Genomic DNA, 576,716 nt, shown 5'->3' on the forward strand with positions numbered 1-576,716 from the left:
AAAAACCTAATTTACACTCCTGAGGTCATGTTTTCTACTTATTTAACTAGGTCATTAGGTCAAATCATAGAAAAACCTTGTTAACACTCGAGAGACAGCAGTTTTGACTTGATCTTCATAAATGTTTGTCTCTATGAAATCTAGATAAGCTTGAAACTGGTTAACCTGAGTTCAAAAACTAGGTCGCTTGTATTATTTTTTCCATGTAATCTTTATGACATTTTCAGAATGAGGGTCGCCATGAAATACAGACCAAGTTCAAAACTGGGTTACTTGAGATCTTAACCAGGTCACTAGGTAAAATCATAAAAAAACCTTTTTAGTACTTTAAAAGGCCACATTTTCTACTTGATCGTCATAAAACTTTCTTACATGAAATATATGTCAGATTCGAAACTGGTTTATCTAGGTCAAAAATTTAACCACTAAGTCAAACCATAGAAAGCATTGTTTATATTCAAAATGCTATTTTTTCTACCTGATCTTTATGAGAATTGGTTGGAAATTGTAACCGTGTCACTTTGGGGAAAAGCAAGGTAATTGTACCAAGTCATAGAAAAAACTTGTTAACAATTTATAAATTATGTGAGAATGTTTGTCTGTATATAATTGATGTCAAGTTCAAATATTGAATACCTGGGGTCAAAAACTATGTCACTAGGTCAAATCTTTGTAAAACTTGGATAACGGTCTACTTGATTCACATAAAATGTAATCAAAATGTTTTGTCTCTATGAAATCTAGGCCAAATTAGATACTAGACTGTCTGGGGTAAGAACTAGATCAGGTGAACGATACAGAACCTTCAGTGCTCTCTTGTTTATTGAAGAAATGAAGTACCATAGACATAGCTTTACTCGGAAAATATGAGCAGGCCTGACCCGCTAGCGGGGTCCAGTGGTACGCTCCCCAAGGATGATTTTGTGTCTAGGCAGTGAAGGAGCGTTTTCCAGCATTTGTAAGACAGAACAACGTTTTTTTCTGAAAATTTTGTTCACACCCTTGCGTTGAGTTGCGCAAGTGGTTACTTAGTTACCAGTCGGACAATTTTCAGAATTACTAGCCAGAGCAGAGTTAGATGTTTTGATAAAAAAAGATAAAAATGAAGAAACTGTAGTCGGCCTATGATCGCACTTTTAAAGTACATGATTTATATTGAAAGCATACTAGGCCATATACCCCTGAATGTGTCTAGATTTCAATATCTGGCTTGTAATAAATGTTTTAGTAACGCCCCCACCCCCTTTCCTATCATTAAGAGAGGTGGAGTTTGCCACCCAGTTGAAAGGTAACAATTTTTTTGGTATGACGTTTGGCACCTAAGTGCGACCTTGACCTTTAAGCGAGCCACCCGAAACATGCGTTCTGCACGTCGTTTCGATATGGTAAACATTTGTATCAAGATTCTTCGGACACGAAATTACCAACGGACGGACGGACAGAAGACAGACAGACAGAAATAGGCGTCGTAACATAATTTGTTCATTCGGGCGTATAATAATAATAATAGATTTTCATTGACGTACTAGTAATAATTCTTATTTGTCTGATTCATGCAATTGTTGACTTGTTGACATATTTCTATTGGCAAGTAAGTCCAAGGAAATTATATAATGACTGTTGAGAAATCAACATGATTCATCCATAAAAAAAGAGACTGGCCCATGATTTCTCGCACTTACAATACTGTCCCGTACGTCTGCTGGATTCTTAGGATATTCGACTTTAATTAAACCCAACAAAAACAAAACTAAACGAACAGCTTGACTTGTTGAATCATAGACGAAATAAAAATATTTCATGATATAAATGTTCCAAAGGAATATTTAAACAATTTGAATGTTTTATGCAAAATAATACATGGAAAAATATAACAAAAATAGCCGTTGTCCCTGAGTTTGAAACTGACACAATGAAAGATCTGTCGAAAGCGGTTCGGCATTTAGGCACTATAACTAAAAGCTACAAACTTAAATTAGGCGGTACTTATTTGATATATATGTAGTCAACAGCATGAAAGTTCATAGTCTGGAAAAATAATTAAGGGATCATTTTCTGAAAAAGAGTTATTTGAGTCAAGAGAAAATGATCCTGAGTAAAATATTTGCGGAAATCTTTTTTATTATAGGCATAGGTTACTGGGTATTTAATAATATTAGAACAAGAATATGGTCATTCTAGAACGAATTCTAGGAAACTATTCAACAATTATATATTATATATATTATACACAACTATCATATCAGTAAAACAAAGCTATATTGAAAAACAAACAACAACAACAACATAGAAACGATAAGGGAAGGAGAGTGTAAACTACCAAAATGTCTAAAGATCTTTCTGAAATGAATGACTGTATGAATTTCCAGAGTTTCTGTAATGTATCTATCAGCTCTTGATGACATTTAAATATAAATATGTGACTTTACCGAAATTGGACCATTTTAGTCTTGCTACAATTGATTTCCGTGTCATTTATACAAAACCAATTATAAAACTATTTAGCCCAAATTGCTGAACTTTGATCAAGCATGATAGAATCATCTGCATATAACATTTTATGTACATGTATGTTTTCATGTACATAATTATATATTTATACCTTTGATATTTCATCTTTTTACGATTGTGTCACGTATATAATTTGAGATATTGCAGAAACTAGGAACCTGAGGTATGTCTCGAAAAGATAATGTCATTTTAGTATAACACGTATGCAAGAAATACTTTCGCTCCTTTAATCTCTTTGCTCTATTCTTTGTCTTTGTCTGAAGAGTTGCAAAAATGAAAATTCGAGATTTTCGGCGCTTTCCGACGTTGTAATAGTTTCTATTTGATACAAAAATGTAGTGCCTAGTGTGATAGTTTCCACAGACCTTTCAGTAGAATATGACCTCGTCCTTAACAGACAAGTAAATCGCATTAATGAACTAAAAGATGCTTTTCAACTCTTACGCGGACATCGAAAGTCTACTGCCAAGCTTTCAGTCATCTATAGTCTTCTGTATGGTACAGTTACAATGATACAGGCTCATAATAATCGAGAACATTACATCTTACATATTTGTTGTTATTCTACAAGGTAAATTGTTACGAGGTAGTTAATGCCCAAGCACCGTTTGGCGGTTACAAGATGTCTGGACTTGGACGAGAACTGTAAGTTTTCAACAGTTTATCAGATTGTTTTCAGTGCTACCTTGCAAAGGACTCCACACAACGTTTCGTTTACCTGCCATTGAAAGCAGAGTATGTTCAGCATATATTTAACTATAACCCATGTTTTTGTTATTGCATCTTGCTAGTAGTTAGAAACAGTTGATAGCCAGCCCGCTTAGCTCAATAGGGAGAGCGCAGATCTACAGATCACGGGGACGCGAGTCTGGTCCCCGGGCGGGCCGTATGTTCTCCGTGACGATTTGATAACAGACGTTAGTTAATGTGTTGTGTGCATAATTTGATTTTATGGTCCAAGCAGGCCGCTAATTTTTCATTTGATTTTCGGTACATTTTTCAGGAACGTTACAAATAATGTAATATCAGTCTTGCGAAATCGAACGCAGGGTGAATACTATATCAGGGACACATATTTACTTTGAAATAAAGCTTACATGCAAATAAACGAGTTTTCATTGATTACTCCCATTGGTATAACTAACTGCGCATAGAAATGTACGAGTGTGAAACCCATTCCTTAATTCTCAATACTGATTGTACGGGACAGGATAGTATCGAGGATCTTGTAAAACCTGATCAGTTTTAGAGCGAAAGTTGGAACAATTACAGCCCAGCAGAAAGGATTCTAGACGGAAGCATCAACCCTCAAACACACAGCTAGTTTTATACCATTTATCCGTTACGTTCTCTTAGTTAAACGTATAGATGTAATGGGTAATGTAATGTAAATACATGTCAAGACGTGGGGCTTGTTACAATATAACATTATACACTTCGGGGACAATCTATGTAATCTATGTAATGTTTACTTTTGGCACGTCACTGCGGGTTGTAGAGATGTAAGAAAGTTATGATAAGTAAAATAATAAAAGCTGGCACCCGTTCTTCGACCGCCGCCTTGTTCCGGCCCGTCTCGACGAGACATTAGCACGATAGGATTTTTGTTTAAGATCAAGCCATGGAATATTCACCTTGATGATATCTAGATCAAGTTTGAAACTGGGTTACGTGCGGTCCAAAACTAGGTCAGTAGGTCTAAAAATAGAAAAACCTTGTGACCTCTCTAGAGTCTATACTTTTCAATGGATCTTCATGAAAATTGGTCAGAATGTTCACTTTGATGATATCTAGTTCAAGTTTGAAACTGGGTCACGTGCCAAAAATAAGGTCAATAGGTCAAATAATAGAAAAACCTTGTTACCTCACTAGAGGCGATATTTATCATGGGATCTGTATGAAAGTTGGTTTGAGTATTCATCTTGATGATATCTAGGGCAAGTTTGAAACTGGGTCAACTCCGGTCAAAAACTAGGTCAGTAGGTCTACGTCGTCCGTGTGTCCGTGCGTAAACTTTTGCTTGTGACCACTCTAGTTTAAGATCCAGCCTTGAAATTTGGATGGCATGTACAGTTTTGCACACCAATCTTTAAACTGTCTTTCAGTGACCATAAATGTGACCTATTGATCTACTTTCTTATATTTTAGCATCAGTTTGCCATTTGAAACATGTGGTTCAATGTACTCATGTGAGCGATTCAGGATCAGGACACTCTTGTTTTGTCTAGGAAACGCGCAACCGATTAACATTTTTCAGAAATTGATATTATTCAGACATTGACATGACAATTAAGATAAAACAATATTCTAATTGTTATCGGTTATTAGTCTAGTATTAGTATAAATAATTGATATAAATTCTGTAACAAATAGAATGCCAACATCCTACGTTTGTTTTAGAGAGAAATTACAGTCAGATTTATAAATATCATTGTTTCGTGCAGTTGAGACTGTGTAACAATCTGTAGACGATTTACAATTATAAAACGAACATTATTTTATGTAATAATAAATAACAATGGATAATTTCTAATCATAATCTAAAGAATCTTAATTGCTTTACAAGTGTATAGTTCAGTTAAAACACGTGTGATAAGAAGCAACTCAAAACTGTTAATACAGACATAGGAACCGACAAGACTATAGTAAGACAAATTAATTGAAATTTGACAAGGAATTCGACGGACACATTTGCCCCATATTTAGATTTTGATATGCGACAGTATTATTACTTTTTGAAGGGGGAAAGCTAAAATACAAGGAAAGCTACGAATACGGAGAAAGCTACTAAATACGGGAAAAGCTACCTAATACGGTGAAGGCTACAAATAAGTAGAAAGCTACCAAATATGGAGAAAGTTCCCAGTACGGCGAAAGCTACCAGAAAAGTAATGAATCTGACATATGTACTGATACCTAACTGCCTTACTGTATCATAATTCCTTCTCTATCGGACAAAATAGCCTGGTAGTAATAACAGGAAGGTTACGAATCAATAATGAAATATTTTAGGTTGAAAGCATACGCACAACACGTGAGTTAATGGGAAGACTACAAAAGTTGAAATTAATCCAGATGACAGAACATATATCACCCACGAGTATGAAATGTTTTGCTTTGAAAACCAGAAATAAATACTAAAACCTACCTGTTTAACTGTATCGTATTCCTCCCCCATCAGACAAAGTAGTCTGGTAGTAACAAAAGTAAGGTTAGCGAATCATTCATAGAATAGTATATGAAGGCATACGCACAAAGAATGAATTAATGAGAGAAAACTTCAAAAGCTGAAGCTGATCCAAATGACAGCAGATATAACATCCATCCACGAATATAGTGAGTTTTGCTTGTGAAAAATGAATAACAGTGCACATACATCCAACCATCCCGACATTGGTAAACGGTCTTATTACGATATTGATGAATTGCCATAATTTGAGCCGTGCCATGGGAAAACCAACATAGTGGGTGTGCGACCAGCATGGATCCAGACCAGCCTGCGCATCCGCGCAGTCTGGTCAGGATCCATGCTGTTCGCTAACAGTTTCTCCAATTCCAATAGGCTTTAAAAGCGAACAGCATGGAGCCTGACCAGACTGCGCGGATGCGCAGGCTGGTCTGGATCCATGCTGGTCGCATACCCACTACGTTGGTTTTCCCATGGCACGGCTCATCTGATCTTCAAATAATAACGTTCTACGTCATAGCCGTTCAATGCATTGTTGGGATACCAGGGGATATACTTTCTTTTATTGTTTGGATTACAGGGAGTAGAAGTAGTACACTTTCGTGTGCTTTTTATTTTAAATGTCTGACGGCGTGTGATACATTTGCTTTGACATATAGACTTTTTAATGAAATAGTCACTAACAACTACATTGATATAAACTTATCACGGCTGTCACGGCCAAAGGCATTGTGCATAGTATCAGTTTTTTGTTTCTACTCAGCACCGCAGCTCTCTGCATGGGTAATTGTGTGTTTGTCTATAGAAAGAATGCTTAGTCTATGTTTTCCTGTCAGATTTCAAACTCTGGAGTGCTGCCATGAGGGCCAAATTAGCATTGCTAACATGTGTGGTAATCATAACTGCAGTAAATAGTTTACTGGCATACACAATATGTGCCAAGGTCAGTCTTGATTTATCCTATATATTTGAAGAAATTTCAAGTATTTATTTATTATGTGTCCTTCCGTTTTTATTCATAACAACAAGCAATGTAATTGTTATTGCAAGAATGTGTTGGCTTAGGAAAAATAGTGTTCGTAATAACAGAGGACAAAATATAGCAGCAAGAGTTACAACATTAAGTCTTTTTACAGGTATACTTCAGTGTATATCTATTCTTCCGATAATGCTATACGAACTCCAATACTATCATGGAAAACAGGTTGATATTGTGCAGACAAATGAAGATTATGTAATTTTGGTTTTTGTAGTCCGTATAACCCTTTACCTAAATAATTGTTTAAACTTTGTTGTGTATTGTTTCATAGGGAACGATTTTAGAAAAGACTTTAAGGAAAGGTTCTGCTGCCGCAGACAGGTTAGTTGAATGATACACTTCTTCTTGATTTCTTTGGTTCGGTTACATATAACTCATTCTCGCCACTGATATTTTAAGTTAGTTCTGTTGATTTCACGCTCATGTACATCTACTGTGTAAGGGCGAAACGCTGTTAAGATAAGTGTCTGGTAATAGATCTCTTATGTCTGTGTTAAGGTTTTGATAATGGTATCTAGATTTATCCATCCTTGTTTCGCCCATTCGTCCTGTTATAAGAAATGTTCCGTCACATAATTCATTTTTTTTTTTTTTGGTTTTATTTCACAATGTACCTATATTCAGTCACATTTTGATTACTATATTGTCATATGATTAAACACAAATGCGGGTTGTAACAGAAACACACGTTCACAAAATTATATTTGGTCACAATGAAGTAAATTTTGAGGAAATATACCACTGGCACCAGATCAGAAAGACAATGCCTCCGTACGTGTTATACCCTACCCCTAGATATTCTATAAGAACCATGGTCATGAACGGGAAAGTGCACTAACCTGTTTCAATCGTACATTTCTCAATTTAAACGCGCAGTTCGGTGAATGGGTACCTAGTATATTGAACAAGCGATAATTTATCTTCCATCGTGCACCAGTCACATTGACAAAAGCTGTGTTTTCAGCTGTGTATCTTTATCTTAAGTTTGTCAAAAATGTTTATTTGCATGCATTATTAGACTGTGTCACAGGCTGAGCAATTGTGTCAGACTTTTTAAAAGTAAAAATGTGTCCGAATTTCGGAATAAACAGTACATGCGTACATTTCATCGAAAGTATGTACTTTACTTTTGACAAAACGAGAGTTTGCCACACTACGTATTCTAATTTAAAATTGATTTCGATTCCACGAATGACCTATTTCAGTAATTTATTTATTCAGGAAGCTTTCTCTATAAACATAAATGACCGTAACGAAAGAAAACAGCCTTAAAAAATCTGTAACGAACCACAAAGAATTCCGTTTGTTGGATGGGAAAGCTTAGTTACATTCCAGGTCTTCCGGACATAATTGACCTAAATCGTGTATTGGAAATAATTGACCTAAATCTAAATCTTGTATATAGTCAATAATCGGAAATAATTGACCTCAAAGACCTGCTCCAGTCCTTCCTTTTAACCTTAAATTGTCACTGAAAAAGCATGAAAATCCGGACTATGAACAGTGACACCTGTCAAAATAGAGTCTATTTTATATAAAATTCTTTATAACATACCTGTGGTGCAAAAATGTGGCGCGTGGTCGTTAACTGTAATCTATTGTAATCATGGGTTGCATACACACAATTGAATTTGAATAGCCATGGAGCAGGGCTTTAATCGTGTACACTGTCAATAATCAGAAATAATTGACTTAAGGTATTGGACCCCTAATAGTAGTGTTTGCTTGGTATGTTCTTAAAGTTGAACATGTTTCGCACTGTGTTGCAAATTTTAAACAACTTTTACCGTGCCGTTTTTTGTAAATTTTGTATAATTTATGGAATTTCCTCAAGCTCAAGTAGAGACAAATTTCAATGTGATGGCCACTATCTAAAACGTTTGCAGAACATTCATTACAGCATAAATTCAAACTGTAAATATCATTTTTCTAGGGTGCCTCAAGAAAACAGATTTAATGACACAGACTTCTAACTCCAAAATTGAAAAATTAAGGTCGAATCCTGTGGGTCTGTTTTGAATTTTGCTCACTTCTTTTAAAAATAACCTTAGGGCAGAAGTAAAACCTACCTGCATTTCTTCCACAATATGTGATCTAAAGAATGAAGGCAAAATAGAGAACTTTTACCGCATGTAACTCAGTATTTTTAAAGATGTCTAACTCTACCCCTCCTGATTCAGAGGTAAATTCACATTGAACAGGAAGAAATAGCTTATAAAATTTCCACTTTTGTACATTACATCCATAATAAGTCTTGAAGGAAGTATAAACTTACTAGAAAAAAGGAAAATATGGAGAAAAAAATTAGTCCTAGTGGGGCTTGAACCTACGCCCCTCCCCCCCCCCCCCCCCCCCCCCCCCCCCCCCACACACACCCCCACTGAAAATTGCAGTCAAAGTAGGTTTATGGTATGAATTGAATACTCTTCAAAAAGGAAGTACTCTATTACGGTCCAGTACCTTAAATCGTGTACAAAGTCAATACTCGAAATTATTTGACCTAAATCACGAACACCGTAATATATAGTTCAGTCTACTGTAGTTCTTTCAAGAACAAATGCTCGTTTAAATTCCAGTTATGGAATGTTGCGTTGCTCATCATTACAGTAAGGTTTTAGACATTCAAACTTTTGAATGTTTTATTTTTTGTCGTGTGGTAAGCTTGACTTAGTCATCACTTTTGGCGGTCGGTGTATGTGCATGCGTGCGTCCGTCCGTCCAATTTTGTCCAAACCATAACTTTGACATGCATGTACCAATCTTGTTTATATTTGGCATGAATATTTATCTCAATGTGAAGGAGTGTCATGCGCAACCCCCATGTTTCTATCTTAAAGGTCAAGGTCACAATTGGAGGTTAAATGTCAAATTGAAGTTTGTCCGGAGCATTTATTCTTCATCCATAGTGGGATTTTGATGTAACTTGGCATGAATGTTCACCATTATGAGACGGAGTGTCAAGGTCACACTTGACAGCTGGTGGTCTCGATATTCTGCCTTTGGGCATACTTGTTTTACTTTTCCAAGAATGTATTCTTGTTTAAGGAATTTAATAATGTTATGATTATAAGATCCATTCAATTATTTGACAAACTGATTACTCTATCAGCAAAATGAGAATAGTGTCAAAAATCTTGAGCTATATAATTTATCTTGATAGTTTTCGACAAAAACATTGCAAAACTAGCATGAACTATTTTCTCTAGCAAATCTTGAAGCACGATTGCATTCTGGTGTTCGACCAAGAGCACTTTTCCAAATCAGTTTAGAACAGACACTTGAAATATATCCATGTTACATATTGTCTTGCGTATGTAAAGAAATAGAGAAAAGTTCTTTTGTTTGAACTCAGTCTTACTGAATATCCTTCTATCTCTGTCTAACTAAAAACTTATAAAAGTAGCAAAAACGTGTAAAAAAACCTAATTTGGTATATTATATTATTTCAAACCAGGCATATAAAATTTCTCATTAATTCAAACATTATTCATTTTGTAGATCTAATGTCACAATAAGTTTCCTTTCACAAACATTATTACACGAATTCAAAAGTTTTTCTGAGTAGTACTCAAACAATAGTTAATTAAATCTTACAGTTAGACAGGAGTCATCATCGATCATCATCAGTGCTGATATAAGTGTTCAATGTTTTCATAAAACGAGTTCACAATTTATATTTCTTTCTCAATTATTATCACGAATGTTTACATCATTCAAAGTGGGAAAGGCATGAAAATCTAATCATATTTATTTTTCTAGATACAGTTTGCTTTTATATTTTTTAATATTCAAATAAAATCTGCAAAACGTGCAATAGGAGAATTTCATTGAAAGACATAATATTTTAGTGAGTATGAAATTACATTAAATAATGTATTTTATAGCTTGAGGGAACAAAAGGCGCGGTGTGATCAATATGCTATTATCTTTTCGTTTGCTATTCTGTATGTTCTTCTTTTGTTTCTTTAAGAAATTTAAAAGAAATTTCAATCACAAGTACAAATGTAATGTTAGTATTTCATGAAATGTATAGTACAGACTGTAAGTTTAATATGTATATGCTTAACAAATTATTTTTAGTTGAAAGAGGATGTGATGAAACAACTGTGTCAGCAGAGTAAGGAACTAATACCAATTTGTAGCTGATAAATGCACGATAAATACACTCTTAAACACACCAGAATATAGACGCTCATCACGTACATTCGTCGTGGATATCAGTTGAAGGTTTTAATCAGTTATACCGGATACGTTTCTTTGTTGTATACAAAATGTATCATTTTTGTTTGACATTTTCCAGTTATTGAAAATATTTGTTTTATACATTGTGTGAGACAAATTAAACATTTTGATTTTATGTATTGATTTATTTACTGAATGTTACTTTATTGTTTTTGGGCCCCCATCATCCATTTTCTTCGGGGCAGGGGGAGGGGCCACTTAGAGTTGACCTTGTCCGACAGACTGTAGGTCCGTATATCCAAATTTGTGTCGTTCATATCTCAAAAAGCATTTGGCATAGCGTCAGTAAACCTCAAATCATTATTATTTAGCACGGGAAGTTTTGCATTTGTAGCTCACACACCCAGACCAGCGTTATGGCCCTTGACTTAGTCAAAAACTATGTATAAAAGGGCCTAAGTTATGTCGCAAGTATCTCTAAAAGTATTTGACCCAATATTATGAAAAATTGCAGTAATTGTATTCAGCATGTGAAGTTGTGTACTTTGAATTTTGATAGAGATAATATTCAGCTAGAGCAGAGTTTTGGCACTTCACTTTGTAAAACATATGCAGTAAAAGGCTTACAAGTTGTGCCGCAAGTATCTCAAAACGCATTTGACCTGGGATCATAATACATCGAAGAAAAATTATTCAGCATGTGATGTTGTGCACCTGGGATTTGTTCCAGTTTCTGTGTCAGACCAGAGCTATTACCATAGATTGTCACAAATATGCATAAACGGGATAAAAGTTTGTGTCGCATGTATCTTAAAAAGAATTTAGCTTAGAGACATCGAGTTTTATAACAAATGCATTTGTACAGAATTATCAAACGAATTGTGCAAGGATGATATTGAATGTTGAGTGAACCTACGAGAGCAATTTTACTGCCTGCAAGAACCTAGTGCATGCCTCTATATACAAATAACAACAGTTTTTGTTACATACTAATGTTTTAGTATCTTTGATAACTTTTGTTAGTGTATTAAACATGTAAAATACATAACATATTTGTTAGTTAATATAATGATACTTAAACTTCTTTTCTTAAATAAACTGCTTTGTTCACTTGAGATGGAAAATTTATACTGTAATTTTTGGCACTGTTGATTTAATGTGTTTATTCCATATTATTAATCTCTATGACAGAAAAATCTTGTAGCTTGCTTGGAATCTAGAAACTCCCATATTTTTAATGTGGACGATTGGTGCCAGGTAGCTCAGTTGGTTAGAGCAACCAAAACATGTTTGTACATTGTTATGGGAAGGCTTCAGGTTCGAATCCTGACTTGACACTTGTCCTCACATTTATAAACTCCAATGTTTTCAAATCATATTAAAAATATTTTGCTCGTTTAGTTTTATAGTTTCCATAGTCGAGTGCGCTGTCAACAGTCAGCTCATGTTGAGTATTCATTTCCTTGAAATCATAGTCTGTGTTAATCTGACATTTTCCAAACGTGACTCCAAGATTGTCGCGTCAACATGATGATAACATGTATTAACATGACACAGAGAACATAGGTTTGATCCCGTCCATTTCAGACTGCAATATCCATATAGACTGCCACGTTCTTTTTCATAAAATTGCATTATGTTTTGAATTCTCGGAAATTAATGTCCGTTTACAAGTCCAGTATGTGTTGTTTAAAATTTCCTAAAATGCATGATCTGTGAGTGAGGATATAATGGATGTCAACTTCCTGGCTCGTGTCGTAGATTATCCTCAACAGACCTATTCAATGTAAGACCAGTATAAATCACAACTTTACAATCCCCTTTTAATCAAATGTTGTTAACATGTGATAAATGAAACAGTTTCATGTAATGTATTCAGCACGATGGTTTATCAGGCAGTTTGGAGAAATAAAGTTTATATCAGTAAGTTTCAGATGAGCTGTTGACTACATCTCCCTTCATGTTCAATCAAAATGAGCGGAATTACGGAAAGGTGCTGCTTTATGCAGGTGGTCGTTAAGTGAGGTTCAGCTGAATTTGTTACACTTTATTATAAGCTACTACTAAAGGCATAGAAGTATTTCTGTGAGCCAGATTTTGTTCGTTTCATCCGAAATAAATATAATCCCGCCTAGTTAGTACCTAGAATGTCACACAATGACTCGTTTATCCAACTTTTATTACCCAAGGTTGAATGACATCATAGATGACAAAACACAATTCCAGACACTATTAATAACTGATAAAATTTATAGCGGTTTGATTGTATAGCGGAGTGAAGTTGATACAGGTAATTTAATGGACACTGGACTATATTGAAATAAGAGAATGGACGGTAAAGATGATTCTTATCTGAGTTGTTAAACAATTTTGCAGTCGTCTAGGGCCACGAGAAAGAAACGAGACGTCTTTATCTATTAAGATCACAGACATTGAATATATGGAGATGAGAATAATAGCGTTTTGTTACGAGGGATATTGTATATTTTATTGTATTATTAAATCTACAAATTCCCGAGGGATTGATTGGTGCACGACTCTGCTTAAGCGAAGGTACCAACAAAGCCCAAGGATTCTGCAGATTACGACGACCTGTCCCACTCGCTTAAAAGCCACACGAAACAATCAATTATACATAATCTTCTACAGGTTATTCTTGTTGAACCCTGCTTTCGCTGACATCATTATGGACCCTTATTCGGCTGATTTAGAGTTTGTGCAAATATCGGTGCATTATGAAGGGATAAACAAATCGTATGACTTCTAAAATAGCTTTTTACTACTTGCACTAAAACTTAAACGAGTGACGACAGAAAAGCACTTTTTGCAACTTTTATAATTGTTTTGTATGTTAACCTTACTTAAGCATTCAGAAGTGTTGATGCCTTTAAGGGCAAACCTAGTAATAAAATTTAAATGCAGAAATGTTACCGTTTATAATAATAACATCGACAAATATTCAGATGGAACATGCCGATTGGTAAAGGTTTCTGCCAAATCAGGAATCAGTAGCCCCTTATTACTGTGAATTCAAACTTTTGCATTGAGTAAGGCATCCAGCTCGCTTATTGAAGGTTGACAGTTTTGAAATAATGCCCAGATGATTACCTGGGTTTCCAACCACTGTCATGACCTAACAATAAATAGTATCAGAAATGTATACGTCATAATCCTGTATCAGGCAGATGACCGGAAGCAGGGGTAAAAACCGATTGTTGTTTTACTCCCGTTTGATTCCAGCATTTTTATTGGCGGCTAATGGTCTTTTGAAGATGAGTAGATTTTCATGTCGTTCGAGGCTACATGTAAGTGGAAATTACATGGTTTGCTTTAGGACAGTCCACGGAAATAATGCCCCACCTGCCTCCATTTATCATAATTTTCCAACATATTTCTGTGGAGGATCACTAAACACATAATAATAATTGATATTAGATCCCCATGAATATTTTGTCATTTTCTCTTCACGTTAAAACGTTTGATAAACTCAACTCATTTAACAGCAATGGTGTGCCTCTAGTGGCAGGTCGCACTCCACATGAAGTTTCACCTGGGCTACGCCCTTCTGCAATATAGATTTAGTCGTGCTAATAACAACTAAAGTCACACCATTGTCGTTCAATAATATACTGGTTATGGTCTTATAATAGATCTAGTAAATGTAGAGAACAGTACATCTTCTATGTATATATGTAATTCTTATAAACATTTTAATGTTAGAACACCATCAAATAACATACAGACATGATACAAAAATGTATTTATTTATGATCTTAGTTGTTGAATCATAACAAACCTTTGTGAGATACGTTCTTTATTTCATATTAATTTTTGGCAATATTGCTCTACATAGAACACTGGGTATTTAAGGAAAAACTGACACTTTTATGTCAGCTACAGTGTCAGATATTATACATGGTTTATCTGATAAGGTCACTGAATTACAACATTACCTTATAATAACCAATCATATTGAGGACTTCAAGACGGAAACGAGGATCAATGTATACTTTTGTACATTTTTATACAACGGATATTATAATGAGCACCAAAGTACTCTCCGATTTGCATATAACTGTTTATCAAAAGAACGAGATAATACTTTGAAATAATCATTACTGGTCTGGCTCACCCCTATGTATGCGCTACTGTCAATGGTATAGAAAGTTGAATAATTTTTGTCTGACGAACTAGACCCTATCATCAGGCAGTTTCCTCTACAGAATAATAGTATGTAATTTGCCAATAATATAGGCTCAAGTAATGATATCTTAATATACTTATTTCATGGCTTTCTAATATATGGCATTAAAACTATGGTCATGGAAATCCCATTAAATAGTAAGAAGTAATGGGTGAATTTAATGGTGACCTGTTAAAACTCTGTTAAAAACGTTTGAAAAAATTAAGGCCAATTTCATGACCCTTTTAATGGCCTGTGCATCCAGTAGTGCAGGACCTTTGCTGAGGTAAAAGGACGGAGAGTAAAATGTCTAGTTAATACACGGGTAAACATACTAAATCATTTTATTACGAATACGACAGTATGACGTTTAACCAAACTGCAGGTTTAAAACGAAAAACATAGTCGTTAATCTTAAATAACAATAGTTCCATTAAACTCCATTAAACGCTAGTAACCAAAGTTTACTAAGTATTTGGTCTTGCCTTTTCATTTCTTTCGGGAAACCATTTTGAACAATTATTTATATTCTCATTGTTAACGAGGCTTAATTTCAAACAGTAATTGCAGTTTTATCTCGTCTAAAATACGTATTTTAGTAATTCATAAATCTTCCTAATTTTTTTTTTTTTTTTTTTTTTTTTTGCTTTCTATCAATGGTATATGTGCAATTTGAAAATATGAACGACTATTTGCTCACACATTCAAAGCTTTCAGGTTAAAATAATTCATTCTGTATACATTTGTACACTGACTTGTTACATACGCTTCTTAAATCTTCATTGTCCTATACAATTCTTCAAAATTTACAAATGTTTCCTTTCTATGATTATTGACATTCCATCGTTAGACAATGCACGTATAAAAACATGTAGTCTGTTAAGATTTCTTTGTACTGGCGAATTCCTGTTTTAAAGTCTTTAATTATTTTTTTTTATCACTGATGTAAGGATACAACAACAACAAACAAATTTGATATATTGCAATTATACAGCTTTCATCCAGGTAATTCAAAGTCATAACGCAAGCACTGTAAGGCATCTTTTTGTACATTTTATACTAGATAAATTTCTTGTAAAGTATTTCCCATGAATACTGTAAATTTAAACATTTTTTGGTAAATTATTGAAAATTGACCACAAACATTCGGGGTCATATTTACTTTTAAGTCAGTCAAGCTATATAGAAGAGTCCAAAATTATCTGTAAACTTAAAAACAAAATGAGCCTGGCACCACAAGACTAAAGAGGTCTCACTGTAAATAAATTCTTGTTTCTAGACCTAGGCCTTTTTGAGGTTACAGAAGACTAGTATCATGGGACTTCATTTGTGCTGTATTTTCTGAGTTATAAAACATTTATTAGTTTTATATTAATAAAGGTGGTTAATGAGATTTTGGTCAAAACTTAATCAACTGATCATTTAGTGACATTTACACTTATTTGTGTTTACTGAGTTCTTAATACTGGAAGTATTTTTAGCATTTGATTTTCCTATCCTGGTTGCACAATCACAATAATGTTATTTTAGCATAAGTATCAATTAAATAAAAATATTTTGCGTATGGAATAATATGAATATAAGCACTATCATAAAGTTGTCAAAGAATTGCATCGAAAATTAATATTGTGCCACAATTAATTACTCATGCAAGTTTATAAGATTATTATTACTACCTCTATTTGTCTATCTTTCCTGCAGAACCAAGATAAATTGAAAATAGAATAATCCGAAAGCTATACACTGTTTGAAAACTTGCCTTTCGTTTCATGTAGCTGAAATTAACCCACACTTGCGTTTTTGTAAACCAACTAGAAATTGTATTGAAATAAAAAGAAATGCACCATTTTAAACACTTTTACATTAAAGGGAGGTAATTACAAGAGTCGTAAAAATTATGCAAGATACATTTCTGATGGGGATCTAACTTATGAAACGGGTCTTATCTGTTCCTTAAAAAATCTCTAACAGAAAATATGAAACCTGAAAGATATAATAAAATTTTGCCGAAGTGAGGTTGGCCACTTTGAAAAGATCTTGTACTGTGTCTACCTATTTAATAAATGTGTGTGTGTGTGTGTGTGTGTCCGGGTTTAACGTCTTTCAGTCATATTAACGACGGTGTCTACTTGTAGCAGAGAGCACAATGCCAAACTTTATAATGCTGCCTCACTGGAATATCACGCCGTAAACACGTGACATGATACCCCACCCAGTCACATTATACTGACACCGGGCTGACCAGTCGTAGCACTACCCTCTTAATGCTGAGCGCCAAGCGAGGAAGCGACTAAGACCATTTTTTACGTCTTTGGGATGACGCGAGCGGGGATCGAACCCACGACCTCCCTCACTCGAAGCGGATTAATAAATGTATAAAAGTAATGTCAATATGTTAGAATATTCACTAACAACTCATCTGATAATTTATTTCTGCATTTGAATCATTTTGCCATTCTTTGTCACACTTCAGATTTTACCCACTGGGAAACAGTAATGTACGTAGTGAAACAGTCTATTGAGTTAACTATTCATAAACAAACTGATTTATTTTAAAGACGCCTGGAAAAACCTTACGAGTTTGGCATTAACATAAGACTAGAACGAAGTCTAGGCATCTGATTACTTGACGGCCAGAAACTGCCTTAGAACTAAGTAATAATGGCCAAGCAAATCTAAACATTCACAAATCAAAACCCATCAGTCCTAGCACTTGTTCTAGCTCTGTTTGCTAATCTATGCAAGAGTACATGTACATGATACGTCATTACATGTGTTGGGACAATCCCGATAAATGCAGATTATTTAATGACACACGTGGTGATTCAGTCTTACAGTACTATTCCAGTGGTTCAAGACTCAAATCCCAGTCTTAAACTTTGGAATTTTCTAAGATGCTCTGAAGTGTCTTCCATCAAAATAAAGGGACACCACTTGTTCTGTTGCAAGAACAGAGATTTGTGCGAGTATTAACTCTTTACATCAAGCTCATAAAAGAATCAATCAATGTGTTTTATAGTTCCTGTTTGTCTCCCCAGTATATATGCCCCTGCTGGATAGCTAAATCGCTCTAGTATTAATCGCTAGTAATAATCGTGAATAAGTCGTAAATATACCGACTCAGTCTAGGCGTCCGCCATCCTAAATAATAATTGTCAAACCCTAGGCATTTTCTTATGCCTTCTACATGTAGGCAGTGGAACTGAAATGTAAACTTCAAATACGGACTATCTATTTTAGAGATATGTGTAGTTAACTGTATCAAAGTAAACCGTCTGAAAAAGAATAATTAAAATATCATTCTCTGAAAAGGTGTTATTTGATCTGACAAAAATGATCCTGGATAAAATACTTGGAAAATAATGGAGACAACTCCGCTAAGACTTTTTGTAGGCTTAGGTGACTATTGACCTACCTAGTACTTCATGCAAACCATGCACTTTTTTACATGTAGGCATGACAAAAACATGCATAATTACTACAGTCTGAAAAGAAAACTATGTAAAGATCAAGTAAATTACTGCCCTGGAGAAATTGTGACAGGCGATTTCTTTTTGGAAAAGTCAAAACCCATAGAATTTTACAAGCTTGAATATGTTGAAAAAAGCTACTGTTGGAAAGAAAACAATCTCTGCTACCCATATATATGCGTCAAAGTATGGGAAAATTATCTAGAAGTATTAGAACATCAGGACTGCTACATGTCTGTGTTATCATACATAGCATTTAACATAGATATCTTACTTTTCCATTCATTGATAAAACATAGACAGGTTATGGATTGACAAACGGAGTTCACTCAACAATTTCAATCTATAAACTAATTGTTTTCTCGTTTAGGGCAAAGCCTTTATTTTATCTCGGGACCATTCGCCACTTTCCATGAAATTGCACACTGTGCATCATTGAATGCTTCATGTGCATTGCCGTATGAATACATCTGCGGATGTCTCTGAATTATATTCTGGTACTTATAACATGCGTAAATTATGAGTTCTGCTCAACCCGGGGCTAGAGGGCGTGGACGGTAGCTTGCCTTTAAACTACCGTCCAATAACAGGCTCAATCAAACCGATCCTGCAACATTTTTATTTATGTCGTGTTGGGTACCCTGTGCGTTTGAAAAGCAGAAACTTGTTCACGAGTTCTTGATAGCCAACATAAAACAGCCTGTTTTTATTGGGTGATATAATGTTCAGTAAAGGATATATCAATCTAAAGGGAAGAGAATTTTGTTTTATGAATCCAACGCATATACCAGACATTTGTTGTAGAACTGCTGTAACTAAAACATCAGTTAAACCCCCTGAAACAGAAATAGTGAACCACTTATAGCTGAAAAAATACAGTTACTGCTGTATCAGAAACTGTCATGGTCAATAAGCCTTAAGATTTGAGGAATGTTTGTCATAATGTACAAGTTAGCCATTAGTTGTTAATTCGGGCTGAAACACTTAACTAGAGCATTTGATAGGCCATCTGTACATTTGTGATAATGAACAAAAGGAAAGGTGAAAATAAGTCCTTATAAAGAACCAAGATATGTTTTCACGAAATGACATTGGTCACACTGATTTGGTTACACATGAAATATATACTGGTGACAAGGAACCACAAAGATATATCATTATCATGTACCACTAGCAAAAACGAAAAGGCCGAGATTACGAAAATGTCTGAAAATGGTATTGTCGAACCTGCATGTTCCCCATGGCTGTCACCGATTCTAATGGTAAGATAACCTGATTGATCAATCAGGTTTTATTGTGATTTTAGAAAATTGAACAGTTTCACAGTTAAGGAATATCAGCCTCTTCCTGGAATAGATGATAATTTAGATGCATAATTGTCTATACATATTGGTCCCCAGACCTTAAAGCTGGATTTTGGCAGATTGATATAAAGAGAGAGAGAGTCGGCCTAAAACAGCATTTAGCTTGCAAAGTGGTCAACAATGGCAATGCTGTTACCTTGCAAAGTAGTCAACATTGGCAATTTTGTAAATTAGCTTTGAATCATGCGAATGAATTCAAATGTCTCATTTGGAATATTTTAGTCCTACATTTAGATGACATAATTATGTTTGCACAAACAATTGATTCAGGACTGATAACGTTGGAAGTAGGATTGGACAGATTTAGATAAGCCAATCTTAAATGTAAAGTTAAAAGTGTTCAAGAATGACCGAGGCCCAGAACAGCTAAATATGTTAACAGTTTCACATTACTATTTTCATTATACAGAAAGTTAAACATATAAAGTAAATAGATGAATAACTGAATAAATACCAACGAAGATTCATTGAGCCATGACATTTGAAATAAGGCAAGCAAAAAAAATAAAAACCTTTTTCCCTAGTTGCTACGAGGAAAATAGTGCCATCTGCGGGATCAAACAATTTTACGGCTAAATGAGTTTACTTCTGATTATTATCGTTGTTACGTTCTTTGTCAATAAAATGATCATAAAAAAAATTTCAAATAGAATAAAAATTTAGCAGATGAAAATAAAACGCAGATATATTTTATAAGTACTGATCTCAACATTTGAGTGCGAATTCGTTATTTTTTTGCCGGGAGTGGGGGGTGGGGAAGGGTTCGAGCCATTCAATGTATGTTGTTACATATACATCTGTTATTGAAGGTGTTGAATAAAACTTAATGTGGAGCATATAACACAGTGTTTCTTTGTAGGAGGGCACCATGAATTTAGACTGTCACCCTTGATTTTCTAACACCACCTCTATAATATTTCAAAGATCGGTGTTGCTCTTTACACACCTGGAGCAGTCTTCTGCGCATGTCCGGAAGCCAATATCAATCGGAGCACACGAAAAAAACCCGCAAATTATTGCATGTCCCCTATCATTTACTGCATATTAATGTATAATATACTGACGAAAATGTTAGGGGTTACACAATTATTACATGGAAGATACTTATCATGCAAATCGCATTAATCCGGTATATATTACCGGAGTCTGTAATTAATCACAGGCATCCCAGGTCTGGTTTAAGTCACATCTTTAAGAGATAATCAGGAGACCTCTCATGCATACAGAATGCCCCTACTTTGACAAACTGTTAACAGTCTAGAGAAGACTAGAGAAGGCATGTTGGCTCGAAAAGAACCAATTATACAAGAAGTTTCCAAACCCCGCCTCGGGCAGACTTCTTCCTGGACAATATTATGAAAGGATTTTTTAACCTGAAATGACCCTTTGTATCAGATTTTTTAAAGAACGGACAGACCCTCTCTGACAGAATCTGGCATCCCCCTTCCCCGGCTCTGACAGACCCTGGTTGAAGAGACTATGGAAGGCATTTTTGCCCGAAAAAACCCCATTGTCATGACCCTCCCAGACAGTCAACTCTGGATAAGACTATGGAAGACATATTTGTCCGAAAACCTGTTTCCAGATCCATGCTTAGACAGACTCCTTGATAAGACTATTGAAGATATTTTGCCTCAAAAGACTTATTGGAGAAGCTTTTACAGATTCCCGTCCTACTCTTTGACGACCCCTCCCTTTCGAAAAGAATATGGAAGGCATTATAGTTGAAAGAAATACTTCCTTAGTTTAAACATGTTTATTCCCAAAAATAAAGTACAAACACTTATACATATTTCATACTTTGATCAAAACAACACAGGTAAGGATAAGAATGAAAGACAAGTCTTCAAGACTTTTTCTCTTTCCTTGGTCTGGCTTTTCCAGATACTTCATCAGACAAATCCCCCTGGACAAGACTATTGAAGGCATTTACTTGGTATTTCATTTGCAATAGAATTATTGGTTTAATTAACCCACAATGTGGTTGTAGATGTCCTTACTCCTGGATAAACCAGTATTGTATCCCTATACGCTTCTATAATTGAAACGAGAGACGTTGAAACACTTGGCACCTTAACTGCAAACCATTTTACTATTTTTTTAAGTGCAAAAGGGGCACAGTTTTAAGTCAGCCCAAAATATAGTAAAGGTGGAAGTTACTGTGATTAAATGATTCTCTCTTCCTATTAGAATACAAAATGTCCTCACAATTAGGGCTTGAATCTTTGGCTGTCAGATGTTTTGCCAACCACTAAACGCCTCAGACCATTGCACAATTGTGGAATTTTTCAAAACGAAACATTTAACAAAGCAGAAGACAGTATTGCATTTTGATTGGGACAGCACAGTTCCTTTGCAGCCGATGGATCTATTTCAGAATATTTTTGAAGTCATTTATCAGGACACTTTATTCCATAGCCAAATAGTTTGCAAACCACTTCAATCATTATAAAGTTTTCCTTCACGGAAACAAGATATGTACCTTATACCTATGGCGGCAACTGAAAACCGGACTGGTTCTTGATTTTTTACTCCTGGGCATACTTCCTGGTTGCGAATTTTACACAGATTTTACACAATGCGTTATTCCGATCTCTTTGGTATAAGACATAATTTAGGGCGGCTGATTCGCCAATTAAAGCTTCTTTCCACTGAACAATTTGCTACAGAGAAAAATATTCTACTTAAACTTGGTCAGTTCATTTTGTATCTAGTATTGAAAATGTTAAGATAGCGCAGTTTACATCGACGCATGCGCAGACTTCCATTTCCGGTTGTAAACACTGTCATGGTGTCAGGCCGTAAGAAACCGAGACAGAAACGGTTATCGATTATGTGGAAAAATATTAACACTTCATAGATCAAAGCATACAATTTTGCAACTTTTGCTGAAATTGTCGCCATTTTTGATTGTTAACATACGGGGGATTTTTGACGTTTTGGAAAACCGACAAAAATGCTATACTTTCAATTCCACGTTCTAGAATAGGATTTCGGTACTCATTAAAAAATAATCAATTTCTGAGTAAAACAATGGAATTTAAAGATGGTTAATCAGATTTTGGTCAATCAATTGATTTGTTTGAAAATTTACCAACCGAATTCTTGATGCACGTCGGATTTTCACTGGAAGTATTTTTAAACTTTGATTTTTCTATCCTGGTTGCCCAACCAAGATAGTGTTATTTTACCATAATTATAAATTTAATAAACACATTTTTCCTAAGAAATGATATGATTAGAAACACTTTTGTATTAGTCAAAGATTTGCATTGACAAGAACATATTTTGCTAAAGAAAATGCATGTGAAATGCAAATTTTTGAAAGTATTATTACCTCCCTTTGTCTTTCTTGGTCGCGCATTCAAGATTGAAAATGAACAAGGCAGTCTGAAAGACAGCTAAATCCCCCGCCTCTATTATTGATAGTGAAAGGGTAAACCTTTGACCTTGAGCTGTGACCTTGGCCTTGAACTTACATGGCTGACCCATAAATTCTGCACATCGTCTTGATGAGGTGATCATTTGACCCAAGTTTCATGAAAATCATTCAAGGGTATTAAGAGACATAAATCTCAAACCTTTGACCTTGAGTTGTGACCTTGACCTTGAGTTGACATAACTGACTCATTCGTTTTTGATGAGGTGATTATTTGACCCAAGTCTGATGAAAATCCTTCAAGAGGTTTAGGAGATACAGAGTGGACACAAAATGGAAGGCTCAAACCTTTGACCCTAGGTTGTGACCTTGACCTTGAGCCGGCATGGCTGACTCATCAGTTCTGCACATTGTCTTGATGAGGTGATCATTTGACCGAAGTTTTATAAAATTCATTCAAGGGGTTTAGGTGATATAGAGCGGACACGAATAGGAAGGCTAAAACCTTTGACTTTTACCTTGAGCCGGCATGGCTGACTTACGAGTTCTGCACATCGTCTTTGATAGGTGATCATTTAACCCAAGTTTGATGAAAATCCTTCAAGGGGTTTGGGAGATACAGAGTGGACACAAAATCGAAGGCTCAACCTTTTTACCTTAAGCTGCGACCTTGACCTTGAGCGGACATAGCTGACTTATGAGTTCTGCACATCGTCTTGATGAGGAGATCATTGATCCAAGTTTTATCATTATCCTTCAAGGGTTTTAGGAGATGCAGAGCGGACACAAAATGGAAAGCTCAAACATTTGACATTGTGCTGTTACCTTGACCTTGAGCCGACATGGCTAACTCATCGGTTCTGCACATTGTCTTGATAAGGTGATCATTTGACCCAAGTTTCATTATTATCTTTCCTGGGGTTTAGGAGATACAGAGCGGACACGAAATGGAAGGCTCAAATATTTTTCCTTAAGCTGTGACCTTGACCTTGAATCGAAATGGCTGACTCATGGTTTTCGCACATTGTTTTGATAAGGTTATCATTTGACACAAGTTTCAGGAAAATCCTTCAAGGGGTTTAGGAGATACAAAGCGGACACAAAATGTTACGGAAGGACGGAAGACGGAAGGACGGAAGGAGACCATTCCTATAACCCCCAACCACTCGTGGCGGGGGATTAAATTATTCCGAAGCTACACATTGTTTTAAAGCTTACCTATTGTTTTAGGTAGTTGAAGTATTCCAATATATCAATTGTAAATTTAAAACTATAAATTATATTGAAATTAAAATACACCACATTTTAAACACTTTTGTATTAAAGGAAGATAACTATAGAATGTCATGATAAAATGTAATAAATTATACATTTCAAATAGGGATCTATGTAATGGGTATTTTTGTTCCTTAAATAAATCTGTAACAGGATATATGAAAACTGAAAAATGTTAGAAAATGTGACATTTTGATCGTTTTTAGATTTAATAAATTGTATTTGCAGTCTGTAACCGTAAATGAAATATATAAATTCTTGCAATTCGATGGGAGAAAATTTTAAAGGTTATGTTTGATGCAAGATTAATACTTTCAGCCACATAGGCACTGCAAATTATCTATAATGAAACCTGAAATTGTTATTGCTGGTGGCAGTTATGTCATTTCGGAAATACCACAAAAATGTTTGTAGACATGTTATATGAATTCAGCAATATATTGCATTGCTTATTAAAAAGGTTTTGAGGGGAGACCATCATGATTCTTACGGTAGGAAACAGGTTATCCCTTATTGTACCTATCCAGATCTTGCAGTTTTCCCTTTTCCGAAATCAATAATTTCCGCATCCGGGTGTACCCCTTACTATACGTTGACCTTATTATTTTCAAAATTTTGATAAATCATAATTTTCTTTTTTTGACTCAAGACTTTGTAATGAAAGGATTTGGTGGTTTTCCAAATACTGAAGCTAGACTAAGTGATGGTGATGAATTGACATGATATTTGATATGTTTTGCCACGGAAATTAGATTTTTATAGTCACATGGTATTGATAAAGTCAGTGAATAATGCACCACAAGGAGAAGTAATTCCTTTAGAGAGTTTAACTTGCCTAAGTGTTGGCAATAATTTATGAGATAAATGTTTTGGAACTGTTGTCTATGTATATTTGATGTATTTTCATTTTTTTCACCACTCAATGGATTAGCATTAAAGTTTCTAATATTCTTTTTTATCATCACGAAGTTTTCTTCCATTTTTCTTAGAATTTTAGGTTAAATACTACTTTGTACTTGTGAAAGTTAAGTTATTAAAGTTTTTTTACAATAGCTGCCGTTCTAACAACGCTAACTTTTATCTTAAAGTAAGCTTTAACTTTTCCTATAAAATGATTAAAATCGGAGCTTTTGCGAGGATTATTTTTCACAAAATTATCAAAAATAATAATGGAGCAAACACATTCAGTTATAATAATGGAAATTACATCTACATCAAATAGATACAATGGTAAATCGGAAGATGTGTTTCTCTATCAGCTAGAATGCTGAGTTCAGACTGTAAATTATATACAAACTTTACGATGAAAACAGGCCATGAGTCATACAATGTTTGACTGATCAACAAATACATGGTTAATACACATCGCTTTCTGTTCATTTGTTTTGAAAATCATAATCTATTGCAGTGCTTAGAATTGTGAAACAGTCAAAATTCCAGCTTAGTATCTGTTCGGTGAATAATCATGACAAAATTCACATTTATCAATGCTAGCCAAAATAAACCGGAAAAGTAATTCTACCATTGTGAGCACCACTTCTGTAATTTGGAACACAATAAAGCAGATCATTTTAACTTTTGGGGTTGAAATAATTCCAACAACAACTTTTTTGTGTGAAATAAGTAGTATATAAGGAAATAAAACATAGAAAAATGTTCTCAAAAAGATCATGGCATATTTTTGAGATATTGCATCTAGAATTCTGAACTAACCTCTACTGCTTATGGTGACCATTACTATGGATCATATGCTGTATTATTCTACTACTTGTATATTATGGCATAAAAGTTTTCTTTGAATATAGAAAAAAAAACTATCTTAAGATTTCAAGCAAATACTTGTATTCTACATTCATTGTTTCATCGTCTTTGTTAAGAAGCCAAAATTAAGAGCAAAGGTGTCAAAAATTCAAAACAGAATTTTATCCAAATGTTTACATAAGTATTTCAAAAACAAACTCTCCGGCTTTAGATTGGAAATAAAATGGTTTTAACACCAAACATGTGTATCTCAAAGTCAGAAACCAAACGAAAGAAAACATTTATAGGGTATTCGTAAAACAAAAATGTATTTCAATGTTTCTGCATACTTTGTTCAATTAACGTCTAAAGGAAGCTATACCCTTATTTATCACCTAATTTTACTAGAGTTTGGTTTCGATTTCTTTCAAAGGACTTTTCCTGTAAGGTATACTTAACTAAACATTATAAATTACCTATAAATTTTCTAGATTATTTTCTAGCAATATAACCAGCCTAAATGTTTAGTTAGACATCAAAGATAACTAGTAAAAATAGTAAGAGAGGCAAATTTACTCGATTTGGCTTATGGTATGAGCATTGTAAGGACATCAAAATTAGTCAAAGATGCCAACATTTCTCGACTATCAAGTCATTGACCATTATTGATGATTAGTCAACGTCGTTATTAATAAGCACATCATTTACAGTTCTTGTAAATGTTCATTTTTGTTTGAATAATCAACAGCGTACAAACTTGCGCTCTGTATATGGCCCTTATAATTTTAGAGGTCATTATGGCAAAGATCAACGAGACATTGAGATTTAAAACATTTTCCAATAAACAACTAAACAATACTTGAGCTTGTGGCAGTCAAACTTCTTTGATTGTTGAGGTCCCTTGTGATCTGGGGCCATTAGGTCAAGCGCAAAGGTCAAAGTGATCTTAAAGTTGATGATCATTTCCTTCTTATCAATAACCGGACTCACTTAAGTCAGGTTCAAAGGTTGGTACCTTGTTTTTATAAGATGATTTAATTGCCTTTGGATCATCAGGTCATTTGTTAAGATTTTACTCTGAGACTGAAAATTACATATCATACTATCATGGGGACGGACACAAAGGCATGTGTTTTGGAAACAGCTCTTGTTTAGTAATTTGTTTTGCTACATAAATATCATGTTTTCGACATTTCTACGTAGAAAACTATTTCTGCTGTTTTAATTAGCAATTACATAACTTCCTGAGTTGTTGAAATGCCACACGCTGTGTGAAATGAGTTATGGTAATTTCAATTAATAGCATGATTAACACTACAGTTTTGTATAATAGTTTCCTGCTGCCTGAAACATTAATATCCCATTTATGCGGCATTTTACCTAATCTGTTTATACATAATTTATTTTAGGTCGATTGCGAAGGAAGTTCTACAAATTATATTAATCAATCTCGACAACTCATTCCTGACGGAATCCATCGCCACGAGGGTATGAGAAAAGAGGCCAGTTTTCCCTTTAAATGCTGAACGCCAAGCAAGGCAGCAGTTACTGGTACCATTTTTCACGTTTTTGGTATGACGCGGCCGAGGATCAAACCCACGACCTCCCACACTCGAAGCGGACGCTCTACCACTTGGCTATCGAGGCGGTTATTAATATGTGATAAGTGGTATGCCTTTTCTATTTTCTTTTTTTCCTTGTAGATCCCATGTACACCGTCGTATTCACACACTGAAATCTCTGAATTGGTCGAGTGGCTAGAGGACGTGGACGGTAGCATGCAATACAACTACCGTCCATGAATAGAATAAACCACATCTAGCCATTTGTCATGTTTGGCGACCAGTGGAGTTTCAAGTTTTCGTTATTTATTATCAAGACATTGTTGTTTGTGCTGTGTGGCGGTCGTAAAAAGTATATCCATACACTCAGTCAGCTTTTATATCAAAACCGGGGACCATACGTAAATTTTCATAGAATTGCACTCTGTGTGCCATTGAAGATTTCACGTACACAGACGTATGAACACTTTGCCGAGGTCTCTTAAACATTTTTTTAGTCCTTGTAAAAATTTGTAAATGTTTTGAGTTATACTTACTGGAGGTTAAAGGATAGGGACGGTAGCATGCAGTTCTACAACCGTCCATGTGCAGGCTCAATTAAACCGTGCCTGCAATAGTTTTCATTTCTGTCGTTTGGGGCCTCTAGAGTTTCCCCTTTTTTCCAATTTCTTTTTCAATCTTACTTAGTTTTAAATCTGCAAAGTCAATTGTATGGATTTATTGTTGGTATTTGTATGAAAGCAGATCATCAAGTTTATGTCATCGCGTTGAACTGTGGAGCTCAAACTTGACGATAACATTGATGATATTCATTGCATAATTTCTATTGAATCTTTAGTCAGTGGGTCAGTTTCCGCTCTATGTTTATGTCAACATTTAAAATTAGATGTTCACACAGAAAATGTCTGCAAAAATTATCTAAACAATTTTACACTTCTACGAAAGATCTCAAAATTTCTTACACCAGAAATGAAACAAATGTTTTATAATGCCTGCATCATTCCGATTATTGACTACGGTGCGATAATTTCGTGTAATGCTCCCAAAACTTAATTTTATAAAGCTCCGGTGTTTCAGAAAATTATTGCTAGATGGCTATTAGCAAAACCTTTGTTAACTTCTTCTGTTGTTTTGTTTAAAGAACTGAAATGGCTTTTTGTCCAAAACAGACATTTTATCAATGAAAGTGTGGAATTCCTTAAGAGTTATTATCCGAAATGCAGCAAATGTGAACTCTTTCAAATACAGTTACAAAAAACGTTTATTTGATGAAGTCTGCACTGCATAATCATAATGCTACAGGTGCTCAGATCAAATGCGTTTTTACCTTTTGTTGTTTTTTGATATTGTATTGTTTTAATATACAATTTTTAAAATAATTTGTACCTGGTTGAAGTTTACAGAGACCGTTAGTCAAAAGAACATTCACAATTGAAGCAGTCATGGCCACTGTCGTGCAAACTGATCAGTTGCGCATATATTGTGATAGAAGTAGCCATCCGTCTGTTTGCAATTTAGTTTCCGCTAAACAAAAGGTCCTTGTCTCAAATGTAAAACAACAAGGATGAATACCCAACAGGGACAGTCACGTTCTAAACAAGCACCCTCCCCAAACGTAAACCCAGCACGCGGACGCGCAGACGACCAACACACACACGCACACACACACACACACACACACACACACACACACACAAAGGACAAAACAAACAAACTAGCTTACCCTAGGATGTTCAAAAGTCAAAGGAAAGTGTAAATAAAGTTATCCCCGCCACGTGAAACCCTAACATACGCAAAGGCAATAGAAGGCATGTAATGTAAAACACTAAAATGCTCTTGTAAATATATATGATAATGCAATCCTTAAGAACCTAAAACGCGTGTACTCAATGGTTTTGCAGAAGACAGAGCAACAAGGAAAAACACTTAAGGGACTGACGAAGCAGGCCAGAAGACAGATGACAAAATAGCTCAGTCATATTGGTATTTAACATCTTCCTATCATTGATACCTTCTCCGTCAGACAGTCGTAGAGGAAAGCGTAGCGTCCACCTGTAAAAGGTCTGAACACGAAACATGCGGTGTGTCTCAAAGAAGTTTGGACATAACCGCACTTTATTTACCAGAAATGTTTTTTTTTGCGTAAGATATAGTTATAGCGTATATATATAGATATGGCGTGCTACCTTAAGTTCCCTATTCCAAAGTTTAAGGTCATACGTGGGGTTCAGAGTAAGTTATAGGACTTGTCCGGGCTGGCCGTAACGTTGACATATATAAAGCATTTTTCATTCAGAAGAAATATTTGCATCAATAAGAGGGAGTGTCGCGCAAACCCCAAGTGCTTATCACAGATCATTTGAGGGCTTGCACGAGCCGTAATGCTGACATGCATGAACCATTTTCCTTTGTCAGAAATGTTTGCAATGAGATTTCGTGTGCAAAACTTAAACCCGTTTTTGGGTCAAACTTGGGGTCATGCGTCTTTGCAGTAACATGAGTCTTACATGTGCAGGGAAAGATATTCTTTTATTTGGCAGAAATATTTATTTTCTTGAGAGGGAGTGTTTTGCAAACCCTAGGCCCCTATTTGAAATGCCAATACCACACAAGGGGTTAGGGCATGCCAGATCTTTTCGGTGCCGTAATTTTTGTTTGTATGGAGCTTTCTTTAATAGGCTGAAACGTTGAGTCATTTAGGCGGTGTTATCCTTTGGGTATCAATAATCATTTTTAAGTGATATATATACACAGAAGATAGGCTGATAATCAATTGGTAAAATGGGTGGTTAACAGCTCCGCCGTTACATAACTGAAGTACTGTTGAAAGTTTCAAAATCCGAAAGAAAATATTAGAAGTCGAAAGAATATAGCTTTTATCGTTATTGAAAACTATATATCATTTTAAAATCTGACCTGGAGCCAGATGTCTTTTCTGCGATTCTTGAGCCAGATTTCATTCAATATGTTGAAGTCAGTACTTTTTTTTCCATACGAATCCCATGTCTTCCCAAAAATACTAATTGGCCAACCCCTAATGCAAGAAAGGGAAATGTTTTATTGGACTATTCTAATAATATATTAAAATTTTCAATTATTGACGACTGCGCTTTTTGTCTAGTTCGTTTGTACATGCTAATTCATTTCTTTCATAAAGGTTCATTGGTCATACTTTTTGTATGGTACGACCGTGTTCATTGGTCATCGGTAATTATTTAAGAGGCCTACAGAGGTTTTCGCGCCAATTCATAGTTTCTTTTCAGACGTGTCACAACCAGAATGTTTTTTGAGTAGTTCAACAAGAGAAGAAAATCATAGAAAGTTAACAGGCAATACTTAAAAGAATACAATGTAGGATAAAAAAGGATGTTGTGGAGTATTCTAGGGAATGAGCATCATTGATATCCCAAGAACAGTAAGAACTTTTCAAATTTTCAAATAGATATTCTGGGAAGCAGTAGAAAATCCTTTAACATGAATATACTCTGGGTCCCAGTAATGACTACCGTGCACGCCAATCCCCCTCCCCCTCCCCTTGGTATTAATTTTCACATATACCAAGTTGTTAAAACAAGTCAAGTAGGTCAATTTTCAAACCTGTCCCTAAATATGGCCTCAGTTTAAATATATATAATAAAACCACTTCCATGGCAACCGTCATTGAAAAATAGACACTGACCAAGTCAACTTTAACACATCATAACTTTCTCACCTTTAACTGTTGGGCAACATAATGAGCATCAAAATAAAGGTTATACATTCGGCTTTATTCTGTGAACATGAACATATATATTGCTTATTTGCATATTTATAAATATTAATGAGAATGTCAAAATATCGGTAAAAATTAAGCAGATCCTACAAATCTCAGTAACAGTTTTGGTACATTTATATTCATAACTGGTTTTTGGAGTGTAAGTGGTTCTAAATAATAACTATGACCAGTATCTGTTCATACTTAACATTTAAGTGTTACCTCTTTAAAATTTCCATGGTGAATGCATACAAAAGCTAATGGGGTAAAATAGTACAAAATATGAAATAAAATTAGATTTAAGATTTTGCATTAAGAACATCTGCATCGTGAATAATCGGTATGAAATGTACGGGGCCCTTATTATTCAAAATACACGTAGTCTCGACTGAGTAGAGTCGTCGGAAGTGGGTATGGCAAATATATTAATGTATTAAAATGTCATTTGAATTCAAAATATCAAATCGTAAATGGAAAACGTTAACATTTTAATATTTTGTTTGTCAGTTTCTTAAAGTAATATTATCATGCTCATTTCCATATGCAGTCCTGCACCATAGCAGATTAGTTGTTTTTTTAAATTTATATGCATCTAGCATTTTACAGTATTTTGTGCGGTTTTGTGATACTATGTCTATGAATATGATAGATTAACATTGTCGTTTCTTTGCTTTGCTACACATAATCATGTACTAAGTACTCAGTACTTGCTCCTGGCGTTGTGATAAATTCCAAACTGTCAAATGAATCACATAGCTCAAATATCTTCATCACAAATCAGATTATAACGCTCAACCTCAGTGTCGGTATTACCTGTATCGTTAACTCCTCCAAGCTCATTTATCTCGTCCTGTACACCAAACATCTAAGGCGGCAGTATGGTATGCCCCCTTCTAACCATAAAGGTTCAATCAGTACTGTACGATCCTTTGTCTATCCATATTCCTCTGATGCCTGGGGAATATCAAATATGTGTGAGCGCTTCCGGTCAAGTCAAGTCAAGTAAATTTTACAAATGTCACAAATAACATAAGCTCTAATGAGCTCTTAAAAGCGATTTAACATAGCACATAATAAATAATTGTTAAGCACGACATACATTATTAGCATACATCAATTCGAACAAACTAAAATATAAGAGAGTATTAAAAGTCCATATCAGTTAAATAAATAAAATACTGGTTCTTAAAAATAAAGATTAAGAATTATCTAATTATCATAATAATATCTATTCTATCCAATATTTACAGAGAGTACCACTACTTTACACATAAACAGTATCAGTAACATCTCACATAATTATCACAGAACATTTTTTCTAGTAGTGATACTGATAATCTAGACTAAATGATTACAGTAGTAATAATATTTATAAAACCGAGAAATCTGTGTCCATAAAAGTTACTGTTAAATATTCCGACCTGATAGTTCACTTTACGGATGTGTTGAAGCAGGCATTTCTAACATGGAGGCAACACAGATAAATCAACAGTCTTGGATGCAACTGGGCTGTCATTGCAGATCTCCTTCATTTTCAGCAACCACACTTGATCCGCTGAATTCGCCCTTGTATTTCCATGCATAGCACATGTGAACAAGTCCATTTCAGAAACAAGGTCATCTGAAACAGTCCATTTGTTTCCTAACTTAGCAATTGAGCCTACACTTCTCGGTCTATTTAACTTCACTTTTATTGCTTTTACATTTCCCTTCCCTTTGAAGGCACTGGTAGTTTGTTTTTGTTGGGTTTAACGTCGCACCGACACAATTATAGGTCATATAGCGACAAAGGCACTGGTTGAGTCACAGCAATAGTATGCATGAAGTCCAAGAAGTGCAGATCTGTAATTTTCTGTTAAGCCTCTAGCTACTTCTTCTATCATGTTGTACAGTTGTCTATTGTATCCAGAACCTGTGTCAATAAGTATTTTGCATCCTTCAAATTTTGTCAATAGTTGCTTTTTCTGTTGTTTCGCCATCTGTTGACGTGTATTGATATGCTTCACCGTCACATATAAGGATAACTTTCCTCCTCTCTAGTTTCTTTGCATATTCGTCGCTCTCCCAGGACCTGCACATAATCTGAACTAGTTGCTACTTGTTCCCATCACTTGTGAGAAACGCCTTCGACTCGGCTGGTCTTTAATTAGAGTTTTGTCCCCACGTCCTCGACGCTTTCTTTCCATACTTCTCACAAAACCTTCCTTGTACATGTCGGGATTGAATATGGCATCTTCCTTTCTAGGCGTCATATTAAATAGCTTCTCAGATATCTATCTAAAATTTGGTGGTATCTTTTTAAGCGAATGGAAAAGTGCATTTTCGTCTTCAATTACAAGTATCTTCTCTTGTGGAATATTGGCATGCTCTTTACCTTCAGTAACATGCTTTAGCCCTTTACACTTATCTTTTTTGTCCAGGAATCCATCAGCTGTTTCAATACTAAATGAGACAGGTGTTATTGGGTATTTCAATACTTCCTCTAAATCAATCTGCCGGTCTGGTCTTTGCGATTCCACAAGAAGTTGCATAGCAATATTACCTTGTTGCTTATGTTGCACAACTTTGTTATTTGCCTCAACATAATTGGCCCTCACATGGGATGTTTTAACCCACCTTTTACAGGCGTTATGATTACTGGTAATTCCCGTTGTGCCTGCCCCACTCCAACCTGTGCCACTATGGCTTTTGGCATGTTTCATAAAAAGTCTCCTCCATAGTCTTATCCACAGCACATCTGTTTCAAGGGATAAACGATCTGGCTACACTCATTCCACCTCTTATAAGTAGTTCTATAGCACAAGCGTGTGTTTCTTCTAGATTAGCAATGAATGTTTAGAAGAAGGTAAGATATCTTAAAATTAAAGAAGAGGTCCGCCATCTTAATGATACTCGCGGCATACAAAATGAAGTCGTTCGTCTTAACTGCACGTATGAGTGACAATACATACCAGATATCATCGATGTATGAGAGCCAAAACCTCGCTGTCTTCCCAGAATGACTCTCCCGTATTTTCTGCTTAAATTCGCCATACCTCTGTATTAATTTATGAATATTCTCAGCTTCCAGAGCTTCATCAAGTGCTCCTTTGGAAGGATTCTGTGTGAGATTTTCTAATTTGTCTAATGAGGTTTGTGGTATGTCGTAAAACACATTATCCTTTCTTTCCTCCTTCAGGAATTCTTTCACGATCAGTCGCTCTAGCGCTTACGCGACAACGTTATGGCAATGCATTGCCCGGTCGTAGTGTTTCCCTGTAAAAACACCTTGTATGGAACCATCAACCTTGCCTCTAGCGTAATATCTGAAAGTCCTGATCCAGCCATCTTTTTACCAACCATTTTGAAATACGCACAACAAAGATGGAAGGTACCAATCAGGACAATGTGTTTCGTGCATCTCACAGGATTATTCCAAATCAAAGTATATGACTTCATACAAACTCCTAAGGTCAAATGTGGTGATAGTGTATGTTTGCCCTATTTCCCTTGTAGCTTCTTCAGCATGCCTCAAGCATTCTTGTACAGTCCTTCTCTGTAATGGTTGATCAAAGGATAGTAATCGATTGTTGTAAGCCTTGTCGGTGCTTTACCTGTAACTGAAACAAATCCAGTCTAACCTATTATTTCCTGTCCATTAGACGACTTATCATTTCTGATAAATATCCAATCAATATTCGTTTCATTACTAGTGTCAATTGATCCCTCACTTCGAGGATAAAACCTTAGTTTAACTGTACAACTGGTACTCTTTCGTTGCCCAACCCAACAGTCTGGTAATTCCTCTTCTACATGTGCTGTAAGGAGTCTTGTTCGTGCTTCGTGGCACTTCGTGGCAACAGATGGTACAACACCACCCGGATCTCCTGATTCACCAACGAGTTCCTGAAGCATTATTCCGTGTGCAGTACGGATTGAATCTGTTCCACGGAGTGTATTTATCAGTTGATCAAAATTATCAAATTCTGAGTGGAACAGGGATGATACGTCAGGATCTCAGGATTATTTGATTTGTCACTATCGAAGAACTTTCTTCCACAGCATTGGCGATGACAGTGTCCATCTCAATCCCAAATGCACGACTTTCACTGTGGCCCAGTCGATTCAGAAGTGTTGTTAGCTGATGACTCCTGTATAGATGTCCTAAGGTCATAGCTATAAATATGTGTTTTGATAATTTCCCTTCACCATTTGTTACTGCTCAACAAATGTCTTGGTCAATTGAAGAAACAAATCTGTTGGTCTGTGTGAAATTATCTTCGGCTTTTCAAGACAATACAAATTTCAAGAATACATCCAGATCATTTGGAATAACATTTCCTGTATTCCCTATGGTATCCACCGTAGCAGGCCATCTTAATTCATCTTAATTGTCAAATGCATTCAATATTGCATTTCTAAGGTACAAAGACAATACATTTTTGCCACCTAATATGTAACCAGTTTTCACTGCCTTTTCGAGCTTCATTTTTGCATTGTACACGAGCTGTGATTCAAATTCTTCCCTTGTATCTAGCTTTACAATGGGATTCAAGCTTTGCCTTTAGCTTCTCACTTCTGCTTACATTCCAGATGGTCAATATATGTCTTTCTTAAGTCGGTCAGTTTCACACCTTTTTCTCCACTGATAATATCTTTTGAAACTAATCTACACATCTCATTAAATGGATTACGGTGAGCCTCTTCAAATTTTCCTTGATAAAACTTTGACTCACTGTCAATGTCTTTCTCAGTTTCATCATAACCTACCTAGGTCTTTGGGGACAGGTTTGAAAGTTGACCTACTTGAATTTCCTAACAACTTTGTATATGTGAAAATTAATCCCAAGTGGGTGCACGGTAGCCACTACTAGGACACAGAGTATAGTGATAAGTTGAGAAGAGACACCAGAAAAGACTACAAACGGATGCATGAAGGCACCGCAGAAGACGAGCTGTCATCTAGCAGTTTGCAAATGGGTACCGGCGAAAACGAAGGACGAGCCTCGCCGGTTTTTAGCAGTCCTGCAAAAATAGCCCTGATAGAAGAAGTTGCTTCAGGATATGAATCCGAAGATGAGGAGACAATGAAAACGTTGCTACAGCAAGAAGAGTGTTGGCTGCGGAAATTGAAGGAGAAGGCGCAGTTAGGTCAAAACCTGGAAGAGAAAAGCATAAAGAAACACTCTAAAGTATGGTATTGTTATGAAATCGTCAGATAAGTTAAATATAGGTAAAAACATTCTCATTACGTTATGAATTTGTCATTAGAGTTTAGAATTGCATCTAATTGTAGCAGGGAAACTTGAAATAGTTTTTGATAAAGGCTGAAGAGAAATCAGGTCGTCTTGCACTTCTTAAAAGAATGATGTTTTTACATACTGCATGGTTTTAAACTATTGCATTATGCAGCAATATTTAGAGAAATAGAACTATAGAAGTAAGACGTAAGTCGTAGTCAGATGATTGAACATACATATGTCCCTCACCCCGCCCCCGCTCCCCCCCCGCCACACGCACTGTTTGACACATGCTGTATTTGCCCTGTCCGTCCGTCCGTCCGTCCGTCCGGCACCCTTCAATTTCGAATTTGGCCGAGAACCTTCAAACTTCAGAGGATGGCGTTAGGGCTTATGGAGTAGACGACCCCTATTGTTTTTGGGGGTTTATCCATCAAAGGTCAAGGTAACAGGGGCCTGAACATGGAAAACCATTTCCAATCAATAACTTGAGAACCACTTAAGCCAAAATGTTGAGACTTCATAGGATGATTGGAAATGCAGAGTAGATTACCCCTATTGATTCTGGGGATCACTTTGTTAAAGGTCAAGGTCACAGGGTCCTGAACATGGAAAACCTTTGCGATCTATAACTTAAGAACCACTTGACCCAGAATGTTGAAACAGGATGACTGGGCTTACAGAGTAGATGTCCCCTTTTGATTTTGGAGCCACTCAATTAAAGGTCAGGGTCACAGGGACCAGAACATGAATATCCATTTCCGTTCAAGAACTTGAGAACCATTTGATTCAAACTTAATAGGTGGATAGGACTTAGAGTAGATGTCCCTTGTTATTTTCAGGGTCATTCCATCAAAGGTCACAGGGGCCATCTGCCTGTTACACTTTATTTTTGATCAATAACTGGGGAACCATTTGACATAGAACCTTCAATCTATTAGGTGATATGACGTTTAAAGTAGATGACCCATATCATTTTTGAGGTTACTCAATCAAAGGTCAAGGTCACAGGGGCTTGAACATGGAAAACCGTTTCTGATCAATAACTTGAGAACCACTTCACCCGATATATTGAAACTTCATAGGATGATTTGAAATGCAGAGAAAATGACCTCAATTTATTTTGGGTCACTTGTCAAAGTACAAGGTCACAGGGGCCAGAAATTGGAAAACCATTTCTGATCAATAACTTGAGAACCATTTAACCTAGAACCTTTAATCTTCAGAGAGTGGATGACAGCTATTGATTTTGTTTTCACTTGAGCAATGGTCAAGGCGACAGGTACCTGAATATTGAAAACAATTTTCGATAAGTAACTTGAGAACCACTCGGCCCAGAATGTTGAAACTTCATAGGATGGTTGGACTTGTAGAATAGATGACTCCTACTGACTTAAGGGTCACTTGATCAAAGGTCAATGTCACAGGGGCCAAAACATGGTAAAATGTTTCAAATCAATACCTTGAAAACCACTAGGCTCAGAATGTTGAAATGTGTTTGTATGATTTGTGATCCATATTGCAGCAAAGCATCGGTCTTTTGGATTTTTACTCCTGTCCCCTATTGACTTCTTGCCGCTTGCCCATACAACTATGCATTTTAGGAGACATGCGCTTTTCCACAAAAGCATCTTCTAGTTAGAGGTAGTTATATTAATTAACGTTCTTCCCTAAACACAGATTTCATACATCAGAGCGCCAGGCTTCATGAACTTCAAATGTCATCCACATACAAAAGTCCCAAACAATTGTTTGAACAAAACGAAGAGTCTCAAGTCTTATTTTGCTCGCTTTATCAGCGAAATAGAAGTAATCACAAAAACGCTCATACTACATTTGTCGAAAGTAAACTTAAATACGCTCAGCATATTTTTGCTACATGTTGGCAGTATAGAAGACACTTTTACCAAAGGGCAGAGTCGAGTAAAAGAGCACAGAATCTCGCATATGCAATCATGCAGAGTCTTGTCAAATTTGCAATGAAATAAAACATTGTAAAACTTTTCCACAAGTAAATGAAAAAAATCAGGTTACATGAGAGGGTAAAAAATTCTGGGGAATACGATTTTGAAAAATTTCGAGTCAGGTAAAAGAACGTATAAATACTGATTATATTATTAAATTATTCGGATTTGATGGTCTATGTTTTATTTAGTTCGGTTTTCCTTTAGGGTTTTCAGGGGATGAAAATTCTTTTCCTCCTCAAAAAATATTTGGAAATCCAAAAAATATAAAGGGGCAAATGAATTTCCAAATTAAAAAACATGAGTATTTGGTTAAAGAAGCAAATGCGTCAGCTATTATAGGTCCTTTTAAAGAATATCCATTTTCAAACAATTTGCTTATTTCTCCTCACCGTATCAAAAGAAAATCAATGGAAAGAAGGGTTATACTGGATTTGAGTGGTAGTTGTTCAAACATAGTGAATTAATTTATTGACAAAGACTAGTTTCTTGGTGCACCTGTTTCCTTGTTATATCTAAAAATGAATGATTTTGCTAGCATGATTATTGCTAAAGGTCAAGGTTCATTGAAAAGATTTTAAACGTGCATACAGACAGATCAGCATTTGTCCGTCAAAGTATAATTTAAGGGTGTTTCCCTTGTTGTTCTGTCTTCTGCAAAGGCATTGAATACATGCGTTCAACATTCTAAAGGATTATATTTTTGTGGCTTACATTACATGCTTTCTGTTGCCTTGGCCTATGTTAGGATTTCACCTGGCTTTTTAAACACTATTCTTTGACTTAGAACATGGTGGGGGTAAGAGTGAGGTAAGGTGAGCCATAAAACAGTTTAAACTCCCCAGCGGTGGTTTTTACACTGACCGTTACAAGGCCGTGCCCCACTGTGTTCCTTTATTTGTTTGTTTTGTCCTTGGGTGTTTACTGTGTGTGTGTGTGTTGGTCGTGTGCGCGTCCGCGTGCTGGGTTTACGTTTGGGGAGGGTGCCTGATTAGAACGTGGCTTTTTCCTGTTGGACGTTCATCCTTGTTTTTAGTATCGTTTATATGGAAGAAGCATGTATTTTGCGACACCGTTCTTTCAATGAGTTTACGAAGTGCTGTAGCTATTTATCAGAGTTTAACTAATGCAGTAGCTTTTATTTTATTTAACTTGTGGACAGAAGTACTAAATTATTTAGATGATTTCGCTGGTGTAGAGAAACCAAACTTAGATCAAACAGCATATTTAACTATTGGAAAAGATATTGTACAGTGTGGTATTGAGGAGTCCTTAGACAAAAGTTGCCTCCCGCTTCAATTGTAATTTTTTTTATTTAATACGCTTAAAATGACAATGGAAGTAACTCCAGAATGTGTACAAAAAGTTATATAGCTGGTTACATATTGGTCACACAAGTCTAAAGCTACATTAGAAGAACAATCCTTGTTAGAAAAGTTAAATCATATAGGAGCTTGTGTTAAATCTAGTATGGTTATTATAAGAAGATTGTTAATTTGGTTGTACGAGTTACATGGATCAGCAAACCATAGTTTACATAATGTTCCAACTGAAGTTCAGAGTACGTATTTTAGAGGATTATTTCTTTTACCATTTTATAATTGTGTCTCCTATTGAGGTCTTTTGGCTCCTGGTCTAACTGGATGAAGTCCTTTCATCAGATTCGTATTTTTAAATTAGAAGCATATGGCAGTTTCTGGAAATGTCACGTTTTTCACACACTTTCCCCAAACACATTTTGCAGAGAAATTTGCATATTAGTAGTTCAGGTAGTTTGTCTACATTTATGGGGAAAATATTTCACAGCATTTCACAGCATAACAAAATTCTTGTACTTTGTGATAATCAGTTTGTATAACTTTAAACACGGGAAAAACATGTTTTTTTTACTATAATGCCTTAGAGAAATATGCTTTTGAGCACCTGTTGATGAATTTGAAACTACAGCTTAATTTTTACCTTCCCAGGAAAACCGCATTGCAGAATATTTATCTAGATGGCATTTAGGCAAAATGCATGAGGAGCAATTCAGGCAGTTGAGTCAAGGCATTGGATTGTTAGAATGGGAAGTCTTATTGTCAGACTTCAAATGTTTGAACGACTGGTAACTCATTGCCTTACTTATTGTCGTGTTTTGTTTAACAAGACAATGGAAAGTTTAATTTCTATGACTTACAACATGCTGGGTTTTCTTGTAAAGATAATCTGGTATACTGGTGTTTATTCGTTTGCATTCTTTCTTATGGCAAGAAAACCAAACTTTGTTCCAACTCATACAAAAGATATAATTAAACCTAAATTTCTTTTAAGAAAATATGTGGAAAGATCTGAATGTAATGTTATAGCTTTAAAGCAGACAAAAACCATTCAAGCTAGTGAAAGAAAATTATTGACTACTTTGAATGTCATAAAAGATTTGGTATTGTGTGCAGTTAAGGCTTTCAATCAGGGCTTTTATATTTCGATCTTCTCAGATCATTCAGCACGAGTTTTATATCGTCTTACCGGTACTGTTTAGTTTCTCATCTTTAAAATTTCTGCCTGGGTGGTTCTCATACTCCCACTTTCACAGCTTTGGGTATTGCATAATTACCCCTTGGATACGGTGCCTGCTTTTTAATTTTGTCTTTTGGCAGTTTTGTGATATGCAGGCTCCATGCCCTCTTCTAAATTCCAGTTTGTTTAGTTCTGCCCATTGTTTTGCTCGTTTAGTGCAAACTCATTATTTTAACTGGGGATCATAGTGCTCTGTGCTTCAGAGAAATCTACCCTTACCTATTATCTTTTGAGCAGAACTCAACATTTACACATGCTGCAAGTACAAAAGTAATATAGAAACATTCGCAGATGTGTCCATACGGCGGTGCAAATGGAACCTTTAATGTTTTGTTTTTAATGATGCACTAGCGTGTAATTCCCTGATAAACATAGCCACAGAGCCACGCATTTGCATAGTAGGCCCACAACAAAAAGAAGATGTAATGGAAAAATATTTAAGACGGGTTGCTTCAAACATCCAACAAGTACATATAAATTTATGCAAAATATGGCAAAATTGGGCCGGTGGGGGTGGGGGGTGAAGGAACCCGAAGGCTAGAGTGCGTGGGCGGTAGCATGTATTTCCAACACCGTGCATGAACAGGCTCAATCAAACCAAGCCTGCAACATTTTCGTTTTTGTCGCGTTGAGCGACCTGTGGAGTTTCGAATTTTTCTATATCAATCAAACGGTTGATAAATTACCAGCTCCGGAAGGGGCTCCGCTTTCTATTATAAAGTCAGACAAAGTTGTTTCCTATAATTTATTCCTAACAAAACTAAGGCCAGTAATCAGAGATATTGGACTGAAGCCCAAACGGGTTACCATGCATTCAATTAGAAGTGATTTGGCAACTCTAGCCATCAGACTTGACATTCAAGCAGATATCGTTCAGCTAATTGTTTAGCGTTCTGATGCGTATAAGAAGTACACTCAGTATTTTCTTCGTCACAAATTTGAAATTTCGCAATTTATAAGTTAAAATATAATCAAGCAAACATAAATATAATTTTTAAAGACAATATGGTTTCTGATAACATCGAATGAGGAATTTCCGTCTTAACAGAGGACATTTTTCTTTGGTCAGTTGGATGTTTCAACCTACTGCACAGAGATGCCTGCATAAGATGATTAGAAGTCTATACCGATTGTTAAAGATAATTTAATTTGAAAGTAGACAACAATTTCGTCCAAAACGCCAGTTGAGAGTTGTAATAACCAACATTTTAGATTACTAGAATAAACATGTTTTTAATGTCTGGGTTGTTTCTTTTGTACATAATTTCTTTGAGACACAGAAGATCATCATACATATAAAACTTGTTAGTGAAACTTACAAATACTGAATAGTTTTTTTCTCCACATTTCTTGTTGCGTTCTTTATGATAAATCATATGTATGATACATATCTATATATGATTTTCTCATTGCAGATGTTGTTTGAAGAGTCGTTATATCAGGGATTCAATTGTATTTTTTGTCACCAGTTACTGTACAGTCTTTTCCAGGAGCTACTGTAACAATTGGTGAATTGTCATTCTTCGTTAGCAGAAAAAAGGTAAATTTGTATGATAAGCCATTTATCATTTTACATGTGGGTACCAATCATATCAGTAATCAAGATTCATTGGTTGCAATGTCTTCTGATTTCTCCAATCTAACTGCCTCATCTAGAACAGAGAACCCTTCTATTTATATAATAGTATCTTCAGTACTTCCTTGTCATGCGGGTAATGAAGAAATAGATTAATTAAAGAAATAAATCATTTTGTAGAAGATACTTTAGCTGCTAATCCAGACTTTGTGTTTATCCAGTCATACAGACCATTTTCTTTTAAAGGATCTATGAAACGTTACGTGTATTATCAATTAGACGGAGGCCTTCATTTAAACTCTGAAGGAGCAAACCGTTTCAGATTTATCTTTTTGAAAGTCATTTCGACTCTATCATAAAAATATGCTTGCATAATTAACAGTCTAAAATCAATAAAATTTTTGTATAACAGAAAATTCAAGAATTTTGAATATGTTATTTTTGTCTTATTTGTAGATACCAGTCTTGAATCCTTGTTATTAAGGTAAAGATGAGATGTTCCTGAAATACTTCATTTGCTTGTTAATGGGCTGTTATTTGGCGGGTGTTAATATCAAAATAGACATTTTAGTAAAACACTTGAGTTTTGACTTACAACTGGATTTCACTTCCATAAGTTGTATATTGAAATTGAGATTATTGCTCAAGTAATGTTGTATGTAGCTTATTTATTATCTATAATTGTTTATCGGATCATGTGATCAAATATTTTTTGATTTATGACACATCCTAGGATCATTAGATTTATTAATATCTTTAATGATTGTTGTTTCTTAGTTGTAGTTTTTAAGCCAGAAATTAATTAGCAGTACATGGTAGCAACATACAGCGTAAACAGTTAAAGGTAAGTGTAAATTTCCCGGAAGCATAGGGCAGTCCAATCGCAGCCAGGGAATACTCTTTCAGTTATTACACAGTCTTCATATTCTTATTCTATTTTCATTTGCATAGATAAATATATATAATAAAAGATTAATAGCATTACATCGAGTAATATGTACTCGTTCTTTAGCGGAATTACATAACGCTCCTTATGTCGGGCAATATTTCCGCCGCAGAACTCCTGCATATTAGCTTTTGATACAAAGCAAATAACCTATAATAATGAAAATCGAACGAAATATATTAACATAAACAACACGCAATTTCAGTCATAAAGCTGAAATGAATGTTTTACCTTAGACACTAGTAAATTTCGTCAATGAAAACAGTGAAAGAGACTGGGTTGAAATACGAAATACATACCTTTAATACACATTTTCGTTTGATGTTAAGCTTAAAACTAAAACACAAGTATAATTAATGAGGTTCTATGTCTTCAAAGCCCTATACAATATTGCTTTGTAAGTGAATGAAGATGTTTCACACACAAACATTATACCATTATTATGTATAGACTTCCACGCTTCAGGTGCGTATGAAAGTCTACAAGAAGTTATCTGATTTTTAAACTATACTACCCTCGAACAATTTGCCATGATCGACAGCAATTATACACCAGTAGAATGCGCAGTCGCTATTGTGCACATACTTGTTTAAGATCAATTTAAAACTGCAGTATGTAGAGGAAAAACATAATTTGCAAATACGTTGTTTTTATGTTCGGAAACATTGAATTATGGTTTCAATTTATTTCGTTTTTTCAGTGTAAATGAATTGTTTGAGCTTTGCACGGTATAAGACTAGTGCTGATCCCATGTGCAGACATTGAAAAAAATGAAGGATATATTCACCATAGCAATCACTTTGCTATTTATAGGTAAAATTTACTATATATTCACTGTCGCAAATTTAAAAATGACTCATTTTATTAAAGAAATAAATATAGCTAATGTATAATATCCTGTGCATATATAAAACTGAGATATTATTAGTTACACTGCTTGTTGGTGACAGGATACGGGATATACGCTGTCGAGGAAATCCATATCAGGCGAGAGCGAAGCTCGAGCCTGATATGGATTTTCGAGACAGCGTATATCCCGTATCTTGTCACCAACAAGCTGTGTAACGATTTTATCTTGCCGACTACCCTTTACTTACACGCTATTATGTAATAATTTGTCAATTAACAAAGCGGCAGCCATTTTTTTAAAATCAAAATTCATATCTGAAATGTACTAGCAGGATATGGAATATATCCTGTCTCCACGTGACGTCTATTGGCCAATAGAAATGCAAGAAACTTGTAGGAGGCAAGATAAATTTGATTACCACTGTAATTCTGTACATAATCATGCGGCCCCTATTGGAACAACACTCAGAATGAACATTTTAAGTGCTACTAATCACATTTGCCATATCAATGTGACATTCACTAAAGTTTTATTATTATTATTATTGCAGAATCATATTTTGTTCTGGTCTGGGAAAACTAAAAATGCGGGAAAAATCATAAAAACAAACATTTTTAAAAATTTTCGAGGATTATTATTATTATTAACAAAAACAAAGTCCCGTAACTGCAGATTTTTTCTAAAAGAACCTCACATGCACCATGCACAACTAGGTTTACTTCTGATCACTTGAGTTAAGTTTCATTAAATTGTGTATAGGTTCAGGAGATTAGGCGCGCACAAGTTTGCATATGCAGACTCTATGTGTACAGTATAGTAACAAAAACAAAGTCACGTAAAATAGTTTGAAAGAACCTAACATGTACCATGCACAGCTGCTGTTGTTATTGATCACTTGTGTGAAGTTTCATGAAATTGTGTCAAGGAGATGAGGAGAGTTGGTGCAAACAAGATTGTGTCCACGGACAGACAGACAGATTGACAAACAGACAATCGGAAACCCGTATACACACCCATTTACAATTTCGTTGTTCGGGAGTACAAAAACGGTTTCATGATTCAAATAATTGAGATAAAAAAATAAAACTGTCTTTATATTGAATGATAAACCGACAAACTATACTCAAAAAATAAACACGCAACGCCTATTTCTGGCAAATATTTCATTCTTGCAACTTACATTTTTATATACATTTATCAATATCATTTAATCTCAACTGTAGTAGTTTCTCGTGTGATATTCAAAGCATGACCTGTTGTAATTCTTGTTCATACAGTATCAACAGAATGGAAATTTAAACAAATGATAATGGATGTTAAAGTAAACTGTGAACCACCATTTCTGCAAAATTATCAATAATAATAACGCAATTTAACTCAGTTATTCGAAGAATATTTAGAGCTGGTGTATGCACCAGGCAGTCTGCGTCGCCGTCATTGATGTCAGGCATTGGTTAAAGATTTTGTCTAATTAATCACTGCATGTACTTGTTAAAACTGCATGTACTTGTTAAAACTTCACACAATGCTTCTTTTTCATCAGTCCTACTGAAATAACCCAGTAAGATATATTGAATTAAATACAAATTGCATGCCTTAATTTCGGCGTGATTCTGTTTTAACGTACTTACATACCATGTAGAATCTCTTGGCTCAAATTTATTGAGATAATGGCCCTTATATCCTTACCATAATAAAAATCAAATTTTAAAAAACGTAACTCGGTTTCGTACATCTTTCCCAGTTATGTTCCTTATCTAAACTTAGAAGTTGTGTAATACCTGACACGCCTTGTTATTACAAGGAATCGGTAAAACTGATGCATGTGCTTGTCCCAGTATGGGGAATATCGTATTAGAAACAAAAATAGAGATATTAAAAAGAAGAAAATTGAATAAAGGGAAATGATTAAAGCAAGGGACATAGCATTAAGTGTAATTGTTGCCTCTATCATTTTGTGAAGTTGCAATGAATTGCCATTTATACTTTTCAATTAATGCTCCGGACAAGCCTAATTTTGTATAATAAAGAGAGATAATTAAAAAAATGGTAAAGTAAAGTTATGGTTCTTTGACACTGCACTTCCCGTCAATGGCTTCTATCATTTTGTGAGGTTTCAATGAAATGCCATTTATACATTTCAAGTAATGCGCCGGACAAGCCTTATTTTGTATAATAAAGGGAGATACTTCAAAAACTAGGTAAAGTAGAGGACCACTAGATTATGCCACATACAAAATATCAAAGCCCTTGCTTCTGTGGTTTTGGACAAGAAGATTTTTAAAGTTTTTCCCTTTGGTTTTTATGGCAATTAGAGTTCTGTATGGAATTTATTTCTTTGATTATTTTTCAATCAGGATCATGCAAGAAACATTTCTGTGAGGTTTCATCAAAATTGGACTGGTGGTTTAGGCTGGGAGGTGTTGACGGACGACGTAGGCAGACGACGCCGGACGCCGGACAATCACTGGCCACAAAAGCTCACCATTGAGCGCTTCGTGCTCAGGTGCGCTAATGGGAGATAATTGAAAAAATAAGTAAGGTAGAGTTATGGTTCTTTGACACTGCACTTTGTCTCAAGGACCTCTATGAGTATGTGAAGGTTCAATCAAATGCCATTAGTTTTTTTTCCAAGCTATACACAGGACAAAATTGTGGACGGACGGACAAAGCAGTAACTATATGCTCGCCCTTTGGAGAGCATAAAATTCATTATCAACTGTAATTGACAAGCGTTTACTGAAGTGTAGGTACTAAATATCATTCAGTAATTTTTTTACTGTGGAGACGACCAACGCATACATTGTATCTGACTGACTACGATAAAGGACCTTGTGTGACCTTGTATGACATAAAATCGACTACATTTTTAATCATGCCAACGTCACGCTCGAAAACGTTTAGCAACGTATAAAGCTCAGTTTTACTGAATAACTTGGTCAATTTGATATGTGTCAAGATGTTTTCCTTCAACCGTCGAACTTTTGTTTATCCGAATATAATCAATCCGAGTAAGAATTTCACAGGCGGTAATATACATGTTCTCCACATAGGTCGTGTATCGAGTGTCACAAAATGTATGTTGCATTTTTACTTTTTAGCGTAAAACCCATAGGACGAATATCCATTAGGAAAAGTCAAGTTCGAATAACGTACCCACCCCCTCAAAATGGTATCCCCATAATTGTCTATATGGTCCGAGAGCTCACGGACTTTTATTGCAACAACTGAGGCCAAAAGAAGTTTATACATTTTTGGAAACAATATTTCATATCCTCCATGAAAACCCATTTCTTAAGTGTCAAAGCCGTGCCTATCTATATTTTGATCACTTATGTTTGTGATAGGGGAGGTAAAATTCACTTGTAAAATATTAGGGGGTAGGGTAAAGTTTACGTCTGCCAGTTTTTTCACTATTTAATTACAGTAACAATTAAATTGTCAGTAATTGTATGTATGTCAAACAATTACAGCAATAAGGAATTTATCAAAATGGAATGAAGGGCAAACTTGATATTCAAGGTCAAAGGTCAAATTCATGTAAAAATCACAAAATTTGGCATATTTGAAATTTATTTTTATTTTTAGAAAATAGTTTGTTATCTTAAGACACTCATCTTTATCTATGTAATGTGTATATATTAGCAAAAATCAGAAATACAAATATTATTGCAAAACGTCAAGGTCAGTCCTAATAATTTAAGGTCAAGTTCATTTCCATGCACAAATGTGAAAACTGTTGCCTGTACTTTTTCTAATCTGTGCAATATGTCTTCACATTATTAGTCGCCGAAGTTAATTCATTTTAATGTCTGTATGTCGGGGCAAAGTCAGCAGTGAAAATGTAACCCAAAAAACTGCAAAGGAGAAAGCTGATATCAGAGGTCAAATGTCAAATTTGGGGGGAAAATACATAGATAGCTTCCTATTTGAAAAATAACAGATACCTTTCTTATTATAAGTAATTACTCGTTAGTTAGTTTAATGTATATATGTCCCACAATGTCAGTAATAAAATATAGTATGGAATGGGTCAAGTTAAGATATGATATTAAGGGTCAAAGTTCATTTTAAATAAAGGGATGAAAAATTAGCTCTTTACCATTTCTCTTTGTTGATAATACCTTGTCGATATTAGTCAATAATATCTGTTCATTTTTATGTTTAAATGTTAGGAAATGTCTGGTATGCACATACAATTTCAAAACATTTAAGGTTAACCATACTTTCAAAGGTCAAAGGTCAAAAGAGTGGGGAAAATGTTGCAATAATATCACCTGCTTTTAATAATAATTATTGTTTAAGGTATCTGTTTTGTCATGTTAACAATGATCATTTTACTATATATTTGTCAGACGATAACTTGAAAGAGAAAATAAGTCAAGGTCAAATCTGACTTAAAGGTCAGGGGTCATTTTTGCATAAAAGATCAAAGTAGTTGTAATCTAACTCATTACTATGTTCAAAATTAGCTTATTATTACAATTCACTTTTGGCAATTTATTTTAATGTGTTCATGTCAAACAAGGGTAGCAATGTAGGTCTTAAGTCAAGGCCAAACCTATCATCAAAGGTCAAGGGTCACATTTGTGTGAAAATAAGCAAACACAGCATTTGTATAATGATTTTTCTTCATTGGGTATTTTTGTCAAAACTAGTGACGAATCATTATTCGTTTAAAGGTATATATAACAGATGATATCATTCTTTCTTGATTATGAAAAATGAGTCAAGGCCTAACCTGACATTAAAGGTCAAAGGTGAGGGTCTTCAAGGAACTCACAGTATAAAGAACCGGTTGGAACAAGTTGAGGAGCCAATGGAAAGATCCTACGACAAGCGTACACAGACACCGTTCGGCCAACTACAGAGTACGCGTCACCTCATGGGTAACAGCTTCCTAAACCAGTAAAGATAAACAGGACAAGGTTCGAAATTCAGGCCCGAGAATAATTCTCTTACCAATGAAAACAACTCTAATAAAGAAATGGAAAAGACTTTTAACCTTGAGCCATTAGAGACAAGACGAGAGTACAAAAGCCCTTGTGCAGGCAGAGAAGGCAAAGAGACTACCATCACATCCAATCCACTCAAAACTCGAGAGCAAAACCAAGAACGGATTGAAACGACAGAGTCTCACTCATATCGTCAAAGAACTACAAAAAGGGAAAGTAAAAGCAATGGATGCAGAAGCAGGGCCGCTTGTACCCTATCAATGGGTTCCTGGACATTGTGCTTCGAAGACCAGATTGGAGGTAGGAAAACAGATTCAAGCATCCAGCACACTCTTGGATCCAAGCATATACCTATGGATCAGTGGCAAAAGCATTTCAGAATGCTGGAAGTGGTGCCCGACAGCTCCACTCTCACTCTCTATTATTCAGTCGGCAATAGATGCTCCAACTTCACAGCCGAGATGCAAGCCCTCACATTGGCCATACTCCAATTGTATGAGCGAGGAGAAAAGGGAGAGAATGTTGTTTTCCTAACAGACTCCGAGTCAACTCTTCAGACTCTCTCAGCAGGTCAATCAGACATCTTAACGAGACAGCTGCTAAAAACATACATCTCCTGTCTGAGAGCATAAATGTAACATTTCAATGGATTCCTGCACATGTGAGCAAAGCCGGATATGAAGCTGCAGACAAACTTTCAAAGGAAGCATCCATGCAAGTACAACCCCAACCTCCAACTTCATACAGAGAAGCTCAGACTCTACTGAAGAACAGCTTTGCGTCAGACCGGAAGAACATAAATTGAGGCTACCTGCCCCATCATGACAGTCTACACAAGCTAATCAGGCACATCCAAACAACTATTCTCCAGCTGTGCACTGGACACTGTGGCCTGAGAAAACACATGAAGAAGCTTGGTGCTGCAAAGACAGCTAAATAACAGTGCGGATTAGAGGAACAAACCAACACTATTCCTCATCCTGCAGACCTGTTCCTATTTGGAAGAAGCACGCCAGAACGTTTGGTTCAAAGACATCTCATTTGAGACCAAGCTGTGGGTAGATGCCAGCGACCTGCAGAATACGGTACAATTCATTGCCGCATCTGACCTTAAAACATAAAACAGCCATAAGAAGCTGAAACGCAGTAAGTAAGGAAGCAAGTAAAGGTCAACATCAAAATGAATTAACATCAAGTTATAACGACAAGATATCTTATTAACAAAGAAATAAAATTACAGTGCTAACTTTTGAATTTTTACCCGAAAATGACATTTAGCCATTAACATCAGGGTTGATCTATGGACTCATGTCTGATGATATCATCATGACAAAACGTTTATAAACAATGAAAAGTATTGCAAAAATGCTATTTTTGCGATCTTTTACACAAAGTTGACTTTTGATCTAAGCTTTACCAGTCACTGTTTTTGGAATTAGATCTGCATTGCTGATATTGCCATACAATTATACATAAGAAAAACTATTTTCAATGAAAGAAATGACAAGTAAAATTTTAAAGAAGAAAAAAAAATAAATATGCTGTATTTTGAATTTTTACATGAAAATGACCTTTGACCTTTAATGTCAGGTTTCACCTGGAACAATTTTTTATTATCATTTCAACAGTGATATTGTCTGTTTTAGATATTTTAAGATGAATAATAAATCATTGCAAAAATGGTGCTTTTTGCGAAATTTTTAAACAAATTTAACCTTTGACCTTAAATAATAGGCTTGCTTCTGACTTATTCGGATAAGAACTAAATTGCTGACCTTGCTAAACATGTATTCATCAAAGTAATTTGGTAACAATGAATAATAACGAGCTATTTTTGAACAAAATAATGAGTAAGTATGCTGCATTTTGTGCTTTTTATACAAAAATGACTCCTAACCTTCAATACCAGGGTTGACCTTGGCATACTTTCTCTTCGATAACATCGCCTGACAAATATACAGTAAAATGAACAACGATCAGTTACTAAAATTACAAAACAAATACTGTTACACGATATAATTATTACAAACAGGTGATAATATTGCAACATTTTACACACTTTTTTGACCTTTGACCTTTGATATTATGGTTGACCTTGAATGTTTTGAAATTGTATGTGCATACCAGACATTGCCTAACATTTATACATTAAACTGAACTGATATCATTGACTAATATCGACGATATTTTATCAACAAAGAGAAAAGGTAAAGAGCTATCTTTTCATTCTTTTACTTGAAAATGACCTTTGACCCTTAATATCACATTTGAATTTGACTCATTCAAGACTTAAGACCTAAATTGCTGCCCTTGCTTGACATGTATACATTAAAATAAATTGCTAACAGTGAATTGTAAGAACAAGCTATTTTTGAACATAGTAATGAGTAAGATTACTACTACTTTGAACTTTTATGTAAAAATGACCCCTGACCTTTAAACCAGGTTTGATCTTGACTTATTTTCTCTTTCATGACATCGTCTGACAAATATAGAGTAACATAACATAGATCTGTTGCTAACATGACAAAACAAATACTTTTAAACAATAATTATTATTAAAAACAGGTGATATTATTGTATAATTTTATCCACTCTTTTAACCTTTGACCTTTGATATTATGGTTAACCTTGAATGTTTCGAAATTGTATGTGCATACCAGACATTGCCAAACATTTATACAATTAAATGAACAGATATCATTGACTAATATCGACAAGGTCATATCAACAAAAAGAGAAGTTAAAGAGCTATTTTTTCATCCCTTTACTTGAAAATGACCTTTGACCCTTAATATCACATTGAACTTGACTCATTCCAGACTATATTTCATTGCTGACATTGTGGGACATATATACATCAAACTAAATCACAAGCAATTGCTAATGATGTAAAAAGGTATCTGTTATTTTTCAAAAAGGAAGCTATTAATGCTTTTTTTCACACAAATTTGACATTTGACCTCTGATATTAACTTTACCCTTGGTAGTTTTGGGGCTGCATTTGCACTGCTGACTTTGCCTGACAAACAAACATTAAAAATGAATTAACTTCAGTGACTAATAATGTGAAGACGTATTAAACAGATTACAAAAGTTAATGGTAACAGTTTTAACATTTTTGCATGAAAATGAACTTTGAACTTCAATCATCACGGCTGACCTTGACCTTTTTCAATGATATTTGCATTTCTGAGTTTTACTGATATATACACATTACATAGATAAAGATGAGTGGTTTATGATAACAAACTATTTTCTGAGAATAAAAATAAGTTTCAAATATGCCAAATTTTGTGATTTTCTCATAAATTTGACCTTTGACCTTGAATATCAAGTTTGCCCTTCATACCATTTTGATAAATTCCTTATTGCTGTAATTGTTTGACATATATACATTTACTGACAATCCAATTGTTACTGTAATTAAACAGTGAAAAAACTGGCAGACGTTAACTTTACCCTACCCCCTAATATTTTTACAAGTGAATTTTACTTCCCCTATCACAAACATAAGTGAACAAAATATAGATAGGCACGGCTTTGACACTTAAGAAATGGGCTTTCATGGAGGATATGAAATATTGTTTCCAAAAAATGTATAAACTTCTTTTGGCCTCAATTGTTGCAATAAAAGTCCGTGAGCTCTCGGACCAATATGTGGATGTGTACATTACACAAGATTACATAGAAAAAGTAGCACACGTAGACAAGGAAGTAAAATAAAGAACACAGTGGAATACCGCTTTGGAACAAAATTGCAAAAACACCACTGGTGTCAAAACTTGTTAATGATGCAGCAAACCTCACTTTTAAACTTTCAAACCTTTCGATAATGTTTAGGTGTTGTATGACAATGTAAATAAAACAGGCTAATGCCTAACAGGTGTGCTGGCATTATACGTGCAACATATTTTTTTTTTGTGATTTATATGAATACTTAGCATAACGAATTATGAACGTAGGTGTTTTTAACATGGGTAAAATGGGCCAGCAGAGCCTAGTAAAGAAACAGTGTCTCAAATGCATTAACTTTTTCTTCTTTTTTTTGTAAATTTGTAAAGCTGAGCGGAGATGGATGATTATCATAATTCTCGGGTTATTGTTTTAGCACTGGCAAACTCTGAAGAGCCAGGGATTTTGATTCACGCGTTCGTTTTTTATACAAAAAAGAACGTTTGTATGCGGGAATCTTTACCAATATAACCATCATTGATATTGAATAACAAAATACATGTGACCATTTCATTCTGAAATCGGCTGAACTACTTTTATTAAAACAAAACAGATTTCATAGGTCCTTGATCTACTTCTTCCTTTTTTTTTTTTATCAAAATAAGAGAGGTTTTAATATGGTGGCTATGTGGGCATCTAAAGTGAGCCGTTTACGGTCTGTTGGTACAAAATACAAAATGTAACACACTGCCAAATATATTAAAATTTTAACCCCTCTGTAGCTATTTCATAAGCCCACTTTCCGAATGCGTATATTGTGGCTAAATAGGCGCTACGTGTTCAAAAGTCAATGTGGTTTTTCAGGTATATATTGTAGTAAAAATACTTAAATATTAAAATGTTCGTATCAGCTGTTCAATATCAATGTGACATTTACTCTAACGGACACACTCATTCCAGCACCGGTGTCATATGAGATGTAATTTTAAGATGAAAGCCTAGTTGCACTCGACAAACATACTGACCTCCAGGTTGATGCTAAACAATCTCTGCACAGTGAAGATCACCTTTCTAATTTTGGTTATTAATAGCACTGAGTTGTTAGCTGAAGTAAGTGATCGGATTGCTGTAATGAGTAAATACCACTTGAAATAGGTTTTATATCAAAGATGGTCCCAGTGTTGAAGCATATTATAAATTCCTTTACATATAGCTGAGCAGATTATGTCACAAATGTTCCTCTAATTGTACCCTTTCGAAAAATAAACGTTAGCCACACCAAAATCAGGATGGCTGCCATTTCAAAGACCGAGAGCCGCTTCTTATCAGCTCACCTGAGCCGAAAGCTCAAGGTGAGCTATTGTGATCGCTCACCGTCCGGCATCCGTCCACACTTTCCTTTAAAAAACAACATCTCTTCCTAAACCATCAGGTCAATTTTGTTGAAACTTCACAGGGATGTTACTTGGATAGTCGTCTTTAACACTTGTTCAAAGAATTGAATTCCATACAAAACTCTGGTTGCCATGGCAACCGATAGGAAAATCTTAAAAAATACTTTTGTCCAAAACAACAGGGCCTAAAGATTTGATATTTAGTATGTCAACTGGTAGACTAAGGTTGGTCAAATTTTCACCCTAGGGTTGAATATGGCCTCCCCCTTTGTCATATAGTTTACAGAGATTTATAAAAGGAAAAGCTTTGAAAATCTTCTTGTCCGAAACCACAGAACCTATTGCTTTGATATTTGGTGAATAGCATCATTTATTAGACCTCTACCAAGTTTATTCAAATTATACCCCCACGGTCAAATATGGCCCCGCCCCGGGGGGGTCAAATGGTTTATAAAGACTTGTAAAGGGAACACTTTGAAAATCTTCTTGTCCAAAACCACAGGGCCTAGGCTTTGAATTTGGTATGTAGCATCATCTAATGGTCCTCTACCAAGTTCGTCGAATTATTGCCCTATGGTTATGGGGAAAAACTTTGAAAATAATCTTTTCAAAAAAGAACACAGAGCCTATGGCTTTGATATTTGGTATGAAGCATTATCTAGTTGTCTTCTACCAAAATTATTCAAATTGTCCTCCTTCAATCAAATATGGCCCCGCCTCGGGGGTCAAATGGTTAATATAAAAAATCTACTTGTCCAAAATCATAGAGCCTAGGGCTTTGATATTTAATATGTAGCATCAGCTAATGGTTCTCTACATAGTTTGTTATAATTATTCCTCTAGGACCAATTATGGTTCTGCCAGTGGGGACGGGGATCATGTGGTTTATATAGACTATTTTAGGGGAAAACTTTGAAAATCTTCTTGTACAAAACCACAGGACGTAGGGCTTTGGTGTTTGGTATGTAGCATCATCGAATGCTCCTCTACCAAGAGTGTTCAAATTATACCCCTGGTATTTATTATGGCCCGTCCAGGGGATACATGGTTTAAATAGAAAAAACTTTTAAAAAATGTCTTAAACTACAAGGCCAAGAGCTTATAGTCAGTATGCTTTATGCTGTAGTGGTTGAACTCTACCAAAATTATTCAAATCATGATCCTGGGAACAGTATAGGCGACGCCCAGGTGGTCCCTTATTTTACATAGTCTTATTTGTTTTTGAAGCAGTGGCAAAGAAATGTGTTTAAGCAAGCAACTAAACTCGATATAGGGCCGTCATGGCGCTCTTGTTAAAGATTACAGTGTAAAAAAGGTTCCAGAACTTCCTGAAACTTATACAATTGTTCACCCTGCTATTTTAAACACCATAAAATCTACCCCTGCAAAGGTTGATTACCCAGTCAATCTTGTGCCTTCAACTCTCAAATGAATTTGAATGGTTGGTGAAGGTAAGCCTTGCTACTTATGAAAAAAGTCAGTATGCATGATCTGTGCATCATGCATCTAAGAAAAGAGGTCTAGGATTTGAAGTAAGCATTGCTTCATTTTTACCCCTTCTTCGTGGTGCAATCTATTCCATTGCCACAGTATATTGTCAAGCCTACAGTCAGATACCTTAACCCTTGCCAAATGACTGTAATCACTGCAGATATATCGATGGCATAGTGATATATGGAAATAAGTGGTAGTTAACACCTTTTTGAAAATTTACATTTTTAAATACATGTACTACATATCAGTGCACATGTACTGATCTTGGTCCCATGTCCATATCATTATTACAAGCCTCGCTATGAGTAGATACTGAAATACTAGCTTACATACAAAAACTTAAAACCAAAAACTGCTAAGTTGAAAAAGGGGCATAATTTTGAAAAAAAAATGCAAAATAGAGTTATGGGACCTGCGAAGTGCATGTCAAATCATGACAGTGAACAAGTGTGTGAAGTTTCAATCCATTCCCATTTGTGAGAACTGAGATTTCAGCTTACATACAAAACCGTAACCAAGAATTTCTATGTCGAAAAAGAGACATGATTTTGTAAAAAAGTAAAATACAGTTATGGAACCTGTGCAATGTAGGCCAGTTTATCACAGTGAATAAGTGTGTGAAGTTTCAATCCATTCCCACAAGTGGTTACTGAGATACCAGCTTACATACAAAACCTTAACCAAATCGAGACGCTGACGCCGATGCATGGGTGAGTCCAATAGCTCTACTATTCTTCGAATAGTCGAGCTAAAAATCGTTAACAAGTTCATATCATCATGTTGTTACAATCTCATACACCAAAACATGTCCACACACACACACAACTGGTCAATGTGTAATGGTATGTAAAAGAAAGAAGTCAATGACGGCTATTACCCACTTTTAAAGACAACACATATAGGGCATTATCCATGGTCATTTTCGGCTATTATCCATTTTTCACACAAGGATAAATATAAATGGTTCTGGCATAAAAACGACAAATATAAACAACCTACTCTAAACTATGTCAGATAATGAAATGGTAGAGCTGTATATACAGTGAATTACAAGCATAAAAAACAATTTTAAATATTTTTTATGAATTTTCAAACTAAACTTACATGGATTTTGTAAACTATTTAACATATTGTGCATTGTATTCACACAAATAAAGTAAAATAGTTTGAGTTCCATGGAAACAAACCACCATTCGTTCTTTTTGCAACATCTTGTGGTTAAAATCTCTTATCAAGCCACAGCAACTTACCAAAAAACCTGAAATTTTCTCAAGCGTTCATCTGTCATTTTGTAGCATTTTGGAATTATCACATCATTTCGTATTATCCGGATAACAAGCGTGGTTATTTATCTGGTGACAAACAGGAAGAAATATAGGTGAATGAAAAGTTGTAAGCTTAGTTTCCAGTTTGTATCTTTGTATCACTGAGTTAAGAATAATGCCATTGTTTGACGTTATGAGGAAAGTGATTCAACTTCAACAATCGTCTCTGTTTAAACATAAAGTCCATTTCCTTCCTCATTCTGTTAAGTCCTTAAATTTCAGAACCGAATTCCAAATTGCCAAGTCTTTTTAGAGCCATAAAGTACTTTTATAATCTCCGGTTTAAAAACTTTTTATTATTTTTTATCACAAAAATACTGCTGTGACTGTGAGTTGTAATTTTACTCTGAAAGTTACTGAAATATGAGCTGTGGAAAAATCCCAAATTGAGAAGTTTAGTGAAAATTAAAGACTGATAATGAATTAAAAAAGCAATCCCTTGACTAATTTAAGAACAATAACATGATAAAGTTATAATACATTTGGGGTTACCTGATACAAGATGTATACTGGCAGCACGCATTACCATTGTATTAAGGAATCAAATGAACATATACTCTTGCATAAAAACTACTTTTTTCACTAGATCCGCCAATGCATTAACGGGAGAAAAACCGTGTGCAAACAAGACAATTCACGTGCTGTTAATACCCGATTTTCATTTTTAAAATGCTTTCCCAAGGACGTAAATGTATTTCTGCGCAGATTGGTATCTGCGTCCTGTTTCTTTCATAAAAACCTCTTCTTAAAGCATAAAAGATGCAATCTTAACCATAGAATGTTTTGCTGTATCGGTAACTAACGCCAAATGCGCTGCCCCAAACAATGTTCGTACTCGTTTCTTCCCTTGTTTACTCCCGTTTTAGAACTTGGCGTCGATTAAGATTTTGTAGACAACCGTGAAAATTCAAGAATCGCGTGTAACCTGTGCGATTCTTTGTTTTTAGGAATCATATTTATAATTTTGGTAAGTATCAGTCGGTACGTTTCTATCTTATTTCTCAAAGAATTTATATAAACAGCTTGGAAGCTTGACACTACGTTCGTACTCATCCGTACTCCAGCTGTGTCCGTACTCAATATAACTCGGGATGTGCTTTTGATAGTGTTGTTTATTTCTGGGCCCTGGATACGGATATTTAAAACATGTTTACCGTTTCCAAGAACAACAGAGAATGGTAAATAAAAAATGTACCGGAATCGTCAAGTCATCACATATGAAAACAATACATAAAGTCGTCGTGTAATGTTTTTTTTTATGCAAGAATAACGACAATACACGTTTGTTTTGTGTATTAACGTCTGCAGAAGCCCTTGGGATATGTTTGTGGCCTCGACCTTCGGTCTCGGTCACGGTCACAAACAAACCCGCGGGCTTCTGCAGACATTAATACACAAAAAAATCGTGCATTATCCCTACATTGTAAACAATGGCAGCATGTTTAACTCGACCATTCAAAGAATAAGTAGAGCTACCCTACTCACCATGGCGTCCGCATCACACATTGGTTAAGTTATACGTACCAGTCCATATTTTGACAAACTCTTTTGAGGTAATTTAGCTTTGAAGCTTTCACCACTTGTGTACCATCAGCATGTTCAGTTTTAGGCATGTCAAGGATATTGGTTGAATTATGATGCCTTTTAACTAACAAATCTTGGTTAAGTTTTTTTTGTACCAGTTCATATTTTGTTAAACTCTTTCGACATATGGCTTTGAAACTTTTAGCACTAATTTGTTATAACAGTTCTTATCTGTAGGCAATAGTACGTCACTCTGTCAACTATTTTGACTGAATATGGCCCTTTTTGGACTCAGAAATTGGAACAGTTTTCGTACAAGTCCATGTTTTGTAAAAACTATTTGACATGTTGCTTTGTAACTTTGAACACTTGTTTCATCTGAAGGCAAGAGTACATAACTCTGGCAACTCTTTTGGCTAAATTATGACCCTTTTTGGACTTGGAAATTGGTTCAGTTTTCAAAACTATTTGACATGTAGCTTTGAAACTTTGAATGCTTGTTTATCATCAAGATCTCCATCTTAAGGCAGGAGAACATAACTATGTCAACTATTTTGGTTGAAGCATGGCTCATATTGGACGTAGAAATCAGTTTATCTTTTCATGCCAGTCCATATTTTGCCTAACCTGTTTGTAATATGGCTTTGAAACATTTTGACCATCATAGTCTACATATGTAGGCAAGACTACATAACTAGGAGAAGGGCTTTAGCAGAGTTATAGCCTTTTTTGACATAGAAATAATTAGGTTTTGCATACCATACCATATTTTGTCTCAACTGTTTGATATATGGCTTTGAAACTTTGCACATTTGCTTGCCATCATGGTCACACGTTGCCATTTAATGCAAGACTTAAGAAGTCCACAAATACTGGAACATTGTTTGTCTTATCTATTTTTTCTTCTTTCGTCTTAAAATCCCTGGTAATATTTTGATCCCATACTTCAGGAACAAGTTATGTAATAAAGTAAAACTAACTTAGGATTGTTTCTGAGATTTGACTAAATTGTTTACCTGAGTGTAATTACCGTGTTACCGAATAACGACTTTATAAAAATTACACAAAATAATAATTTGAGGATAGATACCTGATATAACATGTATAAGGAAACTGGTGGTACTTACGTGATACAAGTTTAATCACTTATATGGATGATGCTGCCTGATACAAGATGTAAAAGTAATTTAAGCTTATTTTCTTGACACAATTTTGACCTGATACAAGTAACAAGTATGACTCATCTGATAGAAGTTGTGTAACTAATTTTATCAAAGTTCCCGGTACAGGTTCTTTAATAGTTACCTGATAAAAATATTTTATCTAAATTGTGTTTAGTTACCCAATACAAGTGGTATAAAAAAATTGAGAATTTAAGTTACTGGATACAAATGTTATAACTAATTTGGTTAGTTCTCTGGTACTAGTTGTATGTTCAACAGGGCTTTTCCTGCAATCTTGTGTGAAAGTTGGCACAGTAGCAGATCTTAGGATTTGGAAATTGCGTTTTTCTTGTACATAGCTTTTCCGCTTTAAAATTGAATCATTTGACTGGAGGAACTTTTACAGTTTGAGAGGACCCGGTTGAACTGAATTCAAATCTGGTCTTGCATTTGCTGGTGCTAACCTGACGTTGCAATTAAATGGATTGTATGCTGTAACAGTAAGGTTTTCTTACACTTTCGACATGTTTAACTGTTACATTATGTATGTTACAATCTTCATAAATGGCCTTTTGATAATACTGGTTTATTGTTTAAATTATCTTACTGAAACTATTAACCACTAAACAAGATATTAGAATTGTATGCATATTTTTCTCGATCTAAACGGAAAATGTCCCTCCGTGGTCTAGTTATTAAAGTAATGAAACCCTTAAAAAGCGGTCTTATAGCAGAGTGTTGATAAAAGACACCTGGTCCAATTATATCAATCATCTCCAAATCCAAACAAACAAACAAACACAGTAACTGGTACAGGGCTGCTACCTGTTAAACTAAAGTAAGGTTTGAGAATTTACTATATCCAATTATTTTCAATTTGAGAATTGTAAGTGGGAAATGCAACTGTTAAATTACTTAAGATAAAGTGAAAAAGGTTGTAACTGGTAGATATAACCATACCTTTAAGAAAAAAAAATGGTTTCGAAATTCGTGCTAAAAGGGGTTAACCGGTAGATAGGGCCTTTTACTTAAACTAAGGTAGATCATCTCGCTAAATGTTTAAAGGGAGTAAGTGCTTATTTGTCAACTTCAAGAAGATTTAAGGTTATTAAGAATGATCAATATTATGCATTATTGCAGAAAAACCTTATACTTATATGTGCAAAATTCTGTTTAAATGACGGCAGAAATAAAATCAGTTAAAATCAGTTGACAGTTTTTATCGATTTTCTCGAAAGTGCCATTTTGCACTTACTTCCTTACAAAACAAATACAGTGGAAATGGCCTCCACCATTCAGCGAAGACAAATTTGTCATCATGTTTAATGGATCTCACATTGAAATGGCTGTTTTAAGGTCTGTTGGAGCTTTACTTCAGTCAAGTGGTTTGACAAGAGCTATCGCTGAGACAGAAATAGCTTCTTCTGGAACTGCCGGGTCTTCCCTCTCTGCGTAGCGTAACTCGAACACGCAGCATGCATCAGGTCACAGCATGCAGTCTCTTGATACTCCTTAAAGAGGCTTATATTTATTACTGTGCGAGAGTCCTCAGTTTTCTTTCTGGCATCTTGTGTTGTTAATGGAGCGTGTTATATTCTCTTTAGTAAGGGCATTTCGTGGACAAATTTCATTCTGTACCGCCTAGCCCTTTCCGCGTTAAGATCTTTTTTCTTTGCTAACAATAACATCAACTATGCGCGTTGACTTTCTATCTATTTGTTTTGGAAAGTTGACATCCATAGCTGTATCAAGAGTTCTGTGCAGGGAAGTTTAAAGTCTAAGCGACCTGTTTCTGCAATGGCAATAGATCACGCACACGAGCAGACCAATGCAGTTATCATTGGTAACGAAGGTACAATAGGTGTAACTGACGATCAGGCAGCCCTGAGAAGGTGGCTGCAGCTGGGCCTGAGGTAAGTCGTACTGCTGCTGAATATGATTCCGTATCTGGGGGAAAAGATGCGAATGGATCTGTAAGTCATCTAGCAAAAAGAAAATTCTTTGCGGAGGTACAGAAACTGTACAGTGTTCTAAAAAAACAAACAAAAAAAAAAAAACAAACAAACAAGGGCAATCCTTTTCAAGAAGATACGGCAGACATTCTTTCATTAGATACTTAGGTTGTTGCAACTGCTAGTGTAGCAAAATTCGTTCAAACTCATTATCAAAATGGCCAAAGTTGTTTTAAGACTTTGTAAAGGGCTTTGGAAAAGATGAAGAGAACCAAACTAGACTTCTTTGAACTGAAGCCTGAACCAGTGTCCGGAGATATAAAGGAGAACATGTTTAAGATGACTGCTGTCTACTTTTCAAACTCTTCATATCAAGCAAATCCCGAGAATGTAAATTCATGAAAGCGAATAGACTTTTTTATATGTATAAACTTATTTATAATATTTACATACTTATTCAATAAATCCATTAAGTTTAAACGGAACCTGAAATGTCACTATTTTCCATATAAACGTTCGAATTTCATATCGGGTGTGTGACGTTATTTGTAGCGTCAGTTTCATGCATGGCATGTCGTCGCGTTTAAAAGTTCTTTAACAACTATATTTTCAACTTCACACAGGCTAAATAACAAACTTGTATCATTTTTATAATTATTATAATTTTAGGTGTAGATGCGTATGTAATAAAACAATTATTAGATCTGCATCAAGAAATATGCACGCGTTCTTTCGCGGAATAATATTGCGCTACTAAAGTCGCGCAATATTTCCGCTGAGAACTCTTGCATATTCTTCGAAACAAATCTAATAATCTATAAATACACTTTACTAAAGATATCAACAAGAGCAATACTTCTATAGTTATCTGGGTGACCAATTTTTGTGGGCAGCAAAGCGTGACCACAGACCACAGATTTACCATACCACAAATTTACAAACGATAAGCTTATCCCAAACCAAAGAAGAAGTAGTTCCATGACCTCTGTAAAGTTTACGTAATTCAAGTCTGTTTTGCTTTCAGAAAGCTTCTGAGATTCAACTTTATCAAAAAATGCATTGCTTAAGTATACGTACATACTTGTCGTTATCTATATTTTATAAAAAAAAAAAACGCGTATGAAAATGAAGCATTCTTGCTTTGATCACATGACCAAAACTTTTATTCGTCACGTGACCAAAATAAACTATAAATAACCTACAAAAAGAGTACCAACCGCGTAGATCCATAAAGCCGGACCTATAATCTGTATTAAAACTGAGTTGCGTTTTTTGTAAACATTTTAAATTAAAGATCAGTTCCTGCTACAAAAGTTAATCGAAATTTATTATTATAACAACACCAAAGAGCTTGTTTTGGTCACATGGCATGATCAGAAAACATCTAACTTTCACGGCGTGATTCTATTTTTGATACGATACTGAATGATAGAATTGCACCCGTGTATACGTCAAATAGGTTTGTAGCATAGAAATGGGTTTCTGGAAAGATATATTGCACGAAATAAACTGAAGAGGTGTTATCTTATTTATTTTTCATAGAGAAAGATACGATCCTTTCATAATACTTACGTAATTTAAAATTAATTTTATTTGCACAACTTAGGAAAATAATTGCAGCCGTAACGGAGTGGGCGCAAAATTCGTATCTGTTTCCCAAAAATACGAACATATGCACTTTAATTTGACTTAACGTTACATTCTTGCTGGTGTTTGTGATTGACATATCATTAAAAGGTATAATTAATTCGAAAGAAACATTATTTTTAACAAGTTCGCCTTTTAATCGCCGGTAGATTCGCGGTGTTTCCGTTCCCAAGTATTCACGTACTTGCGTACGATTTCTTTTCTCCCCTGTTAATTTTTGGTTCATTCGATCAACGATAAAGGTCACAGAGGGCTGAACATGGGAAACAGTTTACCAGAAAACTGAAACTTCATAGGGTGATTGGACATGCCATGTAGATGATCTCTATTGCAGCCAACCATTAGTGTCTCTTTGTCTTTCGCTCCTATCCTCTATTGACTTCTTCTCTATTGCGACTATGCATTTGGGGAGACATGGGCCTCTTCTGATTTGAAAATTAATTGTCCTTTGAAGGAGGAGGGGTATATTGTAAAAATTACTGTTAGATGATGGATGTTGGTCGGTTTGTAGACCAATCAGTTTCCGGGTGATAACTGGAGAACGCTTGGGTCTAGGATCATCGGAAGATTTGTCATGACCAGCAGATGACCCCTTTTGATTTTGAGTTCAGTAGGTCAAAGGTTAAGATCATATTGACAATAGAACTTTTTTGCAAGAAAACTAGATTGTGCTTTGGTCTTAGATCACATTTGATACGGATGTCATTTAAGACTGGTAAATGACCCATAATTATTAATTAAAAGTCAAATGTCCAGTGAGCAGTGACCAGATAATTTCTGTTCCTTGTCATTATTTCATGCAAGTGTTCTACAAGCTCTTGTTTTAAATGGAATTTCCGAACATCACATAATCATTAAATAGTCCATAACCCAGCTCACATTTTCTGTAATTCCTCTTGTTCCAGTAAAAGCAGTGTTTTCCCATTGATCTGCTAAAAAATGCTTATAATTCAAAAAAGATTTTGAGTAAGATTAACCAAACCTCTCAAAATTTTCAATAAGCTTATGAGCTTTGCTAATATATTATTTTATCCCCATTGACAGAGTAAAAGCAGAGTTATAATTCAAAAATGATTTTGAGTAAGATTAACCAAACCTCTCAAAATTTTCAATAAGCTTATGAGCTTTGCTAATATATTATTTTATCCCCATTGACAGAGTAAAAGCAGAGTTTAATCCCTTTTTTGGGTAAAAAGCTGTTGAAAATGCTTATTAATCAAACGTAGTTTAACTAGAATCACTAAACTTAAGCTAACTGTTTATGCCCATTATCAGAAGCTGTCAACCGCTGCCCACATCAGTCCTCTCAGTGCTTTGATTATGAAAAGGAATTCTTATCGACTTAGTCCAAGTTGATGGGAAATGATCATAACTATATACTGTATTAAAAATTTTCCTTATATGAATTATGGTAATAAGATTTCTATTTCATAAATAAAATGTTTAGCTACAAGATTTCCCATAATTGCAAAAAATATAAATACACTTTGCTATAGCACCCTATATATGGGAAGTTATCTTCTAGCAGTGATAGCCCCAAAACGCCTCTGTTGATTTTGTGTGCATTACTAAGTACGTTAACGTAGATTTTATGCTATAAGAGTTTACACAGGTGTTTTCCTACCAACACACTGTTAATATTACCCCCAAGAACAAAAGACGTACTAGCAGTAATGAATTTTACTCAATGAATGTACACTTCACTGTTACAATAGCCGTTTTACTGTTATATCAATGCTTATCAAAAATAAAGCATAGAATGTTAATAATATATCTACCAAATTATAGTCCAAATCACCAATTATACGTCTAAATATAAATCTTAATGTATTTACTCCAATTTAACAATTTGAAGTTCATGAAAAATTTTCAGTCCAAAAAAAAAAAAAAAACAACACTTCTGCCCGACAACATACACGACATTAGACTTGTTATTATCTTGTATATTGTTTTAGGTGGCTGGGTTAGCGGACAACTGAGCGATGAAGCGAATGTTGAATACATAAACAATGAAACTACAATAACGACCTTCGACACTGAACAAACATATAGATGGATAATAGAATATCCAAATGGACCATTTGTGCGAATCGTCTTCACAAATGTATCATTGGAAAAAAATCAGGTATAGTTGGTTTAAAACGTTTTTTTCGAAATATTTCAGATAAAAGATCTATTTTTTTGCAGGGGATGGGGGGCTATATATAAATCACTTTGTCTCGTCCGTTCCTGTGGTGTCCCGTCCCTTTAAAAAATCAAAAAGGTATAAAACTGAAACTTACAATACGTTTTTAGTAAAAATACTAGGTCCCATAACTCTACTTTAATTTCAATTGTAAAATGTCCCAAAATTCAATGACATTCCTTTCTGTATTTCTGTAACATATTCATGCATTTTTTTGAAATTTCACACAGATGTTTGATGATTTAATTATATAAGTTTACACAGTCAACAAGGTCTATAGCTCTGCCTTTCATTTTTACAAATTCGCTGCCCCCTTTTACATTCCCCCAATGGTTGGGGTTAGAGTGAGGTTGGGTGCACACCATAAACCGGTTTTTACCGGTTGAAAGGCATAAGGCAAGTTCCTTTACAAAAGACCCTAAATTATGACTTTCATTTTGCTTTTACTGCATTTACAGATATTTATATATGACACTACACTCATTGTTGGCGTACATTAGCGTAACTGACGTTATCGTCGTTTTTAGCCATTTAGCCGTTACAGGGATTACTTGGGGTGGTTGGACTACAGGTCGTTTCGATATTTTTACGAAATATTGATATAGATGTACATATAATATTTATTCAATCAAATTATTTATCAGACAGTGAATTATATTGCGGTGTTCAGATACAATTGTAATACATATACATTATTTAGTTTACAAACGTAACGTCGACGTTACATTAATTTAACGGCTGTGACACCTCGGCTAGATTTTGCAAATTTCATGTGTTAAATTTAATTCATATTCAACGTAAGACTTATGCATACCAATTTGCAGACAACTGTATGTACTTTCAGACTGTAGTCGCTGTTTTGTAGACAAATACATATTTCTTTAAATATTTCGGCACGTAACAACTTCGTAATTTTATTTTTTGCATTTTTTGACACGTGTGACATCGCGGCTAGATTAAAGTATACATATATTAAACGCCATTATCAAAGTCAAAATACGACAAAAACTAACTAATTCAAAAGTAGAATTTGTGTACTTTTTGTCAAAATAAATATTATAGAAAGCATACAATAGTTAAAGAAAATACAGAAATTTTAACAAATCCTGTCGAGAAAAGACCTTAAGTCTTACGTTTTAAGTTGGACCTGTCTTTTGCTTCCTGTTTGTTACAGGAAGTATTGAACAGCAAATGACTGCAATGACGTCAAATATAGTCAACGTCACGTCACCGAGTCTTCTTATTTGACGGAAAAAAATAATTTTATGAATTTACCAAGCCGTTAAATAATACGCATTGGTAAATTCTGTTACATCTTACATGACGTTTTTGTGTTGTTTTCTATGATTCTATGTCGAATTAAATTTCTACTAATTGTTAAACGTAAATGCGATCATATTTACTAACAGGGAGATTGTTTTGCCTTTCTTTTGATCTAAGAAAAGATGAACAACCGTATTTCTAAAACGAATTTCATGAAACATTAAAGTGAACGAAACTGAAAAAAAATCCGATGTTCGCCAACAACGTACGCAACGTCATATGAATAAACAACAATCGTATAAAGAAAGTGAAAAATCTTGATTATTTTCAGATTTATTAGCTCATTTATCAAATACTGATGGCATCGTTAATGAAAAAATTGCAAAACAAATGATACTTAAACATTTGTGAGAAAACATCAAGACAAATATGAAGCAAATTTATATAATACATAGGCAGACATAGAACTAGAGATTAATAAATGACTCAAATATTAATCCTATCCTGCATTTACCTGTGCACCTGCCTGACACAAGTTAATAGGCATAACGAAGTAAGTGTATGGTTAAAATATTAGTGATAAGTCATTTCATTGTAATGTCAATTTTCATGGTAAATACTGAAGAGTTGTGTTTTCTTTGTTTTTATATGCAATGACATTTTTGTGTGATGAGGTACAAATAACATTTAATCTTAATTTCAGCTGAAATAGTGGATCTAAATTCATTTTATTAGTCCTAAAACATTTTCTTATGTCAGACAGTAATCATGTATTTGACAATTTTTTACACTGAGATGACTTTTTCCTGCAATAATCCAGGTATAACTGGGGATTAAATGTTTATCAATGACTCGATAGGTAGAACTATCTGCTAGAGCAGCAGCATGTGAATTAAATAAGAAGTGTCAGAAAACCTTGAATAATATGCTTCAAAATGATCAAATCAAGACTCAAGTATTACATTCAGAGTGAGTCTTAAATGTTACATATCAGCAATCAGCATTATTTTTATAATTGTTTTTCATAATCTAAAATTTTAGGTACTATCTCTAACAAAGGTCAATAAAGGACTGAGTTTTCCTTCTAGCCATAATGACACTCCTAGTTCCATAATGGCATTCGAGCTAAACCATCGGACAATTATAAGATTGTGCGTGCGTGTGCGTGTGTCTTTGGTGATGCACCACTGTGTTGTTTTATCTTAATTGTCTGTTTGTTTGTTTGTGGCTGTTAGTTGTGCGCGTGTGTGTGTTTGTCATTTGTAGGTGGGTGTCTACGCTGCTGTGGTTAACGTTTTATGGTTACTGCGTTTAAGGAAGGGGACTTTCCCTTTTTATTATTCATTATTGTCCCACTTGTCCCCTACACCCCCCCCACCCCACACCAATCTTTTTCTGTTTTTGCATATTTTCAGTCATGTAACGGCGGGCAGTTAACCTAACCAGTATTCCTGGATTCTGTACCAGTACAAACCTGTTCTCCGCAAGTAACTGCCAACTTCCCCACATGAATCAGAGGTGGAGGACTAATGATTTCAGACACAATGTCGTTTATCAAATAGTCACGGAGAACATACGCCCCGCCCGAGGATCGAACTCGCGACCCCGAGATCCGTAGACCAACGTTCTTACCTACTGAGCTAAGCGGATGGGCTATATCTTTACTGATAAAAGGAAATTTATCAAATAGTCACGGAGAACATACGCCCCGCCCGAGGATCAACAAACAAAACAATAATTAGATTAAGCATACGCTATCAAGCAATACATTGTTATATGTTGCGAAGGCATTGTCATTGACCAATGTAATATAAATAACATTACTATGTCCGCATTCTATCTTAACTCTTAATGAAAGTATATGGTATATATTAAATTTATATCAATTTTATATTTGTGAATTGTTTTTTAGCAAAATGTAATTTTATTCTGAAAAGTTATTTCATTCATGTTTTTGCAAAGACAGAACGTTACTCAAAGAATTAGTCTATAAACTACTTGAATGTATGCATTCTTCTACGGAGGTTACTTTCGACTTTCAACTCTGTTTAGCGAGCTAAATTTCAAGGTTTATACAAAACTTTTGATTGTCTGGAATTTGAAATAATAAACACAAAATTTTATTGACGATCCCAAATACCATCTATTGGCTCTTTGTAAAAAATACCAACGCTCATTATTGCATATGTTCAGAAAAAATTGGCATGCAGCGGACTGTCTAATACATCAATTATCAATTAATAGTTAATAATCAACATTACGAAGCATGAAAATGTACCGGGTATATGCAATAGAAATTTGTTTTAGGGCACCTATAGAAATCGGCCACAGGCATTAGTACTGTTGAATGGAAACGGGAAACGGCGTACTTATATTAAGATTTGTTGCGTCTGTTGGGTTTAACGTCACGCCAACACAATCATATGTCATATTGCAACTTTCCAGCTTTGATTGTGGAGGAAGACCCCAGGTACCCCTCCATGCATTATTTCATCACGGGTGTGCACCTGGGTAGAACCACCGACCTTCCTTAAGCCAGCTGGACGGCTTCCTCACATAAAGAATTAAATGCCCCGAGTCAGGCGGGACCCCACATCTATGAGGGGTAAGTGATTTGAAGTCAAGGCCAAGGAGGCCCCTCCTATATTTAGAAGTTGTACATTGAAAATATTTATTCTACATTGAACGTACAATTAAAGTTATGCGAAAAGTTAGTAATAGGAATAGTTTGTATATTTTGTTAGACATAGTAATCTTATCGCAGGATTGTTCCGAAAAACTACTCATTAGCAAAACCCCTAACAACACAAGAGCGCAAACAATTGATCATCGTTACAATGGAAGAGTATTTGTTGTTGAAACGAGTGAGACATACTTGATCATGACCTTCTTGCCATGTCCAATGCAAAAGAATACGAGTAGGGGATTTCGAGCAATAATTACAAAACAAGGTAAATATGTTTACTTGTTATATTTTATTTATAGAGGATGTGGTATACCGTGTCATTATGGAAAGACCGGTGCATTTTCTTTTCTCTTTAAATAAATGTTTAAGCTTCTGAAAACATTGTATGTGCTTGACTGTATGTCCTTTTTAAAAATCTTAAAATAAATATTCAGTGATCTTGAAATTTGCTTTTTCCTTGCCAAATCCGTGAATGTTCATCGTTGACGATTTTAGTTAAAATGTATTTTAATATTAAGAGCTTGAAAAGCATGTGTCGCGTAGTTGCAAAGTTTGCATTACAATGTCAAATCGAATGTACTTTACCTAGTATTTAAAGAGAATTCCTATAGTTTTTTTCCTTTCATAGAATTTTTTTTTAATTCACATATATGATAGGAAAATTTGTGCTGAAAACAATGAACAAATAAAACCAATAGGTCACCAGCTTGTTTTTGTGAAAAATTGTTTTGAACACACCCACTGTTGCTGAAACTGCCAGCGATTTTTAAACATTTTCATAATTTTCTGCTTTTTTATAAATACCAACCAAAATATACATCCAGGCAGCACAATACGGTTTTTTCTTTTTACAGATTGTATTATATACTTATTTGATATCATAGTCATATTTGTAATACTCTATCCTTACAATAATTGGTACAAATAAAAAAAATATTGTTTCATATTTACTTTTGTGAACTTTTTTCAATGAAAAATACCCATAGTGAAGAATATTTTTTTTTTAATTTTGAAAAAACTCTTTCATAGAATATTTTCTTTTTCTTCTTGTGTATAGATAATTGTATTGTGAGCATAAAAATGGCTAAAAATGTATGGGTCACCAGGCTAAATTTTATGTTAAGACCGCTAGAATACAACACCTGTTCGGACGGAATTGGCGCGAACCTGGCCAAATTGATTACATGTATGTCTGCTAAAAGTTAAAAAAAAGTTTTAAAAATTCTTATTCTTTCTATAATTGAATACTAAATAATCTGAAAAGTGATATTGTCTTATCAGTACTAAGTCAATTATCTTACATTATATGAACAACACTGTCTTTGTACTAAAATGCGATATGAAAACACAACCACAAAAATAGCAAAATACCTGTCAGGCATGATACTTATCAATACAACATAAACCAGTATCAACATTTGATTACTGATATAACTTATCAAAAATGTTATTTCATTCAAAATTCCTCATATTTAAGATTGTCTGTAACATGTTTCAACAAATGTTGACTTCAGTTCAGTTTTCCATAGAAAGTGTCGGCTGCGCAGAAAGATGCGCATAAAAAACTATCGGAATTCCCTTTAAACAAATATCTAAGCTTTAAAGTAATTGAGGACATAAGAAAAATTACAGGGCATATATGATTTTGCCAAGTGCAGTAAGTAAACAGTTTTGTAACGATTGCAATATAGTGTATAAATTTTTATACACCCAAAAACATAATAAGAGAGTTTTGAAATTCGGTTGATTAAGGTCTGGAAAATAACAATAATTAAACTTAAAGGCAGTAGAACCCAATTTAAGGCAAGTAATTGTTTTAAAAGAAAAATGACGTATCAAATTTTAAACTGTCCACAATCTGTAGACAAATAGCTGTAATTATTTGCTCTGCACATGTCTATTTGTCTAAAACAATCGGTCATCGACTTCATATTATGATCAAAAAATTATTTTGAACCTATTACTGGAAAATTTCTACATTTAACTGAAAGTCACGTCTAAAATGAAGCGTGTATATTTATTTTTTTTCACAAGGCGCTTACCTTTGCGCAATAACGCTTCTTCTATTATTTATTATTATTATTATTTACATCGCAATAGAAAACAAAAACATTGCAAGTTCGCTTGTCCAAGTAAGAAAGACTGTCAATAAATTCTTGTACATAATATCACATTACTTACTATTGGTATTTATAAATAACACGATGCATTTATATATAAATAGCAAAAGAAAAAACCAAAAAAAAACAAAAATACAACAGGATATATTATAACATTTAAGACGTTCCTGCTTGTGTTGCGAAAACTTCTGTAGAGACGTGGATGGACGAACATCATATATGTGACAGACCGACGATGATGCTGACTTCAATGTCGATATTAAACTTCCCATTTCCGTACACAGAAGAAACGTGGGAGATAATTGTTGCTCGCCACCATACTATTCATTTACATTTTATTGATTTCTATATGGAATGTGCCTTCGGTAAGTCAGTGTATGTTTTCAAATTTTAAATTATTATAAATTAAGTAAGTTTGTTAACAGATGTTGACTGATTTCTACACCAAACTTGTGCGAAATATAGATATAAATCATTGCCGACGATGGCAGTTAGAAAAAAATGATATGAGCCGCGCCATGAGAAAATCAACATAGTGGCTTTGCGACCAGCATGGATCCAGACCAGCCTGCGCATCCGCGCAGTCTGGTCAGGATCCATGCTGTTCGCTTTCAAAGCCTATTGCAATTAGAGAAACTGTTAGCGAACAGCATGGATCCTGACCAGACTGCGCAGATGCGCAGGCTAGTCTGGATCCATGCTGGTCGCAAAGCAGCTATGTTGATTTTCTCATGGCGCGGCTCATATGTTAAACCATAGACATACTATGTATGACTCAGGTAATCATGTTGATCATTTCTATGATAAACGGCTGATCAGACCTATATATCACATGCATATACTTTCCCTCTAGCTACATCACCATAACAGTTCGAATACCATTTATTTTGAATCTGATTTAAGGTATTACTCAATATTTTATACTAATTGCATACGACTGATGATGTTCAGCTACAATGTAAACGCTATATGCTTGAACTGTTCTTCCCTGGTCTATTCCCGTCAGACGAAGTCTTTGAATCAACAACATGCGAGTCCTATCGTGTAGATGTTAACCCTACGTGTATTTCTTTCCATTGAAGCTGTGTTCTAATTCCTAGATGTTCAGTTCATTTATTTAAGTGACAAGGTGAGCTTTTGTGATCACTCTTCGTCCGTCGTCCGTGCGTGCGTCCGTGCGTGCGTCAACAATTCCTTGTCTGCATGATAGTGGTTTCATTTATGATTTTATTTTAACCAAACTTGCACACAACTTGTATCACCATAAGGTCACAGTTCCTTTCTTGAACTGGCCAGATCCCATTATGGGTTCCAGAGTTATGGCCCCTGAAAGGGCCAAAATTAGCTATTTTGACCTTGTCTGCAAAATACCAGCTTTATTTATGATTTGATTTTTACCAAATTGGCACACAACTTGTATCACCACGAGATCTTGGTTCCTTTCTTGAACTGGCCAGATTCCATTATGGGTTCTAGAGTTATGGCCCCTGAAAGGGCCAGAATTAGCTATTTTGACCTTGTCTGCACAATATCAGCTTCATTTATGATTTGAATTCAACCAAACTTGCACACAACTTGTATCACCATAAAGTCTTGGTTCGTTTCTTGAACTGGCGAGATTCCTTTATGGGTTCCAGAGTGATGGCCCCTGAAATGGCCAAAATTAGCTATTTTGACCTTGTCTGCACAATAGCAGCTTCATTTATGATTTGAATTTAATCAAACTTGCACAAAACTTGTGTCACCATAAGATCTTGGTTCCTTTCTTGACCCGGCCAGATCCCACAATGGGTTCCAGAGTTATGGCCCCTGAAAGGGCCAAAATTAGCTATTTTGACCTTGTCTGCATAATAGCAGCTTCATTTATGATTTGATTTTAACCAAACTTGCACACAACTTGTATCACCACGAGATCTTGCTTCCAACTGGCCAGATTCCATCATGGGTTCCAGAGTTATGGCCCCTTAAAGGTCCAAAATTGGCTATTTTGGCTTTTGCAGCCATATAGAGATTTCATTTATGGTTTTATTTGATACAAACTTCCAAAATGTCTTCAACAACAATAAATCTTGGATTCCATGAGAAATCAGATCCAATCGTAGGTTCCAGAGTTATTTTATATCTGATTACCTCCCCTGATTGTAATCAAAATGGATTTATATCAGTAAGTACTTATAGGACTTATTTGAAATTTCATTATTGTTATTAGTTGGACAGAGACAATCAGGGTAGGTAACTATGGACTGGTTTTATGTCAAATTACCTCCCTTTATTTCAAATTAAAATTGGTATATCTCCATAACTAATGAAGATACAGATCTGAAATTTCATTTATGTCAACAGATTTATTTGGCAGATCCTTCTTTTGTTCACTTACAATATTTATTTTTTTAATTACTTCCCTTTTACGTTACTATAAATAGCTTATTTTAGTAACTTTTTTTATTATTGGCCGTAGGGAAAAACCGAGACCATTTTTCTGTGGTACAACATGGATGGTACCTCCAATTTTTAGGTATATTTGACATATCTATACCTTGTAAGAATTTTTTTTTATTTTTGGTTAAATTTCTTCGCTTTGTTGTTCTTGTCCTTTGGACTTTGATATTTTACTGAGGACCTTCTTGTCCTCAAGTGCAATGATAACAGGTGAGCGATATAGGGCCATCATGGCCCTCTTGTTTAACTTATCCAGTAATGTTGTAACTCTTAAAACTATAGGCTAGAACTCCCCTGTCTAAATAACTCACCAGCTCTGAGAGAATCTAGCCGTCGTAACAAAGTAGTTGGAACATCTCCACATCTTTGATTATATATTGTCGATACTAAAACATCTTCTTATATCCGCCATAAGTAAAGCTCGTATGGAAATAGATTCTTTATTTGATAATCAATGAGTATACATTAAAATCACTGGATTCCAAATAATTTCTCGAGAGTATGTAAACACGTATTTATAATCTCCGCCGTCAACTCATTTTGACAACTCTTTCAGAAGACAGTAATTTTAGTTTGAAGATAATGATCGTGCAGGATACAGAAATAGTCATCCGGAATAGTGCATTCCAAATAACCATGCCAGGTGAAAAGCACACATTTACTGGACTCATCCAAATGTTAGTAATTTTAGACTCAAGTCACGACTCCTGGTTTCGTAGTCAGACAATGTTACAGCCAAATGTGTCTGGTCTTAATGCATTTCCTGCCAGCTATACTTTAATTCATACCGAAGCGAACATGTGCTTTTTACAGATATTGCAGAGGAAGGTTAGTTTAAATCAAGTTAAAAATCCTATACGCACATTGACATTTTTTTGAAATACGAAAACGTTTCAAATAGGTGTCGACTTTCCAAAAACTTTATTTTCTCGGTTACACAAAATATAGATACCGAACGCTCAAGCATTCAGGTGACAAGATATTCTTACTATTCTAATAAAATATAACTCAAGTTTACAAGTAAATAAATAGTATGGCCTCAATTTCAAACGACTTTGAATCACTTGTCCCTCCAAGGCGTGTTCAAGCTTAACTAAGGCGTTGAATTCTTCATGGGGGCCTCCGTGGCCGAGTGGTTAAGGTCGCTGACTTCAAATCACTTGCCACTTAACGATGTGGGTTCGAGCCACACTCGGGGCGTTGAATTCTTCATGTGAGGAAGCCATCCAGCTGGCTTAAGGAAGGTCTGAGGTTCTACCCAGGTGCCCGCTCGTGATGAAATAATGCACGGAGGGACACCTGGGGCCTTCCTCCACCATTCAAGCTTTAAAGTCGCCATACGACCATATGGTGTCGGTGCGACGTTAAATCCAACAAAAAAAAAAAAAAAAAAAAAAAGAATTCTTCATGTGAGGAAGTCCTCCGATTGGCTTACGGAAGGTCGGTGGTTTTACCTAGGTACCCGCTTTTGATGACATAAGGCACTTTGGTCTTCCTCAACCATCAAAGTTAGAAAATCGCCATATGACATAACTTTGTTGGTGTGACGTTAATCCCAACAAAATAAATAAATAAAATACAAAATCGTGTAATTCTAACATCAGGCTCTCAACAGACAACATGAAAAACAGATCTTTACTTAGTAGAAGAAGGCAGTGTAACGGGGTCATTAAATTTAGGCTATAAAAAGACCGACAGTTGAAGTTTTAGTAGATACTAACCCCACTGATTTTTTCAGTGTAGGCATAAAATAAAATACTTACCGTAAGATAACATCGGTAATTATCCTAAACAATGTACTCGACATTTGTGATAATCCCTTCGGCCTATCGACCTCAGTGAGTAACACCTTGAAACTGCCTCATTAGCCTACTTGAGCCTCTACTTTGGGTGCGGGAGGTCGCGGGTTTGATCCCCGAAAAAAGGAAAAATGGTACAAATAGCTCCCTTGCTTGGCACTCAGCATTAGAAGCGAAACTGGATTCTCTACTTCCATACCCTCGCGACGAGTTATTGATTCCATCTGAAATAGATTAACTAATAACACCATGGTCAGGTCAACACGTGATCACTATACAAAAACTGTTCCATATTTTTCAATTGAATGGTAATACTTGCTGGTAAAGTAATTGCCTTTTTCCGCTGAACAATCAAAAGCTGATATTTAAACGATTATTCACAGTTAGGTAGTATGCCTATAGTTGCCGTGTCTTCAGTGTTGAATACAAAGCCACGCTTGGATTTATCAATAACACAGAAGTAATTGTTAAGTGACTGAAATGCAGCCCAGTCTGAAGTGACCACAGTAACGGCTTATTAAGGTCAAAACATAGTCAACCAAACTGTAGCACATTAAGTATCCAGCTCTTCACAGTTCATACGAACATTTTACATAGATCGCGCTGCAAAACCTTTTGTTCAGTTCTAAACTGGGTAGAACTATGTATACCATTCCATCCTTTTCACTGCTCATGCAGCTCTTCGTATTATTTTTCTGAGTTTGCGCTCGGACTCAGTAATACTGCATTTGTACCTGTATCTACTTTGTGACTTAAAACTAGTGTGTGTGTGTTCGGGTTTAACGTCTTTGTCAACAATGTTTCAGTCTTTCAGCGACAGTGTCTATTTGTAGCCGTGAGCACAAAGCCCGCCCGATTTTATAGTGCTGCCTCACTGGAATAGAAATATCACACCGTAGACACGTGGCATGATACCCCACTCAGTCACATTATACTGACACCGGGCTAAGGTGTAAGGGAAGGACAAAAGGAGGTCTATTAAATCAGCTAGTCTCTTCATGAAATATAATTTGCTCTTTAACATCACAAAAGGAACAGAAAACTTTGTATCTTTATACCCCTTGTTCCTCGGGCAAGTTTGTCTGAAAACTATACGCCACTTTTTGTCTTTGGTGTTATTCATTTCTTTTTGAATTTATATATTTTGATACATAATTATTAAATGATTTTCGAACAAACGTCAATCAGGTATGACATTTCAAATTTCTGTATGCACCGTATTTTCGTTTCAGGAGGAAAGGGCGACAAGTATACATACGTGGATAACACGAAAGGTGAGGAAAAGACGTTGATTTACGGATCCATAAACTTGTATCAATTATAAGTTATGACTGCACTCGAAAACGCAATATAACGGTTAAAGGTCACAGGGTAATACTATACAGAACAAAATAGCTAAACGCGATTCGCTAATTTTCCGATACCTTTGCAATTTCTGTTAATACAATATAGACCAGTGTTGTTATTAACATACTAAAAATTAAAAAAGAATATTAAGTGACGGAAACATAATTTTATTTAATTTACCAAATCACATCACTTATAAAAAGTCACAAAACACATAAAAACTGTGTTTTAGAAAATGAGTGAATACCATTTGTAAGAATACGAACTTTTCATACTAATATTTTTTATTAGAGAATGGTATAATATGACACGAATGATGAATGCTCCTTTTAGAAAAGGCATGTCAACAAAGTTATTTCATCATCTTCCCAAAATACGTTTTCGTTTTTAGTATGTACATGTAAATTGTAAACATTTTTGTTTATTTTTTTGTGACCTGTCAAAATGGGTTGAAATCGTAAAATGAATGAATATATCTGACGACATGCTTTGATTTTTTTTAAAGTTTGGCATTTCATCAATAACATATTGTTCTGAGTGTACACTACATTTCAAGAAGTATTTTACAGTCAAACCTGTCTATAAAGACCACCCTTGGGAGAGCCAAAATGTGGTCTTTATTTAGAGGTGGCTTTTATGAACAGGTTGAAAGATACTGTAATAGTTAAATTGGGAAACAAAACATGTGGTTTTTAGAGACAGGTGGTCTTCTGTCCAGAGGTGGTCTTTAACACAGATTTGACTGTATATCATTTTGAAGATATTGGCAAAATGAGTGGGGTGGGGTGGGGCGTGGTTAGCTATTTTGTTCAGTATATGTTGGTTGTATAATATTTTAGAAAAGCGTTTATTTTATAGATTACAAACGTCCCGGTAAATCTTTATGTAATATTTACATGCATTATTGTTATGAAATACTGTTGAAGTTCACCTTCTGGCAGGACATGTTGTAAAGTTTTAAATGTTTCTTTTCGTTGCTTTATTTAAATTTGAAGTGAGGCTACTTAAGTAAATATCTCTGATTTCTCGTTAAGGAAATTTCCTTCATTTAACTGATGCAATCTGTTTGATCATACAAATGCTTCTCAGTTTAAATGTCACAAATATATGTCAAAGGTCGCAGTAAGTGCTATAAAATGGTCATATCGTTTATTGACCGCCAGAAGGTGCTATCAGGAAATGATATAAGGCTTATAGCAGCTTCTGACGGTCAACAGACGAAATTGCCTACTGAAAAGATACATAATCTTGCATATAAAGGGTATTATTTATCAACTACAACAATGCTTACCATTCAATCACATTAATATTAAAAAGAACAGAAATAAAGTGGCTATTACAAAAATAAAAACTAGTTTCGCCTATCGGCTCCTCAGTGTACATACAAATGTAAGGTGACGTTACTATATATAAAGACTTCACTGACTACTTGACTTTATCAAATCGATAATTATATCTTTTGATTTTCTCTAAGTCTGTTGCACTAAGTCTAATTCAAGTATTTGGGTATTCATTAAAGGAACAACATCTGACGCAATTAGCATGAATGTGCAATTTCCTCTAAATTGAATGGCTTTTTGCTACAAATAGGTTTTCGTCTGAAACTTTTATACCAAGAATGTCGAAAACATATGTCCAGAGAAACAAGTAACTCTTTGCTGCTATCAAATGTTTATTATAAAATAAACACGTATTTGAAATGTGTGTTTTCGCAGTAACGACCAGGTAACATAAGCAATAAGGTACAGTATGGTAACGTGTATTTTTAGTGGCGTCGGAGAATATACCTACAACAATTACAAGCCAATATATGTATTATGTAAGTTTTTGTTATGTGCGATGATGTCGGCAGTATGTGGGAGTCGCTAAAACGTACATGTACTTGTTAACTCATAATTACAGACCAATATTCAATATTGTCAAATAACTTATTTAGGTGAAGTTTGTAGAATAGCAACATAGCGCAATGAGTTCATATAAACTTTCGGAACTATTTAACTGTGTTCCTATCCTATATAAAAACTCATCTAGTTATATAACACAACATTTACTTGTTTTTGACGTAAAAGTTTTTTTAAAGGGTAAACGTGTTTAACGTGAGTAGTCGACGAAAGTCCTCACCTAAAAGTGATGGAACAACTTATTTGCAGCTCAGCCCACTGCAGGTGTCATATATACCTCCCCAGCATCCAGTCTAGGCCAGTACTGCTGGAAACGGTACCAATTTAAGTATATCACCCAGCATTGAACACTGGTCGGGATATTAGCCGCGATCGGGAATCGAACCCGGACCGCTGGCGTTGTAGCCTAGCCTGCTAACCACTGCGCCACTGACTCTCTGTATTTAGAGAGGTTTAATGAACATAGGACATAATCTTATTAAGTTACGTATGTACCAATAGGCTGCATCTGGCAATAGGCTTCCATAAACCGGAAGTAATGGCGTAACGTCATTTTTTCTTAAAAAACGTAGAATAAAGACTGGATTCAGCGTACGAAAATGAAAATTATTTTATGGATTAATCGCAACCTGTAGGTGAATTTATTACAGTTGCTCTGTTGCTATATTTCTAAAGTTGAAATATGACATAAAAAGAAAATATCACACGTTAACTAATTCAAAATAATGCCTTAAAATTAGCGTGAAATGTCCGGTTTACTTTAATCATGGTCAAATATCTCAAGAATAAGCACACGGATCTATACATTTTATTTCATCAAATCATAGGCCATGTCTTTATTTACAATTGTGAGAAGTTTCATCAAAATCTGCATTGTAGAAAAAAATTTATACACGAAAATGTTATGAATGTTACGTTTTGCCCGTAGACTGCCGTTATGAAGCATTGCGTGAGGTCACTATTTTTCAAATCAGTCTAACAAAAAAAATCAAACACAGGACCCTATCTTTTTTTATTTGCTGAATTTTCTAGGTATATTCTGAAGTTTTAAAAAATCAGAGTTTAATCAAATTCTACATTGTAGAAACAATTTCGATCAAAACGTGCAGAACTACCTTAACTTTAGAGATATTTGTTAACTAAGCACTGCAACTTATGCTCATTGTGTAACTTTGAAAAGTTTGTTAATCTTAAATGTTATAATGTTAAGTAGATGTTAGTGAAATAAATGGTACTCCAAATAAAGCATGATATACTAAGTGCTAGACAGTCATTGCACACAGTATTGTAAATTGTGAGAATGGGGCATTATATTCATCAAAATTATGTGAAAGTGACGTGTAATAGGAACTTACAAATATAAAAAGAAATCGAATTATACCTGTATTATGCAGTACATGTTTTCAAAAGTAAATAATGTAAGTATCGGTACATACGTTACCATGGAAGCATGCTGGAATAAAAAGGGAACCAATTTTCTATAATAACAATGCTTAAAATATTTGTGTTAAATTATATACAAAATATGCAGACAAAGGGAATATACAACTATCTAAGACTATTTGTTGTGCTGTACATGATATATATATATGGATGATAACATAAGTGTCAAGGAGCTGAGGTCGAACATTTAATGTGTGCTTAAACAAGTACATAATACAGTAAATATTAATCTTTATGTCTATTGATTGTGACCTTCTGTTGAAATATTTTCTATATAATTGAACAATCCCTTAAGCAAGTAGCTTACCAGATACCTGTTGACGTAAGTACTATTTAGACCACTGAATAGAAAGTAATGTAAAGATCAAACGCTTTTAGTAGTAGGCCAATTGCCAGTATAGGCTCTCTCTATACTCTTTTTTAAATAAAATGGATATTTTGCAGATATTGATAATGGGTAAACAATTCAACAACATATTGTGCATCATTTGTGTTTAACGATATGGCTCAGACAACTAAATTCTATAAAGGGAGATAATTTAAAACATAAGCAAGATAGACTCATGACATTTATACATTTCATTTTCTTTTAATGGCCTTTATCATTGTGTGAAATTTCAACAAAAACGACTGAATAATTATAAAGTTATTCTTTGGAAAAGAAATGTTATTTGTAAGTTTAATAAAAGGAGATAATTAAAAAAGTAGGCCAGGTAAATTTATTGTAGTTGTACAAGAACTTTTCCCTAATGTCTTTAATCATTGTATGAAGTTTGAATAAATTCCTGTCATCGCTTTTGAATTACGTATTACTAGTGTTTTGAGATTGACATTGTCTTAACGTGATTTGTTACAGTGTGACCTGTGACCCTAATTTCAGACATTGTTTCTATTGGTCATGTTCTGTTTTAACTTTGCACCAATTTTAGATTACTAAAAAATAGTTTCATAAAACTTTAGGATACAATTTTCAAGAAAAGTAGCCAGTACATAATCATTGAAATAAAAGCTACACAGAAAAGTCGCTTTATCAGAATTTCATAGCATGACCTTTTGACCTCTCTAATTTACACAAAACATTGTTACATTTTTGGAGACAGCTATCAAAGTAACCACGGAAACCGGGTAGGTTCAAGCTTCAACATAACTGTTGTTTTCGGGCATTAACATGCCGGCCCTCATAAAGTGAATTCTAGGGCACTTTTGTCACAAAAACCACCTGACTTTAAGGGAAGGACAAAAGGAGGTCTATTATTTTGTTCAGTTCTAAACTGGGAAGAACTATGTATACTATAACATCTTTTGCACTGCTCATGCAGCTCTACTATTATCGTACTATTATTGTGAGTTTGTGCTCGAACTCAGTAATACTGCATTAGTACCTGGCTTTCTTTTTGGCTTATGACTAGTGTATGTGTGTCCGGGTTTAACGTCTTTTTCAACAATGTTTAGGCATATAAACGACATGTAGCACTGAGCACAATGGCCAACTTTATAGTGCTGCCTCACTGGAATATCACGCCGTAGACACGTGGCATGATACCCCACCCAGTCACATTATACTGACACCGGGCTGAGGCGTAAGGGAAGAACAAAAGAAAGTCTATTAAATCGGCTAGTCTTTTCATGAAATATAATTTGCTCTTTAACATCACAAAAATGACTGTACGCCACTCTTTATCTTAGATGTTGTTCCATTGTTTAAAGTTATATATTTTGATACATGATTATTGAATGATTTCCGAACAAATGTCTATCTGGTATGACATTTCAGAATTTTGTATTCACCGTACTTTCGTTTCAGAAAGAAAAAACCCCAAGTTTGCGATCAAAGAGTACACGTCGAGTGAAGAAAAGACGTTTTGCATCTCAGACATTCTAAATGGTGGTATAAAATCGAAGACAGAACACATTGTTGTAATATACCAAAATTTTGAACCTCTTTCTATAGTCAGAACGGAAGGATTTCGGCTCCAGTATTCAGCTGTAAACCATTCATTAGCTAATATCACAGATAGAACGGCCATTAGAGTGGGTAATATTAAATACTTTAATCGCTGACTTTTTCGTTCTCCGTTATGAGGCAGTAAGCGGTGCAATTATTGTGATTTAGGGCCGACCTTTGCCTCATAGTGTGCAGCATTGAAGTTTTACCTCTAAATAACATTGTAAATGGCAACCGTACATATCATTTGTCAGTCATGAATTCATTTTTTCAAATTAGCGATTAGATTCATTGATTTAATATGAATATACTTCTTTCGTCGCTTAAGAAAATCTCGTTTTATTTCTCTGCAGAAAGCGTTAGTTTGTGAAGTATTTTTTTAAATTACCCTTTAATACATTACACAACATATGAAGTAAATAAAAATTTTACTTGTAAACTGTTTGCCTGGCCACCATGCTCTGTCCACTTACTGCAAAAACATAAGCAAGATAGACTCACGATTCTAGTTGAAGTTTAAACTGACTCATATGGCGTAGGAAAAATGGGTGAGTGTGTATTGATTTAAACAAGTGCTATCGCACGGTAAATTATAATATACATCTATGTGCTTTGTTAAATATATGATAATGATATTTATTCTAAAATTTTAACTTGCAAGTATTGTAATTTTCTAAACAAAATTACTTCATTGAAGACTATGAAAATTAATGCATAAAATTAATAGTTATACCTTTTATCTCTCGCAAAAAGAAAACCAAAACTGGACGCTATTAACATTAAGACTTACTTGTAGAGATCAACTATACCACGTTTTGCTGACGCTTACTGATTGGTACATACAATCGATAAAGTAGCATCCTGTCAATCGTTATATGATACGTACTCATTATCATAATGTTTCCATGTTTCTAGAGATGGTATTTGTATTATTATATGTTTATGAATGGAAAATCTACGTCATCGTTCGTAAACATAAAGATGTATTTTAACACTATGAAACTGTTTTGAACACTTTATTCATTTTGTTTTGCAGGTGTAACTTGGCCGCATTGGAGGAGTGGATATTTCATAGGTAAACTATTTTCTTTTGTGTTTTTTCGTTTTACGACATATATACACAGTTGCAAACTGCATACTGTCAGAAAGTCTTTTGAATGGCGACTGATTTTGTAAGATATGCTTGTAAATATAAAATATCTCGAACTATAATTGATGACGACGTTAACGGCTCCTAAAAATAAAAGTTCTTACTACTAACGTAATTATATTTGACAGCTTTTGGTTGGCGGATGAATGAAGAAACTTTCCCTGCAAAACATGATTCAAAGGTTATTGTTGAATATATCGCATCGAATTAAATGTTACCCTACTTATTGTACAAGATTTAATCTTATTGAACTTATGACCTAAACTGGATAAACAGAAAACAAATGACACTTTAGAATGAATATTATTCAGTGTTGTTTAAATTGCTGTTAAACATGTAAAATCAAGGCATCATATTTTTCCGTAATTACTATGTTACATGATCGTTAAATCATGAACAGCTTTTGTTTTAGATCTGGTACTTATGCCATTTACATATTATATTAATATATTTGTGCTGCTGTTTTAGGAAACAAAGTGTTAAATTTCAAAACTGCAACTCCATTTTTGTGAATAATAATCCCTTAAATTAAGCGTTTCTTCGATTCAGTACATTATAAACGTCATTTGCAATCCAGACTGAAATATTATTCCAATCGTTGCTAAAATCGAAAATGCATAATTTCTTCTTGCGATATTTGTTGAAATGTTTAATATACTTTTAACAAAATTTCACAAAATTGTGTACACTAGGATTGTATGCACAAGGTATAGAATACAGTGCCTCATAATGATTATATTGTTATACACAGAGCTTGTGAAAAACTGTCTGTAGTCATTGTAAATTGGGGGTAGTAATACTGATGTAGATATTGTCGAAAACGGATCTGTATGAAACTTTCCGATTTACAAATTTGATCTTTATTCTTTATAATATTTCTATGCCACACTGCATATTATGTTTATTTTCCAATGAATTCTTAATGCCAGTAAATCTAAACAAAATATTCCAAAAACCAAAAAACGTCTCTTTTATTTTCTTCATAATCCAACAGTATGGAATATATACTTACTTGTCGCTCGCTTAAGCCCCAAAATAAAAGTATTCTAAGTTTTATAAGTGTTCTGCTTATATAAGAAATCGAAAAGGAGTAAACCATGGAACATGATTGAAATGGCAAACATGAATAATTCAAATAAATGAGGAAATGACTCAAGCGGAGTAAATGTTAACAATATTTGAGCCATGCCATGGGAAAACCAACATAGTGGGTGTGCGACCAGCATGGATCCAGACCAGCCTGCGCATCCGCGCAGTCTGGTCAGGCTCCATGCTGTTCGCTTTTAAAGCCTATTGGAATTGGGGAAACTGTTAGCGAACAGCATGGATCCTGACCTGACTGCGCGGATGCGCAGGCTGGTCTGGATCCATGCTGGTCGCACACCCACTATGTTGATTTTCCCATGGCACGGCTCATTTGGAACAGCAGCATGCTTATTTCGAAGAGTGCGTGAAACGTGCAACAATAATATCACGCAAATCCTGAAAGGTTCCACGACATCATATTATGAAAAAGGAACAAACCTTAGGAATAACGAGAAAGTTACATAATTCAACACAAGAGAGCAATGATGGCCCTATATCGCTCACCTGAGTTTAATTGCCTGCTTGATCAAATTCTTTGCTAAAGCTGCAAAAAACCTGAGAAGTGAGAAGTCATGGTAAAGATTCTTCAAGATAAGTACTGATTTCTGTTAAAATTATACAAATATCTTTGCTGTAGCTTCAAAAACAAGAAAGTAGGTCAGTAGGTCAAGGCTAAGAACATTAAAGATAAGTATTGAAATTTTTATCGAAAGTTATTGACGTGGTCCAAATTTCTTTGCAGATCGATGTGCAAAAGTGTATTTGTCATCCGAATTTCAAAGCTGAATCTTAAAAACCAAGAAAGTAGGTCAGTAGGTCAATGTCACAGTCAAATGACCCCTAATTACTTGATGCTATCAGGTAATCATAATAAAACAATCCGCGAAATATCATTAGATAATTTTTGAAGTATTTTTTCCTATATAACTCATATACAATTGACCCCCGGTGCGGGGCCTTTTTTTCACCATAGGGGCATAATTTGAACAATCTTGCTAGAGAACCTGTAGGCAATGCTACATACCAAATACCAAAGGCTTAAGCCTTTAACGTTCAGACAAGAAGATTTTTATCCCCCCCCCTATACAGGTCTATGAAGAAACATGGGGCCCCCGGGGTAGGGCCTCTTTTCACCCTAGGGGCATAATTTGAATAAGTTCGTAAAGGACTAATAGGAAATGCAACATACCAAATATCAAAAGCCTAGGCCTTGGAGTTTCAGGCAAATAGATTTTTAATTTTTTTTTCAATTTAAGTCTATGTAAAACTTGGTTATTTGGTAATAGACCTTAAATAGAGCACACCAGAACAACACCGTTTACGCGATAATCAATCCAAAAAAGAGAAAACTAACAGATAGTGAATATAAACCAGAATACTTTCACAATGGTGAAGGAATTTTATCTGACAAATGATGAAAACGAAAATAGTGATGTTGAGGAGGAGGATAATGATGATGGTGATGATGATGATGATAAAAATGATAATGAAATAGAAAATAGGAATAATGACACCAGCTTTATACAGAAACAATATTTGTTCAAGGGACCTCCTGGTAAACGTAGAAATGTTGAGATTATAAACGAGCAATCACGTCGTGAGATATGGGATAAGCGTTTTCAGCATCCTCTCAGACAATCTATTAAAGAACAATTTACAGCTAAAGTTAACAAGTATGCAGAACAATTGCTCTCTTTCGAAGAAGTTTATCGTCGCACTGCTAATGACAAATTGCCTAAAATTGTTCAGCAGATACGAATGAGTCAACCGAGTATGACCTATTCGACAACGAGAAAGAACAACTTCCTCCCTGCGAACAGATCTATTTCCTTGGTGACATTCACCTAAAGTAGGTTTAATTTCACGAAGTTTATTGAACGAAGCATAGTTCCATGAGGACTGCCATTTAGTTAAAATGTATTTGTTGATATTTGACCTAAAATCAGTATATGGAAATTTTTCAATTTAGATTGATTTAATGAAAGTGATTTCTTTGCTGCAGTTTCAGCATCTTCATTTCCAAAAATACCAACTTGACTAGGAATCCACAAAATAGGGATGGACTTTTAAAAGATAGTTCATAAACCCCTGAGAAGAATGTTTTGAATGAGAGGATTTCTGTATTACGGTTGTGTATTGATTGTTAATACAGAAAGTGAGTCGGAAAAGATGATAAACTTTTCTTCATTTATATTTGAAATAAAATTAAGGACCAAATAAAGAGCTTTTGCCTCGGCTAAAAAAATTGTAGCGTTATTTGGTAAACGTAATTTTGATTGATGCAGATGGCTAACGGCGGCAACATCCAACCTTTGAATCATCTTTGAACCATCTGTATAAATAAAAAAATGATCTTTGTAACCCGACTTGATTTCGTTATATTTGGACTTGAATATTTCAGGGTTTGTCTCACCCTTTTCAATGCGGTTTTTCATACAAAAAGAACTGTTGGAGAATAAGAATCCATGGTGGTGTATTCAGAACTAAATTATCTTTTACATCATCAAATTCAAAATCTGTTTCCTTCATAGAATTATCAATGCGAAAATCCAAAAGTTTAATTTGTTTTGGTTTTCTGTCATACGAATCGGGGGTATTTGGGGTTTTAAATATGATTTTATGAGCGGGGTTGGATTTGTTGGGCAGCTACCTCAGAGCATTTTTGCAATGACAGTTTTCGCGTCTCGTGTAAAGGGAGGGTTCGTTTGCTTTCAACATACAAGCTTCGACAGGCGATGTTCTAAATGCGCCAAGACAATAGGGAAGACCTTGATTATGGATGGTATCCAAAACATTTGTAAATACAAATTTTCGGGCCCAAACCATATACAACACAACCGTAATCTAGCTTGGACCTAATCAAAGCTCTATAAGTTTTAAAAAAAAACCTTGCGATCTGCTCCCAATCAGTATTTGAAATAACCTTTAAAAGATTCAAACGATTTCAAACATTTGGCTTTCAGGTTTTTATGTGTGGTATAAAAGAAAGCTTTTTATCAAAAATAACACCAGAAATTTTGCTTCGTCAACAACGGGTATTTTTGTACCATTTAGTAAAAGCTCAGGGTCACAATGTTGTTTCCGTAATTGACGAAAGTGGACACACTGGGTTTTTGATTGGGAAAATTTAAAACCATTTTCCATGGCCTAAGTTTGAACTTTTTTCAAACACTGCTGTAATTTGGCGTTCAATCGTACGAAATTTTTTTGAACGAAAAACATATTAGAAAGTCATCAACATATAATGAAACAATCTATCCCTGGTGACAAACATTTCAAAAATATTATTAATTTTGATGCAAAAAAAATGAGACAGATAAAATAGAACCTTGTCGGACCCCTGTTCTTGCTCAAAAGAGTCAAAAAGGGGTTTAGAACCAGCACGTATTTTTAAAATTGCGATCTGATAAAAATTGCGAATATAAATTTTGGGAAAAGACGACCTTTTAAACCTAGTCGTTAAGATCTTTCATAATTACCATATTTCCTGTAGTGTCATAGGCTTTTTCTAAATCGAAATAGACAGACACAAATGCTCTTTTTTTAACAATGCATCACGAATAAAAATTTTCCAGTCGAACAAGATGATCAGTTGTGCTGCGCTGTTGCGAAAACCGCTTTGAAAGTTTGTAATAGGCCTTGAGATTCAAGATACCAAACTAATCTAGAATTGTCATACGTTCTAGCGTTTTACAAAAACAACTGGTAAGTGCAGTCGGTCTAACTATTGGAAAAAACAAATAGCTTCTCCCAGGAATCGGGAAAAAAATGCCAGTTTTCCATGTAATATTATAAATTTAAAGTAGGAGGTCTAATGATTCTTGTGGTAATGTTTTTAAAGTTGATAATGAATTTGGTCCGGACCAGCTGCGGTATGTGACATTTTCTAAAGCGTCAAGCAATTCGTGAGTGAAAAGGTTTATTATAATCTTCATCTTATTTGAATCAAAATTTAAAGGTTTACTTTCTTTAGTCGTTTTTTATGTTTTGAAACCTTTTATCATAATTGTTTGTGAAGAGTTTTTTGAAAAAGTTTTATCAAGTGTATTGGCAATGTCCTCCTTGCTAGATGCAATAGACTGGTCTGACTTTGTAAGATGGGAAACTTGAGATTTCCTTTTACCACTTATTTTGCAAATCATTTCCAGACTTTTTAACCGATGACCTAAAAATTAAAAGTTTTAAAACGTATGAATGCATGTTTTTTTCTTTGCTTGTTTTATAGTTCTGCGAGCTTTTGCTCTCAGAATCTTAACTGATTGTAGGTTTTCTTTCGTCGGCCGTTATATTGAACTTTTTAATGGCCGCTCTACGTTTTCGAACAGCAGTCTTAAAATTCATCATTTTTACCAAGGCTTATTTTATGTTTACCATTTCTTGAAGTTTTAAGAATGGACTTGTCAGCAATATCGGACAGAAGAAGTGAAAACCGATCAATAGGATCATAAAAATTAGTAAAATTCTCCAAAGTCAAATTTTTTTTTTACATACGTTTCAAATTGCTTCCAGTCAGTTTTATTAAATTTGAAATATGAAGGGTGGTCTGATGGCGATTAGAACTATTTGAAAGAAAAATTGGAAAATGGTCACTACCATGCAAATCTCAAGTACTTTCCATTCAAAATCAAGAAAGATGTTCGGTTGACAAATTGTCAAATCAAGCGAAGAAAAGTTACCTGTTGCAGGATGAAGATAAGTTTTGGATTTATCATTTAATAAACAGAGGGCATTTCTTTCAATAAAAGTTTCAATAATTTGACCTCTAGTGTTGCTGTCAGAAAAGCCCCAGAATTCATGATGACCATTAAAATTTCCCATAAGCAAAAATGGTTGTGGTAATTGTTTTATAAGATCATCAAGATCTTCAAGATTTAGTTTATCGAGGTATGTAAATCGAACAGATAGTAATTTGGTGGATGTAATGTTACGTTTATTGCAACTGATTGGATACTTGTATTTAGAACAATTTGTCTGTGCGGACATGCATTTTAATTTAAAAATTTGATGTACCCGGGGCGCTCTTCAGTGTTAGTGTTTATGAAGTTATTTCACTGAATAATTTTTGAAGCATTTTGGGCCGTTTCCTTTAAAATGTTTCCTAGGCACATAAGTGAAGGATTATATTTTGATAAAAGAAGGAGAATTTCTTATAATTTGCTTTAAGTCCCCGGCAATTCCATGGATAATTTTACTTTCATTTACCAATGGCAAACAAAAATTAAACGATGGAAATTTAAAGTATTAGTGTTGAAATTGACTCAGGAGGGGAACCTTTTGATTTTCCCCTCCTTTGTGCTGGTTAAACTGGGCGGGGGAGATAAATGGCGGATCGTCATCATCTCCCCTGTTAACCGGTTCATGAGGGAACCCGGGTTATTGGTTTGTATGGGGTCATTTGATCCCTTTCCAAACCATCAGTTCTCAAGTCAATTTTTTGTTTGGGTGTTTCTCACCCCCGTTGATTAGTGTTTGATGAAACGGTTTTGTCGTGGACGACGGCGTACCTGAATACTTAGAACATTTTGTATAGCTGGTGGCAAATGTTGGTTTAGCAGCTGCCTTTGAAGGGTTTAAAATGCCTCCTGAAGGTTTTGCTGGTACTTTAGGCTTTTCATTTGGTACAGAAGTTTGAGTTGGATTTTGTTGAGCAGTCACTGAATCTGTTTTAGTACAGGCATCAATGCACTGTGTTGATTTGCTAGAGACAGATTTAGTTATTGATGAATAAGTTTGTGCGAGTGTTGGAGACGTAAATTTGGCATTGGCAATTTGTCTTGCTTCTGGAAATCCAAAAGCCCTGTGTGGGAAATTTTACAGAAGAACCTCCTTTTCGATTTTCCATGTCTTGCAATCACGAGACGTTGCTGAATGTGGCTCGTTGTAGTTCACACAACGCAATGGCGACTACAGGGGTCGTGGTCATGTGGATGTCCATCCTGTCCGCTTTTGGTCAAGTGTAATCGTCTTTGCAGTTTTTCTCATTGTGCCCAAACTTTTAAAACAATAATAGCAATTGAAGAGGATTTGGAATATATGTTGTAACTTTTGTAATGAGGTAATCCAAATTTTACGACTGAAGGAACAAACGGAGTGCCAATGTAAGAATTAATAGTATTTGTGTGATTTCTTTTCCTAATCGCTTGATTTTTATACGTCTAGCAGCAGTGACATGTTGATCTGAAAGGGCCCTTTCACAATCTCGGTCTCGAAACCCCTGCAAGGTCAGGACAACGAATGACCCCCTTGAGGTGTTCAAAGTACGGTGTGCCCAAAGCACTTACATGGGCGGTTGTAAAATGAAGTTAAGGAAAGTAAATTTCGTGAATGTGAAGCTTTCTCAGCATCAACAAGCAGATCACCAGTTCGCAGTTTTTTGACTGATTTCGGTACACCAGCAATACCTTCGATGGTTTTTTCAATTATAAATGGCGAGAGGCTTGACATTTGAATGTTTCGTCTTTTGACTGGATTAAAAGAAATCGTGGAAATGCCATGTTGGAAATGTATGGTCGGTGAGGATTCTCACCTTCCGTGCCGTCAGAATCTGTTTCGGTATGCGGTCGTTTTTTATTTTGGTTTTCCCTATTAAATGTTTATAATTGTCACTCGCGCCCCACCCGCCGCGGAGTCCAACAAGGTAACATGAAAAAAGAGCGGATATCCAGCTTCTACATGTTTGGGATACTGTAGTGATATATGGCCAGGATTTTTCAATCTTGTTTATATCACCAGTTGTAATGCAGAAAAGCAAAAAATGGGATTCAAGGGATTGTTACTCTACCCAAACCGATTGGCCTAAGCCACCGCCTTCTAGGAAAAAATAGGTTGAAGTACATATGAAAATATATTGTTAAATACATTTTTTGTGAAAGTAATATGAAATTTATTTAGCGCAGTAAAATGTGACAATACAGCAGAGTAAAGACAGGTTTTGTGTAACGTATTTTGTTCCAAAGTTGTGTTTGTGAAAATATAAAAATTATCACATAAAGATGCAGTTTGAAATAAGCAATAGAAAATGTAAACGTAAAGGTGAGATTTCCTAGGGCTTGGCATGACTAGCCGATTGATCGTATCGGGCCAATACGACCGCCAGAACGTCTACACCGAATAAGAGGCCAAAGATGTGTATTGGCACCCACATCCCGGGAAGAAGATGCGCACATGCAAACAAGTACGCATCATCTCCCCGGGATGCCATGGGGCACCTCAACATCCAGGACCCTCCTCTCCGGCTTACGGGCCGCCACCCACGGCAAACAGGTGGCTCCATTTTCGGGGGAGTCGTACCCTTCTGCATGGAGATACAGCCAGCATTTTCTATCCCCCCGCCGGCAAGGGGCACATTGCGCTTAGAATTTGATGAGTTTCGGCCCGATCATAAAAGCAAAGAAGAATATTAAATGAAGGAAAATAAAGACATTGATGAGGATCAAGAATCGGATGATGATGAATGAACGTTGTAAGAAGGATTAGCGTGCTTTACCTTTCAACACACCAAAATGGGTTCCATTGAAGTGTACGATTATAAACAGCACAAATTGGAACCGTATGTATCTAACCTGGAAAAGTGGTATCAACATTTTCAAGACTTGAGGAATGGATACGTAAGACCAGATCATAAGGGTCGTAACATAGTAGGTAGAGGAGCTCTTTTAAAAAAAAATGACTGAATTAAAAGAGGAACAAGAAAGGGAAGCAATAAAACAAGAACAAAAAAGGGAAGAACTTCCTGTAGTAAAACTTGTGACACCCGTAGCTCAAGCGGTTGATATTGCTAGGTCCGAAATAAAACTGTCACAAAAGCATAGTGATCTAAAGCGACGTAGGAATGCAATGGACATAACTAAGAGACATGATCTGGACACCCGTCGACGTAAGAAATATCGCGAAAGCATGACACAAGATACTATGGATTGGAACACCTATAGATTTCAAAATAAATAACTATGAACCCGAGGAGATGTTAAAAGAGTACCCTGTGACAATATGTGCTGCGGGTCAACTTCAAAAACGTAGGGGACAATACGTCATTTCAAATACAGATACGACCCAGAGATCGGGAAAGTATTGGGTGACCTTTTATTTTCCTAAAAGAGGACTCAACGATTTTTTTAATTCACTGGTAAATAGACCAGAGCACTTTAAAGTTCATTTTGACCAAGTGACAAAAAAGCGTTATTTGATGAACTTCAGCTAGATACAGGATACAAATTCAGATATATACGGGCTGTATTGCGTATATTACATTATGAACCGATTTCTTAATGAAAAATGAATGACATTTTAAAACCTTTTGATGTGCGTTGAAAGAAGTTGAATGATGACTTTATTTTCTCTTATTTTAGTTAATTCATGTAGTCTGTAATAGTAATACAAGCTATGGCAATAAAAGATTTAAAGAACAATATGTCTTTGTTATTTATAGCACATACATTTGAATTTGATTTAACAGAAATGTAAGATGGAACGTTGGTAGGTGTGGTGGTGTACACAAATATAACAACGTATTCGTTTTTTGTATTTTATTTCTTCAACATCGTTTTCACAAAGTGGTATCATGCTTGTCAATAAGCGCCCCTTGCAGTGCTAAATGAAGTATTGCATCAATGATATCTACAGATTTCGTAAATACTATAAGATTGTGTTTATTATTGTTCTCTTGGACTGGAAACCAATCGTATTGAAATGCTTGGCAAACTCCACGAATCACATCTTTGACATGAAGCGCTAATTCCTCATTCTCAGGATATAATTCATCCAGTCACTTTCACTGATCGCCTTAATATTCAAATTCATCTTATGAAAACGAATCATGTCGACCAAAGTGTCTTTAAAAGATATAAAAGTGCTCTTTTGATTTAACCACTGTTTTATACTTCCGTGGAGAAAATTTTGTGCTGTTAGAGCCATTTTATACGGTTCGTAGTCCAGCATGTAATAACGGTATGTATGGTCGTTCCATTAAAATAATTTTCACACAGAGATCTGATGGTAACACATCCATCATGTTTTTTAAACTGTCTCTTAAACCAGTCCTTTATACAAATTTTGTGTAATTGATCAACACAAATCAGCAACGAAGTTCAAGTCAGACACGCTTTTAAATGCTTATCTACCAACCAATTTCTGTTTGCATTATGATCACAGAGCATAGTGAGTACATCTATGTAGATATTTTCGGGTCCTTCAGGTTCCGTACTGCTGTAACAGGGGCAATAGGGATTTGGTTGGAAACAATGTTCGCACCACTTGATTTCTATTTTCGGCTGATATTTACTCATTTATTGTCGGAGCATATATACCCATGTAGAGTAATTCATATCGAATTCTATTCTTGTTTTTGTTATGTCCTTGTACTTAACAACGAGACACCCTCCGCTTTCAGAAAGTCGCGTAAAGCACACTCTACTAAATAATTACCTTCATGCAAACTGTCCCACATGTCCCTATATGGATCACCAGTGTGGATGATGGAGAAGTCTACATTTAAATCCGTCCTGTTTCTTATATAGGCTGTATATAATTCTACAAAAGTGTCAGTGGAAATCCCAAGATGCACTTTACTGAGATGCGCTTCATTAATCGATACTTTGTGATGTACTGGACACGCTTCGTTGAGTTCTACACTGAAGGGATTCACCATTGTCTCGTATATTGTTGGGCTACTTTCCATGATTTGAGTTTTGAAGTCAGAATTTTTCCTTGTGAAAGTGTTGTTATATACTTTGCATTCGGGGCATTTTTAGTAACATTGGTCATTCCCATTAATTCTGATTGTTGGTTAGAAATAGACATTCCGCACAAATGACTGACACGTTTTAACATGTAAGCCAGCCTTTCTTTGAGGATTAAATCTTTTGAATTAATCAGAATGCGTCGTAACACTTACCAATCAGAACACTGCTACTTCTTATATTGACCAATAAGAACGTTACTTTGACTCTATTTATTTTACTTAGTTCTGTGAATTCATACAATGTCATTTTCGATATCAAGTGTAAGGATTAGACTGGCTTACTTTGACGTATATTTCGCATAAAATGATTACTCATCCGCTTTCACACCACGAACTGATAGACGTTGTCAGAAAATTACGTAGGATATAAAAAACACGGGCATATTCGGTTGAGTAATTAAGGAGGAAATCGATATTTTACGCATGAGTGGTTTTACTTCTGATTTAAGTTTATTGCTCTATAGTACTTATTGAGACCTTTAGTTTGATACCCTACATGCCTAGTTCAATAATGAAGGATTTAGCCGGGTTTTAACGTTTGAGTGATTTTGGCTCATTATTCGGTCCCTTTTGAAAATACGATTATCTAAGTTTACATTTTCCGAATAGTCTTGATGAGACTTTTCCAACGACACCTCATTTGACCAGGTTCGACTCTAGGAACGTGAAGAAAATATGAATTTAATGCACGACTGATTTCACGTCCGCTTGGAGTGTACCATCTTAAAGAACTCATTGAGACCTTCGGTTAGATATCCAACATGTTTAGGTTATCTTTAATAATAAAGGCGTGAACCCGGGTGTTTCCAGATGAATGATTCCGGTTTTGATCTCAATATCTGAAAAACGGATAGGGATAGACCCATAATAGTACATATTTTCCAAACCGACTTGAAACGATCTTTCTAACGGTACCGATCCCAAGCCTGTACAATGACATTGAAATTAGATGACTTCATTTCCGGTTGGCACCTAGGTTATGGTAAAGTGTACCCTATAGGCTTTTTAAAAATGTCAGATACCTAAAATGTAAAAATGGACCGTAAAACTTTTAGCAACTTCCCAAAAAGTACCTTACTTGTTTTAAACATCTAGATGGTTACTGAAAATGTTGGCAAATTTTTAAGAAAATTATCAAAATATTCTTTTACATCATATTACTGATGGTATGAAAGAGGCACAAACACCCGAGTTCCAAGTCGGTGAAAGATAACGAGTTTTCCATACTTGCTCCGATAGGCATCGAGTGTACTGTCACGCCTGAATTCCAAGTCAGGGAACTTAATGAGTTTTCCACATGGATTCAGAGAGGCAGAAAGTGCACTATCACGCCTCAGCGCTATTCCGGAAAAGATAATGAGTTTGCAACATGGAATCAGAGATGCAGGAAGTGCACTATCACGCCTGAGTGCAAAATGGAGAATTTGATGACTTTTGCATCTGGTATAAATTTACGCATGAATACCAAAGTTCAACCATCAAAGACTTGTTTGATTAACGTGCATAGCTATGAGTATACAGTACCAAAAATAGTTGCACCGACGTCGAAAGTTCATTCTAAATTCAGACTATGAGTTCATTTGCATGACCTCTTGTTAAAACATGGTCATTTACTTAGTTGACATGGAGGGGTACACATCGTGAACAAAAAAGTAATCTTCAGTAAATCTTGCTTTTTTAAACATGTATTTATCTTACAAAATACTTAATGTATTAATTTTAATGTGATAAATATTTCGATTTAGATTAGTAATGTTGTTTGCTTTTTAATATAATCTGTTTTGATTAAAAAATGTATGTGTTCATTTAGGTCTAAAATGAACTTATATGGTTAAATATAATTAATATTCTATTTGATTTTCTTGTAATATTTTGTTTTCATGTTATCTCCCCGTCTAGGGCTGAGCACCTGAAGCTCAATGTGCGCGACCACTCCCTATATAGGTATACGAGTCAGCTCCGTATACTTCTTGGAGTCATTTTCTATTAATAGTATCAAGTCATTTTAAGAATGTCTTAAAATAGATTTATAATGATTGTTTCTATTTATAACATTGTGAAGTCATTCTTAAAATAGAAAGATGATGTCATTCTTAAAATAGAATTCAAAATGGCCGCAGCGCATGATGTCAAGCGCAGTCGTAGGGCCAAAGAGGGCCCTATACCACTGCTAATTAATAATCTGACTTGATTCAATTACGCCAGCGAAGACGATGCCATTTTGTTTTAATCAAAATTCGTATCTGAAATGAGCATGCAGGATATGGAATGTATCCTGTCTCTTCTTGACGTCTATTGACCAATAGAATTGCAAGAAACTTGTAGCAGGCAAGATAACACTGGTCACTTGTTTCGTGAAATAATTCATGACAGCTGTAAATAACAGATGCTCTCATTACAGATGCGCAGTTCTGTTTCAAGTCGAATTTTAGCACAACTGACGCTATTTTCTTGTTAAATAAAATTATACAAGATCAAATGCGGAACTGTTGTACACCCTACTGTTTTTTCTGGATCTCCAAAAGGCACTGACAGAACATCTTCGTGGTTGAAAATGATAGACAGTGACATTGATGATAAACTAAACTACAGCATTCGAAGTTGATATATTAACATTAAATCATGCGTAAAACAATGCAATACCCTTTCAGATTTCCTAGAATATGACGTGTGTGTTCAAAGGAGAGATTTGCTCACCATTTCTCTTTTCTCTATTTATAAATGAACTACTACATTCGGGGATAATCTTTACCGAATATCGTTATATCTGATCCTTTTCGTAGACGATGTAGTAATCATGTCAGAAATCGGTGAATGTCTTCAGGGTTCAATAAACAGTTTAACAAGGCATGTGAAACAAAATTGAGTTGAACGGGAAAACGAAAGTAATTTTACTTCGAAAAGGAGGAAGATTATCCGACAATGAGGAGTGGTGTTACGGTGATGAAGAAATAGAAAGAAATTGTAAACACGTTTAGTTATTTAGGAATGGTTCTAATCCCTGGAAAGTCATTCCGTACAACCAGCCAAGGGACTTAATGCTGTAGGATCATTTTTCTACCAATATAATGTTTAACCTATTTGACTCATTTGAAACATCGGTACTCTCTTATTCCAGTAAAGTATTGGGTTTTTCAAGTGCTGACTATCGAACGTGTTCAAGGATATTTTATGGTCTTGAACATGAAAAATATGATGAATAAACCCGGGATTTCGCAAGGTATGGGTTTACAATAGACCTGTTAACGTTAACCTGTTTGTGCCTGTTTTAAAACAAAGGCATTGAGATACAGTTATATCTAGCTTGCATGAAAACATGAACAAACACCGTCTTTATTCTTGAAGAATGAAAATAAACGTTTGAAATGCCCGACTATCTTGAAATGTTCAACAGTTTAAATATCTATATATTTTTTCATAATTAAACTCTCCGTGATGTTAATTTGTGATCAACAACAAAGCTAGATGAGATAACAGAGCAACACCACAAAGCAGCTTTATATTTATTTTAATGAAAACATAATAAAAAGAAGGTTTTCTATATCATTAAGATTTTAATTCATACGTAGACGATTCCATTTCCAAATATAAAATACATATGTTAATATTTATAACTGTATTTTATCGTCTGATCGAAAAAGTAGGATTCAGTCATATTTAGTTGTGTTTTATAACTTTTCTGTGGCCAAAATACATTTTATTCAATAAAACTTTGGGGTATAAAAGTACACACAATTTGAAAACTTATTTTCGCAAGTCGATTATTCGAGCAGAAAACAATTTGCAAAAGGACAGTAAGATGAACTCCTTTTGTTTAGATAAGATTTATTTATGAACTATCACTGTATAATATCCAAACCCTATCACAACTTGTAACCTGAAATTGTTAAACATTTTATTTCAGTTGTTTGCATTAACTTTTATTATAGTCTCATCTATGTACATACAATACAAGAACATTAAATAACCACATTTCACAGTCATTCAATACATTTAAATTATAAGAGACTTATCCTTTTTTAGCTCACCTGAGCAATGCGAATTGTTGTGATCGCTCGAGGTCTGGCGTCCATTGTCTGGCGTCTGTCGTCTGTCTGTCAACATTTTGCTTGTGTATGCGATAGAGGCTGTATTCAATTGATCTGTATGAAATTTAGTCAGAATTATTGCCTTGATAAAATCTAGGTCAAGTTTGAAAATGCGTTATCTGAAGTGTAAAACTAGGTCACAAGGTCAAATCAAAGAAAGTCCTTGTGTATGCAGTAGGAACTGCATTTTACACCTTCAATCATTCAAAAGACAACATATGTCAAATGTTTACAGAGTCAAATTGCAACACCAGTATACTTAAAATGTGTCATTCATTCTTATTTATCTTTAATAGTTTTATATGTTTTCGTATCTAAGTTCATACATTTTACTACGTTAAAAAAGAATGAAAAGTGTTAAGGTTAAGTTAAGTTTTTATGTGCTCAAACTAAATAATATAACTTGCAGTTACAAAATTAATTTTACTCAATATCATTACGCAGAATGCTCTTTATAGCTATCAACTTAAGAAAATTGTATATTTTTAGAGGAATAAGACAATTATTTTTGAGACTTTTGGGGCATTGAGATTTAAAATCACAACTGATAAAATATTTAAGTCAAAAGAAACATTAGTCTTACTGTAAAAACAAGCACAGTTCTTTGCTTAATGTTAATTATTTCAGTAAAAACGTTTAGATAGTAAACTCATTTGTAAAAACAAAATGATGTCAAGGAAGATACAAAACTGCATTTTATACATACAAAGCACTTTTTTCTGCCACAGTCAGTCTACTTACACCGGTTTACAATATCGTAAATGTACAGCTTTAGTTTATAATTCATTTTATTTGTTACATATTATATTTACAAAATTCTGCCTTTACAGCGTGTTTTAGAAACCTATATGAGATGTTATACAGTATACCCTTGCAACGAACCTACAAATTGGGATTATGCAAACAAGCACTGCAAGACGAACAATCTTCGGCTTGTTTCTGTACAGTCAAAATACGAAATGAAATACATTAACTTTGTTTTACGTGACTTTTTATACAACAGTGGATGGGTACTTGAGAAAGTGAATTATACGGCACATATTGGTGAGTCTAAAACACACATTACAAAATTTCTAACCGACAACTTTCAACTCGAAATCTTGACTTTTTTTTAATGTCCAACCGCACTCAAGTGACCAACTTTTTTTCCACCCACGTAACCTTCATTAAAATCGTTCTGATAATACATGTATAGTACAACTAAACTACATGATGATAAGTTTGCAGTTTAGGTCTTCTCTGAATTGATGTGTTTTCGTAATATCAGTTGCAAACGTTTTCAGCCGTGTATCTTTTCAGTATAGTGTAAACAAATAAATAACTATCTTACATTGTAGAAACAAAAGTGTGGCTTACACTTAAGTAATATGTCAAGTACGGTTACGGTTAATTCAATAGATTGTGAATACATTAAATACAATGTTTGCCTAACATATGTCATTGTGAGTTGGTAAGTAGATACATATTTTTCTCATTTTTTTATGCAAATTATGTATATTTACCATCATGGAAATGCAAAAGTATACACTTTTTCTGTGGTTGCCTTTAAAGAAATTATATACAGATGAACTATGTTTCAATATATCGAATCAGTAAGAAAAGTTTTTACGCCTGAGAAATAATTTCGCGAGGACGTATAACAAATTTGTATTGTTGGGATATATTGAAACATGATTCTGCTATGTATTATTTCCATTCTAATATGTCTTTTATGTAAACAAGTAGATACATTAGGAAGTACTTTTTCATGGTACACGTATGACACCATATATAGCAGATCAACGTGACGTCAACGCATAACCATGTTTAACAGAGTCAAAATACTGGATGTAATACGTTCCGAGTGTGTAGACCTCTACTGAGTTATTTCCCGCGCCTGAAAATCGATAGTATGTGTGAATTAAGTTATACTACGTTTTGTTATATCACTTGTAATAATGTTTTTTTTCTATGTCAAAAGTACTTTATTTATTACTTATTTTCTTTAAGTTCACCTGTCACACAGTGACAAGGTGAGTGTTGTTATCGCACTCGTCCGTCGACCGTCCGTCCACATTTTTTGTGAACACGATGGATTTCGATTTTCATCACACTTGCACACAACTGTATTTGCATAATATATCGGTTCCTTTTGAAAACTGGCTGTATCCCATCATGGGTTATTATGGCCCCTTAAAGGTCAAACATTTGCTATTTTGGCTTTTGCAGCCATATAGAGACTTTATTTATGGTTTGATTTGAAACAAATTGCAAAACGTCTTTAACAACAAAAGGTCTTGGATTCCTTGGATTCCATGATGAATTCGACAGATCCAGTCGTAAGTTCCGGAGGTATGGCCCCTGATTGGCCCCTGAAAGAGCCAAAAATGTGTAATTTTTACCTTGTGAACACGATAGAAGTGATATTTTCCGTTCGATTTTAACAACACTTACAAACAACTTAAGTCACAATAAGATCTCGGTTACTTTCGAAAACCGGCTAGATTCCATCATGGCTTCTGGATTTACTGCCCCTTTATGCTTTTATTTGATACGAACTTGCACAGAATGTTTATCTTGATGATCTCTAATCCAAGTTCGAAACTGGATTATGTGGAACCCCAAAATAGGTCACTAGATCAAATCAAGCTTGTTAACCTCCTAGAGGTTATTTTTATGAGCCTATCTTCTTGAACCTTGGTCGGAATATTTATCTTGATGATTCCTGTGCCAAGTTTAAAGGATAATAGGTAAGGATAGATTTCTCGAAAGAATAAAGCACTAAAACACAGCCTCAAGGCCACGCATTTGCAAAGAAGGCCCACATCAAGAAGAGGCTGTAGGGGTTTACACGCGTTTTGGGCATGCCAACCTCGAACTTACCTTATTTTCAACAAGTTAGACAACACAATATAAATAAAATCCCCGCAGAGAAAGGCGCTAACATTCGCGCAAAATGTCAAATCATATTGTTAAACATAAAATTAAGGTGCATCTGAGGTATAATTACAATAATGTACTCAACAACTTGTCTGAAGTCAGAACACCAAGAGCCTAACTTTTAAGTACACGACCAAGAAAGCTGCAAGACAAAATTCCACTTCCTTCGTCCGTTTCAGGTAGGATGTAGGAGAAAAGCATCATTGGGTTTTACACTTTATTTGTCACCGCACCATCAAATAGGAAAGCGTAGCGATTATCTGTAGAGGGGTCAATCACTAAACATGCACTGTGCTTCACGATTTTCGCATCGTATCCTCTTTTGATAACTTTTTTACAAATTTTGCGAATTTCTGATTAAGGAGGTAGGTTACCTTTATATTTGTATGTGCGCATGTCCAACCGGAAGCTAACGTGACGATTTACGACGACGTTTACGACAAACTAAATGTGTTTGTATATTCATTCTTCTGAAAACAAATCATAGACCTGTCTTCGATTTGACGCTTTATGGTTTAATAATGCAGAAATAATGAATAAATTGCCGCAGAAACGCTTCAAAACAATGTTGCCTTAAAATGACGTCATTGACGTCATGACGTTACGTGTCAGTTACCGCGCAAAATTAATAGCTTTTATATTGAAAGTACGTAATTCTGTGCACTTTCTTTATTCAAACTATTTTCAAATAACTATTATTTGCTGAAATATTTTTTATGAGTCTTTTGCTCTGAATAATAATCAATATTTTGCTTCTTTTATGTAGTTATATTGAAATGTTATGCGGAATGTAAGAAAATGGATGATGGTAACCAATGTTATTTGGAATATAACTGGGTGAGAGGTTACTTGTTACGGCCATTTTCAAATAAAAAATCTAGCAGTTTGATTTGTAATACCTATTTTTCAGGTTCCGTTGATAATTTGTTACTTATATACTAAAACTAAGATCTAAAATAGTTCAAATTTCAGTAGAAAATTGTGGTTTCTTGAATTTAATTGATGTTACCATGGAAACGAAGCCCGTGACCTATGTATCTAACCGTAAAATTCAAAAGCGTTGACACTAGTCTATTTAAGAAACACAGCTTCGGCTTTTTATTTTCATTTCAACAATATCCATGAGAAAAATAGTAGATGCTGAACGATTTTTCCATGAAAAATGCCAGACGAGGGGTACTGCTGTAAGTATTCTAAGCTTAGAAATTTATTTGAATAAATGCAGATAACACGAAAATATAACTTACGTTAGAAATAATATGTTTTAAAGCTACATAAACTAGAAAGATAATCTTACTTAATATTATTTTATGAGAAATTACCACAAAAAGCAAGATATAAGCCATTTTAAACATCTCTGTTGCCATGGTAACTTTAAACTTTAAGAAAAATAGGGTACCATGTAAAGTGCTTGGTATTTTGCTAATAATATTACCCAAATATTCCATGTTGGTGGTTAACAGAATGGCACTGAAGCCGTCGAAAACCCCTATTTTTATACATAGTTGTTTAAAAATGAGAGAAAATGCGTTACCATGGAAACACGAGCCCCGCGACATATACATTTTAAGCTTATATTAGAAAGCTAACGTGCATACTTGTAAAATCATCAATTATGCAGACTTCTACGGATATCAATGAAACTAAAATACACTGAAAAGTGTTAAATATCAGTATTTTCCTTCTTCTTTCAATATGAAATACCTTTGGAGGGTCATGTTCTTCAAACCTGGGTAAAAATTGAACTTGAAGGGACAGAGACAAACGAAACTGAGATTTTAGCAGTTAAAACTTCATATTACACGAAATACAAAAAAATGCTGCGGTTCAACTAATTTGAATTTACCCTTGTAACAAGGTAGCCTACCTCCTTAAAATAAGGATTATCAAATTTGATAAATAATAATGATACTTCTACGCCTTTTTAAACAGACTAATATGGAGTAAAACAGTCACCCGATGGAATCAAAGGAAAAAGCTTGTTACACTCTTGAGGCCATATTCCTGACCCTATCTTCATGAAACTTGGTCAGAATGTAATTTTAAGAACAGAATAACATTAATACTGCATTTATAGCTTCGATGATAGTGCTTGAGACATGCAACTTACTTTCAAATACATACAGTATGATGATTAATGACTGACTTATAGTAAAAACAAAATAAAGCGAATCAAAAAAATAGATATACAGATTAATTAGTTAAAATCCTACAAATCTGTTTTGTTTCGTTCAGTACACTAACTGCATACATATATAATGTGACTAAAGTTTGAGTTTTTCCTCAAAAATTATCGTATTCAACCATCACCGCGTGGACAAATTGACATAAACTTATATTATATAAAGATTTATCATCGGTATTGAAATCATTTCTTCAGATGCTTGAGAAGAATATCATATTTGTAAATATTACTTAAAAAGTGAGATGTACAAAGTATTTATTTCTTTCATTATATTATGTATGTAAAGATATATGTCCTGTAACAGTTTTTGTAATAAAAATTGGGGCGATTTTCATAACAAATAACAATATGTTTTTTTTTCGTATGATATAAGCAAGCGCCCCATTCACGGTGGCGATACCCTGGGTATGCAGGGGTGCAAAATGGCGGCGGAATCTCTCGATTCAGGTAACATTTTTCATTATAACTGTCTTAATACTTAACCAATTTTAACGAAATAAAGACGAGTGCCCGCTCATAAGAATACTACACCCTCGGCTATAAAGCTTGGGCTCCCGAGTTTTGTAGTTTTGGTGAAAAGTGCAACGGCGCATTCTGATGGAAAAAATGCAACTGCTATGTAGGGGGGCATTTTTATGAAAATGACTAAACCAACTATCCCCGTATGTTTCGAAAAACGGCTTGTAGGGCGGAACTGGGCTTGACATGTTCCAAAGCTGTTGTAGAACTTTAGCAAGTGAAATCGCCAGTTTTCAGCAATTCCGGGCGATTGAAAAGAAATGCTATGTGGGGGAGGTGTTGACATGTGGGGGTAACTTAACTGGCTGCTAGAGGCACACAGTGATATGATCATTTGATAAAGTATATATAATATGAATAGAAATTATCTCTGGAAAAAACCTTTTCAAGAATTTTTCATTTTGAAGGTGGATGTGAAGTAAACATATAAATGCCTTCTACGAACACATTTGGGTACATATCTTTGAAACTCGCATACTTTACTCTCTGTCATATTGCCTTTACATTGATATATAGACATGTTACCATGACCTTCAGAATAACTTTTTCACGGTAAGACACTTGGCAGATTTCCTATTTATCAAATTAATGCTAATGAATGATTCATTTCTTGATATATATATATATATATATATTTGAAACTCACACATGCTTCTCCTCACTTAAAAATATGAACTCGGCATTCAAGATAACTTTCTGGAGGCCAAGAACTTAGCAGATTTCTTAAGTTTTATCATCCCGTTCATTGTACAGGCCCATTACATTGGTAAATAAACATTTGACCTTGGTCTTCGTATATTTACACGTCAAGCACATAGCTCTTTTTCCAGCTTCATATTTCAACGGGGGCATTGTGCTTCAATAACACTTCTTGTTTTTCTTAGTTTTCTCGTATACTTATAGCCAGTTAGCGTACTCCATGCCCCACCTACCAAATATTTTGTTTTGTTTTCGGTGCTACGAGTGCCGTGGCAGCAATGTTTCCTTATCTAATTTTCTGACTAACTGTTTTAACTTTGAAAAAAATGAAAAAGAACGTGTTAGTAGAAATATATAGTGAAAGTCAAAATCGTAGCATGATATTTTAAATCGAATTGTTGTATATTTGAAAAGTGTGTGTGTGTGTGGGGGGGGGGGGGGGGGGGGGGGGGGGGGGGGGGGGGGGTCCCAGATAGGAGTCTGCGCAAAATGTTTTTTGATTTTATTTATACTTTGTGGTAATATACCTACATGTATTAAGTTTCATTAATAAATATTGTTGTTACTAGTTTTGACTTACTTTTATAGATATTCACATTTAAAGTGGGTGGGGTAATCTGACATGTGACCAGCCAGGAATACAATTTTTGTTATTTTTTTAAAAATACTTCTAACTTTTTACCTGAAACTTCCATGATAAAATAACTATGCAATGGACATTCACACAACATGTTGCATTTCAAATTGTACTGAATACTTTTTTCATCACAGAGCCACAAAGTGGTCTAATCAAATTTACTGATTTTCAATGGACGAACTTTACCAAAAAGCTAAAACATTTTTCATTAGTTGAGATATTAAGGTGTTATTTTCAGCAGATATTGTAAACTAAATAAACATTAAAATGACAGTATATCAGTATACTCTGATTAATACTGAAAGAGTGGTACACTCTCAAACTGGGAAAAAGTGGGTGGGGTAAATAAATAATAAATATTCGAAGCAACACTACAAAAATTGTGCAGTTGTTAAGAAATGGCCTCAAATTGTCTATTACTATCTTAATTTTATTAAATACAGCATTAATTGATACATTTTAACAAAAAATTTCCCATTTTATACATGTGTGTCATGGGAAAAGCATGGACCTTGAACATGACATGTAGACAAACCAAATTAACCCTGAAAGTATTTAACAAAATGTTTTGCCTGAGGCAGTATATTTTGAGGAAAGCTATTGTTCAAATTAACATTAAATTTTCTGCATTGATTTTTCCATGGCACACATGTATAAAGTCTTATTAAAGTGAAAAAAATTGTTAAAATTTATCAACCAAGTCGGTATTTAATTAAACTAGAATGTGTCTGTAGGACACAGGGTGTGCCCCCCTCCCCACCCCCACCCCCTCGCATGGTACATTTGTCACAAATAAGGGGAAATAATTCAAATGTTTGCAGTCTTAATGGGGTATAGCCTCAAAAAACTATGGAAAGGATTCATTATTCTATACCATATACTTTATGAGCATCACAAACAAAAAATCTACTATTTTAGCTATTTCAAAGGCCATAACTCTGTAATAAATGCTAAAATTCTCAAGAAGTGCCATGTGTGCAAAGGTCACATTATGATAAAGACTCAAGCAAGGTTTCATGAATTTACATTTAAATACTTCTGAGTAAGGAACCGAGAATACTTCTGAGTAAGGCACATAATTAGGTAAAAATGTGCATTTATCAGTTACTATTTCAGGGGCCATAACTCTGAAAAAAGGGGGCAAACCCAGATGTGTCCCAGATAAAATAGTATATGCGCAATTTCATATCATGATAAACACTCATCAATTTATATCAAATACTTTTTGAGCTAGGCATGTCACACGGTGAAAATGTGCATTTTTGACTATTTCAGGGGCCATAACTCTAGAAATAGGGCGCGAACCCAGATTAAAAATAGGAGATGCGCAAGTTCATATCATGATTAAGACTAATGCAAGGTTTCATGAATCTATATCAAATACTTTTTGAGCTAGGCGTGTCACTAGGTGAAAATGTGCATTTTTTACTATTTCAGGGGCCATAACTCTAGAAATAGGGGCGGAGCCAGACGAAAAATAGAAAATATGCAGGTTCATATCATTATAAAGACTCATGCAAGATTTCATCAATTTATATCAAATACTTTTGGAGCCAGGCGTGTCACAAGGTGAAAATGTGCATTTTTTACTATTTCAGGGGCAGTAACTCTAAAATTAGGGGGCGGAGCCAGACGAAAAATAGAAGGTGTGCAAGTTCATACATGTATCATGATGTAAAACTCTTGCAAGATTTCATCAATTCATATCAAATACATTTTTATCTAAGCGCGTCACGAACTTCGGACGGACGCACGGACGGATTGACGGACGGACGCACGGACAAATGCAAATCTATATGCCCCACCACTCATGGTGGCACATTTAAGATAGTAATAGACAATCTGAGGCAATTTCGTAACAACTGCTTAATTTTTGTAGTGTTGCTTCGAATATTTATTTACCCCATCCACTTTTTCACAGTTTGAGAGTGTACCACTCTACCAATACTAATCAGAGTAAACTGATATACTGTCATTTTAATGTTTATTTAGTTTACAATATCTGCTGAAAATAACACCGTAATATCTCAACTAATGAAAAATGTTTTAGCTTTTTGGTAAAGTTCGTCCACTGAAAATCAGTAAATTTGATTAGACCACTTTGTGGCTCTGTGATTAAAAAGGTATACAGTACAATTTAAAATGCAACATGTTGTGTGAATGTCCATTGCATAGTTATTTTATCATGAAAGTTTCAGGTATAAAGTTAGAACTATTTTTAAAAGAATAACAGAAATTGTGTTCCTGGCTGGCCGCACGTCAGATTACCCCACCCACTTTAAATGTGAATATCTATAAAAGTAAGTAAAAACTGGTAACAGTAACACTTGTTAATGAAACTTAATATACCTGTGTATGTGAACGAGTTTGACCCATCAAAATATTGTTCGAACGGCCAATTATTTCCCCTATGTACTAGCAGTAAATTTATACGGGCCAACACGGTTCTTGCAATTAAAAAAAAGAATTGAAAGGTTCTATTCAATAATATTATGTTTTACGTGCAGTTTTTTTTTAAAGTAGGGAGGAAGATAGTGATATCGAAAATGTTTAAAATCGTTATTTAGACTACCACTTAGAACCACAGGATATTTTAAGTTTCAACTGTCATGACTATATTTCAGTACAATACAACTTCTAATGCCACCTTTAACATTTTTTCCAGTTTCTTTAAAAGAGTTTTTATGAATGTTACCATCGATGTTCCTGGTTGTGGAGATGTAGCCGATCAACTGATATAAACCCCGGTTGCAAAATTCGCAAAAAATCCAACAGCGGCAACGGAGATATAATATGTTTTTAGTAATATACGTCGGGGTTAGTCTTACTGAAACAGCATTTGTATTTCAAATTAAATTTTACTATTCTCACATGACATTTGCACCGGTGGTAAACGAGATCGTGAAACGTTTTCTTCATTAAATAAAGACAATCTTTGTCGTATAATAGCAATACTGAAACAGAATTGCATTCATTTGGAAATGTGAAGTGATTACAACTTTTCAATATTACAGTATTGAGTATGTAACATTACAATAAATGACTTACTATTGGCAATTTTGTAGTTTTATTGACCTGCCTAAAAGTAATATGTGTTTTCGTCCGCTGTCACAATGTGTTTAAAGGAAGACTACAATAAATCACTAGAATTTGTCAAATGATACCATCGCGTATATACGCCGCTTTTTTGTTGCATGGATTGTTCAGTTTACATTACAGCCAATTTGGTTATAAAATCTGACAAAGGTTATGGGGAATTTAATTATTTCCGATTTTTAAACGCAAAAATCAAAGTAAAATGAAGAACTGTCCTTACTTAAATACATCAAAGTGAACATCTTGTCACAATAATTGGTATTTGTGAATATGAGTCAAATGTGTGAAGTAATAAAAAAAACATTACAGCAAACTAACTGTTTTTAGCGTTTAAAGAGTAGATGTCAAATATTAGATGGACATAAAATGACTATGTTCCGACTTTTAAAAGTAAAGGTGAAAAGTCAAATATAGGTAAAGGTCAAATATTAAAGAATATAATTGAACATCTTGTCAACAAGGTTGTTATTTGATTATTAGCCAAATTGGTCAAGTACTAATTTAGAACAAGTTATGGCCATATTTAATATAATAGATCCAGGCCCCTTATGACACCTATAGCTTTATATCTAGGTGTCGTATGAAAATGCACTCTCCAAAGGCCATAGAAGTATCGTGATCAAGTTTCTAGTGCCAACGATGTATGAGAAGAAACATGCAAAAACGAACGGACGGACATCATCACAATATATATTGATATATAATATGCTCTAACAGTTAAAAGTATTTTTCGCTGGCTTTATTTGTCCGTATTATTGCGTGTCTCTAGCAGCCAGTTAACTTCAGTCACCCCCACATGTCATAAGCACCCCCCCCCCCCCCCCCCCACACACACATAATGAAAACACCTCCCCCACATAGCATTTCCTTTCAATCGCCCGGAATTGCTGAAAACTGGCGATTTCACTTGCTAAAGTTCTACAACAGCTTTGGAACATGTCAAGCCCAGTTCCGCCCTACAAGCCGTTTTTCGAAACACACGGGGATAGTTGGTTTAGTCATTTTCATAAAAATGCCCCCCTACATAGCAGTTGCATTTTTTCCATCAGAATGCGCCGTTGCACTTTTCACCAAAACTACGAAACTCAGGAGCCCAAGTTTTATAGCCGAGGGTGTAGTATTCTTATGAGCGGGCACTCGTCTTCATTTCGTTAAAATTGGTTAAGTATTAAGACAGTTATAATGAAAAATGTTACCTGAATCGAGAGATTCCGCCGCCATTTTGCACCCCTTCATACCCAGGGTATCGCCACCGTGCCATTGATAACACGACAAATGTTAGAACATAGTCTCGTGATTTCTGCAATAAGGAACATGAAAAACTTATCATGCTGTAGTTACTTACAAACATATTAAAAGAGTAATTTGTATCTTTCCTTAATTCAAATACTTGGTTGTATGTTTGAATCTGGGTTCAGCTCCATTTTTCTTCAGCAGTATTTCAATCATGTAACGCCAGTCAGTTAACTTAACCAGTGTTTCTGGATTATCTAGAAGTAATAGCTTATTCTTAGCAAGTATCTACAAACTTCTCCTTATGACTCAGAGGAGAAGGTCGAAATTACTCCTGACAATATAATTGTCTAAGGATCGCAGAGTCGTGAGTTTGATCCCTGGGCGAGGCGTATGCTCTCTGTGACGACTTGATTATAGGCAATAGGCATCCTTTTATTAGTCAGAGCAAAGCCTAAATTCCATTTTGTTGCTGCATGAAATGTGAGAAATGCATTTGCTGTTTCTTTTTATAGTTACGTTATAAACACAAGCAATATTTGCTGTTTTAATATGTAAGAAAGTTCAGTGTTAATATTTGACCTGTCTATGACATTGAAATGACCTATAAAGGACCCTTTTATACGACAGTACCAAAACATTTCTGCAGTAAACTTATATATAACGATTAGCATTTATGTCAAGCATTAGCACACTTTGTCATAGGAGGCCACATTTTCCGATATATAGACAGTCTATAATAAATAATTATGTCAATAGCTCTTCTGGTTTGGAACCTGTTTCCGGACACGTGTAATATCCACTTTATTTCGTTGTTATTCATGCAATTGTTTCATCTAGATCATTTAGATGTTTGTTCTTCACGTTTACAACAGACCACTACATCCCCAGGCTGTATAATGTTAGGTTTTATGATGCTAACTCACCTGTGTTTACAAAACAACTTTCTGTCTTAACGGGGCATGAAGGTAGCATTGCGCATGCGCAGTAGTTCACACTTGCCGAGGTATCAAGTAGGGAGGAAATCAAATTAAATTAGTTAATCAAACTTCATAATGATTGTCTGCTGATAACATGTGCTACTTTTAATTTCACAGTAATAGTTACATAAAATGCAGAGCTGTCGATTTTTGCACTAAGTTATTCTATATCTTTTGGAATTTACAAAGAATTCGTGTAAGACGAAATACGATTTTTTATAGTCAACCTCGGTTTGCAGTCGTAGCTGCTATTGAACGTCGGTTTATGTTTCATGTTCATTTTTGAAGATATCATTGATAAAGAAATGTGTAAAAATAGCCTAATTACTTATTTCGATATCAAATTAACAGCAAAACACCGTCAACATATTTGTCCGCTACTGGTTTACCTCAAGGGGAAAATAACTTCTTTTAGTGACCGGCCCCATGAAACCCATATTTATGTCACAACGCGATGCTGATTTCAGCATCGGATGCAGAGGGAGCTGAAGTTTGTGCAGTGTGGGCTTCATTTATGTCAAATATTTTTCTAAGGAATAATGGAGCCAAAATATGAAAATATGTCTGGAAAATGGTTCCAAACCAGTATGCATATATTGTATCAATTTTATTAATGAAATACTTGAGGCGTTTAACCAGTTTAGGGGATTACATGAAAATGAAACGAGTGCACAGCGGCATAGTTTATTTATAATGCACTTATTTGACCTTTGACCAATTATACTGTAATGAGAAACCACAGAAGGCGACAGCCGTTTTTAAATTTCATGTTTGATTCCAAAGACCACTTTTTATACTAATATCCGAGCATTAACAAAAATGCCATCAGAAGTCACATTTTCCTCAGATAGTGGCACACTATAAATAAAACGCGCTACTCTCGGAAACATATATGTTTCCATAAGGTATAACCCCATATTTACTACTAACATCATCAGCATTTAAATAACACATAATTTGTAAAATATGTCTGAGTGGAACAATGCACATATTAACCATAGGGATATTATTTTTTTAAACATACTTCATACCAATTCTTAGAACAATTTTCATACTCATCTTCGGGTACATCTATAAACAACTGGTGAACTGCATACCCTAATGCACTTCTGGACCTATATCTCCTACCAGATAGGTATTGTTTCAATTTTGGAAATAGGAAAAGTCGCACGGGTCTGGACTGTAGGGTAGGTGCATTAACGTTTTCAGACTTCAAAAACTGTACTACAGTTGAGCATTTGTGGGCTGGAGCATTATCATGTAATAAATGGACATGCTGGAGACCGGATTTTTTTGGACATACTTTTCTCTTTTTTGTTCGCAGTCTTTTTCAGAATCACATTCTTACAGAAGCTACCAGACATGCATTGCCATTTACACTCTCGTACGTTTCTGCTCACCGGTGTGCAAATAGGGCATCTAGCGAGCACTTATCTTCCTAATCTTTAAAATTGTCTTCAGAATGATGCGGACATATGCTAAAAACAAGGATAAATGTCCAACAGAGAAACGTAAACCCAGCACGCTCACGCGGATACGACCAACACACACATTAAATAAAGGATCACAGTGGTGCACATAAACCTCAGTGTGTCATTTTGCCAGCTATATAACAGAGAAACGCACATCCCTCTTAATGGTGGATTTGGTCTTATTAATGTTAGTTTTGGTAACTACAGACATGGTTCTTCCTGAATAAGGGACATCTTTGACTGATATTTGACCGGAACTAAATTGGTAAACAAATTTTAAACTGTGGTAAAAATGACATTTTTTTTTATCCCCATAATTAACACATAACTCATCATGTATGCTTTTGACACTCAGTGCCAACTTACAATGGGCTTTTAAATAACCTCTAATTTAAGCAAAATTTTCTTTAAAAGGATTTATCATGCTTCTAGCCTTTTACTTTTTAATGCTTGATGTGTTGTCAATTAGTAGTTCGTTATTTATGTCTTGTTATTAAACACATGTTTGCGTCCAAAGTCCAAAAGGATGTCGCAGGTAAGAGACTTTCAATTCTGGTGTTTTATCAACACTTTGGGAGTTTCCTTTTCCTGATAGGTAGGTTTTGAAAAAAAAAGATGGAAACGCTTAACAAAGATTTCATTTAGTTCGGCCTTACCTGACATTTTACTGACTATTCGAAAATAAATCTCATGTTATCTTACAAGAATTATACCGTTCATATATTTAGTATTTTAACATTATAATTAACAATCGGGAACATTTTTCTGTATAACACAAACAACTATAATATTCAACTAAAAGCTGTTCCATTTAGGATGATAAAGAGGTTGCAACTTTATATTTGTAAGGATACGCGTACGTTTTGGAGTTAATTCAAAACACGTCTTAGGTTTGACATTTCAGCACATTATTATATTCACACAATTTGGCCATAAACGTTCAAAATAACTTTGTAAAAACCGCAGTCACTAAGTCCTTCACATATATATTAATGTGCAGGGGAAACAAGTGTAACACATAACTCAAGTTACGATATAATCCCAATCTTTGTTGAGCGGATTTAAAGTTTTGTATGCACCGGCTTGACATACATATATGACAAAATTGTATATAATTAGAAAGATTTTGTTATATGGATTGCTAATGTGCATGAATAGTATACAATGATGTATTCCTAAATAGATACTAATGTCAATCTGTACACATCAAATCTTATGTTGCATATTTAGTTTGTAATGTTTTTATTATATACTGTGTTTGCGATCATTTCAAAAGAAAGATGTTTTCAAAACTCAGTCTGCTCAACTTTAATCACGTCGCTTTATACTGATATATTTTGATTCAGGCCTGAGATACTACGAAAAAAATGGAGAGAAGAAATATATCTGGGAGAATACTTCACCGGTTACATTCTCTGCTTGGTATGTTAGATAGTATTCTTAAAGATTTTCTACACGAAACATTTCGAAGCATCATCACTTTTTCTATGTGTAAAGATAACGTGGTACAGTGTCGAACAATCGTCACTGGCACCAGAATGTAAAGAAAACAACCCATTCCATCGGTATAGTATGGCAAACGTCGTTGGTTTACAAGTAGTATTTGCGCAAAATTTTCTGTAACGTTGGCGAAAACTTTAAACACGTGTCTCTATTATCAGACACTTTGAAAAAATATGTATTGTATTTATTTGTTTTTACATGTGAACTACTCGAATGAAATGGGCTAGTATATTTCCCGTTGATGACAATGTCTATCATACGATGCCAGGTGGTGCTCCATGTATATTGACATTTTAGTACTGGTCTGGTATCAGTGTAAAATGCAATAATAATCAATTTACAACTGTATAACCAAAGGAATGATGCTTTATTTAAGAAATAAAATATAGCAGAACAAAGTTTTGATACTTTGAAAAAAATACAATGAGGTTATATGTGTGGATTTATTATACAGCCAGTGTATTACTGTTTTGTTTTGTTGAGATTTTAAACGTTCGCTATATATTCTTTCGACTCTAATATGCCAATTATGATAGGTTGAAATGCGGGTAAAATGCGTAACGGTGGTAAAGAACAGGGAGTAAAACGTCCCGAAGAATAAATTAGGGGTACGCAAACGTATCGATACAGTGTCTGTGAATTAAGCGCAACACTGTCCTGTTATATAATTTCCTATCCTAGGTGTGAATATATAAAAACGTTTGTCAAATATGATAGCACTCTTTCTCGGTGCATGTGTGGTATAAAATAATACGTCAATGTGACGTAAATATTGCCGTGATGTAACGAAAACGTGCGTGGATTTGTTCTATTAGAATTAAGAAATAATAAACAGCATAACCACATATTAAAATGAGGTTGTACGCTTGTAGAATAATTTCAAGATAGCATAGCCCGAGTGAATTGCACGCAATTTATAACCGATTCGCCTAGTTGAGGTATGTAAAAACGTGATTCTGCTATGTATGATTACGATTCTTACATGACTTTGCATGTAAGCAAGAAGACATAAAAAGGATGAACCATTTCATGGTACATGTATTGCGCCAAATATAGTACGTTGACGTGACGTCAACGCGTAACTGTGTTTTAACAGTTTTAAAATACGGTAAGTAACACGTTACGCGGAATCATTTAGGAGTGCATATATGTCTAATGGGGTCTTCTACGCGCTTAATGATCAATACAATATGTGTTCGAGTTAAATTGAAATACCTTTCTTATTTGTGATTATAAAACGCTTTTTATATACATTCCGCACCTGTAACGTAATAAAACGTATTAGCGTCTGATAACCCTTTTAATGCTTCCGTAGAATCAACTTTTAGTACACGATATACATTTGAAAAAATATTTCTGAATGTCTAGTTCTGGCGATCTCAAATACGAAACTATCTAACATCCAGCTCAAGTCCACGCACACATATTTAGACGGGGTGACCCCTGCGCGTGAATTGTTATTACAGATCAATGCAAATGCGTCTTTAGTTTTAAATTCTAGCCTGTGTAATTTCATTTTCTTTACTTCCGGGGAAAGCTGAAGGTCGCCTGACGTCATTGTCTGTATTGCCTGACGAGATTGTATTATAAGTGGTAGGTGCAGATGAGAATATCCGGCTCGAGGGCCAATGTTTTTGGCGATGTCGAGTTAAAGCTAAAACGGTTACCCAAGAGCATGACATGTCCATCTCTACCTACCACCAGTGATTTGATCTTTTTCTTCAATTTCATATTCAACAAATAATAGCAAATATGATTTAAACAAATGATATTTTTATAACATTCTTTTCTGATAGTTCTAAGCGTATTCACAAAGCACGGGAACTTTACGTCGATAAACAGGAAGTACGTCGTGACATTACAAAGGCGAAAACAACGTAATAATTTCGGTTGTGTTTCACGGGGGAGGAACTGTTACACGAGACTCGGTTGTGGAGGATATCATGTTACAGATTTAGGATGCTACTGTTACAGCATTCGGAGGATAATAATCGCTGTCGATGTTTTGTTTGCCAAAGAAATAGTAAAGATTTATCTCTTTTTTGCAAAAGTAAAAGTTGTTTTTCTATATCAGTGGTATGTACGTCTGTTGAGACATGGTTTAACACGTGAAACACAGTATATTGATCTCTATCAAGCGTTTTAATGACAAAATCCGAAATTTTGATAGAAAACAATCTAAAAGAAGTTGATCAAAATATGTTTCAACCATATTTTATGCTCATTTGCATCGATAAAGACCCTGTTTAGGCATGCAGTTTATACGAGGTAGAAACATCAATGTGGGTCTAATTTTTCGTGGTTTTATAGAATGTTACAGTTGTGGGGTGCTTCTTCTGGATGTGTTACAGATTTAGGATGATACTTTTTGGAATACATTTTGACAATATACAATACTAGGATAGCAAATAAAATTTAGATATCATGAATTATGCGGGATTTTTTGTAAGCTGTAACAAACATATTATACCAAGTGCATTTTTTTTCTAATTTCGAAATTCTAAATCTGATTCAACAGCTATATATAATAAAATGATATCATACATAAACATTTTCAATGGAAAGCTAGTGTTCTATATCCAATGTATATGATACCATAATCAGCAATTCGCATTGAATCGTCGTTTGCATTTTAATAAGAATAATTTAAAATAATTTCTAATATCGTTGAAAATAAATAAGCTTTGATAACTCGAACTCGCTTGTCTCGAAATGTCGAAGACGTTTTGAAGTCGCATCTATTTTCAAGTTTTATACCGATAGGGACTTATGCATTGCAACTGCAATACTCGGTTACTTATCTAAAACTTAAATCCAATGGTACAAAAGATCTGGAGAAAGTATATGCAATCGCGTCTGGAAGGTATGAAATTCAACTTATTAGGAAAAGCTTTATCCAATGACTTTAATAATTAAGTTTTGAATATTTATATTTCTGGGTCCAGGTAATGTTGATTTGTTTCTAGATGTCAAGTAATGTGACAGTTGAATATCTGGTTATATGTAGATAATTTACTACATGTTTTAAGAGTAAGTACTAGAAACCATTAAAGTAAGAATAGCAAGGGATATACTCTCATAGAATTTTATTTTCTAACTACATTTCTAATAATGAAGTCGTTGAGTAATACATTTCATACTCAGAAAGGCAAAAGTTCGATCGATTATCTATTTATTTTAAGATTTCTTTTACAGATTAACTAGTCATATAAGTGATATCTTTAGCTTTTCTGTTTGTATACTCATTTCGTTTATTTTTAGCTTTGTTTCTGTTTCTATGTACGAAGAGAAATGCTTGATAATTGCTTCAATGGCTTCTTTATGCGGACGTTGACCTAGGTATTAAGAATCAGATTTGTTAGACTCATTAACACCAAATCTAATTGCAGCTAAGGCCTGAAACATCAAAAATAAGCAATTTACTTGTCGAAACAAACACATTTTGCCTCCATTTTGTGTTTGCTATTTTTTTTGGTGTGACGTCACAATGACGTCTCTATCAAGTTCGCACGTTTTGTATTTATACTTAAAATGGATTAGAAATAAAAAAAAGAAAAGAAAAACTTAGGTCCAGAAAGAAACATCCAGTATTGTCACTTACGAAACTTAAGAGTTTCAGCAAGTCCAGCAGGCGCAGCAAGTCTAAGTTGCGCAGTACTTTAGGAGTAGCAGTAAATCCAGCAAGTCAAAAAAGTCCAGGTTGTGCAGCGAAAAAACAAAGACAAATATCAAACAGGGAATGGCACGTACCAAAATCGCAGCCTCCCCAAAACGAAACCTACAGCACGCAGACGTGCACACCACAAACACATACACACATACACATGCACGTACACACCCAGTATCAAGTTCATTACTAGTAAACGCAGCTAATCTAGGCTGCACAGCAGGTCCAGATTGTGCAGCATGTCCAGTAGGAGGAGCAAATCCAGTAGGCGCAGCAAGTCCAGGTTGCGCAGTGAGTCCAAAAAGAAGAGCAAGTCCAGTAAGCGTAGCAAGTACAGAGTGCGCAGAAAGTCCAGTAAGAGGAGTAATTCAAATAAGAGAAGCAAGTCCAGTAAGGGCAGCAAGTCCAGGTTGCGCAGCAAGTTTAATAAAAGGAGTAAGTCCCGTAAGGTTGCGCAGCAAGTCCAACTTGAATAGCATGTCCAGTAATTGCATCGCGCTTAAGTTGCGCAGCCAGTCCAAGTTGTGTAGAAAGTCCAGTAAGAGGAGAAAGTCCAGGTTGCGCGGCAAGTCCAAGTTGTACAGCAAGTCCAGTAAGTGCAACAAGTCCAAGTTGCGCATTAAGTCTATGTTGTGCAGCAATTCCAGTAAGAGGAGCAAGTCCAGTAAGCGCAGCAAGTCCTTGTAGCGCAGCAAGTCCAAGTTGTGCAACAAGTTCAGTAGGAGCAGCAAGTCCAGTAAGCCATCAAGTCCAAGTAGCGCAGCAGGTTCAAGTTGCACTGCATATCTAGGGAGTGAAGCAGGTCCAGGTTGGGCAGTGATTCTAGTGAGTGCAGCAAGTATTATAAGTGCAGCAAGTCGAGGTACCTCAGTAAATCGAGGAATCACAATTATTGCAGTAGTACATTGTTTGGAAGATACCTGATATATTGTCACCTTTGATAGTAAACCCAAAACCTTTACACCATTGTCAGCTTGTATTTTCTTAGAAGTGACGTCAACAAGAGTGCGATGAAAGCATTCATTTAAACAATTACTATGTTGATGGTTTAATGAAGTAGTCACATGATGTATGTTTAATGTAACCTGTGTTTCCTTGACAACCTAATTTACATTTTCCGATATGTTATCTGATAGGATCTCTAACGGGCATGCATACCTTACAAAAATCTCATCAAACATCGATTGTGCTATTGTTTGAGCATCTTTTGTGGGTGAAGCATACGCTTTTGGGAAACCTGAAAAGAGGTCAATAAAGCTAATAATGTATATGTTTCCAGACACGCCAGTTTCTTGAACTGCTGGTTTAGGTTTTTGGTTATTGCATTTTTGAGAACTTGTGAAGAATTTATATGTTTATATAAGTTACTCCAGTAATACTTAGATTGAATGGCATTAAACGTTTTGTTTATACCAATATGCACTAAGGTTGTATGGCATTGTGCTATAAATATTTGATATAGGTGTTGTGATATACATTATCTAAGAAAGGGATCAGTATTGGATATGTAGTACACAGTATTATCTTAAATCATGTAATTTCGAACAACAGATTGTGGAACTGAGTCATTTCTATGTTATTGCTTGAGCTTTTTGAAGACCTTATCCTTATCTTGTTCTTCAACAATATTTAGTAACGAGTCATCTTAAGTAGGCTTGTTAACCTAATCTTCAAACTGGGGCTTACAGCGTGCAAAATCCTTTGGTTTGACCCTGTTTGAATTCAATGCACTTATTTGGTACATCTGACCACTGACGTCAGGATCTGTTAAGGGTGAATTATCAACCTTAGCAACAGAAGTTGGCACGCGAGAAAGTAGGTTAGCGATCGATTTTCTCCACCTGCAATATATTCAATCTTAAAGTTACAACAACAATAGACAAACCCCAAAGCGATACCTTACGGTTCTGCATGTGTGATTCCAACAAGTATTTCAATCGCTTATGGTCACATTTAATTATACACTCTTCATTATGCAAATATATTTCAGGCGTTCATGGTCACATTTAATTATACACTCTGCATTATACTAATATGCATTATGCAAATAATGATCTAGTTTCTGAAGACTTTGATAAATTGCATAGGCTTCCTTCTCAGTAGCAGACCACCTAGTTTGTGTATCACTTAATCTGTGTGAGATATAATAGATAGGACGTTCAACTACCTGATCTGATTTTTGGACATTTTGTGTAAGACATGCGTCTATACATTTATCACCAGCAATTGTGTACAACGTAAATACTTATCGTGTATCCCAAAACGCTGTGAGAGATAATTCAACTAAAGCAGATTTCAAAGCTTCAAATGCTACCTGACACTCTGGTTTCCATAGGAACCTCGCATATTTTCATGAAAGAGCAATGACTGCTTCGGCTATCTCGGAGAATTTGGGAATAAAATTACGGTAATAACTACAAATGCAAATAAACGACCTCACCTCAGGAACGTTGGTTGGAGGAGGTATAATCACATGTACTTTTTTGTTTCTGGTTTAATACCAACCAAGATAATTTGTTTCAGAAAGCTACACTTCTTAAACTTATGCCGCAAATGATACGTGCGCAACCTTTCATACACTTGTTGAATATGAGCCAAATGCTCTTCCAATGTTTTAGAGTATTACAGAGTATTATCAAGATATCATCCAAATAAGCCACTGTGAAGTCACTTAACCCTTCAAGGACACGATTCATTAATTCTTGAAACATTGCGGTAACTATTGTCTACCAAAATGTCGTGACATTAAAGTGATTAAAGTGAAAGGAGCCTCTGTGACCGTTAAAAGCCGCCTTTTCCCTGTCACATTTATCCATAAGAACCTGCTATTACCTACTTTTTAAGTCAAGATAGGTAACGAATTTTGCTTTTGCAAATAAGACCAAAACGTTATCAATGTTAGAAAGCGGATATGAATTTGACTTCGTGACTTTATTCAGCTGCCTAAAATCAACACAGAAGGGTTTGTTCCATTTTTCATATCAGCCCCTAACAACTGGAGATGACCACACTGGCAGACATATTTCAATAATCTTACCGTCTGTGTAAATTGCGGATTAGTCCTTGTAAGTTGACTTGATTTCATGATATTTGGACTTGAATATCAGGGTTTGTTTCAGACTTTCTAAAGACAGTTTTCAGATCGAAAAGAACTGTAGGGGCATAAAGGGTCCATGGTGGTGTATCTGGAATTGAATTTTCTTTATAACCACCGAATTCAAAGTCAATTTCATTCATAGAAGATTTTATGCGAAATCAAACGGTTTGGTTTGTGTTGATCTCTTTTTTTATATGAATCGGAGTACTTTGGTTTTAAAATAATTTCATGAGCAGCATCGGATTTATTGGCAGCTAATCTTAAAGCATATTGCAATTAAAGTATTTCTCGGCGTGTGTAAAGAGATGGTTCGTTTGCTTCTCATATAAACTTTCATCTGGCGATGTTCGGAATGCACCGAGAGCAATACGAAGACCTTGATTATGGACGGTATCTAACATTTGTAAATAAGATTTTCTTGATGAACCATAAACAATTCAACCGTAATCTAGCTTAGAACTAATTAAAGCCCTATCAAGTCTTAATAAAACCTTGCGATCGGCTCCCCAATCAGTATTTGAAATTACCTTTAAAAGATTCAATGACTTCAGACATTTGGCTTTCAAGTATTTTATATGCGCACAAAGGAAAGCTTTTTATCAAAGATAACACTAAGAAATTTTGCTTCGTCAACAACGGGTATTTTTGTACCATTTATGAAAAGCTCACGGTCACAATAATGTTTTCGTAATTGACAAAAATGGACACACAGAGTTTCCGATTGGGAAAATTTAAACCCATTTTCTATCGCCCAAGTTTGAACTAATTGTAATTAGCGTTCAATCGTACGCATTTTTTTGAACGATAACATATTAAAAATGTTGTCAACGTCAACATATAATGAATAGTCTGTCCCTGGTAGCAAACATTTCACAATATTATTAATTTTGATGCTAAAAAGTGTGACAGATAAAATAGAACCTTGTGGAACTCCCTATTCTTACTCAGAAGAGTCAGAAAGGGTATCACCAACACGCACTTTAAAACTTCGATAAGATAAAAATTGTGATATAAATGTTGGCAGACGACTTTTAAAGCTATGTCGTTAAGATCATTCATTTTTTACCATATTTCCATGTAGTGTCATAAGCATTTTCTAAATCAAAAAAGACAGACACTATATGCTCTTTTTTAATAAACGCATCACGAATAAAATTTTCCAGTCGAACAAGATGATCAGTTGTGTTGCGTTGTTTGCGAAAGCCGCTTTGAAAGTTTGTTATTAATCCTTGCGATTTGAAATACCAAACTAGTCTAAGACTAGGAGATGCACAAATTCATATCATGATTAAGACTCGTGCAAGGTTTCGTGAATCTATACCAAATACATTTTGAGCTAGGCGTGTCACAAAGTGAAAATGTGCATGTTTTACTATTTCAGGGGCCATAACTTTGAAAATAAAGGATGGAGCCAGACTAAAGTGGGCAAGTTCATATCATGATTAAGATTCATGCAAGGTTTCGTCAATTTATATTAAATACTTATTGAGCTAGGCGCGTCACGAACTTCGGACGGACGGACGGATGCACAGACGGCCGGAGGCACGGACAAAACCAAATCTATATGCCCCAAACACTCATGGGGGCACAAATATTCATCATCGCGAGGACAAATTGACATAGAAATATATTATATAATGACTTATCACAAAAATTGAAAAAGTTAATGCTGGATAAATATACCGAATATGTTATTTCGTACAAAGTGTTTATTTCTTTCATTATATAATGTTTGTAGAGGTATTAGTCCAGTAACATTTATCGTTATAAAAACTGGGGCGATTTTCATAGAAAAAAAGACAATATTATGTTTTTCGCATGATATTTATAGGCAACCCGTTTACACGACAAATGTTAGAATATTGTATCGTCATTTCTATTTTAAGAAACATTATTATGCTATAGTTATGAAAAAATATCGTAAATAGAGTTAGTATTATATTTTTTTAGTTTAAATACTTGGGTTGTTTGTTCATTTTTGGGTTCGGCGCCATTTTATCAACAGTATTCCACACTCATTTCTCAGAAAGTGTACAAAAAGTCAACATTCATTTTATAGTCAGTGCAATGTTCAAATTCAAATCTTACTGCTAAATGCATTTGTCATGTCGCTTTATAATCATATTATCAATACAGACGTAATTTCCCAAAGACGTTAAAAATGGTACTAGCAGCTTCCTCGCTTGGCGCTCAGCATTAAGAGGGTAGTGCTAGTACTGGTCAGCCCGGTGTCTGTATAATGTGAGTTGGTGGGGTATCTTGTCACGTGTCTACGGCGTGATATTCCAGTGAGGCAGCGCTATAAAGTTGGGCATTGTGCTCACTGCTACAAGTAGACACCATCGTTTATATGACTGAATAATTGTTGAAAAAGACGTTAAACCCGAACACACACAAACACAGACATAATTTTGCTACCTGTAATATGTTGGAAGTACGTTGTCTAAAGTTCAGGTTTAACCTTTGACATTTAATTGACCTTGAAATGACACTGAATGATCCTTTGATACGACAGAACCAAATATTTTTCTGCATTTTACCCATATATAAAGATAAAAATAAGGATGAATATATGTCAGACATTAACACAATTTGCTATCGGATGCCACTTTTCCTGTCAGATAAATAGACTTGATTTAGGTATGTCAATATGCATAGAACTTTTTCTTAATATTGTTACCAGTTTTATTATATTAAAAGTGTTGAGACAAATACTTAAAGCAATTTAGATGTTAGATAAAATAAAACGAGTGAACAACGGCATAGTTTATCTGTAAATGCACTCATTTGACCTTTGACCAATTATACTGAAATGAGAAACCCTAGAAGGTGCCAGCCTCCTTAAAACTTCATGTTTGATCCTAAGGATCACTATTTTACAAATATCCGAGCATTAACAAAACTGTCAACCGAGTCACATTTTCCTCAGATATTGACACATAATTTCACAGTAAAGGAAGGTCAAGACAAATATTTCAAAAGAAATCAAAACATGGGCGCTATGTAATTTGGCACGTAGTTTAAGTTGTAAGTCAATAAGTAATGTTTTCCTTATTGTGGTCTTGTGCTTTTCTTGAAACTGAAGTTCCACCAAGTTCTGCACTAATGTGTAAAAACAGTCTTGTTATTCTCACCTTTAATAGACTTTTTCATGTTTTGTTGCAAGGGAATGTGGCATTTTCTGTAACAAAATATATACTCAACAACAACAAAAAACACAAAACAAAAAACAAGAAATGTCTTTAAAAATGACATTTGGCGTAGAGGATATAATGTTTGGCACATGGAAAAAAGCAGAATTAAAGACGATGTACAGACAGAACAAATTTGGATATGCATCTTCATTTGCAAATATTTTAACTGAGCAGCACAATATCTCGACCCGCATACAATTAGCTAGCTAGACTAGAAAAATAAAAATAAAAGACCATAAAGGCTTTTGAATCACTAGTGACCCAAACAATTTCAGTTACTCTATAAAGTTCTTAATTTCAATAAAACTTAAAGGAGAAAATCAAGTCGATGCCAGTTCAACATTTACAGATTGGGAAAACTTCAATAACTGTTGATACATTTTTTTTTATTTTGGTAAAGAAATAGGTAATTACATATGACAGAATGGTGATTGCTTAATTTAATATGCAAATTATTGTTGTTTGCATAGTCATTATTTTCATGAAATATAAGTTTTTTACAACTTGCCTAAGCGATGTAAGCAATGGGAATGGGGGAGAAGTTTACTTTCAATTTCTCTTGCGAAAACGAATTACTAAAGACTTTAAAACTTGAATTAATCATTTTAGTTTTAGGTAAAATAAAACCTACTAAATTTTATAAGTGCCTTCTGATATTAAATGCCATTTATGACTTAGTAATAAATGTTTTATGTTTTAAGAACGCACCTGTTCCGTGCCAAAAAAAAAAAAAAAAAAAAAAAAAAAAAAAAAAAAAAAAAAAAAAAAACATAGGAGAATAATTTGATCAAATTGTTTATAGCTCTGATAAATATTTTCTTTATTTTTATCTTAAGTTGTATGTAGAAACGTATATACGTTTAATTTCTTCGAATGAACATTTTAGCTACGAGTGGTGAGCTAGAACTTATGAGACTTTTCATGTAGCAATGTATCGTATTCGAAATTGTCCAGATATTACTTTTAAATATATTCTGTCTGATGCTTACACTAAAATTTAACCACTGCCATCCAAACCGGGCCAGGGTAATATAATATATATTTTCCGAAAACATATCAAAGTCAGCTGTGTCATTTGCTGGCAAGTGAATGCACTGAACTGGATATTCTAGTAGATAATACATACGGAATTTCTACATCACATGTCTCGACAAAACAAATATGATTTTTATGTATTAAACATTTCATGTTTGCTTATCAAGAATTATGAAATTAACACATCATAATACGTTTGAAATACTGTGTATGTATATGTTTTCTGTAAGGCAATACAACCAGATAGACATGTGTAATTACATGCAAAATGTTTGCATTTACAGCTAGGACTATAATCAAACAAAATAGACGTGAATAACTTGTAATAATTCGACGACGCAAGGAACGACACATGGACTGATTAAGCTGGAAAATATCAAAGATGCATGTTCACTGACACAACATGTATCCTTTGTGTCTGATATCTGGTTCACATAAGATATTTTATCGCACAAACTTTCAGTTCGAGAAAGGAAATTGTAACTGTGACAACTCTATGACTTTGCACGGCGTTTGTGACCCTTACTTATTTCTGACAGTCATAGAGGTTCTTATAATTCGTGTGTAATCTTTCAATGCGAACGAGGTAAATATTGGTGGTCCAGTGGTCTAATGGAAACACGCTTGGCTGTCAATCCAGAAATAAGGATTAAGGTTCCTGTTCCAGGCACTTGAAATTTCTGAGATGCTCTAGAGTGTCTCCAATCTTACTCAGAGTCCAGTACTGGTTCTTTCCAAAAAAGACGGCTTCACATGTATAAGTGCTTTACACCGGGCTCGTTAAATATTCACAAAGAGCTACGCTTAGTAAGTCGGACGGGCCTGCATCTTAAAACATTTTCCTTTCTCTCTATTAGTTGTGCTCTCACTCTGTCCCTCTGGTCTGAACACGTTATATATGTACTAGTGGAGGCTGGATTTGCGCCCTGAGTGGCTATCTATTTAAAGCGTTTTGGAAAGTGTTAATCATGAAATGGCGCTATACAGATTTGTTATGATGAAATAATGATAAATAATAAATATTGTATACTTCGATATGAAATTCTTTTAAAGTATCTTTTCTCGTTTGTGATTGATGATAAAAGACGCATTTATTTTAGATTTCCTTCGTACTTATCACTTAAGTCAAATAAAGAACTTCGACTCCCTTAAAATAGATACCTGTGACGATACTGGTGGGAAAAATCGTGTACCGATCAACGTGACGTATTCTGGAAAGGTCTGTCAAAGATGGAACAGGCTAACAGAAGAGGCTATGCAGCATTTCGAGGCCCTGTTTCCAAACCAATACATTCCAAATACCGCTTCAAACTACTGCATTGATCCATCTTCATCGGGGATATTTGGATGTTATGCCGAAGGCCTTAACAATAGATGGGAACCTTGTATTTTGCAACGTGAGTTTCCTTCCAGGAGTCCATCAGGAGAAAATGTCACAGGCCATTGCATCAGAGAGTATACCTCGGCACGCATGCTATAATTATGTTTCCTTGATATGTGTGTGATCTAAAACTGCCCCATACCATCCGTGATTTTGCCTCGTTATCTCAGAATTAGGGCAAACACGTATATTTTTCATATGATCTCATTTGAAATAACATTACATCATTATATCTTCGTCCGTTTTCAGGAAAAAATACAAAAATGGTATCAAAATGAAGCTAATCTATTGTGCTTTTACTAATACGAATTTTTCGCAAATTAGCTCATTTGAATACTCATGCATATTAATGAGTTCTCCCCAAAATGCCAAATTTCGTTACAGATTGACGTGTTTGAACAATACATATGTCATAATATCGTCATTGTTGCTATCTCAAAAACCTAAATGATACTTAATTAAAAATTAAACATTAGGATATTAAAACATATTCTTGTCATTAGTCATATTTATTAATCTACGGACACAAATCTACTGCTAAAAGCGGTTAGAGTAAATTCATACATGAACACGAAAAAATCTCAATACCGTCTAATAATCTAATAAATAATATAAATATTATTTGATCTCGATATATATCTCGGGCATTGGGTTTGGATATGTACCATCTAAATCAAACTGGGTCAAAAGTCATTTAAGTGCAAAAGACAATTAAGTTCACAAACACATGCGCACGCACGCACGCAAACAAAGAAACCAACAGTACAAAACGAACACATGAAGGACCGCCTTGGAACGGCCATTGGCAAAAACACCACTAGGGAGCTTAAACCGGTTTTTGGTTCGCATCCAACCTCACGTTTACCCCCACCATGCTCCAAAGACACGGGACAGTGTAAATAAAAGTAATCCCCACCAGGTGAATCTCCAACACCACCTAAGAAATTTCATACTTAAACATAGGCTGTCAAAGTAATGGCCACTATATTTTGGGACTCAACAGTGGTGATATTAATAGATTATAAACCTGCTGGTAGTGCAACCACTGCGGCCTACTATGCAGCTTTTATCAAACTGTTAAAGGCTGTTATTAAAGAAAAGTGGACTACGTGCATTGAGGTAAAGGGGATTATATTGAATAATAATAATAAAACCATCTGCGTACCTCTATTTTAAACCCCGAGTTCTACGATCATTTTGACCTCCCCTCTTACTTCAATGTGAAGTTTCGAATTCTCTTCCTTTCTGCCTGGATAGGCCGAAGTAGCATATTGACCATATCCATTTATTTTTTCCACAACACAAAGATTTCATTGCAAAGGAAAAGCTTGCCGAACTCTTCCATCTTGCGGATCAAATTAACATTTCGAATACCTTCTCAGCCTGTGCAATTACTTTTTGGCCACATCCAGTTACCTTTGATGTTTTGAATCTCTTTGTATTTACATCCTTGTTTCCTTGTTCTTCTCTCACCCCCCCCCCCCCCCCCCCTCTCCGCACCATTTTACAACTTTCTAACCCATTATCTATATTTCACATAAAGTAATATGTACTTGTTAGATGTTTGAAGCAATCCGTCTGTAATACGTTTCCATTACAGCTTATCTTTGTTGTAGGCCTACTTTGCTAATGCGTGGCTCTGAGGCTGTGTTCTAGGTGTTCTGTGCTTCCGAGAAATTTACCCTTACCTATTATCCTTTGAAGACACTGCTTAGCTCTGTAGATAATACCTAAATCTGTTCAGTGTCTGTACTAGTACAAAGAGCTTTTTGATTCAACCAGAATCTAAGCATTCTCTACCTCAGTCGCTACATTCCCTTATTTGTTAAGATATGTATCGGCATTGCACTGTGGTAGGCCTTCCCTTCCTGCATATTTGAAGTCACGTTGGGAGGATAAACCCTAGCATCAACACACAAATCTCCATGACCGGCTGATTCCATGTGTGAATATAAATATTCATAAATATTTAAATCAGTTAATTGATATATTGTTTAATTACACCAAAGCCAATTTCTAGGATTAATTTACTTTGATAAAGAAAAATACGTGTAATGCGCGTGTACTGTTAACTTCAACAGTAATGAGTTTTTTTTGTGTGTTCAGGTGTTAATTTACTACACCTATCTTTAGCGGTCATCGTGCATAGAATTGAATGATATAAATACAAAAATACACGAATGCTTTAAGTCGGTGAAAATATCGACACATTGCTGGACAAAGACAACCGTCATTTATGATCTTTCCTTTATATAAATTACAATCTACAGACGTGATTATATGAAAAGATAAAGAACGTTATTATCACTCTTGAAGATCTGTACAAGCAGTGAAACCGGTCGAGTTCTTTTATATTTTTAACTGGACAGACTCTGAATAAACCGCATATGTAATATTGATGAATCTCCTTCACATTTTTTCTCTGTATATATATATATATATATATGTATACATACAAATTTAATCACAACCACAATATACCAGACCAATTACGGCAAAGCGCCTAGCAGTACACGCACTTGCCACAGAATGTCCACTAACCCAATAAGATTCGTTTCGATGATGCTTTGTATACGAGCCCCGAATTGTACCACACACTCGTACTGTTTCAATATTTGCACATATATACTCAAATCTCTGTTTTCATGTCTCATAAATCAGTAGTGGCATTTTAGTATTTTTAACTGATTGGAACAAGAGAAGCTATATTTTCTCTCTGAAAGTTAACTGAATCTCGAGGATATATTGAATATGTAGAGATAGTTTGCATTAAGAGATATAATTAAATTCAGAACAGTTGACTTTCCCATACGTGAGATCCGCTAGGATACAAGTTCGCATTATAAATTATCATATAGTAGAGAGAATTTGTAAGAATTAAATCACCACAATATACCTGTATGATAGTGTTTTATGTCTTACCTTGAATTCGGTACCATTTGGGTCTTTAAATAGTAGAAATAACGAAGAAATGGTATATATATTTCGTCCATACACATCGATTCTTATCGATCGAAAGTTTACCTTTTTGACATCCTCATTAATATTTATTATAATATTTCTCAATTTGTAAAAGTACGTGTAAGTAAAAGGCTAGTCCTTTAGCTTCATTTTGATACAATACTGATTATACTACCTGTAAAACTGACCAAGATATAGTTCAGTTTCAAGTAGATGTATGACAAATGCACATAATTGATCTTTGACCTATATTCTGACCTTCTGGTATGGGTCAGAACCATAGACAACTGGTTCTGGACAATATGAAATGGTTTCGAAACATTTCTACTAAAAATACCATGGACTATGATAAATAAGCGGTTTTTATCCTGATGGACTACCAGCTATTACCTATCATGACATAGGCTGTATTGCCGTTGTGAGAAATTACCAAAGAAATGCATTTTTAGCAAGACGTGTAAATTTTAGTACAAAATTTGCTAGTATTTATTTAATGTCCTTTGAACAGTATTTTTCACATAATAGTTCTTTCTTATTATTGTGCCTATTGGTGAAACGAAAGTAAAGTTTACGTTTTTCATTGGACTCTGTTTTACATACTTCGGTGATCGAAATAAGTGCAAGTTCTTGTATTTTTCAGTCAATGAACCTCTTTTAGAAGAAATACATTCTGGAAACAATCAAAGCAGTGATAACCTTCCGTTTGTATGCCGTAATGGTTCAAAGATATCTTTGCTTAAACAATGTGACTGGTCTTTTAACTGCAATGGTACCTGGGATGAAATTTTATGCTTTTACAAGAAAAAAGGTCTGTTGAGAATTATATACAAACTAAATGAGATCGGTTTAAGAAAAATAGATTAATAAATGTATAAGTAAAAATGGTTATAAAGGTAATATTTTGTATTTTAACAATGAGAAAAGAGTGTATTTTCCGAAGAGTACATTTATATCAAAAAGCCTTCTAATGAGGCAAATGTTTTGTTTAAAACAAAAACACATTTATGGTGAGTACGAATAGTTTTGTATTTATCACTGTATCCAAGTAAAACGAACATTATACATGGCATGAATGTAAGAAAATGACCCTGTTAATAACGCCAGTCAAGATGAATTCGTTTATATCACTTTAGGTCATCATCTTATAGACACAAACCAATTAAACGTAAATGACCATCTTCCATCACGTCTAGTGAAAGGGTCGTACTTCCGTTGCGGAAGCATGGAATGGATATTGATTTTGGCTAAATGTGATGGTGTTATAGACTGCATTGACGCATCTGATGAACGTCATTGTGAAAGAACAAATGAAGGTAATGCAGATAACTTCATTAGAAACCTTTCAGAGTAGTTTGGAGATTCTTAGTTGAACAACGGTGTCAGACAAGTCTTTTGTATAACCGGCATACGAACTCTGCTGTAGTTACTTGCAATGTGTACAAGTTTAAACAAAGTTTTTGCTCTAAAATTGAATATTTATTTTGATGGGAGTGACACGATACAGACAATGGTACAGCTTGGTAAATGCACTATAACCATAAATCATGTATTGAAATATTCTAGTATATACTTAAAGTTTAATATGAAATAAGGCACTGCCTCAATCGGGAATCGATCAGACTTCAACTCACCCCTTTAACATTTAAAAAAAACTGTCTACTAGGGTGTTTAATAACAGGCAAATTGTTGAGAAGCACAAGGACAGACTTAAGGTGATCACAACAGCTCACACTGTGCTCAGGTGAGCTAAAAATCATACAAACTTAAAAGTTACTAGATTGCAACTCACTGTTAACAAGACTTAACAGACACACATTAACAATCTATTTGCACCACGGCAGGTTAAGAGCTCAGTCAAAGGAGACATATTAGCCTTCTTGTGCAGGCTTGGTTTTTTTCTGTTTGTGTTAATTGTAATTCTGAAATTACTCGTAAAACAAATCCTAATTTTGCTTTTATATACACATCACAAAGACTTGCATTACACTTTATTTATTGAATAAACTGTTCACATGTTTAAGTTTTATCTGTATACACATTTATGATGATCACAGATCACATAATTTGTTTTATCCATACATGAAATATAGCTGAACTGTGAATAACAACTTTTAATAACAGTACTGGATGCTTTTGTCAGGCTTTGAAATAAGTATTGTCAAAATAAAGAAAATGTGACTTGCTGTAATCTGTATTCTAAAATGTACAATTTCTCTTACAACAAGAACAAATAAACAAGAGGGCATGATGGCCCTGTATCGCTCACTGGCATATTGACATAAAGATCATCAAGATCAACATTTGACCAAGTTACATTAAGATATGATCATAAATGTAGCCTCTAGAGAGTTAACTAGCTTTTCCTTTGATTTGACTTGGTGACCTAGTTTTTGACCCCACATGACCCAGATTCAAACTTGACTGAAAGATCATCAAGATTAACATTCTGATTAAGTTTCATGAAGATGCAGTCATAAATGTGGCCTCTGGAGTGTAAACAAGCTGTTCCTTTGATTTGACCTAGCGACCTAGTCTTTAATCCCACCTGACCTAGATTTAACTTGGCCTATAGATCATCAAGATTAAAATTCTGACAAAGTTTCATTAAGATATGGTCATAATTGTGGCCACTGCAGTGTTAACAAGCTTTTCCTTTGATTTGACCTGGTTACATGTACCTAGTTTTTGACCCTAGACGACCCAATATCAAACCTGTCCAATATTTTATTGAGGGTAACATTTTGACCAAGTTTCATTAAGATTGGGCCAAAATTGTGACCTCTAGTGTTAACAAGCTTTTCCCTTGACTTGACCTGGTGACCTAGTTTTTGACCCCACTTGACCCAGATTTGAATCTGATCTATGGATCATTAATATTAACATTCTGACCAAGTTTCAAGAAGATATTGTCTTAAATGTGACCTCTACAGTGTTAACAAGCTTTTCCTTTGATTTGACTTGGTGACCTAGTTTTTGATTCAAGATGACCCAACATCAAATGTGTCCAAGATTTTAATGAGGGTAACATTCTGACCAAGTTTCAAAAAGATTAAGTCAAAATTGTGACCTCTAGAGTGTTAACAGTCAAATTGTTGACGACGGACGGACACAGGGCGACCACAAAAGCTCACCTTGAGCACTTTGTGCTCAGGTGAGCTAAATGCTAGAGTTTTCACAGGAGTGACGAATTATACCCCCACGATATGGCCTTATCAAAGAACTAAGCCAATAACAAAGCAGCATTTTCTTGAGCTATTACCTAATGACCTCAAATTCAATCTCCATAGTTTCATGATCCTCCGCCAAAGTGTTCTCAAGTTGTTGTATGGAAAAGGTTTTAAATGTTCCGGGTCATCCTGACCTTTGGAACTCTAAATCAATACAGGTAATCTGCTGGTCAAGACCAACCTTGTACTAAATTTTGTGTTTCTCATCCCAAGCATCCTAAAGTTATTGCCCAAAAAACCGTTTTAAAGAACCGTTATTTATTTTGTTGAATTTAACATCACACCGACACAGGATAGGTCATATGGCAACTTTCCAGTTTTAATGGTGGAGGAAGACCCCAGGTGCCCCTCCGTGCATCATTTTAAAGAACCGGGTCAGTGTGACTTGACCTGTGACCTAAACATCATTAGGGGTCACCTGTGGTCATAATCAACCTCCCTAACAATTTTCATGATCCTAGGCTCAAGCATTCTCAAGTTATAATCTGAAAAACATTTCACTGTTTTGCCTTATTGTGACCTTGACCTACTGACCTCAAAGTAAAACTTGACCTGTAATTTCATGATGTGACACCTGTGTACCAAACTTTATCATCCTAGGCTCAAGGTCTCGTTATCATTGGGAAACGGTTCAACTGTTCAAAATCACTGTGACCTTGACCTTTGATCTATTGACCTCAATTTCAAACAACCTGTATTTTATCATGTTACACCTGTGTTACAAAAGCTATGATCCCAGGCCAAAGCGTTTGCAAGTTATCTTGACCTTTGACCTACTGACCCCAAAGTCGAACTTGACCTGTAACTATGTACCAAAAAATATTTAAATCGGTCAAGCTTTTCATGAGTTATCATCTGGAAGCCATGAAAACCTACTGACTGAAAGACAGACAAGCTTACTACATGGGGGTATAATAGAACATTCTCTTTAAAATCTCATGAAAAATATGAGAACTAGATGCCCAATATGTCAAGCCCGCCAGCTGTCAAAAGGACTGGGAGTTGTGCATGACACTCCTTGTCTCATTGAGGCAAACATTTATACCAAATAAAAGAGATTGCAAAAAGTTACAATATAAGTTATTTACAGTAACAACAAAGGAACGTAAAATTAAAAAAAAAAATTAAAAAAAAATTCACACAAAAATCCGCACCAGCAGAGATAGGTCAAAATACACCTGAAAATTGGATGTAACATGCATGTTGTACTACAGAAAAGTGGTCTTGATTTTTCCTACGACCAGTAATAAACAAGTTACAAATGTAAGCTTTTATAGTAACAACAAAGGGAAGTAATTCTAGGATCTTATGCATAACACTCCGTCGCATGATGATGAAAAATTGTACCAAGTTACATAAAAATCCCTCTATGCATCAAAAAGAAATGCTCCAGACAAAGTCATTCTTGTATCTGACTTTTGACCTCTAAGTGTGACCTTGACCTTAGACCTGGTTCTTCCGCATGACACTCCGTCTCATGGTGGTGAACATTTGTGCCAAGTTACATCAAAGTCCCTCCATGCGTGAAGAAGAAATGCTCCAGACAAAGTTGTCATTCTTGTATCCTTTGACCTCTAAGTGTGACCTTGACCTTAGACCTAGGGACCTGGTTCTTGCGCATGACACTCCATCTCATGATGGTGAACAATTGTGCCAAGTTACATCAAAATCCCTCCATGCATGAAGAAGAAATGCTCCGGACAAAGTCATTTTTGAATTTGACCTTTGACCTGTAAGTGTGATCTTGACCTTTGAGATAGGAACTTGGGGCTTGCGCATGACACTCCGTCTCACTGAGGTTAAAATTCATACCATATATAAACAAGATTGCTCCATGCATGTCCAAATTATGGTCCGGACAAACAAATCCGGACAGACGCACGCACGCACATACACCGAATAGACATTTGGACAACTATGTCTTCGCTTCCGCAAGCGGGCTCGACAATAACAAAACCAATGTGATAATCACATTATCTCTTAAAGTAACAAGGCTTAGTCAAACACTGCTGTTCTCAAAATATATTTAGTTTCTAAATAAATCCTGAATTCCTATCTTTAAAAGTTTTTTTTTTATTAAAGTTCCCTTGTTCTTCTGTCTTTTTATATTTTCTGGTGTTTCTTTCTTGCTTTTCAAGTATACTGGATTTGTTGACCTTCCATTTTGTAGCTGCCTGCTCTCAAGAAGTGAACCTGTAAAAACAGAAATCAAATATTGTAAATTGATAAAAAGAGACCCCAACCAACTTTCATAAAGATCCCATGAAAAATGTGACCATAGAGTGGTCACAAGCAAAAGTTTACCGATGCACGGACGGACGACGGATGCCGCGCTATCACAAAAACACCCCTGTCACCTGGTGAGCTAAAAAATCAATATCTGAGAACCGCTTCTGCGGTAACACTAAAATGAAAATAAAATTAAACCATTTGTTGATGTGTGATTTTTGGGAAATGTTACCTTGCATTTTGGGATGTTGGGGAAAAAAATTGCAATATTTTTGGATTGGGAAGTGGCCGAATATAGGCCTCTGTCATATAGGATGAAAAGCCCTGCCGGCTAACAATTTCTGACAAGATATCATTTTCAAAGTTTTTCTTTTCGGTGAGTTCTATATGGAATTAAATTCTTTCGGTAATTTTGAAAGAGGACCACCCCATGATCATTCTGTGAAGTTTGGTGTAAATCTGCCCAGTGGTTCTGAAGAAGATTTTTACAAATTGTTGGCACATGACGGACATTAACTCATGTTGTCACCCTGTGACAGGTGATCGAGCTAATAATTGTTTAAATTTGTATAAAATGTATTAAATTTTATGGTTTTGTCCAGAATGCTTTATCATCAAGAAAATGAAATGGAGTCTTTACTAAGGTCTAAAAAAAAAATTGTTTCCGGTAACGTGCTAAAAAAAAATAGGGTAGGTAGGTCGGAAAAACTTTTTCTTTGGATTTTTTAGAACTATTTTTAGGCAGTTTTTAGGGAGACTTTTTGGAAATTATTTTTGCATCAAAAAATGAATACAAATAGGGGGGTTATGCCTCTAGAGCATCAGTTAGTTGATTTATAACATCACTGTCCATGTTTAAAGCATAAAAAGTGCAGTTTTGCAACTTTTTGTCAAAAAGTTGAAAAAAATGTTCTCAAAGACAAAGACGTCCATTTAGGGTCGGGCTAAAATTTATGGTAGGTCAGGATACAGGAAACAGAAATTTTTTTTACGCCTAATGTTCCTTGGTATTTGATTCTATGCACTGACTCAATCGCAAAAAATCTGTTCACACAAAATACTAATTTGTATACAGTATATCATGCCTTTTGAATGATTGAAACTGCTTCCCATGGTGCACAGCTGCACTATACAGTAAAGAAACAGAAGATAGAATACCTTATGAGCCGCAAGCAAGTGGTTTCAGTCTGTCAACAAGCACTTTGGAGCAGTACAACAATACTCTGTATAATAGACCAGATGCCTGAAAATAGTGAAAGGTGAGCAAATTAAGAAAACATGGACAACCAGCTGTTCTGAATTTCAAAGGTCTAAGAGTAACATCCTTTTTGCAGTTTATCAATTTTTATGCCAGTAAGATGACCCCAATTATATCATTGGCATGGCGGGAGAAATTTGTTTTTTTAATGAAAATAAAAAAGTAGCAAATTTTGTCAATATGTATAATGAACGAAGTAAATGCGGTTAAAATTTCAGTTTGGAAAAAAGAAAAGTCACTGTATGAGTAGGTTTATTTACACGACTGACAGCCAGAACAGCCCAAACATTCATAGCTGTCAAGGCTCCACAAAGGCCACGAGTGTGATCGGAGTTCGAAGGGAAGGTTTCCCTGTGAGGGTCTGGAGGGCAATGATCCTTTAAAGCTGGAACGCCCCTAACATAGAAAATTTGACTTTTAACACACAATAGATCTGGTTTTGAATAGTCTCCCTCCATGTTTACTTTTTGTGATGTTAATTCATGCGGTAGATATAACATGTTGCACCGGTGAATGTAAAAGCTGTATTATACTGTAAAAAAACACTGTGTCAACGTCACCTTGCATGTTTGATTCAATAATTTTCTACGAAAAAAACAACTGATTGCTTTATTTCTTTAACATGCGTGTGACCTTGAATAGTAGGCGTTGTGAGCGTGATACTAAGGCCGAAAAAGCGTGTGGCACACGCGCAATGCGTGTGTCTTGACAGGTATGAATATTACTTTAACCCAGTGAATTCCACGTGATTTCCAGGTACCTTTTTGACTTGGTGGTCTATGACCTTCACGGTATCATGAAAAGGCAAAAACAGACTGGTAAAGCAGCTAGAAGAATCTGTTCTGCCTTCCTCAGTTTAGTATGAACACAGGAGCCGACAAAATGCTACAATTGTTTATTGGTATCTCAGCAGACGGTCATGATTCATAAAGGTATAACTTTAAACGTATTTGAGTATGTGTGCAGTGTACAAAATTCAGATTTCAACTAACCATGCTGGCAACCAGATAGAAAATTTTCCAAGCCTGACACATTTCACATGCCCGAACTTAAAGCTGAATTTGAACCATTTAAAAAAACTGGTTTTTAGCTCATACCTCAAAATACTTCGTCATATTGTTTGGGACATGCTCGACTGGGGATTCCTAGGAGAACAGGAACTGAATGCAATCGGACCCAAAAAATAATGTGAGCGGCTTCAGTTTGCATTTGCAGAGCTCAAATTTAACTTTTTGACCAACGTACTGCAAATTTTAGCATATAGCTTTTTTTTCTTGTTGCTTAATCTGAAATCTACTTGCAAATTTAGACTTTCAATTAAGAATGTTAGAATATCCTAAAAAAATCATGCTAGAACATCAATATTGTTTGCACGGTTTTCCTTGGTGTATAATTTTGTGCGTTATAACTCAAAATGACCTTCAAAGTAATTCGGAACGCATCATTGATGGCGTAACTTCCCATGCAAAAACAGGGCCTTTGCAGAATATACTTTTTATCTTTGCCAAATATTTGCCATAACCTTTGCAGAACAGTTGCAGCACATGATTGCTGAATATATTCCGCAGACGAGTAGAAATGGAACGAAACATGCAACTATTCTGCAAAGCTTTTGCAAATATACACAACGCACACAGAATGCAAATACTTCGCAAACAATTTACAATTCGCAGCTGAATCTTCGGCAAATAAATCGCAAACAGATAGCAAAGTAATCGCAAAGTGATAGCAAGTATTCGCAACTTGCATGCAAATAATATGCAAAGTATTCGCAATACGTAACAAACAGCATAAATTGAATTTCTGAGGTTCAAATTAAGAAAAAGGGTTTTGTTAAAATATCTGAAAAACAGATGTAATTCACAAAACCATTAAAATTTTGCAGGTTTAAATAAATATTAAAAGTCAGTCATTTCAGTGATCATTCAGTAACAATAAACTAAATCATGTAATAATGTAAGTTTCAACAATTGCTTGAGTAAAAGTGTTTTATATAACTATCATTTGATTACATTACCTTTTTACATGCGAATATTCTTGGTTCTTGGAAGTCTTATTGCTTAACAACATAGTATTGCATTATCTTATTCAACAAAGTTTATATCCCGAAAAAAATAATTAGAATATTATATAAATAATCTGTTTACACAAGTTTGCATCACCAAAATATTTCTACTACTGATGTGTAAACATTTCCTCACAATATTTTCCAAAATTGCCATTTGAATATAGACAATCAGAAAACAGAATGGTTAATTACTTCCTGTACCTAGAGTCTACTAGGAAAGCAAATTCATCTATGTTAACTACTTGCAAATGCTTTGCTCTTTCATTTCTGTACAAAGTGTTTATTTGCAATACCTTTGCTAAGTAAATGAACTAAGTGTTTGTTTGCAGATGCTTTGCTGTCTGCTGATTTAATAAAGTATTTTATTTGCAAAACCTTTGCAGTCTGTAATTTATCTAAGTGTTTATTTGCAAACCCTTTGCTTCAGTGTGATACGTTTTGCAGACTGTTTGCGAAAGTCTGATGCAAATACTTTGCAATCACTTAGAATATAGTTTCTGAGAAAACAAATATTTAAAATATATTCTGCAAATACATGACAAAGGGTTAAATGTGTATGGGTTAACTACTGGCTGAAACTACGGCAAGGCAAATTTTCGTACCTAATATTATAAATAGCGATTCAACTGTATACATGTACGAATTAGTAAGATAGCCTGCGTTCTAGATTTAATTATAAGATAGACCTCTACATTTCTTTATAATCAGTAATCCATTCAACAAAAAATGGCTAACCAAAAAAGATGTTGTGTTTTCTGTTATCCTCAAATGAAAGCGAATCTACAAACATTAACAAAAACCGCAACAATTTTGACTATTATTTGTATTTACAAAATAAATTGTGTGAAATTTTTATCTTAACTTGCATTCCATAAATTGACTTGCATTTAGCGAGTCCAAAATTTGAGCCCTGTGGTTTGTGAAAGTAATTACATCTTCTGCATGATTATGGTTCTGACTAATCTTCAACTCTTGCATTATGGAACAGTTTGAATTCAATTCTTTCATAATTCTGACCAACTAATCGAGATGCTTCAGAAGTTCAGAACTCCAGATAAGGCTGTTATTTTGTAATTACGAACTTGTTAGGGATCAGATATGACTTTTTTTTTAAAATGTGGATGTATCAATACGATATTTATTTTAAATGTGGTTGTATCAGTACGACATGTAAACAGTATTACATATATTCCAAAGAAAGATCGAGCCGAATTGCATGTCTGCGCCAAGTTGCACTTATCAACGCTATCTCAACTGCTGACAATTTGCACGGTGTCAAACAGGAAGGTCTAATACGTATCAGTTGTTCCAGTGTCAAATGAGTGTGGAATATATACGAAACAAACACCAATAGCATAATGTAATGCATTAACACATAATTTTTTGGACTTCAAAAATTATGCATCATAAAAATCTGAAAAGAGGAAAAATTCTACCAAAACTGAGGCAAACCAAGTTTTTTTATTTTAATTTGGTGTCATGATGACAGATGAACCAAATTTTTTAAAGAAATATCTTTACTATTTTTCAAAAATGTTAGTTTTTATGTCGAAAGCCCGATCGGGCAATGTTACAAGCCTGTTCAAAGAGCTATAAAATAAATAGATTGGCAACTTGAAAGGCATATAGAGCAAATCTCGCAAACCTCCGTGACAAAAAAACGAGATCTCGTTACCGGAAGTGGCGCTTTCTCCCGCGCCATTTTGTATTTCGAAGCAATTATTCATCGGTTAAAATAATTATCACCGTTTTGACCACGCTTCTTTCGATGGCAAAAAAAACCTGTACTTTGTGTCTTAAGACCCTTTTCATTAAACTAATTTTGTTTTTAGAAGCTAACATGTCTTTTAAATGTAGTTTTAAAAGGGACAAATTGTAATGCATGCTCGCCGATGTTTGTTTTTAGTAAGATTACGCCGAATCACGCTCTGACACGAGCTCACGCGAGATTACAGCCAGTTGCCATTCTGTGTATTTTATACTTCTTTGGCCTGTTTAAAAATTTTTTCTATAAGCCGATCCGATTCCCTATAATGCTATATTTAGGCCGAGCTCACCTTAATTACTGTGTATACATGCAGTGAGTCTTAAGAAATAATAATCTAAAAGGCCCATTTTAAATTGATGAATAAATAAAAATGTAAAAAATAAGGAATTTCTATGCTTTTTATGGGTGGGGTGTTTGTTTACATTATTATTATACAATGGAAAGTTAGTTACTCACGTTTCTAAAAATGTCAACAGATCCAACCATGCACATGCTCTAATGGAGTGCCGTCCATATTTCTATATTAAAGTAAAATAATTCCATTAATCAGTCATGCCTGCAAAATCACGGATTTCTTAATTTTAAAAATTCAATATAGGCTTAGTAACAAAGAAGTTCAAAGAAACTAAAGTACCGGAAAGGAATTAAATACGATCTGAAAAGCAACACAAAGGTGAATCTATTCTCTCATTCCCCGAGCTGAAGAACTCGGTGGAGAATGTTTTTGTTTCCTCAAATTTTCAAAATGTCGGCGCCAGTGTAACGTGTATCCACTCTCACTCTAAATATAAATATGTTCAAAATGTCGCCGTTTAAAAATGCTACTCAGTATTGAATAAAGCATGTTTGTATCACAAACTATATCAGTGTAGTCACGTTACCGGCTGATTAGCTTCTGACGCAACAAAATTATCAGATTACTTTGAATATTCTTCGAGTCGCAGGCATCTTATTGTGCGGATATTGCGTTTCGCCTACTGATCTGACGGACGCTTATTAACATTAACGAAGACCGTGATATCCCGAATTTCATCGGGGGTCGTCGAACGCCATGGTCTAAACCGGAACTCCATATTTTTTTATTTGGATAGTATGTGTTGTTTGGATACCCTCCTATGTTACCGTAGTGGGATTCGATCCCGATTTTCGTCGCTTCGCGACGAAAATCGGTAAGATCGATTCCCTAATATGAACTAAGGCAAAGCCTCAAAGCGAGCTCAAAGAAATCGGATTAATCTAAAAAATATTATGCATCATTTATTTGTCACAAAGAAACTATTCACTAGTTACAAGAATTCAGGAGAACCTATTCACTTGAAAAAGTCTACATTTAGTGTCACCATGCCTATAACAGTGAATATCATACGTTGCAAAATGTATGGGGAAACCGTGTCACGGTGACGTCATTACCGCGTTCCCGTTTTTTTTCTGCTTATTAATAACATTTTTTCCATGTTCTGGCCGATGCTTGATCTTTTAAATGCAAACAATATTTATTTCAAACAACTGGAAATCATTCTTTCATTATTGTTGAGTGATGAATACTTTTTAGCAATTGAATGAAGTTCTGTATTCACTCCGGAAAGAAGTACTTCCTGTAAGCACCAGTCCGCTAGGGTGCGCTTTTTTAAAACTTCCGACGAAACTTTTCAAATCCATCACCAAGTGTGAAAGTATACTTGCGTTACCGTAAAGCTCGATTCTCGAGCAGGCCCTTCGGGCCTGCTCTTCGAGCTCGCTATTAGATTTGTGCACATTTATCGATGCAAAGCAAAAATGTCCTTATTACATATGCATCTACTCTAATCACCATTAAATGAATAATAAGCAACTATTCATTTGCCTTAGCAATATGGATTTAATTATCGGCATTAATGATCTTTTTAACGCGACAACACACATTGTAGCTTAAACGTAGTTTAGAAGAGTTTCTGACACCATCTGTAGGCATAGACTTTTTACATCTAAACAAGGCACACTTTTAGGACAAAACACATTTCTTGGGTATTTTAAGCATTTTTAACCTGACTTGGGAATACAGTTGTTACTAGACAGAGAAAAATTCTTCTTCCATTGCAAATAGTTGGAATAAGAAGACGAGTTTTGGATTTCATTTACATGTACTTTGTAAAAGATATGACTATTTTGGTTTACTATGTCAATGATTTCTATGTAAATATTTATCATGTACACATCCATACATGTACTGATACAGGGTTTCATATCAATATGGCTGCAGTATTTAAACGTAGCTACGCCTTTTGGATAATTGTTCTTCCTTTTTTAAAGCAACCTTTTTGTTTATTGTTTATCTGTATTGTAATCCCAACTTTACAGAAACATAAATGTTTTCCTATATAATTCTGGTATAACAATTATAATCCTTCTTGGTTTCCTGTACTTAAATTATGGTAGAAGGAGTAAGGCTCGGACAGAAAATTTTTCATATAGATATTGATACTTTGTTCTTGTTGAATGATGCAGAATGTGGCGAGAACGAGTTCTCTTGTGGTGATGGTAACTGTATACATATAAGTAAGGTATGCGACTCCATTTCCGACTGCTCTGACTCGAATGACGAGTTTTGCGGTAAGTAAAACTTTTCATGAATCGATAGAGTATATATATATATAGTTTTTTTGCTCTGTAGTTTATATATAGGTCATTTTTTATAATAATAAAGAGCATAGAAATCAGCCGTTCCCTTAAAAATTCTAAAAGTTCATTTTAAATTGATAGAGATGCATGTACATATACACATTTCTGTAATTCTAATTATTCAATTATTATAATGAGATAAGCTTATAATACACATGAGGTACAATCTCTTACGTCAATTTACATATCTAAGTATTCATTTAAGACTTTAAGTCAAACTGACAGTTTTAATAGAATGTATATTCATTCAGGATCACGCCTACATTTACTTAGAAAAAAATAAAATCACAATTACTGAATAAGTTTGAAAACCAACCAAAGTTTTACTTAATCTAGTTATAAAAAGGTAGAAAAATGCCCAAAATACTGACAAAGATGACATATCAGCTAAATAAATTAAAACAATTACGTTTTATGTTAAATCACATTTATTTATTTAAACGTACATGTATTTTGTGAGTCTGTGCTTGTTTGATTCTGTGCAGAAATAAACAGTGATTTCAATAAATTACTAATAACTACTAAAGTATTTACATACAGAAAAAATAAAATCATCACTGTCAGAAAATAGTAACTTAAGAATGTTTTCTTTTAAATGTTCTGTTTTAGAGAAAAGTTGCAATAAATTAAGTAAAACTAGCAACAGAATTTTATAGATGTTGTCAGTTCAAAGTTTCGTTAAAGAGAGGAGAAATAGCACCGAAATGCTACTGAGGTAAAGCTCTCCCAGAAGCATTTTAGGTCACCTGTCACGTAGTGACAGGGTAAGCCTTCGTGACCGCCCTATGTCCGTCGTCCGTCCGTCCACAGTTCCCTTGTGAACACGATAGAGAGCACATTTTGTATTTGATTTTAATCAAACTTGCACACAACTTATAAGACATGATATCTCGTTCCTTTCGAAAACTGGCCAGATCCCATCAGGGGTTCCAGATATATGGCCATTTAAAGGGCCAAAATGTGCCATTTTGCCTTGTGAACATGATAGAGACCACATTCTAATCAATCATCTTCATCAATCTAATTTAATGAAATTTACACGCGACTTGTATTGGTATAATATCTAATATCTCGATTCTTTTCGAAAACTAGCCAGATCCCTTCATGGGTTCCAGAGTTATGGCCCCTTAAAGGGCAAAAGTTTGCTATTTTTGGCTTATGAACACAATAGATACCACATTTTGCATCCAACTTTAATCAAATTTGCAAGCAACTTGTATTGGCATAATATCTCGGTTACTTTCGAAAACTGGCCAGATCCCGTCATGAGTCCAGAGTTATGGCCCCTTAACGGTCAAAAATTTAATACTTTTGGCTTGTGAATATGATAGAGACCACATTTTACAATCAATTTGAATTAAACTTGCACGCAATTTGTATTGGCATGGCATAATGTCTCAGTTCATTTCGAAAACTGGCCATATACCATCATTGGTATTAGAGTTATGGCCACTTAAAGGGCCAAAATTTGCTATTTTTGGTCTGTGAATACGATAGAGACAACATTTTGAAATCACATTTAATCAAACTTTCATACGACTTGTATTTGCATAATATCTCGGATTCTTAAGAAAACTGGCCAGATCCCATCATGGGTTCCAGAGTTATGGTCCCTTAAAGGTCCAAAATTTGCTATTTTGGCTCTTGCAGCCATATAAAGATTTCGTTATGGTATAATCTGATACAAATCTGTAACATTTCTTCAACAACAAAAAATCTTGGATTCCATGAAGAATCTTTCAGATCCAATCATAGGTTACGGAGTTACAGCCCCTGATTGAACCCTAACAGGTAATTTTTACCTTTTTAACACGATAGAAGTGACATTTTATATTTGATTTTAACCACACTTACACACAACTTATGTCACAATAAGATCTAGATTCCTTTCGAAATCTGGCTAGATTCGATCATGGGTTCTAGAGTTACTTCATAAATTTTGGACAAAATGTTTGTTATCATGAAGTCTTGGAGAAGTCTTTGTATCCGGGTCATGTGGGGTAAAAAACTGGATCACTAGGTCAAATCAAAATAAATGCTTGTTTACACACAATATGCCACGTGTTTTTGTCCAATCTTAATAAAATTGGTCAGAATATTTGTTTCCATGTAATCACTTGGTAAAACATGTTTAAACTGTTATTGGTGTTACACAGGTTAGCGACCTAGGGCCATCTTGGCCCTCTTGTTTACTCAAAGGATAGAAATTTTTTTCTGACTGGTCAGCATCTTTCTGATAAGCCATCCAACATTTATTTTACAAATCAGCAATGACCTTGTCAATGTTTGTGTTATGTTTGTGTCTATGATCTAAAAATACTTGATAATTCCTTCATAATAGGTTATACCAAAAATAGCCAGAGTAGCCAGAGTAGCCAGAGTTCAGCCAGAGTAGCCAGACTTTCTAGGATTTTAACATTTTCTGGTTACTCTAGTTGGCCAGAGTAGTCAGTGTAACCAGAACAGCTAGAATTTTATTTGCTCTGGTTACTCGGGCTGGCCAGAGTAGCCAGAGTTTCTAGGATTTTACCATGGTCTGGCTACACTGGTCAGCCACAGTAGCCAGGATTTCATTTGCTCTGGTTACTCTGGCTGGCCAGAGTAGCCAGAGTTTCAAGGATTTTAACATGTTCTGGCTACACTGGTCAGCCAGTGTAGCCAGAGTAACCAGGATTTCATTTGCCCTGGCTACTTTGGCAAACTTTGCCAGAACAGCCAGAATTTCCTATATGCCTATTGGTTCTAGCTACCATGGCTAGCCATAACAGCCAGAGAAAATACAGTAACACCTGTTGCGAAATGACCCTTTTTGTAGTCTCTGATATTTTTTGTGTTTTATGTATCAAATGATTAATCAAATGGACTTCAAAGAATTGTATTATGTTTTAGACCGCAGCCAGAGCAGCCAGAGCTTCTGGGGTTTTAACATGTTCTGCCTACTCTGATCTGCCAGAGTAGCCAGAGTAACCAGGATTTCCTTTGCTCTGGCTACTGTGGCTAGCCAGAACAGCCAGAATTTCCGAGATGCCCATTGGTACTAGCTACCCTGGCTAGGGAGAAAATACAGTAAAACCTGTTGCGAAATCGACATATGTATTTACATAAGTGCTCCCAACGATCAATTACTGATTTTATTTGGGAGGTCGGGGCAGTTGTTAAAAGCATGTTGCTGTTTTACATGATACATGATATTCATGTGTTAAGAGAGTAAGAGCAGTAATATAAACAGCTATGTTAAAAATAAAAAAAAGAAACAGGATGATGACATTAGTACATATCGAATCTAGGCCAGATGTCATGCACTGAAGGTTCACACTGTCTTTGATGTTATTATGGAAGGCGCTGCAGTATCTGATCGTGCAGGAAAAAGGAATTCATATGATATTGTGTTATTGAAGATGGAATGATAAAATCTAAATTTCTGGAGGCTGTCAGGTGATATGATCTACAGAGACGAGGTTAACTGATTTTTTGTACAACATTATAAGGGATGCATGTTTGCTTCTCTGTTGTAGTGTCTGCCATTTAAGAGTTTCAAGCATTGATGTTTAGCTGCTTTGGTATGAGTAGTCATTCATAAACACATCTGGCTGCAGCTCTTTGCTATCTCACATGCTAAGCTTTTCTGCCATGGATGCCATATGGTGTTAAGTATTCTAATTGTGGGCGAACGTATGTTTTGTAGGCAGTTTCTTATATATATTATACGGTTATTACATTGTACATTTCTTTTTATAAATCTGAGAGTGTTTCAAGCTTTTGAAGATGTAATTTCAATCGGTTTTACTAGCTAAAGTCCTCACTAATAGTAATCAAAGATATTTAGCATTTTCTTAGTTTTTAGTTTTTGATTATGTAATTTATATGGAAAGATGATATTTTTTCTTCTTTTTTTTTGAGATTCTTATGACTTCGCATTTATCAGGATGATTGAATCCCATAGAGCAATTACGTTCCCATTCTTCTAATTTTGTCAAATCATCTTAAAGTTTGTAAGAGTCTACTAACGAGTCAATGGCGGGGTATATGATGGTTTCATCAGCAAATAAGCGTATTCTTCCTTTAACAGAGTCGGGAAGGTCATTGATAAAATAAAGGAAGAGACAAGGACCCAACACTGAACCTTGGGACCCCCCCCACAAAAACACCCCTGATAGAACTGGAATAGATATGAGCCTTCAACTACTACAGATTGAGAACGATTACTAAGGAAACATTGAATCCAGGATAGAGATGTTATGTTGACACTAAGTTTCATGAGTTTAAAGAGAACTGGGTTGATGATCGATCTTTTCGAAAGCTTTTGAGAAATCCATTACAATGAGATCAGTTTGTTTTCCAGATAGGAGATTGTCAAAATTTTCTTGTGTAAAGGATAATAGTTGACTCTCACAGCTATGTTTCGAATGGAAGCCATTTTGGAAAAGTACGAGAAGATTGTTGATTATTTTGGTACTCTCAGGGTTGATTTTTTTTGTGCTTTATGTATCAAGTGATTCATAAAACGGACTTCAGCCAGAGTAGCCAGAGTTTCTAGGATTATAACATGTTGCAAAATGACTTTTTTGTACTCTCAAGGGTGCTTTTTTGTGTTTTATGTATCAAGTGTTTCATCAAACGGACTTCAAAGAATTGTCTTACTTTTCAGACAACATAATACAACATGGAATGTAAACTGTCTGTCTGATGGCATAAGTTGATTATAAAGGTGATCGTAATCAATCTTTTGTATGGCATTTTGCGTTTTGATTGGCATGTCACAGGTACCTACCTTTTTCCAATGGTTTAGATCAAATACCGGTATTATGCCGCTTTAAGCATATGTGTTCACATGTCAACATTTCGTCAACTTCCACAACTTTAAAATGCAATTTTCAGGAATTGGTTGCTGTCAAAAATATGAAAAATTATATATATTATATAATATAATATATAATATATAAATTATATATTATATAATTTATATTATGTCTACAGGTGTAATTTATTTGGTAAAAATTCAAGGCAAACGCTGAAGTTAAATAAATACAAAGACAGAAGCCTTCACAAGAATATTCTTTATTTTTACAAGCAAAGTTATATGGAATTCACTGTAATTGTTTATGATATCAGTATAAACGAGAGGACCCATATGGTTCTTTATATGGTCCTGAATCACTCACCTGCACCTTGTGGGTCATAGTAAAAATTCACAATTTGAAACTGTTAACTCTAAATTCTGGGCATAGTGGAAGATTTCTAAACTTATATTGTATAAGATAAGAAGTATATTGATGATCCACAGAATGGGGCTAATATTGCCCTTGGACTGCTGATTCAATCAAGTTTGAATGAACTCCATTATAAATTTTTCTAATTTTACATGCAAAATATTTAAACTCTTAGCATTATGGCTCTGAAAAAGATTTTCGCAATATAAGTATATCATGTTTGTTTATATTAAACTATGTAGGAGCAATTTTGCCTCTGGGGGTATTGATTTAAACAACTTTGAAAAAGTCCCACTTGCAAATGCTACATGTAAAATATCTTAACTCTTGTCATTTGCAATTCTTTTGAGATGATTTTAAAACTTAAGATTTTTCCTGTACGACTATGCAAGCTCATTAGCACAAGCGGGGGCAATTATGACAGCAGGGGACATGATTTGCACAATTTTAAGAGAGCTTCACTAGGCAGTGCTATGTACAAAATATCTATTCTCTGGGCCTAAGGGAAAATAAGAATATTTTTATAGGTTTTAATATATTACTCTATGTGAAACTAATAAGTCCGAAGACAGATCCAATATGATCCCGGAGGCCACGATTTGAATAATTTTGAAAGAGATATACTTGCCAATGCTTCGTGCAAAATAACTAAGCTCTGGGTCTTGTGGTACTTGAGAAGATTTTTAAAGGTTTTACTACATAAAATGGGATACTGAGTTCAGTCAAAGAGCCTGACTCAATATGATAGACAAGACACACATCATTGACGTCATCAGAGATGCACGTTACACACTATTTCGTCCCAAAGCATCTAATAGTGTATTAATGTGACGGTGGGCCGCAACGGGTATTTAATCCAACATGAGTCAATGTTCACAATAACAAATAAATAGTCATGAAATCATTTCGAAAAAATGAACTCTATGTAAAACTGATAAGCCCCAAGGCTATTTACAGAATATTGTCAAAATATCATAGCTCTGGGTCTTGTGACACTTGAGAAGGAGATATTTAGATGTTTTACTATATAACTCAAAGGTCATGATTTAGTCAATTTATAGAGAGTTTCACTGGGTCATGCTACATAAAATATCTAAGCCCTAGCCCTTGTGATATTTGAGAAGGAGAAATCTAAAGGTCTTGCTTATACAAGTATATGTAAATGGATAAGCCCGACAAACGCACGCACGGACGACAGACAAAAGTTGATCACAAAGATCACCTTGTCAAATTGTGATATCTAAGCTATAAACCTTTCAAATATAGTGTATGAGGGTCATTCAATATATAATGGGAACTATAAAATATCATTTAATTTGATTTAGTCTTACTGTAAACGTGTTTTTGGGCCAAGACAGCTCTTTAAAAACCACGTAACACGAGGATTTGCGAAAAAAATAAATTTAGAGGTTTTACACCGATAAGCGTTACGAGGACCTGTGTCTTTTCATTTCGAATTTGGCGTCAAAAAACAGAAGGAATATGAGACAATACACTGGGGATAAAATATGCCATGAATAAGATCCAGATTGGGTCCATGTTTCGCAAAAAAAAAGAAGAAGTTTTTTTCAACGTTGCACCATGACAACCAGGTCGCACTGCACTAAATCACAGTCCAGTGTGGTATGGCATACTAAGGTGTTCCGGTTTGACAATCGTGACTTTTTATTTCATACTGAACCGCGATGCATGATGGTACGATGACGAAAACGCGATTGCGCGATGGAACGATGATGAAACAAACGATGGCACGATGATAAAATCGCGATGGTGCAATGGTACCATGGTGAAATGTCGATGTAATATCGCGTTTTCATCATCGTACTATCGCGTTTTCGCCATCGCACCATCGTGCCATCGCGTTTTCATCATCGTACTATCGTGCCATCGCGTTTTCACAATCGTGCCATCGCGTTTTCACCATCGTGCCATCGCGTTATCATCATCGTACCATCGTGGATTCACCATCTTACCATCGCGTTTCACCATCGTACCATCGCGTTTTCACCATCGTGCCATCGCGGTATCATCATCGTTCCATCGTGGTTTCACCATCGTACCATCGCGTTTTTCCCATCGTACCATTGCGTTTTCACCATCGCACCATCGCCTTCCGGTTAGAAATGCGTAGTTCCGTACACTTGTATTTCAGTCAACAATAGGCGAATGTATCTCAATGTATTTTGTGAGACAAAATTTACCATTTAGATTCTGCTGTTTTGCAAAATGTTTTACAAAATGTTCAGTGCCCAGTTCATTAAAACTAAAATCTTCAAGGCTACGTCCTTTGTATTTTATGTATGCATGAAAGTTAATAAAAAGCTGGGTGTAATAGTCACATGGTATTATTCAAACTCTTCGAACTTCTTGTTAGGATGTAAAAGGTGTATAGTGCAATGTGAAAATGAGATTTATCAAGCCTGTATACTATACTATACTGTACTATACTGTACCACTGCGCATGACCACCGGAAGGCGATGGTACGATGGTGAAAATGCGATGGTACGATGGTGATAACGCGGTGGTACGATGGTGAAAACGCGATGGTACGATGATTAAAACGCCATGGTACGATGATACGATGGCGAAAACGCGATGGTACGATGATGAAAACGTGATATTACATCGACATTTCACCATCGTACCATCGCACTATCGCAATTACATCATCGTGCCATCGCGTTTTTACCATCGTACCATCGTTGTTTCATCATCGTGCCATCGCACCATCGTGTTTTCGTCATCGTACTATCGTGCATTGCGGTCTAGTATTAAATCACTTGATACATAAAACAAAAATATCATCCCTTAGGGTACCAATAGATTCATTTCGCAACAGGTTTTACTGTATTTTCTCTAGCTATTCTGGCTAGCCAGGGTAACTAGAACCAACGGGCATCTCGGAAATTCTGGCTGTTTTGGCTAGCCAGAGCAAATGATATCCTGGTTACTCTGGCTGATCTGAGTAGACAGAACATGTTAAAATCATAGAAACAAATGAAACCCTGGCCTCCTGTTTACAAAACATTTTTCGATCTCAGCTGAATTTGAGTTTGAAATTTAGATATCAATTTTACGAAATCTTCAAGGTTAAAATCCAACCTAAACTGACCATAAATACTAAATAGCCACTTGAAAATAGTTATTAACTTGAAATTCAGTTTTAAACATGCTGTTTAGATAAAAATGACATATTTTTAAGTTTAATAATCAAACTCAGCTAAGATGTTTTGTGAACATGGAGCCTGGTTATTCTGGCACTCTGGCTACTCTGGTCAGCCAGAGTAGCCAGAAAATGTTAAAATCCTAGAAACTCTGGCCTCTCTGGCTGAACTCTTGCTACTCTGGCCGATATCTGGCTACTCTGGCCAGCCAGAGTAACCAGAGCAAATGAAATCCTGGTTACTCTGGCTACTCTGGCTGACCAGTGTAGCCTGAACATGTTAAAATCATAGAAACATGACTATTATGGCTGAACTCTGGCCAGCCTGAGTAACCAGAGTTCTGGCTACTCTGGCCGAACCCTGGCTACTCTGGCCAGCCAGAGTAACCATACATAGTTCTGGCTACTCTGGCTGAACTCTGGCTGAACTCTGGCTACTCTGGCAGATCTGGCTAAATCACGCACATGCTCAATTTTCATGTTTTACAGTCCTTTCTTTCCATGATTTAGTCTAGTTTGAGTTTGTTTCTCTCAAACTATGGTGATAAGCTGTAAGGCTTGTCCCATAAATACTATCTTATTATCAAAAAAATCTGATTCATCACCAACAGTTTACAGTTTTGATTGTGGTCACATGCTTCTAAAATCACGGCCTCGTCTTTTTGTAGACTTCTTACCAAGCAGTTATACAGTAAGAACAAATTTTGATTTAAATCATTCATACTATATTACTGTAACAGCACGATGAAACATGTATAAGACCAATGATATCGTAGAATTAGCATTATCGATCAGTAGGCATTAGTGTTATGTATTTGTCGTGTTGTCGGCAAAACACGAAATCACGACAAATTAAGGTGTGTGTTGTTTTTTTTTTGTCTTTTCGGTATGTGTCGTATTTTTATGTCGGTGGCGCGAAGTCACGACAATACAACAGCACGATAAATATAGGCTCCAACATGACATATTCATACCCGCCAACACGAGATCTCGACAGATGCATTCGTCCTGTCGGCGCCCTCTGAACGTAGGGCTTTCGCGTAGACTGTGTCATGTTATCGTGTTTTCGCCCCGCCGACACAAAACGTGATGACAAAAAACTTTTTGTCGAGTTTTCGTGTTTTGTTCATGCCTCGCCAAACACACCAAAACGACATAGCAAATATCACTCACCATAGATGGAAGTGTTTTCATAACTGAAAAAAGTAAGCATTTCATTTCTTCTAGTCATTCTTTTCTGGAACAAGCAACTAAGGGTGCACTATACACATCCCGTAAGTTTCTTGGGACTGGGAAATTTTCAAAGTAAAGTCATGTTACAAGAACGCAACACCCTGTGCATATATTATTTTGAACGTGATAGAAAGCATCGCAACGTACAAAATGGAACATATTTTGACAACGCCTTATAATGGTCAGCTGGAGTTTTTAAACACAAACCGTACACTCTGTACCCTAAAGATGTTAAAAGTTTATTAAACAGTGTACATAGTAATCGCTTATACACGCAGTAGTAACTGAAGACAAGATATGTAAAACACAGAAATGATTGTATAAATAATTACATAAAACCTTCTGGTCCTTTTGGATTTTTGTGTCCACTCAATATCACCATAACAGAGTCCCACTAAAGCCGTTGCTAGGTTGCATATTTCTATACAACTAAAGAGCAGACTTATTCTAACCGTGTCTGCTTTTGCTTTCCTTGCCATGGATGTGTTCTATACTGTCACAGCATATTTTATCGTAGAACCATTTACACATGTATTGATGTCAATGCAGAAAGTAGAGCAACAGCAGAAATTCCACTAAATACTGACGAGGTAGGACAGCAGACACGCGTTAAAACAGTTCAGTTTCAGTAAACTTCAGAAACTATCTATCATAAAGTTTTGCTCAAATTCAGTTAGATCTGACGAGCGAAGTTTAGCGGTCAACTGTAAAAGGCTGTATAACAACAAATAAAACACTGTATCTTGTAATAAACCAGACCATTACCTCTTGTAATGTAACGGTATTTATTTTACCGAATTTGTTTGATAAATTGTCATGACCCAGAACGCAGAATTTCTATAAAACTTAGACCTGATTGGGTATACCATAAATCCTTTGAAACATAAATCGTTGTAGGCGTCAATGACATTGTATGCTTCTTACTATTGTGGAACTGAATTATTTTTGTTCCTTCTGAGTTCTAAAATCTAAGTTTAGGACAGTATGTATTTATTGGATTTATTAATAGAGAATCGACACTAAAACTTATTTTCCGTTTTCAAAGTGCCTATGCATAAGAATAAATTTTCTCTCGAGTGCATCATTAATCAGACTTTTTATGTATTTCACAATCAAAATACTATGTCGCCGCATTGAACTAAAATAGATACAGAAAACAATGGTATGTTTATGTATATATGTTATTACTTATTCGATTTGACGACAAAGTACCAGATAATAAAATTTTGAAAGTCTACTTTATTTTTAATCGAACATTGCCATTATACAGACATCTTTTGTCTTAGTATCTTTATTTTGTAACTTTGCTACCTTAATGGATATTTTATTTATCTTCAGTATATTAAAATCCAGTTTCGTTTATATAACTGCTTTATCTGCTAGAATAAACAGTGCCTCAACAAAAATATATCAATACTGCACTTACAACATCGTTTCCGAGGACTTTGGCATCTGAAAATCCACGAATCACAAACATATACCGTTCTTATTTTCCCTTAAGTCGCCATATCTATGACGATATAGCTTTTCAAGTCGTTTGCCCGAAAAGGGGTACACGGGATATTTAGATCACTGGCTTCAAAAGACAATATGGTATAGGTATCTCTATATTTCTCAGTATTTTTCTCACGACGGCCATTATTCCAACAAACTGCAATGCACTAGACTAAGTAAAATATCTTTCTGAATATAGTCTCACGAAATAATCTATTTGGCGGGGAATATAAAGTCTTACTTTGACTACTAAATAATTCAACAACACTGTTGTGCAATCAGCGAGATGATTTTAAAGACATTAAGTTTAGAATGTATGTTGCATTCAAGTTCATTTTTTCATCACATTTTTACGTTTTGATTATAAACAATCTCTTTGTTCTGAGTCTTCAATGTAACGGTCTTTTGCCTGATCGGATTTTCAACGCCCATGATGTTTAAGACACCTGTCAGAAGCGCTTGAATTATTAGCAGCCATAGAAGCACCACTTGCCCTTAAGGAATGAGTTCCCAGCATAAAATTAGGGGCAATTACCGTAAGCTTTTCCACAATAAATTCTTTTGCTTTGGTAAAATATATTTTTTATTTTGTTTGTTGGGTGACGATTTTCCTTTTGACTTAAAACAGGTTTGAATGGATACTTTTATGAAGTTTCTGCAACATTAAGTACGGACAAGCTACAGAAGAGCCTTAAGCAGTTAATACTTCTTTTCCAGATATATATATTTTTTTTTGTATTTTGACATTAGGATGATCAGTCTTTAATTTTCGATAGTGTCCCGCTTACCAATTACATGAAATTCTGTTTCCGGAATTGTTGTCATAATTGGATTTTTTAAAATATTTAGGTAGCATACCCTTCTCATCTTAGCAGATTATATCATTTGTTTTAAACGAATTTTGCTCAGAATCGCTTTCACTTCTCTCCTGAGTGTTAACCTGAGGTTCAAAACCCGCTTCCGGGGGTTTATCTTTCAATGACGAATTACCTTCTTTCTGTTGGCGCAGTACGAGCCTGTTTCATGTCTTGGTGCATTATAGTTACTGTTGTTAAAGCATTTTTGCACTCAATTGCTTACCGTAACAATATTTCCTGGCAACATATAGTAATATTTCCACTTTCTGGGAACCTTTCATATCCCTCTTCCGCCTCTTCCGGGAGACTTATGGAATCAAAACTCTCTTCTGGGAGCCTACTATGACTTCTTCTACCTATTTCTGTTATACAGTCGGAATAAATAGTCAGTTCTGGGAGACTACCATAATTTCTACATTCTTCCTGTATGCAGTCGGAATATATGGTCATTCGGGAGTCCAGTTCTTCCCGTTATCGTTTCTGGTAACAATGTTTTGTCAAGCTAATTCTGGTTTCTCAGTTTTCTCTGGAAACTGTTTACACATACATGTTACACTTACTTTTTTACAGTCGTATTCCTGAAAATCTACGCAGCCTTTTTTCTTGATAAAGCCGGCGTAACCTTCCGCACTGGTATGACTTTTTTTCATAAGTACCAAGTTGTTTGGCAGGACCAACTCTTTCAAAATAAAAAATGTTCCCATGAAAAAACTCTTTTGAACTATATATGATTTCACTGTTTCTATGACAACCGTTTATTTTTGAAAAGGACAACCATATAGATGATAAACAGTCATATCTTGGTCAGTTTAGGTGATAAAACAATAAAAATGGTGTCAATATGGAGCTAAGACATTGGCCTTTAAATAGCAGTATTTGTATTTGTAGCAGTATTTGTATGTTAATTATCTAATTTGCATATTCATGAATATAAATGAGAATGTTACAAACTAAGAAAATTTTGTTACAAAATAACATTTTCTAAGTTTCAAATCAATTTAAATGTAAGAAAAAGCTTTGATCTGGTCTTAAAGTCTCTCGGTATGTTTCAATACACTATTTTGTTACTCTTGTGGTATATTTTGTTTTCTCAAAACTGGATGTGCTCAGCTAATTTGCATAAAATTAACCACTACCACAAACAACGACTAAAATTCTGAGACCACTAAAACTGAATAAAATGATATAATTAGATGTTATCAATGAAATAACAATTTTAATGTGGCCCATAATGTTTGCAGATATTGCGTTAACACATTATTGAAGGAAGAATAAAAATGTAACATACATTACACATGTTACATTACCATTTCTACAACCTTGTTGTATTGCATCAATTATTTAGTAAAAATTCCAGAAACATGATTAATATTACTTATGTTGTACTATAATAATACAGTATGATTCTTTATTTGTCAGACAGTGTGATATTGTTTTCGTAACAGACTTTAAAATACGTTACCACTACCATCGCTTTTTAAAAAGATATTTAAGAAGAAATTGAAGCCCAAATTGACACATACTGATTTATTTAAACTGTTAGTGGTAAATTTAAAGAAGTTTTTCTTCTGTTACTTCAAAAATTGCCTAAAATATATATTGCAACATCCATGCAACTATAATTTTAGATGGAATTTCAATAAAAACATACAATAATATCCACCTGTGCGTTCATAATATTATGATCATATAGCTGATATGTGCATTCGTCCTGTGAGTAAAAAGCAACTTTTATAAAGAGTATTTTTTTATGTATTTTGTTTGCATTTTAGAAATAGTAGCATTATAAGAACACATACAAAACCAACCCTAGCTCGATAGGACGAATCATAGGGTTTTGAGTCAGCTACAATTGTATATGGATGAGGCCTTTGCTCTCCATGACGCTCCAATAAAGATATTGTGTCTGAAGTCAATAGACTTACACCTGTATAATACGGAGGACTTAGCACTTGCCTGTAGAGACTGAGTAGTTCCGGTACAGAATCCAGGGACACTTGTTAGGTTAACTGCTCAACATTACATGACTGAATTTCTGTTGCAAAACGGTACTAAACCAAAACTAACAAACAAAAGAAAATATGCAGGTATTAAACTTTAGATTTAAATCTTTTACCAGGTTGACAAAACTGTTTTAGTGACAGCAAATCAAGATATAAGAAATATATAAAACTTTATAGATATGAAATAAAGAAAACTATTGTTGTCATTTTGAAACATTCACAAGAATGACATAATGTACACAATATTTTTTTTAAAATATCTTAAATTGTACAGACAAGGACTAAATTGTATTATGTGATGGAATGTTCCTGGATATACCGGAACATTAAGAGACATACTACTAAGAGAAGTTATGCATCAATCATAACAAATAAAGTTTGATTATCAATTAAGTTACGTACCAAAGTTTATGACAAAGGCATGACCTGTCTTTGTCAAATGTTCAAACTGTAGCAAGAAACTCGAGAGCATGATACAAAAAAGTCTTTAAGTGCCATGTGATGTTTATAAAAAGGTCTCCTCGTACTCGGTTTCAGTGTTGTTAGATTTTCTGGCCCTTTTGGACCATGTTTACTAAAACAGAATTCCTCTTAAGCCAGTGCTAGTGGGGCCGTAAGGTGTGTTTCACACTTCATTACCTCTCATAAACAGACTTGATCCAACTGAGTTTGCTATTTATTTGCTTGGTTGCGTTTTTTTGTTTCTAAATGATCTTCGTAAAGTCAATTACAACATGTTTTCAGCAACCCTGAGGTGTCGTTCAGAAGGCACTCGGTATCTTCCAAGAAGTTTTGAATAGCATTATGTAATTGTTAACTTAACAATTTTGGTTTTCAAACACTTAATATTGTTACGTTCTTGACAGCTTTGTGCAATCATAAGTTTAAATCTAAAGATTACTTAAAGTACCTGAATATTTCATTTTGTTTTTTAGTTTTTGTTCAGTACTACTTATCAACAGTGAATAATTTATTAATAAGCCCATAAATATCTCAAAAAATGCATGTTTTTCTCAAACTTAAAAACAAAATGCTTTATTTCTCACGTAAATATCTGCATAGATACACTTCACAATCACACAAAACAAGATATATATTCCATTATAAAAACATTTTCCATGAAAGGCAGCCCCAAATTGTAACCCTATTATCAGTGTACGGATGTTAGCAGGGATTTATACATAATTAATATATACAGAATATATACATAAAAATACATAATCAAATAAGAGAACATCATAATTAAGAAACTGGTATAAGTATAATTAAACTGTTAGATGCAATGATTCAAAATGAAAAAGGAACATTGAATGTGTAATGAATGTTTCAGAAGATTTCTTGGTTGACAAAAGTAAAGAAAGAATGTTAGAATTAATACTTTAAAGTTTTAACATATCAATGATATCATATTATTGATAAAAATGATTCAAATTTCTTCCTACATATTTGTAAATACAGCAAAATACAGTGGTAACGTATTTTAAAGCGCAGTTATGGAAAAAATCTCATTGCTTGAGAAGTATGGTACTATACTATTTTGTAAGAGTATTTAATAACTTGATAACTAACTATTCCTCTACTATTTTCTGAGAAGATAACGATACAATAAAACAAGATTACTGGAATGGTAACGTAACATGTGTAAAGTATGTAACAGACAGATTCCTCCTTCAAATAAGTATTTACACTATATTTTCATATGATATAGCTCAAATAAAAGAAGTTTATTGGTTACAGTTTATTTCATCATGTTGTTCAACTGATTTAGTTATATCTTGTTTCCAGAGATGTCTGTTTTAGCATAGATTAATTTATGAAAATTAGCTAAAATACCTTATGTAGAAAAATAATTTACCTTCAGAGTAACAAAATACTATTCTAGAAAACACTGAGAGATATTAAGTCCAGATTATATCTGATCTATATTTTCTAAATAATTGATATAATAAAACAAGGTTATTGAAATGGTAACGTAACATGTGTAAAGTATGTCACATACTGATTCCTCCTTCAAAAAGGTGTTTAAACTACATTTCCAAACAATATAGCCCACATAATTGTTATTTTATTGATAACAATTAATTATATCATTTTATTAATTTTAGTGGTATCTTGTTCCCTGAGACGTTGGTTGTGGTAGTGGTTAATTTTATGCAAATTAGCTAAACATACCTATTTTGGAATAAAAAAATTACCATCAGTGTTACAAAATACTATTTAAGAAAACACTGAGAGACTTTCAGAACAGATCAAAACTGTTTGGTACATTTAAATTGATTTAAAACTTAGAAAATATTATTTTCTAATAAAATTTTGTCATTTTGTAACATTCTCATTAATATTCATGAATATGCAAATTAGTTAATTAACATACAAATACTGCTATTGTAAGGCCAATGACTTAGCTCCATTTTTATACCATTTTTATTGTTTATCACCTAAACTGACCAAGATATGACTGATTATCATCTATATGGTTGTCCTTTTCAAAAATGAATGGTTGCCATGGAAACAGTGAAATCTTATATAGTTCAAAAGAGTTTTTTTCATGGGAACATTTTTTATTTTGAAGGGTTGAAAAGTCTGCGGTGTGTGTGTGTGTGTGTGTGGGGGGGGGGGGGGGGGGGGGTGCATGGTAAACCTTATTGCCCCCCCCCCCCCCCCCCCCCCCCCCCCCCCCCCCCCCCTACCATAGATACTTACTGCCCAAACTTGGCATGTTTTTTTTTTAAATATTTTCCTTTGTGGTTATTTTTTCTCACGTTTTCTCGCCAGAATTTTAATTCTGCGAGTTCCTGTTCATTTACCAGTACTGAAACGTTCAAACTTGCTCTAGACGGTATACATCTTTACAGTTATTCTACTTTTTTTCCTTCTACATTTTGAAGTAAGTTATCCAACTACAGATGCTAAAGTTTTTAAGTTCATAATATTACATTTTTCCATTCTTATTTGATACAAAAGAAAATCTATCGATACTTCTAGATTACCAGTTCTTGAATCACTTATGAACAGTAAGTTTTTTGACCTGTCAATCATGTGTCCTTACCAAAAAAAAAATGACTCTAGATGTCGGCTGCCAATTAAATTTCTCGTCTGCTAATAAAAAACGAAATTCACAGAGCATTTTTCTGACGTAAACACTCGACCTTTCTGCTAGAACATATTCAACATAACCCCCCCCCCCCCCCACACCCCCAGGCATCCCGTCATCTTAGAACATAATTATTAAATGACCTTTACTTCTCAAGAATGACACTACAACCCTTAACATTTTGGTGAAAGTATGTCCTATCTTTACCTACAAAACAAAAAGAAAACGAAGTTCAACAACAAACAACTGACGAATGTTAAGTTAACGATTCATTCATATTATTGAAAGATTTGAGCAACTGACTTATACATTATCATTGTCTATAATATTATAATATTTCAGGATTAAAACCTTGTGAAAACGACGAATATAGGTGTGATACACACAAGTGTATTTCTGAAGAAAAGAGATGTAATGCAATTCCTGATTGTATGGATTTCAGTGATGAGAGGAATTGTGGTAAGTTCTTAATATTTGTAAAAACTGTGTTCAGGTTAAACGTGACGTAATATAGAATGACGTCGTATCTAGAATACTTTACTTGTGAAACGTTGCACATGATACTTCTTATATGTTGTTCCATGGTTAAGAAAAGCTTGGAAATTGCTTTCAATAAATATATATATCTGTTTGTATGTGTCTGTGTCTGTGTGATTATGTCGATAAATGGTTACTGTTTCATTTTGTCACTTTAAAGTGTTTTAAAAAATTGTTTAATAAATGGCAATACTAACTTTAAAAAATATCTCTTTCATTAAAAATAGAACAATGGGAGAGAGTTTCTTATAAATGGTTACTGTTTCATTTTCTTTTCACTTCATAGCGTTTTAAAAATGATTTCGAGGAACGCTTACGTTTGGGGAGAATAAAAGTAAATACTAATCTTAATAAACAGACTTTCATTAAAAATAAAACAAAGGTAGAGAATTTCTGAATATAACTGTTAGCTTCCTAAGCAATCCTGTTGATATATGTAACATTGTAACAAATGCAATTATGATGAATAGATATTGTTTAAGCCAAACTAAACATAGAACAATTTTGAAATCAAAAAGTTATTCATGAGTTTGTAATCGACTTCTATATGTTAAAGACGAGCTACACATTCACAGGTGACAAAAGAAACGCTTAAAGTATCATGAAATATCATTATATGAAGTATCATTATTTGAAGAGATGTGATCGCTGGCAACAAAGCAGAAAGAAAAAGCGACTGAAAATGTTATGCTCTGCCCATAGAACCATGATCATGAACGGGAAAATAATCTTACCTATTTCAGTTGTACATTTATCACCTTCGGTATATAGATAAAATATATACTGAACACGCGGTAGGGAACGTGATTTGAAGGAACAGTCGACGGCTAGAAAGTACTTAATATAATAACTAGGTCATTCGATTGAGGTAGGTTTTATACCTTTTAATACTGGGTGGATTTTCTTCAAATAAAGAGCATAAACCCTGGGAAAGAAAGCACTTTTCACGTTGAAAGTCAGAAATGTTACAATTATTTAGAAATCTTTGCCCAATTGATTGTGTGTCGATGGAAAAAATGCAATGTAGTGCAAAGCATTTCACTATTTTCGCCAAACTTACATTCAGCATTAGCTAAATTATACAAAAACGGGTTTCTAAAAGTATTAGACTTCTACAAACACTTTACTTCAACAAAAACATAACTTCCTTTACTCCAATTTTGAACTACTTCTCTGCCGACAACTTACGTTAATTACTTGGATTCAGTTTAGTACATGGAAATCGGTTAATAATTAGTTAAGAAAAAGCAACGACGTATGTGCGTGCGACTTGATTTTCTTTTATCTTTTTGTTCAAAAGACTGAATAGTTATTTTCGTCCTGTTTGACAACCCTGTTAAACTGAAACGAGTCCAGTTTTTTCATTTATCTAGATAATTGTGTACAGAGGGTAAAAGTAAATGAGAGCAAATTTCTACCGACATGTCAATGCTATTGTGAACTTTAAACAATGCTTTTCAAGTGTACATTTTATGGCAATGTACATCAAGTAAATGTTTGACATTTTTGTCTGACACTTTCGTACAACTTTTGTTCACATGATTGTATGATTCATACAGATATGTTTTATTTGTTTAGATTTTGAAATAAGATATTTCAAATATGATATTCAGTTACGTTGTGTTATTTCTTACGTTCGCGACGTACTTCAAAATTTTGTGTGGTAAACGGAAAAAGTATACATAATTTTATTGTAAGAATAGCTAAGTATTATTTTTTTCAGGTACTGGCTGTAAATAATGATAATGCTTAATTCTGCAAAATGATTGCATTTGGAACGTAGGACGTTTTCGTGTTTAACATCGTACTTTCAAATTCAAAATAATTTCCAAGATGACTTCCACTCATCCTTTTGAGTTTCAGTATATGAATGTGAATATTTTATATTTCGTTCTTGTTTGTTTTCATTTCGCCTAATACGTTCGTCTAGACCGGACTTTTCTTACGTAAGTTCATCCAAGTTATTCCTGTAACGTTAAAGAAAAGCATATAATATTAGGAGTGTCTCTGCGATAAAAAGTCTAGACAATGTGACTGGTGTGGGAGGCAGATAAATTATCACTTGTTCAATATGCATATTGTCCATTTTCTATTGCAGCGTCCTGGTGCTAGGAGAGGGATTTAGATTTGTCTTACTTAGAACATAGTATCTCCTACGTAGGACTTAGTATCTCCTACGATGGACATATTAAGTACTACGAAGGACTTAGTATCTCCAACGTAAGACATAGTACAACCTACGTAGGATATAGTAACGCCTACGTAGGAGATATAAAGTACTACGCAGGAGTTAGTATCTCTTACGTAGAAGTTAGCGTCTTCTTTGTAGGAGATATAACGTACTACGTAGGACTAAGTATCTCCTACATAGAAATAAGAAATACTATGTTCTACGTAGGAGATACTAAGTCCGATGTAGGAGATACTAAGTCCTACGTAGGAGATGCTAAGCCCTACGTAGGTGATACTATGTCCTACCTAGGAGATAATTTGTCCTACGTAAGAGATACTAACTCTAACGTAGTACTTGATATCTCCTACATGGGAGATACTAACTCCTACGTTGGAGATAGTATCTCCTACGTAGGAGATATTTAGTCCTACGTAGGAGATACTTACTCCAACGTATGTTGTACTAGCTCCTACGGAGGAGAAACTAACTCCTACGTTTGTGATACTAACTCATACGCAGGAGACACTAAGTCCTACGTAGAAGATACTGTGTCATATATATGAGATACTAAGTCAGACGTAGGAGATACTATGTATCTTCTACGTATAAAATACTAAGTCCTACGTAGGAGATACTATATCCTACGTAGGAGACACTATGTCCTACGTAGGAGATAATTAGTACTTAATATCTCCTACGTAGGAGATACTAAGTTCTACGCAAGAAATACTAACTCCTACATAGGAGATAATAACTCCTACGTACTACCCGATATATCCTACGTAGGAGATACTTACTCCTACGTTGAAGATACTAAGTCCCACGTATAGGATACTATGTCCTACGTAGGAGATACTGATTCCTACGTATTAGATACAAAGTCGTACGTAGGAGATCCTAAGTCGTACGTTAGGCAAATTTAAATCTCCCTGCTGGCACCAGGACGCTGCCATGATTTACCGAACAGCGCGTTTAGGGTGAGAAATATGCGATTGAAATGGATAGTTCATGACCTTGGTTTTTATAGTATAATAGCGGTAGGGTATAACATTTATAGTGGCATTTTCTTTAAGGTATGGTGGATGTAATAAATAATAATATTTGAAAATCAAGATATTAGAATATCTGTGCAAAAATGATTATATTAATATATGTATTGTTAACATTTTGCAATCCATGTCATATGTTTACAAAATATAAAAATCGTTGGTCACTTTATTGTCAATTGAATTTGGGGATTGAATAAGCATTTGACGTGTTTCGTTCAATCGAATGTAACTTACATCTTACATCTTTAAATATCTGCTCAATAGATATAATGTCCTGTAAACAGTCTTTCCACTGCGATGGGTTCAAGTGCATCCCAAAACAACAAATTGGCAACTCAATTCCTGATGGTAGCGATGAGAAGCCTTATAATCTATATCAGTGTTCGTGTGACGAAGCGTGGAAATATGGATATCATTTCACTGGGTATTACCTATTAGGTATGCTAAGGCCTTAATATTTTGAACAGTTACGTTACACTGTCTCCGTCAATAAATTTATATTTAAGGAGACTCTAAAACAAAGGAAAGAAGCGATAGTGTTTAAAACAAGTTGTTTTCTTGTCTTTCGTTTTAGCACAACTGAGCCAAAAGTGCCCATGGCGTGCTTTCAGGCTCGCTGGTTGCCCGTCACCCGTTCACAATTTTTAAAAACACTTCCTTGTAAACAATGGAGATAAAAAGCTGTTCCATCGATTAGTTAGTTATATTGCATTGAAAATTATCACAATATAGAATCGTTAGAAGACTTAACAGGTGGAGGACTCTATGATAGGTAGTTCTTCAATCCAAACGGGACTGACTTAAATTTCTTCTGGATTGTTTCGTCGGGCGCTTAAGGTTGTTTGCCTTATTGCTCTGTCTTCTGCAAAAGCATTAATTAAATGCGTTTTAGGTTCTTAAGTATTGCAAAATATACAAGAGCATTTTTTTTTATTACATAACATGCCTTCTGTTGCCATTGCGTATGTTAGGGTTTCACTCGTTGGGGAAAACTATTATTTACACTGTCCTGTGGAACAAGAGTAGGACAAGAGTGAGGTAAGGAGCACAATTAACCGGTTTAGTTTATACATAATTGATTTTAGGTCGATTGTAAAAGAAGTTCTACAACTTATTTTAATCACTCTCAACACCTCATTCCTGATGGAATCATCGCCACGAGGGTATGAGAAAAGAGTTTCCCTTTTAATGCTGAGCGCCAAACAAGGGAGCTACTGGTACCGTTTTTCACGTCTTGGTATTACGCGGCCGGGGATCGAACCTGCGACATACCGCACTCGAAGCGGACACTCTACCACTAGGCTTTCGAGGCAGTTAATAAACCGGTTTAAGCTCCTTAGTGGTGGTTTTGCCACTAACCGTTCCAAGGCAGTGCCCTACTGTGTTCCTATATTTGTTTGTTTTGTCCTTGTGTGTTTTCTTTGGACGAGAGTGTCCATTTGGTCAAGATCACAATTACTAACATAATTTTTTTTCTCAATGTGATCGTAAAAATGTGGTTTTCTGTTTATAATTTTAGTTGTGGTTTACTTACTGTCATCAATCTTTGTGTGGAGTACAGCAAGCTTATGTAAAAATAGCTTTGGATGATATTTGGGGTCACTGTTACTAAAAATAGAAAATGATTCCACTTAATATCTTTAGTTTGGGTACACATATTCTCACCAAACTTGGTGTTTTGATATCTTTTATCAAACACAAATGTTAGAAATGTATTTTTGAGTCACTCTGGTTAGGGTCGAAATCATTGTACAAAATGTACATAGAAAGCGAAAAAACAAACAAACAAGGTTTCTGCTAATTAACATTATTTTAGAATTAGATCATTAATCTGCAGATCTAGAGTTTGTAAGTTCCTATGTGGCTCAGTGGTCAAGAGCGTTGGAGTGATCGTTTGTGCTATGAAGCAGATGGATTGCGGTTCAAATCCCAGTCGGATCCTATTTTTTTGTAATAAAATATTATTTTAATGACATTGAGTCAAGTTTGAGGTTACAGTTACTAATACTAGATTTTACTGTAATCAACAAAAAGATGGTTATCAGTTTATAACTTTAGAATGACCATCACCAAACTTGATATGTAGCAAGCTTTTGCGAAGAACTGGCTCTGGATTGTATTCTGGGTCACTGTATTAATTAAGGACAAGAGCACCGCCTTGCGGGTGCTGACGCTCATCTGATGTTTTTATATAATAGAAATATTGTCCTACCCATGATTTTCTAAGTCTAAAAAGGGCCATCATTCTTGCAAAGTTTTAAAGCAATAGCTTTGATAGTTTATCAGAAAAGCTGACTTAAACATAATACTCAACCAAGAAAACTGATTTTCTAAGTCCAAAAGGGGCAAAAATTATTGCAAAAAGTAGGATGGAGTTTCTTGATTTACAGGGTCAGCTTATGATTGTGAACAAGTGTTGCAAGTTTCAAAGCAATAGCTTTGATAGTTTAAGAGAAAAAGTTGACCTGAACATAAAACTTAACCAAGAAAACTGATATTTTCTAAGTCCAAAAGGGGCCATAAATCTTGCAAAAAGCAGGATGGAGTTATGTTTCTTGCTGTACAGGGTCAGCTTATGATGGTGAACAAGTGTTGCAAGTTTCAAAGCAATAGCTTTGATAGTTTAGGAGAAAAGCTGACTACCCCTTTGCACAAAGTACACTGTCTTGCTAAAAAATAGCAAGTGTAACTAATGTGCATAATAACTGATAATAAGGGATTAATAATAAGCAGGCAATAACACACTTGCAGATCAATGATCTCCCACTGGGTAGACTGTGGAAAGTTCTGAACTGCCACGTTTATGTTAATTTATATGTTTTCAGTTCTTACAGTGAATATATTAGGTACTTTTACAGTTAAAATATTATTTTATATAGTATAGCTTTTACCGATAAGAAACTTATTATATATATAGCGTGCGTAAAGTTGAGGTAAAACATGAAAATTAAAGAATTTTTTTTTTACATGTATGATCAAATAGCATTCACTGGTTTTAAAATATTGCATCTGGTTGAACAGAACAGACGACGCCGTACACTTTATTTATTTCAATCTTACAATGAAATATAGAAATATCCTGTATATAATTCATATTGTACAAGTTATTTGAGTCACATTTCAGTATTTTTATCAAATAAGAAAATGCCTAATGTTTAACACTTTCATCTTAATATCAAATGTATAAATATGTGCTTTTAAGAAATGATATTTAGCGGAACCATGTTTTAATATATTAAACATGACGAAAAGGTTATACGCCCGTGGATAATTCGCGAGGACATAGTCTGGGCTTTTTCTAGGATTTTTGGGAAAAAGGCCCCTGGTCAAATTGGGAATTTCTACGTGGTAACGTCAAAATTGGGGAAAATGTATTGACAAATCAAGTAAATTGTGTGTTTTTATCATTTTGTTGTATTACTTTAAAACTTTTTTTTTTTAAAGTTTTATGATATATTTGCTTTTTTGAGATTTTAAGATCAATCCTGGAATATCTTTGGATTCCAGGCCACATGATAGGTGGGATGCCCAATATGTACCCTAAAGTCGTTACTCTCTCACTCGCTCACTCACTCACTTGTTCATTCAGACCAAAATTTTACTTACGTTGAAGCTTAGGCCAGACTATTTGTCTGTCTCATGCTGGAGCTAAAATATTATTTTACTTTTCTGCCACTGTCCACATAACCGATTTCCGTCCCCTAACAACTATTTTACTAACTGATTGAACGCTATTCATTTGATGTTAATATTACATTAAAATGACCCCAACCTCTCTTATGGTATCTTTAAAAGTAACACAAACAATCAATACTTGACTTCCACACATCAACGTATTTATACTGATTTAATTTCATAATTATAACTAAATAGTGTAAAATATGATTAAAGTTACCAGGTTTCATTACTTTCTACAAGATAACTAACTATTATTAGATCATAGAAAGAAATAGAAAAAGTGGAAACTCCACAGATCGCTCAACATAACAAAACTAAGCCTGTTCATGGACGGATAAATGGAAATGCCGCATGCTACCATCAACGCCCTCTATGGTTTAGGGTTATTTCTGATACATAAATTAGAACTTGTTACTATGCCGAATTATAAACTCTTTGCACATCTTTTCACATTTTAAAAATTCTATTTATTAACATACAGGTTGCAAAAATATAAATCATTATTATATTTTTTCTTCATTATACATTACTTAAACTTTTTGTACTTATCATATAATGTAAACAATTGTCTAACATGTCCCGCGATGTACTATTTCTTCAGTAGGCTATTATGCTATATAGATATGAAATGAGATGTGAACTGATGTCTATAATCTACTGTATGGCCCATGTGGTACCAATTAACGGATGACCCTTATTAATTAGATTTATCATAATCTCAGTACCGTGAAATCCGGATTTGATGCTGTAAAAGGGATATTTTCAGAAACAGTGTACCTTGTGCATAGGACTGTGACCTAAACATAAAACTTAACCAAGAAAACTGATTTTCTAAGTCCAAAATGGGCAATAATTCTTTTAAAAAGCAGGATGGAGTTATGTTTCTTGATGTACAGGGTCAGCTTATGATGGTGAACCAGTGTTGCAAGTTTCAAAGCAATAGCTTTGATAGTTTAGGAGAAAAGCTGACCTAAACATAAAACTTAACCAGGCAATGCCGACGCCGACGCCGACACAAACGCCGACGCCGATCAAGTGATGACAATAACTCATCTTTTTTTTTTCAAAAAATCAGATGAGCTAAAAATGGCTTATGCTCAATATCTTTAGTTTACTTCACGTATTATCAGTAAAATGTTGTGTTGCCGTAGCTTCTATTAAGGACATAGGTTGAGAATATTTATTGGGATCACTCTGATCATGCTCACTTCTACAAGAAATAGGAGACTGTTTCTGCTGAATAACTTGATTAATTTGCATACTTTGAAAGTTTCGCTGTGGTGCAGTGGGCGAAAGTGTTGATCTAGTGTAAATTTTACAGTGCAGAATGTACTGGTCACATTGCATATCTTGGTCTGGGCCTTACTCTGCCATAAGGTCAGAGTCGAACTAACGACGTAAGTCAGGAATTACATATGTCAATGACACAACTGTAATATCTGTATTCTGAAAGGCTTAATTTGATGCAATCAGATCATTTTAAACAGAGCCTGCTAGCGTGATGCAAAGTTTGAAAACGTAGCTTTCGTGGAATTTCCACGTTTCTTGTCTACAGTATTAACTGTATATAACTGCTTATTTAACTAAATACAGGGAATGTGTGAAAGAAACCTCATAGGGTCTCTCTACCTATTCGCATAAACAGTTGTCATAGTGCTGTCAAATTCACTTCACTTTTACACTGCGCTCTTTTGAATTTCATTATATATAAAAATATCCAGTTCATCTTTGAAAACGTTATTCCTATAAACTGTTGTTAGAGTGTGTTAAAACTTCATATGTTTATCTTGTTATGCATTTTGTATCTGGTATAAAATACTAAATTTAAATGTTGTCATTAGGTCTTTGTACTTAAATGTGATGTTTTGTTTAAAGATATTTACTAGTGTAAAAGATTCAGATCTAATGCTACCATTTCTACAAGTATGTTGATAATCATGGATATTTTTCCTGTCCTTGTTTGATATGCTCTTGAAACTGTTTCCCTTCAGGTGAGAGCATATTTTCAATTTTCCAATGTGATTTATATCTGTTCTTGTGCGATTAATAGATTTAAGAGAAGTCCCGATGTGGTTTATACCTATTAATCCTACAAAAAAAATACCTAGTGCAATTTGTAGTTTTGAATGTGCAGCTTCAGACTTTTGAGTGTAATTTTAAATAGCATGACGATTAACAACCTTAGAGAATAGTGTATTCGCAACGCACAACTAATCAGGTGTGATCTTGAAGTTACTTGGTATAAAAAACATGTGTAAAGACAATATACCAGTCGGAAGCAATTCTTATTTATACATTTAGAACACTGTCGTTCATAGTGGCTAACCATTTTTGTCATAATTTAGAAAATGAATAGGAAATGACAATATGTTTACCTTGCTGAAAGTGCAATGTTTTCACAACAAACTGACCGTTGTTTTGTCCAAAAAGAATCATGTTCATATGCGGCATTTAAGAACTCAATGTATATTTGTATGTAATTGATACAGCCTTATCTTGTGATTGTAACATGTTTGAATAAGAACTGAGAGAGCGGAAAGTCCATATAATTAACTGTTTAACAAACCATATTATATGTAGAGGAATAGGTCATTATGTCTCAAGACATATATGTCTTCTTATTAAAAACTAAACCTAAAAAGACATTGGTATGTTTGGATGAAACTTGTCTGACCGAAAATGGTCAATAGTGTATACCGAATAAAGACTGACTTATGTAATTTTTTAAACTGAAATTAAAGTTCACCTTATTTTCAGTCACTGATATAATAATTTGCTTAAAGTGCGCAAGCCTAAACAAAATGTCGCTAAATGATTGGCATTTTCCTTCCGTTTAGCAACCATAACATGCAAAATACGAAAACAATTGTTAACGGCGGAACTTACCGAAACGGTGCATGATGAAAAGCGCTTGGCACGGTTAAATAATTGGTTGCCTAACGAAAAAAACACAGACGAACACTGACGTGAGAGTAGATCTGAGGTTTTGGAACCTGCATATCACATAGACTGCAAAACCATATGCAAGGAGGACTAGACAATGTCAAAAGTTGTGAATGCGGAAGTACTGGAATCACCTGAGCCGAAATATTTAAAGCGACAAACTGAACAGTAGCACTAACACAATACAATGCCGTGCTGAACCATCTGAAAAGATCGGAATATAATAACACCCATTGAATGTACGGGAAACACTTTTAACGGCCTCCACATGGTACACACAACGCTGCTTTCAAAATAAAATAGAAACAGTTGAAACTTCACAAATCGCCCAACACGACTAAAAGGAAAATGTTGCTCGGTCTGACTGAACCTGTTAGCCGGCAATGTCTAACAACAAATACACAACATTGAGTTTGAACTAGTTTTCCATACATTGATAGATTAGCTAGGGGCTTACTAGGTCGGATCTAGACGGTCTGGACAAAGGCATTAGATTTTCAGTAAAGCTACTAGTAGAGAATAATAAAACAAAACACGTGAAACAATAAAAATGGTCCCAAGGGTCACTTTTAACACAGCACATTTCTAAATGGCCTTTTTTTCTCAGATAAATAGCTTTACAATGTTAAAAATGATTCGATCGTTACAAAATGACACAAAGCGACCATATGGTAGGTCATGCTTAATTAATTTGTGATTTTAGTAGATGACATAATTTGACTTGTACACTACGTAAATAATATCTGCAATCTTTTCTGTACTTGAAATACACCCATAGCATACCTTGTTGAATATAAGGCTACGAAAGGTTTACCTGATTATGGGAAATTGTTACATTGAACTTATTTAGAAAATGGCCGCAGTAACATTCATAAGATGGCATTATATGCATTATTTGTTTGGTTTAGATAATGCTAAATGCTGAGATTAGTAAAGAGGAAAAACAGTAATATCGTCTAGTTCATATGAAACATTTGACTGATTGAATATTGCAGTATGATAAAGAAATATCTATGTATTAACTTACATATAACAGGCAGTAAAGGGCCACAAAAATGGCTATTATATTTGTTTGTGTATAACGGTTAAAGAAGACTACATAAAAGCAGAAAGTATCTCTCTTCCAAACATGATTTTTTACAATCTAATACTAGTTCGTTCTTGTATTCTAATACAAATACTACCAAACACATGCTAAACCAAGACTGATCCTTTAGCGGAGTTAACAGTTTGAACAATTCAACCAAGGGTTCTTGTACATGAATAGTTAATGACTGGCACTTTTAAATTGCTGTAAACAAACTTTTTGGTCCCATGGTTCTGAAAACCATTTTATAACTTAGTTTCAATGCATAAAGTATAAATGTGGACAGTTTTGGTGTTTTGTCTGGTTGGACTAGATTACACCTTAAATCCGGTTTTTATCCCCTAGCTAAATAAGTAAACATGTTTCTGTAACAGGAGACTGCATAGTTACCCTAATTTAAAGATAGATATTCAGTGTATTGCATTATTCAACAGATTTTCATCATAATATATTTCACATTAAGCCATTTATGTCGCAAATCGGCAGACGAAACATATTAGCGATTCGTTAAACCAAAATGAATTCAAACATAAAATGTTTCAGCTGAAGTACTTGTTCTTCTGTTTAGGTTGGTCACCCTGTTTCTGTAACTTCACCTATATTGGTAACCCTAATGGTGAAATAACGGCAACAATCAACGTAGATGAAAGGATAATAACGAGGGGAAACAGCTGGGATTACACAGATGCTTGTAGAGAAATCAACTTAAAATCTGGCACTGTGTGCTACCTAAAGGTAATGTGAGTAACAGTGCATAACTTCTTGTACCAGTGGTTGTGTTAAAACTAGCTACTTAAAATACCTTTCAGGCGCACTATAACGGCTTGCTTCAGTTGGGTAGAATTTATGTCTCCTCAGAAGCAATTCTGCGTTAATGAGGTCTTGAGGTCTGTCTTACAGATTGTATGAAGTTTTTTTTTAATTTTATTCAAGACGAAATGCAGATGTGTTTATTAATTTCATTTACATTAGAATAATTGAAATAAAAATATGATAGATTGTTCTGATACTAATTTCCGTCCTAAAAAGGGTTTTGAGCTCTGTTGTTATACACAAATGTAGTATAACTTAACTGACAGAATGAAAAAGTTGAAATAATCATGGTATCTATAAATATTTTAAAATTATTTTCTTGTTGTTATAGATGCGAAATACATGCAAGTTTGCCATAAAGTCTGCTTTTCTTGTTGATGGTCAGTATGTCAGTGCTAATTCAACGAATTGCCAGTGCTCTGTTTGGACATACAGGTACGTAACGAAGTCAATAATTCTGGACAATTTCAATAATAACAAAGGTTTAGGACAATTTTATAACATTTTTATTTCCTTTAGCATATGAATAGCTTTAATCAGTTTCCACTGCAGTGAAGGCTAATTAATACAACCGAATAAAAACGCTTGATAAGCCCCGCGAATTTTAAATGTAGAAGCGTTCCTCAAATTCTGATTTTAAAAACCATGTATGTTATTTAAACAACTGAAACTAACTTTACCATCAAGTTGCGCTAAAACTTCGATCATATGAAGAAAAACAAAACATTTGTGTCAAATTATGAACTTTCTCTGCATTAGTGACATTATTGTTGACATTTTTCTAGACTTTAAAACACGGGATATTACTGACGTTTTGTATATTTTTACTTTCCTTAATAAATATTATAACGAGCAGTTTACTGGCGACTACAGTTTTATTTTCAGATATCATTGTCACGTGAGCAAAACATGCAAAGCTTCATAAATAAAATGTTTACTTGCGAAAATGACAAAATGCCACGAACAAATGCCACTTCGGTAGTTTGTTTAGATAGTCATTTTCGGTTTCTCATCCTACTAATGAGTCATTCTATATTTCCGTCACATTTTCTGTCACGGGAAAATTCTCAAAGCAGTTTAAATAATAATTATATATGACATTATAATCTGCTTTGGGTGAAAATGTGTGACTAATTTAGTATATTGATGCACATTTTTATACCTTATTAATGACATTTATATAACTTTTTTACGTTTAAGTATGTAAAATTGACATTTTCCACTGTCCCCAGGTAATTTTTTTATCTGTTTGAAGTAATATAAAAACAAACTGCAGTTCTATAGCTAAAAAATATACCATCAACATTTATTTGCCACTTGGTCTGAATGCTAGTGTACATACAGTTGGAAATTCGGGAAAAGATCATCACTTAATTTGATTTCAAAGTTTGTACCCAACTTTCATGTCCTTCATGTAACAGAAAGCTGTTCTGTCAAAATAACAGCTGAGCCCTCAATTGTATTATCTTTGCATCGCCGCCATTTGGAAGAGTATCATTTTTCAAGATAACATTTGAGGTGCCACGGCGGACATTTGTCTTTCTTTATCGAGGAAATACCATTTGAAAGTTGGCAAGTAGATGCGTAATTTTCTTTTCTGTCCCACATGTAACAGTAATAATTCATTACAATGAAAACCATGCGAGGCTTCATTACTGTAAGGTAAGTGTTTAACAGGGTTCCCACGCTATCCGGGAAAACAGGAAAAGTCCGTGAATTTCAAAAATTGACTCCCGGCCGTGAAAATACCGGGAATTTGGCGAGAGTACGGTAAAGGTACAGAACATACCGGGAATTATCCCATTTTGCTAAGGGAAGTAATTCATGATACAAAATGGCGGATATGGATGTCATTTCAATTTCCTTTTTCGAAAATACCGATGTTTTTGTGGTTGATCAACCTATATAGGTAGCTACATGTATGCTTGAATATTTAAACAGTAATTCTAGGCTTTCGGTCATTTATGTGTCGATTTTTAAGAAGCCCTGTGAAAGAAAATTCCGATTTTTTTCGAGAATAATTGTGAAAATCGTGATTAGTGACACGCTTGAATTCAGTGATCAAAATAAACTTGACTGAAAATAATTTAATTGCTAGAAGTGTATCAAAGATTATATAAATCACGTAGGTTGCACCAGAGGTGTAGTTATTATGAAGGAGTTGATTTAGTCTTCACAACAGGCTAGAAATGTAAATGATTCATAGTTTCCTTGAGAAACAAAAGCTTGAGTACAGTAAGGAAACAAAATTAAAAAAGGAAGAAAATTTGCAGAGCCTGTCTTTATTAAATTTAACTTTTAAGCAATATTGGGCCATCATGGCCCTCTTTTCTTATAATTTCACAATGAATCTAGAAACGGGAACATACAACCCTATATGTCGTACAGAGGTCCTTGAAAATCGCAACAAGATCCTGGAAATGTCCTGGAAAATTCCTAAAATTTCATAGAGGTACAAGTGTGGGAACCCTGGTTTCAAAAGCGACAATTCCAAAAATAACACGTCGGGCATCCCTAAGGGATCCATTATTATTTTGAATATACAAATACACAAAATGATTCACTCCTGTAACAGTCACTCATGTTACGGCCATTTTTTATAACAGTAAAGACGCAAACTGTTACAGTAATGAAATTATTTGCAAAACAACGAATAAAATAAAACTGTATGAAGAGTAGATCTAATTAACTTCAAACATTGTATCAAGTACTTCATAATCCAAATTAAAAACATACATCAGCAAGCATAGCTCTAATATCTTTAATTCTCCTGCCATATATTAAGTTTTGTTGTTACAGGAGAGACATGTTGTGTAACAGCAAAGACAACTGTTTATATTTTAACTGCTATACACCTTAATAACACGTATATAAGTTGTATTTGAATATGTGTTGCCTCCTTACAAGATAACCGTTAAGTTTCATTTTAACAATAGGATGTCTGCTATTTAAATTGTATTTACAAGAAAGTTGTAACAGGAGAGACGTCCAGAGCAGTAACAGAAAAGACGTCCAGTCTGCAAATATGAATAATATACCACTGAGTGTATCTGAACCAAACTGAATTTACAATAAGATAACCAGTGAGTATCTGTACTATTTCAAAATTTGAATCAGAAAAGTTATATTTACATTCATGGAAACTATCGGTGTTTTATGTAACTGTTACAGGAGAGACAACAATATGTTATGTAAATGACAATTTGCATCTATAGTTTGAGAGCAAATCTGAATAGATACTCGTATTTTTTGTATTTCGTTTAAATACGCAACATTGACAACAGTACTGAAGGAATGAACATGAATATCCCATTAAACTGGGACGTACAATACAATGGACAGACAGGCATATAGATGAATGATTGAAGTGTTCTTTTAAGGTTACTTGCAGTCTAAAAATGATCTAATTTGCTAAATTAACGTTAAAAAGCTAACTGATTAATATAGTTTTACAGGAGACGACATGGTAATGTCAAATGCTGAACTACATAAAAGTTTCTGCCTCCAAATAGATTCGGATTCAGGTCATAGTCGAGTATAATTGATTATAAACCCATAAAGTTAAATGATGAACAAGTTAAGACTAATGATAAAGTAGTGCATGAAGATCAAAAACCTTGAAAGACATCATGTACACAAGTGTTGGAGACACATGAACAAGATTTTCCCAGTGAGTCGGCAGTAACACACGGGTCAGTAGATCTTGAAGAACAAGAACTCATAAATATTACAGGTCGAACAGCAGTTGCAGAACGGTCAAAACAAAAGCCATGCATAAACAAGCAGTGAGAATAACGATCAAAATTGGACAGTCTTGCAAAAAAATCAGTTAGAGAACACAAAGTTGTTCCTGAAGTAGGTGACAGATAAACAGATTAAAATGCCTGTAGATCACTAACAAACACCGTTGACACTTAAACTTGAAATGCACAAAGAACCCGGACACAAGACTTAAAATATGTACAACAAGTAGAGAGATGACAAAGATACATTGTACATGCAATTAAAAAGACTGAAATTCAGATACTAGAGTTGACACAACACATGGATGGGCTAGCAGAGAGTCGTGTCAGATACACCAGAAATTCCAGGAAGTATAAAACCAAAACCGATAACAGATGAACCAGAAATAATAAATGAAACAGTTGCATCTGATGTTATAGAGCTCAAAGAGGTAAAAGGTAATTGTAACACATGGAAGCTCAATGTCTGAAGAACTATAGCCTGCAGAATAACATGGAAAGAAACAGAACAACATAACACGGTTTGATGGAAGAAGGCAAAACATTGAAATAGCACACACAACAAGAGAAAAACAAGACGCCGAATTTGAACATATCCAAAGTAAATAAATCGCCGTTATCCAAGACTTAAGGTCATGTGATGGATAAAATATGTTATGGCAAAGTATGATAAACGACCTTCGTGTATTTGAAAAAGCTTGTGAAACATCATATGAACACAGATTTGAAAAGAAACAACAACATTTTCAGTTAGCTACAGGGTTTCATCGTTGATGCAATGTTGAAACTATATTACCTGTCATCAACGTTGAATCATTCATGTGTTTCGACCGCCATGAGTACTAGCTCGGTAGTCCAAAGATAACGCTTTGAATGTCATTCGTATCATGGTACTTGAACTCTGTGAGATGTTCTTGAGAGTCTCCCACTACCAAAGAGTCCAGTAAACTGGTTTTTCCCAGGAAAATCCGATTTGCGTGTACCAGTGCTATTAACAGGACATGTTAAAGAACTAGACGGGCTAGGCTATGTTAGCCAGATTTCTCTCTGTCTCTCTCTTTATCTCGCTATGTTTCTGTACTAGTAGAATATACGAATTTGTGGTGGGTGGCTATCTTTGTCTGTAAAGTTTACTTAAACGTGTTTATTTTGAAAAGAGTGCTATGTAAATCTGGCAAAATATAATGATAGTAATATGTCACTAGTGTTACAATAAAAGATATGTCATCTTGTAATTATTTTTATTTACCTGTACAATCATTATAATTAATTAAATTACAGTTAAACAAGATAAGTATCCATTTTTACAGTTGATGTCTGTTCAATCTGATATCATTTTTTGAATTTCTGTTACAACAGAATGGCGTTAAACATACTTCTGCATATTTTTCACTCCTGTTACATAACAATGTATATGGAAGAGTTACATTAAATGTTTTAAATACATGGTCATGAATTTTGTTTGTTATGTTTTACAGAATGATTATATCTTTCAAAACTAATCAAAATATTGTTTGACTTTCTAAAAAGGAACGTTTTGTTTAGCTTTTCTAGTCAAATTTCTCTCCTGTAACAGACAGTGTCCATGACGTAACACATAATTATTGCAGTTATGAAAAAAAACTCGAGATTGTAAACCTTTTTAAATTTTTTTTCGCTATTTTCATTCCGGGACATGTTTCGCATTTGTTGAGCAATTATTCTAATTTTATGTTCAATAAACATAGAAACTATTCTTAGTTTTCTGTTTAAATGTCACTACCATAACAAAAAGGTGTCCTTCTTGTTAAACGCATGTCCCTGCTGTAACAGTTTAGATATCTTCGATCATAATTTTCACTGTTATCTTCTTATCCCTATAACCTTAGTACTTAGGAACATCAGAGTTTTCCTTTCACAAAAGCACTGGTTGAAATTTGATCCAAATTAAAAGTACAAATAATATTTTAACTATGAAATAAATTAGTTTTTTAAAATATTACCTGAAATACATCGTAATTTTGTTTTGTGATACATATAGGACGTACATGTTATTTTTTCTATAAAAATAAATCTCAAACTGTCATATTGTTATGATCTGGATGTGTTTACTATATCTTATGATAAAGTATCAGTCACTGATATCATTGTAACAGGAGGGAAAACATGTTGGTTCTGTCTTCAGATTATGTTCTGTTTTGGTAAAACGAAGAGGTATTAAACTTGCATTCAGTTAAATTTACATTGAGATATGTTCTATTTATTAAATCCACAAGATGAAAACAACAAATGATGATAGTTAATTTTCAAAAGTTACCAGCCCAAAAATGTGACGAAGATATAGAATGACTGTAATAGTTTACCGATATTTCCGAAGAAATGTCATAAAAATTGCTTTTGATGGCATTCTTATTTAGTACTTCAAACCAATATTGAAGATTGGCAAAAATTCAGGGAAATATCGCCATCTAAAGATATTAATGGGGAACATTTTTTGGTACAATGAAATATTTTTAAAAGCTTCCTTTTTAAAGCTTAATCTTTTAAAAAGACTCTTTTGTCATCTGTACGGTCATTACAAGGTTAGGAGTTATTAAAAAGCAGTAAAGTAAAATAATGGTAGACACAGTTTGAGTTAAATTAAGTCCGATAATTAGATAGTATAATTATGTAAATCCTCTCAAGTTTTATCTAAACAGCCTATAAAATGCAAATCTTTGTGAATTTAAGCTAAAATGATTTCTTTGTACATTTACTTCATGTATACATTAGAAATGAACATAAACTGTAACAGTCCTACTATACACGTCGTGTGCGTTTCAGTTTGACATCTTCACTTTTATTTGCTACTTGTATGTCGTCTGTTTAACATTTCGAACCTCTTGTTTCTGTTCCGAACATGTTTTCAAGCATGAGATATTTCTTTTGTTTGCTTAAAACATCGTCTCTGTCAGTAATCATGAAGATATCGTAAGTCTGTTTTAAATCGCTTCATTAAATATATTTCATTCCTATACAACATTATATTCATAATCAACCCTTCAGAAGGTATGCACGTTGGAATATGTATCTGCTTTTAATGTGTTCTTTTACATATAGTTTGTTTTCAAAATGATGTCAAGTTTCACCTGGAACCAACCGTCAGATCAGAACAGTGTTAATATTTGAAGAAAACTGGTGTCTTTGATAGGAAACATTGGATAAAGTTCAAAGGAACAGGAGGTGAAATAAGTCGTTTTTTAAGAAAAAAAAAATTATGTAAATATTGCAAATTATTAAGCACTTTCGATAATAGTGCTTAAATTAAAACTGCTTGGCAAATAGTAGAAATTTACTTCGGTTATTTATGTTCTGTAGCATTGGAGGAATAATCATATTAATATTGTCAATTTATATCTATTCTGGCATTAATGAACTTTAATATAAACTACAAGAGGTAATGACACGATTTTCCGGAAGCCTGTCTAAAAGGGTGAACACATAATATGTCCTGTTTCTCAAACGGATCAGAGCAATGTTATTGTTGTCTGAACTAGAAAGTCATATTTAGTCTGAAACTGAATAATTTGATTAAACACATACAATGATATATTCAGTGGCGTTGTAAATAATAAAAATAATAATTAATAATAACAACAATTATAACTACTTCGTTTAAACAAACAGAAATAACCGCATCACCTGCTGTTATCGCGTACAGAACAATTATCAAAATATTTAAAACAATGCCATGAAGTCTCTGAGATACAGAGTCTTAAGGTTTTATTTGATAACATCAAGTGATTTACTTTTGCGTAGTTCTAACGGCAGTTCATTTTACAGTTTTTTGACTAATAGTACAGAAAATGCTATCATGAAATGTTTTGCACTTGCTGTATGGACACAACATAACGACATTCAGAATATTCTGACGAGCTCAGCCATTGTCTACTAGGAACATACTCTCTTAGCAATTTTGTTAGATAAGTAGGTGCTCTACCAATGTGACATGAAAGAAGTATCTTAAACTCAATCCTTGCTGCTTTCGCCGACAACCAATGAATGTCATACAATGCTTGTTTGGAACTGTCAGATTTCTTCTTGTTAAGGACAAGTTTTGCGAATACATTGCATCTTAAGCACCTCATCGTTAGCTACACCATACAGTACGACTTTTCAGTAATCCGGATGTGAAATAACTAGAGGCAAAACTGAAATTTAAGTGGCTGCTTTTGTTAAATATTCTGCAAAACCGTAGACTGATATGGACTTGGGAATGACATCAAAATAATTCCAGCATAGGTGAGATACAGCCACGGACCAAGGCAACAGCCTTTGGGCACACTGCATTCAAGATGGCGGTCTGATGAATATAGTTGATATTAATCTTACAAATATGAACCTTAAGTAGGAGTCTACCCATTGAAGAGATGTTTTACAGACACATTACTGTGCTTTTGGGACATAGCAGAATGTCGCGGTCGGCAGTGTCAAATTTAAGTCAATTGCAATAAGGGCTGTGCTTTCCTCTTTCTCAATACCACTTAGGAGGTCATTAACAAACAAAAGCAGCGTGGATCCAAAGGACTGATATTTCCATATGCAGACTTGTTCTTATGCAAAAGACTGTTTTGATTTACATGTTTGTTTTATCTGTAAAGAACAGCTTTTTCAAAAGTTTTTGGCAGAAATGATACATTACTCATAGGACGATAGTTAGAAAGCTCTAGTTCATGACCTGCTTTTTGGCAAAGGTCTTACAACTGCTTGTTTTTATTTCACAGGAAAATCACCTTGTTGTAATGACAGATTCGCCAATTTAGTTGTACTAGGATGAAGTTGGTCTACATGTAATTTCAGAATACTTGTTGGCAAATATCTAGTTCTGAAGACAAAGTATTCAATTCACAGATGAGTTTTTCTTTCCATTTCATCTTGAGTCAATTCAGTACATTTGTCTTAATTTTATACACCCCTTACTTGAGGTTCAGAGGTTTGATATTCCATTAGGCGTTGGCGTATCTTTTAAGGTTTTTGTCGCCATGAAAATGTCTACAAACTCTCCTTAAGGCAGTGCGTTTTCAAATTTGGTACCAGTTAGTTCGGATACTAATCCATACAGAGTCTTGGAATCATCTTTAGCATTTTTTTCGCTGAGTGTGTTTCTCTTCTGGCGTTTCCAACATTCTATTCGTTGACTACTTTATACGACTAAAACTAATCTGTTCTGTATCACGGTTTAGGTGCTCTCTGAATTATAGTTTTCTCTTAGAGGAGTGTGCTCATTTAGAACATCCTCTATTTCCGATTCAAAGTCATTCACAAACTTGTTGATACTTTGTAAATCTACGTTTATTTCACGTAGGTAGCTGGAAAAGTCTGATTCGTTCAAATGTTTAAAGTTTCTAAATGACACGCTTCTACTAAATGGTCTCTTTTTTAACATCTATCAGAAAAGGAACAACACAGTGATCAGAAAAACAAATGGTCCAAACTCACATTTCTCTACATAAACACCATAAAGTGACTCAGTTATAATTAGATCCAGACTATGTCTTCCTGTTTGAGTACTGATATCAACTTGTTGTTCCAGGTCCATTGCTACTAGGTAGTCCTAGTAATATCATTTGTATCACTGTTAATATGCAAATTGAAATCGTCATTATAAGTAATTTTCATAATGTGGTAAAATGTTTTCGGTGAAAATCAAAGAATTCAACAAAGAACAGGTTACCAGTCGATAGAGTTAGGTGTGTATACACACCTACTATGTGTATGGTCAAATTTCTTGAAAATAAATGTTTCCAAATACCATTTTTAAAGTTTCGAACAGTACCGTGAGTTACCCTTTGCATGCGAATGTGTTCCTACAAGTGATCGCAACACCACCACATTTTTTTTTCTATCAGTAACATTTTATTTATATCCATTCTTTTTCACGATATAAGTGTCAAACTTATGTTGTTTCTCAAGTTTACCAAATTTCAGTCAAAAGGGAAAAATATATTGTCTCATCCTAGAGGTATTGGCTCACGAAGTTATGTTTGTTCGCGAAAGATCTACAGTTCAGACAAATGCAGGAAATGCAGGATATATTAGCCGCGCCATGAGAAAACCAACATAGTGGGTTTGCGACCAGCATGGATCCAACCCCCTGCGCATCCGCGCAGTCTGGTCAGGATCCATGCTGTTCGCTTTTAAAGCCTATTGGAATTGGAGAAACTGTTAGCGAAAGCATGGATCCTGACCAGCTGCGCGGATGCGCAGGCTGGTCTGGATCCATGCTGGTCGCAAACCCACTATGTTGGTTTTCTCATGGTGCGGCTTATTTGTCATAACAGAATACGTAATATGTAAAAATGCATCTGGGAAGTAAAAACTCTAAAAAGAACTTTTCACTTTTTATTTGACTGTGACCTTGAAATGATCCCTATGATATGACAGTCACAACATATTTTCGCCGTTGAATAACACATGTCAAATTTTGTCATTAATTTTCACGAACTGTCCAAGTTATTTTTGTCTATCCTGTCTTCGTATGCACTGTATTTGTAAGTACCTTAGTAAGACATTAAAGTGTGTAATATTAGTAATTGATGAGTTTGAATCATTTATTTCTTTAGCTCATTGAAGTCATGTAAGAATAATGTCAAGATACGAGTTATATGACGTAGGGAAGTACCTACGCCTTAAGTATCTGAACAATGAAACGGGTCAATCGCTAAGGCGACTATATCTTAGACTAGCAGACAAACAATATAGAATGTCCTTTGTTAAAACGTATAGCTGGTGAGACCAAATACCTCATACATAAATTTTCGTCTGGTTACCTTGCCTAAATGATTCGTAAATGATTTCAATTGTGAGCTATATAATTTCAGGAATCAGACAACTCACTTAATGTTTCAAACAAACCATCTTCAATTCATAATAATCAGCTCAAACACCTTAAGGGTGGAGACTCTATTCTTGACTGGTCTTTTTGTTGAAGTTCCCGTCAGACATTGTCTTTGAATCAACAACATGTGATTCCTATCGCATAGATGCTCGGCCTCTGTCCTCTGAATTAGAGTTGCAACTCTATATGATTGTCATGAATCCTGGATACGCAGCGCTAGATATGCTATCACATGTAGCATTCAACTAACATGTAGGTATAATCCCGGTGCCTTGGCTGTACTTCGCTAATAACACTGAAAAGTCTATAAGCAGGAACTCTCGTACTATCTTAGTAGAATACCAAACTCTGGGTCTCTGCCTCAGCTTTCCGATGCTTAGCCTGTATTTGCTATCGTCTATAGCATTCACCTAATTAGTCTGGTTATCATTGTTTTAGCTTTCATTGAATATTTGCTATTTTTTATCATTTATCGGAAATGTACCTACGCCTTAAGTATCTGAACAATGAAATGGGTCCAATCGCAGGAACTCTCGTACTATCTTAGTAGAATATCAAACTCTGCGTCTCTGCCTCAGCTTTCCGATGCTTAGCCTGTATTTGCTATCGTCTATAGCATTCAACTAACTAGTCTGGTTCCCGTCGTACTGCAAACAGTACAGGAATTCCAATATAATTATAGCAATGGTAGCATGAAAAGGGAGTCAAACACTATATATGTTTATGTGTAACGTTATCAATATATCAAATATAGAATATATTCTGACAAATATCTATTGTTTTAGTTTATTGTTGGAAATAAATGTGTCAAAAACTGGATAATCTGGCATGAGATATTTTGACGCGTAAATAAAAACAGGTTGAATCATAATGTTATCATTGTTTTAGCTTTCATTGAATATTTGCTGTTTTTTATCATTCATCGGAAATTCAAAATTTAATAACACCTTAAACATGGGACTCTTCTGTTTGCCATTTGAAAAATTCGATTGAGAATGCAAGTACATTTCATTCAAGAAAAGTAGATAACATATGAAGAAAAATACTAAACATATGATGAAAGAATGATTGTTATGTCTCTGGCTAGCGAATTTTGCCTATTCCGCGTTACCAACGGTACAAATATTTGAATTTAGTGGAAACAAACTGGCGATGATTTTAATAAAATTTACACATTTTCTACTGCAGTTTTATTTTCATCGATTATGTTTTCTATGATTACTGCAGTTGTTAGCATGGTTTATAAATGTTGACATGTATTTACTTTATGCGCTTATTTTTGTTAGCCTTCAGATGGTACATGTAGTGTTGATTATGTTGTCTGTGATGAATTGCAGTTCAAAAATAATCGTTGATCAAAAGGACATTGTAAATCTAATGATTTGCAGATGGATTAATGTTAAAAACACAAACATGTGTTTTGAACAGGCATGGAACTGTCAAACGATACCTGCACTCATTTGAGACTAATTAAAACACCGGGTATTGTAAATCATCTGCTAAGTCAATTGTCATATGGCGTCAAGCGAAAGACGTGAAAACTTAATAAAACCATAACCACTATCATGCTTGTTATTTACATTTAACCTGCTGATGGCAAGTTAGTCTGCCTTTACAACAAGTGCAGACCAAGAACGTGCAGTCTAATCATAGTCTGCACTGTTCACTATTCAGTCAGTTTCTTTTTGGTTACCACATATTTTAACAGTTAATTGTATAGTCAAAATTGAAAGATGGACAAATTCAGTTTTGAAATTAGCAGGGTAAGGGTTAAGATAAAAATGAATTGGTATTCTTTTTCATCAAAGTTACTAAAAATTATATATATAAATGAAAAAATAACACCGATTCTTAATGACAAATTTACAGAAATTGGGGTCAAATCCAAAGTCAAGGCGTCAAGAAAGAAACAGGAAAACTACGTTTTTAACAGCTTGAACTGACGCTAGGTATTACTATGATATTGTTCCTGTAAGATTAAATGAGTTTCGTTCAATTTATTTCAGAATCAAATGTGGTGAGCATTATCGTAAGAATAGTTTCTCTCGTAATCTTGAAGAGTAAGTGTTTTTTTTTTATATTCAATTTGTTGTAATATTATAAAAGCATTGATCATATACCTTTTGATTCAATACTAAACAGGATATTGTAACCAGAACATCATGCACTACTATACCACTTTTTCAATTTCGTTTTGTTTTGTTAAAGTTTGTGTAATAAAAGACCAGCTATGTTCAGATGACAATTTTTCCCATTCACTTAAAAGGTCTTTTAATGCTAGTTGCATTATATGTTTGTATGTTAGCATGTGTACAAAGCCGATCATATAAAAACGGACAGAGAAAATAATAGACAACAATTGTAAACGAACAAATAAAGGAACACACTCGACCCCAGCGTTTGTACGGTCTTTAGAAAAACCACCTTAGGGAGATATCACTAATAAACTGTGCACAAAAAAAGATAATAGGTAAGGTTAGATTTCTCGGAAGCACATAACACTACAAACACAGCCTCAGAGCCACACATCTGCAAAATAGGCCCACAACAAGAAAAAGCTGTAATGGAAAAATTCAAGTTTATGCAAAATATAGAAGAAGGGGGAGGAAGGGGTAGGAATAAGGGGAAGTGGGGTTGGGGGTCGAAGGAAAAACTCGAACAAGATTGAATATTCAAAAGGGCATTCTACGTTCCTTAATTACAGTTACGAGGATTGTTCAAATATGAATGCATCTAAGCACATAAAATGTATCCTTGATAGCTTGCGATAAAAATTTTATTTGGTCCCCTCGAAGTATTCACCTCCAACATATATGCAAAGTTTTAGTCTTCTAATCCAATCCTTGAAGGCATTTTCATAGTCTTTTCTAGGTATACCGAGGTGTTTGCGCTGCACAAATTTTCGACCAGAAAGGTATTTTTGAGCCTTGGGAACAAACAGAAGCCACACGGAGCAAGGTCAGGCGAATAAGGAGGGTGAGGGAGCACAACAATCTTCTCCTGCTTCAGAAAGTCTTGTACAATAGACGCCTTGTGCGATGACGCATTGTCATGTAGCAATCTGACATTGGCCAAGCCAGTTGCAGGTCTTCGATTGTTGAAATATTTCTGCAGTTTTCGAAGAACTTAAGTCTTGTAAAACTTTGCATTTACGGATTTGCCTTTACACGGTACAGCAAGCTGAATGGCAGGACCCTAAGTTGTGAAGAAAATGGCATACATTACCTTCTTGACACCCATGGTCCGCTTTGCAATGCATGGTCCTTTGCCAGACTTTGTTGCCCATATTTTGTTCTGAATCTTTCGTTTGGGCTCGAAAAAGTGAACCCATGTCTCGTCACCAGTGACGACATTTGCAAAAGACCGTGCATTGTAATTTGGAAGCTGTTTAAGCAACAAATTTGCGCATTGCACGCTTGCCCTTGTTTGCTCATCTGTCAACAGATGGGGAATCCATATAGCACAGATCTTTCTCGTTTTTAAATTACGTTTCAGAATTGTATGAGCTGCTCCTAATGAGATGCCAACCATACTAGCTATTTGCCTAGCGGTGTACCTTGCATCAGTAGCAACTATTTCTTTCACTCTAGTAACCATCTTGGCAGATGTTGCTGTTTTCGACCGACAGGCATGTGGTGCAGCTTCTGTTGAAACTAATCCACATTTGAGTTTCTTAAACCAACGAATAACTGTCCAAAAAGACATTTCATTATGCCCATAAACAGAACATATTTCATCAAAAATGTCTTTACACCCTATGCCAAGAATACAACGATTCTTAATGTAGGACCGTATTTCAAAGGCGTAAGCTGACCTTCTTCCAACTATTTTTGTATTAGTATACACGTGTAGGCAATGTTTAGCGAGCAATAGACACAGCTAAAGTGAACGGATTTTAATGGGTGTGGTATCAATATAAAGCTAATATGTTTATGTACCCAATAATCTTAATTTCCTTGTGATTTTCGCATTATTGATCGAGATAACGTTCTAGATGCATTAATATTTGAACAAGCCTCGTACCCTACAGAATAAAACACATCAGCATTTAGTCACTCACGTACAAAAAATAAACACATACACACACAAACATAACTACCTTATATAAACAGACGAGTAAGAAATAACAACACAGACGTACAAGCACATAAACGCACTTACATTTGCAGGACAAAACAACAATCGGGCACCTCACTCTTGATCAACACTGCAACGAGCCAGCTACTAAAACTGTTACCGTATTTTTCGGACAAAAGGCCGCGGCCTATACGTTAAAAAAGTGGAATTTTCAGGGATTGTTCAAATTATATCCCTGGGGGACACTTGTTATATTATTATATAGGAAAAGTACTTAAGATTATTACATTATAGTTCCTAGACTGTTAAATTATAAATACCTGATGACCCCAAGTGCTTAGGGGTCACCTGACTGTGACCTTGACCTATGATCCACTTTCTTGTTTTTTACGGTTCAGCCTTGAAATTTGGATGACATGCTAAGCACACAGATCTTAAAACTGACTTTCAGTGACCATGAATGTGACCTACTGACATACTTTCTTTATATCTTACGATCAGTTTGCCATTTGAAACATGTAGCTCATATTACTCAGATGAGCGATTCAGGATCATCATGACCCTCTTGTTTCTAAATGGGCCTTCATGCGGCCTAAGCAACAGTTTTAATTTTTCACTTGCATTTTGAAAGTGGTTGTAATTTATCTAACGGTTTTATCGGATTCATTTCTACTGGATGTTCTAGGTGTATCGTGAAATCTACACGCCCATAATAATCGCACCTTACAAAAACAGAGTAAAATAGATTAAAGAGCTAGCATATGCATTTTACTAATTGTTTTTTTTCAGAATGTTTATTTGTTTCTATTAATGTACATGCATTACACTGCTACGTTTTTAACATATTCGCTTCGCCCATGCATTACAGTAGCGGATAGGAACTAATTAAAAGTGCTCGTCAGTTGAGATTTATTTTCAAAATTATTTTGCTTTTTCAATGGCCTATAAATCTCGAAAGTTACATACATCTCAGCCGGTAAATTCTCCACGATTTCGGCGTGTATTTGACAATAAAAGACAAACTGTGAAATTAGCCCAGTTATTTCGCATCTCTATTGTTCTGTAGACAAATATGAATAGATTGCCGGTATTGCGTCAAATATGTGTAATCTGAATTAAAATATATATATATAAATAAAAAGGAAAAACATCCAATGGGTTTCCTCTATCTGTATGTCTGTCTACCTACCGGTTTCATATCATAATCATCAGGGCAGACATATAAAAAATGTCTGCCCTGATGATTATGATATGAAACCGGTAGGTAGACAGAAATACAGATAGAGGAAACCCATTGGACGTTTTTCTTTTTTATTTATTATATACTTGTCAAGGAGTAATTTTTAATTTTTTCTATTATATATATAGTAACACTGAGTCCAAGGCTTTTAACAGCCACAACACAGCATTTAAAGATTGTGTTCCTGTGAGGCGACTGAAGATACGCTTTTGTTTTGAATAATGCCCTAGTGTTATTCGTTTTCATAGCCTCGTACAAACACGCGATGAGGAGACGCCTATGGCTGTCGTCATTCGTCTTGGTTCGACCGTAGTGCATCGTTAACAATTGACTCGATATTCTAACAGTCACAATTTTGTACCAATCTTATTGACAAAGAACGTTTGTCTGATAACAATCTGAAAGAGTTCGATACTCTGGGGTTAAAATCTAGGTTAGTAGGTCAAGTAATAGAAACAACATTGTCAATACTCCAAAGGTTAAATCTTCTACCAGGTATTCTCGAATCTTGTGAAAGTGTTTGTCTTTTGAAAATTGAATACTGCTTAAGCCGGTGCTAGGGGGCGTGGGCAGTGTTGCATTTCCATTACTACTTTCCAGATTATATTCACTTCACAACAGCGGGTGTTAAGTGCTGTGTGGCGGCCGTAAAATGTCGCTCCGACTTCTTCTCAGTGTTGTTATATTTTCTGGTCCTTCGGGATCATTGATTTCAACTCATTTAGATTTGAAAATTGAATACTGCTTAAGCCGGTGCTAGGGGGCGAGGGCAGTGTTGCATTTCCATTACTGCTCATGAACAGATTCAATCAAACCGAGTCTGCCATTTTCACTGTTTGCATTGTTCTCGGTGCTTCCGAGGGATCTACTTTCCAGATTATATTAATAAAATCCTGGTCAAGTTTGAAACTGAGTTGTGAGGTATATTAGGTAAAATCTGTTCACCAGATCAAATCGTAGAAAACAAGTTAACACTCTTAGTGTCATATTTTCAGATTTGTCAACAAGATACCCGTAGGTCAGATGTTTAGTTAATGAAATCAATATCAAATTTTACACTGAGTCTTATGGTGTAAAAAACTAGGTCATTGGGACAGATCAACTTTGTTAACAACACATGTTCAATCCTTTATAAGTGATCTCTTGTCTTATAAAATATGACCAGAATGTCTAAGTGCTATATTTTAAGTTTCTCACGTGAATATGAGAATTACGCATGCGTCAATGGCAGTGTATATGAGCGATTGTGCTTGTGTGTATGCTTGTGTTTGTAAGAGAATAAAATAAATTGAAAATGTCAAAGATTCCTTTTAAAGACACTGGACACCAAAAGAGACTAGACTATGAAAAATAGTCAAACATTTTGAGAAAATGTATTTTTCAAATAGTGTAAGTAGTTGGATATAGAGGCGAGCTCGTTCAACTTTAAATATCGTTTTGCAAGCGTTGCATTAAATCAAAATAAATGATATTAATGCCTAATTACGTATAACTAGCTAGTAACATAGTTCTAGTTTTAGCTATATTGGACCGATATTCCGCAATCCGGTTTTTATTATCAATCGCCGGTCCTTTTTTTAGCTCCCTTGAGCACGAGGTCGTCCGTCCGTCCGTCGTCAACAATTTGACTGTTAACACTCTAAATTTTGGCACAATCTTATTGATACCTGGTCAGAATGTTACTCCAAATAAAATCTTGAGCCTCGTACAAACACGCGATGAGGAGACGCCTATGGCTGTCGTCATTCGTCTTGGTTCGACCGTAGTGCATCGTTAACAATTGACTCGACATTCTAACAGTCACAATTTTGTACCAATCTTATTGACAAAGAACGTTTGTCTGATAACAATCTGAAAGAGTTCGATACTCTGGGGTTAAAATCTAGGTTAGTAGGTCAAGTAATAGAAACAACATTGTCAATACTCCAAAGGTTAAATCTTCTACCAGGTATTCTCGAATCTTGTGAAAGTGTTTGTCTTTTGAAAATTGAATACTGCTTAAGCCGGTGCTAGGGGGCGTGGGCAGTGTTGCATTTCCATTACTACTTTCCAGATTATATTCACTTCACAACAGCGGGTGTTAAGTGCTGTGTGGCGGCCGTAAAATGTCGCTCCGACTTCTTCTCAGTGTTGTTATATTTTCTGGTCCTTCGGGATCATTGATTTCAACTCATTTAGATTTGAAAATTGAATACTGCTTAAGCCGGTGCTAGGGGGCGAGGGCAGTGTTGCATTTCCATTACTGCTCATGAACAGATTCAATCAAACCGAGTCTGCCATTTTCACTGTTTGCATTGTTCTCGGTGCTTCCGAGGGATCTACTTTCCAGATTATATTAATAAAATCCTGGTCAAGTTTGAAACTGAGTTGTGAGGTATATTAGGTAAAATCTGTTCACCAGATCAAATCGTAGAAAACAAGTTAACACTCTTAGTGTCATATTTTCAGATTTGTCAACAAGATACCCGTAGGTCAGATGTTTAGTTAATGAAATCAATATCAAATTTTACACTGAGTCTTATGGTGTAAAAAACTAGGTCATTGGGACAGATCAACTTTGTTAACAACACATGTTCAATCCTTTATAAGTGATCTCTTGTCTTATAAAATATGACCAGAATGTCTAAGTGCTATATTTTAAGTTTCTCACGTGAATATGAGAATTACGCATGCGTCAATGGCAGTGTATATGAGCGATTGTGCTTGTGTGTATGCTTGTGTTTGTAAGAGAATAAAATAAATTGAAAATGTCAAAGATTCCTTTTAAAGACACTGGACACCAAAAGAGACTAGACTATGAAAAATAGTCAAACATTTTGAGAAAATGTATGTTCAAATAGTGTAAGTAGTTGGATATAGAGGCGAGCTCGTTCAACTTTAAATATCGTTTTGCAAGCGTTGCATTAAATCAAAATAAATGATATTAATGCCTAATTACGTATAACTAGCTAGTAACATAGTTCTAGTTTTAGCTATATTGGACCGATATTCCGCAATCCGGTTTTTATTATCAATCGCCGGTCCTTTTTTTAGCTCCCTTGAGCACGAGGTCGTCCGTCCGTCCGTCGTCAACAATTTGACTGTTAACACTCTAAATTTTGGCACAATCTTATTGATACCTGGTCAGAATGTTACTCCAAATAAAATCTTGAGCCTCGTACAAACACGCGATGAGGAGACGCCTATGGCTGTCGTCATTCGTCTTGGTTCGACCGTAGTGCATCGTTAACAATTGACTCGACATTCTAACAGTCACAATTTTGTACCAATCTTATTGACAAAGAACGTTTGTCTGATAACAATCTGAAAGAGTTCGATACTCTGGGGTTAAAATCTAGGTTAGTAGGTCAAGTAATAGAAACAACATTGTCAATACTCCAAAGGTTAAATCTTCTACCAGGTATTCTCGAATCTTGTGAAAGTGTTTGTCTTTTGAAAATTGAATACTGCTTAAGCCGGTGCTAGGGGGCGTGGGCAGTGTTGCATTTCCATTACTACTTTCCAGATTATATTCACTTCACAACAGCGGGTGTTAAGTGCTGTGTGGCGGCCGTAAAATGTCGCTCCGACTTCTTCTCAGTGTTGTTATATTTTCTGGTCCTTCGGGATCATTGATTTCAACTCATTTAGATTTGAAAATTGAATACTGCTTAAGCCGGTGCTAGGGGGCGAGGGCAGTGTTGCATTTCCATTACTGCTCATGAACAGATTCAATCAAACCGAGTCTGCCATTTTCACTGTTTGCATTGTTCTCGGTGCTTCCGAGGGATCTACTTTCCAGATTATATTAATAAAATCCTGGTCAAGTTTGAAACTGAGTTGTGAGGTATATTAGGTAAAATCTGTTCACCAGATCAAATCGTAGAAAACAAGTTAACACTCTTAGTGTCATATTTTCAGATTTGTCAACAAGATACCGTAGGTCAGATGTTTAGTTAATGAAATCAAAATTTTACACTGAGTCTTATGGTGTAAAAAACTAGGTCATTGGGACAGATCAACTTTGTTAACAACACATGTTCAATCCTTTATAAGTGATCTCTTGTCTTATAAAATATGACCAGAATGTCTAAGTGCTATATTTTAAGTTTCTCACGTGAATATGAGAATTACGCATGCGTCAATGGCAGTGTATATGAGCGATTGTGCTTGTGTGTATGCTTGTGTTGTAGAGAATAAAATAAATTGAAAATGTCAAAGATTCCTTTTAAAGACACTGGACACCAAAAGAGACTAGACTATGAAAAATAGTCAAACATTTTGAGAAAATGTATGTTCAAATAGTGTAAGTAGTTGGATATAGAGGCGAGCTCGTTCAACTTTAAATATCGTTTTGCAAGCGTTGCATTAAATCAAAATAAATGATATTAATGCCTAATTACGTATAACTAGCTAGTAACATAGTTCTAGTTTTAGCTATATTGGACCGATATTCCGCAATCCGGTTTTTATTATCAATCGCCGGTCCTTTTTTTAGCTCCCTTGAGCACGAGGTCGTCCGTCCGTCCGTCGTCAACAATTTGACTGTTAACACTCTAAATTTTGGCACAATCTTATTGATACCTGGTCAGAATGTTACTCCAAATAAAATCTTGAGCCTCGTACAAACACGCGATGAGGAGACGCCTATGGCTGTCGTCATTCGTCTTGGTTCGACCGTAGTGCATCGTTAACAATTGACTCGACATTCTAACAGTCACAATTTTGTACCAATCTTATTGACAAGAACGTTTGTCTGATAACAATCTGAAAGAGTTCGATACTCTGGGGTTAAAATCTAGGTTAGTAGGTCAAGTAATAGAAACAACATTGTCAATACTCCAAAGGTTAAATCTTCTACCAGGTATTCTCGAATCTTGTGAAAGTGTTTGTCTTTTGAAAATTGAATACTGCTTAAGCCGGTGCTAGGGGGCGTGGGCAGTGTTGCATTTCCATTACTACTTTCCAGATTATATTCACTTCACAACAGCGGGTGTTAAGTGCTGTGTGGCGGCCGTAAAATGTCGCTCCGACTTCTTCTCAGTGTTGTTATATTTTCTGGTCCTTCGGGATCATTGATTTCAACTCATTTAGATTTGAAAATTGAATACTGCTTAAGCCGGTGCTAGGGGGCGAGGGCAGTGTTGCATTTCCATTACTGCTCATGAACAGATTCAATCAAACCGAGTCTGCCATTTTCACTGTTTGCATTGTTCTCGGTGCTTCCGAGGGATCTACTTTCCAGATTATATTAATAAAATCCTGGTCAAGTTTGAAACTGAGTTGTGAGGTATATTAGGTAAAATCTGTTCACCAGATCAAATCGTAGAAAACAAGTTAACACTCTTAGTGTCATATTTTCAGATTTGTCAACAAGATACCTGTAGGTCAGATGTTTAGTTAATGAAATCAAATTTTACACTGAGTCTTATGGTGTAAAAAACTAGGTCATTGGGACAGATCAACTTTGTTAACAACACATGTTCAATCCTTTATAAGTGATCTCTTGTCTTATAAAATATGACCAGAATGTCTAAGTGCTATATTTTAAGTTTCTCACGTGAATATGAGAATTACGCATGCGTCAATGGCAGTGTATATGAGCGATTGTGCTTGTGTGTATGCTTGTGTTTGTGAGAGAATAAAATAAATTGAAAATGTCAAAGATTCCTTTTAAAGACACTGGACACCAAAAGAGACTAGACTATGAAAAATAGTTAAACATTTTGAGAAAATGTATGTTCAAATAGTATAAGTAGTTGGATATAGAGGCGAGCTCGTTCAACTTTAAATATCGTTTAAATATCGTTTTGCAAGCGTTGCATTAAATCAAAATAAATGATATTAATGCCTAATTACGTATAACTAGCTAGTAACATAGTTCTAGTTTTAGCTATATTGGACCGATATTCCGCAATCCGGTTTTTATATCAATCGCCGGTCCTTTTTTTAGCTCCCTCGAGCACGAGGTCGTCCGTCCGTCCGTCGTCAACAATTTGACTGTTAACACTCTAAATTTTGGCACAATCTTATTGATACTTGTTCAGAATGTTACTCCAAATAAAATCTTGAACGATTTTGATATTGGGTCCTCTGGGGTCAAAAACTAGGTCACCAGGTCAAATCAAAGGAAAAGCTTTTTAGCAATCTAGAGGTCACAATTTTGGCCCAATCTTAATGAAACTTGGTCAGAATGTTACCCTTTATAAAATCTTGGACGAGTTTGATATTGGGTTATCTGGGGTCAAAAACTAGGTCACCAGTTCAAATCAAAGGAAAAGCTTGTAAGCACTCTAGAGGTCACAATTTTAGCCAAATCTTAATGAAACTTGGCCAGAATGTTACCCTTAATAAATCTTGGACGAGTTTGATATTGGGTTATTTGGATTCAAAAACTAGTTTACCTGGTCAAATCCGAGGAAAAGCTTGTTAACACTCTTGAGGTCACAATTTTGGCCAAGTCTTAATAAAACTTAGTCAGAATGTTACCCTTAATAAAATCTTAGAAAAGTTTAATATTTGGTCATCTGGGGTCAAAAACTAGGTCACAAGGTCAAATCAAAGGAAAAGCTTGTTAGCATTCTAGAGGTCACAATTTTAACTCAATCTTAATGAAACTTGGTCAGAATGTTACCCTTAATAAAATCTTTAACAAATTTATATTAGGTTATCTGGGGCAAAAAACTAGGTCACCAGGACAAATCAATGGAAAAGCTTGTTAACACTGTAGAGGCCACATTTACGACTGCGTCATCATGAAACTTGGTCAAAATGTTAATCTTGCTAATCTCAAGGTCTAATTTGAATCTGGGTTATGTATAGTCAAAAACTAGGTCAGCAGGTCAAATCAAAGGAAAAGCTAGTTATTACTCTAGAGGCCACATTTATGATCGTATCTCAATGAAACTTAGTCAGAATGTTAACCTGGATGATCTATAGGTCAGGTTCGAATCTGGGTCTGGTGGGGTCAGAAACTAGGTCACTAGATCAATTCGAAGAAAAAAGCTTGTCAACACTCTAGAGGCCACATGTATGCCTGTATCTTCATGAAACTAAGTAAGAATTTTAATCTTGATAATCTTTAGGTCAGTAGGTCAGGTGAGCGATACAGGGCCTTCATGGCTTCTTGTTGTGCTATTTACAGGTCTATCGTTCAACAATAGATTTTGCTGCTCCAAAGAAGAAACTATGGCAATTTCTTTCTGATGTCATATAATAAAACAATTTTAGCTTGCTGGTTATTTGCTGTTACTATAAAACATCCCTTTTGTCATGTGTCCTGATATTTTAGCTCTAGAAGTCTATGCAGGGTTAATATTTTGAACACTATTTCAAAAACATTTGTAATGGAAAAACATGCACATGTGCGTGCACATCAATTTTTGTAAACTTGTCTGATGATATGTATCAACGTAGGTACTATAGGTACACTCTCTTTGTCATAGAAAAATTAAAAAAACACTGAATCTTGATATGTGTTTTTTTTTTGTTTTTTTTTTTAAAAAAAACCAACATGTTAATATTTTCTTAACAATGTCTGAAGAAAATATACTTTTGAATAAATACTCATATCATGCCTTCTTTCATAGATATATCGACCACCAGTTTGAATATGTCGGGCATGAAGCATGCAATGGAGAGCACACAGACAACATAATATCGTCCTTATACGATCCGCTTGTTCTACTACGCCAGCGTGAAAAATCAATAGAAATAACGCCTGAAGCAATCACGTGTATTTACGGTAAAACTTTATTTAACTTGAAAATGTGTTAGAAGTATGGAATATATAGAGTATTTATGTATCAAAACTGTTAAGGCGTCTTTTTCTTATTCAAGAAGGAGTATGAACTTGTCAATTTGCTGTTATGTGTATTGGTCATTCAATAAGAAAACCTGTCGTTCTGACATAATATAGAATGCCATTTTAGATCATTCAAAACGCTGATAAATCGTTGCCTTCCCTGTATTTATGCAGAAACTAGGAACTAGCTTATAGCAAATATACGGTGCCCCTAAAGTGACATGTTACAAATAAGGTATCGAAGACAATGCAAATTGTACACAATTTTACAAAATAAAATTATGCACCTTGAGAAGACATTGACTTAAATCTAAAACGTCCTAGATAAAAACAACCATGGCCAATATTTTTTCTAGTGTAGTGTTATATAATTTCATAAATTTCATAATCATAAATAACTATCTGACTTTCAGTGCCGACCAATTTCTTGACAAATGATCGGTCACCGTACATGACTTTTCCGTAATGAGCCTTTTATTAGATAAAGCTGTATATACGACTACTACCCCAAAATAGCGGTACTTTGTTCACACTTTTCCAGTATTCTGTCAGCATCTACTACAGTTATGTCAGACTGTGTTTATTTTTTATTAAAATAAACCTATTTAAATTCAAAGTCTTGTAAAAGCGGCAGACGTTTTTTTGTGGTATCGTGATTTTGTCGTGAACACTGCATTTAAGTTTTATAAACTAAGTCTTTCAAAATCTATCAGTTATATTTTTTTCATAATTATTTTTGGTGGCTATCGTGATTTCAAAATGGTCGCCATAAGTTTCATTTACATTTCTTTACAAGATATGTAAGTACATTGTATATTACATAAATACCTATGCTTGTTTAGCAAGTTCAAATGTAACATAACACCCTACCTTGTGTCTTAAAGACAAGCTATATGAAAAAGGGAGTTAAATGTCTTGTAATTTTACAAATTTTGTATATTGTGCTATTTCTGTTAAACGTTGAGGATGTGGTGGTTCTTTTCTTCCAATTTCCACCTGTTCTCTCTACACCTAATATGGAATTCTACTTTTATATTGAGAAAACATTATTGTAAATGTGTAAGATACTTCACTTCATCAAAGTCATCGTCCGTCGTCGTGCGGTGTCTGTCGTGCGTCAACATTTCGACGTCCCAGAATAAGAAGGGCGTAACTAACACGAAGGGCGTAAGTGTTAGTTACGCCCTTTTATGAATTATACATTTTTTTGGAACTACATACCAAGGGATATAATCCTATTATTTGTTTTTTTCTTTTTACAAACTGCTATGTTGACCAAATTCACCAATAATAAAAGGGTGTAAGTAAAAGGTTTTTCAAAACCATAGTAATAGAAGGGCGTATCTGCACTTAAATGTTGTACCAGAAGGGCCCACTTACGCCAGATCAAAGGAAAATCTTGTTAACACTCTTTAGTCCACAATTTAAGGTATTGGACCCGTAATAAAGTACCACTTTTTTTGAAGAGTATTCAATTCCTACTATTAACCTACTTTGAATGCAATTTTCATGGGGGTGGGGGCGGGGTTTGCGTAGGTTCAAGCCCCACTGAGACCATTTTTTTCCCATATTTTCCTAGTAAGTTTTTACTTCTTTCAAGACTTATTATTGCTGTATTGTACAAAAGAGGAAAATTTTCATTTATAAGCGATTTCTTGCTGTTCAAAGTGAATTTACCCCTGAATCAGGAGGGGTAAAGTTAGACATCTTTAAAACTACTCAGTTACATAAAGTTCTCTATTTTGCCTTTATTGTTTAGATTACATATTGTGGAAGAAATGCAGGTAGGTTTTACTTCTGCCCCAAGTTTATTTTTGAATGATGGTAGCAAAATTCAAAACAGACGCACAGGATTTGACCTTAATCTTTTAATGTTGGAGTTAGAATTCTTTCTCATTAAATCTGTTTACTTGACGCACGCTAGAAAAAAAAATGATAGAAAAAATGAAGAATGTACCAAGCAAATGCCATTTTTTTTAAACATTTCTATTAGGGGTCCAATACCTTAAGTTTAAAACTCGTGAGAATTGGTTAAATTTGAATCTGGGTTATAAAACTAGGTCATCTCGTCAAATCAAAGAAAAAAGACGTGTTAACACCGTAGAGGCCATATTTATGACCATAGCTTTGTTGAAACTTGGTTTTAGATGACAGAATGAGTTAAATATTGTCCATATTGTTCTAAAATTTACACCATTTCTGCCTTTCTTATTTCTTACGAGCAAACGAGAACAATATGGCATTTATGTTACGCCAAACAACCGGATTGTTTAGTTAATCTGGTTAGGGAGATGTTTTATTTTTACTGACTTAGTTTATTATTCACCGTCCTAAGGTAGTGCTACTGTTCTAGATCTGACGTTGCGTAAACTGCTAGTTGTTGAACTATTGTAGTTCACACAACACTCCACAGAATTCCGGATGGTTACATTTAAATTTTGGAGATAAATTCGGAACAAAGTAAACAGTCTTTTAAACATTCGGTAATAATAGTTGAAACTTATTTAAACTTCGTTTTGCAGCAGTATACAGTAAAGTACATTAACAAATAATTTTTCGAGTCAACAAACAGTGTATATTTTGATAATTTGACCTACAGCAGAAACACAATATCAAGACAGCATTAATAAAATGTTTCAATAGGATCGTATGTCTCTTTCTCATGTAAATGACTCGAAATTTCATCTTTATTACTCAAACAAGGTCTTAAGCGAAGACACTATCAAATATTATGATATTCTTTTTGGTGCGCTGAGTTGTATTGTTTAACATGCCCGCTGTGCGCCCAATATGGTTTTGCATTCGGCTTGTTGTTCACGGTCACATAGTGTTATATGTCTTCTAATGCTAGGCTTACTTTTATATATTACTAGCGGACGTGTTAGATATTTCTTCGGTGAATCGGTGAGTATGTTACATATTTTTTATACACTCTTTAACTAGACTACAGAGCTAATGTGACAGATAGAGAGTTTAATTGTGACAATGAGAAGCCGATACCAATGTCTTTGCGGTGCGTGTATGACGAGGATGGTTCTGGTTACATGACCGGATGTCGGTCTGGCAGTCATTTACACGATTGCAGTGAGTTTATTTGTTAAATAATTCGATGAAATGATTGATATTATTCTGTTTGAGTTCCGTTGCTACCCGACGAACAATTGTCATTTCTATATATTGGGCGCATTTTTGTAACTTCGTATAGTATATGCACCCCTATCAATGTAAAGGCAATGTAACAAGTAAGTAATATCAAGAGCCAGTTCGTTGTCATTTTTGTTTAGTACTGAATATTCTATGTATTATTTCATCAAGTAAGATAGGCACCTTACAAATATTTCTAAGTATATATTTTGTTAAAATGTTTATATTTTCCCTTAATCACCAACTCAGTTTCCTGTAATTCGTCAATGTTAAATTCGCCTTTTCAGTCACTTTGTTTTTCATGTCCTACTGATGATTTTGACTTACATAATTTACTTTGCTTGACATATTTAATCAATTTACAATTTATTTTATTATTTCATTATTTCTACAAAGGTGGTGTAAGGATTTTAACGAGTTTCGTTGCTTTATGGAAAAGTTATCATAACAACTGCGTTGAATGATTGTTATGCTCTTGAGGCTTTTTATATATAAAATCTACTTGGTATATTTTGAACTCGAATTAGAAGCATTTGAATTTTTTGTATCTCACATAACAATGACAAAAATGACAAGTTTTGAGCTGTGTCTCTTTTTTGAACAAATCATAAACACCAGGGTATCAAAAATCAAGATAAATTATTAGGAGGATTTTATAATCGGTTAGCAGTTGCAGGCAGTTACAACAATTTATTGAAAATACAACATAGATCATAGATGACAAAATAAACAAACAATCCCAATAATGATAGTGGTCAATTAATTTAGTATGAAGAAAGAAGACTTAGGCTTTGCATCAAAAAGACAATGCAATTACCTCCCCTTATAACATGTCACTAACAGTCTTGTAGATGAATTTTACATGCATAACTATTCAATTCCTATTGTATCAAGGCAGCTGAGCTAAGGGGGTAGACGTCCACATTCTCCACAACGCCACCCCCTCCCCGCCGGAACGACTCCGGGTTCTTCTACAGTTACGGGACTGGACGTCGCCAGGAAAATTCGAGAATATTCTTTCAGAGCCTACTTTCATACCCGCTTACTAGAAAACAAGAGTGGTCACTATGCCGGATCCGCTACAGGGATACTCTCTACAACAGACACCAGGTGGGGCTCGCGGTTCTCCTATAGTTCTGCCCAGGCAATCAATTGCTGGAGGCATAAGGCGTTTTGAAGCATTCCTTGCCAAACATATCAGCCCACCCTTGCTCAGATGCTCAGAAACAAAAGTTTTTCCAGGATGGCCACTACTTTGATGTGATGGGCGACTACCATTTCTGCAACGCCAACCCGATACGACCCCGGATTCATCTAAAGTAACTGGACTGGACAAACTCGAGAATATCCGTTCAGGGTTGACTTTGATGCCCACTTACGAGAAAACAAGGGTTTTCCCGGGGTGGACGTTATGCCGGGTACGCATGCAGGGATACCCTCTATAATGGACACCAGGTGGGACCCCGGGTTCTTTGGCTACGCCCAGGCAGTTACCTGCTGGACGCAAAAAAAAACATTTTGAAGCATTCCTGGCAATACACATCATTCCATCCTTGCTCGGAAACAAGGGCTTTGTCAGGATGACTATGACATGGGCTTGGTGGATATCCATCCTCTCTACAGCACCCATCCGGTGAGACCCCAGGTTTTCTACAGTTATGGGACTGTACATCGCCAAGGAAATTCGAGAATATCCGTTTAGGTTCGACTTTAATACCACCTCACTTGGCTGGTTGCCTGGCCGTACATTTGTTTTCATTTTCATCCCTCCTTAGTCCAACTAACATGATAAATTAAAACAATCATGTAAAATTCGTCCACGAGCTTTATATAACTTCTGGTACTTACAAATCAGTATTTCCTACATTCTTGATATCAGGGGAGGTAGTTGCATGATCTTGTCGAAAATTCATAGCATTAGTCTTCTTTCTTGACCCCTATCAATATTGTGATTATATACTGTTTAATTCCTCACCCACGACCACTTTTGTATTTTTAGCTCACCTGTCATCGCAGTCGTCCACAATTACCTTGTGAGCACGATAGAGACCACATTCTGAAGTTGGTTTTATCAAACTTGCACACAACTTGTATGGGCATAATATCTCGGTTTCTTTCGAAAACTGACCAGATTCCATCATGGGTTATGGAGTTATGGCCCCTTAAAGTGCCAGAATTTGTTATTTTTGGCTTGTAAACACACACAGAAACGACATTTTGCAATCGAGTATATTAAAAATTGCAAAAACTTGAAATGGCATAATATCTCTGTTCCTCTCGAAAACTGGCCGGATCCCATCATGAGTTCCAGAGTTATGGGCCCTTAAAGGGCCAAACTTTGCTATTTTTGCTTTTGCAGCCATATAAATACTTCATTTACGGTTTTATTTGATACAAACTTTCATAATATCTTCAACAACAATAAATCCTGGATTCCATGATGAATCTCTTTAGATACAATCATAGGTTCTGGAGTTACAGCCCTTGATTGACCTCTGAAAGAGTAAAAAAGTGTTATTTTTACCTTGTGAACACGATAGAAGTGGCATTTTATATTTAAGTTAAACTACACTTACACAAAACTAAAGTCACAATAAGATCTCGGTTCCTTTCGAAAACGGGCTAGATTCCGTCATTTGTTCTAGAGTTACTGCTCCTTAAAGCGGTAATATTTTCTATTTTGGCCCTTTCAGCCATATAGAGGTTTCATTTATGCTTTGATTTGATTAAAAATTTCACAGAATTTTTTCTTGATGATCTCTAGGCCTGGATCGAAACTAAGTCATGCCAAGTCAAAAACTAGGTCATCAGGTCAAATCAAAGAAAAAGCGTGTTAACAAACTTGAGGCCACACCTATGATCCTTTCTCTATGATACTTGGTCAGAATGTTCATTTTGATGATTTCTAGGCCAATTTTGAAACTGGGTCATATGGGTCAGAAACTAGGTCATCGGGACAAATCAAAGGAAAAGCTTGTAAACACTCTTCAGGCCGAATTTATTATCCTATCTTCATGAAACTTGGTCAGAATGTTTATCTTGATGGTTCATATGCAAAGTTTGAAACTGAGTCATATTGGGTCAAAAACTATGTCACCTAGTCATATCAAAGGAAAAGCTTTTTAACACTCTTGTTCATTTGATGTGTATGAAACTTGGTTAGAATGTTTATCTGCATGAAATATCAGATGTTTTTTATGTCATGTTGGGTCAAAAACTAGGTCACCAGGTCAAATCAAAGAATAAGCCTGTCTACACCCTAGGGGGTCATTTTACATTCTATCTTCATAAAATTTGGTCGGAATGTTTGTTATTATGAAATCTTTGATGATTTTAATTCTTGGTCACGGGGGTCAAAAACTAGGTCAATAGGTCAAATCATAGGAAAAGCTTGTATACACTCTAGAGAACACTGTGTTGCTACAATCTTCCCCCCTAAACTTTGTCAGAATGTTTGTTTTCATGAAGTTCTGGACAGGTTCGAATCTGGGTCATATTGGGTAAAAAACTAGGTAACTAGGTCAATTCGTAGAAAATGCTTTTTTACACTCAAGAGGCCACATTCTTTGGTCCAGTCTATTGGTCGGAATATTTGTTTCCATGAATTCACTAGGTGAAACATGTTTACACTGTTACGGTGTGTTAAACAGGTGAGCGTCCTAAGGCCATCTTGGCCCTTTTGTTAATTAACTGCTCTTACTACTAGCAGCAATAGCAGTTAACTGTACAAACTGCCAGTAGTTGTAACAGTTCACTGCTCTTACTGCTTCAGCTGATACTGCTCACTTCCCACCGATGTTTTAATGATCTATCAGTGTTTGTCATCTGCCAATAATTTTCGCCTATTCATCTTCATGAGTATACTTTCCTTGTATAAAGACTAAATGTAGTTGTTGTGTTTGCAATAGTTCTTGATAAGTAGTATTCGACACGTAAGTTGGATGTTAACGGTTTGATTACAGTTTAATTGTAAAAAAGCTGTTTTAGGTCAAACGTTTAGAAGTGTATTTCTTATTCTAGTGATTCATTTACATCCAATTTTATATGTCACAAATGTATATGAATATAATGTAACGCGCTAATGTATTTATGTTTTGGAAGAAAAAACTAACTTCTTTAGTTTAAAACGTTTTATTGCATATTTAAGCAACGTTTGTATGTCCGGAAAATACAGTGAAATGCCCACGAAGCTACTGTATTCCTCTAAAATTTGTTTGTGACGGGAAATGGCATTGTCCAACAGGCGAAGATGAACTTAATTGCAGTGAGTATTTAATAATAACAACATTTTCATAATTTTAATACGTAACCGGCTGTCATAGAAATAAAGGAAGAAACCAGCGTTTTTTCCTTTATATCACTTGTATGAACACAAATACTTAATAATTTTAATTGTGTGCTTTTATAATTAGAAGTAGTTTTTCAAATAACTTGTTTCATTTGGATAAATAACTCTTCCTTCTACAATTTAGCATTGGTTGCACTTACATTTATGTACAAAAAACTTCACTATTTTATATCTATTATTTTCCTTTATTCTAGTAAGATTTGACTTTTTTCACGACTTATTATTGTATTATTTATAATAAGCAATTTCTTGCTGTTCAAACTGCATTTACCTCTGAAACAGAAGGGGGTTATTTTTAATGGAGTGAGCAAACTTTAAAACAGTCCCACAAGACTCGACACTATTTTTTCAATGTTGGAATTAAAATTCTGTCTCATTAAATCCGTTTACTTGACGCACCCTAGAAAAAAAATGATTTTGACAGTTTTATTTTGTGTTTTATTATTGTTTACCAATATTTAAATATTTCTTTAACAAAATTAATGGTAAAATGGAATATCTGCAAACGTTTCGGACAGTGGCCATCACTTTGAAATTTGTCTGTACTTGAGTTTGAGGATATACCATAGATTATACAAAATTTATAAAAAACGGCACGATAAAAGTTGTTCAAAATTTGCAACACAGTGCAAAACACGGTCATACCAAGCAAATGCCATTTTATAAGCAATACTATTAGGGGTCCTAAAACTTATATGTGTTATATGTGTTCAAGGTATCAAGTGTTTGATATAATACACTTTGTACGGTGGAGGACTGTTTTCTTAAATAAAATATGCTCAATATGATACTAATTAATGTTCCAAACAAAATTATTAAAGCTAGTAGCGGTCTCCGTGGCCGATTGGTTAAGGTTACTGACTAAGAATTACTTGCCCGTAAGTGCTGTTACTGTGTGTCCTGCTTTAGTCGTCATGAAAAGAAACCACCAAGCTGGCTTACGCAAGGTTCTATTCAGCCGTGACGAGCATACTTCCCAAAGAGGGATCTTTGATCTTCCGCGACAATTTAGCTGAAAGGTCGCCATATTACCTAAATATAATGATATAAAACAACCGACAAAACAAATAATTTCAATAAGTACGTACGTATGAAGCAAGCACCAACGCAAAATAACAGTTACACCAAATAACACGAAATACAGAAATTGCTTTCCAATACGCAAACTGTTTGAAAAGATGAAAAATGAAAAGCTTTAAGCTCACATTATTTTATTTTTACCAAGACGTATTAATTCGATTATCAATCATATAATCTTTAAACCTTAAATGCATTTTTCAGCTTGTTCCGTTAGAGAGAGAGAGGTTATAATTATTGTAGAAGATACGAATCTACAAACAGATAGCAAAACGGCAGCTGTCAAGTTAGCAGAACAGTTCTACAACCCCCGCAGTATTATTCGATTATTACACTTCAAGAAGACTACTGGAAACACGAAGATTCCTATAAAACATGAACTATTAGAAATTCGTGAAGAACGTGTAAGAAAGCTTCGCGCAGATACACCAGAAACGAACGATTGCATTTATGGATCAATGGCTCGGAATTTACTGAATATCTTACGATTTTCAAGAGCTGATGGTGTTGTATTTATTGAAGACAGTGTGTATTCATCTTCTGTTGCCGACCTGATGTTTTCAAATCTTTCAAGGCCATCATTCTCCACTTACCGTGTTATCAAAAAAAGTGCTTCAACTGATCACAAACCAGACCGGTTTAGGTTTGTGAAAGACATTCGCATTATCAAATGGGAGGCATTATTTTCGATCGGGTACAGACGTTTTCCTGAAATATGCGAAGGTAAGGTAATCAAACTAATTCGGAATCATTACACGCATGTGCTCTTCTAATGTATCACTCAAGTTGTATTCTCATTAGTCCGGACAGCCGATTAGGAATGCAATTTTAATACTATATGTGAGATCAAGAGTCACGTAATGTTCCTTTTATTTTCCTTTACTCTCTGCACTAACCAGGATCAACGAACATATGCAGCATATTCGAAACAAAAATAAAACTTTCAACACGATGAATACAGTTCGAATGTGTTGTGCAGATTAGGCGTGTATGTAAAGCAGCATTCAAACAAATTTGTTCTTATTAGCATAAGTATTATGCACTATACTCGTTCGCCAGTTTTGCTAGAGGGTTTGTCGTAATTATTTAAACAAACATAGCTGTATGTGCAGAATAAGTTTCACATTAATTGCTATTTACGACTATGTGGTGTTTTTCTGCAATGTGCTTTTATGACGTTTTCCGTCACTTTGTTATAATTTCCAAATATAACTGCCTAACATTGAACGCGCTAGCAGTTAGAAATTAAAATTATAGTATAAACCTCAGACGGCTGATGTTGTTATTTGCCTATAGGACTATTCTGGTTGAAAACCAGTTTCGGGGACTATAGGATTACGCTCTTCCGTCCGTCATTCCGTCATTCTGTCATTCCGTCTGTTAGCAATTTCGTATCCAGTCTATAACTCTGCCATTCATCAATAGATTTTAATTTTACTCAAATGTTTCCCCTGATGAGTCGACGTGTCATGCGCAAAACCCGGACCCCCAGCTCAAAGTCAAACTTGGAGGTCGAGTATCAACAGAGCTTTTTAATGTCCGTTCTTTATCTTTAACGTTATTACTTGGCATAAATGTATCCCATAATAGCACAATGTGTCACAACTTTTAGACCCCTAGCTTCAAGGTCAATAACATCTTGAAAGTAGATCCCTCAGAAGCATCGAGAACAATGCAAAGAGTGAAAATTGCAGACTCGGTTTGATTGAGTCTGTTCATGAGTAGTAATGGGAAATGCAACACTGCCCACACCCGCTAGCAACGGCTTAAGCAGTATTCAATCTTCAAATCTAAATGAGTTGAATTCAATGATCCCGAAGGACCAAAAAATATAACAACACTGAGATGAAGTCGGGGCGACTTTTTACGGCCGCCACATAGCACTTAATAGCCGCTGTTGTGAAATGGGTGATTTAGTTGGGTTTATCGGCAAGTCGTCACAAAATGGTCATATATCGCCGAGAAGAAGTTATATTGAAAAGGCCAATTGTAAAGCATACAGGTGTTTGACATGGTTCTCTTTCGGGTTGATCTTCTTTATTCAAAAGATAAAAATGAGTCACACGGGTATGACCTATTCGACAACGAGAAAGAACAACTTCCTTCATGGGAACAAGTCTGTTTCCTTGGTGCCATTCCCCTAGAGTAGGTTTAATATCATGAGCATGAAGTTTATGGAATGAAGCATTGTTCCATGACGATTGCCGTTTAGGCAAAATGTATTTGTTTATATTCGGCCTAAAATCGATATGTGGTAATTTCAATTACATTGTGATAATGAAAGGGATTTTTGCTGCAGTATCAGCATCCTCGTTTCCGTGACTTCCAACATGACTGGGAATCCAGCAAAATATGATAGACTTTTTTAATGATAGGTCATGAACCCTGAGAAGAATATTTTGAATGAAAGCATTTTCCATATTTCGGTTATGAGTTGACTGAAAGCGAGTCGGAAAAGATAATAAATTTTTCTTCACTATATTTTGATATGAAATTTAAGGTTAAGTCAATAGCTTTTGCTTCGACTGAAAATATTGTTGCATTATTTGACAAACGTTATTTTGATTGATAAAGGTGGCTGACAGCAGCACAGCCAATCTTTGATTCATCTTTTGAACCGTCTTTGTAAATTGCAAAATAGTCCTTGTAAGTTGACTTAATTTCATGATATTTGGACTTGAATATTTCAGGGTTTGTTTCATACTTTCTAAAGGCAGTTTTCAAATCGAGAAGAACTGTAGGGACATAAAGGTCCATGGTTAAAAATCTGGAATTGAATTGAATTCAAATTCAGTTTCATTCATAGATGGTTTTATGCGAAATCCAAACGGTTTGATTTGTTTTTTTTTGTGTTTTTTTTCTCATCTGACACGAAGTACGTGGGTTTGAAAATGATTTTATGAGCAGGGTTAGATTTGTTTGCTGCCACTCTAAAAGCATATTGCAATGAAAGTTTTTCTCGGCGTGTGTAAAGAGAGGGTTCGTTTGCTTCAGCATACAAGCTTTCAACTGGCGATGTTCGGAATGCACCGAGAGCAATACGAAAACCTTAATTATGGATCGTGTCTAATATTTGTAAAAAAGATTTTCTTGCTGAACCATTGACAACACAACCGTAATCTAGCTTAGACATAATTAAAGTCATATAAAGTCTTAATAATACCTTGCAGTCGGCTCCCCAATCAGTATTTGAAATTACCTTTAAAAGATGTAATGACTTCAGGCATTTGGCTTTCAAATATTTTATATATGGTATAAAAGAAAGCTTTCTATCTAAGATAACACCAAGAAATTTTGCTTCATCAACAACTGATATTTTGTATCATTTAGAAAAAGTTCAGGGTCACAATGATTTTTCCGTAATTGACAAAAGTGGGCACACTGAGTTTTCTATTAGGAAAATTAAAAAAAAAATCTATAGCCCAAGTTTGAACTATATTTAAACACTGTTGTAATTAGCGTTCAATCGTACGCATATTTTTCGAACGATAACATATAAACTGCTGGTAAGGGCTATTGGTCTATAATTACTTGAGTTCGTGCTTCTTTTCCGTTTTTTTATGGGAATAACAATAGCTTCTCTCCAGGAGTCTGGAAAAATACCAGTTTTCCATGTGCTATTGCTGTTATGAAATAAATAAAATCAAGGTCACACTTGGCAGTCAGATATTAACATTACAGAAACAGTGTCTGTTTGTATCCGGTCCTGAACTCTGTCATCCAAGAAAAGATTACAACTTTACGTGGCGTAAGTTTTCCCTATTATTAGACGACGTGTCATGCGTAAAACACAGAACCTTAACTCAAAGATCACACTTCGAGATCAAAGGTCAGTAGGTTTTGTTTCTGTCCGATTGATAACTGCCATGCGAAACACAATTAAAAAAAAAAGCAGTTGGCACAAATATTCCCCTGGATGAGACATGCCATGCGCAGAACCTGTACCCCTAGATTAAAGATTAAGGTCACACTTTGAGGTCATAGTTAAACAGGACTTTTACCTGACCGGTCAGTTACTGGACACTCCATTAAGAGATTTTGATATTACTTGGAACAAATTATCATATAATAAGACAACATGTCAAGCCCAATCTCAAAGGTCAAGATCACACTTGGAAGACAAATATCAAGAGTATTTTTTCCTGTCCGGGCTGTTACTCGACACTCCATAAAAGGATTTTAATATATCTTGGCACTACTGTTCCCCATAATAAGACAACGTGTCCTGTGCAACACCCAGAACCCTATCTCAAAGGTCACGGTCAGACATAGAGGTCAAAATTCAGGTGTTGTTTTTTTTCTGTCCGGTCCATAACTGACCTACATTAAAGTATTTCGATATTGCTTGGCACAAATGTTTCCCATGATAAGACAACATGTCGTTTGCAACACCTATATCCCTAACTCAAATGTCAAGGTCACAGTCTGAGGTCGAAGGTCAGTAGGAAATTTTCCCTGTTTAGTCTATACCTCTGTCATTCAGAAAGGGATTTTAATATTACTTGACACAAATGTTCCCTAAAATGAACTTGACACAAATGTTTCCCAAAATGAGACAATGTGTTATTCGCAATAACCAAAGCCCTAGGTCAACGTCAAGGTCACATTTGAAGGTCAAAAATCAATATTGTTTTTTTCTGCCCAGGCTGCACAAATATTTCCTATAAGTTAACTTGCAATATGGGTCCAATTATAACTATTGTTCGTGTATTTTCTTCAGAATTACTTCCCTTTAATTTGATGATTTCTGTAATTTTTCTCATATTTTTCCACGATTTCGTAATGAAATGTTATCAAAATTGAAATTAAATTATCTAATATATTTAAAGATGCTATAAGCAATATAATAACTAGATTTTTATGAATGGAAATTTTGATCCAAACTTTGTGTTATAACATATTGTAATATTAGAGTACAGTATTATTTACACATGACAGATATCAGGTCGTTAGTTGCCTTCCAGTAGGGGCCTTTGTATTGTATGGCAATACTCCATTTACATGTTTCTCTTGTTTTAAGAATAATTAATAGGACTATACGATGTCATCTAAGATGATATATCGCACAGAATATATATAATTATATTATAGCTGCGAGTGTTGTTCCCTGCTCAGGGGGATATAGATGTTCATCAAGTCAGCAGTGTATACCATTGGAACAGATTTGTGACGGTATTGCTCAATGTAGCAGTAAAGACGACGAACAACTTTGCGATTTCAGTTGTCCTTATAATTGTTCATGTTCTGGGTATTCGATCAGCTGCCGAGCAGCAAACATAAAGCTAAGACAAGCGTTGGCACTACCAAAAAGCACTAGGAGTGCAGATATCAGTTTAAATCCAGAAATATATAAGCTATTAGAAGTGGACAAACTACGATTACATTTCTTGGTCAGGCTAAATGTATCCTCGTGCAGGATCAGATCTCTTAGCAAAGAGGCATTTGTTCATTTAAACAACCTCGTATCACTGGATATTGGATATAATGAAATAACAAGGTTGCCAGAACATGTATTCTCTTTTTTGAGGCACCTTCGACATCTCATTTTGATTGGTAATGTTAACCTTCGAGTTATATCCTCGACAGCATTTCATGGACTGGAAAACATTAATAGTCTGCAAATAACTGGAACAAAGCTGGAACGGATTTCTGCATACACCTTCTCCAATTTAACAGTAAAAATGATTAACATTTCATATAACAGGATACAAGAAATTGAAGATTTTGCTTTCAATAATATTTCAGTACAGAAATTAGACATGAGAGGTAATGAAATTCTAATTTTCAACAAGCACATTTTTCGCAGTGTAACTTCTCTCCGAGAACTCCATACACCTGCTTATAAATTTTGCTGTATTCGTCCATGCTACGTCAAGGAAAGTGAGTGTTACCCAAAAAGGAACGAATTTTCTTCGTGTGAAGACCTCATGAGACATCCAGTCCTTCAGGCAGTGCTATGGATAGTAGGGGTAGCAGCATTAGCTGGAAATCTTGGATCGATTATTTACCGTTTGGGTTATGACAGAGCTAGATTAAAAATCGGCTATGGTATATTTGTGACAAATTTGGCCACAGCCGACTTTCTTATGGGAGTATACCTCATTACAATTGCTGTAGTAGATTCATATTATCGGGACAGGTACTTTGAAATTACATTTTATTTAATTTATTTATGTTTATGTGAATGGTTTCTCTAATATGGTTGGTAAAGCTCCAAATACCCCATTCAGATACATGTATGCTGAATTCGATTCTAAAAGTGTTGAAAATGTGTTCCCCTTGACGTTATAATCAATTGCAACTTTTCAAAAATTATTCTTACCATACCTGTGTTAGAGATTGCAATTGTTAAGCGCAATTAATTATTGCCGGTTAGAAATCCATATACGGTTACTCATATACTTGATTTTGGCCAATTTATAGGGACCAGGGGGAACTAGTTCAAAATCTAATATATAGTAATTATAAATAAATATTTGAATAGCATAACAGATATATTTAGACGTTTTGGTCAACTTACGGTACAGTCATTTCTGTAGTTTGCTTTTTACAATATGTAGCCACATCACAAATTTTGAAGATAGTATTGCAACAGATTTTTTGGATATGTCGCAGTCATATTAAGAAATACATGCATAATCAAATAATAACTACACCATCATACAATTGTTAATAATTTACGATTAACTGTACTGCTCACACAGCAGTTGAAATATGAACGCATTGTATTAATATGTTCTTTTGAATATCAACTATTTTATTTCATTTGCAGGTATATTTTCAAGGATGAGCAATGGAGAAATAGCAAATGGTGTGTAACTGCCGGTATATTGTCTACTGTATCTTCCAAAGCGAGTGTCCTTTTCGTTTGTTTGATAACCTTAGACAGACTTTTAGTCATCAAGTATCCCTTCGGTACCGTCAGAATTGGACCTAAGAAGGCGCACATTGTTTCCTGCATCTCCTGGATATTTGCCATCGCTTTGGCTTTGGTTCCTATCATATTCACTGGCTTTTTTCAGAACAGATTTTATTCAAGATCGGGAGTATGCATCGCCCTTCCTTTAACAAGAGATAAGCCACCAGGCTGGATGTATTCGGTTGCTATATTTGTTGGCTTAAATTTTTGTACGTTTATTCTTGTGGGTTTAGGCCAGTTAGCTATTTTTATAGAGCTAAGAAAAGCAACAAGCACCATAAAGAAAACCGAGAGATCAAGAAAGCAAGATCTAAAAGTAGCAAGGAACCTCATTCTCGTTGCAACGACAGATTTCCTGTGCTGGTTTCCAATAGGTGTAATGGGTAAGAGAATTCTATATATGTAAATAGTTTATAAACAGCCATTCGCCATTAAACAAAATCAAATACAAACTTGACAGCTACAGTTATGTATGACGTTTTTATAACTCTACTCAAATAAAGTGGAGGGCGAGCTGTTGTCCACTTTTGAGTGCCTACTACGTCTGCGGTATAAATACCATTATACGTATGCGACTTCTTACCCTCACTATGTTCATCTAAGGTATAATGGCATTGAGTGGATACCCTATCTCTGGAGATGCTTACGCTTGGACAGCAGTGTTCTTATTACCACTCAACTCGGCACTGAATCCTGTTTTATACACACTCACGGCAATAATAAGAAAACAGGTACTAGATATTTTACAATTTTGATCACTTCCTCCATTTAGTAAAGATGGGTAAAAGTCTTCAATCTGTTTATACGAAAACGAGAAGCATGATCGTTTTGGAAAACATACGTATTTTGTCCGTCTGTCTGTCTGCCAGTCATGTTTCGTGTACGGAGCATAACACAATAACCATTTAAGGTTGTGACGTTAAACTTGGCACATATGTTGGTGGCAACGATACAATATGCAGAGCGAATGAATAAGTTCGGTTGGTTACAGTCAAGGTCACAAATTAAGCTCAAAGTTCAATTTGTCCCCCATATTTCGTTTTCGAAGCATAACTTAATAGTTGTTAAGGTATTGAATTTACATGGCATATTAGTATTTGGCGATGAATCGATGTGCTGAGTATATAAACTTTGCCATTAGGTCAAAGATGGAGGTATGCATCGGGAAATAGCGCTTCCGAAATTGATCAAATGTTTTGCTTTATAGCATACTTAAAACAAAATGTCACATAACACAACCTTCTTGATTTAACAGACACCGAGTTGATTATTCGCATTACATACTACGAGGGAAGTTCAATAAATAATATTACTCTGTATATAGTTTTGTAACCGGTGGTTATTTTTAAATGCGGGTTTCGGCACATAATTGAGCAATTTATTTGAAACAAAATGCCTTAAGAATGATAAAAATCGATAGATTCAGAGTAAAAATACACTCGGGTATACTGGACCATTTGATGTCCAACATGTTGAGATTGCAATTTGCAATTCCTTGATTCTACTATTCAACAACTAGAACTGTAGTTCAGTTTTCTGTTTAAACAGTTGAAACAAATCATCATCTTTACATAAACATTTGAAAACCAAAATACAAAATGATAACAGTATTAAATGGTGTGTGCATATTTTTATTCGAAACATGATAAGTTGAGTACAATAAGCCTCTTCAATTTTGTCAGGCGTGATGTTTATGATTAAAAAATCTTGTATTTTAAGTTGATACTAATTTCTTAATTCTCGATTGCGAAACAAGTTCTTACCACTTTGATTAATCACTCTCGAGACTCATTCCAGATGGAATCAACATCGAGTTTAGATATTTTAGCTGTTTTGTAAAATGAAAAACACAAAAAGTATTTCAAAACAAACTCAAACTTATCAAAGTTTGCTGTATCTCGTAGAAAAATGATAGAATTTTGTGACTATTTTGTGTTATTCTATTTTACTGCGACCCTGGATGCCCATGACAATGCTAAATAAGTTATAATTATTTTTGCTATCGTCCAGTATACCTGAGTATACCTCACTCAAATGATTATATCTTTACTTTGCATCTACCGTTTTTTTATATTCATATGGCATTTTGTTCCCAATAAATTTCCCTAAAATGTGCTAAACACCGCATTCAAAAATAGACACCGGTTATGGAACTACTCACGGAGTAACATTATTTATTGAACGCCCGTCGTAATTCGCCATCGTTTGTGCCCTAATGCAATTCTTCCCCAGAATGTATAACCTTTTCCGGTCCAGGCGTGTATAAAACAAAGGGGCGTGACAACCTACCGTTTGGCGCCGTAAATGCGCAAAGAAACAGTTCTATAATATTTGATATGAATTGTACAATAAAAGACATATTAGAATCAAAATGATTTATATCAAATCCGTGTCTGAAGACTATTTATACACTCCGGCAGTTATAGGTCATAGGAAATAATCTCACTCTGACTGCCCCTCATGGATTTTTTTCGTCCGACGTATAACCGCCCATCGTGTATATATAGTTTAAAAACACGGTTTGCAATGAATTATTTCTTCAATCAGCTAGGTCATTCACTTATAGCTTGTGACCGATCATTGGAGTGTGTAAACAACGAGAATCTAAGCAAAGACAAATGGCAGACAGTATGTTCAAATACTGGCTACTTAAAACGATAATATCGTTTCATAAAATATTTAAAAATGTTTATTTCTCGAATGAAAGCAATAACAGTAATGCATAAAGCAATTTGCGATTCAAGTGTGGTTGTAAATATACTTGATAAAGAGATATGACATCAAATTTATTATTCTACCTTCTAACATGTTCTATCAAATATAATTTCCTTTTCCTACAAATGTACATAATTATCTTTAAGCTTTCTGTTAACCGTCTCATGGTCCGATATTTATCACAACTATGTAAAGTGTGTACATTAGGTTTGTCCTTTATGCTGACTTCAAAAATTAAAAGGTATTTCCAATATTAATAAGTAGAACTAAGGTAAGTAAGAGTTGTGTTTTGTTACTATTTGAAATGCAGTATTATGGACTTCCTCAGTATTTAAACTTAAATTTTGTAATTACCAGCTTTATAAATATGATACTTTCTATACCTGTAGTTCGTTTCTGCCATTTTCCGTTATACCCAAAGAAGTCTGGTTCAAATATATTGTATGCAAACTATGTTATTAACATGCACCTATGGATAAAGCAGTTTTAGGCACAGTTGATTGTGCGGTACAATGTGGTAGAAGGCGCTTCCTTATACAGCGGACATGAAACGGCAACTCTATATGTCGCATTTTCTAGATTACTTCATTTGTTATCTATATTCTGGTGTATATCGTTTTGTTTGGTGGAAACTTTTATACAGTGTTATCAATTGTATTTCTGATTTAATAATTACAGAAATTCAACCCAAGTACTGAGGAGCAGAACAGAACAGAACTTCAAAAGGGTAAGCTATTTCATTCAGGAATGCATGCAGATAAGAAATTGTAAATCTGCATAATAAAATCATCAACAAGGAACGTCTATCTTCTTTAGCATTTGTTTAATAAAACAAATCTCTCAGTGGATAGGTATATAATGACCACACGAAATATAGAACTGGAACGTGAAGGCGATATATAGCAGTAAATAAAATCTATAAGACGATCCTTTGGAAACATAGAATGCAACCAAGTAAAACGATTCTTGTTCTGCCTTTGCGACCAGTGCAGACCAAGATCAGCGTGCACATATTCTGCAGTGTTCGCTATTCAGACAGTAAATTTTCGGTAAACATGCCTTTGATTAACAAGTGGCACTGCCCAATTTGAAAGATTAGCCAATCCATTTTAGAAATTTAGCAGGGTAAGCGTTAATCTAACTGAATTTTAATAATTATGAATAGTTTATCTCTCCACCTTAGTAATTATAGTTTTCATATCAGTTTTAAAAGTCCCTTTAAAAAAAAGAAATCAGTGATACTTTCATTGAAATATCCTTTAGAGGACATGCATTGAACGTAGTTAATTAAGAAATGAAATTATTTCTTTCTGTAGTTATTTTAGTAAAATGTGTGATGAATAGGCTCCTGACACGTTTTTATTTCATTAAAAGCATTATAAAATTGGATATTGAAGTCTAAACTCCTTCTTTTTAAAGCTTTGTGAACTATTCAACCTGTCCGTTGTAACAGTTTTATTTATAAAGGATATTTATAAATGAGCGTTTAGAGTTCTGAAATCGTTCCATTTCTTCTAGGAAATTCTTACATACAAATTGTTCATTCTCACCTTCAGAGATTGGTTCAGCAATCCTTCAATATCACAACTGTGGTAGATCTATGGGAATTATATGGGGACCATTGAAAGGAACACACAGCGTGCAAGACGTGCTTACAAAAGAAGGGAGCATTCCTGCTGTAGCTGCTGCTGCGATAAGTCTAAAACTTTCAAAGTATTTGACCATGCTTCATGACTCTTCCATCGCTGTTGATCAAATATCGGACAGAAACACTTACATTCGAATGGATAGGAAGAAGGTATGAAAAATAAAGTATTTACTGACATCTACAAGTATACTAGAAGTGTTCTTATCTCTCAAAAATCTGTCTTCAAAAGCAACAAAACGAAACAAACTTCAAAAGAGTATACTGTTTTGAATGAATTTATCGTCTTTGATAAACCAAATTGTTATCCCTTGCTTTTATTGTTTTCAGAAGCAAATTGTCAGTTTGGCACTCGATTGGAAGTTATTCATGACAGACGACAAAGAAAAGATACAAAACAATATTTACGAGTTTGGTATTCTTCTGCGACGACTTACTTCGAGAAGGAACTGAGAATAATTCTTCTTACTTTGATACAGTAGAAGAGTGATAATAGACTTTTTCTTTATGTATGTTTTGAACTATATGTGACATATTTAGATTTATTCCTTTATTCTGTCGGTACTTTTATACATTTCTTTTGCCTACTTTGTAATTTGTGTGTTTTGTATATTTCAATTTTATAGGTATTTTATACGATAAATTAGATTGTATTTGATATAAACTGTTTATTCTTTACCATATTTTCTCTTACAAGCAGTATTCAGTTTACAAAAGTGATCATACAATATATTTTGTATTGGATTCAAAATATTCTATTAAGGACACCGTCGCCCGAACGAATCTCAACGCCAGTAAACGATTGACGCAGCGTCGTGTCAGTGTACGTATTGATTATCAAATGTTTCAGTCACCTGAAATGGAAATGCCAGTTTGAATTGATTTCCTTTTTAAAGAGAAAATGAGAATAAAATAAAAAGTTCATTTAATATCTTCTTGTACAATATCTATTGGACTATTCATATTTCAGAATGGCGACTTGTCAAAATATATCACCGTATTGTACAGAACAATGTAAATAATTTATTAGTCTTGACTTTTATTCAATTGTATGATTTTACCTAACACTGTATTGTATTGACTTATATTCACTTGACTTGTATTGCACTACATTGTATTTTTGTTGTTGTGTTCAATTGTGTTGCGTTCAATTGTGTTGTGTTGACTTGTTTTGTGTTGTGCTGTCTTTTGATCAGTTTTATTTTATTTTAGTTTATTCCAGTTTTGTATTGTATTGTATTGTATTGTTGCTAGCTAGAAAAAAGCATAAAGAGCTCATGACGAGGTTTTAGTGTCGATGCATGTACTTTGTTCGTCAATATAGTCATTAATTGGTGTGTTGAAGCTTCATAGTAACATGCCCACAATCTATAAAAATACGACATTTTTTGCTAATTTTCATTCTAGCATCTGTAGTCATTCCAAATCCTAATCATATTAGTTAGAGAGGTCTAAGGTATCGTGCCCATTATTTCCTAATGTTTACATTCTTGCCCCTGCAGTACAAACAATCAACTCGGCTTGCATTTTTGGTGTCGTGGTATAGATATAGTCCGGCTAACGACCAGATAATCTTTTTAAATTAAAATAAATAATCTTAAAAATGTTCATTGTTTCGCCTTTCTTCTCTGATCAGAATTTCCTTTCATATTTTGTAGCTCTGATTATTCCCTCTGTTTGATTAGAAAGCGAACATAACTATATAATGTTTGAATGGCTTCAAGGGTAAACCCCTTTGGACCAATACGGACTAGGTCTAGATATGATACTTTTTGTCAACAGGCTATGAGTTTTACTACTTTCTTTTGTTTTGTTACGGTCTTTACAATAAGAGAAAATATACAAGTATGACGATTATAAAGATTCTCGGATTTTGCCTGACTTAGTATAGTTCATTGCCCTTGATAGAACTCTGTTTAGAATATTGACACTATATTATTATGCATTTGTATTCACTTGAATTGTAGTTAACCATGCTGTATTTTATTTTTTGTGTTTCATTGTGTTTTGCTGTGTTGCACTGCACTGCACTGTATTACATTGTATTGTACATTTTTTTGGCATTTTTTTTTACCTGAGTATCGCCGATGTCTTGAGAAGAAAGCGAACGTTATTGTATAATATTTGAATTGCTTCAGGGGTTATCTCCTATGAATCTAACATAGATTCTGAAGACAGACTAGGTGTAGATATGACGCTTTTTGTTTTATTACGCTTTTTATGATATTTATTTAGAAAAAAAACAAACAGATCTGTCGATCAAAGAGATGATCGGACATTGTTTGACAAATTAAAGTTTAATGTCCGCCCATGATAAAACTAGGATATATTTTATACTTGCTATAGTATGGGTGCAATGTGTATTCCTAAATCCAAATTGAAACATTTATTCTGTAACTATATTCTAAGTTTATTTATTTTGTTGGGTTTAAATCATGTCATGCTTATTTATGCTTACTTATATATTTTTAATTTGCAATTTCACATTGATTTATTTAAACATGTCCAAATGAACTCATTATATGAGACGTGCCATGAGAAAGGTTTGCGACCAGCATGGATCCAGACCAGCTTGCACATCCGCGCAGTCTGGTCAGGATCCATGCTGTTCGCTAGCAGTTTCTCCAAATCCGATAGGCTTTAAAAGCGAACAGCATGGATCCTGACCAGACTGCGCGGATGCGCAAGCTGGTCTGGATCCATGCTGGTCGCAAACCCACTATTTTGGTTTTCTCATGGCACGGCTCAATTATATATATTTGTTTTTAAACCTCTGTAAATAAAACATATTAAAGGTGGGCAGTCTCGATTAGGAAACTTGTCCTTATTTCGTATTAATTTTTATTCTATTTGTAATGAATGATTCTTTCATGGCTGTGGGTACAGATGGGAATTTCCGGACTCGAGGCTAACTGTTTAGGCGGAAACGAGGCATAATCCAACAGTTACCCGAGAGCCGGATATTCCCGTCTGCACCTATAATCAGTGACAGAATCTTTTTCTTGCATACCGATTTCAAATGATAATAATAATGATAAAAGCAATCGAATGGCTTTCTTTTTCGAACTATTTCTTATAGCAGCGTATTTAAACAAAACGCGGGAAACCAACGTCCGTAAACAGGAAAGACATAATGACATTTCGAAGACAAATAACAATGTCTAGTTCCGGTTTTATTTTATCAGTTGCAACGTAAGGTTATGAATTTTTGATAAAATAACGTGAATCGAGACATATACTGTCAGGAACAAAGAGGAGCTGTCAAGGTACTGGATTTTCATTCCGTTGTTTTGAAATAAAATATAAATTGCTACATAATTCTTCTACATACATGTAGTTCGTAATACGTCATTTATTGCACGAGATTCATCTTACACCCCGGGATGTAAGATGGAGTTTTTCAGCACCGGTGAAATCCCTAGAAATCCCAATCTGGTATGTAAGAAGAGAAAATGACGCGTTTTTATATTAATAAATGTCTTTTATAAAAGTGCATTTACTTTATCTTGAATTGAATCATTATATGAATATTCAAACTGTTTCTGTTAGGAACTTAAGAAAGTTTCTTAAAATCTTATTGACCGCCTTATTATTCGTTGAATTGACTTTCTAGAAACTTTTTTTTTTATATTTTTTTAACATTTTCTTATTTTGCATATTGTGTATTACAGTTTGAAATTGTATAACCTTTTAGTATACATGTACCAGATCCGAAGTTTCAGGGTCAGGTAGTAAATGTAGTAAAGCTGATTACATCTCCGTGGACATTCACCAAACAAACCCTGCAACATCCGTTAATAGATTATTTTGACATTGCTGTGCTTTCTCTTATTTCTAATGGAAATGTTCAACTGCACTTAGTGACCAACGATCTAAAGCACCTTAAACGACTTATGCTCATGCACATCTTTAAGATCATCATCATCAAATCTAAAGAATCTAGCATAAACCTGTCTACATTTATGAAAACCGTCCCGTTCTTTCGCACTATCCTGTTCACGCAGTCTTTGTCTGTATCATTCTTGCATTGACCTCTCTATGAAGATATGCGTTTTAACTCCACAACTTCAGGGTCTTGATTTTACATTTTTCACAAAAGCAGCACTTTGACTAAGGAAATATCTGAGCTCTTGTCGCCTAAAAACTGATATTATTTTCCATAAAATTCCTTCTTTCTCCTGATAACTATAGAACCTCTTTTCAATGGGAAAGTAGCATGTAAAAAGTTATGTAACAGCATAATAATGACACATTTCTCAGATGACTTGACAGGCTAAACGACTTGTCACGGGAAAAATGTAATCACATAAAGAGGTCAATTGTCTTATACGACTAGACAGGCATAACCACATAAAAAGATAAAACTATCTTATATAACTGTCTGACTAGCAGCCTGTTGCTGTTAATAGTTATGACACCACATAACGAGGTCAACTTTCCATAATGTATGTCTGGATAAGTTGGATTTGCAATAAATTCTCGGAGCGGCTTTAAAACATTGGCCTTAATAGGTTTGCTTGATATTAATATTTGTACCACTGTTTATGTTATATATCTATTTAGATTACTTTCTTCGTGTATAAATTTCCAAAATGCTGCCATATTCAGGCCCGGATCCAGGGCCGGGCCGAGGGGACCCGTGCCCTCTCACCCCTCCAGTTGGCTTAGAACTGACCTATACTAATCAAAAATAACCTACTATTTTGGCAAAGGAATATTTATTCTAAAACTTTAGACCTAGAAACGCACCAGAGGCCACCATGTCATACCTGTATATCAAAAATTTCCAGGGGGACAGCCCCCTGACCCGCTAAAATGAGGGTAGTACAGCCACCAATAAATGCACCAGAGGCCAACATTTCATACCTGCATTTCAAAACAAAATCAAGGGGGAGAACTCCCTGACCCTCCCCCTAACCCCAATATGGGCCAAGGCACCCCTCCAAGGTGACATCTTTATTCTAGACTGGTGCCCCCCCCCCTCCCCCACCCCTAGCCAAAAATTTCCGGATCCGGGCCTGATATTTATCTCAGTGTGAAATATTATTATTTCTCTGTATTTTTGACAAATTATAAATTAAAACCTTAAAATAAAACATCAATTGACTTATCTGAGATTCATTCAAGTTTAGGTTGACATTTTGGAATGGTTGTAATCTCTTTTCTTACCTGAATAAAAGTCTGAAAAAAATGGGATGTTTTGTCATAATTCTTTTTAAAGCTAACGAGTAAACCTCATCTACAATTATTGCATCCTGCTACGTTATTTTGAACATCTTAACAGAAGTTTAGTATATGAGAACCGCTTAGCATTTGAGTATCACCATTTTTCCTTGAATATTTACTGCCTTCAGATCACAATGTTATTACCTTCATGATTTTACAAATATAAGCCACCAAATGCGATAAGTTTACTAGAAGAAACACACACACACACACACACACACACACACACACACACGCACACACACACACACAAAACCCCTTTCTAATTATAATGAACCAAGTGTGCCAGACTGTCACAAAATACGCCCGTCATCGAACTTGGCCTAATTCAAGAGGCATAATCCAAGAGTGACCTGGGCGATTTGGGTGGTTATCGTACTTGGCCGATATATTATCGCACAAACATTGTCAGCAAGTTTAGTAAAGATAAAATGAAAACCGTTCAACTTAGAGAACGGAAAAGGCTAAATACTCAGTTTTTCGGGTAATTTAAGGGCCATAATCCAAGAATGCCTGGGGCAATTTGGCTGGTTATCAAATTTAGCCGAGATATTATGCCCACAAACATTGTCAGCAAGTTTGATGAAGATCGGATGAAAACAGTTTGGACTTAGAGAGCGGACAAAGCTGAATGTACAGTTTTTCATGTAATTCAAGGGCCATAACCCAAGAGTGCCTGGGACGATTTGGTTGGTTACCGAACTTGGCCGAGATATTATAGCAACAAACATTGTCAGCAAGTTTAGTGAAGATCCGATAAAAATGTTCGATTTAGAGAGCGGACATGCTTTGGACACCGCCCGCCGCCACCCACCGCCAAAGGTGTTCACATAATACGCCCCGCTCTTTCAGAGACGGGCGTATAAAAAGTAAGAGCTGTTTATAAACTGAAAGTAAAAGCGAATAAAAACGAGTTCTCAGTAAGATTGTTGAATATACATAATGCTATCACAACCACAACATGAACAAGGGGTCTTATCTATGTTTTCATTATGGGAATGTAATATGAATTTTGATATATGAAAATCACCATGATCAAAGAAACTGAACTATTTTAAAAAGCATGTTTTACCAAAAGTTGCATTTGTTTCACTACATGTACCCATGTTGTACTGTATATGTGTGATGCTCCATAAGTCCAACACTGCCGTGTTTATTAACATCAGGAATACATCAGCAACTTTGAACACATATAAACCGATAATTTCAGTAATGAATACAATCTTACCTTCCGTAAATATCAAAACAACGCATTAAAATGTAAAATCCTCTGTCTTGAAACCACCTTAGTCCATCGAAACCCCAAAACTATCCTAGCTTTAATGTTACTTAATGTTCTGTGTAATCTTGGTAACGTATGTTTCATAATATATGATTCATTTCATCTTTGTAATGCTGTAAAAAACTTACTAAGTGCTTTGCAATGCCAATAAGCATGATTTATGTATTAGCCTGGAACAATAATATACGACATATAAATTTGAATAGGTGAACCTAGTAAGAAGAGGTGGTCTAGTGGATGAAGTGCCGGCTGCTCAATCCAGGGAATGTGGGTTCGATACCCCACTGGGGTCACGACCATGACCTCTCATATGGCACCAGTATTGGTTTTTCCAGGAAGCGGACTGAAGAGTGGTTTCAAACAGCTTGACGCTTTCATTACAATCGAGCTTAAACAAATTAGTATAAACTAAAACCTAGGTAACGTATATTTGATTCTTAGATACCCTCAAGTTCTGTATTTAATTTGAATGAAAGTCAAAAATATTCAGACTGCGTACATACTGTAACCAAGTCTACTGTTAATTATCAATATGCTATCTTCTGAAGCAGAAGCCATACAAATTGCTATCAAATCTATGACTATGCTATATTTACAGTGATGCTGAAAGAGGCACCATTGTTTTATTGTAGTTTGTCGACATCCTGTAATTGAATAGTAACAGGGTTAAGTCCAACAAACTTATAACGTTAATGTGTGCATGTTCAGTAAACATAGCTTATTTCAATTAAAAGCATACAAATGCAATTTTTGGAGTATTTTCAATGTTGCTAATACTTTAAGGTGGAAAATTTCAGTGGTGACTGTTACGTATGTTATATTTTAAAGTATCTTTATGAAATAAAGGTCAACATTATACATGTAAGCTTACATTGACATCTGAAATAGAAGAAAACTATTGGTACACAAAACTTTTCTGTATAAAACACAAATAGGCTTGATTTATTGAGAAACAGCATGTGATTTATATTACACATTACACGTTGTCTATAACCTAAACTGATTGAAATATTTTATATTTCCTCATGAAAATATATAAAATTGTGAATCTTAACACAATTATTTGATGATGTCTTATTAAAAAAATGCAGTAATTTTGATAATTTTACGGGTTATTTAAAATGGCAAAAATGTAGCTCAGGTGGGTGGGGTATTTCAACCCCTAAACTTTAGAAGAATTCGTCACAATTTGGAAAACATTGTTACAGTGAACCTTTAATTGATTTAGAATAGTTAGATAAGCAAAACTCTAATATCTGGAAGTCAATATTGAAACAATCTATTAAGAATTCGTGTGTAGCCAACAATACTTTCAAATAGAGAGAATTCCGCATTTTTCATACACAATGTTTACTAAAATGAGTATAATTTTCATTTGACATAAGGTAGAAAGCGACATCCGGTTTTAAACAATCCCGGAATGAATGTATTAATGGCTGAAGTGGATGAACCTTTGCCTAATTTCTTGGTTACGAAATCGAAAAACTAGAGGACTTACAGAAACTGGCCCACAGACCAAATAACAATCTGTTCATCCAATCAAAAACAACGATTTTTCACGATTTTAAAATTTTAAAGAATTTAATGATTTTTGTTACATACATGTCTAGTTATCCGAAGCCAGTTGTATTGTTATCATTAGTGTGCTTTTAGTGTTTTACAAACATGAATGAGTTGTCTTGCTCTGCACATACATATTATGTCTGTGTTTATTGTACATATTTTATATGAATTAATCTTGTCGATATTTTTATTTTATTATGGAATTGTACTCAACTTAGTAATACATTTAGGGCAAAGATGAGAACTCGTCTTTCTTGATTTTAGAATGTATATATAGGATGTCTAGAGTATTTGAGACGCACCATGAAAAAAACAACATAGTGCGTTTGCGACCAGCATGGATCTAGACCAGCCTGCGCATCCGCTAACGGTTTCTCTAATTGCAATAGGCTTCGAAGCCAAACAGCATGGATCCTGACCAGACTGCGCGGATGTATGCTGGTTGCAAACGCACTATGTTGGTTTTTTTTCATGGTGCAGCTGATTTTTTTAAATCTCTTTTACTATTGTCTCCTACATCTCAAATGTGAGTGGCAATGAACTATTATATTACATAATCTTAATGTAGATTGTCATTACTGTACATTGATGAGACAAAATAAATATTTACTGCAAATGTACCTATGTTACTGTATTCAATGTTCATATATGCAAATTACATATCTGTTGCAGAGATAGCCCCATAAAAGGTTAACTTATCAATGATAATTGAGCATTCATCTGAAAATAAATCTTTACTTGTTTACACACTTACTTACATTATTTACTTATAACTTTGAAAATACAGAAATTGAAGCATACTATTTGTTCAAATTGTTTCTTTTCCATTTAACAAGCCGAAAGTAGAATTGTTCTCTAAAACAAAAAGATGCATTTCTTGTAGGCATATACGATTCTTCATGTAAGGTCCAGATGGCTTCCGAAATTACAAAATCTGCCAGTCTGACACACAAAATAACCCATAGGGTTTCTATCTCTTGAACTATCCGAGAAAACAGTTTCAAAAATGTACATTTTAAGTCCCAATATTAGCTATATTTCAACGCAAAAATATTATCACGTAGCCAACGAGAGACGAAAAGTCTTTCCTAATTAATGCTCTGGTTCACAAAAAGCATCTCAATATTTAGACGTTTGAAGATCATGGGTTGGTTTCCATCTGATAAAAGAGAACCACCCTAAAGCATTTCAGCCAAGCAATATCAATAGAATATGTTTAAGGAATAAAAAATATGTGCCTATATTTTATCAGTTAATAAAATATGGCCAGAAGTTCGAATGCGTAATAATTAAATCACGAGTGCGTAGCACGAGTGATTTAATATTGGCATCCGAACGACTGATTCATGTATAGGCGATTTCGCTATATGTTTATATAGCAACTGCTGCGGATCGTGTTAGAATTGTATTTATAAAAAATGTTTCTGTACTCATTTAATTTAAAAAATTGCAGTTTTAAGATTGGGAAAGGCTGTAGCCATTTTGCCCAAAACCGTGACGTCAACGACTCTCTGTCACGATTGTTTTGTATGGGAGAATGGCGGAAGCAATGGAAAATACAAAGTTGACTCACGAAATCACATATATTCATGTGACAATAAAACACTTACACAAATTAAACGTTGATTTAGTTATGTATATAGTTGAATTGTGTTACTGAGTTTGTAAGATTATAAGATGTACGTATACTAGTATATGAATTAAATCATTCGCTCATTTAACAGGGAGTCCCTATCGGCAGTTTAAACGAGAAAAAATGTGTTGTCTGGTGCAATATGGAGAAAATTTGCAAACATGTTTTCAAGAAACATTAAATTTCTTCAAAGTATGTGGTTTTTTTTTCTTTATCTATAGCTATATCGATTATGATTATGCCATGGCAAGATTAATCATCCATCACCGACTTCTTACCTTGAGTGTCTTTGCTGGCCAAGATATTTAAAGGACAATGGGGGCAATGGAGAAATACTTTTCTCAGCTCACATTTTTTGTTTACTTTTCTTATATAAATAGTGTAGATTCAGTCTCAATTACGTTTTGGATCGATGCAGTATCATTAGTTCTTGATAGAAGCACCAAATCCCCTATCGCCAGTTTATTTTACGTACAAGGCATGTTTTGGGTCTGTACGGTCGATTTGAAAAAAGTTTTGTATCTGTTTGGTGCTATCTATATCAATAACATTCATGCTGAGGCAAGATTTATTATCGATCCCGACTGCTAGCCATTGTTCAATAATTGATAAGTTTAGGACTTATCGGAGGGCCAGCGGTGAGCTACAACTACTGAGGTCTTTCCAAGCTCACTTTCTGTTTGATACGTTTTGGATAGTTGCAATATCAGTAGTTAATCGTTCGAACACTTAACACCTCGTAGAAATTATCTATTTTAGTTAAGGGTAGCTGGTTTAAGACGATTTTGTATTTACTCGAGATTGTCCTTACGGAATATCGTTCTGACAAAGTTAGTAACTCCCACAGACCAAATGAACTTATTGCTACTTTTTCAACTTCTGAAAGTTAACAATCGGAAACCATTCGTAGTTTAATTTTAAATGACAGCACTTGTGTGTGTATCGTGCAAATTATTCTTTGACTTAACGATGAGTCGGTATCTAGCAACACGAAAATTGAACAGAATTTTCGTGTAAAATAATTCTTTCTTTCTATGATTTGGTGATGCTAGATACGGACTCATCGTAAAATTGATATGAATTTTATTTTCAAATAAAAAAAAACAATTTAGAAATTGTAGATATCCAGAATGCAAGCCAATGAGTAAGTTATAGTAATTGTATATTTATGTAAATAGTGCTTGGATAGGAGCAGTATAGCAATATATTCGCCTATGCTGCATTGATTTACACTGGTATTCGTTGTCACAGGTGGGTAGTTTCATTCTGTTTTTGTTAATTATTTCCATTTAACTCTTAGTTTAGATGGGTTTCCGAGTTTTCAACTTTCTGCTCACTTTAGAATGATTTCCTAGTTTTCAGAAGTTCCGGTTAATGAGACATTTTAGGCTCGATCCGGTTAGTTTAAGATTTTCCTTTTAGTTAAGATGGGTTTCCGAGATTTCCGAAGTTCCGGTAAGTTTCAGATGTTACAGTTAGATAAGATGTGTTTCCAAGCTTTCAGAGGTTTGGGTTTCAGCGTTTTCAGATGTTCCGATCAGTTTAGATTGATTTCCAGCGGTTCTGGTCAATTAAGGTAGATTTGCAAGTTTTCAAAGGCTCTGGTAGTTAAGATGAGTTTTCGGTGTTCCGGTCAGTTTAGATCGGTTTCAGAGTTTTCAGAGATTCAGGTCAGTATGGATGAGTTCCAAAGTATTCAAAGGTTTCGGTCAGTTTAAATGGGTTTCCAAGTATTCAGAGGCTCAGGTCAGTTTAGATCGGTTTTCCAAGTATTCAGAGGTTCAAGTCATTTTAGATGGGTTTCAAAGCATTCAAATGTTTCGGTCAGTTTAAATGGGTTTCCAAGTATTCAGAGGTTCAGGTCATTTTAAATGGGTTTCCAAGTATTCAGAAGTTCAGGTCATTTTATACTGGTTTCCAAGTATTCAGAGATTCAGGTCATTTTAAATGGGTTTCCAAGTATTCATAGGTTCAGGTCATTTTAGATGGGTTCCAGTGGATTTACAAGTATTCGGAGGTTCAGGTCATTTTAGATGGGTTCCAAGTATTCCTAAGTTCTAGTCATTTTAGATTGGTTTCCAAGTATTCAGAGGTTCAGGTCATTTTAAATGGGTTTCCAAGTATTCAGAAGTTCAGGTCATTTTAGATGGGTTTCCAAGTAGTCAGAACTTCAGGTCATTTTAGATGGGTTCCAATGGATTTACAAGTATTCGGAGGTTCAGGTCATTTTAGATGGGTCCCAAGTGTTCCTAAGTTCTGGTCATTTTAGATGGGATTCCAAGTATTCAGAGGTTTAGGTCAGTTTAGATTGGATTACAAGTACTCAGAGGTTCAGGTCAGTATAGATGGGTTTCCAAGTATTCAGAGGTTCAGGTCAGTATAGATGGGTTTCCAAGTATTCAGAGGTTCAGGTCAGTTTAGACTGGTTTCCAAGTATTAAGAGGTTCATGTCATTTTAGATTTGTTTCCTAGCAGTCAGAGGTTCAGGTCAGTATAGATGGGTTTCCAAGTATTCATAGGTTCATGTCATTTTAGATGGGTTTCAAAGTATTTAGAGGTTCAGGTCATTTTAGATGGGATTCCAAGTATTCAGAGGTTCAGGTCAGTATAGATGGGTTTCCAAGTATTCAGAGGTTCAGGTCAGTATAGATGGGTTTCCAAGTATTCAGAGGTTCAGGTCAGTATAGATGGGTTTCCAATTATTCAGAGGTTCAGGTCAGTATAGATGGGTTTCCAAGTATTCAGAGGTTCAGGTCAGTATAGATGGGTTTCCAAGTATTCAGAGGTTCAGGTCAGTATAGATGGGTTTCCAAGTATTCATAGGTTCAGGTCAGTATAGATGGGTTTCCAAGTATTCAGAGGTTCAGGTCAGTATAGATTGGTTTCCAAGTATTCAGAGGTTCAGGTCATTTTAGATGGGTTTCCAAGTAGTCAGAGGTTCAGGTCAGTTCAGATTGCTTTCCAAGTATTCAGAGGTTCAGGTCATTTTAGATGGGTTTCCAAGTAGTCAGAGATTCAGGTCAGTTTAGATTGGTTTTCAAATATTCAGAGGTTCAGGTCAGGTTAGACTGGTTTCCAAATATTCAGAGGTTCAAGTCAGTTTAGATGGGTTTCCAAGCGTTCAGAGGTTCTGGTCATTTTAGATGGGTTTCCAAGTATTCAGAGGTTCAGGTCAGTTCAGATTGGTTTTCAAGTATTCAGCTGTTCAGGTCAGTTTAGATCGGTTTCCAAATATTCAGAGATTCAGGTCAGTTTAGATTGGTTTTCAAATATTCAGAGGTTCAGGTCAGGATAAACTGGTTTCCAAATATTCAGAGGTTCAAGTCAGTAAAGATGGGTTTCCAAGTATTCAGAGGTTCAGGTCAGTTCAGATTGGTTTCCAAGTATTCAGCTGTTCAGGTCAGTTTAGATCGGTTTCCAAATATTCAGAGATTCAGGTCAGCTTAGATTGGTTTCCAAATATTCAGAAGTTCAGGTCAGTTTAGATTGGTTTCCAAATATTCAGAGGTTCAAGTCAGTTTAGATTGGTTTCCAAGTATTTAGAGGTTCAGGTCATTTGAGATGGGTTTCCAAGTATTTAGAGGTTCTGGTCATTTTAGATGGGTTTCCAAGAATTCAGAGGTTCAGGTCATTTTAGATTGGTTTCCAAGTATTCATAGGTTCTGGTCATTTTAGATGGGTTTCCAAGTATTCATAGGTTCTGGTCATTTTAGATTGGTTTCCAAGTATTCATAGGTTCTGTGTGTTTATGCGTGTGTGTTTACGCACGCGAGCGCGTGTGTGTATGCGTGCGCACGTGTGTTTGTGTTTGTCTTCTGTACGTATGTGTTTGTGCTGCAGTGGTCGGTTTATATTTTGAATATTATGAAAATGTACTTGTTGTTGGATTTTTGAAGCCTCTCGTCTGCTATATTTTCTTTTCGAAGTGGGCTTACTTTGCGATGTATGGCTCTACGGACGTGTTTTGTGTACTCTGTGCTTCCGGGAAATCTATCTTTATCTATTCTTTTTCAGAGACGCCGTTTTAAAGGGATTCCAACTGTATTTGATTGTGGCTAACACTTCAGCAAAATGTATGACATGCCACTTTATTTCACACACTTTGGCTGCTTTCATTCGCTTTTACAACTAAGCAACTGAGACACTGTGAGATGCTGGTACGAGGCTACATATTGCTATATTTTTAGTGTTGAATATAACAGCTAACAAAGGAAATAGGAGAGCTGTCTTCGTAATAGCGAGCTTTTTCGCACCACTTAGCAATTTATCAGACAATAAACTGAAGACAAAAGTCTGTAAGGGAGAGAGAGCTGTGAAAAATTAGACTTATATGAACGGAATAAAGGTGTACAAATGTACTTTAAATTAAAGCTACTCGTTCATAGATTCGGTGAAAAAAATTAGTAACTTCTTTTATCTAGAGTTTTATACGCATATCTGGCATTGAAAAAACAGCAACCGGTATCAACGTTTTTTCTTGTCAAAAAGTTTGGCCTTTATACAGAATATAGTGTTTCGACAAAATTTGAGAGAATTTCCGTTTTGCAAACCAAAAGTGTTCGAGTCACTTAAAAGTACATCACTTAAAGTACATAGGTGCAGACGTTTATGAAACGCCTGTCTTTCTCTGCTAGTTTAGGTGTGGCACGTGTTTTGATGTAACACGTTGCGTAAATTACGACATGACATGGTGTGGCATGTTGTTTCGAGCTGGTAAAGGATGACAGTAAGGCTGGAGCCAATTGATAAAACCAAGGCTATAAATATCTGGTAAGGTTCTTGTTTCTGATAATTGTGCAGTTGTGCTTGTAGATTGGTAGGACTTTTTTTCATCTGAAAGATATTTGTTGATTAAATTTAGAATAGGTGCTTTTGGTATTGCTATTTGGTAGACGAATAGTCAAAATGAATTGCTGTTTAGCAGTTTTGTTATTTTGTCGTTATTTATCAACGGTCGAAGCGATTGTGACGGACACTGTGCCAGATTTCGCATCATTGTGTCCAAGTAGTGTGTGCAATTCTACACGAGGAGAGGTATGTATTTACACATTATTTTATGAAACAGAATATTTCAGCAGTTTAAAGTTAAGACTTTTTCCTTAGAAATTTGATTCCATATATCTTGCATGCATATCTGCAGTGTCTTTTTACTTTATCTTCTTGTGTTCAGCACATCAAACATTGCGTGCACATTGGTTTAAAAGTGTTTCCATGTATTTCAGCATATTGTTCCTAGAGTTCAAATTAGGCGGGATAAGTATCAGTCACATATACTTCCCAAGTTGCAATTCTGCAGGGGATAAAAAACAAAACTACAGTTATAAATATCTGTCTGGTATGGTGACTGATTTGTGCCATTTCGTTTTTTTTTCGCAGCGACTCAAAGACAAACGTCGTCATTGCGCCCCAACAAACGGCGCCCCGTTACCTTCTTTTTTTATCTGTCTTGGTTGCGCAATAAATGTTTATTCTAATGTTAGAAACAATTACAAAAATAAGCTATAAATGCGTTATCGCAGCAGCCTAATCACTATCAAAAAGAACAGTGAATATTTGATTTGCAAATCAAAAGAAATAGATATTAACTTACACACATTCTCCTTAAAGGGAGGTAATAACAAAAGCTAATGAAAGTCAGTGCTGCTTGTTAAATGAATCTCCAGAAGAAGGAAGGAAAACGTGTGCATTCTAATGAAAAAATAACCAAAATAAAAATAAATGTACACGGATCTTTGCTTTTAATGTTTCGGGGATCTGGTATCAACATTGCTCAAGTACTAGTGAAGATGATAGAATCGAATCGAAAATTTAAATATATCTCATGTCCATCTTTCACTAAAATGTGTTATCTTTTGCTATTTACTTATTATGTAGAAAAACCTTATTAAATGTATTTAACTTTACTAAATTTATAAATTAATTATGTAAGTAGAGCTGCATTCACAATTAAATGTCATGCATTGAAAAAAAAAAGATTTCCAGTTGTTTGTTGTAGTACATATATATTTAGCTATACATATATTAAGCACGGCACAAATTCGGATAGACGGACGGACAGACAAAGACAACTCTAAGTGTTCCCCAAAAATTGTGGGGGTGGGCGGTGACCGCCAGTATGACCGCCAAGTTCTTCAGTTGAACAAAACTGCATATATTTGCCAATGCCTTTCACATTGTATGATTGAATGGAGCTTTTGATGGCTCCCTTTATCACTTTTGACAAACACATGAATTTTTGTTCAAATGCATAATTTGGCAATCATCTTGGGCATCTCGGAGGGCACCATGAGTTGAGACTATCACCCTCGATTTTCGGATATTTCAGATGACCATCTACACTGTTATACATATCTTTTTAGGGGACCTCTCATATACATAGAACCCCCACTCTGTAGTAATATACTATTGTAGCATATACTTTTCAGACGGAGAAAGCGGAATCATGCTGCCAGAGGTGTTCCTGTACGCTGGATTGTTACAAAGTCGGCATCTGTTGTCCAGATGTCCTCGTGGACGAGTCCATTGAACCCGAGTACTCATGTATTGATATCGTTAAACTTTCCAACGAAGGCAGAGGTATAGATTATGAAACAATACTACACGAGGAATCGTACCGTTTAGTTGACAAATGCCCGAACGAAGAGAGTATACAAGCTTATCCAAGATGCGCTTCTCCTTTAAATTTTGAGGACTATATACCAGTGTCAGACGTATCATATGAGAAAGTGTTCAGAAATAGACACTGTGCCATCTGTCATGGCGTCGGTGACGTTATTCCATGGCAACTCTCTGTTAGGTGTGCGGACTTAGCATTCACGGCATTTGAAACGTTTGAAGAAAGAAATGAATTCATCTTCAAACACTGTCAGATCGAGCCTATTCCGCCTGATAACGAGAAGGCCGAGATGTCACGCTGTCACACCAACACGATAAACACGTGCAATACTTCAGGTGATTGGAATTATTATGACCCACATCTGGAAAAAGCATGTAGCACGAAAAAATCGTTCCAGAATACCGTATACACTGAATACCATGTTGAGCATGGTCTCGAGTCATATTTCAGTAATGTATATTGTTTCCTGTGTAACAAACCTAAACACTTTGACAGAACAGATGTTTGTAAAAAGAGAGAAGATATTACTGGATCAAGATTTTTGTTAATTAGCTTTAAAGCGGTAATCCAGTGGTTTCCAGAAGAAGCCGCTACTGGAAGTTCGCAATGCAGATCCATGGATATATGGGATCCATTTGACGTGAGTGTATTTGAACATAATGACTTTAAAGTATCTTTTTATTCAAAGGTATTATTTAAGGCACTGACCTCCAGAGACCTTTCTTTAAAATTGAAGTTTATTATGAACATAAGAACTTGAGTTTGTATTTATAAACTTTCTTGAAGATGCCAAATCAAGACAAAAACATGCCTGAGTCGGGAATGGAACCCGGGCCTACTCGGCAATATTTTTTCCAGCGTTCTTGACCCATATGGGGAAATTAGACCACGAGTGAAATATTCTGTATCAGGCTGGTCACATTGCCCGAACGGGCTTAAAAGCCTAATCGATCTATTATAGCCCGATCGGGCTTAAAGTTATGAGAAGAAGTGTGGAATTATGGCCATATCACATACAATAACTTGACGTCCGAAACTTGGTACATTTTGACTAAATAACTACATTTATGAGAAAAAATCTTTAAAATTTATCTTGTCTAATGCGCAGTTATGTTGGAAAATTACCTTTTTTACATAGACCGAGCTGCAGTGGCCTAATGGATAAGGCACCTGCCCCGCAATCGGGAGTTCGAAGGTTCGAGCCCTGTCAGAGGCGGGACTTGTTACTGAAGAGAGACCGGTTGGTGAGCCGCCAGCTAGTTAAATAATGGTTACCGATTGTCTACCTGCCTGCATGGTGCCTGGCATTAAATAATAGGAATCGGGAAGTAATGCTGTTCAATGTATGTAGGTGTCTCATAAGCCAGCTTGGCTGGCCCTTTCAGTAGGGGTGACACTATAATAAACAACACTTTATTATCTCTTGAACAGGTTTTTTTCCTCAGTTGTGAAGTCGAAGGGGGGAAAAACAGAAATAGTGCTGTGTGTTTGCCCGTGCATCTAAAGCTAAATCTTTTTTAACTTTTTTTTCTTCTAGAATGTTTGTAGACGCCTATATTGCCCCATTGGTACGACACCTGAAAATGGTAGATGCAACAGCAGTTGGGAATATTCAGAGGGTTTCTCCATGGGTGTACTTTTTGAAGTTGAAGCTCCAGAAGCAGACGACATCATTTTCTATAGTTATTTTATGGCGGCTGCGTCGAAAGCTGTGATGAAAATACTGGGTCCTGTCTTCAACTGTGGATCTTGTATTGAAAAACGTTACCGATATCTGAATGAAACAGAAGTTTCTCTAATAGAGATTGCTTTCTTCACAACAAAGTCTTGCTCTGTCTCGTATTTAATAGCAAAACTACGAGGTGTAGCATTAAAAGAGAACATCAAAATGACCTGGCCTACCGTAGATAAATCCGTTTCAATTAACATGAAGGTAATTCTGAAGGACGTGCAAGACCACATAGAAGAGGTGTTTGTACATTATCACACAATGAATCGATATGGACGTTGCAAAAGGCCGTTGCAACTTAATTATGTTACTATGAACACTTGTCCCAGTGTCAAACTGTCGAGATACGCATTTGACCAGTTCTGTCCGAATCAGAGTCAACTGAAAAGCTCTCTTTGGAATGCCAGTTGGATTGACTCTGAGAAAAGTATGATTTCAATGTGTATAGACGATTATTTTCTGCTGAGAGACTGTTCGCTAACATCACGCGTGTCGACAAGCGGATGTCAAAAAGTGGACAAGAACATGGTCATTAACATTTTATTTATTTTGCCCATTTACCAAAAGTTACGCATGCCTTTCTTCTGAATATTCATGTAGATATTTTAGGGCAATGTGACAAAGTTCGTCGTTTCCATTTTCTAAATCTAATCATTTAAAGCTCCCTTTGAAGAAGTTAGCAAAGAAAGTGGTTTTAAAATTTACTATTTCCTATAATAAGACATCTTATTCGCTTGCTTGATATAATGCTTTTATTCTAAAATTGTGATATGATTTATATCACCAGAAATGTAAACAAGAAATATCTTAAATAAGATGGTTTGCGCAGTGTAGTTGGAAAATAAGTTTTGTGTATTTTTTTTTTATTTTTTGCCCTTGTAAAACTTGACTTTGAATGTCTGGTTTTACGAAAGGGGTCCATGAATAAATGAAAAAGTAGTGTCCAAAATTGGAAGAAGTGGTAAGTGTTTGAAGGTAGAAGTGAAGTGTCTATGCATCAATGTAAATGACTTGTGACTAGGGGCAATGTGTTTAATGTAAATGACTTGTGACTAGGAGCAGTGTGTCAATGAGATCAATCAAGAAATTAATCTGTTATAAACAAGGTTAAACCTTCGGTTTTATAAGCTGAACTGTACGATATGGATTCTCTACTGTTTTCTATATAAAATTACCCAAATATGTGGACTCTCTACTAATGTTTCCAGTTTTTCAAGTCTGGCTAGTCTTCCCGTGATATCTGAAGATTGATCTATCCACAATTTACTTTAGAGCGAAAACCACATATGACCATTTAGTATGTCATGTCTTCTTATCAAAAATAGAAAAATATTGATGTGTTATATTACATATAAGAAAAATAGTCTGTTCTGAAAAACATCACTCTCTGAAAATGCTCCCATGAAAATAGCCGTTCAGCAGTTACGCGTATGTAGACATTTTCAAAAAGAATAAAACTAATACCAGGAAATTCACAATGAAAATGGTCTAGATCTTTTTTTAATACAATAAACAATAATACAAAGCCAAAAATATAACTGCCATATCTTCATATGACTCATCAACAGCATGGAACTACATTTTGGACTACTTCCAATGTAACACCGAGTAGTCACTTCCTGTTTGGTGTAATCAGTCCTAGATTGTGAAAAGCTCTGATTTTACAACATGTATATCTTAATGCTTATAAAGTAAAAGAGCATGCACACATATAATACGTGTTTATGTTATACATAATTAAGAAAGTTTCAGTAGATCTATCAATTCAATGCTAAGAAAAATATATTTGCTTTAACTATGAAAACTACGAATGCATTTCATGAATAAGTTTTACTCATATACTAATAATAGTCAAATGTACAAAATTTCAAAGTCAAGAAAAAATGTGGACCTAAACAAAAATTAAACAAGAGGGTCATTGACCTGAAATATTATAAAGTAAATGTAGTGAATGTTAATATTTCAAAGTTAAATTTTGTTTTTGATTTGCATTTCAACAGTTTTTTGTTTGTTTTGTTTTTTGTTTTATAAAGAGGTAGCACGACATCTTTGATAGACAAGGTTTTGATTGTTGTTTTTATCAACATACTCAACGAGTTCATTTCCTTTATGACTGTTCGCTAGTCATTGAAGTGAAGGTGGGTATTGTTAAAATTTAGGTCACAGCTGTAGATCTTTCAGTCTCTGTTATGTTAAACAGTAGCATAATAAAAGTACCCGGCTTATCACAGACGCTGCAATTATACTAAATACCACATAAAAAACTGACGTTTTACATGTTGGAAATGTCATGTCATAAGACCTTGTTAAGGTAAAGGACTCGTAATGACATTCGGCTAATTCCGTGAGATCACGTATCCCTCCGTATGCGATTTCGGCATCCTTCGGACATTTACGAATACATAAAAGAACGGATATTGCCGATTGTTATTACGGGTCAAGCTCCGTTATGCAATCTCTGTAGGAAATGCTGTTTTGAACAGGATGAAATATATCGTATGTTATAACACCAGTAACGTTAATATATCGAGGGCTGAGCGCGAAACTATTGTATCTTGTTCTTTATTCATATACAGTTACAATAGTTTCACGCTCAGCCCACGATATGTAATTGCTGTACCACGAAAACGAACCATTTACAATTAACACTGCTTTTGAACTCAATCAGACTGTACAAGCAGACTTGTAGGGATACTGTGGCAAACACAAGTCAAGGTAAGAGCAGTTTCTATACAATTTATTAGAAAAATTATTAAGTCATTAAAATATATATTTTAATATATACAAGGCACAATTTAATCAAAATGTGGTTCCGTAGAACTAAACAAATAAAGTCACATGAACAGTATTTTTACACATTTTTATTTTTCTAATAAAACCCACAAAAGTGATATTATTTAAGTTGCGTCCATTCTAGCTGTAATGAATATCGTATTTTAGTGATGAAGCATAACAAATGTACGTGAAAGATCAGTGGGAACAGACAGGGGACAGATACGGAAACCATCTGTTCCTAAGACCACTAATTCGTTCCCAGTTTAAACATTATGCATTTGTAAGTTGACTTTGAATTTAATACAAGATGCAAATACAAGTCACTTTTGGTACTTTCGAGCGAAGTATTTCTACACTTCAAGAAAGTTGTCAGTGATAATATGAAAGAAAATGCCAAAATACCGACGGGGTGCAAATGTAGGTTTGAATGTATAAAATCATAGTTTTTTAAGAAGACTGATGAAACTTCGCATTCTGTACAAACTTTTCTCAACTTGTTACACAAAAGAATTTACGCGGCATGGCTATTCCTTCACTTTAAATTTGTTCCAGAAATATATACACATATTTGTGTGCTGACTGAGTTAGGACTTTGCTTGAACCACACAGTTTCTAACTCAGATTTACCCTCAAGCCGTATTTTTGACAGATGTTTTTCTAACTTTTATTAAACGCACCCCTTGTGTCTAAATAGGAGGCAATGCCGTTCCGCAGTGAATATGAATCGAGAACTCTGGACTAAACGATTGGCATCTCAGCCATTGTGAAACCCTTCATATACAGCACATTTCAATACAGAAAACCCCTGCTTTTTATGCATTCTGACAAATTTCGAAAATACCTTTCTAAAGTGTGCAGTTTGACGTAAAGCTCTAGTGTTCAATTGTTAAAACATCTAACCGGCGGTGATGTGTTTAAATGGTTAAGCATGGTAACTCACTACTAAGTGTTAAAATATTCAACCATGAAACTGACTACAAAGTTCAACAACGAAACACACTTTAAGGTGTCAACATATTAAAACAAGGAACTAACAGTGTTTAAATGTTCAAAATTGCGACATAATATAGTACAAAAATAATCACTGCAACATTCTGAAAATTAAATACAAACATAAACAAAATCAATGTATATATTTATTATCAAACACACAGTAAACTTTTAAAATTTCATATGCAACTAGAACGAAGCTGTAAGAGTAGTTTGATGTAATGAAATTGTTAGCAGTAAAAATAGCAGTATCACCTTTCATATTAACCCTTATCATGCTGGACCTTTGCGACCAGTGTAGATCATGATCAGCCTGCACATCCGTGCAGTCTGATCAAGATCTGCACTGTTCGCTATTCAGTCAGTATCTTTTTGGTAAGCACCCCTTTTCAACAGTTAATGGTACTGTCCAAACTGAAAGATGGATAAGTTTATTATAGAAATTTAGCAGGGTAAGGGTTAAAAATCATTAAACACGTCATATAAGTGTTAAGTCTGTAATGTATCTGGGAATTGGTCGTTAATTTATGCTTTATCCATAACATATCAAAAACCTACTATTAAACATCCCGCTAAACTGGTGCCGTTTCGTGATAATTGGCATTGAAAAAGAAAGTTTCAATTTGTCAAACTGGATTCCCAAGCTGCAGCCAGGTCTAAAACTCGTGTTTAGCACCTGATACCTTAATTCTATTACTTGCCTGACGTGTGTATGGAAATACAATGCCCTAATCACAACATGCGTATTAAGGCAAAACTGGATTTTATAAACAATCCTAGAGAACCGAAATGCAAGTGACATGCTGCAGTACAGAGTCCGTATGTATTTCAGTCAATTAAGACTCAATTTGGTTTTTCATTGCTTCATTTTGGTTGCGATGTCATACTCCAATAAAAAAACAACAAATGTTTGAATAAATATCTTTAGTATTGGAAAATCGGAGCTTTAAAGAAATATTTAAAACATTGTTGCAGCTACTTTTTAAGTCTATATTTCGGCCACGTATCATAATTGAATACTTAACTTAACATCAATTCAATCGCTTTTAAGTAAAAAAAACAATGAAAAATGACAAAGACATGCTTTATTATGTCATAGTATTATATACCTTATACATGTATAAATAGTAACAAAAAGAATACGGTCATTGCGGCCGCTTTTGACAGATCCAAAATGGCGCAGTGTGCCTTACGCGCCATAATCAAATTGACCACGGGTAACCGGAACGACGGCGCGTTCGGATGCCAACGTCATGCAGTAACGTCAATAAGTCAAGTGAGAGGGTGCTGACCGATTTCAGATACTGACGGGATTGTTGCCGAAATCAATCAATGAATGATGCATATAAGATTATGGAAAAAATGATGAAATGAAAATTCCAAGATAAAATAGAAGATACTGTGTATAATAAAACGGTCAATAAAAGACTGGTCATTGACTTCGATCCATAATGACATAATGCCTTCGCACAATTATGATACTAGGTGTGCCATTATGCCAAGCAGGTACAACCAAGCCGTATATTAACTTCAAATTATGAATTACAATTATCATACCAGATTTATGTAGCACACCTTTCAGTACAAACACGTTCACGGTGCTTGACATACAAAGACAGCCACTCAGGACAGGTCACAAGTTCATCCTCTGCCTCCTCTACCAGTACAGACACAGAACTATCTGACCAGAGGGACAGATCGAGACAGAAACCTATCTTTCAGACACCCCTACCAATACAGACACAGAGCAGTAAGATCGAGACAGAAACTATACTTTTTCAGACACAGCCATGTCCAGCTTAGTAAGCCTAGCTCTTTTTGAAAGGTCTGGTTCTTTAACGTGTCCAGTGTATATCACCGATACTCACTGGGAGGAACCAGTACTGGCCTCTTATATAAAAACAAACAACAAATTTACACTTGGCTTAAATAAAAGGAATGACCTTTTTGGAAAAGATCAGTACATGTACATATGTACATCTTACACACGCTGATATTACACTACTCTTTATGAACATTAAATTAACAGTAAGTACAATGATCACTTATTCGTATGGCACTAGCTAGTGTTCATTCTAGAACATGTTTTAACACATCCGGCGGAACTTGAGTTATCTACAAGTCTTTGTCCGGTTCAATAACAGTATGCGGATCCGTCTACACATGTACTAGCTTACGTCATTTCCGGTGGAATTTATATCTACACACCTTTGTCTGGCTAAATCACAGTATGCGAAACTATCTACACATGCACTAGCGTATGTTGGCTCTAGTGCATGTTTTACAGCATTTCCGGCGGAATTTGTGATATCTGCACATCTTTAATTGTCCGGCTAAGCTACAGTATGAGGAGCTGTCTACACATGTGCCTGTAAAGGTATAAAATAGTTGTAGTCACCATTAATAAAAAATATACAGTCCGATAAATCGGCAATAAAAGGTACTTTGACAATTCTGAATATCAATTTTTCGATCGTATTCTAAAATGGCAGCGCCAATAGTGACGCCACTGGAATATGATTAGAGATCTATATGGTGCAAACATATGTTACTAATCTGGTGAATACATACATTTGTGTGTATTCACTTATTTGAAAATGTAGGGATAACAAACGTTTTTTTGTGTATTAACGTCTGCAGAAGCCCGCGGGATTGTTTGTGACCGGGACCGAAGGTCGAGGTCACAAACATATCCCAAGGGCTTCTGCAGGCGTTAATACACAAAACAAACGTGTATTGTCGCTATTCTTGCATAAAAAACATTACACCACGACTAAATGCATTGTTTTCATATGTGATGACTTGACGATTCCGGTACATTTTTTATTTACCATTCTTGTTGTTCTTAGAAACGGTAAACATGTTTTAAATATCCATAACCGGGGCACACATAACAACAACACTACTAAAAGCGTGATTTGAAGGTTTTTGAGCATCTTATTTTTATTTTTAGTTATTACAAACGTTACATTACATATAACTTTGCATATAACTTAAAAATTTGATAAACAGGAACACAATTATTTTAAGAATAACAACTTTACATTCGAATTATTTTGAGTACGAACAAACAGAGTACGGATGAGTACGAAGCTAGTGACTAGCTTTCGAGGTTTATTATATGAATTCTGCGAACAATCAGGTAAAAACAAACCGACTGATACTAACAAAAGTCATTAATATAATACCTAAAAACGGGCAATAGCACAAGTTACACGCGATACTTATTTATTCACAGTTATTTACAATAACTGAACAGACGCTTTGTAAAGGGAGTAAACTCGAAGAGAAGCTAGAGCGTACATTGATGGGGGCAGTACGTTTGGGGTTGGAAACTGATACAGCTAAACATACTATGGATTACATTGTATCTATAATGCTACAAGAAGAGGTTATTATGGAAGAAACAAGATGCAGATGCCAAATATCAGTCTGCGCAGAAATACATACATACGTCCCTGGCAATGCAATGCACATTCTTGCATAAAAACTACTTTTTTCACTGGATCCGCCCATGTATAAACGGGAGAAAAATCGTGTGCAAACAAGGCAATTCACGTGCTGTTAATACATGATTTTTATTTTTGAAATGCTTTGCCAGGGACGTATGTATGTATTTCTGCGCAGACTGATATTTGGCATCTGCAACTTGTTTCTTCCATAATAACCTCTTCTTGTAGCATTATACATACAATTTAATCCATAGTATGTTAAGCTGTATCAGTTTCCAACCCCAAACGTACTGCCCCCATCAATGTACGCTCTAGCTTCTCTTAGAGTTTACTCCCTTTACAAAGCGTCTGTTCAGTTATTGTAAATAACTGTGAATAAATAAGTATCGCGTGTAACTTGTGCTATTGCCCGTTTTTAGGTATTATATTAATGATTTTTGTTAGTATCAGTCGGTTTGTTTTTACCTGATTGTTCGCAGAATTCATATAATAAACCTCGAAAGCTAGTCACTAGCTTCGTACTCATCCGTTCTCTGTTTGTTCGTACTCAAATTAATTCGAATGTAAAGTTGTTATTCTTAAAATAATTGTGTTCCTGTTTATCATTTTTTTTATTTATATGCACAATTATGTGTAATGTAACGTTTGTAATAACTAAAAATAAAAATAAGATGATCGAAAACCTTCAAATCACGCTTTTAGTAGTGTTGTTTTTATGTGTGCCCCGGTTATGGATATTTAAAACATGTTTACCGTTTCCAAGAACAACAAGAATGGTAAATAAAAAATGTACCGGAATCGTCAAGTCATCACATATGAAAACAATGCATTTAGTCGTGGTGTAATGTTTTTTTTATGCAAGAATAGCGACAATACACGTTTGTTTTGTGTATTAACGCCTGCAGAAGCCCTTGGGATATGTTTGTGACCTCGACCTTCGGTCTCGGTCACAAACAATCCCGCGGGGTTCTGCAGACGTTAATATAAAAAAAAACGTGTATTATCCCTACAATGTTACTTACTATGTCTACATGGCGCAGGTTTGCAAGGTTTTGAGACAGATGGTTTGGCTTTATTTCTACACACGTCAAATGCTGGCAGTTTGCTTGTTACCCACACGCAACTTAACGTACGCAACTTTCGTCCCTTGACGCCGCACAGTGGCGTACACTGCAAAAATATGACAACAATTAAACTGAATTCAAAATATGATATACGTACATAACCTGTAAACATCACTTACATAGAATACACAACTAGTATACGTTACTTTCATACTATACATTACATGCAGACGTTAACTTCATAGTAAACAAAACTAGTATATGTTACATTTAGTCACTGTGATAGTGTACATAACATGTTAATTCCGTGGTATAAATGACCATCCTACGTTTCTTACACGGTATACATAAACAGCATACGTTATTTTATAGTATTCATAACCAGAGGAACCCACGCGCCTGAGTGGTTAAGGTTGCTGACTTCAAATCACTTGCCCCTCTCCGATGTGGGCTCGAGTCTCTCTCAGTGTGATGAATTCTTCATGTGAAGAAGCCATCCAGCTGGGCTACTGAAGCTAGGTGGTTCTACAAAGATGCCCGCTCGTGATGAAATAATGCACGGAAATGCACCTGAGGTCTTCCCTCACCAATTGCAATATGACAAATGCCTGGGTCCGTGTGACGATAAACCCATCAAAAGTCATAACCTGAATATGTTGCTTACATGAAATATATTACCTATATACATTATTTACCTGGTAATAAATAATCTGTATATGTTACTTACAAGAAACAAATAGCATGTATATGTTAGCTACAAGAATCTAATAACCTACATACATGTTACTTAAAGAAATAAATAACCTGTATAATAGGTTACCCACGAGAATCAAATAATCTGTATACATTACTTGCGAGAAATAAAGAATGCATACCTTACTTATAATAAATAAATGACCTGCACCGGTTCCTTACAAGGAATAAATATCATACATATCGTATACGTTACTTACAATGTATACAGTGCATGCTCAATAGTTTATCATACATGAACACAGTCACGTCAGGCTTTCATATTAAAATTGAATAACATGCATACTTTGTCTATATCACCCCTTCCCACTTATTCACATAACTTGCATTATTTACTTACTTCCGACCACTTTGAAGTCTGCCATACTGCTGTACAGTTTGGATTTTTACAATGCTGTTGGTAAGGGGGTCGTTCCCCGCTACATTTATATGCTTTAGCCAGCGTCCCATTCTTATAGCGGCATTTTACAATTCTCTTCTGCACGGAATGGCCTACTTTTTCGCAGTTGTCGTCTGCACACTAAAGATTATAAGGCTTTCATTTAGTAAAATAGTCGTCAAAATGATTTAAATTAGCTTAATATATATAATAAAGATGAAAAGCGAAATGCGCTAACTGGGTGGATGAAAGAAATAAACGTAATGATGTTTACATACTGATGTACACAGTTACTAAAATAAACTTTGTGCGCACTAATTTATGACATAAGAAAACATACCTCTGACCACTCTCCCGCCGTCCAAAATGGACATTCTGGCTCAATAATACACTTTCTTCCTGAGGTAGGCTTTTTCAGACCTCTTTTTAAACATTCTTCATCCGGTAAAAGTCTTATAAATTTGTCTGTCACGTGATTACACGTGACTATTCTCATTTGTGTACCCCATCCACATTTTTCGGAACACTCTGTCCAGTTAGATGTGGTAAAACTAGAATAGTCATAAGCACTTCTATCGTCTATTGAATTAATATGTAAATATTTTGTATTTTTCATTTTAAATGCACCGTCGGCTTGGAAATTACTTTCGTTAAAATTTGCATGGAATATCGTATCTAAAATTTCATCCGCCTGCAATTTCGCTTCACGTTTCGACTGAAACGTCACGTTTATAGTTGCATGAAGTAGTCCAGCACTGCAAGTGAAAATGCCCGTGTCCACTTTTGGATTTGCACGTGTTATTCTTAGAGCACCGTTGGAAGAAACCCGAACACGTCCAACTAACGGGATCAACCGGTGGTTTTTAGTCCAGAAAATTAATTTCTTATGGAAGTTTTTCACCGGGCATTTAATTTTCACAGACTGATTAGGCAAAAGAATGGCCTTCTCTCCAACATAAAGGCGTATCCTTTTCGTTCTTTTGGTTTGAATAAAGGTTCCTTTTCTCTCCTTTATTTCCGGAAGATGCTGTAATTTATAACAGTCTCCAAAGTGACAGGGTCTCGTAGTTTGTGGGCGTGGCCCGATGCAATTGGTATCTGATACATTAACCTGTAAGTCTGTCTTGACGTGTTTTACACAAAACACTGGCCGAGACTCAAATCCCATACCGCAAGTAACTGAACACTGAAACAGCCAAAGCAATCGTTTACCTTAATAAATATAGACATATATTTTTCGTATGAAGTGTTGTAAGTGAATGAAATCATATAGAATACTCAAAATTAATTAATTAATTAATTAATTAATAGGGAGGTTTCTAAAACTGTTCATTCCTGTGTTTACATATAGTATCTTTAAGTTGTTACAAAATGAGTTGTACGGTGGATTGTATGAAAATAAATTATCTGATTTAAACAGTTACATTATCAAATATAGCTTCACTTGCTGTAATTTGGTCATTATGACGTTCAACTTCTTTAATATGCATATATAAAACGGATAAAAGTCAAGGTATTTCGTACTTCTGCCCAAGCTCCCGTGTTCCACTCTGCTTGACAAAATTTCAGATTGCATGATCTTTCTGACAGTGGAACTGGGTCAGGACATCTGTACAATGGAAGTGTTTCCATGTCACCATCGGAAGTCGTCTGCACACATTCAATATTTCGTGACTGTCTGCCGCCACCGCAGGGCACTGAACATGCGCCATACTCGCTAACACGCCATCTAAAAATATATTCGAAAAATTGAATAATTTTCTAAAAGGAAGTTGATACAATAAATATGTAATAACTTTGTTAACAAACTTAACGAGGTGACAACGCGGTTAATTCAATAATACCAGGAACGTTAGAAAGAAGGTAATTATAGTTAGACAGAATACTTTTATTTAACATTCCCCATTTTCATATGGTGGCGCAATCATGTCATTCGTTTCCGTCAAAAACGACACGCATGCGCAAGTAAATGAAACCAGATTTTCTGGAATGATGACGTTTTTAAAGTGTCGTAATCTTGATATTTCGCTATCGAAACTGGATACAAGAACAGATTGACGCCTTGTGGCGAGAGACATTACCAGAGTAAATACTTACGTGTATAAATATCGATTAAATGGAGACTCTTGCAGGTCACTTTTTGACTTATTTATACTATTTTCTATGAAAAGCACCTTTCAATATCGGAAGAGATTTTGTTTAAAAATTATTTATAGTCATGGTCTTCCATTACTGTAAAAACTTACGCAGGAGGGCAATCAAAATTGTTGCAATATTGAGTTATCGGACCTGGTTTAATCAAACTTTCACACAGGAAGTCAACAACAGTTCGATCGCTGATCACATCAACACACTCCAGTATACTAGACTGTACTCCTGTAACAAAAACGAAACAAAATTTTATTTCTGATGGATTATTTTAAAAGATGGTTTCAAAGGCTTATTTTACAAATGATGCTACAAGTGAACTTGTTCTGATGACTTATGTTCTTGTGTTATCATTGTAAGAGTAATTTACCTTCGACTGGCACACTAAAAGGAGTGATCTAAAATCGGTTTTCAGTCAGACACAGAAAGGCATGATTCACTCAGACAAAACATATTTTCTGTCCCTTGTTCATACTCATAAAAAATTATCAGCTTTAACAATCTATCTTCAATCATATTTAGGACAAAAAATAAAATTTTTCACTGTCCGCACTGTCTGATAAAAAAATCTAAGGGACCGAATGAGAAAAATGTATTTACCACGTCCACACGTTTGGCTGCAAGGTTTGAATTTTCTGTGCCGCCAGACGAACGCTGCGTCGCCGGAAGTTGTCAGTGGACACTTGCCTTGGTGGCACTCGCGTTTACTGTGAGGCTCAATTCCTGAAAGTACAGTTAACAGTGTGAAAGTTCCATTCATCTGACCGTAGTTTTTTTATACATCTTTCCAGTGTCAAGCATTCCATCTGACAGGTGTCATATTGCAAGAAGGTCCTCACACGCGACATAGGTATATAACGTGTTGTAATGTTACCTGAACTGGTAAAGGTTTAAGGCTGGACAATTCATAACCTAAAAAGCCTTCTTATTTCTTGACCTTTTTTTCACTCGAAGGTGTGAAGTTTTACTTATTAGCCGCCCGTACATACTGATACTGATTTATACGGAATCCTGCTTGTGCCAGTTTTAATGCCGTCCGTCGCGCTTTGAGGGCGACACGCGACAATGCGAAAAGACATCGCGACAATGCCATGTAACAAAGTGACAATGCGATGCGACACACAACGCTCGAAAATGCGATATGACGGACTGCAATGTGACGCAATAATGTCGCGACTTCATATTGTACTGTCGCGTGTTAATAGCGCGATATATCGCGAAGTCACATCGCACTGCTCGTGCGTCTTATCACATCGTCGCGATGTCATTTGGCATTATCGTGTGTCGTGCTCTGCATTTTTGCTGACTTACGACATACGAAAAATACGAAAACGCGACAAGACGCATGGCAATGCCATACGACGCTCGACAGCGCGAAGCGACACTATAATGCGAAGTGACATTTACTTAATTAATATGTTGTCGCTTCGCATTGCCATGTATTGCCCTCTAAGCACGACGGACGACATTACAACCCGAGCGAAAAGAAGTCCGTACATTTATTTCTCAAGACTAACCAGCCTCTGATATCAATGTCTGGAAATTAAGCTGAAAACCTATGTACATCAACCGTTAGAAAGAAATTCACGAAACTTGATTTTACGGAACGTGTGGACCAATCAGTCAAAGGAATTACCGCGGATATTTGGACGCAAAACTGCGGAGAATCCATATGAGCCGTGCCATGGGAAAACCAACATAGTGGGTGTGCGACCAGCATGGATCCAGACCAGCCTGCGCATCCGCGCAGTCTGGTCAGGATCCATGCTGTTCGCTAATGGTTTCTCTAATTGCAGTAGGCTTTAAAAGCGGACAGCATGGATCCTGACCAGACTGCGCGGATGCGCAGGCTGGTCTGGATCCATGCTGGTCGCACACCCACTATGTTGGTTTTCCCATGGCACGACTCATATTAGTTCTTATCTATGTACTTTACTGACGTATTATTCCATTGTCGGCTTATATTTGAGATCACCACGCTTTCTTCATTCAAGCGCGTTGAGTAGGCGAAAGGAGTATATAATGATATTAATATCATAAAAATCAACCGGTGTTATTTATGAAGGGTATTATCCGCCACAATGCGAATTATTAAATGACATATTTCATATATGTGATCACAAAATCAATGCACCTAGATTATAACTTCTTACTTCCATGTGGGTAAAATGAATGTTTCAGCTCAAATATTTGAGTTTGCATATATGAACATTCTAATCTTCTTACTCCCGTGAATGAAAACTGCTAAATTACATATTACAAATTCCAACAGGACAACTTTAAACTTTCGTGTTACTAAATTGCTGTAAATTGAATACAACATGTATTTCACATTAACTCCAGTGACGAGGTCATCCGTCAGTACATGTACAGTGCTTAACGACAATATCATTTACATGTTGAGCTTCAATTTAACTTCTAGCCCACCTGCATAGCTCAATAGGGAGAGCGCATATCTAGGGATCGCAGGGTCGTTAGGTCGATCCCCGGACGCGACGTAATTTGATAAAAGACATTGTGTCTGAAATCATTCGTCCTCCACCTATGGTTGGCAGTTACTTGCGGAGAACAGGTTTGTACTGGTACAGAATCCAGGAACATTGGTTAGGTTACCTGCCCGTCGTTACATACGGTAACTGAAATACTGTTAAAAACGACGTAAAACCCAAAACAAACAAACAAATCACTTTAATTTATATATAACATATGCTTAGTTTAAACTGTATTTATTTCCACAAATTGTATATACAAACATGAGTACTATATTGAAATTAACAAAGTTTGATAAAAAGACATACATCAATCAAAATAGTACAAACAAACAAACAAAGAAATTTTCAATCGAATGGATTGGAAAACAAGCTACTTAAAACTTATATGAATTCCGCTCCATAAGAAAAACAGAGGTTAGATGAAGAATAGTAACTAGGCTGTGTAAGTATGTGTATCATGTTGTGTTAATCGGAATATGAATGTGAAAAATAAATGCATAATGCAAAGTTTTTGTGTGTGTGTGTGTTTTTGGGGTGGGTTTTTTTTATGTTTTTTTGTTGTGTGTGTGTGTGTGTGTGTGTGTGTGTGTGTGTGTGTGTGTTTTAATGATGATTGAAGAATTAACGAGCATTTTTATGCTATTGTCTCTCGTCGTCGTTTGGGGGTGGGAGAGGGGAGATGTTGATTGTCGCAGCTTATGTACTGAATCTATTTGTTGAGATGATAAATCGTTGAACGTCAGTGAATAGGGAAATATTATGTTGATAAGATAGATGTTCATCACCATACAGTAGATTGTTAAGAGTTAAAGCGCATTGGAGATTGGAAAATATGTCAGTTCGAAGATTTTGGTATTTTCGACAATGGAGCAGATAATGGTCGACAGTTTCTATCTCACCACAATCACATCTAGCGGTGTTTGTGATTCCTCGGCGGTTGAGGTCATAGTTAAGGGAGCTACAACCTAGACGTAATCGAGCATGAAGAATTTGGCCTTTTCTGGATCCAGCATTAAATAAAGGATTTGATTTCGGTAGGTTTTTATTCAGATTTGATTTGAAGGCATTGACTGAAGGAGATGATTTGATATGTTGAGGAAGTAAGTTCCAGTCGTTTATTGTCTTAGGAAGAAAGGAAGATTTGTATGAATGTGACTGGCAGAGGATATTTCTGATGTTTCTTTGATTAAATCTAGTATTGATATTATGTTGGTTTTCAGGAATTAGTGAAGACAGGTAGGCGGGTGATAGACCATTGACCATTTTATAGAACAAAACAAGGCGATGTTTTTTTCGTCGTTCTGTCAGAGGTTCCCAACCGAGATCGAATAAGAGTTTCTGGATGTTACAGAGTTTAGTGGCACCGGTGACTATACGTGCAGCCTCGTTCTGGACGGCCTCGATTTCATTCTTAAGAGCTTCTGTACTGTTGTCCCAAACAACATCAGAATATTCCAGGATTGGACGAATAAATGAAAAGTACATTCGTTCGAGACTTTGTCGATTTAATAGAAATTTAAGGGATCTCATTATTCCAATTCGTTGCCAAGCTTTTTTCAAAGTAAAAGATATATGTGAGGACCATTTTAGATCCGAGGAAAAGGTGAGACCGAGATGTTTGTGTTCAGTCACTTCAGTGATTGGTATATTGTTCATATATAATTGAGGATGATTGGGTTTGTAGAGTTTTCTTGAAAAGATCATGGATTCTGTTTTTGATGGGTTGAATGTCACAAGCCATGCTTTGGACCAAGAGTGTATAGTTTCAAGATCAGTGTTCAGAGTGGTACTGGCTAAAGCTGGATCATCTACGATGATATAAAGACTAGTATCATCTGCAAAAAGACGAATTTTAGAACCGATGTTTGAAACAATGTCGTTAATGTATGTTAGGAATAACAAAGGTCCTAGAATAGATCCTTGCGGGACACCAGCGTTGATTGTCGACCAAGAGGAAAATGCATTTGCGTACACAACTCGCTGCTTACGCGTGGAAAGGTATGAGGTTATCCAGTCAAGAAGTAAGCCCTTAATGCCTAGAGAGGATAGCTTATGAAGAAGTCCGCGATGCCACACCCTGTCGAAGGCCTTTGAAACGTCACAGAACACGGCTCGAACTTCTTTGCCGTTATCGAGAGCATTGCAGATGTCGTTATGAAGATATACCAGTTGGTTCACTGTAGAGTCACCTTTGATAAAGCCTGATTGAAGAGAAGTAAGAAGATTGTTTTGAGTGAGATAGTTGTAGAGATATTTGTGAATACACCGTTCCATAAGTTTGCCTATGCAGCTTAGAAGGGAGATTGGTCGATAGTTCGAAGGTTTTGAGGGATCTGATTTTTTAAAAACTGGAGTAACGTTTGCTAGTTTCCAGGACGAGGGGAAGAAGGAATGCGACAATAACTTATTGAAAAACTTGGAAAGGTTCAGAAAGTTCTGCCTTACCTTCTCGAAGAAGTTTAGGGCTGATGAGATCAGGACCACATGCTTTAGATGGATCAATGAGGGATATAGCATCAGAGACGTCTGTTGGTGTAATAAGAATATTCGTTAGGGTAGCTGTAGTAGAGGATGGGCATGGTGGCAAAATTTCATTAGTGTCATCTATGGTGGATTGTGAGCAAAAGAAATGGTTAAGGAGTTCTGTCTTTTCTTGGTCTGTAGATGCTTGTGTATTTTGGTCTTGTAGCGTTGGAATTGTCTGAGCTGTTGTTTTATTTGTTAGTTTTTTAGCAGTTTTGAACCAAAGTTTCGCTGTTATTGTGTTTGAATTTACTTGTTCAATGAGTTTATTTTGGTAGTTTTGTTTTGATATTCGTATTAGTTTTGTAACCTCGTTACGTATTGTTTTAAACATTGTCCAAGCTTGTTCAGTGTTAAGTCGTTTTGCTGTTTTGTGTAACTTCTTGCGCTTCCTAATAGCCTTTCTTATCGTGTTATTTAGCCAAGGAATGTCGTTTGGTCTTATTGTGACTGTTTTATTTGGAATTGATTGTTGTGCTGCAGTTAATATTGCGTGTGTGATGTCTTCAGTGGCTTTGTTAAGGTCAGTGTTTTCTATTATGGTGTCCCAGGTAGTATTATGCAGTATTGTTTTGTATTGATCATAGTTACCTTTGTCGTACAACCATACTTTTCTTTTGAATGTAGTATTTATAGGTTTGTCTAGTTTAAGAACAGCAACAATAGGGCAGTGAAATCGAATCATGTCAGGAATGAATGGATCGGCAACAAAGCTTGTTAGTACATGATTATTATTTTTAACAAAAATGAGATCAATAAGAGAGGATGAGTTTTCTGTGAAATGTGTTGGTGATGAAATTAATTGTTCTGCCTGGTAAGAGGAAATTAGATTTGATATCTTGTTTGTCTGAGTGTTTAGGATGTTGATGTTAAAGTCACCAGCAACTAGGATATTATCACAAGGTTGGTTAAAAGCTTGGTCTATGGACTGTTCAAGAAGAAGCCATTGCTGATTATTTGAATCCGGAGGACGATAGATGCCTCCTACAAGAATGACACGATGTCTGAAATTTATTTCAAGCCAGAGAGCCTCTATTCCAGCAACAGAAAGGTCGTCACGATGTTTGGCGAGAAGGCCATCTCGAATGTAGATAGTGACTCCTCCACCTATGCGATCATTACGATCACAGCGAAACGGTGTTTGAAAGTTAGGTATAAGAAGATCGTCATTTGATATTGCAGGAGATAGCCAGGATTCTGTGAAGATAAGAATATCGTAAGGCTGAGCTTCTATTTCTAAAATGTCAATTTTAGGCTTGAGACTTTGAATATTTAGATGCATAACAGAAAGACCACCACTTTGCAATATTTCACTGTATGCGGATAAAGATGAGTTGTCTGATGAAATTGTACTATTGGGTCCTGGATGTGGGTGTACATTTCCAGAGATTATGAGAAGTAGAGGCAACAGTTGAGAAGATATGTATGTTCGAATGAAAGTACTGACCGTAACAGAATGTACATGTATGTTTAAGTGATTGCAAAAGAAAAGTGTGACTGGATGGCGCTTTTTGTTTGAGTCATGAATTTCCATGATCAAGGAGGCTGATATGTGATTAATATCTGTAGTTTAGCCACCAGTCTTAGATAGAGGTATTTTGCTGCAATAGGGCGGATCCGCCCCTCCGACGACGAGAGAATGGAACGTGCATAAATTACAAGTTTTAAACTAATTAGTGAAAGACGTGTAAAAATGAATATGTACAATCGAGAGTTCATGTTAATTTCCGAAACATTTTGGTCATCGCCATTGAAACTTAACTGCTTAATGTATGAAATAAGATTCTGATCTTTACAGTTGCGAATATGTGATACGTTGTCTCACATGAAGTGTTGGTACCTATGGTGCATTGGCTAGTTATAGACTGTAAATACTTTATAGACCTTAGAGATGTTTAAAAAAAAAAAAGGAAAAAAAGACAACAATAATTTATATACGAGTATAAAATGGGAGATTACTCCAGCAAGCATAATGAGACGGTGTTACGAGTATTCTCCCTTATATTGTACACTTGCTTACAACGAGAAATTTTCGTTTGATTAAAGCTACGTAACCGTTCAATATTGATAACTTTTTAATTTGAGATCGTAGTGATACATGTAAAGGCATAATGCAAGTTATTCCAACGAAACATATGCTTACAAACGTAATTACTAATTTGAAATACGTAATTTAGCAAATTGTATTGTGGCGGGTTGTACCCTCCATAGTTATTGAATTTACCTGCTCGCGCAAGCGCACCTCTAAGTTGTCGTCTGCTAAGACATACAAACTAGTAACGCTGCTAGTCGCTAACGTGGTCATTTCAAAGGACTGCTATGGACAAAGATTTACGAATGTGTTCTAACGGCTAACAAAAAACCAGGTTGGTAAGAATGTTTTAGATATAATTTTTAAAAAATCTGCCTTGAAATTTCTTGGTAGGGATGTAAATGTTTATGAACCTCACAGATCATGTGTTTTGTGCACTCGCATTATTTTTTCCATCACTTGCTTTTTATGTTTATTATTTATTTATTTTTTTTTTTTGCTTTTATATAAGGTAGTTGGGGTTATGTCCTCAACTGTGTATAACTATGAATGCTACGGAAACAGATTTTTATACAATGCAGAATTTCATGATATGCTTATTTTCTTCAAAATTTTAGGGTATACTTCAGTAATTAAAATAGGGTTTTTGATAGATATATTCGGACCGTCGAACCTATGGAATAAATCCGGATTTTAATCAGCGTATTCTCCAGTACAAGATATTTACAATGCAGATTTCAATGAGACTTCTTGACCTTTACCCTGCTAAATTCATAAAATGGACTGGTCTATCATTCAAATTCGGCAGTGCCATTTATTATTTGAAGGGGTGTTCATTGAAAATTTACTGACTGAACAGCGAATAGCGCAGACCATGATCAGCCTGCACGGACTTTATAAACTTCGTGGAATCAAATTCAGTACAATTTCTCGTTTGGCTGCACTAAGCGAAAGAACAGATTACATAATATAGAAAAAAAATGTTGTAATCAACAAAACCGTAACATTCAATTTTTTTTTTCAAACTAGTAATTTGGATCTTATTATTATTTTTTTTCGATTTTCACAAGGTTCTTTTATCATATAAAACGGGCAATTAATTATTCATTATTCAGAAGTTGATACTTGTTTATAAACAAGGTAAAAGTTATCATCTTGTATAACAATATTCACCCCTCCCCCACCCCGAATCAGCCGTTAAAACGCTTTTAGTGGTACCTGGACCTAATTTTCTATCACAATAAACAAAGATATGAATTATTCTTAGCAATATAATATTAAACAGATCTGCAACAAAATCCGTAATTAACCAGATGGCACTGACAAAGGACTAGAATTAGAAGTTACCGAGTTTTTACCATTACTCCTGAGCAAAGATAATTACCATGAAAACTCGTTTTGAGGCAATTTGAACGTTCGTATTAATTACATCGGCAATTGCAAATCCATTCTATTTCAGACCATAATGTGATGTGAACGGCAAATCCATCAATTGCGCTTGCGGTTCATAGTTATTGAACTTTGAAAAAAAAAATCATTTATGATATTAACGTTATATTACTGTCTGTTCTTTTAACAACAAATAGGTGGTTCGTTTCTAAGAGCATCACAAAAAAAAAGTCAGTCTCATGCCACCAATCTTTACAACCTCTTGATAGAAAAAAACCCGCCCACTTTAAATTGCAATTCCGAAAGGCCGCGCTTACATTTCTTTAAATCCTTATCTTTTTAACATTATTTGTCGTTCAGATTCAATTTAGATCTAGCAGAAAAAAATAGTTTTAATCATATTCTAATTAAATGTTCTTTTTGAATTATTTTGGTTACCAATTTTGACTTCTTTGTATTTTTTTTTTGTTAATGACAGCAGATCGTATACAGTGAAAGTATTTTCCATTACACAACCAGAAATCGAAATATTTACCAGATCTATAACCATTGATATGACGGTTCTTTAGTAAATGTTTTGAAACTTTATTCAGCATCTTTTAATAAGTAAATTGTAGGTAGGGAATACTCAAATACACGCCATGCGGACCCGAAATGACAATCGGCATATTCCGTTCGATTACGTATTCTCCGTATGCACGTTCGGCATTCTCCGGTTGTTTCTGTTATGACCGAAGGATGCCGAATTACCATACGAGATGACGTAATCGCACGAAAGATGTCATTACATTTTCACTACTGTGAAACACTTTTTCTTATAGGAGTACTGGCTTGCAATCCAGAAAACAATCATAATGTGAAGCGAAAATTAGTTGTAAAATAAAAATGTCACCCGTTTTGAAACACATCTAATATCTGTTTCAGTTGTTAGTAAAAGTTACACTTTTTGTCGTAACTCTAGAAACGAACAGCAGCTGGTACATATTTTCTTGTCTGGTAATGCATTGGCCTAGATTATTTTTTCATTTCAGCAGATGTTAACTTTGTGGCCATCCGCTGATTGAAAGTTTAATTCACTTCCGGTTATGTTGGATTTACCGGATATTGCAGAAACACGACTAGTTTTAAATGGACAGAAGGAATAAATCGACGCCCTAGAATAAGAAGGGCGTAAGTGTTAGTTACGCCCTTTTATGAATCATACATTTTTTGAAACTACACACCAATGGGCATAATTCTGTAAAAAAAAAAATTGTCACAAACTGCTGTGTTGACGAAATTTACCAATAATAAAAGGGCGTAAGTGAAAAGTTTTTCAGAATCCCAGTAATAGAAGGGCGTATCTGCACTTAATTGTTGTACCAGAAAAATCCACTTACGCCCTAAGAATGTGAAGGGCGTACCTGTGTCATAGACAGTTTTTTTCGTTTTGCCGAAAACTATGATTTTCTACTTACGCCCTTTTAATTCTGAGGCGTCGAAATAAATAAATAATGAAAGCGCTGTCGACCCTCAATATAAGTGACAATTCAAATATGGTAACCATGGTTAATGAAACTATTTTGTCGCAAACAATGTGTTTCCAATAACTGATATCGTCAACAATATGATAAATCAGTTGTCGCAACGAAGATACTGATATTGGAGGAACTTTTTTTTTTTGCATACGACTGACAACACAATAATGACAATAAACAAGATGATAACGAATCACGAGCCATGGTAATTAAACCACTTTGCTTGACATTACAATTTCGTATAGGAAATTGCAGAGCATGGCAGTTAGCGAGACGAATAGATGAATGAAAAAGTAAATCCGGTTTCGTTCTAAAAATAGTAAATAATCAAATAAACGGAGGTTTAAATATATCCTGAATTACAAACAAAATATTTAGAAAATGACGTCAACAACATGGTATAGGTTAATTTTAAATAAATACTTGAACGTCAATACATTTAAGGAATGAGTTAAAGATCCTAAGTATTTCGTTAAAGGTGTGTCTTTCTTGAATTTTGCATAAAATCACAATTAAAACAGAAATGGCAATGAACAAAACAGTCGGAGATATAGAGGTGTTGTCATGGCAGCATTATTCTTTAGGTGTTGTCCTTGGCCTTACATTCACGAGTGTCTCCATTTTTAACATTTTACTTCTGAAATGTTTTTATAATTTACGAAACCATGCGTTGGTCAGGAACTCGATGGCGGTCATCAGCCTTTGTGCAACAGATCTTATCAACGCTGTTATCCTTACGCCGACTTTGTTTTTATGGTTTTTTCTACCTCCACCTAACGATTACAATTCGTGCCTGATTAAGTCATTACCATTTATGGTATCAAATTACACGAGCCTTCTCAACATGACTAGCTTCTGTGTTTATCGGTTCATAATCATCCGGAAGTTAACCGTAGGCAGGTTTAAGGTTCTCACGTCAAAGTACGGCCTCTTCACTTTAATCATTTGGTCGACGGCCATACTTCTTGTGTCTTTGCCATACATGTTTTGGCAAAATTCTCACAAAATAATTTTAGACTGCAGACGGGCCGTATTTTCGGATGTTAGTGCTGCTCTAAGTACATTCTCGTGGTTGTTTGATATTCCATTGATAGCAATGAATATTACACTTTTAACATTATTTGTATTGCTGAAAAAGTACCAAGCTAAAGTCGCAATCGGTAACACATTCGATGTAGGTGAAAGGGAAAACGAAAATTCGATAGTTCAAAGGGCGGGAAAGATAAATGACTTTGTTCATGAAAGAAGTCCAGAAATAAAACTAGCAACAGAAAATTTGAAATCGGAAGGTAAACTGTTTGAAGATGAATCAACTTCTGTAATTAGCCCGGACGTATTTCAAATCCATGTCATACCACTTCGTGCTGAGACTGTAAATCATTTAAAGAAGACAGACAACGAGGAATCAACGGTAAATGACGCTACTACTGAATTAGATGCGTCAAACAAAGTACTGCATGAAAAACAAATAAATGAAATTCGTAAGTCTGAAAACTCTACCCACCCGTAAAACAACTGAGCCCACTCGCGACAAACCCAGTAAATGTGAGGACAGTGGTCATCTCTTCCATGAACTCAAACGATGTAAGTGTAACAGAATTTATTTTGTACTTTTTCCTGTATGTTTTAAAGAAGTTCATAGAAACCCTTTATATATGTAGGCAATTTAAATAAAAGGAACGAATAGACATTTTACGACACATTTCAAGAGCCATTTTATATTGTTTCACGTTTCACAGGTCAGAGCACATTTAAATCCCTTTCTTTCTTATTTTCAGTCTTAGTAACCATGGGGATTTTGGTGGCAGTGTATGACATCACAGTTCTTCCCCTTATCATAGATATTAATATCGGTGCACGAGACCCAAACTTTACGGTACCACATGTGTTAAATAGTTTCTGTTTTCTGAACTCGTTCTGTAATCCGTTAATCTTTTTAATCCGTATAAAGGAAATGCGGATGGAGATGAAAAGACTTTTTCGACAAAGCTGTGGCATTTTATTCTGTAAAGGTTGGTGCCGTAGTGGTGATGATAACGAATAAGGATTACGTCAATGATGTGGCAAACTTTTCTGTTATGGTCAAAAGCGATTCAAAATTACGGCAGCAATATGGCAAAGTTTTGTGCTGTGATTTTTGCTTTAACAAGGACAAAAGCGATTCAAAATTACGGCAGCAATATGGCTAAGTTTTGTGCTGCGATAGTTAGTTTTGTGCTGCGATAGTTGCTTAAACAATGACAAAAGCGATTCACGAATATGGCAGCAACATGGTAAAGTTTTATACTGTCATTATTGCTTTAACGAGGACAAAAGCGAATCAAGAACACGGCAATGATGTAGCAAAGTTTTATGCTGTGATTGTTGCTTTAACGAGGATAAAAGCGATTCATGAATACGATAGCGATATGGCAAAGTTTTACGGTGTGATTTTGCAAAGCGATTCATGAACAGGACAGCGATACGGCAAAGTTGTATGCCATGATCGTTGCTTTTACGAGGATAAAATAAAATCTGTAAAAAGATCCTTTGGAAGCATAGAATGCAACCAAGCAGAATAATAGCAGACTCGGTTTGATTGAATCTGTTCATGAGAAAAACCAATTAATAATTATACGGCAGTTTTATGAGGGTTTTTTTTTTTTGGTCTTGAGCAGATATACTTTCTAAACTTCGAAAAGAGGACATGAATCTGGAGGCGCGCCCCTTTAAGTTAAATAGCACTTAGCAATTATACAGACCTGAATAGCCTAAAAGGACCAACGTCGGAGCCAGCATTCTGTTCTAGTAACATAATGGCAGAAAAGTTCTTGATGACTAATTTTTCACTTAGCATGATCACAAAGGTCTAAATAAAAGATGGTTTTTGTTCAAATTTCATTGTGGAAGTATTTTTGCCATTTTTGGTAGAACAAAATGGGAGGGAATGTTGTATTTGATTAAGTGAAAGTCAATTTTAGTATGAGTAGTACTACAAGGTCACAGCAGTGTTTAAGAGAGTTTACAGTAAGTAGATGTGACAAGAAAAATCTCTCTTAGAAGATATATGATCACTACTTTTCTTTTTGTTTTCTGTCTGTTTATCATATTTCTTCAAAATGAGGTAAGGATTTGTTTTCTGAAATTGGTCTATCTATGTTTGGCAGCTATTTGTCAGCTTTATATCGAATATTTACGCGTATGTGAAAAACAACGACTAAAATTGTTAAGAAACAGCAATAGGTATATTTTGTAGCGTTCTCGAACAACACAGTAATAAACGGCAGATAATATTTATCGGAATAAAACAAAAATAAATGACCAGCAGGTATAATTTTGTAATGTTTTGGAACGATATATTTTGCACCCGCTTCATGCAAATCCATTTGTTTCTATGTATAAGATATCCCGTGTAAAACAGGTTCCAAATTTATTTCTGAAGCTGCATAAAATTGAAAATGAACTTTACAAGGGAAAGCGTAAAAATTGGGAATTTTACACTGAAAACATAATATTGTGTTATTGTGTTACTTAACTTTATTGACCAAAAATATAGTAATCATTTTGAAGTCTAACTTCACATGTATGAAATATTATGTTGACAACACTGATATCAATACAAAGTTCGACGCCTCAGAATTAGAAGGGCGTATGTGGAAAATAATAGTTTTCGGCAAAATGAAAAAAACTAACGCCCTTTTATTATTGGTAAATTTGGTCAACACAGCAGTTTGTAACTGTTACAACAACAACAAAAAATAGAATTATGCCCCTTGGTGTGTAAAAATTGTATAATTCATAAAAGGGCGTAACTAACACTTACGCCCTTCTAATTCTGGGGCGTTGAGTTAATTAAAATATTTAATTGCTCCATTTACGAGTTTCATCTGCCGAATGATGGGAGTAAATTTATTTGTAACCAGAATTGTTATATATCTGCGTTTATCCAAATATTGCGCGTGCTCAAATTTCACATATGTCATGAGGTATTTTATTGCCATGTTTTGAAATAATATCTTGGTAATAAAAGGCTACTTATGTATTGTACTGTAATGTTTTTGAATAACAGAGTAATCAATGGGCAGTACGGTATATTTTGTCATGTTCTCGAATAACTGAGTAATCAATGGTCAGTTAGGCATATTTTGTCATGTTTTGGAATAACAGAGTAATCAATGGGCAGCAAGGTATACTTTGTCATGTTTTGGAATAACAGAGTAATCAATGGGCAGTACGGTATACATTGTCATGTTTTGGAATAACAGAGTAATCAATGGGCAGCAAGGTATACATTGTCATGTTTTGGAATAACAGAGTAATCAATGGGCAGTACGGTATACTTTGTAATGTGTTGGAAAAACAGAGTAATCAATGGGCAGCAAGGTATACTTTGTCATGTTTTGGAATAACAGAGTAATCAATGGGCAGTACGGTATACTTTGTCATGTTTTGGAATAACAGAGTAATCAATGGGCAGCAAGGTATACTTTGTCATGTTTTGGAAAAACAGAGTAATCAATGGGCAGCAAGGTATACTTTGTCATGTTTTGGAAAAACAGAGTAATCAATGGGCAGCAAGGTATACTTTGTCATGTTTTGGAATAACAGAGTAATCAATGGGCAGTACGGTATACTTTGTCATGTTTTGGAATAACAGAGTAATCAATGGGCAGTAAGGTATACTTTGTCATGTTTTGGAATAACAGAGTAATCAATGGGCAGTAAGGTATACTTTGTCATGTTTTGGAATAACAGAGTAATCAATGGGCAGCAAGGTATATTTTGTCATGTTTTGGAATAACAGAGTAATCAATGGGCAGCAAGGTATACTTTGTCATGTTTTGGAATAACAGAGTAATCAATGGGCAGCAAGGTATACTTTGTCATGTGTTGGAATAACAGAGTAATCAATGGGCAGCACGGTATACTTTGTCATGTTTTGGAATAACAGAGTAATCAATGGGCAGTACGGTATACTTTGTCATGTTTTGGAATAACAGAGTAATCAATGGGCAGCACGGTATACTTTGTCATGTTTTGGAATAACAGAGTAATCAATGGGCAGCACGGTATACTTTGTAATGTTTTGGAATAACAGAGTAATCAATGGGCAGCAAGGTATACTTTGTCATGTTTTGGAATAACAGAGTAATCAATGGGCAGCAAGGTATACTTTGTCATGTTTTGGAATAACAGAGTAATCAATGGGCAGCAAGGTATACTTTGTCATGTTTTGGAATAACAGAGTAATCAATGGGCAGCACGGTATACTTTGTCATGTTTTGGAATAACAGAGTAATCAATGGGCAGCACGGTATACTTTGTCATGTTTTGGAATAACAGAGTAATCAATGGGCAGCAAGGTATACTTTGTCATGTTTTGGAATAACAGAGTAATCAATGGGCAGCAAGGTATACTTTGTCATGTTTTGGAATAACAGAGTAATCAATGGGCAGCAGGTATACTTTGTCATGTTTTGGAATAACAGAGTAATCAATGGGCAGTAAGGTATACTTTGTCATGTTTTGGAATAACAGAGTAATCAATGGGCAGTAAGGTATACTTTGTCATGTGTTGGAAAAACAGAGTAATCAATGGGCAGCAAGGTATACTTTGTCATGTGTTGGAATAACAGAGTAATCAATGGGCAGCAAGGTATACTTTGTCATGTTTTGGAATAACAGAGTAATCAATGGGCAGCAAGGTATACTTTGTCATGTTTTGGAATAACAGAGTAATCAATGGGCAGCAAGGTATACTTTGTCATGTTTTGGAATAACAGAGTAATCAATGGGCAGCAAGGTATACTTTGTCATGTTTTGGAATAACAGAGTAATCAATGGGCAGCAAGGTATACTTTGTCATGTTTTGGAATAACAGAGTAATCAATGGGCAGCAAGGTATACTTTGTCATGTTTTGGAATAACAGAGTAATCAATGGGCAGCAAGGTATACTTTGTCATGTTTTGGAATAACAGAGTAATCAATGGGCAGCAAGGTATATTTTGTCATGTTTTGGAATAACAGAGTAATCAATGGGCAGCAAGGTATACTTTGTCATGTGTTGGAAAAACAGAGTAATCAATGGGCAGCACGGTATACTTTGTCATGTGTTGGAAAAACAGAGTAATCAATGGGCAGCAAGGTATACTTTGTCATGTGTTGGAATAACAGAGTAATCAATGGGCAGCAAGGTATACTTTGTCATGTTTTGGAATAACAGAGTAATCAATGGGCAGCAAGGTATATTTTGTCATGTTTTGGAATAACAGAGTAATCAATGGGCAGCAAGGTATACTTTGTCATGTGTTGGAAAAACAGAGTAATCAATGGGCAGCAAGGTATACTTTGTCATGTGTTGGAAAAACAGAGTAATCAATGGGCAGCAAGGTATACTTTGTCATGTGTTGGAAAAACAGAGTAATCAATGGGCAGCAAGGTATACTTTGTCATGTTTTGGAAAAACAGAGTAATCAATGGGCAGCAAGGTATACTTTGTCATGTTTTGGAATAAAAGAGTAATCAATGGGCAGCAAGGTATACTTTGTCATGTGTTGGAATAACAGAGTAATCAATGGGCAGCAAGGTATACTTTGTCATGTGTTGGAAAAACAGAGTAATCAATGGGCAGCAAGGTATACTTTGTCATGTTTTGGAATAACAGAGTAATCAATGGGCAGCAAGGTATACTTTGTCATGTTTTGGAATAACAGAGTAATCAATGGGCAGCAAGGTATACTTTGTCATGTTTTGGAATAACAGAGTAATCAATGGGCAGCAAGGTATACTTTGTCATGTGTTGGAAAAACAGAGTAATCAATGGGCAGCAAGGTATACTTTGTCATGTTTTGGAATAACAGAGTAATCAATGGGCAGCAAGGTATATTTTGTAATGTTTTGGAATAACAGAGTAATCAATGGGCAGCAAGGTATACTTTGTCATGTGTTGGAAAAACAGAGTAATCAATGGGCAGCAAGGTATACTTTGTCATGTTTTGGAATAACAGAGTAATCAATGGGCAGCAAGGTATACTTTGTCATGTTTTGGAATAACAGAGTAATCAATGGGCAGCAAGGTATACTTTGTCATGTGTTGGAAAAACAGAGTAATCAATGGGCAGCAAGGTATACTTTGTCATGTTTTGGAATAACAGAGTAATCAATGGGCAGCAAGGTATACTTTGTCATGTGTTGGAAAAACAGAGTAATCAATGGGCAGCAAGGTATACTTTGTCATGTGTTGGAATAACAGAGTAATCAATGGGCAGCAAGGTATACTTTGTCATGTTTTGGAATAACAGAGTAATCAATGGGCAGCAAGGTATATTTTGTCATGTTTTGGAATAACAGAGTAATCAATGGGCAGCAAGGTATACTTTGTCATGTGTTGGAAAAACAGAGTAATCAATGGGCAGCACGGTATACTTTGTCATGTGTTGGAAAAACAGAGTAATCAATGGGCAGCAAGGTATACTTTGTCATGTTTTGGAATAACAGAGTAATCAATGGGCAGCAAGGTATATTTTGTCATGTTTTGGAATAACAGAGTAATCAATGGGCAGCAAGGTATACTTTGTCATGTTTTGGAATAACAGAGTAATCAATGGGCAGCAAGGTATACTTTGTCATGTTTTGGAATAACAGAGTAATCAATGGGCAGCAAGGTATACTTTGTCATGTGTTGGAATAACAGAGTAATCAATGGGCAGCAAGGTATACTTTGTCATGTGTTGGAAAAACAGAGTAATCAATGGGCAGCAAGGTATACTTTGTCATGTGTTGGAATAACAGAGTAATCAATGGGCAGCAAGGTATACTTTGTCATGTTTTGGAATAACAGAGTAATCAATGGGCAGCAAGGTATATTTTGTAATGTTTTGGAATAACAGAGTAATCAATGGGCAGCAAGGTATATTTTGTAATGTTTTGGAATAACAGAGTAATCAATGGGCAGCAAGGTATACTTTGTCATGTGTTGGAAAAACAGAGTAATCAATGGGCAGCAAGGTATACTTTGTCATGTTTTGGAAAAACAGAGTAATCAATGGGCAGCAAGGTATACTTTGTCATGTTTTGGAAAAACAGAGTAATCAATGGGCAGTACGGTATACTTTGTCATGTTTTGGAATAACAGAGTAATCAATGGGCAGCAAGGTATACTTTGTCATGTTTTGGAATAACAGAGTAATCAATGGGCAGCAAGGTATACTTTGTCATGTTTTGGAATAACAGAGTAATCAATGGGCAGCAAGGTATACTTTGTCATGTGTTGGAAAAACAGAGTAATCAATGGGCGGCAAGGTATACTTTGTCATGTTTTGGAATAACAGAGTAATCAATGGGCAGCAAGGTATACTTTGTCATGTGTTGGAAAAACAGAGTAATCAATGGGCAGCAAGGTATACTTTGTAATGTTTTGGAATAACAGAGTAATCAATGGGCGGTACGGTATACTTTGTCATGTTTTGGAATAACAGAGTAATCAATGGGCAGCAAGGTATACTTTGTCATGTGTTGGAAAAACAGAGTAATCAATGGGCAGCAAGGTATACTTTATCATGTTTTGGAATAACAGAGTAATCAATGGGCAGCAAGGTATACTTTGTCATGTGTTGGAAAAACAGAGTAATCAATGGGCAGCAAGGTATACTTTGTCATGTGTTGGAAAAACAGAGTAATCAATGGGCAGCAAGGTATACTTTGTCATGTTTTGGAATAACAGAGTAATCAATGGGCAGCAAGGTATACTTTGTCATGTGTTGGAATAACAGAGTAATCAATGGGCAGCAAGGTATACTTTGTCATGTGTTGGAAAAACAGAGTAATCAATGGGCAGCAAGGTATACTTTGTCATGTTTTGGAATAACAGAGTAATCAATGGGCAGCAAGGTATACTTTGTCATGTGTTGGAATAACAGAGTAATCAATGGGCAGCAAGGTATACTTTGTCATGTGTTGGAAAAACAGAGTAATCAATGGGCAGCAAGGTATACTTTGTCATGTTTTGGAAAAACAGAGTAATCAATGGGCAGCACGGTATACTTTATCATATCTCGTAATAACAGAATATTCAATGGCCAGTAAGTTATATTTTGTCATGATTTAGAATAACAGAGTAATCTATGGCCAATAAGGTATAACAGAGTAATCAAAGGCCAGTAATGTATATTTTGTAATGACAGAGTTATACATGGCCAGTACGGTATAACAGAGTAGTACCGGTACCTGACCAGTGAGGTATATTTTTGTAATGTGTCTGAATAAAAGAGTAATACATAGTTAGTATGATATATTTTTTTGTATGATTTTGTAACAGTTTTGAATAACAGTGTAATAAATGGCTACTAATGTACATTTTTGTAGTGTTTTGGAGTAACCTAGTAAAATGGTCAGTAATGTATACATTTGTTGTTTTGAAATACACAGCAATGCATATTCTTGTAACGAAGTAATAGATGGTTAAAAATAGGTAGAGTTTTCGTAATGATTTTGAGTAAAAGAGTAATAAACAGCCGAATATGGTATATTTTGGCAATGTTTTTTTTTATTTTTTTTACTAATAACACCAACAATTAATAACGTGACATTATAGTGTTCCGGAGATGTCACACTTGGAAATGTACAATAATGTTTACTAAAATAAAATTTCAAAGACAGCTAAAAAGGTTCTGTTTATCTCGTTACCAAAAATACACTCACATGAATTGTGAATTGTGACTAGACAAAAGAAACCTGAATAAACGTAAAAAGTAACGAAAGATAAAATGCGTTATGCTGTTGGTCTGAAATGGATTTAGGCTTCGCCTAAACACTCTATGCTCTAATATGTTTTGCAGTAGGAAAATGTTATATCAAGACCATTATAATTCGTAAATCATAGAAGCTACCTTCACATTCAGATAGTGGCACGACCTGTCCGTCCTTTTTGCACGTGACATTCCTATGCCTGTAACCGACGCCACACGTCACCGAACACGGACCCCACGTAGACACCTCGAATCTGCAGAATAAAACATGACGTAAACTGTAAGTTTACCTAAGAAGCAGATCAGGGGTAGGTTTCGTTTGTTCGATCCTACCATAAGACTCAATTCAAATATTATATCAGCAAAGCATGTAAGTGTCCATGGCAATTTAACCTTGAGACTGTTTATACTTCTATATACAATATTACAACTACAGAAAAATATGGTATAACATTTTTCTTGTATAAGTGTTTTGATTAATATAACGTTATGATATCAATTTGACATACGTAATGAAAATATTTTAAAAAATTAATAAATTTCATATCCTTGTTGTGACACCGTGTATACAAACGTCGCCAAATTAAACACAATAACTTGATCTTACTCCATTACTTGCCCTAAACCCAATTTACACAAAGGAATGATACTGTTTGTAGATCGAAATCGTTTAGTGAACATCGTTCTGTCCATGTTATATCAATGAAATGGGTAAGTAATATATCTATGTTGCCTGTTATACAGGATAAGGCAGTCATCCACCCAACTTTCCTGATATTGCTTTCTTGCTTGATACTTTTTCCATACTTTGACACATATATTTAGGAAGCAGAGATTGTTCGCTAGTCATTAGTAGCTTTCTCAATATTTTTAACCATGTGAATTCCTGTGAGCAGTAGCATATTTTAGAAAAAATGTCCATTTGTTGACAAACTTCAGTACAAAAACATATGTCATACTTTCTGCGGGGCAGTTTATCTTAAAATTAAGATTTAAAGTACATAAGCACTACCTGTTTTAGATAAATATACACTTAACTGCATCAGTTTCAACTGTATATTTTAAGAACATCTGTATTAAAAAAAAGATTTAAGAAATTTCATAATTCTGTACCAGCATCAAACAAACTAGTTCCTGATTCTGGTTATTCGTATTACTGATTAGGAATCTTCCAAATCCGTCAAAACTGCAGTATGTTGCAGTATGTTGCGGAATGTTGCAGTATGATGACGTACACACAGAACGTGTATTTTTTTTAATTGTAAATGAGCCGCGCCATAAGAAAACAAACATAGTGCGTTTGCGACCGGCATGGATCCAGACCAGCATGCGCATCCGCGCAGTCTGGTCAGGATCCATGCTGTTCGCTAACAGTTTCTCTAATTGCAATAGGCTTTGAAACATGCGCAGGCTGGTCTGGATCCATGCTGGTCGCAAACGCATATGTTGCTTTTCTCATGGCGCGGCTCAAATGAACTTTTCCAATGTCAGGTACTATTTTAAAACCCAATACCTCTTCTCTCATGTCAGGATAGGTAAAATCATACTAACAAATAAATTTTAACTTTCTGTAACATTCAAAGCAATTACATCAAAAGAAAAATTCAGAGCCAACAGTGTCCTTAATGCTTGATTATACCATGCTTTTTGAGCTTAGAAAAAGTCCCCATTAGACGATATTATTAATATTATTATTAATTATTATTATTAAGATAAGTAAATGTTTTAACAACATTAAATAATACCCTTTTTCTAATGTCATTTTCATTTCTATTTCCGTACTTGAAAACCATGGCAACCGTTTTATCCACATTCACAACAATACCCCATTTTGTACAATAATAATGCAATTTGTTAAGGAGGATTAGTAATCCTTCCTTGGATTAGGAAAATAATTCTGTTTCATCAGCAAACAGCAGTAAAAATAGCTGTATTTCTTCCAACCTAAACGTATCCTATTTTTAACTGTTTCGTTTTCTATCGTTTTACAGCTCTGCCCAATTTGCAAGTGCAAATGGGCGTATTATGCACCGATAGGCGGATACTTTGTTCTAAGTGTTGTTTTTTTCGTAATGAGTTGTATGAAAACTTACCGACTGATTTAAATAGTTATAGAATAAATAGTATATCGTACCAAACCATTAATCAATAAAGTCTCCCAATCAGAAAATTATATTTATACTAAATCACGCACAGTATTCTCTTTATACGTCATAAGTCACCATCTACCGCATCAAAGAAACAATTGTTTGTATAAAAATATTTCCTAGAATATATCATTGAGTTGAACGCCCTTTAACTGTCAGAGTGTCATCCTTGGTCATTATTTTGCTACAGATATACTTTTATTACCAACATGTCAATAAAAAACCTATGTAAAAACATTACTGCGTTACCTCGGCAACACGAACAAATCTTGGAGTCTGGCATCATCAAAGAAATCGTGCTCAGTCACAGAAGAATCTGAAATAGATAAAAATGATTCGTGATTCAACTTTATGCAGAATTATTTCGAGTACTAAATATTTACATGTATACAGGAATTATGAAAATACAATTTAGCTCGAAAATTCGAAGAACAGTGAGAACTATTCTACTCGCCCAAGCGTCGTCGTTGTCATCGTAATCGTCATCGTAATTCTCGTCATCGTCGATGTCACACCTTGGTTAAAGTATCGCGTGCAAGTTCATATCTCAGTAACCATTGCATGCATTGGATTGAAACTTCACACAAGATTTACTATGGAATTACCAAGTCTGATAGACAGGTTGAATTTAATACAAATAATGGCCTTTTTTAGGCTGAGAAAATTCGGTTAAAAGTTTTCACTATCAACCTAACATCTAAAGTTCGACTGAAATTTTCAGAGTATTTCAAGCTCTTTAAACCAACTGAATTAATCAAGTAAGATAGCGCCTTGGTTGAACTTGTTTCAAATTATGGTCATTTTTTTCTTCTTTGAAAAATCGGTTAAAACTGTGCGTGGGACTAGCTATTAAGGTCTATCTCAGGAACAGCCACACTGAAATTTCACTCAATACTTCCTAGTCATTAAACCAACTGAATTAACAAAGTAAGATAATAATTGATTGGATGGCTCTTTTACGACTTAAAAAATCGGTTAAAAGTTTGCGTGCAAGCAACTATCAAGCCATATTTCAGTAATGACTGAAACTTCACACAAGACATCCTTCTCATTAAACGTACTTGAGAAAAAAACACGCACAATATGAGTATATCCGCTTTGCAGAGAAGCTTACTATGAAATTCCGACGAATATCAGCCGGGGTTGCTGAGGAATATTCCTGACAAGAAGAGCGCTAAAGTTTACATATGTTGAATAATCAGAGCAATAACGCAAAGGGCAATAAAAATCAATGGATCGGAACATGAATAAGATATACGCATCTCCTATTGGGAGCAAAGCTGCCCGAAGTTTCGCTGAATTCAAGCGAATGGCTGCTGATGAATACTCCGTACAAGAAATGGTGCTATACTTACATTGTATAATCAAAGGGCAATAACTCGGCGAAAATAATCATCACACTGGAACATGAAGATAATAAGCACATCTCCTTTTGAGAGTGAAACTTTCATGGAGTTTCGCTGAATTCCACTAGTGGTTGCTGGATGAGCAATGGTGTACAAATGTTTAATAGTCAAAGCGCAATAACTCAGTGAAATATTATCCAATTGGAACATGAAGATAATATGCGCATCTATTCTTGGGAGTGAAACTTTCTTTGAAGTGTCGTTGTATTCCAGCGGGTGGTTGCTGAGGAATACCCCGGACGAGAAATTGTGATATCGTACTCTTATGTTTTTTAATCAACGGGCAACAACTCGGTGAAACAATTATTCAAAAGGAAAATATAGGTAGTATACGCATCTCCGCTTGGGAGTAAATCTCCCTGTGAAGTTTCGTTCAATTCAAGTGAGTGAATTTTGAGAAATACTCAGGACAATAATATGGGACGGACAAACGGAACAAAATATTGAGGGACGGACAAATGGACAGGCGAAGCGGTGACCATAAGTTCCCACTTCAGGGTGCATAAAATCGAAGGACAATTCAACAAAAGAAGTTCGACATTCTTGGGACGCTCATGACTTTTAGTTAAAACCGGAAAATGATGAAACAGCATAGTAATTATAACATAAATGACCGTTTCTTTCAACTATGGGTGCACTACCTTAAGCGTCAAAGACGCTTTACAAGTTATGAACAAAATCAACATTATACATTCTTTTGTCGAACATACAGTACTGATTTTCATTTCTGTTAATTCAGAGTGTTGCAAATTTCGTATCTTTTTCTAAGAAAAGTTTCAAAATTTTCACACCATATAAGAACTCAAAGTAGCATTAAAGCATTCGCCATTACCGTCTTGCTGGAAACTTCCTGGATCGCAAGACTTGCCGGCGTAACATTTCTGAACTGCTGCAGGTTTGTGTTCAGTAATACACAAATCTGACGACGATGCCCGGCAGACAACTTTGCGTTTCTGTTGGCCGTATCCGCATGACACTGAACACTGAAAGAGAAGTAAAATACATACACGAGACGCGAAGATAATAACAGCTTCTTTCTTAATGTTTAACAAGGCAGTCTGAAAGACAGCTAAATCCCCCGCCACTGTTATGGATGGTGAAAGGGTAGACCTTGAACTGACATAGCTGACTTATGAAGTATGCACATCGCCTTGATGAGGTGATTATTTGACCCAAGTTTCATGAAAATCCTTCAAGGGGCTAAGAAGATACAGAGCTCAAACCTTTGACCTTGAGTTGTGACCTTGACCTTGATTTGACATGGCTGACTCATGAGTTCTTGATGAGGTGATCATTTGATCAAAGTTTCATGAAAATTTTTAAAAGGTTTTAGGAAATACAGAGAGGACACAAAATTGAAGGCTCAATCCTGAGACCCTAAGGTGTGACCTTGACCTTAAGCCTGCATGGCTGACTCATAAGTTCTGCAAATCGTCTTGATGAGGTGATCACTTGACCCAAGTTTCATATGAATCCTTCAAGGGGATTAGGAGATACAGAGTGGACACAAAATGGAAGACTCAAACCTTTGACCCTGAGCTGTGACCCTGACCTTGACCCAACATGGCTGACACATAAATTCTACACATCCTCTTGATGAGGTGATCATTTGACCCAATTTCATGAAAATCCTTCATGGGGTTTAGGAGATACAAAGCGGACACAAAAGGGAAGGCTCAAAACTTTGACCCTAAGTTGTGACCTTGACATTGATCGGGCATGGCTCACTCTTGAATTCTGCACATCATCTTGATGAGGTGATCACTTGACCCAAGTTTTATAAAATTCTTTGAAGAGGTTTAGGAAATACAGAGCGGTCACAAAATAGAAGGCTCAAACCTTTGACCCTGAGTTGTGACTTTGACCTTAAGCAAACATGGCTGACTCATAAGTTCTGCACATTGTCTTGATAAGGTGATCGTTAGACCTACGTTTCATGAAAATCCTTCAAGAGGTTTAGGAGATACAGAGCGGACACAAAATGGAAGTCTCAAACCTTTGACCCTAAGTTGTGACCTGACCTTGAATCAGTATTGCTGACTCATGAGTTTTGCATATCGTCTTAATGAGATTATCATTTGACCAAAGTTTTATAAAATTCCTTTAAGGGGTTTAGGAGATACAGAGCAGACACAAAATGGAAGGCTCAAACCTTTGACCTTGAGTTGTGACCTTGACCTTGAGCCGACATGGGTGACTTGTAGTTCTGCATATCGTCTTGATGAGGTGATCATTTGACCCAAGTTTCATGAAAATCCTTCAAGGGGTTTAGGAGATATGGAGCGAACACGAAAGTGTTACGGACAGAAGGACGGACGGAAACCATTCGTGGCGGGGGATTAAAAACAAATTCTTATTTGTTTACTTTTAGTTGCTATGACTTTGATGACAGGAGCACGAAGTATAATCTAAAGATATGCGTAGTATAAGATTATTCTACACCGAGGTATGTCTGAATAAATCATTCTGACCTTTTAAGTATTTGTCAGAATTCTATTTTTAAATCTTTTAGTAACCATGACTTTGACCCCATCGACCACAAATGCAACCATCGTATGCTGTCTGCTTACGAAATTTCATTGCAACGTCTAATCCCCAACTCTACATATTGAGCAGAAATCGTCGCTGTATTAATAATAACAGCGACCTTGACTGGCCCTAACAGCCCCAATACGCTCCCAGACAAGGTCCCTATTTAAGCTCGCTGTAAACGAAAATATCTAAATATTATTGACTGGAAACTTTTACCCTGTTTATTGGAAAAGCGGCCTTGATCTTGATTAAAGCGCGTTCGAATGCCATTCAACCTTTTTTTTACACTGGGAGGTACCTACATATCAAGTTTTATTGCAAATCGAATTCTTAAGCGGAAGTCATTTATCGTCTTTCAGATCCCAGTAGCCGCAAGTTCAATCCCAAGCTAGATCTTCTTTTAAGCTATACATCACGTTCGATGACATTATGCCAGTTGGACCCGAAGTTATTGTTCGGAGACTTTTTGAAGCCTACCGTACACCAGAATATTCATAAAATATATGCCTGTTAAAATGTTTGCAGGTGAAATAATTACAAATGATGTCATAAATTCATCTTCAACTTTGTGATTATCTTTTGTAACGGGCAAAATTAGGTCTATAAAAAACATTAAAATCATAAGGGAGTTATTTACGCTAAAATGGCATCGAAATTGCCGTTGATTCTGGTGAGAATAGAGGCTTGAACTCAAAGTTTTTCATATCAGTCCAGCTAATTCCTATTTGTATCAGTTGTATCTTTCCTGGTAAGACCCTCTGAAAAATCTACATTACAGTATTTCTTAATCCAAGCATGCAGAACTACCATAATACAATGAAGAACTGTACTTTACATGAGACCAGGGTCCGGTCAACCATTCGGGACAATCTCCGAGGTAACACGGCGCTTTTCCTTTCGGTCTCACATCCCTGCACTTCCGGTCTGGCGCGTGCTCTGTGCTGGAGTTATGATGTTTAAGGCAAACCACACGGCGATACTTGAAACCATCCCCACACGTGCGACTACAAGAGCCCCATTTTGAGGTGTGCCACCTGTATAAAATATTAAGACAATCCGTTTTATATATTTAGAGGTTCGTCACCTGCATTAAAGAATTAAACATATCTGAAGACACATCGCTAATAAGAATACACAATACACATTTAAAGGCTTGTCACCTATCATTGCCATCGAAACAGTATGCGGTGATCCTATTGGACCATCTCATTTTTAAGTCAAAATCATGATATCACGACAATGAATGTCAAACAAAGGGAAATCTCTATCGATCTTAACTTTTTTTCACCCTACCAATTTTAACAACTATTTTGACTCTACATATCGATGTTAACTTTTTTCACCCTACCAATTTAACACCTATTTTGAGTCTATAAATGTTAACGTTTTCACACTACCAATTTTAATACCTATTTTGACTCTATCGATTTTTTCACCCAGTCAACCTTAATACCTATTTTGACTCTTATTTATCGGTGTTAACTTTTTTACCCTACCATTTTAACACCTATTTTGAATGTATCGATGTTAACCTTTCCACACTACCAATTTTAATACCTATTTGATTTTAAGAGTTGCCCTCTACTGATCATGTGTCTAGTTTATTATTATTGAAATGTGATCTCATGCTTATGTTATATACACACTGTATAATAACTACACCGGTAGCCGTGTGTTTGGATCTGTCCAATATGGCCTCTCCCGAGCAAAAAATGTCCATCACGTAAGTTTTGATATTTTCTATGATTAAACACAAATTTTTACATAAAGATTTATTTAGGTTTCAGTTTTCATTCCAAGGTTCAAGTTATTCGATACAAAAAGATCAGATCATTCCAGCTTTAATTACTAAGTGATAAAAACGTGCAGATTATGGGAATCAAGAAGCGAAAACGAAACTTTTAAATGATGTAAAATATCAAAACTCGTGTAATTGTATCAGAAAAATCAGTTATGAAGAAAGAAGAAACATTTTCACATATCTTGTCATCTGTCTCTAAACTGAAAGTATAGTATTTTTGAGAAAAATACCATCGTAAGTCAATCACATGTATCAGATGTGTAACGGTTTGGATACAAGTAATTGAAAAGCAGTTAACAACTGGTTTCAAAATTGTTAGCAGTAACGCCAGTTTGATTAAATACATGTACACTAGAAAAATTAGCATTCACATTGATCAACATATGAGTGTATTTCTTGGAATTATACATCCCTGTTTTATAAGCATATACATTTAAAATAATCTAAAATAAATGCTTGAAGGCCATGCTTGGTTTGCCGGAAGACATATTTGAACATGTACCATTGTAAAATATGAAAACATTACTTAGAAACAAACATTATTTTAAAATTAGCAAATGAGTTAGTCCAAACCGCAAACATCCAAAGAGATTAAATCATCCAAACCGGTGTACACTTGTTATCCAAACCGTTACATTCATGTTTTCACGACACCGTATACGTTTTGTGTCCTTTTGAGTTTTAGGTGCTTTGTACACATCACAGTTTATGCAGACTTATAATAGAGAATATCACAAAGTGTATTTACATCCATTTAATCCAAATACTTTGATTTTATAGATAATAAAAATGAAATTTTGGAATTTCGTAATACCTGTTTTCACCCAATCAATTTTGATACCTATTTTGACTCTATCGGTGTTAACTTTTCCACCCTATCAATCTTAATACATATTTTGACTCTATCGATGTTAACTTTTTCACCCAATCAATCTTAATACCAATGTTGACTCTTTCTGTGTTAACATTTTCACCCAATCAAGTTTAATATCTATTTTCACTCTATCTCAAGTTTAATACCTATTTTCACTCTCTCTCGATGTTAACTTTTTCACTCTATCAATTTTAATACCTATTTTCATTCTATCGGTGTTAACTTTTTCACTCCTATCAAGTTTAATACCTATTTTCACTCTATCGGTGTTACCTTTTTCACCCAATCAATACTTGTTTTACCTATTTTGACTCTATCGGTGTTACCTTTTTCACCCAATCAATACTTGTTTTACCTATTTTGACTCTATCGGTGTTAACTTTTTCACCCAATCAATTTTGATACCTATTTTGACTCTGTCGATGCTAACTCGTTTTGACTGTTAATATGTATACACATACATTTAATGCTAGTAAATACCTAAGAAGATTGTTGATATTAGCCTGTTTAAGTCGTACCATAAAGGATAATAAGCTTGAAGCAAAGCGAAGTATTAGAATAACAAACAAAATGATTTCCAAAACTTGTTAGAACGCTAAACGCATTTCAGCAGCACTTACTACAATGCAACCCCTCTTGAGCAGGGGAGAATAAAATGCAGTTGTTTCACAGTGAATTAGCCTGGAAAGATTAACTTACTTGGAAATCCATGTTATTGCAAAGAAAATATCTGCATTTGCATGGAGTTGTTCGGTCCTCGAATGTGTCATTAACAGATATTTTACTGTACCTATATATACAGGAAGAACTTTCCTCACATTCCCTGGTCTTTGGAAGTGGTGGTTTATCCAGACTTGAACAGAACGTGGAAGCGACTTCTAGCCCCGTGTCTGAATCTTTACACACTTCAAACGGAACTTGTAATCCTTTCTAAAATAAATAATAGTAAACAAATCTATAAAACGATTAGAATCTATGTCGTTTTTTTCTTCATTTTATGGACATTTCCCTTTTCATTGCTTTAAAATATATGCAACTTATGACAGAGAATTTACCCAAAATACACGCATATGGTAAAAAGTGCTCCAGTCTAAATTTCCTAAACCAGTTATCAAAATAAGTTGAAATCATACAACGTGACACTGAAGTCTTGAATTTTGTAAAATAACTATCCACACTATTCCGTTGCTTTAAAAACGACAGTACGGAGAAGAAAATATGACAATTTTTGTCACCCTCCTACTTTTGGAGCTAGTGTCAGGTCTAAACCTAACCCTTACCCACAGGCAATCGGCGTGTGACTTTGACCCCTTATGAATGATGGACCCCCCACCCTTTTCCCTACAACCCAGATCCCAAACATATAACAGAAAAACACATTTCCAAAAAAAAAAAAAAAAAAATGCTATATATAAAAAAAATAAAGGTATGGTACTTTACGGCCAAACATTAAGGAAAAAATGGAATGGCCTCAGTAACGATCTCACTGCGTACACAATTTTCGGTCGATTTTTGAAAATCTGGTCTTAATCAACGCATAAAGCATAAATCTTAACGGTAAACATGCACTTTGGTCTCAAGGCTGCATCATTTTGATGCAGCGAGACGCTATTCTTTGACAAAATCATCTCGTACACGATGTGACCTAACCCGTATATTTCTCGGGCCAATAGACAAGTCAATGGCAGCCACCTATTCCCTTCGTTATTTCCAAGCACAATCGTGGCCAGCCTTTAGAAACATAAATAATTAGTCGCTTACCTATAATTACTTCGTCCAGTTTCCGTTAATAACGATGCATCCAGCGTTGAGAAATTTCTTTCAGAACATCAGCTGCCATGTTTATACGGCGACCCGGAACTGGTTTTTACTACGTAGCCTTTTTGCGATTGGTCGATTCTGGAGGTGTGTTCTCCACGTGAGCTGGTATAAACATGGCAGCTGATGTTTTGAGAGAAATACAGCGTTGGGAAATTGACTGGATGCATCGTTATTGACGGAAACTGGACGAAGTAATTATAGGTAAGCGACTAATTATTTATGTTTCTAAAGGCTGGCCACGATTGTGCTTTGAAATAACGAAGGGAATAGGTGGCTGCCATTGACTTGTCTATTGGCCCGAGAAATATACGGGTTAGGTCACATCGTGTACGAGATGATTTTGTCAAAGAATAGCGTCTCGCTGCATCAAAATGATGCAGCCTTGAGACCAAAGTGCATATTTACCGTTAAGATTTATGCTTTATGCGTTGATTAAGACCAGATTTTCAAAAATCGACCTAAAATTGTGTACGCAGTGAGTTCGTTACTGAGGCCATTCCATTTTTTCCTTAATGTTTGGCCGTAAAGTACCATACCTTTATTTTTTTTATATATAGCATTTTTTTTTTTTTTTTTGGAAATGTGTTTTTCTGTTATTATGTTTGGGATCTGGGTTGTAGAGAAAAGGGTGGGGGGTCCATCATTCATAAGGGGTCAAAGTCACTATATATAGCATTTTTTTTTTTTTGGAAATGTGTTTTTCTGTTATTATGTTTGGGATCTGGGTTGTAGAGAAAAGGGTGGGGGTCCATCATTCATAAGGGGTCAAAGTCACATGCCGATTGCCTGTGCCCTTACCCTGCTGAATGTCTATGATGAACTTGTCCATCTTTCAATTTGGGCAGTACCATTAACTGTTAAAAGGGGTGATTACCAAACATATGCTGACTGAATGGCGAACAGTGCAGATCTTGATCAGACTGCTTGGATGTGCAGGCTGATCATGATCTACACTGGTCGCAAAGGCAGCATCAATCGTGCCCAGCATGATAAGGGTTAAAGTAATTTCAAGTATACTTTTCTGTTAAACGTGTAAATAAAGTGGCTACAGGTACATTAAAGTTGTTTACTCTTTTAAGCTTCATCATATTCTATTTAAACATGATTAACTTCCCTACCCCACACGTCTTGGAGCACATACTCCATCCTATATCCCAGTGGAATCGTATGACGTCAGCCTCGTTATGTCGTCTGTTATGGTCACGTGCTGTGTCACATGACGTCCCATCACCACCACATACTCCGCATGGGTCTAGTTTTCTTTTCGAGCCAACAATATCGTCACAACCGACTTTCTGTCAAAAAAGTAATTGTTAGTCACCAAATGGTATTTATTTTGTAGATGAAAAATAACTTTGAGTACTTTAGACCTGGTACATTTAGAAGTTTAAACATCTGCCAGACATTCGACGGTACGTTGAACTTTCATTTTGTTTGAACTTTCATTTTGTTTGATCACTTAGCCCTGTTGTGACACTGTTGTGGCGACCTTGTAAAGTTATTTTAAATGTCAGGAGCAAAACAAGGCATCAAATATATTGTCAGTATAAAGCAATTTAAAAACCTTGACGAGTGTATTTTCGACATTTAATTTCATTTCACTTCAAAATGTATCCGAGAGAATCCTATAAATATTTGTTTTATGATACTAGATAAGTTGTTTTTAAAATTATTTAGATGGTCATTAGGTATTTTATATTTATTATTACAATTTCGATATAGATTATTTCCAGAATTACTGACCTTACAACGACCTCCTATGCAAACCCCTCCTCCATTCGTTCCACAAGCAGTGCCGTTCCATGCCTGTGTCTGCATTTTCAAAATGAAGCCTGTTTCTACAGTTCGGCAATAGAGGGCGCATGGTTCTGCCGAACTATGGTACGGTACCCAATGGAAGTAATTATCTTTAATTGATACGTTGTTAAACGTCTGACATTGTTTGTCCCTGATAAAGAGGCCCTCGCTTCCACAACCCTAAAATAAACGAGTGAAAATAGGTAATTTAATGTGTTCTTCGATTAGACTTAAAACTTTACATTTTCTCTGGTTTTTTTTTCATGCATTTAGATCCATACCGACAAATGGCAATGTGTGCGCCATTACGTACAATTCGTTTGTCTTTTGCCCATTCTCTGAAAACTCGACATACAGTACATGTTAGATATGATACATGGAAATGTAGGTATACTGTCAATAAAAGTAGTCCATCAACATTTTCGGCCTTTGACAAATGTGAAAATAAAAACGATAAAAAAGGTAAGATTCTTATGCAACTCAGCAGTATGTCACATTTTCGAGTTACTATGTCGAAATTTCGAGTTAATTAACTGGAAAAATAAAAATTTCGACAATATCTCGAAATTTTTAGTTATTAAATAAAAGGCAACATGCACTAAAATGAACTTATGATATGAAAGTTGAAATGCCGATGAAAGTTTATTATATATAGTTGGGCAATTTCAATACTTGCTTCTTATCAGTGGAGTCGATGATCTTATAGGGTCAGCATATAAATCGTTTTTAAAGTGGTCTAAACACAGGCTATTCACATCAAAATTTTGATGAGACGGCCTTTCATTTCTACTAAAATTATAAAACGAAAATATTTTATGTACAGTAATATTCTCAATTTCCCTGACATTCAGATGACATGCATTTTTTTTTTGCTATCGCCTTACTCGCCAAGTTGAACTTAGCTATCAGTTTAAAGACATTACTCGGCTATCGGTTAAAATGTCACTTAAAACGTTTTGAAAACTTAGAGATAATAATATTTATGTTAAGATAACGCTACAATTGACACTTGAGAATGTTTAACAAATGTCCATATAGTTTTTATCGACTGAAAGAACATATTTATACTGTACGTTAAGTGTTTATATTAAAAACAAAGTTTTATATTATACAAAACATACGTATTATAAATGCTTATTTCATGATGAGCTGTAAAACTGTTACTTTGTCTGAACTTGATAGGGCATTTGTATGCATTATTTACGCTGCGCGATCTGAAAACCAACATAGTGTTCGCTAACGATTTCTCTAAATGCAATAGGCTTCGAAGCGAACAGCATGAATCCTGACCAGACTGCGCTGGATGCATGCTGGTCGCAAAGCCACTATGTTGGTTTTCTCATGGCGCAGCTCATTTATGTAATAAAAATGAATTTTTTATAATTTGGTATTGTTCACTATTGGTGTCTAGGGGTTTATGTTGCAAATGTCGAATTTATGATTTCGCTTTTGTACCATGGCAGAATAATTAGACAGAGCCAGAGGGTCGTGAAGGTCCAAAGTCGCTCACCTGATAGTTTTGGCTATGCCTCTAACCAAATCTGGTCAAGCCAAAGGTATCTGAACAAGTTGAAGAAAGGTCCATAAAATGATTATTCTGAACAGGATTAGCGAATATCCATCCAGCGGTTCGTGAGAAGACGTCGTCTTTCTAATTTTTTTTTCCGCTGGCCTCCTTGTATGGCCAACCCAACAAAAAATACTTGAAAACACTAAATAAAAGATCATACCACGACACTTCTGAATAGGATCCAGCGGTTCACGAGAAAGAGTCACTTCAGTGCTTTTTTCTGTTTTAGCTCTTGCGGCCATAAGTGCAGCCAATCCCAACCATTAGGTCAAACTTGAGAACAATCTATTCAGGAATGCAAGTTATGTGAAGATCAGTCGCTCTGGCGACCCCTAAAGGAAGTCTAGCGAAATTATCTATCATCGAACAAACTTAAGTGATACTGCAGACCAAGTTTGGCGAAGATCCAACGGACCGTTTACAAGAAAAAGCCGTTCAAGAGTTGTTTTTAGCTCTTGTGTCCTTGAGTGCAGTCAGTCAAGAAGCAAAACCATTTTAACTTGAAATAAGGTTCATCCAATGATGCTATGAAGATTCACCCTGAGCTTATCATGAGAAGAAGTTGTTAAAATGGGTTTTGTTATTTTTTAGCTTTGATGGCATCTAACTTCATTTAAAAGAACCATTTAAAGAAAGCTGAGCGATGCTACAAACCAGCTTTGGTGAAATTTTACAAGATTATAAACGGAAGCCAAGTTGTTGACGAAAGACGACGGCGAACGACGGAGGATGGACACCGGACCATCCACCTTTACTGATAGCTCATCCTGAACACTCTGACGTTTAGGTGAGCTAAAACATATGGATGGCACTTTTATTCTGTTTTTGTTTAAAGATGGGCAGAAGAAGTATGAAAATATATTGAACAAGTTTGCAAACTCAAAACAACAAAAAAAAATCACCTTACCAAAGTATTGCAGACTTTGTAACGTATATGTGTGCCAGTGCAGGTATGTGAAGCCCCTAAACAAGTTCTGGTCTTGTTGGCAATTCCTCCGCCACAGGGTCTCGAACAGTCGCCGTATTTCCCCCACTCTGACCACTCCGCAGTGACATTATAAGCTATCACCTGAAAAATAAAGAATAAATAACGGTAAAGAAAGTTGACATTCATCACAATGAGTTTCAATATCACAGCTTCTCCTAATTTCGTCTTCTGGCTCTTAGTTGAACAACAGTGTTTGATCTTGAAAGTCTTCTCCAAATTCAAGGAGCTAAATCACTCAATATTTACAATATAGAAAAGTATTGCAAGTACCTGAGATAAAAATAAAGGTCATAGTTTTTAATAGCGTAATAACAATGAAAACATGATCCAGAGGCTATAAATTAAAAAAATTACACACTACATGCAGTTACGATTCAGAGACCGTTGATTGTGCGACTATAACCTGCAGTTTTGACTCTAGGGCCATAATCTGCAGTTGTGATTCAGAGGTCATAATCTGCAGTTGTGATTCAGATACCATAATCAGTAGTTGTGAGTCAGAAGCCATAATCTGCAATTGGTATTCAGAGGCCATAATCTGCAGTTGTGATTCAGAGGCCATAATCTGCAGTTGGTATTCAGAGGCCATAATCTGCAGTTGTGATTCAGAGGCTATAATCTGCAGTTGTGATTCAGAGGCCATAATCTGCAGTTGTGATTCAGAGGCCATAATCTGCAGTTGTGATTCAGAGGCTATAATCTGCAGTTGTGATTCAGAGGCCATAATCTGCAGTTGTGATTCAGAGGCCATAATCTGCAGTTGTGATTCAGAGGCCATAATCTGCAGTTATGATTCAGAGGCCATAATCTGCAGTTGTGATTCAGAGACCATAATCTGCAGTTGCGTTTCAGAGACCACAATCTGCAATAATGATCCAGAGACAACAATCTGCAGTTGTGATTCAGAGGCTATAAGCTGCAGTCATGATTCAGAGGCCGTCATCTGCAGTTGTGACTCAGAGGTCATAATCTGCAGTAATGATCCAGAGACCACAATCTGCAGTTGTGATTTAGAGGTCATTATCTGCAGTTGTGATTCAGAGGCCATAATCTGCAGTAATAATGATTCACAGGCCGTCATTTGCAATTATGATTCAGAGGCCATAATCTGAAGTTATGATTCAAAGGCTGTAATACGCAGCTATGATTCAGAGACTTTAACCTGCTGTAGTGTTTCTGTAATACAGAGGCCATTGTCTAAAATAGTATAATGGCTCTAAAATAGTAACGTAGATAGTTTATTGTAAATTTATACTAAAAATACGGTTCAGAGACTCAATGATTACACTGAAGTTACAATACATTGCCATCATCTAAAATAGTATAATGGCACTAAAATACTAACGTAGATAGTTTATTGTAAATTTATAAGTTACAACTCATTGGCCATGATCTAAAATAGTATGATGGCTCTAAAATACTACTTACATAGTACATTGTAAATTTATACTACAAACAGGGTTCAGAGACTTAATGAATACACTGAAGTTACAAATTGTAACAATACATTGGCCATCTTCTAAAACAGTATGATGGCTCTAAAATATTATTTTGTAAAAAGTATATACGTATGAAAGGCTTCGTAATGACGCTTGAGTCACAATACACAAGCTATCGTCCGAAATAATATAATTTCACTGACATTACAATACAGAGAACTCTGAATTAGTATTTTTACACTGAATTTTCGAGACAGATGTTTTAATCTAAAGGATTCATAATACATTACGCTGATAGTAAGACATATCGAACATTTCAGAGCGCAGTCTGGTTAGCACTTCCAAACAGGAATTGCGATTTGCCGACTAAATCTAATCGCGAACTTCGACCTGCATACCAACTTAGCTAAAATTGTTGTTTGAGCCGTGTTTCTAGCATTTTAAAAGGCTGTTTTACAACAATAATGATGCATCTTATAAAGGCGTTACTTATCTATAAATATGAAATTAAAGATTTATAGTTTTGGCCTTATTTAAAGGAGACGTGCGACTCTATCAAAATAAATACTAAATACTTGACATTTTTCGCCTCGTGGTATGTTTATCAAAATACTTATGTGTCATATCGTAAATTAAACAAGTATTTGACTGATAAAATACACATCTACAAAATCTTTAGGTCGAATAAAGTAAGCATATTAAAGCCTTCAAAATAACATTCAATAGATTCTTTAAAAACTAAACATGTAGTTTTCTTCCTTATATAACAGTTCTTTCTCGATTTTGACTGAAAAAAAATCTAAAACGTTTTCAGACCGTACATATTAAAATTATATCAAATTTAACATGTCTGAAATTTTATAACTATGAAAAACTAATTTATTTATGGTAGACGTCTGCACCACGTCTGCATCGTCTACTTGTTATCACACAGACGACACTATCGCCGACTAATAGGGTCAAATGGCTACACCGCTTTTTATTATAACTTACTACATCGCTATTTGCAATTAATGCTAGACGAATTAATAATGTGAAATAAACGGTCATTCTCCAAATGTAGAATGTCTGTTTCTTATTTTTTGAAGACTCGTAACCCAATATATTATGTTACACGGAAAAAATCGTTAGATCTTTTTTTAAAATGCTTTAGAACTCCAACATTATTATTGGCTTGCCAAAACAAGGCCACTGTAATGGAATCAAATTGGCACCGCGTTCGAAGCACGTGCAAAATCAATGCACTACAAGACCACCCGCACAAGTGAATCATTTTCGGTAGTTACTGCAACTATTTTTTTCTTACATTTTCCTGCCATAGAATTTCAGAAACAGATAAAAATACATTTGTTTGTTTTGTATTTCAGGAATATAATCACTTCACGGTTTTGTGTGTGTGTGTGTGTGTGTGTGGTGGGGGGGTGGGGGGGGGAGGGATTTTGAAATTCTATCCTGAATGTAAGGGAAAATTACCGATCCTCCTCACCCCACCACTGCTTCTTGTGGACACAAATCCCGCTTTGATTGTGTGTGTGTGGGGTGGGGGGGGGGGGGGGGGGGGGGAAGCGCCTTAGAGCATTTGAGCATGAGAATTTTCCGTATGAGGGACTTGTCCGTATTCTATCCAAGGTATGCTTGAGGTTGGGGACAGACAGAAGGACGAACAGACTGACGGACGAACGTTCCTACGAACGGGCATTTACCGGGTATTTCTTCTGTTATACTCAACAAGTGAAAGGAAGTACCCAATTAGCAGCGCGGAATGAACAGAATTAACCATTACCTATTGTCCTCAATACCCAACAAATGTCCTTTTCGTTGCTTGGACAGACAGGCGGACGGTTCGATTCTACACGCTTCCATTCGATGGTACGAAATACATCTAGTTAGATTTATAAGGTATTTTACTTGCATTTACATTTTTTTTCCAAAGAAAGGATTTTTATTATTGCAAAAAAAAACTAATTGAAGGGGAAAGAATGAATAGAATGCTAATCGAATTATCTTTTGTAACACCAAACTTTAGTGAAATTCCCAAAGTTGTCTTCAATAAATAGAAAAATACAAAGGATTGTAATGACAGTTTTCTCTGTGACAGAAAATAGAATGAGTGCTCAAATATCTGAACGATTTTAATAAAAAAAGCTTAGATTTTTGTAACACAAAAAGGCTTATTAAATGGCTTACACGATTTGATTACTTTAAATTTTTTGAAAATATTTCGTTAATTTTGATTTATTTTGGATTGCGTGCTAATGAGAAATTTGTTAAGTAGGAGGGTGATACTGAAAGGGTTCTATACGAGCTATAATCAAATATAAACATCAGAAATTACGTGTGAAATAAAACTTTTTATTATAGGTTAAACTATTAAATAATTGGTTTCTGAACATTACCCGGTTAATCTCATTTTCTCCAAATTCTTTATTACTCTCTTTTTGTAATGTTCAACTTATAACAATCGTCATAATATTTATTTCAGCGCCTTTGAACGTTTATTTTACAGATGAAAAGAGCGCTATAAAAATCTGGTAAATAATAATATATGCGTTCATATTACAGGAAAACCATTCCTTGATAATTATTTATTACATAAAAAATAAACAAAACTTTAACAACAACAACAACAACAATAATAATAATAATAATAATAATAATAATAATAATAATAATAATAATAATAAAAGTATTTGGATAATATATGGCCTGCTTTACAATAAAAGTATCGTCTTTCTTTCACCGATTAAAAACCTAGAAAATACACTATAAAACTTGGAGCTACACTTTTCGTTTTTGGTGTATAATAAGAAATCAACACTTAACGGTTTTTTTTCAATATAGAAATCAAATTCTATAATATTCAATGACTCTTTTTAAAGATTGATTAGCAGGAATCTATACGTTTAATTAAACTGTGTAATTTGCTAATGGAATATTATAAGAAAATGAACATAATTCTTTGTAAACATAAAATTTTTAAGGTGGCTTAACGCTTTTCTGCCTATTATATATTCTTTGTAAACTTTACAAAGTTGTCACAACAGCCCGTTCAATTTTAGATTCTTATTTCACAGAATGACTTCTAAACTGACAAAACCTAAGATTTATTTCTTCTGCCGATTGTCAATTTTGAACTTGAAAACTGTTTTGCTTCCAAACTATGAAAATTTAGTATGCATCATTTTTTTTCCAACTTGTTCCTTAACGGCATTTTTTACTTTCTTTTTTCATATTTATACTACTTTGTATCCTTTCCTTTGTAAGTAGAAAAAATGTAATTGAAGAAAAAGATCTGTTATAAATTACAGTCTACCGCTAAACTACTGTAACATAATTTGACCAATTAACGTAATTATATCAATCCTGTTCACGTAAGTATGGCGACATGCTTTTTCAATTACAGCAAAAATGAACGGAAGTCTTTATCATAATTGTGCATCAATAGAATGCGCTCCGGAAATTAATTTCACACACAAAAAATATACACATTTGTAATATAATAGGTAATGGATCATTGCAAATTTGATTTCTGGATTTCTGTTTTAATTTAAGGCCAGGATGCATATAATTTCACAAATACTAAAGCACTTCTTTATTCCACCAGCAGACACTTATTGAATATCTTGTCGTAACTATTGCCCCAGGTCTGAGCACCGAGGGTTAATGGTTTCGATTATTGACCGGCAAGCCACTCAATATTTTTTTCTCTTTTTTTCCTCTTCAAGATCTGACTTTAACCGAGCAAAATTTAGTGTTGAACCATATATAGACAGGTCATAGTACAAACTATAGACCGGGGTTTTATATGAGGAGTCTGGTATGTATAATAATAGTTGATACTCCGTCTAACAAAAAAAAATAATAATATGTACATTGTACATTGAGAGAAGATCATGTTCAATGTTCAATATAATATCAAACTGCAATTCTGTATTGAGTGTTTGGAAAGAAAGTGTATTTAACACTGATATTGTGATTCACAGATATATGCCGTAAAATGTTTATAACATTGTTCTATATGAAAAGAAAAGCTTTTCGATCTATTTAGTATTTGCAGAAGTTCGCGTACTTTATAAAATAGCATGATACTTATAATTTAGCGACCACATGTCCGTTTAAAAAAACAGCACATTTTTAGTTGCCTTCTACCTATTTGTTTTACGAGAATCTGATAGTCAGACACATGCAAGCTAGTTGCATAAGACCACATCGTAAGTCCATCATTACCTCCCTTTTCCAAAACATGACAATGAACATACATTTCCCTTAATGCTGAATATTTACATCCTAGTCTTTCGCGCAGACTCTTGCTTAGCTTATATATACTATAACTTCCCCTTGAATACATACAAGAGTTCAAGCCCTTGTCACTTCGATATTAAGATAAATCTAGGTCATTTTAGACAGATAGCCAGCCTACTAAGTACCCTTATCATACCAATTTCTAGATGTACAAGGGTCTATTATGAGGGACCCTCGATACACAGAAGATAAACACCCAGAAGTCAAATAATATAAAACACTTTACCCCATCATCAATCTTTAAATATTATACACTACTCATTAAAGTTGACTTAAATACTTCACAGGGATGAAATAGATTAATACGAACATCATCAATTATAACGTCATCTCTCAACCAAGTTGCCCTCTGTTTGAAGTATTCTTGTTAATTAAAACTTGTTCATACAGAGAACAGGCTGTTGGTGCCAATAAAAAACAATTAAAAAGAAGACCAGACGCTTACTCCACTCATCGATGTAATTTATTACGTTTTTATCAATTCTGAAATGTAAAAACTTGTTTATGCCGGGTGAATTTTTATATATTTACGAGTAGTTTGATTAAAAAAGTAAAGTCATTCTAAATTATTTCATGCAGGCAGTTTCCTCAGTATATATTTGAGTATAGCGGCTTCATTGTAAGACTAGTTGCCATTGGTCAGTCTCATGACAGGGCTCAGTATTAACCAATCAATTGCTTGCTGTCTGAGGCTGATGCAAAAATAGAGTTTTATATCCGCTAAGTTTACACCAGTCATACCGTAATTTTTTTCACAAACGGAAGATATTTAGAATTGTTGTTACAAATCCGGTTGCAAATATCACAAATCAAAAATAAGACCTGCATATTTAACTTTTTCACTCACCAAGCAATTTGCCAGCTTAAAGCTTAAGAAATACAAATTAGTTTTTTTTCCTTTTCACTCTAAAAGCAAAAAATACGTTGATGGAACACGCATGCGTTCTGTTGACATGCGAAGAATTCATATGGTTATTGAATAGTTAAACAATACAAAACGGTTCAACGTGCCAAGAACAAATGTGGATGGTCGGGAGGGGTGTTGGGGTGGGGGCAAGATGGAGCCAGCGTCTCTCAGCTAAATTCTTCCTAACCTAGGTTAAGGCCAAGTCAAGATCAGTTTTCGAAGAGTTCAAAAGATAACATTCTTTGACTTCTGTATTAACGCTGTCGACTCACGCTCGTTCATCAAGTAACGAAAGCATGTTTACTGCATTTGCTCGACGGATGAATAAAACATCGTCGACCGGCAGACGAAACCTTAACTGTCATCCAAGCGTGCAAGGTAGCCCTTCTACCACAATAACAACACCATCAATATCATTGGGCATATAAGGTCTCACTGACCATCGCCCAACGATCAACATTTGGAACCCAGAACACATTCTTAGCCAAAGCTGTTCTTACACCTAAACAATTCAAAATCTCTCCTCTTTCGACACCAAAAAGTATTTAAGACATGTACAGTTTGTTTTACATGTATGTGACGTGTCGGGGTCACGTCAGATATGATGACTTCAAGGTCGGGCAGATTCTCAAATAATTCAAAATTTAAAATAAAAAGAATATTATATCTAATAGTAAAAGATGAATGAATAAAAACAATCTATGTTTAAACATTAACCAGTACATAATGCACTGTTGAAGAAAAACTTGATAATGGGAGGATTCGAACCTTAGGACTGAAAAGCAGGCTACAGCCTACAAGCCCCTCTGACAACCTGATAAATCATGGCCTTACTCCTTAACCTTTAGCCTGCTGGCGGCAAATGGTTTTGCCTTTGCGACCAGAGCAGATCAAGATCAGCCTGCACGTCCATGGTCTACACTGTTCGCTGTTCGGTCAGTAAATTCTCAATGAACCTCCCTTCGAATAATAAGCGGTACTGTCTAAATTGAATGATGGACCAGTCCATTTTAGAAATTTAGCAGGGTGAAGGTTAAAATCAACCAGTCAGATGATGTAGTGTTGAGACTGGTATGTAATATAAATTTTTAACACGGAGCCCTGTTGAGTTTGAAAATGCCGTCTCACTTGCCCCTTCGTTATCTGCGTGTTTAACGCGAATTCGTTTTTATCTCGAAGCCGTTAAAATCGTTCGAGCTAATGAACTATCGCGTTTCACATTAAATATATTTATTTCAGATGGCTAGCTACCTGAAAATAACAATTATGATTAACTGTAAAGAAATGTATAAAGATACAAACAGCTGTGGGTAATTAGCGCTAATTGATGTAAATAACATCATTATTGTACTGGACTTTGGTATCAAATTTTCCCACAGGTCCATTTTGTATTCATACTTATTTATTTTGATGTAGTGTCAAATTACGATGTGTGTGTGGTACAAATTTAGGACGATATAATAATGGAAAATTGTCGAAATGTTCGTACCGAACTTGTATATAATTGTTTGTCCCATTACGCATTGTCAATCATGTCACAATTATAGATCAATTTCTCTTCTGCCAGGTATGAAAATAAAAAAGGTATAGTAAATAACGCAGTAAAAATAACCTATTTGATCCTATAGGTGAATCTTCACTGAATATTTAAACGTTAATTTTGACAATGTACATTGTCTACATAAAACTAAAAAAGCCCTTCATCTGGCGTAAAATAAACTAACAAATATGCAATACTTACATTAGTATTACTTATGATAATGTTATTATCGGAGAAGAAACTGCAAAAACAGAGTATATATCTACAAACAAAATTACAAATTGTTACGCCTCTTTCGGAATATTTAGTTCTTAAATATCATACACTATATGAGCCGTGCCATGAGAAAACCAACATAGTGGGTTTGCGACCAGCATGGATCCAGACCAGCCTGCGCATCCGCGCAGTCTGGTCAGGATCCATGCTGTTCGCTTTCAAAGCCTATTGAAATTAGAGAAACTGTTAGCGAACAGCACGGATCCTGACCAGACCGCGCGGATGCGCAGGCTGGTCTGGATCCTTGCTGGTCGCAAAGCCACTATGTTGGTTTTCTCCTTGCACGGCTCATATAAGTATTGTCAAAACATACTGAATCACATCAAAACTTGAGGTAAAAAGACAAAATAGGGGTAGAGCAAAATCAACCATACTTCGCTGTCAAATTGTTACGAAAGAAAAAACATCAAACAAGTATTTTTTGGTAACAAGAAAAGAAATATGATACTGTTAGTATTACAAAGTTCACAAAACACAGTATCATATTGTCTTAAGAAGAAGTGTCACAACTGTATCATATTTTACAAAAAAAATTTTGCAAGTTATATCACTAATATCATTCCCATCGTTATCTTGTATACAAAATATAACACTGTATAACACAGCTAGGAAGTATTATTTCACGACTCGCCGGTCCCTATGCTGTGGTATATGATAAGTAAAAAGAAATAAAACAGTAATAAAAAAAAAAACAGTGAAATTTAATGTCAGATGTCATGTAATAATCCGATCTTGGGCAATAGTTTTGACTACTTACCGACAGGTCATTCAGTAAGTGTTTATTATAGAGCCCATAAAGCCCGCTTGTTTAATTCTCGCCAGGACAGAGTTTGGGGATTCTACAGTCCATTAAAAATAACGTTTTCACCTAGATAACTCACTTATACAGTGACTGCACACGTCTGATATCTTCATCAAACATTTTTATGAATGACAAATATTATGACATAATTTTGCTCGAGCAATATGCACGTGCAGTCTATCTCATTTTTTATGTATATCATAGAAAATGAATCATTTTATATAATTTGCATGTAAATAGTAAACAAATCTATTATAAAGGCAAACTTACCAAAATTGGTATAATGATCCAAAAACGCCTCATGTCAGGAATATAAGTATATCCAGTGCATAAAATCTATGTGTCAACATGTTGCAAAAATCACATTCAAACAAATGATATAAATTCCAGTTTAAATGTTCACAAGACATCCAATGCACAAACAGAAACTGATATCTGTCTCATCTCACTATATTATTTTCCTAAATATGAAATATACTTCTAAAATATTTTACACCCGATCTGTGTGAATGAGACGAACTTCAGATTTTAATCTTTTCCCCCAAATGCTTGGACATGAAGTCGCATAAAAACCTCTTTTCATCGTTGCACGCGCAAGACTCGAAGTAAAGTCTCCGTTCGTTATTACAAATTATTCATTATGCAATTTTAAGTAACAACAATAAAACGCAGCGTCTGTATCAATTATTGATAATTATATTCTTTTTTTATTCAATTGAATGAAAAAGCAAATGTCACTGAAAGTGAAAAAAAGCATGTCAACAGGGCAGTGACGCATGCCAATTTTCCCCTGTTTATAATGTGTACCAGCTTTAAAAAACCGTTTCATGAATGCGTGCATTATAATATTGAAATCATTTTACTTGAATTCGCAACATTAATTACTGACTTCCCATCCATCCAAATTTATCATTTGAAAAACTTCTTGCCACGTTTAAGTGCTCAAATATACAATCAACAATAAATATAACAACTGCACCGACGTTTTTTGAGCACTTAATTTTCAATTAATTAAAGACCGATTTACGACGGCTGGTTAAAGTAGAATTTCCTATCTTTATTTGATCTTTTATCCTTTACAATGCATTTTAAAATCTACTCTATAAATTTATAAATAGTAAGTATTCAATGTTGTTTTTACATCCTTTTTAAATACAGTCTCAATCAAGATTTTAAAACTGAAAAAATATTGCCAAAAAATAAATTATAAAATTAACCTACCGCTCGTACTCTGCACCTATTTACTAAAATAATACAAAAAAGAAAAGAAAAAGAAACTAATAAACTAGTTTTGAATTTTTTGAAATCTTATTAAACATTAATGTAAAATCCTTTCAGTCCCATGTAACTAATGCACTTATAATCGCTGAATTTTGATTACTAGATTAACTTTAGCGTAGATTCACAAAACCGTACGGCACATTTAGTTTTACCAACTGATGTATTTATTCCAAAGACCCGTCCTTTTGTACTTCTTTTCAGACGGGCATTTTTATTTTCAATGATTGTATAACAGTATATGTAAAATGCTGTTTTATGTTGTACATTTGATGAGACGTTAAATACGTTATTGACTTAACTTGAAACAATGGAATATGTCTCCATTCACAGCCTAAAATATAATGAAAATTACTTAAGAATGGGCAATTGTTTTGAAGTAAATATTCAGGCTAATATATTATCGTTTCTGTCAAAGAAAAATATTAAAAGGTGTGTACTTTCACTCAAGATCTTAATTACGGAGTTAATTTAGAGCCATCTTTACTCCGCTCCTCCGACCTACGAACTTTAGTTGTTTGTTTTGGGTTTAACGCCGTTTTTCAACAGTAATGTAGTCATGTAATGGCGGGTCGTAATCTAACCAATTTTTCTGGATTCTGTACCAATACAAACCTGTTCTCCGCAAGTAACTGCCAACATCCCCACATGTATCAGAGGCGGAGGACGAAGGATATCGAACGCAATTTCTTTTATGAAACTGTCACGGAGAACATATATCTGAATTCAGTTTCACTATGTCCTTTTAAATATCTCCGCAATGCAGATTCATTTTCATATGAACACACTGACATTTGTGTAACTTGTCTAAAGTACAGGCTTTGTGCAAAACACCGTCTCCTACAATTTTATCAATTTTATAAGACATTGGCCTTATAGATGTATGTGTTGTAAATCAAAAACACGATGCCATTGCGCCTCCGAATCGTGACTTCGCATCGTATGTAATGATAATTTCACAGGCCGGAGATGTGAAACGAAGATGGCCCTAATAGAACATCTTAACTAACAGGACGGACAACACATTCTTTATTTGACAAATATACTTAGTACTGATGTCAAATGTTACATTATCATCTCAGTTAATGAGCTGTTTAATGAAATTCATAAGTTAAGTTGAACTCGAACGTAAGATGTGACAATCAAATAAAAAAGACGGATCGTTTATTTTTTAATTATAACACGTTTTAATGACTGTAGACGAAAGATACACACTAAATATGACATTGTGTTATTTAATAACAAAATAAAAAAGATTTAATGTAATTAATCCGTAATGACACTCGGCAATTTCCGTATAATTACGTAACTCGTTACGCAATTCGGTATTCTTCGGACATATACGTAGCTAAACGCGCACGTGGCTTTCCGTAAAAACGCGGAATGTCGAAATCGCACACAGAGAATAAGTTATTTGCCGCGTCAACACAGATCTTCTACCGTAAAGAAAATAACTCCAAGCATTATATTTTAAATGTATGCATGTTCTATCATTTACAAATTGCTGCTTGCCCATCACAAAAGTCAAAAATATTTTTCAATTCACAAGCTAATGGTAAATCGTAATAAAAAAGAATTCATTGGCCCATTGCTTAAAGATAAAATACTTCGCTGGATTATTTTCTCTTTGATATATAATTAAAATATTAAGGTAAAGTCAGTGTACATTTCGTACCAGATCTAGAATGACTTGGTTGTTAACTCAGCACAAACACGAATATTTTATTTCAAATTATAAGAATATTAAAATATAATAAACGTTAAACTATGATTTTTTGGGGGCATTAAATTTACTTAAAACATCTTAACTTCTCAATTTCTTACTTTTTTATGATTAGTAATAGTGTGATTCACGTATCCTTCAAAGTTTCACACCTGTTTGAATTGCCGAAAGCAAGCTCGATAATGCTTCTTTTATTTATTTTTTATTTGCCGCTTAGGAACGCATTTTATTTCATTAACATACAGATGACACTTTTTGTTCAGGGTTTATTGTAATAAAATACACTGCTCACCAAAAATCAAGGGTAGAGTTGTTACAATCTTAAGGTAGTGGACCCGTATTGGTAATCGGCTAATTCCGTAAGCGATTTCGGCATTCTCCGCTCTTCATATGCACGTTAAACAACGTTTATGTCCGAAAAATGCCGAAGTTACGCAATCGTGCGAAAATTGCCGAGATTTGTTAAGAGTCACTGCTTTGAAATTTGAAACTTTCCTCATAGTTGAACCGCCAAACATATAATTCGAAACATTTACAAAATATCGTATGCTAATATATGTGAATAATTTCTCATAGTGTACATAAAAATTTTACTACGTGTTTAACGGGGTACGTAGTTTTTCTACATATCTGACTGACAACTGGAGTGTTTTTTATCAATAGTGTTTAGCGCGCTAGGCGTAAATCACCCATGCGCAGGACTCCAATCCGCTGAGTCGGGCTCGACCTCACGATTCCTGGTTTCGTATAGTCAGACCGTGTTACCATTGGACCAGTGCGTCCACTTTTTGTATGGCGAAATTTAACCAAAATAGTTTAAAAAGCTGGGCCTCGTTCGGTCTAAAAATGACAGTGCATAATGGCATAAAATATAATTTGTTTGCACCATCGGCTTCTCATTTTTCTTTACCTCTTGATATTGTGATACCAAAAACATGCAGTATTTATGTCTTTCAAGATGGATACAATTTCAATATTTTGAATATATTATTAGTCTGCACTAAATTAAGTTACAATATGCACTAAATCATGTTAAAGTACGCACTAAATCACGTTATATTAAAAAAGTATCATATTTGAGTTAGATAAAAAACCGAAGCAAAAAAATAAAAAAAAAATAAATAAATAAAAGGAACAATGATATATAAGCAGGATTAAAACCAATAATGTAAGATGTGAAAAGAGAACAAACTATACTGCGTAGCTTTTAACATTGATCAATATAAGCAAGAATTTAGTAATTTAGAAATAGAAATTAAGAAACCAACTATTTAGGCCTAAAAATTCTTTGTTTCCGGTAACATGATAAAAAAAATAGGGTAGGTAGGTCGGATTTTTTTTTTTTTTTGAATTTATTTTATTGAGGAAGACTTTATAAGGGGTAATGCCTTTAGAGCATCAGTAAATTGATTTCTAACATCACTGGCCATGTTTAAAGCATAAAAACTGCAGTTTTGCAACTTTTTGTTAAAAAGTTGAAAAAATATTCTCTAAGCAAGGCCAACATTTAGGGTCGGGCCAAAAACTTAGGGTAGGTCGGGATACCGGAAACAAACAATTTTTTTTACGCCTTAGCATTCCAATATATTAAAATGTAAGGCTTTAGATGGGTGTTATAGGGTGATGTCCTCAAAGTAGTTGGAAAGGAAGGAAAGTGCAATGTTACGCAGGGTTGCTAGTGTTATACTTAATAGATAATATATAACACTAAATAGATATAGAGGATATTACATGAGTGTCTTTTCATATTGGATTTATTAAACGAGTTGAATAAAATAATAAAATTCGAGGCTCTGCCGAGCATTCAACGAGTTTAATAAATTCAATGTGGAAAGTCACAAATGTAATATTCTTTTTATTACATTTATCGTTTCCTGTCGAAACATCAACAAATCTACTTTCTTTTATAAACAAGTCAATTTGATCAACGTCTCCCATACTGTAAACGACGTCGACGTCAAAGCTTTATTACACATGTGTATTATCATTTTTATTTAATGGCTTTATTACACTCCCGCGACGTCAAGCATGTGATAAAAATAGATAACATAACGGCACATTATATTTATGAGTGATAACGTAATGTGTGATTTATTACATATATACAGCGTTGATTTTGCGAAAAGTAAAGTCAAATTTTTGAAAATTGTTACTGAAATGGGAAAATCAAAATTTGAAGTTGCATCCTGCAGTGTTTACTTGTATAAAACACCTGTATAGTTTGCAAGATATACAGAACATCTGTCTACTGCCTTAGTCACGCAGTAAAACATAGAAAAGATGTATACTCAGTTATTAACGCAGTACAACATGACATAAAACATTGAAATTTAACTGACCCAAAATATATCGACTTAATTAATACTGATTTATATATTGAAAAAAATCAATACTGCCCTGTAGATCTTCAGGCGTGCTGCTTTAAATTTTAGACCAGATAGTACCAGAGACGACCGAGATAAAAAAAATGTATAAAATTGTCACATACTAAGTCCTTGAATAAATTCGCCACGAATAATAATAAACTTACAATGCTGTAAATATACGCTTATGTAATCCTGATCTTTGTACGGTAAAACACAACTTTTCCTCATTTTTTTACCATAATTTGTTAAAATTTACATAAAAAGCCTACGTATTGCGATTTATCACCACTTTTTTATTATTCCACATTTACTGATCTATAAAATTCCGATCACTGATTTAAATAAATGCTAAGATACGCATCTTGCTTTCACAGGCCAACACTTTTTTCTCACATTGTCTAAAATTATCCATAATGTCACTAGCAAAGAGAAAAAAATCCTTAAGCCATTTTCATTTTTTAAAAAACTAAACTAAATCCATTATCACTACTTTAACATTTACCACGGCCTTTTAGTTTTAATATCAAAGGTCGAGCGGCCCTTATATCAAACAGTAAATCATTGTAAAGATTTTAAATTGGATAGAAAATTAAACATTTACAAACATGGGTTTAAAGTAATCACCATGTTTGTCCTTTAAGCGGGCACAGGGCCTATCAGGAAAAAGTTGACCTTTTATCTTTGCTGGCCTCCTTAACCAGTTTTATCTTTTCATTCACAAATTGGATTGAAAATATTTAAGAGCATGGGCCGGGTCATTTTATCACGCGAGCACACTAATCCCCGTGAAAATCCATCAATATGCTTAAATCGTCTTAAACCAATGTAAATATGTGGTTAACTTAAGTAATTGTACGTAACTAAATACGTTAATTTAGGGACAGGCAGACCGTCTTCGAATTACGTTAAATCCAGCTAGGATTACTCTCTCTGATTCACGTCTTCGGTATATAGCGGCCGGAAATCCAACCCCCACCTTCCACGCTCAAAACGGGTACTATACTACTGGTCTACTGAGGCCTAATTTGGTGGGAATAAAATGTACAAAATTGTATCGCTGCCTGTTTTCTTCAATAACTGAATGCAATCAGATTTTGCAGTTCAATATCGACGAATCTCACTAAAAGTGCATCCGGCCAACATAATTGAGCCGCGCCATGAGAAACCCAACATAGTGCGTTTGCGACCAGCATGGATCCAGACCAACTTGCGCAACCGCGCAGTCTGGTCAGGATCCAGGCTGTTCGCTAACAGTTTCTCTAATTGCAAAAGGCTTTGGAAGCAAACAGCAATGATCCTGACACCAGACTGTGCGGATGCGCAGACTGGTCTGGATCCATGCTGGTCGCAAACGCGCTATGTTGGTTTTCTCATGTCGCGGCTCATTTTAAAGGTTATGATATCACAACACGAAGTTAGCAGGTTTTTATCTCATCAATCTAGTTAACGTTATTGATACCTCATTTGCGGTATTTTCAAAGATTCAAGTTTCACAGAATGTGCTGCACTGATAAAGTATGCATCGCATGTACATCAGCGAATATTCTGCGAAACAAATCCAGGTATCACAATTTTGAATCATATCTATTTTTTATCGATTATTAATATAACGCTTTTACAACTAATTGTTACCCACAGACACTTCGAGGTCTTACCAACTCCCCTCTCCGCCCCTGCCAGGTATATTATTGCATTGATAGTTAAAGGATATTTTTTGAAACATTGAATATTTAATGATCGAGACATACGCTCAGCGTAAATTATTGACTGAAATTTGGCAGAGGCGGAGAATGGAGTTGGCCGGACCTCCAAGTTTCTGTGCTGTTGCCTACCGCTTACAAAGGCTTCCTTGGCGGAATTCCAGCAGTACTCGAACTGCTGGACCGTATACCACTGGTCCAGTAATCAAGCCAAAGTAAGTGATTCGAAATCGCGTAATCGAGTCAGACGCTCTACACACCCTACGCCACAAACCACATTTGCTAAGGACAACATATATGGGCATTGTGAAACACTAACATCCGTTTTAAAATGGTTATCCAGTTAAAATCAATTTAGCAACATTTCTGTTATTCAAATCTGTTGATTTTAGTTCATCAAAGAGTTTGATTTGCCGTTTAAAATAAGATTTATAGTTAGCCTAATGGAGCGTAGAATATACACAGTTAACCTGATTTGATTTCTTTTAAATGCGGGCCTAATTGCCCTTTTAACACCCAGTTTAGTGAACAAATCATTTTAAAACGACATTCTTTAAATTTTATCTTAAATGCATTACCATTTTTTGATGTTAAATGATGTGAGTTTTTGTACCATGACTTATAAACATCGTTAACCCCACAACAAAATTACAGAATGATCAACCTGATATGTAAGAAAAAAACTAAATGAGCCACGCCATGACAAAACCAACATAGTGGTTTTGCGACCAGCATGGATTCAGACCAGCCTGCGCATCCGCCCAGTCTGGTCAGGATCCATGCTGTTCGCTAACAGTTTCCCTAATTGTAATAGGCTTTGAAAGCGAACAGCATGGATCCTGACCAGACTGCGCGGATGCGCAGGCTGGTCTGGATCCATGCTGGTCGCAAAGCCACTATGTTGGTTTTGTTATGGCGCGGCTCAAATGTTATCAGTATGTTAATCAGTATTTGAAACAAGATTGAAGTCGTTTTTCGAAAACTTGTTATTTTGAATGGCTAATCTGAAATATCTGATGTCCAACCGTTTTTAATTCTGGATGTAATAAAACGCAATGCGAAAGGACCGGGTGATAGTACATGCTGTTGCATCCATTTTAGTTATAAGCGATGGCGACACTGAACGAGCAATATGGTTATATAATATTCATATAAATACTGCACTCCCGAGAGGGTGATATGAAAAATGTTCACCTCGAGATATATGAATATCAACCGAGGCGTCAGTCGAGGTTTATATTCATATTTCGAGGGGGAAACATTTCATATGACCCTCTTAGGAATTTATTATACCGAAAACGTAAAGGCAAAACATTTACTGGAAAATACATGATTTATTGTAATTATCATTAAAATGTTGATTATTAATATACCCAAGTAAAAAAAGACAATAGTCTTAATTACAGAGCACTCCGAAAGTGTGGTGAATTTACTGTAGGACTTTTCTGTAAGCAAACTGGCTGGTTTAGCCATTTTGAGCATGATATATTAAATCGATATATCATTCAAGATAAACTAATTGGAAATTTGCATGAGGTATAATCATCCCCAGCTTTTATTATATTTGACTGGCTTATTATAGTAGGTTGTCCCCCTTGAAAATTATCCGATACTCAATATTGGTTTCCCTATTGACATTACTTTGAGCAATAGATTATATAGGAAATTTATTTGTAATGATTAATTTCTAATATGTCTTTTGGTTTGTGAATATTTTACCAGATATGACAGAAAACTTCAATTTCTTCTCTTCAATTTAATGTGAAAATATTTATTCTAACTGAACATCTTCTTGCTTCCAATTTTGTTTTAAAAGTATCACCGTCGCGAGAGAATGTGTACATTTATTTAAACAAAAGACACAACATGATTTCATGATTTCCACGATGTGCAAAGACAGGGTGAAATTAACAGACAGTCGTGTCTATTTTAGAAATGACATCCAAGCTTGAAAAAAAAAATGCATGCTTTCCATGAGTTTGCACGGTAGGATTATCTCTTTAGTACGACCTACATTTTTTGCCACGGTTTTATTCGTGGGAAACATGAAAAACAGTCATCTTTACAGCTAAAGACTTCAGTTTACACGATAAATTTGATTTCATGATTGAATTGTATTGTATGTACAAACACATATCTGAATGGCATATTTGATTTATGTATAATCAAGTAACTTAGACACTATATGTAAGTAGACAGGATGAATCAGAGCTAATTGTTTAAAAAAATGAGTTAGGATCTCTATGATACACATACACCAATGCTGATCAGAAAAAATCAGAAACTTGATTCATAATTCAATAGATTCTTTCTTTCTTTCTTTGATTTCTATGGAAAACCTTGGATCAAGACCAGTTAATAAAACATGTGTTTGCGTGTTTTAGTAACATGTATGTTTTTTTTTTAAGTTTGTTAAATTGCTCGGGTTTTTCTTTGCCACTGCCTGTCAAATACAGTATTGTTTAGTTTATTAAAACTGACAAACTTCTAGACATGAAAGTTAAACAAAAGTACCGTTATATTGACAAGAACAATCAGTCAAGAGGGGAATACATGTATCTTCACACAAGTTTCGTTTTTCTCGAGGAAAACTATTATGTATACACGTGTTTGTGGGAAAGCTCGTTGATGAAATAATTTTCGGATTTCAATGTTTGGCGGGATTCAAAGTTTCAAAAGAAAAGAAATTTATTTAAATGTTTTCATTTTCTGTTACATGACAGCACGAATTTCGCAATATCTTAAGCTTACATAATGTTTTTTTACAGAAATGTTTTATATCTTTACATGAATAATACTTCTGTATGAATCTATAAAACAACATGATTTGTATCAAAAACTGGCTAACTGTTTTGTTGCTTTTTATGGAGTAACACGCGAGCCTTATTTCCGTGTATTACCTAAAGCAAAATATTAGATCAATGCAAAATCCATGACAAAGAATTATTGACTTCGGTCATGAATGACACGACTTGAGCTAATGTAAGGGAGGCAGTCCAATTTGAAGGGAATTGCTTTAACATAGTCAATAATTAAGGGAGATAATTCTTGCAAATTCTCGTTAAAAGCTGACCATGATTATATATATAAAATTGTTTTACTAAAATCATTAAAGTTGTAGATCTACTTCCTTTATGTTTTCGTAAATGTTAGATAAATGTCTATGTAACATTGAATGTTAAACATTGCAAGATATTGAATGTATAGATCTAAATGTGATCCGGCCTGGCAAAATCCTCAAGAGGCGAATGCACAATCGCAGATCAGGGTACCTTTAGCCTGCTGGCGACAAGTGATACTGCCTTTGCAACCAGTGCAGACAATGATCCGCCAGCACATCCATGCAGTCTGATCAGGATCTGCACTGTTCGCTGTTCAGTCAGTAAATTTTCAGTGAACACCCCATCGAATAATAAATGGTATTGTCCATATTGAATGATGAACCAGTCCATTTTAGAAATTTAGCAGGCTAAGGTCAATGACCCTTTTGTTGCATACACATGCCAATTATCGTTATGTCAGCCTAAATGTACTCTAACTGTAGATGAATAAGACTAAAAAAACTCGTTTGAAATGGTGAACCTTTTGGCGTTTAACGACATGGCGACGTCATAACGTCATTTCTGACGACATACTTAACGTCACAACTAAGGCAAGCAGTGGCTTTTAATCTACCAATAAGTTAAACCTAAAATTTTCATATTTCCGATGTCAATATTTTTGTCTCCACTTTAAAGTGGCTAGTATATGAGTTATTACACCCGCTCCCCCCCCCCCCCCCCCCCCCCCCCCCCCCCCCAGAACACACACAAACACACGCACGCGCGCATACACACGAGTAAACTCAAACACACTAATGAAAAGGAAACATATTAATTTCCCAATGTAAAGCAAAAGGGCAACACTTCCATCAGCAATTTTAAACTAATTAATCATATCTTTTACTTTTTTATGAAATAGATATATGAAGCTGTCAGGGTCATCAAACGAACATTAAAACAATTGACATCTTGAATAATGATATTAACAAGTCATTTCTCATTCATATAGGTCTTCCAAGGGTAATATTTCTTTAAATGTGACATACTTTGATTTATGAGTGAATTGATTAACGTTAATAGTATAATTTATTGCAATTTGTTTTTCATTTACGAGCCCTTCGCCCATTTAATAGTTTGAATTATTGCTTAAACGTAGGCAACTAAGGAAATGATTTACAGTTTATTTCATCGACATTTCGATGCTGTCTTTTTCCAAGATAAACAAATAATAAGGATGTTACGTTTTGTCAAAAGACGTAACTTTAAGAAGCGGATTCCTTCATGATTGTGATAAATACATAATACTGCAAAGACAACAAAATATCGAAACGAATAAACAGGATCAAAGATACAATTATCTCTCATAGAAATTATACAACACGTAGCTTCAAATTGTTATGCCTTTACGGTTATACAACTCGGCTGAGTTGTGTAAAGGGGACACCGTCTTTAACAACAACAACAACAACAACAACAATATCAATGGAAATCGATATAATAAAAGTCAAAATTATCCTACAATTTTGACTTACGCAGTGGAGAAGTCTCTTCCGACAACAGTATTTTAAGACAATAACATTGTTTTTATTTCAAAACAAAACGTTCCTTGAACTCGCCAACATATCACTTTGTTTCTATTTTTTCTATTATATTTCTATGTTCAGACAAATAAACGCACATAAATCTTGAGACATGTCCCTTTAAAGAAAGTTATATAGCAAGGAAACTGTTTTGCAAGCTTTTATAAATGAATACACAGAATTTGATAAAAATGTAACGGTCACTGACTAATATATCATTGTATCGTAAACCTGTCAAATTCCACCTGTTTTCAGATGTAAACTAGTGAAGAAGATAATACAAGCGCGATTTAAAGGCTCGTGCCTTTGTTTAAAATGTGGCTGTGATATAAATGCCTTGATTTTTGCAAGACAAGCAGATCAATATTATACTGTCACAAAATAAGATACATCATACAATAGTAGATATTGACAGGCAACTCGTGATACGCCAATCTATGATAAGTGTTCAAGAGTTGTCTCGCCTATATTTCATATCTCTCTCAAACCGGCATGAAATAGCCTAGCTCGTTTACTTTATTTAAGCCTCTTAAATAACACACTTTCCAATGACGGCTTATAGAGGTTGGCATTAACTAGACAATAAATTGCTCCAGTAGCCCCATCTCATGATAAGGTCTCCTAGACATATTAATAAATGTCACCAAAGAGACCTCTTAGTAACTCAAAGGCAATAATTACCTGTATCAAAACTGTGCCCCGTCAGTTTACATCCGCTATACACGAAAAACCTTTGACGAAACAAACGCAGGGACGGAAGTCAGTCACACTGGCAGTTAGAATTAACACGTTCGGATCATTTTTTTTCTTTAGTGTAGAATTAGATTAAACCCTCAATTCGTTCTCAAAACTTCAGAATATATGGACCGTGTGCTTGATTTTTTGTTAGACTGAAGTTAGTAGATCTGACACATTTTCGTAACAGGTATCTACGGGAAAATCACAATTTTGATAACATTTTCCTCTGGGTGGACACATCAATCAGAATGAGAGCATTTATATGTTATATATTATGATGAATAGTACGATTATATCTATACTGCGTTGATTTGAATGGAAGTTTGTATTCTGTACTGTTTCTTTGTCTTGCTTGAATACCTATTACAATATGTAGTCTTCACAATGTGGAGGATATAAAATGGATAATTATAATATGATATATGCTGACACATTACTAAGCATGACGCATCATACAACAATGGCCACATTATTAATTCTTTTACTAAATTCGTAGAAATTATTCTATTTACAACTGGTAGCTTGGCAGTCTTATTATTATGGAATTGTCAAAAATATCACGTCCAGACACATAATAGTGGTAAATTACAACCGTTACAATCTGTTATTTCGCAAGTAAATGATTTTCAAAACAAAATTGACCAATTTACTGTGACAGCGCAAAACAAGAAAACAGAAAATGCCATCATGTAGTCAGCTGACATCAACAAATAATTTTTTATGTCAACTTCTTTTTTGTAATTTTTCTTAAACGGATTAAAAAATCAGGGTTTTCTAAGTAAGAAATATAAGTAACTTGTGACTGTTATATTGTCCTTCAAAAGAAAAATGCAACATTTTCATTTGTGGGAGTTAAAGAACTTTCGTAACCGGCTTTAAACGAGAAAGTTATCAGCATTCAATATATGATCGAAAGACATTTTATTTCTATGGCAACGTTTAACAAAATGGCAGATTTAGTTTCTAGATACTTATATGAAAGTTATTTCCTTATTTGATTTATCTATTTTCCCTAGCTATAATAGAATAAATTACCATGTTTTACACCTTAAACTTTAGAAACATTAGAAATCATTCTATGCAAAATGTTATATGCTAAATAAAAACAAAACAAAAAACAAACAATATGTAAATGACATCATAAACACCCCAAACACCCCAAAATGGCTGCCTCTATGATCTGTCATTTCCATAAATTTCAAGCTGCCATAATTTTTTTTTGTAACAGAAGTCCGACTTTATATATTCCCTCAGCGATATGAAAGGCCTGAAGGTGACTTCCATATAAAGTTAGTATCATGCATTCCTCGCCCTTTGATACCATAGCAGAGTAGGTGTGACGTCATAATAGTGTTTGTAAAACAACTGTATTTGCTATGTACCGAGTGGTCCATTTAAAACAAATGAGAAAGTAGGACTCATTCTGGGCTACGGCTCTTACTCACAAGGTAAGATAGGATATTTTGTGTAAATTCAAATTACCTCAACCCAAGACTGCTTACATGGCCAAATGTGCATTTTCAAGGCATTAGAAAATAGCCAGAACGAATGAAGTAACCATTACAGACTTCAAAGACACCACAACGTTCTTTGTGAGATTAAATTCTAACCTCAAATTAACATTGTCGACAGACTTCCATGCAGACATACTAGATAAAATTAATTAACGACAATTAACAAATAATCCCAAATAAACCCCATCTCTTTGCCCTCATGGGAACATAATTATAATCCCAAAAAAGTCCCATCTCTTTGCCCTCACGGGAACAAATGATCCCAAATAAGTTCCATCTCTTTGCCCTCATGGGAACAAATGATCCCAAACAAGACCCATCTCTTTGCCCTAATGGTAACAAATAATTCCAAATAAGTCCCATCTCTTTGCCCTCACGAGAAGTCAGAGACTTCACTTGTATATTTTTAATCTAATCGTCATGTTAATCTTTTCAACCAATACACTGCAGAAAGACCAAAACGGTCGCGGGGTCCAAAGCCTTCAGTTGTATATAGGCTGAACACCACTAAATCCAGCTGTTCTTTATTTCATATAAAATCCACTTACTTCATAACGGTTTTTCGACATTTTCTAGCGTATCAGATTTTCAGAAACTTATATTACCATAAAGAACTAGATCGCTACTTTAGAAAAACAAAAAGAAAAGGGGATGTTAACTTTTATATACGAAAAGTACAGTTCGTTAAATACAGTGATTTTACTACTTTTCGCTTCTTTCAATTTCTCTTTTCGAGACATTAAATTCTTACGCCGCCATTTTCACCTAGCATGCGATAGGAACATGCCGATTTCAATAGAATGCAAAGTGATACATACTGAAACGCGGTAGGGTAAAGTAAGCACGTTGCTGTCGAGAAAATGCGCTAGGAAAGGAAAAAAAGATTAGTACTATTTATATTTGGACTACTTGTGATAGACCTGCGGAGGCTTACATTCTATTTGGTAGTGATCAGCCTATACAGACATCTAACAAGTAACAATGTCTGCTTCACTTCCGGAACAATTGACCAAAATCGAATAAAATCGTTAAACGAGGCGATAACACAGAAATTAAGATACATATATATCTGAACTAGACACATAAAGCACAACATTTATCCAACGAGGCAGTGATAAAATCATTTTGTTCGGGTTATCTAAAGGCAATACTTACATTATCGTATTTTATGTAAATATCTTCTTAATGTTGGTGTTTTATGTACGCCTTTTCATTGTTCATACGTACTGGTTCTACAAAATTAATTGCATCTTTTGATCTACGGAAACTAAACACAATCAGTGTTTTGAACTGTTATTCTGTTAACAAAATGTTTTTCATACACTTGTCAGAGTTTGTTAACCGCGTTCATGGAATCTCTCTGTAACACTTCTCGTGAGAGCGGATAAGATCAAAGAAGAAGTAGATACTACAATTAATGTATAAATAATCTTGTCGTGGTAATTGTAACGCGGAAGAATATGAATCATGTCTGTTAACAAAAAGCGTACCTGCTAGCTGTTGCAGTTAGCCTGGTGACAATAGTGCACATATTAAGGTAGCAGGCCGGTACACTTCGAATATTGGCCCCCGTCAATATTTGTTATAATTAGAATTTCGTGATTTTGGATGTCTGTAAATTAAGGTGAGAGATAATGATTGTGAATTCTTTAGAAAATTTATACAGCCGACACATGTAAAATTCTGATGTCAGTTGTAAAACTAACTGCTGGTAGCTTTGTATGAATCGCGGAAAATTCAAATCACGGAAGGCTTCTGTGCATGTTGATTGATACGCAGGAACATTTTCGCTATTTTGTGAAAAAAAAAGGAGTTGGATGGGCCCCCATTCCGTTTATATCCTGACGTTCAGTAAGGACTATTAAATTGAGAAATTCAATAAAATTGGGCATTGTTCTTGCAGCGGGCTCATTGCAGGCTGTTCAAAAAGTGCAAAATTGATGATTTTGGCATGCTATTTCTCATGGATGGTGTAAAACTTTCGTTTTGATAACTTTCTTTATTACTGTATGAGAATCCTGATCTTGCCATTAATTAAAATCACAAAACATGCACGCAATTTATAAAATGGCCACCCTGATTCTCCTCATAAGGGAAGTGCAATATTGCGACTCGCGACATGTAAGACTGTCCGTGCCCAAAATGTTCGAATCTAAGTGTACCCTGCTACCTCAAAATGACAAAATCAAACATATATTCTTCAACAAATAATTTATACTTATTCGCCTTAGCGCAATTTTCTCTTTGCATCTTTCTTATAGTGCCTCATTCTGTTCTTTACGTCTTGACAGTTTGACGTTGTAACATACTTGGTCAAACTGTATATTCTACTACTTTACTCCGAAATCTTATCAATATTTTTAGGATTTATTTCGTTTTTGACTTTTATTTTCTCACATCTCCTCTCCGGAAACACATTTTCACGGCAGTCTTTTGTCATGATCACAGTTTTTATTAATGAATATACGTATATTGCATATAAAATTGCATTATATAAAAGCGCAATTAAGTACTATTTGTGATATACCGATCACAATTGTATACCTCGGTCTGTGGTATGCCGATTACCAGTGTACATGTATAACTCAACCTTTGGTATCCCGATCACCAGTGTATTACTCAGCATGCGGTATCCCGATCACCAGTGTATAACTTGGCTTGTGATATCCAGATCACCAGTGTATTACTCAGCGTGTGATATCCCAATCACTAGTGTATAACTCGGACTGTGGTATATATCCAGATCACCAGTGTATTACTCAACATGTGGTATCCCAATCATCAGTGTATAACTCGGACTCTGGTATCCCAATCACGAATGAATAACTGCGCATAAGGTATCCCAATCACCAGTTTATCATGATCACCAGTGTATTACTCAGCGTGTGGTATCCTAATCACCAGTGTATAACTCAGACTGTGGTATTCCGGTCACCAGTGTACAACTCTGCTTGTAGTATCCTGATCACCAGTGTATTACTCAGCATGTGGTATCCCAATCACCAGTGTATTACTCAGCATGTGGTATCCCAATCACCAGTATATTACTCAGCATGTGGTATCCCAATCACCAGTGTATTACTCAGCATGTGGTATCCCAATCACCAGTATATTACTCAGCATGTGGTATCCCAATCACCAGTGTATAACTCAGCATGTGGTATCCCAATCACCAGTGTATAACTCAGCATGTGGTATCCCGATCACCAGTGTATTACTCGTTCTGTGGTATCCCAATCACTAGTGTGTAACTCGGCCTTTGGTATCTAGATTACCAGTGTGTATTGAGATTTAGTTTTGATTATGACTCATTCTTCTCCGAAATTTTCTTCTATATTTTGCTCTGATGTTTTTCATATTACACGCATTCCCCTTTTCACAAACTGTATGTCACATTCTCTTCCTAGTGATGAAGAACTGGAGTAAATCCGATGTACCCATTTCAGATACCTATGCCATTTGATTGCTGACAGATATTATATTTTGAAATGCATAAATAATGCAAGTTTATGATAAATGCTAGACATTAACTAAATGGTTTTACACCCTTTCCTGCCACAATACTGATAAGACGCGTTTCTTTGAAATCTTATCCTGTGTCAATCACCTAGAATTAAATTCCACTTATCAAAATTTGTCAAAATACATTACATTGTGAAATACACGCCTTTGCCACTCTTAACTCTGTTTTATTTTCATCTGATCCTGTTTTTTATTTTCAAGTCTTTATTAATCTTAAACGGATGTTTAACAAATCTGTAACCATCTTTTTGTTATAATTTATAGAAACATTTCAAATAATAAAAGAGGTATTTGACTGGAAATGTAAAAGTAATTCAGTTTATCACTTTCTACATATTTGTGAGAATTAGTTCTAACAAGGTTGTTTACTTTTATATGTAAAATATCTTAATTCCTTGTCTCTCTAACTTCTTTGAGAAGTTTAAGATTTACTAAATGCAAATCCAAACAGCAAAAAATAAAGTATTAATATAATGATGGATTTAGACCAAGTGTTGTTCAGGTACTTTGGGTTTGTGGAGTGAAATAGAGCTTTACTACAACAGAATTCTGCTCCAGCCTCTGCTAGGGGCTTGAGAGGTATTGTGCGTTTCATTTCCTTTCACGAACAGACCCAGTCACACCGATACTACTTTTAATTTGCATAGTTGTATTCTATGCCCCCAAAAGGATGTTCTTGTAGATCTTATTAACATCTTAACAGCAGTCATTGAGCGCCTTGTTACGGCTGTATATACTCTACCGGTACTTTGACTCAGTGTTATATTTTCTAGGCTTTGAGATCGTCGAGTACACTCAATTTTACTATAAAATTGATAAGAGCGTGAGGGGCATTTCATTGACTCTCATGAACAGACTCAAACAAACCGAATCTACTTTTATTTTAATTGTTTGTATTCTATGCTTCCACAGGATTTTCTTACAGATTTGACTCCTCATCAGATTTTGAAGCATAACTTAAAGAGATTATTTGCTTGGTTTTATTAAATTGTATTTTTCTTTGGAAACCGATAGAGACCTAACTATTCTTGAGGATTTATTCTGATATTCTGATAGTATTTTACCCCATAGACAGTAATTCCCTGAGAGATATCTGGTGTTAACATGTTTCGTGTCATTTCTTATCTTACCGAGTTTGTCTTTTATGACATGCTTTTGGAGTATTTTCAACAAACTCGCCTAACATATTGTTACTCTTTACTATCTTGAATTTGTCATACCTATCAACATGGTTTACGGATGACATTCTACTTTGCATTTGTACCAGCCTGCCTCCTGGCTCAAAGGTTATTATTGATAAATATTGCGGAAATAAATGATGATTTAATAAAAGCATAGAACGCTACCAAGTAAATACATAGCATACTAGGGTTGGTTGAGTCTTCTTATGTGAGATAATGAAATATGCGGTAGAGTACTGTACCTATCATAACCGCTAACAACGACACAATACAGGAACATTGTATGTACACTAACACTGAGTCAAGCACGCATCTGAAATAGCATTTTTCGTCTTATGGCTTCTTCATTTTCTCACTGTGTTGTATAGTTACATTAGCTATAAGAACAGTAATATGTTTATGCTTAATAATATTCGTATATTCGTAAAAAATCGGATATTTGTAAAAAATCGTATATTCGTAAAAATTCGTATATTTGTATATATCTTGTAGTGGACCACTTCTTAACTCACTAATGCACTTAGAAAATACCCTGGTTGGTTAATAGAAAAAAGTATAATAATCATTTTACTTTATACATGTAATTGATGATTAATGCTTTTAGACAAATGTAGCTGTCATACATTGCATGTTCTTTGTAAAATTAACATGTAGTATTGACATGTATGAACTTGTACCAATGTTTTGTAATTCAATATCTGAATGACAATGCAATCTGGATGGCAATTTAATAAAGGAAGATAATTCTAAAAGAATGCGGAGGGAGTTACGGTCAATATACATAACATTTCCTCTAAATATGCTCTGTCTATGTGTGCAATTTACCTATATTCCTTAAAGTAGTTTTAGAGTCATGATTCTTACACTTGACTCTTACTTAGATCGAATTTACAACTGATTTATTTTTATGATAGTTTCGAATGCACTTGAAATTGTACGTATAAAGAGTTCCTACTAAATATTGCTACTTCATGTTCATATGAATAACGAATCTGAATGTTGTTAGTTAACATTACTTTTGAATGTTTTACTGCGTTTATATCGTATTTTGCCACTAAACATTGCTATTAAATGTTGCTACAGAATGTTGCTACAAAATGGTCACACATTTGCGTAATAAATTTGACTGTCCTTTGATACATTATAAAACTACTCTAAACACATTATATATATACATAAAAAAACTCGACCCCTTTTATAAAACAAGGAATTTTAACAAAGGCTAAATAACTCACCGGCTTTGATAGTTAGATCCACAATATAATAACATCAAATAAAACATTCATCCTTTTCCTATTTCGTAGCGAAAAATTGAAACTTGACAAGATTTCTGTTTAACCACAGCAAGACACCCACTGTTCACAATTAAGAAAGAGCAAGCGATGTAACCTTACTTAAATGTGCCTGCACTCTTTATTTCATCCAAACCAATTAACGTACGGAGGAGATGAAATTTCAGTCAGAAAAGAGCTATAGTAGTTAACGAGCGTGAGATCAAACCTAAAACTACCTTTTAGCTCACAAAGAAGAGTCTCATCATTGAATGATTTGTTAAGGGTGTAAGATACATTAAACGTTACCAATTTCTTTACATGGTTTGCATTTTGTGGTCTAATCTTCTAAGCTTTAATGAGGATATGTAGCTTGTAAAGTCAATTACTGAAATTTTACCCCTTCAAGATATTCTCTGTTCGAATATAACTGAAGACGGATGCAATCATTTTTTTTACGCGCGGTTTTGTCCATCTAGGTAAAATTGAGCAGGAGACATTTTGTTAAAAAGGGGTGGGAATTTTGTCCTACACTCATTACAGACACCTGAGGGTCTCTGGGTGGAAACATCCAGCTGGATAAGAGTGTTTATGTTACCATATATTACTAAGCATGACGCATCATACGCCGACTGGTGCAGTTTAAGAAATGCATCTTCGTATTTTCAATTTGTTTAGGACTCGGCACTAAATAAAAGTTGTTTGCTTTTTTTTGTGTGGAAATTATTTTATTTCAACTGATATTTTTATTATTATCATGATTTGCCAAATCATAATGTCCAGATACACAGCTAATGGATGATTTCAACCAGTTAAATCTGTTATTTCACGAAAAAACAATAACATGTTAACTGTTGCAGTTAGCCCGGTGACTGACTAAATAATAGCACACATATAAAAATTAGAAAAAAAAAAGAACACTTTGCATCTCTTCTTTCCGTTTAAAGACATCCACTTTGTACGCGCATCTCTCTAGCAAATAGCTAAATCTCCTGAACGCATCCATGTTAGTTCGGAAGTGCTTGCAAGACGATCACGATTATACTTGATGGCACATGTTCGCGACTCATTTTTTTCTCAACATAAACGCACCGTTTGGAAATTAAACAAATCTTCTTTCTAATAAGTAGTTTATACTTACTGGACTTTCTCTTTGAATCTTACTTATGTCTTATTCTTTGCAATCGATGTCGCATTTGCGAATCTTAACTTGTAACATATTTGGTTATACTATATTATTTTACTTCTTAATCTTAGAAATACTTTAAGCATTTATTTCATTTCTGTCTTTTGTTTTGTTTTCTAAAATCCCCTCTTCGGAAAAACATTTTCATGGTATTGTCTTTTTTCTGTGGTATCTCGATCACCAGCGTATATCTCGGCCTGTGGTACCCCGATCAACATCGTATATCTCGGCCTGTGGTATCCCGATCACCAGTATATAATTCGACCTGTTATATCCCGATCATCAGCGTATATCTCGGCCTGTGGTATCCCGATCATCAGCGTATATCTCGGCCTGTGGTATCCCGATCATCAGTGTATATCTCGGCCTGTGGTATCCTGATCACTAGTGTATATCTCGGCCTGTGGTATACCGATCACTAGTGTATAACTCGACCTGTGGTATACCGATCGCAAGTGTATATCTCGTCCTATGGTATCCTGATCACTAGTGTATAACTCGACCTGTGGTATACCGATCGCAAGTGTATTTCTCGGCCTGTGGTATACCGATTACCAGTGTATAACTCGGCCTGTGGTATCCCGATCACCAGGGTATAACTCGACCTGTGGTATCCCGATCACCAGTTTGTAACCCGATCTGTGGTATCCTGATCACCAGTGTATACCTCGGCCTGAGGTATCCCGATCACCAGTGTATAACACGGCCTGTGGTATCCCAATCACCAGTGTATAACTCGACCTGTGGTATCCCGATACTAGCGTATATCTCGGTCTGTGGTATCCTGATCACCAGTGTGTAACTCGGCCTGTGGTATCCCGATTACCAGTGTACAACTCGACCTGTGGTATCCCGATCACTAGTGTATAACTAGGTATGTGATATCCTGATCACCAGTGTATAACGACCTGTGGTATCCCTATTACCAGTGTATAACCTGGTCTGTAGTATCCAAATCACTAGTGTATAACTCGGTCTGTGGTATCCCGATCACCAGTGTATAACTTTGCCTTGGTATCCCGATCACCAGTGCATAACTCGGCCTTTGGTATCCCGATCACCAGTGTATAACTCGGCCTTTGGTATCCCGATCACCAGTGTATAACTCGAACTGTGGTATCCCGATCACCAGTGTTTAACTCGAACTTTGGTATCCCGATCACCAGTGTATAATTCGGCCTGTGGTATCCTGATCACCAGTGTATAACCCAATCTGTGGTATCCCGATCACCAGTGTATAACTCGGCCTGTGGTATCCTGATCATCAATGTGTAACTATACCTATGGTATCCCTATCACTAGCGTATAACTCGGCCTGTGGTATCCCGATCACCAGTGTATAACTCGGCCTGTGGTATCCTGATCACCAGTGTATAACTCGACCTATGGTATCCCTATCACCAGTGTATAACTCGGCCTGTGGTATCCTGATCACCAGTGTATAACTCGACCTATGGTATCCCTATCGCCAGCGTATAAGTCGGCCTGTGGTATCCCGATCACTAGTGTATAACTCAGCATGTGGTATCCTTATCACCAGCGTATAACTCGGCATGTGGTATCCCGATCACCAGTGTATAACTCGGCCTGTGGTATCCTGATCACCAGTGCATAACTAGGTCTGTGGTATCCCGATCATCAGTGTATAACTCGGCATGTAGTATCCTGATCACCAGTGTATAACTCGACCTATGGTATCCCTATCACCAGCGTATAACTCGGCCTGTATTATCCTGATCACCAGTGTATAACTCGACCTATGGTATTCCTATCACCAGTGTATAACTCGACCTATGATATCCCGATCACCAGTGTATAACTTGGCCGGTGGTATCCCGATCACGAGTGTATAATTCGGCTTGTGGTATCCCGATCACCAGTGTATAACTCGGTCTGTGGTATCCCGATCACCAGTGTATAACCCGGTCTGTAGTATGCCGATCATCAGTGTATAACTTTGCCTTGGTATCCCGATCACCAGTGTATTACTCGTCTTGTGGTACCTAGGTTACCAGAGAAATGTGATTGGCGTTGATTATGTTTTATTCTTCTCCTAATTAACTTTTACTTTATGCTCTCGATGTTTTATCACGTAAACAGTCTTTTCCGATTTTCACAAATTATTACATTTATAAACATCACGTTCTCTTTCTGCTGATGAAGATTATTAGGCATTCAGATACACCCCATTTAGATACCTAGGCCATTTGATTGTTGACAGATATGATGTTTTGAAATACATAAATAATGCAAATATGATTAAAAAACTAGACATTAAACCATTATTTTTACACCCTTACCTGTCACATAACTGATGAGAAGCGTTTCGTTGTAAATCTTATCCTGCTTCAATCACCCAGAATTAGATGCCACTTATCAAAATTTGTCAAAATATATAAGATTGTAAAATACACACCCTTGCCATTATTTTTATCTGACAGAACAATCTAGATGGCACTATTGTGTTCATCATTCTGTTTTGTGGTGTATTTCTTTTTCTAGACAAAAACTTTCAGATAAAGCAATATTCAACAAAATGTTATTTTCACAAAAAATAAAATTCATAGACTAGTTGTTATTTTCACACTGAAGATAATAAAAAATGTTATACATTGGTATCAGTACATAAATAAGATCTAACTTGAAAATTTAAAGTTCACCGTCGTACAGCAAAAAGAGATACATCATAGAATTCATGAAATGAGCCATGCCATGGGAAAACCAACATAGTGGGTATGCGACCAGCATGGACCCAGACCAGCCTGCGCATCCGCGCAGTCTGGTCAGGCTCCATGCTGTTCGCTAACAGTTTCTCCAATTCCAATAGGCTTTAAAAGCGAACAGCATGGAGCCTGACCAGACTGCGCGGATGCGCAGGCTGGTCTGGATCCATGCTGTTTGCATACCCACTATGTTGGTTTTCTCATGGCACGGCTCAAATTTAAAGCTGAGTTAAAATCGTTTATAATTATGAATATCATTTGATAGTCTGAATATTTCCAAATGTCTTCTTTTCATCTTTGCAAGTTTTAGTTGTTTCAAACTTTATACTATCACTTGCAGTAAGACAAAAACATTTAGCGAAATATAAAATTCTACTGTTGTACAAATTGACATCAGTTCCACGACTGACAATGTTACTATTTATTCTTATGAATAGTACTAAACAATCTTAAATAAAATACAGTGTTGTTGGTAAAATTTGTATAAGAGAGACCACCTAATGATATAAAAGATATTGGACGCGAAAATGAATTAGCGAATAACGAATATGCGAGCTATGTGTCGTAATCAATTTTATGTTGTTTTGCAATGACGGCACAGTAATGACGGTCACCTTTTTAAATAAATAGTTTGAAAAAATTTACCACTCAGTTTTTGAATTAATATTTTTTAAAACACTGGGAAAAATATGCATGAGGATTAAAATCAAATAAGTTACTACTGAATGTTGCTACTGAGTATTGATACAAAACGTTGCTACTGAACATTGCTACTCTATATTGCTTAGAACCTTGCTACTGAACCTAGCTACTGAGTGTTGCTATCGAACGTGGGTTGCTACTGAACATTGCTACTAAATGTTGTTAAGGAATGTTACGACATGATATTTCTACTGAACGTTGATTCTAAATGTTGCTACTGTACATGTTACTGAACGAGGCGATATTGAATGTTGATAACTATGCTCCAGTTATGTAATTATCCTATTGATAAAACATAAAGGTAGTGCTTTAAACCACTGTATTTGTGATGTAATGCGCTAATTAAAACATTAAATCATTTGTAAAAAGGAGAGTTTTAACAAACGTTAAGTACATGTAACTTACCCGCTTTGATAGATCGATTCACAATATATAAACATAAGATAAAACATTCATCCTTTCCTATTTCCTAGCGAAAAAGTTGACACTTGACAAGACTTCTGGGTAACCACAGCAAGACAGACACTATTATGTTTAACCATGTCTAGACTGTTTACCATCGTAGCAATATATAGCGATGTAACTTTACTTAAGGCCAGCAATGTTTATGTCATCCCAACCAATTAACGTACCGAGGAGATGAAATTTCAATCAGAAAGGCGCTATAGTAGTTAACGAGCGTGAGATCAAACCTAAAACTACCTTTTAGCTCACAAAGAAGAGTCTTATCAATGAAAGATTTGTTCAGGGTGTTAGATAAATCAAACGTTACTGTTTTCTTTACAGTGTCTGTATTTTATGGCGTAACCTTCAAAAATATAATGAGGATAAGTAGATTGTAATGTGATGAACTGAAATGTTACCCCCTTTAATTATGTTTGAATAAAACGGAAGACGGATGTTAATCGTATTTTTTTCGCGATTTATTTATTGTGGCACGCGAACATAAAAAATGTGACTTTTTAGATCGAGAATAAAAAGAACAAGAGGGTCATGATGATCCTATATTGCTCACCAGAGCTTCACTAATTTTTTTCCAAATTACTTCCAAAACGTTTCTGCATATTCATGAGAGACGAATTTCAAAAATTTCGAAACAACTACATAGAGAAAACTAGAAAAATCGTGACATCCATGCTATTTTGTTAAGCCATGGTGTTTCCAACAGACTTAGTAGAGTCAAACAAGATGGGACTCTTTTCCGTCTACTTGTGGTTTCAACCTTTCGATGTAGAAGTTACTGCGCTGTCGCCTGTAGCATTTGGCTTCTAAAGCTCTACGCCTTATCTAGCACCGAAGCTTTTTAACTCTTCTTTTGTCTATGGAGCTCGGATGTTTTCTTATTTTAATTTTTTTTATCCGCCCTAAGAGAAGATAGTTAAATGAGCCGTGCCATGAGAAAACCAACATAGTGGGTGTGCGACCAGCATGGATCCAGACCAGCCTGCGCATCCGCGCAGTCTGGTCAGGCTCCATGCTGTTCGCTTACAGTTTCTCCAATTCCAATAGGCTTTAAAAGCGAACAGCATGGAGCCTGACCAGACTGCGCGGATGCGCAGTCTGGTCTGGATCCATGCTGGTCGCACACCCACTATGTTGGTTTTCCCATGGCACGGCTCAAATAGTTTTTGTAACGAGGTCCCGAGATTAAGGATGAATTGATTCTGTCTTGTAGTAAACGTTTTTGTGGCCAATTACTTTATGTGCTTAATTATCCCGTTATTAATACATCCAACTCTTAGAAAATGTTCTAACATATGTCATTATCTAACTGCGTTGTATAGTTATATCGGCTATAAACATCGTAATATGCTTCATGCTAAATAAAATTCGTATATTCGTAAGAATTCGTATATTCGTATATATGCTGTAGTGGACAACTTCTTAACTCACTAATGTCGTTAGAAAATACTCTGGGAAGTTAATGGAAAAAATGTACAATAATAGTTACTTTATAACCAGAAAAAGACATTAATGAATAATGCTTTTAGATAATTTGGAGCTGTCTTATATTGCATGTTCTTTGTAACATAACATGTTGTATTGACATCTATGAACTTATACCAGTCTTTTGTAATTCAATTACTGAATGACAATGCATTATATCATATAGGTTTCTTCTTTGTTATAACTTGTTAAATAGACACATTTGTGGAACTATAATAAGGTAAATAATAATAAGGGACTACTCTTGAAAAAGTATATGCATCCATACCGCTTCATTCAAGTGATATGTAATATCTGGGTAAACGTTTGGTCGAATCAATCCATGAACGGACAACTTACATACCGTACATGAAATCGGAATGGAAATTCAATAAAGGAGGATTATTCTAAAAGTAAGCTAGGTAAGTTAGGGTCAATGTACATAGCATTTTCTCTAAATATCCGCTATCAATGTGTGCAATTTGCATGCATTCCTTACAGTAGTTTTAAAGTCATGGTTCACACACGTGACACATCATTTTATGCTGATCATTGTAGCCAAGGTTTTTGGACCAGACAGGAAATCCTGATGGACTTTCAATAAATTGAGATAACAAAATAATAAGGGGTATTGATTTGAGATTCTTGCACGCGACACATCGTTATGCAAAGCTTATTACTGGTGCAAAGTATTTTCAAAACCCATACATGAACAGCAACACAAAATCGGGGGCACACATCTTATAAAGGTAGATAGTTCAAAACGTAAGACGAGTAGATTTATGACTCCTGCACGCAATATATCGTCATGTCATATAGATTTGTGCAAAGTCTTTTGAAATCCATCCATGAATGACAAATTTACAGATCGAACACGAAATAGGGACGAACGAACAAACGGACGGTCGGACGGACACCGCAATTACTATATTCCCCAAAGTAGAGGTTTAGGCATAAAAAGTAATAATCTATTAGATACTAGTATCAATAGATGAACAAGAAAAATGCAAGCCTCAGAGTCAAATATACCTGAATGGATGAAAGGAAAGAACAAAGCTATATTAATAACGCTGACTTGAACACAAACAGTTTAAACAACATAGTCTAGACAGTTAATACGACATTTTTTTCTGTGAAAGTAATGCAAGTTCTATGAAAAGATATGATATGCCTTCTTTTTCAAATTGTACGTTCACCTATAACTTATCTACTCAGTTTGATTTTCAAATTGTACGTTCACCTATAACTTATCTACTCAGTTTGATTTTCAGTTTATACTGAATTATTTTAGCATGATTGTGATGAAAGCGTCAAAATTATTTGAATCACACTCAAATCCGCTTCCTTGAACAATCAGTACTGGTGTTATATAAAAGGCGTGACCTTGACCCTAGAAGGGCTCGAACCTAGTAGTCCAGGTCTGAGCGGCTGACAACTTAACCACCAAACCACTGCTCCCGGCCTTTAGTTTGATGTTTGCACATCCCTCCCCAAATGGGAACAAACACATCAAGTAGCAGGTATATGATTTAAGTTTTGGTTAATATCATTTTCTTCTCCCCAAAAATACTCTTTGATTTTACAGAACAGAATGAAATTATAAAACAATTTGAAAATAAATAAATAAAAGAAATATCAAGTTCTATTAGGTCCTTTGAACTTACTTAGATTTAATTTACTGCTCATAGTGAAATTATAAGTATTCCTACAAAACTTAATGTTCCTATTGAATAAAGAATCTGAATGTTGTTACTTAACATTGCTTTTGAATGTTTTACTGCGTTTATGTCGTATTTTGCCACTAAACATTGCTGTTAAATGTTGCTACAAAATGTTGCTACAAAATGGTCACAAATTTGCGTTATAAATTTGAATGTCCTTTAATACACTACAAAAGGACTGCTTTAAACATATTACTTGTAAATAAAAACTCAAATCGATTAATGAAAAAGGAGTTTTAACAAAGGCTAGGAACTTACCAGCTTTGATAGATAGATCCACAATATAATAACATAAAATAAAACAATCATCCTTTCTTATTTCTAAGCGAAAAGTTGACACTTTACAAGACTTCTGTTTAACCACCACTGTATACAATCGAAGCAATGTAACTGTGAGAGAATAAGCGATGTAACCTTACTTAAAAGCCAGCAATGTTCATTTCATCCAAACCAATTAACGTACGGGAGATGAAATTTCAGCCAGAATAGCGCTATAGTAGTTAACGAGCATGAGATCAAACCTAAAAGTACCTTTTAGCTCACAAAGAAGAGTCTTATCAATGAATGATTTGTTCCGGGTGTTAGATAGATTAAACGTTACTGTTTTCTTTACAGTGTCTGTATTTTATGGCGTAACCTTCAAAAATATAATGAGGATATGTAGATTGTAATGTCATGAACTGAAATGTTACCCCCTTTAATTATGTTTGAATAAAACGGAAGACGGATGTTAATCGTATTTTTTGCGCGATTAATTTATTGTGGCACGCGAGCATAAAAAATGTGACTTTTTAGATCAAGAATAAAATGAACAAGAGGGCCATGATGATCCTATATTGCTCACCAGAGACTCTATCATTTTTAAAAAAAAATACTTCTAAAATTTTCCTGCATATTCAGGAGAGATTTTCAATAAATTTCATACAACCACGTAGAGAAAACTAGAAAAACGACGACAGCCATGCTATTTTGATAAGCCATTGTGTTTTTAACAAACTAAGTAGAGTCACACAAGCTGAAACTCTTTTCCCTTTTCCGTCTACTTGTGGTTTCAACCTCCCGGTGAAGAAGTTACTGCGCTGTCGTCTGTAGCATTTGGCTTCTAAAGCTTTACGCCTTATTCTGCACCGAAGCTTTAACGCTTCTTTTGTCTAGTATGAAGCTCGGATGTTTTCTTATTTTGATTTGTTTTATCCGCTCCTAGAGAAGATAGTTAGATAGTTTTGTAACGAAGTCCCGAGATTAAGAATGAATTCTCTTGTAGAAAACGTTATTGTGGCCAAAATTCGTATATATGCTTAAGTGGACAACTTCTTAACTCACTAATGCAATTAGAAAATACTCAGGGAAGTTCATGGAAAAAATGTACAATAATATTTACTTTATAACCAGAAAAATACATTAATGAATGCTTTTTGATAAATGGAGCTGTCTTATATTGCATGTTCTTTGTAATATAACATGTTGTATTGACACGTATGAACTTATACCAGTCTTTTGTAATTCAATTACTGAATGACAATGCATTATATCATATAGGTTTCTTCTTTGTTATAACTTGTTAAATGGACACATTTGTGGAACTATAATAAAGTAAATATCAATAAGGGACTACTCTTGAAAAAGTGTATGCACCCATGCCACTTCATTCAGCTGATATGTAATATCTAGGACATTCAAAAAAGGAAGATAATTCTAAAAGTAAGCTAGGTAAGTTAGGGTCAATGTACAAAGAATTTCCTCTAAATATTTGCTACCAATGTGTGCAATTTGCATGCACCCCTAACAGTAGTTTTAGAGTCATGATTCACACACTTGACAAATCATCATTTTATGCTGATCATTGTTGCCAAGCTTTATGCTGATCATTGTTGCCAAGAGATTTGAAATCCACCAACGAATTACAAAGTTACAGACCAGACAGGAAAACCTGATGGACTTTAAATCAATTGAGATAATATAAAATAAGGGGTATTGATTTGAGGTTCTTACACGCGACACATCGTTATGCAGAGCTTATCACTGGTGCAAACACGAACTCGGGGCACACGTCTTATAAAGTTAGATAGTTCAAAACGTAAGACGAGTAGATTTATGACTCCTGCACACAATATATCGTTATGTCATATAGATTTGTGCAAAGTCTTTTGAAATCCATCCATGAATGACAAATTTTTACAGATCGAACACGAAATAGGAACGAACGGACGGACGGACGGACGGACGGACGAAAAGACACTGCAATTACTATATCCCCACAAAGTAGAGGTTTTAGGCATAAAGGTAATAACATATTACATATTAGTATCAATAGATGAACACTCAGAGTCAAATCTAACTGAATGGATGGAAAGGACAGAACAGAGCTATATTAATTACGCTATATCTTGAACACAAACAGTTTCAACAACATAGTCTTGACAGTTAACACGACATTGTTTTCTGTGAAAGTAATGCAAGTCCTATGAAAAGATATTTTTAATGATATATTCGAATGCATTAGAAATTGTATGTATGAAGAGTGAAATTGTGTGTTCCTAAAAAACAATGTTATTTAATGTTCCTATTGAAAATTTAATCTGAATGTTGTTACTTAGCATTGCTTTTGAATGTTTTACTGCGTTTATATCGCATTTTGCCACTAAACATTGTTACTAAATGTTGCTACAAAATGGTCACAAATTTGCGTTTTAAATTTGACTGTCCTTTGACACACTATAACAGGACTGCTTTAAACACATTATACATAAATTAAAAAAACTCAAATGGAGTTTTAACAAAGGTTTAGTAACTTACCAGCTTTGATAAATAGATCCACAAAATAATAACATAAAATAAAACATTCATCCTTTATTTCCTAGCGAAATGTTGACACTTAACAAGACTTCCGTTTAACCACAGCAAGACAAACATTGTTTACAATCGTAGCAATATAAACGAGAGAGAACAAGCGATGTAACCTTACTAAAAGCCAGCAATGTTTATTTCATCCAAACCAATTAACGTACAGAGGAGATGAAATTTCAGTCTGAAAAGCACTGTAGTAGTTAACGAGCGTGAGATCAAACCTACCTTTTTGCTCACAAAGAAGAGTCTTATCAATGAATGATTTGTTCAGGCTGTAAGATATATTAAACGTTACCAATTTCTTTACACGGTTTGTATTTTATGGATATAATGAGGATAAGTAGCTTGTAATGTCATTTACTGAAATTTTACCCCCTTCAACTTATTCCTTAAATATGTTTGAATAAAACGGAAGACGGGTGTAGATCGTATTTTTTGCGCGATTAATTCATTGTGACACGCGAATATAAAAACTAAAAAGTGACTTTTCACTTCCGTTAATGTCGATAAGGTCAATAAGATATTACCTTTTCAAACGTTAAAAGTGTTTTGTTTAATTGTGTAGCATCACTTTTAAGTGATGCATGTTATTTGAAAACATTTCTGTTTTAAATTCACTTTCGTTACCAAATCAAAAGGCATTTTCTTTTAAAGGTGTACTAGGCCCAAATTTCATATTTGAAAATATGAACAATTGCTACAGATAGTTTATGTAAACATAAAATGAACAAGTTTATGTGTACCAAAAGTACTACGAATTAGACGCGCACTTAATGCATACATGTTTAGCTAAACACAGCATAGATATGTCCTACCACTAAAAATGGGAAGTTTTATTTTTTTTTTAAACTATACAACTGCTACTGTTCACATTTCATTATTAGAGGAGCCGTACATACGCAATTAATTTACATATTTACGTATCAAGTTTTCGTGAGTTTGCTTTACATTTGAAGTGAATATGTGAAGATCAGATATTTTAGTGGAAGACTGACATTGGATATCTTTAAAGTAAATTCTCTCGAATCTAATGTTATTTTTCGGTTTATAGTTTTTCATATTCATTCATCTCTGCTGCTGATTATTTAACAAATTACATTAAATTTGAATGACAGAAATAATGGATGTATTATTCAGGAAGTAGAATGCTTAAAGACAAAATGTATTTAACAAAGAAATTTTAACGATAAAAATGAGTAATTAAGGATATTTGTTTTTGCTACAGTTTTCATTTTAATTTGTATATTTTCATTTGTAATAATATATATCTTAGAACCTAATTTCCATTTTATAATTGCATTACAACAAATTAAAATCTTTGAATTGTCGTTTAGATTGTTTCATTATTTTCAACTGGGCTGATTAGGAACGCTGTACAAACTTATTCACACAATAACCATACAGATACAAACTATAATATGAATTTTAAGGATTTTACAAGATAAAAAAAGCCATGAAAATGACTCGCGGAAAGTTTTGAGATAAAATTCACAGGATTGTAAATTCAATCTAAGTGTGTAACTGACGAAAGGCTTTAAAGCAAATTTCCAAAAAATAAACACTTCATCACGATGTCAAGCAGATCAACGCTTGAGAGATATAAATCACATTTACTGCAGTCTTGCTGTTGCTAGTAAAAAAAAAACTTACAGAAATACCCAGTGTCTCATTTAAATATATGCTGCTTTGCAAGATCGCAGAGCCATACGGAAGCTATATGTAACAGATGATTCGGTCCAGAGCAGTGCGCATGCTTGAATATGGCGGTCATAAAAATTTAAACTTGACTGAAAAATAAAAAAAAAATAGAAATGTAATGCTTTATATTGTGAAAATTGGACTAATTTATGGACGGATTATATATTTAATTGTTTGTGACGTCAACGGTATGTCTTTTAATTAAATCTGATGACCAGAAAACGTAAAAAGGAAAATATATCGCCTGCGAGTGAGAACAAAGAGCCGAAAAAGAAAATGGCGACCAACTCTCAGTCATCAAATATTGGTCAAACTGGTCAAGTTGGTCAATCTTTCGTGATGCCTCCGATACCATCTCCGATGCCATCTATGTACTCAACACCAAATTATTACATGAACATGAATCCTATGACTTCTCCCGTTTTACCTCAGTCATCCCAGCAGAATATAAATACAGATATTTTACAGGGTATTGTTCAAAGACTGGATAGTATGGACAGTAAATTGGGTCAATTGAGTTCAATTCAGGACAATGTCAAAAAGATAACGGACCGTTTGAATAACATGGAGCAAAAGATCAACGCAATCGAGCGCAGCCAAAACTTCATGAGCGATCAATACGATCAAGTCACCGCTTGCTCTGAGTTAAACAAACAAAACATTTCTAAACTGCAGGCTGAAGTAAAGTCCCTGTCAGATACAAACATTAAATTGAAAAAAGACAATGAATCCTTTACGGAAAGTATCATCGATTTGAAATGTCGTTCTATGAGGGACAACTTGTTATTTTTTGGTATTACTGAAGGCCCTACGTTCGATCCTGTATCCCCACTTGTTGGGAAATCGGCCGATGCTGTGTCAGCTCCCATGGATTCCGGACCCGTAGATTCGAGTAAACCAGAGGACGGCGTACAACCTGTACACGAGATTGCTCACGATGTGCCTGTTTCCGATTCCAGAGGAACTGATAGTGCCAGTCCTTTCACAGAAAATTGTGCTAATAAGGTGTTTACTTTCTGCGAGAAAGTATTGCACATTACTAACCCAGCATCTAAAATTCGTATTATCAGGGCACATAGAATCGGTAGGCATATTCCAGGTAAAATTAGACCAATTGTAGTGAAATTTGACACCGACTCTAAAATGCTTATCAAAAGTGCGCTAAAACATGTAAAATTACAGTTCACAGACTATAACGTGTCGGAACAGTACCCACAGGAAATAAAGGATCGACGCAATGAACTCATTCCAGTGATGATTCAAGCCAGAAAAGAAGGCAAACGAGCTGTTCTAGTCAGGGATAAGCTGTTTATCAACAATGTTCAATATATGGGTAACAATGCAGCATAGGGGGGTGGAGAAAAGTGTGACAGTTTAAGCATTGTTTCATGCACATTATGAATTGAATTGTTTAGACTAATTTTGTGTAATAGTAAACTCGTTACATTAGATAAAACTAAAATGGCAAACAAGCTTCTGTTCTTCAGATCTGACCCAAAGGTTAATTGAACTAATTGTTATATCAGGTGTTATCGGCGATACTGTTTGGAATAAGAATCCTGTTATCTTGTGCATATACAATTAAAATTGCCACTATCAGTGCAAAGGAGCATGTCGACACAAATGCTTTCCTAAACGAAAGAAAAAGCATTAACTACCGTTTAGTCATACACAAATATCTCATCAAGTTGATCAGATCATCAAATAAAAATTATCATTGCATTCCACACAATTCTCATAATAGTAACATGTCAATCTAAATTTCAGAATTATGTAAGGCGCTTTTTTGGCAATTTAACATTTTTGTACAACTGTTATATTTGCAGATAAAAGAATTTTATTATTTATTTCAACTGCTCAATTTAAACAATGACATTAAGAATAGAATCAATTTGCTTGTGGTGTGCTGACATTTCAATATGACGGTCCTTATGACTTGATTATACGGAAGCGTAAAAGGGCTATCAGACGCTAATCGTTTTATAACGCTATTGTTGCGGTAAAGACATGCATTTTTACAATTATTTGTCTCAAACGCCTGCGGGAAAGAGTTTCTAAAAAACATATTAGTTTACAAGCTATTTGTTGAATAAAATATTGTTTAAACCCAAACGTCTGTTTTCGTGCAAACGTGTTAAAAATCTTTACAAAAAATCCAAAACAAACAAACAAAAAAAACCTCATTATTAGAGAGAAAAAAAAAGATTTTCCTAATATATCCTTTGGGCGGCCGGCACATTTTTATACAATCTCGCCAGGCATATGTAGTATGTTTTTGACAACAAAGAAAATGACGTCAGACGACCTTCAGCTATTTCCGGAAGTAAAGAAAATGAAACTACACAGGCTAAACTTGAAAACGAAAGTCGAATTTGCATTGGTCTACAGTCAGGAGTCACGCGCAGGGTCACTTCGTCTATATACGCGTGGACGTCTTTTCTTTGTAAATAAGGAGTCAATTTTCAGCAGTTTCTAATGATTTGAAAATATCTGGCCTTTAGCAAAACATGTCAGCTTTACGATAAAAGACGAACACAAATAATTAATAATATTTGAACAGCCGTTCCCAGATCTAAAAATATCCGTACGTCTTTTAGAATATGTTGAGATTTACGAAAACGGCAAGAGCAGATGTTTCATTCAATACGCATTCATACAAAAAGGGGTTATCCTACAGGTTATATATCAATTCATTTACTTAAGATCCATTTTGATTCAGTTTCTAGATTTTCACTCGTCATAGACCTGTTTTCTACAGGACATCCATGTATTTGGCTTCAATAAAAGAAAAAGAAAACGCGTGTTGAATAATGTGCAACTTGAAATGCAAGTCAGCTGGAGTCAGATACCCTCATATTGCCGCATCTCAGAAAGCGGTCCGCAGAATAAACACCCTACTATCGAACATGCTAATTTCAGCATGAAAAGTGTCTTATTTTATGTAAAATACATTCCCCGAGTGAAATAATAGCCATTGACCCCCTTTTTACGTGCAAATGCACTAAAAAATGGGAAAATAAGATCTATGTATTAAGGACTTTTCCGACTACACCATGGAAGCAGATTTTGACCGAGTTAAAGCTACATAACCTATGAAAAGGTTGGAGCAATCAGACTAAATTATGTTAATTAAATGCTTATATTTCGTTTCGATAAGCTTTTAAAACTTAACAAATTCGCAGATTTTACAAATCGTTTGATGCAGTTATTATTCCTCACATATGTATACATGTTTCTGTTACTACTACATGTAGATATAATATACATATGTGTTATCATCTCAGTTATAATTGGAATTGATATTCAATATCCATCTTAATATGCAGTTGTGATTTGTACATTGAACTTATATTGTACCTATAGTTTTGTAATTATGCTTTGTAAATTGAAATGTTATATTATAATATGTACTCTTCAATCTTTGGAGGCAATAAAGATATCTATCTATCTACATTATCAAATTATCACTCTGTGCGTAATATACAAAAAGAGTCTAATGATGGCCATTTCACGCTTCCGTGGAATCAACATTTATTAAACGAAATTTATTTTGAAAATATTTCTAAAATGTCTTGGTCTGCAGCTCTCAAAAACGGAAATATCTGACACCCGAGACATATACTGACACTTCAGACATTAAAAAGGACCTTTTGAACGATTGACGAAGTCCCAAAAATCTCCATATACCCTTGCTTTTTTTTTAATTTGTATTTAATCCAAGTGCAAATATTATGCTTTTTATAAGTTTTGCATATATTAATGTTATGAATTTCCCCAAAGGCCACTTAATATTTGACAAAATATATAAACAAAGCAATAAATTACATTTTGTACTTTCATAAAATAACAAGAAATATTCCTATAAAATTATGGGTCAAACTCTTTGGTTACACTTAGAAAATCACAGATTCCATACTGAACATGACAAGAAGAAAGCTGAAATGTAAAACTCAAAATAACAAGCATTGTGACGTATTTGATACCAAGGCACTTTGGAAGAAGTTAGTGCCAACTAAGCTGCTTCATGATATACTTTAATAACATTTTGTAGTACTCTAGCGCACTGTCATGCTTTTGATGTCTGTCAAATCCTTCATAATGCCGAACCATGCAGCTAATTATCAAAAAACGCATGTGTATGTCGTAAAATAGATATGTCGTAAAATATCACAGACATGCATGTCTACAAAATAAATATGTACCATAGGAAAAGTTCCAGTTCGACTTCCAGCATGAAAATCAACACAACTGCACGTATTGGGTAAATTCACATGGGATTAGAACTAAATTTTAACAGGTTTTCAAAAATATGAAAATGTATGTACATAGAGTATATTCTATTTGGCAGTTTTTGCATACATTTTGGAGTGAGCGATAAACAGTCCGATTTGTAAAAACTATGTAAAAGTCGGGTCAGTACCGTTTATTGAGAAGGTATGTAAAGCTTTTGATATATAACTTACAATAACTTGTAATATTTTAAAACTCCGAACCCCCCCCCCCCCGCCCCCCCCCCAAAAAAAAATACACACACAAAACAACAACAACAACAACAACAAGAGGGTCATGATGACCCTGGATCGCGCACCAGAGTAATATGAGCTACATGTTTCAAATGTCAAACTGATGATTTTTAGATTTTTTTTGGAAGATTTTCCTATGTACAATCAAGTAACCCCTGGGGCGGGGCCAATTTTACCCAGAGGGTCATGATTTGAACAAAGTTTGTAGAAGTCTACATATCAAATATCTAAGATCTAGGCCTTCTGGTTTGTTTTTAGCAAATTTATGAATATTTCCCTATGTACAATCAAGTAACGCCTGGGGCTTGGTCAATTTGACCCTGAGGGGGGTGGGGGGGTCAAGATTTGAACAACTTTTATAGAGGTCCACTAGGCAATGCTACATGTCAAATATCTAAGCTCTAGGCCTTCTGGGTTTTTTTTAAGAAAATTTTGAAGATTTTTTTATGTACAATCAAGTAACCCCATGGGGCGGGGTCAATTTGACCCTGGGGGTCATGACTTGAACAAATTTTGTAGAAGTCTACTAGGCAATGTCACATGTCAAATATCTAAGATCTAGACCTTCTGGTTTATTTTTAGAAAAAAATTGAAGATTTTCCTATGTAAAATCAAGTGACCCCTGGGGCGGGGTCAATTTTGACCCCAGGGGTCATGATTTGAATAAATTTTGTAGAGGTCCACTAGGCAATGCTACATGTCAAATATCTAAGCCCTAGACCGTCTGGTTTATATTTAGAAAATGTTTGAAGATTTTCCTATGTAAAATCAAGTGACCCCTGGGGCGGGGTCAATTTTGACCCCGGGGTCATGATTTGAAAAACTTTAGTAGAGGTTCATTAGGCAATGCTACATGTCAAATATCTAAGCTCTAGGGCTTCTGGTTTTTGAGAAGAAGATTTTTAAAGATTTTCCTATGTAAAATCAAGTGACCCCTGGGCCGGGGTCAATTTTGACCCCGGGATCATGATTTGAATAAACTTGGTAGAGGTCCACTAGGCAATTCTTCACACCAAATATCTAAGCTCTAGGACTTCTGGTTTTGGAGAAGAAAATTTTTAAAGTTTTTCCTTTTGGTTGCCATGGCAACCAGAGTTCTGCATGAAATTCAATTCTTTGAAATTTTTTAAAGAAGACCATCCAAGGAACATCCCTGTGAACTTTCATCAAAATTGGCCTGTTGGTTTAGGAGGGGATGTAGTTTAAAGGAAAGTGTGGACGGACGGACGGACGGACGACGTACGGACGACGGACGGACGCCGGACGGTGAGCGATCACAATAGCTCACCCCGAGCACTTTGTGCTCAGGTGAGCTAAAAATACCACAACATTTTAGAGTAAATCTTAAAACAATGTCATAATCAGCGAATGTATTACAAGTCAGGAAATATACCTGCTAATATTTCCGCTCTGACTATATGGTAATTTCGCATAATGATTATTTCGTTTTCAAAATAGGACAAACACCCTTGAACAATTTGTAAAGATTATGAAAGATTGACTAGAATGAGTTCTTGAAATCAGTAAGGAAAGTGACTTGGCCAAAAAGTGCTGTAATAGTGTATAATATTGCTTACAATTCTCAGGATTGCAAATTAAGATTTTAAGTATACAGAGGGCGATGTTTCTCATCAAAGGCTTACATGCAACTATTGCAGAAACCAAAAAATAAACACTTCAACACGATATAAAGCAGAGAAACGTCTGAAAGATTATTCAAAGCAACGTTACTGCCCTCTTGCCCTGCAAACCTTTAGATGTAAACGTACAGAAAGACCTAGTGTCTCATTTACAAAAAGTTGTAAGTTGTTTGCTTACACTTGCCTCAAGTCTGTAACGTCAGACAGGCAAATATTTACCTAGGTAAGCCCATGAAAAACAATGTAATGAATGATTCAGTCCATTTGGATATGCAGAAGCTTGAAGTCATTGTAAAAAACGAGTCTTTGAACCTGTTTCATTCTTGAATGAGAGTTGTATGAAGTCATATTCAGAAGAGAAGTGGAATCGTGCAAACTGGTGTTATATAAAACTGAACAATAATCTATTTATATGGAACTGAGAAAGGAAAATACTAACTTGTATCTGCATCATATGTATACCTGGTATGAAATTACGTAATGAGCACATTGATTCATTTGGTGTCGAAACTTTGATATTATTCTGATGATTTTTCATCAGATTTTCGTTTTATATCATTTACAGACAAATGAGTGTAAACTAAATGTACTTAATTTGTTTTTGTATACCTGATTCCAGGAACTAAACAGACCTCACTTAGATATGGTTTTATTCTTCCTTGGAAGATTTAAATTGATCAGCTCTTCAATTGTCGCTGAAATTTCTGAAACGGGAGACCGGTAGGCACACTTGACACTTGCAAAATAAAGTTTTAACATAAGATCTGTATAGTTTCGGCATTGGACCCATGATAAAATTTAGCAATTTCCGTATCCGGTACTACTTCGGTATACCTCGGTCATGTCATAAAGTTTTACTTAACAGTTGGAGAATGCCGAAATCCCATACGGAGTATAAGAAATTGAACGGAAAATACCGACCCGACTGTCATTGCAGGTCCTCTACCTTAACAGTAATGATGTAGAAGTGATGCTTTCTTGTATTCATTTATCCAGAATACACTGTTTATTCTGCGAGAGTATCTCTAATGTTATTTTTTTTTACTGTTTTAAGAATATTAGCTAAATTGGATCAGTTCGCTTACATATAGCTTGGTTAAAAATGTTTATCTTGCATTATTTGCATCTAGTAAAATACTGTTTCCATACAAGAGAACCTACTAAACGCAGAAAAATGGGGGAAAAAAAATAACATTGCTATAACATCGCTATAACAAGTCATTGTTCAGTTGTATGCCTGCGACATCTGTCGGTAGAAAATCATAAAATCACGTTAGGGAATACATAATTGCGTCATTTCAAGCATTCCGCGTTATTCCATGAAATGGTTTTAGACTGTAAAAAAATATGTAGCATTTTGATGATAATTTCTAAATTTCTAACATTTTTTCTGATATTAAAGCACTTATTGCGCAATTGCTAATTTCATAGATAAATGAAATATGTCATCTCATTTCCAGTTGCTCGATTTACAGTGACATAAAAATAAGAAATGGTTAGCATGTCGTCTGCTGACATTTTGAAATAATTTTATGCATACTTTAATATTCTAGAAAATCAAAGCGCATACGGTGAAAGTGATAAATTGTATCTATTACCCGTAAAAATCATTTTTCCACTGTGATCTACTGGTAAAGCTGGTTTATGGTAAGAGCACGTGGTGTGAGGTAAAAAAGCGCTTAATAACAGTAAATCAAAAGGCGGTATCTGCACGAAATTAAAGTCAAGAAAGAAAGCATTCTAATATCGGAGAGTCTTTCTAGAATTTAAGCCCTCAACAGACGGTATGTTTTTGTTGTACAACACCAATTAAATTTAAGATGTATTAACAAAACGCGATAACTGTGTCCTTTATTTAGTAATACCGGGTCAACCCATAACAATGAAATAGGGAATCAGGTGGACACATTATATGACAAATATCTTATATCGCAAAACCAATGTAAGTAGCGGCGTGGTCTAGTGGTTAGCACATATGATTTGTAAGCTTACGGTGCTGGTTCGAATACAGGACGAGCTGCTTGTTTTCCAGCATTATTTTTACCTTAGGAAGGAATACAGGTAAAACTATTTGTATCATGACTTTTTCATGCACTTATACTGAGTACTTATTGACATTTTCCAGAGGATCTCGTATTAGAATAGACATTGAATCTATTAACATTGCAAAATGAATAAAGAAAACTCTTGCAAGGAAAATGAAACCAAAGTTGCGATGATCGTTAAAAGCATTATGAAGGTTAATAAAAATGAAGGGCTCGAACCTGCACCATACAAACATAAAAAGAATAGAGAATCGACATAATATCCACTAGATTACAAATCTGTTATAAAATATCGCATCGTATTTAGAGTTAGGCCTAAGAATACCAAAATATACAAATTAATACCATTTATCGGATAATACACCTGCTTTACTTGTTTTTGGATTTTACCAAGTACCGTTAAAAAAATTTATCACGATCCATTAATACAGCCAAATATTATTGTGTGTACGATGCTATTCCTTGATTTCGTAAATCTTAAGTCTTGACTTACAGATTAGGACATGCTCTATTTCGTCAGTTTTGCCTAACGTACCACCCACGTTGACAAGCAACACATTGGTAAATAATTAGTTGATAAGAGGCAAGTGAATGAAATTCCAGAAACAACTGCCCCAAAAAAACAAACAAACACAAATCTGAACATGAAATGGCTTCAAATGCATAATGGAAAAAGGATGACACTGAAAAGTTAAATTATTTGAGCCGCGCCATGAGAAAACCAACATAGTGCGTTTCCGACCAGCATCCACGCAGTCTGGTCCATGCCGTTCACTAACGATTTCTCTAATTGCAATAAGCTTTGAAAGCAAACATCATTGATCCAGACTGCGCTGGTCGCAAAGTCACTATGTTGGTTTTCTCATGGCGTGTCATGCGTAATCAAATTCATGGGACATATAAAGGTGAATATCATTTTTTATTATTAATGGTTACATATTTTTCAGTACCTGATGCACTATGTTTACTAGGAAAAACTCTATTAGATTTATATGGGAGTGGAATACTGTCTGAATGTAGAGAGATGATAACACTACAAAATTGATACGGTCGTTTGACTAAGAAAAGAACTATTTCCGCAAACATTCTTGAGAGCCAAGTCTTAATTATGACTACAAAAAAAGAACATTGGCACTAAAATGTCTTACCTATTATATTTTTAGCTCACCTGAGCAATGCTCAGTTGAGTTTTTGTGATCGCTCGATATCCGGCGTCCGTCGTCTGTCAACATTTAGCTTGTGTATGCGATATAGGCTGTATTTTTCAACTGATCTTCATGAAATTTAATCAGAGTAATTACCTTGATAAAATCTAGGCCGATTCGAAAATGGGTTATCTGTGGTCAAAAACTAGGTCACTAGGTCAAATAAAAATAAAACTTTGTTTATGCGATAGAGGCTGTATTTTTCAATTGATCTTCATGAATTATGGTCAGAATAATTACTTTGATAAAATCTAGGCTCAGTTTGAAAATGGGTCATCTGGGGTCAAAAACTAGGTCACTAGGTCAAATGAAAGAAAAACCTTGTGTATGCGATAGAGGCTGTATTTTTCAATTGATCTTCTTGAAATTTGTTCAGAATGATAACCTTGATAAAATCTAGGCCGAGTTTGAAAATGGGTCATCTGGGGTCAAAAAACTAGGTCACTAGGTCAAATCAAAGAAAAACCTTGTGTATGCAATAGAGGCTGTATTTTTCAACTGATCTTCATGAAATTTTTTCAAAATGATAACCTTGATGAAAACTAGGCGAATTTCGCAAATGGTTTATCTGGGGTCAAAAATTAGGTCACTAGGTCAAATCAAAGAAACCTTTTGTATGCGACAGAGGCTGTATTTTTCAATTGATCTTCATGAAATTTGTTCGGAATGATTGCGTTGATAAAATCTAGGTCAGAGACCACCAATTTAAAAAAGTACAGGGAACTAACTGGGAATGGGGTAAGTGTATACCTGGGAATAAGGTAACGTCTGTGCGTTCTGATTGGTCAATCATGTAAACAAACCCAGGAAGTGATTATTTTTTCAAAATTGATATTCTTTCACTGCATTTACAGTATTTTATTATACAGTTTTACAAAATTTGCTATATTTTATGTGTATTGAAAAAAAGTTTTATCAAACGAATTTCTCCCACCATGTCAATGATGTAAACAGGGGGTCATCTCATTCACACGAAAATTACTTAAATAAAATATCACTATTAATATGTTTTTCGTCCGATGTTTTGGTAGAACTAAGATAGTTCTTGAAAAACTTGCAATTAGATATACATATTTCGATGTATGGAAGGCCGTACACGCCATAATGTTACAATTTAAGTCTATTGGAAAACAATTGGTGGTCTCTAACCTCTAGGTAGAGCTTGAATATTGATTATCTGAGGTCAAAAACTAGGCCACTAGGTCATATTATAGAAAAAGCTTGTGTATGCGATGGAGACTGTATTTTTCAATTGATTTTCTTGAAATTTGGTCAAAATGATTGCCTTAATAAAATCAAGGTCGAGGTTGAATATTGGTCATCTGGAGCCAAAAACTATGTCAAATCAAAGAAAAACCGTGTGTATGCGATAGAGACTGTATTCTTCAATTGATCTTTAGGAAATTTGGTCAGAATAATTGCCTTTATAAAATCTAGGATAAATATGAATATGGGTCATCTGGAATTAAAAAGTAGGTCACTAGGTCAAATCAAAGAAAAACCTTGTGAATGCGATGGAGGCTGTATTTTTTAATTGATCTTCATGAAATTTGGTCAGAATAATTGCCTTGATAGAGTCTAGGTCAAGTTCGAATATGGGTCATCTTGGGTCAAAAACTAGGTCACTAGATCAAATCAAAGAAACACCTTGTGTATGCGATAGAAGCTATATTTTTTAATTGATCTTCATGTAATTTGGTTAGAATAATTGCCTTGATAAAATCTAGGTCAAGTCTGAGTATGGGCCAACTGAGGTACAAGACTAGGTCACTAGGTCAAATCAAAGAAAAACCTTTTGTATGCAATAGAGGCTGTATTTTCAATTGATCTTCATGAAATTATGTCAGAATAATTGTCTTGATGAAATATAGGTCGATTTTGAATATGGGTCATCTGAGGAAAAAAGTAGGTCACTAGGTCAAATCAAAGAAAAACCTTGTGTATGTGACAGAGACTGTATTCATGAAATTTCGTCAGAATGATTGCCTTGATAAAATCTAGGTCAAGTTCGAATATTGGTTATCTGGGGTCAAAAACTAGGTCACTAGGTCATATCTAAGAAAATACTTGTTTAAACTCGAGACCACATTTTTAGTCCAATCTTAATGAAAATTGGCCAAACTATTTGTTTCCATGAAATCACTAGGTTAAACATGTTTACACTGTTATAGTGTGTTTTTCAGGTGAGCGACCTAGGGCCATCTTGGCCCTCTTGTTTAACAAGACCTGCAGCTAGAGCAGATAAAATTGTACTGCAATTCATACAGTATTCCCTTTTCTAGTGGACCATGTAACAAGATTTTAATACCTGTTTTAAATTAATTTTATGCCGTTATATATGTAGTGACAGCTGGCTATTCCATATACAAGAAAGTTCATGAAATTAAGGGTTCAACCATGCAGAATTCATTAAAAGTTTCAGATGTATGAGTTACCCCTAGCCGTTAGTCTTGCTAAGGTGTTGATGATAATGAAGTCTATAAGAAGATCTTCTGAAGCATAGAACAACCAAGAAAAATAACAGCAGACTCAGTTTGATAATGGAAAGTGCAACAATGTTTCTACATTATCGATACAGCTTTTTCAACAATGCTCACAATTTAATCTGAAGTCGCAAAACCTAATAGAAATAGGCATTTTCCCCTGATAGTCGAGTAGTCTGAAGAGGACGTTTTTTACTACTCTGGACGTTGCTGGATCTATTTTTTTTTAATCATTTGTCATTAAGTAGAGTACATAAGAAGGCGTGCACCCATCATTATGGAGACAGCAACTAATTATAGATATACCGTCTATATTTAGTAACAATTATTTGCAAAACAATCAGAAAACTTAGCATTGCAGATGAACCTATTAACATCGGAAATGAGGCTTTAATGCAACAAACAATTCATACAAATATTAACAATAATAAGCCCTTGACAAGTTGTAAAAATAATCGAAATATAGGTCAATTGTCACTAATAAGTTTTGTATAGAACATATACACTTACATCAGAGAACCAGCTGTTGAATGCTTAGCTGAGTCTTTAAAGATTATTAATCGGATTCAAGCACCAATTAATAACATTTCCCCCCATTTCATTTATTCTGTCAGAAGCAAAGAGGTCCTTAGATATTTGGAAACAATGTTTAGTGTTCAGCCCTTTTAAGTTGGCCGTTACGTGGACGATGATGACGGCATAGATGAGTGACTCTATGACAATTAGCTCTTAAATCCAACGGTCGCACTGGTTGTGATAAAAACTGACCCCTGTCCTGTTTTTTCGTATTCTTAATTGTGACTTGCGTTGTGTCCCAGCTTCTGCAGTCACCGAGTGCGCACTTTAATGGTTCCATGGGTTTGGTCTTGAGCATTTCTGTGTATTACAATGTGCTCCTGTAGTTTAATGAATTATTCTGGCGAGGAGTATTATTTCTTGTAGTAATGAACATGGCAGTGGTTAAAGAATGAGGTCTAGCACCAGTAAAAATCCGTAATAGTGGTTTCCTTCTTTTAACCTTTTACCGACACTTAGCTTTTAAACATACAGCAGTAACCTATCTGAATGAAGACTTATAATTTTGCCAAAATGATGTATCAGATTTCGTTCCAAACTGCGCGCACACACATTCAGCATCATAATACAAGACAAAAAATGCCTTTTCCACTTTTCCCTGGTTTATCAGTGAGAAAACGAGTCTCGTATTTATATAATCTCACAACATCTTAATATGCAAACTGAGTCAGAAAATAAACTTCAGTCGTAAAATGATCACAATTTGTGCAAAAAAATGCATGATAAAATACACGCGTGTGTACAGTGCCCCTAAAGTGACATGTTACGCACTTTTTTCCACTTAGGTAATGTGAGACTTTTTTTTATTTCGTTTAAACGAAATCATTTCGTTTAAACGAATTAGTTATTTCGTTTAAACGAAATCATTTCATTTAAACGAATTAGTTATTTCGTTTAAACGAAATGATTTCGTTTAAACGAAATAAAAAAAGTCTCACATTACCTAAGTGGAAAAAAAGTGACCGTATGGTTACCGGAACGAGTATTCTAAAATCAGTATTGCTCATTTGTTTACAATATTTTTACATACTTCATTCGGAAACATTAATGTTGATTTCAGTTACCATGGCTATTTATTATCGTACAAACTTATTAAACCTCTTGCTCATAATTTAGTACAGAAACTGGATACTGTTGTATCATATAGTTATACCGTATACAATCTAATACATGAGTTTATCAAGTTCATGCAAAAAATAAATCTGATTCGGATAAAAATGAATCAATCTCGTTCCTGTTCATTCTACATCTTAGTGCTATTGTTTATAATGAACGTGCAGTTTGATATGTTGACCTGGACAAGGGAACAAAATTGAAAAAAGCGTGCTGGTAACATTTTACGAGGTCTAATCGTGATAAGCTATCTCACTTAAAGATACCCAATGGTCATCTTTCACTAAAACATTTTATATTTAGATACTTACTTCAAGTGTATAAAATCATCAACAAATGTATTTAACTTAACTAAATATATAAATCAAGTTTGTATATAGAACTACATTCATCATTAAATGCCATGCAGTAACAGGTGATTGTTAAAAACCCGGCCAGATTTTTTTATTTGTAGTACACATTTATTCTGTATTATCTATACATGTATACAGTGTGTACTATTTTAAACATAATGCATATTACTGTTAACACATGTTTGTTTCTGTTAAAACCCGCTTACGCTAGAATGATGTCACGTTAACCTGCGGTGACGTCAAAGTTTTTGTTGCGACCAAGAAAGAGCGATTTTATATTTAATCTACTGTTTTAGATTAAGGGAATATTAGAATCGAAATAATTTGTAGCAAAACCGTGTTTTAACACTATTTATACACTCGGGCGGTAATACGTCATACAAATAATTTCACTCGGGCTGCACCCTCGAGAAATTATTACGCCCGACGTATAACCGCCCATTGTTCATAAATAGTGTTAAACACTCTTTTGCTATTATTATTTCTTAAATGAAAAGGATATTTTATATGAAATATAATAATCACCATTTTTAAAATGCAAACTAAATGATCATTTTAATGTGTGGAGAATTTACATTTTAGTGTCAAAAAAACGAAGAAATATGTCTAAATTTGTCATATCTTTTAATGTGTGTGTGTAAAGGTTAAAATAAACCGGATGAAGTACTACTCACGCCGTCAAAAAGTTTCAACTTTGCCAATGTCAATGAGAAAAGAAATATTAGACAGGCGTTAACTTTGTAATATACGTGAGAAAATCGAAAAGTATGGCTGTACTTTAAGGAACGGACTCGTGACAATTAACAACTTTCGTTCCGTTATACATTCTCCGTAAGCGTGACTATGTGCACATAACGAAAATACGACACTTTTTAAAGCGCCGTTCACGGCGTGTTTCAAACATAAATGCTGACTTTCCTCCCATAAAGATGTATCAATATTAACATTTTGCGCATTTTTTCAAAGCCCCAGTTATTCTATTTTTGTGTACAAGGGCAAGATTTTTTTTTATATTTAGATACTGTAACGATTTTTTTTCTCATATTAATGCACACTTACGTTGCATCAATAGGTCAATTGTTTTGCACACTCAGTTTTGTACTGCTCTTTATTAATTCCTTTAGGAGTCTAAAGTGCAACCCTCTATATTTTCTTTGACAACATGGTCGGAGGTAATGAAAGTATAAGAAACGGATATATGAATAAAATATCAAACGATTTCTTGAATTTCAAATTTTTTATTTTTTTTACCTCTTATCGCTAATATGACCAGTTTGTATTTCAGTCACAATCTGTAAACCCCCTTTTAAAATCGTCATGATTTCAAGTAACTTGTCACAATGTCTGTAATGATAAGTGCATGCACGACGGAATTCTATTGCTCCATCCGTAGTGTGTTTATATCCTGTAATTCTCGTCACATCATTTAGGCGGAACGTGATAAGAATATTACTCAACGGATTCCAAGAGATTCATTAGAATGATTATGTGTGAAATAAAGCTTTTTTCATGATTTTTAAAAAAACATTATAAATATATCAACGGAAAAAAGCAGTTTATGAGTGCGAGGATAACACCACTCCTTAGAAACCAGGCGTTGAACCAAATATTCTCAAACGCTACGATACAGACTCGTGTCCAATCTGCCGTATATTAAAAAAAGTAGTAGGTGCGCGTAGAAAGATATTAAAATGAAAACCAAATTCATGGCAGACTGAATTCCATATACAGAAAATTTCTCTCAACAGTTGGAATGATACAGGTACTAAATGACGTCTTCCATTTCGAATTATGTAACACTTCTTGTGCTACTTGATGTGTCTACAAGTTGCGACACCACTGATCTCCAAACACTGTTACATAGCCTGAATCACCATTTCGGAGTCACAGACAAAGCACATGCATGGATGTCGCCATATCTACATTACCGCTTTTAATCAATGTGCATGATGCTGAGTTATTGTCAGTGTTGATGGAATACAGTGTACCTGGGTCCCCAAGAGCTACTAATATACACTTAAACCATTGAATGTAGACGTCACGTACTACCTTATCACTTCTATGCCGATGACTCCCAGTAAAACTTGTCCTTGAAGCCATTAGAAGCTGTTGTTAGAAGTGAGGAATTACATTGCATCTATGGTTGTCTCGGTGAATGGTCTCTCAGATGTATTGCAACATGCTAAAGCGCAATGCTGATGCTGCTCACACCAAAGCATAACTCTAAGCCCATTTCTGACATTTTGGTAATTAATTGTTTTCAATGAATTTGGACCAATAGCAGCTGTGGCTTAAAATAAGAAACTGCATTGCATCTATAGTTGTTTCACAGATGCATTGCAATATTCTGAAGCTCAATGCCGATAAACAAGCAGCAATTCTGCTCACATCGAAGCTTAACTCCAAGTATATTGCTGACGTTTAAGTAGAGAATTGTTACTCTTTGATAAAATCAACACATTATGAAAAGAATGTTTGGGAAGTGCTTAAGGATATGGACCAGGCTTGGTTACCATTAGTCAAGATTAGACTGCCGATACGCTTAAATGATTGAACAAAGTAGCTGACCTCCCGCATTAGTCCTATTACGCACGTTCTGAAGGAGTACCATTGATTACCAGTGAAATACCAGTACATTACTGAGTTCTAAATGGTACCTCCCGAGCTTATTTAAAGAATATGAAAGAAGTTTACACCCGCTATAAACGTAAAATAACAAGACACAGCGTCATTAATGGTTTTAAAGACTAGAACTAAGTTGCATGGTATTCGAAACTGTTCGTTCACTGCCCCAAAGCTTTGGAACTTTGTCCCTGCTAAGATTATGAAAGCTGATACACTTTTGCTTTAAAAAGTCTGCTACAACCAAATGTCTTTGTACAGCTCTTCTCAAGGTAGCCGCTTCATATAGAACAGTATTTATTCTTAAAGTTATTTAATGTGCAATATTATAATAATATATTTGTCTTGTTTTGGTAAATTTCTGTATTTTGGTTAATCTGAAAAGCAGTATTCGTAATTATTTGTATTTTTGGATATATCATGTAAAGAACTTTCAAATTGGTGATATGTAAATGTGATAATAATAATAATAATAATAATAATAATAATTATGCATATTTTTTATAGTATTGGCAGAATTTTACACCCAGTAAAATTTTTTGAATACATGTACATGTAGCATGTTACAACATTTCATTACAAGTCTTAAATCTACAGAATGTTTTGAAACGAAACTTAACACTGATTTTTAGGTCTGAACTCTCGTGTGACCAAAGTTTGACTTACACTGTAGACTTGCAATTTGAAACTGACCGTCCTGACAGAGTTCTCAAGATTTCATTTTCTTTTAAAAACAAAAGAGAACGTATGTGTAATACTAATACTTTATAAGTGAATACTTCATAAATATATGATATTTAGTACAGCTATTTTTACCATTTTGTATCACATTTCTGTTGCGGACTAAGACCTCAAGTGTTTGTTTTCACTTAGTACATATTATATTAATATTTTTTATAAACAAATACCGCACAGAGCTCATTACTTATTTTATATAAATTTCAGTTTTTATATTGCTATCTAATGGAAGTACTTACTTCTGTGTTTTAAAATTATTTTTTAAAATCTAGTATCATGTCATTTCAATTAACAGTATGCATTCTTAAATTAATAGCTTGATGTGGTAACGTAGGTCACATATTAAATCTATATTTACATTTACAGATATTAATACGGTATATATTAAAGGCTAATAGTAATGTAATGAAAAATGAAAGGAAATGCATGTTTGTATGTTATCCTCATCTACTAATCATTATATGGTTTTGTTACAACAAGAAATAATACATCATAATACAACTCTTGACTCAGATAAAAACTATATAACAAAACACTATTAAAACTATTAGAGAAGAGAGTAACATAGCGTTTTTATACATGTAAGTTTCTGTCTTCAAATGCGGTAATTACCAAATGCGCAAGTCCCTAGTGATAGAAATGTTGATGATTTTTGACTAAGTTGATGTCTATGTTTAATCGTGTAAGTCTAACTTACTACGTTTACAGGTTTTTGTCTTGTTGTTCTTTTCAATTATTTCAAAAATATTTATGTGGACTTCAGAAAAATATAAAAAAAGTCTTAAAGTACTTTAAGTGATGTTTATCACATGATTTTTACATTTGTAGACGCCATTTTGCTGCAATTATGTTGTCCTACAATGAGCAAAGTATTATATATCACCCTAATTCATTGCCGCGACGTTTTTCCACGTGTATCAAATACTTCAAATGTATAATGATACTTCACGTATACCTACATATAACGTCTTCGTTTCAAAATTAATCCGTAGGAAAAGAAAACTATTTTGTAGAAAAGATATTGCGAATTTGAAGTAGCATTCTAAATTTATTTAGTGGTAGAGGATTTACAAAAGAAGCAACTCCTTTGTGAAATGTCTCTATTATTGCAATCAAAATGGCATTGAAATAAAAACGCTCGTGAAATAGAAATCATATTTAAATGCATGTATACTAATTTGATATTTATAGTATAATAAATATAGCTTTTAAGAAACGTATTTATTCTATGATTTAAAAAAAGGGAAAACGAAATAAATATTTCAAAATATATGTTAGACTGGAACGGGAAATGAATAATAAATGCAATATAAAAGACAAGTTCTGCAGCAATTAACTTTCAAAAATTATCTTTTCCAAAAAATAATAACTTATCGTTTTCATTGCATCAAAACATAGGTATGAAATCATAAAGGCTACCAGTAAATTACAAATATATACGCTCTGGCAATTAATTGAAATAATGAAAATTATACATATAATTTTAATATACATGTTAATAGCAAAGTTACCAATAAAGCAAATAAACTTACCATATTCGATTGATAAATCCATAATAGTATCACGTTCAGGAAATTCTTCTGCATTGTCTCTATTTCCTACTTAAACTTGACAATGAAGTCAGACGCTTCGCAGCTACTGTTAACTACAGGCAAACACATTTAACACAGTAATACAGAGATATCATGTGACATAACTAGCAATTTCTTTTATTCAGCTTCAGCCAATTAACGTACTACAGAGATGTATCAAGTCTCTCTGCCAGCGAGAAAAGTTAGTTGAGCAAATTATCGCTATTTTATTTGTGCAGCCTTTTCTTTTAAACGTCGCAATTTTTATAGAGTCTTTCTCAATATAGTATGGCTGATTAAACTTAATAAAATATTGAGTTAATGCAGTAAGTTTGTTAAACGTTCATTCTATCACTGTGCGATACGGATTAATACAGAGCAAAGACCCAAACTTATAAATCAAAACCTTTCAGTTTTAACTTTCAGTTTTAATTCTGAAATTAACTTGATTTTTTTGGAGTTTTTAATAATCATAATATAGCACTGGATTTTTCCCGGTTTTGCAATACTAGTAGTCTATTTAAAAGGAAAATGTATATACCCGTTATATAATATCAAGTCAATTTATTCTGGTACTAAATTATAATTTCAGGTTAAACGATGATGCACGGGAAATATAAATCTGTACTGTAATATATATTTTTAATGAATAAATTGATTATTGAGTTGATAAAACAAAATGAATATAGTTTAATTTGTTTACCGAAATTTAGATTGACAATATGCGCACATACACATGTAAACGCACACAGTCGTCTAATAAACAAGGCAGTCTGAAAGACAGCTAAATCCCCCGCCACTGCTATGGATAGTGAAAGGGTAAACCTTTGATTTTTGTTGTGACCTTGACCTAGAACTGACATGGCTGACTCATAAATTCTGCACAACGTCTTGATGAGGTGATCATTTGACCCAAGTTTCATGAAAATCTTTCAAGGAGTTTAGAAGATACAGAGCTGAAACCTTTGACCTGCAGTTGTGACCTTGACCTTGAGTTGACATTGCTGGCTCATGAGTTCTTGATGAGGTGGTCATTTGACCCAATTTTGATGAAAATCCTTCAAGGGGTTTAGGAGATACAGAGTGGACACCAAATGGAAGGCTCAAATCTTCGACCCGTAGTTGTGACCTTGACCTTGAGCTGGCATGGTTGACTCATAATTTCTGCATATCGTTCTGATGAGGTAATCATTTGACCCAAGTTTTATAAAATTCCTTCAAGGGGTTTAGGAGATATAGAGCAGACACGAAATGGAAGGCTCAAACCTTTGACCTTCAGTTGTGACCTTAAGCCGACATGACTGACTCATAAGTTCTGCACATCGCCTTGATGAGGTGATCGTTTGACCCGTCGGTTGAAAATCCTTCAAGGGGTTTAGGAGATATAGAGCGGACACAAAATGGAAGGCTCAAACCTTTGACCCTAAGTTGTGACCTTGACCTTGAGCCGGCATGACTGACTCATGGGTTTTGCACATCGTCTTGATGAGGGGATCATTTGACCCAAGTTTTATAAAATTCCTTCAAGGGGTTTAAGAGATATAGAGCGGACACAAAATGGAAGGCTCAAACATTTGACCTTGAGTTGTGACCTTGACCTTGAGCCGGCATGGCTGACTTATGGGTTTTGCACATCGTCTTGATGAGGTGATCATTTGACCCAAGTTTTATAAAATTCCTTCAAGGGGTTTAGGACATATAGAGCGGACACAAAATGGCAGGCTCAAACCTTTGACCTTGAGTTGTGACCTTGACCTTGAACCGACAAGGCTGATTCATAAGTTCTGCACATCGTCTTGATGAGGTGATCATTTGACCCAAGTTTCATGAAATTCCTTCAAGGGGTTTAGGAGATATGGACCGGACACGATTTTGTTACGGACGGAAGGACGGACGGACGGAAGAACGGACGCAGACCATTCCTATAATCCCTCCGCCACGGCGGGGGATTAATTATCCAGATATCCAATCCTATGAGCAGTCTGGCAGTTATACAGTTCGGTGAAAGCAATATTTCCACTCAGGAAATGGGATACATATTAAATGTTTATTGCAAGGATAACAAAGGACAATGAAAAGACAACGAAAATAAAGGACAAACGTTATATATCTGACAGTCAAACAAATAATGTGTGTGTAACAACGTTGCTAAAACTCAGCGTGGCCAAAGATAAACATACCAACTATGATTATCGTATAGTCAAAGATTTTAGTTTATAAAACTGAAATTGAAGCGGTTACATGTGCACGAGAAATACGGTAAACATTTTATAACTGCAGATTTTCTAACATTTTCATATTATTTTGAAATATAAATTTCTCTTGAAAAGAACAAAAATCAGTATTGCAGGTTAAACGATGACGCATGAGAGGAATATATTAATACTGTAATATACATGTATAATGAATAAACTGTGATTATTGAGACAATAAATGACAAATATTATATATATCTGAAAGTCAAACAAATAATGTATGTGTAAAAAGACTGAGCGAGGCCAAAGATAAACATACAAACTATAATTATCGTATAGCCAAAGATTTTAGTTTATTGAACGGACATTGAAGCGGTTATATGTGCACGAGAAATTCAGTAAACAAGTGTAAACGACGAATAAGAAAACAGCTTAAACTAAGAAGGAATCTGTAATGTTTGCAAAAATAACCAAATTGTGGGTCTGGCGAAACATTTCCTTTCTGTTATATTTGTATTTGCTTAGGTTTGATGTTAATGTATCTTGTACAGTTTTATAAGATTGAAAACAGTATTTCGTTGTTGTACTGAAAGCAGCACTTTACCCTCGTTTCCTGGTTGGTGGTTTGTTTACCACAGTGTATGTTAAAATGATATAAGTGATGTTGCTTTGTCTGATCAATCTGATAAAACACGCAACGAATCAAAGGAGAAAACTTGTTCTTGGCTTATCATCTGTCATCTAAATATCTGTTTTTGTTTCTACAGGCAGTAACAAGTATTTTCAACTTACCATACTTCTTGAAGATTTATTGGCTTTTGGAACAATACTACTTCAAAGAAAACAGTTCTTCATTTTAGATTTTTATAAAAATATAGATAAATGTACTCTAGAGAGAAAAACAAGCTTCTTTAGTCCGGGCAATTCATTTAGCGCCTATTATGATATTTTTAGATAACTTTTTTTTTGTGCGGGAGGCGTTGGTTTTGAGAAATTATGTTTTTGCAAATTTTACACAAATAGTATGAGAAGTATCCAGATTTCAGAATATTAACAAAACTTCCATATAAAACATTTCATCATAATAATGACATTATCAATCGGTAAAACGTGATTATTTCTCATTTTTTGTCTGGTTAATCGTAAATTGAAGTCATTAACGTCAATACCTGTTTATATATATTTCTGAAAATAATGAGAAAACAGTTTCCAAATATCTATTTAAATGCAATATATAGTTTTAAAATTTTAAAATAAAATAAACAAGACTTTGCTACTGCTGTGGCAGAAAAATGCAACCACTTGTGAATTTCGAAATAAGATATTAACAGTTATGCCGTACTTCATTCGGAAACATTAATGTTGATATTTGAGTTAACATGGCTATTTATTATCGTACAATCTCATTTAAGGTAGTTCTGCACGTTTGTATCGAAATTTTTTCTACAATGTAGAATTTGATTAAACCCTGATTTTTCAAAACTTCCGAATATACTTAGAAAATTCAGCAAATAAAAAAGATTGATTTTTTGCTTGACTGATCTGAAAAATATGGACCTCACGCAATTTTTCATAATGGAAGTCTATTGGAAAATCGCAACTTTCATAACATTTTCGCGAAAAGAAAATTTCTACAATGTAGATTTTAATGAAACTTCTCAAAGTCTTAAATAAATATATGGTCTATAATTTGGTGAAATAAAATGAATAGGTCCGTGTGCTTATTTTTGAGATATTGGACCATGATTAAAGAGAACCGCACATTTCAAGCTAATTTTCAGACATTATTTTGCATTATTTAACGTGTCAAATATTTTAGTATCATATTTTAACTTTAGAAAGATAGTAACAGTGCCATTGTAATAAATTTAGTCGCGGATTGCCATTTATTCATAAAATGATTTTCATTTCCGTCCGCCGAATCCAGGCTTTATTCTACGTTTTCCAGATAAATGACGTTACTCCATCACTCCCGGTTTATCAAACGTGCAGAACTACCCTAACCTTTTATCCATAATTTAAGTACAGAAACCGGATACTGTTGTATCACAGTTTTCAAACAAATACATAAGTTTACCAAGTTGATGCAAATAATAAATCTAAGTTGTATATAATTTTGAAAAATTGTCGTTTTTTGTTATCCCGCTTCGCGGGTTATATAAATTTTCTTATATTCTTATTGACTACACAGACAAAAACAGCTACAATTACGAAAATGGCATTGATGCTGATAAAACAATTCGAAATATGAACTGTAACATTCATTCTAGTACAGGTACATTTTAGGCCAAGTGTATTGTCTTGCTGGCATATTTGATAAAAACAACCACTTTTCAGAGTTTTATCAAATTCATTAGGTGCAACGGGTTTATTAAATGGAAACAACAATATTAGGCGGCATTCGCCTCGTCCAAATATGTATTATTAATGTCCTTAACTCGTCCAGTAGAATTCAGTATAATAATTGTACTCAACACTGATAAACAACTTCATATTCCGTGAAAAGTGACTAACGAGTAAATGTGTCACAAATTTAAACACAAACTGTTTTGAATGGCACTAGAAGCCATTCACGAAATATAGTAAAGGAATGAAAATAATGGACCCGAATGTCAGGTTAGTACATAACGTTCAGTGCGGTATATAATAAACATCTTCATGAAAGCCGAGATCCAGAAACGTTTATTTGTTTCTTTTGGGTTTAACGCAGTATTTCAACCGTATTTCAGTCATGTAACGGCGGGCAGTTAACCTAACCAGTGTTCCTGGATTCTGTACCAGTGCAAACCTGTTCTCCGCAAGTAACTGCCGACTTCCCCACATGAATTAGACGCGGAGGACTAATGGTTTCAGACACAATGTCGTTTATCAAAAAGTCACGGAGAACATACGCCCTGCCCAATGATCGAACTCATGACCCCGTGATCCGTGGATCAACGCTCTATCTACTGAGCTAAGCGGGCGGGCTGAAAACTATCATGATAACATTGATTTTATGTACCGGATCGCCATGCAAACAGTATGAACATATCAGATACAACTGGAACAGAAAAGATTAATGTTCATACATGTATTTGCGAATATAATGAACATATTTTGAATAATATTTAACCACAATTACAAATCTGTTATTACCTTACATAAAAATAGCGATATTAATTTAGGAATACATTGTCAGTTAATGCCGAGCTGTAAGTAACTTTGTGTGATTGGTATACATCTAATACCCACTTATATTTCGTTCATTGATATCATATCAGTTGTATTTAAACTAGAATCTATCTCTCAAAATATGTAGTGACTATCACGAAATAAAACAATAGTGCTAGAACAGGCCAATAAAAATATTTCAGATAAAAAAACAACAATGATAATTTTGTCAAAAGTCAATACTAGTGTTCCAAATTTTAAATTCATCAGTTGTTTTTAATCAGCCTGAAAATGAAATTGTTTTCTATAATTGATTGTCACAGCATTGGCAAAAATGAAAATGAAAAAAAGGATATTTTCAAAATGCAAACAGTGTGGTCATTTCAATATGTGGAGAATTTGCGTTTTAGAGAAAAAAAAGGAGAAATATTTCTGAATATGTCATATTTATTAATGTGTGTGTAAAGGTTAAAAGATACCGGATGTAGTAGTACTTACGCCGTCAAAAAGTTATTGCTTCGCCAATCTCAATGAGAAATGAAATATCAGGCACGCGTTTCCTTTGTAATGTACGTTAGAAAGTCGAAAAGTATGGTTGTTCTTTAAGGCAGGGAAGTACGACTTTGTGCTCATAACGAAAATACAATACTTTCAGAGCGCTGTTCACGGAATATTTCAAACATAGATATCTATTGCTGACTTTCCTCCTCGTAAACGTGTAATATGTAACAATTATTAAAACTTTCGCATTTTTTAAAGCCTCACTAATTATAAATTTTTGTGTACAAGTTGTTGATTTTCAGATAGTGTTTTTTTTTCTCATATCAATGCACACTTATAAATGTTATATATCAATAGTCCAATTGCTTTGCACACTCATTTTGTACTGCTGTTTCATCTTTCCTCCAGGAGTCTAAAGTGCATCCCTCTATATTTCTTTGACAACATGGTCGGAGGTAATGAAACAGTATAAAACGGATATATGCATAAAATATCAAAAGATTTCTTGAATTTCAAACTGTTTCTTTGCTTCTTGTCAAAAATAAGACCAGCTCATATTTCAGTCACAATCTGTAAACCCCAATTTAAATTCATTATTATTTCAAGTAGTTTTTCATGGTTGTAATGATAAGTGCATGCACGACGGACTTCTATTACTTCATTCGTAGTGTGTTTATATCCTGAAGTTCTCGTCACACCTTTTGGGCGGAACGTGATAATAATTTTACTCAACCCATCTGAATGATTTATCTGTGAAATATGCTTTTTGCAATTTCCATTATAATCACATCGTTAAAAAAAGGAGTTTAAGAGGATAACACCACTTCTTAAGAAACCAGGTGATTCACAAACACTACAGGCCCGTATCCGATCTGCCGTGCATCTAAAAATGTGGTGATATCAAAATGAAAGCAAACTGCGTGGCAGACTGCAGTCCATATATAGAAATTGATAAAGGTATCAAATAACGCCCTTAAGTCATTTGACCGAATTCTGTAACACTCATTGTGCTACTTGATCTATCTACAAGTTTCGACACCACTGATTTCCATACATTGTTACATCGCCTGGAACACCATTTCGGAGTCACAAAGCAAAGCACGGATGTCGACATATCTTCCGCTGTTAAAGAATGTGCGTGAAGCTGAGTTTTCGACGACTGTGTGATAAAATACAGTGTTTATAAAGGGTCAGTTCTGGGTTCCAAAGAGCTACATTATATACACTTTATCCACTGGTGTCAAATGCACGCGTCACGTAATACTTCGTCACTTCTATGCCGACGACTCCTAGTAAAATTTGTCCTTGAAGCCATTCGAAGCTGCGGTTGGAGTTGAAGAATTAAATTGCATCTATGTCTCGCAGATATTTTGCAAAATGCTAAAGCACAATACTGATTCTTCTCACACCAAAGCATAAGCATAATTCTAATCGCATTACCTACGTTTTGGCATTTATTTGTTGTAAATAAATTGTAGCCAATAGCAAGTTTGGCTTAAAATATTGAACTACGTTACATCTGTAGTGGTCTCATAGATGCATTGCAATATGCTGAAGTTAATGCTGATAAGCTTAACCCAAAGTATATTCCTGAAGTTTCAGTAGAGATAGAGATTTGTTACTTTGTGATAAAATCAACACATTATGAAAAGAGTTTTTGGGCGGTGATTATGGATATGGACCAGGCTTGGATACCATTAGCCAAGATTACACTGCCATGACGCTTAAATGAGTGGCATTCCTAGACCCACATTTAAAAGAACAAAGCAGCCGACGCCCCGCATTAGTCATTTTATGCACGTTCTGAAGGCGCCCATATTGATTACCAGTGAAATACATGGTACAGTACTGCATTCTGCATGATACTTCCACAGCTTATTTAAGGAATATGATAGAAGTGTACAGACGCTAGAAACGTAAAATAACAAGACACATTGTCATTAATTACAATAAAGACTAGAACCGAGTTTCATGGTACTCGAAACTGTCCGAAAGCTTTGGAACTTTGTTCCTGCTGAGATTTGGAAACGCCTTTGCTTCAAAAAGTCTGCTACAACACAATGTCTTTGTAAAGCTCTTCTCAAGGTAGCCGCTTCATATAGAACAGTATTTATTCTTAAAGTTATTTAAGTTATTTAATGTGTAATAGTATATACATGATATATATTTTTCTTATTTTGGGAAATATCTGAACTTTGATATTTATTTGATATTTATTTCTGGTTAATCCGAAAAGCAGTTATCGTAATTATCTGTATTCATGGGATATACCATGTAAAGAACTTTCATATTGGTGATATATACATTATTTGTAAATGTGATATAACAGTAATGATAATAATAATACTACTACTAATAATAATAACGCATTTATTCTATATCATTTTAACGACTTTTATAGTATTGGCAGAATATTATACCAAGTAAAATTTGTTGAATACATATACATGTAGAGTGTTACAACATTTCATTACTAAGAATGTTTTGAAACGAAATGGAGCTTTACACTGATTCTCAGGTCTGGGCTCTCATGTGACCAAAGTTTGACTTACACTGTAGACTTGCAATTTGAAACTGACCGTCCGGATAGAGTTTTCTTTTAGAAATAAAAGAGAACATTTGCGTAATACTAATATTATATAAGAGAATACTTCATAAATATGATACTTCTTACAGCTTTTCCACCTTTCATATCACATTTCTGTTGCATATTAAACTCTCAAGTGTTTTTTTCATTTACTACAGATCATGTTAGTATTTCTTTGTATAAATAAATACCGCACAGAGCTCATTACATCCTTTTCAATTAATTTCAGATTTTTATATTGCTATCTAATGGAAGTAATAACTCCTGTGTTTTGAAAATATTGTTTTAAATCTCGTATCATGTAATTTCTATCAACAGTATGCATTATTAAATAAATATCTAGTCAAATATTATATCTATATTTACTTTTACAGATATTAATATGGGATATATGTTAATGACTAATGATAATGTTTATAAAATATGAAAATAAATGCATGTTTTTATGTTATCCTCATCTATGAATCATTATATGGTTTTGTTACAGCAGGCAATAGTGCATATACAGATCTTGACTCGTATGTGATAAAACTAAATAACAAAACACTATTGGAGCTATTTCAAGGATGACGAGAGGAAGATAGCGTTTTTTATACATGTAAATTGCTGTCTTCAGATGCGGTAATTACCAAATGCGCATGTCCCTCGTGATAGAAATGTTGATGACTTTTGACTAAGTTGATGTTTAAATTAAATCGTAAGTCTCACTTACGAGTTAACAGGTTTTTGTTTTGTTGTTCTTTCCAATTATTTGTACTTTATTTAAAATAGAAATATAGACTGTCTTAAAGTACTTCATTTAGTACAGATTATATTAGTATATCTTTATATATAAATACCGCACAGAGCTCATTTCTTTTTTTTTAAATTTTTATATTGCTATCTAATGGAAGTACTAATTCCTGTGTTTTGAAAATATTGTTTAAAATATCATATCATGTCATTTCAATTAACCTTATACATTATTAAATTAATATTTTGATGTGGAAACGTAGGTTACATATAATAAAAAAAACTATACAAAAAGCACTATAAGCGTAATGCCAAATGCGCAAGCCCCTAGTGATAGAAACGTTGCTTTTTGACTAAGATAAATCGTAGGTCTCTCTTACTGAATTTACAGTTTCTATCTTGTTGTTCTTTTCAATTATTTCACAATATTTATGTGGACTTTAGGAAAAAAAAGACTCTCTTAAAGTACTTTAAGTGATGTTTAACATATGATATGATTTTAAAATTTGTAGACGCCTTTTTGCTGCAATTATGTTGTCCGACAATGAGCAAGTCATTATATATCACCCTAATTCATTGCCTCGACGTTTTTCCACGTGTATCAAATACTTCAAATGTTTAATGACACTTAACGTATACCTACATATAACGTTTCCGTTTCAAAATTAATCCGTAGGAAAAGAAAAAATATTTTGTAAACAAAATATTGCGAATTTGAAGTAACATTCTGAAATTATTTAGTGGTAAAGGATTGCAAAAGAAGCAACTCCTTATGCAAAATGTCTCTATTACTGTTATTTTTTTCCGCAATCAAAATGTCATTGAATAGAAACGCTCGTGAAATATAAACTGAATTTAAATGCATGGATACTAGTTTCATATTTATAGTTTATAACAAATATAGTCTTTAAGGGATTTTATTGTATGATTTAAAAAGGGAAAACGAAATAAATATTTCAAAATACAGACTGGAAACGGAAATGAATAATAAATGCAATATTTATGACAAATTCTGCAGCAATTAACTTTAAAAAATTATCTTTTCCAAATACCATAACTAATCGTTTTCATTGCATCAAAACATAGATATGAAATCATAAAGGCTACCAGTAAATTACAAATATATACGCTCTGGACCAGTAAATTACAAATATATACGCAATTAATTGAAATAATGAAAATTATATTAATAATGATAACATACATGTTATTAGCAAAATTACCAATAAAGCAAATAAACTTACCATGTTCGATTGATAAATCCATAATAGTATCACGTTCAGGAAATTCTTCTGCATTGTTTCTATTTCCTACATTAAGTTGACAATGAATTCAGACACTTCGCAGCTACTGTTAGCTACAGGCAAACACATTTAACACAGTAATAGAGAGATATCATGTGACATAACTAGCAATTTCGTTTATTCCGCTTCAGCCAATTAACGTACCACAGAGATGTATCAAGTCTCTCTGCCAGCGAGAAGAGTTAGTGGTGGAAATTATCGCTACATTATTTGTGTAGCCTTTTCTCTGATCATCGCTATTTATCTCACATTATAAAAAGATTATTTCTCAATAAGTATGGCTGATAAAACCTGCTCAATTAAAGGTGTTTGTAAGGTTTCTCAAAACAGAGATAAACACTAAACAGCAGGTTGAATAATAGAAATTTGTTACTTTTGCTCAATGACCAATCCGAAGGTTTACAATGTTCATGCAGATATACCTTTGTCTCACTGAAGAGGAACTTTTGTCCTTTTTCAAAACGTTGTTCATTGTTTTTAGTTTTAGTTTTACCTTTATCGTAGACTTAAAATCATTAAAACTGCACAATGAAAGAGATCATAAACAGCTATCCCTTAAATACAATTATAGTGTACGTGAAATGTTCCTCCTACCACAGTGCAGGAAAACAAAATACAGCGCAATGACTCAAACTTATAACCGTTAAGTTTTAATGATTAGTGTAACTTGGTTTTCGGCGTTTGTAATGATCATATAGCATTTCATATTATAGTCTATATAAACGGATAATGGGTATACTCGTTATGTAATATCAAGACAATTTATTCTTGTACTAATTTATTCTGGCACTCGACATAAAAAGTAGGACATAAAAATCGGTAAAAATGTTCAAATTATTCTTTCTAATGTACACTTCATAACACTTGGTCATGCGAGTTAATCAAAATTAATTTAGAGTGCGTATGAATGGCGGCTTTACAATTGTTTCAAACTGCTTTCAGTTTTGTCGAAAGTTCCTTTTTAATACCTTATTATATATAATAAGACATTTGAAATTTCTAGTGTTTGTTTACACTCATTGTTGAAGTTATTATTATCAATATCATTACTGCAGATTTTCTAACATTTTCAAATTATTTTAAAATATAAATTTCTCTTGAAAAGAACAAAAATCAGTATTGCTGGTTAAACGATGATGCATGGGAGGAATATATCAATACTGCAATATACATGTATAATGAATAAATTGTGATTACTGAGTTACCAAACAAAATGAGTATAGTTAAATCTGTTGACAGGAATATAGATCGACAATATACGCACATAGACACACTTATGACAGTCCTGCATAAGTTTGATAAAAGTCTAATTAATTATCCAGATATCCAATCTAATGCGCAGCCCGATATATATGCAATATATGGAAAGCAATGTTTCCTCTCATAATGTGGGATACATACCAAACGTTTATTGTAAGAATAACAAAGGACAGAGAAAATAAATGACAAATATTATATATCTGAAAGTCAAACAAATCAACAACGTTGTAAACTCGGCGCAAACCAACTATGAACACCGTATAGCCAAGAGCTGAAATTGAAACGGTTACATGTGCACGAGAAATTCAGTAAACAAGTGTGAAAGATGAATAAGAAAACAGCTAAAACTAAGGAGGAATATGTAATATTTGCACTAACAACTAAATTGTGGGCCTGGCGGAACATTTCCTTCTTGTTATATTTGCAATATCATTTCTTTTGTAAGTGTAGAAATAATACCATTTGTTTAGGTGTGATATTAATGTAACTTGTACAGATTGATAAAAGATTGCAAACAGTATTTCGTTGTTGTACTGAAAACAGCACTCGTTTCCTGGTTGGTATTTTGTTTACCACATTGTATGTTAAAATGATGTAAGTAATGTTGCTTTGTCTGATTAACCTGATACAACACGCAACGAATCAAAGGAGATGACTTGTTCTTTGCTTATCATCTGTCATCTAAATATCTGTTTTTGTTACTACAGGCAGTAACAAGTATTTTCAACTTACCGTACTTCTTGAAGATTTATTGGCTTTTGGAACAATACTACTTCAGAGAAAACAATGTTCTTCATTTTAGATTTTTCTAAATATATATACAAATGTACTCTAGAGAAAACCAGGCAATTCACAATTATGATATTTTTAGATTACGTTTTGTTTGTGCGTGAGGGTTTGGTTTTGAGAAATTATTTATTTGCAAATTTTAAACAAACAGCATGAGAAGTATCCATATTAATTTTTAGAACATTAACAAAACCAAAATCAAAAATATTTCATCATAATCATGACACTATTAATCTGTAAAACGTGATTATTTCTCATTTTTGTCTGGTTTAATGCTGTAGGTCCGGTGCAAGTGACCATTGGAACAAACTTACTCACATACGATTTTTGCAAGCTATTCAAATTGACTTTCAGAAGGTAGTATCTTGAAATGATGGAGATTAACATCTCCAACAGGAATTTTCACTAATTTTGTTATTCTTCAGTGCCATATATACATTCCATACCAATCTTGGTAGTAGTTAACATGTTGAAAAAATTGCCCCAACTGTGTACGAGTAGCTTTAAATGATAAGCTCTAAATCAATAAAAATTCTTATCTATATCTGTATCTTTTAATTTTTGCGTAGATTCACAAAGCCGGTGTAGGACAAATTTGGCAATTCCTAGAACCTTAGGAGGACAAAATGTGATATTTGTAACGTTGGTAGTTATAACGTTGACTCAAGGACATCAGTTTGCAATATTCTATGAAATAGCTATATTTTTAAAGGTCAAATTTAAGAGAGAACTTAGGGCAGAACTTGTGAACTTCTGTGAAACAGACCCCCAAAGCGTAAGAACAATTATATCCTGAATACAGATTGTCTCTAAATTCATAAACATGTTTGTTTACGTGTTGTATAAGTCTTGTCATTCAGCACTGCAAACATATTCCTTGCCTTTTTACTTGTGTAGAATGTATATGCAATGGTATACACTCAACTTATGGTGATGAGACTTGAAAAGGGAAAAAAGGTAACATCAAATTTGAGTATTTCTAAAGGCAGTGTTTAGCGTGGTTTTAAAAGAATAGTCACACATTGTGTAGATAGATTTATTTGTAAAACACGTCAGTATCAAACTTTATGCAATTCTTTAAATTCATATCAGCAGATGTTTGCCTAGAAAAATGAACGATAAGTGTAATAAGATGTTAAAATTTCAAAATGTAATCAACTGATTTGGTTAATAACTAGCATACATACACTTTTATACCTTTGTGTTCCTGGTTCATTTTTAAGAAAGAAAAAAACAGAACTTTTAATTTGGTTGATTAGGATGTAAGGTATATTAAGTCATAAATAGTAAGATATTGTTTACAAAGTGTATAAAATACCTCAAATGTTTTTTTTTCCACATGTAAATCAGCCATAAAAATATTTATATTAAAATTTCATACAAAAGGTACACATGCTATATAAGAATATCTAAATCTAGGCTATGCAACTTACCTGAGTCAGATGCCAAATCCATAAAATTATTACATCCAAAAGAAGTTTATTCATCTTTACGGTTTTTTTTAGTGAAGGTTGACACAAATCCGCCGAGCTTCTGGGCACAGTTAAATATCGCTGCAAAATAAGTGAGAAAGAATTTGCAACGTAACTTTAACTGATAGCCATGCTAACCAATTAACGTACCGAACAGATAAAATTTCTGAAGTCGCTTTAAAGAGACTCCGAAAGCGCTAGAGATCAAATTGGATACAGCGTTTTTATTTGCAGTTAAGGGAAAGAATTAGCCAATCTCAGGCTTATTCACGTGATCTGTATTGCGTATTTTAAAGCGACCGGTTCACTCTTTATAGGATTTTTTTCTTTGTCAGTTGATAAAATATGGGTGCTGTAAAAGTGACCAGTGGTATAAATTTATTGACATATGAACTTTGCAAGATATCATAATAAATTACTAATTAAGAATATCGTACATAAGGGAGTAAACCGTTGTAACGTTTTTGAAATAATGTAGAAAATTATTATTCTACTCGCTATTTTACCAGTATCTATCATTTATTTTCATTCACTTTATCATTTTAAGTGGCATGTATACATTCTATAACAAATTGGGTAGGAATGAACATGTTGAAAACTTTCAGCCCAACAGAAATGTGGCTGTAAGTACACCATCACCTGTTTACTTTTTTTATTCGTATATAACGGAAAACGGATACTAACTACTAATTCATTGTGGCTTGCAACCGTAAAATTAATGGACTAAGATTATATGACAGGGTTATCATATATGGGACGCTTCATTCGGCTCGGGTGGATTTTGCTTGATCCATCCATGCAAAATCAGCGAGAGTCGAATACAGAATCCAAGATCAAGCTATTCATATAATGACTTTTTATTTAGTTATCAAACGAAATATTCAATGTTGTTGATGTTAAAACAGAAATGGGTAACGTTTTTCGTGCGCTAGTTAAAGAACTCTGTCCTGTTTGTCAATAAAAACATAAAGGTATCCAAAATTGAAACTACTGATCTCTTACTGCAACCTGTCACATTAACAATTACGCCGAAATCGAGAATAAAGCAAAACCCTGCCTTGGCATGAATTGGTGATTTACTGTTTTATTGTCCATGAATGTTACATTAGTTGGGTTGAAGCTTCAAAATATTCCTGTTTTTTTTTTAAATTTGATTTGCACTCGATACAATTTTTGGTCCTTTGGGATCTTGGAGATCATTAAGTTTTATTAAACAAAATTCCGCTTAAACCAAAGAGATACCACATATGAACAGACTCAAATCAAAGTGAGTCAGCTATCAATTTGCTTAGTGGCGTTCTGTGCTTCCAAAGAATCTTTTCACAGATTTTATTGATCGTGCTCAGAGACTTGGATATACTTTTTTGGATTCTAATTGCATAATCAAAGACTTAAATATATCTGTTTTAGGTTTTAATTGGATTATGCTTAGAATTCAAAACACTTTTTTTTTATTTTGATTTGATAGTGCTCAGAAACGTTAGAAACATTCACATTCAAAATTGTATAATTCATAAAGTAAAATATACTTATTATTTCTTCTGTTTTCCTAACAACAATCAATTAAAATACTTAAAAGAATGTTAGATGTTATTTTTTTTTTTTTTGAAAAATAGATGGCTATTTTTTACAGGGACATACATTTAAGAGATTTTTTAGGTGGCCCTTCACTTGTTCAAACCACCTCTTAGAAACACTTGAAAACTTGACAAGTATCTTGCTTTATATAACCACATATTAATGTGCATATTATTAAAGATAGATCAGGGGTTGTGGTAAAAGTTGTTACTCATGTCGTCAAATGTATTTGAGCTGCGCCATGAGAAAACCAACATAGTGCTTTTGCGACCAGCATGGATCCAGACCAGTCTGCGCATCATTAACAAATGACTGCTATCCATGACATTTAATTTTGAATGTACAAACACAGTTTATACATTAAGTCAAATTATTTGATAATAAGTTTATTCATTTCAAGGCAGTATTTAAAAAATAGTGAAAGATGCGCATTGAATATTTTCAACTACTGAAAACACTTTATTTTTTTTCTCAGTTTAGTCTGGAGGCGTCCCCCTATAAATTAAATTGTGAAGTGTGAAGATAGTGATGTGTCTGATCAAAAGTATATATGAACTCACCACAGAACCCCAAGATCTTTATCAATAAACAACCTTTTTATAAGCTGACAGAAAGCAGACAAACTTTAAGAAGATTTATTACACCTTTGCTGCAGCTTTACTGCACCTTAATGATTAGATACGAAGAATAAACATATTTCAAAACTATCGTTTTCTAATTATATAATGTTACATATAAAGCTCACTATGAATCAGATGTTTCATATGAAACCATATGAAACAGGTTTTCTGACAATTTTTTCAGCTTTTCTATGTTATGGAGAAGTGTAAATGATGATGAAGTTCTTTTCACTTTGACATACTATAGAATAGATATTTCATTTAACTTGTACCATAGGCACCATAGGCACATCATCATAACATATTACACAAATATAATTACATATTAAATAGTGAATGTCTGAGAGGATGGGGTGTTATATATGCGTAGTAGATGTTTTCAAAGACATAGCGTATGTTACAGAGTGTGCTAAGTTTGATAAAATTCTTATCAGTTTTTGTTTGTTTTGTTGGGTTTAACGTCGCATCGACACAATTATAGGTCGTATGGTGACTTTCAAGCTTTGATTGTGGTGCCCATCCATGCATCAATTCATCTCGAGCGGGCACCTGGGTAGAATCACCGACCATCCGTAATAAGCCAGCTGGATGGCTTCCTCAAATGAAGAATTCAACGTCCCGAGTGTGGCTAGAACCCACATCGATGAGGGACAAGTGATTTGAAGTCAGCGACCTTATCTTATCATTTTTTAATAATTCTATAGATTTAATATAGTACTATACTTCTTAATTATATTTCGTTCAAATCAAAGTAACATTGGCAAATCAAAATAAAATTATGCTCGTCTTCAATGATATGCTTATCACAATATATACAATTACGCAGATTTATCTTAATTCTACCATAGCGACCTGTTTGAATTCACAAAGAGTGAGAAGACAGTCTTATTTTGGTTAAATAACTTCTTAAGATTTCTGGGCAAAGTATCCAAGTATTTCTTATACTCAAAAACACTTTTAACATAAGTGTTTCATTCCAAAACAGAACTATTTGTACATCAATATACCTGCCTTGAACAAAGCAATCAATCACACGTTGTTTAAAACGTAAGACACATCGTCTTAATCATGATCTTATTAAATACAAGAGCCGCGTAGTTTTCCTCTTACAAGAAAATAGGGCCTGGTTTCTACAGAACTGCAAGTCAGCAAATTTCAACAAAACACATGAATCGCGTGTGATAGATTTAAAACAGTTTTAAGGAGTGTGTCTTTCAGTGAGTCAATGTTTACATTCCCAGAAGACGTAGTTTTCAAAGAGAAAAAAATATTTAGATTAACACGCATTTTTTAGAATCAAGACAATTATATTAATTGAATCACATTAGATAACAAAAATATTTGCGTACTCTTGGAGCCTTGTGGTCATATGGTTTTAACTTAGAAGATGTTTTTCACAATTATTTCTAGCGAAGACAAATTTTTCTATAATTTTGCGTATCTATAGATTGATGTACCTCAAGTTAAGAGAAAAACAATAGGTGCCGGTGCTTATTTTTCATGTAGAACAAAATCTATCTCGGGTTATTCTGCAATAAAAAAAAACTCTCGTGCAATGACGTCATCCGATCCAGGTGCGTAGCGCGGTCGTAAAAAGAAGTTACCATTTTTTTCTATACTAGTATGTCGTGTTATAATCGAAATAATAAGTTCCAAAGTGTGATTTATCGTAGAATAACCCGAGTGTTTCGTTCTTATGCGAAATAATATATTCTTAGGCATAAGAACTCAAAACTCGGGTTTTTCTACGATAAACCACGTTTTGGAACTTATTATTTCTTAAATAATCAAAGTTTATTAAGAGCACCAAATAGGTATTTTTGTCTGTAGAAACAATACATACATGTCATAATAAAACAAAAGTGCAAACAGCTATTTACTTAAAACATCATTCTGCTGTTACTGTTTTTATATCACAATTAATGAAAGCACTATAACCATACATAAAAAGTCAACGTATAGATATATCAACACTGAAAAAGAGCTCATGAGAGATCTCGAAAATATCTGAAACTGAGAAAAAAAGCAAGTAATGATTATGTAAACTCTAACGGAGAGAATTTTACCAAACTTTTGATTATTATGTAAGCTCGAACTAGGACAATAAATACAAAACCAAATCAATAATACCAAACCCGTGCTTGTTTTCTAGGCATATTAACTAGAATCTCTATTTAGTTTTGGTGTAAGGAGGAGAACAGAAGATATTGGAATAGAACCACTTCTAGACACATTAACAAGACTCTCAAATTGGTTTTTAGTATATTGGAAAGAACAGTACATTAAGAAATATGTCCTCTTCCAGAATATTTACTAGACATTTTTACTGGTTCTGATACTGAGAAGAATAAAACATAAAGGAAGCAGACCTCTTCTAGACATATATACAAGAATATCGAATTGGTTTTGGTAGAATTACATGTTTGAGATGAACAGTACGAGATACATAATTACATTTACAAAGAAGCAACAACAATTAAGGCAGTTCTTCACGTTCGGATCAATTTGTTTCTACAATGTAGAATTTGAATAAACCCTGAATTTTTTCAAAACCTCAGAATAAACTAAGAAAATTCAGCAAGTAAAAATGATAGGGCCGTGTGCTTGATTTTTTGCTAGACTGATTTGAAAAATTAGGGCCTCAAACAAGTTTTCATAATGGGAGTCTATGGGAAAATCACAATTTTTATAACATTTTGGCGAATAGACTTTTTAATACAATGTTGACTTTAATTAATTAAACTTCTCACAGTCGTAAATAAACTTATGGCCTATAATATGGTAAAATAAAATGTATAGGTCCGTGTGCTTGTTTTTGAGACATTTGCCCATGATTAAAGTAGTCAACAAATCTAAAGCTAGTTCTAAGCTATTATTTTGAATAATTTAAAGTATCACATGTTTTAATATCATATTTAACTTTAGAAAGATTTTAACATTGCCATTGTAATAAATTTACTCACAGGTTGCCATTAATTCATAAAAATGATATTCATTTCCCTACAGCGAACACAGGCTTTATTCTATTTTATCCGGATAAATGACGTTATCAAACTTGCAGAACTACCTTAACACTTCATTTGTAATATTAATTAAATGTACCTTGTTTCCACAAGCAAATTAAACAAAAGATTTCAAATCAAGTCTAAATATTACTACCTCTTGGTCTTTTTAGAGTTAACGAAAAAGAAAATTTGTTTCAACTAGCTTTTGGACGTTTAAATAGGGCTTAGCAACATCATGTTAAATAGAAACTAGGCAATTTTCATTATCTAGGTGGAAAAGTTATTGCAAGATTATTATTGTAATTGGCTGAAATTAGCCATACACAACAGATGTAGCACCAATAAGCTTTCATTGTTGTGTGACCGAATTTCATATCCTTTCCGCACCTGTAACGTAATAAAACGCATTTAGCGTCTGATGGCCCTTTCACGCTTCCGTAGAATCAACATTTATTACTAGAAATTTATTTTGAAAATATTTTTGAAATGTCTAGGTCTGCAGCTCCCAAATACGAAAATATCTTACATCCGAGGCATATACTGACACTTTCAGACAACATCAAAAAAAGTTCCTTTTGAGCGATTTTACAAAGTTCCAAAAATCCCTATGTACCCTTGCTCCGTTACGGACCCCTGTGGGATTTGTGTTTACTCCGAGTTCAAATATGTTTTCGTAGATGAAAAGCTGATATGTCGTGTTAAAGCCCACGCGCATACATTTTGACGGGGTGACCCCTGCGCGTGACACCTGTCTATCGACCAATGCAAAGGCGACTTTCGTTTTTAAGTTTAGCATGTCTACTTTCTTTTTGTTTACTTCCGGAAATGTTGATAAATTATAAAAGCGTAACGCTCTGCAATAAGAAAAACAACAACCTCCTTGTTGAAGTATCAGTTTGAATGATTTTCGTTCCCAAATGTAATATGCTTTGAGGATCCTTGTTACCTTACATTGGACCTATTTACTTGAATAAAACCTAAAATTACTACACTATTAATTGCATTGACATTGTATTAGATTATATATGGTATTAACAATATAAACAAAAGCGTTATATTTCTGCTGTTGTTTATCAGTGTTATGACAAGTCTGACCCAGAATGTTTATGGAGCTCATTGTTTTATTTTCAGGTCTTATCAGCCCTATTGTGTTGATAAAAATCTTCTTATAACATTCAATAAAAATCACAATGTTTAGTCTCTGGAATATCTTGCTTGTCAGTGAAGAATGAACTGTAGCACTGTAGACAACCAGGTCAGGGTTACATCGTTTCTTGGTGTACAGATTGTTCTTTTCTGTATGTTAAGTTCATTGTTTTCTATGAAGAATGTTACTTTAAAACTCCAGAAGAAAAATAAGCAAATGTGGTCAGTAGAATGATAGGGTCGTTACTTGATTTGAAAAAAGGACCGAAAGCAAGTTTTCACTATGCGAGTTTTAAGGGAAAATGACAATGCTGATGATATTTTGGTTGAGAGTAGAAGTTATACAACGTACATTTAAATAATTATTCATGAATCCTCTTCGAGTTGAAAAAATACGTAAATTCTATCAAACGGTCAAATAAAATGTACAAAATGTATATGCCTGTGTGCTTCTTTCTGAGGTATTTTCCCATTACCTGAAAGGTCCGCCAAGACAATTTCATGACAGTATTTGGACAACTATTTCACGTGTAATCATTTTTGCTGTTAAGACACGGACTGTTATTTACTTCTGACATGATAAGCGTTTCTTTATGCCGGATGCAGGCATGATTCTATGTTATCCGGGAAGATGGCCTGATGCCATTACTTCCGGTTTTAACCAATTGTTGCACTGCATCTAACGGAACCGATTGATATGATGGGAATATTAGATGATTCAAGAGATTTGTCTTACAAAATAAGCAGTAAACGAAAAAAGGAAATACCAGCAAAAACAGTACTTACTGACATTAAGAAAACCACAGTTGGTGTTACATAACAGAAAACACTATGAAGTGAAGTGAAGAGACAGGAAAAATTATACATCACTTTTGAATTCATTCCTTTTGGAAAAATAGTATCTAGTTTATGAATCCAGTAAGTTTCTTTAAGAAGCCTCCCCATATCATCATGGATAACATCAATAGGCATAAAGCTAAAGTCATTTTATTCTCTTGTTCTCAAAATAAGCAGTAAGGAAGACTGATAATATGTGTAAAAGACATACAGCACACAGACAACGCAAAACATACATGAACTAGGGCAAAGAAGACAAATAACGGAACACAGTGAGGCACCGCTTTGGAACGGTCAGTGTCAAAATGACACTGGGGAGCTTATACCGTTTTATGGTGCCCACTGAGCTTCCACTATGTTCTTAAGTCACAGTCACAATTCAGCGTAAATCCCTTGCACAAGCAATGGCTTATAAAAAGACTAACTCATTTCTGTTTTCTAAATAAGTTTAAAGATGTAACAAATATTAGCTACAATTTGAAATAATCATAAATCATGCTTTTTAACTCTGTTTTTATGATAAAATAGGGTTTTTGATTATCATAAGTCATAAAAATCTATCACATTTGGTAAATATACGATGTTATAAAATATAGGCCTACGCATTACACTACTTTTTTTTGGGTAGTATATACTTTGTTTAGCTATATATGTATTAAGTTTCAGCTATTTTTAACCCAATGTATAATAATGTTAATACACATAGACATGTTAATTGTATGTTAACACGAACTATATGTAGTACTTGTTGATATTATCAATTCTGAAACTCAGGTTTAGTATACCTGGAAACCTATTATGTCATTGACTCCTCTCAAGAAGATTACTGGTCATATGGCGACATTTCGGATTGTGATGATAGAGGAAGAACCAAGGTGTCTCTCTGGGCATTATTGCGAGCACAGACAGACACCTTGGTAGACTTCGCTAAGCCAGGTAGATAGCTAATTAATTCTACCAACAAGCTAGGTTTTAACAAACAGTTGTACGGGGCAAGTGATTCTGAGTCAGCGACTTCCACCACTCGGACACGGAGGTCCCTCAATATAAAAGATCTAAAGAAAGATCAAGCATGAAGAATGAACTACACTTAAACAGAAGAAACAATTTAATATTTTCACGAGGAATATGAACTAATGACGCAAGAAATAAAGGTGTGTCAAAACGCAATGTTATTATAGTAACAATATGGTCTTACTAGTATCTTAAGATTGTAAATATCATTTCTTTCTCAGATTGTTAAAACACTTTTCCATCCTTTACATTGTGTGTGGTTAGTGAATAATAGTGACAGAATAAAGTTTATGTCAGATCCTACAGTTTTAACAAGACAATGATCAAAAGCAATGATGTGTTCAGTAAGTTTTATCTACTGTTATCTAGTACACATAGCAGTTACCGTTTTCACTCATCCAATTAACAATAAACTATTACAATGTACACATGTATTTCGTTCACTGTTTCTTTAATTATGATACTGGCAACACAATACAAGCTGTGCAGTAAATTCTCCTATCAAAATCGGCAATGGTTCTTTTCTGAACTTATTGTCAGTACTCTTGCTTAAGGTTAATTCGTCAAGGAAACACGCACTGAAATAATTTCAAACCTTATTAATTCGCTTATTTAAGACTTGTGCAATTAGCCTCAATATAAGATAAAGTAAATAATAGTTAAAATAATTCTTTAAAGTGTAATATTCACTGCAAAGATAAAATGATGTTTAGACGATGTACGTAATTACACAACTTATCAAAAGATCAAATACCAAATATCGTAAAGCCTTGTTGACTAGACTGTTATTTTTCTTCTATAATGTATACTTGCAGTATAATGGCCCTTTTACGCGTCGACAAAAGAAATTGTCTTCCAACCAAGTCATTGTAATCTGGATAATAAATTCTACATTGTCCGTTTGTTTGGAATGTCTCATCAACAACAAATGTGAATGCAAAATTAAAAAAAAAATATTCTTATTTTAAAAGAAAGCATGAAATGGCTCAGTCAAATTAAGTTTTCTATCTACTTGGCTTAGTTGCCTTCTATGCCTCCAAAGGATCTTCTTACTGTGATAAAAGCTAGTCCGAAACTGGATGTATGTTTATTTTGTAATTTGTTTTGTGTAATGATTTTGTAAACGGAGAATACAATTACAAAAACACGCGTTAAAACTGTCAAAAAGCATAAAAAATATATCATTCAAAGTGTTTTGCTGTACTAAGTATGTACTATGAAAAATGACTGGTTATTGAAATATTATGATAATAACAATTACTTTAAACGAAAACTACCTTGACAAAAGTTTCTCATATTGCGTTCCTGTCAAAAGCCGAAAAAATAACGATGATTGTATCACAATGGACATAACAGTGATAATAAAAACACAATGCTTGTATTGGCCAAATGTGTTTGAAGGATAAGTAATAGTCTTTGGTAAGTAATAGTCTCTGTACTGTTCATAACCGACCTGATTTGCCAAATTATGGAAATTAACTAAAAATACCATATTAAATTATGCTAATATGACAATTCTAAATTAAAAAAAGTCTAAGAAAATCAACAATGTCAAAAACAAACAAAGTTCGACCCCCCATCCCTCCAAAATAATAAATAACAAAAAAAAAAAAAAAAAAAAAAGAATAAAACGAAACATAACAATGACTAAAGCAAGCAATAAGATATAATATTGACTGTTTTGGTTCCACATTCCACAAAGAGTGGACAGCACATTGTTAACTATACAGAATAGTGAGTTCCATACAATCAAACTGGTCATACATCTGCATTACAGATTTAATGAAATTATGATGATAAAAAACAAAAATGTATGAAATGGCTATATGTATTAAAGGAGCTATCAAAAATGTAATCTAATTAACTTACAACAGTCATTTGATATATCCACAAGAGTCTCACATTTAGAATGTACTTTAACAGGCTACATATTTCCCACTGACAGTTGACACTTGACAAGGAAAAACATTACACATCATGCACATAGCTCCTGTGTAACCCCAATCAAATCACGACTTTATTAATAGCTATATCTATTTGAGCCGCGCCATGAGAAAACCAACATAGTGGCTTTGCGACCATCATGGATCCAGACCAGCCTGCGCATCCGCGCAGTCTGGTCAGGATCCATGATGTTCGCTAATGGTTTCTATAATTGCAATAGCTTTGAAAGCGAACAGCATGGATCCTGACCAGACTGCGCGGATGCGCAGGCTGGTCTGGATCAATGCTGGTAGCAAAGCCACCATGTTGGTTTTCTCATGGTGCGGCTCATTTAGTTTTTGTTTCCGTCTCTGGCGGCAAAAGATAACGTTGCAGTCAGCTACAGCTGGTAGATTTTGAGAAAATGTATGCGTAGAGGGTTAGTGTGTACAATGAAAAGATCTGGATATGAATGTATGAACACATGATTCGTTTGCAAATACTTCGACTAAGCAGCATATTTGAATGATCAATAGGTATCCTTTCAGTGATAGAAGGTCAAAATGATTTGACGTCTTTATAATATCGTGTTGGCTCAGAATCCCCCATAAGTAACCAACGAGCACAGTATGTCGACCCGCAAACAATTATTTGGACTAGAATTGAAAATAAAGCCCTAGAAGCTTTTGAATCTCTAGTGACCTCAACAATTCTAATTACTCGATTAACACGAGGCACGAATGTAACACAGGTCTCGGTTATGGAGGATATCATGTTACAGAGTTAGGATGCTTCTGCCTGCTACAGTTTTCCCGGATAACTTTACAGCATATGAAGGATAATAATCGCTGGCGGTGGTTTGTTCACAAAGGCAAAAAAAAGGCAAAAATTTCTTCTTTTTTTTGCAAAAATATAAATTGTACTTCTAGATCAATGGATTGTACGTCATTTGAGACATAGCTTAACATGCGAAAGACAGAATATTGAAGTTTATCAAGCGTTTCATGACATTAGTTCTGACATTTTAACAGATAAATGTTTATTAACAATGTTGTTTAATTTTGCCACTTGTCACAAAGACGTGTGTTATCCCAGGCTATATAATGGTGTTGTAATGATAATTAAGAAATACATAAAGTGTTAATATTAGTAATAACATAAAAGGTTATCAATAATGCTTAGTTTATCAACAATGTTGTTTAATTTTGTCCCTTCTCACCCAAATATTATGCTATCTTGAATGAGAACCCACCGGATAGCAAGTAACAACCCGTCTGTAAATATATTATTGAATTACATGGAATCAAGTAAAACGTGCAAAACGCAATATTCCTTAAGCTGTATCGCGTCTAAGCATACTCTCGAATATCTTCTCAAGGATTATCATGAATAGATTTTTATAGTTTTTTTTTTAATTACTTGGCTAAAATCTACTTGTAAAAATGAGATATTTGAACACGTATTACAAAAATCCACATGTTTATCTATCCATGAGGGGTAACGAAATGTGCCACACCCCTCACGACTCCTAGAACAAGCACAATAGGAATTCTACTTTTCAGATAATCCATAATGCTAAAAGACCAGAAAATAAACCAGCACTAAGTCGATTACAAATTTGAAGATTGATTGTTTTACAAAGTTATGTTTCTGAAAGGCTTCTTTTAAGCATGAATATATTTAATTTTAATTGGATTGAGGTGTGTACATGAACAGTAATATTTTCTGTCACAAACATTTAGCAAAACGTAATTTATACCCTCTTGCCCCCGCAAAATAACAAAAATAGCAACAACAACAAAAACTGTACATACCCAGTTGAAAAGCCTTTTCCAAGAACGCACCCCAGAAAATTAAACCGCAACCACATTATTTGTGTATGTATAAAAAGGATACATGTTTAAGAGAAACACAAACATGCATAGACAAAGCAAAACATATAGACGCAACGAACAATCAAAGGAATGCTATGAGATGTCGCCAGCACTCTACACTCGTAACCTTCAATATGCTCTTTATTCAAAGGACAGTGTAAATAAAATTTATCATCGCCAGCACTGTATGTAAAACAAAATACATAAGTAATCTAATACAAACAGCAAGCATAAAGAACACAATTTGCAAAATAAAAACCAGAATACTGCTAACAAAAAAGCATAGTAACTGTGTGCTTTAAGAACTGCCTTTTCATTCTCTAAGACAAAATCAAAGAAGAAAGCGTAGCGTCCAAATGCACTAAATATGCGGTGTATCTCAAAACATCCAGGTAATAACCTCTTTTAATAAAACGTTATCTAAATGCATTTGGAAAATTGCAGTGACATAGTATCCGCATACAAATCATGTTTTGATGTACCTTCTCGCAGATATGTCTAGATATTATTATTAAATTTTAGACCAAACCCGGAAGCAAAATATCTACACAGAAATCTATACGCCCTGGCAAATCCGTGTCATTGAGAAATGAAAATCTCGTAAGGTGTTGTAATCCCTCTCCATAATTAAAATTTGTCCCGCTTTTCATTGTTGATTCACATGTAATTGCATCAGTCACTAGCGCTCATTTAGCCGCAAAATGCATTGTATCCTACTTGAAATTATGTTCGCTTTAAGCGAACTTGCATGCAACACGTTTAAATGAATAAGACCAAAGCTTTTATTAATTTTGGAACAGTGTAGACATAATTGTGTCAAGAGTGGCAAACTGTGTAGCATAGTTGAGAGCGAACGCAATGGTCCAGAGGTAGCACTGTCTACCTACGAAACCAGGGCTCGTACGTTCAAGCCTCCGCTTCTCAAACTAAGAATTACCAACATTTTGGTAAAGATCCCGTGTATGGGTACTTGACACCTGCCAGGGAAACTCCTTGAATTAGAGCGTCTTCATTATCTTGCATTATCCTCCCACTAATATTGCTAATAGTCTTCTAGAGGAGTCGCCCATTACGGTGACTGAAGATAAGCTTAAAAATATGAAATTAAGCTGTATATTGTAAGTGATAATAACGCAATAGAATGTTAGGTGTATGGACTTATATTAAGGTATTGGACCCGTAATAGAGTATCTCCTTTTTGAAGAGTATTCAATTCCTACCATAAACCTACTTTGTCTGCAATTTTCAGGGGCGGGGAGGGGGGAGGGGGGGGTGGGGTGGGGTGGGCGTAGGTTCAAACCCCACTGGGACCAAATTTTTTTTCTCCATGTTTTCCTTTTCTTCTAGTAAGTTTTTATTTCTTTCAAGACTAATTATGGATGAATTGTACAAAAGTGGAAAAATCATTTTATAAGCGATTTTTTACTGTTCAATGTGAATTTACCTCTGAATAAGGAGGGGCATAGTTAGACATTTTAAAAAATACTGAGTTACGTGCGGTAAAAGTTCTCTATTTTGCCTTCATTCTTTAGATTACATATTGTGGAAGAGATGCAGGTAGGTTTTACTATTGCCTCAAGGTTATTTTTGAATGAAGTTAGCAAAATTCAAAACAGACACACAGGATTCGACCTTAATTTTTCAATGTTGGAGTTATAATTTCGTCTCATTAAATCTGTTTACTTGTACATAAATGAATTTTACAGTTTTATTTTGTATTTTATAATTGTTTAACAATAGTTTGATGTTTCTTTTATCAAAATTAATGCTGTTATGAATTCTTTGCAAACGTTTTAGATAGTGGCCATCACATTGAATTTTGTCTTTTCTTGAGCGTGAGGAAATACCATAAATTATACAAAATTTACAAAAAAACTGCACGGTAAAAGTTGTTTAAAATTTGCAACACAGTGTGAAACATGGTCAACTTTAAGAATATACCAAGCAAATGCCATTTTTTAAACATTACTATTAGGGGTCCAATACCTTAAAAAGAAGCCTAGATCATCCGTTTTGTTAAATATCTTTTCAACTTAAATACTTACCCAAACAAGATTTTGAATAGATAAAGTTGTTTTCAAATATAAAAAAAAAAAATCAAATCAGTTCTTCTACCATTCTGCTTTCTTGCTTTCAAATCTTCATAAAAGTATTATTTTGAGGAATTCCAAATGCAATCGTCATTGAATTAAAATGTTTGACCTATGTTCCTAATATTTTACAAATGTTTCTTTGTTTTGATAAAGTACGTTGCTTTTAATATTAGGTGTGCTACCATATTTGGTACAATAATGAACTATTAAGATAAACGCACCTGTTGACAAGGTTTATATTATTTTAGCTAAAAGAAGGGAACAGACTTCACTTTGATTATCAGTGAGATACGCCCTTTTTGTTCTAAGCTGCAAATACAGTTACATGGAAGCCTATATTATTATCATTACACTTTAGTGGGATTGACTTTTCTACTTAATCCTTTGAGCATGTACTCTACATAGTCCTAATAGGTTTTGTGTTGAAAGATATTTTAATGATTATTCTTTCCATCATTTTGTTCTTCCGAAAATGAAACAATTATATACTAAATTTGAAAACATTAACAAAGACAAAATCGAGTTAGAAGGTGGTTTGCTACTTTTATCAGTATGTAATGATTCATTCATTATAACAGCATAAACATGATACAAATTACATCAGAACTAAGTTATTATTGATTTAAAATGCGCAGTTATCAATGTCCTTTCCTAATCTCCATAATGCAATCAGCTACAGTGTGCGTTTACTCTTTTTTTGATGAATATCTTCCTGTTCATCTTAACATACTCTATAGTTTTCATATTCATTCTGTGATATTTAACCTTCACTAAATTGTAAAACTCCGCCACTTTTGCACTTACGGCAGGTATTTCAAGTTTAGAACGTTTTGGCTTTCTTCCATAATACTATTTCAGCGTTCTTTGCCCCGAATTTCTACTTGCAATAGTGATTATAATTATAAAACATTTTGCAAACGTTTGTGCAGTTTTGCATTCTGTGGTCAATGTTGCTTCACTGTTCGCTGAAAATAACCAGACGTGTTTGATACTAAAGGTGGGTTCGGAAAAAATAAAGGTGTTCACTTATAATTGCTAATGTTCTTTATAAAACGGAAATAAGTCACTTGTTTTCAATGTTGCGTCAATTAATAGTACTCCTTAAAAGTTTTCTGTATGAACCCGCGCTCATTTAATTCTTTTTAATATATAAATGTTCATATCGTTTCTCTAAATAACTAGCCGCAAGTCTAGAAGCAGTGAAAGTAAAGCGGTTTCTTATACATTATCATTTGGGCGTAACGGTTTTTCATTCGTTTTTATATAATGAATTAGGCGTAAAAAAATAGCTTTATTACTAACATAATTACTGGATAAATTGTAAAAAATGCATTTATAGAAATGTTTTGAGTTTGAAATGTCTTTTAAAGTTCGCATTGCCTTTTCCTGCTTTCGCATTTACATATTAGGCCAAGTTTCAACTTGCGTAAAGTGTATTACCATGACATTGTTTTATGCCATTTACCTGTTCATTTCGTAAACACACCAAACATTTGAACTGCTTGTTTAATTCAAGTCTGTGAAAAGATCGTATTAAGGAAACCAAGCAAAATGATTGCAGACTGGATACTTTTAGTTTTTTTCTTAGAGGTAATGGAATGTGTAACAACATTGACGTCTAAATATAGCCAGTGGCTGAAGCTTATATCTTTCATACAGTAACACTGAAAGGACAAGAAATGATAACGCTAGTAGTCCAAGTACGGAGCATTATATCACCTCCTAAGACAACTGTTTTGAAATCTGTTAGAAGAGCCTTTCCAGGAAGTTTAATGTGCTTTTCCATCTGCAAACAGTCCATCCCTTTTAACATACTTTGCAAGGCACGAAAAAAAGACATTTAAATTCTTAGTTTTGTTTCGTATTTACGCAAATCATTTCCGAGAATCACACAAGTTTCTAAAGAAGAATTTTTCACTGCTGTTTGTTTCATTTTGAAGGAAAACAGAAATATTCTACTGATTTTATATTTATGTATAATAATTATAATTATTTGTTGCATGGTAAAATTACTCATCCCGTGTTAACATGTTTCAAGCAATTTAATGTCAAACGGAATTAGTTAAAGTTGATAATTTCCAAAAGCCTATCTCAACCTACCTCATTTATTACCCTGTGATCCCTTTACTGTCAGTTATGTTCACATTCAATTTGTATCTTTATGCAAAGGCTCAAAGGGAACAAACCTTTTATTCTGGCTATTTTTCTAGATTGTTTAAATTACAGTTTAATGAATAGTGATAAAGCATTTGGGTTTGAACGTACTTGTACAACAGAAATAACTTATAAATTTCACGAGGAATCTGAGCTGATGACGCAAGAACTAAGGGTGTGTCAAGTTATAAGATTTCAAACACATTGCTTTTGTTGTTACATTATGATCTTACTTTGTTTGTTTGTTTTGGATTTAACGCCGTTTTTCAACAGTATTTCAGTTATGTAACGGAGGGTAGTTAACCTAACCAGTGTTTCTGGATTCTGTACCAGTACAAACCTGTTCTCCGCAAGTAACTACCAACTTCCCCACATGAATCAGAGGTGGAGGACTAATGATTTCAGACACAATGTCATTTATCAAATAGTCACGGAGAACATACGCCCCGCCCGAAGATCGAACTCGCGATCCCACTATCCGTAGACCAACGCTCTACCTACTGAGCTAAGCGGGTGGGCTTTATGATCTTGCATCTAAGTTTAATATAATTGTCTTTGCATAAAAAGTAAAATAACTTCAATCATCTGTATTAGTCCACTATCTTAAATCAGGATAATAATTTTAGTGCTATATGGAACCAAATTCTGTTTAATGAGTATTGCATTACCGCCTGAGCGATATCGAGAGAGATTTGCCTGTTAAACATGCGGACTTTAAAGCCGGGAATATAAATTTCGTCAGCGCCATCGCATTTTCGTCATCATACCACCGTGCATCGCGGTTTAGTATTAAATAAAACGAAAAAAGTCACGATTGTCCAAACGGAACACCGTAGTATCGGCCATTTAAGTCGTTTTCCGATAACCGTTAGGCACAAGCGTCCTCCGACCTTTCACCCAAATCTGGATGCACTGTACTGTTACATTGCTGTGGTGTAGGCAGTAGGATATTTGGTGAGGATGCAATTGTAATTGTCGCCTCATATGTTGGTGGCTGGGTACTGTATAAAGGGGGTGGAGTTCGGTTATTGTTCAAATTTCCTCCTGTGAAGTGTATTGTTTCGTCTATATCCATGTCATTGTCTGATGTATTGCTGTCAAAGTGCTGTTTTTTAAGTGTTTGTTCATAATCAACCTGCATAAATTTTCATAAAATGTGAGGAAAAAAAATCAGTTCTTTTTAGGAGACCTCTTCTCATCTACTTATAAAAACAACCACTGAACCAAACGTTAATCGCCTTGGCCTATTGCTACATCTTCTTGCTTTTAAGTGAATAAAGAGGACTTCTGATTTAGAAGCAAACAAGAAATACTTTACAGTTTTAAATAGAACTGATCAATAACAAATTGAAAAAAACATAGATCTATATTTTGCTAATATATTTATTTCACAAGTTGTAAGATGAATCAACAATTAAAAAACTTTGTATTTTCTAAGAAATAAGAGTAAATGAATTGCTTTCAAGATGGCTTTCCCACTTACTGTGTATTGGATTATTTACAGCATTCCTCGCTGCAGCTGATAAGTTTGACACTGAGATTGCTTTATTAGGTTTTATCAGCTTTGCTGTATTAATACAAGACTTTTCATATTCCATTCGATAGAATTACTAATGTTTACTAGAAAAAGCAATTATCATTGAACACTTCACTGTTGTTGCATTTGTTCACCTATTACATAAGCTTATTTATAGCCACAGAATGAACAATTACTTACTTAAATAGTGTGTTAACGTACGTTGATCGCTTTTTATTAGCATGCAATCTTTGTACAATAACGCGTGTGATAGGATAAGATCAGAGAAGTAATAAATGCTAGATTTGTAACATTGCATACATAACTGTGTCAAGATTACGCACAACGAAGTAAATTCTGATATGTGTTGCGGTTGTATTGTACATGAATTCAAACAATGAGTGGCTAATTTACTATTAAATAGATACATGCATTAAAAGGATTCTAAAATGCTCTTAGCGTCATATATGGCGAAAAATTATACTTCGGGTTTATTGATAAGACGGGGCTGGTGTCAATAGACTGGCAATTTGAACAGTTTTAGTTCTGTTCCCTATAGTCTATGCAAAACAGGTGTTAACTATCATTGTTTAGTAAAATTATAATGAAAGTTTACACCGTTGTTTTTCAAATGCCCTTCTCCAATATAATAACAACAGCAACAACACTTGTCATGTTGAAGACATTTCTCTATGAAAAGTTTTAATAGTATTGCGTATCAGTAAAATTCTTTCTAATGGATGATATTGTAGTTTGTAACGTATTGCATTTTCTACATTTTTGTTACAGTTACATCAGCCGCCTTTTATTCATTTGATGTATCTCCATTGACCGTTCCGACGCAGTCACAGAGTATTCCAATATATCTTTGTTTCGTCTACTTTATCTGGATAATTTAATGTGTATGTAGTTTTGACGTATGCCTATCAAAACGTTACTGAAACACATTAAAGACACATCTGACAGTTTTCTATATGTATATAATTAGGCAAAAGTTTCCCTATAGACAGAATGTCTGTAAACTTTGTGTACTGACTGAAGTTTAAAACGGAAATATGTATTAAAATCATATGAACCGGTGCTTGATCTTGAATTATATGCCCTTGGAAATAGATTTTTCAGTAATTTCCTTTTTTCAAGGGCAGATAATTCAGGACCAAGTTTGCGTACCTATGATTTGTTTTATTTCATATTTCTGTTTTTGATTTGATTCTCTGTCAGTAAACACATTTTAAAGAAGAAATTCTGTCCGTAAGTAATTTCGGCCCATGTCAATATAGACACTGTGGTAAATGTCCTTGACTATGAACATGAGCAAATGATACTCAAAGTCCTGGTCTTTCCCAAGGACCGAATTTCTTTAAACTTTGTATACTGAATGCAAACGATGAATAAAACAGAAATGTAAATTAAAATGCACAATTCCCTTGCCTTAATCTTGAATTATCTGCCCTTGAAAAATGGATTATTTAGTATTTTCTGATTTTCAAGGGCAGATCATTCAAGTTCAAGCACCGGTACATATGCTCAGGAAGCCCGCTTTTAGGACTTTCTTGCCTGTACTCTAACGACACATTCCGCCAATAACATGGGAATATCAAACACGATACTTTTAAAAAACTATGTAGGCAAAAATTTAACAATAAAACAGCTATCAGTATTTTAAATCCACTAATCGTTTTCGATAAACATATTTGAGTAATACGATATGCAACACAGGATATATTTTGAGAAGAAAATGGACTTGGTAATCATAATGCTAATAATACGCCTATAAGATAAGAAAACATTTTATATTGTGGGCGATACATTAGTTCTTAGACTTCATTTTCTTTAGCATATCTCCAAAAATAAAAAATAGCCTAATTTTAGCATAAAAAGAGGTAAGCAAAAAATCACACTAGAATGTCTGATAAAATATGTACTTTTTTTATTTTGATGTATTACGAAATGGGACAAAAATGACTTTTTCTCTATATCTCGATTTTCAGTAGTTAAACTGCTTTCAAATAGTATATGCTAGTATATGCAAGAGAATGTTCCATTACTTCATTTTATTTTCTTCAAAACCTACACATGTTAAATTCAAAAGAATAAAGTGCATTTTGATATGAAATTGCGATCTTGGTGCCGACATACAACTTATCTATACTATTTCAGTCTTCTACAAAAAATACTTAGCGTGTACGCAATGAATCATGTACTGTACGTCTCATAACATTAAAATATTTCAGTTCAGTTTTACCAATAATGCCATTGCTTGCTTTTCAGTATACATGTCAATTGTTATAGTATAAAATCTGACGATGCCGTTTTCTGTATACAGCATGCCTGATAAAACTTAGCAGTGAGCCGAGTTATGTTTTCATTTTAATTTTTTCTTTTAACACAATATAACTTATAATACTTGAGTTCACAATATACATGCAGTTAATACATGTAGGTTAAACTAAACGCACTCAAATGAAAACAACTTTTTGCGGATATTATGGTTCAATCTGTCAAATGATATTTTAATTTTTCCTTGATATGTGTGCAACTAAGGCGGAACAATAACCTCTAATATATGTTCAGCATTAACAGTATCATAAGATTTTTATCTTAACAAGAATGCACTTCCTGTATGTTTAAAAGCTAATGAGCAATGAATGCAATGTTGAAAATGATGTTAAGTAATATCCGCATTAGACATATCAAAAAAGTTTATTCAAACACAGATGCTTTATTTCCAGGAAGTAATAAATATAACAATTATTTTTTTACATTTTTGGCATGAAAAATAATGGTAGAATTTGTTTTATTTCTTCAACTTTTGAAGAAAAATAGTATTTTAGTAAAATATTCTTTCATTTTGACAGAATGTGTTTTTTTGTCTTAATATACCTTTTACCAGTTGAAAAGTATTTTTTTCTCCTTAAACTATTCAAATAATTTAAAACATATTCTTAACATACAACTGGATGAAGGTATAAAATTACACACTATGTAGGCTTAAAAATTGCTACAACTAGATGAACTTTATAAACTTACAATGCAATACAGTCTTAAATATTGCTACAACTGGTTGAAGTTATAAGATTACAATACCAGGAAGTCTTAAATATTGTTACAACTGGTTGAAGTTATAAAATTACAATGCCAGGTAGTCTTAAAAGTTGCTACAACTGGATGAAGTTGTAAGATTACAATGTCAGGTAGTCTTAAATATTGCTACAACTGAATGAAGTTATAACATTACAATACCAGGTAGTCTTAAATATTGCTACAACTGGATGAAGTTTTAAAACTACAATGCCAGGCAGTCCTGAATATTGCTACAGCTGATAATAAGTGAAATAAAGAATTATCAATAATTAATTCAAAATCGCCATCTTTGTATATGCACAGGATCATAAAATGGTACTAGTCAAAAGAAAAGTTTATGATTTTGCTATAACTTTTGTAGAAAAAATATCTGTAGCTTTAGTAGAACTCCATAACTTTAGTAGAATACAAACTAATGAACTTACAAGATCCAAAACTCTATCAAATCCAGAAAACGTAACTCACTTTTTCATTTCCTATTTGACAAATGTTATTCTTCGCTGCTATGCATTACCACAGCCAATGAATTTTATCGCCAGTGCACAGAACGAAAGAAAGATCGTGTTACATAATTGAGTAGATATCCAGCATTTCTAATCAATAAACGTAACTAAGACATAAACAAGCAGTAATCATAACGTTGGTAAGTTTCAAGAGCTCTCGGGCCAGAGATCAAATTAAAAATAGCGCCTATTTTTACAATTAAAGCAAAAATACAGTTTACAATGCCCTTACAGTAAGCCTCCGTAGGCTCTGTGTCTCCTGATCTATGCGTATTTGGCCGTCTTCCTTTTCCGGTTTGTGTGTGGGGGTTGGTAGGGAGAAGGGTGTGGTGACAGACGGTAGGGTTAAGCCAATGCCAACGTTAGAATAATAAACTTCAAGAGACGGGTAATTAAAATGATCACATGCTGATACGGAGAAAAAACATGCTAAAACACTAAAGTTAAGAAAAGTCATTACTGAAACCTAAAGAAAACTGAACTTCTAAACTTCTAATCCCTATAAACCTTTAATACATAATATGTTTACTTGCCGTTTAAAATCTTTCCATTCTGTTCGATTTACACTGAGAAGTTGTTCCTTTTTTTTGAACCCTAATCGAAGAATAAAGCGTTGAATAAAATGTTGCATTGAATTAAACAAATTTATATTTTAAATTTGTAGAACCTTCAAACTTCTCATCTTTTTTTCATAGCGTTTGTAACTACATATTTAATTTTGCGTTTTTAATTATAAAAAAGAAAAGCCGGAAGAAGTCGTTAATCATGTGACATTAATTTATTAAGGAACGTGATTACAAACAATTAGGCGAGCGAATGTTAAAAAGTTAAGAAAAAAGGTCGCACTACATGTAGTCAAATGCAATTTAAATGATGTCAGACAGAACTTGGTCACGTTTTGAAATAGAAATATCAAAAGTATTAACGTCTTGAAATTGTTGATTACTATTCATTTTTAACGCTATTAAATGAAGAAAAAGTTCTTAAAATGTGGCTGATTAACAGTCAAGTTGAATTTAGAACAGAAAGTCAATTTAGGAACTTAGCTGACTAGCTGCTTATGGCAAATGGCTGGTTAATACAGGTCACCGCTAAGACAGGTTCAGTTCAAGTTATTTAAACAGAGCAATAGTACTAGACATTGTTTAATTTACTTTAAAAATTGACGTCACAGTGAACACTTAAGTAGACAAATCTTGTGATTAAAAATAGAAAGGTAATATCTTGTATAGAAATTTATGAAGAATCAATACAAATATTGTTAGGCTATCACTCTCTAGCTGGCGTCTGCATCGTTGCCCGAGACCCAAATGATAAAGTATATGTCTGTAGGCTAGTATTTCAGTAACAGGTAGTATGAACAGATTGTAACTCCACGCACCAGCTCACTAAGATTCAGTAAGGTATTTTTAATCACTTTCCAGGCTGACCTGTCGAGGGGAGGCTGTCAAGAGCAAGATATTTCCGGCTACGCGTCTTGCACATAATTATGACTTTATAGTTGCTGTTTGTGTTTTACCTTTTTTGCAGTATTGATTACATTATACAATTTCGATTCTAAACTTAAATATGATCTTGAAAAATAAAACATGCACAGTGTTTTTCTATAAATTTATATTGCACGTGCACTTCGTGACAGAAATGAGAAGGCTGCAGATTGTAAATGTTACGGTTATAAGGCTCAAAATTAAATTGGCATTGTTAAACATAACCAATCTAGAAAAAGTTTTTTTCTCCGTTCTTGAGACTTTAAATCCTATTTAATCCAGATATATTGTTACTTTGTGCCTCTCAGCAAAATTTTAGCCAGTTTCCTTTGAACGTGTACAAGTTGTCTGGAATTATCTTTAATATTGTAAACTGACTGTCATCTAGGTCGATATTCGATATACTAATGCCGTTATGTTAAAATATATTATGCTCATCATATGTTCCGTCTCTTTCTGTTGATAAAACTATATATGCAAGATGGAAAAACAACAACAACAACAACATTCGGTTGGTCATGCGCTTGTAGCTGTTAACCTTTCCGCGACTGCAACGTAATTAAACATATTAGCGTCTGATGGCCCTTTCACGATTCCCGTAGAATCAACATTTATTAAATGAAATTCATTTTGAATCTTTTTCTGAAATGTCTACATCTACAGCTCTTAAATACGGAAATATATAACATCCGAGGCATATACTGATACTTTCAGACAACATCAAAAGGGACATTTTGAACAATTTGACGAAGTTCAAAAAATCTCCATATACCCTTGGTCCGTTGCGCCCTATGAGATTTGTGTTTATTCCGAGTTCAAATATTTTTTTCGTTGATGAAAAACTGAAGCCCAGGTATTTTCAAAACGTTAGAAAGTGCTGAAAATTGACTCCCCATTAGCAAAAATTAAAAAGAAGTCCATGCGCATACATTTAGACGGGGTGACCCTGTGCGTGACCTCTGACTACAGACTAATGCAAATGTGATTTTCGTTTTAAAGTTTAGCCTGTTTACTTTCCGTCCGACGTCACTTTCTATGTTGTCAAAAACCTCCTGGCGAGATTGTTTAAAATGTTCCCATAGTCCTAAGGATATCAGGTATTATTTATTGAATCTACAAATTTGCATTAGTTTAGAGGAAGTATTTCGATCAAATTTATTATGTAGAATAAGGTTATAATGTTAATTTACACAAAACATACGGTGTCTATACTGAATGCATACGTGATATGATAGATAAATACCAGCTGGCCAAACTTTGACTGCAACAAACTGAAAGCATATCTGAAGATATCTTATTTAAACACAATATATATACGTATCCTTTGAAGTAAATTAGAGTCCCGGAAAAATAAGTCTCTGTTAAAACTGACAAAGGGTTGATAAATAATTATGTTCAAATATTAGAACAGTGGAGTCATAAGTTTAATACAAGAGTCATCGATTAGACATATTGTTTAGTTTACTTTCATATAATCATTAAAGACGTTTTAGATTTTATGAATACATACGTGCATGTATTCTTCACTGTTATGTAGTAAAAGGTAAAAATGGTTATAAATCGTTTTGACTAACCCGAAACAAGTTCTTCCAAAAATCCATGAAAAGTTAATACTCTTAAGGTGACTAGTGGTACAAAGTTGTTGACAGAAGATTTTGTCAAGATATTGTGAAGAATGTAAATAACCGTTTACGAAATAATGAAGAAGATGTACATTCTTCTTACATTTTTACCAATGTCTAACTTTTATATTCACCCCCTTTTAATTTTTCAGTGTCATATATACATTCTTTGTCAATATTGAAAACAAAATCACCCTTACTGTGGTTGAGTAGCTTTAAAAAAGATCTTGCAAATGGCAAAGACGAGATTGAATAGCTACATAATAAGGGAAAACACATACTACAGGCAGTTTTGCTGAGAAATACAGATGTTATCAAAATAATGAATGACTTAGGAAATTACATATTTTACGTATCACTGATATAAATTCCAAGGATCTTAAATCTGATGGAAGATATGATCAAAATGATAATGGCAGATACTAATTACAGAAACAAAATGCATTTTTTGAAACGAGGGCGATATGACTCCAACAAACATTTGAAATAATTATTTTGGCTTCACAATGTTCTTACTTATATCTAATACAAATTTTTAGACAAAAATAACTAAAAGAGTAATTTTTAATAATAAAATGCATTCAGACTGATTTATTATATCCTTCGGAGACCTGTAGCGTATTAAAAACAAAGTAATAAAGATGTTGCACTTTCACGCTTTCATAGAAACGATGCCAGTGACCACGTGACGTCATCGTTCGGACGAAAGCAAACCCGTTGTTTGACAATATTATCTTCTTGAATATTAGTTAGGTCGATCTGGAAACAAACGACAGCAGCTTTGAGCACCATGTCCAAATTTATGAAGCACTGTACCAGTACAGCCGGTGCAGAAATATCAAACAAAATATGCAGGATTCGAAATTCTTTACGTATATAAGGTGAGTTTTTGCTAATGATATGTCCTTACCACTGTTATAGACAGAAACAGTAAACAAGCGAGGTATTTTTTTTTAAATATTTCATTTCTTTGAATTTATGATCTCTACTTAGAACATATGCAAATCTAAGTGTTAGACCATTGTCCACTGCAATAACTTATTGGTAACATAACACGTAAAATTCTAGATACAGAGCAAAAGTAATCTAATTACATATAGATAAAGCAGCTGTTTACACAGTTTCGCTCTTACCCCTCGGATTGCAAAGGTACAGTCATATGCTTTCGCAGTTAGCTCTGGTATAATATTTTGTTCTTCGTGAATTCTTTGTTGATGCGAATATCACTGAAGATCTTAAAAACAGTTATCTTAACAAGATATCTCTAGATAGCCTAAAATGAGCTGAAACGTGGAGCCATAGAACAAAGTCCAAATATTTCTTGAATTGATTCGTACTTAAACCCCCGCACAATTAGGGAATAATGTATTCGTGAGGTTTACTGCAATGAATTTTCAGATTGCTTTATTTATTTGTTTGTTTTTTTATGTAAATTAACCAAATGCTGTTTTGAGAAATAAATAAAATGATATTCTTGAAATAAATAAAAGCATAATTTATGGAATAAATGAATCGGCATGCAGAGGAAAAAATGATCAAGTTTATTAAATTACTTGTATCTCAATAGTATGTTAATTTTATACATAGGGTATCTTAACAGAATACACACTTGATATGATAGAAAATCAATTACCAGCTGATCAAACCGAACTGTTGAAAACTGAAATCTTAACTGAAGGTGCCTCTGTTTATGATACTGATCCTGTAATGTATATTAGGGGTCCATCTGAGAAAGTAAGTTTAGAATGCCTGCTTAAGTTTGGAAAGGCGATTAGAGATGTTTCACTTACTACTAGTAAATGACACTTTGTGACACAATGAGAAAGGTAGGCACAAAATAAATAATAATTTATACTACAGACCAGTTCATAACTGTCAGAATAATTTGTATATCTGATATATTGATAACGTAACACATAAGCACAGATAGTGATTGACTCCCTTTTCATGTTGTCGTTGCTATAATTATTGTTGAATTGCTGTAATTAATAGAAATTGGGTCATTTGTGGCTGATTTGGGTTCATTATGTGAATGATTGAGTCCCAGCTTCGCACATTATGCCATATACAAAAATTAAAGGGAACCAGATATTTGATAGAGCAGGTAAGACACAATGTATAAATTTGGACCAATCAGAAACAAGTTCTAAAAATAGCACGTCTGCTGGGGTATAAATAGGTAGATGAATGATAGAGAGCTCATTCGGTATCCTGCGGTAGAAGAAGACACATCGAGGATTCAACTAACAATTTATCCCAGTACCTTGAGAAGGAGACTATTGCAGTTACCCTGTCAGGGCGGATAAATTATTAAAAAGAAGACTTTGGAAGTTCTTAAACTAAAGAAGAGTAGCAGAATTTCGATAAGGTTTCAAGCTATAGGGCCAGCGCATAGGAGTTTTACCTTAAAGGTAATTGAATGCTATAGACGATAGCATATATAGGCTGAGCATCGGGAAGCTGAGACAGAGACCCAGTGTTTGGTAATCTACTGAGATAGTAGGAGAGTTCCAGCTTTTAGACGGTTCAGCATTATTGGCGAAGTACAGCCAAGGCATCGGGGATATACCTATATGGTAGTTGAATGATACATATGATAGCATACAGGCGCTGAGCATCCAGGAGTCAGGGCAATCATATAGAGTTTGAGAGGACAGAGGCCGAGCATCTATGCGATAGGACTCGTATGTTGTTGATTCAAAGACATTGTCTGACAGGAACTTCAACAAAAAGACCAGTCAAGCATAGAGTCTCCAGCCTATAGGAGTTTGAGCTAATCATTTTTAATTGAAGATTGATAGTTTGAAACATTTAGTGATTTGCCTGATCCCTGAAATTGTCTAGCTCATAATAGAAATCATTTACGAATCATTGGTACACGAATCATTTAGGCAAGGTAGCCAGAGGAAAATTCTATATATGAGATATTTGGTCTCACCAGCTCTACGTTTTAACAAAGGACATTCTACATCGTTTGTCAGCTAGTCTAAGACATAGTCACCTTAGCGATTGGACCCAAACCATTGTTCAAGATACTAAAGGCGTAGGCACTTCCCTGGGTCATATAACCAGTATCCTGACAATAACTACGGTCAGAATTATATATATGTTGGTAAAAGAATTAGGACAAGATCATCCATCAATTATGTTCAACGTTAAATCACATTACATATACTATTAGAGGAGAACAATCCATTTCTCAACACAAAACAAACCTGTCATGGTTTTGTTATTTTTGTTTGTTTGTTTTCGGTTTCAACGTCATTTTCAACTGTGTTTCAGATTTTGTTATTTTATGTACAATTTGTGAAAGAGATGTGTTTTCAATTTTTGTTTTAAAATGCGGACAGAGATCTTGAATCTCTGATGCTTGCTGGAGCTGCATGTTTGAAACCTCTGTCAGCATACTTTACTTCTCAGTACAACCAAAGACACTGGGCCATTTGCCGACCTTAAGTCTCTACGAGGCTTGTACATGTCCAGTATATCGACAATGTACTTGGGAGATTCATAGTGCATAGCTTTGTATGTAAGTGTCAAGATTTTGAACTCAATTCGGTGCTGAACGGGTAGCCAGTGCAACTCCTTCAGTGTGATGTGATTGTATCGGGGAGTCTTGGTTATGATGCGGGACGCTGTGTTTTGTACACATTTAAGTTTTTGCAGTGTGTCTTTGGAAATTCCATACAGCAACAACTTACAGTAGTCTACTTCAGATGTAACCAGAAAGTTCACAAGAGACTTGGCAGCATCATCTGTGATGTACTGCCTAATGTGGCCTATTTGCCGAAGTTGTACATATTAACTAGCTCTACATAGAGAGTTGATATGCTGTGTCATGACCTTGATTGAATCCTTTCTAGCACCGAGATTCTTCACACAAAATGATGGTTTCATTCGAGAGGGTCCTACTTTCATGCAAATATCTTTGGGTATTTTTTTGTGATTTGTGTGAAACAAAATGACCTCAGTTTTGTTAGTACTGAGCTTCAGCATGTTCTGACGAATCCAAGAGACTATGTCGTTGAGACAGATCTCAGTTCGAGATAGGGCTTCATGTTGGTAGGACATATTTTTTGGCTTAAACGACAAGTATAGTTGTGAGTCATCAGCATAAAAGTGATGATTCAGTCCATCGTTTCTGCAGATTGAACCAACGGGTTTTGTGTATATGATGCAGTTTTATGGTCCTAGGACAGATCCTTGTTCATTTAACATTGTTTTTATTCTGATTTAGTATTTTCAAACTGAACATTTCACATACTCTAAATGTTAATTATTTGCCGCTAAGAAAAAAAAAACTCGACAATTTACAAGCGGTAAAATTTGTATCATATCAACGTCATGAGCTTAATTTCATTCTTTGAGACAACGATTTTGCATCCACTTCACTTGTTCCTGCGCTGTAACCATTTCATTACACTTCACACATTAGCTTGGCAAGTCTGACACTGTATCTCTAACAATGCCATGTAGTAAACAAATTAATTGGTAAACTAATAACCTGTTGTAGCCGAAGAAAGATAGGTAAATAACTCTGCAATTTGTGAGTGTTTAGATGTTCTTGAACTAATTGGCATAACACAATATATTACCGCGGAAATATGTAGGGATATTTTCTGCATTTTTATACAGATCAACATTGTTTTTATTCTGATTTACTATTTTCAAACTGAAGCTGCTTACAACTTAACAAATTCCTAAAAGTCCTTATATAAACAAGATTTATAAGTATTTTCAGCATGAAATATTTACGAACAAAAATTGTAGTAGTAATTATAGAGAATCTAGTAGTAATTCCAAAACGTTGACTAGATAATATACTTTATGTTTAAAAACGCTTTGTAAAAGTCCATAATTTGGAGAAAACGTTCGACGTGTTTTTTTTTCATTTTTAAACTGGCCCATAAAACTGATGGGACTCAAGAACCTCTGAAATAATTTTTTCGTAATACACTTTTAATTTTAGTACAATATTTGTCCTGGTTTAGTAGCTTCGTAAAATGAGACTACCTACGGGATATAGAAAGTAAAAAAAATTACAATTGTACCGAATCTACTGAATAGTTTTAAATTTCACATCGTAAAAAGTAAATTTGCCTGATATTGATATCGTTTCTGCTGATTCATACAGGAATTAAAATAACTTGAAATTACGATTAATGCAAAAATAATCATGTTCCGAGTCAGAATGCACGGATTTTATCGCCTTGGATTTTGAATAAAAATGCTGAGTATATAAAGTGCTTTAATCTGCAGAAATTACAGGTACTAATCTTAATTCAGTTCTGACACTTAAGTAGATATAACCCAGATAAAAGTTTGAAAGATTTAAGCCAACATTCTGCACGTTTTTCTTTATTCGTTTGGAAGTTTTTGATGATAACTCAATCTTTTGTTTGTAGAACGATTTTTTAGTTTTAACAGTACAAACATATCTTGATTTCCAAAAGCGTTTTATTGTCTGCATACCGTTTCTGTTTTATTAAATGGAATGGTATCTAACAAACAGAACTGATTGAAAAGCTTTCTCCGGAACAAAAATTGTCAAAGTTTTACTTGAACTAGTAAAAGTTAGAATTTATCAATAGAAGAAAAAAGATTTCAAACGAACTAAACAAATGTACTATACATAAAAGGCAGGAATTTCAATTTATCTTGACAAGATGTTTTATCTTTGGCTTTGTTGGCGAAACTTTTGTAGTGTATATGAGTCAAAATATATTTTTGCAACAAAATCGTGTCCCAGGCAATATTTCCATGACTGCAATAGATATAGAGAAACATTATACGCTTGCAGGTTAGAGTCTATATAGTTCTGTCTGGTTCAGTGAAAAAATAGTGTCAGATGCGAGAGGAAAATGTCAAAACATTTGATCAATTTGTCATAAAATGTATTTATCCAATGTCTCCAAAGTGGTATTTTGTAAATCAGATGCAATTGCACCAACTCATAGGGGTAAAATACTGTTCCTGTACATTTCGTTACTTACTTTATGCATATTTTTTTGAAAATAAAACATACAGATGTTAAATTCCTACATATTTTATGTATATTTTCCATCGAAAATCTTGTCCCCTAAAACTAGTTCAGTGCTGTAACATGTTGCAATTTTCAATAAGTACAAGGTTGCTTCCCTTTGTGATTGTAACGCCATTGTACCTCCTTTTAGAAGAGCACTATTGGAAACCATTATGGCGGGAGTCGTAGCACACTATCGTTGAAATATTTTCGTACGGCAATTTTTATGTTGATAGGTAACTGAGTACAATTAAATCCTATCAGTGACGTAACGGTCTGAAAACTGTTTACATTTGTATGAAAGCGTGCATGTTTTTAATATTAAATGTGCTGAGCAAATTGTAAATGTTTGAGAAGAAAACGAAACACATGCAATGATTATGGATGTAGAAAGTGGCGTTATATAGTTAAATATATCCTTGATGTAACAGTCAGTGATGTTACTGTGAAAATCGTTACAGCAAAGATGGAATTCGCTACGTCAAAGAAATGATTCTAGAAAACGCTTCGGATTTTTTTTAAAGGTGGATGTTTTTGATAATGTCTATTTGTCATAAAATACATGTTATATATTGCAAACGTTTATGGCAAAAACAGCTCCTTGTGTTTTCTAATGCGCAGGAAATCTACACTATTACAAAAGTTTGTTACATCAAGGAATAAATACTGTTACGCAAAGGAAGAAATATGGCATTCTTGGCATTATATGTTCTTCTAGCAAATACAGCTGTGCAAAACAAATCACAGACTTTGTGTGTGTCATAGCTTCACATTTATTTGCATAAAATAGTACAGCATAGATACGTGTGAATGTGTAACAAGCTTTGGAGATAGAAATTGTTACATCAAAGAAGAGAATTTGTTACATTATGGAAATTATCACATAAAATGTTAATATGCTAGCTACTGCATTTAATAAAGCCTTAATTTGTTTCCACTTTTTTATTAAATATCTCTATATATCTATTCTTTGCAACTAAAATGGTTATTTTTGATGCTTGTGTAAAGTAAAGATCTCAATTTAATGTATTGTTACACCAAAGAATACATATTGTTACATCAAGTAATTTATATAAAATAGTTCTGTTTTTATTGCGAAATGCAAATACTTGCAGTTATTTGTGTTTTTACATTATAAACGATTCCAACGTAATCTTTAGATTGTATTTGAATTGCATTGAACATATTGTCAATGTGATAAAACCGTTATATAAAGGAATGTGAATTTAAACAGATAACCTTGTATCAGAGACATACTTACATAAAAAATATGATGGATGTATACCTATCCATTGTAAAAGTATAAAATAGACTTAAAATCAGTTGTTTTATATTGTTTTATCTTGTATATCAGGCATGAATCAATATAACAATTGTTACATCAAGGAAACGCTTTGCTTTAGACAGTCAACTTAACAAATGTTACAGAAGAATGCATGGAATATAATACATATATAGCGGAAAAAATAAATAAAGATGTCTAAAGTATATTTTATATATTTAATTATTCTAGTTAATGAATATGAAATAATACAACTTGACCGGTCTCACCCGTTTACGGGATCTTCAGGAGTAAAAATTTTTTATTTGACATCAGTAACATCGCTTGGTAATGACGTCAATTTATTGTAATAAAGGGCGTTACTATTTTGGGATTTGTCAAGGGACGTTACCATGTCTTTATTGATTCATTAAAAATCATGGTAATGTCAATTTATGAAATGCGAAAAAAAAACTTTTTGTCCAGAGCTGAATGCAAAATAGCGCATCAAAAAAGACATGGTGACGTCCCTTGACAGATCCCAATAGAGAAACGTCCATTATTACAATAAAGTGACGTCAACAAATGACGTTACCGACGTCAATTAAACTGCTATATATAGACATACGCTGCACAGATTAATCTAACCAGTTGTAGCAAATAGAGATGAGCCCGTGTATATTTTATGGCGTTCTAATAGAACAGATATGACTAGGGAGCATTGGGTACCAAACCACTTTGTACCATTACTAAAATATCTTGAACCTGATTTAGGAGTTCAAAACAATGTCAATGTTGACAATATCCTTGCCAAAGAACGAAACAGTGGAAATGACGAAAGGAATGATAGCGATAATGTTACAATTCATATATGTATATTGATGGTGACAATGTTGAACAGGATAGTGCTGTGAAGGACAATGTTAATGATGGTGACAATGTTGAACGGGGTAGTGCTGTGAAGGACAATGTGAATGATGATGACAATGTTGAACAGGGTAGTGCTTTGTAGGACAATGTGAATGATGATGACAATGTTGAACAGGGTAGTGCGGTGAAGGACAATGTGAGTGATGGGGACAATGTTGAACAGGGTAGTGCAGTGAAGGACAATGTGAATGCTGGGGCAGTGTTGAACAGGGTAGTGCGGTGAATGACAATGTGAATGATGGTGACAATGTTGAACAGAGTAGTGCGATGAATGACAATGTGAATTATGTTGACGATGTTGAACAGGGTAGTGCTTTGAAGGACAATGTGAATGATGATGACAATGTTGAACAGGGTAGTGAGGTGAATGACAGTGTGATTGATGTTGACGATGTTAAACAGGGTAGTGCTTTGAAGGACAATGTGAATGATGATGACAATGTTGAACAGGGTAGTGCGGTGAAGGACAATGTGAATGATGGTGACAATGTTGAACAGGGTAGTGCGGTGAAGGACAATGTGAATGATGTGGACAATGTTGAACAGGGTAGTGCGGTGAAGGACAATGTGAATGATGGTGACAATGTTGAACAGGGTAGTGCGGTGAATGACAATCTGAATGATGGTGACAGTGTTGAATGGGTCAGTGCAATGAAGGACAATGTGAATGATGGTGACGATGTTGAACAGGGTAGTGCGATGAAGGACAACGTGAATGATGGTGACAATGTTGAACAGGGTAGTGTGGTGAAGGAAAACGTGAGTGATGATGACAGTGTTGAACAGGGTAGTGCGGTGAATGACAATGTAAATGATGATGACAATGTTGAACAGGGTAGTGCGGTAAATGACAATGTGAATGATGTTGACTTACAGTCTTCTGCAGATAGTAAAGGAGAGAAGTATGATGACAAAAAGAGATTGTATCTTGTCGGAGATAATGTCATCGTTGATTTTAATGGGAAACCATATGTTGGTATTGTGAGGAAAGTAATGTCACCAAACTTGCTAGTTGACTGTATGCACACAACAGGCAAAAGAAATAACAATTCTTTCAGTTGGCACAAAAAGATAAAAGACCAGAATTGGTATCATGTTAGCAATATCATTACGACTGTCAATCTTCACAAAATGTCAGGGGCTACAGATAAGTATATGCTAGATGATAAATCCTGGAATGTTTATTCATCCTATACATAAACATTCTTTATGTAACAATTCTACACAGTCAGTGACACAAAATAATGTTAAGTTAACATTTGTTTGTTCATGTCAAGTCTCACAAACACTGACTTTGACTCTTGATTTTCATTGGTTTCTTTCGATCATTTCAGAATGTTTCTTTGCAATGACAAAATTTTCCTTGATGTAGCAAAAAGCTTTAAAGATTAAAAAATGAAACTGTTGACATTATCATGTTAAACACTATCAGCAATTTTGAATTACGCATTAAACGACAAAGTTGGTGTTCTTTTAGTAAATACTTCTCAGTTTATTAAACTTTTAAGCCAGTTATGTGTAATTATTTTCCTTCCTGTAACAAAAACTGTTCTTTCATGTAACGAAAATTCTTTAAGTGTTTTTAAAAATGAAACTGTTGACACTATCATGTTAAACACGATTAGCAATTTTGAATTACGCAATAAACGATAATGTTGGTTTTCATTTAGTTAATAGTTCTAAGTTGATTAAACTTTTAAGCCAGTTAAGTGTAATTATTTTACTTCGTGTAACAAAACTGTTCTTTCATGTAACGAACATTATTTTAAAGATTTTCAATAAATGAAACTGTTGACACTATCATGTTAAACACGATCAGCATTTTATTATTACATATTATACGACAATGTTGTTGTTCTTTTAGTTAATAGTTCTAAGTTTATTAAACTTTTAAGTCAATTAAGTGTTATTATTTTCCTTCCTATAACAGAAACTGTTCTTTCATGTAACGAACATTCCCTGATATAACACATCACTTTTTCTTAAATTACATCCGTATATAACAATATATAACTGCTATTGTATGGGAAGTTTGTTAACAAGTGTCCATACTATTGGACAAAATAAAAGGCACTATAATACTGACCATACTTTTTACCCTGGAAGAAAGATAAATTTCATTTAATGAATATCATTTATGCCCTTTCCATATACACTCGCCTAAAGGTCCGTAAAAGATGAATTCAAATGACAGTGTTTAATTTTGTTAGAATATATCTTTCTGAGAGTGGCAAGTGACAAAGAATTTAGAAATATTTGATTCTTTAACAAAAAAAGTTGTATTTTAATTCGTTACATAAAGGAAATACAAATTGCCTTGTTCACTTTTGAAATCATTTTTTAAGCCATATGTTACAAATTCTCGGTCATTTTAGCTTGTTCCGTCTAGAAGTAGCATCGATCCAGCTGTTCAATGGGATGATTAATCGCCGATAGTTATTCAAAAGTTTAATTTCTAACTTCTCCATTTTGTTGCAAAAATATATTTTGACTCATATGTCGAGTTTCATATCCAGAGAACGTAACTCACCTTTTCATGTACTATTTGACAAATAACAAATGTTATTTCTCGCTTCATTTCCAACGCCAATGAATATCATCGCCGGTAGACACAGAACGAAACAACATCGTTCGACATGATTTAATATATATCCAGTAATGCTGTTTATTTCATTCTAATCGGGTAACGTAACGAAGACATAAACATGCAGTAATCATAGCTTTGGTAACACTCAAAAGCTTCCAAACGAGCCAGAGATCAAACTGAAAATGGTGCCTATGTTTACAATTAAAGAAAATATGCATAAGTTAACTTACAATCAGAGATCAATTTAAAACTTCGAAGGTTTTTTGTCTCCTGATCTATACGTATTTGGCCGTCTTCCTTTTCCGGTTTGTGTGTGGGGGCTGGTAGGGAGAAGTTTGTTTTTTGTTGGGTTTAACGTCGCACCCACACAATGATAGTTCATATGGAGACTTTCCAGCTTTGATGGTGGAGGAAGACTCCGGATGCATTATTTCATCACGAGCGGGCATCTGGGTAGAACCACCAACCTTCCGTTAGCCAGCTTGATGGCTTCCTCACATGAAGAATTCAACACACAGAGTGAGGCAAGTGATTTGAAATCAGCGACCTTAACCACTCGGCCACGAAGGCCCCGGGAAAAGGGTGAAGTTGGAGGCGGTAGAGTTGAGCCGATTCCAACATTATGATAAATAAGTTTATGTGGAAGTAAATTAGAATGACATAATCTGCTGATATGGAGAAAATGCATGCTAAGAACACTAAAATAAAGAAATATCATTATTTAAACCTGAAGAAAACTAGAAATCTAACTCTTATTAAAACTTGAATACATTATATGTTTACTTGCCGTTTAAGTTTATTCAGTTCTGTTCGATTTACATATGTACAGAGAGTCGGAAGGTTTCTCATATGATTTGAACCCTAATCGAAGGAAAGAAAACATTCTGACATGGAGTTGCATTATATTATACAAATTTATACTTTTGTAGAACCTTGAAACTTCGTATGAGGTAAGAATATCTTTTTTCAGAGCGCTTGTAACTACATATTTAATTTTGCATTTTTTTAATTACAAAAAAGCAAAAGCCGGAATAAGTCGTTAATTCAGGTGACATTAATTTCTTGTGGCACGCGATTACAAAAACTAAAGCAAGCGAGGGTTAAAATGATGAGAAAATAAAGGTCGCACTACAAGTAGGCAAATGAATTTTAAATGATGTCAGAAGAACTTGGTCACGTTTAAAAGTATACTTCATGTTAAGATTTTTAGAAACCGAAATAATTAAAGTATTAACATCTAGAAACTGTTGATTTCTATTCATTTTTAAGGATAGTTTTTAAAACTATGTCAGCTTAAAAAATGCGTTTGAGAGAAAATGATTAAATTACATAAGCCGCCAAAGACACATTTTACACAAATATTTTTTTCTTTGCGATTTTTAAACTTTAAAAAAGTATCTAAATTTTTATTATGTAACCAAACAATATAATCATTAACTTATTTCAAATTACTTTTTTCAAAGGTGCTACATACAGTTTAAAGCGTATCAAATAGAAAGTACAATGTACATCACTTTTTCAAAACTCCTCCTGAATTCAATATAATACTATTTCGAACTAAACTTAGAACTAGTCTGTATAAAATGGGCTGTATAAACATTAAAAAGTACAGTCAAACATGTAATAAGCAGCTAGCCAATGGAACAACACATTTTGCTTGCTTTAGACAGGTGGCTGCTTAACAAAGGTTGAAATTAAAACAGAAAGTTTATTTAGGAATTTGCCTGACTGGCTTCTTAAGGCAAATGGCTGGTTAATACAGGTCAACGCTAAGGCAGGGTCAGTTCAAGAGTGGGTACCGAGTGTTTTACCTTTAGCGGTATCGATTGCATTATACAATGTCGTTTCTAAACTTTAATGTGATCTTGAAAAAAAAACATGCACTTTGATTTTTAGGTTGAAACCGCGAAGCGGTTGAAACTTATTATAACCGTATTCTGACAGTTTTTAATGACAACCTTTTAATGACAGTTTTCACTGAAGCATATTAATCCGCCGTTCTATTTCCGCACTACTTTTATTGATTATTTACGAGTATACAGACTACTTATCTCTCTACATTATTTCTATGTAAAAGCTCCTGGTCAGGTTTAACAATAATTTCAATGCACATGATAAAAGAAAATATATCAGATTATACAATCTTTGAAAAGCTCAGATCGCAAGCTTTCTAATGGTGTATAACTTTAGAAAATCGAAACAGAAACTATAACATAGCAAATTCTGTAGATTTTAGCGTAAAGTAACGTTTATATATTTCAAACGTCCAGATTTTGGCTGAAAATATCTTTCTTTCAAATGGAAGTTTTTGTCATATTATGAACATTAGAATATGAGTTTTTGTTTCTAAACTATTTTAAAAATGCCAAATCAAGAAAAGAAAAGATGGCCGCGTCGAGAATCGAACCCGGACCGCCGCGACAATAAAGAAGTTTTCCGGCTGTCGTTACCAATAGAGCTATGGAGGCTTTAGTGTTTAACGGGTATTATATATAGATATTTATAATCGAGACAGTTTACTCCGAGTGAACACTTTTCGATTTTCGTTGTAAAAAGTAGTAAAACTAATACTCATGTGTTTCCATAATACATGTATATATTCTGTCAGTATTTAAGTTTCAAAGCATTCTTAAAGTTATAGCATTAATTTCCAGATATCTAAAAATCTTCTCTTTTTTGTTGTCGTCGAATGATCTGGAGGCCAGTGCCTTTAACAGTTAAATTTGAATATCTAATATTTCTATTATCTATTTTTTTCCTTGTAAATACATTTTTGTATTTGTGTTTTTACTGGCTGTCTGATACGACGATATAATTAGCTGAGAGATGAATATTGTCTCAAACTGAGTAGAAAGTAATAAAGTCATTTTAATACAGTTAAACTTCGCTCGAACTTAGATGATTCGTACACAACCGTTCGCTCAAACTCATCGTCGGGTTTCGGCAAAATATTTATATGATGTACATTAAAAAAACAACTAACGAATACTCAATATCTTATCATATGTTTAATAAGCTTATAAAGGATTAAAAAAGAAATTCAAATATGAGAACAGCTGAGTCATTTGTGCATGTTGTGCGTTCCAAATATTTAAATATAATTAGGATTTTTGCTTCAAGTACTTGTTCCACAAGGTATTTTAGTGTAAAGATATAACTATAAATCGTTTAATAAATTATTTAATATGCATCTTCTTTTAAATTGCAATAACTATATAATAAATAAAATCATGCCCCAAAATCGTTTCACCAACTTTATGTTTTTATTTTACCAAATGTAAGTAATTATTTTACCACTTCATGAAATTATTTTACCAATTTCAATTTACTATTTTACCAATTTTATGTAATTACTTTGCAAAGGACCTCGGACATTTTCCTATTCAGATTGCCTAACCGATTAAGGAAAAAGTGACATAGGGATAGACTTCTGAAATTGCATAGTTATGATAGTTGAAGACCATTTCTTGATAAATGCGACTTCATTTTACAAGTTTATGAATAAAAAAGAAGACTTTGTAGACATTTCTCATTCTCTTTTCTATTAAAACATGAACATAAATCATTTTTACGTTTTAAACATCTTTCCCACCAGTGACGCAACACAATAGTTCACATGCCTTTGTAAATAATTGTTATATACGTATGCTGCAAAAATGGCACTTGGTCACAGGTGGGAAAGTGTTTAAAATTGAAAAAAACTACGTACAGGGTGTCAGCAAATAAATTTTTACATATATATTTGACACTTATTGCATGTATTTCCTAAACCTTACATATCTACAGCTTTATTCATTTTTGTAAATATTTCAAGCACAGAAAACACTAAACTAAATAAATAGGGGACATAGAAAGTGAAGCTAGAAAGCAGACAGATCCTTGTAAGTATATCTTATGAATTTTTCAATCAGATCTGTTACCTCTTGACAGTCTAAGTCCGTCGATTGAGTGTTATCAGGGTTGAGACAACTGCATCTGTCATAAGTCAAGAACCAAGCAAGTGGCTTCGACATATTACATATGTGTCTTCAACGTTAACATGACAAAGAAATACAGACGAACTTCTATGGGAATAGTGCCACTTAGGTGCAATTTTTTTACCTTTTGTAGGACACAGTTGAAGCGAACCTAGAATGCATTTTAAGAGCAACATTTGCTTTTATTCGATCCAGCATCCTATACCCTAACAGAACTACACCAGACACCATCTCATTAACTAAGCTAATTGCTTCGAGAACTTACACTGACACCCATAGAACTAATACTGACTTGCCCATAACTAACACTGACACCCCCGGAATTAACATCAATTCGCTGACACGTCTGAAACTTATTTCGAAGCCAACCGAAATACTAGTAAGGACCTCAAAGAACTAACACAGACACCACAAGAATATCTATATAAGTGTTGATACTAGCTAGTGAAGTTTCACTGATATAAAATGCTAAAAGTAAGGCATCCCTGAACCCACAGTGGAATAGGCAGTCTCCTGCACCCCTCTGTTTCAACTGAAAAAGGCCAACTACGCCAATGTATGGCCAGCTACACCACTGCATATATTCAATAATAATCCTTCACATAATGCCCGGTCAGTATTGTACATGTGTATAAATACAGTATAGCAATAGATGTATAGAAAACAAACAATAGGATATGATCAATGCATCAGTGTTATCATAGGCACTCGGGTGGAAATAACTGAAGTACAGTCAGGGTCCAAATGTTTTGTTCCACTTTTATTTTTTCCGTTTCGTTTATTTTCAAAAATGTCAATAAAACTGATAATCTGCATGGTATCAGTTTATTTATTGTGTTAAAATATTTCATAGTAGACATACCTTAAATACCAATGCTTATTTTAACTAAAATTACACATTTTAAAGTTTTCAAAAATATGACCCTTAGTTACAAACTGTTCGAATTTCAAGAAAACGAATATAAAATAAAACTATTTTTTTTGTGACAGTTTGATAGGAATATAACTTATTTATCAGTATTTGAAGCTGTTATATAAAACTATCAGCTACTGAAGTCAATAAATAGCATTGAACTTAGGGCAAAATCCCTAGCATAATGTCCGATGTCCTTGTAAGTAAATATTTTAGCAACTTCAGGTATTTTTTCCAAATCTTTGATTTGGATCTTCTTTGTTTCAAACAAGTATGTTCTAGAAATAAAACAACAACAACAACAACAACAACAGCATTTTGTTAGTCATGCGCCAAGATATATTTGATCAGTGTCCCTTAGCATAAGGCTGTTATAAAGCAATGTTTATTGAATCTATAAATTTGCATTAGTTTGAAAGTAATATTTCGATCAAGATTTTTAGGTGCTTGCATCCTTGTCTCTGTAGAATAAATAATTAACACGTTACGTTACATATGGTGCCTATACTGAATACATACGTGGTATGATAGAGATATGCCAGGTGATCAGACATCATGTCTGAACTGAAGAAATATTGTCTTAGGAAGTATGTTTCTGTTAAATACTAACATAGGGTTGATAAATATGTTCAAATTTTAGAATTTTGAAATCATGAGTTTAAACAAAATATCTGAAATAGAAAAAATAATGTTGTCTTGTTAACTTTCATATACTCATAAAAGAAGTTTTAAGATTTTATGAATATGTAAGTACATGAACTTCTTACTGATTGGAAAAACATGTTATTACATATCGTTTTATCAATTAAGAAAAGATCTCGCAATAGGCAAAAAAAACGTGATGAAATAACTACATGATAAGGAAAAACACATACACATGCATTTTTGCTTGATTGCTGAGAAATACAGATTTTATCAAAAATAAGATAATAGCTTGATAGTGATTATAGTGACTTAGGGCTTTACATATTTTACGTATCGCCAATATAACTTCCAAGGATCTTAAATCTAAAAATGATATCTAGTTGATCGAAATGATCATGGCAGATATCAGTTACAGAAACAAACAATGCGTTTCATGTAACCAAGCATGAGTTTGAAAGATTTATTTTCACTTCATAACGTTCTTACTTATATCCAAAACAACTTTTCAGACAAAAAATTACTAAAATAATTATTTTGATTGACTAATTTCATACATCATTCGGAGACCTGTAGAATATTAAAAAAAAGTACTAAATATTTTGGCATGTTCACGCATGTAAACGAAATTTATTGGCCAGTGATCATTTGCCGTCATCGTTTGGACAAAACTACAGCGAACCCTCTTTGCCTGACTATATATTAATCAGACCCGTCTGGGACAAATGAAAGCGGCATCGAGCACAGTATCAAAATTTGAAATGAAGCGTTGTAGCAGTGCAGCTAGTGAAGCAATATGAGACGGAATTTTGAAGTTCTTTGTTACCAACGTGCAATGCGAGTTCCTGCTAATGATATATTCCTTCTACTGTTACATAACGTAAAAGCGTAAAAGCGAGATATCGTTTTTAGGCCGCAGGTATATTGGAATGCAACAAGTAGTGTAGCACATGGGGAATGGGTGATATCACGTGAGTTTTTACCGATATGTGATTGGTTTATCGCATTTATGGAACGCCGTTTTCGCAATTTAGCTGGCGAGCTATATGATATATAGAGAAATGCTTGTGATCCGAATTCCTCATTCATTATTTCATATAATTTATTCAAACTTTCAGCAATGATCAATATTGATACTTAGTTGTGCATAAGAGATTTTTAAATGCTCTTTAATTTAATTTCCTGGATTATGGTTCTTTGTTGTTTTACTCTATATGTCAACTACGTCCAAGTGCATCCATGAATCACATTTGTGACAGCTCTGGTAATTCTTTAGAACATAGTTATTGTTATATTACGTTTATTTAAGACTTCTTTAATTTGAGACGAGTTTGTCGAGAAAATTTAAGTAATTCTGATATGTGTATTTTTGTATAAATGTTAAATTATAAATTGACTGTATGACTGTGTGTATATGTGAATGTATATCAGTTGAAGGCCATACTGGAAATAAATTGTATAATATCTGTATTTGTACACCTAGTATGTCAGCTTCAGAAAATAAAGTTATTATTATTATTAGTATTAAAGTGTTTCAATAGTCAAATAATGTGACCAGTTGAGATAAAAGCTATGTTATACATAAAAGGGAAATATAGTTTTTTTTGCTCAAAACAATGACTTTCAGAATTAAGAAATACCAAAGAGCTATAAAAATAAATTTAGACTAGATTAAAAATAGATTATCTCCTGTTGCGATTCTGTGTATTTCATACTTATTTGGAAATGTATATTTCATAGATCTGCTTGTAAAACACGTAGAATGGAGTAATATTTCCTACATTAAAGCGTAATGGTACGATAAAAAAACAAGCTCGCTTTTCACCCATAAATTACTTTTTAGACTGTGGTCACACAAACATCAATAACAATTTCTGGTCTGTTTAACTTTTGGCCGCAGGAAATCTTTCGACTTGTCTTATTTCTTTGAATGTGTGATTTTCATGGAAAACGAAAACTAACGTAAATAATACTACTACAAGTATTTCTAAATCTACTGCGTAAGATTGATAACCAGTGCAATAAAACTGATTCTTTCACTGTTTTAAAGCAGTGAGAGTATCAAATATCTTTTACTGCTACGGCTTTGCGCAAGAATGCGGAAGAACACAAATTATAAAATATCTCTAAGAATTATTTACTGTTTACTCTGTGAAAGATGTTACGATCTTACTTTGAAACAACATTTATGTTTCACGTATATCGTAAGCGGCTGTAAATGGTTAATGACTATCTTGCAAAAATAAAAACTAAGCTTTGAAATCTGACCGTTCTTGTATTTAAATTTTACTGAGAAATATGCAAAACCCCTAAAGTGTTTGACCATTGTCCAATGCAATAACTGAGTACTTGCTCAAATGACACGTAAAAGCCGGGATGTCAGAGGGAAAGTGATCTAAATACATATAGATAAAGCAGCAGTTTACATAGTTTCGCTCTTACTCCTAGAATAACAAAGGTACAGACGTGTGCTTTTCTAGTTAGCTCTGGTAGAATATCTTGTTCTTTGTGAATTCTTTGTCTATGCAAAAATGACTGAAGATCTTCAATACAGTTATCTTTACTAGATATCTTTAGATAACCTAAAATGAGCTTAAACTTGGCGCCACAGAACAAAGTCCAAATATTTATTTAATTGATTCGTACTCGAACCCATGCACACTTAGGGAATGGCCTACTGTACTGAATTTTAGAATAAAGTGTTTTCGCGTGTTAAGGCCGCTCTATTAATTTGTTATTATGTAAATTTACCAGATTTTTGTTGACAAGTAATATAATTTTACATGATTTTCTTGAAATAAAGTTCTTTACCTTTCTGCTAATAAAACTATATTGTTTGTAATCGGAAAAACAATAAATGACAACTCGAAATTGATGACAGTTAAGAATTGTAGCACAATGCTGGTAAAAAGCATTATTTGTGGAGTATATATGCATTTAGAGAAACAAGATTTGATCAAGTTTATCATATTATTTGTCTCTATAGTATGGGTTTCTGAATTTTATTTACATGATACATAAGGTATTACCGTCTGAACAAACTGAAGGTACCTTTATTTATCATGTATATTAGAGGCCTGTCTATACCTGCTTAAGAGCAGAAATGTGATGAGTGATGTTGTTGTTAGTTTTTATTATCAAATATGGTAGATGCTAGAACTTATTTTCATTATTTGTTTATTTTATGGGAGACACCGGCTTAAAAGACAAACATTGGTATGCAGTCAAAGCTGAATATTACGTAAAACACTTTTTCTATCATGAAACTATTACCACTTGTTCACTAGATACTATTAAACTACACTTTGTACAACAATTAGGCAGACAGACAACAAAATAAAATAGAATGTAAACTACAGACCGGTCTTTATTACATGTTTTTTTTTATTGATTTATTGAAATATTGCGTGAAAGTATTGCATCTGGAGTTCACTAGTGAAAGATATTTCAATCTTTAACTAAAAGAAACAAATATGAATCTTCGATATGTTCTTGGTACAAATTTGGATATTACAAAATATATGCTCGTGTACACTTTACAGCACTCTCAGGCCGTAAATCTCGAGAAATGATAAAAGTGTATATGCTGCAGAAAAAAATGCAATGGAAACAGAATAAAATGCACTATTATCATACAACATTTAAATAATTTGCAACGTTCACTACCATATTCAAACTCGTTTGCTTTAGATATTTCGCATATTCTGAATGTTAGTCATTTGCCGCCAAGAAAAAAAACCCGACAATTTGCAAGCGGTATTTGTACACCATCGACTTAATTTCATTCTTTGAGGCAATTGCAACGAGTTTGCATCAGCGTATTTTGCGCTGTAACCTATTCATTACACTTCACACCTTAGCTTGGCAAGTCGGACATTTTATCCCTAACAATGCAATGTAGTAAACAAATTAATTGGTAAACCAATAACCTGTTGTAGCCGAAGAGAGATACTTGAATAATTCCACAACTTGCGAGTGTTTAGATGTTCTTGAACTAATTGGCATAACACAATATATTACCGCGGAAGTATTTAAAGGTAATTTTCTAGTTTGCTTTGCTTCTTTTATTACATCTTTTCCGCATTTTCTTTCATATAGGTCAACCATAACTACAAATATTCAGTGTTTTCAAATAATTCAATCTACTTAGAACTGAACGTTCTCTCAAAGTCCTTTTCTAAAATTTATTGAAGCATTTCAGGATGAAATCTACTTGCCTTCTATTGAGCGCAATACTAATGTAACTACGGCGAGAAGATAGCAGGCTCAAACAAAAATAAAACGTTGACAAGATGATATACTTTATGGTTAAACACGCTTGGTAAAAGTACATACTTAGAAGAAAATTTCTGACGAATTTTCTCATGTTTAAGCAGGCCCAAAGAACTGATGAGAACCTGTGAAATGAATTTCTTATTAAACTTCTGATTTTAGTTCAAATTTTGTCCTAATTTAGTAGCTTCGTAAAATGGGTCACATTTCTTTACTTTCTACTAAATAAAGCAAGTAAAAAAAGTGTACCGAATCTACTGTAAAAATTAAATTTCAAATCACAGAATGTAAATTTGCCTAATATTAATATCGTTTCTGATTCTGCTGATTCATACAGAAATTATAATACGTTGAATTTCAGAAATTACGATTAATGCAAAAATAATTCTGTTCACAGCCCAGAATGCACGGATTTTATCGCTTGTATAACTTCCTGGGATTTTGAATTTAAATGCTGAGTATATAAAGTGCTTTAATCTGCAGAAATTACAGAGGTAATAATCTTAATTCTGTTCTGACACTTCAAGTAGATATAACCCAGATAAAAGTTTGACATATTTAAACAAACATTCTGCATTTTTTTTCTTAATTCGTTTGAAAGTTTCTGATGATAACTCGATCTTTTGTTTGTAGAAAGAATTCTTTAGTTTTAACATTACAAAAATATCATGAATTCCAAAAGCGTTTTGATGTCTGTATACCGTTTTCTGTGTTTGTATTAAATGGAGTAGTATCTTAACAAATAAAACTGATTAGAATGCCTCTCATGTGGCTTTTTTCGGACCAAAAATTTTCAAAGTTTCACAGAACATGTACAACAGATATTTTTTATTGATTACCGCAGAACAAAACTCTAGGTGCCTCTACACATCACTTTAGACATGGGCGTACACCTTAATAGATTCATCCGATTTGATAAAGTTTCTTATTATTATTTAATTATATCTTGATGCAATGTTTTCCCGGAATACGTAAAATCAGTATTAAGTTTTGATAGCAAATACATTTTTGAAGAGCCCATTGAGGTGCAATAGGTATAATACCGACATTACAAGATGAATTTTTTTATAGAATAATTCGTCACGGGGAAACAATTCATGCCTAGCAAATACAATATATCGTTTCTAGATAATAGGTTCATATGTATTTGGTGTAACAACTGCAAGACGCTTATTTAATTCTCTCTTGAATTAATACTTGATATGTGATAAACAGTGTATTTCTCCTGTACAAATCTTTCATTTTAATTCATTTAAAAATTCTAAGAAGAAAAATGCCTATGCACATTTCCTATTGAGTAGTGTGTTATGCCGCAGAATAGTATCAACGCAGTTTGGTAGAGATTAACGGCAGAAAATGTAAATGATAATTGAGCCGCGCCATGAGAAAACCAACATAGTGGGTTTTCGACCAGCATGGATCCAGACCAGCCTGCGCATCCGCGCAGTCTGGTCAGGATCCATGCTGTTCGCTTTTAAAACCTATTGGAACTGGAGAAACTGTTAGCGGACAGCATGGATCCTGACCAGGATGCGCAGGCTGGTCTGGATCCATGCTGGTTGCAAAGCCACTATGTTGTTTTTCTCATGGCACGGCTCGTATAGGCACTGTACCGATCGTCTTATCTATAGCTCTCGAAATTCGCAATTCAAACAACAAATTAGAATAAGTACATGGTGATCGCGATGATGATAATGATCATGATGATGATGATGTTGCTTCGGATAATACCGAAGACAGCAATAATTATAACAATATTAAAATTATGATAATAATATAGTAAGTGCTTATTACAAACACCCTGATGATGTTGACGATCAAAATAAAAATGATGATGATGTCGATGGTGATCATCATGAAAACTTATTCTATTCAACAATCCATAAAAAAATATTATGCCTAAACTTCATATTTGAAAGAAATAAACAAATGTCACAAGGTACTTATGTAAACTCGAAATGCACATTTGTTTGTGTGCATGAACAGTATTTCGTGGTTACATTTTAGGTCAAAATTAGTACACACTTCATAAATGTTTAACTAGCCACTGCATGAAGTTGCAATTCCACAAACTGATGAGGATTTTCTACCTTTAAAGCTAATATCAATTGATAAACAATTTTAATAAAGATAAACATTGGATATATTTGATAAATCATGTGCATAATTGCAATTGAAGCATTGTGTAATTGCTACTATATTTCGTCACGCGGTTATTTTCAAATCAGTTATAAAAGCAAGAACCAATTAAAAAATAAAAGCAGTGTATTTAATTCTTTCGCGATATTCACATAATGGAACAAAAGCAAAATAATAAAACATACGTTACCTACATTTGTTTCAATTATCCGTGTTAATTATATTACTTTGGGTACGTTTTGCAGGAGCGCAGATAACATCCTTAATCTTTACGATATGATGTGAAAAAAAAATTGCCATTTCGTAACTTTATGACTAATTGCTCACATTATTATAACACCACACACAAAAAAAATCAGAAAAAAAGTGTTTCGCTGTCACATCACCATAATTTTCACGTCGTAAAGTCCGATGAAAAATGATTTTTAGCTTGAATTTTCTTCAGTAGTAAATTGTATTTATGCATATCTAACTCTCATGGTAAATAAGACGAGAATATTAGATATCAGATACTCACTTCTTGATAAAATTGGGAAAATACATTTTCAACAAGAATACCCTTACAACATCCTTCTTATCATAAATTTTTGTCTAGCATGAGCATTCAGTCCAAAGAAAAACATATTCTTCCTAAAAGACAATTCCTAGAATATATGTTTTTATTTTATACATTATCTGAAATTGATACATCGTAAATGCTATAGATAAAAAATAAATAAATATTTGTCGGATATCATGCAGTACCTACAATGCAAAAAGGTTCAAATTTACAATGAAAATTAAATATTACTGTACTTTACTGGAAGGCAGGAGTTCTAGCATAAAGCATTCGCAGCATAATCACATGTAGCAAATCAGAATACATCTATATCGATACAGTTCTTTAACAACACGCACATAGCACTGTTCAAAATCAAAGCGCTGAAAGCACAGAAAGGTTGAAACCTTTCGAAAAACATGTGGTTCTGGTAAGAAGTTAGTTCAATAAAGTACAGACTATTCTAGCGTAATTTAATTAAATATCATGAACAATACAACGCACTAGTAAAAAAAACTGCAGCCATTATTTAACGCACTTGTACACCGCCGAATGCATGTAGACTAGATTTTTTAAACCGCTTTTATATGAACTCATAACTTAATGAAATAAATTTCAATTTAACACAACCAATAAATGCTGGTTACACCCATCAGTTATAATCATATGCACACTACACAGACAATACCTTAGTAACGGGCCGCATTTTTTTTTTTATAAAATCCGACCATGAGAATACTTTGCGTCTAAAATCATTTTTTATAAAAAAGAAAATTGGACAGTTTCGTGTTGTGATGCAAAAGCGAATGCATGTAAATTTCACTTTCAAAGTGAGGACAGGTCTTCGCTAATTTCAGTAAGACAGTATGTTCAATGGATGTGTAAAATAGGTTTTCTTTGTCCGTTGTTGGTATTTACCTATCACATTTTAGTCACTTCCACCGTGAACTTGATAAACCTTCCGCAAGATATTTTGCGGAAAGGTCTACCAGGAAATTTATAAAAACTTCGATAAAACATCGGACTGTATGAAATGTCAAAATCGTAAAATATTGAACTCCGACGTTTACTTATCGAACTAGTAAGAAGTGTGTAACTATGTAACCTTCACTTTCACAGGGGCTGGTATCTAAGGCATGAAGGTAGTTATTCGCCGGATAAGCCACCATGGTCTACTCGAATTTAGTCCATATAAATAGATTTTTCCCGACTAGTAAAACCTATTTTCACGTCAAATATCAGCTTTATTTATGCTTGTTTGTAAGAAGAATGTCTGCTGATGTTTTAAGCATCGTTATATGCTTCAAAAAGTTAGTCGAAGCTGTTTGGTAAAGTTAAAGTAAAGTTTGTATTTCCTGCTGTCTACCTATATCATATTTGCGTTTCCAAACAATGTTTATTCAACAGAAACTACAAACTCATTGTGTACATAAATGCGCTTCCCTTGTTTCCAAACTGCGCTTATCATTCAAGAAAGATAAAACAAACAAAAGTGTCATTGTGGTCCTACTGCTCACCAGGGTATCAAACGCTATTCTCTAAATAATCAGATCTCCAATAGTTCAACTCTAATATTATTTATGTTTGCTATGATTGTGTCAAGTTTTTTTTCAATTGTGGTGATAAATTAGTAAATCAAAAGAATTATCAAGCGTAAATTAGAAGGATATGAAAATGATATTGAAAAATCAGAAGACTACAGGCAATGCACATCGTACAGTATCAGAATGCACTTACTGCAGGCACAACACACAGAAAAGTTCAACTCCAAACATTCAACACCTCAAAAGTTAAACTCCAAGATCATTCTCCAAGTAATCAGATCGCCAAGATTTTAAATTTGCTCACCTCCCATGACTGTTTGCTAGGTTTCAAGTTTTTTTTTATACAGTTGCTAAATTGTGAGGCTTAATAGATAAATTAAACGAGAATAATGATTTGTTCTAGCAGGATTGGCATATAAGTGAGAACTGTTCTAGAAAGGTTCAGAATTCAAAAGCTATACATGTATACCATCTTGGATGTACCTCTGCGTGTCGGTCTTTGGATTACAGTATGTTATAGCGTTTCGAAAACTAAAGAACAAATCTACAGTTGGCAGCAGGCAACAACAAATAATACACATTCTTGACCTAATCAATACTACTTTCTATGTTCACCAGTCTATTGTACATATAATGTTTGAGCGAATGTTTTCTTGACAAATCGTTATGTATTAAAAATAAGGCTACTTATTAAGAAGAGCCATTTTGTCGACTTCCACAAATCAAAAACACAATTTTCAGATATATAGAATAATGTTTTGACAAATAAGAATCTTATTCTTAACTTAGTCTATAAGCTAGAAGACATACTTTAAAAAGTATTTCTATGTAGCTAGGTTCAAAGTATCGAGTAGAATAGAAAAATCTAATTATCTTTCAAAATTTAACACGATACCACATAATACACCAACTTCCACAATTCTTGGAGCAAGGGTTGTATAATTCTACACATTTCTGCGAAATCAACTTCTTGTTTAGCCGACCCTAGAAATAAAATGTACTGATGTCACGACTTAAGTAATCGTGACATCAAACATTACAAATGTTGCAACCCTACTTCTTTAATTTAAGGGTTGTTATCTTTAAACTCCGCTACCTTGTTAAAAATGTTTGTACAAACGACCGACCCTGATAAAACAACAGTAGAAGTCAGTGGGGTCCACCAAGCTAGAAACTAGACCTGTATCTACCCCAAGATCCTGCTGTTTCGACTTTCATGCAGTTTTGAGATAAGAAAAAGAACTATACACATGAAAATCGTCGGGAGAAGACGCAAATGCCCACTTGCTATGCTTTGATTCAATTTTGCTTAAAAGAAATCAAGCAGTTTCATTTATTGGGGACACATATGTAGGCCAACATCGAGAAACTTCACATCAGGCAAACACTCACATTTGATATTCTAAGATAAGATTTATTAATTGAGTCGGAAAGACAATTACAAATAACATAAGCTCTGATGAGGTTTTTAACCGACTATAAGTTCTCGTTATGTACTGCTTTGATTCTATTTTGCTTAATAATTTATTTAAAAAAAAGCCTTTACTCTGTTTTATTAACGGAATGTCAGTTATTTATCTTGTAAGTACTAAAATAGGTTGTTATATTAAATTTCGACACAATATGTAAGTTAATCAGACGTGCACATATGCAGCACGACCATTTGCTTAACTTTTAACGTGTAGTTTTCCGTGCTAAAGTGGACTATTATAGCAATTAATATACTACAGTTATAATTATTTATAAAAAGGAAATCTTAAACAAATATTTTGACTCAATTTTACATAAATCTTACAAAAATATTAAAACGATAAAATAAAATGTTAAATAATAAATAATATGAATCGGTCATCATAAAAGCTGTACAAAATTAAGGATAAAATAACAATAAAGGGGAGTAATTCAGAAAGCAAATCTATTTTTAAATGAAATAAAGCAGTTTATCATTTAGCTTACTCCTACACAGTGATATCCCTTGTCATTCGAATCAGGACAGGTAGAAAGAATCGCATGCAGATCTATATCCTATACAACTAATAAAAATGATTCAGATCTTATGCTGTTTTATTACTGACGAGTGCATTATGTATTAAGGCTAAACTAGAGAAATATTTATTATACGTTTTGAACTTTTTTTCACGGCATATTTTCGTGCGCTTCGGTCACGTCTGGGTTTTTTTCTGAAGCGTTTTAAAGGAATACACCTTTGCTTTTCAACTTAGCCATGCTCGATGGATCAACAGACTTAAAAACATAATTTTAATACGAAATTACGCGTTCTTTAACCTTATTGTATTTACATATGTATGAAAATATCAACCGACTGTAGAACAATGTTCAGAAAACAGATTATATCAATAAGAATATCTGTCGATTAGCCCGAAAAAACGGGCAAAAACCTTACAGCGGATTAATCTGTCATTCAGTGAAAATGGTTAGTCTGATATTTTTGCAAGCTCTGGAATACGGTAATTATAGGTCTCAACCACTTCGTGGTTTCAACCTTAAAATGAAAAAATGGAAAGATGGCCGTCGCCTTGGAAAATTCGATGACCAAAAATAAACAGGACTTAGTCAGATCAAGTCGCCTACACACGGACTCTTTATCAAACCACAAGGTCGAGACAGCGTAGCTGGACTTTTTACCCCTGCCAAGGTAAGTGTTAAATTGGTAAAGAGATTACTGAAGCTATATGTCACCAATTGTATTGACAACTGAGAGGGTATGTGAAACCGACTGCAAGATCAAGTTTAGAAATTTCTTTTAAATTTATCAAAGTGATGCCAGGATCCAATGTCACGGATTTTTTTAGAGCAGTCTAGTAGAAAACTATTTTATTACACTTGCAGAGATATTTAGAAAATATACCCGCATTTTTATTACATGAACAAACATTTCATAAATGTTAAGTTAGATAGTAAATTAGTTTATTATTGAGATTCAAATCTTTTTACATTAACAAATTATACCAAATTACTTGAAAATGCACAAACCATGTTGCAGACTGTCTGTGATTTAAAAGTGATATACAGAATATAAATAAAATGATATTTTAATGAGTGCGTCTGAAAACTCGCTGCTGCGAAATTTATAGTTTTGCGTTCCTGACGCATAAAAAATGCAATAAATTGCGAAATGAAGTCTTAACCCTTTACCTCTACTATATTTTTCTCTTTTTTTTTTAGAGATTTGATACAGCATGCCTGATGGTGTTTAGTATTTTTTTTAAAGTTAACAATTGCTAGAAAGCAAACAAGTCGATAAAATAAATTGAATCTATAAATAATTATATCAAATCTTAAGTAGACAAATATTGGAAAAAATGTTGTATTCCCCGTCGATGATGCCCATACTGTCAATACTTCAATACTGCTAGACTTTACCATATTGACTTAATTGCTTAGGTGTTCATTTTCTCCTGTGGTTTTCGCGCTGATTATATGTTGTATATTAGCAATTCATGCAACAGTTTTACTGCAGAGTATGTATCATAATAGAGACGCTAATAATGTAAGCTTTGATACTTTTAACACGGAATCACAAAACATTTTGATAAAACGGGTCTCGAATTCAATTTTATTGCTTCAAAAAATAAAAATGATTAATAAAATAAACATAACTTTTAACATTATCGCTGTTTGTGAACCTATCGTTTCACGCCTTTTTCATTTTATGTCTATTTCATTATAATGTTTATTACATTTTTATCTGATAGAACGCCTTTCTCCAATATATCTTGACTGGTACCGCATGATACTGTTCACAGCTAAGTAATAGGAATTGCACATTCCAAAGACAATATTACAAAACAAAAACACATTTTCGCAATGTTATTTTGAAGTAATATTCCTTTGGCCAATGTCAAAATTTGAAAACCGTTTCCCATTTATCTAGATAACTGTCTTCTGTGTTGATGTAATATACAGATTCGCAACGTGAAGCAAGAAAGTCACCATAAGACCTTTAACCGAGCAAAACAAATTAGTAAATACATACATTTTTCAAATAAATTCTCATAAGTTTTCAATAATGCCAGAACGATGGAATTTAATTACTTTTCCCGTAACGCGTATAATAATTTATACAGACATAATATTATGTACTAACTATTTTCAGTCTAGATTTACAAATCTGTAACATCAAAATACGGCTTGTAAAACAATATCCATTATTTCAAATATATTTTTTAACGCGGAAAGCTTCCCAGTCAAATATTATCATCTGCAGCGCTATATTTTATCTACTGTTTTAGATTATGGGCATATTAGAATCGAAAGTATTCATAGCAAAAGAATGTTTTAACACTATTTAGACACTCGGGCGGTAATACGTAATACAAGTAATTTCACCCGGGCTGCGTGAAATTATAATGCCCGACGTATTACCGCTCATCGTGCATAAATAGTGCTAAAACACTCTTTTGCTATAAATTATTTCTTCAATATATCGTAATTATTTATGGATTTATTGTCAAAATAATATATATCTTGTTGATTTTATTAATGCATTTACCAAATACAAGCAATTCTAAATAAAATACATAATTATTTTGAGGGTAACATTTTTATCAAAGTGCCAATTTTTTTTATAGTAAAAGAGGAGATAAACTAGAAATTAAAAGACATGAAGTTATGGTTCATTCCAGTCTTTCAGTATATGATTTAATTCACTTCAGATTTTGTACAGACCAAAGAATAGAAAACAGGTATAAAATTGGATTTAAATTAAACATTATCCATACTTGAGCTCTTCACTTCATATTGCAATCTTTCAGTCTTTTTAAATTATCATTTATACCCTTTTAATGGTTATTAAAGTTAGAACAAAAAATATTCTTTGAAAATGAGTAGATGTACAAATTTTGTGTTCTGTACGTCTACTTATTGTTATCATCAGGACAAGTTACTTTAAATTCCTTTAGGTAGTTTCAAATTAATTGACTGAACGAAATAATAAAATGGTTAAGTACTAAAACAATACAATACTTAAATCTGCAGTTTGGTTCGTGCGTTCTTTACCACTGTTGTTGCAGTCTAACACTGTAAAAAAAAACTTAATAGTTGAAGAGTTATTGTCGGGGCAAAATTCAAACAAAATAAACATAACTTTGGTTAAAATGGACATACTTCAAAATGCATTCACAATATAGTTATAGTACTTCGCTTAGAATTTAATCAGTAAAATATTGTCTGACAACTATTTCGTATCTATCCGCTGTACAATGTAGTTCAATGCGGAATAATTTATCACCTCTGACGTCATAATCGTTTCAGACCTGAAAATTTGGCCTATTATATCACCACCTTTGAGGCAGACATGGACTTGATCACAAACTTACAAGTACCCATGCCCGGTGAAAATTGTACAACTGTATAATGGATTCTTTTCATACACGTACTAAAAATCACCTTCTATCAGTGCTGTACTATCAGTACTTTGATCATCTTTATATTATATTCGGTAGGTGCTAAGCTGTTGTCCAAAAGAAAACATTGAATTACAATAAACGGACACATTTTGCTAATTATAGAAAGAGTTATGGTTCTTGAGCTCTGTGCTTCCTCTAATTGCCAAATATCACTGTCTTATTTCGTAATCTTTATTCAATATGCACGTGGGATAGAAGGACGGATAGACAGACTGAAAACACTTTCATCACACCATTCCGAATCGTTGTATAAAACAAATAGATTGAAGAGTAAAACGTTACGAGAAGTTTGGGATTTTTTTCCTGATCTAATCACATTTGTATGAAATCATGTATCAAAAATGGTATATTCCTTTATCTGTATATCTAAAATGTATCATAAGACTCATAGTCTCTTCCGAAATTGTTTCTGTAATGATATATCAATGGTGTATGCTTATTGCTAATTTCAAATTATGATAAATGCAAATGATCAAGTGATTAACCGAAACTAGCGAACCATACATTAACATTTGCGGAACGTTTTCTTAGCCTATCATGAACAAAGATTAAGACGGGCGAGTGATGTTGCTGGTGGAAAAGGCTTAGTTTGCTTGAGCTTAGACGGATGTCTTTCTCTGGTCCTATGATAAAATCCTTTACCCAAAGCGATTTTTCGAACCCGCTGTGGTGATGCAAATTAGTCACATTTACCACATGCGATGATTTTGGAGTGTCAAGATTAGACATTTTGATGTTATTAGTAACATTAATTTATATATTATGCATAAACTTTTTTTTTCTAAAAAAACAAAAAACAACCGCAGATAAAAAGGCTTTCCTGTATCTTCTTTTTTCCTTTTTAAAACGGTTACGTCGACTTGAGTAATAGTTTTTCTATAACCTCTGATTCTTCACAGACAAATCTGTTTATATGACGTGCTTTTAAGAAATGTTTATTCCTGTTTGAAGCGTCTGTGATCTTTTATATTAAACATTTCGTGTTAACAAATGCCACATCTTTTTTACATTTTTCGGAATGTTTATTTCTTCTTGTAGAATAAGAATAATGCTTACATGTACATTTTTTTATCCTAGTTCAAGAAAACCCATGCAATCGTGAAACAATATCTAAATCAATACCAAGCTTAAACAAATGTCAATGTTTTTGAATAAAATATAACGAAACAAAATATCAAGCATGCTACAATGCAGTTTAATCTATATGAAGATCCATTGGAGACATTTAACCAAGCAAAAATAGCAGTTACGGGATTTTGAGACTGTTTATAAATGGCTATCGTACCTCACGCCCCCTTGACCACCGCCCTCCCCATCCCCACCCTCAACACGCACACACACACACACCTCTCCACCCTTTCCTAAATGGAATTCTAGTATCATAAAACTGAATGTACTCCATGGTTCCAACGGACCAGAACAAATAACATTGAACGTTCAGCAATACCTGAAGGACTTGCTCATATTGATACACGTCTGAAACATTTTTGGTGTTCATGTAATTTATGCTTGGAAGAATGACCATTCAACTAATAATAGTTCTAATTCTACAGTTTGTTCAATTTGATTGTGTTTACTTCTGTCTTGTTTAATCGTGTTTCGTACTATATTTTGAAACATTTTTAAAGTCGTTAAATTTTGAAATAATAAAAGCAAGAGCTAAGCTCGGGTATCCTTGTCACCAAAAGGTGTTGAATGGATGAATACTAAAAGTTGAAAAGGCGAGATAACTTTGTTAACTTAATTAGGGTAAGCAATACAGTATTAAGCTGTGTATTTCATGTCAGATAATAACAGTGAACAAGGTGTCACGTTTTTAATCTATGCATAACATGGTACCGATCTACATGACTGAAATAATAAGTGCCTCAAATAATAAATTGCATAATCTACGATCAACAGCTCACAAAGATCTTGTTTTGCGTATAACACCTCGTACAAATTATCTTAAAGATTCATTCTCGTACTTCAGCGTTAATATTTGGAATAAATTACCTGCTGAAATTAAGGAATCAAATACATTACAAACATTCAAAAATAATATCAAACGACATTTTTTCATGTTACAGTCCAGTGCTTAAAATAATTATATTATTACAGTTTTTACATATCATGATGTCAGTTATTTTATTATTTTTTTGTTTTGCTGTTGTTCGTTTTTTCTCTTTAATAGTCTTATAATTATGTGTCTGTCGGATGGATGAATGGGAAGCTTCTAATGGTATTTAATACATTGATAATTAATATATATATATATATTTTTTTTAAATATGATTTTGTGAAATTTATCGTAAATGTTTGTATACATGTGTATTGTTGTTGTTGTTAACTGAAGGCCATACTGAAAATAAGTTTACGTTTCATTTTCATGTTATGTACACTTTGTATGTTACCTTCATTAAATAAAGATTTTATTATTATTATTATTATTATTATTATTATACACGTGGCCACCAAAATACCAGTTTTACCAAATCGAAACGCGGACGTCGATGCTGTCACCCGGGTTGGTGCACTAACCCTACCTTTAATTTGAGTAGTCGATCCAATAAGATCGTTTGTTAATATAGTAAATTGATAAATAGGCAAAAGGTAATGAAATTTCGAACGATATTATTATAAACGCCGAACATGGCCCTATTTAAAAACAAATCTTAATTTCTAATAACCAAAGAATTAATATATACATTCTTAATAATTCTATGTTATAATTTAACTGATAGATGGTAACAAAATAATCGGACAATATCATCAAAGGCATTACAACTTAGGTGTTATATCAGAACGGTAGGATTTCGTTTGTTTAACATGTTTAATCTCTCTAACACTCTGTGCACACGCTATTTCCTGTAATCTCTTGCTCGTTGTGTTGATAATAATTGTAAATCTCCGCTAGGTTAATTGCTTCAGATATAGTAAACACACATAAGAGATGCGCTGAATGACGCCTAACTTTTGCTTTTTAAGTGTTAAGGGTCATTAAGAAGCTGGTGTTAACATTTAGAAAAGGCTCAAAACGACTGTGCTGTGTATTTATCAATTTAAAGAGATAGCTTTTCAATCATAAATTAAAGGGCTAGATTAGTGTTGCTGAACGTTCAATGTTATTTGTTCTGGTCCGTTGGAACCATGGAGTACATTCAGTTTTATGATACTAGAATTCCATTTAGGAAAGGGTGGAGAGGTGTGTGTGTGCGTGTTGAGGGTGGGGATGGGGAGGGCGGTGGTCAAGGGGGCGTGAGGTACGATAGCCATTTATAAACAGTCTCAAAATCCCGTGACTGCTATTTTTGCTTGGTTAAATGCCTCCAATGGATCTTCATATAGATTAAACTGCATTGTAGCATGCTTGATATTTTGTTTCGTTATATTTTTATTCAGAAACATTGACATTTGTTTAAGCTTGGTATTGATTTAGATATTGTTTCACGATTGCATGGGTTTTCTTGAACTAGGATAAAAAAATGTACATGTAAGCATTATTCTTATTCTACGAGAAGAAATCAACATTTCGAAAAATGTAAAAAAGATGTGGCATTTGTTAACACGAAATGTTTAATATAAAAGATCACAGACGCTTCAAACAGGAATAAACATTTCTTAAAAGCACGTCATATAAACAGATTTGTCTGTGAAGAATCAGAGGTTATAGAAAAACTATTACTCAAGTCGACGTAACCGTTTTAAAAAGGAAAAAAGAAGATACAGGAAAGCCTTTTTATCTGCGGTTGTTTTTTGTTTTTTTAGAAAAAAAAGTTTATGCATAATATATAAATTAATGTTACTAATAACATCAAAATGTCTAATCTTGACACTCCAAAATCATCGCATGTGGTAAAGGTGACTAATTTGCATCACCACAGCGGGTTCGAAAAATCGCTTTGGGTAAAGGATTCTATCATAGGACCAGAGAAAGACATCCGTCTGAGCTCAAGCAAATTAAGCATTTTCCGCCAGCAACATCACTCGCCCATCTTAATCTTTGTTCATGATAGGCTAAGAAAACGTTCCGCAAATGTTAATGTATGGTTCGCTAGTTTCGGTTAATCACTTGATCATTTGCATTTATCATAATTTGAAATTAGCAATAAGCATACACCATTGATATATCATTACAGAAACAATTTCGGAAGAGACTATGAGTCTTATGATACATTTTCGATATACAGATAAAGGAATATACCATTTTTGATACATGATTTAATTCAAATGTGATTAGATCAGGAAAAAAAAAAAAACTTCTCGTAACGTTTTACTCTTCAATCTGTTTGTTTTATACAACGATTCGGAATGGTGTGATGAAAGTGTCTTCAGTCTGTCTATCCATCCATCTATCCCACGTGCATATTGAATAAAGATTACGAAATAAGACAGTGATATGTGGCAATTAGAGGAAGCACAGAGCTCAAGAATCGTAACTCTTATAATTAGCAAAATGTGTCCGTTTATTGGAATTCAATGTTTTGCAATTCTTTTGGACAACAGCTTAGCACCTACCGAATATAATATAAAGATGATCAAAGTACTGATAGTACAGCACTGATAGAAGGTGATCTATGTTAGTACGTGTATGAAAAGAATCAATTATACAGTTGTACAATTTTTACCGAGCATGTGTACTTGTAAGTTTGTGATCATGTCTGCCTCAAAGGTGGTGATATAATAGGCCAAATTTTCAGGTCTGAAACGATTATGACGTCAGAGGTGATAAATTATTCCGCATTGAACTACACTGTACAGCGGATAGATACGAAATAGTTGTCAGACAATCTTTTACTGATTAAATTCTAAGCGAAGTACTATAACTATATTGTGAATGCATTTTGAAGTATGTCCATTTTAACCAAAGTTATGTTTATTTTGTTTGCTGCAACAACAGTAGTACAAAACGCAGGAACCAAACTGCAGATTTAAGTATTGTTTTAGTACTTAACAATTTTATAATTTCGTTCAGTCAATTAAATTGAAACTACCTAAAGGAATTTAAAGTAACTTGTCCTAATGATAACAATAAATGGACGTACAGAACACAACATTTGTACATCTACTTATTTTCAAAGAGTATTTTTTTGTTCTAACTTTAATAACCATTAAAAGGTTATAAATAATAATTTAAAAAAAAAACTGAAAGATTGCAATATGAAGTGAAGAGCTCAAGTAGGGATAATGTTTAATTTAAATCCAATTTTATACCTGTTTTCTACTCTTTGGTCTGTACAAAATCTGAAGTGAATTAAATCATATACTGAAAGACTGGAATGAACCATAACTTCATGTCTTTTAATTTCTAGTTTATCTCCTCTTTTACTATAAAAAATTGGCACTTTGATAAAAATACTACCCTCAAAATAATTATGTATTTTACTTAAAATTGCTTGTATTTGGTAAATGCATTAATAAAATCAACAAGATATATATTATTTTGACAATAAATCCATAAATAATTACGATATATTGAAGAAATAATTTATAGCAAAAGAGTGTTTTAGCACCATTTATGCACGATGAGCGGTTATACGTCGGGCGTAATAATTTCACGAGGGTGCATCCCGGGTGAAATTACTTGTATTACGTATTACCGCCCGAGTGTCTAAAAAGTGTTAAAACATTCTTTTGCTATGAATAATTTCGATTCTAATATGCCCATAATCTAAAACAGTAGATAACATATAGCGCTGCAACAAAAACATTGACGTCACCGCACGTTAACGTGACGTCATTCTAGCGTAAGAGTGTTTTAACAGAAAAAGAACATATTAGAATGCACGTTAAATGTGCCCATTACTACCCTTGAACTTCTATTGAAAGAATTACAGCTATAACGTGTATTTAAACGATCAACTTACCGCATTCAATCCATATATCCACAATATATCATAGTTTGCATTTGATATCAGTAAACGCTTATAATAAGAGTTAAACACCATGTAACGTAAGTTATTAAGTAGCCAGGGATTCTGTTTATTCAATCCAAAGCAATTAACGTACTGGAGATTTACAGTTCTATCAGCATAAAGCTGGCTAGATTTTGGGAACATCAGAAGGCTTATTCTTTCAGGGTAAAAGAAAGATTAGAGAAATGATATCCTACACAGGACTGTATTATTCGTTTATAACCACCAATGTTTTAATGAGAAAATACAGCCTTTGATAATTTATTTGTTTTCGTCGAAGTTTCATAACCTATTTTCTATTTAATTTTGCTACTGTTAATGCGAAAGACGGGTATTTGTCGTTATTTCATATGATATTTGTTTATAATGCGACTTGAAAAAGCGAGTGACAATCAAACATTAAAACTATGTGTTTACTTGTCACTTGTATTTAGCACTATTTATGCACGATGAGCGGTTATACGTCGGGCGTAATAATTTCACGAGGGTGCAGCCCGGGTGAAATTACTTGTATTACGTATTACCGCCCGAGTGTATAAATAGTGCTAAAACATTCTTTTGCTATGAATAATTTCGATTCAAATATGCCCTTAATCTGAAACAGTAGATAAAATATAGCGCTGCTACAAAAACATTGACGTCATCGCAGGTTAACGTGATGTCATTCTAGCGTAAGAGTGTTTTAACAGAGAAAACATGTTAGAATGCACGTTAAAAGTTCTCATTACCATCCTTGAACTTCTATTGAAAGAATTACAGCTATAACGTGTAATTAAACGATCAACTTACCGCATTCAATCCATATATCCACAATATATCATAGTATGCATTTGATATCAGCAACCCTTTATAATAAGAGTTAAACGCCATGTGACGTAAGTTATCAAGTAGCCAGGGATTCTGTTTATTCCATCCAAAGCAATTAACGTACTGGAGATTTACAGTTAATGATATCTTACACAGGACTGTATTATTCGTTTATAACCATCAATGTTTTAATGAGAAAATACAGCCTTTGATAATTTATTTGTTTTCGTCCGAAGTTTCATAACCTATTATCTATTTAATTTTGCTACTGTTAATGCGGAAGACGGGTATTTGTCGTTATTTCATATGTTATTTGTTTATAATGCGACCTGAAAAAGCAAATGACAATCAAACATATTAAAACTATGGAGCTACACAAAAGCGTATGGCTGATTGAAGTTAAGCACAAGTTTGTATCTTACCACTAAAATAACTAGAAATTGTAGCTACTACAAACAGGATAATTAATATCCAGATCACCGAAGTACACCAAAGAGTTTCCGTAACGAGGTCAGGGGTCAGTATCGGGGTGGGTGGGGAGACGGTGTGGGATTTGTATGGTAATATAGTATAATTATTTTACGTAGGTCATTTCCGCGTTGATACCGGCCACTGTGGTTCGAGGGGTGTGTATACCCTTGTGAAATCGCAATTTGTATTAGTAGTGTGTTAAAAATAGAAATGTTCAAACAGGTAGTTGATGAACCTTTCACATATTTCATTTTAGCACTTTTGAAAATAAAAAAAGTAAGTACACAAATAGTTAGTTATCGACTTCCATGACAAAATAAATCAAGATGATTAAAACTAAGTTAGCGGTAATATTCTTTTGTTATTTTAACTGTTCCTTTCACCCCCTTTATAACTCAATGTTCTTGTAGTTTTGCTCCGACTGAATCTTATAAATATGTTTTAGTTTTGTTGGTGGAAAATGGTTTGTTAACAATATTTTAACAAGATTGGACACATGTCATGTTTGACACTTCCTTTTTCAATTAATTGACACTTCAATTTTAGCTGAATATCTTTAACCACAAAAGCAGCATATTTAGAGGCATTTTTATTTGCTAGCCATTTAGTATTTTAATATTGACATTTACGAAGGGTTAGGTTGATTTTGCTTGTTTCGTAGCATGTGCACGGTAATTGTTTACTCATTGTTTACGACATTCTCATATTGTACTTCTTTTCCTCTCTGTCTTGATATGTTTGGTAACTATCAAGCACGTCTGTAAAAAAATCGCCTGGTAGGAGAACTTGATTTGAATAATCTGAACTGGTGTTCAAAAATAGTCTCAGTGCCAATAAATATGTTTAAAATCAGAAGCAGTGGTTCCAATGCAGTACCCGGCTCTATTCCTTGTTGATGCATGCTTTTGTCTATTTTGATTTTATTATAATAATTCATACCATATTATGCATAAACCTAATCATGTTATTGAATAATAAGAAAAATGCTCACTTTGCAGTGACATAAACAGAAACAAAATGTATTGATCTATTTCCCTGTTCTATATGGTTCCCATCAAAATGACTGCCTGAATATCGTCTGCTGACATTTAGTTTCTTATTAGTAATTACTGCAATTTCAGCAGTGATATTTTTCAAAATATTCAGTACTTTTTTTACTTTTGAAATATTCAGTCGAGGCAAAATGTAGGCCTCATTAGACATTATCAAAAGTACCATCAGAGAGCTGTAAATTTAACAAGTTAATTTGCTTTAAATGAAAAGCCTCTACGATAAGAACTGGAAAATATTGGTAGGGTAGGCACGGTTCATGTTCAATCAACTTCCGTTATTCTTAATGTAAAATATAAACAGGACTTTTTATTTTGAAGGTTTTAAACCGAATTTATACTAACAACTGAAGCATCATCCTTTGTGTTAAACGAATACTTCTTTGCAATGTTTTCTATTGTTTAATCATTTAGTCATGTAACAGCCCACTTTTGAAACAATTATGCTTGCAAACAATGAAACAATATACTCATTATAGGGGATCTGCGTTTATTTTTAGCTGATTTAAACTATATACATTCAAATGTTCACACTTTCACAGCATCCTAGAGCATTAAGGAAAGTACTATGTAGTTTATATCAGCCAAAAATCCAGCGCTTATCCCCGGCAATTATACTTATCAAATAGGAGACCGAATAGCATTGGACAGTTATGCAGAACCGTGCAGGTAATTGTCAAACACCAATGTTTATGTTCTAAAACATCAAAACACACGTGTTGACAGAAAAAATTATGCCATGTGCAATATTCATTTGATGTTATCATAGTAGTGTTTTATCTTTCTTGTTATCTCCATGGAGTTTGACTGATTAATGATTTTTCCATATGAAATGACGAATTTGTTTTGTTTTTGTTGGGTTAAACATTACATCGACACAGTTATTGGCAACTTTTCAGCTTTTCTGGATGGAAGAAGACCTCAGGTAGCACTCCGAACAATATTTCAGGCTCGGGCTGGTATCTGGGTGGAGCCACCGACCTTCAGCAAACTAGGCTCCACCAAACGTCCACAAGCTGGCTGGATTGCCTTCTAACATGAAAGAATTATACAGAAACCACATGGTTTCGAATCCACAGCAGATAGAGGCAAATGATTTGAAGTCAGCGACTTTAACCACTCAATTACGGAGGCTCTTTTTATAATGAAAGTTGATTATGATAAACATCTATTGGTAAAAAGTTCAAAGAAAAAATATCTTAAAAACATATTAGAACTCCGTAATGGCATTATTTACCCAATGTTTTTTTATATACTAGTTGCATTTGATCAGCTGTATAGATTAGGTTACTAGTATACTACATCATTCCAATTCAATTTACCATTGTGTTATTTATGAAATGAAAGCTTGTCAAAAACTGCCTGTCGTCTAAAATAAGAGATGCGTTCTTAGAAAATGAATAGAATACAATTTATAGAAATAAGGAAGTGTAGATTTTTATTTTTATTGTTTTATTAGGAAATTTTAAATTGAACGCAAATATTAAATGTTCATAACAATGCCATTAGTTTGTTTAGGTTTTCATTTTCATCCCTCATTACGTTTTTCACTAGTTTGTAAGATCTAGATGTTTTAGTTATTTTTGTGACTTTCCAAAGGTTGGTTGAAGTCGTTAAACGACGACTTTAGATGATAGCATATTTATTTTTTGACATTGTGAAAACTTACCAACAGCTATTGTTCTATGCGTAGACTAAATTTCAAAATTGTACATTCAGAAATATTTTAATTACTGGCAAAAGATATAATGGCGCGTTAGCTGTTTTGTTCAGTATACATATAGGATGATAACTAGCTATAACAAAATGCCAGTAATATCTAGACATTGAGGGTAGGACGACATAAATGTCCTAAATGATACTTTATAAACGTATAAACGCGGTCAAAATGGTCCTTATGTATTTAATTTTCAAAAAAAAAAGGAATCTCCTTTCTAGTACTTTTCCATGTATTGATAAAAATGTAATAATTATTATATATCTATGGCAGTCTTATTGTGGCGTTATCTAAAATTGATTAAGAATATACATGTACTTACCTGTCGGCACAGAAATAATTCTTAAATTAACGATTTTAGTCAAAAAATATTTTCAGATTTTGGAACGTAATCATTATGCATAACGGTCTATAAAGGTACTGCTCGGAGATACAGGTACATGTTGACCATTTCGGCCACTACACAACACAAACAAAAGTGCTGTGAGTATAGAAAAAGTGCAAACCCAAAGGTTGGCCAGCCAAAATGAAAATTCCACAGGCTTGGTTTCGAACAACACAAGCCGACATGTTCAAACAGCAAAAACTAAGAAGTACATCTAACACAACATAAATAATCTTTGCGCCTTTACAATCACAGTGAACCACCTGTTTATTTGTACTTTCCATGGCCACCCTTTAAGTTAGAGCATTTTCATACGCTCGTATGTTTTTCGCATTGGGATTTTGTGAACCACAAACATATAAACTCTGAAATATAACGCGTTAATAGGGATAACACCAGAACAAAAATAAAACCTTCAGATGTATCAGTCTTTTGTAGAAATTATATGAGGTTAAATTTATGAGATGTTTATTGTAAGATTTACGGAAGGCATTTGGACTGGTTACACAGTTAATTGGCGTTGAAACAACGTTTCATTTACTTCTATTCCAACGACTGATATATTTAGTAAATGATTAATCTGAGCACGTAAATGAGAAGCATATATGGGATGCAAATGAAAGCAAGATTATGATGAATCAACAGGCAAGATGGTCAAGAGACGGTCTATAGCTGATGGTGAAATTTGGTGTCCTTCAGCATACATATACCATCACAAATTTATGTAATTTCGCTTTCATAGAACATTGAGTCTGTTATTTAGAATTGTTCGCAATGTATTCACATGTCAGCAACATCATACTTTCAACCGAATCTTCAAATGATTCACTCATGTTATCATAATGTTGAAAATTCATAAACCAACACAGTTTTGTCAAAACATGTTTCGCTTTAATAAGCTTCTTCAGTTGACAATAACATACACAATGATACGTGAAATACGGAAATGACGTTGACTCGCCAAATGGACGTCGACGTTTAGACGCCATAAATGGCTGATATAAGTGCATCATGAAATAATAGGTCTATGAATGTTAAATAATATACATTATTATTCTATTTTTCAATGTGATAGTTGTAGACGTTATAATTTAGATAATACACATAAACTCATCATTAATTAACTGGATCAAATGATACATGAATTTCCACAGAGACTCGGCCAGTAAATAATATTCAAAAAAGTGGAAATAACAGTTAATTATTGAAGATTCAAATACAAAAGTTTTAAAGGTAGAATCTAACGTCGATATTTATTCATGTTATCATAAAAGTTAAACCAACTTTACGTAATTAATCTGCCGTTAATCACGCTCTATTCATCTATCGGCCCCACCCCCCCGATATTTTGGCACAATCATTCGCATGCACAGTTACAGTGTGTACATACCACGTGGTTTGTGACGTCATTTTCGGGTATTACGGCAAGAAAATCCGTCGATTCAGAACTTAAAAACACTGTAAGTTTTTCATTTTTTCACCGATTTGAATAATTCTTTTACGAGGCTCAAGCCAAGGTAGTGGGCTATAAACATAAGACAAAGTTTTCCTGAAATTTTAAGCCGTTTTTGCAAAGGTCGGTTCCAACCCTGAAAATCGGCAATTTCTTGGAGGGTAATACGGCAAGAAAAACCCTTGTTTTACCAAATAATGCAGAACTGCTTTCCTTTACATTGTTATGCCTTTCACCGCTTTTTATTTCGGTTCCAAGAAGGCCTGCGAACCACTTTACTTGACATAAAATGGTAGGTTTCTCTGTGAAAACATGTCTTCGGAAAATGATAATACTGCAAGAATGATATGACGGCAAGCAGATTCACGAATACGTCTATTGTTCCTTTACGAACAGTTTCGCGAATTATTGAGTTTAAGACTCGTTTCCTCATGTATAATACCTGTTTGCAGATTTGTTTAGCTTCTATTCAGATAAATTTCGGTATGATGTGTTATGAAAGAACGGCTTTTTTCAATGCTTCTTAAAGATCGTTTAGTAGATATATTATTGTTATCTAATTATAGCTTTCAAGAAAAGTTTCCTAATTTCTACTTTATTTATTTATAGTCTCAAGAGGTATCTTAAAAATTAGTCCCTATGTGTCTATATTGTTGCATCCGCGAATGCTAACAATCATCTTTAAAGAGTCAAACTGCTAAAATGTCTACAAAAAGTGTTTATAATTGAAAATATAGCCTACATATTCACATTATGTGTTTACTTATCAATCTTTAGTGAAAGCTGGGCTTCTGAACAATGCCTATCAATAATAGTAATTGATAATGTATCGAAACTGTATTTCGATATAAGTCTTTGAGATTTCGAGATTATGGAGATAGATCTACTAAACTTTGATACAAAAAAAAAACAACAAAAAGAACCAAAAAACAACAACTTGATGTTAGCAAAGACAAAATTAATACTTGGACGATGTATTTTTACTCTTTAGCGTAATGACGCGAACAAAGGCTAAACTTAAACTTGGGAAACGATCTAAGACGTCAGTGTTCAGACACAAAAACCAACAAGCGAGTTCATATGTAAAGTTTATTACATTATGGATACACACAGAAATTGAAATTTTCAATAAAGTTACTTATTATTATAAAATTAACGCATTACACATTAAATTATGACAGTATAAGGAGATAGTTACAAATTTTAGAAATTTATTAAGCGTTTTGCAATGTTAAACATTACAGTAATATTAAGTAAAATTGCACAATTCATTTTATCAGACCAAAGAAAGCAAAAGTAACACAACAAATGCAAAAACAACAAAAGGTCACCAAGCCAGCTTTGTAGTTTCCATATACGTAAGTAACGCAACGACATTTTATACACATTGAAACCTAGTAATCAATGTTCATAAATAAATACTGTGCAGCATCCTTTTGTGATAAATTTGTATTTCAAAATTATCTTTTATTCAAACAAAAATTGTACAGACGATGGGCAAACTAGCACATAATTATGATACAAAATTATTGTAAGTGCAAAGGATTTCCATCTCTTTGTATTTGTCGTATCGTCCATTAATCACAGTTTAATCAAATAATGAATGTAAACCATAAAATTATAAATAACAAAAATATACATGTGTCCTTCCAGTATGTCATACTTGAGTGTAAAATGGAAATGCACCTTTAAAAAAATAAAAAACAATATACAAAACGTAATGAGTTAAAATATTTTCTTAAATATTAGGACACTTTCAATGCGTAAACCAACGATTCTTTGAATCTCATAAAGATCACACCGAACGTGAAAGAAAAAATTATTGCATGACCTTTGAATAAAGCGTTAGTGATTAGCCAAAGAGTACACGTCAGTGCGATATTGATCTGCTCCTGAGGCATACCAGACTGTTGGAAAATAAAACATAGTTGTCACAAACAAGGGTCGGTGTAACATCTTCTAAATACAGGTCATGTCATGAAACAGTTGTTTACCAAGTTATGACCCTAGTTATGGTAAGGATCACAGAATCATTACTGAAGATAACTTTGGCTTAACCTAAAACTTAAGAATCATATAATGATGAATCCAAAAAGTGCTAAACATTATGTCCTAAAAGGGGGCATAATAGTATGAAAAGAAAAGAAGGTTTATCCTGTTCGGTAAACGTAGCATTCTTAATTTGAATTTTCTTAAGATTTTTCATAATCTAATATCAAAATTGTACAGTATTACATGCATTCTTCAGACCCCTATACGTAAGTTGTTGTAGTATCAAATTATTTTTGACAAACGATAAATACCTTTTTATGAACAAAATTACAATCGTTCAAAATATCGTTTCAGAATCATGTTCGTAAAATAAAATGTAAAACTATGCTTATGCAATCACTTTACTTGCCAAAAATATTCGTAAAAAAAAATTCAAGTTGTGTTAAACAGACAGACTTTAAAAAATAGTCTTGAGACGGCTATTACAGTCCTTTATCGCTATCATAGTAGAACTGCTTGTACAGCAAAGTCCCAATTCTTCCTATGGACTGAAAGTGCATAAAAACGTAACAATAAGTTTGAAAACATACCACTGAATTATTCTTTTTAATAAATCTCAGGCATACGGAAAAATGATTTGTCAAAACTTCAAAAATGAAATAAGGCTTTAACTTACTGTTTATAAATGGTTCCGTCTGGTTTAGCTTACCATGCACTATGTAGGTATGCCCTATTTACTAACCTGCTGGCAGAAGTTAGTAAGTTTCAACTGCTATTAGGGACAATAGGAATATTCATAAATCTGCTTGCCGTCATGTCTTTCTTGCAGTATTAGCATTTTCCGAAGATATGTGTTTTCACAGAGAAACCTACCATTTTATGTCAAGTAAAGTGGTTCGCAGGCCTTCTTGGAACCGAAATAAAGAGCGGTGAAAGGCATAACGATGTAAAGGAAAGCAATCCTGCATTATTTTGTAAAACACGGGTTTTTCTTGCCGTATTACCCTCCAAGAATTTGCCGATTTTCAGGGTTGGAACCGACCTTTGCAAAAACTGCTTAGAATTTCAGGAAAACTTTGTCTTATGTTTATAGCTCACTACCTTGGCTTGAGCCTCGTAAAAGAATTATTCAAATCGGTGAAAAAATGAAAAACTTACAGTGTTTTTAAGTTCTGAATCGACGGATTTGTTTATAAATTTTCTTGCCGTAATACCCGAAAATGACGTCACAAACCACGTGGTATGTACACACTGAGTTAAGAAAACATTGTGTTCGAGAATAATAAATTATGTTAAAATTACAACAAAATTGAGTAACGTTATTATATAATTTCATTTATTGTACGACCTCAGCCTTATATTAAAAAGTTACGAACATACACAAGACTATTTAGAATTTACTAACGAGCGAATTTCGTTTAAGATATTTTCAAAAACAACAAATATAATCTTACTACTGCAATACTTCATATTGTTTTTTTTTGTTATATTCATGTTCTGAACATGTGTGAATTTTCCTAAATATGTTACTATTATCAAATATCAGAAAAGTAAGCTGGTCTCAAAGCCAATATGTTGGTTTTCTCATGGCGCGGCTCATATATACTTTAATATGATGCTTGTATATTGCCAGCTATGCACGTTCGATAGTGTTACGACTAATCCATCATTTTTCCTTAGGCAATGTTCTATAAATATCTTGTTATCAGACCCGTTCTAAATATATTGACTATTGCGTCCTCTTTGATCCGCCTAGTCCGTAAAAGGCTTTTTTTCCTGATTTCTCTTTAAATATACGACGCCCCAGAATAAGAAGGGCGTAAGTGTTAGTTACGCCCTTCTATGAATTATACATTTTTTGAAACTACATACCAAGGGACATAATCCTATTTTAGAAAGGTTTCTTACTAACTGCTGTGTTGGCCAAATTCACCAATAACAAAGGGCGTAAGTAAAATGTTTTTCGGAATCATAGTAATAGAAGGACGTACATTTTGTATCTGCACTTAAATGCTGTAACAGAAGGGCCCACTCAGCCCTATAGAACTAGTCATAGACAGATTTTTATGATTTTCCACTTACGCCCTACTAATTCCGAGGCGTCGATATTTATGTTGTGCATGATTCAAAAGAACCCCTAGGGTGGTTAACAGGAACTTTTTAAATTTTCAAAATATCTTTATAACTTCTGAAATTAAAAGGATGTTGATGGGTGAATTTTCCATAAATATCAGGAATTTTTGAAACCAGAACTTAACAAATATATCCATGTTGACTTTACTTGTGATTGGATTGTTATAAAACTTTAGAATATCTTCGTTAGCATAAAAGCAACATGTCCATTCCATGTATTTGTAAATATTAATATTTTTCACAAATGTGATTTTACTCGATTTTTAATATGGGAACAATTCATTTTGCCTGTAAAATTACATTATCAAAGATATGTTAATAATTAAAAAGATCTCCAGTAGTTGAATCCAGAGTGGTACTAAGCAGCTAAAATGAATTATTATATTTGAACATGCATAATGCAATATGTTGTCTTGAGAAGTATTCTGTATTCTGTTGTTTCTATTGGATTCCATTTACTCTTTTGAGAAAGACTACTACATGTACTTGGGTTCACACGTATTGTGCAGTTCGTTATCATAAATCATAAGTACTTTGTGAAATGCATTTGGAATACTTTCAACAGCCGCCTTACATTGTCTCAAGAATTTATTGCTCTACGTGTGAACCAACTGAAATGTTTTGTACTTGTCAATATTTTCAATATTACATTTAATTTAGTATCTGTATGCAAATGCTTTAGCCCTTGGCAGTTTAAGCATGTCATTCCTGTTACTTGAATATGGGTACGCTTTTGCAGAAAGAAAATTTGTTGAACTTATTCAACCTGCTTTTGGGACAGTCGGTTTGTCTGTCTCGCATTTACTGTTCCCGCAAATTCCTTGTTAACTTTCCGGTGAAAGGTGGACAAACCAAAAAACAAGCATAATTAATAAAGTGTGGACTGAACGAGAGTAACTGCAAAACAACAAGCCTTCTGTAGTATTTTATATCTTTTTTTTACGATTTAAAACATCTGTATAGATAGTGAAACAACATTTTATCATTTCCTTGCTGTGTGGTTTGGTATAACAATGTCAGCAATAGATGTCTTTTACTTAATTTTGTCAGATATCCAAAATGATGAAAGGAGAGAACATGTTTGTTGTTTTCAACGATTGTCATCTAGGAGTTCTAAACGTTATTGTAGCGAGTTAGTGCCCCCAAAGACTGTTACTGGTAGCGTTAATAAGCTTACCTTATCAAACAACACTACAGTAGTATTGCATTGTGTCGAGGGAATAAGATGTCTGAATATGAGTATATTATAGACGGATTAATCTGTATATAATCTGCGTCTGAGCAGAATATATATCAATGTAGACAATCTGACTCGTGTAGCCTTGTAATAAGTTTTGTCGGTTTTTTAGAGGACTATAAGAAATACTCAGATGGAAAGGATTGGCCTCTACAGGGCATTTTGGGAAATTTACCAAGCGAATAAAACAATATGATCTGAAAGAATAGATTTATTTATTTATATATTCCTTAACAAATATTCAACGTATGACTAGGATTCTCAATTCAACAGAGCAAAAATCCCAACGATAAATTGTAAATGTACATGAAGTTTCTTACAGGACTAAAAATGTGATGTGCTTCGAATAAACTACGCAAAAATGTACGGTCATGTACTTCTGCAAATATCGCATGACTATACAAGGATCTGTCAACGATTAATATGACAAAAGATAGAGAAGTCTATGATAAAACACTTCTATATCAGTTCACAAGTCTAGTACTTTTAATTCCCTCAAAATACTTAAAAACTTCTATCAGTTAGTCTTAAATTACTTCATACAAAATAAATAAACAGTCAGAAATTTGAGACAGTTTGAATATATTGACCTTAAAACTTGTCTGATTGAATGTGGTAAAATATGGAAGCCGGCCTTGAACTCTTCGAAATAACTTAATCTGACTTTCTCATATAAACTAACGAGAATTTGCCCTTTAGATGTTTTGAATCGTTGAGACCCCAAATAACAGGAACAACGGGTATATATACCCAAGACCTGTGCACTAAAAATAAAAGAGAGTACGTAGCAAGTTTGTATGGTTACACAAACATTTACAAAATGCTCCAAAAACAAATGCGTACAAGACGCCAACGTCATTGGCTAAAACGTACACAAACAAAATTTGCGCACTGGCAACCATATTTTACAATAAATCTGCACTAAAATATTTTAACTTTAGTCTGATTTATTAGAAATTGTGTCATTGAGTCCTTTTGTGGCATAATCTTCTGTATATTTTCATCAACACAAAATGGCGACCTTCTATCGTTGCTTCGGAGAAAGTTATCATTACACCGCTTAATAACAAACCCTAAAGTAAATGCATATTTGTAAGCAATCTGATAAATATTATAATCAGAAGGTAGTAAATAAGTTCCAGAGAAATAATACAAAGAAAACAATGCTTCTTAGTTCATTATTCAAAAATCGATCTCTTATTAATAAGGGACACTTTATCGTTTTGAGTTTTCAAATTTAAAAACAGTTTAATACATGGACAGAAACATAAGCAGATAAGAACTGAAAACGTACTGATATGCCAGCTGTTTCACTTGAAACGGTTATAATAGTTACAGTAACTAAAAACTTAATAATATCATATTAAGCTAATTTCTTCGTTTAAATTTAAAATACGTGTTCTTAAAAAAAATGCCTTTTCTAATTCTTAGACCTTCCGAGAAAAATTGGGGTAAGGATACTGGAAATCATTGTTTTCAACAGTAATTTACTATTAGAACGATGACGTTGGTAACCAAGATTCTACTTTCTTGATGTATTGCCACGATCAATTATTAAATGTGATATACACACTTGAGTGTTTTCTCATCAGAGTCCAGTCATTAAAATAGCTTCTCAGTGCTCTATTTGCTTCCTCAAAATATTTTTGAACTAACTGCTGTAACTGTTGTTGATCTATACATTATGGCATACCATCAGCAATCAATAGTCCTCATGATAAAAGGTGTGAATGATATTTGTCTTTTTCTGTTGCCCATTTTTGAGCGGCATTGAGAACATACGATGAACAATCTTGTAAACGATGTATTTGAATTATTTTGCTGTAATCCAATTACGACAAAGTAATCAGACAAAAACAGTAAAATAAGCCCCTACGTAAATGAAAATAGCTTACAATGTACATTTACAATTTTGAAACCAGTTTTATACTATACCATACGAAGTTTATGCAGAGCTATCCCAACCGTCCAGGCATCGGTGTCCACTTCCACAACTTACTTAACTCTCACCCTGCTAAGTCTCTAAAATTGGATTGGTCAATCATCCAATTTTGACAGTACCATTTACTATTCGAAGGGGTGTTCAATGAAGTTTTACTGACTGAATAGCGAACAATGCAGACCATGATCAGTCTGCACGGATGTGTAGGCTGATCTTGGTCTTCACTGGTGGCAAAGGCCGAATCACTTGCCGCCAGCGGGCTAGATGTTAAAAGATTAGATAAAGTTTCATTTGATCTTCGTTATTAATTGGATGACTTGCTTCAAAATTAAAACAGCAGTTCCTCATTATCACTCATTTTATATGAGATAAGGGACATAACTCTTGCACCAATTTTTGTTAACTTATGTCCACATTTAACTTAAAAATTCAAATTAAAGTTTTGATGCACGTTCGCTCTATCTCCGATATCATTAATCTAAAATTGTTTTGATTCAAACTTATGACACTTGTTCCACATCATAACCTACACCGTTATATGATACATAACTATGACTCCAAATGTTCATGAATTATGCCACCTTTTTTATTGTAAATTTACAATTACTTTTGGTGCATTTCCACTGTATAATTTTTATCATAAAAGCAAGATAGGAAAATAAAGTTGTAAAATACTTCCAGGAAAGATCAAACTTATTAGCAGCATTTAATAAACATAAATAAGTGTAAATTATCAAGTGTAAAGTTTCAGACAAAATCCGTAACTTGACCAAAATCTGATTAACCCCTTTTAACTGCATCTTATCATGGAATTAGTTATCGTATTGAAAAAATCTTTCTGCAACATGCATTCAGGATATTCGCAACTTATTTATCTATCTATCTGTGAACCGTTTGTAATGTTTCATACTTGTCAGTAGTGTTTACAGTCTATCTACAATTTTCCATATGTACAGAAAAACTTGAGCGAAACCACCCTGTCTTCGTTAGCTGATTCATGTTATTCGTGTGGCATTAAGTAATCATCTGTAGGTAACGCCTTTTGATTAACGGACGTTAATTATCATTCATCAGTCCATGTTAACCACATATCACTCAAAACCAGATACTTGAAATGCTTTTTGTAATTATCTCACGTGATAATTACTAAATCTTGCCCCTCAGCTGAACACGAAATAATTGAAGAGTAATACTTTATTTACTTTGGAAAATAATCATCACGACAGTAAGTGAAAGTTATAGGTTACTATTGGCAACATCAATATTGCAGCCATTGTACTTACTTATCGAATAGTATGTGACTTATTGTAATATACAAGTTATGTAATTTAAACCCTCATACTGATGCTCAACATTTCGGCCATTGTAAGTTTACATAGTAACGCTGTCCCTAACGTATGTTAAAATGTTCAACTGGCCGTAATAAAAAATCATTATCGCGGAAGCGATTCGTAACGGCTGCCAAGTAGCACTATTTTCGACACTATCTAATTGGCAATATAGATTTTAGATAATATTTCATAGTACTGGTTTCAGATAATATTTTTATGATATTTTATAGTATTGATGTTAGAAAATATTTTATAGTGTTGGTTTTAGATAATATTTTATAGTATTTATTTTAGATGATGTTTTGTAGCATTGATTTAGATAATATTTTATAGTATTGATTTTAGATAATATATTCTAGTATTGGTTTTAGATAATAATTTATAGTATCACGTAATGGAGGCTTGTTTCCTTAGGCACTTTAAATTAATCAAAATCATATTGATTATTGTCTTTTTTAGAAAACGTGTGTGATATATATTGTAAACTTTGCCTATATTCTGCTGATTCAAAAGTTATCCATTTTCGATGGATTTGCAAGTCAGCAATTTTATTGTTTACAGAAGTAGAAGTGTTCCTTTTAATGTTAACATTAATAGAGAAGAAAAACACGCAACATTATCCCTCCCAAGAGCATTCGATGAACAATCAAACAATGTACATGATACTTTCGCAAATCCATTTTGTGAAGTCACAATTTGTTCTATCGATGTACTTATTGAAAGTGTTTTAGATCATTTTATTTAAGTTGTTTTTATCATAAGATATGTTTGCTCAGAAGTTAATCACGTGGGAGACAAAAAATAATCATTTAATAATCCGTGTGTTATATAAATGTTAAGGGTATCAAAACACCATTATTTCTGGCAATACGCAATAAATCTGCATTACTTTATAGACACTTTATCTGTTGTGCTAATTATGTAACCTTTGATCTCTATAACAATGGGTTAAAATCCACTTTATACAATACATATGGTTTGCCTTAAAAATGAGGAGGTTTTAATGGCGTTGTACTGCCGGGGACTGTGACCCCTTTATGCAGTCCTTTTCTGGATATATATGAGCCGTGCCTTGAGAAAACCAACATAGTGGCTTTGCGACCAGCATTGATCCAGACCCGCCTGCGCATCCGCGCAGTCTGGTCAGGATCCATGCTGTTCGCTAACAGTTTCTTTAATTGCAATAGACTTTGAAAGCGAACAGCATCGATGCAGTCTGGTCTATGTTGGTTTTCGCATGGCACGGCTCATATATCAGCATGCAGTAAATTGAAACTCGTTTTGTGGAGTAATAAATATGTTTCATATGTTGTTCAAGTTTCATGTAATATTTTTTTCTATGATTTGGAGATAAACATTTAAAAAAAACACGGGCTTTACTGTAAGCCCTGTTTTCTTCTTCTTTTTTCTTCATGTTTGATTATAGCATTAAAAATACAGCCACTGCATATGAGCGTTTAATTCAACACTGTGACTGTTGAATCTGGATTAAATCGATTTTGCATAGAAATGTTAAGTAAACATCCTTTATTGAGTACACTGAACGCACATGCTGTTATGTAAAATAGTTTCTATGGAAGACCAGTAGTGACAGAAATCGTATAGATATATTTATGGTGCTGAATCGGAGATTTAGCTTATCGTGGAGGTATTAAAATATGTCGTTTTGAACCATTCATTTTCTGAGCATTGATGGTAAAAATGCAGTTTTGAAACACGCTGAAATTGTTACAAAATGCATTTTTATGATCGTCACCTATGCTCAATACATGTTAAAATGCTAATAAATATTCGCTAAACTGAATAACCAGGGGCGGAGGATTCGGGGTGGGTGGGGTTTCCTGACCCAACGTGTCTGTGCTTGAGTTCGCAAATCTGCAACAATGTTCAGCTATTACATTGAAATCTTTTAAGAGATGTTACGCATCTTCGTTTTAATGCATTTGCAGTAAAATTCCAGTGCTTGCAATTCACATGAATAGGGTGAACGTAGTTTTCACCAAATGTTTATTTTTATTTCTTTACAGATAGCATTCGTTTTAAAGGGGGCATATTTTTAGAATATTTTAAGTGTCCAGTCATACAACTTGAAGACAGTCAAGAAAATCATGCAATATAATTTGTTGGTAAAGATTTTGTTCTTTACTCAATATTTCTGTGGTTTGGTGATGTACTGCTAAACCTTAAAGCTATTGTCTGAATTCTGTCCGTTCTGAAGTGACTTTAAGAGCAGTGTCTTGTGACTTGAGTTAAAGATTCAACATGGTTAAAATTGTCGTCAAAATAGTTAACGTCCGGGCAGCAACAATTAAATACATTGCTGCTGTTAGGGGTCTGGTAGAAGAAAATGGTCGATATACTGGTTCCCAAATAGCTCACGCTATAGGCTCTTTACAAGGGACCGTCCAACATATTTTACCGACTGGGTAAAATTAAGGTAGGTTTGAACTAGACAGGCCCCTCAATTGTTGACACCAGACCAAAAGTTAGATTGCACCAAATAGCTACTAAAAATATTAAAATTGTAATAGCAATGAAATTACGGAGTTGCTCGTTGAGTATGAAACTTTTTTCTTTTGAGTGACAGGGATGCATAAAAGATAAACAATTGCAGAGTATAAGTAACACAAGGTTATTGCAAAAAGGACTGAAAGTGACATTTTTTATAATAATATTATGTCATTTTCTTTAATTCTATTCGTCCTGTTGTACAAATTCCTTGTTATGAATGTAAAATCAGCACAGACAAGTTCTATGAAAATAAAAGTACTTATAGTTGTCAGTCAATTGTTTATCTAAATAAAGACCAAAGAAAAGATTTGAAAGGCATACAGTATATTCATGACAATGTATCTGCACCCCTCCACCCCCACCCCCCACCCCTCCCCCACCCTTATTTCCCTTGCTAAAGAAATCAGGGATGTGCCTAATTATATCAAAAATAATGAATTCATTCCAGTTACAGTGAGAAAATTGCTAATTAAATTAAATTCAATTTCAAGTCATTTTCAAAAATTAATTAATTAATTACAGTTACTTTGCCAAAATTAATTATTAATTAATTATTTTATCTCTCCTTTGGAAGGATAAAATGTTTGAGAGCTGATGAATTCATGATGTGCACTATGTGTAATACCACGACCGAATGACAAGTTTCAATATCCGTTTTTCTGTACATTCCTTATTATTTGGTTTAGTGACTAAAATGTATCACACTTAACAGAACTGAATAGGGATAAACACCTCTAACACCTGATTGTTGATACAACAATACCTGACAGCTATTTACTGTCACTGCGAAAATTTCACACACCCATTGATCAGTAAAAAAGCCAAAGTAATTGAAAGTAATTAGATTTAATTGACAATTACAACCCAAATCTAAGTCAGTAATTAATAAATTTCAATTACTTTAAATTAGTTTGTGCTTGATTATCCATTATTTTTAATTAGATCAAAATTTGTAATTAATTATAATAATTAATTAAATTACAATTATAATTAGGCACATCCCTGAAAGAAATACGGGCAAGTAACCGCTTTCTCACTGGAAGCGCTCTAAGTTCAGCAATTTTTAAGTTTCTCATCAGTTTTCCAAGGGGAGACTACTTTGCAGCATTATGGTTATGGACAGCAAGACTTCAAAAGTATGTTCTGTGCAGAGAAAATATTTAAAGGGATGGCGTTGAAAATGGTGTTGATCTAATTCATAATTTAAGCACACATGTACGAAAACCAGTGACAGAAATTATTAGATCACCATATTAAAATGCATGGACACTTGATAACACAGCTCTCTTTCAGTTAGAGTCACATGGCTTATCGTTGGCACCGTTGCAATATTAATAGAAATTCTAAAGTTTCCTTGTAATACTGATATGTTGTTTGAAATCATAAACTAGCAAAACTATTAAAAAGTCGCCTAACAAAGCAAGGAACGCACTAAATGTCAACTTAAAATGTTTTGGCGAGTAGAGAAAGAGATAAAGTGAAAACATAAGCACAGAATATTGGATACAAGATAAATCTATAGGCCATGATTCAAATGGGAGAAATCTCAGCTTCCTGTTGGGATAAAAATCACAAAGTATTTAAAACAAACGATAAGATTATATGAAATTGTAAAACATGATTGCAATTTCTAACTTTTGCCTTGTTATTGCAGTATGACACAATTTGTACGAAACGAAAATCATATACAGTCAAGTCGTGCATTCAGACCAATGGAAAAGCTCGCAAAGAAAACTTAAAGGGAGCAAATGTGGCTTTGCTGGATTCGTTAAACCTTTACTTGTTAGGGTTTACTCTCTATAATGTTAAAATGTTTATTTTGTCTCGGTTACAAAGAACTATTGTATCTTATTAAAACCACGTGCTTCTATATTCACGTGTAACAAATAGTCTCAAATTGATATCAGTGTGAACTTGGATTATTTCAATTTGACTTTAATTTCTTTTATACAAAATTGATAGCATATGTGTTTAAAAGGAATTCTGTATCATTTTATTCTTTGCTTTAAATGTCAACATAGTAAAATGTTCGTAATTTGACGCACTTTTTGTATTTTTAAATTATGTATAGGACTACTTTATTCGCGGTTTTAGAATTTTATCAATACAATCGGTAAGAAGACCTTTTGGAAGCACAGAACGCAAAAAAGTAAAGTAATAGACTCGGTTTGATTGCGTCTGATACAGATCAGCTCACGCGGAAAATCCACTTTCCGTTTTACCTCGAAGGAAAAATCTTGCATAGCGAGGAATTCCTCCGAGTACTGCCTCCGAGGATCGAGTAGAATGGGTTTTCCGCGTGAGCTGATCTGTATGTAGTGAAATATGCAACATCCTCACGCCCTACTAATGACTTAGGTGGAGGTAAAATTGCATGAACTCCATGAACCCAAAAGGAACAGAAAATATAGTTACACTGAATCGAAGCACAGGGACATGTTTTTTGAAGGCGCCACATTCATTTTTGTATATAAATATTTTTTTTCAATTCTTCTTTTGTTTATTCTTGGAGTAGCTGTTTATAAATATGTCTGTTGTAAAATAATGAAATCCTGATAGCTTAAGTGCCAGTTAATACATATAGTTAGCTTATCTCGATGTCCTTGTCATATTAAAATGAATATCGTTAAGGTAAATTGAAAATGATTAGGACAAATTACGCAAAAAATGAAGGCGAGAGTAAAATGTGTCAAGGTTATCGGTCAGACATTCAGGAAGATTCAAAATATGGAGTGTCGATTTAGATCTGTAGCATTTTTATTGCTGCAAACGATCATAATATTTTGTCTAGAACCAAGTTATTTTCTTACGGAAAGGCTGTTAATGAGAAAATATATCTCTCTGTCTTGACACAGTACATAATACCTATACCAATAAGCGCTCAGATATACATTTGTAAAGAGTTCAATTCAAAATAATTAAAACGAGAAAGATCGTTTTCAAAAGACCAGAATTTAAGATTGTATAACAGTTAAAGGTGCCGTCGTACATATCCAAATAACAATATCTTCAAAAGAAAATTAAGGAATTAGCCACACCGACCATAGAGACAATTCTATTATGTGTTAAGTTGATGGCGTTGAAATTAAAAAAAACAGTGCATAATGATTTCGGCCTAACGTCACGCAGTTTCAAAACATTTTTTAATAAGCGTACATGTTTAATTCTTGTATAAATACAAGGGCTTCGTCATCTGTCCCTCCTTTTTTCTTACGTGTGGTACGAAAAGCATTCAAAGGATTTATTAAATTAAATACGAAATACTGAAAACACAGAATGCTTTTTTTCTATAATTCATAATGTCGAACAGAATACCTATCAACAGAAATAACACTTGTATAGCAATTTATATTCTTTTAACCTAACTAATGGCAGATTCTACCAACCGTATCCACTACGTAGGCGGCTTCCAACCCCTAAAACCAACTAATGTAATCTGTAAATGTTAATAAAACAGTGTGCCCGCGATAACAATATATTGTACCATTTCTCATTACACGCAACGTACATGATAAGGGAACTAAACATTGTATAAACACAGAAACACTAACGAGAATTTGCCTCCCATTTATCATTTTCTATTCCGCTTATTTGTTTGTTTGTTTTGGGGTTAACGCCGTTTTTCAACAGTATTTCAGTCATATAACGGCGGTCAGTTAACCTAACCAGTGTTCCTGGATTCTGTACCAGTACAAACCTGTTCTCTGCAAGTAACTGCCAACTTCCCCACATGAATCAGAGGTGGAGGACTAATGATTTCAGACACAATGTCGTTTATCAAATAGTCACAGAGAACATGCGCCCTGCCCGAGGATCGAACTCGCGACCCCGCGATCCGTAGACCGACGCTCTACCTACTGAGCTAAGCGGGCGGGTCGTGTTGTGAGGAAATACGGCCTTGAATCAATTAGTATTTGTATGAAATATATACATAATTATGTATTTGATTGAGTGAATAGGTATACATATACCCACCATAGATTTTTCAGTCACACTAAGCAAGATTTCTTACCAAGGTTTGTGGGTAATAGTTACGTTAACAAAATTGCTTTTCTCCATTAAAGATATGACCGTTGGCTTAGCTCTAGAAACATGTAGTCAATTTTTCGCTATTCTGAAATTTTGTACCATTTGTTTTCGTCTCGATAAGCCATTTGCAGTCAATTGAATTGTACTTACCCGCTTGTAGAATTGACCTAGATAGCGTTAACCCACATTCCACACACCTGTTTCTCGATTATTTACATCAACATTCAATTTCAGAGACAAACAATCAATATCTGTCTGTCTGTCTGTCTCTCCCTCTCTCTCTACCTACCTACCTACAACCTACCTTCATATTTACCTATCTATATCAGTGTTTGGTGAGTTATCGCTGTTTAGAAAATGGGATGTACGGTGTTCACGTAGAGTTCGTGGGTGTAGCTGATGTGCTGGTGTAGAGACATCTGTGTATGTTGTATTTGTGGATGGCAGTAAGTACAAACGCCTTCATATTTGGTAGAAAAAAGGTAAAATGCTACATTTTAGGACCTTAATAAACACCTCCTCCTTTTGCAAAATGTTACGCCATTGTCAAACTGTTACGCCATTGTAAAACCCATGTTTTACTCTGATAAAAAACAAATAGTCATGTACATTGAAATATTTATTAAGCAAACTTGAAACGTAAACACAAATTCATAAAATAACAAAGATCAAAATCAGATAGTACAAGAACTCTAAGATTTGACTTTTGTTCTAATCCTTTCCATCAACTGTACTTGTAATGTTAGTACATAAATATAGTTATGTATATTGTTGGGAAAGATCATAAACATTTTACATTCCACAATTTGAATACATGAAAAAAAACCGGAATGATCTTCAAGTTAGTTCCTGATCGTTTTATACAGTTTAAAGTTGACTTTGACAATAAATGTACTATTTTGGTCAACAAAGAAGTTGATCACATAAAAGTGATAAAGAACTGTTTGCATAGAAATGGCATATATCTTGCAAATGAAGTGTGCAAAATATATTTAAAGAATAACACATGGCACTGTTTCCTCCTACATTTAAAACAAATTGCTCAGTGCATATGACACCCATTTTGTTTACGAAGCAAGTGGTGAGCTAATCACCTTTCCAAACAATGCATTTAAAGCAGCAAAAATAGCTTTGACTATATTCGTTTTAGAAAATTTCGAGTGAAACTAGTTCCAAAGTTCTACGTCAAATGTGTCTAAGAGTATTGACGGGAAACCACTTTAAAAGTTCAAAGCACCTAAGACCTTGACCTTTGACACAATAATCGATAACGGCCGTCTATTGACCAAGGTTTATGTCTCTTTGTAGTCTGAAGGAAAAAGGATAACATATTTTCATTTTTACTCTTCTTATAAGGTGAGACCTTTTCCACACTTATCGTCATCATATCCTGTGTTACATTATTATAACACTTCACGGCTGAACTTGTGGCTGGGCTTTTACTCGGCAATGGCTAGTTTTTAGAGACTTTCTCGGAGTGACTATTGGCATGCCGCCGTAATTGTAAGTTGTAATATCAGTGTTTAAACCGGTGCTTTTTAATTTCGTTGTGAAGTCTTATGTCATCTGTAAACAGAAAAAGACATTCCATCATTTGGGCCAATGGAATTACATGCCTTGTCTATTTAATGACCATAAATGCAGAAAATAAGCACGTTTTTCAATATCAATACTCAGTACACCAAACTGCAATACACAGTACAAATATTACTTTGAAAACTCAATACACAGTACACCATCGACGCTCATTTATCACCGATTTCTCCGTGATTTGAACATTTACAAAGCTGAAATTTTGCACATTTTTTCTTTGTATGTAACTAAATAAATCGTACGATTCAGATTTTCCCCAGAATGCAAATAGGTAATTGTATCGGGACAAATTTGTTTACGGCATGCATTTATCAAATGATAAACTTGTCATTATATCACAAATTTTAGCATTTCTACTTAAGATTGACTCATTTTACGCTTGTGAGAGCATTTACACAGTATTTAGTTATGAAAAGTAATGCTCTTTTCTTCTGTAGTACTATATTACAACAGTAAATCGGGGTTTTACTTACATTGTTGACGAAAAATAATCACGTTTTCGGAAAATACCTTATCATTAAATGGCAATATCCGGTGTACGCATCCTCACCTTGATCTGACAAATAGCGGAAAACAAACATCGATAACTGATGATCATATAATCATTTCAGAATGATATAACCGTCACAACCTCCATTTCACCTGTTAATTTACTCTTATAAAACTTGAAATGCTTTTATCGCATAAATTATATATATTTCTGAGCAAGGTCCCAGTCTTTTTACATTTACATCAGAAGATCCTACATTCAAATCTAAACTTGCACGCAATAAATCATATATCACTAAAGCTACCTAAATGCCGATCATACAAGCACCAGCCCCTATATCGACATTAAACATTGTTGTTCAGAAGTGTATCCTTGCATCAGAAAGACTAAGACAGTCATATACAATTATAACTGTAGAACGCTTACTTTAAACTTTTGGATTTGAATGGGCAGAGCCCGCATACAGGGATATACGTATACCTAGAATGGGTGGTTTGCATATATCAATGAATTATTTGAAAATAGTAGGTGACCATATGAGAGGATCTTGTTTACAAAGTTTATGGGTTGTATTTAATATGCCGGGACCTATAACCGCAGATCATCTCTTGGCTGGAAAGCACTACAACAACAGGAATGGGGAATGAAGGCTAACGAGATAACTGGACGTTGTATTTTCTCAGTTTATGTTACTTTCAACATTTGTGTTATCTGCAAAAGAAGCTGTTACTTATCTTCGTTTTACTACTGATATAATTCTAACATGTGAGACATTTGTTGATAGCATTTTTATAGGTCAACTTCCGAGTAAAACTTTTTACAGAAATTGCCATTACTTTAGTCAAACAACAAAAAGAGCTTAGCGCCTGCCTTGTTCAATGATTCAGATTATTCTTGTTCATCTTGGTATTACGATCTGAAATAAAAACTACAAGCTTCGCAAAACAGAATAACCAGGCCTGGATCGAGAAATATTTCAATCCACCCGGGGGAGGGGGTGGGTGGGGGCAACACGTCACCGACACCGCATAGCGCCGAGAGTGGGTAGATAAGAAGAGAGGGACTTCTGCCCATGTTAGTGGGATCAGGGGGTCTCCTATCTGGAAATGGGGTGGGGGGTGAGGGGGCGTCTCCCTTGAAAATTCTGAAGTACAGGTAGGAAATGGTGGTCTCTGGTACATTTCTGGATGTAAATTTTGAGAAATTTTTATACCTTTGCTCAAAATGTAGGGTGCATCTTTGATGATTATATGTCACTTCTCAGCCAGCTGTGGATGGGGGATGGGGGCGACAAGCTCCCTCGGCCCGGCCCTAGTTCCGGGCCTGATAACTAGCTTTGTTTTAGAATTATCTGCTAGAACCAGTAGTATATATAATGTTTTAGAAAGAGTCAATACTCCCAAAGTATGTGAAAGAGCGAAGTAAATTTGTCTGAATCATGCATTCAATATATTTTCGCGGTAAGTTCCCAAACTTTTTGAAAGTGTCTGCAATACATTCAAAGACAATATTCAGCAAACAGTTTTAGTTCCTAACATTTCATCCTTTGAGTTAAGGACATTCTTCTATCAGGCAATATTGGATTAGATTATGCTCTGCCAAGCAGCCTGATATAAAAAAGTAAATAAAGTTTTAAATCTGCTTTAAAAGCACATCTTTTAAAGAGGTAAGCGAAACCATACAATATCAATATGTAGCTTTTAGATTCAGATGTTATTAGTGTTATTACTGAGGTACTTACTAAAATTACACGCTTTAGGACTTCTTTTTTGTTTATTCTTCATTCGCTTGTTAATCTTTTATGGTTTGATTTTTGTGTGTGATTTTTTCCTTTTACTTAACATCTAACTTAATCGGTACCGCAATAAATTTGTACGAGCCGAGGAATCCAGGGGAAATAAGTGCTTTTCAAGCTACTTTAATTGGAACTTATCCTTGGTATAAAATCAGCAGAGAATATTAATGAAACAGAACCAAACTTGAAATAACGTGTACATAAATCATTGTCAATTTTTATCACTTTTATTGAAAATATGTATTCATGGTATTTATCTATGTTATGTAAATATAAGTCACATGTTAGTTTTAGGATATGTTTGCATAGTTTCGAATACTTAGTCTCTTACAAACCGTATCTTATATAGGCGATACTTGTATTTTTAAATTGTGAACAATTGTTTGGGCAGTAGCGGATTTCAGGCAGTAGCGGATAGTTTTTAATTTGAAGGTTGATATTGAAAGAACGGTTTTATGTCCTGTCATAAGGAAAAGTGATGTTTCTGAAGCAAAATGATGTTTTATTTGTAGGGAAACGTGTTCATGTTTTGTTATTTCTGGAAAATCGTTCACAATTGTTTGAAAAATCCTTCAACATTATAGGTAAATTAACAAAGTCCTGTCATCAGAAGATGTGCAAATATGTTTTCAACACCTGAAAAAATATTTTGATCATTTAGTTTACAAAATGTCAATGAAAGCGACTTTAAAGTTACGTATGTGATTTAGGTAGTAACGGATAGTCAGTTACACACTGCAGTTATAATATTGGAATAGGGGTTGGGTTTGCCTCAAACTAATTGTCAATTGTATTAAAGGTAAAAAAAGTTGTATCTGGATTGTTACTCAATAAAATAGATTAAAAATGAAAGAATGCACCAGGATCTTGATAATTAAGTTAACGAAAAGTGTTAACACTACAGGTTAAGTAAGATGTTTGTCAGCAACACAGATGTACTCAGATGTACAGGAAGTATGGCTATATCCTTGCAGTCGAAAGGATTTTTGGACAATTTCATCTTCACATAATCAGGTGTTGTAAACTTAGCTTTTGCCTTGTTTAGGATATATGCATAGACCAAGGAAGTAAATTTATCTACAGCAGTACAAATGTTAAACTTTTTCTTTTACTTTTCGGGAGTTTTCTTATAATTTGAAGGTTTTGTTTGTGTTCAATTATCTGTGATGTTATAGTTTATAGTTTTCGAATACTATGTGATTCAAGTTTCAATTGTCAGTTAGCTGATCTTGTGATGATCTCATTATTTATAAGTCTTAGAATAGTTTAGGTTAATTCTCAGATGGTCAAAGATCTACCATAGTTTGTATCAGTACCATATTTGATATTGCTTTTTAAAAATATACAGTATCATCATACTGTCAGTTTTATAAATATACAGTATCATCATACTGTCAGTTTTATAGAGAAGTATGTGTAATGTATATTTAACATAGAAAAACACCAAATAAATTGTTTATACCATTCTGAGATGTCCCCTCAGTCTACTTCCTAAAACTATCCGCTACTGACTAAAATGGTGTATGATGTAAACACTACTCTAAGTGCAAAACTTTGATGAATACGTAAGTTCATTCATTTTGGAAAACAGAGGAATTTTTTATCTATTGGAATATATAATAATAATTAATGATATGAGCCGAGCCATGAGAAAACCAACATAGCGCGTTCGCGACCAGAATGGATCCAGTCCAGCCTGCACATCCGCGCAGTCTGGTCTGGATCCATGCTGTTCGCTAACGGTTTCTCTAATTGCAATAGGCTTTGAAAGCGGACAGCATGGATCCAGTCCGCAGGCTGGTCGCAAACGCACTATGTTGGTTTTCTCATGGTGCAGCTCATATAATATTTTGCCTACGCACGCTATAAGTTTTTACCCGAACAATTGTATATGACCTTATACCTATCTATCTCAGATTCATCTTTGATCATTTTTGATATCCAAGCCATTAGATCAAGTGATGTTCGATTTTATTTTTAAATAGCCAGCGGATCGCACCTATTATAAGGCGATTTATAACCGAATGATATTAATTTGTGACGCACGCAATTAGCTGAATTATCTACAGGGTACAGTGTCATCACCATTGTGACGTACAGTAGACTACATAATTATAGTAGACTAATATACAAACGGACACGTTTTACAATGGTGGAAGCCATTTTCGAGCGTATTTCTCGATGAAAGTGGTCCCATATGGCATAATAAAAAAAAGAAACATTTTGGTTCGTTCAGTTGCTGTATTGTTTTTCAAATATTAGAATAATAATTAAACAGTATTCGAATATTCGGGTAACGAATCCTTCAGAATCCCTAATTGTTTTGCTTTAGATATTTAATTTCAGACATCACGTAATGTATCGCCCATGTGTTATACAGGTCTCTGATCACTATACCATTGCATGTGACCACATACGCTTTATTACACACAAATGTATTATTGAAGGTTCCAGGTGCACCGCCCATTAACACGTCTGTGGATGTCCCTAAATTTTTTTTGTACTTGTAGCATGTGAAAATGTTGAGTCCTGCTCAACCCGGAGCTAGAGGGTGTAGACGGTAGCATGCATTTCCACTACCGTCCGTGAACAATCTAACCGAGCCTGCAGTATTTTCATTTTTGTCGTGTTGAACAACCTGTGGAGTTTCCACTTTTCCTATTTTGGATAGGATTTCAGTTTGCATATTGAAATAGATAACTCAGTTAAACCAGTATGAACTGACTATTTATTACACATCTCTAGGTGACCTATATTTCAAGGTCCGGAGAAAAATGTAATAAAAACCTATACTCAAACTGTTAAAAGTCATGTTAGTGTACGTTTTAGTGTATGTATATTCTTCGTCGCTTCCACGCCACATATTGCTTGGATTGTGTTTATAATACATGCGGAGTTCTCTCATTGGACCTTTCATAATCTTAATCTATGCTATCAATATGTCAGCTTTGCGAAAATAAAAACTGCTGCTTTATGCTCATGACTCAAAACCAGAAACATGGTCTTGTAAGGGCGTGGCTTATTGGCAACAAATTGTCAGCACACTTTAGTTAAAGTGAGTTGTTAGTCCCCTGCCGATGGAACACCGGAGTGCCCTCCTTTCTTTCGAGCCCACATGTGCATACATATAGGTGGCTATAGGAACAATAGGTAACTGTACTTTTTCTTTGATGTCATTCATTCCGTAAGCTTTTATGTGACTATTTATTTTACATGGCTAAAAGAATCTTTATCCTGCAATTACTCATAAAGTATTCAAGCTATGTTCATGTAATTTGGTATGTGAACAGAGAGCAGTATGTAGATTATAAATAAACATGACTTCTCCTTGTAAGTCATAGGTCAAGGTCACCAAACTGTTTCCGCGCCATAACTTTTATATACATTGATGGTTTATCTTAGTGCTACACACAAACGTTCCACATGATGAGGCAATGTGTCAACACATGATCTAAGCTTGTCAGTTAAAATGTCAAGGCCACTGTTCAAGGTCAAGTAAAATTTGTTTCCACTTCATAACTTTTATATGCGTTAAAGGATTTGTTTACTACTACACGGAAATGTTCCCCATGATTAGACTGATTTGTCGCTGACATGACCCATGGTTGTCTGTCAAAGGTCATGGTCACTATTTAAGGTCAAATAAAATTAAATTCGCTTCATAACTTCTATGTGCATTGATGGAATGTCTTAGTACTTCACACAAATGTTCCCCATGATAAGACAGTGTGTCGCGTACATGATCTACGCTTTTAGGTCAATGTCTTTATTAAAACTTTAGTAAACATATTTTTTGTTTCTTAAGCATTTACAGTCCTAATACTGTTACGAACAACCACAAGACACGATCACTAACAACGTTTTCCACCTGTAGGGGACTTCGTTATTGCCACTACAATACTCGGTCACTTGTTTATTTCAAAATATAAAATAAAATCAGATTTAAAGCTTAAGGTTACATATTATAGATAAGTGATTGAGTATCTATTAAATTCCTGAGCGTTACACTGCATAATGAAGTCACTGGGTACAATAAACGTTTTTAAAACGTTTACACAAAATGTAAGAATTCCTAATGTACAATAGACGTCAAAACCAAGACATCTGACATCACTTTAGGCAAAGCTGGTCATATGTTGGTTTGAAATATGATCGTTTAAGTATTTAAGAAAACTTGGTTATGTATTCAAATGTTTGAACTAGATTTTTGGAGGTCATTTCATATTTCAATTAAGTAAACTGAAGCTGCAAGAAAAAGGTTTTGTAAAGTTTTGAATATTTTAAAGTTTTTTGTTATAATGTTTAATTTCTCACAAAGTGATATTTGAGAACCACTTGCGTAAGATAATATCAGGTTAAATTATATTTTTTGGTGTTCTTGAATATTTAAATTCTGCTTTAACCGGGTGATGGTGGGCGGGGTCCATGCAAGAGACTCAGTGGTTTTTGTTGATACTTTCAAAAGCAATTGCCACGCACAGATGTAGGTCCGGAACATCGTCTGGAGGTAACGGAACCATCGAGCTGGTTTACGGAGGTTAGTAGTTATACCTTAGTGTTCGTTTATACCTGCAATATGGCTTCAAGGGCCATCTTTTAACCAAATGTTTTCTATTTAGCATATCTGCAAAATTTAATCCCAACGAAGCAGCAGTGTTTCCATTCAATTTAAGTTGCAAAATCCATGAATGTATATCCCGACGAAATAGGTTAAGTACTTGTTAAGTAATTACCATTAATGCGGTTTAATACAAGTTCTGTTTTCTTTTTCGAAATGAACAAAATTAATTTGAATTATGACAAAACATTTTAAGATCTCCGAAGCATTTACAAATTCTCCAGTCTATCTGATTACAAAGATTTTACTTCTAAGAAAAATATACTTTCTTTGTTTGTTACAAACTTTTCCAAGCACCAACACTGTTCAATGAGAGATAGAGAGAGAGAGAGAGAGAGAGAGAGAGAGAGAGAGAGAGAGAGAGCAGTAGTAATTTCGAAATATTTGCTAACGGGAATGATTGTGCCCGCAAAATTTAGATAAAACCATTGAAACACATAAATGTAATGGAAATATGTTTGTTTTGCATGAAAGATCAAAGTATTAAAGCCCTCGTGAAAATATTACATGTTGTGTTAACTCGGTAAAATATATTATTATCTTACACTGAAACAAACCAGTGTCCTGTATTTATTATATATAAATTATACTAATAAAAAACTGAAAATTTTTGATGAAATATAATTTATTTTTCACTGCAATGAAACATATTTTTCTTTATTTTCACTGCAGTGAGACATATTTACTATATTTTCCTTGGGCAGTGACTTTTGCAAAAATGTGTATAGATAGTGAAGCGAACTTTTTCAAGTCATAATATAGAAATCACAATGATCACAACCCACCTATGGTACCTTCTTACCAGTATACGTACAAGTACATGACATTTAACCTTCCGCAAAGTGGCATTACTCGGAAGACCGTTTGAAACGCCAGGAAATAAAATCACAACAACATGTTTAAATTACCGTGAAATGCGTGTTTTGTACGCAACTCGTACAACTGCACTTTCATGTCAAATATCTTCGCGGATACTGTAAAGGTAACGTTTTTCGTTTATTTCTAAAAATAAGATTACGGAAAAAGTATTGATGTCATTGAAGCTGTGTAACGTGAAAACTTTGACACAGTCACGTTGGTTTCATTTCTTAATTGTGAGCGATAGTAAATATATCAGTAATACCACACACTGCTAAATGAACTAGAAACGGATACCTTATTTAGATAAGAAGGTAAGTCGTATTATACTATAAGGACGTCTCCGGTAAAAAATCCTATTCTTTCTTGACTGAGAAAACATGGCAGTCTCACTATTTTTTAAACTCGATGCATGTGTGATTCGTATTTCGACGGTTTAACGAAAACATAACACCCCACTTACATCCTTGATTGATAAATACAAGTAAATCTCGGTATCTCGAATTTTAAGGAACCGAGCGTTTTAGTGCGAGATAACCGAAATTTTTGACATTATATTGTCATACATTTTTCTACAGTACACTTTCAGGATGCGATTTTGTTTCATTGATACTTTAAAATTTACTAAGAGTGGTAAATTTTCAACTTTGTTTATTTCTTTTTCATCCCTGTGCGATTTCTCGTTTTGATTCGATGATCTCAGTTTTACACAGGAATGATACATTGTGAAAATGTCCTGCATTTTTAATAATGATTGGAATGATGTTCCGTATATTTTGACAATTTTAGTAAAACTTCTACACTTTAACGGTAAGCCCTCCGCTTAGCTAAATAGGAAGAACGTAGATCTACAGATGGCGGGGCCGTGAGGTCGATCCCCGGGTAGAGCGTTTGTTCTCTCTGACGATTTGATAGAAGACATTGTGTCTTAACCCGTTTGTCCTCGTCCTCCACCTCTGATTCAGTTTGGGAAGTTGGCAGTTACTTGTGGAGAACAGGTTTGTGCTGGTACAGAATCCAGGAACACTGGTTAGGTTAACTGTCCACCGTTACATTACTGAAATACTGTTGAAAAACGGCATTAAGCCCTCCCATCCCACTAAAAATCTAAAAAGAAAAAAAAGGATTATTTAACGGTTCATTAACTTCTGAAAATATAAATGTTTCAGAATATGACTGGCCCGTATATATTTTTACAATATACATGTACGCAGTAACCTTTCAACGGAAGTTATGCTTCTATTTTATTAATTAAGGAAATGTAGTTAGTTATGTGTCATCAGATTACCACTTACGCAAATGTGCTGCGTAGTCAAAAAACAATTAAAACTGTTTCGTTTAAGTTAAACACTTATCTTAAACAACAAAGTGAAGAATAGTTTGATATATAATTAAACAAAGTTAACATTATTCTTTATGGGTGTGCTTTACATAGTTTAGCTGGTCACGCTATTGTTTGTTTTGTTTTTTTACAATGAACAGAAAGTCTGGCTAAAGAGATTGCGTAACTGTTCTTAATTCTGCATCCTTAACATACAATAGAATCACAAAGAATATACTTCACAGTGATCAATTTTGGGTAAATAATAATTATGTGGCGTAAGTACACGAACAAAGCTCAGGAAATGAAGTGTCGGTTATACATGTATAAACCGTAATTTGTTTTTAGAAATCGTATCGCGATAATGGTTGTTATTAATATTAAGTAATTTTCTGATATTGTAGCAGTCTAATATATATACAATTATATACAAATATTTTGATATTTAAGACGTTAGACAACTTTCAGTTGTCCTAAAGAGAGAAGTGCGGTACACTTTGTGTACGTGAGTAAAATCAACTGCTTTGAAGTACAAACGCTTGTGGAGAAACGTCATCAAAATTTTGAAGCAAATGTATCAATACAATTGGCTTGTCATGTGCTGCTTTAATTTTATATCGATGTTTTATTGTGTGATTTGAACTTAATACATAGACATGAAAAGTAGAGTTTAGATATTTAAGTAAAAAAATTATGATACTATAAAAGTACATTGCGAAACTATTAATCGTAAGTAATTTTAACTGCATGGTAAAGGGAGACGTTGTTTCGGATTACTATGATGCTATGCACCAATTTCCTGTCAATCTTTTTTTGAATAAACAACGCACAGTTTACTATTTATACCATAAATAATATTGAAAGTGACTGAGAGTGTGTAAGTAATAAAACATTTTGATATTTACTCAGGAAACATAAATAATTAAGCCGCGCCATGGGAAAACCAACATAGTTGCTTTGCGACCAGTATGGATTCAGACCAGCCTGCGCATCCGCGCAGTCTGGTCAGGATCCATGCTGTTCGCTTTCAAAGCCTATTGTAATTAGAGAAACCGTTAGCGAACAGAATGGATGCGCAGTCTGGTCTTGATTCATGCTGGTCGCAAAGCCACTATGTTGTTTTACTCATGACGCGGCTCAGTTTGTTATTGTAACCAACGCGGCTCAGTTTATTATTGTAACAAATTATTTTTCCTAGTTTAATATTATAATTATTGTTCACATAATAATAAGGTTACGTTAACGAAAGAGTCTACAATATTTCCTGATTTTGGTGTACCAGATATGTGGGCTTTATCGTATTAATTAAGATAAAATCTAGAACTTCCGTCGTAAGTGTTTCAGCTGATGTTAAATTGATTTTAAAACAATAACCCTTTCGAAAATCACATTAACAGTTATTTGAGTAGTTCAGGAAGCTACTTTGAAAACACCAAATCTGCATTTACATCAGTATCGATAGATGGACAATGAGAGGTTGAAACACCTTTTTGTAATTAATGGACATTAAAACATGCTACCTCAAAGAAACTGAATTTAAGAATACATAATAGGTGAATTCCATTCATGTTCGATAGTGAAAGGTCAGATCACACAAGTCAAACCACACTCGCACATATTAATAGGTAATGCGTAAAGAAGGACTATTCAAATAACGCATTCCCCATAAACACAACACCATATAGAAGTGCATGCATCCTGTTTTATCTTGACATAAGTATATATTTGATAAGCATATATTACTTGATGAATAATACGAATATAAGAACAATTGTACATGTATTACATTTGTCAATAATTTGCATTGACAATTATAACTTTAGAAGGATTTTATTTGAAATTCAAGTTTATTGAAATTTAATTATTTTCTGTTTGTCCATTTTTATTGACCAACCTATAATTCCAAAGCTACAAGTATTCACTTAAATATTCAAAAGGTTTGTGAAATTTTCTTGTAAATTTCGAGGGTTTATAAATTTATTTCTTGCATACCAGACTAGGTTTTCCGGTGATTTCACCGGTGCTGGAAAACTCCATCTTACACACCGGGGTTCTAAGATGACTCTAGTGCTTTAAATGAACTACATCTTTGTAGAAAGTTTATGCTGTAATTTATATTCTGTTACATAAAATGAGATAAAATTCAAATACCCAGATAGTTCCTCTTCTTTCGTCATATTATCTTTATCGATTCATAAAACGTAATTTTATGAAAAGTACAAAACGTTACGTTGCAAATGATAAAACAAAACCAGAAATAAACATCGTTATTTGTCTTTAAAACGTCACAACCACTTTCCTGTTTACGGACGTTGATTTCCCGCACTTTGTATATTAATTGTAATTAATTATTGTACGAGAAGAGTGCTATAAAGAGAGTCAATCCTTTGATTTTATCTTTAATATAATAGTTTCTTGATTGAAAATTGCCTGCAAGAAAAAGTTTCAATAACTGGTGGAGATGCGGATGGGAATATCCGGATCTTGGGTAACTCTTTAAGTGGTAACTTGGCAGAGCCTTGTTACCGCCTAAACAGTTACCCTCGAGCCGGATATTCCTATTTGCACCTACAACCAATGAAAGAATCATATAATATTTTAAATTTTGTTTTGTGTTTTAAGTCTCTAAACAGATCAAATAGAATCGATTTTAATCATTATGACCAGGGGCCGTATTCATAAAGCATCTTAAGTATAAGTATAAGAAATTGATTATTTACTTAAGTATTACTTAGGTTAGAAATTTATTTTACTTAAGTATATTTGTTATTCATAAAACAACTTAATTAGTAATTCTTGTTTTTTATTGTGGACGAAAACATTAAAAAAACAACATTAATTTCAGACAGATACAACATGCACAATTATGTTTAAAGTGCTTTTATCTGAAAATAACACTTTAAATAATCGTACTCACCACGCTATTTTATTTTCTGACTTAAGTCATTTCTTACGTATCTTAAGTTTTAGCTGTTTTATGACTAGAACTTAAGTTTTTACTTAGACTTAAGTTGAAATCACCACAAACTTAAGTAAAATCTTAAACTTAAGTCAAAACTTATACTTAAGATGCTTTATGAATACGGCCCCAGGACTATATAGGCAACTTGAGGGAAAATGCTTAAACTATTATCTGTTTTAGACTAAGGCTTACAGTTAGTGGTAGTCCCTGTACCCACAAGTTTACGGCATTTCGTTTAGTATTCCAAATTCGAAGAAAAAATGTCACAGAAATGTGATATATGTCTTGAAATGAAATTAATGCAATGGCTTGATATGTGCATTGACAAAATAAAATACGAACGATATTTATAAGCGCATTTAATACAGAGGTATGAAAAAAAAATGTTGAACAGGTGGAACCAAGTATTTTCAGAATGTAACTGTTCAAAAGTTATTACAACGAACCGTGCTTTAACTTTAATTACAGTGTGTATGTTCAAATTCTTCTGTTTTCAAGCTTCATACCTATATTCATTCATTTATTTGATGTGTCCAAATGCCACTAAAAGGGGCAAATGTGTATCCGCACTGGGTCAGTAGTTCTACGACTGAAGTGTTTAAAACATTGACCTGACCACTAAAGCGTTTGACAAACGTGAAACCAAGTCACATATAAATATATAAAATAGTACTAATAGTTTTGCAGATGGATATTGTGCAACAAGAGACGTTATTTAGGACACAAATGAAGACATTTTGCATGGTTTGCTGTATCAATTTGGAAAGAAAGTATTTCTCAATATTTATAGGAGGCTCATACAAGGGACCTTGAATATCACCTGGCCGGCATTGTTCGTTGCTGAGCAACAAGTAAAATCGTTCTTGAAATTTAAGAAGTACTCAGGAAACTTAAGTAATTACAATCAATAGATACTTAATGAAGATAATTTTTACATTTAATTATAGATTTATATAAGAATGTAACGTACTTTAAGCTATGGATGCAATATATTATTGAATGAATTGGCCCTCGTGAAATGTGTTATCCCGACAACACATCAATAGAATGGGTGTCTAAGACAATGAAACAGAAAACAATGCTTCAGAATATTTATTGTAAAAAATGTAAAAATCATGATACAATCTCCCTCTCTCTCGATATATATATATAGTAAAACAATATAAAAATGTAAGAAGTATGTTTTGACATAAAAATACTCGTATTGTGACAACCCTGAGTAAATAGCTCAAACATAAGATTATAAGGAACAAAATAACTGATGTAGACTTATTCTAATTCAATAAGATGATAAAATTATTACATCAAAAGTGGTTAATCGGAATGTGATCAAGAATCGGATTTGTTCGAAAGTTAAAAAAATGATCGTTTACACTTTTTTGTGGGCACTGAGTGCTTAATACATAGGAAATTTTTACTGGAGGCTACTCCACTGTTTAAAAACTTGCCTCTTTGTTAAGTTTGTTGAAATATCTAAATATAAATCAAATGCATAAGTAAAACTTGAAATTTTATTGAATTAAAAAAGTAGTCCATTTTTTTAATTCCTTCAAATTAAAGGAAAACAATTACAAAATATTGATGAAAAATAATAGAACACATATTTAAAACAGGTACCTAAATCAACGTAAGTGGTCTTGTTGTTTATTAAATTACACTCTAACCGAATATACTAAAAATGAAAAAAAAATGTCATTAAAAAGTTGCTTAAATGGTATATGTAAACGTTACAAGTGCATACAGCTCTCAAATGTTAAAATAAATACCCAAAGAGTAAAGCGTATATTGTATGTATGAAGTGACTTAAAAAATCCAAGTATGTAAATTTATTTATAGCAGTTAAAATAAGGTTGCGTCGTTTTAAAATAAGAGGACTTTAGACAAAATAATATTGTCGCTGTAAGACTCTAATAACTTTAAACTTTATTTATAAAAAAACTGTTTTGTGAGTGAACTTAAACCTCCATGAAACCGTTACTGTGGATTTCCTAATAATATTTAGATAGATATTTTAGAATTGCGCTGCATGTTTAATAATTGCCTTATAACGCAGGTTTTATGTTATACATAAAAATAGTAAGACATTGAATTAAGTAGACATATACGACAAAATTATTAATAGAATACTCGTATTTTATAGTCCAGTCGATTTTCAAAGTGAGTGTTTTAAGAAACCTTAAGCCGATGTTGCAGCAATGGATTCTTCTACCTCCTGATAAATTGTGTTTAAAAAGTCCATCAGGTTAGCACCGTCCTGCATCGAAATATATGCCCTATATGTCGCATGCGTTAAAGGGGATGCACTTCCTAAAAAAGTTGGGTTAAGATTAGCAATTGACACGTTACTTCTGACAACATTTCCAAATGACTGAATAGCTATGTTGAGGCTACATATACAACTGTAGATTTTGACTTCAAAGTTGTGTAGTTTTGTCCTGGTTTCCTCTTCAGTTTTCTTTTCAGCGAGTGTGCCATTTGTTCGTAACTGTTTGACGTACAATCCATATAACGACAATAAATGATGATGAGATTGGAGTGTCTTACTCGTCTAAAAAGAACACATATTTGAATAGAAGATTCCAATAAAAATAAATACTGTAATTACGTCAAGTATAATTGAAAACGATAGCACATGTCAGTGAATTTACTTTCTAGTTAGATAGAGCCTTGTATCAATTTTAATTAAAATATTGGTTCCAGCAGGATATAAGTGCTGTATACCGCTTCCAAGTTTTATTTCAATACTAGGGTTCATACACAATGAACAGCAAATCAGCAAAGTAAAGAAAAATCTTTCAAATAATATCAATGACGGTATGTTAAGAGCAGTAAGAAACGGTAGCCCAATTAATAATACAGTGTATAATTATTTGTTACATGGATTGTAAAATATATTGATTCTAAGAAGAATTTAGATGATTTACCGCCCAGGTATAAAGATAAAGTTTATTTTTTCAATAAACAAAGTTGTGAAAGAAAATACTAAAATGATTAACGTCAAAAAACGCATATTCATCTTTGTAGACTGTTTTTTTCATTTATAATTTGTCTAATAAAAATTAACAAGTTGAGGTAGTAGCGTTGCCTCCATACGATTATATCACTGTCTTATCTCTAATGTCTGTGTCAATTGTAATAAATGCATTATCAATCTTTTACTGACAGATATCACGATCGACTGACCAGTTATTTTTCTATTTTTATCAATTTTCCGTCTTATGGGAAGCTCAGTGTAAATATTCAAATAAAAATATTGTTTAAAAGGTAGCTGGCTCAGCAAGTATAGTCCTATTCAGATATCCTGTGCAGGGATGCTTATATATCCGACTAACGTACAGAAAAGGAAAATGTAATTTTTTTTTTATGAAATATAGTTAATCCTATCAAAATTTGCAATATACACTTTCTGCTCAACTTGTTTCATGTTTAACAATATATATCAAATATTCAATAAATTAGCTTAAAATTCTATGCTCCCCCCACCGACTGTAACAAAACAGTTCAGCCATTTACCTCATTTATTGCCGCTTTAATTACTTCCTCACTTGCAATTATTTCTTCCGAATTCGTCCAGTTCTTTAGATCGAGTAAATGTATAATGGTATCTTTCATTTGATAATTTTCCTTCAACTGCAAAATGTACCATGCCAATCATTTATCTAATCAGCAATTATCAACGTATTAAACTTTTTTCAAGAGGATATAGTCATGAAAGAAATACAACATAGGCGCTATCAAACTTTGATCAAATATTTACCTACAGATTTTGTTGATTACGTTTGAAATATATTGATATTGAATGCGACATGTTTCTCAAAATACTCAACAATTTATGTGGTATTTGTTACAACTTTGTACTTAAGAATGAAACTTCTGTTGAATTGTTATTACAAATAATCATACAACATATTCAACGTTATGTTTAACTCGTCATTCGATACTGATAAAACTTTCAAAATGTTTACATGTATGTTACAAATAGTTATCCCTTAAGGAAGTCTTAACTGTTAGGACAATGCGCCACTGAGAAGCAGAGATAAAAATAAAAATAAATACTCACAAAGTCCTTTAATAGTTTGGCATCTTGTTTCAGTCCAGATGTTCTAGATTTCAAATCTACCATGCTTTCTTTTAACGATCGCGAAATTTCTGGACCATCTACACCTGTTGCAAAACAAGGGCCATCGAATAACCCTTTTGTTGTAGACCGTTTATTCAGGTTTGCGGTAGAAACAACATACATTGTAAGCAGTGTAATGAACATCTGCTTTGTAAGAACTGCTAAAACAAAAGATCAAACTTTGGTTGAAAAAAAGTTTATGTAGTTATGTACATATGTATGTGTCTGCACAATACATGTAATAAAAAATATACTTTGTGAGAAAAGCTGCTGAAAAATGAAATGAAAGCAAATTTTGGTATAATAATATATACATATCTGTGTATCTTCTCGAGAAATCAAGTCTAAACGGATATGTTGCCTTCGACTGTTGTAATTTTCTTGTTGTCAAACTTATTTTATAATGATTATTTAGTAAAAAGTGTAGACACTAAAATGCTGTGAAAAAAGGAAAGATTTTAGACGCTATATACGGTTTGTAAAAATGTTATTGCGATACTAAACCGGGTCTCATAAAGGAGTAAAGCGAATGTCAAGATCACTTTTTTCGAGATTTTCACTTCTCTTATTTTATGTCAGTGTTGACATATATGTACAAATGTTCAATATACAATATTTTATCAATCTCGATATCAATGTCACCATCTTTGTAGAAAACAAGTAGCTTCATTTATTATTAGAAATTATCCAAATAAAGTTTTTGTCTTAAGTTTCTTTATAGATCTTTTGATATTTTTAACATAAAGTCCAGCTGAACATTAAATTCAGATGTCGGATCGAATATTAAATAATAAATAGTATCTAGAATTTCCAACTGTGTGAGTAGTTGTACATGTGAAACGCTAGAACTTACTTGAAAAAGTCATTGTTGATGGCTTTATTTAATAAGTATAAATAAAAATATCTTAAGGAAGGTGTTTAACAAGCTTATAGTGTCAAATACTTCTGAGGCTATAACAGCGTTGCATTTGTTTTATACGGTGTTGATGTCTGAATTCCCGAATGTTTATAGCTTCTACTTTTATTTTGTTTTTCTTGATGACTAAATTGTAATTAAATATTTGTTTCGTTATTTCTTTTTGTCAGAAATGCGAATGAAACTATACTGATGTTGCATGAGGCATGAAAAAAATCCCAAAGTAAACATAACCAAGATCTCCAATTTTATGCATTTATAGGTAGGCCCTTTATCATACATAGGTACTGTGCAAGAAATGAGATGGTTGTCTTGTTAATGCTGCTTCACTTTGCTTTTATTTTAATTTCCAAGTATATAAAGTTACTAAAGTGCGAAATAATCAATGAACGGAACGGTAATTGCGGAAATATTTCAAAATGTTTGCGGAAATACATCACAAACATATGATTCAACAGATTACTTTGTGAATTTTTCCATTAGTGTCTCGCTACAGAATTTACGTCAATACTAGAATTGTTCAGACATCGTCACACTTGTATGATTCTGTAGTGTATTATATGATACACTCGAATCAGAAACTCTCAGACAAAGCATATATACCATATACTAGTACATAAATCATTATGTTCTCAATTGTTGAAATTTCTTAGACCTTAAGAAAAAATGTTTACTTAAAACTCGGTTATTTTGATTAAATTACTTTATTTATAGCGCCAAAAATAACAACTGAGTGACGTACGTTATCAAAAGATTTACAGAAGGCCTGATCTTTTCGCGTCCTTTTTTTGCAGTGTGACAGTTATATATGAAGTCACAGTGTCGCACTTCACGGTTGGAAGTCTGAATTGGAAATAGATGTAACTAAATTCGGGATGTAAACATTTAATTTAATGTCATAGCAAAAGTATTGTGAAATTCATATATATAAATATATATAAAAGGTCGCATTTTGCTACGTATGATACATCTGAAGCAATAGATAACGTTTTCAACTTAATAGATATATACTCTTTAACTTACTATGATACTGTCATATATAAACAATTGCAAAAATAACAATTTTTAGTGCTACAAACTCCAATTTCCGACTACTAAGATTGTATCGAAAACAATACAAAAAATAAAAAACTTCAAAAGCAGATTTTAGATGCAAAAGTGAATCTGCGCCTTTTTAGCTGTCAGGATGAAATCATTGGTATATTTAATTGGAAATAAAATGACGGAAATAAAATGGATACACGTTGGTGTGAGCGGTTTAGATATGTAAGGTAGCGGACCCGTTATGGCATTCAGCATTTTCCGTGCGATTACGTATTCTCCGTATAAAATTTCGGCACTGCTCTGTTATTATGGAACGCCATGTGCTCGAATGAGCTACAAAAACCAAAGAATAGACAAAATAACATTGAATGTACGTAATTGCTTGGAAATTGCCGATTCTAATTTCAGGTCCATATCCTTAAGTTATGGATACACAGTAGAGCCAGCATTCAGTTAAAACTTGTTCTTCTCATCTACCTGACAGAACAAGCAGTTGTAAGATAGGCTTCCAAAATTGCAATCAATTACATCAGAATGGCAGTTGTGTTATGCATGTTGTGAACTTATATATATTTCTTAATATATTGATTTACTGACTTTCAAAATTATCTGTCACATCATGACTTGTGGGGACGGTCATTTATGCATGGCGTATCTTACTTTTATGACGTTTTTACAGTTTACACAAACATAAACTAGAATCAATTTCAGAAAATATGATTAGGTCAAAATCCCTAACCATGAATGTAAAACTACTATACTGAGTATGAATGAAAGAAGTGTTTTCCACTTTACATTCTATTGCATTCAATGGGCTATAAAGTGGTACTGAAAGCGACTTATGTGACTCGTTAGGTGATATTTTTTTACATTATACAGACTATTAAATGTAATTTAACTCCACCCTACGGAAGGTAGGAACGCCATAGATTGTTATTATTTCTTTTACAAATTTGATAATATCCCACATCACTCGAGCTGCCATGTGCCATTTCTTTTATTTCGCCGAAGACCACATTCTGAAATACTGAGATGTTGAAATTAAAATAAATTCAATAACACTTGAGATTATTTTCTTTGTAACAGGAAGAACTCATTAGTTTTGATGAGACTCACTTTTTTTAATGTTTATAGTTACCTGATTAAGTCACTGGAATGCTTAATGTTACGGGTTTCGTTAAAATGAATAATATGTGCGTGTATTAAAAGTATCTCATTTGTTTGTTTGTTTGTTTGTTTTGGGTTTAACGCCATTTTTCAACAGTATTTCAGTCATGAAACGGCGGGCTGTTAACCTAACCAGTGTTCCTGGATTCTGTACCAGTACAAACCTGTTCTCCGCATATAACTGCCAACTTCCCCACATGAATCAGAGGTGGAGGATTAATGATTGCAGACACAATGTCGTTTATCAAATAGTCACGGAGAACATACGCCCCGCCCGAGGATCGAACTCACGACCCCATGATCCGTAGACCAACGCTCTTTCCTACTGAGCTAAGCGGGCGGGTGTATCTCATTTGATCTATGAAAATCTTACATTTTTTGTTTGCTTGAGATATACTAAACAGAAGCATTATAAACAAAATATTACAAAAAAACTTACAATTATGGTAATTGACGAAACAGTATATCGATCAAATCTTTGAAAAGACTATTTGGAAGCATATGACATAATCAAGGATCATAATAGCAGACTCGGTTTGACTGATTTGAGAATCATATTTTTCGTCTAATCACAACACAAATATTCACTTACTAGTTGACTGTTTCGGCCTCAGCTGAGGCCATCATCAGAATGCCGAACTGCACGAGATCGGTCATGCTCGATGATTTTCGTCACTTTCCGTGACAAAAACCGAATCGTAGACTCGTGAGAGCTGGTGGGACCCCTCGTCCCTGTTCATGACCTCTCTATGGACTCGCATGTGTATCGCCTCTTTAATCACTCTGGTCTTGTAATCTGACTCCCGCCCAGTCTATCTCATGGTTATTTTGATTAACATAGTCTGTAATTGCACTTTTGTTTAGTTCAGTTAAAGATCGCTTTCTTGTTGATCATGTGTAAGCCCCTTTTTAGCTCATCTGATTTTTTGAAAAAAAAAATGATGAGTTATTGTCATCACTTGAGCGGTTGTCGGCGTCGGCGTCTGCGTCAGCGTTGCCTGGTTAAGTTTTATGTTTAGGTCAGCTTTTCTCCTAAACTATCAAAGCTATTGCTTCGAAACCTGGAATACTTATTCACCATCATAAGCTGACCCTGTATAGCAAGAAACATAACTCCATCTTGCTTTTTGCAAGATTTATGGCCCCTTTTGTACTTAGAAAATATCAGATTTCTTGGTTAAGTTTTATGTTTAGGTCAACTTTTCTCCTAAGCTACAAAGCTATTGCTTCGAAACTTGGAATACTTATTCACCATCATAAGCTGACCCTGTATAGCAAGAAACATAACTCCATCTTGCTTTTTGCAAGATTTATGGCCCCTTTTGTACTTAGAAAATATCAGATTTCTTGGTTAAGTTTTATGTTTAGGTCAACTTTTCTCCTAAACTATCAAAGCTATTGCTTTGAAACTTGGAATACTTGTTCACCATCATAAGCAGACCCTGTACATCAAGAAACATAACTCCATCTTGCTTTTTGCAAGAATTATCGCCTCTTTTGGACTTAGAAAATCAGTTTTCTTGATTAAGTTTTATGTTTAGGTCAGCTTTTATCCTAAACTATCAAAGCTATTCCTTTAAAACTTGCAACACTTGTTCACCATCATAAGCTGACCCTGTACAGCAAGAAACATAACTCCATCCTGCTTTTTGCAAGATTTATGGCCCCTTTTCGACTTAGAAAATTTCAGATTTCTTGGTTAAGTTTTATGTTTAGGTCAACTTTTTCTCTTAAACTATCAAAGCTATTGCTTTAAAACTTGCAACTCTTGTTCACCATCATAAGCTGACCCTGTACAGCAAGCAACATCCTGCTTTTTGCAATAATTATTGCCCCTTTTGGACTTAGAAAAATCATTTTCTTGGTTGAATATTATGTTTAAGTCAACTTTTCTCATAAACTATCAAAGCTATTGCTTTAAAACTTGCAAAAGTTTTTCACCATCATAGGTGGACACTGTACATCAAGAAACATAACTCTATCCTGCTTTTTGCAAGAATGATGGCCCTTTTTAGACTTAGAAAATCATGGGTAGGACAATATTTCTATTATACAAAAAAAATCAGATGAGCGTCAGCACCCGCATGGCGGTGCTCTTGTTTATTTTGTTCTACATCCTTTGCATGTTCTTTAATTCTCGTTCCAAATTTCCTTCCTGTTTCTCCAATGTATATTTTGTTGCAACTTTTACAAGGAATCTTGTACACTATTTCAGTTTTTTTCTAATTTATCCTGCTTGTGCTTTGGATGTACCAAGATGTTACGTATTGTCTGCTTGGGTTTACCGCAGTTGCTACATGATGTTTTCTTAGCACTCTATTACTCCCTCTGTTAAGCCTTTTACGTAAGGTAGGATGACTAAACCTTTCCAATTGATCATTGTCTTTGTCTTTGGGTTTTCCTTTCTTCTTTGTGTCTTTCTTTCTTTCTATCTGCTTTTTCACTTTTTGAAATGACCACTTCGGATATCCACATTTCCCCAAAGCTTCCACTATATGAGCTTCCGCTTTCTTTCTGTCATCTTTCTCCGTGACTATATCGTTGCAACTGTCAAATAACGTTCTTATTACGCCAAGTTTATGTTGCAACGGATGGCGGGAGGAGAAGTGGAGTGGTCCGTGTGCGTTTTCTTTCTGTACACCAGTAATTTCACACTACCGTCCGGCCTTCTGACAATCAGTGTGTCCAAGAACGGTATTGTTCCATTGTTCTCTTCCTCATGTGTGAATTTGATGCTGTCTGTGGCATAGACAATGTTGAGGTGGTCAATCAGGTTTTGAGTTTCTCCCCTATTTATCGTCTCCAGGATATCGTCAACGTAACGTTTCCATAGTTGTGGTTTACATTTGACCGGAGCTGTTGCTATTGCCTTCTTCTCAAGCCACTCCACATACAAATTAGCGCCAAAAGGAGACACGGAATTAACCATAGCTGTGCCAAACCTTTGCTGAAAAATGTTACCCCTAAATTGAAAATAGGTAGTCGTTAAAATGAATTCACACAGTTCCATGATGTCACTTAGAGTCAATAAAGTTCTTTTCTTCAGAGTGCTGTCATTTTCTAATCTATCCCGAATGATTTCCAAAGCTTTGTCTATTGGGGTGTTGGTAAATAGGGAGACAACATTGTGTGAGGCAAAGATCTCATCTTCCTCATTCATTATTTCAATTATCTTTCCAGCTAAGTCTTTCGAGTTTTTGACATGATGTTCCGATAGTCCCACTAAAGGTCCTAATAGATCGGCTAATGCACGGGAACTGTTCATTGTATCCTATTGATCCAGTGTAATCTACGATGGGACGTAACGGGTTGCCTTCCTTGTGGATTTTCGGGGTGCAGTACATCCGGGGCACATTCACTGACGTTGGATACAAATGTCTATATTGACTTTCCATTATCTCTTCCTCCTGTTTGAACCTTGTTAACAAAGATATTAGTTTTCGTTTATATCCCGGGGTAGGGTCTTTCTTTAGCTTTTCATATGTTCTTTCATCTGACAACATGATGTTGACTTTTTCGTCATATGAGGAGGCATTCATTACTACGGTGGCCTTTCCTTTATCGGCCGGGAGAATCGTAATGACATTGTCTTTCCTCAACTCAGGGCAATGCGTTCTTCTTTGCTCAAATTGGAGATGGGGGGTGTGGGGAGGGGGGGGGGGGGGGGGGGGGGTGGATTGGGGGTCTTTTTTCAAAAGTCCTGTTGCCTCCACCCTGATCTGTTTCCTTTCACTAACATCACTCACCATTAAACATGCTTAGGTCGAAACCGTCAAATAGTAAGTGAATATTTGTGTTGTGATTAGAGGAAAAAATGATTCTCAAATTGGATTATTACCAACACGATGAACTCTTTCAGTTTGACTGAGTCTATTCATTAAAGGTAATGGAATTTGCAAAATCCCTCACGCTACAAAGCACCGGCTTAAGAGGAAATCTATTGCTGTAGATTTGAATGTTAGCCATATTCCTTGAAGACCTGAAAATACATTAACACTGAGTACAAGTACGAGTGTACATTTTAGAGCTGCCACACGTCACTTAAAGACTGCTGGTGTGACGGTTAATGACATCTATGAAAAGAGCCTTTAGAAGCACAGAACGCAACCAACCAAGATGATATCAGACACAGTATGAATGAGTCTGTTCCTATGAGGAAATGAAATATGCAAAACCCCTCACGCCTCTTAGCGCCGCTGAAGCGGAATTTTATTATAGTAAAATTGAATGTTGTCCATGATATCAACGACTAGGGCCTACTTGAATCTGAATCCAAGTATTGGAAACCATTTAAAGACACATCTTACAGTTTTCTTTATGTATAAACCGGTAGGCAAAACGTTTCCTACAGACAGAATTTCTTTAAACTTTGTTTACTGACTGAGAATCAAGTTTAAAACTTAAGTAAAATCACAAACATTCAAGACATTATACATAACATTGAACAGGAAATGCGTTTAGTGCATGACAACCTCCGTTTTACTCTGTTGTCAACAAGTAAGACAAGGCACTGCAGATAAAGTAACTTCCCCTGACAGAGCCTTTAACATTAGTGACAAAATTCCAGATTAAAAACAAATAGTAAAATATAAATTAGGTTAATCTGAGGTATAAGTACACAAATGTACTCCACAATTTATCTGAAGTCAGAACAGCGAGAGCCTAAAATTAAGGGGCAAGACTAAACAAGTTACCAGACAAAGTGCACTCCCTCCATCCGTTTTGGTTGGGTTTATGAGAAAAGCATCACGGAGTTTTACACTTCATTACTTATTGCACCACCAAAAAGAAAAGCTTGACTGTAAAATTGTTAAAAAAGACGTTAAACACACACACACACACACACACACACACACACACACACACACACACACACACACACACCTTCCGTCTAACTGTTGAGAGTTCAATCAGAAAACATGAAATGTGCGTTATGATTTTAAAAAATCTCATTTTAAGAAACTTACTTACATTTTTTTTACACATATTTGATTACAATTATTATGTTTAAATTTTTGTATTTTATATATAGCATCCCCATATTATACAGAGTGCGTAAGTCTAAGTTTCAGACGTGTTTTAAGGTTTGTGTTATATCTTTTAAAGTTCCAACGATCTGAGTAAAATTGTAATCAAAGTCTTCTTTATGATAACGGTAATAAGTTTTTAAAAATGAATGTTTCTATGATGAAAATTCTCTAACTTTAAGCAAGCTCTTGCTTAACGAATATGTTACGAATGAATTAAGATCGTCTTTTCATCATATATTTTTGTTTCCAAAATACTATTCATAATTATGAAATGCAAGCTTTAAAATGACGCTTTAAAAAGTCTTAATGCTATGCAAATATGCTGGGAAAATGGATGTTGCATGTATATCTTTTTCCTATTTCATCATCATTTTTCTGCAGTATGCATAACTTTATTATCCTCAAACACACATCCTTAAAGGGCTCTGCCACTTTTCCCTGTATGTTTATGGTTGAACATTTAAAAACGTGTCTCCAGTTGTCAGAGTCTGCTTTTCATATTTTAATATAATAACACGCAAATGATGTATATGAAACGTTTATGTACGTCTAACTTTTACATAGTCATTACCTAGAAAATTATGTTTTCCTGACTAGTAACTGACCAAGCGGTTGATTGTCATAAGACCGGGACGTTTTAAATGCCATTTATTCAAATTTCTAACATAACTCTATTTTGTTTCAGGTAAACAAAGAAGGAAGTCAACCGTTGTACATATATTTTACGATAAACAACGGTTGATGCGACATACGGTTAGAAAAATCTTTGACGTCACTAATGACATAAACTACAGCCGCATGACGTCCAGTTCATTGCAACTCGGATAATTGAAGTACGGTATACTTATAGAACCATATTTTTGCGAGCAATTTAGGATGAAAATGAGCAATGCTTCCTGAAGTGTATATGTTCTCGGTGCTTCCGAGGGATCTACTTTCCAGATTTTATTGTCTAATTTACCATAGTTTATCGTTCAGATACTTGGATATCTAACCTCCAAAACGGAAGCAGCTGTATCGAAAACATTAAAAACATTTTTAATTTACTTACTGAATTAAGAGTCAGAAAATCATCATTGAATTAACAAACACAAGTCAATTAAACCTACTTAAAATTATTCAATGAATAATGGTATTTATAGATCAGCAAAACTTAGATAGTTGTGGTGATATGTACATAAGACACATATCAGTTACATCTGATGATTAGTAGCCAGTAGCATTTGCAAAATTACTTTGCATACTTGTTGTAGAAATAGTGATATCTTCAATAAGTATACCTATAAGTTAGTTTCTATGTCATCAAATGAATACGTTTTAGTTTTGAAAAAAAAGTCAAACGTTGTATGTTTCCTAGTCACTCAGTAAGAAGATGTTACACATACCGTTCATCAGAATATTGATTTTAAAAAAATCCTTATGTTTCATTTTCTCCCGGAAGCAAGACTTTGGAATAAGTTTAATACATTGATATAATTGTTACAATAAATACTAGATATTTCCTGTCGTCGGAAAGTAATACATGTACCACTACTTGACATAAAAGACAATTATTTGATTAAACTAGTCCGGAACATAAGTTTTCTTGTTTCATATTTGTACAAGAACTAGAATAAAATGGTTTGCCTTCATTGGTGATATTATGAATTATTGGCATTTTTAAGATATTATTTTGATTTAAGGCAAAACTATTTATTTCATAGGCCGAAAACCATAGGGATATTGTCGTTATTAAACTATACACTTTGCAACCGATTTTGGACACTTTATACAAACATGTGGTCTGACCCTTTAGTTAACTTCAGAACTTAATTTGGAAAAAGGGCTTGATACAGCCTTAACAGGAATTGGAAAAGTAAGAAAATGTTAGGTACAGCTTATTATTCATATTGGAAATAAACACTGTAAACATGGTGCCTACATATTTGATATCACACTAACAACAACACAATATAATGCTTCAGATTATTTATTGTAGATATTAAACAAACAGTCATATAAGGACGTAGTCCACTAAAATTCCACTAGTGAAACAATTCACAAAGATAAAGTGTGTTTGATTGTAAATACCCTGAGTAAATAGTTCACATTTAGAAACAAAAAATAAACGCATTTTTAAAATCATTTAACAGAATATCACAGCAAAATACGCGCAAATTCTGATTTAAATATTTGAATTGATAGAAACTTCTTACTTCAGCTTCAAATGTAGATGTAGAATGTGATAAAAACTTGAAATTTCGAATCCCTTATCAAAATACACAAAATGTAGTTTTAAAAGTAAGTATATCGTAAATAATGGTTAAAAGAGGTTATACATGAAAATATTTTAATAAACCCGAGAACGAGACTAATTGTATGCCATTTGATTAAAATGTAAAAATATGTGTACACGTTATGAATACAAATGTATATAAAAATAATATGATAGTAATTCTTGAACACATGATAAAAATGTAAATTCAGTACACAACAAAAAGTTGACAATAGTCACAATATCATGATATGTACGCTGGCATCTAATGTTTCCAGTAGGTTATACACGTATATTTATCAACCTGAGAACGAAAATGAATAGACTAGTGGTATACAATTTGATTAAATTATAAAAACAAAATATGTGTACAAGCTATGAACATAATAAAAATACCCTGATAGTAATTCATAGAAATGTATTATAAAACGTTAGATTACTGAATCCTAGTAAAAGCTAAGTTTACAATAGTCACAATATTATGATATGAAAGAAATTTATATGAAGCTTGCGCCTGATGTTTCCAGTACAAAATGTTATAACTTTTATAAAACTAATTGGGTAAATCCTAATTTTCATACGAACTGTAGAATTTCTTCACAAACCAAAAGATAAAATCCACTGGACTTGAGCAGACAACTTATATTTTATGTAGAAAATCCAATTATTTCATTAGACATATTTAACATAATATGTATACTTGTATGAAATGTCATGTTTGACGTTTGTTTAAGCCGTCGCGTCCATGATGGACGCTTCTACCCGCTTGTAAATAGTGTTCAAAAACTCCATCAAGCTAATACCGTCATGCATCGTTATATAAGCCCTATATGTCGCATTCGTTAACGGAGAGGCATTTGCCAAAAAATCTTGTTCAAGATTATCACTTGAGACCTCACTTCTGACCTCACTTCCGGTAGACTGAATAGTGATTCTGAGACTACACAAGCAACTGTAAAGCTCGACTTCATAGCTGTGTAGCATTTTTCTGGTTTCTTCTTCGTTTTTCCCTTCAGCGAATGTGCCGTTTGTTCGTAGTTGTTCCACGTATAAACCATAAACAGACAATAAATCATAGTGGGATTTGAATGCTTCATTCGGCTGAAAAAAGTAATATTTTTAATAAAAATGTTAAATATGTATTAAATTACTTGTCATCAGTCAATCAAGTTAAAACTAATAAAGATTATACATGAGTATAACATTAGTGGAACCATTTTAAATGTCGAAGAGCAAAACTTTTCTCCCAATATTTAGATATGTAATAGATGCCAATCCTCATTTAAGGAATACTATGACTTTAGGTTATTTTACACATCCTCTACGATAGGACAATATATTTAGACGATCGCTCGTTAGATAAGTGTATATTACGAGTCGACATTGGATTTCGAAATGAGGACAGGTCAGAATATTTTCCGTACTGTTCAAGTGTTTATTGACGTTGAATTTCATGCAACAGTGATATCGTTAAGTTAACACCGGAATGTGTGTCAAAATAGTTGTGTCGTTTTATACTGAATAGGTAATAGATTCCAGTTAGTTAACTGCGATACGGACATGTATTTCTAGTCACATTGTGCACAGAACATCTCGTCTGAGGAGAAAATAGATATGAAATATTATATAAAACGTAACAAATGATATGTATGTTGTTTATTACCAATCCATGTATCTTATCTAAAAGGCAAAGCCATGAATTCGTTAAAACAATTTTAAGCTCATCCTTTGAGAGCGTATCTATCTTCTGTGGCAAATTATCAACTGGCGAAATTGGAACAGCTTCCAGATAATTAATCGCGATATATAATTTCAATACTCAAGTTTTAGTGCAAGACATTTACATTATTAGATGTGATATTTATGTCATTCTACCTACAGTCTAACCTGCATAAGCGGCCATCTGAATACAGGCACCATTTATAACGACCATTTATATAGCGTGACCCTATCTAACGCGGTCGGCAGCCAATAGAAAAGTAGGCAAATTGCACTAAGTAATATTATGTGTCAAAATAAAAATGTGATGTTTATTTTACTGTACTGCTGTAACCAAAGTCTCAAGTAATTTAGTTTTCTAAATATCGAAAAGACTTTTGAAATAACGATTGTTTGTTTGAGTGAATCTTTTTGTTAGCGACATGCCTAATTTGCACAAAACCTCCACAAATGTAAATATTTTGACCAATGATGAGGGTGGATTGAAATCACTGTTATAACATTTCTAAAGAAAACTATCCCTGTAATATCTATAGCTGTTAAAAAAGGATGACAAAATTTAAATTGAAAAATTATAATAATCATTTACGAGACAGTATATGTTCATTTAGTATAGGAATCCTCAATATATTTTTTGCGTGTGGAATGTGAATCTTTTTCTTGTTATATGAATTAAAAATGTATCAGCCTTTTAACAAAGCTTGTACGCGAAACATACACATAAACAATACACTTGGTATAAAAAGCATAATTAAGTTTTAAATCAGTGCTGATGTCTTACATCGAAAACACGTATATATAGATCAACTGTTTATAGTGGTCATTTTCAGTCAGTAGATGACCGCTAAAAGCAGGTTGGAATGTATATGTGAAATTTTTCATGTCACAAGTGTTTCACAAAGTAATATATAATATGGTAATGTATATATTATCAAATACTTGACAAATCTTTTCAACAAATTGTTAAATATAGGCTATATTCCTAATCAATGCTCTGAATGGTTTATTATGCCATTGTATAAAAAAGGTAATCAATGTCTCCCAGAAAATTACAAGGGAATAACACTCTTAAGCACATTAGGAAAACTGTTCGCTAGGGTACTAAATCAAAGATTAAACAAATGGGCTGAATATTATCAAGTGTAGGTAGACACACAGACAGGTTTTAGAGAAAACATGGGAACAGCTGACAATATCTTTATCTTGCACGGGTGAATAAATTATATGCTAAATGAAAATAAAAAAGTAATAGTCTGTTTTGTAGATTTTATAAAGGCGTTCGATTATTTGTTAGAGAAAATATTTGGTTGAAATTGATCAGACTAGGAGTAAGAGGAAAAATTTAAAACGTATTAAGATCCATGTACACAAATGTAAAATCAAGAATAAAGACACAAAATTCATTAAGTGAAAGTGTCATATGCACGCTAGGAGTACGTCAAGGAGATTGTCTTTCCCCTTTTCTATTTTCGATTTATTTAAACAATTTAGAGGAAACTTTCATGTTAAAAGGGTTTAAAGGTCTAAGTATAGGAATGTTTAAACTTTTTATTCTATTATATGCAGGTGACATAGTACTGTTTTCTGAAAATATTAACGAATTGCAAGAAGGCTTACACATTCTTAAAGACTACTGTGATAAATGGAAGCTCGTTGTTAATGTAAGAAAAACTAAAATCATGATTTTTCAAATAGGAGGCAGGATAGAAAGAGGATTAACAATATTATATGATGGCATTGAAATAGAAATAATAAACAAATATACATATTTAGGGATAGTGTTTACTACTACATTTTCGGAAACAGATGAAGCTCTGTCAAGACAGACATTAAAAGCATGTTTTAAACTTAAAAGCGATATACAAAAATTCACTGACCTTACTGTTAAACACATACTTGACCTTTTCGATAAGCTGATTACACCTATATTAAATTACTGAAGTGAGGTTTGGGGATAAATAACTCTAGAAAAATAGAAAATCTACAATTACACTTTTGCAAGAATTTTTAAGGCGTTAAACTACAAACACAAAATAACTTTATTTATGGTGAACTCGGCAGGATGCCATTCAAATATAACAGAATAGTTAGAGTCATAAAACACTGGTTAAAAATAATCAGAAGTGACAATAAAAAGTACATTTAACAAATTTATCACATGATGGTTGAAAACATTGAAAAAAAAAAGAACAATTGTGCAAAATCTGTTAAATCCACATTAGAGAATTTAGGATATTATTATGTCTTCTTGCATACCAGACGGGGATTTCCGGTATTTGTACCGGTGCTGGAAATATCCATCTTACAGCCCGGGGTGTAAGATGACTCTCGTGCTTTAAATGACGTATTACGAACTACATATATAAGAGAAGATTTATGTAGTTAATTATATTTTATTTCGAAAAACGGAATAAAAATCCAATACCTTGACAGTTCCTCTTTGTTCCTGATAGTATATTTCTAGATTCAAAACACGTTATTTTATCAAAAATTCATAAAGTTACGCTGGAACTGATAAAACAAAACCGGAACTATACATTGTTATTTGTCTTTGAAACGTCATGACGTCTTTCCTGTTTATGGACGTTGATTTCCTGCGCTTTGTTTAAATACGCTGCTATAAGAAATAGTTCTAAAAAGAAAGCCGTTCGATTGATTTTATTTTTATCATTTTATCTTGATATCGGTATGCAAGAAAATGATTCTGTCACTGGTTATAGGTGCAGATGGGAATATCCGACTCTCGGGTAACTGTTTAGGCGGTAACTCGGTAGAAACCTCGTTACCGCCTAAACAGTTACCCTCGAGGCCGGAAATTCCCATCTGCACCTATAACCAGTGAAAGAATCTTATATGGTTATTTCTAGGAGTAGGAAATGAAAATCTTTTTATAAGTGAACTTTAACAAAAACTAAAGGATACGTTTAGTCAAGACTGGAATGCAGAATTAAGCAATTCAACACGCGCCTCAGCTTATAAATTGTTTTCAGAATTTAGTTATAAGATATATTTAGATACAATAAAGATAAAAAAAATTGATATGCTTTGACAAGGTTAAGAGTTTTGGCACACAGATCAGCAATCGAGACAGAAAGATGGCATAAACCTAGAAAAATTGAAAGAAACGAAAGAAAATGCTTATATTGTAATAAATTAGAAGATGAATTTCATTTTTGTTAGAATGCACCCTTTTTAAGGAGCTTAGAATTCAGTATATACATAAATATTACTGGAAAAAACCTAATATCCCGAAATTTGTTGAATTGTTGTCATCAGAGAGTCCGATAATAATAAAATAATTATCAATGTATACATTTAAAGCAATTGAGAAAAGAGACATAATATTTAACTAATCACTTTACTTTCTCCTTCTGTACCATTTTAACACTGCATACTTAAACTAAAGCTTATCTTAGACTTGAAATAATGACGACTTGCTACTCTCTGCTATTATCTATTTTATCCCCAAAAGTTTGATAAACCATCTCATTTGTAATTTATATTACTTAATGCTGTCAATAGACCCAATACATAAAAGGAAACCCAAATACCACAACTCACAAATATTCTATAACTATTACATCAGCCCATGTAGCTGACGACTAGCACAAAGTATGGGAATCAGTATATATCAAATGTATTATAGATATAATTACCACGACAGACAATCTATGCAGACCAAATAGCTTATTTTCCAAAAAAATTAAATCCATTTAACATAAACACGGAAGTAACTTCGCACATTTTATCGTACAATAGTCAAGTGTCGTAAAGTAGGATGTTCTGTATAATGCGAATGCCAAAAATAGTAAACGTTGTCGTCATTTCCAAAGCTAACGCTATATACGATGATGTCAATTTAAACCACTGGTGTTTTTTTATATATTTATATTATGTTTGCACTTATTTACATTGATATCAATTTATACCACTGATGTTTTTCATGTATTTATAGTATGTTTGCATTTATCCACATGTTGTAAACTCATGTGCATATTGCCTTTTGTTTGAATAAGCATTCATATACACATATAAGAAAAAAGCTTGTTATTTACCTGGCTGATAGCTGCTTGCACTACTACTTCATCAATAATCATATCCTCTTGATTCAACCAGTGTATTAGATCTAACTGTTTTGCCGTGTCATCCGAAATGTGATATTTTTCCTTAAGCTGCAGCGATTATTGATTAGAAAAAAATAATTGCTCAATACTATAAGAACTCAAAAGACGAATATAGCAACAGCTTAATCTCCGAATTTTCAAACTTTATTCAACTTAGTCAATTTTGAAATTATCATAAAAATCAGTTTTGATGGGATATTTTCCATTTTAGAATTTTAAACATGGAATTATTAACAAGAAATGGCATTACATTCTTATTAAACATTCAGTAATTTTCCTTGCAAAAAGAAAATAACATTTCCATGCAAAACAATATATAAAATGTAAGAAAATGAATCTTATTTCTAATTTGTTTGGACAATATATTTACATACTGATATTTCTACGAAACACACAAGAAATGATATGAAAATTACTCGTATTAATACAAATTCTAAAATATATCTACTTAAAACCTATAAAATGATATATTCATTATGGAGCCAGTTCTTGCAAAGTTAGGGAGACGTTTGTTTTCGAACAACCTGTAACAGAACTGGCGGATTAAGCAGTAAAGAAAATACGAAATATACTACGTACAAAATCCTTTAATAATTGTGCATCTAGTTTTAGTCCAGCTGTTCTGGCTTTTAAGTCAACCATGCTGTCTTTTAATGACCTTGACACTACTGGACCCTCTCCGTTAGTCATAAAACACGGACCGTCGTATAGCCCTTCAGTTGCAGAACGTTTATTCAGTTTCAGATGGGCGGATGAGACCAAATATATTGCTAGCAGTATAATGGACACTCCTGAAATATGCATTATATATGACGTCATAGGAATTATATGTTTTAACATATATTGCCAAACTAATTAGAAACTTCTTTTTAACTTCTCAACAAAGTGATTATTGAATATTGATTTGAAAAATTTTAATATAAGTACTTTCTTTTAGGTGAAATTAATGTTAGAACGTTAGAAAATCTAAATTCTGTAAGCTCCTGAATAACAAGTATAACTGTTGTTTACCAGTGTACTTACTTATAAGCGTTCCAGTCATTATCGCAGACTGATAAATTATTTGTTTTGTTATCAAGAAAAATATATCAAGTAGTTAAATTGTCAAGTGTATGAAAGCTACAATATTAATTATTCTTTCTTGTTGAAAAGGGTAGAATCATATGTTAGTTATTTGCTAATAATGATTTTTCTGATTCTGTAACTGTGAACGGCTCATCTTATATAGTGACAACATCTAAATCCCAAAATATGTGTTTCAGTTTTGCTTTTATTTCCTTGATAACTATATGGATTTCGCAAACACTATTAATGGTATGCATGAACATGTATGAACATAATCTAGAATTCGATCAAAAAACGCGGTCAAAAACAGACTTCCGTTGTGTAAAAAAGACCCAAAATTATGATACTATATGGTTTTCTTTGTGTTTTACAATATAGAAAGGAAGCTTCGGTCACTTTTAGATCAGTTAAGAGTGACGTTATTCATATCAAATACATAAGATTTTAATTCTGTGACCGTAGATCTATCTTATCAGGTAAAGTTGATGCAACCTATTTTTCGAAGTTAATGAATATTATCTTAAACAGACAAAGAGATGTACTTGATTGACCCTCATTTACCTGTAAAATATGGAAATAACCGAGTTAATTGCAATTCACAACGTGCAGTCAGCAGCCACAATGACTAATATTAGTAATTAAGTGCTAAATATCATTGGTAAAACCACTCTATAGTTTCATAGCAAGGAAGACTGATAGCGATCCGTTTTACTGCCTGACTTCCGAAATATTAGGTATCAAAGGAATCTGCATATAGATAAATGTAGCATTGCAATGAAGGATCGTAACCAGAATTTAAAGCATTAAAAGCATACAAAACGGCAGAACGTGTGAAACTGGCCACGGAGCATGGCTCTCTGATTTTGTTTAATTCTGTTTTTAAAACAATATGAAATCCGTTGCCATGGTAAATCTTGGCAAACCTATGACACTGTTCATATCATAATCAGTTAAAACTAAATTCTAAAAGCATTTTGAGTTTCTATCAATCATTTTAATGATTTTATTATAATTTACTCTTGGACATTTTGATAAATGTAATGTAAACATTGAATATTAAAAGCATTCGGTTTCGATCGTTGATCATTGGACTTTTCTATTGTTGTTTCTATTCTGCTGTTCTACAGATTATGCAAAAGTTGGTGCTTTATGTGAGATCGCAGACAGAGGCAGGGGTATACGTCATAAATATGCAGAAGTACATTAACTATGCTAACACGAACTACTTTATTTTTCTGTTAAACAAAGACGACTGAAACTGTGTGCTGTTATGCAAAAATTCCTCGTTAGAACGTTAGAGCGCTTGGAATGAAAACCACAGTAAACAGGCAAATCGCCAAAGAACTATATAATCCTTGATATCGTGTTTTGATAATCGAATTAATATGTCTCAAACAGTGATTTTCATTTGAATGAAATCATTGTTTGTTGTTTATTATTGAACTGGAGCTTTGTTCTCGTAGTATACTTCCTTTGATAATGATTTCATATAAAGGGAATTCCTATAGTTTTTTCATGCGCATCCTTCTGCGCAGCCGACACTACCTATGGAAAATGGAAGTGAAGTCAACATTTGTCAAAACATGTGACAGACAATCTTAAACATGAGGAATCTTGAATGAAATAACATTTTTAATAAGTTTTATCAGTAATCAATTGATACTGGTTTATATTTTATTGACATGTATCATGCCTGACATGTATCATGCAACTTGCCATTTGTGGTTGTGTTTTGACAGCGCATTTTAGTACAAAGACAGTATTGTTCAAATGTTAGACAATTAACTTTGTATTGATCAGATAATATCTCCTTTCAGATTATTTAGTATTCAATTATAGAAAGAATTAAGATTTTTTAAATTTTTAGTTAAAACGTATAGCAGATATACACGTAATCAATTTGGTCAGGTTCGCGCCATTTTTTGTCCGAACAGGTGTTGTATTCAAGCGGTCTAAAAAAAATTTAGCCTGGTGACCCATATATATTTGGCCATTTTTATGTTCACAATACAATTATCTATACATGATAAAAACAGAAAAAAATGAAACAGTTCTTTTTTGGAAAATATCAAAAAAAGTTCTTCACTATGGGTGTTTTTCATTGAAAAGGTTGACAAAAGTGAATTTGAAACAAGATTTTTTTTCATTTGTACCCATTATTGTAATGATAGAGTATTACAAATATGACTATGGTATAAAATATATGATAAAATCTGTAAAAAAGAATAAACCTTATTATGCTGTCTTGATGCATATTTTGGTTGGTATTAATGAAAAAGCAGAAAATTATGAAAATGTTGAATAGTCTCTGGCAGTTTCAGCAACAGTGCGTGGGTTCAAAACAATTTTTCACAAAAAAGCAAGCCAGGTGGCCCATTGTTTTTATTTGTTCATTGTTTTCAGCACACATCTTTCTATCATATATGTGAATTTGAAAAACAAAATCTATGAAAGGAAAAAAGTATAGGAATTCTCTTTAACGACAAATGTTATTTCACAAACTAAAACAAATCAGGAAATTCGACATGCCAAGGACATAACCACACATATTCAACACTGAATACGGAAATATATAATTATTGCAATAATATTGTCGGATTTTATTATTTTGTTAAACTCGTTTATTGATACTGAATAGACTTACCACAACATACTATTATTCCAAGTTGGCCGTCAATAATGTCTAGCTTGTAAGTAAAAGTACGAACAAGGATAGATGGGATGGGCGGACTCGTGAACCTTTGAAATATATTTGTGCTAAAGCTATGACTGCAATATCTAGTTTGATGATGTATGGTAATAACAATCTTTGGTATATGGAAATGTGTGAATTTAAGCTTAAAGCCGCTTGTGGTAACCAATGTGAGCGACATCTCAAGAAAACTATTAGAAAGTGTTTTTAGAGAATATAAAGGAAGGTGCACGTTACAAACTACGCTCAAATGTCAGAGGTTTCACTAGTTCTTTACTCTTCTGTGTGTATAACAACTATAAACGTGACTCTTATCCAAATGTAAGTCATAATCTGGAGTAACTGAGAATCCAGCTCATGACAATTGATCCATTGCGTCCACTCTAAGCCTTATGTCCATCCATTGCATAGTCTTATTTCATACTGCGGAAAAGAAGGGACAAACGAACTGACTGACTTGTTGACAGACTGAAGATCTTATTCTTAATACTTAATACCGCTTTCAAAATACTATGGAAAGTGTTTTCTCTTCTTTTTTTGACATAGTAATTATACAACAATATCACTAATATATGAAAAGTATCATTTAATTCATTTTCGAAACGTTGGTTTTCATTGAATAAGTAATAACATCTCGTATTTGCTTTCAACACTGATATCTAATGTATATATCTATATTTGTATTTGACAACATCGAAATTGTACAATGAACAATTATGACAACAAGAAAGAAAATGAAAGGATGGTAATATATAAACATATAACACCTATGTCTGGACACATGGGGAAAAAACGTCAAACATCATGTTGTAAGGGCGACTGCGTTCTTTGAACGTTGCTTTTCCTATGGAATTTGGTCTAGGCTTCTTTAGTGCTATGTTTGGTCTTTTACTCGAAACAGGGACAGAAGATGTATGAGGTAGACATTTTATTCATAAGGAGACAAAAATAATTAGTAGGTAAAATTTAGTTAAAACATTGAAACACATAACGATAAAGGAAATATGCCCGTTTAGCAAGAAAGATCAAGGGATTTAACCCCTTGTAAAATTGTTACTTGTGGTGCTCACTCGATGAATTATATTCTTATCTTAAACAAATCAATTTCCTCTGCATATCAAAGCATTTTAATAAAAACAAACAGAAACGGAGACAAGATTTATTTAGTTAATATTTGAATGTGTTCGGTTTAGAGTCACATCCACACTATTTAGGTCATATGGCAATTTTTCTAGCTTTTGTTGAAATTAAGGCTTAAAACCGGTAAATGATGGAAATTATTCCTCCAACGAACAACAACAACAAAAAAAAAGAAAGAAGAAAAAAGAAAATATAATATCTTATTTTCAGTTAAGGTTCTCCTTGTTTTCGAATTTTAGAGTTTAATTATGCGCTATTCTACCTCATTTTTATTTAAATACGATGTTTTTGTTTTTTGGCGATACTGCAACTTACATATTCACTTTTGTTTGAGAAATGTTGTTTTAAATCATATAGACTTATTGGTGCGTGTAAACATTATTAGAAGTACAAGAGCAAGAAATAAAACAACTGTCGAAATTTGCATCGACGGCGATGCTGATTATTTTCCACCCATGTACAAATTATCCCGTATCTCCTAAAGGAATGTGTGATAATTTGCCATTGACTCACTGCTGATAATGTCATGGTTCATATGCAGGATAATCCGACATTGGCTGGACAGGACAAATATAACCTGAATTTCTGAATTTACTAAAATACTAGAAACAAGAAATATCTTTAAAAATGATGGTCGGCGAATTGTAATAAGGAAAGAAGTTTATGAATTTTTCATCTAACATTCATTTCATCTAACATTTTTCAAACTGCAAAACTAAACACCGCACTTTAACAATTTAAATGGTTCTCTTTTAATTTTCGCAAAGGTTTCGTAGGGTTGCAATTTTGTTTCGTTTATCCTTAGACGAATAATTACAGCAGTAGTTTGATGAAGATTCATGAAGCGGTTCATGAGAAGAGGTCATTAAACGTGTTTATATTTTTAGCTAAATTGGTCCCTATTCCCATTTGTAACAAAATAGCAGGAGACCTTACGATATTGTTACACATCGAGTTTGATAAAAATCCATTACATTTTAGAGGTTAATGCGAAGGAAGGCATATCTACTTTTAGCTAATGTGGTCCCTAATAGGGCCCAAGTTCCTGTATAAATAAATTTGGAAAAGGACCTTATAATGATGCTCCAAACCAATTATGATAAAGATCCACCAAGCTGTTCATGAGACGCTGTATAAAAACATTTCTAGTTTTAGCTCTAGCAGCCCATAAAAGGGGTTAAATGTCCCAGCTGAACAAAGTTGGCTGTGGGCCTAATAAAGATGCTACAAATCAAGTTTGATTAGAATACATGGAAAAAAATCAGTTAAAGGATTTTTTTATTTATTATTTTTATTTATTTCTAAAATAGGCCAACTGATCCCGCTTTAACAAATGCATACTCACTATTCATGAATCTTTGGACAATGACGTCACACCTATAAAAAAGTGAAGGTCAAGCAGAACATACAATTGTAATTATTTCAATATTTCTGTTTCATAAGCGAAGTTTGAACGTAGTCATATCACATAGATAAACTGTATGCAGCGTACCTTCATTTCAGTGTAATGAGATTCAGTCATTATATAGCATATATATAATAAAACAGATTTCAACTGAGTTCAATATTTGCATACCATACTAAAGAAAACTATTCATTTATAATAAATCAGTTAAATAATTTATAACAAATATATCAAAGCAAACAAGTACTCATTTTAATATGCAATCTGAATAAGTCACAAAAGCAAGAAACCTTTTCATATACAGACGACAATTGTAACAAGGAAAATCTTTTAAAAAGCACTTCTCTACATAAAAGACTCTTATCACACCCTTATTCATGTGATACGCAGACCGTATTCAGCTCTTTCTTTAATTTGATATATGTTGGTATTTGAACAGGTTTTTATCATATTTATTAAACTTACTTATCATTTTGAGATATATCAATATTCTTGCTAAATATACTGAGCCAAAGTTAGCTTTAAAACTGTGAACAGCGTCGTTTAGGATAAACCTTTTGTCTACATTTCACTCAGCGTAGCACAATCAACAGAGTGAAAGAAATTGACACTCTCGTCCAATCAGGCAGAGTGTTGCATAAATCTTCCATTTTGATAAATTATCTATAATGCGTTATCAAGTAGTTTGATTTGCAAACTGAAGTCACGTGGCACAGGTAACAAAAACCAATTTAGACGGCGTCGCCGAAAAAGCTGAAAAGGATACACCATAATGTGTAAAAAGTAATTTCATGCACAAACACATTTTCTAGTCTCATATTCTTAGAAATAGCAAGACACAGTTTTGTTTTTAAAACCAAACAACTGAAAACTATTGCCAATGAACAGACATGAATTGATAAATCATGTATCCGTTGTTCTTCTAAAATATTCTATTTAAAATGTAGTTTTGTCAACATAAATGATACATTGTGCATCTTTCAAAAACATACAGCTAGTTTACATTTGTTTCTCCGATACACCATACCTTATGTAATCTATATTTAAACACCACGAAGGTCAGAATTCACGAAATTTACGTTCTTGTACAGACCGATAGTTCCGTGTTTTAACATTATATAAAATAGTGTTCTTACCTCCATGGAAATGATCGAACTGTGATTGGTGCCGATGCAGAAACGAAAACAGATACATGTTAAACCACGAGCCGTTTGGTTTACAAGGGATTAGAGGAACAAAGTTTGCATATGTTTATTCATTATACTAATACTCCAGTAACCTTTGACACCAATATTGAGGACGTCAGGTTTTCGAGACATGATGGTACGTATTACGTCCTGATTCTGATAAAAAGTAAATAGACAGTGCTTAATTTTTAAGAAACGGATATCTTATTTAGATCAGAAGGTATATCTATTATACTATAAGGACTTCTACGGTAAAAGCTCCTTTTATTTCTTTGACTGAAGAAATTATAGCGGACTCGCTATTTTGTTTTGAAATCTGTGCGTGTTTTCGTATTTATACAGAATAACACACAACTCATTTACACTGGCATAACCTTGATTGAAAAATACGTGTGAAACTCGGTATCTCGAATTCCAAAGGATAGAACATAGAACTTTTGAGTTCGAGATAACCTGAATTCTACTTAAAATAATATTTTGTGCGCGTATTTCCAGGGTGGGAATTGAAAATATCTCCGAGACAACCGGAATTTTGAAATAAGCGAGTTCGATTTATCGAGATTTAAATGTTTGTACATTGTATAAATTTGAGCGACTTTTGTAAACAAATACTTGTACCGAAACTTTTCATCATTTTTCCTCCAGTTTACTGCCAGCATACATTTATGTGTTTCACTAATATTTTATTATTTACTTTGAGTGGTAAAGTGTCAAGCTTATTTATTCATTTTAGATCCCTGTGTGATCTTTGTATGTTTTCAATGATCCCAGTTTAACATAGGAATTTCATATTGCGAAGATATCCTAGCCCTTAAATAATGCTTGAAATAATGCTCCGTGTAATATGATAATTTTAGGATAACTTTTACACTTCAACGGTTTCTTAACTTCTGAAATCATAAGTTTTTCAGATTATGATTTTATTTAATAATTTTATGGCCTTGGAGAATATTTTTTCAACTTTTTAACAAAAAGATGCAAAACTGTACTTTTTATCCTTTAAACACGGCCAGTGTTGTTAGAAAAATCAACTTACTGATGCTCTAAAGGCATAACCCCCTTATTTGTAATCATTTTTTTTGACAAAAAAAATAATTTCAAAAAAGTCTCCTTTAAAAAAATAAAATCAAAAAGAAAAAAACAATTCCGACCTACCTACCCTAATTTTTTGAGCATTTTACCGGAAACAAAGAATTTTTTTAGGCCTAATGATATGTTTAGGTATTCAACATCTTTGAGAACATTTCAAACATTAAATTTAGAATTTTAACATAATTCTGAAATGGGGAGGGAATTTGTCAGAAATTGTTTAAGGTATTCAGTTAAATTAAATTAATTCAAAATTTGTACAAAGATATTTGTTAGGGCAATTACGAAGATAAGAGTTTCCCAAATAGTACAGTATATTCTTTGTTACATATAAATTCACAGCTTACTGATCTAAAAAAAATTAAAACACATTTTTTTTCTCAGTTTTTATCAATAAATGACAATTTTCAGCTGTATGTGATTTTTTTCTGCAAATCATGAGAAAATATACAACATCTCTTAATTTTCCATCCCATGAAAGTATAACACTATGTTACAATAGAAAACCTGGGAAAAAATGATACCTATCTCTGCAGACAAACCAAATTTCAAGTATGAATTGAATAGTAGCTTTCAAGTTGCTAAAATGCCCTCAGGTCAAAGATATTTTCTGAGAAAGTTACTTATAATACCAATTCCTGTGAGGGGTATATACTTATTAAAACTGACATGTTGCAAATTAGATCTAAAAGTTAGTTTACTTCTGATAATTTTATTCTTTTTTAGCAAGAGATGATTTTTAAACTTAGCCTGTTTTTTGAAAATCTGAAGTCTTACGTATAAGTACAGCCTGCATAATCCAAAAATATAATGAACAAGGACATAAAGTAATTATATGATTACATGAAAAAATATGTCTCGGGAAACAAATTTCTACCTGAAAATTATTAGAAAAAAAGACAATATTGCATAAGAGCGAAAACATTCTGGTACTCTTTTTTTTATAGGTAATCAAGTAATTGAAGCAGGCTGCCAACATGCATCATATTAATAAATTTAAGAATTTAAAATTTTCATATTTATTTTGAATAATTGAATGTACATTTGTATTCTGTAATGAAACAGTTATGCCCTAGGTAATATTGGTAGATGAAAAATGAAAATTTTTGAATAAAATTACAATTATTGATTGTAGATCTATAAAAACTTTTAAAGTTTTATTTAAAAACTTTTATTTACTTACCTTTTCCTGTGAAAATAAGCAAGACAGAAGGTCGAACAAATCAGCGAAACAAGCACCGTCTGACCTCCATGACGATTGCTATTTAAAATGTTTATTAATTAATTAGCGGCCCTAATTTGCCAGTAACTGGCCCTTAAATATACGATTCGTCACCCGTGTCGTGGACAAAATTAAAGGTCACCTTTGTTTGTTTCGGCGATACTTCCTGTTCATCAAGGCGTCCCGACAAGCAGCGCGTGCCGCCCGCTGTGATGTATAAAATCAGCATCATGGACGGTTTCATTCCATTTTAAAAATAGGTAAATAAAGTTTAAATACTTATTTTATTTACTAACGTTTTATACAAAAAGTTTATGATATTTATTATGAATTTTAAAATGATGTAAAGCTAATTATACAGTTACCTTTAACATTGATTATAGTCTATTAAAATAAAAAATTAAAATCAAAAACAAATATTAACAGAATTGCAGTAATTTAAAATGGACTCGCCTAAAGTGTAAATAAGGCAGCCATTGAACATTTGAGCTCCATCTGTTTCAGCAGTTCGAATTGTCTATAAAATACTTCAAACTTACGTTACAAATTATTTTTTAACAACATTAAACATCAATTATTTAATATCGAGAAGGATGGCATGGTGCTTCAGTGTAGAAGATTCTTTCCTGCGAGTGTGAAAGAGAAAATCCGTGATCTAGTGACAGGTTTAAAGAAGGGACCGGCCAAACATTTGCTTACGGTAAGACGTGTTTTCACTTTTCAGATCTTTAAATTTTTTTATATAATTAGATCGATCTGGGAAACTGCAGATTGTTAAAGTTAAAGTGTAATCTATGAATATTGTGGTAGGCCCTCTTGCTTCTGCCTTATTTAAACAAAGTTTAAACTGTCAAAAACATAATATAATTTCTCGATTGTGTTGTGTCCCTGTTGCGTGAGTTCCGGATCACATAGATTGACAAAATACGATTTCTTTTCTTATTCCTGTGATCTGCAAAGGTTATTTTTAGTATGTTATTTCCATCATTGAAGCAAATATTCATGCTCAGAATGCTCTAAATGATTATGTTTGTCATGTAAGTGTATACATGCAGTGCTGTGATCCGTAACAACTATGATCCGGAACTGATAAACCCAAACTGTATAGATCTTTGTAACGCGATCGGGTATATCGGACATGGGGTATTATCGGACAAACCATGAACATCGGTTATTTCAAACGATATATTCATAAAACGACTACAGAAGCAACATCGATAAAAGGTAACAAAAATGCAAACAAAAATATTCACTTATGCAGAATAAATCCACTTCCTGTTACAAATACTAACATTCCGATATAACATTTGTTGGAATATTTCTTTGAAAACATGTACATTGATGATACTATACGCGTGCTCAAGTGGTGATTTAGCACCAGTGTGTACAGTCGTGTGATAAACAAACAATGCAAGGTACAAATGTATTCTGTATGACAGAAACGCTTTGCTTTCCATGGGGGCCCCGTCAAAGGGGTATTTTCGGACACTTGTTTTTAAAAAAAAGGGGGTACTGCTCAACCGCATTAATAGTAAATTTTACAACAGTCCAAAATTTCTGCTTGTAGCTCGCAAAATTTTAATTTAAGAATTGCTGAAGTGGTGGTGGAGACACAGACCAAAACAAAACCCCCTCCTGCACCTACCGTCATTCGTCCCATATTTGCACCCCTTTCCAGAAAACCCTTGCTACACCTATGAATGCTATAAAAGTGATCAGCAAAAATTTGAAAAAAAATGTAGAGTAGATCTATATTGCATGTATACAGGATTGAATATTGCCTAGAAATGCATTACCCCAAACAAAATATTTCCTACTGAATATGCCAAAATCAAACTGATGGTGTATGACAGTGTCATAAATACTGTCCGGTAATAGCCCGGCATGGCCGATGATACCCACTTTGAACACTTCAGATTGATTGTATACATAACAAGTATTTTGACTTTTATACCGACCAATCTACTTTTGAGAAATTGAAAGTACACATGCAGCTGTAAAGTGAGAGAGGATTTCTGAGTCTTGTTTATGGCAAGTCGTGTGAAATTTTATTTTTAAGAATTCTGTCCGATAATACGTTATACTGTATATATTAGGGGATTCTGTTTTTTATCTTTGATATTTTATTTTATAAGTTTGAAAGTACATGTCTTCAGGTAAGAAATGAGGTATAGATCTTAAAAATATTCCCATTAGTTTTTGAGATATATGCTTTTGAAAACTGGAGATGTGATGCAATTTTGTGAAAATATCAAGTAAAAATGGCAACAAAATGGTTAAAATCACAAGGGTTCAAATTTAGACAAGCATTCAAGCTATATGCTAGTGGATTTTCAGGAGGGGTGCGGGGTGGGGGGGGGGGGGGGGGGGGGGGGGGGAATGGTTTCGGCCATTTTTATAGCTGTTATTCGGCTATAATTCCCAATGCCAAAAGTATGATTTTTCCCAAAATAATGCAAAATTTCCAATCTAGATCTACATTCTGAAAAAATTTCATCAAAAATTTCATAAAAATTAACCAAGTTATGGACAATTTTGTATTGGAAGTATGTTAAAGATGTTCTACAATGTGAAACAAGTGTATGAGAAAGTGCTTACACACATCCAGCTAAAAAAATTCAGCTCAGAGATGTTTATATGTTGTTACGGATCTCTGCTAATTTCAGCTAGAACAAACTATTGTTAAATTTGACCCCTGATCACTGTAAAATAGCACATTAGCAGAGGAAATGCATTTTACTTTCACTGTGTACAGCAAAAGTAAAAGCTAAATAATCCGTCACATGCTATGACAAGAGGGGGAAATATTTATGATAGAGGGGATTTTTTTTTAAAAGGTTTTTCTTTATAGGGGAATTTCATGAACTCATAAAAAATATGTAAAAAAAAACACACCCATAAAAATAACATAAATTAAACAAGGAGATTTTTTTTAAATATGACTTCCCGAATTCATCTAAGAAAAACATTTAAACAAAATGAAATCCCTTCTATCATCTATATTAAGCACATGACGGCTCCCTATGGTCCCACTGAGACTCAATGTTCCCAAATTCATGTAAAATTTTTGCATTGAAATATTTATTTTTTATTTCATTATTTAATATTTACACTGAAAAGTGAAACTAGATACCCAAATATGGTCAAATTCATGTGTGAACATTTCCCAGTTTAAAAATCATCACTTCTGAATGACAAGAAAATAATTTTACTAAAAGTAATATACAATTTTTAAAACATTGCCTGTATGTCAAATGTAATGTGTTGCAATATTATATGTTTTTCATTTATATGCTGTCATTTCTCTTTAGATGCTAGATCTATATCTTTTTTATTTAAATGCTATAAATTTATTTATATTCTATATTTATTTATTTAGGTTCATTTTTTTTATTTAGATGATATATTTTTTATTTAAATGCTAAACATTATATTTAGAACTATTCTAAAGAATATTTATTTATTTAGGTTGAATTTTATTATCTATTGGATGCCAATTTCTATTTAGATACTATTTTTTTATTTAACTGATACAATTGCATTCTATTTTAACAGGCTTAATATACCAGTAAAAGAAATTGTTCTTTCTTCAGTATAAAATTCAGCTACTTCAGAACAGTTTTGTTACAGTTTCTAGATTTCACTCCATTGTAGAACTAATTTCCACAAAATGCATCCATACATTTGCTTCAAGAAAACCAAAAGAAAAAGTGGTGTTAAATAGTATGCAGTGAAATGCAAGTAAACTGAAGTCAGCTGCCTGGGTACCCTCATATTGTCACAATTCAGAAAGTGGTCAGCAGAATAAACATCCTTTTCATGCTAATATTCACATGTTTTTAAATAAACAACTCGAAAACATGTGAATATCAGCATGAAAAGTGTCCTATTTTCTGTAAAATCCATCCCAGGTTGAAACATTGCCTATTTGGCTCCCGATTTACAAGCAAATGTGCAAAAAATGGAAAATTAGGATCTATTTATTAGTGACTTCTTACGACTGCACCATGGAAGCACATTTTTTGGCCGAATTACTGCAATCTGTCATTGCAAATGGTGACCCTCAGTAAACTTTGTTGTCACAAGTTTAAAGGTCCAGTAAAACTTAAGTTGTAACAAGTTTAAAGGTCCAGCAAAACATTGGTTGTGACAAATTTAAAGGCCTAGCAACACTTCGGTTGTGTCAACCCAAGCATTACTGTGCCTTCAAATTTGTTACAGCAAAAATGTTACTCTCATTACAGAAAAATTGTTTCTGTGCTATATAAATGGAAAAAAAAAATAAGAAGAATATTGCAACACATTACATGTACCATAGTCTGGCATTAAACTTTTTTTTTGGAATCAGATGTGTCCTTTAATTTGTAGAAAAAAATCTGCTCTATTGCATTTTATTTTATTTTATTTTATTTTTTTCACTTTTTTCTATCTTTTAATATAACACTAGATATTTGCAAACATGACTCTGAGATTTTTGCCTAAATGCGGAGTATGACATATTGTTAACGTGAGGAAATTTTAACACTGTCAACTGAGGCGTACACTGAGGTTAACAGTATTTTACAAAGATTTATGGAATCGTAGAAATAAGGACATGTGCCAAGTATAGACTATTTGTGCAGCTTGTCCTTTTTTTCCTGAAATTATTGTATATATATGCATATCTGTGGTTTGTTATAACAACCTGAATACCCAGTGTGACGAAGTATGTTTAAAGTGTTCATTGTTTTCAAGGTTACCTTCATACAAGGAAAAGTGTGTAGATGCCAGAAATTTCAGAGCCAAAGATGAATTCAATGAATCGTTCCTTCTCCTAGACACAAGGGCAGCCTTTATTGAGAAGTTTGAAGAGAAAGGTAAACATGATATATATATTTGCTTGGAGCCTGAGAACATTGTGCTCAGTAGCACTGTATAGGCATAGGAAGCACTTCAGTTTTGGAGTGCTACTATCATAACATTCACTTTTGAGGAGTTTCGCCCATTGCTCAAACCCTAACAAAAAGTGAAATCATGCAATTAAATTTTGAAGTGGAAAAAAAAAACAACTGGTGCACTGTTGGAAGCATTTGTTTGCACTTTTAGTCAAAAATATAAATTCAGTCTATTTATACTGTCATGTAATTTTGAACCAGGATTGTGACATTCTTTTGGCATCTAGTCTTTGTCTGGTTTAACTGGTGCAGAATTAAGAAAAATGTCTCAACATTTATATTTGAATCGATGTTCCTATGTTTACAATTTTAGCTTCAATATTCAGAGAAAATGGGGGGCTATTCTACTCACCTCGGCGTTGGCGTGACCTTTGTTTATCTGTCATATCTGTGTTACTATTGCTTATATCTTACTGTAACTTTACATAAACATTGTCCAGTATACAAACAAAATATGTGTAGAGGCTGAGCACATTATTATACTCATGGTGTTATACTTGGGTTAAGGTTAAAGATTTTCGGCAACCTTTGTTTTTATGTCATAGCTTTGTTACTATTGCTTATATCTTAATGTAACTTTACATTTATAAACATTGTCCAGCATAGAAACAAAATATGTACAGGGGCTGGGCCTGTTACACCCAAGGTCAAGGTCACCAAGGTGTTATACTTTGTTTATTTTTAAGGTTAAAGTTTTTCAGCAACCTTTGTTTTTCTGTCATATCTTTGTTACTATTGCTTAATCTTACTGTTAGTACACATAAATATTGTTCAGAATACAAACACAGTATGTGCAGGGGCTGGGTCCATTATACCCAAGGTGAATGGCACAAAGTTGTTATACTTGGAAATATTTTCATGTTAATTTTTTTTCGAAAGCTTCATTTATAGAGATATCTTTGGAGAATGACTTGAAATTAAAAAAAATCTTTATAATCCTCATCTGCATAATAGTTACGAACCCCGTAACTAATTGTATTTTTGACAGAATTATGCCCCTTTTTTACTCTTTAAAAAGATTTTTTTTCAATCTCTGTGTTCTGGATATAACTTTAATGCAATATAAGATAAAGACTTGAAACTTTAAATGTATCTTTTTAATCATCATCTGCATGTGTGGTAACAATCCCCATAACTCTGATTTGTATTTTTTACCAAATTATGCCACCTTTATACTTTTTTTTAACAAACTCTGTTTTCTGGACATAACTTTGGTACTATATAAGATAATGACTTGAAACTCAAAATATATCTTGACCATCATCATCTGCATGTGTGGTAACAATCCCAATAACTCCAATTTGTGTTCTTGACAGAATTATACCCCTTGGTGTATTTTCCTTTTAATGTAGAGGTCTGTTATTGCGACATATATATTCATTTTACTGTCAAGTCGCGGAATAGTGGAGTGTGCTATCTTACGGACAGCTCTTATTTACATACATGACTTTGTGTAGGTGCACAAGTGGTGCGACTTAACTGACGCACTAGGAAATATTGAGCTATGTAATAGTTTTAACATATAACAAAGGTAAATTCTATATTAGTTATGTACTGCATCACATACTAGTACTATGTTGCTGACAGCTGGCAGAGATAAAATGAGCCTGCCTGCAAAAATATGATGTAATATTTATTAAGAAAAATAATGCATGTTTTGCAATGGATCTGATTATTTTGAAAATAATTACATTATCTGACAATCATGTATATGATTGATAGATTTACACTAAACATGAAAAATGAAATCAAAATCATCAGAAGTTTCATAGGATCAAGTGATGAACATAATTATAAAGTTATCTTCAGTTTACACTTTTATTGTTTATTTGATTTTCAGTGACAGAATTGGCGAACAATAGCAACAACACTAACAGTGAATCTGGGTCCTCGGCAGCCAGTGACACAGGTACTAAAACTGTCTGGAGTGCTCCAATTAACTAAATATCATCATAGTTTCGGTATTTGACTACAGTTGTTTTTCCCCTTCTAAAGCAGGGAGTGTGGAGGCATTTAGATATGCAACAGGCCTTTGTTCGTCTGTCCATCTGTCCGTGCATTGAAATTTTATTAATTTCATTTGTGTTTCGCATATGTTTTAGAGACCCAGTCTCACAAAAATTGCCGATTCTTGTCGACAGGATAATCGGTCCTATAAGACTTTTATTAGTAGAACTGGCCTTGATGAGTATTTTTTAAAAAAAAGCAAAAATAAAAACAAATTCATGTTCTAAGTTGAAAATAATCTTGCTTGAACTAAGCCGTAGTGCCAAAACTACCATGTCGCCAGAACAAAAATGTTAATTATCTAATTACTAATTACAGAGTTATGGCCCCTGAAAAATGTAAAAATAGTGAAGTTTAGTTGTCGTTTCTTTTTTGCATGTATCTCAAAAAGTATTAGAATCATGCAAGCTTTTCAGCTTGAGACAGTCTTTATGATATATAAATAATAAGGAAAGGAAACTTTTACTCCTTTTCAGATACATCAGTACATAGTGACAGAGCAACCAGAAGTACACCACCTGACTCTACTGCAAGCGGTAAAATAATTGGTAAGTAATAAAATCTCTTTACTAAAATTTACAAAAATGGTTTCCATGATGTTGAACGTTTTTTTGTGAAACTTCTAAATTTCTGAAAAAGAGGAATCTGGACATAAAATCCTCTTTTAAAATACAACAAGTTAATTGTTGAAGTTAACGTCGCACTGACACAATTATAGAGCCTATGGCGACATTCCAGATTTGATGGAGGAAGACCCAAGGAGCCCCTCCGTGCATTATTTCATCACGAGTGGGCATCTGGGTAGAACCACCGACCTTCCGTAAGCCAGCTGGTTGGCTTCCGTACATGAAGAATTCAACGCCCAGGGTGAGATTCGAACCCACATCGATGAAGGGCAAGTAATTTGAAGTCAACGACCTTAACCACTTGGTCACGGAGGCCCCCTTCAGATTTTGATTAACCTTATATACGTTTGACAACAATATTTTATGTACGCAGTAACTTTTCATCGGAAGTTATGCTTCCGTTTTATTAATTAAGGAAACATAGTTCATTATATGTCATCAAAATTACTACTTACGCAAATGAGCTGTGTATTCAAAAGCAATAAAATCGTTTTGTTTAAATTTAGCACGGATCTCAGACAACAAAATTAAGAATAATTTGTAATATATTTAAGCAAATTAGCATTGTGTAAGTATAGTTGTTTTATACGATGAGCTCATATCAAACTGTTTTAGGAAATAATGGGTAAAAATAATTTAAATGATATCTAAATATGTGGGAAAGTTGGGTACTTTGTGGAGATGTTTTACATAGTTTAGCTGGTCACGCAGAGGCGATGACAATATACTTTTGTTTGTTTTGTTTTCCGACAATGTATAGAACGTCTAGCTACAGAGATGCGAAGAATATGCTTAACAATGGTCTATTTTGGTATAAAATAATTATGTAACACAAGTATACAAACAAAGCTCAGAAAATGAAGTGCCGGTTACATACTGAAAGTACCGAAACAATACTTTCTTTGAATCAGATATTATATTGCGACATTTGTTGTTGTTAATATGAAGTGATATTCTGAAATTGTAGCTGTTCAATATAAGTAAAAATAACAACCATTAAGAAGTAAGATAAATTTCATTTGTTTTAAAGAAAGAAGTTCTCTTTAATTTGTGTACTTATACAATCAGCTATTTTGAAGTACAAACATTTTTCTTAAAACAGCATCAAAATTTAGAAGCAAATGCTTAAATATAGTTGGCTAGTCATGAGCTGCTTTTATTTTATATCTTTCTATTACTGTGTGATTTTAACTTAATATATAGACATGAAAAGCAGAACCTAGATATCAGTGTAGAAATATTATAGTAATATCAATCTACATTGTGAAACTATTAAGCGTAAGTAATTTTAAACTGCATGGTAAAAACATCCGGTGACTTTGATGCTATGAATCAATTTCCTGTCATTCTTTATTTGAATAAACAACACAAATTTTACTATTTATACCATAAATAAACGGAATGTGACTGGGAGCCAGCCCTTAGCTACAGATGACCGTCAAGTGTGTGAGTTATAAAACATTTTGAAGTTTACTCATGAAATATAAGTTTATTATTGAAGCTAAATTATTTTTCAGTTTTTTGATACAATTAATGTTTACATAATATTAAAGTCACATTAACGAAAACGTCTATAGTATTTCCTGATTTTGGTGTACCAGAAATGTGGGTTTTATAGTATTAATCGAGATAACATCTAGAACTTCAGTCGTAAATGTTTCAGCTGATGTTCAGTTGATTTTAAAACAATCATCCTTCGGAAACCACATTAACAGTTATTTGAGTAGTTCAGGAAGCTAATTTGAAAACACCAAATCTGCATTTACATCAGTATTGATAGAGGGACAATGAAAGGTTGAAACACCTTTTGTAACTAATGGATATTAAAATATGGTACCTGAAAGAAACTGAATTTAAGAATAAATAATATGTGTGTGTGTTCGGGTTTAACAAGAATAAATAATAGGTGAATTCCATTCATGTTCAATGGTGAAAGGTCAGATCACACCAGTCATAACCAAATTCATACATATAAACAGGTTAAGCATGTCGATGTTTTGCATTGACACTTATACGTTCAGAAGAATTCTTTTTTAAATTCAAGTTCACCAAATCTTCATTATTTCCTTATTTTTTTTTTTTGTCTCATGAACAGGTTCATTCAAACTGAGTCTGCTATTATTTTGCTTGGTTGCACTCTTTTCTTTCAAAGGATGTTTTTATTGAATTTGTTATTTTGTTGTCCAAACTATGTAAGTTATAAGCTTCAAGTATGCACTCTAATCTTCAAAAAAATTTGTATCATCTTTTTCCCTCTTATATTGCGAAAGTTTTTAAAATTGATGCAGTTTTAAAAATATTTTGGGCATGTCTTTGAAATCTCCCAATAAATAAAATATAATCAATTTTAATCGTCATGACAACTAAATAGAAAATGCCTAACCCATTATCAGTATTTGACCAAGACTTAAATCAAGGTAGACTGCCTGTACCCACAAATTTTACTGCATTTTATTTCATATTCCAAGCTAGTATAATGTCACTGAATTTCGATATATGTCTTGACACGAAACCCTCACACAGGGAATATTTCAAAAGATGCTGAGAAACTTGAATGTAAGGTGTTACTCACAGCTGTAAGCTTTGTTCAGAAATCAATGACGGGCAAGTCATTCTATTCTCTTTAGTTATCTATATATTTTTGTACTTATAAGGCATCTAACGCTAAGCGACGAACACCAGCTATGCTAAACGAACCCGCTCCCAGTTTACATAAAAGGTTCATTTAAAGGCCTAGATCTTTGCATTGGGTCAAATGATTTCTGTCCTCACCAGCACAGTTTGGGGCTAATGACTATCACAGTATGGTTCCAATAAACAAGGGTCATTGTTTATTGGAGAGTCAGTCTATCTTACAAGTGTATCAGTTAGTGAGAAGGGGAAACAGTGTAATTTATTTCATAAATATTGATAACTTTTAAAGTTATACCTATTTTTTGGCATTTCTATGTAAAGAAAAATATTTTTTGATCCAACACAATAATAAAATAATAAGAAACTTATTTTCACAATAATAAAATAAAGAGAAACTTACTTTAGGAAATAATACTTTAGGAAAGAAGCAAGTTTTTATTTTTTTTATTCTGTCTTGAGAATTGTGATATTTCAGAAAAATGTGACTTTCTATCATCTAAAGCTTGCAGAATACTGTTAATAACATTTGTCTAAAACTGAAAACCAAATGTGCATTTCAGTGTTACAAAGTAAAGCATGAAAAAGTACACTTTTTGCAACTAACTGAAATTGAAAATTCAGAATAGATGGAACACAATAATTTTATTTTACTCAGTAGTATTATATTCAAACAGTGATGATTGCATGAATACTAGAAAATCATTTTCCCATTCTTTTTGTAAGTATTCTATATAAATATAATTGAAGGATCACCTTTATCAATATGACCTTTTTCATAATAATTATGGTATCGGAAAATATTGTTCGTCAACACAAAGAACTAATTGAGTTTTCACTATACATGTCTTTTATTAACATTATTATTTTCAATCTTATTACTCTAGCTTTTATTATTTTATATGTAATAATTATTATTAATGTTATTATTTATATAATATCAAAATAACAATAATTATTATTATTATTCCACATTCATTGAAGGAAAATTAATTTCTTTCAACTCCGCTGCACACATCTTCATGGTCTAGTTTTGACCCATGCAGTGCTAATTGCTCTCTAATCAGTTACTGTTACATAATCGCTGATAAGCAGCAGATAAGATGGGAGTTGGGAGTATATTGGTTGGGTGGAGGGTACACTTATATAGTAGTTGATCTAGGCCTTTAACATAAAGTTCATGCTCAAACTATAAAATCGCAGATAATTGCAATATAAAAAACATGTGAGTGAAGCCAAATAATCAATTTTTCATGTGTTACTTTATAAAGAAATATTTATCATACGGATTGTTGCAAACGTTCTGACACACTCAAGTTCATTTAATTTTCGTTATAAACGTTCCTTGTGAAAGTTTATTCACTTACAAAATAAAGTTATGAACACTATACACGTACATTTAATGCAGACTTATGAAACAAAATGCTGAAAAGGTGCTTAAAACAAAGTATTTATAGCATGTAACTGTATAAAAGTTATTTCAACGAAACCTGCGCTTATTAAAACTACTGCGTGTATGTTCAAATCTTCTGTTTTCAGTATTCATATCTCTTATTCATTTAATTATTTGATGCGTGCAAAATGCATATAAAAGTGTTTTCCTTGTTTATTTAAATGCAAAATGTGTACCAGCAGTGGATTGGTAAGAACTTTCACTGATAAACGTGAAATCACGTCACATATAAATAATTATATATTAATATAATTCTACTTATTTTGTAGATGAATACGTTGCAACAAGATACGTTACTTAGGCCACAAATGAAGACATTTGCAGATGACGGGATATAACAGTTTGTGTCAGTGAGTTTATACACACTTGTAAAATGGTTTGCTGTGAAAGAATTTCTCAACATTTATCAGAGGCTTCCACAGGGTACCTTGCATATCACCCGTCCAGATGTGTGTTACAGGCAGTTTTTCATTGCTAAGCAACAACAAATATCGTTGACGAAAGTACTCCGGAAACTTAAACAATTACAATCAAGATTCTATTGGTATGGATACATTGTAAATTTGATAACAGATTTATATAAGAATGTAACGTATTTTAAGTAGTGTTTGTAATATATTATTGAATAAATTGGCCCTCGTGAAATGTGTTATCCCGACAACACATCAATAAAATGGGTGTCTCAAATATGTTTTCCTGGAAATAAAACAGAAAAAAAATGCTTCAAAATATTTATTTTGAATATTATGATACAAAATCGATGAATGTATAATATATCTTCAAAATAATTCGTAAAACAATAAAGTATGTAGGAAGTCTAAGAAGTTTTTTTGTCGATAAATGCTCGTACTGTGACAATCCTGAGTAAATAGCTCACAAGTAAGAATATGAAGTGTAAAAAAGTGATGTAGTTTTATTTTAATCAAATCAGATGATATAATATATATATGATAAGAAAAAAATTCCGAACAATAAAATGTATTGCATGTATGAAGTGACTTCATAAAAATTCAAGTATGTAAATGCATTTATCACAATTAAAATGTGGTTGAATTGAATTAAATTAAGAATACCGCAGACTAAACAATATTTTTTTCTTTATTAGATAATGACACTGTTTTCCTGTATAAGATGATAATTACTTTAAACTTCATTTATAACTGTTTTGTGGGTAAACCTAAACCTCCATGAAATCCTATCGGTAGATTTACTAATAATACTTAGATACAGATAAATATATTTTTCAGAATTGCGCTGTCGGTAGCCAGTTTAATGATCGCCTTACAGAGCGGGTTTTATTTTGTACATATAAATAATCAGACCATAAATTAAGTAAACATATTCGACAAATTGATTAATATAATATTGGTATTTTATTTTCCGATCGAGGTGACACTTTCTTTTAAGAACACACAACTTCATCCTTGTGGGTGTCATTTGTTTTCACTAAAAATCCTGTATACACTATAGACTTGGCTTTTTTAACAATGGTCTTATTCGTGATGTTTTAAATGATTCTGGCACGATTGCACTTTCTAGAGAGATGTTAACAATTTTCGTCAATATTGGGAGAAGTTCGTTTATACAAGATTTCAAGAGCCATGTAGGAAAAGGGTCTAATTCACATGACTTATTAGCTGACTTTTGAACAAGCTCTTTCACCTCCTCCTCTGTTGGTGGACTGAAACTAGCCAAACGCGCGGTATCACATAGTGATATGCGTCCGTCTTCTGGAGTAAATGATTCATTCTGATCCTGGGATGCAATATTAGTTCTGATTTTTTCTATTTTATCTATGAAGAAATTGCTGAACTCCTGTGCTAGTAGTTCTGGGTTCTTGCCTGATTGAAGTGAAGCTTCACTTGGACCGTTCAATATATGTTTCGTTATTTTTAACAAGCTTTTTTGGTCTCGTTCACTTGATTCTATTTTCTCTTAGTAATAATCAATTCTTGCCTTTTTTAACATTTTGTTAACGATTGCGCATTGGTTCCTATACATTAAGTGGTAAACGGTGAGTCCTGAAGTCTCACGTTTCAAATGTTTGGCGTCGTGGAGCTCCTCCGAGAACCAGGGACAAAATGGTCTTAATGTCGTAGTTTTTGAACACAAAGGCGCATGATTGTCAATTAAAACTGAAAGTTCACTGTTGTATAATGAGGCAAGAGTTTCTGCATCTGATGTACTCTGTGACAAATTCAAAAGATCGGATGATAGAATATCAGCTTTGAAAGTATCAACGTCAATCGAACGGAGTTTCCTGTATGTCACAGTTCTCTTTACCGGAGGGGGTTTTGCAGCAAGTGCATTAAACATTACCGCGAAATGGTCCTTGGCTATTTTTCCAGAGCTATCTGATAACCCAGGATCAGTCACTACTACTGCCGATACTGTTTTATCTACGTCTCTGGTGATGACCACGTCTAGGGTATGACCGTGTGGACGTGGGTGGGCCCTTCCACATGTTGATACATGCCACAAAATTGTAACACACTGTTAAATCTGATGGTGTCACGATCAGAAGGAATGTCTAAATGAAAATTCAGATCGCCAGTTATGATGATATTCATGTCAACTGCGGCGTATTTTGATAAGAAATCTGGCCGCTCGGTATCCAGAAAATCATTTGTATTCATGAGTGTAGTTGTTGATACTTACATTACACTCAATATGTTCAAATGTTGAAAAAGTATTGTCACTAGTTGAACAGGCTACTTTTACATCTATCACCGATCTATAAATGAGGGCCACTCCACCTCCACGCTTACTACCAGGGCGTGGCACATGCTTGATTTTGTACCCATCAGGTAACAGTTCACCTAGACATGCTTTATCGATGGAGGTGCCTAACCATGTCTCAGTCACAGCAATAAGATCAGATCATTCGAGATAATAAAGTCACAGAAGGCTGTCGTTTTGTTTTTCAAGGATCTTGGGTTAATGCAACAAATTTTTATATTTTTTCTGGCCTTTAACTATTGTTTGAGTTTCATATTTTATGTGGGATAAATTCATTGTTCTTTTCGAATCAAACACTTCTTTGTTGATTTTTTTCTTATGCTTTGGTCTATCTGTTGATATTACAGTTGGAATTGCCTCAGGTAATGTTCTATTATTGCCCAGTTTAATCCCTTGATTGATATCCCAGTTACGTGTCAGTTGATTATTACCACCTCTGGCAGATCTGTAAATCAAAATATCATAATCCTTTAGAATTTTCAATGTTTCTTTGTCTGGTCTTGAAAACCTTCTGGGTATGTTTTCCAATTTCAATAATTGGTCTCTATCATACTTTATAAAGCACATTATGTTGTGAGATTGTGTTCACTAAAAAATGTACACTACTTTACACGTAAAAGCAGTCTATCTTATTGTACATCCAATTGTTTTATTGAATAAAATCCACAATCGGATGAATAAATCCAACTAAAATCACAGAAATAATAATATAAACAAAATAATTAGCGTCTTTAAGGAAAATCGTTTAACTGACATTGAAGTATATTTCTAGATAATATACTTAGATTGTAAATTATTTAACACTGTAAATAATGTGAATCTATTTAGTAAAAATATTTCACTTTTGTGTACTTTCGTCATCCTGTATATACAAAAAATGTATCTTTAAAGGACATAATGAACAAAACGTTTGTGTGACGTTAACACCATCAATGACGTATCAACGTCACAATATTTAGATTACCAAAACAAATAAAAATTGAATTTTAAAAAATCTGCCGTGAAGACCCCCTATTTTTATTATATTCTGTTGTTCAGAAATGATTAAAGAAGAATATATTTGTAAATATAGAACTTTGACCGTTCCGTTTTATTTTATTTCGGCTAAACGGCCATGAAATACATTGAATATTTTCGCTATTTTTCCCCACCCCTATTACGGATATCTCTTTATTTAAGCATTTTCCAAATGAAATAATTTACAAAACGCAACATGTAAACAATAATATTGAATTTAGCTATATTCCTGAGCTTGAAAAAATAAATGTAATAACATTAATTTTAATACGATTATTACAGAAAAACGGCGATTTTCCTTGAAAAAATACATGTGCCGCCATGTGGCGCTCTTCAAAAGAAATTTACAAACGATTTTCTTTTTTCTCCAAATGAAAGACAGGGTAGGTTAGTATATACAGACCTAATATCAGTCTTATATCTCATACTTCAAAATTTTCGTAGGAAACCCGCGAAACACCTTAAAAGCCAGAACAGCTGGACTAAAACTAGATACACAAATATTAAAGGATTTCGTACGTAGTATATTTTGTGTTTTCTTTACTGCTTAATCCATCAGTTCTGTTACAGTTTGTCGAAAACAAACGACTATCTAACTTCGAAAGAACTGGCTACATAAACAATATATCATTTTATAGGTTTAAAGTAGATATATTTTAGAATTTGTAAAATACGAGTAATTTTCATATCATTATGTTTTTCGTAGGAATATCACTATGTAAATGTACTTTCCAAACAAATTAGAAATATGATTTTTTCTAATATCATTTATATTATTTTGCATTGAAATGTTGTTTCTCTTTCAGCAAAGAAAAATTACTAAATATTTGATCAGAATGTAATGCCATTCCTATGTTAATAATTCCATGTTTGAATTTCCAAAACATAAAATATCCCATAATCAATTTAGAAAATATCATTAAATTCAGTTTTGAATATTTATATTCACTCTATTCTTTTCCAGTGAGAACTATGACGTTCATTTCGAATGAACAACAAAAGGCAATGCGCGAAATTTGCGTCAACGCTGCTTTGTGATTACGGGCAGCTGTTTTGACGAAGTCCTCGTATAGTGACGGAAAACTTTCCTTAGATGACGTCGCGGTTGTTCCGTCTGGTGAGCAGTATGGCCGGGAAACTTATTTTAATTAATGTTAAATGCAACAAAATGTGTGCAATTTAAAATGTAATCTTGTTTACAATTGGAAAGGAAATACAATGTAAATATAAGAAATCAAACTAGCTCGATTCATGGATTTGCCGATCCTATTCTGCCGTTCATGACGCATGAACACCGAAAAAAAAATCATTTTTTAAAAAGAAAACTGAAATTTATAATATTTTCAAAATGGATTAAGTTGAATATAGTTTGAAAACCCGAAAACTAAAATTTTGCCATATTCGTCTTTTGAGTTCTTTTCAGTGACAAATCATACGTAGTATTGAGCAATTCTAACGCTGTCACAATTATCACTGCAGCTAAAGGAAAAATATCACATTTCGGATGACACGGCGAAACAGTTAGATCTAATACACTGATTGAAACAAGAGGATATGATTATTGATGAAGCAGTAGTGGAAGCAGCTATCAGCCAGGTAAATTACACGTTTATTTTCTTATATATTACTTAGTGGAACACTAGCGGCACGCAATAGAAGCCATTACACATTTCAAATATACAGTTCAGCCTGTTTTAGCGGTCATCGACTGACTGAAAATGACCACTATCAACAGGTAACCTATATATCCATGTTTCCGGTATAGGACATCAACATTGATTTAAAACTTAAGTGTGCGTATTATATATATAACGTATATTGTTTATGATAATTTAATAAGTTCTTATATTAAAGGTAAAAGATTTGTTAAAAGGCCGATACATTTTTATTTTATGTAACAATAAAAAACTCACAGTCCACGAGTATCTCAGGGAGTAGTTTCTCCAACATTATATTAAGGATACATATTCTTCTTGAACAGATACTGTCTCGTAAATGATTATAAATTTTCAATTTTGATTTTGACATCCTTTCATAACAGCTATAGATATTACAGGGATAACTTGCTTTGTGAAATGTTATAACAATGGTTTCAATCCACCCAGCATCAATGCACAAAATATTTCCAAAATTGTTAATATTGTTTTTACATATTAATGGCTTTGCCTTTTAAATAAGATACTTGGATTGGTAATAGATACATATCATTTGTTACGTTTTATATAATATTTCATATTTATTCTCTCCTCAGACGATATGTTCTTTGCACAATGTTTCTAGAAATACATGTCCGTATCGCAGTTAACTAATTGGAAGCTATTATAAAGTATAAACCGACACAACTGTTTTGACACACATTACAGTGTTAACGTAACGATATAAACCGTTGAACAAAATGTATTTGCATGAAATTCAACGTCAATAAACACTTGAACAGTACGGAAAATATTCCGACAAGTTCTCATCCAAACAAACATTTCGGAATCCAATTTCGACTCGTAATATACACTTTTCTAACAAGCGATTGTCTATATATATTATCCTATTGTAGAGGATGTGTAAAATAACCTAAAGTCATAGCATTCCTTAGATGAGAATTGACATCTATTACATCTAAATATTTGGGGAAAAGTATGGCTCTCCGACATTTAAAATGGTTCCACTAATGTCATACTTTTGTAAAATATTCATTAGTTTTAACTTGGTTTTCTCATGGCAAGTAAATAAATACATATTTTACATTTTTGTTACAAATATTTTTTTTCAGCCGAATGAAGCATTCAAATCCCACTATGATTTATTGTCTGTATAAGGTTTATACGTGGAACAACTACGAACAAACGGCACATTCGCTGAAGGAAAAAACGAAGAAGAAACCAGGAAAATGCTACACAGCTATGAAGTCAAACTTTACAGTTGCTTATGTAGTCTCAGAATCACGATTCAGTCTACCGGAAGTAACGTCAGAAGTGAGGTCTCAAGTGATGATCTTGTACAAGAATTTTTGGCAAATGCCTGTCCGTTAACGAATGCGACATATAGAGCATATATTTCGAGGCATGACGGTATTAACTTGATGGAGTTTCTGAACACTATTTACAAACGGTTAGAAGCGTCCATTATGGACGCGACGGCTTAACCAAACTACAAACAAGACATTTCATACAAGTAGACATATTATGTCAAATATGATTAATGAAATACATGTAATTGTATTTTCTACATAAAATATAAGTTCTCTGCTCAAGTCCAGCGGATTTTATCTTTTGGTTTGTGAAGAAATCCTACAGTTCGTATGAAAATTAAGATTTGCCCCAAAATAGTTTGATGTTATAACATTTAGTACTGGAAACTTTAAGCGCAAGTTTCATATATATTTCTTTCATATCATGATATTGTGACTATTGTAAACTTATTTTTACAGGGATTCAGTAATCTAGCGTTTCATAATACATTTTTCATGAATTATTGTCAGGTTATTTTTATTATGTTCATAACGTGTACATATATTTTGTTTTACAATTTAGTCAAATGGTATACAATTAGGCTATTTATTTTCGTTCTCAGGTTGATTAATATACGTGTATAACCTACCGGAAACATTACATGCAAGCTTTCATGTCATGATATTGTGACTATTGTAAACATTTTGTGTACTGAATTTACTTAAACATGTGTTCAAGAAATATTATCACGTTACTTTTATATACATTGTATTTATAGCGTGTACACATATTTTTACATTTTAATCAAATGGCGTACAATGAGTCTATTTATTCTCGTTCTTGGGTTTATTGAATTATATACATGTATAACCTCTTTTAACAATAATTATTTACGATATACACACTTTCAAAACTATTTTGATAAGGGATTGAAATTTCAAGTTTGAAGTCGAAGTAAGAATTCTCTATCAGTTCAAATATTTACGTCAGAATTTGTGCGTATTTTGCTGTAATATTCTGTGAAATGGTTTTAAATATGCGTTTTTTTCTTAATGTTAACTATTTACTTAGGGTATCTACAATCAAACACACTTTATCTTTGTGAATTGTTTCACTACGTATAGTGGAATTTTGAGTACATCCTTTTATGACAGTTTGTTTTATATTTACAATAAATAATCTGAAGCATTCTTTTGTGTTGTTGTTTTTGTGATATCACATATATGTATGTAGGCACCGTGTTTGCAGTGTTTATTTCCAATATGAATAATAAGCCGTACTTATAATTTTCTAACTTTTTAAGTTCCAGTTAAGTCTGTATCAAGCCCTTTTTTACCAATTTAAGTTCTGAAGTTCAGTTTACTAAAGTGTCAGACCACATGTTTGTATAAAGTGTCCAAAATTGGTTGCAAAGTGTATAGTTTAATAACGACAATTTTCCCGTGGTTTTCGGCCTATGAAATAACCAGTTTTGCCTTATATCAAAATAATATCTTAAAATGTCAATACTTCCTAATATCACCAATGAAGGCAAACCTTTGTATTCTAGTTCTTGCACAAATATGAAACAAGCCGAAAACTTATGTTCCGGACTAGTTTAATCAAACAATTGTCATTTATGTCAAGTAATGGTACATGTATTACTTGCCGACGTCAGGAAATATCTAGCATTTATTGTAACAATTATATCAAAGTATTAAATTTATGCCAAAGTTTTGCCTCCGGAAGAAAATGGAACGTAAGGATTTTTAAAAATAAATATTCTGATGAACGGTATGTGTAACGTCTTGTTACTGAGTGGCTAGGAAACATACAACGTTTGACTATTGTTTGTTTCAAAAACTAAAACGTATTGATTTGATGACTTAGAAACTAAGTTATAGGTATAACTTTTGAAGATATCACTATTTCTACAACAAGTATGCAAAGTAATTTTGCAAATGCTACTGGCTACTAATCATCAGATGTAAGTGATATGTGTCATATCTACATATGACAACAACTATCTAAGGTTTGCTCATCTATAAATACCAAGACTAGAGAAGTCTCTGAAAAGTAAATTAATTTATTTGTGTTTGTTAATTCAGTGATGTTTTTTTTAAAGTTTTCCATACAGCTGCTTTGGTTTGGGAGGTTAGATATCCAAGTATTTGAACGATGAACTATAGTAAATTAGACAATACACTTCAGGAAGCATTGCTCATTTTCATCCTAAATTGCTCGCAAAAATATGGTTCTAAAAGTATATAGTACTTCATTCATCCGAGCTGTAATGAACAGGACGTCATGCGGCTGTATTTGATGTCATCAGTGACGTCAATGATTTCTCTAACCGTATGTCGCATCAACCGTTGTTTATTGTACAACATGTGTACAACGATTGACTTCCTTCTTTGTTTACCTGAAAAGAAAAATAGATTAATGTTCGAAATTTGAATAGATTGCATTAAAAACGTCCCGGTCAACCGCTTGGTCACTTACCAGTCAGGAAAACATAATTTTCTAAGTAATGACTGTGTAAAAGTTAGACGTACATAAACGTTTCATATACATCATTTGCTTGTTATTATATTAAAATTTGAAAAGCAGATTCTGACAACTGGAAACACGTTTTTAAACCATAAACATATAGGAAAAAGTGACAAAGCCCTTTAAGGCTCATAAAGTTATGCTTACTGCAGAAAAATGATGATGAAATAGGTAAAAGATATACATACAGCATCCATTTTTCCAGCATCTTTGCATAGCATTAAGACTTTTTAAAGCGTCATTTTTAGGCTTGTATTTCAAAATTATGAATAGTATTTTCGAAACAAAAATATATGATGAAAAGACGATTTTAATTTATTCACAACATATTCGTTACGCAAGAGCTTGCTTAAAGTTAGAGGATTTTTATCATAGAAACATTCATATTTAAAACTTATTACCGTTATCATAAACTATGAAAGACTTTTATTACATTTTCACTTCAGATCGTTGGAACTTTAAAAGATATATAACAAAAACCTTAAAACACGTCTTAAACTTAGAATTACGCACCCTGTATAATATGGGGATGTTATATATAAAAGAGAAAAACTTAAACATAATGCTTATTGTAATCAAATATTTGTAAAGTATGTAAGTAAGTTTATCAAAATGATATATTTTTTAAATCATAACGCACATTTCCTGTTTTGTAATTGAACTGTCAACAGTTAGACGGAATGCTTTCCTTTTTGATGGTGCAATAAATAATAAAGTGTATAACTCCGTGATGCTTTTCTCATAAACCCGACCAAATCGGATGGAGCGAGTTGACTTTGTCTGGTAACTTGTTTAGTCTTGCCCCTAAAAGTTAGGCTCTCGTTGCTCTGACTTCAAATAAGTTGTGGAGTACATTTGTGTACTTATACGGTAACCTCAGATTAACCTTATTTATATTTTACTTTTTTACAATCTGGAATTTTGTTACTAATGTTAAAGGCTCTCTCAGGGGAAGTTATATTATCTACAGTGCCTTGTCTAACTTGTTGAAAACAGAGTAAATCGGATGTTGTCATGCACTAAACGCATTTCCTATTACATGTTATGTATAGTGTCTCGAATGTTGGTGATTTTACTTTAGTTTTAAACTTGATTCTCAGTCAGTAAACAAAGCTTTAAAACATTCTGTCTGTAGGAAAATATTTGCATATATATATATAGAAAACTGCCAGATGTGTCTTTAAATTGTTTCCCGTACTTAAAGTGGAATTATACGCATTTTACAAGTAAAAATACAGCACAAATAGATATGTGTGTAAAAAGGGTGGAGGAAATTATAGTTTTTAACCCAGTATACCAAACTCTTCCTGTTACCATTACGAAATAATAACTTTTTTAATATGACTTTTCTTATTTTGACTGGGGCAGTCTTTTTAAGAAAAGTCAAACTGCTTGCAGGAGTTGCTTCCCTTCAACCACAGAAATCTCTACTTATAGGTAAGGGAGATCATTGCGTACAAGACTGAAGAAATGAACTATTTTTTATAAGTCCGATTTCTTCATTTCTAAAGCATCACTTTCAAATACTTATGCGGCATTATTGTTAATTTAACACATTTAAATGCACAGCAACCGACAACTTGCTTTTATAAAACATTCACCAAAAACACACTACGTGCTGTAAGATGCGCATAATGCCACTTTAATTGGATTCAGATTCAATATATTTCCTAGTCGTTGGGATCATGGATAACATTCAGTTTTACTATAAAACTTCGCTTCGGCGGCGCTAGTAGGCGTGAGGGGTTTTGCATATTTCATTTTCTCTCAGGAACAGACTCATTCATACCGAGTCTGATATCATCTTGGTTGGTTGCGTTCTATGCTCCCAAAGGCTCTTTTCATTGATGTTATTACCCGTCACAACAGCAGTCTTTAAGTGTGGCAGCTGTAAAATGTACACTCGCATTTGTACTCAGTGTTAATATATTTTCAGGTCTTCAAGGATCACGGCTAACATTCAAATCTACAACCATAGATTTCCTCTTAAGCCGGCGCTATGTGGCGTGAGGGGTTTTGCAAATTGCATTACCTTTCATGAATAGACTTAGTCAAATCGAGTCTGCTATTATGCTGCTTGGTTATGTCATAGGCTTTCCAAATGATCTTTTCAAAGATTTGATCGATATACTGTGTCGTCAATTACCATGATTTAATAAAGTTTCAATTCCCCTGATTATTTTGTTTATAATGTTTTGTTTATTATATGTCAAGTAAACATCAAATGTAAGATTACCATAGACCAAATACGATATTTTTAATTCACGCAGATGTTATACATTTTAACGAACCCCTACCATTCATCATTCCAATGACTTAATCAGGTGACTATAAACATTTTTAAAAAATAAGTCACATCAAAACTAATGGGTTTTTCCTGTAACAAAGAAAATAATCTCAAGTGTTATTGAATTTCAACCTCTCAGTATTTCAGGATGTGGTCTTCGGCAAAATAAAAGAAATGACACGTGGTAGCTCGGGTGATATGGAATATTATCAAATTTGTAGAAGAAATAATAACAGTCTCTGGCGTTCCTACCTTCCTTAGGGTGTAGCTAAATTATTATTATTATTATTATTATTATTATTAAACCAGATTTATATAGCGCCCTTTTCATGATAAACACGTTCAAAGGCGCTTTACATATAGCAAAGGCAGCCACACAGGGCGCAAAATTCATCCTCTACTAGTACAGACAAAACTCGATCTGACCAGAGGGTCAGAGTGAGATAAAGACCCAAGAACAGATAGAGAGAAATCCTTTTTAGATACAGGCCTGTCCGGCTAACTTAGCCTAGCTCATTGCGAATTTATAGTCTGGTTCTTTAACGTGCCCGGTGTATCGCACCGATACACGGAATAACTAGTACAGGCCTCTTAGTTAGATGGGAGACACTCAAGATCATCTCAGAAATTTCCAGTGCCTGGACCGGGATTCGAACCCCGGACCTCTGGATTGACAGTCTAGCGTGTTACCACTAGACCACCTGCCCACCATCTAAATTACATTAATAGTCTGTGTTATGTAAAAAATATCACCTAACGAGTCACATAAGTCACTTTCAATAACACTTTAGAGCCCATTGAACGCAATAGAATGTAAAGTGGAAAATATCATTCATATTCAGAACAGTTGTTTTACATTCATGGTTAGGGAATTTTGACTTTATCATATTTTCTGAAATTGATTCTAGTTTATGTTTGTGTAAACTGTAAAAATGTCATAAAAGTAAGATGTTTTCCTGAAACGCCATGCATAAATGACTGTCCTCACAAGTCATAATGTGACAGATAATTTTGAAAATTAGAAAATCAATATAAGAATTATATATGAGTTTACAACATGCATAACACAACTGATATTCTGATGTTGTTCTATCAGGTAGATGAGAAGAACAAGTTTTAATTGAATGCTGGCTTTACTGTGTATCCATTACTTAAGGATATGGACCTGAAATGTAATCGGCAATTTCCGAGCAATTACGTACATTCAATGCTATTTTGACTATTATTTGGTTTTTGTAGCTCATTCGAGCACATGGCGTTCCGTACTAACCGAGCAATGCCGAAAATGCATACGGAGAATGCGTAAACGCGCGGAAATTGCCAATTGCTGTTACTGGTCCGCTACCTTGACGAGTTAAACCGCTCACTCTAACGTGTATCCATTTTATTTCCGTCTTTTTATTTTAAAGTAAGTAAAGTTTTTTGTAAAGTTAGTTTTCAAAAAGTAATAAAATTATCAATTATTTTCATCGCAACAGTTAAGAAAAGCGCAGATTACTTTTGCATCTAAAATCTGCATTTGAAGTTTTTTATTTTTCAATTTCATTTTTTGTATCCCCTTTGGTACCTTTAGTCGATACAGACTTTGTAGACAGAAATTGGAGTTTGTAGCACTTATTAATAAAAAGAACCTGGCTTTTTTTGCCATTGTTTACATATGTTGATATCACTGGGTTTGTAACATTTTTCGCTCTGCCTGAAATTTTCAGGTGCTAAAATATCTGTATATAGAAAAAATATCACAGGCATGTTACCGCATCTTTTTGAAGTTAAAATTAAACGTTTTTCTCACCAAATAATGCAGACCTTTAATTGTCTGGTTGCAATGCTTAAAATCTAGTGAAAGTTGCAAAATACAAAATGAATAGAAAAGGTGGAAACTCCACAGGTCGCTCAACACAACAAAAACGAAAATGTTGCAGGCTCGGTTTGATTGAGCCTATTCATGGACGGTAGTGGAAATGCAAGCTACCGTCCACGCCCTCTAGCCCCGGGTTGAGCAGAACTCAACATTTACACATGTTAAAAGTACAAAAAACAATTCAGAGCCATCCGCAGATGTGTTTATACGGCAGTGCACATGGAACCTTCAATGCTACACTAGTGTGTAATTCCATGAAAAGCGGCGTATGGTCCCCAGCTAAAATAATGGGTTTGCCCTAAACCAGAAAACAATGAGCAGAACTGAATAAAATGGAATTTAGAAAGGGGATCTGAGGTTATGGAGCCTGCATATCACAGGAACTGCCAAAAGTCAAAATTAAAAAGCAGCCGCCATATCCAAGGGGTGATTATACCAATAACACGACATAAAAGTCGTGCTGAACGATCTGAGAAGATCGAAATATAACAGCCCTGATTGAATGTACGGGGTGACTTTTTACGGCCGCCACACGGCACAAACAACGCTGCTGTGATAATAAATAGAAAAAGTGGAAACTCCACAGGTCGCTCAACACAACAAAACATGTTACGATAAGAAAATAGTAAATATATCATTTGTTGTGGAGATCATTTCGAAATATTTTATGTATATGTAATTCAGATAATTTCATCGACAAAGTAAAGTAGGGATCCTTCGTAAATCAGAATTACTAACGAAAGCTTGCATTAAACAAAGTCGGAATAAATACATGTTATACTTTTCAATTCTGAAGATAATAAACTTTCTTTTATTATTTAAGATTAGTTCGTTATTACTCGTAATAAGCAATTCCATTACATGTATCAATTACGGTGACATATTTTAACGTATTTGAACTCGTACTTTTCAAATGCACGTTTTATATGCTTTTGTCATGAAATGTCCTCATTCGTTTATATATGTATATATCTGACAGTTTCTGCTTCGAGTGTATCATAGAATACACAACAGGATAATAATGGTATTACGAGGTCTCTAGCTGTAGCGAACGCTAGTGAAATTCACAAAGATATCAGTTAAATCAAATGTTTCGTGATGTTATTCCGCAAACGTTTCGAAACACTTCCGCATTTACAGTTGCTTTCAAAATTAAATTAAGCGCTCGTTAGTAATTCTATATATCTGAACATTCAAAACACAACAAAAAACAGCAGGACACTTAAGGTTATAAACAAGACAACCATCTCATTTCCTGTACAGAAAATATGTGTGATAAAGGGCCAGTTCTACATGTAAATGCATAAATTGGAAGATCTTGAATGTAATTACTTTGGGACTTTTTCACGCTACATCAGCATAGTTTCAATCGCATTACTGACAAAAAGAAATATTAAATCACGATGGAGTCATCAGGAAAAACACAAAAAAAATGCAGAAGCTATAAATAGTTCGGAATTTTAGACATCAACACCGTATAAAACAAATGCATCGCTGTTACAGCCTCAGAAGTATCTAACATTATAAGCTTGTTAAACACCTTCCTTAAGATATTTTTTATTTATACTTATTAAATAAAGGCATCAACAATGACTTTTTCAAGTAAGTACCAACGTTTCATACAGAAAACTACTCAAACACTAAATAATTCTGAAATTATAGAGACTATTTATTATCTAATATTCGATCCGACATCTGAATTTAACGTTTAGCTGAAAAATTAAATAATTTTTTTTCTTAAAACAAAATCTTAAGACAGAATAATTATTTTTGGATAATTTCAAAACATATCGATCTTTAATATTCGTACATATATTTCAACATTGACATTAAATAAGAGAAGGGTAAAATGGTATCAAATATCTGGAAAAATAAGTTATGCAGATAGTTAATCTTGATATTCGCTTCGCTTCTTTATGAGACCCTGTTTAGTATCGCAATAACCTTTTATAAACCGTAAAATCTTTCTTTTTTGTTACAAAGTGTCAGTGTTTACACTGTATACGTAAAATATACAATGCTGACTTTCTTGCACCAGTCAACAAACAATAAAACTTGAAAACCTATTGATATAAAATAAGTTTGATGTAAAAAAGTACAACAACGAAAACAACATATCCACTTAGACAAACATTTATCAAGTAAATACATGTGTACATACATACAAGTACGCCTTATTAGACCGAATGTTACTTTTATTTCTTTGTTTTTTCAGCAGTATTTCTTACAATTGAAAGCATATATTCATTACATTTATTGTGCAGATACCCATATGTGTACTACATATATGCATTATTTCAACCAAATGTTATATTTATTTCATTTTTTCAACAGTTCTTTCAAAGCAGATATTCATTACACTGCTTACAATGTATGTTGTTTCTACCGCAAACCTGAATAAACGGTCTACAGCAGAAGGGTTATTTGATGGCCCTTGTTTTACAACTGGTGAAGATGGCCCAGGAATTTCGCGATCGTTGAAAGAAAGCATGGCAGATTTGAAAATTAGAACATCTGGACTGAAACAAGATGCAGAACTATTGAGGGATTTTGTTAGTATTTATTTATATTGTTATCTCTGCCACTCTGTGGCGTTTAATACTAATAATTAAGATTTTCTAAAGGGAAATCTGTCAGTAACATGCATATAAACATATCAAAACTGCTAACCAAAGTATTTTGAAAGTTTTATCCGGATCGAATGAGTTAAACATCCTAAAGTTGAATGCTGTTTGGTTATTTGTAATAACAATTCAGAAGGATTTATATTCTTAAGTACAAAAATGTAACAAATACCACACATTGAATATTTTTTATAGACATGTTGCATTCTATATCATATACTTCAAATGTAATCAGCAAAATACTATTATGAAATAGTCAAATCATTTTATTAAAGTTTGATATTTCTTTTCTTACAGTTAAACTATGACTCCGTATTCCTCTTAAAAAAGTTTTATACGCTGATAATTGCTAATTAGATAAATGATTGACATGGTACATTTTGCAGTTAAAAGAAAATTATCAAATGAAAGATGCCATTACACATTCTCTGGATCTAATGTACTGGATGAATCCTGAAAAAACGATTGCCAGTGAGGAAGTAATTAAAGCGGCAATTAATGAGGTAAATGGCTAAACTGCTTTTTTACAATCGGGTCCATATGTGTTAGCTAATTTATTTGATATATATTGTTAAATATGAAATAAATTGAGCAGTGAGTGTACATTGCATATTATCATAGGATTAACTATGTTTCATGCAAAAAATGCATATTCCATTTATGTACGTTAGTCTGATATATATGCACCCATGCACAGTGGACAAAAGATAAAACTGGTCTATCGATCTTGATATACTTATTTATAAATGGCGCAGATTTGTCAGTAAACATTGATCATGCAAATATTACGGTTGGCATAGACATTACACATTTGACAATGAAATAAGCACATAAAAAAGCACTGCTAGCTCACCTTCTTAATTATCATTAGACAAATTATCAACGAAAACTGATCTACTTTGATAAATATGCATTTTATTCAGGTAAATCAATTTAGTATTTTATTTTACAACTTTGTATATTAAACAAAGTAATTTTATGTTTATATCTGGACGGTAAATCATTTAAATTATCTTCAGAAAAAAAAAACATTTATTAATTTTTCATCCATGTAACAAATAATTATATAATTTTACAGTGTATGCCGTTTCATGATATCGCTGCACTAAACATACATATGTTACCGCCATTGATATTATTTGAAATGTTTTTCTTCACCGCCAGCTTTTGATGTTCATTATTTATTGAAATAAAAGCTGACAGTTGAAAGTTGGAAGCGGTATGCAGCACTTATATCCTGTTAAAGTCATCGATTTCATTCAAATACATGCAAAGGTTTTTTTTCAAATTGAATGTAAATCCATCGACATGTAATATCATTTTCCATTATGCTTGACGAATTTGAAATAATTTTATTTTTTTATTTGAATCTTTTATATACATACGTGTTCCTTTTTTAGACGAGTGAAACACTTCAATCTCATCACCATTTATTGTCGTTATATGGACTTTACGTCGAACAGTTACTAACAAATGGCACACTCGCTGAAAAGAAAACTGAAGAAGAAACCAGGACGAAGCTACATAACTTTGAAGTTAAAATCTACAGTTGTATATGTAGCCTCAACATAGCCATTCAAGCATTTGGAAATGCTGTCAGAAGTAACGTGTCAATTGCTAATCTAAAACCAGACTTTTTGGCAAGTGCATCCCCTTTAACGTATGCGGCATACAGGGCATATATTTCGATGCAGGACGGTGTTAACCTGATGGGATTTTTGAGCACAATTTATCAGGGAGTAGAAGAATCCATTCCTGCAACATCGGCTTAAGGTCTCTTAGAACATTTACGTTTAACGTCGATCGGATATCATATTACTCCTTTTGTCGAATATGTTTACTTAATTTATGGTCTGGTTATTTTCATGTAGAAAATTAAACCCGTGCTGTAAGGCAATCATTAAACTGGCTACCGACAGCGCAATTCTGAAAGATATATATATCTCTATCTAAATATTATTAAGAAAGTTTTTATGAATGAAGTTTAAAGTAACTATCATTTTATACGGGAAAAAATGTTATTATCTAATAGGGAAAAATATATTTTAATTCAGTCCGACCACATTTTAACTGCGATAAATACATTTACATACTTGTATTTTTATTAAGTCACTTCATACATGCAATATAGTTTATTGTTTGGATATTTATTTCTTATCACCGGACAATTTTACATAGTTGTAACTTATTCCATAATCTGTTACACTTTCATTACTCGTTGTTTGGCTTTGGACTCACTTCTAAAAATAAGTATATAATCTTTTAAACCGATATTCCTAATTGCTTGATTATGAGATTGTAATTTAAGTTGATGTAACTTCGCCCTTCTATATCTGAAATACTAGTACTTTTTCTTTTAAAGGTGACCAATCACATTTAAGCAACTTTTTGTGACATTTCACATTTCAGTATATTCTTTAAGAGATTTATCTAATAAACAACATGACCCCATACTTTGAATCAGATACCTCTTTAAAATATGTGTTTTATTATATTTTATGAAGTTTTGTAATTAGTCCCCTTTAATTTGAAGGTAAATTCAGTCATGTATTCTGATAGTGGATTATTTGTTTTGATTTCATAATATAATTTCTAGTTTTTTTACATATGCATTTCATATATATTAAGATAGTTCAACAAACATAACCCAAAGGCATGTTTTAAAACAGTGGTGTAGCCCCCAGTGAAAATCTCTCATATATTAAGCTCTCAGTGAAAATAAATATGTGTAAACAAGCATGTGTTTAACTTTCGAACAAATCTACTACTTGATCAAAATCTGATTAACCACCTTTAATAATATATATAATTATTATATCATCTGAAATAATTAAAATATGTCTACATCCGAGTTTTGCATTTTATGTTCTTATTTGTGAGCTATTTACTCAGGGTTGTTACGGTACGAGTATTTTTACGAAAAAAACAGACCTCTTACATTTTTATATTGTTTTACGAATTATTGTAAAGATATTTTATACATTCATCGCTTTTGTATTATGATATTCACAATAAATATTTTGAAGCATTATTTTCTGTTTTGTTATCAGGATAACATATTTAAGACACCCATTTTATTGATGTGTTGTCGGTATAACACATTTCACGAGGGCCAATTTATTTCATAGTATATTGCAAACATAGCTTTAAGTACGTTACATTCTTATATAAATCTATAATCAAATGTACAATGTATCTAAATTAATTGTCTCTTGATTGTAATTACTTAAGTTTCTTGAGTACTTCTTAAATTTTGTCAACGATATCTTTTGTTGTTGCTTAGCAACGAAACAATTGCTGTAACATACATCTGGTCGGTTGATATTCAAGGTACCCTGTGGGAGCCTCTGATAAATGTTGAGAAATACTTTCACAGCAAACCATTTTACAAGTGAGTATAAACTCACTGACACAAATTGTTATATCCCGTCATCTGCAAATGTCTTCATTTGTGGCCTAAGTAACGCATCTCGTTGCAACGTATTCATAAACGAAACAAGTAGAACTATTTTATATAATTATTTATATGTGACGTGGTTTCACGTTTGTCAGTGGAAGGTCTTCGTTTTTAACCCTTCAGTCTTAGAATTACCGATCCATTGCGGGTACACATTTTGCACTGAAAATAAACAAGGAAAACACTTTCAGATGCATTTGCACGCATCAAATAATTAAATGAATAAGAGATATGAATATCGAAAACAGAAGAATTTGAACATACACGCAGTAATTTGAATTAAAGCAGGTTTCGTTGTAATAACTTTTAAACACTTCTATAAATACTTGGCTCCATGCACCTTTGCAGCAATTTTGTTTTCATAAGTCTGTATTAAGTTTACTTTTATATTGTTCATAACGTTATTTTGTAAGTGAATAAACTTTCACAAGGAACGTTTATAACTAAAATTAAATGAACTTAAATGTGTGAGAGCGTTCGCAACAATCCGTAAGAATAATATTCCTTTGTAAAGTAGCACATGAAAAAAATGATTATTTTGTTTCACTCACATGCTTTTTTATATTGCTATTATCTACGATTTTATAGCTTTAGCGCGTTATGTTAAATTAACCTTTTACGTAAACTGGGAGCCGGTTCGTTTAGCATAGCTGGTGTTCATCACGTAGCGTTAGATCCCTATTTGAATACATATTTTGTTGTTTGTTATATAACATTTTGTAATTACTCCCCTTTAAAATGAAATTGTATATGGTAGTGTAAAAGACTTATGAAATGTATTCACTGAAAGTTCACATGTTTATATCTTCTTTGCTATTTCTAGAAAGTATATGATGTATATACCTAAACAGTTTAAGAAAGGTCTAACAGATATAACAAAATTGATCATATTGCTTATAAGTACAAAATATATAGATAACTAAAGGGAATAGAATGACTTGCCCGTCATTAATTACTGAACAAAGCTTACAGCTAGGAGTAACACCTTACATTCAAGTTTTTCTGCATTTTTAAAATATTCCCTGTTTGAGGGTTTCGTGTCAAGACATATATCGAAATTCTGTGACATTATACTAGCTTGGAATACGAAATAAAATGCAGTAAAATTTGTGGGTACAGGTGGTATACCTTGCTTTAAGTCTTGGTCAAATACTGATAATGGGTTAGGCATTTTCCATTTACTTGTCATAACGATTACAATCGATTATATTTTATCTGTTGGAAGATTTCAAAGACCTGTCCAAAATATTTTTAAAACTGTATAAATTTATAAACTTTCGCAATATAAGAGGAAAAAGATGATACAAACATTTTTGAAGAATTGCGTGCATACTTGGAGCTTTCGAAATTATATAGTTTGGACAACAAAATAATAAATTCAATAAAAACATCCTTCGAACGCAGAGTGCAACCAAGCAAAATAATAGCAGACTCGGTTTGATTGAGTCTGTTCATGAGACAGACATAAGGAAATAATAAAGATTTGATGAACTTGAATTTTAAAAAGAATTCTGCTAAACGTATAAGTGTCAATGCAAAATACCGACAAATGTAATACAGTTGTTCTTATATTATTCCTCAAGTAAAGTTTTGTATCTTAAATATACTTATATCAGGATAGAACAGAATGCATCCACTTCTATATGGAATTGTTTTAAGGGAAATGCGTTCTTTGAATAAGGTTATTTCTTATGTCCTTCTTTATGCTTAGCCTGATTATATGTATGAATTTGGTTATGACTGGTGTGATCTGACCTTTCACCATTGAACATGAATGGAATTCACCTATTATTTATTCTTAAATTCAGTTTCTTTCAGGTACCACGTTTTAATATCCATTAGTTACAAAAGGTGTTTCAACCTCTCATTGTCCCTCTATCAATACTGATGTAAATGCAGATTTGGTGTTTCCAAATTAGCTTCCTGAACTACTCAAATAACTGTTAATGTGGTTTCCGAAGGATGATTGTTTTAAAATCAATTTAACATCAGCTGAAACATTTACGACAGAAGTTCTAGATTTTATCTCGATTAATACTATAAAACCCACATTTCTGGTACACCAAAATCAGGAAATACTATAGACGTTTTCGTTAATGTGACCATATTATTATGTAAACATTAATTGTATCAAAAATCTGAAAAATAATTTAGCTTCAATAATAAACTTATATTTCATGAGTAAACTTCAAAATGTTTTATAACTCACACACTTGACGGTCATCTGTAGCTTAGAGCTGGATCTCAGTCACTTTCCGTTTATTTATGGTATAAATAGTAAAATTTGTGTTGTTTATTCAAATAAAAAATGACAGGAAATTGATTCATATCATCAAAGTCACCGGATGTTTTTACCATATAGTTTATAATTACTTACACTTAATAGTTTCACAATGTAGATTTATATCATTATAAATTTTCTACACTGATGTCTAGATTCTACTTTTCATGTCTATATATTAAGTTAAAATCACACATTAATACAAAGATATAAAATTAAAGCAGCTCATGACTAGCCAACTATATTCAAGCATTTGCTTCTAAATTTTGATGATGTTTCAAAAAAAAACGTTTGTACTTCAATATCGCTGATTTTATAACTACACAAATTAAAGAGAACTGAAATTTATCTTACTTCTTATTGTCTGTTATTTTATTTATATTGAACAGCTAAAATTTCAGGATATCACTTAAAATTAATAACAACAAATGTCGCAATATAATATCTGAAAAGAAAGTACTGTTTCGGTACTTTCAGTACGTAACCGGTACATCATTTTCTGAGCTTTGTTTGTGTACTTATGTTACATAATTATTTTATACCAGAATTTTTAAGCATATTCTTCGCATCTCTGTAGCTAGACGTTTTGTGCATTGTCAAAAAACAAACAAAACAAAAGTATAATGTCATCGCCTCTGCGTGACCAGCTAAACTGTGTGAAACATTTCCATTAAGTGGCCAACTTTCCCACATATTTAGATATCATTTAAATTATTTTTTTCCTATTATCTCCTAAAGCAGTTTTAAAGGAGCTCATCGTATAAAACATCTATACTTAAACAACGCTAATTTTGCTTAAATATATTACAAATTATTTTTGATTTTGTGTCTGAGATCAGTGTTTTATTTAATAAACGAAACGATTTTATTGCTTTTGAACACACAAGTAATAATTTTGATGACATATAATGAACTATGTTTCCTTAATTAATAAAACGGAAGCATAACTTCCGATGAAAAGTTACTTCGTACATAAATATTGTTGTTAAAAGTATATATCGTGACCGAGTGGTTAAGGTCGCTGACTTCAAATCACTTGCCCTTCATCGATGTGGGTTCGAGCCTCACTCTGGGCGTTGAATTCTTCATGTGAGGAAGCCATCCAGCTAGCCTACGGATGGTCGGTGGTCCTACCCAGATGCCCACTCGTGATGAAATAATGCACGGAGGGGCACCTGGGGTCTTCCTCCACCATCAAATCTGGAAAGTCGCCATAGGCGCTATAATTGTGTCGGTGCGACGTTAAACCCAACAATTAAATAAAATCATAATCTGAAACACCTATGATTTCAGAAGTTAAGAAACCGCTGATTATCCTAAAATTGTCATAGTACACGGAACATCAGTTCAATTATTTAAGGGCTAGGATATCTTCACAATATGAAATTCCTATGTTAAACTGTTTTCATCGAAAACATACGAAGATCACACAGGGATCTAAAATGAATAAATAAAGCTGACACGTTACCCCTCAAAGTAAATAAGTAAAAGTATCAGTGAAACACGCAAACGTGTCCTGACAGTAAACTGGAGGAAAAATCATAAGAAGTTTCGGTACAAGTATTTGGTAACAAAAGTCGCTCAAATTTATACAATGTACAAACAGTTAAAAGTCGATAAATCGAACTCGCTTATTTCAAAATTCCGGTTGTCTCGGAGATATTTTCAATTCCCACCCTGGAAATACGCGCACAAAATATTATTTTAACTGGAATTTCCAGTTATCTCGATCTCAAAAGTTCTATGTTCTATCCTTTGGAATTCGAGATACCGAGTTTCACCCGTATTTATCAATCAAGGTCATGCCAGTGTAAATGAGTAGAGTTAAGCTGTATAAATAAGGAAGACACTTGCACTGATTTAAAACAAAATAGCGAGTCCGCTAATTTCTTCAGTCAAGAGTCTCAGTCACACTACACCGTATAGCGTTAACGGACGTCCAACGTAAAGCGAAATTCCAGTGTAAATGAGTAGAGTTAAACTGTATAAATACGAAACACACTTGCACTGATTTAAAACAAAATAGCGAGTCCGCTATAATTCTTTCAGTCAAAGAAATAAAAGGAGCTTTTACCGTAGACGTCCTTATAGTATAATAGATATACCTTCTGATCTAAATAAGGTATCCGTTTCTTAAAAATTAAGCACTGTCTATTTACTTTTTATCAGAATCAGGACGCAATACGTACCATCATGTCTCGAAAACCTACATTGTTCTCAATATTGGTGTCAAAAGTTACTGGAGTATTAGTATAATGAATAAACATATGCAAACTTTGTTCCTCTAATCCCTTTAAGACAAAAACGGCTCGTGGTTTAACATGTATCTGTTTCGTTTCTGCATCGGCAACAATCACAATTCGATCATTTCCATGGAGGTAAGAATACTAATTTATACGTTAAAACACGGATTTATCGGTCTGTACAAGAACGTGGTGTTTAAATATAGATTCCATAAGGTATAGTGTATTGGAGAAACAAATGTAAACTATCTGCATGTTTTTCGAAGATGCACAATATATCATTTATGTTGACAAAACAACTTAAAATTTTTAATAGAATATTTTAGAAGAACAACGAACACATGATTTCTCAATTTATGTCTGTTCATTGGCAATAGTTTTCTGTTGTTTGGTTTTAAAAACAAAACCGTGTCTTGCTATTTCTTAGAATATTAGACTAGAAAATGTGTTTGTGCATGAATTTACTTTTTACAATTTATGGTGTATCCTTCTCAGTTTTTTTCTAGTATTTTAGTAAATTCAGAAATTCAGGTTATATTTGTCCTGTCCAGCCAATGTCGGATTATCCTGCATATGAAATGTTCATGGAATGTATTCACTGTGCAGTATCACGCATGATTAATAGAACGTACATGATGTCGGCGTTCTCTCGTTTAAAGATATCTGAAACGCTGCGTATTGGTATTATTTCTCTTGGATAATCGTTGACTTAATACTCGGTTTTCATTACAGACTCTTATTTATTCCATCTTTAAATATTTTGTAGTAATCTTTAGAAAAGGCGAGATTAAGTGCGGAAGTTATATATATATATAATATAAGTATATGCTATACTTGATCCATAATAATTATCAACATTGAAATAAGACAGGTTGACAAGTCGACAGGTCGACAAGTTGACAGGTCGACAGGTCTACTCATCCCATTGATTTATAATAATAAATAATAATAATTATTAATAATAATTATTAACATAGAAATAAGACAGGTTGACAGGTTGACAGGTCGACAGGATGACAGGTTGACTGGTTGACAGGGCTACTAATTCCATTGATTTATAGTAATAAATTATAATTATCAACATTGAAATAAGACAGATTGACAGGATGAATTCTGAATTAATACAAGTTTGTAGAATCTATCACCCACAATCAGCAATGATGGGAATTTAATTGTAAATATTAAAAAATAAAAGTATCAAAATGTTTATTTTCAGATTAATGTTTTTTGGTCTGTCGACCTGTCGACCTGTCAACCTGTCGACTTTTAAACCTGTCATCCTGTCGACCTGTCAACCTGTCGACTTTTAAACCTGTCATCCTGTCAACCTGTCCACCTGTCGACCTGTCAACCTTTGAACGCCATTATATTCACAGATTAATGTCTTTAGATTTTATTGATTACTCCCGAATTATTTTTATATTTGAAACAATAACTATTAGGAATTATGGCTATAAGATTTATTTGTATTCTGAAGTATATAGCCTTATAATACAATTCAGTAACCAAATTACTCATTTATTACACCAGAATTATTTTTTGCTTATACTATAATACTTGATCCGGAATGCTTTATGTATGACAGCTATCGTTAAACAATTTTAACGCTTAAAAGAATTTTGAAAATCGGACGATAGGATATTAGATAAGACACACGACAGTGTAAAAATCTAAAACCAAAATAGCCAGCCATGGTGGCAGCAGTTAGAAGGGTGTATAACCTCATTCACTGATGGACTATTTATTCACCGATCAGCCTTTAACCTACATTAATTTCTAAAGTTCATTGAGTTTATGACACAAAGAATGCAATTTCCTTCGTTCTAATTGGGGACAAATGAGAAAATATTTTTGGACTATTATGATTATTTCCCATTTAAACCAACCAAACATGTATGAGTTGATAGAATAATATATCCTGTTTGTTTATTTATTGAAAACCTATTTTACTGTTTTCAACTTTTATATAGAAGGATGAATTAATCTCTGCTGTAACATAGAAATCATGTAAGGTACGCGCAACAAGAAAGGGTGGTTTGATTTAACATTTGAGATTGTCAGCAAATGTTTTTTTTTTCTTCCTCACTACATGAAATATGGATAGAATAACCGATATTACCATTGTATGTAGAAAATTTGGAAAACGTGTTGAGATAAAAGATGGATTAATCCGTGTCTTTGATTTTACGACTGCGACTGTTTTAGAATTGCTTCCACTAAATGAAAAATGAATCCATCTTTTTTTATCAATATTTGCATCACATGTAGAAGTTTGTGAAATGCGCAAGAAGAAATGATGGATTAATCCATGTCCGCGAACTGGTTTTCACTACATGAAATAGTTACGGATTACTTAAGAAATAATATATCTCATCCAGTGATTTGTCGTTGAATAAATCATTGTTTAGAGTTCAGATGCGAAGGAAATATATCACTAGGGCGCAGCGAGTGATATAATAATACGCATCTGAACGATAAACAATGATTTATTCAAAAGCAAATCACTAAATGAGATATATTATTTCGATTCTAACACTTTACCAAGGATTTTTAAGTACATCCTTGACGACATTAATCAAATATTTGCCCGTTTTCAATCGGTTTATTTTCCAGCGCGCCGCTATGCCGTTTGACGTAATAATTGTGACGGATCGTGTTAGAATTTATCTTTTATCAAGTTTTGTAAACATGCACACCAAAATGCATGGATTAATCCATGTTTTGCATATATATTTTAGACGGTCTTAGAATTTGTTTTCATTATATATAATAGGGGTGGATTAATCCATCTTTTTATCAATTTTTGCATCACATGTAGAAGTTTTGGAACAGTGCAAGAAGAAAAGATGGAATAATCCATGTCCAAGAACTGGTTTTCACTGCATGAAATAGTTACGGATTACTTTATCTTTTATCAAGTTTTGTAAACTTGCACACCAAAATGCATGGATTAATCCATGTTTTGCATATATATTTTAGACGGCCTTACAATTTGTTTTCATTATATATAATAGGAATGGATTAATTCATATTTTTATCAATTTTTGCATCGCTTGTAGAAGTTTTGGAAAAGTGCAAGAAGAAAACATGGAATAATCCATGTCCAAGAACAGGTTTTCATTACATGAAAGAAAAATAATTTATCTTTATCAAGTTTTGAAAACGTGTACTAAGAATGCATGGATTAATCCATGTCTTTGATTAGATATTTTTGACGGTCTTACAATGTTTTTTCATTACATATTACAGGGATGGATTAATCCATCTTTTTATCAATATTTGCATCGTATGTAGAAGTTTTGGAAAAGGTGTAAGAAGAAAAGATGGATTAATCCATATCCGCGAACAGGTTTTCACTACTTGAAAAAAAATATTTATATTTATCAAGAAAGAAAGGATGGATTAATCCATGTTTTGACTCTACATTTGAGATGGTCTGCTAATGTGTTTTCCACTACAAATATTGGGATGGATTAGTCAGTCTATTTCTATATTAACAATGCTTTTAGAAACATGTAAACATGCGCGAGGGAAGGATGGACATATCTATGTCTTTCATTTTCAATTTTAGCATGGACTTTACTACATGACATGGAGATGGATTAATCAATTCTTTATAATTTTTATCAATATTTGCATTTATATGTGCTAGTTTTGAAACATGTACACACTATGGATGGATTTATCCATGTCTTACATCTCCTGCATTAGCTAGGGAATCATTAATCCGTTATTTTATACTATCAATATCAGCAATGAATTGTAGATGATTCGAAAACATGCAAAATAAATGCATGGATTAATCCATGTTTTGGATTTTTTATATATCATACCAGGTTTATATTACCATGATTATGACATATATCAACAGTCCAAATGAAAGGATGGATTAATCCATGTTTTATAATGCACATAATGTGTAATATGTCTTCAATGTATGGAATTCATTTGGACTGAATAATGGATTAATCCATTTATTATCAGTAATGAATTCTGTATTCACAGATGAATATAACTATGTTTATATTACCTTGTACAGAGGAACTTATTATGATAAAATGGAAATTATAACTTCTTTTATTCGGGTTTTTGCCAATGCATGGATTAATCCATGTCACAATTTCCGCGTTTATTTCCAAAATTGACAATTTCCAAAATAGTCCTCCGTTATTTGGTCAAAATAAAGACACTCTAAATGGCGTATACTACCCCCAAACAGGGATTTTTTGTCGAATCCCTTTTTATAAAATCATCAGTTATATATTATTTGTATAAAACACGTTTCGTTCAGAAACTTGACCATGTGGTTCGTACTATGTTCTCAATTATTTATTAGTGAAATTTCATAGACCTTTAGAAAAGTATTGCTCATTTAAAGCTAGGATATTTTGATTAAAATACTCTGTTTATAGCACCAAAAATAACAATTGAGTGACATATGTTATCAATCTATTTACGGAAAGACCGGGCTTTTGCGTCATTTCTCACGGTGTGAAAGTAAACTCCCAGTATTGCATTTCGCGGTTAAGCCATGGAAAGATGAATTGAAACTAAATGTAACTAAATTCGAAATAAATATTAATATCACAGCTGAAATATTGTGCTATTTATATATAAAAGCCGCGTTCCTATGTATGACACATCTGAAGCAATAGATAACGTTTCCAAATTCATTTTATATTAATACATTTTAATAGCTCTAACTGATGAAGTATTAGTTTAAAGCTTTGTTATTTGCGACTGACAGGTAATGGTAAGGTCAATTTAAAACTGATATTCATCGTTGTTTTTTTATGTTTACAACCGCCTCAAAATATTAAAATAATTCCGAAACACAAGAAATATGTAATGAAAATAGCTTTATTTTCCAAAGAGTTTATCGTTTTATCCCAAAAGTTAAATTTCACATTTCATGGTGATAAAATTACTGTAGACAATTCATGAAAAAGTGAGAAGAAAATTATAGATACTCAATCTAACTCTATGTCACTCTTAGATTTATATTCCAGTGTATCAAACTTTAAGTTAAAAAACCCCAATATATCCTAAAACGCTTTACTTCCCCAAGAGGATAATTTCATGATTTTACTCGGTCGAATGAAAAGTTACAACGCATGATTGTATTAAATAAAAATAAAACACCATACCGATATATTAATTATAAAAAAACAACAAAAAAAACTATTTTTTTGCAAATGCTATACTTAAACAGAACGTTTGTACATAGTAAGTCAGGAAAGCAGAGATAATACTACTGTAACTAATTCTTCACTTACGACCATATCCTCTTGTTTCATTAAATGAATTTGATCCAAATCATGTGTTATGGAACCACTTGATAGATATATATTTTTAAATTGCAGCTGTTTAAAGAGCAAGTCAAAAATTAAGGAAATGCTTAGAAATTTGAATGCACTGTATAAAGTGAATACTGGCTTAAAGTGGCAAACGCACAATACATGTAAATACATCTTAAGTATCTGTGAAAACTGATTGATGTTACAGAATCATATGGAAGCTATTATGGGGAAGAAACTGCTCAAAACATTCAAAATGTCATTTGGCGAAGATTCAGTCAAATCGGTCATTTTAACAGGAATATTCTTTTACCTTTGTACGAGTTATGTACCTGAAAAAAAAAACAACAAAAAAGGTAAAGAAGGTAAATATCGTATTTCGTCTTGAGGAACAGTGTTAAAAGTACACAATGCATTAGAGATTTGTTTATAATGATATTTGTTTTCTTTTTATGCACTTGTATCCCCAGAAACCCTGGAAAGGTGTATTTTCTGAATGACTTCATTTTGTATTTTGCAACTTTCACTAGATGTTAAACATTGTGACCAAACAATTAAAGGTCTACATACATTTTGACAAACAAGTTTAATTTTAACTTCAAAAAGCGTTATGATGTCTGTGATATTCTTATATACAGAGAGATATTCTAGTACCATATATTACCCGAAAATTCCATGCGGAGCAATGAATATTATTAAACAGTGGTACTAACATATGTAAACAATTGCAAAAAATAACCACTTTTTTAAGTGCTACAAACACCAATTTCCGACTACTAATACTGTATCGATTTAAGGTACCAAAACAATACAAAAATTGAAATTGAAATATAAAAATACTTTCAAAAGCGGACTTTAGATAAAAAAAAAGTGAATCTGCCCTTTATAACTATTGCAATAAAAAATTGGTATTTATTACTAAAAGGGACATTTTTTACTTTGAAATATAAGGACGGAAATAAAATGGATACACGTTGGAGTGAGCCGTTTAGCTCTTTAAGGTAGCGGACCCGTAAGGCAATCGGCAATTTCCGTGCGATTACGTATTCTCCATAATTCGGCACTGCTCGGTTAGTACGGAACGCCATGTGCTCGAATGAGCCACACAAAAAAATAGACAAAATAGCATTGATGTACGTAATTGCTCGAAAATTGCCGATTATAATTTCAGGTCCATACCCTTAAGTTATGGATACACAGTTAAGCCAGCATTCAATTAAAACTTGTTCTTCTCATCTACCAGACAGAAATACCAGTTCCAAAATTGCAATCAGTTGCATCGGAATGACAGATATGTTGTGCATGTTGTAAATTTATATAAATAAATAATCATAATTCTTATATTGATATACTGATTTTCAACATTAAATGTTATATCATGTTAAGGACGGTCATTTATGCATGCCGTTTAAGGAAAACATCTTACTTTTATGACATTTGTACAGTTTACACAAACAAAACTACAATCAAGTCCAGAAAATTTTATTAAGTCTAAATCCCTAACTATAAGTGTTAATCTACTTTATTGAGTATGAACGTAACACTTTTAAGAAGTGTTTTCCCATTTAAATTCTATTGCGTTTAATGGGCTGTAAAGTGTCAATGAAAGTTACTAATGTGTCTACCATTAATAATACTTATCCCATATCACCCAAGCTGGCAGGTATCATTTATTTCATTGTGCTAAAGACCACATCCCGGTATAATGAGATGTTTTAATTAAGAAAATTCAGTAGCACTTGTACTGGGTTTCTTTGTAACAGTGAGGATTCATTCTTTTTTGATATTAATAGTCACCTGAATGAACGCTTGACGGTTTTATTTAAGACGAATAAAGTATCCTTTTTGGTCTGTTGAAATCTAATATACTGTGTTGACTTCAGAAAAAATAAATAGAAGCATTACATACAAAATTAGTCAGGGGAACTTAAACGAACAATGATGGTGATTGACGCACATTTTTCTTTTACTGTTAATCTGTAAAAAGATCCTTTGGAGGCATAGAACATAACCAAGCAACATAACAGCAGACTCGGTTTGACTGAGTATCCTCATGAGAGCTTATGGAATTTTCAAAACCACTCACGCCTGATAGCGCCAGCTTAAGAGGAATTCTGTTGCAAAAATTATATGTTGTCTATAATCTTTAAAGACCATAAAATACATTTAACACTGTGTTCAGACACACACGTCACTTAAAGGCTGCTGTTGTGACGGTAAATTACATTTATGAAAAGAGATTTTGAAACATATAACGCAACCAAACAGCATAGTATCAGACTAGGTTTAAATGAGTCTATTCTTGAGAGAAAATGAAAAGTGCAATACCCCTAATGCCATCCAGTGCCGCTTAAGCGGAATTTTATTTTGTAATCCATGATCTCCAACGACCAGGAACTACATGTGTATTGACTATGAGTCCAAGTACGGGAAAGCATTTAAAGCCGCCACATGGCCCTTAAAGTCTGCTGTTGTGATATTTAATCAAATTTATCAATAGATCCTGTGGAAGCACAAAACGCAACAAAGCAACACAATTTTAGACTCGGTGTGACTGAGTTTATTCGTGTGAGTAAATAAATTATCAAACCCTGTCATGAATATTTAGTAATTTGGCGATAATACAAACTTTTAAAGTGTGGCTCCTTACCATAAATAATATACACCAAAATACTCGTAGTACTGGTTAAATGTTAGTTTTCCAGGCCATCCCTTCAAGTACAAAAATAAAAACACAACACATTTTAATTGCAACCACATCTGTTAAACGTTGACTGTGGGTAAAGTACATGATGAAAGGACATTTGAATTTACGACCAAAGTACCTTTTTACAAAACATTAATAAATATGACATTTTGGCTTTTAACATGTTTCAGGTAGGATGTAGCTTAGTTTTAGTGCTATAAAATGTACATGAACGCAAATACTCTCCCGGACGCACATCACTTCTTTACGAGTTCTTCACACAATGACAATTATGTTGGTTAATTTAACATTAATTTATGTTGGTAAATGTATATTTTTTCTTTAGCTTCATATAGAACAAGGAACATTTTTGTTTAAAAAAATAATTAAACTGTAAAGTGTAAAAACGTCATCATGTCGAGAATATTTTACTGTTTACAGTACCATAATATCCATAAGTATTATAACAATTTCCCCAGTAAAGCACACTTAAGAAATCTAGACAGTTCGAAACATGCTAAAAGTCAGATGTATAGAAATAAAAAATATACAGTTAATAATATACATAATTGAAATAGCTAATATGATTAAATTGTGTTATAAATGTTTAAGAATAATTTGAAAAACGGCTAAGCTCTTTTATTATTCGTTTATTTTTTTTTTTCAAATAAAGAAAATACTACAAATGTTTTCAGTAAATACTTGAATAAAAGGTGATTTTTACGTCATAGTTCTTCTAGAAAATGACTTATTTAAAGATCAAAATAATAAAACGTTTACCTTAAACGCAGGAATCTGTTTTTAAAATTAAAACTTTTTCCGAAAAATGAATTATACGCTGAAATCATCATACCAATTTTCTGTAGTTAACAAAGAAAAATTAAAAGGTAAGGGTAGATTTACTGAAGGCACAAAGAACACAGCCAAACACCGTTAAGTAGGTCCGCCGAATATAAAAACTGTAGTGGAAAGATATAGCCGACGGGCTGCTTAAAAATCCAGCAACAAGTACATTCTAATTACATGTACGATGCAAAACTGGGTATGGACAAGCAAGAGGTGTGTAGTGTTGGGAAAAATAGAAAAGGCAAGACTAAATATTCAACAAGGAAAGCCTTGCTTCAAAAACGTAGTGTCCCTTAACCACAAACCACAACACTGTTAACACGGACAAGACAAAGACAAACATACACAAACACATTTGCACACGCACAGTCATAGAAAATGGAAACCAAACTGAGAATAAGGAAAGCAACACAGTGGAGCATCGCTCAGGACAGCCGAGGGCAAAATAGCCAATCGGGAGATCTGGCCAGTATATGGTGCGTACCGAACCTCATTAAAAGGAGAGGGGTGTGGTGCTAAAGTAAGGAAAATTACATCACCAACAAAGACAAAATACATAAATAATAATGTGAAATGCGCTTAGGGCATGCCAACGTCCCACTTTCCAAGTTTTCAACAATTTTGAAACACAGTGCAAATAAAATAACCTCCTAACTTTTAAGGGCACGACTAAACATTTTGCTAGACAAAGTCCATTCACTCCGTCCGTTTTTGTAGGGTTAAGGAGAAAAGCATCACTGAGCTTTACACTTTATTAGTAATTGCACCTTCCGACTAATTGTAGAGAGTCAAATTACAAAACATGTACTGTGCGTAACGATTTTCGAATTATATCATTTTGATAAACTCACTCACAAATTTTGCAAATGCAAATACTTGATTAAAATAAGCATTATGTTAAAGTTTCCGTATTTCTTAAATTACTTCCCCATAGCATACGGGGAGAGTAAGACCATGTTTCAGACGTGTTTTAAGGTTAGTGTTATATAACTTTTAAAGTTCCGACGATCTGTAGCGAAAGGTTGATATAAATATTACTTAGTTTATGATACCGGTAATATTTTTAAATTTAAAATATGAAAGATTCTATGATAAAAATCCTAAAACTTTAAGCAAGTAACCGTCTCGGTAGCCTAGTGGTAGAGCGTCCGCTTCGAGTGCGGGAGGTCACGGGTTCATTCTCCGGCCGCGTCATACCAAAGACGTAAAAAATGATACTAGCAGCTTCCTCGCTTGACGCGCAACATTAAGGGGATAGTGCTAGGTCTGGTCAGCCCGGTTTCAGTATAATGTGACTAGGTGGGGTATCATGTCACGTGTCCACGGCGTGATATTCCAGTGAGGCAGCAGTATAAAGTTGGGCATTGTACTCACTGCTACAAGTAGACACCGTCGTTTATATGACTGAAACATTGTTGAGAAAGACGTTAAACCCGAACACACACACACACACACACACACACACACACACACTTTAAACAAGCTCTTGCTTAACGAATATGCTGTGTATAAATTGAACGTCTTTTCACTTATTTTTGTTGCATGCTGTATGTACATCTTTTTCATATTTCTTCATATCTTTTTCTGCAGCTGCCATAACTTTATGATACTCAAACACACAGCCTTAAAGGACTCTTTCACATTTCCCTATATGTTTATGGTTGAACAATTCAAGACTGTTTCTTAATGTCAGGAATCTGTTAATAATTTTATATATAAAAACAAAAGTTTTGTATTAAACGTTTAAAGTACGATAACTTTTGACACAGGCATTACCAAAAAGTTAGTTTTTACTGTAGTGTGTAGATTCGACGGGTGTTAAACATAACCAGGCACTTTTTTATATAGTAATTCAAAAACTGGTATGACAGAAGTTTCAGGTAAACAATAGAAGGCAAGTCAATACAAAACTTTTAAATATTTTCGATAAACAAACTGTTCGACGCGACTACATTAGAAAAATTTACCGTTACTGATGGACATGGAAAAATACAGCGAATGGACATCCAGTGCATCTCAACTCCGATGAATCGGAGATCAGCCAGTATATTTGCAACTCATTTTTGGGCAAAGTAAGGAATTATAAAATGAGCATATACTTTATAAGTGTAATGCGCTTGCACCATTGTCCACGTTTCAAGTTCAGATTTAACACAGTGCAGAATAATACCTTAATTTAGCCAAACATTTTCTGAGCATTCATTACCCGTCCGTTTCATGTAAAGAACAGCATCATCGAGCTTTAACTTTGTTAGTAATCACAAAGTGAAGCAATACAAACACTGTTTAACTACTTTTCATTTTATAATTTGATAAACTCCTACACATAAATTGAATTACTAAAAAAGCATAATTAAATTTCCTACTTCAAATTACTTCAACGTAACGGAAGTAAACTTTTGATGTGTTTTGGGGTTTGTGTTTTGTTTAAAATCCGACGTTGTGCAACAGTTATTATCAGTTTATGATACGCGCCATTTAATTAAATATATGGATTTCTGTAATAAATCTAAACTTTCCGAAAGTAACGCCACCTTCCCGCATCGAGTGCGGAGGTGGGGTTGATTTCGGCGCGTCATTACCAAAGTAGTACAAAGATACTAGCCCCGCCCGAGATTAAGGGGATCAGTGCCAGGCTCTTACCTTTCAGTAAGCGGGTGGGCTTATTATGCACTGTCCACGGCGTGAAATTAATCATAGAGCACTATAAATTATTGTACTCATTTACAATAGACACTTCGTTTTTAGGGCTATTTAAAGGTCAGCAAAACAGCATAGTCGTGCGCATCATACATCACACATTTCAAGCTTGGCTTACGAATAGCGTATAATTTTTTTACTTAATTTTTTCATACTGTTGCATTTGAAGAAATTAGTTTTAAAAAAAGAGCTGAAAAATCATGGTCTACGACATCTTTTAATTTTCTATGGGAATTTTGATCTCAACACCACTTAGGTCTTTCACATTTCGAAATGTTTTGTAAAATTCAAAAAATTGTATCTGTTAATCAATTTTATTAAAAAACCAAATGTTTATTTAACGTTATTAGGGTTCTAGGTCTTTCACAGGTTATAAAATTAGATTTTTTTATAGGTGTGATCAGCTGAAAGTATAAGACTGCACAATGTATAAAAATTATTAATGTCTGTCATGTTTCAGAACATAATTACCAAGCCAAACTTATATTATTTGAAAAACAGTTAGGACCTAAAAAAAATTTGCCAGTTACTAGATCTTTACACATGACTATTTTGCAATCATGAATGAGTACAAAAAATGTTCTGGAGCAAAGAAAAAATGGAGGTTCCGGTGTATCTAAGAGCATTTTATTAAGGAAATGTTAACAATTGTGAACTTTAGCTATTTTTGTTCTTCGTTTGTGATTTCATTGTTATTTTCATGAGATAAAAAAAAGTGCTATCTTGAAAACTTTTATAATCACTTTAATCATTTATGAATAAGTTCGAAAATATCATAATTACAAACACGACTAATTAAATTCTACTTTCAAATTACTTCCACACATTGATAAACTTATTCATAATAGGAAATCACAATAAAAAACAATACTCAAATATCTCTTTTGGTTTAAAGGTACATTATTAGAACACATATTTAATTAGCATTTAATTTTTACATACTTTTGTTAGGATAGCAATATTTCGATGAAAAATTCAAATGGGGTTTGCTGACACAATCAACAGCTCATCCAGTCTTCAGAACCACTGTTTAGTTCAAGCGTGGGCTTTGCAAATATTGAACTGCGCGTGCGCATGGTCTGGTTGTAGTGAACATATGGGTTTTCAATATAGTCAATATAAGTTAGTTTCTAAGTCATCAAATGAATACGTTTTAGTTTTTGAAAAAAATAGTCACATACCGTTCATCAAAATATGGATTATAAAAATCGTTATGTTCTATTTTCCTCCGGAGGCAAGACTTTGGCATCAATTTAATACTATGATATCACTATTACAATAAATTTTAGATACTTTTGGTCGACGGAAAATAATACATGCACTACTACTTGATATAAATGACTGTTGTTTGATGAAAGTAGTCCGGAACATAAATTTTCAACTTGTTTCTTATTTGCATAACAACTAGAATAAAAAAGTTTGCCTTCGTTGGTGATATTAGGATGTATTTGCATTTTGGAGAAATAATTTTGATTTAAAGCAAAACTGTATATTTCATAGGCTGAACAAAACACGGGGAGATTGTCGTTATATACTAGTCTATATACTTTGCGACTTATTTTGGACACATTTGACATTTTACAAAAATAATACGTGGTTTTACACTTAATTTGAATAAAGGTCTTGATACGGGAACATCATAAATTACAAATGTTAAGTACAGCTGATTATTCATATTGGAAGTATATACTGTACATGGTGTCTACATATGTAATACCACAAAAACAATTCAAAAGAATGCTTAAGATTATTTATTGTGAATATTAAACTAACAGTCATAAAAGGAAGTACTCAAAATTCCACTATACGTAGTTAAACGATTCACAAAGATAAAGTATGGTTCATTGTAAATACCCTGAGTTCACAATAAGAGAGAGAAAAAAAAAGAATTTAACAGAATATTACAGCAAAATACATTCAAATTCTGAGGAAACTATTTGTATGGATAGAAAATTATTATTTCAGCTTCAAATGTTGGTGTTGAATGCGACACAAACATAAATTACGATCACTTATTTAAATAGTTTTAAAGTGTGTATATCTTAATTAATTGTTAACAGAGGTTATACATGTATATGTTTTAATTAAACTGAGAACAAGAATGATAGACTAGTTGTATACCATTTGGTTAAAGTGTAAAAAAAATATGCAATTTTTAGCCCGCCCACTTAGCTCAGTAGGAAGAGCGTTGGTATACGGATCGCGGGGTCGCGAGTTCGATCCCCGGGCGGGGCGTATGTTCTCAGTGATGATTTGATAAAATACATTGTGACTGTAATCATTCGTCCTCCTCCTCTGATAATTGATGTGGGGAAGTTGGCAGTTACTTGCGGAGAACAGGTTTGTACTGGTACAGAATCCAGGAACACTGGTTAGGTAAACTGGTTAGGTTAACTGCCCGTCGTTACATGACTGCAATACTGCTGAAAAATGGCGTTAAACCCAAAACAAACAAACAAAAACAAATTATGCGTACACGTTATGGACATATAGAACCAACATGACAATAATTCATGAAGACGTGTTTTAAATAAAACACATTCAATAAATAAGTTTACAAAAGTCACAATATTATGATATTGAAGCTACATTCTTATGTTTCCAGTAGGTTATTCGCGTATATTGATCAACCCGAGAATGAGAATGAATAGACTAACTCTATACCATTTGATAAAATTGTAAAAAATGTATGTGTACACGTTATCAACATATAAAAATAACCTGATGATAATTTGTGAATAAATGTATTTTAAATCGTTGGATTATCAAATCCCAATATATAAATAAGTAATCAATAGTCACAATATCGTAACATTGAAAAACAATTATATGAAGCGTCCGCCTGTTTCCAGTACAACATGTTATAACTTTTATCAAAATATTTTTGATCAGCCCTTATTTTCATACAAATAGTAGGACTTTTCACGAACCAAAAGATTAATTCGTTAGACATATTCGACATAATGTGTATTCTTGTTTGAAATTTGGTTAAGCCCTCGCGTCCATGATGGACGCTTCTACCCGATTGCAAATAGTGTTCAAAAACTCCATCAAGCTGGTAGCGTCATGCATCGCTATATAAGCCATATGTCGCACTTGTTAACGGAGAGGCATTTGCCAAAAAATCTTGTTCAAGATTATCACTTGACACGTCACTTCTGACGCTCCTTACCGAAGACTGAATAGCGATTCTGAGGCTACACAAGCAACTGTAAAGTTCGACTTCGTAGCTGTGTAGCATTGTTCTGGTATCTTCTTCGTTTTTCCCTTCAGCGATTGTGCCGGTTGTTCGTAGTTGTTCCACATATAAACCGTATATAGACAATAAATCATAATGGGATTTCAATGATTCGTTTGGCTGAAAAAAATTGTAAATTACAATGTTATAGCTATGAATTTACTTTTTATGAGTCAGGCAAATTAAAGATAATGAAGCGTATACATCAGTTTTAATTAGTTTAACTATCTTTAATGTTAATTTTCAGTCAGTCAGTCATGACCGCTAAAAACAGGTTCGACTGTATATTTGAAATTTGTAATGGATTCTATTGTATGCCACATGTGTTCCACTAAGTAATATATAAGAAAATAAACGTGTAATTTACCTGGCTGATAGCTGCTTCCACTACTGCTTCATCAATAATCATATCCTCTTGATTCAACAGTGTATTAGTTCTAACTGTTTCGCCGTGTCGTCCGAAATGTAATATTTTCCTGTAGCTGCAGTGATAATTGTTACAGCGTTAGAATTGCTCAATACTACGTATAATTTGTCACTGAAAAGAACTCAAAAGGTGAATTAGCAACACTTTAGTCTTCGAATTTTCACACTATATTCAACTCAGTCAATTTTGAAATTATCATAAAATTCAGTTTTGATGGGATATTTTCTATTTTGGAATTTCAAACATGGAGTTATTAACAAAGAAATAAAGAAATTGCATTCCATTCTAATTAAACATTTAGTAATTTTTCTTTGCAAAAAGAGAAACAACATTTCAATGCAAAACAATATAAGCTTATAAAATCGTATTTCTAATTCGTTTGGAAAATACATTTATATAGTAACAACATACACATTTAATGATATGAAAATTACTCGTATTATTACAAATTCTAAAATATATCTACTTAAAACCTATAAAATGATATATTCTTTATGAAGCCACTTCTTGCAAAGTTAAGAAGCATTTGTTTTTGACAAACTGCAACAGAACTGGTGGATAAAGCAGTAAAGAAAATACAAAAATATACAACGTACAAAATCCTTTAATAATTGTGCATCTAGTTTTAGTCCAGCTGTTCTGGCTTTTAAGTCTACCATGCTCACTTTCAATGACCTTGACACTACTGAACCCTCTCCATCAATTGTAAAACACGGACCGTCGAATAGCCCTTCAGTTGCAGAACGTTTATTCAGTTTAATATGGGCGGATGTAACAAAATATATTGCTAGCAGTATAATGGACAATCCTGAAATGTGCATTGTATATGAGTCATTGCCCGATAAGTGTTTGTTCTGTTTTCTAAAAGTTTAATCGGGTTTGGAAAGACCCACGATATCTGTTTCTTCGTTTATATCAAGTTACAACTATTGTTATAGGATTTATATATTTTAACATATATTGCCAAACTAAATAGAAACTTCTTTATAACTTAACAACAAATCCGATTATTAAACATTGATTTGAAACATAAGTAGTTTCTAGGTGAAATTATTATTAGAACATTAGAGAATGGAACTTTTGTAAGATCCTGAATAATAAGTGTAACTGTTGTTTGTTTGCATACTTACTTATACACGTTCCAGTCATTATCGCAAACTAATATATTAATTTATTTATCAATAAAAATATTTTTATATTAGTTATTTGCTAATAATGTTTTTTTCTGATTCTGTAACCGTGACCGACTCATCTTATATAGTGACGATATCTCAATCCCAAAGTATGTGTTTCAGTTTTGCTTTTTATTTCCTTGATGACTATATGGATTTCGTACACACTATTAATGATATGTATGAACATGTATGAACATGTTCTAGAATTCTATCAAAAATGCGGTCGAAAACATACTTCCGTTGTGTAAAAAGACCCAAAATTATGATATTATATGGTCTTTTTTGTGTTTTACTAAACAAAATGGAAGCTTCAGTCAAATCAGTTACAAGTGACGTTATTAATATCAAATACATACGATTCTTACTCTGTAGCCGTAGACAAATTTTATCAAGTAAAGTTTATGTTACCTATTTTTCGAAGTTAATGAATATTATCTTAAACAGACAATGATTGATTGACCCTCGTTAACCTATGAAATACGGAAATAGCCGAGTTAATTGCAATTCACAACGTGCAGACAACAGCCACAATAACTAATATTAGTAAATAAGTGCTAAAATAGCATCGGTAAAACCACCCTATAGCTTCATTGTAATGAAGACTGATAGCGATCTGTTTTACTGCCCGACTTGCGAAATATTGGTTATCAAATGAAGTTACATATAAAGAAGTGTAACATTACAATAAATGATCGTAACCAGAAATTGAAAGCAAACAAAACGGTAGAACGTGTAAATATTGGCCAGAGAGTATGCCTCTCTGATTTTGTTTGATTTTGTTTTTTAAAACAGTATGGAGTCCGTTACCATGGTAAATCTTGGCAAACCTATGACACTGCTATAATAATGTTCCTATCATAATCAGTTATAACTTAAGTCTAACAGCATTTTGGATTTCTATAAATCATTTTAATGACCTTACTCTTTGACATTTTGACAACTGTAATATAAAAATTGAATATCAAAAGCATTCGGTTCTCCCCTTTTGGGAATGCTGTGATATTAAACGATTATGGATTTTTGTAAACGAAATATTTCATTCAATTCTGCCCGAGGAGCATATTACTCTCAATTATTCCAAGATAGCATTGGGTATAAGTACAACTAATTCGAAAAACTTTAACGTTTTAAATACTTTGAAACGAAATTTATTATCTGGAAACACAGAAATGAATTAAAATTTTCAAGTGTTAAGCAAGAAAGTGCTGCGATGGAAAGTAAAATCATTCTAAATGTAAAAATCTTGTTTAGGTTTCAAACATTAAACAAAGAAAATATCAAAGTTGTCAATAGAATCAAATCGTTATGATTGAAGGGGAAAAACTCAAATAGCTTGTCAACTGCGTGTTATGCTGATCTTTCATTCTTTCGGGTATATATATATATTTTAACTTTTAAGATCCGTAGTGTTATGTTGATCTTACATTCTTTCGAATATATTTATATTTATTTGTAAGATCGGTACTTTAAAACGCAACAGGCCAATAAATTCTTTTAAAACTATCCTAAACACAGAGATCTTGTTTTGAACTTTGTTTGAACTCTATGTTAGGGTAAAGTTTTTTTCCAAACAAATGTACACATAATAATGCTATCTATATGTACATGTAGTAAAACATTTCATTGTAGCCTTTGTATTGCTGTTTTGCTGTTATCAATCTAATATGAAATGACACATGTGTGTGTGAGCATATTTATATATGATATATGGACTGAATTATTTTATATTAAATACTGATATGATGCATTGCTGATCGCAAAAACCTTCATATTTTATATGTCATGTTATGTTACCTGTTGCTGAAAATAAAATAAATAAAATATGAAAAAAGAAAAAAGCATTTCGGTTCCGATCATTTATCAATGGACTTTTCTATTTAATTTCTCTCATGTTATTTTAGAGATTATGGAAAAGTTGGTGCTTTATGTGAGATCACCTGACACAGACGGATGCAGGTGTACCCGGCATATATATTTAGAAGTAAATTAACTATGCTAATACGATCTAATTTATGTATCTGTTAAACAAAGACGACTGAAACTGTGTGCTATTATGAAACAATTCCTCGTTAGAACGTCAGAATTATTACGTGATAACATTAAACGTCACAGCGGGCACTTGAAATGAAAACCACATTAAACACGCAAATCGTTATGGATGTCGCCAAAGAACTACATAATCCTTGATTTCGTGTTAGGATCGAAATAATATGTCTCAAACAGTAATTTTCTCTTGAATGAAATCATTGCTTGTTGTTTATATCCATCTTATTACAGTACTCGAGCTGCGTACTTGTAATATACTTCCTTTGATAATGATTTCATTCAACGACAAATTTATTTCACAATCTAAAACAAATCAGGATATTCAACATGCCAAGGACACAGCCACATACATTCAACAACGAACACGGAAATATATAATTATTGCAACACATTGTAAAACTATTGGATTTTATTATTTTGCGAAACTCGTTAATTGATACTGAATAGACTTACCACAACTTACTATTATTCCAAGTTTGCTGTCAATAATGTATAGTTTGTTAGTAAAAGTACGAACAAGGATAGATGGGATGGGCGGACTCATGAACCGTTAAAATATATTTGTGCTAGAGCTATGACTGCAACATTTAGTTTGATGATGTATGGTTATAACAATCTATGGTTTAAGAAAATTTGTGAATTTAAGGTTAAAGCCTCTGGTGGTAACCAGTGTTAGCGACTCCTCAAGAAAACTATTAGAAATTGTTGTTAGACAATACCAAGGAAGGTATACGTTACAAACGACGCTCCAATGTCACTAATACTTTAGCCTTCTAGATGTATATCACCTATAAACGTGAATCTTATCCCAATGCAAGTAATAATCTGGAGTTGCAGAGAATCCTGCTCATGACAATTGATGCATTGCGACCGCTCTAAGCCTTATGTCCATCCATTGCTTAGTCTTATTTCATACTCCGGAAAAGTAGGGACAAATGAACTGACTAGCTAAGAGTTTTCTTGCACATAGTAATTATACAACAACATCACTAATATATTTAAAGTATCATTTAATTCATGCTCGAAACGTTTGCTTTCACAGAATAACTAAATACATTTTGTATTTGCTTGCAAAACTGATATCTAATATATATGTCTATATTTGTATTTGAAAACATCGAAATTGTACAATGGACAATAATGACAACAAGAAAGACAATAAAATGACGGTAAAGTATAAACATATTACGCGTATGTCTGGACACATTGTGAAAAAAAGTCAAGTGTCATGTTGTAAGAGCGGCTGCGTTCTTTGAATGTGGCTTTTCCTATGGAACTTTGTCCTTGCTTCTTTAGTGCTATGTCTTGTCTTTTTGTCGACGCTAGGACACTTGAGGGGTGACATTTCACTTTTTTCTCTCACTTTTTTCAGTTTTTGTTTCAATAAAGTTCCACTGGCTCACAAAGTTTAAAATTGTATTTAGCGCGATATTATCTCAATTTCTATAGATTTTTCGAAATTTTGTGTTGTAGTGAGGGTAAACCATAGTAAAGTGTTTTTACAAAGTGGTTAGGGAAATATTATTGTAAATTATATAGGATTATTGGTGTGTTCAAGTACAAGAGCAAGAAATAAAACTGCTATAATTATGCAAAGTTTCGAAATTGCATCGACATCGCTTCTGATAATCTTCCACTCATTTAGAAATTATCCCGTATCTCATTGAAATGTGTTATGTTTTGCAATTGCCTCACCGTTGGTAATGTGATAGTTCGTATGCAGGGTAATCTGCCATTGACTACACATACCATATATTAACGGACTTTCTGAATTTACTGAAATTCTAGTAAAGCTGTAAAACTTAAACAATAAATTGTGAAACCGTAAAATCATCCGCCAACACATTTCTAGAATTATATTCCAGCATAAATCCAGATACGATATTCATTTCAAAACCTTAACACTAGAAAAATACTTTCAATTAACAGACGTAAATTGTTAATTCTGTGTCCGTTCTTTTTTTCAAAATAGTAAACTTAAATATTCAGTTTAATACTTTTAAGTTGTTTTCGTCAACATAAATAATATCTTCCTAACATATGTCCCCGTGTTATCTTAGGTCAGAAAGTTTATATTTGTTTATCTGATACACCTCACCTTACATAAAATAAATGTACACATCACATTGTCGGAATTTACGTTCTTCTTTACAGTTATGAATCCACGTGTTGATATATAAATGCAACAGTTTTCATTTTCTTGGAAATGAGCGAATTGTGTTTTTTAATGTTGCCGGTGCAGAAAATATATACATGTTAAAACACAAGTCGCTTTGGTCTCGGAGGATTTCTAAGAACATAGTAAGCACATGTTCATTTATTGTACTGATGTTCTGCTACCTTTTTATCGTGGAAAGTCAGGTTTTTGATACATGGCGGTATGTTGATAGGTTAAAAAAGGATCCAAAATATATACTAGACCCGTAATAGAATACCTCCTTTTTGAAGAGTATTCATTTCCTATCATAAACCTACTTTGACTGCAATTTTCAGGAGGGTGTGCGGCGGGGGTGGGGGGGGGGGGTGCGTAGGCTCAAGCCCCATTTGGACCAAAATTTTTTCTCCTTATTTTCCTTTTTTTCTAGAACGTTTTTGCTTCTTTCAAGACTTATAATTGATGTATTGTAAAAAAAGTGGGAAAAATTCATTTGAAAAGCAATATCTTGCTGTTCAAAGTGAATTTTCCTCTGAAACCGAATGGGTAGAGTTAAGCATCTTTAACAATACTGAGTAACATGCGGTAAAAGTTGTCTATTTTGCCTTCACTCTTTAGATTACATGTTTTGGAAGAAATGTAGGTAGGTTTTACTTCTGCTCCAAGGTTATTTTTAAATGAAGTGAGCAAAATTCAAAACAGACCCGCAATATTCGACCTCAATCTTTTAATGTTAAAAGTTTTCTGTCTCATTAAATCCATTTACTTAAGGCACCTTAGAAAAAAAATGATATTGACAGTTTTATTTTGTCTTTTATAATTGTTTACCAATAGTTTAATGTTTCTTTTATTAAATTTAATGGTATAATGAATTATCTGTAAACATTTTGGATAGTGGCCATAACTTTGAAATTTGTCTCTCTACTTGAGCTTGATGAAATGCCATAAATTATACAAAATTTAAAAAAAAACAAAAACGGAACGGTAAAAGTTGTTTAAAAATTTCAACACAGTGCGAAACTTTAAGCATATACCAAGCAAATGCCGTTTTGTAAACATCACTATTAGGGGTCTAATACCTTAATGCAACGTTGTTAAAAATTTTTCATTATGTATTTGTATACAGTTAGCTTATATAAGGTGAATAACTTTGAGACAAGTTGGTTTAATGTTTGAATTGTGAAAGATCGTTGATTGATCAGAAAGATAGGACATTGCTAAATAATGAAAACCGGTTAACTTATTTGGATCAACATACAATAAGAATGTCTTAGTTAGAATCTCCTTTTATTTCTTTGACTGAACAAAACATGGCGGACTCACTACTCGTTTTAAAAAATATGCATATGTGATTCGTATTGGACAGTTTAACGACGTTTTCTAGAAAAATAACGCTCCACTGAATTATTTTTCAGATTTCTGATACAATTAATGTTTATATAATAATAAGGTCATATTAACGAAAACGTCTATAGTATTTCCTGATTTTGGTGTACTATCGTTCGTTGGAAATCACATTCAATTTAACAGTTATTTGAGTAGTTCAGGCAGCTAATTTGGAAACACCAAATCTGCATTTACATCAGTATTGATAGAGGGACAATGAAAGGTTAAAACACCTTTTGTAATTTATAGATATTAAAACATGTTACCTTAAAGAAACCTAATTTAAGAATAAATAATAGGTGAATTCCATTCATGTTCAATGGTGAAAGCTCAGATTACACTAGTCATAACCAAATTCATACCTATAAACAGGCTAAATTAGAAATAACTATATTTGAAAAACGCACCCCGCTTTAAGGTAGTTCTGCACGTTTGATAAACCGGAAGTGATGGCGTAACGTCATTTATCCGGAAAACGTAGAATAAAGCCTGGATTCGGCGTACGGAAATGAAAATAATTTTATGATTTAATCAAAACCTGTGAGTGAATTTATTATAATGGCACTGTTGCTATATTTCTAAAGTCAAAATATAATATTAAAACATATGACACGTTAAAATTTTTTTAAAAAATGTCTTAAAATTAGCGTGAAATGTCCGGCTCTCTTTAATCTTGGTTAAATATCTCAAAAATAAGCACACGGATCTATACATTTTATTTCACCAAATTATAGGCCATATGTTTATTTACAACTGTGAGAAGTTTCATCCAAATCTACATTGTAGAAAAATTTCTATTCGCGAAAATGTTATGAAAGTTATGATTTTCCCATAGACTCCCATTATGAAATATTGCCTGAGGTCCACATTTTTCAAATCAGTTTAGCAAAAAATCAAGCACACGACCCTATTGTTTTTATCTGCTGAATTTTCTAGGTATATTCTGAAGTTCTGAAAAAGCAAATTTTACATTGTAGAAAAAAATTCTATCCAAACGTGCAGAACTACCTTAAACAACACCATATAGAAGTGGATGCATTCTGCTTTATCCTGATATAACTATATATTAGATAAGAACACTTTACTTGAGGAAAAATACAAATATAACAACAATTGTATTACATTTATAACTTAATTTTAAAGGGGAGAAATTACAAAATTTTATATTAACAAACAACAAAATATGCATTCAAATAGGGATCTAACGCTACGTGATGAACACCAGCTTTGCAAAACGAACCGGCTCCCAATTTACGTAAAAGGTTCATTTAACATAACGTGCATGCTCAAGCTATAAAATCACAGATTATAGCAATATAACAAACATGTGAGTGGAACAAAATAATTATTTTTTCATGTGTTACTTTGCAAAAACGTTCTGACACACTCAAGTTCATTTAGTTTTCGTTATAATCATTCCTTATGAAAGTTTGTTCACTCACAAAATAAAGTTATGAACAATATAAAAAAAACATTTAATACAAACTTGTGAAAACAGAATTTCTGCATTGTGGAACCAAGTATTCATAGAATGTTACTGTTAAAAAGTTACTACAACTGACCCTGTTATAGTTCAAATTAATGCTTGTATGTTCAAATTTTTCTTTTTCCAAATTTCTTATCTCTTATTCTTTGAACTATTTGATGCGTGCAAATGCATCTTAAAGTGTTTCCCTTTCTTTATTTTCAATGCAAAATGTGTACCTACAATGGATCGGTAATCCTAAGACTGCTAAGACTGAAGGGTTTAAAAGGAAGAACTTCCACTGACAAACGTGAAACCACGTCACATATAAATAGTTGAAATTTGTAACGGATTTACATCTATTTGGGACCAATAAATTTTTTCCAAAGGTAAGCAATTAGCGGTACTTACTACAGGGTACGCTAATACACAGCATGACACGTCTGACAGCGACAGAAGCCATTTTGCGCTTATCTATAATGGAAGCATACGATGCAAACAGAATTCCAGTAAAACTGAAATTTAAGTGTGGAGTCTATATATTACAAACAAACCGTGCAGATTTCAATCAAAATAAAATAGATGACGTCTGTCGCCTTTGTTTAAGTGCCTCAGAGACACTCGAACATTTCATTCTGCACTACTGTGTTCTATCTGTGGCGCAAATACCGATCATTGGTGAGATAAAGTATGAACTGTTGCAACCTGATTATTAAAACTGAGAAGAATCTACTGATCAGGACAAAATTAGCATTATCATAGACTGTACACACATATGTAGAACGTGGAAACATAAAAACCACTATGAAAAGCTCCTCAGATCTAGAATTCCAATGCAGACATCTGCTGTTCAATCTTCATAATGAACGTTATAGGATAGATATTTAAAACAGTCATAAAGCTTATAGAAAGCCTTAATAAGTACAAAAACTGCATCAGCCTAGTCATCTAATGTAAGCAAATTTTTCAGTCTTAATAGAGAGTTGGATATATACTGTTTATGTTAATTGTGTGGGTTTGGGACGATACAGACACGAAAAGTGGTTCGTCTATAAAGGCGGTGAAGACACGGAGATAACAGATAACAGAAAGCGAATTTTGGCAAATTAGATAAACAAGCATTTTGGTTCTTTCATTTGGCTTTTATATATTTCTTATGATCTTATATTTGTTCGAAAATTCGAATAGTGTAACAGTATTCGAATATTCGTGGCATGAACGAATATTCGAATATTCGTTGCCATCCCTAATAAAATAGTTCTACATGTAATTGTTTCATAGATAAGTACGTTGCAACAAGATGCGTTACTTAGGCCACAAATGAAGACATTAATTTTGCAGATGACGGGATATAACAATTTGTGTCAGTGAGTTTATACTCACTTGTAAAATGGTTTGCTCTGAAAGTATTTCTCAACATTTATCAGAGGCTCCCACAGGGTACCTTGAATATCAACCGACCAGATGTGTGTTACAGCCATTGTTTCGTTGCTAAGCAACAACAGAAGATATCGTTGACGAAATTTAAGAAGTAATCAAGTAACTTAAATAATTGCAATCAAGATACAATTAATATAGATACATTGTACATTTGTTTATAGATTTATACAAGAATGTAACGTACTTAAAGCTATGTTTGTAATATATTATTGAATAAACTATCCCTCGTGAAATGTGTTATCCCAAGAACACATCAATAAAATGCGTGTCTCAAATATGTTTTCCTGATAATTAAACAGAAAACAATGCTTCAAAATATTTATTGTGTATATCATAATACAAAATCGATGAATGTATAAAATAGCTTTATAATAATCGGTAAAACAATATTAAAATGTAAGAAGTCTGTTTTGTCGTAAAAATACTCGTACTGTGACAACCCTGAGTATATGACTCACAAATAAGAACATTAATAATAGACATATTTTAATTAATCTAAATGATATGATATACATCATTAACGGTTGTTAATCAGAATTTGATTAAGTGGTATATTTGTTCGAAAGTTAAACATATGCTTGTTTAAACATATTTGTCTTCGCCAAACACTTAATACTGGGGGACCATACCACTATCTTAATATATATCAAATGCATATGTGAAATGAGAAATTATATTGAAGCCAAAAGAAATAATCCACTTTCCAAAGACATGACTGAATTTACTTTCAAATTAAAGGGGAATAATTACAAAATTCCATAAAATATAATAAAACTCATATTTTAAACAGGAATCTTATTCAAAATAAGGGGCCATGTTGTTTTTTAGATAAATCTCTAACAGAATAATACTTAAAATGTGAAATGCCACAGAAAGCTGTTTAATTGTGTTTGGTCACCTTTGAAAGAAAAAATATTTCAGATATAAAAAGGACGAAGTTACATAAACTTGATAATTAATTAAGCAATTAGGATTATCGGTTTAAAATATTATATACTTATTTAAAAACACTGAGACCAAAGAACGAATAAAGAAAAACAGGTATATGTAATAGTTAAAACTCCATAAGATTGTCCAATGATACGAAATAAATATCCAAACAATAAACTGAATTGCATGTATGAAGTGACTTAATAAATCCAAGTATATAAATGTATTCATCGTAATTAAAATGTGGTTGGATTGAATTAAAATGAGAAGACTTCAGACAAAAAAATATTTTCCCTTTTTAGATAATAACACTTTGTTCCGTATAAGATGATAGTTACGTTAAACTTCATTTCTAAAATAACTGTCTTGTGAGTGAGAATTGCGCTGTCAGTAGCCAGTTTAATGACAGCATGGGTTTTATTTTGTACATAAAAATAATCAGATCATAAATAAAGTAAACATATTTGATAAAATAAATAACATAATATCCATATTTTATTTTCAGATCGACTTTCAACGCAAGTGTTCTTAGAAAACTTAAGCCAGTGTTGTATCTACCTCCTGATAAATTGTGTTAAAAAATCCCATCAGGTTAGCACCGTCTTGCATCGAAATATATGCCCTGTAGGTCGCATATGTTAAAGGGGATGCACTTGCCAAGAAGTCTTGTTCTAGATCAGCAAGTGACACGTTACTACTGACAACTTTCCCAAATGTTTGAATAGCTATGTTGAGGCTACATATACAACTGTAGATTTTAACTTCAAAGTTATGTAGCTTCGTCCTGGTTCCTTCTTCAGTTTTTTTTTCAGCGAGTGTGCCATTTGTTCGTAACTGTTCGACGTACAGTACATATAACGACAATAAACGATGATGAGATTGGAGAGTCTCACTCGTCTAAAAAAGAACACATATGTGTATAGAAGATTCCAATAAAATAGGTATTTATAATACGCCAAGCATAATGGAAAACGATATTACATGTCAATGGATTTACTTTCAATTTGAAAAAAGAATCCTTTGCATGTATTCGAATGAAATTGATTACTTTAACAGGATATAAGTGCTGCATACCGCTTTCAGCTTTCAACTGTCAATTTATATTTCAATACATAATGAACATCAAAGTCTGACAGTGAAGATAACCATTTGAAATAATATCAACAATATCATTGTTTAGTGCAGCGGTATTATGAAACTGCATACACTGTATAATTATTTGTTACATGGATAAGAAATTAATGTACTTGTTTTTCGAAGACAATTTAAATGATCTACCGTCCAGATATAAAAATAAATTTAATTTGTTTTATATACAAAGTTGTAAAATAACATACTAAAGTGATTTACACGAATAAAATGCATATTCATCTAGTGATACGTTGATAACTTGTCTAATAATAATTAAGACGGTGAGCTAGCAGTGTTTTCTTTATTTGCTTATATTATTGTCAAATGTTTAATGCCTATACCAACGGTAATAAATGCATGATCAATGTTTTACTGACAAATCTTTTGTAAATACATAAATGAAGAGCGGTAGACCAGTTTTTTTCTCTTTTTGTCAACTGTACATCTTCTAGGAAGCTAATTGCAAATTATTGTATGTTAAAGTAAATAATTTAGTATTGTTTAAAAAGTTCTGTTATCTGTGCAGGTGTGCTTATGTATCAGATTAACGTACATAAATGGAATATGTATTTCATGCATGAAACATAGTTAAACATGCAATATACAATCACTGCTCAATCTGTTTTATATTTAACAATTTATAATATGAAATAAGGCACTGCTTCAATCGTGAATCGATCATCCCATAAGATTCGGAAAAGAACTGTCTGATGACAGAACGGGAGGACACACTTTTTAAATTCGATAGTAAATATATAATACGTTATATTGCATGGTACCGTTGAGGGAACGATTCCATATTATTTTAAAGATAGATTTTGGAATAAAAGCAACAATGCCGGAAATTGTACTGATGTGCAAGACGCTGCGGTTCGGACAAGTTATGTGGACGCTTATTAGGCAAAAAGCGTATTATTCTAAAACATCCGAAGTCAGACGCTATGTGCACGTGCCGGAAAAAACACATTTTTAATTCGATAGTATATATCTTATTCGGTGTATCGCATGTTACCGTTGAGGGAAAGCGACGAAAGTCTGTAGGATCGATTCCCGAATTAAATATTCAATATATTAGCTTACATCTTTGGCCCCGACTGTAACAAAAACAACAGTTAGTTTAGCCGTTTACCTCATTAATTGCCGCTTCAATTACTTTCTTACTGACAATCATTTCTGTACGATTCATCCAGTACATTTGATCCAGAGAATGTGTAATGTCATCTTTCATTTGATAATTTTCTTTTAACTGCAAAAAGTACCATGTCAATCATTTATCTAATTAGCAATTATCAGCTTATTAACTTTTCTTTCAAGAGGAATATAAAGTCATGGTTAAACTGTAAGAAAGGAAATATCAAACTTTAATAGAATGATTTGACTGTTTTATAATAATATTTTTCTAATTACATTTGAATTATATGATATAGAATGCAACATGTCTCTCCAAATTACTCAACGAGTGGTATTTGTTGTATTTAAGAATATAAATACTTCTGAATTGTTATTACAAATAACCAAACAACATTCAACATTTAACTCGTCATTCGATCCTGATAAATCTTTCAAAATACTTTGGTTAGCATTTCCATATTTTTACATGCATGTTACTGACAAATCTCCCTTTAGGAAGTCTTAAGGTATTAGACCCATAATAGAGTACCTCCTTTTTGAAGAGTATTCAATTCTTACCATAAACCTACTTTGACTGCAATTTTCAGGGGGGCGTAGGTTCAAGCCCCACTGAGACCAACATTTTTTTTTCCTTATTTTCCTTTTTTTCTAGTATGTTTTTACTTCTTTCAAGACTTGTTATTGATTTATTGTACAAAAGTGGGAAAAAATCATTTGATATGCGATTTCTTGCTATTCAAAGTGAATTTACCTCTTAAACAGAAGGGGTAGAGTTAGACATCTTTAAAAATAATGAGTTACATGCGGTAAAAGTTCTCTGTTTTGCCTTCATTCTTTATATTACATATTGTGGAAGAAATGTAGATAGGTTTTACTTCTGCCCCAAGGTTATTTTTGAACGAAGTGAGCAAAATTCAAAACAGACCCGCAGGATGCGACCTTAATTTTTCAATATTGGAGCTTATTTTAAGTTTTATGATTGTTTACCGATAGTTTGATGTTTCTTTCATAAAAAATAATGGAATAATGAATTCTCTGCAAACGTTTTGGATAAAGGCCACCACTTTGAAATTTGTCTCTACTTGAGCTTTAGGAAATAACATAAATTACACAAAATTTATAATAAAACGGCACGGTAAAAGTTTTTAAAAATTTGCATATAAGTGCCAAGCACGGTCAACTGTAAGAATATACCAAGCAAATGCCATTTTTTAAACATTACTATTAGGGGCCTAATACCTTAACTATTAGTATTATACGCCACTGAGAGACAGAGATATCAATATAAATGAATACTTACAAAGTCCCTTAATAGTTCTGCATCTTGTTTCAGTCCAGATGTTCTAATTTTCAAATCTATCAAATAGCTTTCTTTTAACGATCGCGAAATTCTTGGCCCATCTCTACCAGTTGCAGAACAAGGGTCATCGAATAACCCTTCTGTTGTAGACCGTTTATTCAGGTTTACGGTAGAAACAACATACATTGTAAGCAGTGTAATGAATATCTGCTTTGTAAGAACTGCTGAAAAAAATGAAATCCAAATAACATTTGGTTGAAATACTACATATATGTAGGTAAGTACAAATATGGGTATCTGCATAATAAATGTAATGAATATCTGATTTCAATTGTAAAGAGTACTGCTGAATAAAAGAAATAAAAGTAATTTATGATGTAATAAGTCGTATTTGTATGAATGTATATGTGCGTATTTACTTGATAAATATATGTCTATGTGGATATGTTGTTTTCAATTAATGTACCTTTTCATATCAAACTTATCTTATATCAATAGGTTTACATTTTTTGTGTTTGTTGACCGGTGCAGGAAAGTCAGCATTGTATATATTCTACGTATACAATGTAATCACTGAAACGTGGTAACAAAAAAGAAAGATTTTACGGTTTGTAAAAGGTTATTGCGATAATAAACAGGGTCTCATAAAGGAGCGAAGCGAATGTCAAGATAAACATTCTGCATAACTTATTGTTCCTGATGTTTAATATCATTTTCCACTTCTTTTATCTACTGTCAACGTTGATATGTATGTACGGATGTTAAAACTACAATATATTTTGAAATTATCCAAAAATAAATATTCTGTCTTACTATTTTTTAAGAAAAAATCATCATTTAATTTTTCAGCTGATCGGATATTAAATGGTAAATAGTCTCTATACTTTCCGAATTATTTAACGTTTGAGTAGTTTTTATTGTATGAAACGCTGCTACTTACTTGAAAAAGTCATTGTTGATGGCTTTATTTAACAAGTATAATTAAAAAATCTTTAGGAAGGCGTTTAACAAGCTTATAATGTTAGATACTTCTGAGGCTGTAACAGCGATGCATTTGTTTTATACGGTGTTGATGTCTAACCTTCCGAACTATTTAAAGCTTCTGCAGTTTTTCCTGATGACTACATCGTTATTCAATATTTGTTTCTTTTTGTCAGTAATGCGATTGAAACTATGCTGATGTAGCTCGAAAAAGTCCAAAAGTAATTACATTCAAGATCTTCCGCTTTATGCATTTACATGTAGAACTGGCCCATTATTACACATATTTTATTGTACAGGAAAAGGGATGGTTGTTTTATTTATAACCTTATGTGTCATGCTGTTTTTTGTTGTTCTTTGAATGTCAAGGTATTTAGAAATACGAACGAGCGCTTATAATAATTTTGAAAGCAACTGTAAATGCGGAAATATTTCGTACCGTTTGCGGAATAACATCACGAAACATTTAGTTTAACTGATGTATTTGTGAACTTCACTAGCGCTCGCTATAGCTAGAGACCTCGCAACACCATTATCATCCTGTTGTGTAAACTGTCATATATAAACGAATGAGGACATTTCATGAAAAATGCATATGAAGCGTGCTATTGAAAGGTACTTGTTAAAATGCCCATATACGTTAAAATATGTCACCGCGATTGTTACATGCAATGGACTTGCTTATTACCTAATTCTAAATAATAAAAGGAGATTTATTTTCTTCAGATCTGAAATGTATAACATGTAGTTATTCCGGCTTTATTTAATGCAAGCTTTCGTTAGTAATTCTGCTTTACGTAGAGATCCCTACCTTACTTTGTCGATGAAATTATCTGAATTACATATACATAAAATATTTCGAAATGATCTTCACAACAAATGTTATATTTACTTCTTATCGGAACATGTCATTTTCACAGAAACTGACATGCAAGAGCAATTATAAATATAACTAATTTCCATCCTCATATTTTAAGTTGATGTTTTATTCGAGTATATTCCGGCATATTTGAGACAGCTTAACAAAATACGTGAATACTTTTCTTTCAAGTTTTGGTCCTTATTGCCTCGCCATAGAGAAACATTGATTACAATGTAGAAGCTGTCCAAAAGTTTCAAAATGTCATTTGACGAAAATTAAAGAAAATAATCAAATCTTTTCATGGACATTTTAATAGGAATATCCATTGATCTTTATACGATGGAGTTATGTACCTGAAAATAAAAACAACATGTACTTGCTAGTTATTGATACAAAATAAAGCCAGCATTCAATTGAAACCTGTTCTTCTCATCTACCTGAAAGAACAACCAGTTGTAAGATAGACTTTAAAATTGCAATCAATTACATCGGAATGGCAGCTGCGTTGTGCATGCTGTAAACTCATATACACTTCTTATATTGATTTACTAATATTCAAAATTATCTGTCACATCATCCCTTGTGAGGACGGTCTTTTATGCATGGTGTTTCAGGAAATAATCTTACTTTTATGACGTTTTTACAGTTTACACAAACATAAACGAGATTCAATTTCAGAAAATATAATTAAGTCAAAATCCCTAACCATGAATGTAAAACTACTATACTGTGTATGAATGAAAGAATTTTAAAAGTGTTTTCCACTTTACATTCTATTGCGTTCAATGGGCTCTAAAGTGTTATTGAGTGACATATGTGACTCGTTAGGTGATATCTTTTACATAACACAGACTGTTAAATGTAATTTAGTTACACCCTAAGGAAGGTAGGAACGCCAGAGACAGGTATTATTTCTTTTACAAGTTTGATAATATCCTATAACAACCAAGCTGCAATGTGCCATTTCTTTTATTTTGCCGAAGACCACATCCTGAAATACTGAAATGTTGAAATTTAAAAAAAATGAATAACAGTTGATATCATTTTCTTTGTTACAGGAAAAACTCATTAGCTTTGATGTGACTCATTTTTTTAATGTTTATAGTCACCTAATTAAGTAATTGGAATGCTTAATGATACTGGTTTCGTTACAATGAATAACATCTGCCGTGTATTAAAATATCTCATTTGATATATGGAAATCTTACATTTTGTGTTTACTTGAGATATTATAAACAAAATATTTTATGGGAACTGAAACTTACAATTATGGTAATTGACGACACAGTAGATCGTTTAAATATTTAGAAAGATCTTTTGGAAACATATGACATAGCCAAGCAGCGTAACAGCAGAATCGGTTTGACTTAGCCTATTCATGAAAGGTAATGGAATTTGCAAAACCCCTCCCGCGACATAACGCCGGCTTAAGAGGAAATATATTGTTGTAGATTTGACTGTTAGCCGCGATCCTTGAAGACATGAAAATACATTAACATCGAGTACAAGTACGCGTGTACATTTTACAGCTGCCACACTTCACTTAAAGACTGCTGTTCTGACGTTTAAAACATCTATGAAAAAGCCTTTTGATTGATTCATTCATTCATTTCTGTATATAAACTACATGGTATGGTACAACACGAATAAAACAAATTCAAATATCACAATGTCATATACAATGACATATTGAATGACAATGAAGAATCATTGCTAACATAAAATTCCAATAATTGCAGAAAAAAAAATGTACTAGGACATATATTCATATACCCAGGATGACACAAAAATGGGGAATGTAAAAACCCTTATTTCCGTTGTGGTCTTTGGAAGCAGAGAACGCAGCAAACCAATATGATATCAGACATAGTATGAATGAGTCTGTTCCTGAGATGAAATGAAATGTGCAAAACCCCTTACGCCTCCTTGAGCCACTGAAGCAGAATTTTATTTTAGTAAAATTGAATGTTGTCCATGAAACCAACGACTAGGAACTGGTTGAATCTGAATCCAAATACGGGAAACCATTTAAGGATAAATCTTACAGTTTTCTATATGTATATAGGCAAAAACTTTCCTACGGACAGAATTTCTTTAAACTTTGTTAACTGATTGAGAATCAAGTTTAAAACTAAAGTAAAATCACCATCATTCAAGAATTATACATAACATTTAATAGGAAATGCGTTTAGAGCATGACAACATCCGAATTACTCTGTTTTCAACACGTTAGACAAGGCACTGTTACAGTAGATAAAGTAACTTCCCCTGAGAGAGTCTTTAACATTAGTGGTAAAATTCCAGATTGAAAAAAAGCAAAATATGAATACGGTTAATCTGAGTTATAAGTACATAAATGTACTCAACAACCTATCTGAAGTCAGAGCAGCGAGAGCCTAACTTTAAGGGGCAAGTCTAAACAAGTTACCAGACAAATCCACTCCCTCTCCGTTTTGGTCGGGTTTATGAGAAAAGCTTCACGGAGTTTTACACTTTACTATTTACTGCACCATAAAAGAGGAAAGCCTTCCGTCTAACTGTTTAGAGCTCAATCAGTAAACATGAAATGTGCGTTATGATTTTAAAAAGTATCATTTTGATACATTTACTTACATATTTTGCAAATATTTGATTACAATTCTTATGTCTAAATATTTGTATTTTATATATAGCATCCCCATATTATACAGAGTGCGTAAGTCTAAGTTTCAGATATGTTTGAAGGTTTGTGTTATATATCTTTTAAAGTTCCAACGATCTGAAGTAAAAATGTAATAAAAAAATTCAGTAGCAGAGGGGCGGACGTATTTTGTAAGTTGCTGCATTTAGGTGAGAATAATGATGGTTGCAGTTCAAAATGGCGTCATTTGTTTACTTTTTAACATAACAGAGGACGCATTTTGCAGTGGTAAGTGTCTTTATTTTATTATTTAGTATTTATTTCCTTAGTTACTCAAACAGAATACTTCTAAAAAAGGAAGGAAATATATTTCAATTAAAACACATTCATGGGATTGAGAATAAAAAAAGAAAAAATCAATGAAATTGATTTGTAATTTTGAAACTTAAAGACTGATAATCTACCGCAAAGGTCCGTTAATTATGTTCTGGTAATTAATATGTTAGTGAAATAAATGCAATGAAACGTTGTAATTTTTTTGGCACGCATGACTTTCAATCCACAGGTCCAGGGTTCAAATACCAGTCAAGCACTTGACATTTATGAGTGATGCTCTTTAGAGTAGACCACCTAAATATGAGGTGTGCAATGGTTCTTCCAAGGAAATAGTGCTACGTGTGTATTGATGCTGTACACTAAGCATATTTAGGATTAAAAAAAAGTAAGTTCAGTAAGCATAGAAATGCATGTTTGTAAAAGATTTCTCTCTTTTTATTACTGGGATTTTCTCCCGCTCTGTCGCTCTAGTTAAATCGCTCTGTGTCTGTACTGAAAGAGGATAAATTTGGCACCCGATGTAGCTGCCTCTGTATGTTAACGTGTTCATAATGAAAGGGTGCTGACGAAGTAGTACACTAATATAATAATAAAAATAATATAATAACGATATAAATAACGAGACGAAGGAAGAAGAAGAATGCAATGTTTCGTGTTGGCTGCATAGTAAGATGTAAAATGATTGAACGCATCAGTGGCATTTACAGGTAAATAATTGTCCCTAGGTAGGACCACAAGACTTATGTGGGTTCCGCACAGAAAAACGCGAGTTAAACACAAAGAAATGTATATGAATAATATTTCCGATATAATTAGAATGAAATTAAACAGCTGTACCAACTGAAAACTTTTATAAACTGACATTTTATGTTGTTAATTGTACATATATTGTAGGAAAACTGTGTTTCAGTTACATGTAAGCTACATGTAATTATATACATATTTCTGGTAGGACAATCACACAACAAAATGCTGTGTAAACAACATCAAACAACAAAATGTTGCTTGTACCAAAATATCTTTGCAATGGGAAGTTTTAGAAGTAGCAGATAAAAATCTTAATTTACATTATAAATTTATGTATATGTCCAAATCAATAAACATTTCGTAAAGTATTCGTTTTGTACAGAAATTATATTTTCATGCACGGCTACGATTTTTTGTCACTATAAACTGGCACTGTACCTTCAATAACTTTTGTAACAAATAATGATAAACGTGTTAGACCAAACGCCGAGTGAAGATAAATTATATGGCCACCAACTGGGCGTTATTGTTTGAAAAATCGTATATGATAAACACACTTACCATTGCAAAATGTGTCCTCTGTTATGTCAAAAAGTAAACAAATGACACCATTTTGAACTAGTCACTTAATAACAAGACGTTACACATATCGTTCATCAGAATATTGGTTTTAAAAAATCTTTACGTTCCATTTTCTTCCGGAGGCATAAATTTAATACTTTGATATACTTGTTAAAATAAATGCTAGACATTTCCTGACGCCAGAAAGTCATATATGTACCATTACTTGACATGATTGACAATTGTTTAATTAAACTAGTCCGGAACATAAGTTTTCTGCTTGTTTCATATTTGTGCAAAAACTAGAGCACAAAGGTTTGCCTTCATTGGTGATATTAGGAAGTATTGATATTTTGAAGATATTATTTTGATTTCAGGCAAAACTGGTTATTTCATAGGCCGAAAACCACGTGGAAATTGCAACCAATTTTGGACACTTTTTACAAACATGTGGTCTGACACTTCAGTAAACTGAACTACAGAACTTAATTTGATAAAAAGGGCTTGATACAGACTTAACGGGAACTTAAAAAGTTAGAAAATGATACATGTAAGTACGGCTTATTATTCATATTAGAAAAAACACACTGCAAACACGGTGCCTACATATGTGATATCACAAAAACAGCAACACAAAAGAATGCTTCAAATTATTTATTGAAAATATAAAACAAACAGTCATATAAGGATGTACTCAAAATTCCACTCTACGTAGTGAAACAATTCACAAAGATAAAGTGTGTTTGATTGTAAATACCCTAAGTAAATAGTTAACATTAAGAAAAAAAACGCATATTTTAGAATCATTTCACAGAATACTAGTATTACAGCAAAATACGCGCAAATTCTGACCTAAATATTTGAATTGATAGAAAATTCTTACTTCAACTTCAAACTTAAAATTTCAATCCCTTATAAAAATAGTTTTGAAAGTGTGTATATCGTAAATAATTGTTAAAAGAGGTTATACACGTATATAATTTAATAAACCCGAGAACGAGAATAAATAGACTCATTGTATGCCATTTGATTAAAATGTAAAAATATGTGTACACGCTATGAATACAAATGTATATAAAAATAACATGATAACAATTCTTGAACACATGTTTAAGTAAATTCAGTACACAAAATGTTTACAATAGTCACTATATCATGATAAGAAAGCTTGCATCTAATGTTTCCAGTAGGTTATACATGTATATTAATCAACCTGAGAACGAAAATAAATAGAGTAATTTTTTACCATTTGACTAAATTGTAAAACAATATGTATGTACACCTTATGAACATAACAAAAATAACCTGACAATAATTCATGAAAATGCATTATGAAACGTTAGATTACTGAATCTCAGTAAAAATAAGTTTACAATAATCACAATATCATGATATGAAAAAAATATATATGAAACTTGCGCTTAATGTTTCCAGTACAAAATGTTATAACTTTTATTAAACTATTTTGGGGTAAATTTTAATTTTCATACAAATTTTAGGATTTCTTCACAAAAGATAAAAGCCCTGGACTTGAGCAAAGAACTTATATTTTATGTAGAAAATACAATTATTTCATTAATCATATTTGACATAATATGTATACTTGTATGAAATGTCTTGTTTGTAGTTTGGTTAAGCCGTCGCGTCCATGATGGATGCTTCTACCCGCTTGTAAATAGTGTTCAGAAACTCCATCAAGCTAATACCGTCATGCATCAAAATATATCCTCTGTATGTCGCATTCGTTAACGGGATGGCACATGCCAAAAATTCTTGCACAAGATCATCACTTGAGACCTCACTTCTGACGTTACTTCCGGTAGACTGAATCGTGATTCTGAGACTACACAAGCAACTGTAAAGTTTGACTTCATAGCTGTGTAGCATTTTCCTGGTTTCTTCTTTATTTTATTTCCTTCAGAGAATGTGCCGTTTGGTCGTAGTTGTTCCACGTACCAACCATATACAGAAAATAAATCATAGTGGGATTTGAATGTTTCATTCGGCTGAAAAAAAAATTATTTGTAATAAAAATGTAAAATATGTATTAATTTACTTGTCATGAGTCAACCAAGTAAAAACTTATGAATATTTTACATAAGTATGACATTAGTGGAACCATTTTAAATGTCGGAGAGCCAAACTTTCCCCCCAATATTTAGATCATCTAAGGAATGCCTCTACGGTAGGATAATATATATAGACAATCGCTTGTTAGAAAAGTGTATATTACGGGTCAAAATTGGATTCCGAAATGTTTGTTTGGATGAGAACTTGTCAGAATATTTTCCGAACTGTTCAAGTGTTTATTGACGTTGAATTTCATGCAAACACATTTTGTTCAACGGTTTATATCGTTACGTTAACACTGGAATGTGTGTCAAAACAGTTGTGTCTTTTCATACTGAAGATAGTCATAGCTTCCAATTAGTTAACTGCGATGCGGACATGTATTTCTAGAAACATTGTGCAAAGAACATATCGTCTGAGGAGAGAATAGATATGAAATATTATATAAAACGTAACAAATGATCTGTCTGTTATCTATTACCAATCCAAGTATCTTATTTAAAAGGCAAAGCCATTAATTTGTAAAAACAATTTTAGCAATTTTGGAAATATTTTGTGCATTGATGAGGGTTGATTAAAACCATTGTTTTAACATTTCACAAAGCAAATTATCCCTGTAATATCTATAGCTGTTATGAAAGGTTGTCAAAATCAAAATTTATAATCATTTACGAGACAGTATCTGTTCATTAAGAAGAATATGAATCCGTAATATAATTTTGGAGAAACTATATAACTCCTTGAGTTACTCGTGGACTGTGAGTTTTTTATTGTTACATAAAATAAAAATGTATCGGCCTAACAAATCGTTTACGTAAAACATAATATAAGAATTTGTAAATTATCATAAACAATATACGTTATATACATAATAAGCATACTTAAGTTTTAAATTAATGTTGATATCCTATAGCGAAAACATGGATATATAGGTTACCTGTTGATAGTGGTCATTTCATTCAGTCGATGACCGCTAAAAACAGGTTGGATTGTATTTTTCAAATGTATAATGGCTTCTATTGCGTGCCACTAGTGTTCTACTAAGTAATATATAAGAAAATAAACGTGTAATTTACCTGGCTGATAGCTGCTTCCATTACTGCTTCATCAATAATCATATCTTCTTGTTTCAACCAGTGTATTAGATCTACCTGTTTCGCCGTGCTGTTCGAAATGTGATATTTTTCCTTTAGCTGCAATGATAATTGTGACAGCATTATAATTGCTCAATACTACGTATGATTTGTCAATGGAAAGAACTCAAAAGACGAATAAGGCAACATTTTAGTTTTCGAGTTTTCAAACTATATTCAAGTTAATCCATTTTGAAAATATTATAAATTTCAGTTTTTTAAGAAATGATTTTTTTTCGGTGTTCATGCGACATGAACGGCAGAATAGGATCGGCAAATCCATGAATCGAGCTAGTTTCATTTCTTATATTTATATTATATTTCCTTTCCATTTGTAAACAAGATTACATTTTAAATTACACACATTTTTGTTGCATTTAACATTAATTAAAATAAGTTCCCCGTCCATACTGCTCGCCAGACGGGACAACCGCGACGTCATCTAAGGAAAGTTCTCCGTCACTATACGAGGACTTCGTCAAAACAGCTGCCAGTAATCACAAAGCAGCGTTGACGCAATTTTCGCGCATATGGATTCCGTTGCCTTGGTAAATCATGCCAAACCTATGACACTGTTCATATCATAATCAGTTATAACTTAATTCTAAAAGCATTTTGAGTTTCTATCAATCATTTTAATGATCTTACTCTTGGACATTTTGATAAGTGTAATGTACACTTTGAATATTAAAAGCATTCGGTTTCGACCGTTGATCATTGGACTTTTCTATAGTTATTTCTATTCTGTTGTTTTAGAGATTATGCAAAAGTTGGTGCTTTATATGAGATCGCAGACAGATGCAGAGGTATCCGTCATAGATATGCAGAAGTATATTAACTATGTTAATATGATCTTATTTATTTTCTTGTTAAAGAAAGACGACTTAAACTGTGTGATATTATGTAACAATTCCTCGTTAGAACGTCAGAATTATTACGTGATAACGTTAAACGTCACAGCGGGCGCTTGAAATGAAAACCACATTAAACATGAAAATCGCCAAAGAACTATATAATCCTTGATATCTTGTTAGAATCGAAATAATATGTCACAAACAGTGATTTTCATTTGAATGAAATCGTTCATTCCTATAGTTTTTTCATGTGCATCCTTCTGCGCAGCCGACACTTCCAATGAAAAATGGAAGTGAAGTCAACATTTGTCAAAACATGTGAAAGACAATCTTAAATAAGGGATCTTGAATGAAATAACATAAGTTTTATCAGTAATTAGTTGCAAATGTTGATACTGGTTTATATTCTATTGACATGTATAATGCCTGACATGTATCATGCAACTTGCCATTTTAGTACAAAGACAGTTCAAATGTTAGACAATTAACATTTTATTGATAAGATAATATCTCCTTTCAGATTATTTAGTATTCAATTATAGAAAGAATTAAGAATTTTCAAATTTTTAGTTAAAACTTATAGCAGATATACACGTAATCAATTTGGTCAGGTTCGCGCCATTTTTTTGTCGGAACAGGTGTTGTATTCAAGCGGTCTAAACATAAAATTTAGCCTGGTGACCCATATTTTTGGCCATTTTTATGTTCACAATGCAATTATCTGTGCACGATAAAAACATGAAAAAATTATGAAAGTTTTTTTTTCTTCAAAATATAAAAAAAATCTTCACTATGGGTATTTTTCATTGAAAAAGTTGACAAAAGTGAATTTCAAACAAGATTTTTTTTTCATTTGTACCCATTATTGTAATGATAGAGTATTACAAATATGACTATGATATAAAAGATATAATAAAATTTGTAAAAAGAATAAACCTTATTGTGCTGTCTTGATGCATATTTTGGTTGGTATTAATGAAAAAGCAGAAAATTATGAAAATGTTGAAAAGTCTCTGGCAGTTTCAGCAACAGTGGGTGTGTTCAAATAAATGTTTCACAAAAAACAAGCCAGGTAGCCCATTGTTTTTATTTGTTCATTGTTTTCAGCAAACATCTTTCTACGATACGGACCGATGGTCTAGTGGTAACACGCATGACTGTTAATCCAGAGGTCCGGGGTTTGAATCCCGGTCAAGGCACTGGAAATTTCTGAGATGCTCTTGAGTGTCTCCCACCTATCTAGAAGCCTGTACTGGTTCTTCCCAGGAAAGACGGCTTCGCGTGTATAGGTGCTATACACCGGGCACGTTAAAGAACCAGACAGTCTATTCGAAAAGAGCCAGGCTAAGTTAGCCGGACACGTCTGTATCTGAAAAGTTCTCTTTGTCTGTTCTGGGGGCTTTATCTCACTCTGAACCTCTCCTCAGATCGCTCTGTGTCTGTACTAGTAGAGGATGATTCCGCGCCCTGTGTGGCTGCAGTATATGTAAAGCGTCATTGAACGTGTTTATCATGAAAAGGGCGCTATATAAATCTGGTATAATAATAATAATATATGTGAATTTGAAAAAAAAATCTATGAAAGGAAAAAAAACTATAGGAATTTTCTTTAACGACACATGTTATTTCACAAACTGACCACACATATTCAACACTGAATACGGAGATATATAATTATTGCAATGATATCACTGGATTTTATTATTTTGTGAAACTCGTTTATTGATACTGAATAAACTTACCACAACTTACTATAATTCCAAGTTTGCTGTCAATAATGTATAGCTTGTTAGTAAAAGTACGAAAAAGGATAGATGGGATGGGCGGACTCATGAACCTTTGAAATATATTTGTGCTAGAGCTATGACTGCAATATCTAGTTTGATGATGTATGGTAATAACAATCTATGGTATAAGAAAATTTGTGAATTCAAGCTTAAGGCTGCTTGTGGTAACCAATGTGTGCGACTTCTCAAGAAAACTATTAGAAATTATCGTTAGATAATACCAAGGAAGATACACGTTACAAACGACGCTCTAATGTCAGAAGTTTCACTTATACTTTAGCCTTCTAGATGTATATCACCTATAAATGTAACTCTTATACCAATGTAAGTAATAATCTGGAGTTGCTGAGAATCCAGCTCATGACAATTGATCCATTGCGTCCGCTCTAAGCCTTTTGTCCATCCATTGCATAGTCTAATTTCATACTCCGGAAAGGTAGGGACTAACAAACTGACTAACTTGTTGACAAACAGAAGATCTTAATACTTTATACCGCCCTAAAAATGCCATGAAAAGAGTTTTCTTCCACATAGTAATTATACAACAACATCACTAATATATTTAAAGTATTATTTAATTCATTTTCGAAACGTTTGCTTTCATAGAATACCTAAGTACATCTTGTATTTGTCTATATGTGTCTATATGTGTACATTTGTATTTGAAAACATCGAAATTGTACAATTGACAATAATGACAACAAGAAAGAAAATAAAAGGACAGTAATGTATAAACATGTAACACCTATGTCTGGACACATGGTGAAAGAAACGTCAAGTATCATGTTGTCAGGGAGTCTGCGTTCTTTCAATTAGGCTTTTCCTATGGAACTTTGTCCTTGCTTCTTTAGTGCTATGTCTGGTCTCTTTGTCGATGCTAGGGCACTTAAGGGGTGACATTTCACTTTTCTACCAAGTCGAGTCAGATATATATAACTACTGCACTAAATCACACCTTGTCCTTCGGGTTGCTACAAAACAAATCAATACTTCAAAAACTAAAACGAGAGAACGCCAGCACCATGTACGTATTATTTAGCTTGCATGATTCAGCACACATTTTGCACTGCAAATACACTGCCATGTATGCCATTTAATACCATAACTACTAAACTAGCATGTAAACTAAACTAGGTACTATTCATTGAAGCCGCGTTCTTATTCTGCTTTTCCACTAAAGCATACAAGTATTAAACATATAGGAGAGATCGCCGTGGCGTCACTCATTAAACGTCTGTTTATCTGGTGGGTGAGAAAAAATGTGTTTACACCGTTTTTGTATAGGATCGGATTTTTTTCGCTCAATTATGGATTTTCAAAATTTAAGAAGGGTTGAAATACTTACAATTTTCACATTTTCGTACTCAAATATCATTTTTTTAATGAATAACCGTTACCGTTTTAAATTATATTTAATTTTAATAGTTCAAAACATTTAGAAAACCACTGTAAGTTAAACGTTCATAATTAATTCATTTTAGTTCGAAATGAAAATTAAAATTAATTAATTAGTTGCTTGTTTTATAAGCTTTCCATTGATCAAAATTTCACTTATATAACTTGTGTTTTAAGAACATTTAGGTCGTTAGAAAAACATCACTATTTACATAAAAAACATGGACGTTCGGCGTCACCCGATCAATACTTAAAAGTTCTAAAAATAGAAAATGCTACGGATTTGTATACAAACACGATCTCTCCTTACCACACGTATCAGGTAGACATTTTATTAATAAGGAGGTACCAAATAGGTAAAATATATTTAAAACAATGAAAATACGTAAGTATAAAGCGTTTGTTTTGCACGAAACGTCAAAGCACTAAACCCCTCGTGAAAATATTACGTGTGATAATCACTCGATGGAAGATAATTTTGACTTACACTAATTATTTTATTGTGTTGAATGTGCTTGATTTAGAATCCCACCTACACATTTTAGGTCACATGGCGAATTGTCTAGCCTTTGAGGAAGTGAAAGCTAAAAGGAACGGTATATAATGGCAATTATTTTTTCTCAAACGATCAACATAAAAAAGGTTTCGTTTCAGTAAAGTTCCACTGGCTCATGAATTTTACATTTGTATTTTGCGCGAAATTATCACATTTTCTACAGATTTTTGCGAATTTCTGTGTTGTAGTGAAAGGTAACTAAAGTAAAGTGTTTTCACAAACTGGTTAGGGAAATACTATTGTAAATTATACAGGATTATTTGTGTGTTCAAGAACAAGGGCAAGAAATAAAACTGGTATAATTATGCAAAGTTTCGAAATTGCATCGACGTCACTTCTGATAATTTTCCACTTATTTACAAATTATGCCGTATCTCATTAAGATGTGTTATGTTTTGCAGTTGCTTCACTGTTGGTAATGTGATAGTTCGTATGCAGGGTAATCTGCTATTGACTACACAGACCATATATTAACGGACTTTCTGAATTTATTTTCATACCTCATGTTTTTATTTCGATGTAAATAAATAAATAAATAAATCTGAATTTACTGAAATTCTAGTAAACCTGTAATACATAAACAATAAATTGTGAAACCGTAAAATAATCCACCAACACATTTCTAGAATTATACTCTAGCACAAATCCTAAACCTTAACACTAGAAAAATACTGTCAATGAACAGACGTAAACTGTTAATTCTGTGTCCGTTCTTCGTTTCAAAATAATAAACTTAAACATTCGGTTAAATACAAATATAAGTTGTTCTAGTCAACATAAATAATATCTTTCTAAAGCATGTCTCCGTGTTATCTTAGGTCAGAAAGTTTATTTTGTTTTTTTCCGATACATCACACCTTACATAACATAAATGTACACATTACGATGTCGGAATTCACGAAATTTACGTTCTTCTTTATAGTTATGAATCCACGGTTTGATATATAAAAGTAACTGTTTTCATTTTCATGGAAATGATCGAACTGTGTTTTTAATGTTGCCGGTGCTGAAAATATATACATGTTAAAACACAGGTTGCTTTATTCTCACAGGATTTAGAAGAACATTGTAAGCACTTGTTCATTTATTGTACTAATGTTCTACTACCCTTTGACACCTTTAGGTTTCTGACACATGGTGGTATGCTGATAGGTTGGAAAGGGATCCAAAATATACACTTAATGCTACGTTGTATAAATTTTTCATTATGTATTTGCATACAGTTAGCTAATATAAAGTGAAAAACTTTGAGACAAGTTGATTTTATGTTTGAATTTTATGTTTGAATTGTGAGAGATCGTTGATTGATCAGAAAGATAGGACATGGCTAAATGATGGAAACCGGATAACTTATTTGGATCAATATACAATAAGCATGTCTTAGTTAAAATCTCCTTTTATTTCTTTGACTGAACAAAACATGGCGGGCTCACTGTGTGTTTTTTATGCACATGTGATTCGTATTGGACAGTTTAACGACGTTTTCTAAGAAAAATAACTTTCCACTCATTTACACTGGCAATTCCTCGTTTTGATAAGTACATATGCTGTATGAATTTGAGCAAGGTTTGGTACCAAATACTTGCACTGAAAATATTCGTGTATTTTCCTCTTAATATACACTGTGGAAAAAACGATTTTGTGTTTCACTGATACTTTATAAGTTACTTAAAGGGGTAAATGTTCAACCTTATTTATCAAATTTTAATTCTTTTGCGATTTTTGTGTTGTTTTGATGATCTCAAGTCTACATTTTCACATAGGAATTTTACATTGTGAAAATGTCCCAGTTCTTAAATAATGTTTGGAATGATGTTCTCTCCGTATTTTGACAATTTTAGGATAATTTCTACACTTTAACGGTTCCTTTATTTCTGAAAATATTAATGTTTCAGATTATGATTGACCTTATATCCTTTTAACAACATGTACGCAGTAACCTTTCAGCGGAAGTCATGCTTCACTTTTATTAATTAAGGAAACATGGTTAATTACATGTCATCAAATTACTACTTACGCAAATGATCTGAGTGTTCAAAAACATTAAAATCGTTTCGTTTGAGAAAAGCACTGATAATCGTGAAAGTCAATTTAATATTTTACTTTCAAACTCTGATCTCTGACAACAAAATCAAGAATAGTTTGTAACATATTTAATCAAAATTAGCATTGATTAAATATATTAGTTATTTTATACGATGAGCTCATATAAAACTGTTTTCGGGATAATAGGTAAGAACGAAATAAACTATATTTTATGTTACCCACAACTATCCCCAAATGCTCATATCAGCTAGTATTGAAAAAATTGACTACAACTCGTGACTGATTGATAAATGGGTTTTATTAAGCCATAAACTAAGTTACATCATCTAAATATCACACATAAATGGTATAAGACTAACATGTAAAAACAATTTTTGAAATATCTGGGGGCGTTCAACCGCCCATAAACATAAATGTATATGGACTAGATATTGACTAGATTTGTGTCTAATTGGGTACATGTACTAGTATCAAAACTGACAACATTGTAAATTCAAAATATATATAGAACATGTAAAATGATAGTCACATCAATATAATCATACAAAAATAGAAATAAAATACAATTGCCGAAATGAAGCGCAGAAATGCTGGGTCTAAAGGGATGGATCGAGGGAGGAGGTGGGTTGACCAAAATCACGTTTTTCTTTGTTTGATAAAAATAGGTTTGAGATGACTAAATTGCTCATCGATTATGCAGCGGTTTACTTTCCGGCTTATCGCCAACATTTCTGCGTCACTAATTTAACATAGAAGGGAGTCCAGTTTGGCACATAAATCATTTTATGGGACATAAAATACATTTATGTTACCCACAACTATCCCCAAATGCTCATATCAGCTAGTATTGAAAAAATTGACTACAACTCGTGACTGATTGATAAATGGGCTTTATTAAGCCATAAACTAAGTTACATCATCTAAATATCACACATAAATGGTATAAGACTAACATGTAAAAACAATTTTTGAAATATCTGGGGGTGTTCAACCGCCATGACGTGGCCGGGTTTGCCTGAGGTATACGTTTGTTTTTTTTTTTTTCTGACAATGCACAGAGCGTTTAGCTACAGAGATTCCTTCACTGTTCTTAATTCTATATCCTTAACATACAATTGAATAGCAAAGAATATACTTCAAAGTGGTCCATTCTGGACAAAAATAATTACTATGCAACATCAGTCGTGAAAAATGCATAGGAAATGGGGTTTCGGTTACGTACTTAAATTACGGATACCGTAATATTGTTTCAGAAATCATATCGTGACAATGATTGTAAATAATAGTAAGTAATTTCCTGATATTGTAGTTGTCTAATATAGATAAAATTATTTACACATATTTTGATATTTAAGAAGTAAGAGAAATTTTATTATTCTTAAAGAGAGAAGTGCGCTTTACTTTGTGTATGCAATAAATCAACTTAATTCAAGTACAAACGCTTTTCGTAAAATATCACCAAAATGTAGATACAAATGCATGAAAATAACTTGCTTGTGATATGTTGTTTTAACTTAATATCGATGTATTGCTGTGTGATTTTAACTTAAAGAGTCACATTTGTTTATAATATAGCTGCCACACTTTTTGTTTCGAACATAAAATGTTTTAATTTCTAGATAGCTCCTATTTTCTGTTATCGCTTTCTCAGTATTTGTCAAATGTTTGTTTATTGATAAACAAAATAAAACGTTGTATTGAATCCTTTGTTTTTATTAGCTCCATTTATAGATCTAACTGTCTGAGTTCATGTGCAGTATTGGAAGTACTACTGTGCTAACCATGTTATTATACATAACATCTATTTGGATAACCGTTTTATCTATTTTAAAACTGAAAATCTAAAGCCTTATGGAACGACGTATAGACAAAGTAGAGTCTAGATATAAGTGTAGAAAAGTTGAAAGAGATGGTAGAGACTGACGTTGTTTCCGGTGACTGTGATGCTATGCATCAATTTCCTGTAATTCTTAATTTGAATAAACATTGCAAATTAAACTATTTATACCATGAATAAACGGAAAGTGACCGAGTGGGCCCTAACTTACAGATGACCGTCAAGTGTGTGAGTTATAAAACATTTTGAAAGTTTCTCTCTTATATTTAGGAAGTTTATGAATTTCAGCATTTTGTTAAAATTTTGGTTAGATATTTGAAATCAAATAGAATTGATTTGATTTTAGTCTTCAGACCATGAAAATATAGGCCACAAAAGGAAAATGCCTAGCCCATTACCAGTATTGCCAAGACTTAATGCAGGGTTGACCCCTGTACCTACATATTTTATTGCATTTTATTAAGTATTCCATGCTAGAAGAAACAATGTCACACAACATTTAAATATGTCTTGAAATTTATGTTATGGCTTTATAAAAAGACGTGCAAAATAGGTCACAAGGATGAGATAAATCATTTTAAGAACACATTTGACACGAAACCCTCAAGCATGGATACATTATAGAATGCAAGAAAATTTAAATGTAAGAAGTTACTCCTTACTGTAAGCTTTGTTAAAAATTAATGACGGGCAATTCATTTATTCCCTGTTGTAACCTATATATTTTTGTACTAATACTCTCTGTTATCAATTCTGTTATATCTTTAAGACATTTCTTAAACTATGTAGGTTCATACAAACATCTGAAATATTCAGTGAATAAATTTTGTAAAGCTTTATATGCTCAGGGGTAATTTCAATTTTTCTTTAACAGATATTCATCATCCTTTTCATCACAACGCCCATTTGTTGACATTATAAACGCACATATGGCTTTAAATATTTGTCAAAAGGAAATGCTACGAATGAAAAGCAGATGACTAATATCTGGTGTTCACTAACTAATATAAAATGAGAACCTACAGCCTACATGTTGTTTAAACAAAGTATACAAATAAATTTAAATATAATAGGAGAGATCGTGTTTGTATACAAATCCGTTGTATATTCTATTTTTAGAACTGATAACACAAAGACCAGGTGGGCAGTCGCCGCGCGTCCGTGTTTTTTTTTTTGTAAACATGGATGTTTTTCTAACGGCTTAAACTTTCTTAAAACACAAAGATATCAATATTTTTTTGATCAGTGGAAAGGATATAAAACAAGCAATTTATTGATAACTTTTAATTTTTATTTCGAAATAAATTCGATTAATTATGAACGCTTAATTTACAGTGTTTTTTTTCTAAACGTTTGGAGCATCGCTACGCCGCTATTGAAATCATATATCATTTAAAACGGTTATTCATTTTCGAAAGTTATTTGAATATGAAAATATGAAAATCGTAAGCATTTCAACACTTTTTAAATTTTTAAAATCCATAAATGAACGAAAAAGTTATTAGAAATTAAAAATTCCGATCCCATACACAAACGATGTAAAAATATTTGTTTTGCCCACCACCAGATAAACAGGTGTTGATGCGTGACGTCATGGCGATCTCTCCTATACCTTACGTTACATGGTGTTTCTAATGGAATACACGGGGCAAGTGTGAATAATTTAACACATTTATTGGATTAATATCCTACTGGTATATTTAAGCATAACACATATAATAGGCCCGTTTCCGCGGTTTTCTTATATTTTATAAATTAGCTAAAACGTATTATTGACTGAAATTGCAATTAACTTTTGATAACAACAGATAAAATGGCATGTTCATTTTAATATTTGTCTAATAACGTTTTGTTTTCTTAAAAAGAAATTCGGCAACATATTTATTTGTAACACTGCACTCGTTTTCATTTTCTATGCGTTGTAATGTGCTAATTAACATTTATGTCTGAGATGTTGCTATGTAACTGCGGACTTTTATGATAAACTTGTAAAGAAATTGTTTTGCGATATAAATATAGAAAAATTTTATATAAAAAGTCCTATCTATTTGGCAGAAGAATAAGTTACAAGGGTAGGCGTGATTTAGACCATTAATGAAGACATTTTTACATAGATGGTGATGTAAACATTCACAGCCATATCAAAATTAATTTTGTCAGTGACTTTATATTCATTTTAAAATGGAATGCTGCATCAATTTGAAATTAAGTTAGTCCTCAACATTTTAAGGGGCTCCGAAAGGGGACTTTGAATATCATGCGACAATTGTACAGGCATTCTTTCGTTGCAAGGCAGGAAACTTTAACAATTACAATCAGGAGACAATTAATATAATACATTGTACATTTAATTACAGATTTATATAAAAAACGCAACGAACTTTATGGTTACCTTATATCATTGAATGGCCCTCACACTTCAATAAAATGGGTGTCTAAATTATGTAATCCCGACAACAAAACAATGCTTCAGAATATTTATTGTGAATAACATAATACAAAAACAAAGGATGTATTATTTATCCTTACAATAATCAGTAAAACCATATAAAAATGTAAGTAATCTGTTTTGTCGTAAAAATACTCGTATTATGAAAATCCTGAGTAAATAGCTCACAAATAAGAACATAAAATGCAAATAAGTTGATGTATGCACATTCTAATTGAATCAGAGGACAAAATATATTGCAGCTGGATAATAAGATTGGCTCGACATTTAACAAATGATCATTCACACTTATTAGTGTTCACCGAGTGCTTAATACCTGGGGGCTACATCAGTGTTTGAAAACATGCCTTTTGGATAAAATTGATGAAACACATTAATGCATATGTTGAACTAGAACTTATATTGAAATCAAAAGAAATTATCCATTTTAAAGCGGTATAATTACAAAATTTCACAAAAATGATGTAGCACAAATTATAAACAGGTATGTTACTCATACAAAGGGGTCTTGTTGTTTATTAAATAAATCTCTATCAATATATATTAAAAATGAAAAATGTCATGACAGTTGCTTACATGTGAATGACCACCTATGATATAACAAGTATTTCAGATAAAAAAGGGGCGAGGTTACGTAAACTTAGATTACATTCTCATATTTATCTATTTATTTGATATTCATTTCAATCTCATCAGCATACCATAAATAACAACATAGTACATATTACATTATAATAACATAAAACATATTGAATGCTGCCACTCATTACTGAGTTACCTGAGACTATATATTTTGATATATTTATAAAATATATCATATAAAACAAGTTCCATATCGTATTGCACTTATAAATTCCATACAGGTTATCACAATTGGGTTATTACTATTGTACTAAAGGATAAACATACACCCTCTAATTCTATCCCCTAGTTGATATTCACATCTACTATTGTAATCTAAATCTGCATATATTTCATTTTTATTACACATTTAAAACTTGAATCCATTTCGCTAATCTTTTGTAGATAAAAAACTGCCATAAAATTTAGCTTAAAAACTGAAACGCAAAACAGGCACTAATGTGCAACCGTTAGAAAATGTGTGTAAGAAATCCGGTCCAAAATTAATCAGATTAATGTTGGTTTGATTAGCAAAATGTATATAGGGTCAAATAAAATTAAGTGTAAACATCACTGTATTAAGAAATTACTGCTTATTTACAAAGCCATAAAATTCTTCTTTGGTAGAATATCGTAACAGGTTTTGGCTGTTCACCTTATCATTTCATTGTTGTACATAATAAAAATCATCTTTAAACATCAGAAAAGTTGGTAAATTTGCTTCTATTGATATTGCCTTAGTAAACAGAACCTGTTTTATACCATTGTAAATGTGACAATGAAATAGAGCTGCCTTATACCATTGTAAATGTAGCATGTACTTCAGTTTCAACTCCTTTACAAAACGGACACAATCCGAAAGAATTAGAAATATCAGTTTAAAAGGTTATATACTTATTCTAAAAATAAAACCTGAGAACAAACAACGATTAATGAAAGTGTAACAGATATATGAAAATGTTACATAGAAGATATTACATGAATGTCTTTTCATACTGAATTTATTAAACTCGATGAATAAAATAATAAAATGCGAGGCTCTGTCGAGCATTTTATCAATTTTATTCAACGAGTTTAATAAATTTAATGTGTAAAGTCACAAATGTAATATTCTTTTTATCCCAGGTTAGCTTTTCCCGTCGAAACATAAAAACTTCTACTTTCTTTTACTTATAAACAAGTCAATTTGACCATCCTCTCCTATACTATAAACGACGTCGACGTCAAGGCGTTATTACACTAGTGTATTATCATTTTATGTAATGGTTCTATTACACTCCCGCGACGTCAAACATGTGATAAAAGTGCATAAAACTGTTAAATGTTAAGATATAAATATCCAAAGAATAAAACGTATTGTATGTGTGAAGTGACTTTAAGTTAATAAATTCCAATATGTAAATGCATTTATTACAGCTAAATATGGTTGCATTGAATTAAAAATAAAAGGACATCAGACGAAACAATATTTTCCCGTATAAGATAATAATCACTTTAAACTTTATTTAAAAGAAAACTATTTTGTTGGTAAACCTAAATGTCCATGAAACCCTTATTGTAGATTACTTAATAACATTTAATTCAAAATATATATCTTTAATAATTGCGTTGTAGATAGCCAGGTTAAAGATTGCCTTACAACGCAGGTTATATTTTATACATGTAAATAGACATATTCGACAAAATGTATTTTATTATCCGATCGATTTTCAAAGTAAGTGTTTTAAGAAACCTTAAGCCGATGTTGCAGCAATGGATTCTTCTACCTCCTGATAAATTGTGTTTAAAAAGTCCATCAGGTTAGCACCGTCCTGCATCGAAATATATGCCCTGTATGTCGCATGCGTTAACGGGGATGCACTTGCTAAAAAGGCTGGTTTTAGATTAGCAATTGACACGTTACTTCTGACAACATTTCCAAATGACTGAATTAGCTATGTTAAGGCTACATATACAACTGTAGATTTTAACCTCAAAGTTGTGTAGCTTCGTCCTGGTCTCTTCTTCGGTTTTCTTTTCAGCGAGTGTGCCATTTGTTCGTAACTGTTTGACGTACAGTACATATAACGACAATAAATCATGATGAGATTGGAGTGTCTCATTCATCTAAAAAGAACACATATGTACATAGAAGATTCCAATAAAAATAAACATTTATAATACGCCAAGCATAATGGAAAACGATATTACATGTCAATAGATTTACTTGTAAGTTAAACAGAGCTTTGCATGTGTTTTAATATCAATATTGGTTTCAACAGTATATTAGTGCTACGTACCGCTTCCAACTTTCAACTTTTATTTCAATATTTGAGCCGTGTCATGAGAAACAAACATAGTGGCTTTGCGACCAGCGTGGATCCAGACCAGCCTGCGCATCCGCGCAGTCTGATCAGGATCCATGCTGTTCGCTTTCAAAGTCTATTGCAATTAGAGAAACCGTTAGCGAACATCATGGATCCTGACCAGACTGCGCGGATGCGCAGGCTGGTCTGGATCCATGCTGGTCGCAAAGCCAGTATCATGTTGGTTTTCTCATATCACGGATCATTTAGGCTTCTACATAATGAACAGCAATTCATCACAGTAAAGAAAAAACTTTCAAATTATATCAATGGCGGTAACATATATATATTACGTACAGCGATATTTTAAGAAACAGCAGCCTAATTTATAATACACTGTTTAATATTTGTTACATTGACCACAAATTAATTTATTGTTTCTGAAGACAATTTAAATGATTTATCGTCCATCTATAAATATAAAGTTTAATTCTTTAATATAAAAAAATTGTAAAAGAACATACTAAAATGATTAGTATTTAGATCAATTTTCATTCATAATTTGTGTGCTTGCAGTATTGTCTTCATGTGGGTGTTAATCTATCAGACTAACATACATAAATGGAATATGCATTTATTTGTATGAAACATAATTAATCCTATGATATTTCTCAATACATACTTTCTGCTCAACCTGTTTTATCTCAAACAATATATAACAACTATTCAATAAATGAGCTTACAATTATGGTCCCTGACTGTAACAAAACAGTTCAACCATTTACCTGATTTATTACCGCTTTAACTACTTCCTCACTTGAAACCATATCTTCAGGTTTCATCCAGTACATAGTATCGAGAAAATGTATAATGTCATCTTCCATTTCGTAATTTTCTTTCACCTGCAAAATGTATCATGTCAATCATGCATCTATTTAGCAATTCAACATTATCAACACATCAAGATGATTTGACTATTTCATAACAGTATTTTGCCGATTACGTTTAAAGTATATTGATATTGAATAAAACAGGTCTCTCCAAAATACTCAGTATGTAGTATTTGTTACAACATTGTACTTCAGAACATAGGTACTTTTGAATTTGTATTAACAAATTATCAAACAACATTCATTTTTAAAATGTTTAACTCGTCATTCGATCCTGTTAAAACTTTAAAGTACTTTAGATAGTATTTTAACATTTTTACATGTATGTTACAAATAGATCTCCCTAAAGTAAGTCTTAATTATTAGTATCAAACAGCATTGAGAGGCCGATAAAAAATGCTCACAAAATCCCTTAATAGTTCTGCATCTTGTTGCAGTCCAGATGTTCTAGTTTTCAAATCTACCATGCTTTCTTTCAACGACCGCGATATTCCTGGCCCATCTTCACCAGTTGCAAAACAAGGGCCATCGAATAACCCTTCTGTTGCGGTAGAAACAACATACATTGTAAGCAGTGTAATGAATATCTGCTTTATAAGAACTGCTGAAAAAATATATTTGAAATAATACATATTTGTAGTTATGTACACATATGGGTATCTGCACAAATGTAGTGAATATCTGCTAAAATATGAAATGAAAGTATCATTTGGTCTAATAAGACATACATGGTATGTATGTACACATGTGCGTTTGTACTTGATAAATATATGTCTGAATGTGTGTTGTATTCTATTATATTTTATTCCCCAAGATATTTGATACCACTTTCCACTTCTCGTATGTTATGTCAATGTTGATATCTGTGTTTGACACATATATCAACATTGACGTAACATTTTGAGAGGTGGAAAGTGGTATCAAATATATATAGTATTTTATCAATCACGATATATACAAATCATCCCGACTGTAAAACAAATAGCTTTACTTGATGGAAGAAATTATCCAAAGTAAAGTTTGTGTCTTAGTTTATTTTATATCTTTATGAACATCATAAAGTTCAGCTGAATGTTAAATTCAGATGTCGGATCAAATATTAAATGATAAATTGTCTCTAGAATTTCCGACTTATTTAGTGTTTGAGTAGTTTTACTTGAGAAACGCTAGTACTTACTTGAAAAAGTCATGCTTGATGGCTTTATGTAATAACTATAGATATAAAAAATACTTATGGAAGGTGTTTTACAAGCTTATAATGTCAAATATTTCTGATGCTATAACAGAGTTGCATTTGTTTTTATATGGTGTTGATGTCTGAAATTCCGATATATTTATAATTTCTACTTTTGGTTTGTTTTTCTGAATGAGTACATCGTGGTTTAATAATTGTTTCGTTATTTCTTTGTGTCAGTAATGCGATTGAAACTATCTGATTAAGTGTGAAAAAAAAACCCAATTTTAATTATATCCAAGGTCTTCTATTTTATGCGTTTACATGTAGAACTGGCCCTTCATCACACATTTATTCTGTGCAGGAACTGAAATGATTGCTTGTTTATGATCCTATGTATTTTAATTTCTAGATTTACTAACAAGCGCTAAATCAAATTTTGAGGGCAACTGTGAATGCGGAAATATTTCAAAATGTTTGCGGAAATATATCATGAAATATTTGATTTCAACTGATTACTTTGTGAAATACCGCTTGTATCTCGAAACAAGATTTACGATATCAAGAACTGTTGTAACCTTTTTGCCCCTAGTATAATTGAGCCGTGCCATGGGAAAACCAACATAGTGGCTTTGCGACCAGCATGGATCCAGACCAGCCTGCGCATCTGCGCAGTCTGGTCAGGATCCATGCTGTTCGCTTTCAAAGCCTGTTGTAATTAGAGAAACTGTTAGCGAACAGCATGGATCCTGGTCTGGATCCATGCTGGTCGCAAAGCCACTATGTTGGTTTTCTCATGGCACGGCTCAATTGTAATGTATTCTATGAGACACTGTCAGATAAAGAATATTTATATCAATGTATGTACCAATGACGATGATATATTTCAACGTATATAGGTATTTGATCTCGTACCTTTCATGTGCACGCTTCGTTGGCTTTTGAAATGTCCTCATTCATTTCAAAAGTTTCATGTTTCATAACATGTCATTGATACATGTTATGGTATTGCTTGTTACGAGAAATAACGAACTAATTTTAAAGGACAAAGAAAGTTTATCATCTTCAGATTTTATGTGTTTAACATGTATTTATTCCGACTTTGTTTCATAAAATATTTCTTTAGTTATCCTTCTTTACGAAGGGATCCCTACTTTACTTTGTCGATGACATTATCTGAATAACATACAATATTTTGAAATGATCTCCACTACAGATGTTCACTATTTTCTTATCGTATATCATTTTCATAGAGACTGACATGTAAGAGTAATTGTAAATATAAGCAATTTTCATCCTCAGGTTTTAAGAGTAAGTTTTTTTTTTAATACAATGCCGCATATTTGAGGCAGCTTAACAAAATACTTGAACAGTTTTGCTTTAAGTTTCAGTCCTTATGTCCTTGCATTTATGTATCTCATATTTCGTTTTAATGACTTTGACACGACTGTTGCCTCTACAATGTACAAGGGCTTTTGTTTAGGTCTCCCTCTGTTGCCCGTTTACTTATTTTCAAATAAGCAGACAGTGAGAGAATATTAAACGTCATGAATAAATAAATGGAACATGCTTTTCAAGTATTTCTGAATGTGGAAAAAGCATGTTTCTTGTCGACAAACGTACAGATTCAGAAGTTATATCTTATGTTTGCTTTTCTCATTTAACACATTTTATTGATACTAATAGAGCTCACATGATATTAATACTCATGATTTAATGAACTCACCTTGAAAGCACAAATTATCAAACAAAACTAAGGAATATGTGAAAACCTATTTCTGTTACAGAAATTTAATAAAAAGTCATTGATTATAATAAAAAATGTCAGACATAAATTTTCAAAATATCATTTGATGAAGATTCAGTCAAAACATCAAATTTTTATAGGCATTTTCATAGGAATATTTCTTGACCTTTATACGATGGCGTTATGTACCTGAATATGTCAACATAAGACCCAGACCCTTAGCTCCAAGGTCAAGGTCACACTTAGAAGTCAACGGTGTGAAATAACACAAGTACTGTACTTACTGGCACAATTTCCAATTACTGTCAAAGGTAAATATTCCATTTGATCTACCGAAAAGTTTTCAAGTAAATAACACCGATATTTACTTACAATGATATTTTAAATGAATCTTTCTATCCATTTGTTTTCGCTGGAATCCTAGCTTAATGTTTCTTATTAAATGACGCATTTTATACTACGCAACTTTTACGTACGACAAGAATTCATCTTGGAAACCCTAAAATTACGCGTGTGTCACGTAGGGCTGGGTACCGCCTTGAAAAAAATACCGCGGTATACCACGGTTTTTCCTCGTGGACGTAGATAGAAATGTGGTTTTAAAATAAAGCAGTATGATGTCGTGGTTTTTAATAAGAATTAAATGAATCTTTGTACACTTATTTTTTGACGCGACACTATGTAAGATATTCTTCTCACAATAATGTAAATTCCTTGAGGGCAAAATAGTCACAGAGGTAGGATATCTACTATTATCTTTTGACACATTTACCTGTCAGTTAATACGGGATATTGCACATTCGCTTTCAAGAAAAAAATAAAGAAGGAACTTTTTTTTATTGATATCTTCTCAGCAATTTAAAGAACCGAGGCGGTACGATCAGACAGTGATGTGTCACATGGCGCGAAAACATGACGTAATGTCATGACAATCTCGGGCAACTATACCACTTTGATCTCCACTTCAGATGCAATGATTCCGACACACTTCTTTTGGCTCTTTGAGGGGGTTTTAATTGATGATGAGAAAACAAGGCCAATTACTTAGTTTATCAACAGAATAATTACCGATAATTGTTAATGTTTTTTTTTTTTTTCGCTTTAAACACAGATGGGTTGAATGATGAATATTGTTTCCATATTTTTGGGACACTTTTCAAAATAATTATTTTTCGGGATTTCTTAATCCAAAGCAATGTAGAATAGACTGGATACAAGAAAAATATATCAACAGCTGCATACTGATAGTAGGAATCAAGATTCCTGTTTATTTCATATTTAATGTTCGGTCCGGCAAATTTTTGTAGTTCGGTCCGGCATGTCTACGAACGCAGGTTTGTTTCAAGTGGGTGGGGTAAACATTTTTTGACGGATAGCTTTGTTTGCAATTGATTTTTATTCAATGTCCGATGTTTATACATGGAGTTATTATTTTTGCCAAAGGTAAGTGTATTTTTTATAATATGCAACACTATCGCACAGGAGTGTCAGTGTTTCATTTAAACTAATGACTAATGAAGAAGACACAACAACATTTAAAGCAAATATACATTGTAAACCTTAGGATTTAAGTTGAAACTGAGTAAAAACTACAAGATATAATGGTTTTCAAAAATGAATCACTTTACCTAAAAAAATAATTTAAAAATTAAAAAAAAATTAAAAACCGACCTACCCTACCTAGCAATTTTGGCAATGTTACCAGAACCACAACATTTTTTTAGGCCTTATCAGACTCGAAGTAAAAACAAGTGCGCCCATGACGTCATCCATCTATACGGAATAATCTGGAGGTTTTCGAAGGTTTTGATTGGGGATCACGCGGTCGATCATACATGTTCAATTGCACCATTGGGTGGTTATTTTTGGAAACTAATAATAGTAGCATGGGAATTCCAGAAATATAAATCGGAAAATCATGCATGGTGTCAAATGCTGTTACGGAAGGCTACATAGACAATGTAAATTAAAAATAAACATAGGTAGGGATAATGTTGATAAAATACCGGTATTCCCCGATGGTACCGCGGTATCGTACCACGGGAAGATGGTACCACGGTTACCGGTATACCGGTAATACCGCGCACCTCTAGTGTCACGGCCTGCTTCCAGCCGGTAGAGCTGATAACTGCCCTTATAACTTTCATTGAAGGTTTGGCCTCAGCCTTATAACATATCAACAAATTTATAGTTGTTTGATTAGACGTGCGTCCTTTTGGACTGGCGGGACACAAACTGCAAAACAATAATCAAGATATGATATATGATTTATTTACTTAAAAAATATTAGAGATAATCAACGTAGCGGTCACTACAATATAGCGAAGGCGAATGCAATGTGAATAATGACAATGAAACAATGATTCCCTTTTACAAAGTAATAACTGCTAAACTATGAAAATATATTACAGTGCATAATTAGAGTAGCTATAATGAATGAGTAAAATGTCCAACTAACCTGCAAAATAATATCCAAGATATAATATATGATTTATTTACTTCAAAAGTAATAGAGGTAAACAACGTAGTGGTCACTACAATATAGCAAAGGCGAATGCAATGAAGCGTTGCATTCATCATAAACGCTACGGGTCAAAGGTTAGTAAGATATTAGTGTTTATTATATACCTATATAAATTCTGTAAAAAATCAGCTTGTATTTCATAATTAAATATGAACAGACAGACAAAAATTCCGTATTGTACCTTTTAGATTCCGTATTGTACCTTCCGTATTGTATGCTGCCGGACTATTTTCATAAAAATGCATGACCCGACACATTTCTATAAATAGCGCACATAAAAACTTCACTAAGTTCCATTTAATATTGATAAACATTGAAGATTTCGTTCAAAAACAAAACAAGAATCAAAATGGTAAAGGTATATAAAAAAGGGTCATTATAACAGTAGCTAGATCTGGGACTTAGTATTCGGCTCTCGTGGATTTTGCAAGGTCGGATAACACTCGGAGCTTGCGCGCCTCGTGAGATCCGATCTGGCAAAATCCACTCGAGCCAAATACTGCGTCCCAGATCAATCTACTGTTGTAATAACCCTATTATATAACGGAACATATAGGTTATATTGGATATAGGTACGAAAGGAGTATTGGAGGGTTGTCGGCGGTTATGGGGCAGGTCGTATTTAATTATTTCCCTTGGATCAGTCATGTATTTAAATAAAACGGATAGTAATGGAATCAAAAACAACATGTATGATTAGTTTGTTATGATTGATAGTATACTTTATTGTAGAATCACAAGTTAATATACAAATTAACGTAAAATAATTTTCCCTATGATAATTGCTTTTTCAAATGTATTTAGTCTCAAAATTACAATAGGGGATACCATAGTATAATAAAAAAAATGAATTAAGCTGAAAATCAACGTGTCTAATTATTAATTGTTATATTATATTTAGAATGTTATGTCACAATTGCACAGAAAGAGGTAAAAAATTATTTCAATATATTCAAATAACTAAACCTAGTTCAACATACATTTTTGTAACTATATCAATATCATAGATAGGCCTAGGTGCTCGTGACAGCTGTCGCTTTGTTGTTTTAAAAAGCAACAAATCACAAACGATATTCGATATTTTTACACTTGTGAGCATAGAATTTTAACTGTTATTATTTTATCAATAGGATTGTTTTCTCATTATATATGAAGTAATTGGTCTTCTTATTACATTAAAAACAGCTTTACTAATTCAAAATTCCATGTGAAAAGTTTGTATTTTGCTTTGTGTATAACAGGTAGGCTATTATGTCTGTCACATTCTTATTATTTTATTACTGTTGATAATTTGTTTGGCATTCTGTCATTGTTTTTGTCTGTATATTGTTTACATGCTTGTGACCTCACGATTAGATTACTGCAATGCTATTTTGTACGGAGTGCCAAAATCAACAACGAGCAAACTGCAAAATGTTCAAAACACAGCTGCACGTCTTATTACGAAAACAACCCGTTTTGAACATATAAAACCAATCCTTAAAGATCTTCATTGGCTTCAAATACAAGATAGAATCAAATACAAAATTCTCATTCAAACGTTCAAGGCCTTGCATGGACAGTCGCCGGTGTATATGAGAGACTTACTGGAGGTGTACGTGCCAACTAGAAATCTGAGGTCAGCAAGTGCAGCAACAACCCTTGTGCCACAAAAATGTCGACTGGTTACCTACGGGGATAGAAGTTTCAGGATGGCCGCCGCAAAACTATGGAACTCTCTCCCTGACAATCTCAGAAAGGATTCATCACTTAATTCATTCAAAAGAGAGCTCTCAAAACACACCTTTTCAAAATTTTCTACAACACATTAATACCAACTGTGACTGTTTCTACCCATAATAAATATGCCATTGTAATTTTTGTAATACAGAACTACGGCAAGTCATTCGTCGCTGACGAAGATCTCTTAACTGTACAATTCATCATGTAATTAACTAAATTGAAAATCCAGCTTTTATTTCATCATGTCA

At 33.9% G+C, this 576,716-nt stretch overlaps 4 protein-coding genes across 8 annotated transcripts; 2 read left to right on the plus strand and 2 right to left on the minus strand.

The window, feature by feature from the left end:
* The first annotated feature begins 44,481 nt into the window (after positions 1-44,481).
* On the plus strand, positions 44,482-85,104 carry LOC123565465 (uncharacterized). The gene is made up of 8 exons (XM_045359332.2): positions 44,482-44,720; positions 65,842-66,011; positions 70,099-70,285; positions 72,302-72,505; positions 77,611-77,652; positions 82,874-83,104; positions 84,051-84,089; positions 84,293-85,104. The coding sequence occupies exons 1-8, from the start codon at positions 44,678-44,680 to the stop codon at positions 84,373-84,375; spliced, it is 999 nt and encodes a 332-aa protein (XP_045215267.2). The 5' UTR covers positions 44,482-44,677; the 3' UTR covers positions 84,376-85,104.
* Positions 85,105-86,636: 1,532 nt separating this feature from the next.
* On the plus strand, positions 86,637-218,279 carry LOC123522896 (uncharacterized). Its single transcript, XM_053549070.1, has 20 exons — positions 86,637-86,709; positions 126,414-126,710; positions 130,296-130,463; positions 130,789-130,968; positions 142,690-142,794; positions 160,261-160,377; positions 163,942-164,115; positions 171,954-172,120; positions 172,530-172,633; positions 184,804-184,857; positions 195,683-195,837; positions 198,841-198,981; positions 203,189-203,305; positions 204,671-205,189; positions 209,558-210,605; positions 211,239-211,768; positions 211,989-212,116; positions 214,779-214,827; positions 215,657-215,898; positions 216,076-218,279. The coding sequence occupies exons 1-20, from the start codon at positions 86,637-86,639 to the stop codon at positions 216,196-216,198; spliced, it is 4,491 nt and encodes a 1,496-aa protein (XP_053405045.1). The 3' UTR covers positions 216,199-218,279.
* An 18,236-nt stretch (positions 218,280-236,515) lies between these two features.
* LOC123565467 (protein madd-4-like) lies at positions 236,516-354,897 on the minus strand. 5 transcript variants are annotated; one of them, XM_053549532.1, is made up of 16 exons: positions 354,774-354,897; positions 279,890-280,051; positions 277,359-277,592; positions 276,734-276,910; positions 274,585-274,724; positions 271,955-272,153; positions 269,420-269,570; positions 267,431-267,497; positions 265,176-265,288; positions 245,956-246,078; positions 245,454-245,583; positions 244,732-244,936; positions 243,548-244,393; positions 243,169-243,348; positions 242,034-242,181; positions 236,516-239,928 (listed from the first exon to the last, which is right to left on the minus strand). In XM_053549532.1, the coding sequence occupies exons 1-16, from the start codon at positions 354,825-354,827 to the stop codon at positions 239,813-239,815; spliced, it is 3,045 nt and encodes a 1,014-aa protein (XP_053405507.1). In that variant the 5' UTR covers positions 354,828-354,897; the 3' UTR covers positions 236,516-239,812. The 5 variants fall into 5 exon arrangements, with proteins under 5 accessions (XP_053405507.1, XP_053405505.1, XP_053405506.1 ...); XM_053549530.1 differs by lacking the exon at positions 354,774-354,897 and adding an exon at positions 351,232-351,383; XM_053549531.1 differs by lacking the exon at positions 354,774-354,897 and adding an exon at positions 340,784-340,938.
* A 97,389-nt stretch (positions 354,898-452,286) lies between these two features.
* Positions 452,287-460,517, minus strand: LOC128558855 (uncharacterized). The gene is made up of 4 exons (XM_053549071.1): positions 459,997-460,517; positions 459,643-459,904; positions 453,624-453,740; positions 452,287-452,658 (listed from the first exon to the last, which is right to left on the minus strand). The coding sequence occupies exons 1-4, from the start codon at positions 460,515-460,517 to the stop codon at positions 452,287-452,289; spliced, it is 1,272 nt and encodes a 423-aa protein (XP_053405046.1).
* Between the last annotated feature and the right edge of the window lie 116,199 nt (positions 460,518-576,716).

Source organism: Mercenaria mercenaria, chromosome 8 (genome assembly GCF_021730395.1).
Source record: "Mercenaria mercenaria strain notata chromosome 8, MADL_Memer_1, whole genome shotgun sequence".
In the NCBI taxonomy this organism is placed as follows: Eukaryota; Metazoa; Mollusca; class Bivalvia; order Venerida; family Veneridae; genus Mercenaria; species Mercenaria mercenaria.

Excerpts from the sequence above, each read along its gene's own strand:
- LOC123565465 (XM_045359332.2), top strand. The coding sequence starts at position 44,678 with ATGAAGGATATATTCACCATAGCAATCACTTTGCTATTTATAG. Across the intron at positions 44,721-65,841 it reads AATCACTTTGCTATTTATAG|GTGGCTGGGTTAGCGGACAA; the intron begins GTAAAATTTACT and ends ATATTGTTTTAG. Across the intron at positions 84,090-84,292 it reads GAGGAGTGGATATTTCATAG|CTTTTGGTTGGCGGATGAAT; the intron begins GTAAACTATTTT and ends TATATTTGACAG.
- LOC123522896 (XM_053549070.1), top strand. The coding sequence starts at position 86,637 with ATGGTGAAGGAATTTTATCTGACAAATGATGAAAACGAAAATAGTGAT. Across the intron at positions 160,378-163,941 it reads CAGTGATGAGAGGAATTGTG|ATATAATGTCCTGTAAACAG; the intron begins GTAAGTTCTTAA and ends TCTGCTCAATAG. Across the intron at positions 214,828-215,656 it reads CAGAACAGAACTTCAAAAGG|AGATTGGTTCAGCAATCCTT; the intron begins GTAAGCTATTTC and ends TCTCACCTTCAG.
- LOC123565467 (XM_053549532.1), bottom strand. The coding sequence starts at position 354,827 with ATGAATAAACTTCTTTTGGATGTAATAATTTTATGGATTTGGCATCTG. Across the intron at positions 272,154-274,584 it reads AGTTCTTCCTGTATATATAG|GTGGCACACCTCAAAATGGG; the intron begins GTACAGTAAAAT and ends TATTTTATACAG. Across the intron at positions 239,929-242,033 it reads ACCTGCGCCATGTAGACATA|GCACATGTGTAGACAGCTCC; the intron begins GTAAGTAACATT and ends ATACCTTTACAG.
- LOC128558855 (XM_053549071.1), bottom strand. The coding sequence starts at position 460,517 with ATGAATGAGGAAGATGAGATCTTTGCCTCACACAATGTTGTCTCCCTA. Across the intron at positions 459,905-459,996 it reads GGTAGTGTGAAATTACTGGT|TTGCAACGATATAGTCACGG; the intron begins GTACAGAAAGAA and ends GTTATTTGACAG. Across the intron at positions 452,659-453,623 it reads TTAAAGCGGCAATAAATGAG|ACGAGTAAGACACTCCAATC; the intron begins GTAAATGGCTGA and ends TGTTCTTTTTAG.